At 40.0% G+C, this 502,572-nt stretch overlaps 15 protein-coding genes and 3 long non-coding RNA genes across 33 annotated transcripts; 8 read left to right on the forward strand and 10 right to left on the reverse strand.

The window, feature by feature from the left end:
• The first annotated feature begins 16,502 nt into the window (after positions 1-16,502).
• On the forward strand, positions 16,503-25,458 carry Oli (Olig family). 3 transcript variants are annotated; one of them, XM_071701484.1, is made up of 6 exons: positions 16,503-16,967; positions 17,814-18,020; positions 18,328-18,381; positions 18,447-18,682; positions 18,924-19,147; positions 19,233-25,458. In XM_071701484.1, exons 2-6 carry the CDS (start codon positions 17,883-17,885, stop codon positions 19,454-19,456), a joined length of 876 nt encoding a protein of 291 aa, XP_071557585.1. In that variant the 5' UTR covers positions 16,503-16,967; positions 17,814-17,882; the 3' UTR covers positions 19,457-25,458. The 3 variants fall into 3 exon arrangements, with proteins under 3 accessions (XP_071557585.1, XP_071557586.1, XP_071557587.1); XM_071701485.1 differs by having other exon boundaries at positions 18,328-18,354; XM_071701486.1 differs by lacking the exon at positions 18,328-18,381.
• Positions 22,295-60,546, forward strand: Axud1 (AXIN1 up-regulated 1). Of its 2 annotated transcripts, none has more exons than XM_071701478.1 (5): positions 22,295-22,436; positions 48,745-50,820; positions 52,256-52,506; positions 53,775-54,197; positions 55,390-60,546. In XM_071701478.1, exons 2-5 carry the CDS (start codon positions 48,756-48,758, stop codon positions 56,554-56,556), a joined length of 3,906 nt encoding a protein of 1,301 aa, XP_071557579.1. In that variant the 5' UTR covers positions 22,295-22,436; positions 48,745-48,755; the 3' UTR covers positions 56,557-60,546. The 2 variants fall into 2 exon arrangements, with proteins under 2 accessions (XP_071557579.1, XP_071557580.1); XM_071701479.1 differs by lacking the exon at positions 22,295-22,436 and adding an exon at positions 47,564-47,698.
• On the reverse strand, positions 36,365-227,096 carry LOC139769949 (uncharacterized). The gene is made up of 5 exons (XR_011717651.1): positions 226,892-227,096; positions 226,349-226,436; positions 225,995-226,024; positions 42,033-42,169; positions 36,365-38,088 (listed from the first exon to the last, which is right to left on the reverse strand). It is a non-coding gene; the product is annotated as an uncharacterized lncRNA (long non-coding RNA).
• On the forward strand, positions 63,115-98,044 carry Rgl (Ral guanine nucleotide dissociation stimulator-like). Of its 3 annotated transcripts, none has more exons than XM_071701482.1 (7): positions 63,115-63,990; positions 64,906-65,217; positions 89,434-89,538; positions 89,904-90,324; positions 92,295-92,920; positions 93,509-93,820; positions 94,068-98,044. In XM_071701482.1, the coding sequence occupies exons 2-7, from the start codon at positions 65,188-65,190 to the stop codon at positions 94,716-94,718; spliced, it is 2,145 nt and encodes a 714-aa protein (XP_071557583.1). In that variant the 5' UTR covers positions 63,115-63,990; positions 64,906-65,187; the 3' UTR covers positions 94,719-98,044. The 3 variants fall into 3 exon arrangements, with proteins under 3 accessions (XP_071557583.1, XP_071557581.1, XP_071557582.1); XM_071701480.1 differs by lacking the exons at positions 63,115-63,990; positions 64,906-65,217 and adding exons at positions 77,322-77,477; positions 83,353-83,921; XM_071701481.1 differs by lacking the exons at positions 63,115-63,990; positions 64,906-65,217 and adding exons at positions 77,328-77,477; positions 83,283-83,921.
• Dysc (whirlin protein dyschronic) lies at positions 101,160-184,347 on the forward strand. 3 transcript variants are annotated; one of them, XM_071701476.1, is made up of 17 exons: positions 101,160-101,443; positions 116,973-117,061; positions 119,268-119,643; positions 121,357-121,745; positions 125,430-125,441; positions 128,056-128,186; positions 137,395-137,718; positions 138,030-138,262; positions 139,126-139,429; positions 140,259-140,318; positions 144,346-144,500; positions 150,479-150,560; positions 151,640-151,747; positions 169,515-169,742; positions 176,702-177,007; positions 177,796-177,874; positions 178,218-184,347. In XM_071701476.1, the coding sequence occupies exons 3-17, from the start codon at positions 119,303-119,305 to the stop codon at positions 178,358-178,360; spliced, it is 2,895 nt and encodes a 964-aa protein (XP_071557577.1). In that variant the 5' UTR covers positions 101,160-101,443; positions 116,973-117,061; positions 119,268-119,302; the 3' UTR covers positions 178,361-184,347. The 3 variants fall into 3 exon arrangements, with proteins under 3 accessions (XP_071557577.1, XP_071557576.1, XP_071557574.1); XM_071701475.1 differs by lacking the exon at positions 116,973-117,061 and having other exon boundaries at positions 101,161-101,443; XM_071701473.1 differs by lacking the exons at positions 101,160-101,443; positions 116,973-117,061 and adding an exon at positions 110,608-110,767.
• On the forward strand, positions 191,455-231,355 carry LOC139769946 (uncharacterized). Its single transcript, XM_071701483.1, has 10 exons — positions 191,455-192,943; positions 193,864-194,392; positions 195,161-195,382; positions 197,606-197,709; positions 200,352-200,525; positions 201,068-201,250; positions 202,047-202,229; positions 222,956-223,135; positions 225,464-225,548; positions 230,541-231,355. Exons 2-10 carry the CDS (start codon positions 194,190-194,192, stop codon positions 230,608-230,610), a joined length of 1,404 nt encoding a protein of 467 aa, XP_071557584.1. The 5' UTR covers positions 191,455-192,943; positions 193,864-194,189; the 3' UTR covers positions 230,611-231,355.
• Positions 231,356-231,605: 250 nt separating this feature from the next.
• Positions 231,606-240,286, reverse strand: L(2)k09022 (HEAT repeat containing 1 homolog l(2)k09022). The gene is made up of 10 exons (XM_071701477.1): positions 240,133-240,286; positions 239,898-240,046; positions 239,373-239,667; positions 238,466-238,829; positions 234,962-238,273; positions 234,124-234,795; positions 233,555-233,872; positions 232,987-233,435; positions 232,142-232,592; positions 231,606-231,839 (listed from the first exon to the last, which is right to left on the reverse strand). The coding sequence occupies exons 2-10, from the start codon at positions 240,037-240,039 to the stop codon at positions 231,669-231,671; spliced, it is 6,174 nt and encodes a 2,057-aa protein (XP_071557578.1). The 5' UTR covers positions 240,040-240,046; positions 240,133-240,286; the 3' UTR covers positions 231,606-231,668.
• A 1,399-nt stretch (positions 240,287-241,685) lies between these two features.
• Positions 241,686-243,664, forward strand: LOC139769950 (zinc finger HIT domain-containing protein 2-like). The gene is made up of 5 exons (XM_071701488.1): positions 241,686-241,830; positions 242,002-242,284; positions 242,365-242,631; positions 242,727-242,930; positions 243,005-243,664. The coding sequence occupies exons 1-5, from the start codon at positions 241,751-241,753 to the stop codon at positions 243,314-243,316; spliced, it is 1,146 nt and encodes a 381-aa protein (XP_071557589.1). The 5' UTR covers positions 241,686-241,750; the 3' UTR covers positions 243,317-243,664.
• Positions 243,665-245,720: 2,056 nt separating this feature from the next.
• On the forward strand, positions 245,721-420,927 carry Ush (Zinc finger protein ush). Of its 2 annotated transcripts, none has more exons than XM_071701495.1 (9): positions 245,721-246,164; positions 411,654-411,907; positions 412,364-412,724; positions 413,426-413,972; positions 414,449-414,708; positions 414,793-415,189; positions 415,457-415,715; positions 416,002-416,235; positions 416,474-420,927. In XM_071701495.1, exons 1-9 carry the CDS (start codon positions 246,125-246,127, stop codon positions 416,915-416,917), a joined length of 2,796 nt encoding a protein of 931 aa, XP_071557596.1. In that variant the 5' UTR covers positions 245,721-246,124; the 3' UTR covers positions 416,918-420,927. The 2 variants fall into 2 exon arrangements, with proteins under 2 accessions (XP_071557596.1, XP_071557595.1); XM_071701494.1 differs by lacking the exon at positions 245,721-246,164 and adding an exon at positions 352,990-354,809.
• LOC139769956 (uncharacterized) lies at positions 412,145-413,518 on the reverse strand. Its single transcript, XR_011717653.1, has 2 exons — positions 413,384-413,518; positions 412,145-412,819 (listed from the first exon to the last, which is right to left on the reverse strand). It is a non-coding gene; the product is annotated as an uncharacterized lncRNA (long non-coding RNA).
• LOC139769955 (uncharacterized) lies at positions 413,910-416,571 on the reverse strand. The gene is made up of 3 exons (XR_011717652.1): positions 416,434-416,571; positions 416,031-416,299; positions 413,910-414,003 (listed from the first exon to the last, which is right to left on the reverse strand). It is a non-coding gene; the product is annotated as an uncharacterized lncRNA (long non-coding RNA).
• A 419-nt stretch (positions 420,928-421,346) lies between the features above and the next one.
• On the reverse strand, positions 421,347-423,836 carry Fs(2)ltopp43 (female sterile (2) ltoPP43). The gene is made up of 3 exons (XM_071701497.1): positions 423,340-423,836; positions 422,308-422,592; positions 421,347-421,972 (listed from the first exon to the last, which is right to left on the reverse strand). The coding sequence occupies exons 1-3, from the start codon at positions 423,490-423,492 to the stop codon at positions 421,538-421,540; spliced, it is 873 nt and encodes a 290-aa protein (XP_071557598.1). The 5' UTR covers positions 423,493-423,836; the 3' UTR covers positions 421,347-421,537.
• A 1,835-nt stretch (positions 423,837-425,671) lies between these two features.
• Positions 425,672-442,765, reverse strand: LOC139769952 (ATP-binding cassette subfamily C member 4-like). 4 transcript variants are annotated; one of them, XM_071701491.1, is made up of 17 exons: positions 441,990-442,765; positions 437,035-437,145; positions 435,502-435,667; positions 434,442-434,672; positions 433,875-434,006; positions 432,693-432,884; positions 432,221-432,529; positions 431,598-432,095; positions 430,974-431,279; positions 430,105-430,293; positions 429,237-429,729; positions 428,705-428,935; positions 428,295-428,534; positions 427,706-427,968; positions 427,199-427,638; positions 426,736-426,865; positions 425,672-426,262 (listed from the first exon to the last, which is right to left on the reverse strand). In XM_071701491.1, the coding sequence occupies exons 1-17, from the start codon at positions 442,061-442,063 to the stop codon at positions 426,050-426,052; spliced, it is 4,218 nt and encodes a 1,405-aa protein (XP_071557592.1). In that variant the 5' UTR covers positions 442,064-442,765; the 3' UTR covers positions 425,672-426,049. The 4 variants fall into 4 exon arrangements, with proteins under 4 accessions (XP_071557592.1, XP_071557591.1, XP_071557593.1 ...); XM_071701490.1 differs by having other exon boundaries at positions 441,966-442,765; XM_071701492.1 differs by lacking the exon at positions 441,990-442,765 and adding an exon at positions 438,527-441,461.
• A 112-nt stretch (positions 442,766-442,877) lies between these two features.
• LOC139769951 (ATP-binding cassette subfamily C member 4-like) lies at positions 442,878-455,290 on the reverse strand. The gene is made up of 17 exons (XM_071701489.1): positions 455,070-455,290; positions 454,037-454,147; positions 453,079-453,244; positions 452,568-452,798; positions 451,103-451,234; positions 450,593-450,784; positions 450,129-450,437; positions 449,508-450,044; positions 448,871-449,176; positions 448,273-448,464; positions 447,403-447,895; positions 446,877-447,107; positions 446,469-446,708; positions 445,980-446,242; positions 445,473-445,912; positions 444,997-445,126; positions 442,878-444,718 (listed from the first exon to the last, which is right to left on the reverse strand). Exons 1-17 carry the CDS (start codon positions 455,141-455,143, stop codon positions 444,506-444,508), a joined length of 4,260 nt encoding a protein of 1,419 aa, XP_071557590.1. The 5' UTR covers positions 455,144-455,290; the 3' UTR covers positions 442,878-444,505.
• Positions 455,291-456,960: 1,670 nt separating this feature from the next.
• Positions 456,961-476,947, reverse strand: LOC139769957 (ATP-binding cassette sub-family C member 4). The gene is made up of 17 exons (XM_071701498.1): positions 476,793-476,947; positions 468,563-468,744; positions 467,769-468,365; positions 466,885-466,995; positions 466,579-466,713; positions 465,769-465,973; positions 465,061-465,283; positions 464,218-464,880; positions 463,597-464,105; positions 463,125-463,409; positions 462,653-462,882; positions 461,873-462,396; positions 461,268-461,498; positions 460,566-460,900; positions 459,965-460,210; positions 459,401-459,700; positions 456,961-458,934 (listed from the first exon to the last, which is right to left on the reverse strand). The coding sequence occupies exons 3-17, from the start codon at positions 467,840-467,842 to the stop codon at positions 458,794-458,796; spliced, it is 4,212 nt and encodes a 1,403-aa protein (XP_071557599.1). The 5' UTR covers positions 467,843-468,365; positions 468,563-468,744; positions 476,793-476,947; the 3' UTR covers positions 456,961-458,793.
• A 764-nt stretch (positions 476,948-477,711) lies between these two features.
• Positions 477,712-481,329, reverse strand: Pnkp (Polynucleotide kinase 3'-phosphatase). 2 transcript variants are annotated; one of them, XM_071701500.1, is made up of 8 exons: positions 481,142-481,329; positions 479,924-480,411; positions 479,518-479,763; positions 479,376-479,447; positions 478,795-479,073; positions 478,371-478,652; positions 478,214-478,275; positions 477,712-477,933 (listed from the first exon to the last, which is right to left on the reverse strand). In XM_071701500.1, the coding sequence occupies exons 1-8, from the start codon at positions 481,287-481,289 to the stop codon at positions 477,810-477,812; spliced, it is 1,701 nt and encodes a 566-aa protein (XP_071557601.1). In that variant the 5' UTR covers positions 481,290-481,329; the 3' UTR covers positions 477,712-477,809. The 2 variants fall into 2 exon arrangements, with proteins under 2 accessions (XP_071557601.1, XP_071557600.1); XM_071701499.1 differs by lacking the exon at positions 481,142-481,329 and adding an exon at positions 480,955-481,135.
• A 1,677-nt stretch (positions 481,330-483,006) lies between these two features.
• On the forward strand, positions 483,007-484,877 carry LOC139769959 (uncharacterized). The gene is made up of 2 exons (XM_071701501.1): positions 483,007-483,389; positions 483,511-484,877. The coding sequence occupies exons 1-2, from the start codon at positions 483,119-483,121 to the stop codon at positions 484,683-484,685; spliced, it is 1,446 nt and encodes a 481-aa protein (XP_071557602.1). The 5' UTR covers positions 483,007-483,118; the 3' UTR covers positions 484,686-484,877.
• A 5,213-nt stretch (positions 484,878-490,090) lies between these two features.
• LOC139769960 (uncharacterized) lies at positions 490,091-501,858 on the reverse strand. Of its 4 annotated transcripts, none has more exons than XM_071701503.1 (11): positions 501,707-501,858; positions 500,534-500,637; positions 500,132-500,278; positions 499,509-499,706; positions 498,847-499,032; positions 498,597-498,762; positions 498,182-498,293; positions 497,634-497,762; positions 496,254-496,295; positions 490,606-490,733; positions 490,091-490,413 (listed from the first exon to the last, which is right to left on the reverse strand). In XM_071701503.1, the coding sequence occupies exons 2-10, from the start codon at positions 500,623-500,625 to the stop codon at positions 490,729-490,731; spliced, it is 1,077 nt and encodes a 358-aa protein (XP_071557604.1). In that variant the 5' UTR covers positions 500,626-500,637; positions 501,707-501,858; the 3' UTR covers positions 490,091-490,413; positions 490,606-490,728. The 4 variants fall into 4 exon arrangements, with proteins under 4 accessions (XP_071557604.1, XP_071557603.1, XP_071557606.1 ...); XM_071701502.1 differs by having other exon boundaries at positions 490,606-495,156; XM_071701505.1 differs by lacking the exon at positions 497,634-497,762.
• Between the last annotated feature and the right edge of the window lie 714 nt (positions 501,859-502,572).

Genomic DNA, 502,572 nt, shown 5'->3' on the forward strand with positions numbered 1-502,572 from the left:
CATTTTTTGCAATTACTACCTGCAATAAAAAAAATCGAACCCTTAAAAGGAATCAAGCTGATCATGATAAGTACAAGAGAGAGATATCTATTTTATATCTTGGCAGAGTTTCGAGATATCGATTCTGAGATATCGTTCTTAAGATATTTAGATTAAATAGCAGTTTAAAAAATATACCCTTACAGAAATTTAATACTGTAGTAAGTGATTATTTGGCTAATGATTAATTATCGAAATTAATTGGTTGTTCCGCCAATAATTATAAAACCAGAAAGTTTATTGTTCACGACTACAATTGGCAATACGTATATGAAACGTTTCATATACGTATTGCCAATTGTAGTCGTGAACAATAAACTTTCTGGTTTAATGATTAATTACTTATTTTGAGTATTAATCACTAGCCAAATAATCACTTAGTATTAAATTTCTGTAAGGGTAGTGCTACCTTAAAGCGTTTTCGAAAGATAAATCATTTTTTAGAGCGATCGCAGTGTGAAATCAGCTTTAGAGCTTCCAAGCACCGACAAGATTAGCCACGGGCTAATAAAAGTATCGTCCTGTGACGCATTTTATCCTATCGATATGAGAAGTGCCGCGATCAGCGGGATTATCTTAATCTCGTCGTGAGGAGACGTCCTGGGACGACTCGAGAAAATCGAATCCCGACCGTAGAACGACCTCAGGGATGGTAAAAGTCTTCGGACGATGAGGCCGATCTAATAGCCACCTGCTGTTAGACGACCGGAATCCCTGCGGCTCCTGCGGAGAGCCGACGGGGATTTGAGTTTTGTGGACGAGGGAGAGGAGGAAGGTAACATCGCTCGGTCAACGAAAGTGGAAACATCTGTGTGATGAGCAGTGTATCGATCAAGAAGACATATTCTATCGAGATGCTTCGTGAAAGGTAGTCAAGGAATCGCTAAATGAGAAGAAAAAATAAAAAATAAAAAAAATGTAGAAAAATTGATAATTTTTCCAAATTTTAAACATTGTAACTCGATACAAACTACTGTCAAAATACTGTAATGAAATGTTAAACTTGAATAGAAATAGACAGATTAATTATTAGATTCATAAAGAAATATAACAAATATGCGGATATTGTCTCTGTAAATAAATGTAGAGTTTTGAATATGCCCGTTTAATTTATAATACACAATAGATGTACATTTCGCGCGTTTAATTAGTAAAAATACTATAATAAGTGTACAGATAATACAGCTGAATGTAAATCCAATTTATAATTGTTAAGATACCGCGTGATAATGAGAGGAATCGCCGCGTTTCCCAATCTGCGGCTGAAAAATAGGTCTGGGGCATGCCGCGTAATGGCCAGCTCACGGATTGAATCGAAACTGTTGTCGATGGCACAAAAGCAGCGGCCGTCGCAGCGACAAAGGGAAGTTTCCGCGACGGTTGGCGAATTTCCAGCGCGGGCTCGCGCCGAGAGCGCCGACAGAATCAAAGGGATTATTTTTTATGTCTGGATTAAATTGCCCGAGGCCGTTATCGGATTCTCCCTCACTCTCTCTCGCCAGACGTGTGACGATCGTCCACGTCCCGCGGGAGGGAATTGGCCCTCAGGCTTTTCGGCCAATCCCAAACCTCCCAATTGTCCCTCTGTTCGTTTTCGCGGCGCCGACAGCCGGATTTTTATAGCCCGCGGCCTATCATGGGATTATTTATATTTCTGTTTAATCGAATCTCAGCGAAATCCCGACTGTCAGATTCTCGCATGGGAAGCATCGACTTCCTATTAAGCCCGCTATTCCGTCGGGATCCGTTTGACCCATTTTCGACGTTTAAATCGCCACGATCTCTAACATTTTTCAATTCATCATTTTGTCAGCTTCTAGGGGCTAGAAATCGCGTAGAAATACAACATTCACATAACAACGGTTTTTTTTTTAAATAAAAGCTTTTAGAATAATTTAATTCAACATGTATATGACGTTGCACAAAAATAGTTTATTTATACGTTTTTGTAATATAAATAGAAAAAAAGGATGGGAAACAGCAAACGAGTGGACGTCCATTTACGTTATTTCATTTTCATTTCCGTTTTTATTACACGCAAAAAGCAAACTGCTATTTCTGTTGTCATTACTGATATCGATTTTTCCAAATGTGTTGTGTTTACGTGTTCAAATCAAAATTTATCTTTCGCTAATAGCTCACGGACCGAAGAGATAAAAATCGAGAGAGCGACCGAGGAAAAGCGCAAATGCCCGTTAATTTTTCCGTCGTGCAACCCCCTCGCCTCGACTCGATGACGTTTCGGCCGAGTTTCGGGGCCCGCAACACGTGCGCGCGTAGCCGCAATCTTTCGAGTCTTCCAAGGGGTGGTTGAATGAAGCCGAGGACTTGCATCTTCCTCCCTGTCTCTCTCTCTCTCTCTCTTTCTCTGTTGATAGTGGCGTGTAGCGTGGCACGGCGTGGCGTGGAGTGGCGTGGCGTGGCGTGGCGTAGCGTGCCATCGGTCGATAGAATTCGGGCCACGGCCTCCGGAGCTGTAGCTACATACTCTCTCGGTGGAAGAGAGAAAGAAAGAGAGAGAAAGAGAGAGAGGGAGGGAAGAGAGAGAGGCTTCTGTAAAGCTAGGAGGTGAGGGGGGGAGGTATCAGATGCAAGCAAGGACCGAAAGGTGCAGAAAGTGAGCGACGCTCGCCAAGGAAGAGGATACACCCTCACGAGCTGCAGGTGCGCCACGGGGGCGGGGGGGCGTGGAAGCGTAGTTTCCGGGAGGGGAATAAAACCCGGAGGTTCCTTCGGAGGTACATCGCCAAGCGGAGAAGAGAGTGACGGAGAAAACGGGCGGATGAAGCGAGCGGGGTGAGAGGTGGACCAAGGATGCGGGAGCGGGGGAAATCGCGCGACGGGGAGAAAAAGAGAGCATCGGTATTCCGGCTGTACGGATACACGAATGATGGGCGGAAGGGAGGGAGGAGAGGAGAAAAAAGTGAAGTGGATACCGGAGAGTGGGACGGGGAGAGAGCGGCGCGGCGGTGGTTAGGCGGGAAGAGTTGCGAAGGGGTAAGAGCGGAAGGAGTGAGATGGAAGCGGGGGTAGAAAGGGAACGGGATGCTGGGGTCGCTAGGCAACCCCCGTGAAGCGATAGAGGTGCACCCTCCGGTACATACACCCTTATTGCCTTTCCAATTTTGGTGGTTCCCATGCATTCCCCTTCGTCCCACTCGTCCGCGCCCCCTTTCCTCCCCTTCCCCCCCTCCTCCCTCTATCGACCGATGCCGACTGTCAAGGCTGCACTCGGGGCCCCAACATTCGGTCGGAATCGATAAAAGTCCATCGGGCATCGGGCGATCTGCTGTTTTTTCTGATTAACCTTCTCGTGCGACAGGGGAATGACGCGTAGGATGGTAGCTGCGCGAGGGTGAATGGCTCGTTGCGCGTAAGTGAGCGAAGGGAGCTATTGCGTTCGGGGAAAATGATCGAGATCACGTAAATTCTCCTGTTGTCTTAGTTTTCGGATATTTCAAAAACGGCCACGCGATAATTAAAATGGATATAAAATGTTATCGAAAACCATCCTAAATAAAACCTTTATAATGAAGCACTAGAACATATGAAACCATTTTTGTGTAAAAACTAACGTAATACATTTGTAATGTAAAATATTCATATAAAATGTAAATATAAATCTCGGTAAAAATATATACAAATATGTTTCAAAAAACATATAATAAAATGTTATAATTTATACAATACACAGATATGTACAAAAAATATATATATACAGTAAATTATATAATATAAAACTCTCTTTCTTTCTTTCTTTCTCTCTGTCCTCTCTTACTTGCTCTTTTTCCCTTCACTCATACACACATTTTGAGATCGCTCGTTCGGTCTGCTCCCATCTCGTTTGCATCGCGATCGATGTTCGATCGCCGGGGTGCTCGCCCTCGGTGTAGAGCGAAGCACGCGGCGGGTCGGCGCGGCGCGGCGGTCCGGAGGGTTGACGGTAATGTGTGCAACCTCCGGGTGTGTTGTTCCGAGGGTGAAAATCCGCCCCGAGACTGTACGGCGTCACACCGTCTAGCTCCATCGGGACGGCGACCGCCCCCGAGTGGTCCAGGGGGAGATAAAATTCGGGATCAGCTGGGACTCGTCGGAGGCCGGCAACCCCGTGCGCGTCCCTAACGGACAGTCGCTCGCGCGAGGGGTCGAGCGGGAAGGGGGGGGGAGGGATGGATAAGAAAGAGGCCGGTGTCGTTGCCTCTATCGCCTCTATCTAAAGGGACGAGAAACACTTCGGGAGAGAGTGACGTTCAGTCACGCTTTCCGCTGCCGCGGTAACGTAAACCGCGCAATCCCCTCTTAAGGGGTGATTCTCTCAAAGTGATCCGTCATAATTCTCCCGTACTAATGAAGGACGCGATTACACGATTACGTGACACGCGGCGTAATTGCTCGGAATTAATTTTCTTTTACTATTAATCCGTATAGATGATTTTTACATTTATGTTTGGCTACTTATTTATTTATTGCTTTAACGAACAATTTCTTTTCTTTGTCAATTTTATCAATTAAGATTCCTCCAGGTTTGCAAGACCCGCGCGTAATCCGAACGATGCATCGGCAATCGTACTGCTACGTAAGAACTTTAATTGGCAGTCTCAAAAAACGCCCTCCCATCGCGGTTTTCACCTGCCTTTCATTATCATTCCCCAGTTTCTCTCGCCCGAGCATGGCCGCTTCGGTAGTCTGGTAAAAAGAAATGGTGGAACCACGACGGATCCTTCCGCTCCCTGGCAGTATCCTCGTCCTTTTCATCGTAAGAGGATTTAATTAAATAACGAAAACCGAGGAGCGCGGTGGAGCAGGTAACGGAAGCGCGAGAGAGGGAGAAAGCCGGGGGCTTCAACGAGGGAACGGGAGAGAGAGAGAGAGAGAGAGAGAGAGAGAGAGAGAGAGAGAGAGAGAGAGAGAGAGAGAGAGAGAGAGAGAGAGGGGTGGCGAAGGGACGCGAGGAGGGTGAAAGAGAGAGAAAGGGGACCGCGGAACGAGGGGGCGCGAACGCTGGACGAGCCCTTTTCCCCTTTCCCATTCCGACGATCGATCGATAATGCGATCCGCTACCCCGAAGGGTGCACCGGACGCGACGAGTCACAGAAATAAGGGCTGCTGCTGCCGTTTCTGGTCCGGCGTACCAACTTTGTTCTCCTTCGTCCTCTCCCCTCGCCCGGTACCCCGCCGACGATCTGGAGATGCAACCGATGCTTCGAAAATCGAATGCCGATACCACGGCATCGACGATTCTGTCGATCGATTGATAACGCGAAGGTATCGACATCCTCGCAAAGCAGCCATGTTATAAATCTTAATTGCGTTTTTTTCCTATTCATGTATATCGCATTTATAGTTATATGTAGTATTTATAGTTTTTCATGCATTGAATTTTATAATAATTATGTATTTAATTTACAAATGTCGCTCTCTCTTTTCCTGGTTCCTTTATTTCTTAATTATTCACTAGTTTACTTATGCTTTTGCGATATTAATACTTCTGAATAATGCGCATGAAATCACGCTTGCTGTTTCGCTACTTCCAGGATACCATCGACCCTCGAACATCGAGCAATATCGATACCCTCAGAAAGAGGCTACGCATACCTTTCGGTATCGATCGATCCCTCCCCGGTCCTTCCCCTCACCTGGCCGCCGCCACTCCGGAGAGAAGATAGACTTGGTGGTGTCAGCATCCAGCATCCACCGGCCGGCCGGCCGGCCGGTCGGCCATCAGCAAGGTTACTCACTTTTCCTCGTGTGCATCGTGCGTGCGTGCGTGCGTGCGTGCGTGCGTGCGTGCGTACTAGCCATTCGCGTACGTAACATGCGCGCGTAAACGCACGCATGAGTGCACGCGCGTCTCCGCGCTGGAGAGGGAAGAGTAATGGATTGCCGCGAGCAAGAGAGAGAGAGAGAGAGAGAGAGAGAGAGAGAGAGAGAGAGAGAGAGAGAGGAGAGAGAGAGAGGGAGAGAGAAGGGGGAGAGAGAAGGGGGAGAGAGGGAGAGAGAAAGATGGGAATATAGGGGTGGAGGGAGGAAATGCATTTATTTATATTTACGGGATCGTGGATGGTGCCACGAGAGCGTACATTCGCTTCGAGATGCACAAAGAGCGCGCGCGTGGCCGGGGGGGATTAATTTCCAGTGGGGGGATAAAAATGGCCGCGACGTACGCGTTCGTGTAAACACTGTAAACATACGGAGAACGGAACTGGGAATGCAAAATGTATATAAAATACCATAGCAAGGAGAGGGGGGGGAAAGAAAGCAAGGGCGAGAAAAGGGCGAGGGGGGAGGGGGTGGGCGATAAAACGTCGGTACATATTAATGATGCGGTAGGTTTGTAGATAGAATGTCTTATTAAGTAAAAACGCGTAGAAGGTAGAAACGTAATGTATAGAATATATACAGCTAAGGGAAGAATGACACGCGAGATTGAGAGCAAATGATAAGATAGAGCGTAAATGTAGCATGAAAGATAAGATATACAAGATACAAGTATAACTAATGACGTGAAGAAAAAGAATAAATCTACGTAGCCGCACCTAATGAAGGTAACATATGCATGGTCCACGAGGGGAATTAAAAATAATTAAATAATATTATCTCATAAAAAAGCAGGTACAGATATATAATATTAATTAAATAAAACATCAATTTTAAAGACAAATAACATGTGTGAATTCTGTATAAAATGAACACGTGTATAAAATAAATTGAAATCACGTCGAACTAATTGAAATTAGACGTTAGCTGCAGAGGGCTGAAACGCAACGAGAAGGGAAAAGAGAGAGACGGAGCGCTCGTCTTTTAAAGAAGAAGTCTTTTAATCCCGGCCGGGATTTCCCGGAATAAAGCGCGCGATAGAAATAAAATATGTAAGAAACCATAATTAGTTAAAAGTAACAGGTCAGAGAAAGAAAGAGAAAGGAAGCGCGTCGGGAGGAGAGAGATATCGGGCGTGCGAGAGAGAAAGCGAGAGACTGGGAACGTGGGAGAGAAAAGGGAAGCTAGACACTGGCGGCGAGAGAGAGAGAGAGAAAGAGAGAGAGGGGGGGGGGGACCGATGCCGACGATGCTGGTGGCGGCGGTGGCTGCGGGCTACGATGATGGTGGGGTGGCCAACGATAACCGGAGAGGGGTGCGTGGATCGATGGAGCGGTGACGTCACGGGGCGCGGGATGCTGCGTCGCCATGGTGACCGCCAACGGACCCGGCCGTCCTCTTCGCGGTAGTATATATCGTGACTACTATGTCCGAGTGCGAGGAACCAACGGGCTTGAAATTTTATTAAATTTCATTTGCGTCGTCCTCTCTCTCTTCCTTTTCGCTTTCTTCCTCTTCTTCCGCCGCCTTTCCCGCGCCTGGACCTCGCCTGGATGCTGCGGAAGCCCGCGGCACCTGACGAAGCGAGTGGAAAGCCGGCGAAGAAACGTACAATGAGAAAACCGGGAGGAAAATAAGGGATTTGGGGAGACACGATGAAAAAGATGAGCAATAAAAAAATTCGGGACAAAGGAAAGAGCAGACGCAAATACGTGATGAATCAATGAGAAACGCGAGAGAAAGAGAGAAAGGCCGTGAAGAAGGAGCAAGTTAGATGGATTCACGAGGAGATTAGCAACCGAAATGGTTTCGGGGAAAAGAATTTGCAACAAGGAAATAAGAGAAATTTGCGACTGGAAGATGAACGGCGAGAAAAGCCGTGATGGAGGAGCGTACGATGAAAAGAGGTGTGAAGAAGTAGGGTGAGAAAACGTGGAAAATAAACAGGCGCGTAACGAGAAAACCCGCGATAAAAAAAAAGATGCTCGGGGGAAAAATGTGTCGAGAGATAAGTAAGATGGAAAAATGCATGACGAGAGAGAGAGAGAATTCGCGACGGGAGAATGCACGGACAAAGCAAGCACTTACGGCTGAAATAGAGAAAAAGGGACGGAGAAATGCGTAACAAGAAATTCGCGACACAAGACAATTCGTGCCGGGAGGAAAAAATATGCGGCGAGGAATCTAGCGAGGAAAACTCGCGCGGGAGAGAATATACACCGTGAAAATGTGTGACTGGAAAATTCGCTGCGAGAGTTTTCTCGACAGCCGAGCGTTTTCCCAACGGAGAGGGGAACTCACGTCGCGGGGGGAGGGGGAGGATAAATGCGCGACAAAGATGGATGGCGAATTTAAAAAAATCGCATTCGCGATTTTAATTCGAGCGGCAACTCGCGCGAAGTAAACAGGGAGACGCCTCGGGGGTTGTTGGCTTCTTTGGGCCAGTCGTTGCTCCCCTCCCTCCCTCTCTCTTTCTCTCGGCGTATTTTATGGCTCCGCGCTTGCTTTCTCGCGGAAAATCGAAGACCGCCTGAACGAGCGTCGAGCGAGTTTTCGCCCACCAAAATATTTTCCTCATTTCCATATTTATTCGTGACGTCGTGGAGACGTAATAATCGATGCAAGCTGTACCTCTTTTAAATAAACCCATATATATATATAATTAAAGATATCCGGCTTCGCGATTTCAATTATCAATTTTTTGCTGATAATAATAAATATAAGGCATTAGAGAAAAAATATATTTAGAGTCTTTATGATGTCTGCGACTAAATATAAATTATATACATGTTAGCTTATTAGTGGACCTGTCAGACCTGTGAATAGATTTAATACCATATCCGTAGAAATCTAACATTCATTTATTTGCAAATGTGTGAACTTTATATCCTTCTGTCTAAAATTATGCGTCAAACTGGATCTGATAAACCTGAAATGCCACGATCAATGGCGCCTCTTCGCCGCTCCGATATACATCATCCAATAATATACCCAGGATCTATTTGCCGAAGATGTCTATACGAGCTAATATCTCGTCCGAAAGTGTCCGGGGCGCGCTCTTACACGTCCTTGAAAGAACGAAAGTAAACTTGTCCCTAAGTATTTTTATAATTTTCTTGCGTTCTCTGATTCAAAAATAACGTCTTTCCCGGAGAAATGGGAAGAGGAGAGGAAGGGAGGAGATATCGTTGCAGCGCAGTCTCTGACACAGAACGGTGAGGAACCTTATTAGCGTGCTTCAGGATTTCAATTCTGCGTTCCTACTTTCCTCTCTCGACAGCGAAACTCGACGAGATGCGAAGTAAGGACGAAGCTCATCCTTCGCTCTTCCCCCCTCGGCCCCGCTCGCCACCCACTTCGTTAATCTTCTGACAAGAAGCTTTTTTTCTCTGCTCTCCTCGCGAGCCCCCTCCTCGCGCGTTGCTAAATTTATGAGGAAAATGACGAAGCGGGTGTCCTCTTGTAATTCCTCGGCGCGAAGACTTTCAAAGGACTGTGTATGTGCATCATCTCTCTTTCTCGCGAAAATAACGTTGCAGTTTTAATATTGTTTGACAATTTTTATCTGGAAATTACAAAAGCGGTTATTTGAGTTCAACATATTAACGTACAAGAGAAAGAACGCTCCCAAAAATGTCCTCTTTCTTTCTTTCTTTCTTCGTGGAGAAAATTGAATTTTCACGATCGAAATGATTTGTTTCCTATAGAAAATAAGAGAGAGAAAAATCAAAAGAAAAAAGAAAAAGAAAAGAACAGAAAGGAAAAAGGAAGTATTATTCTATAATAATACATTTATAATTTATATTATTAAAATATTCCACACGCTAATCAATTTTATATTCCCTCTTTTCGTATTCTAAAATACTTTCTATTATTAATTAAATATACTTTTTCAACTCATAAACCCTACATAACTACGCGAAAATTATTCTACGTATTATTCCGCGTTATTATCTACGACGCTTCGCATTTATTATTTAACATTAGCTCTCTCTCTCTCTCTCTCTGGCGAGGATGCGTGCGGTATAAACCCCCAGTTTCACGGACGAGAACGCTAACGAGGAGGGAGTTTCTCACGCAGCCTGTAGATCGCGGCGCGATTGTGTAATTAACACGTACTCGCGTTTTACGCAGTCCTGGACGACTGCCCGATCCGAGCGTTCCTGTGGGAAAGTGAGCCTGCGAGAATCGATCGATCGCACGCGCGGCTCGGCTCGGCGGTGCGCGGCGACTTTCAGCGCGATTCCGGGCGTCATCAATTAAACCCGGACGTTCCGAATGATCTTCCCTCGTTCTTCACCCTCGCGTGTCGCCCGCTTCCCAGCCACTCACGGCGTACAATCCCGCCTACGGTCTACGGTGTTCTTCCTTTAATTTTTACGTTACACGACCGTTTCCCGACGAGAATGATATCGCTGACGCGGCACGACGCAGCGCGATCCTTTCATTTCTCACGCGGATCCGTCCGCGATATATCTAAAGTGGAAAAGGAAGACGAGGGGAGAGCGAGCGGACGCCCTCGTTTTTCTCGCGACGGAAAAATCATGCCGTTGAAGTATATAAGCGGCATTATTCTTTGATTTATGTTTATGACGTCGTGTGTGCCATTTTTGTGTCCGCGGCAAGAAAGAATATCGTTCTCGGGAATAATTCACTTTGGGGCCAATCACAATCAGTCTTCGCGCTCCTTTATTGTTTCCCCCGCTTTCTTCAGTTTCCCTGCACGTTTACGCTGTCACAATTTATTTATGCAGAGAGAGAGAGAGACTCCGAGACGCCAATTTAATTTAATTCAGATTATTGTAACTAGCTCGCTCTACCGCGGCTAATTTAATTCAATTTTATTTACATTCTTCAATGGATCGTAAGAAAAAAAAATATTCCCAGAACAATCTTCACTCGCCAGGATGACTGATATCCCATCGAGATATAATGATTTTTGCATCGCGCGCGGCGTTCACGCTCACGGCGACACCCAGCGTCGCCCAGCGGGCGAGGGGCGGAAAGCGTCGGCAGCGGCGAGGAGAGACGCAGAGGGGATGGGGATGGACCGGCCGGGGGAGAATATTCTCCGGAACGGATACGATTGGGAAAACTGTCGATAGCGGACGCAGGCAGCAGCCGCGCCGCGCCGCGCCGCGCCGCGCCGCTCGCTCGCGAGATGATCCGTGGACCAAATTCGCGCTGGGCCGGGGACGACGACGACGACGATGAGGATGACGAGGATGACGACGACGACGCCCCTGTGCATCAACGGCACGTAACGAGCCGCCCGTCGTTCTCCCTTTCCCCTCCTACCCTCCTCGCGACGCGCCCGCACCCCCTCGCAATAAGTGGGCTCGCGGTCGGCTTTAACATGCAAAACGGGTCGCATACTGAAATGCAATTAAAATGCAAAGCAATGGGCAGGAGGAAGAGAGCGGCCGGCACGTGAGAGAGAAGTCGAAATTTTATTTACACTCGCTCTTCCTCTCTTCTCTAAGTAAAAGTCGCGACGCGGTCTGATTAAAATTAATTGCGCCCTAGATCCTTCAGCGGGGATCACGCGAGAATATCGCGCGTGCTTACGTTAATCGAATCGATAGATTAATTATTTAACTTTCTCCCTCCTCTCTCTCTCTCTCTCTCTCTCTCTCTCTCTCTCTCTTCCTTTCTCTGTCACTCGATAAGCGATCGTTTATTGGGAGGGTTAATTTTGACGATAGGGCTGGAGCTGCGAGACGGGGGTGAAAGCACTGCGAATTCGAGTCGCGAACCGCAGATTTCTCACTGAAATTTCCAAAGCGTGATTTTGCATAGCAGCGCTGTTAACAATTTCACCAAATTCGCCATGTGTGTATGAATAAAAATTTTAATAATCAGTTATTGACAACACGAAAAATAATTCGCCATCACACGTACTTCTAGATTTTATTTCTGTACACAATAAACTGTACACAACAAAAATAAATTTTGGTTATAGCAATATAGTATTCACGATATCATTGATGTGTATCTCACGATATCGTACTTTTTATCATAATATCGAGTGGCTGAACTCCGTTAGCCATAGTTTTGTTTACAACTGGACTCTCGAACCGCTCGTCGGGAATGTTGTAGCGAAACGCCGAACGAGCGATAATTCGTAAATAAACAAAAGAAGTGTCTCAAGTACACAACGTTGCATAAAACGAGATTTTCGAGACAAATTCATCATAGAAGGTAGGGGGTAAAGATAGAGAGCAACACGGAGTAAAACACACCCGAAGATAAACGGAGAAGGGAATCACGAGATGACGGGGCGAGGCGAAGCGGGGGGACGCGAGGGGGGTTGGCTTGTGACGGTCGACGGTAATGCGCACGTGGAGAGGCACGTAAGGAGAAGGAGGCGCGCGGAGGAAGGGTACTTCGGGGGAAGCAGCGGAGGGGTGCGCGGCGGGGCGCGGCGACGGGGGGCAGCGGGGCCGGGAGGGGGGTGCGTTTGGTCCGGGAGTTCGCCGGGGGATGCTGTATTGATCGCGAGAGCGAGCGGGCTAAAGTAAGCCGAGGCTGGCTGGCACGGAGGGTTGCCTTGGCAACCCTCGTCGTCCCTCATCCCTCAGGAGTCCAGCCGCCCGTCGGTCGGCCCGAAAACCACCCCCGAACGACAACCACAATCTCTCTCTCTCTCTCTCTCTCTCTCTCTCTCTCTCTCTCTCTCTCTCTCTCTCTCTCTCTCTCTCTCTCTCTCTCTCTCTCTCTCTCTCTCTCTCTCTCTCTCTCTCTCTCTCTCTCTCTCTCTCTCTCTCTCTCTCTCTCTCTCTCTCTCTCTCTCTCTCTCTCTCTCTCTCTCTCTCTCTCTCTCTCTCTCTCTCTCTCTCTCTCTCTCTCTCTCTCTCTCTCCTCTCTCTCTCTCCCTCTCTCTCTCTCTCTCTCTCTCTCTCTCTCTCTCTCTCTCTCTCTCTCTCTCTCTCTCTCTCTCTCTCTCATTCTTTCTCTATCATCAGCCTCGCGATCTATACGTACGGTACGACCGATAGATATGCGTACATGCGATCCTTTTCCCTCTCTCCCGCGATCTGCCTTCCAGTTACTCGTCGATGCACGTCTTTCCTTTCGGAAATAATTGGGACAGGGCCTGTTTCTTGTTAACGTTATCGTAGGTGATGACGGTCGCGTTTAATCCTTTCAGAGCAGGTCTTTCTGATCCGCTTGAGATTTATGAGACGAATGCGTAAAGTACCGAGGGACAATGCAATATTAGTGAAAAAAGATAACTGGGACAGATCCTGGTTTCTGATAATGTCGTCAAGAAAGTAATAAAGGTAGTATTTCAATGTAGCAAGCTAAATGTTTGGAGTTGCTACGAATTTATAGAGGAGATATCATTAATAAATAATATTAACACGATAACGGGAGAGGTTCTTGACAATGTTACGGGAGATGATAATAGCGGCATTTAACCATTTCAAAATTATTTTTTTAAGCGATGCTTGAAAAATTTATAGAAATATATGTATATATTAATAAAGTAAAATAATCGCAATCATACTTCGTAATCATGTAGTCAAACATAATACTGTTTAATAATAGTGTTTACAATTTTTGAAACGTCCTGTAGTCGAGATAATATTTCCGAGTTGTTCGTGAGAAAAATTGTAATTGCCTTGTAACGTATTATCAAGGAAACATAATTATAGAAAGAATTTATAAAAATCTAGAATATTAGTTCACATATATTAAAACTTTAGACGATCACTAAGAGAAATTTTAAGAACAATAAATAAGAATATACTTACAATCACAGTAAATTAATATAGAGTACTTTATGCTTCTCTATTAATGGGTTTGGGTGCCGGCATAATTAATTTTGTGCAATACAGAGAAGCACAGACGCATTCGCAATCATTTTCGAAATCTCGGGCTATTTCTCGGTGCGAAGGAAACGATAAATCTTCAGGCGCTACGGTTGCTGCTCGACCCAGAAAGATTTCGCGCGTATCTCGCGCGAGTGAGGGAGCGAAGCACATCGACGCGTGCTTCAATGATTCAACTCTTTCATTCTCAGGTCGCTCACGACGGAATGGAAATTTAAATATTATAAAGCTCTTCGATTATTTTTAACTCCGCGCTTAAGATGGCCATTATGTTTCTTTGAGTATATCTGCCTTCTTCTTATTATTTATTCTTACCAAGTCTATTTCCATTTTGATTAAATGTTTATTAAACTTATTCGAGCCAATATAAGAGAAAAACTCAGTTATCCAAGTCGCTTTTAAGGGGCTTTTTCATGCTGACTCTCGACGCTTGATTTGGGCGTCAAAACTGGTCATGTGACCAACTTCAAGACCGGAATCAATATCAGCTTTCATGAACACACACGGTCAAACACGTCTAATTATTTTTTCCTAACGCGAGCGTGAAATGGGCCGCTTTTCGCACTTGTTTTGAGTGAGCAAAACGATCCATTTCGCAATCGATGACGTAAGCGTTGAGAAATGGAGCTATTTCTTAACTAGTGGAGAAATGAAATTGTAAACATTAAGAAATGGCTTCATTTGCTCACTCAAAACAAACGCGAAAAGCGGCGTATTTCACGCTCTTGTTAGGAAAAATAGTATGTACAACTCGTGGGAAGAGTGGTCGAGCCCAAATGAGTGAGTGAATGAATATAGCATAACTTCACACTCATTCGGAATCGACCACTTTTCCCACTAGTTGTACAATATACTATTTAACGATATATACACTTTATTTAAAGTCAACGATTTGCAATTGACAAGCAATTGACTGAAACGAGCGTCAAGCGTCAAAGCTGAACACAGTTGAGCTTTTGCCATTTGACGCTGTGGAATTCAAAAGACTATCATGTGATTTATCACGTGATTAATTTTGACGCCCAAATCGAGCGTCGAGCGTCAGCATGAAAAAGCACCTTTTAAAAGTGACAACTTAATTCGTTTAGATTAGAATATAAATAAATTCATAGACATATTTATTTCAAGCTACATTCAAGACAGTTACTTCAAGAAATAACATCACGAGGGAATTTACACGATTTAGTAATTTAAATATATTTCTGACATAAGATTTATTAGAGATTTATTTCACGGCTATATATTTTAATACCCGTGTAATAAAAATATAAGAATATTAATTAATTACACTAAGAATAATCCAATTGTAGTGTGCCAGGGCGAGTGAAGCCTCCGGTTTAATTCAAATGTACGCGGGGGATTTATTTCGGGCGCGCGTTTCCGGAAATTTATTATATCTCGCCCATAAAGCATCCGCTAGTCACCTCCAAATACTCGTGCGCCGGCATTAATTATCCTCCCGGCCGTGAAAATAAAGTACGCGTGCAAACAACAACCACGTTTAATCCCTTCGATTAATTCATGCGATGTCGATGCTGCGGGCGTCTCAACGCGAGTCCCGCGCCCCCGCTTCTCCGCGGCAGCGCAAAATATTATTGCATCGCGTTGTGTTTACGGTAAACGCACGCAAAACACACACGCGTACACCCGCGAGCGTTTCGCCCCACACCGCACGCACGCACACAGGCACACATCGATGCAAAAGTAAAACTAACCGGGTTCTCTCTCTCTCTCTCTCTCTCTCTCTCTCTCTCTCCTCTCTCTCTCTCTTCACCCGTTTGTTTGCGTTCGTGCGGTGTGGGGCGAAACGCTCGCGGGCGGGTGATTCACACGCAGAGGGGGTGATGGTCGTCGCCGAATTGTCTCGGCATTCCCAACGACGCTCGCGGTGTTTTTCCGCGTGCTAACGCGTGTCCGTTAATCGTAAATTCAACGACGATGTATGCCGGCAAGCTGTGAACGCGACACACAGTAGATCGGACGGAGGAGTGGAGGAGAAGAGGAAGAGAAAATGGTAAAATCGCGGGAGATTGACGAGATTAATTTCTTTGTAATAGCGAAGGGTCTATATTAAGAGGGGTCTCACGTGTTCGACATGGCAATAGATATACAGAGTTTAGTATATAATAATAAACATGTATATAGAATTTTAGAGAAAACAGATGAAACAGTTGATATATAAAATGTAATTATGATAGTAACAAATATTTCAGTATTTATAATGGAATAAATATTGCTGCGTTTATCAATTGTGTTTGCCAAATATATTTATTTAACTATAACTCATTATTTGTTTATTCGCTGCCTTGTGTGAGTAAAAGAATATAGATTATTGAGGTATAACAATTAATAACTAATTCAGGAATAATTTCCTTCCTAAGAGTATATGTGCAAGTTTGGAATACATTTTTCCTTGATAAAGATTTTTTATTTAGCAGCCCATATTCCATTTTAATCGTTAACTTTCAAACTTTCTCCGCAACTTTTTAATTTCTAGCTCCGAAATTACTTCTACTGCATAAGAGATTTTTATATGCATTTCTCATGAGTAACTGTCGTTAAAGATTAAAAAACTACACGCCTTCCCTCTTACGTAAAATTTATATCCTGCAACTAGCGACTTCTCTTGCTTCTCTTGGACACGAGTTTCCTTTCCCGATGGTAACAAGACGCTCCCGAGGGTGATCTTCGGCCCGACCCGCCAGGGTACGCCAGTCGCTGGTCCAGCGCAGCATCCCTCGGCTGTAGCGGGGCGCACCCTGGCACGCAGCGGCTGAATTAATTTAGGGGTTGCGCTCCCTCCTGCGCAGGATCCGCCAAATAACGGAGAGAGACGCGTGCGTGCCCTCGACGTCTGGGACGTGCGACGCTCGGGCGCGATAATTTCATCAGGAACGACTTTAAAAATCATTAGCGTGAAACAGGAAATTCAAGAATTTATAAAGCATCCCTTCCGCGAGACGGAAGTCCTGCAAAAGAGATCTACGAAGGAGTCACGGTATATTTTTTTCGCGTCGGTCAGCCCCAGCAAATTAAAATGGCTGTTGTGACTGGTCGAATCGGGTGATCTCGACGGCAGGACAATAGGAGGCCACGGCAGTCCGCGCAGGTTCGGGATTCTTGAGGGTTCCCGAACTGCTTGTACAGGACGGTTGTTGAGAGAAACGCGGAGGGATGACCGGGCGTTGCGCGCTGGGGCGCGAGAAACTTTGCTGATCGCCGGATTCTGCACCCCGCGGGGCACGCGCGGGGAGTGGAAAAAGAAAATTGTCGTCGGTAAGTGTTCCACTTGATATTGATTGCGTTGAGAACGACCGATGACGCCTCCTATTCCGTTTATGAATGGCGGCGATGCCTCGTTAAACAGAAAAACGCGGAGATGGAAATAAAAATCTTCCTTGAGAACGGGCGGATAAAATTTGAAGTCATCGAGAAATAAAACTGTATCGCGTTAATAAAATCAAACACGGATTATTTTTCAGATAAATTCAAAACCTTGAGGACTAAATATTTAATAATTATAATACAATTGTAATTCGCCAGTCCGAAATAATAAAGCTTAAAACGTATGAATCGGCCTAACTGGCAATAATTTATTACTATATTGGTCATTATAGTCGTCAAGACGATACGACCGTAATTTGGTTGGATTATCGTCAAGGCATACTTTTTGACCAAGGATTTAGTTATTATAATATAATGACTAAATCTATTATATTATAATGACTAAATCCTTGATCAAAAAGTATGTCTTGACGATAATCGAACCAAATTACGGTGGTATCGTCTTGACGACTATAATGACCAATATAGTAATAAATTATTGCCAGTTAGGCCGATTCATACGTCTTAAGCTTTAATAATTATAGATGTGGAAATTAAATAAACTGCATTAATAAAATGAGTTCCAGTGAGATTGAACAAATTATTTGTGCGAAAGCGCGAAAAGATTTAGGAACGAGGACTCGTATTAGACAAAAAAATAAGTTGAACCATTTCTCAAATTTATGTTTAAAAATTGCGAAAAATTTCAAAATAAATATATTTCATTGATGAAATAAATTCGAACGAGGTTTCCTTTTATGACGGGAGAAAGTGCAAAGTTGAAATTTGTGAATGTAGGGATTGAGGGCAAGGAGCGCGAGAAGGGATTTGCCGGGTACATCGGGAAAGTAAATCTCCTCACGAGAGATGAGATCCTACGACGGCGAGAGTAGCTCGACGGAGGACGACGATCGCAGAGAGGGCCTGCCGGAGTCGCATCCGCAACAAGGATCCTGGCAACGTACCGCGTCGCATCCTACCTGGGCCTGGGAGCATCGCAATGCCGTAAGTAAAGCAGAACATGAAGAACCGTTGACGATTTCGCGTGGATAATTGCAAAATTTAAAAAGTAATCCAAGAAACAGAATTACGATATTTTCTGAGCAACAATAGAACGGGTAAATTGGAGTTAGCTTATAGTATAAGTTGGCATAAAATAGAAATTTAACTCCAGAAATTTGAAGACAAGTATTTGAGTATAAATACCGAGTTATATATAAAAGAAAGTCACGGATAAATTGCTCCTTTAAATATGACAATTTTTAATATGAACTTTTTTCATTGTTTTCGTGTCTCCTATCCACTGCTGAAGTGGAACCCACATGTTAGGAAACACAGTGTATGTCCAAGAAATATAATAATGCGAGTATGATAATTCCATAAATATTACTACACTTCCCATTCAAAATTTTAACAGGATATTTCTTCCAGCATCCACTGCCTCCACAATCCGCGGCAGCCCTCGAGTCCGTGTACTCGACGCCAGGGGCCTCGCATCCAGGTGTCTCGGGCCCCCCGGCGGCATACTCGTCGGAGCACACTCAAAGCGCCCCAGGACGAAGGACTCCGCTGGGTACCGTAGGTCTCGGTGGCTTTTATTTTCAGCAACAACCGCAACCACACGCCTCGTCGAGCGCGTTGTCCGACGAAAATCGACCGGACGAGAGGTACGTTTTCGATCCAAATTAAAGTTTTAATTTAATCAAGAGTCATTTAAAAAGTCGATAGAATGGAACGAGAAGATAAGATAGAGGGAAGTTCGATGAAGAAATATCTAAATAACTGAATATATCGATTATTGTAACGCACATTTGATAAAATATGTTTCTAAAGAACACATCCGAAAAATTTCAATCAAAAATGTAATTAATAATATCTATATATATGCAATCCCATAATTCTTTTTAGACCCACAGCTTCGCGACTGAACTGTCCCCCGAAGTCGAAGACGACTCGCCAGGGGAAGAGCGTGAGGCTGAATATTAACGCGCGAGAACGCAGGAGGATGCACGATTTGAACGACGCCCTGGACGAGCTTCGATCCGTCATCCCTTACGCTCACAGTCCGTCAGTGAGGAAGCTATCCAAGATCGCTACCCTCCTGCTGGCGAAGAATTACATCCTTATGCAAGGTAACGAGCCTCGTGACGTGACCTTCGTTGAACTAAAAATTGAATTTAATTAATTTGACTAATAAGAAACGTGCCGTTCGCGCAGGAAACGCCTTGGAGGAGCTCCGAAGAGTGATCGCCGTCCTGCAATCGCCGCACGCGCACACCACCGCCTTGCCGCCCACGCCGGTCTCCTACGATCTCCTGCAGGGATTCCCCGGCAAGCTGTTCCAGGGGGTGCAGGAGATGCAGGGGCTACCCGCGAGCGAGCCTCAAATCGTGACCGGCCCTCCAACCGACGGCACGGTCGCCAGCGGTGAATCGAATTAAGGAATCGATTTTTGTCTTACTTTTTTCTCCATCTCTTCTCCCTTTTTGCACTGTGAAGGGTCGATTACAATGCGAGCCACGGAATTAAACGATGATAACGTGGAAAAGATCGACCAGCGAGAAGTACGATTCAAGTTTTATGTCCATTTTTATCAATGTAGATTAACTTTAATCGCGGTTTAACTTACTTTTCATCTTTTTCTAGTTCCTAAAATTAGAGAAAGATAAAAGGTAAGCTAAACCAAGATCAAAGTTAATCTGCATTGGTAGAAAAGATATTAGAGGTAAAAAGAACGACGACCGATGTTTAATGTAAGATATCGTGAGGTGAAGATATGGAGAAGTACTTTTAGAAATGGAAACGCCTTTGGCCACGAAAGTATTTATTATTAGAGTACTATTGAAGTGCTAATTAAACCCTTGAGGGAGAGAGAGAGAGAGAGAGAGAGAGAGAGAGAGAGAGAGAGAGAGAGAGAGAGAGAGAGAGAGAGAGAGAGAGAGAGAGAAAAAGGAAGAAAAGGAAAAAGAGGATAGATTAGCCTTTCAAATACTAAGTATCTTATTTATCCGATAACGCGGAAGAACGAACCGTACAATTTTATCTTTTCCGTGAAAACGACAAGATTGAAATAAAGAGACAAAAGAGATATCATATATAATCAAAAATTAACGAAAAGAGATGTTGAAGCAAGAACTGAAATTCATCAAGAATCTAAAAAACAGCTTTCCCACGAAAAAAAATAAAATGTACGGTGATTTCAAGCTCCAATTCCCTCCAGAGGATTAATTAAGCTCGGAATCGTCCAGATCAAGTCTGGATGGAAGTATTGCGAAAGTATTGCGAAAGTACTAGCGATTAAGTGATTAATACCACGATCACGATCTTACAGTCAATAATGCAGCAATAAGACGACGGCGCCGTTTTCGTCCATCCGACAGTCGATTTTCGAGATTTTCGCGTTTTAATCGCTCGATAATTCTTCGTGGAAAAGATTTTCTTCTAAAAAAAAAAATCCTTTCTCTTTTAGAAAAGAGAATTCTTTTTTGAATTTAATCGCGTAGCTGTTTCAAAAATATCGAGCCAGCAACGGAGATCCGTCTGATAGTCGCGAAGATAAGGTTCCAGAAGATTGAAAGGATTTGCGTCTGAGGATTCTCGATTTTCGAATCAAACGGAAGGACGAGAACGTCGCCAAGACTCGGGACGCGAAGAGCTTCCTGAGTCTCGTCCTGAAACACGATAGTCAATATTAGTATGTGATACGTGTGTTGAGGAGTTCTAGTCGTATATACAACATAAAGATATTGAATATTCATATACACATATACAGTATATATATTATACATATATATACATATATATATTTAATAATCTAAACGAGGCATCGACTTACGACTTATTTATATACTTAAGAGTCTACTATACAATGTGCCAATAAGGATTAATTAATTCGCTTCGAAGGAGCGAACGAGTGAGAGAGTGCGATGTGAGAAGCGAGAGAGAAACATATGGGATTGGGAAGAGAAAGAAATATTTATTGTGCTATTTGTAAGAGATATCGTGCGATTTTCTTTTTTCTCGCGACGCCACCCTCTTTCGCCGAGGGCAAGGACAAAGCAGCGTCTCAACGAAGGCAAGGAGGTATATACCTGTTGTAGAGATGTAGATAATAATTGTTTAGCGCCCTCGAATAAAATCTATTTAAGAAAATCGCATTTCGATGTCCGACGAGCTTGTATAATTGTGTGATTATCAGAGATATTTTACGTTTTATTTGAATTTATTTTATTTCCTTTTAATTTACCGCAATTATTATTTTATTTTATGTTGCTATTTTACGTTTCGCTCGATTTCGTCTTGGCGCTATCGTCAGACCTCTAATTTTTATCGTAACGATTTATTTCTGTTTTCGTCTCTTTTTTTCGAACATGTTATTTGAACTGTTTCAAGATTTCTTTTCAAATAAATGTTTCAAGACGCTAATCAACGCTAATAACACGAATCTGCGGAAATGAGAATAGCTCCAAGACTCTTCACAAATCATACGTTCTATTTCATCTTCGTCACCTCGATCAAAGAGTCGATCCTTCGGAGAGTCCAACCCACCAGCGACTTCAAAGTTCCCGCCTTTGAAGTAGCGTCGCTAGCCGATCGTAGGTGGAAGCTTCTCAAGGCCACTTGGCCATCCAATCCCCGTCATCATCGTTTCAAAAATATCCTTATGACTCCTCCTAAAGGGCCGTCTACAATCAGTCGTATGTCGGAGTCGGATGTCGGAACGTAGCTGATGGTCCAATGAGAGAATTTCTTTTTCAAAAATAAATTTTCCTCATTGGACCATCGGCTACGTTCCGACATCCGACTCTGACATACGACTGATTGTAGACCGGCCCTAAGCGTATTTTGTTGGCGTCGTTATCGGGGTGTTCCGGGAAGAGTCCACAAAAAGTTCACCAGACCTCGTCACACCCTTTCAACTGTTGGTAACCGTCGCGGCTGAATGTCGACGCAGCAAGCGGCGGCGGCGGCGGCGGCAGCGGCAACGACGGCGCGATGGCGGCAGCAATGGCGGTGGCGACAGCGACAGCCGTCTCGTGGCGCCATCATGAAATACTCTTCCACCGCGCCGTGTTCTCATTCAGCCGCCTCCCGTCCTGGCAAGAGGACCTGACCGTCGCGATCAGAGGCGGTCAGGCAGATTGTGCGTGCGTGCCCTCATCAAGATGGCTTTGTCCGCCGCGGCGCAGTGATATCACTCCGGCCGAGAGAGAGAGAGAGAGAGACAGAGAGAAAAGAGAGAGAGAGAGATCTCGATTCAGCTGGAGTTGGATTACAACTCGGGGAGTTGCTGGAGCGAGGTGAGGAAGAAGCCGCCAGCACGACGACGATCATCGTGATCACGACGACGGCGAGGAAGAAGGCGCGAGCCAGCAACGTCCTCCTCAGCGGTGCGGAGATGTGACGCTCGTCGGCGAACCGGTGAGTCCCTTCGCTTTTTCCCTGACCTCGCGACTCGATCGTTTTCATCCCGAGGGAGATTTAGAACCGGGAGGGCTCCATTCGGAGCCGGAACCCCGCGATATGTGGCGCAGTTGCTTGACGACGACGACGAGAGCGAGAAAGAGAGAGAGAGAGAGAGAGAGAGAGGAGCGACTTTGAAGAGGTGGGAGAAGGAGAGAGGTGAAAGAGGGAGAAAGGGAGAAAGAGAGAAAGAGAGATAGAGAGGAAGATAGAGAGAGAGAAAGAGGTATTGTTAAAGATATGATGTTAATCGTCCAGATACTGTTATTTGCAATGTAAAGCGGCCGAAGAGACGCGTCTCGCCGTGCCACTCGGCAAAAACTGCCTGGGTCCTGCAGGTGCAATGCAGGCGCGGATAGACACTCGGTTGGCAACAAGCTCCTCGATTGTTCGGTAAGATAAGTAACAGGAAAAAAAAAGAGTATGTATAAGAGAGCTTGCAATAATCGCTGAACAGTTAAACATGTCACGCGTTATCTCGCTTTCTCGTTTGCGCGCGAGTAGGAGGTTTCCTTATTAGCGATTTCGGGGCAGGAAAGGCACTCGATGATTTTGGAATAGAGAAGTATCTCGGTGCGCGAGGTATATATTCTTGCCGATAATTTTGGAGTAGAAGTCCATGCGGTGCCAGCTTGGCGCCCCGAGTTCGTCACGAGTATTATTATTTCGAGGTTCGTAATGCCTGAATTCAAGATTGATAAATAATACGGACGAGTACGCTCGCGCGAAAGTGTCTTAGATAAACGGGCGTGTAAAGCTAGTATCTATGTATAAATACCGTCAACTAACCAATAGCGCGCCGATCCACTTCTGCGCGCCCGTTTATGTACAATAATTTAAACGTCACGTAAAAAAAAAAGGCGAAATTGAATTGAATGAAGAGATTTGTGTGAACTTATCAAATTTCGAAGAAACTGATTGCAGAAATTTATGCCATTGACGCGGAAATTTCCTCTTTATTTAAATACCAAACAATGTTGGAGAATTCTCGGTCGCTCGAAAGAGTTTCTCCGGTTCGATCGCTCATTTTTCATCAAGATTTCTCCGAACAGCTGATTTATTTTTTGCCCATCTATCGTGTAGCTTTGTGAGTAAATAAATAGAAAAAGGTTGTAGATTCGTGTCCAGTCATCAATATTGGGCACAATGGGTCAAGCGCTTTGCTGGATACCTGAATGAGAGTAACGAAGTAAAACACTGCAGCACGTACTATTACCCGCAATTAGAAAGTAAACTGTAAGCAGCCCGGGGAAAACGAAAGGAAAGGGAAAAGGATAGCGACGGGCTAGATGATGATGCGATACGCCGAGCGTTTTCGTCCTTCCGCATCTTTGGGTTATTTAGTCGATTTTACTTATTCGTTAATAGGAAAAGTAAACTTAGAGGAAGCTCTCGATAAAGAAAATTGCGTTATTGTTCCTGCATTATTATTATCATTGCGGATGATTTGAGCACAAACTGGAATTGAAGAATTAATGAGAAAAATATTGCGCTTCCATACTTTATTTGATTGACTTCTCGACATTTCTCTCGTATACGTTTTCTATCGAACGGCCTTAAATTATGAAATAAGTGAATTATTTGCGTTGACGTTTACTATCGCGAGTAGAAACTTTGAAAGTGATATTTTCTGCAGCGAGTGAGAAAGCTGGCTTTGCCTCTCTCGATTCAATGAACGACCAGGTTGAGGTTGGTAGTTCCGTCTGTATACCTTGATCCCACCGAAAGGCCGGGACCCAAATAGTCCCCTCGCCTTTCAAGCCTACATCTGTTTCGCCTCTACAAAATAACTTCTCGACCATCCGAAATAGTTCTCGATCAAAATCGTGAACCTTTTTCATCACTGGATGACATTAACCGGACCACGCAATCTTTTTTTATATATCGTTTTATGAAATAGAATTTATATCTTGCGAATAAAATTAATTTATTTTATTAAAAAATATCTGATTTTGCAGACACGAAGTCATTGATGAAAATTTTTAGTTAATTTTTGAAATAATGAAACATATATATTTTTCACGTAGGCGATTCGCGATTCCATCCTACGCAACAAAAGGCAAGGTTATTAGTAAAATCCAGATTCATTAAAATAACTATCGCAGTTTTCAATGTTTTAAGCGAGTCATAGAGCGTGTACAACGTAGCAATGAATGGACAATAGAGGGAACATCCGAAAATCAATGTACACAACCTGTAAGTTCTTCAAACTGAAGGCCTTTACCGTGCCCCACATTACGCTCGACCGCCACATCCGTCACGTTGATGCACGTGTGACGGTCGCATATTTGTCGCATACGAGGTAAACACGTGCTCCGCGGAAAATGCAGGCGCATAGTAACGCGTGTGTACGCATCGCGATCGTAAATAATGAATGTAATCGCGATAGGCTTTACCCCGGACGCTTTGTTGCATAAAATTGTTGCAATCATATCGGGAAGATTGATAAACCCCGATCCCATATAGAAATCGACTTTCCTTTATTTTTTCATACCTGCACGTTTGTTTTGTTCGCGCGGTTACGTGCAATATTACAATATTTAACAAAACGAGAAGTACGTAGTAAAAGGCCCAAAAGTTTCCGGCCTAAGAATATAAAAGAGGTGATAAAGTGAAAGAAGCATTTTTATTTTTTAATATAATCATTCTTTATTTCAGTACATTTTTTAGAATGCTAAATTAATTTTATATGCGACTAAAAAAATATTCTGAATCTTTGTCCTCGAAATGATTTAACACTGTGGAGATCATTTCTTTATTAACTCGCTTTACCTCGATTTACAATTAACACTTTATTTTTTATTTTCAAACTTGAAGTCTGATTTCTGTGGAAAAAAATTTTCCAGTAATTCCGGAAACTGGACCTTATTACGTATGTATAACTAGAATGTGTTTTTCAAAGTTTAATGTTAAGGTCATTTTGTGATGTCAGTTATGTAATGTAATTTCAACTTTACCTGAATAAATCTTCCCAAATACACATTTGAAAAGAACATTTTAGTAAGTAGATGTGTATAACATAGAATAAATAAATATTGACATTTTCGGATGGGATCTTATGGCTAATAACCATATTACCATATTTTGTGAATTTTATATATTTCGTTTTACATACTTTGTGTGAAACCACGCGTCGATTATAATTCTTGAAACGCAGTTATATGTAGAAATTGGAAATTTGATATTACTGATAAAATTGGTCATTTTACAAATCTATGAGAAATTTATTGTAAAAAAAATCATCCAGCCATGATTCGAACTGGAACCTCTCAATTATTGGGACGGGCGTCTTTACCAATTCGATTGTGTTTTAAAAGAGCTTTCAATATCGTCCGATGTAATTCGCGCAGTCCAATCTCGTGTCTCGAGCGAGCATCTGGGAAAATTTTCCGGTTTGTCGCACGCCGTGTGGCCTCACGTGAGAAGTATAACGGGTTCTGACGCACTTCCGGCGTGCTTATCTCGCAGGTAGCGTCCATGACGTATGTGTGTCGCAAAATCGGCCCGCAGCCGATTGAAATGCGCCTACGCGAAGTAACAACCTATCATATCCCGCATCACGCGCGAAGCACAGCTTCCCACATTTAGAAAATTATATCTATATGCTTGTAAGTGCTATATCTATATTCATATTTTAAAATCGTGCGGAAATAAAAAATATCCTCATATCTACAACATTATTTATATGTATTATGTACCTATAAATTATTTAGTGCCATCTGTAATTTTATTATATTTAAAATCGCTATATTTAAAATATTCGAAATAAGAAATGTTCTCAATATGATAAGACTAAAATGAAATCTCTAAATACAAATTTGAATAGAATACCAGATAACGATGAAAATTATTTATATCAATTTCCTATTCTTTTCCTTGTAATATATTTTCAGAAATGGAAAAGTCTGGAAAGATCAAGAAATAGAAATGTTTAATTAGAAACGTTAATTTAGCGATGCGATGCAAAATAATTTGATAATCTCGTCGAAATGATTAATTGTGCTCAGAAATTCGATCGCGAATATTGAATGCGTTACTTCAAAAATTGTCACTGTTGAAAAGAAAACGCGAATTAAGTCGATACTTGTCGTTAAATTTTTATACAACGGAAAATTGCTTTGGCGAAATTTCGAAGTGTCTCTCTTTCTCGCTTTGTTCTAGTTTCTTAAATCAACTGATTCGATTTTCCCAATTTTTTTATTTTTCAATCTTTTACAAGCGGCGTCCAATTGTTTCTGCGTCTCGCCAATTAAGCTCGGATAAATTGAACTCAATTAACAATCGTTCGGATGTGTATTTAAGTTCTCGCGCAGCGTGGAATCTCGGCGTGTTTTTCGCGCCGAAGAATCACATCCTCCGGTTAATTTGCAATCGGAGGGTTATCCCGGCGCGCATATACGAACGAAATGACTGGCGGGACGGGTCAAGGTGCGCCGACTGATGAAGTTATCGACGACTGAAGATCGTTGGACACAATCGGAGCGCATGAATAAAGAACACGTTGTCCGTCGCAATAAAAAAAAAAGAGAACGACAGAAGTAACAGTTTAACTTCACCAAAGTTTTCGAATTCAATTATGACGTACGTTATGACGTAGAAGGAACAGAAAAAAAAACGTTGTCATCTTATCAGTGAAATTGATATCGAATAAGGACTTGTTCTCTGTTATCGATATTCTGGGGTTTCCCCATTATTGCTTAAATACGGAATACTTGAGTTTAGGGCTTTTCATGGAAAAAAAAATTAAGTCCGGATATTTTAATGAAATAAATTTTAGTAAAGTTATGTAAATTTATTGTTAATACATATTATCTTAATAACTTGGTTTGAGGAGAAACTGTTAGTTAGTAAGAGTGTAAATAGTAAAATATTAATTTAAGAGTATAGATGTCTTTATGCCCGTATCAGACTACGGATTAGGATTTAGATTGGATTGAAATTTGACCAATCAGAGCAAAGTTTACTAAACTTGAGATCAGTTTTCTCTGTTCTGATTTCTGATTGATTAAATTTCAATCCAATCTCTATCTCAATCCGTAGTCTGATACGGGCTTTAGAGCAATTGGTTAATTCAAGAGTCTAAATAAAAAAGCATCATTTTCTCGCAGGGGCAAGGTAGAATATAAATTCATAGCATAAGCATTCTATTATATTCTTCTTTAATGGCAGATTTTTCACAATTGGATTATTATTTTTTAACATTATAAACCTCGAATTAAAGCTTTATGAAACAAAATCCACCTGAAATCAATTAAAGAATACGTGACGTTGTTGTGTCACCATTTATCTTTTCTCCTGAATGAGCAATATTCTTTAAAACGAAACCGTGAATCGACCGAGAGACATTAAAAAATAACGCAGTGAAGACGGAGGGATGGGATTATGGGGGATACATCGTGTATTATGCATTTGGATATGTCACGAGGTCGGACGCTGGCTTCGTGATGTATGAATCATTTTTCGTTCACAACATCGTTCACCCGAATTGCGGTACGTGGGCATGGAAAATGAATGAAAAAAGAAAAACAAATATTGAAGTATCATCGGTCGCTAGTGTGGGAGGTGAACCTGGTTCGCTGAAAAAGCTGCTTCTGCTGTTGCTGATCGACCCGGGTTATCTCATTATTATATAGAATGTACAGATCGTTTTCCTGATCAAGAAAGAGAGAAGAGGGGGGGGGGGGTCCAGAAGAGGAAGTAGAGAGGAAAAGAGGGAACTCAAGATAATTTCTTATCCGGTCTTGAGCGTTAAAATCGACGATTTCATTACGCATAAAGTTGTAATATTCGCATATTCGAACGTTACCAATTTTGCATTTTCATGTTTTCTTCCGAGATCTGGATTTTTATGATTTCGTGGAAAACGTCTTTTATACGAATTTAAGTATATCGTTCTTTTTTTGTTGGCGATTTCTCTCTCGTTCTCCCATAGCTTTTCTTTGAAAATAGAATTTTCTCTACAAAATTCAACGGAAAGAATTCGTTGATGCACGTTTCACGAAAACCACATATTTTTCGCTTCTTCTGATTTTCGATGATTTACATCGAAATGGCAGGTCGCGAATAATTCGATTGTGGCTTCCATGAATCATACGATTCATCAATTTCGTTCCCTTCTTTTATAGAATCACGTTATATCGAAAGAAAGGTACAATTTTATTATTATAACGCATTTGTTATGTCCTATTATCTTTCTTTAAATTATCCCGGATTTAATTAATTTATCACATATGTAAATCGTTATTTTCCTCCGACTTTATCAGATTTTATCGAGACTGGAATTATCGCATGCCCTTACATTTATCGCCCTCCTTTGCCGCAAATTCTACGAGTATTTACATCGAAATGACGCGCCGCAAATATAATTCGGCAGTGGCCTCCGCGAATCATTTCGCGCGAGTGTATAACGCGCGTTCGCGTATAGGTGCGGAAATGAGTAAAACACGTTGAAACGAGCAAAACGCATAACGTAGAGAAGAGGAGGAGGAATAAAATGAACGAAAGAGAGAAAGAGAAAGAGGGTGAGAGAGAGAGAGAGAGAGAGAGAGAGAGAGAAAGGCGAAAACAAAGCGAACGCAGCCAACGAGGCAACACACAATGGTGCATCGACCCGCCAAAACTCGCGCCGTTAGCCGGCCGATGCGCAGGAACACGCGCGCGTCGTGTCTCTCCGAAACAATGAATACTTTTGCCACCCCTTCCTGCCCCCCTCGCTCGTTTTCCGCCTCCTCCCCGCGCCGCCCAGCATATTGATCGTTCCCCGTGCGAAAATCGATCGCGCCGCGCCGAATTTCCGAGGGAGAATTTTCGGCCGGCCCGGAAACGGGGGGCTCTCCTTCTCTCTCTCTCTCTCTCTTCTCTCTCTCTCTCTCTCTCTCTCTCTCTCTCTCTCTCTCTCTCTCGCCTCCCCCTCGAACATTTCCCTACCGTCTAAATTTTATTTCAGCCCGTGGCTCGCCTAATTTTGGCAATCGAGAGTTCGCCAACGTACGCACGACTTTCCGTGCACGACATTACCCCCTCTCCCCTCCCCACCGATAATTTTCATCAATCTCCCAGCAAGTTTTACCGATTTTCATAAATTCTCTACGAGAGGATCGATTCAACTTTTTTTTTATTCTCGCTGGTTCTCCACCTGGATCTTGCTTAAAACTTCACTTAACTTCTGCCGATTCTGCACCAATATCTGCCGCTGAATTCCAAAAGATTTAATTCGCCCGGAAATTCTCCCGGAATGAAAAATCTACAGACGAACGGGGAACGAAACTGAATCCGTGTCAAGTCCGACAGCATCCTACGTACGTACTGACGACTTCTCGTCGCGCTTAAGATCGACGGGGGTGGGAGGAAGGGGACCGAAATCGCGAGTCCTCTCCGTGGATCGCCCTCTTCTTGCGGGTTCCTCGCGGAACCCCCGGTTCGCTGTGGCCCCCTCTGACCCCCTCCGGCGCCGTCATGGTGCGCGGGGTCGGACTGAGCGAGAGAAGTACTCGCTTCCCCAGGATGGATGGAAGGAAGATCAGGTGCCGTGGTTGTCCTAGCAACCGGCATTGATCCTTCCCCTCTTGTTCTACTGCCGCTGCCCTCCTCTTCTCGCCCGTCCGTTATTGCTGCGCCTCCGTCTCCCCCCCCCCGCCCTCCCACCCTCGCGCGCGCACCGCCTCTCTCACCCCCGTTCGCCCTTCCGCTCATTCTCTAATGCACTCTCGGAGAGACGCGCACACAGACTCGCGCGCGCTGGCCGGTTACGCACGCACCCGGTATATACACGCGAATGCCGATCATTCCTCTCGCTCGTCCACGACTCTCCTCGGCTCTCACGTTCTCCTATCCCTTTATCCTCGTCTTCACTCGATTCCCTTCTTCTTATTCTTGATCTTCTGAACTTGAATATTCAGATTCAGCGTATACATTAGCGGTACACCGAGCATACCTTCGTTGCACTCATCCTTATTTATGCGTTTTTATATACGCTACTACCCTCCGCGTCTCCCTGTTTGTGCTTTTTTTACCCTTTCTCTTTGACAGTCTCCGGGGACGATCTCTTCACGGGCGAGTATTTTTGGTTGGAATATTTCTCGCGATTTTTCAAAAGCTTTATAAACATCTTTCTTAAACATATAATTAGATCAGCAGAGGCATCAAGAGCACACAAGGCTGGATAGAAAGAGTAAATAATTTAATTGAGAGAAGTTAATTTAAAAGAATAGCGAAATTAGGTTATAATTAACTCTTCATTTGTGACACGTGAAAGGGATCTCTTCAAAAATATGATAAAGACGCGTTGTAATCATGACACATCGCTTTTCATTATACGCTACGTATATACTTATTATTTTCGTATTAATCACCATGGAACAACGGTGCCGTAAATTAACGCTGAAACCTTAATCCCTTCTTTACAATTTTACTCTCTGCAGGCTTCTCGATCTTATCCGAACGTACCGTATATACAATAATTACTCGACTCATAATTTCGCTAAAATAAAGTCTGCTAGAGGTGCGAATACAGAATAATTAGAAGTCGTTTTTTTCTTTCACGGAATCCCCTTTCTCTACCACTCTTCATCTCATCTCGCTCTCTTTCTCTCTCTCTCTCTCTCTCCCCCTCGTTTGCATTTTCCTATTTTCTTCCTTTCTACCTTTTTTCTCACTCTTTTACACGTATAACAGTGTCAATCACTCGTCTCTGTCCCTCGGCCAATGAGACGCAAGGGTGGAAGATTGGATAAAGCGAGACGGACAGAGAGAGAGCGAGATGCGCGTAGGAGTGACGGGAAGGGGGAGAATGAGTTAGTTGCGGGAGTGAGAGAGGGAGGAGAGAGAGAGAGAGGGGGGGCAAGGGGAGGGAGGGGTTCGCCAAAGGTAGAACTGGTCGTGAACAGAGCGGTTGCCAGGCAACCGATATTGTTCCCATTGTTGCGGGCGTAGCGTAAATATTTGAGGCGTACTCGGAGGTCACAAAACTCATCCCCCTCCCCCTCCCGTATCCCCCTTGCTTTCCCCTTTATCACCCTCGTTTTTCTTTGGCGTTTTCTTCTTTCTCATTTTCCCCGAAAGTTACCAAGGTGCGCCTCGTAAGTCCTCGAAAGCACCTAATGGTGCCTGTCGCAGATTGCATATCGGGAGGGGCTACGTCATCCCCTTCGTCTAAAATCCTACCTGTCATTGTCAACGACTCTCCCGCTTTTACCGCTTGATATGTTCGCGTCAAATTAGCCGAAATTTATTCACCTTAATGAAGGAGGATGCTGAGAGAAAAACGATATTCGCCTGTGTCGCATCAGGATAGCTGTGTTACGTTTAGCAAAATTAGCAAAATAATATTTCTGTTCGAAAAAAAGTCATATGGCTCACATTATTAAGGATAAAAGTTTTTATTGTAATTAAAAAACAAATGAATTTGCGCAATTTTTATTAGGATACTTAATATCAACTGCAATGCTTTGCTGAATTCCAACATTCATTCCCTCATTTTACTAATGTCAATTTTGCACGCGATTTTTAATGCCTATTTATATATGTATATAGAACAATAGCAACTTTTGACGCGGAGAAACAAGAAAAAAGATAGATAAACGAATAAAATGACTTCTAGATGTACGTCTATCGTACGTATCGCGCGATTCGCTTTCGGAATCTGCGCGCAAACTCTTGAATGGACGTCGCGCATGTTGTTTTCGTGATCGTCACCGTGAGCGACGCCGGGAGCGAGCGTATGAGGGCGAGTGTTTGTTTACCGGCATTTATTTCGGCAGTCCTGCGGGGGCGTGTAAACGATGTAAACGTATACGTACGTCGTTGACCAACGCTGCTGACCCCGCGGCCGTGGGTCAACCCTTCCGCGGTTGTGACAGATTACGAACGGGTCGTCAGCTTTCAAAGGGAGTAACGAGAGAGGGAGAGAGGGGGAGGGGAGAGAGAGAGATAACGAGAGATATTATTGATTATTTCTCTACAATTTATCGGGATGTTGTAAAATTGATGTCTGATATTTTTATTGAGATACTCGTGTATTATTGGTGCCTGAGATTTTGGAATTAAACTTAATAATAAAAATGACACACATCTACACACACATCTACACAACGACAGATGTATTTTATTTTGTTAAATTATATAGATTTTATGAAGTATAGCTTTTGATAATAATTCACTGATTTACCTGTTAAAATTTATGGACATATTTTAACATTATCAATGTTCGCGATTTTTGAAGAATAAATTCGGTAACAAATTAAATAGTAATGAATATAAAAAGACCATTTAATAGCTTATATATAAAACAACTTCTGGTAATATATGTAAATTGAAGAGAGAACGAACTATATATAATGAAAAAAAAAGATTTAGAGGAATTAAAAATCTAGATGAATAAAAAAGATTCTCGTTAATTGAAATATATCTAATCTTGATAAAATCAAAAACTGACAGCATTTTCAACTTAATTAAACTTTCTCATAAAAGGATTTACTACTTAAATACAATTTATCTTCGATTTATTTTATATAAATGCAATAATAATATCAATAATAATTTCAATCAACATTAGTTAATATCACAAATAATAATTAAAATATCACATCATTTCTGCATTATACGTTTTCCAATATATCTTTAATAAAAGATATGTGAAAATCGCTCGTAGAAAAATTGATTCATTTAAAATTTATTTCCATATGTGTACGATTAATATATTATTACTCAAAATCCATTTTATCATAATCTCTTGACCAATATTATGATTAATACTTTACAATTACCGCGTTTCCTAAATCTCTCTTTTCCAACGCAAAAGCGGCTTTCGCTGTCTTCCTTCGCGGCGCCGCGCCACGCTTCAGCTCGGTACCTACGTCCTCGCGGAAACTTGGAATGAGGAATGGTCAGTTACACGGGAAATGGAGTCCATCCCCTTCTCGCGTTATCCCGACGGTTTCACGCGTAGTGACGTCTACCTCTGGGACACGCTATTGACGCGGGACGTCGGGACGCCCCGTGAACGCTCAGTCCAACCCGGCTCAACCCTCTATCCCACCAGGTGTCCTCCCCCCTATTCTCGTCGCTCTCAAAGCGCATCTATGTACCGTGTATTATTGATTTATTGAGGATTATCGAGAAAAATCAAGAGATTATCAGGAAAGTTCCTTTTTTCAATTTTACAATCAAATCAGAAATTTTCTCGACAGAGTTTGTTTTAAAGAATAATCTACGATTTAACAATGTTTCTGTAGCTATATTAAAAATCTTAATAAAAATTAAAATATTAATAAATGTAAAAATTCTTGGATCTAACAATAAGAGACTAATCATCAGTGTTTGTACTTTTATTCACATAATGCTCTTGTTATATTATTATCCATATTATTATCTATAATGATGATTATAACATTCAAGAATAATTTCGGAATTTTATTGACGGTTCAGTCGCAAGTATAACGCATTATTTTCGATCGTTCGTGGATGGATTTATTTTCGCAGAAAGTAGAAGATTCGCTCTCAGTGAATCTCTCAAGTCTTTCCGGGACCGCAGAATTTTTCGAGTCTGAGATCTCGGATCTTTCCGCGCGTTTTCGAAGGTCGGCATATACTACGATGCTCCTTCTGCGCTCTGGCCTCGTTTCCTCTAAAATTGATGCAGTTTCGACATCGTTCCATCTAACAATGGCCGTGTTGTGAAACTTTCGCAGTGCAACGCGGCACGGCACGGCACAGCACAGCGCAGCACGGCACGGTCGAGCCGAGCCGAGTCGAGCCGGGCCGAGTCGGCGATCTCAGGATGATTTTGCAACTACCGCACAAGCCCGTTCGTTCGTCCGTTCGTTCGTTTGTTCTACTTGTATTCTACCTTACCGGTCGTCCTGGACTGCACACTTTCACATCCGTGAAAAAGCGTCGGTTACCGTAAATGATGGACTTCGCGATCGGAAAGCCGATCAACAGCTGTTTGAAAAATCACCCCTCTGCTCATCATTAAAACAATCGCCGGCAGAAAATTTCTTTTCGCGGAAAACTGAATTAGCTCGCTCGCAGTTCTGAGTATAATAAATATAAAACAACGTATTCCATACTGCAACCTTTACTAAATCTCTCTCTTCCTGACGTTATGAAGCATATATCCGGCGGAATTCAGATAATTGACCTGTCTTATTGGATTTTTCTCGATAAAACAGACTTTACAAAATTATATTTAAAAAATCGTTTGCTTATTAATATAAAAATAAAACGCGCATTTATAAAGCTATGGTTGATGAAATTGTGGTCGATGACTTTAACACTTTGATCATTTCGGTGGTTCGACAGTAAGATCGGCATTCCTCGCGAGCTCGATATTACGCGACGTCTTTACGCGGGGAGGTATTTTTCATTCAGAATTTCAAATCCTCGCACGAGAGAGAGAGAGAGAGAGAGAGAGAGAAGGAGACGGCCGAAGGATAATGCGGCCGGCGTGTCCGTTTATACCTCCACCTACGGAGGTCGCTCGGTCGGCGGCAAATGTGGGTCAGCCCTCGTTCTCCTTGGGAGTCTCGTACGTCATGAATAAATAGACATTTCGTGCGCCGCTCTCGGCGATTCGCACTTTTGAACGTAACGCAATATGAGAAAATTCGACGGAGGCGACGACGGCGCGATGAAAAAGAGGAAGATCGTGAAAGGCGGAACTACTAAAGGCGGGTCGTCGAATCTACATATTGCTCCTCAAATCGCTCGCATTTGCATCACGCGGTGATTTATATTTCTAAAACAATCGGAAGAAGTGTCACTGACTACAGCGCTCGAGAAGGAACATTCTAAATTAAAAAGATAGACGTTAATAATAGAACAGTAGCTAAGAAATTGGTAGTTCAGAAATATGTGAAAAATTATGCATATGATTTAAGGAAAAAAAAAATTCGGGGAAATCTTTTTGATTTGGAAGTGAATACACTTTTGTTGATTATCTAGTTTTTACGACGGATGAAAGCGTTAGGAGTATTAAGTCGGTTCTACAATACGTCGCAAACGATGGCAACTGCTAGTTGAAAAGTGTTAATTCCGACTGCCGATTGCCAGTAATTGTCGCCAAAAAAGTTAAAAGTTCGTTAACTCTCTTTTGACAACCGCAATTGACAAGCGCGACGTGGAAATAACGCTTTTCAACTAGCAGATGCTATCGTTTGCAACGTATTGTAGAACCGGCTTTAGGCTCTTAAGAGTTGCCTCCACCCTTTGCCACCAATCGCGACGTCACAGCGATGCAAACGTGACGATGATTGTTTGTCCGCGTAACGGGCAACTGTGTCATACTTGCGTCATATTATTTGCATGTGCGGCAATAATGCAACGAGACAATGCGGAATTTTCAGCCTAGGATTTTTAGATTCTAAGTAATGTCACATGCGCTTACACGGCTCGAAATACCGTATTACGTCTAACAAGTGGCTTAAAGGTCTTCTTATGTTGAAGTATCAAGTCCATATCTTCTGCAAGTCTAGAATTAAAATCTAAAATATAATAAACAGAATAATAAATTTCTTTCGCCAGTATAGAATAACAATTAAAGTAATTTAAATCGACCGTGACTGGCAATATATGTATAACGTCTTTCCGATATGAACATAGAAAAACTGTGAGCCAACTTGGTTTGTCGGATTCACACAGCACTTTTTCGGATCAATCATCGAGACATTATTAATTTCGACCATGGGTTTTAGTCAGTTGATGTAATTTCTAAATTAAATAGTTTAAATTTTTATTGCGAAAAAATATACCCTGGCTGGGATAATATTTTTTCGCAATAAAAATTTAAACTATTTAATTTAGAAATTACATCAACTGACCAAAACCCATGGTCGAAATTAATAATGTCTCGATGATTGATCCGAAAAAGTGCTGTGTGAATCCGACAAACCAAGTTGGCTCACAGTTTTTCTATGTTCATATCGGAAAGACGTTATATATTGCCAGTCACGGTCGATTTAAATTACTTTAACTAAAATATAATGTTACCGAGTCGTTCGAAGTCGTGAATTTTATCGTAAAGATATCGCGACTTCTTTTGACAAAACTTACAATAATTTAATTTTTTCGGGTAAACATTAGTTGAAATGGTGAATCAGATTTTAATAATTATAATTACATTATAATTTATCAATAGATTATGTAATGATATAATATAATATAATTTAATAATAGAAATAATGAATAATTAATTAACCATTGACTTGGTTTTACGGAAATCTTTTTATATCACGATTATATCCGGCGAGGCCGTCCATTGCAACTCAAGCAACGGTTATTGTTGCGAAGACGAGGAACGGCAGTGACCGAGGAAGCGAGGAGGCTCGTCTGACCTCGCTATTACGGTCCCGTTAACCAGGAGTTCGTCTCGTGCCCTGCCTCTACCTCGCTAGGATCCCGCCGCTTTCCTTTTCTCCTTAACGTCTGACCGCGACTGCTTAAACTACTTTGGACCCGGAAACTTGAAGATCGTAGCTTTTAGAGAGTTTTTAAATCCGAAAATTGAGAGAATTCCAACTCGCTTCTTTTCCCCCTCCCCCCCGGTCTCAAATCGCTAGAGCTGTTTGGTATCCGAGAACCCATAGATACCAAAACCCAAGAACTTTAATATCTTTAATTCAGATGTTCACAGATACAAGTCACATCTTTTCTACTAGATTTCAAGGTACGAAAAAGCCTAAAATCTAAGGATTTCAGCCTTTCCGAGAAGAGCTTTCATAAATTTCAACTGCCTTTCCTTTTTTTCTTCAATGTCTGACCGCGATTTCTTGAACTACTTACACTTCAAGAAATTGAATTCTCCGAAATCCGAGTAATCCGAAATTATGAAATTCTATCTGCTACATGTTCGAAGATTTGAAAATCTGGCATCTAAAATTCTAAAATTTGACGTTGAAGAACAGATGTGAAAATCCTAGAGTCTCCGGTTCGAAAATTGAAGTATTCTGAAATATGAATCGAATATAATTTGACGATGTAAGATCCACAAGTCTCAAAATTCCGTTCTAAAATTCTAAAAGTTCCAAGGATTCGCCAATAATAAATTCGAGAGATAATAGATTCGCAAGGATCTATAAACTTAAATACACACACACATTGTTTAATGCACTAAATCAACCTCATCGTTTGTAAATAAATGAGTAATTCAATTCTTGATGTTTAGAATTCACGAATTCTCGATTTTTTCCGATAGACCGTCTAAATTGGACGATGTCCAGATCCGCGAGTTGTTTAACATTCCGAAATCCCTGGGAGAGAACGAGATCTCGAGCGGATATTTGCGGGGGTACGTTGCACTCTCGGGCGAGTGTGCGAGTCGATTGTGCATCCCGTGACACACGTTATAATACTTCCTCGCGCGTTATCTTCCCGCGCCACCTCCCTGCCAACCCCTTACTACGGCGTACCTCCGCCGGCGCCGTCCCCGCGCACGGCCGATGTCGTCGGTGCATTCCGCGCTTGCAGCCGTGGACCGCGAATTGAATGAGCGCGTGGTCCTCGTATTGGACATGCAATCAGTGGATACCGTGTCGTTCGTGCCTACAACGGCCGGCCGGCTGTTCGGAAAATCCACAGACTGCAGATTCTCGAATTTGAGAGGCGTTTGAGCGTTCTAGGACAAAAAGATTCCGAGTTTTAGAAATTCTAATATTTCTACGTTGGCAAATTTCAAATATGCCGAAGCAACTCGGAATTTTGTTTCGAGTTTTAGAATTGTAGTTTTTGAAACAATAGTCTTAATTTTTACTATCTCAAAGTATATTTATAGAATTTTGTATTAAAGAATTTAGAGATGCCAGAATCACGCATTAAAAGATTCTATGTTCTTCAATAATAAAATTCGACATTTCCAAAATTTTGATGTTCTTCAAAAACTTCGAGTTTTCCAAAAAATTCTAATTCTTTAAAAAGCTTTCAATAGGTTTTATCTAAAAATCTCAATTTTTAATTCAAAAATTGAAAAATTGTGAACAATCCAAATTAAAATTTAAGAGAAAAAATACAAGAATTTTAAAACTATCTTGTATTAAAAAATCTGAAGATACAGAACTCCAAAATATTAAAATTTTTAGTCCCGAAGCCAAGACTTTCGAGCTAAAAATTCCGTACGTTTGTAAATCTCGGGATTCTTTATTCGCGGATCGAAGGCTCCTAAAAGGTCGCTAGGAAAGTCGCCTCACGAACGGCGCGCTAAACCGGCCTCTTAAATGGCATTCAGCTAGCGCTACATCGTGGTGATTGTTACGGCACTGAAAAGCTATAGCATTATGGAAGCAGAGAGTCCATGGTATGTGTATGCACGTGGGCTGCTATAGCGCTACACTGCGGTGCGATCGATTCGACCGGAGGTGGGCGGAACCACCCCCCCCCCCCCTCGACAGCCCACCTCCATTTACAAGCCTCAATATACACCCCCTCGGCGTTTTCCATCCGTTCGTCCGTCTCCTTCGCACCCTGGCAGAATATCCGCAGTTTGTCTCGAATAGTCTCGTAATCTCATTCTCTCTCTCTTTTTCTTTCTCTCTTTTTCTCTTCTTCCTCTTCCTTTCGTTCTCTTTCTTTTTTTCCTCTCGTCATCCTTCCCCCGTGTTACCCTCCTCCAACCCGCAACACCGCCGCTCGTTGTGTTGCTTTCTTGTTAGCGGAGTGGAAAAGCAGATTCCTCGTCACCCTTATATACCTACGGAATTTCTGATTTACCTTCTACCTACCGGCAGAATATCTGACTGCTCCGAGGGTGCTTATTATGCAATCCGAATTTTTACGAAGGCTGTTCCTGGAGATTTGTTTAACGTTCGATACGTGCCCGAGTGGAGAACGTCGGTTCCGGGCTTGCAATAAACGTGCGCGATGTTCAGTATCGATGGAAACGATTCCCGAGCCGTTATATTCCGTATTATTAAATCGTTATATTCTGATATTAAGCGATATTATGCAAAAATCAGATGAGTAAGCGAGATAAAATAAAATTGATGCATTAATTAATTATTAAATAAAGTCGAAGGAAGTATAAATTGAGCGTGATGAGTTAACGAGAACACACGTGCTTTCTGACGAAGTATGCATCAAGTGTTTCGCTTTCAATTGAGCTGCGGAGGAATCCACGACTGTCCACGAGCGCTCTTAAGCTGCGAGTGAATCTACACGGTTAAGAAGGGTGAATACACTATGCCAGGGATAGAGAATCCTCCCTATGCGATTCCGCGTACGCCGCGCCGCCAATACGGAAGTGCATAGTTGCGACCGCGTAAGTTCAATAAGTCCCCCCCTTCCCAATCGATATCGCGTCAATAATTAAGATAAAGCTCCTTCTTCGGCAGCCGGGATTCATTCCTAATTGCTCCGTAATGTTATCGCGATATCTCCTTGTAACTTACCCTCAAATTAAAATTTCAGTCAAGCAAACCCCACTTGAAGTTTAACGAAGAAAAATTGCTCTCCAAGGGTAAGAACATAGAAGTATGCTCGAAATCGAATTGTAGAAAAGATTCTGAGAAATCTCTGTTTATGTAACGGTACACTTTTAGGGAAATTAGACTGTTAATCTTCGAGTTAGAATTGTTATAGAAACTTCGTTCAATTTCACAGCTTTATTCGTAAAATTTCTCAGACCTTTGAATTTATAATTTGAAATTAAGTTCGCAGTATCTCTTTTCTGTGGAAAGTTCGACTCCAAATAAACTAAGAGTGAAGAGAATATCATAGATAACATCGTATAGAAAACTGTATTCGCAGATTCACATAATTTAGCACGCGTGAATCTTTATTCCGCGGCGCCAGCGGCTCTGTTCTCGCGCTTCGTATTCATCGGCATCGGTGGCTGCTGCTTAGGAAACACCGGCCACGTGCAGCGGCGATATTAAGGGCTGCGTCGTAACGCTCGCCCTTTCGCCCGGGCTTTCACGAAGCGCGGCGGGCAGGAATACGGGGGATTGTACGAAGGCGACGCGACGGTTTGATCGGAGCTCGATACGGATTTTCGTGGGAAAGAGAAGCGGTTCGGCTTCGGGCTCCGTCTCGCCGGTTTCTGCAAAGCCGAGAAAAAAAAAAGCCGTAACGGAGGGAGGGAAAGTGGGAGGCAGGCGGAGGAGGAGGTGGCGGTGTCCTTGCTCGTACGTGGGGAAAGGAGGTAAAAAATGTTCCAAGTGGGCAAGAGAGAGAAAAGGGGAGAGAGAGCGACGAGATCAAAGCGGTTTACGACACCAGCAGACGGCGCGATATTACTCCACGGCGCTTTCTACATATCGGGAAAGCTCTTGAGCTTCATATTCCTCCCTCCTCCCTTCCCGTCCCTTCTAATTATGTTTCACTCCTCTTCGCCCTCGTCCTTAATGTTTTATCCTTTCATATGCAGCGCTTGCATGCTCGGATCCTTTTCTCGGAATCTGTGGATGTTTTATATTCGCATGTCTGAACTTTCGAGATTCTTCAAGAGGCGATTCCTCTTTCAGACACGTCTCGTTTGTCGTAAGTTGACAAGCGCGCGAACAGTAATTTATTCGAATTCGATCCTTTCTTAGAAAAAGGAAATACCGTGGATACAAGTTATGGTTGATCAAAGATCTAACATGAGAAATTTTGCATAAAAAAATTAAGCTGTATAGAAATAAGAAAAATTCCTATAGAAGAAACTCTAATTCTTTATGATTCTGATTCTCCCAAAACGCTTATGATTCTCTTTCTTTAAATCCGTTTCTCTCTGTTACGCGTTAAATAAACTTCTGAGCTTCATCTTCCTCCCTCCTCCCTTCCCGTCCCTTCTAATTATGTTTCACTTCTCTTTGCCCTCGTCCTTAATGTTTTATCCTTTCATATGCAGCGCTTGCATGCTCGGATCTTTTTCTCGGAATCTGTGGATGTTTTATATTCGCATGTCTGAACTTTCGAGATTCTTCAAGAGGCGATTCCTCTTTCAGACACGTCTCGTTTGTCGTAAGTTGACAAACGCGCGCGAACAGTAATTTATTCGAATTCGATCCTTTCTTAGAAAAAGGAAATACCGTGGATATTTCCATGTTATGGTTGATCAAAGATCTAACATGATAAATTTTGCATAAAAAAATAAAGCTGTAGAAATAAGAAAAATTCTTATAGAAGAAACTCTAATTCTTTGTGATTTTAATTCTCCCAAAACGCTTATGAGATTCTCTTTCTTTAAATCCGTTTCTCTCTGTTACGCGTTAAATAAATGGGAGCAAATTAAGAACGTTGTCTTAGCACTGGCAGTTTTTACTAACGTGCCGCGACATTTCATTTCACGGGGTTCTCAGAATTAGGCAGATTTTTACCGGGACACCCTGTAGAGTCGGATACAACGCGTCGATGGGACATGTGCGCCGCGTGCCAGCCAGTCGGTGTGCCCGACGAAGGAGAGTAGCGAACAGCCGGCGATATGTGGACCTCACCGACAAACGTACGCACGCACGCACGCACGCACACACACACACAGAGGCACACAGACACACAATACACACGCATACGACGGACAAGCGAGACGGTGTGGGTCGCTCCGGAATAATAAGAGCGAGGAGGGAATGGGACATAATACGAAGCCACCTCTACTCTCGGTGGCCTCCCTGGAAGCTGCGGAATGCACCACTCTCCCCGTCTTCAGCATCCCTTTGTCTAGTTCCTTTGCCGTCTCCTCCTCCTGCTCTTCCTCTTCCTTCTCTTGCGGACGATTTTCGGGCGATCTTGGGAAACACAAGCAACGTAAACATGTTAGTGTATCATTAGACGATGATCGAACATGGTTATTTGAACGGGTTTGGAAGAAGGTACTAGTTTCAAGTTCTTCCGAAAGTGAAGAGTTTTAAATTTCAAGCAAATACACGACGAAGAATACTTTCTCGATTAATTTTTCGCGGAATTTTAAACAATAAATATCTGTGATTTGAATTTGGAAAATTAAATTGCGATGCTTATCTCTTAACAATCTAAATTAATTATTTACTTGTTTTTCAGGAATTATATAATAATTTGTAAAACCTTACACAGTAAGTTAAATTATTACGTAATCCACCATTTTTAATAAATTGTAATGAAAATAATGCTCTTGGGAGGGTATTGTTGATATTTACGATCCACATAAATGTCTATTAGTGTTCCACTACTAATAATAGATTAATAAATATACATTAATTAATGTACATTAATCAATGTACTATTAATAATATAATGTGTTGCCGTACTGCCATCACGCTATGTAATTAACGAACATTTCCATATAATAAATTTAATAATATTGCTATTTGGCAACAGGTTAATGTAGATTAAATTATGTCACGTTATGCGAATCCTCGTTGATGTATTATCCGCGACAATATGTCGTTGCTGCAAGCGATTCAGGGCCGACTCTCGCTGTAGCGAAGACGGGCGAGAAATTGAGAGAGGAATAGAAGATTTTACGAGCGGCTCTAGCGACGAGATTGATGACTCGCGACGCGCCGAAGCGAGGAGATCGTGATCGCGCGCGATTCAATCGAGCGATTGTCTTTAAATAGAAAGCAATTAATAAAGCTCGGCCGAGAGGCGACGTTACAAGATGGAGATAGACAAACAGAGGCAGAGCTTTCCCACCGCGACTGTTCGTTCCGCCAATTCAATTAGATGGAGCATCGGGTTACCGACGACTAGTCCTCCCGTATTTAGCTCTGGATTGCTCTCGAAAACGCCAACGGGACGGCCTTTATGGTTCTTCCGCACTCCCCGTGCCGCGTGGTTCTTTCATTGTCGCGGAAATTTATATCTATTCGGGGGTTTGCTTAGCCCGCTCTCGAGAGAGTCTCTCGGGAAGGAAAAATTCAAGAAGATGAGGGTATGTTTCGGGTTCGTTTGTTCTTTTATCTCGCTGTTGTCGCGTTGCCTCGTTTCATTATTGTATATTACTAGCTTAAACTACCCGGCGTTGATGCCCGTGCTTCTTATATCAGCATTTCTGGAAATGTGAAAATTAAACATATTGAAATTAATTCATAATTTACAGATTCATATAATGTGTCACTTTGTAATAATATACTAAACTTAACTTATCAAGGGGATGAAATCAGGGAAAGGGGGTGGGATATCCAGGTAGCCTATATTTTCCGCAGGGGGATCTAGAGAGTAACTATGCAAAATTCCATCAGATCGGTTCCATCAAAGGGTTTAGGAGTTAGTAGGGAATATATACAGACCGACATTCTAGTTTATGTAGATATATACATATATAATTATATATGTAGATATATACATATGTATATATCTTATTATATATTACAATACTTGAATTATTTATGCTATGTATTACATTTCGCGTCTGATGACCAAAGTACTAGAGAATTTAGCTCCAAAATTGCCGCAAAGAGGCACCGAGGGCGGACCAATATTTACGCGAACACTACGAATCGATAATCGTACAAATTATCTGCCATTAGTTATACTAAATTTGTCGCTTTAACATCAAGGGCGGAAGTACCGGAACAAGCTGTCTTCGAGATCCCGAGGCTTAAAATGTCGCGGAGAAGGCGGAGGACTCGGCTCGCCTTTTAATTCCGCGGCCGCCCGTTCCATTCTCACTTAAATTGAATATCGCTCGCATCGGACGATTGAATCCGGACGCGGATTACATACCTAGCTCTACGTGTATCGCGAAACGACTTTCACGGCGGATCAATATAGTTGTACAAAAATTCCCCGTTACTCGTTACACCGATATCTGTTACAACCATTGTCGCTAAAAACCGCAAGATTCTCAAGATCCTATCCTCCGCTGCTGAGAGTCTAAGATATGAGTCTCCAAAACTCGCGCTTCTAGTTTCGCAGCCGCCGTCCGGTCCTCGTGGCCCCCCGTGCTCGGACCAGAAAAAAAATGCGTCCCACGCATTCGACGCTCGGGCAGATTCGAGAGTATCCCGAGTCAAATCGAGTAAATTCCAACATTAGGCGGTCACGCGCATTTAGCATCCAGAGTAACTTTGCAAACCAAACGGTAGGCGGATCAATACTCGCGCGAACGCCGATCAATAATCCTGCGAAACTGGCGCGGCTCTCTCGTTTACACCGGAAATCTCGGCGTCTCGTCGCCCGAGAAAGGGGACGAGAGACACACCGGTGCGGTGGAGCCCGGCGCGCCGTGCTCGCGCCCCCTCCGGAGGAGGAAGCTCCGGCTCTTCGGCCGCTAAAATTCCACGAGAAGGACTCCGCTCGCCTTCTAGTTTCTCGTGGAGCGTAGAGACAATTACGGGCGCCCGCCGCGCGCAAGCGCTGCGCTCTCTCGTTCGTTGAACCGTCCGTGAGAGAGAACCGTTCAAATGTGTGTACGCGCATATGCGTGTGCGCGCGCGTACGTGTATATACGCTGTGCGTCAGATAGAAAGGAAAAAATACAGATTAGAGGGAGGGAGAGAGAGAGAGAGAGAGAGAGAGAGGGAGAGGAAGAGAGGGAGGGGGCAAAGGGAGGAGAGAGAAAGGTAGAGAGAGCGAGGGAGAACCAGAGATAGGCAACAATCGCTGGACGCTACCGCGCCGATTCCGGTACCAACGCTATCCCCATCGGACCTCGTATCCAATATCCTGCATATTTTCGAAGCGACGAATAGTAAACTGGTAGTAGAATACCAGAGCGTATATACCGACTTGTATTCAAAACGAGGCGTTATTCTTCATTTAGATGCAAGTCGATCTCTGGCGAACGTCCCGGAAATGTCCTCCGGTCCTCTAAACGTCCTCCCTCTAGTACAGTCGTTATCCCGAGGAGCGCGGTAGGAATCGATCGCGATCGCGAAATTCGCGAATCCAGCTGGCCGCAAAGCCCCTCGCGATAATCCTGCGCGAAGTTCCTCGGCGAAGGGGGAGACAGGACTGCGAGAACTACGGACGGCTTTGAGGAGCTGACCTCGATGGAGAACGTTCGTCGAAGTAGCATCTTGGGATCCGGCGAGTCTCCTTCGGCGAGATCGCGCGGCGCGTATATCGGCAAGAAAACGGCGTTGTTCATCGTGCACACTTGCGTCACCGTGCTCGTCTCGCTTACGTCAGTCGATTTTGTTATTATTGTGCATCACCATCGCCGCGTACTTGGTGTGCAACTCGCTCCGTCCTTCGTTTTCCCATGTCCGCCGTTGCGACACTCGTTCCCGTTTCGCGTCCCCGAATTGGGAATTGAAAAAATGCCGCGAAATAATCACGAAAAATCATGAAAATTTGAATTAAACTCTGCCAGGCAAATATTTGCGGAGTGTACCGACTGGGATTAGGCTTTTTAATTTATCATTTATACATTATTTGTACAATAGGTCGGCTTTTTTGTTTGCCAGGTATAACCCGTACCCTACAAACGTTTAATCAGAATATTTATTTTATTTCATTTAAATTTAATCCAAAAAACCGCAAATATTTATCTTCTTTCAAAGAGATTTCATAAAAATTACAAAGCGAAAAATTTTTAGGAAACATTCTTTACACAGTATATTTATATACCGTTTATTTATTCGGAGTATTTAATTTCCGGATATAATTGCGCGATGTGTTTACATATTTTCCTTTATTTTGAGTTATTCTGCATGATGACTTCATTTAATTTAATACAGACAGATTATGCTCTCAGTAGTTCGCGAACGGGATCATTTTCTCACGCAATTAACGGATCATCATGCACGAGTAATGCTCCACGCGGCTTCTTCGCGAGTAAACTTTGCTTCTCCTCGTCGATGCGCCGCGTGCATCATTGGCATAATTAGACTACGGCGAATGAATGCATCATCGTTATAGAACAGTCTATTCGCATTGTACAGTCGAAACTGCAGCCGGGAAGAATGCAATTCGGATTTCTATTTCTACTCGACGCAACGTCGAAGACCGAAGTGCAACTGCATTATTCAATGCAATATAAGAAAAAGAAATGGTTCAAGATATCGCGCAGAACATTAAAAAAATAATAATTTGTTTGCAACAAAGCGTCAAATATCAATTTATCCCGCATTTTCTCGAGTAACCTTTGTTTGAGAGCCTCCTTCGCCAGCTGCGCCGTCTTGATTACGTCACTTCTGTTTTATCCTTTAACTCGGCGATCTTTTTCGCAACGCGGCGCGAACTTCTGAATCTCGTTAGAACGAAACCGCGCAATTTGTTTTGCTTCGCCGGAATAAAAAAAAAAGAGAAAATTTACGCGTCGCCACGCGCCATTCGGCGAAATTAAAAATACCACGAAAAGAGCGATGAGAAAGATCGGCTCGATATCGTCGATGACTAATCCGCTCTACCGGGTGTGCTCTTTGAGAACCGCTGCGCTCCTCCACGGCGCGGCCGGCGCGCGTCCCGTGTGCACCACTCTATTACGCATTCACCAACACACGTCCTCGGTGTGTCTTCCATCCGAGCCGGGTCGAGCCGAGCCGAGGGGATCCGAGAGCGCGACGTCGGCGTCGGCGTCGGCGTCGGCGTCGACGTCGACGTCGGCGTCGTCGATGACGCCGAGAGCGGCGACGCTGACGCCGCCTCCGCTCACTCTGCTCCGAGCTGTCGAACGCGCCGCACCACCTCCGTCGTTCGCCACGCTACCTCGTCGCTAACTCGGTCCCCCTTCGTCCTCCCTTTTAACACATCGTCCTTGTCGTCGTCATCGTCGCGCCTCCACGTTATCATCGATGTTCGTCATTTTCGAAAAGGACGTCAGTTACTTCTTTGATTCAAACGTTCTTCTTCCGCGTCGCAGACCGGGATTCCTCGCTAGATGAGCTAACTCCGATCGTCTCCTCTTCACGTTCACGTTGGTTCACTTCGAGTTACTCCTCCGTCAGTTTTTTCGACGATCCGTCGATTCCTCTCGAAACTCCCGGACATCTCGGGGAACCCCCGGCTGCGCGGTCGGATGAATCTCCAGGGGTGAATCTCGCGCGTTTCCCATGAGAGTGCCGGCGAGTAGCCGGTAGACCTCCTCTCATCTCCGCTCGTGTCCCCAGATTATTTCGCCAATCGCGAATGTTGTGCCCGAGCCACTCGTCGTCCCCCTCGGACGAGGACGCGTCTGGTCCTGCAATGGGACCGCACCATCAACATCTCGCGGGCCCTCGCGAACGGGACGACGGTGGTAGCCGGAGTCGCGAGACAACTTAAGACGATCTCCTCCCCCCAGAGAGAGAAAGAGAAAGGGACCGCGGGGCTGCTCAGATCGCGAACCCTCGCGCCGCAGTCGAGGGGCACAGAACTGGACCAAGCTGAAGGAAGGATTGCGCGACTTCAAGGTAAAAGAGCTTCCCCCTCTTTACGACCCGGGGGGATCCCTGCTAACGGGTTTAGGGTCCCCGAGAGTAATTCGCGCGCATAGTACTTGTCCACACGACGCGAACGGAGGTGCTCCTTGTCGCCCCCCATTCGTCCCCCCTTTCACCATCGCTTTGAATCAATAATCTCCGGCCAAGATTATATGTAGGCCCCTGATCGCGGTGTATCTTGTATTCGAGGACGATAAGGAAAATGTATCGAAAGGGTTTCGGGTAGGGATTGCGCTAGGCTCCAGGAAATTGATTTTCCTTCCCGCATCGATGTTTTCTCCCTATTTCCCTCCCTCCCTCCCGCCCTCTCTCTCGCTCATTCGCTCGCTCGCTCTTATTCTCTTCTGGGTTTAGCAACGGTGCGCGCGATATCAGTGCGCGGATTATTGATTTCCCCGTTCTCTCCCCGGTTTGCTTATGTTATTTTCGTGAAAAAGGTAGAACGCAATGATCGTTGATTATAATACCGGTAAAATCATCTACCCGCCGGAGGAGAGAGGGTGGGCCAAAAGTCGTTTTCTCGCGGTGAATGTAACGACCCAATTAATCTGTATTCTACGTTGGTCATTTCGATATCTTTCCATTTTACTCTGCGCGATCGTGTAATTCCACCCTGATCTGTAGGTATATAAATCTCTGTCTCAGTGTTTTCATTTTGTTTTCGCGGAATTCGAATATTTATATTTCGTTTAATAGTTTAATTTGAGACATATTTTCGAATAATATCTGTGTATATCTTCCCTAGCAGCACTATAAAGATATATTTATTTGTATAGAAATATGGACAAATATACAATATAACATAATATAATGTATATAATTATTTTTATACATTACACATAAAAATTAATCATTTTTTTATTTCGAGATATATATTGCGAGATATATATGGACCACTGCAACTCATCGATAATTTTACCGTCGTTCTTAATGCCACAGAAAACCCCTAATCGATTATTCCTTCGTTAAGAATGTACAACTGTCTTTTAATTTTCAATTAAACTTGGTTCTTGCAGAAAAACCCGAGATGGAATCACCTTCGGCCCGTCAGGACTGTTTCGTTGAGGCCCAAGAGGATTCCACCTCAGTGGAGGCCGTGGCGGAAGGCGCACCGTCGCTAGGCGGGATGACAACAACAACGATAACGACAGCAATAACGGACGCCGACGACGATGACGATTACGCGGCGCGTCCATCCGTCATTCAGGACTCGCGCGAGGACTTGGTGATGGTGTGCGAGACATCGGACGAGAGACCAGAGAACGAAGTATCCGAAGCGAGGCAATCCAGTGATAAGCCGGAAGAGGATCAAGCAGGAGAGGAAAAAGAAGAAAAAGAAGCGAATATGGGTCTAACGATAGGAAAGAAAGCCGACGAGGATGAGAGAAACGAAAAGGACGAGATCGACGCAAAATCGACGGAAAATACTCTTCGGGAACTTGACGGCTCGCCGAGAACGTCCGAGCCGCAAGATCGCGACGTCGGAGAGTGCTCGGAGGTGTGGGAGAATGGGATCGAGAGGTCCAAGTCACCGGATGTCTCCAGAAAGAGGCCGGCCGCGGGTGACTTCCTGCCGATCGGCGCCGAGATCAAGAGGATCGGTATTGAGATCTCGGAGGAGCAGGCGACCCAGCTTAGGAATGATGTCAGGAGGCTGTCGCCGGTGTTGGTGAGCCTGCGGGAGAGGACTCTGGGCGAGGTGTCCCTGACCTCGGAGTCCTCCTGTCTTTTCGGGGACGAGCTTGACGGTAGGGTAACACCGAGGTGTAACGACGTCCCGGCGGGATCGTTCGTGGCGAACGATTCCAAGATTCAGGACGTCGATCAGAATCACGGAAAGGAAGTGAACGAGGAGGAGGGGAGAGAAGTGGTCGGCAGGATCGGCGCAGGTCCTTCAGAGTGCACGAGCAACGTCCTCGACAGCGTCGAGGACACGTTAAACTGTGCGAGCAGAAAGATGGATTACGACAGCGAGGGGAAAATTACGACGCTCGGCATCGACGCGACTTCTTCGATATTCTCGAGAAGCGACAGCCCGGACGGGACGACGGAGTCGCGTCAAGACGACGTCAAAGACACGAATATAGCCACGAACGTAGCTGGAAGCGAGTTTTGCATTTCGACCAAAAAGTGCGAAACGACGACTGGTTTTGCGACGACACGGTCAAGTCCTATCTGTCGAAATCTATCCGTTGTCCTGAATCGCATCGAGGATTTAAAGAAGAAGAATGTTTTGATAAACATCGACACGAGCGAGAACATATGGGACTACGTCGTCGACGAGAGTTTGCCTTTCTCCGGTGAAAGAAAAGATTCCGTCGAGGAGAAGCGCGACTCGTTCGCAGAGATCACGGAGGTTCAGGAGAAGGGCTTGAAGAAGCAACGGTGGCAGAGCGGCTCGTCTCCGATGACCAGATCAAAGAAGTACGAGCTGAAGAAATGTAAGGTGGTGCTGGAGCGAATCGGCGACGGGGTCACGGGGCATGTATCGCGATCGGAGAACGCCGAGGAGAGCGGAACCTCGAGGGAGCTCGAGAAGGACGGGTCCGCGCCCGTCGCGGTGATCGGCAAGCTCGAGGAGAACGAAGAGGTGGTCTTGGCGAGCTCGGCTGAGGACAGCCGCGTGTTCAACGAGCTGGATTCGTCGGAGACAATGCCGAGCTCGCCAGAGGAGACACCGGAGGTATCCGTGGACGTTGCCGAGGGCGTCGACACCGAGACGGAAACGGAGACCGCCTCCGACAGTTCGGAGGTGTCGCCCATCGCGAGCATCCGCCACGAGTTGCGCGACGTCGACATGGCGCCCGATCAGCTACCCTGCTCCGAGAGGGTCGCTCTGTGTTGCGTGGAGACGATGGCGCCAATCATGACGAGATTGGAGGCCGGCCGGCCGGAAGCGTACACCGAGGACTCCGCCGAGAGCCTGGCCTTGGCGACCGGCGCCAGGGACGAGGTCAGATCCGATGGGAGCGACTCCGGACTGGGGAACGAGATCCCCGGTGACTCGGGACCGGCACCTGCGCCGGAAAGCGATTCGGAGACTTCCTTCCTCGATAGACTCCCGGACGACATCCTCTCTGACAAGGAGAAAGGTAAGAAGCACTTTATCTTTCAAAATACTTGTAAGAATCTGAAGTCTTCTTTCTCTATGTAGTGACTTCGATGAAAGTGTAGAATTGTCATGAAGTTCTGGTTGCGAGTCATTTTGATGCGCCTATTGAAACTTGGAGTTTATCGATCCTGCTATCAGTGTTACGAGACGTTGTACATCTATCCTACTTTATATTCAATTTCTGGACCATGTGTTATTTAACATTTTAATTATGCGATGTTAAAAATATCGAGAAAATAAAGGGAAATGAATTCGAATCGAATTAATCGTTGAACTCGAAATGTAATTTTTAACCGTTTTTAAGCAGATTTTAGTGGATTTTTATAATAATGCACGTATTGTTGTTCACGATAACGATGGTAACTCTTGACTACCTTGACTGGAAAATCATTCCATTCTATTTTTCATTTTATATCCTACTTTTCCATCAGTGTCACGAAACGCTGTACATCTATTCTACTTTATATTCAATTTCTGGACTAATGTGTTATTTAACATTTTAATTATTCGATGTTTAAATTGTTATCTGTACGAGGATTGTCTTATCACTTCATCTTGTACAAAAGCTCTTGGTAAAAGCTGCTTTAATGCGATCTTTTAATAAAGAGATTGGTATTAAGTGTAAAATTCTAAAGATAATCATCTTAAATTAGACAACCGGCTTAAAGATTTCTTTTATTCTTACAAAACGCGAAATATTTAGACTCCGCAAGGATTCCCCTTACCAATCCAGTCTCGCGTTTGCTGGTCGAAGCTGTCCAACGAGCGAGCGAGCGAGCAGAGCGCAACTCGATAAGCCTCGCATCGATTGTCAACGCGCAATACACCGGGTGTCCCAGAACAAGCGGAAAGCGTTACTTTTCCCGATAAAAATCAGAGTGAACTTTTCACGGCGAAAATGTCAACCAGTCGACTTCTATCTCAACGCCTAAGCCTCGAATAAATATCTCGTCGCGGTAAAACCTGCTTCGAAGGACGAATAAGGAATTTTGATGTTTATCGACGAAAAGAAATTTCCCCGTCGCCACGAGGGACTCTTCTCCTTTGATGAAAAAAAAAAAACAGTTAAGCCGTGATCAGACTACGGATTGGGATTGAGATTGGATTGAAATTTAATTAATCAGAATAAAGAAAACTAACTTCAAGTTTAGTGAACTTTGCTCTAATTGGTCAAATTTTAATTCAATCTCAATCCCAATCCGTAGTCTGATCACGGCTTTACTCTCCCCCGAATCTCTCGCTAACAGATATCGACTTCAATATTTCGCAAAAAGAATTTCACAAGTTGTTTTCTTTCTCGATAAGTCGTCGTAATGTGCCGGTATCTTAAGATCGTCTTCGCGGTTCCTGTGAAACTCGAGAAAAAGCGTCTCACGTGCCTTTTCGTTAGAGATTTGTTATCTCGTGTCTTTTAGGCGTAAATCAGTTGGACGGCTACGCGGCGTCCTCGGGGACGTCCGGGACGCCGGGCCAGCTGCCCCTGACGAGCTTCCGGGCGCTTCCGGCCAAGAGCAACCTGAAGCGCAGATTGACCGACTGCATGGAGAGCGACGAGTCGCGGGGCAACATGGACGAGCCCCTGAAGAAGAAGCGCAACATCCACTTCGACGCGGTGACGGTTTATTACTTCTCCAGGACGCAGGGCTTCACCTGCGTACCTTCCCAGGTAAGTCCGAAAATTAGTCCCTCCTTCCCGTCTGTCCCTTTCAGCTCGCGGACAACGTTTGTGCTGAATGCCGTATATTTAAATTTTGTATATTTTTATTCCATTTCAATTCTATTGTTCCGGAAGAGTATGAATATGGAAAATGTATTCATTTGTCTGTTTATTCGCTATCGTTCACTTTGCAATCAATACGCTTCGTACATTGCTCGTTATAAAGCTTCTAATTGTCTTCTCACATATTAATTATTTATTATTGTTTATTTACTTTTTCACCATTTTCTCTTCTCCTTTATATGGAGAGGTAAAAGTCATAGTGGCGTAAGTCAAATTTTTTTAAATTTTTTCTCGCGTGTATAGATGCAATTTATACAATATATAAATTGCATTTATGCACACAAAAAAATATTTTTAAAAATTTGACACACCACTGTGGTTTTTACCCCTCCATATATAATCGCGCATAAATCATCGAGGCAAGAGATATTTTTTTATTTCACTATGTCTGCCGATATCAATATTTTATTTATGCGGACCGGGAGAGAATGACTAACAAGCGTCCAAAGTTGTTTATGACGGAAAATCTTGCCGTCATTTGTAAAACCCACCTCGTGAGTATGTGAGCGCGATCGATTTTATATGTATATAAAGATACGATCAATCCCTCTTTCTTTCAATCGCGTTCACGCAAGACAACTCCTCTTTCAATTCCTCCCTCTCTACCTCGCGTCATTTATAATACCATTCGATAATACCACGATAATATTCGCTATCAAATTTGTATAAGACACCGTCGATTCCCTTTTCCTTTTGTGTGCCATTACTTTACAATAAAATTCTATGGCATCGTGATATAACGTTACTTATTGGTTCCACGTAAGGTTTCAGCCAGAAGAGATTCCATAATCGCCATATAGGGAAAGAAATGAATAAATTTTTTTTACCGATCTGACGATAATAGCGTAATATCATTCATATTTTATTGCTGAGCTTATTTTTATTTATTTGTATCACTATTATATTTTATTATTATCATTATGTCTATTATTATTTCGATTTGTAAATTCATACAAGTTTGAAGTAATAAAAATAGGATGACAAAGAGTCCTTTTTTTATCATCGATATACGTTATTATCAATATACGCTTGTTGTTCTCTTACTGTTTTTGTTTCGAAAGCTCAATTCCGATCATTGAATGAGTAAATACACTCATGGTGTTTGTGCGGATTTATGCAAAAGAGACGCGAGAGATCGATCCTCCCGGTTATAGGGCGGCAGCACTCTGGGCATGAATGCGACGCACACGCACGCGGAGAGGTTCTCGTTGTCGGAGCACGCAGCCGAGCAGAGGCGGATCCACCGCGCGCGACTCGCGCAGTTGCGCTCCGAGCGCAATTGCGCGACCAATTGCGTGACCGAGACGGCGTCGAGCTCGGAGGACCCGAGCGACGACACCGACGAGGAGCCGAGCGACAACGAGGAGCTCGACATCGACAGCTATTACTTCCTGCAGCCGGTGCCCACGTGGCAGCGCCGGGCACTTCTCCGGGCCGCCGGGGTGCGGAGGATAGACGCCGTCGAGAAGGACGAATGCCGCGATATCCGCGCCAGCAGGGAACACTGCGGATGCGGCTGCAAGGGATACTGCGATCCCGAGAGCTGTCCTTGTAGCAGGGCCAACGTAAAGTGTCAGGTGAGAAAGAGAAAGAGAGAGAAGAGTAGAATAGAGCAATTGAAATTTTGGAATACGCCTATCACACAGTAGATTCATACAAGTTTGAAATAATGAAAACGATAAGAGATAAAAATATATATATTTATACATATATTATAGTATAAATATATTTAAATATTTATATATATGTATATATATACATATATATATAGTAATATTATACATAAATCTATACTTGGAGAGCTTTATAAAGCGAGCATACAATTTGTGTATTTAATTTAATTTCACAATGTTATCGTAAAAAGCTCCACACGACAAATCTACATTATTCTCTTGTTCTAATTATTAATGTTATTGTACAGAGAGAAAAAGAAAGAGAGAGAGAGAGAGAGAGAGAGAGAGAGAGAGGAGAGAGAGAGAGAGAGAGAGAGAGATTCGCAGAACACAAGTAGAATTAACATTCTACTTTTATAAATTAATTGAATGATTCAACGTGATAATTTAGAAGAAAAATGACATTTACGATTCGAGCTGGATCTTGGTAGTCTAATAATATTTCTGTGTGTATTTAGTACATAGTATAACATATTTTGCAACCTAGTAAACTGCGCACCAATTAATTTGTTGGACTTAAAACACAGTTTCCATTGGAATAGTAAAATATATATAACATGTATCTCTCCTTCCTAATTATAAATGTTATTAGGCTATCAAGATCCAGCTCAGATCGTAAATAATATTTTTTTTCTAAACTGATTGTATATCAAACGGTCTTGTTTCCCTTTATATCGCGATAATTTGGCTATCTGGTTGCTAACGAAACGTTTTAGAAGGAGAGAGCACATCCTTAAAATATGTAAAATTTAAGAAACTTTGATTGAATGCGAAATGAAAAATTGAAATCTTCTGACCTCCTTTTTAAAAACTCACGAAAATTCGTGTAAATTTAATATTCTCCAGTTTGAGCTCAATGTATTAATTGGAGATTAATCTGTCAAAATTTCCTAAGAGACCGCCGTTGCATTGAATCCTTCCGACGATTAATCTTCCTGTTTGTTAACACGTTCTACTCACAATCAGTTCAGATCAGTTTAATTGGATAAGCTGAAGGATTAACGGGTAAAGCTTGGGATCGATCTTTCTTTACCTGCAAAAAAAAGACCGATTCAGAGAAGTGTTAAACGATTTTTCCATTGTATTCGGTTTCCAGGTGGATCGACCGGGTTTCCCTTGCGGCTGCACGCGGGACGGTTGCGCGAACAGCACAGGCAGGATCGAATTTAACCCTGTGCGGGTGCGAACCCATTTCATCCATACGCTGATGCGATTAGAGTTGGAGAAGAAGCAGCGCGAGGAGGACGTCGGCGGCGATCACGATCAGCTAGTGGACAATCAGGGACAAGGTAGGGGTGCTCGTTCCCTGAGAGACATCGGTTCCTTGGGAATGGACGCTACCGTGGGCGGCGACGCGTGCGCGATCCCGGGTACGGGACCCGGGGGAGGTGGCGGATTCACGACCTTGCACTACGAGACGGGTCACGAGAGTGTCGGAGCTGGCGTGGCTGGTTGCCAACCGGAAGTGCCCGGCACGCGGGAGGACAGTCTGGACTTATACGCCATTAGGGACGACTGTTACGCGAGCGAAGACGCGGATAGCAGCCAATCGGTCGTCGTGCAACGGAAGCTGCACCCGGAATTCGGCCAGGCCTTTCAAAGCTTCTCGCCCGGCGTGCAGAGCGGCGGTGCCGTTAACGGCGGCGGTGGTGGTGGCAATGGCGGTGGCGGCATGAGCTTCCAGCAATCCTCGTATCAGGACTACGGATATGCGAATCTACCATCCTCGTCGCGGTTCCAGCCGCCGCAATTCCAGTCGCCGCCCAATCCGGCCGCCTTCGCGCACTACGGGCCCTACGGCGGGCCCCAGGACACCGCGGGCACCGGTCTTCAGGGTAGCTGCGCCGGTCAGGTGCACCAAATGCAGCCGCAGCCGTCGCAGAGCCAGCGGCAGCAACAGCAGCAGCACTCGTCCTACGACGTGACGGTGTTCGCGCAGGATGACGCCACGAGTACCGCGCAGTACACGAATCTTACCAACTCGGTGCAGCCGATGAACGCGACGGTGGTGCAGCAGATGCAGAACAAGCTCGAGCCCTTCTCGGAACTCCTTAGCGGCAGGTATTCGTACTACGGCGAGATGCACGAACCGCAGCAGCACCACGGTACTTACGGTACTCACGGCACGGCCGGCAAGGTCGCGGAGATGATGGAGCCCGGTCAGGTCACCAGCGAGCAACAGCCCGATGGCGCGTCCGAGGACTGCGACGAGAACTTCGGCGAGATCATCAAGAAGTCCATGGTCGAGACCGTGTCTGCCTAGGATGAAGAAAGCCTACCTCGCGGGGAACTGTAACCAGGACAAGTACTGAGGATGCTCAGTGCGCGCCGAAAGATCGCCGCTGATCTTTTCAAAATCGGAAGGGTGAAGTCCTTTCCTGCTCGCGCGATGAGCTCAAGAACAAGGAACTCGGCCCTTAGCGCTCGATAGTTCGTTTCCCTTGAGCTCTTCGCCCAGGATCGTTTGGACAACGGACTCCGTTGAATATGGAGACACTCGACGCACTCCGTGAACGATCTTGATGGCTCGGTTTCTTCAAAGCCTGGAAGATCGAAATCCTTCGGATCTCTTCCAATTTTGCGATAATCTCGAAAACGAGGACTTCGAGGACAATCTAGACAGAGGAGGAAACTCCGAAATTGTTTACTCTCCCATGCGATACTCGAACAGGGGTGAACGTAACGCCCTCCGAGGGAGATGGAAGATCTCCCGGGGCCAGGGCATCGCGTTTTTGAGAGATCTCGCCCAGAGATCGTTAGCGAATTTTATGGCTACGACGTGTGCGTCCGCCCGGGATGGAAAGACTCGCGATGTCATCGTCGGCGCCATCCTTAATCCTGAGGATCAACGGATTGGTTAAGTCACTTCGCGATACGAAAATTTCGCTATCTTGCAAATCCCTTTTCATCGCGATCGAAAATTGATTTTCTTTTGCGATAAAAGTGGAAAAAATTTAGCAAATCGTGGAGTCGACTGATCCCGTCCGGTGCAGGTCGACGACGATGTACGTCCTACGAGACGAAGACGAGGATCTGGACCTGGAAGGTCTCGAGGTAGAACCTTCCGAGCTTTGGAATTCTCGTCGGAAATGTTCAAGAGCGATCCGTGAGCAATGGTGGGAAAAGATTTCAACGAGGTTGTGACCAAGAAATAACACATGGGATCAGCTTATAGATTGCAGTTTATAATATCTAACTTTAAGCGTAGGGACGACCGACCGGGAGCGGGTCGTATGCCCTTTTGGGCGAGCCTCGGGTCAGAGGCTGCGGATAATGTATCGACCTAGAGCGAATCTGCGCTCGCTCTAATTCGAGAGAATCGTTCTGGAATGCACATGTATACACAAATATACAAATACACACAAAAACACACACAAACAGTTGAATTTTGAAGATTTATATCATTTATATATATTTTATGCAATATCAAATATATTGCGTACACAATGTACTGTAATATCGAAATTGATATACATATATATATAAATATTAAATCTGTATTCAATATTTTTATATAAAAATTTATATAATATTTATATGATTTTCTCATATAAGTACTACATACATTTAATAAAAATATGTACAATTTGTTCAATATTTTATAACGAAATTTATTAAATAGAACTCCGATTAAATCGAAATTTACACGATTGATTATTTTCGGTTTCTCACGTCCAAGGTTTTAGTCAAGAAATTTTGCGGAAAAAAGAAAAATAAGATTCTGTAAAATGCGTTTTTCGGTGAGGACGAAATTCCAGAGTGAGGATTTTGGATCTCTCGAATCGTTAGAGCTGCCGAATCGCGCTCTAGAGCGGAACTTTGGAAGCGAGGCAAACGAAGCGAACACAACGTTTCGTTAATTGTCGTCTTTAAACGGCGAGGGTAACAAAACAAGAACACCAAAATGATAAAAAATGCGTTCGTGATGCACGCTATTAGCGCTATTCTATTGCATCACTCTATCTTTATCGCTCATTAGATGTAAAACAAGGATAGAATGGCGCAATAACGCTAATTGCGCGTTCCGCGAACGCATCCAAAAATGTAAAGCGAGAAAAGCACACGCATACACATGACACATTCGTAGACGAGCGTGAAAACGTGAGCGTTTGTGATACTTGTGCATACGAACAAAAAAAAAAAGAAAGAAAGAAAGAGAAAGAACGGTTCAGCGCCAAGTTCGTAGGTTAAGAGATAAATTATATGGGACTTTTTTTACGCCGGTCAAGTGTAGAAGCTGCGAATGTTTCCAGTGACGATCGACGACGAAGCGCGGATTTCGATTTTCTTCTCTCGTGAATTCCAAGCGTGAAGATCTCGAACGTGTCGAGCGCCAGAAGGATATTTTTTCGAAAAAGAAAAAAAAAGCACTTTTGCTCTCGCGCGGGCGATCTTTTATATTTATAATTATGCATGTATAAAAAAATGATATATATACAAAATTGCATGTAAAATGATATATTTTAAAATTATATAAGTATATACTTTATGAAAAATATAATGTATTTATAGGAATGTATACAATTGTTATTACTTTATTTTTATAAATAATACTATTATTTTATCGTCACGATCAGGAATCGCGGAATGGTCAAGCAATTTTAATTTGTTTGTTCTGAACGGGAAGTTAATTTTATATATGCGTTATCAGCATATTATATTATGTGTTTTCCCAAATTATATTTCTATAATTATAAATAAATAAACAAATATATATATATATATACATATAGCGACTATCTCTAGAGCAATCATACTTTTATAATTTGGCGCTCGATACATTTGAAGTTCTCCATTTTAAATTGTTAAACACATTTGTAACTGATATTACGGTGCCTACGTAATTATATACGACTTTAGTCGCGCGATTATCTCTCCGCCCCGAAGGAAGGGGAGGGAGACAGTCCCTCTTGGAGGTGCGGAAGTGGTGAAATTCGACGGATACGAGAGATCGATAAGGGGCGAAGAGGAAGCTCAAGAGAAAAAGGAAGAGGGAAATTCGCGCTTGAGGCGACAGGCTCGGCTCTCCGCGACGAAAAGGAACGGCCGAGAGGGAGATTCGTGAGGGGACACACCGCACCACCATCACGCCGACTAACCATTTTGCACTACCCGTCATCCTCCAAAAATAAAAAAAAATTAAAAAGATACCGAAAACCAACCAATCGTAATTCCCCGTAGAAGACATTTTCAAGAGAAAACGGACCTCTCTTTAGCGCATCCCGACACGTTGAGCGCTGTGTCCACGATTAATCGAAGCACTTATACATAAGCGAAGCGTTAACGATACGACGATAGTATTAAATTTATACACACGGATACACATGCGTAAATAAACACGCATACATACACACACTCACGCACACACACACACACACACACACACACACACACACACACCCAAAATACGTACGCGTACACGGAGAGAATTTTTTGTTATATTTTACCCTTAAATTCACTACAAACTTGGGACAACTTGGCAACCAAGGAATTTTTAAAATATACAAAAGACATTTTACAAACAACGTGATAAAAATTACCAAGCAGATTGGTAAATTTTGAAAAATTATTGAAATTTTCTAGATATATTTTAGTAAAATTAATCAAACATATTTTATATTTTAATGTAATAGATATTAATATTTTTTATTATGGTGGATATTAATCAGAATAGCTCGCATAAAATTCTTGGTGGTACATGTTGTCCCACAACTACCATGATTTCAGGGTAAATTTTAAGAGAAAATTCTCCGTGTATATACATGTATACACTCGAGGCCGGACGTGTCAGTTCCCGGAGGTTTGCCAGGCACCCTTTTTCTTCTTTTTTCCCCCTTTTTTTTTCTTTTCGCTCCTTGATCGCGCTGGCGTATCTCACTGTGTTCATCGTGATTCGGTGCCTAACAGAAACGAGCGAAAGGTAGAAATTGCTGATTGATAGAGAGAGAAGGAGGGAGAGAAAGGGGCAAAGGTGACGAAGCGTTTCGAAGAAAAGCGATGGGTGGGGGAGGGATGGGGGGAGGGATCATCAAAAAACGCGAGAGGGATATGACACGTCCGCGCGTGTGGCATTGAAGAAAAAAAAACAGAATAAACATATAAAAGATTATACACGTATGTAAGTAACTTTTAGAGTATTTGAGTAAAAAAGAGGCATACATAGTTCATAGTGTTTTATTAAATGTTGTGAAAAACGTCTCTCGTCTGTCTGTCTGTCTGTATGTCTGTTGTCTAAATGTCTAATGTCTCAGTCTTTCGTCTTCATTTTCTTGCCGCCCGTTTAACGTTAAAAGCGACTGAAGCTTAACCATCCTCGCAAGATCATTTAAGGATTTAGAAATTTAAATACCAAGAAGTTGAAACGATTGATAAATCAACTGATAAAAAAAACGGCTTCAGAACTGCAACAGGATGTCCATTCCGTACATTATAATATAATAAACGATACCCACACCCTGTTGCGGGTCTAAGCCTCCTTTTTCATCAGTGGATTTAGAAATTTAGGAAACATAAAAGAAATTGGCAATAAGAGAGTGAACGCGGTAATTAGTGCGTAATGTCAAATGACATTTGACATTATGCACTAATTACCGCGTCGACTCTCTTATTGCCTATTTCTTTTATGTTTCTTATTATTATTGAGAGTCCTTAATTATTTTATTATTAGAAATTTAGTTTAACAGAATAAGAAAATCTTTTTATCTTCATTATTCGCGATTATTCAAATCGGGAACTGAACCAGTCGCATTTAGCGCTAAGAGCGTGTGACCACCTCTCTGTGTGCTTCACCGTATTTTTTACTGATAGAAGACCTGACATTCCAAAGAAAGATAATTCTTATCCGTCCTTGTTATCTGTCTCATTCTAACACGTTCATGATTTTCTTTTCTTCTTTTCCTCAGTATATCGTATCATCAGATCACCCTGACGTTGGTGATCACATTTTAGAGAGAGCCGTTTTTTTTAAGGAGGGTGGTTAGTCAAATCAATTTGATAAGAATTAGTTCAAATTTATGGAGGATATTCGTCTATGGGGAATCTGTCTTCATGCCAAAGTTGAAGACAATTTATTATTTCCACATTTCAATGTAGATAATAACGTATTTGGGTTTCAATTGTATAAACAACTCTTTTTAAACCTTAAGAAACACCAATTGAATGCATTCCACATATTTATTTGCTAAAATTCGTTTATTTCACGCGACGAAAATCTAACCTATATGCTTTCCCCCTGCCGCGCCGCCTGTCCCGCAGCGGAAACTAAACTAACCAACCTCCTTAAGTTTCTCTCTACAGCGACACCCATGACCCAGAGAAGTAATAATTATAGTTGTTTTCTTTTGTCTTTTCTGGTAAACTTTCATTAAAATTGAAATATATGTGGGACGTGGGACTCGAACCGGGAACACGCCGACTAATAATAACAGTTGATCGTTTTCACAATGAGCCACGCACTTTTCCCGATAATTCTTTTAACGTAACTTTATTTTCTTCTACTTTAATTATTTTTTTAAGGAACTTGAATTTCGAAGAAATATTATTTCGTTGTAACAACATTGGCATCTTCTTATATTATTCATTGATTTAGATTGTTATCGTCATTTGAAAGAAGTGATTTGTATGATACTAGAAATCGTTCGTACAGAAAGAATAAAATATGGACTAAATGAAATTCGAATACATAAACGGAATAACATTTGCAGAAGAAAAATTTAGAAAACCAAATCGGAGACTACTTAAATAATTAACAATAAAGATTTTTTACTCGACCCAGCTACCTTTTATGAATTATAATCGTCGCGACGTTTCAACCATTAGTTTCGGTTTGTCTCAATCGGTTTAACTTTAATGCTAATAAGCATCCTTTTCAAATCACCGTAAAGAATTTATTGCGAAAAATATCACGTCAGTCAGGGTTTAAAAAAAAAATTGAAAAATAGTCTTGTAATATTAGAAAAGTAGCACTGTTCCTCAATTTCGCGGCGCATTTAAACCAGTATCTTTTCAACGAGCGGATCCAGAAATGGAGAAGCTGGCAGTCGCTCTGTTCTCTTCAGAAAGCAACAACAAAAATGGCAAAGTGGTATAGCGATTCTAAACATGGCGCGTGAAATGTTTCTCTCTTTACGGGCGTCGGATATGAAACACAAACGTGGAACCTTGAGGAAAGCAGGGTCTCGGACTAGACCAATAAACGGTAAGATTTCGCCTCTGTTCTGTGATGTAACAGAAAATGCAGAAATATGCGGTGTTTTTTAGAGCAAAAGTGTGTGCGAAGAATCGATTTATATCTGATTTTTATATGAAAAGTGGATTTTTGTCCATTTTGTTCTAATCATTTTATACGAATTTAGAGATTATTTCATTTATAATATTTATATATTTGAGAAAACCAAATTCCCTTCGAAGGAATAGTTATTTTGTTTATCCTTAATCCTAACACTTGGAACGAAAATTTAAATTAAATTTGGTTCTCCAAAGTCAATCTAAACTTGCTATTTTTCTCTTTAAAATTTAATTCCCCACAATTTTTTAAGTTTTTCTCTATAGATATTTGGATAGGATTTTAATTACTTTCACAGCTATAAGTATCTAATTAATTTTGCAAGTCTCGCAGGGCTCAACATTAAATATCTAACAACTTTTGGATTAAAAATTTGCCAAATTAAAGTCCTTAAAATTGTCGAAAAAATTTAGATCTCTCCTCCCCGGAAGGTGGACTCGTCTCGCCTTTGAGATATTTTCTCCAAAAATTATCGCGTCATTTTGGCTCCTCAGCGTCAAGCTTTGAGGCGCATCGACCGTCCCTGAATACCCTCTCCTCAACAAAAGCCGAGGGGAGCACAGCACCTCCGTTACAACAAATGGCGGTACCGTCGTAAGTACCTGCTCCCCCACCCCGCATCTCGTCATGGTGGGAAAAAGTCCGTCACACACCGGCACACATCTCCGGCGTGACGGTGGTTGCCAGTTGCCAACACAGTCGCACACCGAGGTCCGATCCGCGAGGGAAGCTCGGGATCCAAACTCCGAACGGCTGGCAATTTTCCCGGCGCGTTGCGGCTCACGCGCGCGTCCCCCGCGGTCCCGCCTTGGTTTTTCCTTTCGCAATCTGAAGAGCGGGGACCCCCGTGAGGCGGTCCCCCCCGATTCCCCTGTACCGTACCGTACCACCGTACCGTACCGTACCGTTCCGTTCCGTTCGCGGGGGAACGGCACTCACTCGCTCGCCTGCTCGCTCGCCCGAAAGAGCGAGAGAAGTCGCCGCCCGTTCGTCCGTCCGTTCGTTCGTTCGCGTTCGTTTGCGAGCGATCCGTCTCGAAAGTATCGGAAGTGCATTTTCGGAGGCACGAGAATCACCCAGTGAATCGTGAAGTGAGTGAGTTCCGATGGGGAGGTTCGGAGCGAACGAGAGAGAGGGAGAGAGAGAGAGGAACGACGAACGTGCTCGGAGGTGTCGTTGACGTTTCGTGTGTCAGTGTCCTCTCTCCGACTCTCTCGCGCCTGCACTTGCCACATTGTTCTCCATCTCTCTCCTCCTCTCGCTCGCTCTGGCTCTCGTGAGAGTGCGCGCGAAGGGAGCGACCTGAGGGGGGTCTGAAGTACTCCGTGAGGATACTCCGAAACGTTGTGACTATATCACAGATATAGATATATAGTTTATATAGTGCACTCCTAAAATTCGAAAGTATTCTTGGTACTGTTCTTCTCAAATTTCTAAAGTTGTCCCTCTCTTTCTTGACGTGACAGGATATCCCTATCCGGCTGTAATCCTATGTCCCTAGACATCACTATAATCTCTATCTGATCGCTCCATGTAACTATCCTTCTCTTTCCTGAGAGTTTGATGAAAAAATATGTTGACAAACATACTTCAAACATGATACTATATAAACTTAAGAGAGGCTTATCACTCAGCTATTATTATTATTATTATTATAGTGTTTCTTTTTTTTATTACGCGCGCATGTGTGGTCTGTACTATCTCTATCCGATATTATTATTGCAGTTTCTAATCAACTATTATTTTTATAATCCCTCAACTATATTATTCTCTCATAATTAAAGTTTCAAGACATAAAGTCAATTATCTTACTTAAATGGAAATTACTAATTGTACCGTTTAACATATTGTCGATTTCCTAACTTTGCTTCTAGTTGAAAATTTACATTCTAACAGTTTTTCTAAATTTCGTCATTTAAGTTTGTATTTTCATTGCAAACACGTGTGTTTGTATCATCTTCTAAATTGCATTGCTAACATTCAACGCGCATTCTGTAAACATCATTTTAAATATCCTTAGTGGATATATTCTAGAACGACAATAATAAATACATCTGTTTATTCTACCCAAATCTTATCTCCACGTTTCATCCCTCTTTCTCTCCGTTATCCTCGCGTCAAGAGAATCTGACACATACAATGTAAATACATGTGTCCCAATATAATAGCCCTTTCTTATATTTTTTCCTTCCCCTTTCTCTTCGGTCTTCTATCCGCTTTGGGACAACTCCAAATCCATCTGCAATCCTCACAAATCGTCCTTCCTCTCTTTCTTCCTTTCTTTCTCTGTCACTTCAATTTTCCCTCAAAAGTGGCGTTCTATGTTAGAAGACGCAGATAGTCATAAAAGGGGAAGAAGATACTCTTCAGCGTCGTGCGGCGCGATGCTGGATGACAGATTAGACCCGGAGCGGCTATCACAGGTAGAGTCCCTCGGGAACAGTCCCGTTTGGGGAACAGGCCTTGGCGCAGAATGACGAGCGTCGTCGGCTCGTGCTGCTGTTGCTGCTGCCGGAAGCGAAGCCGCGAAGAGGAGCAACGAACAGCCCGGCGACGACGACGACGACGACGAGCGACGAGTCCGGGTCCCTCTAGCGCCAGCGGGGGGCTATGAGCGCTGACAATGGGGACGAATCCTTGGTAATTATCCGTGCCTTTCTCTTTTTTTTATCGCCCCCCCCCTCCCCCCACGCGCGTTTTCCGCCTTTCCTCTCGCAGGTGAACGCGTCGAGCGACTTTTCCATCCGTCATACGTTTGTACAAGCTACAATATGTGTTAAATTACACTTTCGCATTCCGTCGTTTGACGATTTACGTAAGGATAATGGATGGCCAAGTCTCTTCCTCTCTTTCGATTTTCCGTTTTCCTCGCATATTATCCTCTTCTGGTGTAATTAATTTGGAAGTATTAATCTGCTTTTTTTCTTAACATTAAGATTATCATCATATATTATTTGAATTGCAGGATATAAAAATATTTTACGCAAAAAATATATACTTGGCGCAAAACCGCGTCTCTTGATATATTCGAATGTTAGTTTATTTCGCAGTCTCTACATTTATGTACCATTAATTTCTTCTTCCTGTCATTGTCAGAGTTTTTCTGTTTTGATCAATTTATAGGTATCGTTGTTTCTAGATACGCGAGACTTTGAAAAACGATAATGTATTATTCCGAGCTCGCGCCGAGCTCATTCTCTCTTTCCGTCTTTTTCCCGTCTCACTCGCCATCGCGTGAAAAGATTGTGGCTGGATTTGAAAGCTCGTTCCGTGACGTAACGCGGTCACGGATCGTACGTTTTCGTTTCCGGAGGTACGACGCTTGAAGACGCGATCGATAGTGACTATAGGCCTGACGAAATTTGTTCGCCGCTGTTTTCGGCACGTTTATGTCACTGGCAATTGACAAGCCATTTCGACAACAAACTTTTAAGAATTTTTAACTCTTAATAAGCATGTGATAATTTAATAATCATAAATTGAACAAAACATAAATATTAGAAAAGCAATAATTATTTATTTCTTCGTATCTCGGAAAATTCTGAAAAGATTGACGAAGTCTTAAATTATCACTAAAATTTTTCGTGCCTGAACAAATAATAGCTCATTTTTTCTCGGTACTCCAAAGGCATTTCAGAACTTGTGTCGCTCCAAGAAATATTTATAAAGGATTCTAGAAGGATTGGGAGTTACCTGAAATTTTTTTGGAGCACAAGAATTGCTTCCAAAGCACATCGACAATCTATAAAGCTTTTTATTGAACGAATGTCAGACAAATATAAAGATCTCCGCACTAATAATCTACATAAGACGAAATGGAAATTTTTTTCGAATTCTTTACATAACTCTTGTAAAAAGCGGAATGAAAAGAGCAGTGCAATAGAAAATCTGATCTATAGGTATTTCTTCGTTACTAATTAGGCTCTAATCAAGCCGAACCGAGAACTTGGCAGTCGTCCGGCTCCGTTGATCGATTTCTACCTTCACTTCCGCCATCGTTTTTCAGTGACATTTGCACGCGCCGAACCGCTTTGCGTCGTGTCGCGAGCCTGCCAAATTAACATCTTTATAATATACTAATGTAATATAACATAATATAACATAATTTATAATAATATTTATTATTAACGAGAAACACCCTTTAGTTTACAATAATAATACAATAATAATAAGAACAGACAGTACAAAAGAGAGATCAAAGTGGTTATAAGCCAAGAAAGAGATAGTAAAATGATATTACAAGAGTAGGCGGGTAAGCTTATTGTTTAAATGCAGACGCTGTGCCACTAAAAAAAATCAACGGAGTCAGAACAACTATTATCATTCTATTGATACAGGAATTTGTTGCAAATAAAGCGCGGTGATGTTCTTTGAAAGATAGAGTGCTGTCTCAAGTCCCTTACTGGAATATTAAAACAATTTTTTTGATAAATCCGGACAATCGTTCATATGAATAATTTTCTTAAAGACAAAAGAGAATGAGATCAGGAATTAATCTTCTATTCTCTAAAGATAGCAGATTGAGTTTAACTGATGAGGGATAGTAATTAGGGGAGGAGAATAATACATTTTTTAAGTATTTACTCCAGCGGAAAATGAACCCCAGTGTCCTACACGCTGATGAGACGATCGTTTGGATATGGCTATTAAAAGATAAATCAGCGCTAAATAGAACACCAAGATTACGAGCGTCAGTTACTGAAAGAGTTGAATCATCAAGGATGTAATTGTACACAAATGGTTGCGTCTGCGTGTAAAATGGATAATGAAACATTTGGAAACATTAAGCCAAAGACAGTTTCTGTTACATCAGATTTCAAGTTCTTGCAAGTCATGTTGTAATAAGAGTGCATCAGCAGGGATCCGTTGATCCGTCGACATACTTTGAGGTCATCCGCGTATAATAAAAAAATAACAATATCTAAAATAAGGAGCAAAGTCATTTATAAATAAAACGAACAAAAGAGGACCAAGATGAGATCCCTGATGCGGCATCCCAGACAATACATTGACGATTCTGGAAAGACCATCAATATATTTTATGACCCGAGTTCCGTTGGAGAGGGGAAACATGATATCCATTTTAAGAGAGAAGAACCCCCGTTTTTACACCTTGCTCGCGCACGATCGTGTAATGCGGCAGAGAACCGTCCTTGGTGTGCCTCGCGAACTTCTCCAATCTCGACGTTTCGCAACTCTCGCGCAATTTGAAGTCGAAATTACCGCTACTCCCCGCTAAATCGCAGTTTCGAGTCGCGTCGCGCTCGTTTCCCCCACAGCTCGACTCTCCCTTATCTTTGGCGCGCATCGTCGGGGAAATGTCAAGGATCTTGTACGTGCAATGCGAGGTGCCGTACGTCGGGGCCACCGTACACGGTGACTCCCCGTCCGCGGACGCAACAACGCTTCCGCAACAACGGCCGTTGATGGGCAGAAAATTACGGCACACCGATATATCACGCTCGCGCAATCGTCACCGGTGTCCCTCGCCGGCCTAACATTGGGCCTTGACACGCCGCGCGGCCGTCGCGCTTCCACGAACGTTATCGACGATTATCACGAGTCCTTCGGCGCGCCCGTGAAACGCCGTGTGTGTCCTTATCGCCACTCGCCGTTTGCGATGCATCTTCCTAGATCAACATTTTGTCGTTTGTGTTTGTCGTCCAATAGCGTTAGAATTATCGCCGCTGCTTCTATCGATTGAACGTTTATTTTTTTTTCTTTAAAGAGAAATATCGTTGAAGAGATTAGATATGTGTATAGGATTCCTACAGTAGGAAAATAGAGAAGCTTTGATGAAGAATCCGAGTCTTAAAACTCGAATGCGGTTTTATCCGTTTGCCGGTAAACTTTATTTTATACGAACGTTGCAATTTGCTTAGGAAAATATCTATATAATTAATATAATATTACAAGTATAATAATTATTATATTATATAATAAAATAATAACTAAATTGATACTTAAAACAATATACAAATTTTATGTAAATCGGACATTTAAAATTTAATCACGTTTAATTACTGATACGTGTCCCGAAATTCAGCGATGGTCAATTTTGTATTCTGATAGGAATCAATCTCGGGAGATAAATCTCTCTTAGACTTTCTCGAAACTCCATATTCCGCGGTGATAAAAAAAACGCGACATGTCGTTCTCGTTCCTACGGGACGGACAAGTCGCTTCCTCGCTCCAGGACAGTTCCGGCGGCGAGCTGGAAAAGCGTGGCTACTTCCAAGTTGGGAATCCGCTCCGGCGAGCCGCGAGAGGCAGGTCCGAGACGCTTATGGGGAATGCAAAGTAATACGTGTCAAGTCTAACGAGGCGCGTCGCGGAATGTAGACAGGAGGCGAAGGAAAACGCGCTGCAACGTGGGGAAAAATTAAGGCCGGATCGAAATATTATATCTCGAAGATCAAAAGCTCTAGAATAACAGCCTCTAGAATAATTGTCTTCTATATCGTGCAAAATCCGTCAAGAAGCAAGTATCTTTTATTCAACTTGTAATAAAAAAATATTTGAACAATTATAGAAAGATACAACGTCGTTATTTTTTCTAATTACTTTAATTAGCAATACTCTACTTAGTTTTAGTTACATAATGATGTAATTAGTCTTGAAATTAAGCACTAAGTGTGCCAAAATTAAACGTGATCTTATCTCTTGAACGGTTCTTTAGATTTTCTTTCATAATGTTGCAATTCGCACGAAAATTATATTATAGTATATAAAATTCTATATATTAAATATTCCTTATCTAAATATATCGCATTTAATTGATTAATTATTATTAATTTGTTAACAATAATTAAGAAATCACTAGTAATTGTATTAATTACTTTTAATTTATGTATCATGCATTTATCATAAATGTAATGTTGAGGTCTAAGTAATTTTTTTCGAAAATTACATAAAATGCAGAATTTAAAAAAATGCCAATATATACGCGCAAGTATAGCAAAAGCATTCTGGAAACGACGGGACGAAACTTGGCCGCGTGTTACAGTTGCAAGGAGAAAACGCGCGATGGTCGCGCGTGCCACGATATCGGCGCGGCGTAGGTATACTTTCGCAATTCCGACGTGCGAAAATCGCGAGCGCGAGTTGCGCGGAAAGGAAAAGAGATTCCTCTCGTTTCGTACCGTGAATTCAGAATGGACATCCGCCTTTCTCACGGCGAGACGTGAGAAGATCGGGCTCGAGCGAGTTGTAACTGGCGCGCGTACTCTTCCCGCACACCTCTGTCGTATTCTTCAATTGGAGCAATCGTCTTTATCCGTGTATGGATTTACCCACACTTCGAACTCGGCTCGATTCATCCTCTCCAAGAATTGATAACTAGAATTGTCGCAGCGAAATCAGATCGAATGGGATAAAGGAGGTTGGGCTTTATGGCCGCTCCGGTAGAAAATTTAGCCTCGATCCGGGTATTAGGTCCACTTAAAGCGATTAGAACGTTTTTCACGTCCGAAGAAGGCCATCAGGAGATGCGATGATCGTGACAATTATCCGATGACTCAAGCCTCTCGTTAGAACTCGCGCGACTGAATCGATCCGACCGATATGGAGGCTTTACTCCATTTGGAATTTAAATCGGTTATATAGTCGATGAGTAATTAATTGTGTATGTAAATGTTAGAATTTCGATATATCTACGTTTATCCCTTTCAAATTGATATATTGTATGCATAAGTGGATTTTTATTTTAGTAGCATATAATTATAAACTAATATATTTATTTAAAAAAATTTTTATATAAAATAATTAAGTATATTATACGAAACAGATGTATTTCAAGTATCATTATTTAGAATAGTAACAAAAAATTTTTTAATACTGTTTAAAATACATGTCTTATTTATGTGTACCATAAAAATTTCAGCAAATAAAATTAAATAATAATAACTAAAATTGATTCACTAAAAAACCTAGATTAAAAGGATCGATTTCTCAAAAACCAATTTTAAAAAATTATTGGCAACTTAAAAAATAAGTAGATATATATATCAACACAATACTTTTTACATATAATATACAGAATGATCCATTTTAGTCTCTTTAAAATTATTTTAAAAATATTATTAAAAAATATATTTAATATCAGAGTTATGTCGCTTCAAATAAAATGATTAACTTTATTCTAGATAATGTAATTTTCAAAATTTAAAAATTATCTTATTTTTTAAAAAAACTTAATTTTTTTAAATAAAAACATCTTGTTTTATACATAAATCAATTCTTCTTGTCATTTTGCGTATAAAAATATTAAGATAAATCGAAAGTAAAATGTAAAAATTAAACGTACATGCTATTAATTTTTATGAACAAATTAAAAATCAATTTATATTAAATAAAATAATCAATTTGTATCATAATCAAAAAGAAAATATTGATTTAAAAACCGATTTTTTGTTCAGAAAAGATTGATTTTTAAAAATATCAATTCAGAATCGAACATTCCTATTACACGGACTTCCGATTGGGTGGCAAATGAGTGCACATGTCGCTGGGTAGTTTGCGCGAATTAAGCAGAGAAAGGGTGGAGTGGGGGGGGGGGGAGATAAGAATAGAAAGGTGTGCGAAAATAGTAGTGAGGAGGAAGAGATAAGGAGAGATAATAGGCGTAGGAAGTTTGACGTGTCGCTGGATAATAGTGGAAGAAAGTGTGGAAGATAAAAGTTAGGAAACGGAACACCATTAAATACATACAAACCGATACAAATGTTCGATCGTCGATGTACAGCTCTCGCCAGCATTCCGCGGAGCCCGATCGCTTCATTTCAATGCAACACATGTGGCATACTTTTATTTTTGAGGTTGCGCCCACGAAAGAAAACGAAACACATTTCGTGCACAATATTTTCGAGGTGTAATAAAGAGAATTAATCAAATTGTCCTCCGAGAAGAAATCTTGAGATCAATTTTTGTGTCGTATCAAAGAATTAAACTAATTAAAGGATAAATTTTATTTTTGTCTTAAATAAAACTTTTTAATTTAACGAAAGAAACCTAATAAATTTACATATTATTATGGAAGAGAAGCTTAGTAAATTTCAAAATTTATTCTTTATTATTTCAAGAATAAAAATATCATAGATATTAATTTTTTTTTATGTTAATACTTGAAGAATCAGGAAAAATATATATACAGTTTAGCAACTTTAGTTCGTAAACAAACCCGCTCGTATGGTGATCAGTCGTTCGCACCATCTGCACGCAGCGTGAGTGGATCGTGAGCACACAGCGCGGTTATGAAACAGAGCTTCTCGAGCGAATTTTTCTGCCGATTAGCGGCGCGTCCGGCTTCATCCGGATTGAACTTTAGCTCCTGAGAGGCGGCATCGAGACTTGACCGACTTGTAACCACTAACTGTTTCGACGAGTTTAACCTTGACTTCAATATATCGCTTCCGTCAGCGGTTCTCGAGGAAAAACAGCCTGGTAAGCGCGCGATAGCATCATTCCGCTCGACCACGCGCCTCTTTAATCCCTCGCCGTCAATTTCGACTTCGATCTTTCACCCTCGCGTATATCATTCTCAAGTCATTCTCTTCATTTTTCTTCTCTGACAAGTCGAACACTCCGCAAAGAACACAGCTGAAACATAGCTGGTACAAATAAATTAAATAATCGATTGTAATTATATTACGACGTATGTAATTCGTGTAATTTTCGTGGAAGATGTAAGATGAATTTTTTAACGTCAGATAATAAAATTCGCGCGGTAATAAATGGATTGAATTTCGTTTAACGCAGATAAGAAGAAATATTGTGCACAAATTTTAATATAATATCTCTTAGAGTTTTTTTTTTATATTAAAAGAGGAGACAATCTCGGACCAATATGTGCACGCGTAGGACACGCGTGATCCTGAGTCACGCTCTCCCACGAAATGCTGCAACTCCTCAAGGTCTCTCATTAAAAATGATCTCGCGCGACGATGCTCTCGCGCGTTTCTAAAACGGGGCCTACGTAGGTTTCTTATATGTAAATTCGCGATCATTGTGCGTTGTCCGATTGGGCCGAGCGACTGGATTTTAATTGCGCTCGCGAGACGCAATTATCGCGGCGATCGTACGCGTTGTATAGGTATGTGTGAGCGTCTCGCATTGTGCGCGGCGCGGACGAAAGTAAAACGCTGAGAAGAATCGCGTTCTCTCGCGAGTTTCTATGCTTTCGCTAATCATGCGATTATCCCGCCGACGCGAATTGAATGGAACGAGAAATTGGACGTCCGTGACGCGAGGCTCTAATCGAGCGAGCGCGCTTAATCGCGCGACGTCCGTCGCGAGCGCAGCGGATTTATTCGCGCACGGATTTATCAACTTGCGTAAGCGTGAGGTATCGCCCGTATCGCTAACCGACGCGTAACAGCTGGTGCAGATTCCGCCGGGCGATACGGCGATACTTGCGCACGAGCGCGCCGTTTGTCGCTCATATGGTACACACATATTACATACACACGCACATATGCGGTCTCGATCTTTAATATTCATTAATGTTCGCTCCTCTATATTAGATTAAACTGACTTCGGCACTCGAGTCGAGCCCGCTTATCAATCAAAATCGCGCCATGGTAGAGTCGAGTCAGCACCGCTCGATAACGAGAGTGCGCAGGTTGATCACCGCTGGCGTAGGAGCACGTGTTCGCGGCGTTCGTTATACCGCGTGAAAGTAGAGAAAATTTACCTTTAACTGTGTGACATATACACTCATAGACACAGACACAAATATACATACTTTACATAGAAACAGAGGCAGAATTAGGAATCTAATATTAACAATCCCGAAGGAGTGATTCTTGCCTGCATTGAAATAATTCGTACGTAGTAATGCCCAGAAGTTTCCAGGGATGTAAAAAAGATGATTAAAAAAATGAAACATTTTTACTTCCAATATAATCATTTTTTATTTCAATATAGATATTTCTTAGAACAATAAATTCATTTTTCGATACATCTAAAATCTAAAAAATGTACGGGATTTTTATGATTAAAATAAAAATTAAAAATAAAATATAATTTTTAAAATTAAAATCCGATTCGCATGAACAAAAAATTTTACCAGTAATGAAGAAGTGATCACCATAATGTTAAAGGACAATTTTAAGGACAAAAATTCAAAACACTTTTTTTAGTAGTATAAAAAAATAGTTTAATGTTCTAAAAAATGTGTTGAACTAAAAAGATATATTGAGTTGATTATATTGAACGGTTATTTCATCGTATTACTTTTTTATATCCTTGGACCGGAAGCTTTTGAACTTTATTATGTATATCATACTGTTGTTTACACTCTAATTATTTCAACATATTAAACATGCATTATTATTGCTGCACATTATATTTTATTCAATCATAATGTTTACGATAATTCTAAATAATTCTAAGTAATTCTCAATACTATAGTATTATAATAATTTTTTTCTTAAATAGTTAAAGTTCTTCCAAAAATTTGGTTAACTTTAATTAGTTTTGAAAGAGAAAATTAGCATTGCAGAAATTAAAATTATGTGCTATCAAAGTAATAATCATTTAAGCAATCGCCATAGATTTTCATTTATAATTATAATATAAATAATTAATTGCTGTAAAATATTTCTCTCAGTTCTCATTAATTTTGCAAAGGTTGTCTTCTTTTACATTTTGCGAGTGTGAAACACGTCGAAGCGAATATTCTGGTCGCGCGACAAAGCGGTTCCGGCGGCTATTTATAAGTATATGTTAATTATTCAAACTATTCCTGAGTTTAGAATTTCTTCGGCTTGGTGACAGCATTCTTAACTTTAGTTACTTGAAAGACGCTTTCTAGACAGGAAGAGAAAAATAAATGCCTCGCCAATACCGGGGTTAACGAACGTCGACTCGCCGGAGGCGAAATTTTTGCTGGACTCATGGCTCCTCTCGAAGCTCGTACCTACTCGTATACGCGAGTAAACGACGACGCGAAAGTAAACGACCTGATCGACCAGCTGCTCAGATGACATCTGGCAGAAGATCAGTCCCTCCCATTGCCAATCCAGATCTGCGAGATTAAGCCCAACATTCTTTTCTCAAGCATATAGCTTTCTTAAACTCAAAAGCAAACAATTGTTGAAGCTTTAAAAGAGTTTGATTAAATTAAAATCGAAATTTGTTATTAAACAAATTATTAGAAATAATTATTAATATAATTATTAAAACTTATTTTGATTTTGTGGTAATATTAAAATTATTTTTAAATAATTAAAAAGGTAAAATTAAGAAAAATTGCATACGTACTTTTATGTTGGATATAAAATTCTAAAAAATGTCAAATTAGTGCTAAAGTATCGATTAATATTGTTATAAATATTGAGTTGACATGAGAACTAATTTTTTTCCGTTTTTTCCGCTTCAACAAATAGTGACTCATGCTCGTTTTACGATAACCGCCTCGAATCAGTAGTTCCGGCATTAATTACAAATTTAACGAAGTTTTTTGAACGCATATCGATTTACTGCTCGTCCCACGATAACGATGACGTCGCCGTGACGCAATTACAACGGTGGGCGCACCGCGCAACCCGCATGGCGTCTGTTTCGTCATGAGCGCGTCACGAAGTGCATCGTGTCAACGACGTAAGGAATTAACGGCGACCGTTATTGCCGGTTCAAGTTCAGTACCGAGAGCTTCGGTGGAAATTTACGGCCGCGCATGAGAAAACATTGATTTATACGATCAAGATATCGATGACGATCGAAGGCCGCGCGCATGTGAATTATTTCCTCAAGAGCGAGTCGACGGGAATCGCAATCGTGGCGCTTCGACAGCGCTGAATCTAGCGCACAACCTCAAAATATGCAACATGATTCAAACATTTTATACAAATTGCACTAAAGAAAAAATAACTCTATTTCTCTATAAATTAAAATTATGTTATTATGGCAGTCTAAAGTTGTAATATAAATTTAAAAAGTGTATATAAACATATAAATTCTTATAAGAGTATGACGTATGTTTTTGCTTATTACTTAACATAATTAAATAATTATTTAAAAATTTTTTAATTTGGAGAAAATTGTTTAAAGTTTAAAAAAAGTTTTTTAATTATCAAATAAAATTGTTAAGGTAGTGAAATTATTATTTCACCGCAACAGAAATTTGCGCGGCGATTTGAGGCGATAATTTTTTTATATGCCCGTAACTTCTATTGACGGATGCTGGAGAAAGCAGCTGGTAGACGCATGTGACGAACCGTCCCTATGGTTTAACTTTACATCGGCCGTTTGGGGGTTGTCCCGCCACCCTTACAATGCCGCTCTTTTCCCTCGAGAGACGGTAGTACATATGGGAAGGATTTGATGACTCAGACCGTCGTTTTATGGGGATGCAAAAGTCTGTTATTCTCGCATGGAAACGCAACGCAATATCCATTCGCTTTTTAATAATTGAGAACAGTCGCAGTAAAAAGGAACATCAAAATCCAGCGAAGATCAAACAAAGGGACATTATTCAATGACCAAATGTATAATACGAAGACAAAAGGATCCCAAACAATTAATTTTAATTCATCATTAATAATGATAGCATGCAACAATCCATTATCATTAAAGCTAAAATTTTCATTTATCAAGACAGATGACGGGAAAATAACATTTCATTTTACAGTAATATTAACACGATTTTATTATCAGCATTTTATTATCTGCATTTATTCGTTCGACACCAAGTTAATGTCGGCCGAATCGAACGAAATTTCGCGTGATTATATCCAAATGGAGCCACGATTACGCGTAACCGTAGAAGACCTCCGTGTTTCCAGGATTATCTATGTGTAGAAAGCGTTAAAGGAGCCTCGAAGGCCCGCGGATGGTCACGCATGTGGTGCGATTGTCATGTGCGGTACATCCTGCGACTATTTCGAGCAAAAAGAACCTTAGTTTCTGCATTTTAGATTAAAATCTCTTTTACAAGTATTATTAATGATAAATTCATTCATCTATAACAGAAACTTTGATTTCTCTTCGACTCTCCCGAATTTATTGTAAAGATTTATTAACGGTTGAGCAAGTTATCTTGCAAGTGAAAATCTTCATTATAACTGCTAAAAAATAAATAAATATGATCAACATAGCCCTGCTAAATAAGTTAGTCCTCTCTCTTTATATTAAACTAGTCAATTTATTATGTTTAATAAAAACAAATAAATATTGGATAAATAAATTAATCTACTAAATATAAATTTATTTCTTCTGGTGCTTACGGTCAAAACAAATCGACTTTGATTTTGGAGCAATTTACTCCAAAATCGGACTAATTTAATTCGGTTCCAAAATATAACGGAAAGTTTTGTTTTTCACTGATTCTCTAGAATTTATTGTAAAGAGATTGTTGTGCAAACTAGAATAATATAATCTGTGAAATAAATTAGATTTCTTTCTCTCGTTCTCTTTTCTATTCTTCTAACATTTTATTGTAATATTTTATATTAAACTGATTAGTTCTGTTTTTGCTTGATAAAAAAGAAACAAATAACTCTACTAAATATAAATTAATTTCTCTTGATTCTCACGGTAAATCGACTTCGATTGCCGAACAATTTACCTCTAAATCGAAGGATATACACATAGACCGGCTGCGAAATCGATTTAGACGCACCCTCGCCGTCTCCCGACCTCGGTGCCCGATAACGGCGGTACGTTCCTGACCATGTAGTCACGACCATAGCGTGGCGGCATGGTCAGTGCATCCTCGAGTAACACGCTCGGCCGTGGCGCGGCGGCTGCAACGCGGCGTCAGTCGGCGTCGGGACGGCGTGCGGTGCGGTCATTCCGTTTGCATACCTCCGAGAACCGGTCGCGCGCGTCACGTTCTCGGCATCGCGGTCGGGTGATCGCGCGCGCAGTTGACAGTGTGCACCTGGCCCGAGAGTCCGCAGGTAACGAGAAATCCGGAGCAGCTGCTCCACACCGCCGCGGCGGCGGTTCTCCTCGCGCGAGTCACTTCGTCGGTCAATAGATCGCCGATGATTAAGAGAAAACGGTGCGGTGATTAAGAGACGCTGATATCATCGGGCGTGTTTTGCAGCTTCGACTCAGGCGAAGGACACCGTTCCGGGAGGATCGGACAAAGAGAGATATCTCTCGATCACTCGCGGGAGAGATTTGAGATAATCGCTCGGTCGCGGTGCATCGCTAATTTCTCCCCTTTTCCGCCAACTTTCCGGTCAACGATTCACTTTACGCAGTTTTTTAAACTTTATTTTAGAAAAAAAAATCTAAACTCTCCGGCTCCATTCTTTGACCTTTCCGAAGATTTAATTTAATGCCTCTTAAGTGTGTCGTGCTACACGAGATGTTGTTTCCAGTTCTATCGCGATTTCGAGGAAGAATCGTTTAGAGCGTTCCAAGAGGAAGATAGCAATTATGTAAAGTTACCGCGGATACAATTAATAATTGAATAATGTATCAATGCTATAAATTCTTTGGTTTCCTTGAAAGGATCTTATTTTTCATTCGTAACTCCAATCACACGCTGATGGAGCACGCACGCTTTGTCCGTGCCTGTATAATCGATCCCAGCTGCATAATGATTCATAACACTCAGGGAAGTAAGCAAGATCCATAGCTCCGATTTTCTTTATATAGATACGCAACGTGTTTCCGTGAAATCGGAAATTACTCCATTCTCGAGCGATCGATAATTCTACTCTAATTGCCAGCGAAACGCTGTTTTCGTCGCTTCACGTCGCGCAGCGTTACCCTTTAATAATGGACTTCATATCGGTGTAAAACCTTCAATTACGATTTTAACTTAATTGCGACGCTCCGAGAGTCAAAAATCTGTCTAATTATTGACAAAGATAGTACTATTAAAACACGTAATACTGAGTGATTTTAATTTTCTGGAATTCAGCGAAATTAATAACAAAAATTAATTATTACAATTAGGTAATAGACAAATATAAAAGATGCGTCGTATTTTTAAAACGTAGAAAGAATCCTAAAATGAGAATTTCGAGCGCTGAACTAGTTTTCGAAATTGCCAAAGTAATCTTCGTTTTGCAACGTCGTGAATAATAAAATAACCTTTGGAATCTTTTACAGCGCTATTGTCCTTGAAAGGAACCACGCTTCTACAATATAAAAATAATTTAACGAGTGCAGCACACGCCCACCCCGGTCTTTCCCTGTCAAATTTTCGTGAGCTTCGCACGTACGTTCCGCCATAAATTTTGTAAACTTTTATTCGCCGGATCGTTCGATTATCCGAGCGAAATTGTTCTTACTCTTTTGCTTCTTCGCTATCTTGACATATCCGCTGTCTCACGCGGCCGACGTAATCATTCCAATATCATTTCCGCTTTCGATTTCGCAGCTATTTCGAGATCGTGCATCTCAGCGCATTTCCCCTATTCGAGGCTGCGACAAGTTTGTTTAACAATTTTAACAATCGAAGCTTTATCGTAGATATATATTTCGTATCTCTCTCTCCTTTAAAATTTCGTACAAATTTTCACGCGACTTCTTCGGCGCTGATAAAGTCGGCGTACAATACCGAGGTGGAAAATTACACGACAGAAGTATTTCTTTCCATTCGGCCTGGATGCAGAAACACCTTGAAAGACTCTAACCAGTTATTGTTGAGCCGTGCGGGCACACATACAATACGCGTAGTACATGCGTACACGTTCACGTGTACACGTTCACGTGCAAGCGTTTCGCGTATCAACGTAACGTATGACTAACCGAGTAACCCATTAGTTAGGCATTCGTTTCCCATGATCCGCTGACATTATTATTCCCCTCAGTTTTGACCGCCACTTTTTTATCCGAAGGAGTCAAAAATGTTTCAAATAATATTAAAATAATATTCAAATAAATAGATCGTAGTAATAATCATGCAGCCGTTCGATAACATTCAAAACAAAATTTATATTTGTCATATTTTACATTTATTTATAATAGCATCGAGCCGCAAATTTTATATTATTGTCACTAATTCCACCGACAAATTAATCCTCGCGATAAGAAATATTGCAGTTTACGGTAGAAAGAGCTTCAACCGTTCGCAAAATATTCCCACATTGCTTTCGCCAAAAATCGATAGCTCGTAGTGGCCGGAGGGTAATTCTGTGGTCCATGCACCATGCACGCACAAAGGGACGGGCGTAATTATTATAGATGGCGAGTTCTAGAGCGGAGAGCGCGCGGAAACCGGGGCAATTAGGATCCTCCATTGCGGATGAAGGGTTTTACATGGATGCCATTAAAGCCGCTAAATGACACGGGAGATGCGAGAGGTGCTTAAACGTGGGTTAAGCACTTCCTGCTACCTCCCGCGCCGAACGAGCCGCTGCCTCGATCCCTTCGTGGACAATACCTGTGTTGCATAATGCATTCCGATTGTACTCCTCTCGAGAGTGTGTCGCATCGAGAGACGCGAGATTTCAGATTGATCGGCTCCGCGAGCATTTCGCGGACGTACGTCATCGCGGAATCCGTCACTCTGAACGGAAAACCGTGGTAAATAACATCTCTTGCACGCGCCAGAAAAATTTCGAAAATCGATTTACAAAAACCATTTTTCAGTCTATTTTTTGTTTGCCCGTTTCTTTAGGGACTTTCGTCACGATAAAGCAAAAATTTGATTTTATTAACGTCAAATTAACGCCGCTGTGAAGAAAGAAAGACACAAGAGTTGCGAAACTTCGTCAGAATAATTTGAGACAACGCAAGAAATTATTTTAATTATTATCGTTCGAAGTGTGGCGGAACTTTTAAGCGTATCTTTTACAAACGAATTCTTGCCAAACTCGAAAAAGTTGTATACGATCGCTAATTTTATGTAGAAGTAATAAACGTGATCAAGAGACACGGTAGTGTCTCGCGCCAAGTATACGCGGAGCGAGACCGACCGTGACTCTTTTACGCGACGCGACGGGTTGCGAGTACTCGAGATGTTTAAAAAGAAACTGGAGTTAAGAGGAAGAATATTGCGCAACTGTTTTTCACTGAGAAGTAATTACGATAGAACGCGACATATATATATATATATACATATATATATATATACTTGGAAGAGTTTATTCTTAATTGAGGAATTAAATACGAGATAGATTTTTTATGTACAAGTAATCGTGATAAGAAAAGATTCGTAATCAGGGCGCAACAATTTGGAAGAGTCTACTCTTAATTGAGGCATTAAATACGAGATAAAATTAAGGAAATCGTCAGTCGCGCGCGAGTTCCGATGCGTCGCGTTTCCGAAAGGGTTAAGGTTGCGACATACGCCCGTTGGTCACTACTCCTCGTGTCATGCCGCGACATGGGGCGTTCGTTTTATCGTTCGTCGCCGAGCGAGGCGTCGACGGACATCGACACGTTTATCATTCCGCGTATTCTACTTAATCGCCGTTGCGTCGTAGGGCCCCCTTCGTACCATGACGTTCTCGTTACGTTTGTCCAGCTGGCGAAATCCAATCGCGAGGGATAATCGAATTTCGACGATCGAGCTCGTTTGCGAGGAACGATCTCGTCCCAATCAGTGCCCTGATATGTGCCTTTTCTTTGCCGGACTCTCTCTTATTCCCCGACAAATACGATCGAGAATCAGGGCCCGTCTCGTTTGCGCGACCGAGGGAACATTCCGCATCTATGAGAGTACCCCGGAAAAAAAAACCTGACTGAATTCTTCCGCGAGGTAGAGAAAGTATTCTAGAAACTTTTCTCCGGAGAGCAAAAATACGCCGGGGATATTTCGAGAGATGTCTGGACACATTATGCTCTAAAGATAGTTTAGAAGCGTATTTCTGAAATGGTCGCGCGCTCCTCAATGCATAATAACGCGCTTTCTCCTCTTCGCGCGCCCGAGCCGGACTATTCTAAACAACGCGCCCTAAGAATACTTTCTTCCCCTCGGGAATAAAAAACGAGAATAAAAATATTCCCTCCGTCGCCCCGCGTCCCATTCCGTGGTAGTCCCACGTTCGTTCACGAGGACATTAAATCGCGCCGACGAGATCGCGTCGGAGATCATTCCCGCGCGCGCGGTCGCCGCGGTCAACTCGCGGAATGATGATTATCGTCCATTAATGGAACGAAACACAACGGCGACGTAACAAATTGGCAATCGACAAGACGCGTGCGTCACACGTTTTCACATGGCGAGATACCAAATGCATTTAACCCTTTGATACCGAGGTGAGGTCTCGCGGAGTAGCCTATCGAAGTGGCTGGTACCATTCCGCGAGAGAAACAGTTCGAGCTCGAACGATCGAATTAAACGATCGTCGCAATTGAATTAATTATCTTTATCGTAACTTAGCAGAATTAACCGAACAATGTACAACTCCTGTCCCATAATTGCGCTACAACGTCTTTCATTGTTATTCATTTTGCGATCGTTTCGGATTATTAAACCGAGTAACGTAAAATTAAACGTAAAATTAAATCGGACGTGGTCGCTTCGCGTTGCAAAAAGATTTTTGCCTTCGTTTTGGTTAAAATAACATTTAAATAACACGCCCTTTAGACCTTTTGCATAAAATTACCCTTTAGCTTCGAAAGGGGAGAAAGATCGAGAGTGAGATCGGGCTACGGCAACTCCATGCATTCTGCTCGAAATACACAATTGCCCCGTACGATGGGGTTGCGCAGCGCACGTGAACGATACCGGAAGTATAAACACGCATGTGTCACCTATGACCCTTCGAAGCCAGGACAATTAATTGGCTTTCAAAGCTAATTAATTGTCCTAGCTATTGCAGCGTGGCGAGCGGGGGGGGGGGGGGCGTCTCGTTCTCGTGTTAACTTCCCGAAATAGAGCGTATCGAGTGTCGTATGTTTGTCTCCGCACGCAGTCCCGTTGTAAGGCAGGTGTAAGAACGATCGATCATCGATAAGCGTAAACGTACGATAGTGCACTTGGTTGCCAGGGCCGCGATGATGCATGCGAATCAGTTCGAAACGGATACGTTTCAATTTAGAATTCAAATTTATACTCAGAGCTAATCTTTCTAGATGTATTATATTGAAAATTAAAAATTAAACATTTAATGGAATGTAATTAAAACCTAGATTTATGTCAAAACTTTCTTAATGTTTCTTTCTCCGGACAATAACATTTAGAAACCGTCAATTTTTACGCATGGATTTAAATGTACATAAATTATGAAGGATGAGTAATCTATAAATAATAATGTAGATTTAGATTCACGTAAAGGTAACTCTTCGATAGGAATAAAATATTTTGAAACAAATCCAAATCTCCGTAAATCAAAGAGTCGGCAACGCGCGCAAAAACGCAAAAAAGACAAACAATTGATAATTGTGTTAAACTCAATTTGAAATGGATATGTTCAAAATTATAGAATTCAGATTTATATTCTGAAATTATCTTTCTGCATATATTGTCCGTAATATTAAAAAACAAAAATTAAATTTTAATGTCACTTTAATGGAAAGTAATTAAAACCTAAATTTACATCAAAATCTCATCAGTGTCTCTTTCTCCGGATGATGACGCTCAGAAATCGTCAATATTCGGGGGTGGATTTAAATTTGTATAAACTCTGAGGGATGGGTGACCTAGTTCGGATTTATTTCTGAAAATGTACCTACGGACAAATTCAGACATTTATATTCTGAATAAACATATACACAATCGATATTCGTGTAAAATCGCGATGGTCTTGAAAGATATCAGTTCTCACTATTATTATATATATGAAATGACGACGAAGTGACTCCGCGAACTACTCCGACACCCAAGCGTGTCCTTCGTCCTCAACCGATCGAACTCTCAAACTTCAGCCGCAGCTGTCAAACGTCGGAAATCCGCCTCGGCCCGATACCATGATACGCTCCTGTACCCCGAGCGGGCGATCGCGTGTGAACGTCAACGTCGTCATCGACAGCGAGGCGTGGTGACGCGACGTCGGCCGACGATCTCAGTTCGCCGGCAACGGGCGTCGCGACAGCTCACGTCGTAGAGTGAGCTTCCGGAAGCAGATCGCCTCCCCGAGAGACAGGGTGTACCACCAAGAGGGTACAAAGAAGACAAACAAGAGGACGCGAGGGGCGGAGAAGTGCAGTTCCGCAATAAAAAAAAAAGGGGTACCGGGAGCACCGAGGGGGTGACACCGACGAAAGGAGCGAGGACGGGGTAGACAGAGGGGGGCAGAGGGCAAAACACGTGGATGCTGTGGCCGGTGTTGGGGGGGGATGACGGGCTGAGTCCCACAGCGTCGCCCACGACGCCGGCGACGACCGGCCCCCCCGCCAAGGGGGTAAGCAAACTGACCCCCCTGCTGCTCTGCGCCCCTTGCAAGCCCGGTGGCCACCGGAAGAACCAGAGCTCCACCCAGTGGTACGTGCAACAGGTAAAGAGAGACACCGGATGACCGGACGGCATCCTGCTGCTTTTACGCCTTCGTTCATTCTGCTTCGTTTTTACCGACGACGACTCCCGCTCTTCTCTCTCGTCGTGCATTTGCCTGAACTGAAAGAGTGCCGTCTCTAGTGGAGAGTAGTAGACGCGAGGAGATTACGGGATAACGATAACGTATCGAGCGCGATAAGATCGGTATATGCTCGAGCTGGCGCGATTTTACTCCCATTTGATTTGTTTCTGTTGTTTGATTTGCCAGCGCTTTTGTCATTGAGCGTGCTTGTAATCATATGTTATATTTCGCACGAGAGGTGTATCGTAATGCTCCCGATAATGCGACCCGCTCTCGGCAAACACTCGAGTTAAGCAACCTTAATCGCAAAATTCTTCAATGCCGAAAGTGGAGTTATGTAATATAAATGTAATATACACGATGAGTAATTCATCAGTCGATTCTTTTCACATTAGTCTCATCTATACAGACAAAAAATATTATATTAGCAGCATTGGTATAATTAAAAATAATTAAAAATAATCTTGTTAATTAAATAACAGTATTAACGAGACAGATAAAATTTTATGAAAACAAAAGCATGACGTATTTGTTTAATTAATTAGTACTGTTATTGCACTAACAAGATTATTTTTAATTGGACTAATACAACTGTTAATGCAACATTATTTCTTTCCGTGTGTCTATATTTTTTAATAAAAATTCATTCAGTAACAAATTTTTAATTCAACGCCTGTTTTGCGAGACTTCGCTGACAATTAAGGATTCTCGATTCGATCAAATCTTTTCTTCGACCAAAAATTGGGAGTTCGATCGGAGAATGTATTTATCTTTACGATACACCCTGTACGTTTGCATGTGACCTGCCACCAGTATCGTTTTTGCGATGAGTGAAGATTTAATTTAATCTTAAAATGCACGAAAAAAAAAACGAATGTCAATTTTTTCAGGCTTTAGTGCATGTCAAACACGATTTCGCATTTATATGTGTGCGGTAGACGCATTATCGCAATTATATCCATTCTTATACCCCTTCCCCCTCCCAAACCTTGGAAGCAATAAGTGACACTGATTCCCGGATTAAGCCGCTTACGTACACCGTGCGTGTGTCGCACACACACGCCGGCTGTTTAACCGAATAATCAGGGTCAGAGTGTCATCGGAAGCGATCGCCTGACAGCTCGATCAGCGAAAATAATTTGCATTAATCAGTCATTATCCAACTTAGAAATTTTTTTCTCACAAAGGTCACTTTTTTATTTTAAAAAAAAACGGCATTTTTATCAATTTTTAGAATTGGAATAGATTTTGATGAACTCTTTGCACATTATTATTATTAATATCATTATTATCCAAATATATATGTAATTATGATTATTATACATATAATTATAATTTATGTATGTATAATTATATGCATAATATGTTATATAAAAAAATTCAGGCACTATTTATCAAAAATATTCTTTCAGTAATTAAAGAGGTGTCGATCTTGAATTTTACCGCAGGAAAATGTCGTGCGCTCCTCATTCCCTCCAATGAGATAATAATACGATAATAATCAGGATTTATTGTACAGTTTTTAGTCAGCAGTTCTAGAAAGAGAAGTGAATAAGATCGATTCAGCGATACAAAGACGGCGGGATCCGCGTTCGTTGCGCTCGAGCGTTTCAGCCGCGCCGCGCGGTTTCACGGTAGCCTCCGACGTGGATTCCGCGTTGGAGAATCCAACGGGAAATAATGGGGATGTATTTCGGGACCTCGCGGGCGGACCGTTGACCCCGGCGGGACATTTGCGGGATTCCGCGACGCTGTTCGCCGTGTTCGCCATTCGCGCACGCGGCAGACATACAACCTCCCGAACGGTAGTCTCGACGTTCCAGAAACGGCAGACGACGCGTACAATGTTTCACCCGTTTCACCGTGTACTCTACTACAGCCGTCAATTTACTTATAGTCGCGCGCGCGACGACGACGACGACGTCGACATGATGTCATGAATGTTGCATTCCATTCCCGACGATCGATCCCCGAACCTGCGCGAATCGCGTATCTACGGTACGCGCCACTCGGTATATTTAGTATTTAGTCCATTTACACGCGACTAACATTAAAATTCGGAAAGCACGAGTTACTCGGGAAGTCGTTGCACCCTGTGTCGTTCGATCGGGTGCAAAATCGCGAAAATGCTTCTCTATTTATGAGCCCGGGCATTTGTTCCAATCGAAACACACATGCGATTTGCTTTGAAAATTATTTTGCGTCAGTATACTTTTCCAAAGTCTTCGAAATAAATTAGTACTATTTAATTCAACAGCTTCCTTTGACTGTAATTACAAATAGATACGCCAGTACGAGTTTGGAGCGCGGTTGTGTAACTAATCTACAGTACAAATAATTATACTTACAATTGGTTGCGAATTCCAAGACCGGTTTCTCGATCTCTACTGACAAACAAGCTTCTTCAGTTGGTGACTTTTGACTGAGCACGCCCTTGAGTTCGTTATTTTTATCTAGTAGTCATTGTTGTTGATAATACCCTCTTTTCTGTTTTTACTGTTTTTATGTCTTCTGTGGGAGGTGTTTTCTACTTTGTTCAATGCTCCTCTTTTTGAATGTTTCTTAGTTTTCTCTGTTTCAAATTTAAATCCAATCTCTTGTTTTCAAATCCTTATCTTTTCTCTCTTTCTATTTGTCCCTTTGAGAACTTTCTTTTTTAATGGGAAAGTGCGCGTTGTCAAGTAGTTCCTTAAGTATCTTGGGTTAAGTTTAGTCCATCTTTTTGTAGTTTTATGTGAAGCCTTTCTAAGATTAGGTGTTTCCTCTAAAATTTTTGTTTTTGGCATTCGCATTGCAGTTAAATTTTTTGTTCAAACATTTGCATACATGAATATTTAATTTCTATTTGAAAAAGAATAAAAAAAAGTTACTTTTTAGATTACATAATAATAAATATAATATATACGCCGTTGTTATTTCGTAGAATTAAATAAGATAAACGGAGGGGGTGTGCGCGCATGTTTTAAGGTAAAAACGCTATCATCCTGCATGACGTGATCGACGAATAATACCGTATGATTCCACGGGTCTTATTGCCGGAAATGTCCCTAATTACGATTCAACCTCGATCGGGAGATATTCCGTGCGTAGTTTTGCGTAAGGAACGGGCAATCGAGGCCCGGCTCGTGCTGTTTACAGCCGAACAATGGTGAATCGACACTCGAGGGAAGCGGCTGCCAAGGACGAGTGCAGGTACGAGGACCTCGAGTCACGCTCGGGTTCCTCCTGCGGGCGTTTAATTGCTCGGTCGTTCCGGGGCGTGAGCGGGTGGACTTCAGGCCCTCGTTTCTTGGGTCTCGCTTACATCGAGATGGGATCGATAGAGTTCTCCGCCGTTTGAATTTTTAATGCCAAATCTGTCAGATAATCCTTAAATTGCGAGAAATTTATGCAGATTATTTAATTAAATAATTTCATGATTTTCAACTAAAAAAATATTTTTGATATTTTAGTTTCTCTATTTTAAGGATTTATTACTTCATAATTCATTTTAACTTCGTCCCACTAATTCACTTTTATAAAATCTAATCTATATAATTATATGTATCTATAATAAATACGTAATTCTCTGTGAACAATTCTGCGAACAATTTTTTAAATTAATCCTTCTCGGGAGAGACACTCTCTTGATAATAATGCATCCAACAGGATAAGCAAGCACGATGTCTCTACAGGTTCCGGCTTCAGTCGTTTTCCCGCGAGACGATTTCTTTTCTCGAGAAACGAGAAAAAGTATCGGAGAGAGACGGCAATGACACGCTTCTCCTTCCGTCGAGTCTCTATTACGATCGTCCCTCATCGGCGCGGCGCGGCGGCGTGTCCTCAGTACGGCTTCGATTGTAATCGCTCGTGCCAACGCGAATGCGTATACGTCTGTCGTGCTGAATTCTACGACATTAAGCCCCCTTTACGGCCTCTAAGACCCGCTTTGTTTACAAGATTTCAATGCCAAATAAATGGACGTGACACGACAAGCGCCCTGCCGGTGTCACGTTCCACACTCGATCGCAATTAAGTCCCGAATAAATGACAGTTATGTCAATGTGATCAATATAAAAGCGTAATTAAATTAATTTCTCAAACTTCGTTAAATTTTATCGTTCTACAAGGTTAATTAAATCAGCTTACTCATAAAGGATTAATTTGTTTAAAGCCGGATTTAAAAGGATTTTATTGGATTTTTCAATTCGATGTTAAGCCGACTAATTGTTATATTTGCGAGACGGCGAAAGGCCGTCTGTAATGAAGATCGCTAATTGCAGTTTCTTTCCGCGACGATAACGCGTCTGAAACACCTTTCCCAAAGGCTAACTACCTTTAAGACGGACGTTATCACGCGGCGTTACGTCATCGCGTGAGCGAGCCCGTCTTTATCAAGTTAGAATTAATTATATAGACTGCCTGTAGCTCGACTGTCACTGATAAGTACATAACACAGCTTGCATGTATACATATGCGTACACGCATACACGAAGTACGTGTTTATTATGCATGGACATGAGTCAGTTGATTTCATGATTTATTCATTGAATTAAAAGTCGAGGAGATCAGAAAATATAGATTTAGAGTTTCTCTTGTTCTTGACAACTATCTCGATTTATCTCGTTTCAAAACATCGATCGCTGATCAATGCTTATCTCATTCCTGCCATTTTATCCTGATTCTTGCACCAATTTTACGATGATTCTTCAGAATGCTTCGCAGCGCGTAAGTCAAGCTTCAGAAACAAAGTAACGTAATTACGCACCTGATTAAATTTTGAAAAGAATAGATTGTATCGTATCACATCTTCATAGTTTGACGCGAATATTCTGAAGCATTCTGCCAGAAATGTCTACATTAGCACGTGTGATATTTTTAGATTTAATATATAATCTTAGTTATATCTTGATAACTCCAAAGGTTTCGAGAAAAAAGTTATTAGAAGCAATGAAGCATGTAGTCTGCTAAATTTAGTATATGGAAAGGCAGCTCGGGGGATGATTTTGTAATCAGTACGAGATAAAGGATATATGTATAAAAATAATTACGTAATACGGCAATTAATTATAATAATTAATGCAGAATCGCGATTATTATTCGTGCAAAATTTTACTTCCTCCTTCTAACTTAACTTTTGCAATTAAATTCGTGTCAACTTTCTATATATATATATATATATATATATATATATATAATCATCATAAATAAATCAATTACAAACAGAAAAAGTAGATTCATTCTTTTTTTATTCCAAGTTGCCCGGTTTGTTTGTTACGGCGAGTTTATTAGCTCGCGACAGGGAGTGGGCGAGTACTCCGCCATGAAATTAGGAGCTTAAATCATCCCCTGGTGCGCGGTCCTTCGTTATCAGTTCCGTTATACCCGCCTACAGCATTTATTGGTACGGACGTTCATGACTAAGTTCGACGTTCGATTTTCTACTTTGCAGCCCACGTGGCGTTTATGGGGCGAGGAAAGGGGCGACGGCGTCATATACACGGTATACCTAAAGAAGGTCCGATACCACCGGCCTACGAGAAGTCTCTCAGCATCGGTGAGTATGATCGAAGTATTTTTAATCCAGATTTTTAACGTTCAGCAATTTTTACTCAATTTAATTTTATCTTTTTTTAAATAGATTTTTACCGTTTATTAAGTTTTACCAATTTAATTTGTTCTTTTTTATCGCGGTTGAATTGAATTTCAAGCGTTTTTTGATCTGAGAATCGTGGTTTTCTTCGTAAAAAATGTAGAATATTATTTCAAGAATAATAGTCAGTTTTCGTATTAGTGACGTCTTTATTTAAAGACTTTTATTTAAAAGCTTTATTTTTAAAGGAACCTGATGTCAAAACGTATGTTTGCTCTCACGCCAATAGCTTTAACACTCAAGTAATGCGCCTGTTGCGACTTTACCAGGATTCCGACGACGAGATCTCGCACTTGGAATGGGAGACGGTGAGGGTGCGCTTCCTGAAGGCCGGCACGGTGCAGCGGCTGGTCGAGAGCCTGGCGAACGACGACGGCGAACTGGAGTCCACCTACATAAACATCTTCCTGGCGACGTACCGGGCGTTCACCAGCCCGCGTGAGGTCCTCGAGCTGTTGCTCGCGCGATACGACGGCCTGGACGGGAGCGCCGGCTGCGAGCAGCACCGCAAGACCCTGGTCCAGGCCCTGCACGTCTGGCTGGACGCTTACCCGGGCGACTGGAAGTCACCCCCCAATCACCCCCTGCTCACCAGGCTCCTCGAGTTCACGCAGCAACGCCTCGTCGGCTCCGAGCTCGAGCTTAAGGCCAAGCACCGACTGCACCGGTTCCAGCGGGAGGATCAGATAGGTAACGTTGTTTCTCCGGTTTGGAGAGTGAGTCACGTCGTTTCACCCGCCCTGAACTCTAAATACGAAGAATTGTATAATAGATAAGGCACCGTGGGAAGTTTAAATACAAAGAACAAGAGAGAAAGAGAGAGAGATGATGATGATGCAGCACGACTTCCTGTGAATCTTATCGTTTTGGTTAAACTGAGAGAAAAGAGAGCATTATGCTGTTAATTTATTTGAAATAAAAATAATGTATTTAATGTCAAATTTATTTCTATAATATCAATGTAATATGATCAACTGAAATTAATATAATAGATTTATCTTTTTATTCTCATGTTTCTGAAAATAGTCCTGTATTTTTATATTTTGTCTGTGTTTTAACACAATATGTGACCGTCTATTTGAAGTACAATTTTAAAATAACAAATGTTTATTTAATGGAATTGAAATATATGATCCGGAATTATTTTATATTTAAATAAAGTTCGAAGAAACATCCAGTGATAACGAAGGGTTAACGGCGAGTCTGACAATAGAATTGAGTAATAATAATATATTGCTTATGTAATTCGAACGTAACAAGTAACGACCCACATGACGGTTTGTTTTATTTACTACGAATTCGCCGAATCGCGATAAGCGAGCTGGAATATTATGCTTCGAATGCAGTGTTCGCAAAGAAAAGGTCGAACATTATCGCACACAACCTCCATAGGAACCCCAAATTATGGAATTTTTCCCTCGAACTTGTGCAAAAAAGAAAAATATAACAGATGAAATATCATTGAGTGGATTCTGTATCCAGGTCTCGCAAAATCCCTTTCGACGTATCTCGCGAGTTTCCAGAGTGCGGAAAAAGTTAAACGGCGTATTTTACCGCGGCGCGAACAGCATTACGAAAGAATCACCCTGTCAGGAGTTCGGCAAACGGAAAGAGAGTCTGAATGTTAACGGCGGTGAAAGGCTCAATCAGGCTACTCGCGCTCGCACAAAGGCGTCTGCTTCCCGTGTATAAATTGAGGGTCCACAGGCTCTGTTGTACCGTCACGACCGGGGCAGGGCTCACCTTTCACTCAGGGCTCTCGCCCGATGGAGAACCCGATCCAGTTGCGATATTCCCAAAATAGAGATGGTTCTACTTTAAGCGATAGAAGGCAGAGAGAAAATATTTCGGAAAAATTTCACAAAAGGAAGCTTTTACGAGAACAGAATTGCGGTAGTAAGAACATAATTGTTCTTACTATAATAAGAGTTAATAGATGGAGAACCCGATCCAGTTGCGATATTCCCAAAATAGAGATGGTTCTACTTTAAGCGATAGGAGGGAGAGAGAAAATATTTCGGAAAAATTTCACAAAAGGAAGCTTTTACGAGAACAGAATTGCGGTAGTAAGAACATAATTGTTCTTACTATAATAAGAGTTAATTAGAATGTAATAATAATCTGGACATTCTTAAAAGAAATTTGAGAAAAATCTATTATATTAAAATTTATATTAAAATTGTTTTTAAATCTATATATATAAAGACAAATGTCCTGACTGACTGACTGACTGACTCATCAACGCCCAGCCCGAAAGCCTGAACCTAGGAACATGAAATTCGGGTAGTGTATTCCTCTCATGACATAAGCACCCACTAAGAAGGGATTTTTAGAAATTCGACCCCTAACGGGATGAAAAGGGGTAAAACGTGTTTCACGGATACCGTAGCGAAGCACGGGTGTATCAAGCTAGTTTAATATAATTGAATTCCTAATCTCACACATTAAAGTATCAAAACTGCAAAAATTGATTTAAATTATTCTTCTAGATTAATTAAATTTTGCAATAATTTGTACTTAAAAAATTATAATGTATGAAATAAAAAGTTTTATAAAAAGACTTCGATTATGAACATTAACATTTTGCCATGTATCAATTCAAATTAATTTTAGACTGAACCAGATTAACTTCAGAGCCTGCCTCTTTCTCTTTTCTCTAGACTCCTGCATGGTGTACGACAATGGTCGACTACCCATGCGCGGTTCCCCGGATCCGATGGCGGATCACTGGGGGAACTACATCTTCCCCGAGGTGCCCCACCGTCACTTCGCCGAGCAGCTGACCCGGATGGACGCCGAAGTGTTCAAGAAGCTGGTCGCCCATCAGTGCCTCGGCGCCGTATGGTCCAGGAAGGATCGTTCTAGAAGCCACGAAGCCGCTACAGTGGTTGCGACCGTGAACCAATTCAACGCCGTCTCCCTGCGAGTGATCTCGACGATCCTGACGGACACGACGCTCAAGTCGCAGGAACGCGCCAGGATCCTCGAGACGTGGATCGATGTCGCGCAGGAATTGCGAGTACTCAAGAATTTCAGCAGCCTGAAGGCGATCGTTTCCGGCCTCCAGAGCAATCCGGTGTATCGGCTGGAGAAGTGCTGGCAGTGCATGCCCCGGGAAAAGCACGAGCTCTTCCGCGAACTCGAGAGGATATTCTCGGAGGAGAACAACGCCTGGACGCAGAGAGAGTTACTCATCAAGGAGGGCACTGCCAAGTTCGCCGATACTGCCGGCAGAAGTGACAGGCATTTGCAGAAGCTCTTTCAGAAACAGAATACTCACGCGGGCGTAAGTGCGATAACATCGTTCTCTTTTGTGAGACCTTTCAACTTTTTTCTCAATTTTCTGAACTGATCGTATAGACTATGATTATAGACATTTATTTAAATCATATTACGTCCGAAGAAAAATCGTAGTAGCGATGATATAAAGAATTTAAGAAAGTTTGTTGTGTAAAATAATAATATCTTGACATTTGGTTTTAAGAATTTTTAAATTCTAAAAGTTTGCTACATCGGTGATACCTGAGTTAAATGGAAAATTGCTTTAATTTTAACGAGACTAGAATTGTAATTATAAAAATTACGATACTGAGTGCATACATAAAACTTAAATTTATTTTCGATATTTTATAATTAATTATATACAATTTATAATAATAATAATAATTAATGTATAAAAATTTATATTATAAAATTTTAAAATTAATTATTTTATAGTAAACAACGAGCTTAAGTCGTATTTAGTTTCAATATACGAATGTTACTTTTCAATATTTATACAGACGAATATATTCTCTACGCCATTCTCATTTCCTCTTAAAGTCTTTTCTCTTACTGTTCAATAATCACAAATTTTCCTAAAATTTACTTTCAGAACATTAGCTATGGCACGATACCGTACCTAGGTACCTTCCTGACTGACCTCACCATGATCGACACGGCGATACCGGACACGATAGCCGACGGTCTCATCAACTTTGACAAGAGACGAAAGGAGTTCGAGGTGCTCGCCAGGATAAGGCTCCTGCAGGGCGCGGCGAACGCGTATAACTTCAGCATGGACCCTGTGTTCGATCGCTGGTTCCACTCGGTGGTGATAGTGGACGATCGGGAAGCGTATAAACTCAGCTGCCAGATCGAGCCACCACCAGGGAACACCCTCAACAATCGCGGCAAAAAGAAACAGGTCGGCATTCTTTATAAGAAATATTCTAATCTAATTTCTCTGTAACGTATATCGTCAAATTTTTCAAAAATATATAATCTGACTGCCAAAATTTCCTCACCAAGATTGTAAAACAAGTATGTCAGGCAATAATATTTGATAATAATTATATTCCGAATATTCTTGAAATAAACACGCATTAATTTATCTTCGATTGCTAACGATTGAGGATCTAAACGAGAATTGAATCTTGGGACTTGTCTTTCAGGCTCATCAAGGTCACCGGAAGAACGATTCGATCGCCTCGACGTCCAGTTCGAGCAGTTCGCAGTTTTACTGCGACCTCGACTCCCTCCCGAGCTCGCCGCACAACTCGCTGGACCGGCGAACCTCACCGTCGCAAATGTCCAGCTCGTCCTCGAGCTCGTCTCTGCCGTCCCTGGACGTGTCCCTGAGCTCTGGCGGAGGAGGTGGCAGTCATCAGGCTCGTCTGGCACCGCCGACGGGCGCCGTGGCGGCCAACGGCAGCACTCCCAATCTCGCCGGATTGTCCAGTCCCAGTCACTCGCACAAAAGTTCGCCGGACTTCTACATCATTAAGGTCACCATGGAGACAGACAACGTGGAGACGGAGGGCGTGGTGCTGTACAAGTCTATAATGCTGTCGAACAACGAGCGAACGCCGCAGGTTATCCGAAACGCCATGCTGAAGCTCTGCCTCGAGGGTAGCCCCGATCAATACACCCTGGCCCAGGTGCTACCCGATCGGGAGATGGTGCTGCCCAACTCGGCCAACGTCTACTATGCTGTAAATACTGCGCACAATCTCAACTTCATACTGAGACAGAGGAGGGAGCCCAACGACGTGGCCTCGGACAGTCCCAGGAGCAAGGGCAACGGTCACAATCACAAAAGGTAGTCCTGAAACAGTCGCCGAGTATCCAGGATCTCCGAAGAAGAGAGGCAAAAGGATCCTCGAAGTCGCCCGATGAGTGGGACAGTTCTCGGACAGTTACATGAACTTTAAACACGCGAAATTAGAGTGACGGTTAGTGAAAGAGAGCAAAGTGGAGTCGATCGGTGTAATGCGATAGAAGACAAATGCGATGTTGGAGCGTACGTCAACAACTACCACAGCCAGATATTAAACTGTAATATTACGCAAAATTTGTTAACATTTTGATATTACAATACTGACGTCAGCAATATTTTAGTAGATACTGTCGATAACAATTGGTAATATTAATTAGTATTATTAACACAATGCTGCTGATTAGTAATATTAACAATACTAATTACACAATATCGCAATTACAATACATATCAGAGTATTGCAGCTTAATATCCGGTTCGTCATTAAGATATTCCGTTGTAATTTAAAAACGATGACTACTTATTTAATAGTTATACAATGTCATTCGTGAAGCGACGATCACAATATCAGGCATCACACGATTACCGCAATCGACCGCATCCTCACTCTCCCTCTCTCTCTCTCTCTCTCTCTCTCTCTCTCTCTGTCGCGAATCGAGAAGAGCGAAGAGGGCGAATCTCGCCGTAATCTCGCGTTAATTAATTTGTTTATTAAGATTTACCATGACAATCCGGTCGTTTCGCCTTTTCGACGCGACGAGCGACGAGCCGTGGTATGATTAAGCGCGGTCACTCGTACGACCGGAAGTGCGTAGACCCACGCACGTACCGCACACGCACGCACGAGCGCACGTATGTACGCACGCACACACGCACGTATACACACACGCGCACACACACACACACACACACACACACACACACACACACACACACGACACACGACTCGTACAGTATTCGAAGACAGAGAGCTCGGCATAGTTGCGCAACCGAGCGAGCTGTTCTAGCATTATTCTAGGCGGACGTTTAGCGTGAGTCATACACGCGAGGTTCTTATCGACGCCGCCGTGACGCAAATAAGCCCGTATTCCTGCCGCTTAGGCGTGTTACAGCGTCTACGATGTTAAACGTGTGCGATTTGCCTAATCCGTTCTATAAAAAGACATAGAGATCGTTGATATGATTAAGATAATTGGAGATTTACGAATGTGTCGCTCCCCTTTCTTGCGCATCGCGTGAAACAGGTGGCCACGTTTAGCGCTATATCTGCCTGATATAAACGCACGACGATATTGTAGGTCGTAGGAAATAATTGTGTTAATTGTATACTCAAGTGAAAATTAGATTTTTACCTTCTCTCGCTTGTCACGAGGGAGCCGTATTTTTTAAGTGTGCTCTCTCTCTCGCGAAACGTCCTCCGTTCGTCGCGAGACAGCGCTAAACGTGCGGCAGTAAAACAATTACGAGCGTCTACGACGACGGCATGGCACCTTCGCGTGTACGTTTATGTATAATACAATAAACGTTACACGTGTTCTCGCGGACGTTAACGAGATTATATAGAGAAATAGCGCGGGACAAGCGACTCGAGCCGTTGAGGGTCGTTGTGATTTTTTGTAAATAATTGTAATTGCGTAGCGCGGTAGACTCGACCAAGCGCGGGGGAAAAGCTCCCCCTCGCGCGAGGGGGGAGGGTGCCCCGCCGGAAAAACTTGTCAATTATTATCGCTACTGTTCCCTCTCGCGTACTCCAGAAAGCGGGATCCGAGATTAGAACTGCTGCCTCGTACTTGTTCTTCAAAAAGAGACCCGCGAATTCGTCCGATGAATTGTTGCGAAGGCAAGGAAAAATTCTGTGATAAAGGAATCTCTCCCAATTTTTTTTTCCTCTTATCTTGACTCACCGCGACGAAATAGAGAAGACGAAATCGGAAATTCGATCCGCAACGACCGGACAAGGCCCATTTTTTCCGATATCACTGTGTGAGAGGAAATTTTTCTATAAGAGGATTCGCGGGATATCTCTGATTTTATCGCGCTAGATAGTAATGGACGGCCCGACTGCGATAATTGGACAGGTTTATATTTTTCTATCGTCATGAAAAAGCCGGGGAAATGTACGGAAGATATGACGAAATATTTCGCTTGGACTGGGCGTTTATCGAATCGAAACGAAACTGTTAAACAAAATTAGTAGATCCGGCTGTAATAATCAGACAAGTTCGTCTTTCTCCATTGTTGTAGAGAAATCTTGGAAGAACGTAATAATATCACTTTGATATATTATTTCAGTAAGAAAATAATTAAATTATTAATTACTATTTCTTTGACTAAATTAATTTAGCGTAAGCTAGAAACGTTAAATGTTTCTTATAATTGTAACATATATCAAGATTATTTTCTCTTGGAAATATCATGTTAAGAATAATTTTTCTTAAATATTATATAAATTATTATATATGTAAATAGAAAACGAGAATTAACGTATTTAAAAAATTTGAGGTAAAGATTCTCAATCAGTGTCGGTCAAAATTAAATGTTGAGCGTACTTTTAACGAATTAACGATTGGGCGTTCGAGGGAGCGTCTAAAATTTACAAATACTTATATAAAAGTGCGACAATTATGTTAATCAAATAATTGATTTTTGATTAATTAAACCAGAAAATAATAAAATTATGTATTACCTGACTTGTTCTGAAATTGAATGGTCCCGACGATTAAACATCGGAAATCCAAAAGAAGCGGGCCAAGTTTTTCCACCCGGTCGCGCGCGCCCGGGAGCAGACACTCGTGGTGTCAATCGATATTCCATTAGTAAAACGAGCGCTAAATAATGGACGACTCATTCGTCGCGCAAAAAAAAGTGGGCTTGTCCGGTTTTTGCCGGCGAACTTCGGTCGTCAGTATCGAAACTCGCGTGCTAATCAACTAACCCCGAGAGCCATTCCAACCCCGTCACGTGTCGGTTTTTTTTCTCACGTTGATAACATTTTTTCACCGGAGCTTCGCGATACTCGGCAAACTTTTGCGAAAGCCCGAAAGGGAAGGAGATAGGAGCGAAAACAAAAACCGTGGTCGAGCACCCCGACAATTATTGTTTAGGTTTTGAATAAGGTTCCTCCCCCCCCCCCCCCCCGAGAAATGTTAGCCTTACACAATTTTTGTACTTATCTCCCATCGATTTTTTCCCTCCCCCCCCCTCTCCTTTCCCGTCTCCCGTTCGTTTATCTAACTAGCTGTGTATTCTCCTCATCACGTGTATGCGTATAGTCGGCCTCGGAAAAATAGTGAGACCGCCATGCCGACGAGAAGCGAAGCTGTATGTGTAGTACGACCTGACAAAAGTGAGAATAGATGGCCTACACTTTTACGCGTCGTGTAACGTTTTTATCTTCTTCCACCTCGACAATCGTCCTCACGGTCGTAAAGCCACCCGTTGTTTGTACAACGCCCCGTCGATTCCCCGTCCTCTCCTGTTCCCTTTTTTATGACTCGTTTACGAGTCATGCAGGTAAGAGACTCTTTCGACTGGAGTTTCTAGCTCTCTTTTTGTATTCATAAAACAGCGGATACTATCGAGATACTACTTTTAACTCTAGAACAGCATGTGTGTGTGGATCTCCCAAAGCCAGAAACTTCACTTGCTCGGAATTTTCCATTTTCGATATTTAGTTTTAACTTAATCATAACTTGATAAAATAAAACTGTTTTTGGTATTAAAATCTATTCAGGTATAAATTCTTAAATCTCAGAATTTCAAAATAAAAAAAAAACAAGTCCAGAAATATTAAATATGAATCAGAGTTACAGCCTATCAAAGTTACATGGGTCTCTCAGACCCATGGCGTGTTTTTTGGTTGCTCTAAAAGCTGTGTGTTCTAAGGGTTAAAGACTGATATATGTTCACCAGAAAAGAAGATGCGTTGCAGGAACGGTGGTAAATACAGTCACGCGTTTAAAGCTTCGAAGATCTGAAGATCGTCGACCACTCGAAAAGGGGGGGGGGTAAAGATTCGTATCGCGTGAATAGTCTGTTATCACAAATCGCGATAACGAAATCCTAAAATAAAGGGAGAAAGGGGTGAAGAATCGCCGCCGGCGCGAGTCTTATGCGGCTTTCATCGAGTGAAAGGTCGTACCGATCGGTATCACGCGGAACGATTTCACGTGGCTGATGAGTGGACTTCCGCCGTGTGCCGGCACATCCGGCACGCGAACCTGTTGATCTTCCTCGCGAGGAACTCGAACACTTGGACTTTGCAGGTAGGGTAAGACTCTATCTGGAGCTAAACAAGGCTAATGGTTTCGTCCGGCCGTTCGCGATCATTCAAACGCGTCAAAGGCGAGGAAGAAAGTTTCGTCTTGACAGGAAGGATTTGTATCAAGTCATCCCAATAGCTCCTGCGATATTTAAGGGCGTGATTGAGTGGGGAATGAAGTGGAAGGCACATAGTCAGATTGCTGTCGTTTCAGTTTGACAAAGATTTATCGAGATAGCTAGCCATTCTAGGAGCCTTGCAATATATTTTCTGAGAAAAGTAGAACGGAGAGAGATCGAAGTGGTTAATCGTGTTCTTGTTTGCTTAAAAAGTCGAGTGCTGTCCAGGAAACGCAAAATTACAAAATAAATTTTCGAAACTTATATCTGTCTCTTTTCGAGTTTAAAAGATCTCTGTCTTCACCTCCATTTTTATGTCCACATCTACATGACTTCTCGAAAATTTTCCAAATCCTTATGAAATAACTTTTTCTTTGGCATAATTTCTCGAGAATTTTTCCGATAGTAATTATAGACTACTAATTTATTAATCATAGATTACTAAAACGCAAAGCATCCCTGATGAAAAATTTTGTTTAGAATACTTTACATAATTTTTCCGAATCTATAAATTTTTATAAACCTTCTTTGAAAATTTCTTAGATTTTTTTATTCGAATTATAACATTTTTCAAAAATGCTAAGAAAGCATCTTTACACCTTTTCTAGAATTCTTTATATGTGAATTCTGAAATATTCTAAGATTTTTCATTCTATAATTTCCTTAAACTTATAAAATTTGAAGAAGTTTAAGACATTTTAAAAAACTTTTCATAAATTTAAAATACAAAAAATTCTTAAAAATATGAGATATGAGAGCTTCTTTCATCAGGAATCATGGTTGAATTAATATTTTATACGCAAAATAAAAATGACAAATACATAATCACTAAAAACATGAAAAAGATAGGGAAACGTTTATCTCTTGCTTTCCCAGAAAATATTTGTTAATATTTTTTATTAAAAATAACAAACTTTGAAACTTTGAAATATACTGGAAAAGTTTTGCCAGTAACTCTAATAGTTTTTTAGGCAACCGGCCGCTCTTAACACTGCACGTGGTACCACTCTGCACAAGCTGCTTCAAGTACTTAGGTGGTTCTGGTCGCGAAATTTAAAGCGAAACGACCTATCTTTAGCCACGGATTAATTTAAAGCCGCTTCTTTTCTGTCCTTCAGCCAAGCGTGTCTCGACATATTGCCCGTGGAAAGAGTCACCCAGATACCGAGATTGTTCAGCGCGATATCGCGTCTCGCGATTGGTTTCGCGCGAAGTGGTTCAAGGCCGCGCCGACGACGTCAGAAGTGGCAAACCGGAGGAATTCGGATATATGCATTCTAGTGGCGGGCTTAATTGATATCGAAAATGAATTCCTGCCCGCCCTACCGTTTGGCATGTGTGCCATATATTTGCTATTTTGCTGTAACGAATGCGCCATTACGATTCCAATTAAATCAGCGTCTTGCGCTGTCCTCCGTGTCGCATTGTTCTCAAAAATATCCTTAACATCATATTCGACGGATCAATTACATCGATTACTACTTACCTAACAAATTTAATTATAATATCTCCCAATTAATGAGAAATATGAATAATTAATGTTAGCATTAACAAAAAAAAACATAATAATGAAATCAAAATAGATATAAATACATTGAAATTATTTCATTGTATTATTTTAATTCTGGAATGCTATTAAAAATGAGAAATTCCTTAAATTCTTCAATATTATCTTTTTCATTGAAGAAAAGTACTGTTGAAGAGTTCAAGGTGTAACCTCATTCTAAGAGAATCCCACAATCAGAAATAATAATGCATATACTTTATAGGAAAAAGGGATATCGATAGCAAAAATTAATGCGGGATATAGAACGGGGTTTAAAAAAACAGCTTGAAAACACGTTGATTACGCGGCATCGCTGCTCCCCTCTTCAAAAAAGACCACCAGGACAAACCTCCGGAGTCACCAATGCCGCACCGGTACCGAAACAACACAACCCCCTCGGGACCCCGTCGCCGGCGAGGCTGCCACCAATCGCGCGCTGTCGCCCCGTCGCGCCTGCTCGGGGGTGACTTTCCGCGGACGCCAGCAGGCGTCGCGACGTCCGTCTCTCCCCCGATTCACCCCCGACCTCTTTGGTACCCTTCCTCTCCCCCGACGAGCCGGTGAACTCCGGAGCCAACCCCCGGCTGGCGCTCGCTCGCGAAGCAGCGAGTCAGTCGTGAGCTTCGTGCCGTGGTTGCTGGGGCGATGCACCTGGCGCATCGACCGACGTGCGCGACTGCAGCAGCAGCAGCAGCAGCAGCAACAGTAACAGCAGCAGCAACGAGTGGTGTATTGCGTGTCGCACTATCGTGCCCGTTATCCGTCATCATCGTCGTTGGTGCCAGACTCGCTGGAACGACGACGCTCGCACGTGAGCACGTCGCCGCGGCCGCGAGATGAGAGACGTGAGTCCCTTCGATCGGTCCACCTTCTCTCTCACCCTCTCTCTCTGTCTCTCTCTCTGTCTCTCTTTCTCTCTCTCTCTTTCACTCGCTCTTTCTCTCTCTTTCTTTCTGTCTTTCTGCCTTTCTCTCGCTCTCTCTTTCTCTGTCTCTCTCTGTCATTGTCTCTGCCCGCCTCGAGCTTCCGTGTGTGCCGCGGCAGAGGAATGCAACGCAAAGAACTGGCCATCTTTGAAACCACCCCTAACTGCTCGCTTGCCGCGCGAACTGCGTATACTCGCGATACACGTTCGCGGCATCATGGAGATGTCGTGCCGATCAGACGTCGAAATGGCACCCCGCGTTGTCCGTCTCGCTCGGTTCCTTTCTCTCTCCCCCCTCTCCCCTCTCTCTCTCGCTCTCTCTCGCTGTCTCTCTTTTCGTCTCGGGGATGCTCGGCAAATCGAGCGCCAGTCGCGGCGCCCGTTCCTCCGGAGAATCCGCGATTATGATATCCGCGAGAATGTACAAACGCGTCAGTCGTCACGCGAGCTGCGGCGTTTGCAATTGGCTTCGCGCTTCTTGCCCGAGGACGAGGTCGTGAGCAGCAGGTGTTGCCTTGAAATGTATTACCCCCCTAATATGAGCCACCTTTCTTCCCATCCGTCCGTTTACTAGAGTAAGATTAGTTCTGACCCTGGAAAAAAATATGAGACTCGTCTGGGGAAGTTCGCGACGTTGAAATAAAACCGTGACATCGCGATACTCGCGCGGTAATCCGGAAAAAGGCCGACGAGGGGGTTGAGGGAACAGTTTTCTTAGCGGCAAAGTTAAGAGAGACCTTTAAAGGTAAAGACTTTAAGGATAAAATTGTCGAGATTAGTTTCTTCCGATGTCGGGGGCTCTTATTGTCGAGATGTCCAACAGCGGAAATCGAGTTTACACGATAATTGGCTTGGTGTAGCATCAGGTGTTGCCTTGAAAAATATTGTCATTGGCAATAAACCGTCTCTAGAAGCTAGGATTGTGACACGTTAGAAATGTAGAGCTAATCGGAGTAAATGTGAGACGAATGTGTCTTATGTTTCGAGATTATCCTTCGACGCGGATCCGTAACTGTTAGCTGCTCTCAAAGGACACAATTGTCAAATTTCAGCTCTGTAAATGTAGACTCGAGACGGATTTATAAAGCGCTGAGATAAATTCCATCTCGACAAACACGCGACGCATGATAAAATCTTGGTTCTTGCGAATCCTTGATTTTGTGAAATAAACCTTCTCGTAGAATTAAGGAGCTGAGATTAGCTCGCTATATCACATAAAAGCATCGGGCCATTACGTAGCTTGTTGTCGCCGTAATTCCAATCATCAATCCTAAATGCCAAGATTCGAGGTTGGCGGACGGCGGTTACCTTGAAAAATATTGCGTCAGCTCTGACGCCGCTAATAACCTATTCCAGGGGGCGAGATTACCCTACTCCCTGAAGACATAATACTAGCTCTCGTATAATATCCGAGCTCAGGAACTGGTTAAAACAAACACGCACACGCACACAAACACAAACACACCCACGCAGAGAAATGTTTCAAAGATATGTGAGGACGCCTGAAGAACGGTATAAAGGAGGAGGGTCCCTAAGGCCTGTTTTCGGCACCCTTCAAAATTGGACCAAAATGACTGGAATTACTTCCTTATACCCTTGGAAGTAATATTTAGTCAATTCCAGCCTAAACGGAAGTATTTATCGTAACCAGGTACGCGCATACACGCATTTTGTGTATCTCTGACATTAAGATGTGAGATAGGGTCCGATATAAGGCCATGGACATAAGCAGAACCTGGTCTATTGAATTAAAAGCTTAAGGGATCGTAGTTGCTCAAAAAGGTGCATACAGTTCTTAAAACAGTTGTTTTCAAAACTTCGTATTTAGCCTTGCGGCAGAAAATACGTCAGTCATTTCTTTCAGAAGCATTTGTAATAAGTGTTTCTACGTGATCTACGATAGTGTTTTGGAAAGCTCTCGAGATAAGCTACAAGATATGTAAAAATAGGGGGTTCTATATAAAATATTGAAATCGACATTCACGTGACCTTCAAATGACTATCCAAGGTCAAACCAATGACACCATCTTATGTCCCCCTTGAAACCATACAACTTTTATCTGAAACATTTTTCTCAAAAACGCTTAGTTTTCCAAAGAAATGCTTGATACGGGCGCGCTGATGCACCATGTATACTTGAAGTATACACCCTAAATACTTCCGTTTAGGCTGGAATTGACTAAATATTACTTCCAAGGGTATAAGGAAGTGATTCCAGCCATTTTGGTCCAATTTTGAAGGGTGCCGAAAACAGGCCTTAGGGATCCTCCTCCTTTGATAGTTTTTCGGATTTATTTTTCTGACGTCTTTCGCTTATTTACACAGAGCATCCTATTGTTCCTCTTATCGTTCTCGTTCCTCATCGATCCCTCTGCCGTTCCAGTCGATCTTAGGGAAAACCGCTGACGCGAGTTGGCGGTCCGTTAAAAATTTGATAGGGTTGAGGGCGGTTCCTCGGCTCGGCCTCGACCAAGAAGAAAGAGGTAGAGGCTGTGCACAATCCCCTCTTCCCCTCCCTGCCTCCCACCCCTCTCTCTCTTTCTCGTAACACTTTTCAGCCCTCGACCTCGTGGCCGAAGATCGATCCCCGGTGGTGACGTGCTGCGTGAGCACACCCTCGTGGAAAAAATCGGTCGCTCGGTCGCGTTAATAACTAATAACGACGACGGCCGCGGTGTATGCGCGTATATGCAGAGGAGGCCGACACGCGACGGCACCTTCTTTCGCTTATCCGGGGCGTCACGACGCTCGCTCGCTCGCTCGCTCGCTCGTTCTCTGCGAGCGCACGAGCACGTGCCACGTGAACGTAAGCGAGAGAACGACGTAAGACAGCAGAGCAGCTTGCAGAGAGCGGAATGGAAAGAGATAGAGAGAGGAAGAGCCATCGCTGACGAATTGCGAGATGACGGAAGCGTTTGGTAACGCACGTGGAGGCGATCTTCCTCGTCGAAGACAAAAATAGCTTTCCATTAACGAAAACGTCGGCGGTGTTCGTCGAGTAGTGCTTGACCTCCGTGAGCGATTAAAGGAAAAAGAGGCTTCCGCTCGTCTAGTCGCACATTACGAGGGATCGATGAGAATCGTTTATTCCGTAGTTAATTAGCAAGTAGTATTCACTCTTGTAGAATCTTCATTCGAAGCGAATAACTTTGATTACCGAGACACCCGATTCTCAGCTTTGAAAGTGATGATCAACCTCGTGCAGTAATTTTCAACGAGGAACGTCGTTCTGCCTGTCGCCCATTTCCGATCACCCTGGAGAGAGAGAGAGCTTGAATGTGCTGCGAATAATTTAATATGCCCGTAATCCGCGTACTTACAAAACAGCTCGTTTATTTGACGTTTGATTATTAAGATATTACGCGGATGACACGCTGGAGTGCTCTCCGAGCATTCGATAAGAGATTGAATTTTAAAAGCAAGAATCAATTATTTTTTATGGTGTAAAATATAAAAACAAAAAATTTTATATTGAAAATACATCAGCTTTGTGATAAGATTCTAATAAAAACAATTTTTCTTAATTAGGCATCACATATTGAGTAACTCGCTTTTTTAATCAATTATAAATTATTCAATCAATCTCTCGAAATGCCTTTTTTGAAATAATGAAGAAAATTCTCTTTATTGTGCCACGTGTGTGATATAAAATGTTCATACAAATTTCAAATGTTCATATATAATTCTGCTAGACTGTAACTTCAGAAATCGCTCAGAAACTTTCCTAAAAGCAAGAGGTTTCAGCGCAAAACAGATAACTTGTTTGATATTTAATTATTAAGATGTTACGCGAACGACACGCTGGAGTGCTCTCCGAGCTTTCAATAAGTAAAAATCAATGATTTTTTTGTAATACATAAAATATAAACAAAACATTTTATATCCAGCTATGTCAGGAGATTCTAATGAAAACAATTTTTCTCAATTAGACGTCATCATTGGATAGCTTTCTTAGTAAATTATTCAAATCTCCCGAAATGTAATATTCATTTTCGAATTTAAAATAATGAAGAAAATCTTCTTTATCGTGCCACGTATGTGATGTAAAATGTTCAAGTTTCAAATGTTCATAAAAAATATAATTCTGTAGGTAGTATCGTGCTAGATTGTAACTTCGGAAATTGCTCAGGAACTTTCCTAAAAGCGCAAGGCATTTTCACAAAATAGATCGTTTGTTTGATATTTGATTATTAAGATATTACGTGGATGACACGTTGGAGTGCGCTCTTCGAGCATTCGATAAGAAACTGAACTTTAAGAGCAAGGATCAATGCTTTTTCATACGTTACGATATGAAAAACCGTAAACAAAAAATATCATATTGGAAACACATCAGCTACATGACGAGATTCTGACAAAGGCGAGTTTTCTTAATTATAACATTATTGGATAGCTCGCTTTCTCAATAAATTATTCAATCAAGCTGTCGGTTTTCGAGATGTAATACGAGATGTATCGTGTAATTTAAAATAATTAAAAAGATCTTCTTCATGCTGCGTATGATAAAATGTTCATACAAATTGTTCATAAAAAATGTAAAATTCTGTGAACAGTGGCGTAGTGGCATGCTAAACTGTAACTTCGAAAATCGCTCGAAAACTCTCCTAGGAACGCGAGAGACCTCGCATCAATAATTTAAGAGGCGTACGTTCCCCGCGTTATGTACACGTCTAGTATATGCGACAAGTGCAACAAACTCAACGGCGCCCTCGTTCTTTTTTTTTCCTCCACTTTGTTCGGTTTCGCTCTCTCGCACGGAATGCATTAAAGGGCGGCTTGAATACGCGGTTCGGCCGAATGTCGGGTTTATATACATGGCACACGTGGCACACGCGCGTAAACGCTATAAATGTAACTTGGACAGTTCCGACCCTGTCCCGTTCGATCGCACAGTAAATTCTGAATACACGCGTGACAGTCACGCTAACCGTCACGGGAAATTGGATTCAATCCCCGCGTTCTCTCCCCGCTCGAGGCTCGCCCCTCGCAATGAAATGCCATCGATCGTTCCGCGTATATTTCCAATAATTAAAAAAAAATGATCTTTTTCCGCTCGTAAACTGTTTTGTAAACTAGAAAAATTGGCAATAAAAGAATGGAATTTAAGAAAACGTTTACTTTCAAATTTTGAAGAAAATTATAGAAATGATCTTCGACTTAATAATCGATTTTAAACTCTTGTGGTTTCATCGTGTAAAATATAATAGATAAAAATATAATATAAAACATATTATATTTTATATTTATTTTCTATTTTTACATGCTTTATTTTATGTTTTATAAACAATAGGAATAATAAGTACTTTCAAATATTTGTTAAGCATTTATTATTATTTACATAAAACTGCAAATAAAGGAATAGGAATAAATGCACATTAATTAAGTATTCTGTAAATATAACGTGAAAGCCAGATGTGTAAAATATATACGCATAAATAAAATATGCTAATATTACATAAATATTTACTCGGATATTAAAGTTGATATAAATAACAAATGCAAAAATGTTTTTAATTGCCTGCAATTCTCAAAGAGATTCGAACATTTAGAAGAAATTTTCAAGATTATTTTTAAAATTTACACTTATTGGAAAGCAATATGAATCTATTATATTGTACATTCCATGTTATAATTTCTACAAAATGTATATTAAAAGTAAGCAGTCACAAATTAGTGTAAATAAATCTAATTTCATTTTGACGGTACTGGAAACATTGAAAAAGATCTTTAAATAATAATATTGTTTTAACATATCAAAATCGCAAAAAATTTAATCACAATAAAAGTAGTTATACATTCAAAGATAAAACTACATAAAGATTAGTCTATATAAACTTGATCTTTGAAGTTCACATAATTGCCGAAATTTTCCTTTTCTTTTTTTTTACGTCAATGCCGACGCATCATTTACCGTGTCATTTTTATCCGGGTTTCCTGAAAGAATCCCTCCGTCATCCTTCGTGAATCCGAGAGCGAAGGGTCGACGAAGCGCGTGACGCAAAAATAAGTCATTGTGGACGACGCCATCATTGATCGCGTTGCTTATAAATGTCTCTCCCTGTATTATTAATAGATGGATTCGCCGGGGCGTTTATATTCGTGATTATCGAATGTATCGGCTCGCGGACTGCGCCGGCGATTTCGGGCAGTTTTCCCTCCGAATCCGCCGCGAATGCGCGATTTCTGGTATTATACCCTCTCCGTACGTTTATCGAATATCAGTTAGTTTATTCAAAGGATTCATATGCAAGCGCACACGATTAATTGGATTGCCGGGCCACTTCACCGTTCAAAAATTTAATGATTAATACGCAACGTGCTCGACATACGGACCTTCGTATACGAGAATGCTTAAATGCGAGTTCTATGATAAATACGCGCCGACGATCGCGATCGCGATATCGTGATCGAAATAAATTACTTCAGATGCTTTCGAGCTAAGTGCAATTCAGGGGGAGGGGGGCCGGGAGGGGGCGGAGGGGGGAATTTACTTAGCGTTGCGGCCACACGTTTCGTGAATATTCAACATTGCGACGTGCACCGCCACGCAATGCGGTAGCAATTCGCGACGTTGGCGCGCTAACGCGAGAACCGGGAAGAAAAAGGGGTAATGTAAAGGGAGTGATGTAAGGGCTCGCGTGGAAAGACGCTGACTATTTTCCCTGAGTAACGTACCGTAAGCGTACCGCTTTTTACGACTGGCGTGACGCGAAATTGGAAAAGTTAACGATTGCCACGTTAATGGAGAACATTGCATTTAGTTAAAACGTTAGTGGCGTGTGTGGGAAATATTATTGCTTGTCTAACAATTGCGCAGCCTCGCGGGCTCTCAAACTTGTTTTCCACGATTCCCAATTCTAGATAACTAAAATTAATGATCGTTATACCAACAGCCGAATCAAATCTTCATTTAATTGAAATTTTTGAAGCATGTATAAAAAAATACAGTCATTTAATAACGAGATATAAGTACTTAATTTATGTCAATCCACAGCCATATATGCTCATATTTATTTCAATTCTGCAATTATTACATTATTCATCTGCCGTTATTCATTTTGCGTCACAAATTTCGTTATTAATAAATTATCTCATTATAACATCATTCTATTTATTTTTCACATTTGGTCCTTTTATCTCTCAATATAACGCGCTGTATTTAATATAATTAATAGAGCGTAAAGAAAATAACAGTTTCAGTTGAAATTTATATCGGCTTCATGAACAACCTTCCGCGCCGCTTACATTTTACGTTAATTTCCTCTCTGGTTTCCAAGATTTTGGTATATTTGTTCCCGTAGATCCGCCTGTCGAGATAGCGGCAACGAGCGAGAGAGCAAATTCGATTAAAAGAACGGCGAAAAACGGCGAGGCGTATCGAAACATATTCATAAGCTGCCACGCGACTGCAGCCATTTATTCCCGCGAAGCAGGTGTTCCTTTTGCCCGCGTCAGATACCGATCTCGGTTCGTGACCAATTCGCTTTTCACACCTCATCGAGCTCGTTACTCCGACGAGCGCCGCGCTGCCGAAATCTCGCTCGGAGAGCGAGCCAGCCGGGGCGTGGAAATTGATATTGTTTCTACTGAATATATACACACACGTTTCGCTCGTAGTTTCGTTCGAGCTGTATATACAATCTTCGAAACCTTAAAAAAAACTCTTTAAAAAATATGGAAACTCAAGTGCGGGAACGAGTATAGCAAAGTAGGTTCTCGCGAGAGACGCGCGCGGGTCGAGGGAGGGAGGGACGCCCCGAGGAATTCTGCAAATCATCCCCCTCGAGCGGTGCCCTTGGCTGGTCGGCGTTCGTGACTGTGTTATAGCACGCACGTGGCTATTGCACGAAACGCGGAAGGCTGGTCAGGTCAGGCTCGCCCGTCGCCGGCGGTTCGTGTTGCATTGCACAATCGCGCAATGCCAGGGCGACCTGGGTTCGATAGGACGACCTGTGGTGTATTTATAGACGACGTGTGTATACATACTGGCCATCGGCCGCGCATAACCCGCGCACAATTTGCACACATTAAGCCCGATCACATGTTTCGGTCGGGTGATCCGTGAATTCTGTCCCCGATTGCATCTCCGATGCGCTATTCAATTCCTCGCCTTAATCGCGAGCTTTATGATATCATGGTTACGATCGGGTTAGCGTGTCGCGACTGCTCGAAAATTTAACGTGACGAAAAATAACTTGAAGCTTCAGTTGACGAAAGAGACGAAACTCACGATGAAAATATTTATTACCTGTGGCACTATTAAGAATTTTATCTAAATTAATTTGTGTCTATAAAATACTTGTATCTCGATTTAAAAATTATATCTTTACCAGTCTTTTCGTGAGAACTTTGAAAAGAAGGGAATCTTCACCCAACGCCAAAGTATCCATGGAACATTCTTATTTGTAATAATTAATGACACAATATTTTTATTAATTACTAAGCTAATCAATTTAAATTAATAATAAACACTTTAGAAATATTTAATATCGGGAGTCTAAATTTGTAAAGAATGCAATTCCAATTTCCATCAAATGTCAGACGAAAAAATCGACAAATTCATTTATAGATTTACACACATTTAGAATTCTAAATTCAACGTCTTATCATCGCGTAAATATTTCAGGGCTCGGTTTGTAACAATTATTAAACAAACGATCGATGTCAACAAGGACAGTTGACAGGGGATATCGGTCAAAGTGTCGTCTCCTGTTGCGGCGCAGCAGCGCCTGCAGTCGCAATATTTCACGGCGGGGCGGCGAGGGGGAGCAGGAGATGGAGGCGCGAGGGCACGCCCGACCTAACATAATACTGCGCTCGCAGTATTATGCGCCGGCGGGAGTGCATACGTGCGACGAGACTCAGGTGTATGTAACAGAGTAAGCGCCGGCTCGCCCGATACGCATCACGATCGCGCCGCGCCGCGCCGCGCCGCGCCGCTTCGGTTTCCGCGGAAATTTCCGTGGAAAATTCATGTCGTTTCCACATGTCGCGACATGCGGGCCGCCCACCTTGCCGTCCCCCTCCCCACCCCTGTCGAATGCAATATCCGCCGAACGCTTGCGGGAGGAATGCGTTTTCCGCGTCGATTGCAGTTCCGGGGGCGAGTCGACAGTCGGATTAAATATATACTCGCTCTCGAATTCGCCTTTTAATTCAACTTCCGCGAAACGCCACTTTCTGCCCTCACCCCATTAAAACGTACAGATGATTTCGTTTGTAGAAAGATTGTTTGCTGCAAAGCGTAAGTTAAACTTGTTATTTATTTATTATAAATTAGTCATTAAAAGTGTAAAATTAATTACATACATTTTTTATCAAATAAATATAAAAAATATATCCAGAGATTTAGCTCTCGACTCGAATTGTGGGAAGGATGCTTCTTTCAGTTGCACTTTAACTGGAAATTTAATAAAATTTTATTGAATTCAAAGCATCATATAAAATCCATGAACACCTCGAGAAAGTGGATCAAAATTCTCCTAATTTTAATTAATTTTCTCAGTTTCAGGACTGTCTAGAGTATCTAAAAAATTTAGTTAGATTATGTTGCGCTAAGCTCTGCAATGCCTTTTATTGCCCTATATATTTTACAAAATATGTTACCTGGAACACCTCCCTCGGATTGCCTTAATCGCGCATTTTCCAGGCTCGTCCGCGTTAATTCCGTATTCCACGTGGCAATTAAGGCTGCGCGCCTTAATGCGCGCACTTAACTGTATCCGATCGGCTCCTTTATCGGAGACGGTGCCTATGAACCGGGATTATTTTTAGAACAACCGGTATATACGGTCAATAGAGCCGATGGCGGCCGTGCTCGATGTGACGTGGCAGAGTGCGGATAAAAAAATTGTTAATTAACTCAAACAAGTTACAAACTATCGACCGAATCACTGCGAAATTCAACACGCCTCGTTTCTACGAGGCTCGATAGATTTTTTCGGGAGGAAGATATTAAATCTGTGAGTGATATTCAGAATGTAATGGACTTATTCGGATTATAAAAGATGAAAAATTAGAAATGCATTCTATAAGAATACAGACTGGATAAAATATATAGACAGACAAAGTAGCAGAACTCATAAATAGAAGTCATATATTTAAGTAGTTTATAATATTTGTATTAAAAATGAGTAATATAGATTTAATGATTTTTTTTGTATTATGCTCAAGAAGTAATAAAAGTAGTGAAAAGAGTAAAAGAGGTCGCGCTGCAGGATTTTATGGTTAAATAGCTGGGACTTGAATGAAAGAATTTAATAGGTATATAGAGAACCCACCGCCGCAGTCCTTTTTCATTTGATCTTTTTTCAATAAAAGAGAAAGAGAGAGAAAGAGAGAAAATACTGTTATCGCACTCCTTCGAAATATTATCTAAGAATCAACGTCCTTATTTCGCATGCGGTCTTGAAAAGCCGAGAATAGCGCGCACTCTCTGAAAGGATTAGCTGCAATCACAACGCCGGGCAATTGTGACGTGACAGGAATGTAACGCAATTGCACAGGATCGAGAGCGCGAATTCGAGATTCCGGCGAGCCGCATGGAGCATCCGGCGGCGCAGCGCGCACGCCGCAATTCATGTCCCGTTCGCTCCCGCGCGCTGCGCGCCTTTTCGCCGTTACACAATGCGGCGCGATAAATAAATTCCTCGTGATCCGTGAACGTTTAACAAGCCACCGAAACACAACACCGCGGATATGGTGCGCGAGTCTCGGAGGATAATAGACACGTAGCGCTCTTTTATTCTTTGTGAAATTCAGTGTGTCGATTTTTGCTAACGGAAATGTCGCGACGTATTAAAAGAGTTTCTCTCTCTGTCTAAAAACCGCGACGACATTTAGAAAGTAAATTTTTCTGTCCAGATAATATTTAAAATGCTGTACAATTTATCTTATATAATATTAGGTGTTAAGGGTATTAATTTATATTCCGTGCAATTAAAAGAAAAGAGAGGAAGAGAGACAAAGGGATGAATATATGACACGTTATTCTCCCGTGTTAAATGGGAATAATTCTATTCCACCGCGTCAGATATATGTATAACTTCATTTTGATGAAATTTACATTACTTTGGGCACGCCCGACGGATACGTCCCGTTTTGCATAAAACGCGACGCGGCCGCAGTCGACTCTTTTAGCGGAACGTTATAAATGGTCCTCGTTACTCGGTCGGCTCGGCCGGACCGAAATGTAAATTTTTTCAACGATTTATCGACGTGACCGTCATTGAATGTCTTTTTCGCGTCGTGTCGCGTCCCCCGCGAAGCGTAATCGATAGATACGTATTGTATATTGGCCGCGGGAACGGGATATACACTGAAAAATCGCCCTTTTATATATCGTTCGCATTGCACGCGCGCGCATGGCCGCGCAACTTTAAAAGGAAATGGGACGACGCGACGCGACGCGCGCAAAATGTATTGCGCCACCTTTTACCTTTTGTCGGGCGACGCTTTTAGTTATCGTCCACCACCGCCCGAAATTACCCACCCCGGGGAGGAGGGAGGACAATACCTCGATAAATTCATTTCGCGTACACCGTACACGCCATCCGAATTCTAAACACGCGCGACTCGCGTAATGTTTAAGTCGTATACGAGAACCGCACGTGGTGGTGCTACGCGGTCCAATTTAATACCCGTCTTAACTCGACACGCAATTCAGTTTAGAAGGCTTGATTTGTCTCGGGAAATCAACGCGTATACGCTTTATCTTACACTTGTCTCGAAAAATTGACACGTGTACGTAACCTCGATCTCAATTCTAACATGCAATCTAAAAACTCGTATTTCAAATTTTATGCTAACTAGAGATTTATCTCCTGCTACCTTCTCTTATCTTTCCCTACTTTGTATTTCATCGTTATTTGTCGTCAGAATTTTAGTTTGTGTAAGTTCCCAGTTTTCTATTAGTTTTTTTAAGTTAAATTTCAATATAAATACGCCAGTCGACGACGCGCGTCCTTCTATTATACAGAATTTTACACGTAGGCGGAGAGTAAATCTCGGAAAGAATCTCTCTAAAAAGTAGAAAAAAAAGCGAGTCCATCTTGGCATCGGCGAGCCAACTAACATAAGCTCCGCAATCGTGTTGCTCTACCGCGGCCTCTAATCGCGACCCTGCGGGAGGCGAGGCACGTATACGTACGTATACTATAACCGTCGAGTATAAGTAGCAAAGTTACAGTGGTCGCGCGGCGCGGCGCGACGCGGCGGGGTCCGAGGGGAATGAAATAGAGAGGTGCCGACTGAATGAAGCCGGCTTCAGGTGTTCAGCCGCAGTATTGATCGGCCCACCCTCGTACATGACGGAACACACGATACAGCGGCCCTCACCGCAGCCCACCCCTCTTCGCCGTCTCCTCCTCCTCTAGCCGGTGACCCCGCAAGAGCGTCCGCTATAGGGGCGACTTTCAACTCCCTCCTTCCTCCTCCTTCTCTCTTCTAGCCGGTGGCAAACAAGCGTTTCTCAGTGTCAAGGTTGGCACGGACTGCCCCTCGCGATATACGAAATGTCTCGATTGTCAGCGCGGAGTGACGATGATATTAAGAGATACCTATACTGCGCGTTAAACCTACTCGGAAACCCCCGTGACCTTTCGCCTTTCGTAGGGGGCGACTTGAACTCCGGGACTATTAAAGTATTCCCCGGCCAGGAAGAGAAACGACCGGACTTAAATCTTGAGGCGAATGCTGAGAGCAACACGACTTTATCATTCCTACTTCGCGAAATGTGATACTTATAAAATGTGAATAACAAATTTTGGAAATAGCATGAAAATATAGTCAAAACCCTTCAGAGGGAATTACATTTAAGTACAGTTGTTTTAACTGTAATAAAATTGTATTGATTTGTACATAAACGCTGTTGTGTTTTATTGTGAAGCTGATGTAAAATACAGTACCTATAGTCGCATGTTTCGAAATACTTCGTGTTATAATTGCGTGATGAAGCAAAACGCGAGCGATTTAATTTTGCGAAATAATAATTTCATTTTTTTATGCAAATTAATAGCTTTGCACTAGAGTAAAAGTGAATTTATTTTATTTAAACTTATATTTTAACATATTTGGCAAACATAAGCTTAATTAAACTTCAATATTAATTTTTTTATTCTTAAAGAAAGTTTGTTTCACACTACCCAGAATTAATTTCCTCATCCATCAGAAATTATTTCAACGTTAATTTACCTGCTCTAAATATCGATTTCTCTAAATTGATCGAAGAACTCGTGAAAAAACCGACTCGGTTGAACACCCTATATAGAGCTATCGGTTTATCAGCGATTATCTCTAGGACCAACTTCGAACTTTCTTCCGGCGATAACGGAAGACTTCCTTAGGCTATTAAGGGAGTCACAGTTGGGTTTATCCCAGAAAATGATGTCATTACTGCGGCCGCGGCACCATACACGGCAGGCCTCACGTTAAAGATCCCATCTAGGTGATATCCTCACTCGACAATCACGACAAGGAAGTTTCCGCCCGCGACGGATTTAATTGTCCCGTTATTCCTGCCCCGCAGGAATCGATAACGTAATCGGTTCATGTCACGGCAGAGCCCGATGATAACAACGGAAAAAAATTACGATCGATCGCGGGGGTAAAAATAAATCGCGAATATATTCGTAGATGTGTTCGTGGAGGACGATTCAATAAACAACCCAAGACGCGTCCAAAAAAAAAGATCTGAATTACTTATTTAAGCGCCCCTTGGAGCGTCGTTTGGACATTAATAATCCGTAAATTCTACTAAGTACACAGGTATATTCGCACGCAACAGTAAAGTTGCCAATTCATGAGACGCTGAAAATGAGCGTCAACAAGGTGAACGTGGTGGTTTCGCTTTGACGCTAGCGTCAAAGAAATAAAGTTGAATTTGTTTAATATTCAGCGTCGTCGCTGAATCGTCGTTAATCGTCCCAGTACAATCAAACATAGACTTCGAAATACGTAAAATATTAATTATTTTCAAGTAATATCTTCAAGTAATAATATTTTATGGATATATATATATATATATATATATATATATATATATATAAATAAAAGATATTATTTCAGAAGATTTTTGCTTGCTGAAAATGAGCGTCGAGCGTCAACGTGAAAAGGCACCTTAACAGATAGGTGATCTATTGCGATCAGTGGCGACATAAATACGTTTGACGTTTGATTATCGCGATGTCGCGTATCTGTTATTATTGCATCGTCATTATTGCAATTAATTATCATAATTTCAATGAGATCGAATTAAAGCGTAAGCGATTAGATTACCATGGTTTGGTCACGTCGCAATGTCTGTAGGAAATATTTCGTCGCTTTTTTTGCACCGAAATACAGATTTAAACAAATACAGGGACATTTTTCTGTAAAGGAGAAGGGTCCCTAAGGCCTGTTTTCGGCACCCTTCAAAATTGAACCAAAATGGCTGGAATCACTTCCTTATACCCTTGGAAGTAATATTTACGGGCGCGATGATGCACCATGTATACTTGAAGTATACACCCTAAATACTTCCGTTTAGGCTGGAATTGACTAAATATTACTTCCAAGTGTATAAGGAAGTGATTCCAGCCATTTTGGTCCAATTTTGAAGGGTGCCGAAAACAGGCCTTAGGGGCCCTCCTTACCTTGGTTTCTTAGAAAAATTTCATGCTGAAAAGGCGTGAACGATTTTAGCGCATGAAAGTTTTTTTACGTGAAAGAATTTCATAGTTTTTTTTATGGAAAGGAGACGAGAATCGCATATTAATATTTTTCGCACACACATGCATTGATTGGCGCGCGAGAGAAATTCTTGCGTTTCCGTTTTTGGCGGAGAGAGCGACTTCCGAGAAAAGGCCTCCGTAATAAAACGTTCAGTTGTTAACGTGGCATTTGAATGTCGAGGCGGTTTCTTCGCCAACATGAAAATGTCTCCCGGGAACTCGCGCGGTGTCTCCTGACTTATTTACGAGAATCTCGATCGATCTGGCCGACATCCCCCTGAAATTCAGGCCGCGACTTTTACGTTTAAGCCGGCTTCGGGTGCTTGAGTCAAGGATTGCTATTGCTTAACCTTATAATGTAGGGGAGAATGGGGGAATTACAGTCATCAGGCAATGCCGGTCACCTGTATTTTACATAATCCAACAGTTATATCAAACTTTTTTTGTCTCTATCCATTTACATACATGATTATCGAGTAATTTATTATGCCGTGCCTATTAAACCAACATAAATTAATAAAAATCTGGTGATTCTTATTTTACGCCCCTTTTTCTTATAAGAATCGATGTACTTTTAATAAGGGTTTTGCGAAATTTTTAGTAGTTAAAATTACATCTAACCGTTATTTATGACTTTTTTGGTTCTTTAGCTTCCATTTCGCCCATATTAAAACGATGACATTGTATAAATATATTATTATTTAATATAATAAATTCACTCGGTTTTTGGGGTAACGGTAGTCGCTTGCACGGGGAAATTGCAGTCGTGGCGCACTTGTTAACCATCGGGCACATGCCTGCAAACGTCGAGTGACAGCGTAAACATCACGGTATGTATACCTATATTTATACCACAAATTTGGTAGAATTTATCCAAACTCAGTGAAAAATGAATAATATACATTTTGGTTCTAAAGACATTTCTTTTTCAGAAAATAAGAAATAATTCTTACTAACTGCAATTCCCCCATTCTCCCCTACTAGCTGGTTACCCGGGCTTCCCCCGGGCGTCGTTTTTCTTTGACGTCGAGATTGCTCACTCGCAATGTACACAGAACCTCGATTTTTCAATTAAAAAACGCCCTGGAAAATCAAGGGATAAAGTCAGTAATCGGAAAGTGAAATATCGAGGTTCTGTGTACATCGCGAGCGAGCAATCTCGAAATTCCCGAAAAAACGCCCGGGTAAACCAAGGGATGATGTCGCTGATCGGTAAATGAAATATCGGAAAAGCGGAAATGACTCAATAGTGTGAAACTCGAGTAGAAAAAGACCGGTTACGACATGTTCAATCCATGAAAACATTTATGCGGTCCGATTTGAAATTAGTGGCATTTAGTTATGATTCAAATTACGAATATCAATTTCATCCGAGAGTAATAATTGGGAAAATGGATGCAATATGTGATCATTGTCAAGCAAAAAAGTTTAAAACTTAAGCACCTAGAATGTGTTATTCATGCGGAAAAGTTAAACTACCGTCTTTAAATCAACCACCCGACACACTCCTTATGTTTGTCCACAATAAGGATATTGAAACACAAATGAAGTCGTTTGAAGAAAAACGACGCCCAAGCGAAACCCGGGTAACCAGCTAGTTAGATATATTATTGTTTTTATAATTGTTTCCGTTGATCGGAAAAGTTGTGATTTTTTTGCTTTGGGCATTTTCAAAAAATGTACAAAGTAATTAAATGACAACAAAATAAATACCTATAATTATTTACCGCCAAAAAAGTAGTGAAAAAAGGAAATTTCTTCTAAAATTCTTAAAGCGTCGTATTTTGGATTCAATAATCAACTCTTTACCAAACAGTATATTATAGCTAACTATCTTTGATAAAACCTGTACCAACTCATAAAATATAAAATTTCTCAAAAAGAATACACTTATCTATAACTTTTCCCGTCGGCAAACTCTTCCTCTTTGTCTTCCTCTTCCTACAACAATTTGCACATTCTCATGGTTTTTTTTTGCTATAAAAAGGATAATATATCTAAGAAATGGAAAATGCAAAATTACAATTTTCCAAAAAAAGATATTATTTATTTATTATTATTTAAATTTTATTATTTTACACACAAACATTAAAACATTCACCCCACTTCTTTACTTAAAAAGTAAAAATTTGCACATTCATAGTTTTGCTCTAAGAAGGACCATATCTAAGAAACGGAAAATGTAAAATTACAATTTTCACAAAAAAGATTTACGCCCAAAAAAATTCTTAAATTTTGACAAAATATGTATGTAAAATAATCCAAATTATCTGTGAAATAAAAAACATTAAAATATTTTAAGTTAATAACGTTCAAACACACACCACCCGTAAGAATTTTATATATTAGTATAGATTAATGTGTAAAAGCGCAAAGGTTTTTCTTCTGGAGGGACATAAAAAAATCATTAAGTATTCTTCGACAAAGCTGCCTACCCTAAAATTTTTATATCCGAAAGTTTCGGTATGACTAATTTTCCCTGGAACTTTTTTATTACCAACTGTACATGTGGTCCATTAGCAGGTCACATTAAAAACTTTTGTTATTATGAACTTCATGTTATCAATTATTAAAATATAAAATCATACAGAGGAAAAAGAAGGAAATTCTTAGATTTTAATTTTAATTTTAATTTAAAAAATTATACAAAATTGAATCCTATTGAGTTATCATTAATTATAAAAATTATCATAAATATAAAAATGTTCAAAAAAAAAAAAGACAATTCTTAGAATTTAATTTCAAATGTTACGCGAAATATTTTTATAAACAAAGTTAAATTCTATTCCAAACAAACTTATTAAATTAAAAAATGTGAATTAAATTAAGCTTTAATCAAACCAGATATAATTTGCAATCTCTCTCTCACTTTCTTTCTCAATTAAAATTTCCCAAATTAAAATTTTCCTATTACTGAAACGCAACGCGTGCGGTTCGTCTGCCACTAAAACAAATTGAGCTTTCCGGCGACTCGTCCGCGTATCTTTCGCCATGGTGATCGATTCCGCAATCGCGTGCTCGCTTGTTGTCCGGCAGGTGTGACCAAGGAGGAGCTGATTGCCAGCCGAGGCATGGCCAGCAGCACGGAGGACTACGGTTCCGAGCTGCAGGAGCTGCAGTGGGGCGGTAGCAGCCGGACGCCCTTCCTGCGCGGTGCCGACGGTTTTCACCACGTGCGTAGCGGCACCGGCGGCTACTACGAGGCCGAGGACCTCGAGCCCGTCACCACGAGTCGGCATCATGGCGGCCAGCACCGCGGCTACTACAGCCCGCCCGGCACCAGCTACACCATCGTCGAGAGGCCGCCCAGCGCGCCCCATCATCACTCCTCGCACGCGACCCCCTACAGATCGCACCGGGGTCGCGGAACCACCGGCGGCACCGGTGCCATCTCCCCGGAACAAGTGCTCAGGTACGACGCCCCCTCTCCGCGATAATGTCAATGACAAAAGGTGCCCTTCCGTGACCGTACGCGTCCGATGTGTATCAAAATCGGTTACACAAATCACTTTCGGAGATTGTACCCGGCACGACACACCTTTTCTTTGAGACGTTTTATTCGTTTTGTAGTGCTTGCGGCTTATTTTGTATACAATTCTAACTCGCAAATCTTTCGTTCTCTAGAAACATTTGGTACCATGGATTTTTGGCCCCCCATTTCTACCAATGTAGATTAACTTTGAATTAAATTTAAATCCGGTTAATTGTTAGAATTAGAGAAGGATGAATAGTGAGTTGAACCGAGATTAAGGGGTTATACTACCTTGGCGCACTGAATAATGAACCCTTCTTTGGGAATTTTTTTCTCGAAAACTACTCAATGGATTAAAATGAAATTTTGAGACTTTATTATACATGTATTAAGGTATACAAAAATAATTTTTATTTAAATTTAAGATACAAAATGGCGTCGTGGCACTAGGTAACTTGAACACATGTTTTGTCCGAGGAGGAAATCTGCGTACACTGTAGAAGTCTCTGTACACCACCTACAGCAAAAAAAAAATTTTTCCTTAATCTACATTAGTTTTTCATTCGAAGTACGTAGGATTATAATTTTATTTTAAAAATTTGCGAATTGACATCAGTTTTAATTTTGTTTTTTCATTTTTGGGTAAAGAATCGACCTTAAATTGTTTATTGCAAATGTAATTATTTATCAATCTTAAAAACCTTACGTACTTCGATGGATAATCTGTCTAAGAAGCTACAGTTAAAATTTCAAGTCAATCCAATAAAAATTGAGCGAGCTACGATGTACGCAAATTTGAAAAACGTGGTTTCGAGAAAAACGCGTTTAAAGTTTCAAAACGTATTTACTATATGAAATATTCAAAATATAGGCTTGCCAATTTTTTTACCTTTAATCTGCTATCCCAGCACCGTATAACTGCCCTTCCAAGCATGTATTTTTCTCTTCAGCCTCTTTTCTAAGCGACGTAATGTCTTTCCGAGCGCTTTTCCGATTTTTCGATGCTGAGCGGTTTGCGGCTGTAACTCGACGTTGATCAACTTCCATGGAAAAATTGTATAATTCTGAGTTAATCTTCAGTTGAAGCATGCTCATAACATCTAACAGTCCTCGAAAACCACAATTGTATGATATTACAGCGATGTTTGTAGCAATGTCAACCACTCTTTTGCCGCTGGATATCGCTTTCGGCGCTATTGACCAAACGACGGCATTTAAACTTTCGTTGGCATTTTATAACTGATTTATACCGGCAAAAACTACCAACAGAGCTGTAATACACTTAAAATGCTGCGCGCAGCAAAGCGGCTTTTTCAAACGTTTCGGAGCGCTCAAAGTCGTCTCGGAAAAAAAATATAAAAATTGTTTATCAAAGCTTTATCCCCAAAATAGTTTTTGAATATCATTCTTGAACAGTTTATGCATCATTTAAGCCAATAAAAAAAAATATGGAAAAAAAAATTTCCAAGGTAGTATAACCCCTTAAGTCAATCTGCATTGATAGAAATGGATATTATAGTCGATTAAAAATTTGTAGTGCCAATAACGATCTGACGAATACCTGCAAAATTCTTGCTACGAGGTTTTTAATTATTAATGTAACATATATATGAAACATGATTAAATGACAATTTAATTCTCGATCTTCTTCAGGCTGTTCGGCAACAGCGTCGCGGAACGACGTCAAGCCGAGCGTAGATCGCCGGCATCGAGCCCGGCGAGCGTGACGGCGGCACGCGGCACGCCGACCACGTCCGGTGGCTCGCAGCAGCAACAACAACAGCAACAGCAGCAGTCGTCGCAGCAGTCGCAGCAGCAGCAACAACAACAGCAGGCCGGGAACGCCGGGAATCCGCCCACGTCGCCGATCTCGCAGCCGCTCAGTATTCAGGAGCTCACCGTAAGGACAATCACCATGACGAGAGATCCGCCGGACTCTCACCATGGCTTTGGCATCTGCGTGAAGGGTGGCAAGGACGCAGGTGAGATCCGCAGTACCTTCAGGCTACCCCCGTCGCCGTACTTCGTGCCTCGAGAACGAGGTACTTTCTCTCCCAGGAACGGTTTTTAACTCTACTCAAAGTTTTCTTAGTTCTCCGCACTCCTCAAGTCGAATTTTTACGCCTCACCTTGGAGCGTCCGTGCGCCGCGCCGCGCGCCGTGGCGTACAGTGTCGCTGAATGCACCGCGAGTCGTCTGGCCGCCGCGAGATCCTTCGGGTCGTCTAACTGTAAAGAACTCGACCGGCTTCCGCCACTCGGGGATTTTTCTCCGGCTCGGTAGAAATTCGTTCTACCGAGAAATCGCGCGAGAACACGAGCTATGATAAACTCGAATATACAGCTCTCTCTCTGGCACCGTGCGGGATAAACCGCACGGTGCCAACTCTCATATCACATTGGTGTCTTTAACCTGCAACTCTCTTGCGACGTCATATTCGGTACTGTAAATTATCTAGAGATTTCTTTTCTCTTTAAAAAGGTAAATTATAATCTGTGATAACAAACATCTATATTTAGAGTACCTCGAATAAACTTTGACTATTACCTTGGTTTTACTATCGCAAATCATTTCCTCAGTTTTATGGCACCATTTCTGACGCTGTAAACGCGTATCTCCTCGATAAGTAGAAATTCTTAAACAAAGATTCTAGACACGTAGAAATTTTACGATTCCAATAAGCTGTACTATTAAAAAAGTGCAATACGTCGGCGTCGGCACGGTCTAAGAATAGACTTTATCAACGTTCAACAGTCTGTTGATCTATCAATAGCTTGACTAATATGTAATCTAATCTTTAGATCCTTTATTATGCGATATCGAGGTTCTACGAAGCGATCGGTTTGCCAGATGACTCGCTTGTCACTTATCGTTGCCAACTCGTTTCTTTGATTACTGTCTTTTTCTCGTGCTGCGTGCCTAAGTCACCCACGGTTGGCACCCACATCGTGTCTCGACACCTTGCGCTTGTACGTGCTTCAGCATAAATCGGCGAATCGTCCTTGCGCATCCGTCTTGTCCTCGCGATGAAATATATTGATATTAAACTTTTTCAGTACTCCAATACATATAACTCGATATGAACTAACGATATGAAAAAGAAATCTATGACATTTCGATTTGAGATTATCAAATATATTCTTACTTTTCACACAGATTATATTTTAATAATACCTATATTAATTACATATATCAAATTTATAAGAATGTGATTTTTTAGTTGATTTATCTAATTTCATATTTTCTCTCTAAAATCACAGAATGTTTGAAATTTTTATATAAACCGGTTAAATTTATATATTGATGATTAAATTCAAGGAATCAATACTTTTGATCCTAAAATAATTACTGTCCTTTTCTCTTTCTCTCTGCTCTACAATTAAATTGTGAATGTCCTGTGTATTTATAATACGTGGGGATTCTAATTGATTTTGATGACCACAGTGGAAAATGAATTTTCTCGTCGCGAGGACGATACTCGAAAGCGGGGGGGGGGGGGGAACATTTTCACGATCGTTAAGCATCGTTTTCCGCTACAGCGACGATTGTTTGCACACGGTATTTCGGTAGAGAAGGAACGTTTTGCACAGACTCTCCCCCTTTCCTCTTACTTTTTTTTCTCCTCTTTGCGAGGGTGAAACTCCGGTTGGTTTGCCGTTCGATGGTCGACGCGATAACGAGCTATCGACCCATCGAAGCGCGATTGCGCCGGGAATCCGACGACCGGGGTCCGTGTCGTTTTTTGCCTAATCTTTCTGGAGAATTCATTCATAAAAAGAAATAAAAATGAAAGCTTCGCGCGTTAAACCTTTAGTTGCGAAGGGTAAATACACATCTAAAAAAAATAGCTGCTCATTTACGAAAGGCGTAAATATATGCTTTCATGGTACAAATCGATTAAATGCATGGAAGGCGTACATATACGCTCAATGAATTTATATTATACGATCAATAATTATATTATTTTTATGGTTATACATTAAGTCTTTTTATCATAGATATCAAATTTTTATCTTCTAATATCCGGACAAGCGTCTTACATCAGACGCGTAAATTACATGCTCGGCACTGATTTTGATGACGCCTCTTAGAGACCGATACATAGCGAACGATTATTATTTGAAGCAGCTAAAAGGCTAATTAATAAATATTACTTTAGTTTGTCGATTAACTCTTCTTTGTACAGAATTTATTTTTTTTAATGTGGGATAATTTATTTTAAATTGTAATACAATTGTATTACAGTTAATTCTTTATGCTATGATAAATAATAGAATTAATTTTTACAAACAGCAAAATGTTTTTAATTTTTATGAAATTTTTACAGAAAACGAAAAGGGGTCATTTGTAGTTCAAAATCACCATTTTTATAAAAGCGGTTTACTTTTTGATTCAATATTCTTCTTCCTGACATTTTGTCTAACAATAAAATTTTACTATTTTTGAAATATGTTCAAGACATGGATCTCGGATTATGCGTTTTCCAGAAAGATTCCGCAACTGATAAATGAGAAAAATCTCATACAGAGGATCCGCGTGACGAGGCAAGAATGCGCGGGAGTGCTGCCTTAAAGTCGTTAAAGTGACAAAAGCGACAAGATCCGGTTTCACGGTCTCCAGCCTCTTAATCCTCGCAGTCTCAAAAATAGATCGGACTGTCTTGCGATGTAATATTTATAGATGCTGATTTAAAAATATTAAATTGGCTCGCATATAATAAGTTCGCTTTAATGCAAAATTAAACAGAATTTTTTTTAAGGAATAATTTATGTTTATATATATTTCGTACAATTTAATCCTTCAAAATTATTACATAAAACCGTGTATAATAAGATTACGAATATATACATATTTTTAACATTCTGAATTTGTACAGAAAAGTTTTGTAATTAGAAAATTGTTGCCTTGTAGAAAAAGGCCAAATCAAGCGCGATGAATCGGCGACTCCGTCCGTTATAATGATGTTCCCGCGGCGAGACTGCGAGCGTTAAATCTCACGCTTAATCACGCACGCTATAATGCTGCACACACAGGCGCGCTGATACCATCGCTTGACGAGCTTTATCATCGCCGAGAATTCGAGCGTGAAACCCCAAATCCGAAAAGGCGGCCCTCGAGAGACCCGTTTCGCCTCGCCGCGCGGATCGCGCCATTGATATCCGTTTCATGCGATGCTGAAACTCCCAGGGAAGTCAGAGAAAAATGCGCTCGCTCGTGTCACCAATTTCTCTTTCGCATTACACTATCAGGCTTTTATGCCTTGGGCGTAAAGGGGTTTCCATTGCCGACATTTTTAAATCCCACTTAGAGATATCTAATATTTTTCGCGCAAAACCTGTCGGAATTTTGAAAGCCACTTTACATAAAAGCTGCTAGATTTGATAATATTATCGCGTTTAAATACACATCGTGATCTTTATTTTCTAGCCATTTTATTTTGTATACATATATGATTGGAAAATTTATAGTTACTAATATGTCGACTCGTGTGACGATTAATAACGATATTATCGTTAAACGCGGCTCCATAAGATAGCACGGGTTCCATTTCGAGCCTCTAGTCAAACTTTCTCACCGTTATATTATCTCGTCTCGAAAAGGAAGCTTGTTGAATCCGACGCAGAGCTTCCTGGGGATTTCGCCATCGTATTCGCGATCGACCGGCTGAGATCGAGAATAAGCCAACTTGCGTTGTATCATTCTTATTTTCTGTTTCTCTATACCAGAAGCGCAGTCAGGTAACTCAACGAGAGAAAGGAGGGTTTATAACGCCATCGCACCACCGAGTATCTGTCAGAAAGCTTCCTCTCTCTAGACTTGGCAGCTTGTTGCATGAATGTTGTACAATTGCATATGCGTGTAGAGAGCGTATGAGTGCGTAGTAAAGGAAAGTTTACTCGTATAATACACTGCCGTCGGTCACAAAGCTTCGCGTAAAGCGGGAATGTTCAGGATGACATGGAACGCGTCGAGCATTTATAATTGATAAATTTAATTCAGTAATATATTAAATTGAATGGAGATAAATATTTCTCTGTAATTTGGATTGCCGTACAATTAAAGCTTGTATATACAAGGTGCTTTTTCGAAGCTCCATTCCGTGCGAAAAATTTTAATCGAGTTTTAATTACCGTGCTTTCTTAAATGTAAAAAAACAAGCTCCCAATTCAAAATAAAAAATGAATACGGACGGTTAATTGGATCGTGATTAATTATGATTGGAAAAACGGATATAATTCTACTTCCCCATTCTTTCACTAACTTGAGGTAAACTCCACTTCAGCTCAATCTCAATTCTGCGCGTGATTATCGAGAGAGAGAGAGAGACGTTTGCCGTCGAAAATTCGAACATTACCGTAACTTTTTATTCAATCGAATTTTTATTGAGCCAATATTATATTCCTGTCAAAATTATTAAAAATTTGATAAATGAAATATGACTGTAAGAAAAGAATATAGGAAAGGATCGCGGGAAGTTCAATTATTCGCATGAAACACCCTATATTAACAGGTAGCAAATGACATTGGAGTCCAATAGTAAATATAAATATTTGTTCAAAATTCTCGATTAATTGTCTTCGTGTCATCTCTTTGATGTTATCTCGGCGACACGGAAAGTAATTACGCGCCGACTATTTTCGTCTCGATTTGTTTTTTCGTGTCGCTTCAGAAATTATGTCAACCTCAGATCCGATAATCTGCTCCCGGCACAACACTCAATAAACGACGCCGCATGAACTGCACAAACGCAGTTTGAGCGCGCTATTCGATGTGTCATCACGTTTCCTCTTGCTTCGCCACGAATCACAAACACACACACGCTACTGGATGTTTCAGTATATCATTCAGACGCGAACATGTCTCCAAAAAGTAATTTAAACGTTCACACGGAAGATGAAAACATTACATTTTTTATTTTAATTTTAATAAAAGTTTGAATCACATACATATAAATTTTTTTACGTTTTTTTATGTTTATAATCATTATGCTTGATTTATTTCGATCACAGTTTATATCTAAATAATTTGTTTATTTATGATAATTAATTATTTAGATAAATTGCCTCTTATAAAGGAGATTATTATAAATATGTATATGTAAAGGAAGGTATACTGAAGTGTCACATTAAAACTTTTTTTCATGAAAAAAGCGCAAATCGTGCATGGAAATAAAAGTCATAAATGTACAAATATAGAACAACAACTTTAGAGGATTATGTTACAAAGAGAATTAACGTCTCCAATTCGATAAAAAATCTCGCTTTTATTTTACGTCACAAAAACATTCCTTTCTCTCCTTTTTTTTATTTAACCGTACAGATTTCATTGTCCTCGCGCGCGTTTAAAAATTCACGAATAATCTGCGGTCCGGCTTAAAAGATAGTTTCCATCGACTGCTATCGATTATCGTTTTTTTTTCCAGAGAGATGAAAAATACTTTTCAGAATACATGCACGTACACACGCACGCGCACAATATGCAATATCGATATCTCATAATTGCATAGGCGAGCACATCATGCGATGCGATCGCACTTCCTCTCGATTCTTCAAAAAATCAGTGCATGTGCCTTTCTTTTTTTGTCACAAATACACTTACACACACGTGCATCGTGTTACATGGAGACACACATACACACACAAGCACACATCTACCGATATTCATACTTTGAAATGCATCTACATTTCGTTTTTCATTTTCCTCTCTTATTTTCACGATATTTCTGCCCATGGCGTTTATTACATCCCGTTCAACAAGTATATCGGGGAAGTTTGCCAAAAGTTTCAACTTGTTTGTCATATGCCAGCCAACAGGTCCCTCTCGCGCGCGCGTCTTTACATATTAAAATATCCTCTATGTTAAACAATTTATAATATATCGATTGATTTGAGAGAAATTACGTTAAACGTGTGTAAGCCCCGCATTAATATTTTCCCATGACAATTCTGTCGCTAAAATATCACCCATACGTTCCAAGATATTTTATATCACTTTTCGTCATTTCGTAAACATTAATTTACTTATTTAATAATCAGTAAAAATATATATTTAGTATAATAAAAGATTCTATTACTGACTTTTATAGAAATAATTTCCTAATATTAAAGAATCTGCGTTGTCACAAAATATTATTTATGTGTTATGGGAATCTACTTTTTTCATTAAAGATAAAATTTCTATTAAACTGAATCATCTCGCGAGAGGAGGGGGACGGGGTGACGAGGATTGCTTCGTGAAATTCGTTCGGGCAGCTTATCGCGCCATGGGCGGAAGGTTTTAGCTGGCACCGATCGTGGTGCAGCGGTAGAAGCAGCTTACCAGGCTGATGGAAAGTCTGCGAACTGTTTTCAGGGGTGGGCGTCTACATCTCGAGGGTGGAGGAGGGTTCGGTGGCCGAACGGGCTGGACTCAGGCCAGGAGACACCATCCTGGAGGTGAACGGCACACCCTTTCGCGCGGTAACCCACGAGGAGGCCCTCAAAGTAAGTCCAACTTTTCTAACTTACTTCCTCGAACCTCCCGCCGCTCAGCTTCTCAACGTCGACCACGATATCTTCTAATTCTGGCGGTTCCATTAGCGCCTATACTCTTCTAAAGGCCCGATTCCGTTAGCCCGAAGATACGAGAAAGTAGCGCCGTTATTTCTTAAAACGTGAGAAATCACGACGTATTGGTTCGTTGCTTCTCTTTTCGACTTTTCTTCTATCAAATAAAGTAATATGAGGACCCTTGAGATTAAAATAGGAGAAGTCAAGGCTATCAGGGTCAAACGCAGATCGTCGTGCGTAATATCAGTAAACTGATTTATTAGTCGTCTTAATACATTAATCCGTACGTTTTAGCTCAGCTTTGAGCCATCTTCAGCGGTAGGATCAACCGCTGAAGATGGCTCAAAGCTGAGCTGAAACGTACGGATTAATGTATTAAGACGACTAATAAATCAGTTTACTGCATGATATTACGCACGACGATCTGCGTTTGACCCTGATAGCCTTGACTTCTCCTATTTTTCTTCTATCAATTTTAGTCCAAAATTTGCAATATGCGTTCTCGCATTTGCAGAATAAATTTTATTCCAATATATGTGTGTTACATATCTTGTTAAAATATCTCGGAAAATTAAGCCTTATAGTTAAAGATCTTTCTTTAAAATGCGTGGAATAAATCTCTATTTTCAGCTAATTTTAATCCAGTTAATATATTTATTTTATCTTGCCAGAGGAACAAGATTATAGAATTTAATTATGATGCACGAAACGTGATTACTTCGCGTTCAAGCCTAAGATTTACGACAAATGTGATAATGTTACAGAATATCTGTTAAGAAAAAATTGATTACACGTTTATCATTTATAAACTTTATGGTTCGATAAGCAACCGGCAATTTAAGTTTTTAAACATCTCAAAATTCAGGTCTATACATTCCAATCAACAATAACATTTAATAGAACCGCACACTGTTAAATTCATAGGGTTAAATTATACTCAATTTTGAGCAATTTTTAACTATTCCATAGGTCGCCACTGCTCCTACTCAATATGTAGTTAATTTAACTAAAACAATGTTAAATTGACTAAACCAATGGAGTTAAAATAATCCTATTTTGTTTCAAACTAATAAATTTTGACGCACATGGTAGTTGAAAATAACAAAATAAATCTAACTCATGGTATTGGTTTAAATTTCATCTATCAAACAAAATCCTTTACTCAATCACTGGCGAAGAAAAAGTATCTTATCTGTTCAAATTTCATCCTCTAACCTTTAACAGTGCAGATATAAGTTCGAAACGTTTTAACTTTCAAAATATATAATTCGCAGTTTGATCTCCGAATTAAAAATTCCACTTCAAACACAAGTTTAAATTAGCTCGAAAGATACAGAATAAATTAGAACTTCGTTCCTCGGTCGTCATTTAGATTCGCGAACGCTTCAACGCCTACCGTCTCGATACGTGGCAATCAGATACTCTTTGCCGGAGGTGAGAACGAGAGCAAAAACGAGCAATTAAAGAATCATCTCAATTAACAGTTTTCTCCAAATCCCCGAGTCTCCACCGAGTAATCGTGCGAATGCATTTGATATTTACGACTGACCTTAATAGGAACGGTTTCGTCAATCCTCGGCGCGCTAGCCCCGACTTTCAACGGGATTAAAGAAAGTAGGGTAAAACGTGAAACATCCCTAAATCTGCGCGCAAATAGCCGGAAGACGGACAGTGCTCGAAATCAGCTGTTATCTTGCCTATTCTCATCCCTTTCGCTATTAGCGATTTTCCATTTATCAGCGCTTCTCAACCCTTTCACCGCCCGTGCCATTTTGCCAAGGTTTATTCACTTTTGTAACTCTTATAATCCCTTATAAACTCTTATAATCACCGTTAATTAAGGAAGAAAGATGTCAAGAAATTTTAATGAGGTTTTACTAATAAACTGTCTTTAACCCTTACTTGCCACACTGGGGTGCAAATCAACCCCACGACCATTCCCTTAATTTTAAGTACCTAAACCTACGGGGAGCGGGTCTATAGCGACATCTGTCAATAGTTCGAACATGCCACTATCCCTTCAAGCCAGTAGCATTACGCCGGGACCGTTAGTCTATTTTAATTTTTTTATCATACATAATTTTAATTTTTGGCTATATAACCTACATAACTTTTAAAAGTAAGCTCTTAAGAAGTTCTAAAAAATTTGGCAAGTTAAAATATTGAATAGCTTATTTGTTATAACAATTTTTGTCGCTGGGGTAGATTTCATCCCAGTGTGGCAAGTACGTGATTCTACAGAAGTGTGGCAAGTAAGGGTTAATGTATGGCCGTTACATAAAATGCATTCCGAAAGTTTATGTTTTATGGAATGCTCTTATAAAATAAACGTTCAAATGACATGATTCTTTTATAAAGTTCAGTTTAGACAAGCTATTTCAGAATAGAATTCCATTTATAATCTTTTCCATGCCATGTATTTCAATATATTTTAACATATTTTTTATGTATATGTGTATTTTTGATTCTTTAAATGTTTTTCTACATAATTTTATCTTGATTTCTCTCTCTCTCTCTCTCTCTCTCTCTCTCTCTCTCTCTCTCTCTCTCTCTCTCTCTCTCTCTCTCTCTCTCTCTCTCTCTCTCTCTCTCTCTCTCTCTGTCTTTTGTACGAATTATAGATTATTTAAAGTGAGCTAATAAAGATACACCGTAGTTCTTGCCAAATATTTGCGATCTTTCATATTTCCACATAAATCACGTTGTACGCCATCACGCTGAAGCACCGCCGAAGGGCGCTCTTTGATCCGCAGGGTAAACGATTCAAGGGAATATCATTGCTCGGTTAATACGCTTGACGCTCGTTTGGTTTGGAGTAGCAAACACTAAGCGGATATATTCGCGCATGTAAAATTAAGCGTCTCTCTATCCCTGTCATTCTATTTCTCTCTCAAGTGCCGGCGTAAGATGACGCCAAGCAAGAGGATTAAAACAGCTCGAATATATCGAATACGTCGTCGTTTCAAGTCTGCGAATCCAAAATTGAACAATTTTAAACCGCGGGAATGAACTTTACGGTTGAACTTTAATGCGATAAAATCGCGGAAATTTTCGGCTTAAATTAGCGCCGTTAATGAAAACGTGAGAGTCAATTTTGAAATATAAATTTCTAAATCGACAGGCCGCAACGCGCGGTTTTATACTACCCATAATAGAACATCGAAGAAACGCGAGAATCAATTTAAGGCTGAAATTGAAAGTTGGTCGAAAACCTATTTCAGTTCGTAGAATAAAAATTGGCGATCTCTGAAAATTTTTAATGACACTCAATTTTCAACTCTTCAAGATCTCGTGAGATCTTCAACGAGCCTCACGTCTCTTTGCCTGACCCGACTAGTACTCATTCTCGGCAGCCTTTTGTTTTGAACCTCTCGAGAACATCGGGAATATGTAGCTATATGTATCTATAATCTATATACGGAAGACAGTCGGAACTATTTGCACCAGAGAGATTACTCGCGGCTATTCCTCGGACGACTTCACCTCGTATAACGGTTCTCTTCGATTCTTCACGCAGCCTGCCAACTTGATAGCTGCACGTTCGTACTCGCTATCGACCGTCAAAGATCCGCGTCCTCTCGATTTTTAACATCATCAACTCAAAGTTCATCAATTTCATATTTATGTATTATTTGTTTAATTTTTATTTATTAAATCAATTACGTTACGGTTGTCGAAAAATTTCAGAAATTCATTGAATATCGGAATTGTAGCAGAAAAAAATCTCTATTTCACTATTGGATAAAAAGTTCTAGAGATAAAAAATTGCATTCAAAATTTTGTATTCAAAATGTATTCAAAATTTTGAATATGGAAACAGTTTTCTAAAATTCCTACCGGTACAGAAAGAGAAAGAGAGAGAGAGAGAGAGAGAGAGAGAGAGAGAGAGAGAGAGAGAGAGAGAGAGAGAGAGAGAGAGAGAGAGAGAGAGAGAATTTCTACTCCGCTTACTTTATTTACATATTTTGTTATTCATATTTTTATTTAACCGTGAAGATTGCGCGTTTGCGCTTTCAAGTAAGTACTTTATTTACTCGCGCGGCGCTCTCACGATTTTCCATATACGCGACGGACGTGAAGAAACGCTAAGGAATCGCGCGAATCGATCGTAGAACGAAAGCAAGGATATAGGTCGAGTTCTAGAGACTTAGGCCGATGATATTCCGGAAAAATTGCTGTCACGGGAGGGTGAGCGAATGAGTTGTGGCGATCTATATATCTATCCTGATTACCCTTCCTCGCATTTTCCACGATACGTGCCTTCTTACTGAGTCCTATCGATCGACTGTACATACCCTCGGTCGTGATATAAATTTTATTTGCGATTTAAAAATATTTAATAAATATTCCGCTAATTTAAGTCTCTTAATTTTTCCCTCTTTCTCGTCTCCTTTTCTTTCTTTTTACCTCATTACGTACACGCTATTTCTCTAAATTTTCGCAGTTCTTCTTCATTGTTATAATAATGATACAATAATACTACAATATAAATAAAAAAATATAAATATAATATAATAATAATAATAACAATAAATATGTCAATTTTAATGAAACATTGACACAAATTTTATACTTTTATGGAGTATAAACTACCTCGATCTAGTAAGTTTTACGATATATATCACGAAAGATTCTCTCCGTTACTCTTCATTAATTATTATTAGAAATTTGCATATATTATTCTTAAAATAAATTTCAAGCGCCTGTCGAGCGAAGATTTCAAGATCCTTAATCGCATTTCGATGTTTCGACGATAAAATAGCGCGATTAACTGGAATAATACTCTCTAATGGAATGTTTCTTTCATTCTGTCAATGTCACATTTTCGCCAATATATCTCATTTTCGATTCAACTTTGATCATGCCAGTCTCGCGAAATTCGATGAATCTTCTAGGGGACGTCATCTTTTATTCAGCGAAATATCTCACGCTCTCGTGACTGTTAAATAAGAAAACTAATATCCGCGTGACACATGTGAAAATGATCTACATCCCTCGCGAAAGTTGACATATAAGACGGCATTTTCCCGTATTTGCGGCACGTATAATATTGGATTCAATTAGTCACACGCAATCAGTCCGGTTTTTAATTAAAAGATATAAATAAATACTAATATCAATATAATTTCAGGCAAATATTAATCTCGAAGTCGAACGTCCCGCGTAATAACGGGCTCCACGGAGTAAACGAATAGCTTTACTTAATGGAAAAATCATCATTAATCAAAAAAGACTTGTTAGATACCACCGGGACGTGATGAGATATATTGAACTCGTCGAAACGGCGATTGTTTCAAGATCCCTTCCGATATTGTATTGTGCGGAATTTTGGGCGAGATTTGGTTCTGTCTGCCATCGATCGCCGTAAACAGGACTAAATTGCTCGCCGACGTAAGGGGCCGTAGAGGATAACGGTGGCGGCGGGACTCGTTATCTCGTAACAGCTCGTCAACGAGGTGCTCGGAAGAAGCGCGCGCTACGCAAACAATACATTCGAGCGAGAGGTTCCGCCGCTTCTTTTCCACTCCCCTCGCCACTATTCTCCGAACGACGGCGGGGACGACGATGTCGATGAGGAAGAGGGCGAGAGCGACGTGGCGGCGCCAAGCGTCCCGGCGCCCTCCGGCGAACCTAACCTCCTGTCATTTATTCTCTTTACATAATACACCAGGCTTCCGCAGATGCCGCGAAAGCGAAAAGGGCGACCAATAACTGAACGCAGCCGTTCACACGCCGTAGAATGAAAAAATCTCTTTGGGGAATCCTTAATTATGCAAAAGTTCGTTATATGCTTCGTTATACACGGTCATAACTCGTGATGTATGCTCTGGCTACTGATTATTATTTCACAAAGAGAAAGTTTACGACTTCGTTATTATTAACGCGCTAGTTTCACTCGAAATGGATTAATTTTAATTAACTCATGTGTGTACGAATCTAATGTATAAGTAATTAATTACACAAATATGTCTCTATCGAATGTTATGTATATTTCACAATTTAAATGTCTTAAGTTTCATATAGGAAGAATCTTGGCAAGGAAATTCTACACATTTTTGGAAGATCTTTCTTAAAATGATTATATTGATAGTATATAACAATTTTGTAAAAAAATTTCCAAGAATTAATAGAATTTCCTTTGCAAAGATTCTTTTGATATGAAATTTAAGATATATAATATTATATCTTTTTAGTTTATTATAGAATTTAGATTTTAATTATAAATTTTTATTATTAATTATATATTTCTTATATATATACATTGTTATACATTTTTATTATAAGATTTTATTGAAAATCTTTTTATAGTCACGAGGTATTATTGTTAACCAATAAGTCATCAATCTTAACATAAAATTTTAAAATTGATACAGAATTCTAAGTCCATTTTCTTTTGAAGTTTCAAAATACGACTTCTGTTTAGCAATAATTGATTTCTCCAGTTAGATAAAAGAAAAACAAACTTTTGCGATATCTGTCTGTAAAAGTGACTCTCTAGAATGTCACAAGCTATATTGCTTACAATTTATCATCGATAGCGAGAAGACACGCGATGAGGGGGTCGATCCCGCGGCTGACCCAGAAAACGATTTCGTCGGCAAAAGCGATCAGAGCGATATCCGCCGGATGGCATCGTAACTCGCGAATCGCTCATAGATAACCACTTCCGGCCGAAAATATGACGGCACGCGAGCTTCTTGCGGATGACGCGGTGGCGCGGGAAATAGCGACGACGGATATCTCGAACGCGATAACGATAGTCTCGTGTTCGTCCCGAATACTGGCTCGCGTCGGTCGAACGGCTTCGATGTTTCATCCTATGAATTATTTATTTAATCGACCGAGTGGAAATGAACACTGATCACGGAAGCGCTGGTCCCCGAGCTATCCCGAGCTTTTCGTCTTCTCGACAGACCTAATCTGATATTAATTTCCCTCGTATGCGATGCGACACGACGCCATAAAACTGTCGTGAGTTAGACGGATATGAAGTTTCCAAGATATGTAGATAGATACATAAGATTGATCGGCAATATCGAACGCTGTTAGAGGGAAGTTTGAAGAATGATATTCCTACGTGGCGGAACGGATTGAGAAGTAATAGAGGACTTAGCGTTAACAAAGTATTGACGAAAGACAAATAAAAATAGGATGAAGAGCTTTTATAATGTGACTTTGCATTCCTGAAATTATTATATATAATTATTATTATATGATCGATGAATTCATTATTTCTTAATTATTGTTAATATAAATAGAAATTAGTGACAAACAATGAAAGAAGGGATTAAGATGTCAAAATGAATTATATATATGTATAAATACATAAATTAAAATGTTCATATGTTAGTCGAGAAAAATTAATGAAAATCTAAGAAACAATATATATTTTCATAATTCATCGATAAATCAGTGAAAAAAAGAACAAATAACCCAGCATATCTTTATACAAAAATATTCGTACTTAAACTATTAAGCGCAGAAAGCGGCGAGAAAGCAGAGTTTAGAAAAGTTAATGAAAAAAGCCTGCAGTTACTCGAGGAGTATTTCGGGAATTCTATTAGCGAATGTCTTTCGCATGTAAAACCAGTACGTCCAATTTGCGCGGTGCAATTCGAAAAGTTCGAATGGAGAAACGGAGAGAAACACACGGTTTACGATACGTCCCGAAAGGCGCATCTCCGGGATCGGGTCACGGCGAACGCATTTGCCAAATGCGATTCCGCCATCGTCTCGCAGAAATGAGACGGCATTTTTATACGTTTCCTTATTCTAACGATTTTCCGGCGTTACGAGTGCAAGGGGGAAAATCGTCATTTCCCGTATGCCGCTCGCGCTCGTTCGTCGCGTTGCGAGAGGGGTGCCGCGAGAGACCCGCGTCTTACGAGAGGAACCGCGGGTTCCTAGGGAACGTCGCGATCCGGGCTGGGTCAAGGATAGAATAGGATATGACGTCACGGGCTCTGCCAGTAGCAGGATCGATATCCTGCTGGCTACCGAGTAGCGTCACATCGCCGCGAAACACGTCTCTCTGTTGGCTTCTCTTCGTTAACTTCATCTATTTTACCTATAAACAGCTCACTTTGGACGCCGTGCTATTCTTCATTAACTACTCCCCTGCCGCGTATTTTCATAATAAATTTAATTTAAAGCATCAAACTTCCTTTTATTATTTCCTTAATTTCTTCCCGATGTTAGAAATAATTTTGTTTTTATAAAAATTAATTTGTATTTACGCACGCATGTGTTTACTTTTTATGTTTCTGTATTTCGATAGATGCATGACATATTTGAATATACTAGGACAAGTCAGTGAAAAATTGTGTACTTTTTCTGTTCCTCGCAAAATTTTTTCTAATATTTCTCTCAAATAGCCGACAAATTTTTATTACGTAATGTTTTATTAATTGCTGTATATAAAAATGTCATGTAAAAGTGAAAATTATACGGATGCATTTAAAGCTTTAAATATAAAATTATAACTGCGTGAATATTAATGTTAAACTAGAAATGAATTTTCTCGGTAAAAAAAAAAGTTAAAACAACATCCCAAATTTAATACGTGCATTTATGTAGAAAAAAGAAACTGTAACCAACATCCCAAATTTTAAGTGTCTATTTTTAAAAAAATATTATTTGAGGAATATTATTAATCTTCCAATTCTGTATGCTTTTTTGTATCTTTAGAGTGTATACATGGATCTGTCACATTTGACGCTATTTTTCCTTACTTTAAAGTTTTTGAAAACTCACAAAACATCTGTCTACGTTATAGTTGACGTATTTATAGTTATTTTGATAAACATTTGTTTATCAAAATTATTTATTTCATATTTTCTGGCAGGCTTGCAAGTTTGACAGTTACAAACAGATATTATTTTGGCTCGGACGCCGTAGACCCACGTATACAGACGGAAGGTCAATATTTCTTGTCTTTATTATCAAAGTATTCTAGAAGTTTATAAATAACGATGGTAGATATTCGATTAAATTCCCGCCGCGTAAAATCCGTGCCCCGAGATTGCTCAAAGAATTCGTACAGATTTTCCATCCCTTATAAAAAAAATCGCATCCCTTGTCCCTTTCGCATCTCTTGATGCGCGTGCCGTGATATTGTACAACGTTCTTCGCGTTCCGACAGATGCTGAAGTCCTGCAGGACCCTGAGCATGACGGTGCGAGGACCCGCCTTGGACCCCCGCTGCCGGGGCGGTCACCCCGTATGGTCGTCGTCGGGTCGTCCGCAGTCCTGCAGCTGGATGGACCGCCAAGGTCGTCCGGCGTCCCCGCCGCCCCCTCATCCGCCCCGTGATTCCCGCTACGGACCGAGGACGCGGAAGGTCGAGCTGTGCATCGAACCCGGCCAATCTCTAGGCCTGATGATCCGTGGCGGCCTCGAATACGGCCTCGGAATCTACGTAACGGGCGTCGACAAAGACAGCGTCGCCGATCGCGCCGGGCTTCTTGTAAGAATCATGCACGCTTTTCTACTAGATCTGGATCTTTCGCGACCCGCGATAGATCTCCGAGAAACGAACGCGATCAATTCAGCAAGCGCAATTTCTAGCGAAAGTGTATTTTGTTGAATGTAACTGACGAATGTCCATTAATGCTCTTACTATTTATTTTATTTATTTATGCAGCATATTCCTTTCTTAATGACTTTGTAATAAATATATTATTTTTATCGCGACATATTGTTCCGTTCTGTTTACGACCTTTGATTATCTCATTCGCGACACGAGCAGCAATATGAGACGCACCCGAATGATCACAGGTGGGCGATCAAATCATCGAAGTGAATGGGCAGAGCTTCGAAGAGGCGACGCACGATGAGGCTGTTCAGATATTGAAGACCAACAAGAGGATGAGCCTGCTGATACGCGATGTCGGCAAAGTACCCCATTCGTGTACCACTAGCCAGCCTATAGTGGTCCCGACCACCCGATATCCCGAACACGATACCCTACTTCTGGAAAGCCCCGGGAATCATCGTCCACCCAGTCCCGTGTAAGTTGCAAATGTATTTGATACATTGAATGATTGAATAATCTACTCTCTAAATCTGAATCAGTGACTATTATCTAATCTATTATCTAATCTGTTCTTCTATTATCTCCATTATGTATTAAAAAATATATTTTTTTATATGTATGTGTGTGTGTGTGTGTGTGTGTAATCTTAATATTATTTCTTATAAATTTTGTACCTAAAATTTGTATCATATTTATGTGGACAGAAAAAGCGAAGAGAAAGTGAAGAACTAATGCGGAAATAAATTTGTATTTTAAAGATATAGAATTAAAAATTTACGAAGAAATACTTGATACGAGACGCTACAGCGTTTCTTGATAATTTTCTTGATGAATTCTATTTCAAACGTTAATATATTAATTCGTTACGTAAAAATCGTTATCTGAATTAAATAATGTTAATTAAATCGATAATTAAACTTATATAACATAATATAAGAATAATATTTGCTGATAAATCTTGGTTAATTAAATCAATAATTAAACTTATATAACATAATATAAGAATATAATATTTGCTGATAAATCTTGGTTAATTAAATCGTGAATATTGATTGAAGCTAGCTTAATTAAAATCAACATATTGTCGCAGTCTGGATAAAATTCATGTAAATCGTTTTCAACTTAAATTTCAATATAATCTACATACGACGTTTAACAACTGTTAAAAAATCAATTAGTCTACCACAAATACAAGCAAGGCAAAACGCTGAATTTTCTAAGTTTAAGTTCAATGCCGCGAATCTATTTGTATATTCATCTCTCGACCTCGTGGTCGTTTAATTATTTTTACCGGACGTCGTCCGATTTATTCCCGATCGATTTTTTTCGAAAATCAAGGAGCAGCACGAACGAGTGGAGGCACCGGAGTGGCGTTCACACCGTTTCGGCAGCCACAGCCGCCATGGTGGAGGAGAAGGCGCGTGTCGTCCTCGCAAGAAGCGAACGAGCCGCGCTCTCTCAACTCCTGGCGGATTATAGAACGAGAAGGCTGACGATAGAGGACCTGATCGTCAGTCTGAGCGACCTGCTGAACACCCACGAGAAATTGACGCTGCTGACGGAGCTCAGGGAGTTGGTCGACAACAAGGACAGAGCGGCCTTCGACGATCTCGTTTACCGACCCCGAATAGCAATGACCAGGGTAAGTCCTTAAGTGAACTTTAACCGACATTATTTTAACTCCGAAATGCTGAGAGTATTCAAAATGAACTATTCAAATCATGTAGAATATTCAAATCTCGAGAGTTGTTGAGTTTTAGATCATGTACTTGGAAATTTTAATTTTCAACGAAGAGAAAATTATCAAGTATTTCTAGAGCAAAAATCTGATATACCAATAAATTTAAATTATTCTGTAGTATAATAATGGCGAGAGATATAAGAATTTGTGGGATTAGGAACATATGCGTTAAGTTTGGAACATATGTGCATTATTAATATTAACACATGCAAATTATGTAAAACGTTTGGAATAGTAATGATTACTCTGGGATTAATTAATTCAAATGGAATAACCCATTTCGATGCAGGCAGAAATGCATTCCCATTATTTTTATCATGACAATACTAGAAGAAATCATTAAATTCGAAATAAAGATCGAAATGCATTTTTAATAAATCTAAATTTAATTTGAGATCATTTTAAATATTAGAATACGAACTTTTTCTTGATGCAAGTGTATATAATTATAGAAATTGCGCAAAAAATTTAACTTTGAAACAATCTGCTAACTCGTCCTTTCGTCAATTTGAGATAGTTATTTCTTTAGAAAAGACCAACACTCGCGACTACGAACTATCAAAATTGAGATAAAGCGTCGAGGGAACTCATTTTAACCTGACGGCGATTTACGACCGTCACGCCATTTCACCGGAATGTGAATCGCGCGTTTAGGAGGCAGGAAGTCTTGAAAGAAACGAACGTCCAGCAAGACGGCTTTTAAAACGGTGCTTTATACTTCTTTTTCTAGAGAAAAGGCGACCGCGCTCACTCGGACTTGATAGTGACTCCCTCGCTGCACGATCTTCCGGTAAGTTAAACTCATCTCCCACATTCTCTATTCATATCCCTCGAGCTTACATAGAACGCAAAACTCACACATGGACTCAACATACACGCAACATGTATCACACGCATAAATCCCGGACCATATGCACGTGTCGCGCGCATTGTTACTCACGTATACAGACACACGTACACGTTTTCTATTATCTCTACAACGACGATGTATGGAACCGAGTTTTTTTTCCCTCTCTTTCTCTCTCTGTCTCTCTTTTTCTTCACTCACTGTTCTGTGGATCTCTGCTCACCCTAATTACCGAGACACTCACGGAATCGCTTTTGCGTGTACCCGCCCTTTGTTGATGGACTCCGCGGGGAAAGCAACAGGGAAATATTCCCCGAAAGTTCCTCGTCGGCGCGGCGCGTGTTTCCTAATCGACAAATTGCGGCCGTTAGGAAAATTATCGTCTACCCGAGAACGAGCGAAATTATGCGAACAAAGGCAGCCAATCCCGAGAGAAATGTCCTACAGCGATTAATAATTCGTAACAAAAGCGCCATAATTTATAATAGTCAACAGAGAACAGCCCGAAATAATTGCCGCGAGAAGAAGTAGAACTCGTATAATCACGGCATCAAAATTTCAAAAAGTAATACGTTTACTTTAATTTAAACTATTAGACTTGTATTACCATAAATAGATAAAAATTGGTGATTGTTGGAATGACTTAGATTCGTACTTTCGTAAGAGATCTTAAAGTAATTACGATGTAAAAATAAATACATTTATTTATTCATAAACTTAAGTATAACAATGATGATACTTAAACAGTATAACTATAACAATGATGAAACACTAAACTATATTTAGTATTTAAATATCATCACCGTTATACAAGGAGACCAATTATATAGAGACCACAATAAGGGAAATCGATGTAAACGACAAATATGAGAATGGACATTTGGGACTAGAATAATTATCGCTCGTTATCGGCGACGGCGACCGACGCAGATTGCGACCGGCGGTCGAAGCAGGATGGATATCCGCGATCAGGTATCGATTGGAGAGGTGCGAGGGAACGGAGAACGCCACGCACACAGGAGGACGCTTTTATAGGAAGAACGAAGGATCTCCCTCGGTGGAGGGATCCGCGATCCTCCCGGAGGCCGTTTCGCGGAAAGAATATCCTTTATATACCGCTCTCGAACGCGCGAGAGAGAAAAGAAAGGGAAGCGCGCAATATCGATCGCCATTACGATCGATCCTGTTCCGTTTGATCGTTCCGGTCTGTCGTTATCTTCTCCTCGAACAAAGCATGACTCGTCTTTTAGGAAAATGACTTGCAGCCCCTTCGTCTCTTTCTCTTTACAAACTCTCTCTCTCTCTCTCTCTCTCTCTCTCTTTCTCTATCCTTCCGCGCTGAGAACAACAGCTGCCTGATGATGAACAAAACTCGCTCCCGGTACAAGGAAATATCGAGATCCGTCGAGTAAATGACATGGCCTCGAGCGCGGCGAACAATTTTGCCATGTTTCTGCTACGCTGATAATATTTAATGGTCTCTCCTCTCTAACGTTACGCGAATACGTACGAGCCTGTACGATTTGAAACACCCACACCTTTGAATTTCTTCTACCAGATAAAAAGTGTCAGTATATATAGCGCTAAATTCATACGTAATATCATGAAAAAATACTGGGAAATAAATCATGTGACTTTTAACAGCCATCTCTTTTTTTGTCTCTTTCTTTTTTATTTAATCATTTTGTTTGATTTTTTTAGAAACGCTTTGTATCCATTTACATACTTTTAGCGCCGCAATTTCCTTCGTTCTTAGTATACGTAATAAGATTAGTCGTAGTAAATTATGTAATTAGTAATTTGTTATTATTAATTACGTAATTACGCGTTTATTTAACCGGCACAAGGTTTATTCGAACGAATTTTGTTCGTCCAAGCGCAGCTTTTCCTCGGCGTGTCTTTCTCTTTCTTTTACTTTCTCTGGAATCATGCTGTGAGCATTCTCTTCTTCTACTTTTTACACTTCTTCTTCTACTTATATTAGCTCTCTTTCACCACTACTGCTATTACTATTATTTTATAATCTTACTTACATGCCGCGCTACTTTGCTCCCTGCGATTAGTCCGTGTTTGCCGGAAATTCGAGAATCGATTCCATCGTATTGGATTTTTTCGAAACATATCTATTTTGGGTCATTATTTATTCTCTCTTTTATAATTAATTAAATATTTTCCTGTTTCCTATAATTATGATTAATATATTAATCATAATTATAGAAAAAAGGCAAATATTTAATTAATCATATTTTGCCCAAAACTCGGGGGAATCGATAGCGAGTAATTGAGGGTAAAGCATCGGATGTCACTTTACGATTACGTTGCATAATTATAATTAAACGGAAATTTATATTATAATACGCATAATTTATATTGTAACACGTAAATTATAATATAAATTATGTAAATATAGAATGCAAAATATAAATAACGCTGTACATATTATACACTTTATACATTTATGATACCTTTCTAGTCTAATTTCTAATATAATTATAATTATGCTCTAAATAATCTTTCTATGTTTATATGAACGCTCTCTTTACCGCAATTAAAAGAAAGATATATAATTAGGATTTCTCATTGTGAGAAAATGTTGCGACATTCTCTTTCTTAATTCTTATCATTAGTTGGATACGATCTGTTAGATGCCTGCTGCTAACAGACAAGTAGAAAGCTGCTGTGCTCGCCAGACACCATCTTCCTCCCACCTTCTCTCTCACTAAAAACAACATTAAGAGACCCGAGACGCTCCGTTCCGTTTCGCGATTTCTTCGCGAGCCAAGAGATCGCGAAAATCGAGAACTAAAAAGCGTTCCGTTCTCCGCGCGGCAGAATCGACAGTAAACTCAACCAAACCTCGCGCGAGTACAAAATCGAAGCGAATTTTTCGCCCGCGAGTATCCGTTTGGCTAGAAAAATCGGACCGACGAATCGACGCTTGATTTACGACGCACAGGCGAGTAGATATCGGCTGTAGATCATTCCGGCCCCTCGCTGGTGATCTTGTAGAGCCGACGCGTCCGAGTAGAGCCTCGGTAGAGCGTCGTAAATCAAGTGTCAGCTGCACGCGGAGACAAATGTTGCCGACGGAACGACGCGCGACACGTCGATCGATGATGAATTATTGTACAATTGCTAATTTCGCCGGTGCTTGAACAGCAATTGCCACTAAACCAAGTGGGTCCGAGCTGATTGATACTAACCCAGGTTAATGAGCCGCGTGAAATAAGCTTAAATGTATTAAGTACGTGATTTAATTATACCTTATCATTCCAAGGAAACGAAGGAATTAAAACAGAACGGAATATATTCCGTACTATTAATTGTCATTTTTATCATTTAATTTTTTTTATTTAATTAGAATTTGACGCAATTGTTATTTCAATAATCATAAATATATTATTTTATTTTATAATATCGGAATACTAATCATTTTATTTATAATTATACACATCTAAACTTTGAAATTATTTTATTTTTGCCTTTTTCGCTATCAACATAATGTTGTTAATTTTCATCAAGTATTTAACTAGAATTTTAATCATTATTCTAATAGCAATAAATGCTACTTATTATTTCATCAATTTAATTATATCTATCATGCCTACACTCTTATTTAATTTAATTAAGCGAGATCGAAATATCTCTCAATTTATCTCTTGAACTTGAATTAAGCTTATTCAACTCGTTATTCAATTTCGGTCTATTTTTTTATGCGCAATCACTAATTTATCATTGCGGAAATTATATGATGATATCTACCCGGGAAATGACATTTGTCAACATCGTTGCGAATAAATATTTGCGGACTCGCGCGAGATAACGGCCCGCGGGGATATTTCTTGTATCACTTCACCAGCGCGCCGATGAAATCATCGATCGGCCGATCGCCCCTCGTTCGAGGAAAGAAAATAAGCATGTCTTTTTTACGCGGTAACGCGGACATGATAGGACATCTGATTTCTCGCAGAGGGGTGCGCCCGGTGGTTGTTGCCGTCCGGGACGACTGGTGGACGTCGAGGGAGACCCTCTGGGAGTGACGGGCCCTCTTCTACCGCGGGATAGCCAGGAGTATAGATCGCCGAGCGAGGACAGCGGTCTCGGGGCCGACATGCCCAGGACCAGGTCGATCGCATGACCTCTCTAACGCTGAATGGATCGCGAGCCGCCATTTTGAACGGGCGTAATTTTTTTCACGCGTTAAAGAAAATCGTGAAGTAATCCCAAGTCGTTAAGAGTCGACGCGCGGTAAGGGGAGACCATCAAAATTACGATTACCTCGTGATTACTTCGGTCGAGACTGAAGAAGATGCGGATAAGATGGTGACACTGATGGCTGGCTCAAAATGGCGACAGTGACCCCTTCAGCGTTGACTTTTACCACTCTCCCTTCGTTACAGCTATTTTTGCGTTAAGACCACTTCCCTTTCGCCGTAGCCGCTTGAGTTTGTTGCGTAGATACACGAAGAGCTAATTAGCGAGGGACACACTTACTGGCGATCACTTTCATCTAAGCAACGAGTTTATGAAGCGCGACTTGTATATATAGGGTGTCTGCCAACCGCATTACTTTTCAAACTAGATATCTTGATATGCAAAAAGTCAAATTATCTCTTTACATAAATTAAAATTTCAGGCTTTTAAAAATATATTTGTTTCGATATTTAAAATGTCTGAGATATTTAAAAAATATAATATTATACATGGACAGAACAAATAGCGCGTTCAAGTGTTGAGAAATTGGCTCTCAAATTGTCAATTAATCCATTTATCGTTAATCAATGTAACTGCGCAATGCGTCAATTAATTTAACAGGAACTCGCAGTTACAGAACGCGCTGTACAGCGAGCGACAATTTACTTTCGAGGCACGAGAAGGTCACGCGGCATTTCTGCGTGGCGACCGAACGATTGACAAACAGTTAATTATATCCTTTCGCTTCCACGAGCGTTAACACTCACGAGGCTTCGCGCGAAGATCGCAGGTGAGCTCGAAAAAATCTCCCCGGCTCCTCCCGAGTAAGATCAACGTAAATGGCGTTTCTCTGTAGAGTACGCGCTGGTACATCGATATTTCATTTACCGCCACGTTGTCCCCGCTCTTCTCTCTCATTCCTCCTGGGTCCCCACGGTATCCAGACCCCTCTTTCTTCAGCATCCTCAAACTAGCCGAGTACCCAGGTATGTAAACAGACGGAACTAGATACGTACAGGGCGCGCTTCGGCAACAGTTCAATGCACCTACCTTCACCGCTGCAATACCTGGTCGAGATGTTAATGGCTCTTACCTTCGCCGTTCTAACGAAATCAGAAGCGACGGCACGTTGCTATTCATCGTTGCATCCATCGATTATTAATTTTTTACGTCGGAATTGAGAAACTATAGTTGTGAATTTTGCAGTAGACGCTAAAGTAGATTAGTTTCTTCACCAACCCGTGTTTAACCCAGTTCGATCTGTGCATCTTCATCATATTAATGCCGTAAAAATCATTTGAAACGTTCTTCGCTCATAACCATTAAAGATTAATCGCGTTAACGTTTCGTTGAAACTCGATTAGTTACTTTATCACGGTACATATTTTAAAACTTCAGTGAATAATATTTTTATATCGTTATTGCCTCGTTAAGCTCGAAGGGTTTAATAAGTTTGGCACGAGGCAGATTCGTGTTTTTCGTGTTCTCCGAGTTCACTCATAATTATCAAGACTAAATCTATAAAGTGCATAGTTCAGTTTTAGACCGTTAATTGCCCGCGTGACATTATCGAGGTAACAAATATTCCGAGCGCACGGGGAAACTCTGTTATAGCTAACATTTCGAAGACGCCGACCCATGCGGGCGATGGAATGCTTTGCCGAGCTTTGCCTGAAATCTGTGGGACGAGAGCGCGAAGGGCGAATCGCCGCAAAGGTGATCTTTTCCACGTGGCGGCGCGTGGGAGGGAAATCCATAATCGAGGTGGATTTAGTTGGCGGAGCGAGAGTGCACGACAGTATTCACTATTCTACATTTCCATTCGCGACACATGCCCCGACACGCCGACAATCGGCGACAAGCGCTTTCGATTTCACGGAAATGACTGTTGTGCCAACGAGGCGTGGAAATGTTTCGTTTACACGATTAATTGTTGGAAAACAATTTTATTAATTCGCCCCATTTTTAATACGGATGCAGCTCTGTGGAGTATTAATTAAGAAATTTTAGCAGATTTTTTCATATTCAACAATTATTACCAGAATATTTATTAGCACTATCGTTGTGAAAAATGCAAGCGGGATTAAAATGATTCCCGAAAATAAAAAAGATCCTAATTATACTAATAAAATAATGAAGCTTCTATAATAATAAAACTTTGGTTATTCGATTACTCTGTGTGTTATTACTTATTATAGAAGATTGAATATTTATTAGCGCAATCACGATTAATACAAATTGAATTGGAATTTAGTGGAACGCTGCTCATCTGTCCGTCCCCATCCATCCATCTGTCCATATCAAAGAGCAAATTAAACGTGAAAGCGAAATTCGTTAGAACGGTTGAAAAAATTTTAATAAAACCTTTCCCAAAACTAATTGATATTAATAACGCAAGTGCAGAATATTCATCGATATAAGAGAAAATTAACGTGAAGACAAAACTCGTTAGAACGGTTAAAAACATTTTAATAAAACCTGTTCCAAATTTAATTATTATATCAATAAGTAGTATAGAATATTCCTTAATATAATTATTATTAACACAGAAGATTTTAAAAAATTTATAATAGACATTTTGCTTGAAAATTAATACACGAAGCTATTCTAAAATGATTATTTATATATTTGACGCAAGAAAAACTATTATTACGTTTAAATAATAAAGCCAGCAAAAAGTTCGTAAAAATATCTCAGATTTTCAGGAAATGTCAAGCACTATTTACGTCTACTTGACTAAAGAAACTCTTTTCCTCTTGAAAATTAACGTGTAATTACAAACTATTATCCAATCTCAAATCACGGGTTTAGAAATACTGGCTACTACAATATGTTTCCTCGTCGACCGTTACCGAACAAATGATAAAAAAATTGCTCGAAAGAAAATAAACGCTTCTATTGTGATTTTCTGTTACATAGTTACATTGCTGAATTCACGACGACTTTCTCCACGAATGCATCACGCGCACGCAATTCACGTTGAATCGCAAATATGAAAGTAAATTTTGCGGGATCGATAGCGAGCGCGCGAATGCGGCGGTCGGCGAGATATGGAGAGGAACTCAACGCGCTTTATACTTTGATAGCTTTCACGTCTAGCGGGAACGAATGTACGGACGGATGGACGGAGCGAAAACGTTCCGCTTTTGATCCTCCCCGGAGTGCTCGTGATTTCAATATACCTCCGCGCCTTTGTCCGCCGATCTAATCTCCACCTCGAATTCTATCTTTTGTCGCGCGCGCACGGGACCAGCCGACATGGCACCGGACTTTCTTTCCGAGACAAAAACCGCCCTCTGATACCGAGAAAGGACTTTGCATTTCGCCGCGTCATGTCAAAAGAGACTTGCGCGTTCTCATTTATATATTTTACGTGAAATTTGACGTTAGTATGAAAAAGGATGTAAGAAAATTGTAATCACATTTTCTAATGGAAATTTTTCAAAGTAATACTGAAACTTTTAATTGAGTCCAAAACTTATTATTTGTATTTATCTTTATACTTGCAATTGGATATTTACATACGTCTCCAGACTCATTATATCAGATAGAATTTTCATAGATCCATGATTTATTCGTTTTTGATTTGCTATTTGTTAAAAAGTCTCATTTTTTTTTTAATTTTCCCTCGACTCTAGAATTGTTTAAAATTTTATTAATAAAAGTCTTATTCTTATATTGATACATCAAGTAATTTGAACTTTAAACACGTTAAAAATATCAACATGAATACATGTATAGTTACGCTTGCAAAATTAATTAATTAATGTGTATTCCCACCATATACCATGGTGTGTACAAATAAAGTTATTTTATATTTCTTTGTTTAATTTTTACGTTTCGTATAAAGAATGAACGTTTGTGATTTTAATAAATCAAGAAAATAAAATTAAATCACCATGAGAAATACGATAATCCACTTTTTCCCTGATTTTTTAAAATCATACGTTTTACATCTCATTCCTTTCAAACAATTTTATTCCCTATGAGAGTTTAGTACAAAAACAAAAGTAATAAATTAAATTTTCCGTTTCTAGATTACAACAAAAGCACATAAAAAAAATTATTTATTAAAGCATATTGCATATATGCGTTTATTAAGCCGTGCTATTTAATCGCGCTGATATTATTTTCAAGCTTATCGTGCGGCGCATTCTTAACGCGGACTCCCGTAGTTTCTGTAGAAACGATCTCCGCGGTGCAGTTTTAAACGGAGCCGAGGGCAACGACGAGAGAGCCCTTGAAATGTTCACACCGACGTACTTTCTTACACACTAGGTCGTATCCCGGGTAACAGAATGAAACAAATGAGCTTTGGCAGTCGCCAGTACCGTAATCGCTTCGGTAACGAAATGTTCGTCGCGAAACCGAGCTCCCGCGAGTCCCTCTCTTTCGCCAACTAACGTGCTTTCGCGCGGTCTCATCCGCAAAAATAAATAAAAACCGCGGACGTATTTCGTCGCTAATCCTAGCTCTAAAAATAAGTGACCTATTTTATGATTTTACGCTTTCCTCGTGGAAATTAGAGAATTAGATTAATCTCCCGATTAAACGTGCTCGTCTCGCGAATTTGGTTAATGCGCAATTCAACAAATCGCTTCTTGCTTTAGAACGATTGATGCAAATATTAATTAGTTTAGAAAACATTAATTAATTTGTTATATAAGAAAACACATTTTTTTTATCGAGAAAGATTACGCATTCGTAAAACAGGAAACTCAAGTGGCGTGAGAATGAAAATTGGCAGTCTGCGGAGATAATGATGGTGATTAAGGAAAAATTGATTGCGAACAAGGAGAAATTCTTCCTATCGATGCCACCTGCGATCTGAAATTACTCGTCTCGAACGTCCGCAGTGTGACGACGTATATCTATACCGACGATGACGCGATCCAGAAGCGAACTATATTAATCGCAGCTATAGAAACTTGCCTGTGTAATCGGTGCCTCGTAACCTTCATGTGCTCCATACTGCTTTCCAACTTTTCCGGGTGAGAATCCGTTTCGTGCAGTTTCTCATCTCGTGCAGCCTGAGCCACCTCGAAAGCGAATAAACGCTCGTCATCCAGCGAGTCATCGAGCGATTCCGATCACCCGATCGGAAACTCTCTCGCTTCTCGAGCCGTCCGATCACGTAGTTCTATTTCCGCGTATGTCCGCATGAACCTGGACGTCTATTTGAATACATTTAAGTATAACTGGATAAATATACAGGGTGCTTCCTAAGTACTATCCAATATTTCAGGAATTTGATTTTTTCTTGTGAACTTTCCTTCATAAAATGACTTCAAAAATCAACTTTAGTTGTGAAAAAATCAAACTCCTAAAATATCAGACAATGCTTAAGAAATATTCCGTATTTTAGTGATACATTTCATTAAGACAGATCACTCAGATCGTAATTCTGTTGCGAATAGTGAATTATATCCGATATTCCGGAAATAGAACTGCACGATCCCTGAAGCTGCGCTTATTGAATTTTGATGAATTCATTTTACCGAAGTATCGTCTGCTGTAGTATTTGCTTTCATTAGAGATTAGAATGTACTACAGGATATATATTAGAGACGAAGGGTAGGTTGGTGTGTGTGATGAAACCATTTTCGGATTATATCTTCTCGAGTCAAGGGCGTCAAATCAAAGAGAAGGCGCCTTTCGAAATTAGCTGCGTCAGCCTTCGGCGCTCGCAATTGTCAAATCGGCTCGCAAAATTCGCAAATCTCGCGAACGTCGTGTACTTCCGCTTGATCACCTCCCCTTTGTTTCCGATCGGGACGATCCTACGTCCGACGACGAATCGTCCCGATGACACCGATAGGGCTAATAAGACGAGGCGTGCGCGCGATTTGATAAGAGCGGTCGCGGTGCGGGGGTGGGTGGTTCTGAAATGGAAATTTTGCCAATTGCAGAGTGGGCTGCAGGAGGGCGCAGCAGCACCAAGTGACGACCTCCGACCTCGCCCTCTCCAATGATGACGAGTGCGACAATCAGGTACTGCGGGAGTATCCTTTTCGAACCGTCGCGCCGCGGTGATCCTTCGCGATGCAGCGAGCCTTTCGATTAGACTCGCTGAAGTCGAAATCAGATAGAGATTCCCACTCTTTAAGGGGATTCTATAGTGGCAGCAGTTACCGACATTTCTTAATTAAAAGAAATCTTTAAATTGGCTTTATAGAATTGCAAAATTCTTGTACAGAATTAAAGTACGCACAAAAATCTAGTGCAGGACACACGATTTCATATCAGAAACGAAAAAAAATTAAAAATTTGGGCACATACAGCTGTCACCTGACGACAATATTTGCTTAAACAAAAATACTGCAGTTTATATATACAAAATGATACCCAATTGCACTAGGGACAACATGTAGGAAAAATATCGTGCAAATAGAACTAAGATTCAAAGCCTAGAAAAAAAGATTTTCACTAACGCAGCTTTATTAATGCAAAGGCACATGCAGGTTGATAGGATAAGCAGTATTGGCGCAGCAATCGAACAAGGACAGATGCCTCTCGTTAGACAAGGACAGATATAGATATATAACATAGAAAACAGGATTAGAAATGTTGACATTATCGACATCGAGGAAGTTCGGCCTTCGCTATAGGATCCCCTTAAGTATCCGAAAACGGATGTTCCTATTCTTTAAACATCGGATCCGCAACCGGTTTAAAGAATAGGAATAATTAGGAGACTGTACGTCGCGTGGATTTTTTAGAAAGTAATGTAGTACTGATAGCTCAAACTCTCTTCGCAATTTGGTTCAATTTGAATTTTAATTTTCAAACATTCTAGCTTCATCTTAAAAACGTTATTTATACAAATTACTAAGCATAACAAAAAACCGCTGTTTTTTCTGAGCAAAATTACGACAGGATCACCGTATGGGTGAAAGGGTTCGAAGGGATACACCTAAGAAAGCCGCTAAAGCCGGATATCGCGATTTTTTATCCCCGCTGAAAATTTGTGTCATCGATATCGTCGTAAAAAAAAAAGAAAATAAGATATTGAAATTGAAAGCTTTCTCGCGATCAATCGGGATGAGACACGGTTATGTCCTTTTTTCCAGGATTACGATGACGAGATCGAGAACGGACGGGGTCGCAGACACAGTTCGCCAGGCGGCTCGCGAGGTAACCCCAGGGATTACGGCCATCATCTGCACCCAGACAATTTGGTGAGTCGACCAGCACAAATTTGATCATCGGACATGGCACTTTGAGACCACCCTCTATATATTCTCTTCAATGCCATTGAAAAACTCTGATCGCATTTGAAAGTGAAAGAATCCGCTGACGTGCAGCGCAATTCCTTTGATGTAGGTAGATTTAAATAAAATGATTTTTACTACAAAGTGAAACGCGATAATATACCGATACGCGAGTTCGACGAAGAAGATATTACTTCAAGATTGAGAGATTTTAGTCGAGTACGCGGATTGTAACTCTTTAATTTATATTATATATTAAAATTACATTTTTAAATTTAAAAATTTATCAAAATAATTCAGTTTTTGATAATATGTTATTGTTGTTCTCACGTAACAAAATAAAATTGTTTTACGCATTCTTCAAATGTAAACTTTTGTATGTTTGTTATTTGATATTTAGATTGAGAATTTGACAAGATATTTGAGTACTATTGTTTTACAAGGCGATCGGATTTTTAATGAAATTTTTTATTTGAAGATAGATTTACTGTAATAGCTTTATCGTAGAATAGGACAAGGAAGACGAATTAGATACCTTTTAAAGCGCATCATATCATTCTAGGATAGGCGATCCTCTTATAGAATTAGATAAGCGATCGTGTGACAGTCTCTCGGGGAAAAGTTTTAGTAATTTTTCGCCTTACGGTAATTTGCGTCCGACGTAATTAATGCACGTTGCAAGTTGATCCCGTTACAGGAATAATTACACAAACGTAGATTGGTGTTTACAGAACAGGTAGAGTCAAGTATCGCGTGTTGCAGGCAACAGGTAAATCTTAAACGCCCCTCACTTCATGCAAATCCCACTAAAATGTTACATCGTGCATTAAAAAATGTCGACTCAAAAAATCTGACTGGATTTTAAACACATAATATTCCATTTAATTATACACACATATTTTTTTACAAGAACATTCAGTTGATATGTATAAGATATTATTGTGTATAAAAGTTGATCTATTAATAATTTATATCATTCCTCATTTATTACTTATTATTTATGTTCTAATTTAGCACTAAATTAATTATTATTAAATATTATAATTTTAATCATTCTATACTGAGAAAAAAAAGCTGTTGCTTCAATTAAAATGCTATCACGGGGTGCCAAAAAAATAAGTAGTTTATTCAATTGTATTATTATTAGACCCAATATCTGGATTATTAAACCAATAATTTAATTATTGATTATTATTAGACCCAATATCTGAATTATTAAACCAATAATTTAATTACTGATTTAATAATCCAGATATTGGGTTTAATAATAATACAATTGACTAAACTATTTATGTTTTTGGCACCCCGTGATAGCACTTTAATTGAAGCAACAGCTTTCTTTTTCTCAGTGTATTGATTTATATTCATATCAGATCTATATTGTATTATATTTTCCTTACTTGATTTGTAATATCTACCGTTTTATTTCTCTAATCCTTGCAAACGAGTAGTTAAACGGAAGTACGTGCGAAATCGTATTTTTGCCAGGCGCGGCCTCATTTAAATTCGCATATAACGCGCTCGTGCCACGTCGCGTGTTAATTTCAGCGTTTAATTTGTGCATGCCGGTTACTCGCGTACAGTTATTTGCAACATATATACTGCGTCACTGCAGAGCGAATTTTTAGAATAAAAATAAAAAAAGTGCATCTAACAAAATCCTTTCTATAATGAAAAAGATTCGAAAGTCGACTTTATAAATTAAAAATTTATCGCTAAAGGATATTGCGTGATATTCTCTACACATATATCACATTCATGTTTGCACAATTGCGCCTTTCGTTATCTAGCAACGTACAATCATCGAAAATCGAAACCGCAAACATGAGCGTAATAAAGCCTATCTTCTAAATCATTTTTGCGCTCCGCGCCAACACGTTCTATGACTCGCGTAATCTCTTGTATGTAAACGTATATATAATCGCGATATTAACCGGATAATGATACGTCATTGCCGCGAGTGCGCATTTGCGGCAACGAGATCGGGTGACGCCGGATTATCGCAGTAATTCGCATCGCTCGTAAATATGCAACGCGTCTCCGAGAGGAATCTATCGATCTTTACAAATGCGTTGTTATTCGACAAGTTATAAAAATTAAATATTCATTGTAATCGCGACAGAGAAAGAGAACAATATAATAGTAATAAGTGATATCGATTGCGATAATAAATTTTCTCACGTATTAGTTTCCTCCCTGTCAATTTATTCTTATTTATAGATCGCGTTTTCAGTGTTTACACTTCTCGAGTCCTATTTTTGTTCAAACGATCTATTTAAGTGGAGATTTTATAAAGGTCAATATAATTCGTGTTTTGCGCTTGCTTTGCGTTAAGCTGATGCAGCTGCGAACTTTGCGCGATGAACCCCCCGAGAGACAGTCGCATGATCGCGCCCCGATATCGACGTAATGTTATTATAGGCGTAGGTTCAAAGTGGTAGATTTACCAATCCATTTAATCGCGTATAACTATATAATAGTCGTTATAGATAGACCATTGTAGTAATCCATACAAAAGGTGGCAACAATTTAAGCTCGTCGCGCGAAAGTTTCGCGTTTTTTTTTTCACATCTTGTCTCGGCGATTTCAATTATACTTCATTCTACGACGGCAGGAATAAATAAATAAGCGCAGTTTTTAACGCGGAATAAATGCGTCAGATGAGATATCCGATATTCGTCCACGGATATCAACGTTGTCCAGGAAATTCTACATAAAAGATAGAACCGAGAAAAGAAACGGAAATAAAACCATATTATCTTTCGGAAATTCTAATGAAATGAAAAAAGTTCCGGAAGTTTAGCTCTTAAACGTTACCCTTTAAAAGTGAACGTCAGATATTATCGCTTTGTCTTTTCTCTTAGTATTTTTGAGCAACTCTTTGAAATCTTAAGAAGGTCGTTGCTTTAAATACTCCTCGAGGAATGCAAAGAATGTCACGAAAAGCTCGGTGCGTCTTACGAAGGTCGAGATTCGTTGGATCTCAGCGCGTTGTTCTCAACGATGACATGCAACTGGGAGGGGAATGGAGAAGATCTCTACAGAATTATAGCGAATTCGCGACGGGACGGTACAATGAGATCGCTCAGGTAGAAGAACGCGATAGATGATCGGGGTATGCGAGCAGGTGCTGGTACGAAACGAACGGAAAGAGCAGCTCGGGCAGCCACAGTGTTATCGACGTTACTGACGTGAGATAGTTTCGCCTGAAAAGTGCCTACGATCGTTTCGTTCTCCCTGAGAGAGAATAACGACTTCTACCGACTATTACGCCGACGTCCGACGGTGAATAAAAAAAAACGTCCGGATTGCCTTCTCGAGGGCAGGTGCGTAGAACGGGATGATGAGGAAACCGCGATTTTATGGGAGACATCATAACTATACATTTGCTCTGCTTGAAACAGTCAGAAACACTCGAATAGAGCCGCGATAGGAAGGAAATAACAATTATCGGAATTCCCTTCTCGAGATGTTCGAAGAATTTCACGATCCAACAGCTATTGTAGATTTAACGATTCTTAATATTAACATCAATTTTAAACAATGTATCATGGTAAGTTCAATCTCGTTAACTGATTTTATTTATTAAGCTTGGATTATTTTGAGAATCGGAGAATGACTTCGTACTTCTTACCATCTTCCTCAGCACATATAAATAAAATAAGGAGAATGTTATTAATACAAATTTTATTTTATCGAGTTATTCAATATCAATAACATAAACAAGTTTTGTTCTTATTTTAGATCGGATGATAACTAAATACTTGTTTAGAAGATTGATTCGCGCAATCTACTTCCCTTTCATGTACACGAGAAAAAAAATACTCTCGGAAATTTATCTCCTCATTAGCCTCCGCGATTCTCGACTTTATACTTTATATACCGTCGTGCAGGCAGAAGGAGAATAAGTGCAAGCGCTCCACACGCGAGAGCAGAGGTGATGTGCAATTGAGATAATCGAGAGAATACGTTGCAGTATGGGATCGCGACCGCGTTCGAAAAGAATATCGGGAGCCAATGCCAAGGTCGACCCGATATAATTAAGATAATAGCGACGAGCTGTAATACCTTGTACGAGGTCGTTATCCAATTGCACGCGGAGACGTCATCCTCAGGATTCATATTTGCCGATATATGTCTATATTTATCCGAACGCGGTCCAATCATTACTGTGAGGACAATATATAATTTTAGTAAATTATATAATTGCCTTATTATAAGGCCCCAACAATTAATGGCTTGTCCGAGAATTTTTTTAATTTTGGAGTTTGCAATCAATTACGATAAATCCATTAATCGACAAATATATAAAAATCTATTCATATTTATTATACACGTGTACAATTTGTGTAAATAGCTTCAGTGTTGGACTGCGAAGTTTCATAAGAAGCCGTCATATCGAGACAGCATTCGATGAAATGCGGCTTTCGAGGAGGAACTAAAAGATCTCTCGGGATAGAACGAGCAACTGTGAGCAAAAACGGCCTCAAAGGGTTAATCAACGTGCCGGTGGGAAATTATAAATCGTTATCGGGAACTCCGTCGAAAAATCGCATCACGGAGTTAATTACGATGTAGTTTAATATACAGGGTGTTCCTGACATAGTAAACTACAATTTATCCGTGAATTATTAGATCACAAGAATATAAAATTATTAAGTAGAGTAAATCATTCCTTAGTAGAAACAATAAAAAAAAAAGAGAAATTCCTTTTGCCAACGTCAGATGCTCTTCGGTAACAAAAATCTCCAAGCTTTTCAATTTCTAATTTATCAGAGTATGACGAACGAAAACGAAATTAAACTACGAGTTAATCCTCTTATGTAATATAATTTGTTTATAATTTTTAGAATAATTCCTATAATTTATCGGAAATTCTGTTGTTCGGTGAAAAAAAAATATCAATTTTGAATTCGAGAATTTATAGAGATCGGATAGATAGGACACCCCGTATATTCCGCGGTCGATCTCGACGCAGTTTGATTGTCGCTTGCCGTCTTTCTTTTCCCTCATAATGCACCCGTGCTCGTCTTATTGCGGGAAGAACGAGTAGAACTCAATGAGGGATTCTCGATAAGCGGACGGGGGAGCAAACAGCAGTAAAAGGAACGTAGGAGCCGCGTGTTTCACGGTCTCGCCGTTCGTCTCGCTCGCTGTTCATATCCCTCGTCGCGATCGATATCGCGATAGTCGTTCTACTCGAAAATCCCTTGCAGATTGTTCTCGTAATAACGGCGCGCGGCGGATTAAAACGAGCCTATCCGCCTGCTCACGCGCGCGCGAGCGCACGAGCGCAATTTACCATTCGAGAGCAGCGGATCCAGAAGTTTTGCCAAGTACTGGCTTAAAAAAATATTATGATTTTAAGGTAGAGAAATCAAAAATTGAAAGCGACGCGACTTTCACCGTATTTTATGCCGACATGGCTACTTGATATTCTAAATTCTATGTAGTTATGCGTTATCTCAATAAGATTGTGATTTTAGAGTAGAGAAATTAAAAAAACTGAAAGTGACTTCTTGCTGCGAAAAAAACACATTTTTTCACCGTATTTTACGCCGATACGGCCAATCGATATTCTGAGTATGCAATATCTCATTTAGACTGTGATTTTAGATAGCGATATTAAAAACTGAAAGCGACATGATTTTTTACTGCGAAAAAAACACATTTTTCATCATATTTTACGCCGATATATCTATCTCGACATTCTAAATTCTAATTACGCGACATCTTAATTAGATTAGTATTTCACATGATATCCGAATGTTACATTTAACGTTAACGTTAAATGGAAATGGTCAGAATGTAAACACTGAAATTGTTCAACCATGATTAGAATACATTGCACAAAGAGGAATTCGCGAATACGTCGCTTCCACTGTATTAAATTTTACTCCGATGTAAATCCCTTCATTAATTTATTAAATTAATGTAACGTTAAATAAATTAATAATTCTGACTCCGAATCTATAATTAATCCGTAATGCAAATCTACACGATAATTCGACACGACAAATCCTTCGTATAATTTATCTGGCGTTGGGGAATTTTCGTCGTCCTGTCAAATACATATACCTCAACCGCAATTTTCATTGCCGAAACTTCGCTTGGAAGCTCTTCGGCCATCCGATGCAACTGCGCATTACGTTATTTACCTAGAAATCGCGGTCGTTCACAAAATGGAACGAGAGGAAGGGAGGAGAGCAGAAGGCGCCGTCTCATTAGAATCGACTAATTAAGGCCGCTCGTTTCCATTAATGAAGTTCTGCTATTAGTCACTCGCCTAAGGTGGCCTAAAAGCGACTTACATATCGATTACAAGAATATATTTCTTTTCGTGGCGCGGAAAGCCAGTTATTGGCACTATTAAAAGCAGGAAAGGATATTTAACCCTAATCCCTCCAACCGTGCACTTTCGTGTCCCACGTTTCTGACGACGTTTGTTCCAGTCGTTTGTTCCGGAAAACCAACGGCCATGGGATAATCCCCACCCCTAAAAAAAGTTGTTATAGTAGGGAACATCAGGTAGAAATTTCAGAGCCCTAGCTCATTTACTCTCGAAACGGCAAACAATCAAAATCTCGTTGATTAAATGGCGGAAAAAACGTTGGAGGGATTAGGGTTAATCTGACTTATCTAATTCAATTACTGTATTAATGAGGATCGTTGATTTACTAGCACTCTCGCTCTCTTTCGAGACTCGTCTTTATTTTATTCACCTGATAAAGAATTAGATGATACCTTCTTATATATGTTACATGTAACCAATGACAGATATCGAGATGATACAATACAAATTGATAATAACGTGATATAATAATAATTTATTATAAATAAGATGACGCGCTGCCCGATTAAACCATATGAAAGTATGATTAAGCAAGACTCTCGTCTTAATGATTACTTATACCTAATGACAGAATATATTTAAGATTATGCTTTCTTAATAGGAATACTTTGCATCACTGCGTACAAGATTGCTTACATTAATTACAAGCTAATTAAAAACGCACGGTCGAAATCGACCTTGCTTTTCAACGACGCATGCCGCTGCGGATTCAGCGTTTTGAGATTCGTCTGCGAGGGCAGTCGAAAGCCGCGTGATAATTACTTCGTCCTTAACGCCACGAGGCTCTTAGGGCCTCGTGAATTCCGTTCGTGAACACTCCTTCCGTAGATCCTCGTCATAAGTCACACCCGGCGGGGACGCCGCGCCGTGCCAAATCGCCTCTCGACTAATTGCACCCGACGATTGCGATCGATCGGAAGCGTAGGGAGGAACGAGGAGAACGGTTCCGCTTTTTCGAGCCGCGTTGCCGACGTTGTATCCTCGTCCCGATCTTCGCAGTCGACGACTGCCGCCCGTTCCGAACTCACTCTTCCGCATGACCGACCAACTCGCCAGAGATATGCGAAATGATAGTATCTCCGTGGCAGATCCTTTTGTAGAGCCCCGCTCGACGACGGAACAACGATCGAACTATCCAATCCGATTTCCGTTGTTTCATCGAACGTTTTCTTAAGTCTACATCGGACTTTTACTATTTTCTTTCTTTGAGAAAATCTTAATTGCATTCTATAATTATTAAATATTAAATTGAGGTATTAAATTTATTATCAAAGAATTATAGAATTTCATAAGAGGTATCTTAATCCAAATTTAAGGTATTCAAAGCAAGAATTTATCTTTAAAGTAATCTAATTTTGTAAACTATCAAAATAATTTTAAAGAGAATTAAAAAATGTTATAAAAGATAAGTAAAAATGTTTTAATCCAAATTTAGCGCAGTTTTACCTTAATTAATTTAATTCAAAGTAAGAATTTATCTTTAAAGTCATCTAATTTTGTAAACTATCAAAATAATTTTTAAGCTAATTAAAAAATGTCATGAAAGATAAGTAAAAATGTTTTAATCTAGATTTAGCGCAGTTTTATTCTAATTGGCTTAACTCTTAAATTTAACTTATTCTAATTTGCAAACCAAAATAATGTTCAATATCTAAAGATCGCTTTCACAAGCATTTCAAACAAATATTTTTAAACTGATAAATATCGTCAAAGTATACAACAGAAAACTCTTTTAAAATTCCACGGAGAAAACTTAAGAAAACGCTCATTGCAACGATAGAAAATTCAACGACGATTCGAGATCGCCCGTCGTCGGGCAGGGTCCTCTTCGTGGTGTAGGCAAGCACGAGGATGGCGAGGAAGGTACGTGAAGTAAGTTTCCGCGCCCTCGCCGGAACCCTATAACGGCCGTGGAGTCGGTCAGAGCTTGTCCTGGAGCGCCTGGCGTAGCTCCTCGGTGGCCTTGGCCACGTCCTGACCTTGCCGATGGGTGTGCATCTCCGGGCGCGCCGAATGCTGCACGGACGAGTTCGACCGCCGCACGGAATTGCCGCTGCCGAACTTGGGCCGCGGGATCCGCACGCGTTGTACGTCGCTCAGCCACGACTCCATGGCTCCCTTGTCTGGGAATTAAGAAAGCAGTGACGCGCCGTTTAGAACGGTTAGTGAGTTAGCGATTACAGCCTGAACTTTGTTTAGAACTGAAATGAAGCGTCAAAGCGTGACGTGAGAGAGAACTGAGAGTTGCGGAATTTTATGTGTAGGAATACAGTATTGTACAGCTTAATTAAAGCGAAATTCTAGAATCTCTGATGCTGCAGCTTGTAGAATTCGCGAATTCTGGATTTTGGGATTGCACGCGTTCTTTTCTCTGAAGAAAGCGGTGACGTGCACGTTTGTACTGATTAGAGTCATTAGACGAGTCGATTAAATGAGAGAGCCTGAGGAGTTTGTTGGAATTGAGCTAAAGAATTGAGAAAGAGGACACCATAATTCTTTCTAGAAAGAAAGCAGTGACAGATTTATGAAACTAGCAGCATTTAATGTTACACGTGCACGCACTTTAGCGGAGCGATTAGAAGAGAGAGCCCCCGAGTTTCTTACAGCTATATAAAAAATCAAAGTGAGAAAGAATAGGATAGTTCTTTTTTCTGAAAAGAAAGCAGTGACGTGCATTCGTAGTCGTGATCAGCATTCAGTGAGCGAAGCATTCAATGAGTGCATTCAATTTTAATAAATGTAGGTTACTAAATCAGAAGCCTACATTTATTAAAATTGAACTAAGCAAAGATAAAATAAAATGAAAGAAAAAGAGCTGAAAACTTTGAAGTCGATGGATGTAAAGCTCTGTGTGAGTCTTGAAGATTGCAGAGTGAATGAGAGTTTGCGAGTGAAATTTATAAATGTTAAGTTTTTTATGATCGCCGGATTCTAAGATTTAAAGGTATTCTACCGTTCGTGGATTTTAAAATGGAGTTCGACACGTTTGTAAATCTTTTAAAAATATCTTTTTGATCTTTACATTTTAAAATATTGTATATATAGATACTATAATTAATAAAATCTACAATCCGTATATTCTCATATTTACATAACATTTGAAGATTCCATAAAAGAAACGACAATAGAAAATAACATAATAAAATTCTACCAAGAAGAAAGAGAAAAGATACGATGGGGAGGCATATCTCCTTTGTCAACAAACTTCCCCGTAAATCTACGTCGATGTCACTGATTTCTTGAAAAACGAATAATAGTACATACAGATATCCGAAATCGAAAATTTTACGACGTCGAGTGTCTACGGGGATCAAGAAGGCGCACGCGAGCCTTAAAGTAAGGAGAATAACGCGATCTACTGGGATTTTATGATCTTGTTTACGCCCGGTCGGATCGAGAATGAACAGAGGGTGCAGAGAAAGACATCGTGATTCCGCGAAGAAATCGAGAATGGAGCGAATAAACGTGTGGCGAATATTTTTCAAATATAGGGGAGAGTGGGCTTCCTTGAGCCACGGGAGGGGGGGTCCAATGTGACAGTGCGAGTTTTCTGTATTAACGTTCTGCAAAATAGTGACGGTGGGTATGAAAACTTTCGTTTTCAAAACATATAATTTCCATCAAAAAATTATGCCGAAATAAGCATATATACTTTAGTTAAAGGCAGATATGTAATTGGAGCCTTGCAAAGTAAATTTTTACTTGTCATAACTTTTTGATATGTAATATGGATTTCTAGGGATTCTACAGTTAAAAAAAAATTCATAAGACGTTCGTCGGGATCTAGGTTCAATACCAACGTGCGCACAAAAACGTTTAATTGTTCTGTATCTGAAATATTTACGATAAATAATATCGATGTTCAGTGGGGTCCAATGTGACGCTAGGGATCCTTTAATGAGGGATAGGACACCGAGGCTGCAGGATGCGGATTGGTCGTCCGCCATTAATGGAATATTTCCGCTTTGAGTATATTTTAGTAAAGATAGTGTATAGTATATGTCAATTTATGACATATAACCACAGTATAACTGTACATAATGTGTCATAACTGATAAAGTGAGGAAGAGAAAAAATAAAAGTGTAAGCATTGTACTTAATAAATCCAATTTCATTAAAATTGAATGTGATTTTATATTATCATTTAATACTGAAATGAGAATATATATAGAGAATACATAACCTCAACTATAAATCATCAAATTAACTAATATTGATAAATATAAGCTCAGACTATCGCGTCAACACATTTTTAGTATAAAAATGATTTTCAAAATTGTTCTGTTTTTTCATTTATTGAATTTACAAATTTGCTAAATTTATATAAAAACTCTTAAATTTATCCAAAAAATTATTTATTGCATTATTTACTGCATTTATTAACTTTTTGTGATAAATTAAATTTATCAGTATTTATTGTTTGTTACTATTTACTTAATTTCTTAATTTACGGAATTTATTTCATTTAAATAAGTTTTATTTATTTACTTCAATTTAATTGAAATAATTCCTCAATTAGAATTGAATTTATGTAGACATATTTTCGATACAGTTGTTTTGTTTTATTCAAAAATGACGCGTAATGCCTGCCGTCACTTCCGCTCCCATGGCGGCTTTGTCCCATCCCTCATTAAAGGATCCCTATGTGACGCAGGTTGATGGGATCGTCCTCTGTGCCACGCTTACAGAACTAGGTCCTACCTACGTGACAGCGCGAGTTTCCGTAGTGTGTTTCGATCGCGGAATAGTAAATGTTAGTGCCCAAATTTTCTTATAAAATGAAATAATTTCCATCGATAATCATATCCACACTTTCATTTTCTCTTTTTTTTCACCCTTTAGTTACAGATCACATGTAATCGAGTCGCTGTAAGGCAATATTCGTTGATCTCTGCTAGGTTACGACAAAAAGTGAGGTTATAGGACTTTGTTTTCAGTTTTCAATTTCTTAGGTCATCTGATGAAACAAATATGACACGATTATTGATAAATTGGTTCTTTAGCACAGTCTTGGTTTTTCCTTTTTGTAGAGAGAAGAGTTAATAGACTACGTGTCACAGGGTACTCTACCTTTCACATTACGGGTGCTTTCGGGGAGACGCTATTAACGCTATAAACGCAAACGCTACGAACTTCGTTCGAGGAGCCAATAGCGCGATAGCGATAGCAAGCTCCCCGAACATTAAAAACCATTTTTAATGTGATTTGAAAAAACGGATTCCCAGCTCACGTTCCCTGTTGGCGGGTGAACAATCCGACGCTTGGCGAATTCTGCTTCGCAATGATAGGAAGAGCCGACATCGAAGGATCAAAAAGCGACGTCGCTATGAACGCTTGGCCGCCACAAGCCAGTTATCCCTGTGGTAACTTTTCTGACACCTCTTGCTGGGTGAACAATCCGTGGTTCAAGGGTGCCCACTCTTCCCTACATACATCGTACTCCGATATTTATTTCCGGTTGTTATATAATTTTTGCAAACTGACAGATAAAAAATTTACATTTTCATCTTCAGAAATGCTATTGCATCGCGTATTGAGAGACAGAGCTCGAAAATTTTAATTCTAAAGGATTCATATATCTCGACTTTTTAGAACCTATTTTTGTGTTCGGGCTTTTTTTAGAATTTCCAGGATTTCTATTCTGAGATCACGGTCAGAAATACATGAAATGTATGCATATTTCTCAGATATATGCGGAATCCAAGTTTCATGTGGTCGACTTTATTATCGACTACTAGCCACCGAATTTATGCACATGTATGTATCCGCGTTGTACATGCGGAGTTTCGCGCGGGATTATTATCAATACGCCTTCTCGCTGCTTAATGATCTCGCCACAGTTAGATTTTATCAAGCGTGACGCGGTTTCCTAATCAGGGCGGCGTAATCACGCGAAACGCGAACCATTTTCGATATTGTTCGAAATTTCTAATACTGTAATTACTGAATACAATGAGAACCAGGCAAGTTCGACAATTTTCAAATTAGTAGATATTAATAACAAGAAAAGAAAATATCGCAGAAGTTTTAGACGATACGTTCCAATACTTCCGACATAATAGTTTAAACAATTAAATATCCAACCTAATAAAACTTTTAGATATAACTGTGCGTGGAAGAAAGTCTGATAATTAACTTTCTCTTTAATTAGCTAAATACTGAAGAATTATCAAATTATTTAATTTTCTTTCTAAAAAGTAAGAGATATATTAACTTCAGAAATCGCGTGTGTTTCCAAGAAATCAGATTTCGATTCTCCTCTCTTCCAGCTTTATTTGCAAGATTAAAACCGGTGGATCCACGTCGTTCCTCTTATTTTACGGATTACCAGGATGTGCCAGTTAATCTTGTTTCACTCGACGGGACAGTGCTTCGCCAAGCACTAAGTAGTAAATCTACCAATCTACCGTCAAAAAAAAGTTGACTTGCCCGGTTCTTATAGCTTGACAATTATCACCGTATACTCGTCCCACTTCTCGAAATGTATTACTTAAACACGTCGCACTTTACCGCAAGCGAGCCACGTTTCGCCGCCGGAAAAAAATCCGCGCGGTTGACAACGGTTCGTTCGCGATTTCGAAGGCCGAGTAAAGTCAGCAAAGGCGGAACTGCGATTTACATCATCGCATATGTAACGTAAGGAATGTCAATCGTTTAGCCCACACACTTCCCTGTACGTGGAATATTTTACATGTCGTGTTTCGTAACGTGTCGCATAACGTGATCTCGTTATGAGAAAAAGATTTGCAAAATACAAAATCTCCGTAGCAAAACGTGCAACAAAATGATCGCGAAGCTATCGATAAATATAAATATTCGTTTAATAAATATTTATAGAAAGAAGGTTAGTAACTTCGAGAAAATTTGACACATCGACAGACATGTGGACATGAGAAAGAAATGTTCGATTAGGAAAGCGTGAAGTAAATATTTAGAGGGTTTAGGAATATTTAGACGTCGCTTGTTTAAATATTGAAATATTTTCGAACAAGTAAGAGCTCGCGATAAAAGATCGAACTTTCTAAAGTCTGACTCTGGTAAATACCTGCTGAGTGGCTAACAAAGTGCTCCGAATGATCAAGGTCCACGAGGATCTTCTCGTAGTTTCTGGACTACTGCAGGATCAGCGATGAGGATCGTGACTGTCGAGGAATCGATCGAGAGAGCAACGCGAGAGAAGCGTTCGACTCGCTGGTGCCTGCGCGACTGATTCAGGAATCGGACATGAAGTGGCGGCCAGCCAGCGCCAGGTTTACGTTTACCTGATCGAGAGAGTGAGTCAGCCCCCGAAGAAAGAGAAAGAAGGAGGGAGAGAGAAACGCGGAGGGAACCGATGGTGGAAGAAAGAGAGAGGGAGAATGAGAACAACAAATAAAAGTAGGGAACCAAAGAGCACAGGAGAAACTACGGCGCGAAGCGGACGAGTAACAGAGGATCACACATGGCAGGTGAGTGAGGAAGGGGAGAGGGTACGGGACAGGTAACAGGTGAGAGAAAATCAGGAACGTACGACAACGGAACACGGCGACTGAAAGCAACCACTTTCCGGAGTCCGGAGAAGGCTCCGATTCCGTTAAAGTTTCCGCGCGTCACGGTGTCTGGAGCGTTACGACATTTTTCTTCCTTACGAAGATGCGACGCGACGGTCGGAGGATAAACGATCTCGAAGAGACTGGCGAGACTCCGGAGACTTCGCTTTCGGGCCCGAAAATCGCAGCTACGCCCGTAAGACCGGCTCCTACACAACGTTGCCAGATTAGCGAGCTCTGGCATCGCGGATGCAGGTTACATGTGCAGTCCTCCCAGGTGCAGCACACTCTCTTCGGGGCTCTCCGTCGCCGCGCTATCGAGAGTCTGATAACAGGGCCGTATTGGAGCGACCCTGTGGCGGCTGCGGATCGTATCATCTCGCTCGATCGCGATTACGAGCGAGAGATTCAAAAAAGGAAAAAATCCGGGGCGGGGGGTCCATTGTGCGCGCGCGAGAAGGGAAGATGCGGCGATACGAGAGAATGTGCATCGTGATATGCATGCGCATCGCGGCTGATGATATAACGAGGTGGATCGCGTGACGCGACGTTTTTTTAATGTTTTATACCGGGTGTGCCGGGAATGTGAACAGCAGTAATTACAAATAAGCGGCAGAAATTACATGCATTCCCTGGTTCCGTATAACGATACGCTCTGATCTTTGGAATTCAGCGCGAAAGTATAATCTATCAATAGTACAAGGCTAGACACATGTAGTGTGACATGTTGATACAGGATTCTAACTGTTTACAAGGATACGACAATTTTCTGATCGCGTATCCTCTGCGTCTTGATCTTTGGAATTAATTTGAGTGCACGCGTTCGTAGCGTTCGAGAATAGAATTCAATGCAATGCATTAATACGAAAATATGTAACGCGACAATATAATACGAGCGTTAGGAGTTCGTTGAACCCCCGCACGTATTGCGCCACTCTTCAAACCAGTTCGTGAGTGACACCTACGCATGAAGATCGACGTGATCCATGAGTTCGCTCGCCAGTCGGATCTACAAACGACGGCGAGTCAGGCGCGGCCGATGCGCGATTCGAAATTTTAATACAATATTTATTTTAATGAATGATTCTCTCAATTATCTACATGTTTTATTTATATCGAAAAATCAATCCCCCAAGTCTGATCCGTCAACCTGCGATAATATTCGCTTGCAAGATAATTGCATTAAGCGCATGAAGTGTTACTTTAAAAGATTTATACGTTTTATTTTCTTATAATCCTACATTTTATTTATATCGACAAATACCAAGTCTCATCTGTCAAATCAGGGTCAGTAGACATTTAGAAAATGTAATAAAAGGACTGATTTAATTTATTTTTAATGCAATTATCTTGGAAGCACAGATTATCGCCACCCCCGCGAAAATTTTCGTTTCCAAGATAATTGCATTAAGCGCATGAAATGTTATTTTAAAAGATTCTATTCTTCGTTTTCTTGTAATTCTTTACAATGTTTATATTTATAACGGAAAATTCTAAATCTTGTCCGTTAAATCAAGGCCAGCAGAAATTAAAAACGAAAGAAATAAATTAATTTAATGACGGCTTCAATTTTACGCTGCGATCTTATTAGCGTCTTATATTACACGTTTCTTACTAGTTACCGGTGCGCTAAATTAAGACGCTATTAAACGGCGAGCGACAATGCTTCTTGCGACGTTGCGCTTCTTTGATAAATGTCACGGACTAACAGAGGAATATCGTGTTCCGCGATTCCCAGACAAGAAGAACAGGGACGACCGGTTCCTGTTCGGCTACTCCGACTTTTCCAGGAACGAAACCTCTCGGCGACTCCGATCGACCGCGGTATCATTGAACATCGCCGCGACAATTGACCTACATCGTGAAATCGTAAAACACCGGTCTTCCTTCTCGGGGGCCCCAGTTCGGGGCCCACCCGAGACACGGCGTTTGTTCTACGTGATTCTCGTTCCGCGTACATAACGGAACGTCGCGCCCGAAACTTTCTCCGGCGACGGCGGCCGGCGCGGCGGTCCCATTAATAACCGGTGATGATTATTATTTCCTGCTGCTGACTCTAAGGTTACTGGGTGACCACGAAAATACGTGATTTGAATTTAGAACGAAGTCGCCGGCTGAAGTCGGCGAAGGTTCAACGACGGTTAAGATATTAATTCTCAAAATGCTGAACTACTTTTGCACGCCACGCTGATGGTTTCGTGTCTACCGTTTTAATAGTCAAAATAAAAGGCAATAATTTAAATCTGACGTGAGATCAAGAAGCAGTTATTAATTGACTTATCTCTAGAATTGATTGTATAATCACATCTCTCTTAACTTTAAATATATATTATTAATCTTTCACTGATCAAAGATTTTCTTTTTTCATATGTTTCTTATGTATACGAAAAGATTGATATAATTCTTTTTCTCGTGAAAAAGACAATGACCTATGCGATACAAATGATATTTGTATCATAAAATTATTTATATAATACAAAAACTAAAATAATTATTAAAAATAAGATTTGTACAATACGAAATTTTTAAATTGCAATACCTGAAATTGCTGAGGTACAATCAGGTAGATTTTAGGTTCTTACTTTCTTTCCTGTCCCAATCTCTCTTCGCCAGAGAGCTGTGGTTCTTTTTGAGAAAATTACAGTCTGGGGTGTAAGGCACAGTATGAAACGATCCTCGAACAATTTATATAACTGGTTTCATGCGATCCTTCGTAGCTAGGGGGACGTGCTCCAGTTAAGACGGCAACAATCGGGCCCACCTGCGCGCCGTTACGCGTCCCCGCACAAAACGATCATAAACGCGAGCGCGTCGATCATGTAGGTCCCGCGATCGCTTTACAAAGAGACCGTCCGGTTGCTGTATCGCACTTTCTAAGTATCGTATTTCTCGCATGATCGTGATTCTATCGAGAGACCGGTGCGCCGACGTGAGTAGCTTGTTTTATTTAGTGCGGCAAAGAAAATCTCGTTAACTAGGAGCAGGTGCTTTATTGCAAATATCATCTTATATGGCATACAAATCAGAAGAATAAAATACACAAATATAATAGAGATATTAAAGAACGTTGTGGAAATTGTTGTGAGAAATTGCGAAGAATTATTACGTTTGCGAAGAATTACTGTGGCTGCCCGAGGAAGATAAGGGAAACGAGAAAACTAGCAAAGATTGGTTTTTAGACAGGAAATTAACTCAACAGTCAGGCACAACTAAAGGTAAAGTGAATAAAGCTAACTACGTATATGAGGCAAGAGTGTAGTTCCTTTGTACTTCCTTGATGAGCTTGATTGAGTTCATTACTCAACTACGTAATTTCGGCGGGCAAAGAGTATACGATGCAATTAATCTCATTAAAGAGTTACAAAGGTACCGTACGGGCGACGGGCGAAAGAGAAACAGACCAACCTTCCATCTATTTCGATCAATACATTTTTGTGCTGATAAACAAAGAAAACTCGACATAGTGACGTTAAAAGACGACGTCACTATATCTTTTAACGTCGCTCTGCTACTTGGGAAGAAAAAAAGAAATGAAAAGATAGAATGTAATTTTATTAGATTTAATTAATCATGATTACTCCTAAAAATCTATAAGTGACATTGTAGACATTAAGAGACAAAGACAACTTTTTTCTTCTATATGAGGGTAATTTCGATCTTTAAACTACACACGTACTATAAATCTTTCTCACACACACTCCCACTCACTTATCTTAATTCGACGTAATCACCGATCATATTGATTCACAACGTCCTCCGCAATATTCGCGTGCATAAATTAGCAGTATAAGGGGCGGACGGGCGCTAACATGAGGTATTTCCGGTTGTGTTATACGCGGACGTCGCGACGCAGGAGAGCGACGGGGGTTGCGAGGGTAGCGACGCCGAGATGATCGGTAACGGGAGACGGGGCGCCGGCGAGAGGAATCGCGATTTGGAGGAGGATGACGAGCTCGAGAGCAAGGAGGAGAGGGGCTCGGAGAGTGGAGGAGGTGGTGGAGGTTTCGGTGGTTGGAGGTCCCACCTGCTCGGTGGACTAACGCAACGCGTCAAATCCTGGTACTGGGGCGCCAGGCCCCTCGTAAGTTTTCCCATCCAGCGAAAAAAACGCAATCTATTTTCACTCTTTCTCTTGAATACGCACGGTTTCTTTTATCTCTTATCTTTTCTTTTCCTTTCCTCTTCTTTCATTTTTACCTCTCTCGATCTTATTCCCTCTCATCCGACACCTTGCACTGACTCGCGAAAGGGTGAGAGGTCACAAGGGCGTCCGTGGGAAGACATCTGTAAAGTCTTGATCGAAAATCGAGTTTGGAAGATACTTCTTTCTCTTTTGTATACATTCTATAATAGATGTACATTTCATATATGTACATATATATGTAATATATGTAATAAGATATTGCAATATTTATATATTTTTTATGAATATATGGTATTATTGTCTAATTGCTTAATTACCTTAATATAACACTTAAAAAGTGGTAGAAATTCGAATTAGCTTTTTTGGATATGGACTTCTATTTTCAGCACTGACAGTGAATATCGAAACGCAGCCTTAGTTATCTATAATTATTTCTTAATCTTTAAATTAAGATTTTACTCGTTTTAATGCTCTGTCTCTTTATTTTAATGTTATTATAATTTTTAATTTTTATTTCTTTTACTTTTAACTTTTGATTTAATTTCCTGGCTTCAATTTAAATTTTTAATCTCGATTTTAATGCACAGTAAAAAATTTTGTGTTAAATTTAACACATTTCACATGTCCCAATTTATCCACTCAAATTTTTGTGTTAATTTAACATAAAGCAAATATGTAAAAAAATAACAAACATAATATGTAAAAAATTAACATAAAAATTTAACATTTAGACGCTATCAGAAATCAAAGTTTATGTTAAATTGACATCTCTATAATGTTAAATGTAATTAAGATAAGATGTTATTTTAACATTTGAGAGAAGTATTTCGATCTTTCTATGATAAATAACATAAGAATTATGTCAATTTAACACATAGTAACTGTTATAAAAAGGAAGATAACACAATTTATCTGTTCACTTTAACATATAAAATATATCACCAAGAATTCATGCACTTACATATAAATTGTGTTATTTTAACTCTTAAAAATAGTTAATATTAATTTAACATAGAAAAGTTAAGTAACACAACAACGATATGTTAAATTAACATACAACTGTGTCAGAAATTTAACACAAAACTTTCTACACAGGAAAATTTTAACACAAATACAAAATGTTTTTTACTGTGTGTTCAATTTCGTGCTTAAAAAATTTTTGAGAATTAGTTTATACGATCTGTCCTTTATGGGCGCCCTTGTGGGAAGATTAGGCCGTGAATGCGCGATATTTGATAATCGACTATGTCTCCATTGAAAGGGAGTAGGTGAGCAACGATTTTCGTGTCGGAGCGAGAAAACATGGAGAACTCCATTCGGATCTCGCCGGAAATCTCGATAGCATCTCCGTAAAAAGTTACAATGCAACGCGAAATCGTAATCGAGTTCATCATCTCAGTTGCTAAACGTATTCACATCGTGTGACATCATAACGGATAAGGAAGGTGATAATTTTCATTATAAATTATTTGTAAATAATTTGTTTCTTTGTAAAAAAAAAATCATATTTTATGAAATAAAAGACAGCATCTAATAAATTAAGCATTAACCACGATATCTATTTTGCTACTTGCAAGTCTTAATCTATACTTTATTTTTATATATACAAAAATTGACATACATTTTTTTTCTCTAATATTTCTAAAAATTCACCTTTACTGTTAATTCATAAATTTAACTTTACGATAATTCATAAGTTCTGATGCTAAAAAAATAAACTCAAAAAAACTTACTTTTACTGTTAGGGGAGACCGGGGCTCGTTGGCACAAGAGGCAAGTTGGCAAAGCGTTCCGTTTATGTATTTATAACGAAAAAAACAATGGAAAAGTTATCATAAAATATCTCTTATATGACATAGGTACTTTTCCCAAAGTTTTATTTTAATCAAACAAGTATTACAACAGAAAAAGAGAAAACTCTGATTCAAGAGGTGGCAAGTAAATTTTCGAGCGTTTCAAAATATCGTATTAATGTTCTTCAGCTTGAGAAGTAAATCAAAGTGACGTATCATTATATAGTTAAAAGAAACGTTTCTGTTACTATACGACATGTTATTTTGACTAACAACAGTAATTTATTGTAATAAAATGACTAAAATAAAACGTATGTAGGGATGGGGTATGTTGGCTCATATCAAGACACGCTTAGCTTGACTTGTTGTTGCCGCGCGCGTGAGACCTGTTTGAGCATGTGATTTGCTACCTACAATGCTGATAGAAGCTAGATATATATTTATATTAATATTTTTATGTTGAAGAAAGCTACATCTATAAAATAGTTTACAATTGTTTTTCTGCAACGGCATTTTGCTATTCGATCATTACAAAATAACTTTAAAAGATACAATCTTTATCAAGAAGTACGTATCTGTTTCCCGTTTTGTGTTTCTATTACGTTTTCATTAATTTAACATGGACTTTTGCCCCTACTATCGGGGCAAGTTGGCTACAATTCAGCATGTTCGTATTACACTTATTACAAAGAAACTATACAGTATACAGGAGCGTTTCTGATATGAAAATGTAGAGAAAGGTTCTCTTTATCGTATTAGTACTGTTTAATCATGATAATTAGTTGTATAAAATCTCAAATGCCGAAATTGTGAAAAGGGTGCCAACGAGGGTGCCCCGGTCTCCCCTACTTACTGTTATATATTTAAATGGAACGAAATTTACTTCGCGTAAAATTATCAAGCTACTTACAACTCTCAGCAAAATTACGAGCTTCTCTTTCCGCACGAACAGTCGTACTACAATCAAATTGTAAGTTATAGCAAAATATAATTGGCAAGGCAAAAGAGAAAATAATTGAGAAAAGAGGACTGCACTGCGGCAATAAAGTCTCTCGTAATAAAAATCGTATTATACTGAAACAACGAGACGTCGTATACTTCCGGCGAGGTTACGTCGATGGCGTTTGAAATATCCGGGTCACGTTTACACAAAAAAATAGCATCGTAAAAAAAAATTCGTGATAAACTAGCAAGAGTTTAACGGATAAAATAACGATTAACTGGCAATTAATCGCTCCAGTTGCGCGTACGATAAACGAAAGAGGTTTTCGGAATAATTTATTTAATTTCCCTTATGAATAATTTTCATGTTGAAATGCGAAATGTTACGGCGAAAATGGTTCACGATAGGATAAAGGGCACGGTAAAAACGATAAACACAGCAAAGGTAAACGCGGCGCGGCGGAAATTACGCGACGGCCCGATTCGAGAGCCACCGGAAACGTCTGCTCCCTTCGGCATGAGTTCTCTTCCTAATTAGATTTCTCACTCTCTCTCTCTCTCTCTGTCTCACAACCATACGATCAAGTATCCTTGTGCTCCTAGAGCTAGCGAGTTTAGTCGACATAGTGTTAGGTGTTGTACATGTTTTTTATCTTAGATGTCTTGCACATGCTACTTTTTTACGATTTATCCTTACATTCTAGCACGATCACTATTTTATAATTATACGTATATACACAGAGCGTCTCATCTTTCTCATGTTGAATTGGAGGTTTAAAGGAATCTGAAGTCAGCTTTTCGCTCGTGAGAATTTCAATGAAAAATTCAAACGCAGATGATAGAATTAAATATTAGACAAGAAATAAATTGTAAAACAAGGTAAGCGCCAATTGGCATTTCAGGAAAATAAAAAAACAATATAATATTTCTTTTATAAAGTAGAGATTTACATCCTGCTTCTTTAATTCCTGTTTCTTTTTAATAAAAATTTTACGAAACAATTAATTACTGGCGAGAATGAACTGCGATGCGGAATAATCTCCCCTTATTGCGAAATCTTCGTTGAACGAACAGTTGTCTTTAACTTCGTCGCAGAGTTAATTTCTAATTGAAACTTGATTGGATGAGACATTCTATATATACACGTATATACGGGCACGGGGATGTATATGCCGCTAAATATATTCACATAGATGTCTTGGCATGCACCATTACTTTACTAACTACATAAGAACCAGAATTAATTTAGCAAAACAGAAGCCTCACGAGATACGATCTTTCAGTTTAACCGTTTTAATTACTTAAATGATTGAGCTTAATGATAAATGACGATATTAAATCCTCCAGCGGTTAATAAATGCGGTTTTTACGAAATATATTCGCGAAAAAAATCGATTAAATTCGAGAAGAAGAAAATATTGTCTCAAAATTCGGGAGAAAATTGGTTTTATCCAAATCCGTCCGGTGAGAAATCTTATCTGATTGAAGATTTATTTTTATGTGCGCAAACTTGACGTAAAATAAGAAATATAAATTTTTGCGAAAAAAAAAAGAAATGAGTCTTCTTGTATAAACTCGAAAATCGTGAGTGGATGCGCCAAGCAGAAAGAGAAACTTTCGTTCAAACGAAAAATCGAACAGGTCGTCGCGTGGGAAGAGCAAGACTCATTGTCCCGACATGCGTGCGTGCGTGCGTGCATGCGTGGTCACGTGAGTGTATCCACGTATCTCGCTACGCATCGCGAGGACACACTTTCACTATTCTCGCTTTACGTTTCTCTTCAGAAAACAAACCGCGATTTAATTAACTCGATCTTCGCGCCTTCCGGCCGTGAACTCGACAATTTAAAAGTGACCGATAAAAAGTGCCAAAAAATAATTACTTTTAGCAGATCGATTAAGCGATTAGAATAATTTTAGTTAGACTAGAATTTAGTGTATCTATTTTGATTTCCAATAAAACCGTGATAAATTAGCGTAATGCGTAATTTAGTGTAATTGATTTAATTAATTACAGTTCAATAAATAATTTTCCTATAGCACTAATCCAAGTTTAATTGAGTAGAAGATTAGTATACCTATACTAGTATACCTTCTGTATGTAATTTGAGGATCTAAACGTTACATCGAAGTTAATAAACAAATTTATATGAGCGATATAGCATAGTAATTTTCGAAACGAGTATCTCCCCAACTGCATGAATGTCAAATGTTAGTTTAAACAAGTGAATAGCTCAAAGAAGATAATCGGGGTCTTTTCCATTACTTCCTAGTATGCTCTAAATACTTTTTTATCAATCTAATAATATACCTTTAGTTTATTTTACATATTTTCTATATATCCTTTACATTTTGATGACAATATATATTTTCTATTATTACGTATATTTTTTTCGGAACAATATTTGAACCGGTGACGCGATAGGAAAGACCCGATAACTGTGTTTAGCGGCGTCGTTAGTATTGTCAGAATTAGCTGTACAAATAAATTGCACAATTTGTTAGTTGGCCAATATCGTCGTTATGACGATTGGAAACGTCTTTGCTATCGATGTGCCGCTTTCTTGCTGCGCACTCGAACGACGGCAAGCCGGTCGGCACCGAAATCGGCGCCGACGGCAACAAATATAGCGGCAATTAGTTGTGATAACGACAACACCACCGCCACCACCGCCACCACACCACAACCACTCTCTCTTTCTCTCTTTCTCTCTCCGAGCACCACCAACACTCGATTGCTACCAGCCTGCCATCAGCAAGCATGTTGACTCAATTTTTTGATATATATATTCTTGTGATCCATATACGTATATATTGTATACATATCGACATCTATAGGTGTACTTCCACGTATGTGTACATTATATGCTCGCGTCTCTCTCAGCACATATAATTCACATACATGCACACAGGTGATGTAATATTGCACGCAAGGAAAAGCGGAATGGAACAACGAAGTCGAATCGAATGCAAGGAAAACGCGAAAGCTGAAGAGTTTTGTTACTTCATTACCGAAATATCTCCCTACATTGAAATAACTTCTAAATACTTTCTTTGTCACTAAAGGTTTACTATTAAAGTTAGAATGACAAAAAACAGATACTTTTGTTATCGTAATTAAGATATTATATATTATTCCATTTCTTCGCTATTAATCCCATTTAATTTTTAGCACGCTAGATAAGGCATGCGAGATGAGAAAGCATCGAAAGGATAGATAGAATGCATTTAAAAAAAAGATATATATATATTAATATATATGCATCCATTTCAAATATACTTTTCTCTATCAGCTTCCAATCAGTACTTTCGCATTTTACGTCGGAATTAATGTCCCGCGTAGAAATGCGTCTCAATATTATGAGAGCTCGAAAATTACTGCGATTGCAGATATCTTGTGACATTTGTCGATTTCGTATCGGAAGCTGCGTGAAGATTACCAGAACGCTCTTCCACCGCAGCGTGCACGCGGATATGCTAGCACAAGCCTTTTTAGCTCTTATGTGCTGTCGTCATATGTGTGTGTGTTTGTGTGTGTGTGCATCGAGATGATATTTCGGATACGCGACAGCAACTAAATTAATTTATTAAACGGTGAAAAGACGCGCATATCATCGCGCCCTTTCCTTCACATATAGAATTAAAATTTTATTATTAAAATATTTATTATAAAAATAGTTAAATAAACTTAATATAATTCTCTAATATTATAATATATTATTATTGTAATTTGAAACAATTAAAAAATTTAGAATTTTATAATTCGGACAAAACTTGGAAATTTATTGCAACTTATTATAGTCACAGTTTACTTTTATTTGAATATTGAACTTAAAATAATTTAATAACTTCTACAATTCGGGAATCCAGATACAATAAACTTTTATAATGTTATTTATCATATTTATTTAAAATTATCGTGTAAAAGAAAGAAAATCGAGAACTTTTTTAGAGATTTTGTAATACGTACACACATGATTAAAGATTTTATATCTACTTAATATATTTATCATATAGTTTTACTTTGAAACGTGATGATGCAAATATGATAAGAGCGCAATCGAGTGATTTCTGGTTGCTGGCGCGTATCCGGCGAAATGGCCGGAGAAAGGGCCTGACGCTCAACTACCGTCGTTCGAATGCAAGTTGTGCCCATTCCAGGAGCTCGCGCACAAGCTTTCGCGGAGCTTCGACATGCAGGAAGCGCAGCTGCTGGAGGAGGGTGGTTCCAGCAGCGGATCCGCCGTGGGTGGGCCCGCGGGGGGTCCGCCGCGAAGGCATCACAGCGTGCAGCGGCTGACCCGCAGCGAGATGTCGGAGCGACGGGAGGAGGACGGCGCCTTGGTGGTGCCCGATCATCAGGGTAATCTGCGAATCACTGTGAAAAAGACCAAGTCGATTCTGGGCATCGCCATCGAGGGCGGCGCCAACACCAAGCATCCACTGCCCCGGATCATCAACATACATGTGAGTACTTCGCCGAAGAGCAAATACTACCTGGCTAACGCGGGAGGTTAAATTAGATCAAGGCTAGCAAATGTTGGATTAGAGAGGAAATTGAAGCAAATCCGAGAGATGTTGGATTAAAAGTTAAAATAGAATTAAGAAAGAAGATTGGATTAGAGGGAAAACTAGAAAAGTTGGAGAACGTTGATTTAGAGAAAGAATACAAATAGAGAGTGTGTATCAAACGGAGATTAGAGTAAAGTCACAGATTGTTGGGTAGAAGAAAATTAAAGTGAGGCTAAAGACAAGTTAGAAGAAAGTTAGACAAAAGTTATAGTTAAAAAAAATTATTGAGCAACAAATAAAGTATTGAGCTAATAATATTTCGAGCATAATTGTCTGTGCAAATTAATAATATGTTCTAATTTTTTAGTTTATTTCAAGCTCATTAATTTCAGACGTAATATTATCCAGAAATATTATATTTTATTTAAAAAATATATATTTTCTTGAAATTGAATATACAAATCTCTTTCTCTTATCTGGCAACTTATATAAATAATTATGCGCAGAATGGGGGGCACTAATGAGCGCCAAATTAATATTTTTTTAATCTTCTTAATGAAATTATGACGAAATATATGTTTTATATTACTGTGACGCCGGGGGCACTTAACTTAAATGAAGCTTGCCTTCACCGAAACGCTCGATTAATATGCGTCGGGCGAATTTATCGCCGGCACCATTTACGGTGGCATAAACAATATTACGCTATAAACGTGACTAACACATGCGGTAATTCGTTGCAGGACAACGGAGCAGCTTACGAAGCTGGCGGCCTCGAAGTCGGACAGCTCATCCTCGAGGTCGATGGTCAAAAAGTTGAAGGTAATGCCAGCAAGGTCAAATGTAATAGATCTCTCAAGATATTTTACACAATATCTTATTGCAGTGTTTTTATTATTATTCTTACCGGATTCTATGAACTGCGAAGTTAAAATTTCAAAAAATAATTTATTTTGAGCAACAGCAACAAGATATTTCAGAATTAAACAAATTCAATTTTGTAATAAAAGAAGTTAAACAATGATAAATTCGATTCTATTAAGCAATAATAAAAACTATGCAAGTTTTACAAAATTGGCTTTAAGCAATTAATAATCGTATAAGCCTAGAAATAACGCTAAATTCAATTCTCTGAGCAGTGATTATATTTCTGCGTTACTTGCAGGACTTCATCATCAAGAGGTCGCGCGACTGATCGCGGAGTCATTCGCGCGCCGCGACCGAAACGAGATCGAGTTCCTGGTGGTGGAAGCGAAGAAGAGCAACCTGGAGCCGAAGCCGACGGCGCTCATTTTCCTGGAGGCGTAGCAGGAATCTCCCACCTCCGGGCCGGAACCACCATAGCCCAACCTGACCAAAGCTCGGTCAACGGCAATCCAACTCGAACGTCCCCGCCGTTGAATCCGATCGAGACTAAACTGCAAACGGATCGTCAAATTTCCCGAAGATCCAGCTTTAGAAGTAGCCTCGAAGGGATCTAACGATCTCCTTTGAGTTCTCGATTCGGACGGCCGAGCTGTCGGTCAGCTGCTAATTGATTAACCTGGCCCTGGTGGTGGGATCTTCACTTCACCCGCTGATGAAACAACACCTCGAAGATTACACTCTTCAAATGGAGACGAAGCGAGGACGCCGAAGAGATTCCGGGCCGGCGTTGCCAGACCCAGATTTAGGCCCCTCGGAAGGCCACGTTACCATGGGACTAGGGATCCTTGAAAGTTCCTGGACTCTCGTGCTGAAGTAGCTGGGGTCGCAAATCCGCTCGAAACTTTCCTCCCCTCGCGCGCGAAATCCGCGAAATCGGCACGAGACTTGCCGCAAGGAAGTTACCTTACTGTATATATTACATACCGCTGTACATACTCTTGTAACAGATCGCAGTTCGATAGGAAGCAAATAGCCGATATTTCGAGAGCACCGGGACAGTACATTCGGATGATGGCTTCTGGCAACGCCGCGTCCAATCTCGAAACGCAGAACTGTTTACCAATTAATTGCGCGATCGTCGTAACCAAGTGGAGCTTGATAATGAGATGCGAGAGCTATCATCCCTCGGAGGACCCCGAAGATAAAGCGCAAAGAGAGAGAGAGAGAATCGTATATTTTATTTTTAACATGGGTGGTTACCTCAAGGTTGTTTGAGAGAAAACGGACGGCAGGATCGCGCAATGTGCCAAACTAACTAACGCAAGCCGTTTACGTATACTTAATAAAGCTACTAATCGATAAGGGACCGATATTCGGGACAGGGGGAGGGCATAAATTCGGCGGAATGCGCGAGGCAGTGCAACGAGGGGAGGGCGAACTTAACATGCTCACACGGTGTAGTTGCGTGAACGATTACCTCACAGACACACTCACAGACATTACACCCACGCGTTCGACACAGATATTATATTCGCGCGAAATCTGTATCTCGACGGTGTAAAGTCGCGTCGGCTCGAGTCCGAGATTAATCGCGCCGTTGATTAATTATGAGAGTTATGGTATTTGTATCCGAAAGGTAGAAGGACGCGAGTTCGAAAGCTCATTATTTTCAGGCGAAGCTTGGCGAGCTTCTGAAAATTGTAAACGCGCAACTTTTAGTGAAAAATAAATTAAATAATACGGGGAGGTATGCAGAACAAATTAAATTAAATAATGTAAATTAAATGAATATAAAATTCGCATATAAAATAAAGTAGATATGAAATTTGTGTTGTAAAATAATTTTTTTCCTAGAAAAAAAACGGGCATTCAAATATTCTAGAATTTTTTTAACGCAGTCCTGGTTTTTTCGTTATTATACTCATTTAATTTGGGAATTTTTATGAATAACTGATATTCTAGACAACTTCCTTCTACTTCTCGAGTACAGTTCTGTTGATCAAGATTCTCGTTAATTCGAGTAATTAGGTGTCGTTCGGCTGGTCCTCGAAATCGCGCCTAATACCGCTTAATAGTCTGTTAAATGTTATACTGTATAGATTAACGTTGACGTAGTTGATAGACGTTGATCAGAACGTCGCTAGGACGTTACGCGTTGTTCGTTTATTGCGTTGTCAGTTGTGTGTTAGAAGATTTTAACCCCTCGGGCGCGCGATATACTCATAAAACAAACACTCGCATGCAACTTTTCCAATTTAATCCAATTAACTTTAACGTAACTACATTTCACGCTGAAATTTAAAATCAAGTAAAAAGTAACATTTCGTTTTGTCTCTCTACAGAGATACCAATCTGCCAAAAGTGAATCGATTTTCGCACTAATATAATCTAGAAACTGTCAGTATTTTTCTTGATTTATTCTCTATAACGTCTGTGATAAAAATTAAGTTAAGACCTAGAATACATAGAAATCGAATTGATATTTAATAAATATCAAACAGAAAGAGATATAATTTTTGAGAAATCCCTCATGCGCGTAACAAAAGTATCGTGACCCGAGGTAGGATTAATGATAATATTTTTTTGACTGTCGAATATGGCCGAAGTGCGTCGATGAGATCGTCATCGAGGCAGAATTAACGACGATCTTGACTGAGATCGGGACGATGGGGACGTGTTACGTTGCGAACCGTTGTTGAGGCTTAAAGAAGTATATTACTCACGTACACACTATGGTACACATATTTATACATGTACATATAAGTATTATGGTATGAAAAATTACCGTAGTGGAATTGCAAATCGTACCTAACTAACTGGGCGTCAAGCGTCTCGCCGAAAGGGGAATAATTTAAAGATAAAAAGAAGGAAATATATAAAAAAAAAAGAATAATAAGAGGGCGGTATTTTCGAAGAGAAATTGTAAGCTTAGAGAGTGCGTACGCATAGTAAGGGCCTGAGTCGAGTTCGCGTTCGAGCAACGGAAAAAATCGCGGAGGATCCTGCGCAAACGGGAGGATCTCGGGAAGATCCTTCGACAAAATCTCTGACTCTAGGAAAAAGGCGGCCTTGTTGATTAAATAAATTTTTACATTTTCTCTTTCTTATTCGAATTGTCGTACTTTATCTCACGTACCTCCCACATTTTCACACAGATTTTTATACAAATTTAATTTAACTGTACCTGTAAAGTCGAAGAAAATTAGCTGCTACAAAGGCTGATTCTCGTTTGCAATATTGCGAACTATTTTTAATTATAATACGAAGAAAACCGTAATATGTTTTTTTTTCCTCGAGTCGGGAAAGTTTACTGGAAATTCATTCTGCGCATAATAAGACTCTAGATGAGTCGCATTCCATTCTTGCGTATATCCATGATTCCGACAAATAGATGCGAATAAATGAAGATATAGAAGTTATTAAATGTTATCTTTATATAGCAAGCGATAAATAGAGCAGGAATTGAGTAGTGCGTAATGACAAGCATACCGCGAGTATTTTAATACGCTAATCACGCATCTGCCGAGAGAGGAGAAACGACTCGATCGTCCGCGATTTTGCCGACTAAAACAAAAAAGAAAAACTGTTAAAACTATAGATAGAATATACGCGTACGAGCAATTGTTGTATGAATGCCAAATCGAGCCACAAGCGAGCGAAGAAAGACACTTAATCACATTATCCAAGCGATTAATCCCACGCCGATATGATACATGAATGTTGTTTATAAATGTATAAAATATTCTATTTTTAACTCGTCAAATGTTAACGACTGACATTTTAACATTTTTGAATTGTTGCTTCGATAGATTGGCGTAGAAACAAATCGTTTCAACTATTTAATATTCCGCATCTCATGAAATAATTCTAATAATAAAGCTTAAAATAAAATTTAAGTTTAAATTAAGTTAATCGCTTGACATTATTTTGAAAATAAAAGTTTTTTAATCTTGCTACTGAAAAGTAACAAACTTTTTCTTGTAGATATCGTTAAGGAGAAGTCTATTTAAACGACTATCGTATCGCGAGGGTTTAATTGCCTGAGATTTCAGCAAATGTGCCAAAAAGTTTGCGCTTAATCATATCCATCAACGACAACGGCGGCTTTAATCGACATCGTCATGTCGGAGAAGAAGAGGGACAAGAAGGAGGGAGACAACAACAAACTGTGAAAGATTTCCCGGAGCACATTTGAATCTTTTCTTCGCTATTCTTTTGTAGCATGCACGGGAGCATGGCAAGTCGCTTTAATCACTATGTCGCGGTGAGAGAAAGATCGGAATAGTATTAAGAAAGGAACTAAGAGCGAGATGAGCTGACGGGACAAACGAGGAAGGCGAGTTTGCGCTTCTCGTTTCCTCTCGAACGGAAGGAAACGAGAAAATTCGTCGCGTCGGATTCGACGTAGGATCGTCAGACTCGAAAGACGAGAAAGGACGAAGGGGTAGCTCGAAGGATTTCGAAAAGCGACGGGGGAAAATATTACAAGGGGACTTGAACAGATAAAAATAAGATGAGATATTTTTGTAAAGCTTTCGATGTTTACCGCAATCCCAGAAACGTTTCGAAGATCTCAGCTGACATATCCAACAATGCCTTATCGCTTTTAAAAAAAATCGAAAACTATCAGGGAAACGTTATGCGAGAGGGACGAAGAACCGGAAACGTGAGACACCTGACACACAACCCCAATCTATTTCCCGCCTTCCGAGAGAAACAAATCGCGAGACACTCGGTAGCGCTTAAAAAGAATCGTAATAGCGCAGTCTTAATAATCATAGAGATCTATTCTACTTTTCTTTTATTCGAAAACGCGAAAGAATAAAGTTAATAGAAGATTTTTTAAGATGTCGACGGATAATTAAAGCAGCGTGACGTAGAAGGAAAAGATCGAAAAGACATTAGCATCGAATTGAATATTGATTAATTAATGAGCGCCATAATTCTTTACTTCACTAGTCATTTATTTTCACACGCACGATATTTTCAACACCCGCGAAAATGTACGATTTCGATCGCGCACTGATTAAGCTGCGTTCCAAATCGTGTCCCGAGTGAGCTCTTAATCTTCCCTAACCGACAATTTTTCTTCGACGATCTCGTTTTGAGCGACAAAGTACAATTATATTTAGATTTAAAAAATCGTGAGAGCTAGTTCCAAGAGAAAAGAGAAGATCCAATTATATAACACATTTTATAATCTTATTAATTCCCGTCTCTTTTATGGAATAATCTTTTTTCGACTGGAACAAATCCTGATCCCGGTTTTAACGCGTAATCTCATATCCCTTCGTACAAAGAATATAAAAATCTCCAAGGTATCTCACGTGGCACGATGACGTTGCGTCGCTCGAATTTAGTGAAAAATCGAAATTTAATTAAGTAACAACAAAGAGCAACAACTAACGCAAAGTCTCGCGTAACTCCTATTTACTTATCAATTGGAAGAGAGTAAGAGGGAGAAAAGTAAGTGGGGAAGAAAAACTAAAAATAGGAATGCGCTATTATCACGTCACGCGAGCTTATTTCCTTTCATTGAATTTTATTATTGGACAGACGCATATCCGTTGCACCGTCTGGGTCTTTTGCAATTAATAATATACAAAAGAGAGGCAATTGATGAAATATATATCTGTAATTTTGAATTGATCGTATGATGGAAATTTAAATGGTACATTTTCTCGAAATTGTAATTAGATAAATAATTTTTACTTGGATAATAATTGACGAAAAGACAGAACAATTGAGAATTTATCGGTGAATAAAACAATGGAAATAAATCGAAAGTTTACACATCGAAAGATACACGCTGTAACTTCATAAATACTACTACCTGTACAACGCAACGTGACGTGATAATGGCGCGTCCACCGTTAAAAAACGACACTCAAAACAGTGTAATTATAATTGTAATTTACTATTTGTACATACGCAAGAGCTCGTTCATGCGCGTCTCGTAGATCATCTCTTTTGCAATCGAAACTTGTATATCTCTGACACACGTACACACACACACACACACACACACACACACACACACACACACACACACACACAGTACACCCAACACCCACATACAGGCACACGGACAATCCACAAGGCGCATGGATCAAAACAAAAAATCGAAATCAGCGCGCTAGATTACGTTAATTGAGTAAACTCAAGTCAGTTTATTACATCGCCCCGAGGAAACAACGTTATTGCGAAAAGGAGGGAATATAAGGTAAAATCGACTCACACGTACATGACCCACGTAGAGCCACGTAAGAAGGTGATTGCGGAGACGTAGCTCCACGGCACGGCATGGCACGTGCGAGCGCGCGCTACCATTATCATTATTGTTCTTATCATTATGGTGATTATTATTACTACGATGATGACGATTATTATTACTATAATTGAATAAAACGTTCACCACGGGAAACAGACTCGTCTCTCTTTCGCTCTATAACCCATTCCTCTTAAAAAAGTTTCCTTTTAATTTAGACATTATTATTTACAGCATGCAGATAGCATTACAATAATCATTGAATATTCGGTATTTAAACACAAAGGTGGTAAGACATAATAGAGTCAAGAGTGAATAAATTATACAAATTAATTTTCACTCATATTTATTAATTAAAAACATCAATAAAACTAAATAATTTCTATTAATTTTTATTAGTTATTTTAATACTATATGCTTAATTTTAAAATATTAATAATATAAATAAACTGAAAATCCTGAATTCTATCCCACGGTTGCTCGTTCGATGCCTTCTCGAAATTACTCCTCTTATCCTTTTTTCATTTACGGCACTTGCACGTAACATGCACTCGCGAAAATATAGTTATTCGCGCGTCATTTTGCACGGCAAAATCCCGATGTTAATTGAATTTAACGCGCGCTTATTGTCTTGCACCGCAAAAATCATGAAACGCGCGAAATACCTCGCATCGGATGCTATATACCTATCGTCTTCTCGTGCACTTTTTTGGAAGGGAAATAGCTACCTTGCATTTTATGACGACTATACGATCTCGCGCTATACAAGAATGAATAAATGTATGAAGCAAAATCGGGGATAAATATTCGCGAATCGAAATACCGGAAATCACGCTTGACACAGCTTCCTGACCGACTGCTCGCGCGATGTACATCCGACCGAATAAATCTCGTGTAATACGTGTCTCGATGAATAGTCAACACGTAAACATCGAGTTTACGCTACGTAATCATAAATATCAATTTGCACAGCTTTTACGACTGTATTTACCAACTATAATAAATGCGTCATGATGGCGCTCTGCTCAAGCTTCGATCCGCGTGCCGTACCAACCGACAAATTTGAAAGCAGCTTTATTTCGATGTCGCGTGATATATAACATGACTCTGAAGTCATGAAAAACGATATTAAGACCCGATTAATACCACACTCAGAGAAATAAATAATCGGACAATTCGTTTAAAAATTAACAAATGGATAATCCGATACTTTTAATCGGAATTATGAAAAGCCGATCAAGATTAGAATAATGTTCAATCAATGATAGCCGGATATCATTGATAATTGATCGGCTTTTTAATTATTCCGATTGAAAGTGTCGGATTGTCCGTTTGTTAATTTTCGAACGAATTGTCTGATCATTTAGACCTGGATTTTTCTCTCAGTGCACAAACCGATTAAAAATATGTATGGTTCGATATCGGACGTGCAAATGCATTTTGAACACGCATATCTCATAAAACGCGCCGTATTAATAAACGATGCGTACAAACACATCGGCTCAATGCATCGCGGCTGTTCGCTGCTTGATTCGCGATACTATTCCGTGCTTTTATTCCCGAGACTGGTAAACGAGCGCGTTCAAATCCGCCGAAAAATTCCAAGCGCATCGCGACGGGCGTTATTCAAAGATAGATCAAGGAAATGGTCGTCGCTCGTAGACGAATAAATCGATGGGATAATTTATCGCTTCACTGCCTACTTTGTGATGAATAAGGTGAGATAGATAGATATTTCAATAGATGGCCGTCATTTCGATTTGCGCACACTTGCGAGTCGTTGATCTGCGCAGATCGATCGCTCGCTTGGTGGTCGAAAATCGCGAAAGATAATCGTATAAGGGCCGGTTTCACCATCTCCGATTAACTGTAACCTTCGATTAAACTCACTCTTCGTCTCTTTCTAAGGGGGACAGTTAGAAAGAGATGAAGAGTGAGTTTAATCGAAGGTTACAGTTAATCGACGTTGGTGAAACTGGCCCTAAGAAATCTCAATGTTCGGCGAATTCTAATGTCTGTCACGATTCTCGCCTCGAAATGTAATGACACGATGATATATATAATTATATGCGGAGCGACTCGCGCTGTTATCTACCTGCTTGAGATTCGCCACACGAATGATAAGGTCAGAGCGCGCGCGGATGACTCACCGTATATCGTAAAATATATATAAATTCGCCACGTGCCAAACAACGTGTCGTCTGACGTAAATATTCAAGATCTATGTATGTATGTATGTCGAATATTTTGCTCCTTCCAAACAGGATTCAAAATGCAATTCTTATTATAATTATACATATACATATGTACATAGCGTGTAATGTGAAAAACATTTAAGAAATCAGAGTATAATACATATGTGAAATATGTGTATATATTAAAATATGTGCATACATACGTATATTAAAACATGAAATTGTAAATAATTCTGCGTATAAAATTATAAATAGAATTCTGCCCTAAATTTTGACACACATTATAAATCGTCTAAGTGATCTTTACATATATAATTCGAAATAATATTGCTCTTATTTTTATTATTTATAGATAATAAATTGAATAAAATATACAATGACGTGTAGGTATATCAAAATGTAAAATTATAAATAGAATTCTGTCCTAAATTCTGATCTGAATTATAAATCGTCTAAAATAATCTTTGCAAATAGAATTCGGAATAATATTACTTCCGTTTTTGTTATTTATAATAAACTGAGTAAAATATTCATCACAAAGATCAATCACTTGCTCTATTTCTATTTCTCTATTTCTCTCAAATATTTTTCTTCCTACTTTTTTTAAATTTAAATATTAATATCTATGCAAATAATATAAAAAGGTAATAATTATAACAAAAATGACAATATCTCAAATAATTTGTAAACGTTATAGAAGCCACCAACAAATTATTCTCCCGGCACTGTTTGTAAATGATATAATTTTAAGTATTACTGTATATACATATCTATTTCCTAAATTATTTTAATTTTTAAATAGCTACTTTGATCGTAATTAATTTACTTTTATAATTAAAGTTGTTTCTTTTTCGAAATATCTATCATTTTTGCGACAGATATTTTCAAACAAGTTTATTGGTTTATTAGCTATAAATCTTTGGTGCCAGTTTCTCATTTTCTAAAAAAAAAAGCAAATAAAACAGTTCTGCTTTACATTAAAATTTTTTACTTCGCTTCGTAAGTTTCGTGAATGCCAAGCGTTTGCTTTGCCACACAGACAAGAGCTATTAAGCTTGTTTTCGTTTGCGTCATTCGGCCAGCGTGGGATTTAGACGTAGGGTTTGACGTAAGAAAGAAGAAATGCACGAAAGAGCTGAAACACTCCGGCGCCGCGGCGCTCTGCTATATTTTGCACGCCATAAAACATCGACCAGCAACCACATCGATCGCACTAAAATTGTATCAAGAGTCATTCCGCCCGAATTACCCAATCGACTTCTTCAACAAGTGGTAATGTCTTGCAAAAGTAAGATAAAATAGAACATTTATTTTTGATTTGCGCTTTTATCAGATGTCATTCAAGATGATAAAAATTACAAGGAAGAAGAAAGAAATAAAGCTGAAATGTGTGGAAATGTTAACGAATAAAATGATTGCATAAAAAACTATGTCAACCATATTTTTTCATATTTTTGAGGAAAATTTGTTGCTTAACAATGGATATGTAATATTATTCAAATAAAGATATATTATAATTAATGGCTCTAAGTCTGCATGGGATAGCTATATATATGTCTTATAATTATTTCATTATTTAATAATGGATATGATATTATATAATATTCAACTAAAGATATATTCAAACCGAATAAGAGACATTTACTTCGCCAGAAAATTAATAACAATTAAGAATTCCAATCGTCTCGTCGGGCTATCATCTTCATGACAATACGACCATTGATTTTGGTCTTTCTAAATTAATATTCTAAATATTTAAAGATTTTAATATATTTAAAGATATATACAGATATATTATATAATAATTAATGGCTCTAAGTCTGCGTGTGTCTGATATATATCTTATATTAAAATAATATATTCATATTATTTATCAGCAATATACTTCTCGACTTCAAAATATATTGTTTGAAAGATAAAAATATTTATTAATAATAGAAATCGATTTCTCATTGGAAATGATAAAAACAGAATGCGCATGAGTTGGATCACGGAAGTGCCAAAAATAGAAGTTTATATATACAAATGAAGTTCTCTCTTCACAGTTTACGTAAACACGATACGTAAATTCTCAGCTGATCGATCACAAGAGGGACAGTCCCCTTATAAAACGAATATGCACGTAATGCTTAATCCTGTTAAGGATCGCGCGAGGGTCATAGATTGTCGCAAATTCACACGATTCATATGTGTAAAGATTTAAAAAAAAAGTTTGCTTAATTACAAATTGAGACTGCAAACTGCTATGTAATTTGACTAAAATTAAGATTAAATTAGAGACAAATAAAATTGTAGACTAAATTAAAATCACATAAAATTGTAAATTAAATTAAATTTATAATTTTAGCATTTCAACGTTCACACGATAGTTTTAGAATTTTGTAGATAATTTTTGAATTCTGACTCTCTCTCCTGTACTCTCTTGCAAGGATCATTATTATTAATTTGTGCAAAGAATAGAACATGATCGCGTTTGATCGATAAAATCCTTTAGGGGCGAAACGGATGGAAGTGTCAGCGCGATTCCTGAAGCGTGCAGTGAGAAATGAAACAAGGGAATTAGAAATGCAATTTGACTAAGCTTCCATTGAGTTTCTGGATTAAACGAGCCGTAACCGGTTGCACATGTCGATCTAATTTTCGACAACACGTGCAAGGGTTTCTCCGAGGGTGGATCGATTCGCACGTTATTTCGCGGTTTGGCCTCTATTTGAAATAGCTACAAAAAATATAGTCATATAATTTGCCATAAAAATTTATTATACTTTGCCGCCACCACAAAAGCCATTTCAAACGATTCATAATTCAGATTTTACAAAATAGAATTATATTTATAATTTTATAATTATATCATTCTATTTATAATTATATATATATATATATTAAAGTATTTGAAAATAAAAATAATGTAACAATGTAATTTCTTCAAATGTATTTTTCGTATTAAAAAACACACTTTTTGCTCTAAACATCGACTCATGACGTCAGCGTCGATTGGCTTTTTTGTAGAAAAATAGTACATGACTCTTCTTTTCAGTTTACGAATTTACGTGCCATAACCTTTCATCAATTGTTAAGTTACTTAAGTAAATTACTCAGAATTCCGGTTCCTATTTATAATACGTCATCATGAAAGAAGTTACCTTTTTTTTTAATTCATCGAATTTTTTTCTTCTTCAGTGGCACTACAACTCAAGATCGAGCCATGGCCTCCTGAAGTCTGGCCGGAAGTTTAACGGGGCGATCGAATAAAAACCGACGATTTTTGGTCGGATTTGAACTCGGATCTTGGGCTCATTAGAGCAGCGCACATCTTTCTGCGCCATGATCGCCACCGCTGGGATCAGGAGATAAAATTATAAATAAAATTCTATATTTAATTCTGAAACGAATTTTCCTTGAGAAATATGGTTTGAAATAAGCTTTTTTGTTCGAAAGATTTTGAAAGAAATTATTTCAAAATTAAATTTTATAACACTATATATTAATATGTATATCTGTAAATTAAGATTTAATACATAAATATATAATTACTTTGTACGCTCATATTTAGTAATACCTTATTTTATTTATTGTATTTTTGTTAAACTTAGAATAAAATTGCCTATGTAAACGAGTTTTTAATTTATTTAACATTAGACATTTTTTATATCTTTACGATCCTTACGAATTAAGTTTCGCGTATTCGATACATGGATATACATATTATTAATTTTAAATTGACGATCCATCGATTAGACTTGTAGGTTTCTTTTTCCCTCTTGAAAAGGATGACAAACGACCGTGGCACGTGTTCGCTATAGCGGCAGATGCAATATCTCGCGTCACGATTCTCGATTCTGTTCCTCGCTGAGGAAAACGATCTCAAGGTACTCCAGAGCACCTTCTCGATTCAGGGACAATGGGGATCGATGACAACCGGTGTACATCCGAAACGAGACGGAGCTCGATGGTTTCCGTCGCGCGAAGATGCAGATGCGCGTATACTAGTATGCGCGTGCCGATCACAATGGATCGATCACGACGGCCAAATCTCTGAATCGAACAATAAAGCTCGGCTTGCGGGACTGAGAGAGAGACATTAATCAATAGAAAAGAAAGAGTGACTAAGCCCCCCAACAAATGGACCATTTCTTTCGATGATTGTGGATATTTAGGAGTCTGAAAGAAATTCCCCCATGAAATTGCCGCTGACAACGTAACAGATTTATAAAAGATAACAAACGTTTCGGGGACTTTAAGTAATCAAGTTAGAAACTTCCTGAATTAAATTATAATAAATTAGATTTAACTTTCAGTGCTTTAGATCAATTTTAAATCAGTTTCAATTATTTTAATTTTAAACAAATTAACTTATTATTTAAAAATGTCTTTATATGTACTACAATTTTTCATTCTTCAAATGTAGGAACTCAAGGACGAACTTGTATCTTAATCAGGTTGTTATTAAACATTACCGACTTTCCTTCAAACTTCAAGTATATTGATACAGAACAAAGGATCTTCAAATAACAATCAACAAAGATTTACAGCAATTAAATATCACACGTTGTGCAGAGACTTATTTCTTGATTTTTCTATTTGTTACTAATCCTGCGTGACACCTTATTCCGCGCGATCCTCACGAAAACCCGAAAATCCTCAGCTGCCGGCTTCAGCTGCCGGGATCAACGTCGATGAAGAAGAAAGAGAACCGGCGCGGCGTGGCGTCGGAAGCGGAGGGAAGAGCGGATCGAACGAAGGGGGCAGAGCGCGAAAACCGGCGCCCGTGGCACGGGGGTATGAATCTACGGCACGAGGGTACGCGGGACCCCGCACGCGTGTGTAGTAGGGTAGCTTCCCCCCTCGAAACTATCACCGACCGCTTCCGGACCGCTCGCTCGCTAGCTGGCTGGCTGGCTGGTCGTCGCTAGCGCGGAATTCACGGTTGTAGACTGTCTATCAATGCCTGAGGAGTAGCAGCAGCAGCAGCAGCAGCAGGCATCATCAGGCTCGTCGGCACCACACGCCAACGAATCGTCGACGCGAGTGGGCGTTCCGCCGCGATTTACAAACTCGCGCCGGTGGATATTAAAGCGGGGACCAGCAAACGTGCCGTCTAGTGCAGCGATGAAAGGAATACTTTTCTAGTTACGAAACCTAATATGCCGAGCAGTGCCAGAATAAGCCAAACTAATCAAACAAGTGTAACGTTTGGACAGCGTTGAAGATATTTTTCGAATAACAGCTGTATTAAACAGTATTAATATATTTTTTATCTATTAAGCTAAATAATTCGAACGATGTCAATCAAGCAATATTAAAATAGTTTTATTTATAAGTGAAACAATCATCATACACTTCGAAGAGTGTTAGAACTGTGTTGCGAGGTTCTTGTGTTGGCGAGGCTAAGTGTAGTGTTGTGTTCAGTACCAATATTGTGTTCAAAAAATAATGTTATTTTTTTAACATTCAAGAATATATCGATATAGTGTTCTTGGAGAGAATCGTCTTAAAGATCTTTTAAATACTTAAAATTTAATCGAGAAATAATTTCTCGCGTCTCGAGCGGAGTAACGTAGCTTTTTGAAACTGTGTTGCCTTTTGTAGTAACAAAATTTCTGAAAATCAGAGCGAACATTTTTTGATACTATATACATTAAAAAAAAAAGAAGATTTGTTGGCATATTGAGTCGAATATATTTTTTGAAACGTGTTTCCTTGCGTTGAGTTTCAAGTGGAATGAATTGAAGAATCTCTCGAACTAATAAAAACATAATTGTTAATAAAAATATATATCAGGAGAATGAAACTTCTTGAAAGATCTTGATACTAACGGCTGATGATGTTTGATTTTAAATGCAGTACCTATCTCAGAAATATATAATCAATACCGATACATCTAACTAATTAGAATCCATGCAAATTCGAGTTAATTAACCAGCACGTAATAAATTTAACCACAGTCGATTAAATAGCAAACTGACCCGATACCTATTGACCAGAATCAATCGAACGTGGCTGTGCATATAATAAATATTAATATATATGAATTAATCGCTCGACGCACTTAATATTGAAGAAAATTAATTTATCGGCATTTAATGTTCATCAATTATACTCAACGAATGCATAAAAAATTGATTGTAAGCATCCATTAATCAGTGGATAAGTGGACAGTGGTAAAGGAGTAGATGTGCAAAGGAGTAGGAGTGCAATTAATCATCGATCATCCGGCACGTTAAGCAACTCCTTCATAGCGAATTGAGAGCGCGTTTCGTCATCCGCGCGCGAGTGCCTAAATACAAAATCGTTTATCCGTACTATTCTAATCCTCGTCCTTGAGGCGCCACGGGGAACGTGTTGCCGCCGTTGTCTTCTTAGTGGAACTTGGCCGTGGCCGATTGATCGCGACGGGGGGCCACTTACTTCTACAACAAACATGTTATTGCGGAGGAAGAGTTAAGAGATCGGCGGCCAAAAATAAGGAGGAAAACGATCGAAGAATATCGTTTACAGTGCGACTTCGAGACGCACGACGAACGACGCCGATCTCTGCAGGCAATTCTCAAGAATCGAAGGGTAAGCTTCGATTTGCGTCAGCTGTAAAAATTTTGAAACTAGTGTAAAATTATGTTAATATTATATCATTAATAAAATTCCAATATAATTAGAATAAAATTTATAACGTAATTAAAATTTTTTTATTTGAGAAAAATGTCTTTATATTTATCTTTATATTAAAGATCTGACTTAAACAGCTTATTAATATTGTCATACGTTAGTAATGTTAATTTAATTTTAATCATTAACAGTCTAAAATGTAATTCTATCTATAGAATTTTTAACACATAACCGCGATATTTATAAAAATAGTTTACATTAAGAAGCTCATTTACAGAAGTTTTCTTTTTTTTTATATTTTTTACTTGTATACTTTTATTTTTTACTTTTTACTGTCGCAATTTTGCACAATTCTTGGTTCATCTTTCCTCATTCCACCGTTCTTCCGCATCTATTCATCCAGCTCAAGTTTTTGACCTCTATCTTAAAAATTCAACGCAATCAAGGAGAGGCTTTCCCTCTTTCAGTACATATTTTATCTTTCAAACAATCAGAACCATTTTGCATTTAGACAAGTTGTCACATTCGGAGTATTTCAAGAATACAATCGCGATTAAATTATTTTCGCTCTTAATTAAACAAGTGAAGTTCAATTATCTTGATAAAGCGCAATTACAGCCTTGGCCAAAATTATTAGACATCCTCATAATCGTACTGTGTTGAATCTAATAGCAGGAAAGACCTCTATTATTTAAAATTTGTTTAATAAATTAGATTTAAAAAAGTCGTTGAAGCTAAGCGATGTTTTATTTCTTTCAAAAATAAATGTTATTTTGAAAAACTTTATTTTAATAGAATGCCTAATAATTTTGGTCAAGGCTGTACAAGAAAATTTAATTTTAGAGTAAAAGTGATATATAAAAGGTATTTGTTTCCAGGTATAATTACTCAAAAACATTAGCAGCCATATAAAAGGCATTTCCCCTTAAACCTTACTTGCGGTTATATATTTGGGACCCGTGAGAGGGTAATATCGGACCGAATTCTGGGAAGGGCAAGAGGTCGTCGACCTCCGGATGGCAGAGCTGCGATTCGAGTGGCCGTGGGAGAACTTGAAGAGGCGAAAGGAAAGTGCGCGGTCTACCTTCTGAAGAGAGAGATTTCGCTTATCAGAACGCGGTGGTACTCGAGGGCTAATTTTAGGCCCTTCCCGAAGACGAGGCTCGCGAGGATATTTTTCAGGTCACTGTGATGATCAGCCATCATGGCGTGGCCGGCAGCGACGACCCTGACGAGTCTCCTGGTGCTGCTGCTTATGACGATCGCGGCCAGTTTCTCACCCAGGTTTATCGCCACCACCCAAGCGCCTTTCGGCAGGATTCTGAAGGCTATGAAAGTGCACGGAGGATACATGGAGGTGATCCAGGAACAGAGATGCTCCCACGGCCTGCTCAGATTGACATGCAGGTTCGTCAGCATCTTTTATCGCGCAGATCGCGCTCTTCGATAAAAATTTCTAAGAAAGTACTCGGATTTCTAGATCGTTATAAAAACACCTTATCGTGAAAAGATTAAGCATAAGTCTACATCGCCTGTAGATTATCATATACCGATCACTCATGTACGAGAATATTATAAATTCTATTTTTATTTATTTCAAAAATATAGTCCCTTTGTAATTTACTTATTGCATTAATTTTTTATTATGAATCTATTATGTGTGAAATTAAAATATGTGAATTTCTTTAAAAAATTAATAAACAAAAATAATATTTTACATTTTACGTGCAAAATATATATTAAAAGATAAATAGCATTTTTAGCCTATTGTTAAAAAAAATGGCAGATTAAAAATTAATGCTTAACCAAAAAGCACCGTAAGAGAAAAAACCAAATATATTTACTTTTTACTGTAAACTTGTAATTAAATACAATTTATAATATTAATGCGCATAAAAATTCTCGAAACAAACTACTAAAAAATTAAACCTAGTTATTTAATTTCAACTTCCAATTGTTTTCTCTCCCAATTTTAGTAACATCTCATAAAATATTCGTGCACGTTGCATTATTAACCTGACACTGATGGAAAGCTTTGAGAACGATATTCATGCAAGAATATCTAAAGTTGATTACACTATTTCTCGTTAACTAACAATAAGTTTCTTTCATTAAGATTAGCTTCATATCTATAGTTATATGCGGAGTTACATTAATATAATATCGTGTCCGCAGATCGTTGAGAGCGTTTATTTTTATTCTGGAGGCGGAATACCACGCGAATCATACAGAACTCTGTCAGAAAGAGTCAAAAGGCTTGGAAGAGCTCAAAATGTGGAGGAACAAAGGTAGCACACGTCGATGGACGAACGTCAAAGAGCTCAAAGGAAACTACATTCTCGACGACGAAGACGACCAGGCAGACATCGTCGATATTAGATCATCCTTGAATAAAAGGTAGATTTATTTTGCTCATCCAAATATAACTTAAATGGTAGATTGAAATTTTCGGTGCAACAGTAATTAGCATTTTTTAATTTTAGACAATTAGTCTTAAAAAGTATGAAAAAATCTATACAATTTATCACATAAACTCATTTAATTTAATTCTATAAGAAAATCATGTTTAGATTCGTTTTCTCGAATCATTAAAAAATTATTTATGTCAGCATTAGATTCTCCAATTGCAGCTCTGATTTAAAAATAATTTTATTTACGATTCGTCGGCGAGATAGAACTTTCATGGCCCTGGCCGGCGATATCGAACTTCTGTTCCTGACACAAGTATTCGATGACACAAGATAGTGTTCGGTTACGGCCGAAGTCTGAGGTAGACCGCAGCTTCAGAGAACGATGCTTATATTCCGAGCGTTTACTACCGACTACAAACATTGTAACAGACTCTTATTAAAGCTGCAACTATGATAGGGTTCAGCAGAATAACAGAACAAGCGATTTAATTCACCTGCACTCTTTGCTGCTTTAGAATTTTTTCTTACGTAAAAACAATATTTTTTAATATAATAGAATATGACTGTAATAGCTAGAACATATAGGTATCTAACTGTAAATAATATAATTTTAATAAAATTGTAAAAGAAGTAATATAATATCTACGTGTAACATGTTATATTAAATGTTACTAAATTAAATACTTTCATAGGCAAAATTGATCGAAATCGATATAAAAGTATAATTAATAATAATGATTAAAATAATTATTTTAACATATAAACGGGAGATATAAAAGGCGGTCGAAAAAATATCGAAACTGCAATGTGTCAGAAATATGATCTCTGAAAAGTCATTATTGCGAAATGCAGTTAAGCCACTCGATCGCCACCCCCACCGCCTTCGATATATACCCGCCGTTTTTATCCGCCGCTCGTCGCGCACTCGAGAATCGCCGAGGGTCGAGAGTGAAATCTCGACGTTTGATGTGCAGGGTAAAAGCATTCCTGAAGCAATAATTGCCCACCCTCCTCTCTTTTCCCTCGGAACGTGCGTCAAATGATCACGAAAGGAGAAACGATCTCCGCTAAATGGTTCCCCTTACGTTTACACAGCATCACGCTCCAGGAATTCTGCAAATAGGGGATGGCAATGCGAGGGATGCAAATTTTGCATCTCTGAAATTGCACCGAGCTCTTCGCGGAGAAACGGAACATCTTATTTATATATTAAAAAACTCCAGAATTTTACCTCTCTCTTTTTCTTTCTCGCGCAAAAGAATAAAAATATATCAAGTTGTTTAAATTACTACTGTTTTAAAAACGAATTAAAAACGAAAAGGTATAGTAAGTAATACTGAAGAAAGTATGTAATTACGTTAATACAAACAGCGCATTTCCTTCGTAATTATAGTTATAATAATCTCATATATTTATATTTCTTTTACAATTATTTTCAGAGCATAATTAAGATCATTATTTATTTACTCGTCTGCATTTTCTTTATTAAATGTTAGAAGTTGTTATTTTCTTCGTTGCAATTTTCCAGAGACAGTTATCTAAATTTTACAATTTTATCGATTTTATCGTTAAATGGACGACTTGTCGTTACCTAAAAAATACGATCGGATACAGAACCACAAATTTCAATTTCAGAATCCGCTGGCGTGGCCGGCGGGTTTTAAAAAATTCAAAGAGATTCCTCGCAAGGGCGAACGTGGGTGAAACGTTATTTCCCTTTTATTTCCGTCCGGAGACCAATAAAATCGACGAAAAGAGGTTGACGGCAGCAGGGTGCGGCAGTGAGGCCTCTTAAAAGGGGTGAAAATCCACCCTCGTCCATTATTCACTCCTGCTTTCAAACGCGAGCAACAAAGATCGCACAGCAACAATCCCTGCCCCTTGCCTAAATTCGTCTCTCCCCCCCCCCCCCCGGAAGAAGCCCGGGGGCTGCTTTTGTCAGCGCGTTCACAACCCCTAATGACCGACGCCGCTTATTTAATTGGCGACTGTCGGACAATCGATAGTATCCAAGAGCGAGATCACGCATAAACTGCAATTTATTCGCGCGGGGATAATGGGAATTTGTATATGAGATGCATTTTAAGTAATTTAGTACAAAAGATAATAAGATTTACTGTAAAAAAAATTTAATGTCCGTCTAATCGCATTTAAAAAAAAAATCATTCGACTCTGTTATATTTATTTAATATACGACTGTATGATTCAGATGTTCCGGTCAGAAACACTGTCGCTACAATGTGACTATTGATCATCCAGGAGCACATTCTTGGATTCCAGGTGGAATTTCATTAAAATACGCTTGCATACCAGGTGAGTACATTCTCAATAATTAAAATATTACATGTCAAATATTTTATAATGTTAAAACTTGATTAATTATTTTCTCAAGTTTCGCGGAAAAATTAAAACCTGATAATTCTATATTTATCGAGAAGTCTGTTATCGAGAAAAGCTTCAATAACACATATGTATACAAACAGCCTCAGTATACAAACTCAATATATAAGCAGCCTCAATATATACTTAGTATATAAACAGCCTCAGTATATGTATAAACTGAAATATTAACGGATAGCCAGTTATTTCTACTAACGTTCTCAGGAGTATATTTCTAATTTGCTTTTAACTAGAACTACCAAAGGGGTCAAAATAAATTATTTAAAAATGTTAAACGGGTCAAAAGGACCCGTTTGACATTTTTAAATAATTTATTACTCATTTCTAAAACATCTTAATTTTTGAAAATTTCCCTGATTTTGATTGAAACTACATAAATGATTAATTTTATTAATTTGTTTTCTCTTTTTCTCTTTTCTTTTCTAAGATGTCTCCGTAAAAATAAATATAGATAAATATAATCTCCGGTAGTTCTATAGTGTTAATTGTCTTAAATTTCCTCTAAATTGTTTCACATTTTTTAAAAATCTTCAAATTATATTTCGTCTTAATTGTTGTCGATTCTGAACGACGACCCTCTCATAAAATCGAGGAACTGACAATATTTCCGGTACAAGACATTTACAGTATTACGAATCTGGCTTTATTTATCGGCGAAAAGCCCAAAGGGTTATTTCTCCGCGTGTGCAATATTCGGGCGTGTGCAATCGATGATCGACAAGCTCGATAAAGCTAGCGCCCCGGACATACAGGTCACGCGGGGACGGAGAAATGCACGGCACGTCACGTGCCGCACGTCCGATGAAATCGGCCTCAGATTTCTATCTCGACCGTCGGCCGTTGTCCGCCAGCTGTCGACGATGCAATGATCTTTATTGACCGTGGGATCGCCGGCATACGCACTGAAATTCTACCGACAGCAAGAAACAGTGTATCCGATCGCGCACAATGCACCGCGCTCGGACGCATCGGGGGATGCCACGGAAAGGGCATGTAATCCCGCCATTCTATGGAAACGCACGTACCGCGGAAGCTCCTTTGCGAGGGGAGCGTGACGTTTTCGGGTTTTCATTGTTCGATATGGTTCCATTTTTCGAAATGAAGGAAAACTTATGCGTCGTGAGAAATAAGAAATTACATTAGAATATATTACAAAATGTTACAAGTTATAGCTTATTGCGTAACGAATGTAACATTATGTTTATACGTTTAGATATTTCAATCCTTTAGATTGATAGATTTACAGTATCGCTGTATCTATCACGATTCTGTCGAGAATACTTCTAAATCTAGTCATAAAATATGGATAACTAACATTTTTTGCAGCGAGAACAGAAGGTTTCGCTACTATATATTGCTAAATTATAGCTCTCGATGCAAAAAAATGTTAGTTATTCATATTTTACGATTAAATTGAGCTACGTTTTTTCCGTGTAGAATAACATATAATAAAATTATTATTTAATAATTGTATTAAAATCATTAAACATAATTCAAATTTTGGATGTATTAATCATCAAATTAATCAGGAATTTCAAAAGATTTTTGCAAGTTTTTCTCTGATTTATACCGAGCAGTTTTCGCAAGCTAAAGTTCACCAGAGCAAATTGTACGTTAATAAAACATTGGAATAATTCGAGACACCCGATGTCCCAATTGAATGCAAAGCGTTTCATTAAACAGGCGCTCGATTGAATCGATAGATCGGATAAAAACCGTTCGCTATTCAGCAGGACAAAACATTCCTTGCGAAGGCCGTCACACTTGGCGGAATATTGGAAACGGTGCGCATAGAATGTTGCACATTGAGGGATGGCGGAGGGGAAAAGAGGGAGGACGGAGGACCAAATTTCCCCTTCGTCGCCCTTATTACCGTCACCGGCGTATCTAGCCCCCACCCCCAGAGAAATGGCACCCCTATCCACGAAACTGGGGCAAGGACACCCTCGCCTCCTGGCCCGCAATACGCGCTATAAAGGGATCCGTGCAATCGTATCGCCCGGCGACAAATAGACCACGACGGATGCAGATGTTAACAGTAGCCTCATGGCAGCAGAAACGCGCGGCCCAATCCTGCCATCCCCTCGAAAATAATTCTTTTCACAACGATAGAATTGTGCCTCCATTAGTAATGATTTGTTACTAAGTGAGAAAGATTTAATTAGACATCTGGAGGGTATAGCACGACGAATTGAAATTAAACTGTAATTTATAATATTTAAGTAGGATTTAATATTCGAAACGTTCCGTCAAATTTGTTTAGTTAATAATAAATCATATTTTACGTTATTAATATCCTGGTTTGCTTGGTCATTGTCCCTTGAATATTCCATTTTGCTTTGCAAATACCAACCTGACTTTAGTTTAATATTTAACTAGTTTTATATATACCAAATGCGTATAAAAAACTATTTTTTTTTTACGGGAGATACATAAATCCCGCATAAATCTCTATTTTCACAAAACTGCATTTCGTAAAAAAAATTGTACTATACTGTATAAGTGGACTGTTACATCGCCATACCGCATGGAGGATAATATTTTATTGATTGCAGAAGTTGCGGTTAGACGATACTGCAATCAGGAGGTGAAGGTAATCGGCGGAGAAGGCGGTTACATCAACACCCCGGGTTACCCACTGTACTACGTCGGAGAAACGTGTGGGTGGACCTTCAGGACGTTTCCGGGTCAGAGGATAGTTCTGACCTTTCACGACTTGAATATCCGCGGTGAGCTCGCGTTTTTTAACCCCTCCACCCCGAAACCCCTTCGCTAGAGTGCGACAATTTAAATTGATAAAAATTGAGTTGCTCGCAGTTGAAACCAAAAGCTGCAGATTTATCGTTTATGGCAAACGAATCTGGCGCATCAGTTCTTTCTCGCCGCGATGAAGATAACTTACTGTTTAAATAAAGAAAAGTTTTCGGGAACTTAAATAAAGTCTTAAAACAGATATATGTACGTTGCTTGGGACCATTAGATACAACACTGTATATTTTCTTTTCGAAATTTACGACCTTTATTTAAACCGCAGGTTTCAACGATCCACTTTAACTCTTACCAAGCTGCAATGAGTAACGATTCGCTAACACATAACTACAGTTTACTACACAAATAGAGCCAGCGCATATGCGCTACATATGACACCGGATCGGATTAAGGAACCGCGTCGATCGTCGAAAAAATAAACATCCCTGCGCGCCGCGGTCTCTGATTTTACACGCCTTCCGCAAACAAACTCCAGGCGGAAACCGCGAATAAATGCTTGCAGGTCCGAACGCGGATGGGAACTGCGTGGATATCGTGAGAGTGCGGGAACGCGGCAGCACTCTCTTCGAGTTCTGCGGCACCGCCGCGGGCGTACGAGTTGTCTCCAACTCGAACGTGTTGACCCTCGACTTCGTCGCTTCAAAGAGGTTTTACAACGCCCGAGGCTTTTTGCTGCAGTACCAAGGTAAAAACAGAAAAGAGAAAACATATGTGAGAAAAGTGTCGCGAACACGCGCGTTGCTGCAAACACGCGGTTAACTCAACAAAGATACATATGTACTTCGCCAACCGACAAAGGTCTACGCGAAATTAAGTCGACCGTGTTATTCGGGTGAAATTAGCATTTTGATCAATTAATGGAGCTCCAACAATTATCCGATAAATTCTGGGGTTTGAAACAAATTATATCCCCACCATCGGTGTTTTTCAATCTTTCTCTCTGAAAGTAAATTGGGTATTATTTTAAAATAATGTGTCGTAATCAATGTTTGGGAATCCTCGGCAATATTAAATTTGTGTTTCAAGAAGCTTTATTTACATGATAACGGATTGTCATAAAATATTTAGACGGCAGAATTTATAATTTTCACACTCTAACATTATTTCTGAGCATTAATAAATTTCTTTTTTCTTGTTCGAGCGCGACATTTTCGGAAATCAGAGATATTATGAAAAAAATATAAAGTTTAATTTTAAACGCAGAATTTTCACAAACGACACCACTGTTCAAGTTTTTGCCAATTTAAAAGTTCCTTGAAATGCCATTAGCTACTTCATCAACTATTTTAGTGATTAAAACTTTTAATAACTCGTTAGTGTTTGCCATTTAAATATTCAGAAATATATAATATATATTGCGTGGAGTTCCTATGGAAATAATGGAAATTTTTAAGGGCGGGAGCGATATCGCCTTGTAACTTTAAACTGGAACAAGGTGTTAATTAGGGAGGCAAGGTGGAAATGAACTATCGCGTTTGCAGTGTTGGGCTGTCCGGAGGTCTCGGCGCCGAACGGAAGTTACGTGTCGAACGGTACATTGACTTCGCGGACATTCCTATGCAAGTCGGGCAGCGTATTTCCCGACAGCAGGGAGAGAAAAAGGACACTCGAGTGTAGAAATGGTAAATGGAACGAGACCGCCGCCAAGTTACCCGATTGCGTAGGTAAGAACTTGCCTGGTAAATACATTACATTACGTTTTGTTCCACCTATTTCTCCGCGTCATATTTCATACAATTCATTTATCGTTCATTCTGTTACATCCACTTGCGCTAATCCATGTCTTATTATATTTATTTACGTTAGATTATAGAGTTACACATCCATTACGCGCGATGGATAAATTTTATTCTCTTTATCAGAGATTTAATTTAAACTCGTATGTAAAAGTAATGCTTGCAATACGGAAATAATGCATTTTATTACGTATATGTATAATAATATCTGATAATAATATGCCCGATAAGTCTGTCGTCATATATGTTCTCTATTTGTTTATTCCGCATGGAAAATTATTTATTAATACCATTAATTATTCAGGTGCTTCATATATGAATCGTTAAATTTTATCGTAAGAATTAAAAAGCGCTGTACCCAGGAAAATACGAGAAATGCCATTAATATTATCGCTATATTAATATAAATGCCATTATTACAAATGCATTACATTTATAACATGTAATAATCATAATATTTTCTATTTTCATGTGATACTCGTTATCGCGTTATTTAACAATGCTTAAATCCGCAGATAATGGATATTGTTAATTTCAATATGGTTGATAACGGAAGTCTGAACTTCAGTTCGTGCAACCTTAGCGGTGAAATTTTAAACGTAAATTTATGGTTTTTTCTCTCCTCTCTTTTTACGAACGTCATTCCCCTTCTTCCCCATGATATTATCTGCATTCTACAACCGCCAGTTAAGAGGCAAAGTGCGTCCTTTCCTGTGATTAATTCGCACGCGTGCGTTGGCCGCACGTGTAAATTCACGCAATATTCAGTGCGGGTTATATAACGAGGCGCCCGAGATAATCGATACGGCCCTTTCGTGACGGAAATCCCCCAATGGCTAGTGATGACATCGAAACCCTATAAAAATCTACATTACTCCAGTTTTTGCTGTCGCCCGATCAATTAGGGCGACAGCAATATCGCTTTAAATTTCCCGCGAAATTTATTTTTTATTTAATGAAATAATTACGAACTTAATATCTAATTTTATGTTATTACCTAATGTTGAAAATCTGAGAATACAAGGAATTAAAAGTATAAATAGATATTTCTGTTCAATTTAATTGTATTAATTATATATGTTTGGAAAAAAGGAAAATAAACGTAGGTAAGCGCGGAGAAGACGTGGAAGAATATAATCTTATCGCTAATTTTTTTGATTACTATCATTAAGTTACTTCACATACACGTTTACTTCAGTCTTAAAAAAGTGAAAAGTTAGTAATATAAATTACGAATAAAAAAAATAAGAAATAAAACGATAACGTGCAGACTAAATTACATCGGTCCAAATTAGAAGTTTGATTAAATTTTGAAAATAAAAGGCGTACTTCGACTTCGACTTGTTGTTCGCCAGAGTGTCTGAAGTGCCATCACTACATGGCTGCTCATCGAGGGGGCTTTATTCCCCTTCAGAGAAAATGGTGGGGGGACCCTTTCTCGGGGAAGGGAGGAAGCGAGATACCGCTCTCTCGGTAGGGGAACGACAGACGAGGACGTACTGAAAGAGAATCTTAGGGCAGAGGGGGTCCCCCAAAGCAACCATACATCGTCTTCGTCCCGCTTCGTCGTCGTTGTCGCGCGAAGTCAGTCGTCTCGACGTCACGTGCCTCTTTGGACGCGAGAAAAAAAGATATATACGTGTTATAAAGTCTATAAAGAAATTCGCGACAGTACATCATTCCATAGAACGTATTTCGGGAAAACGCTACTCGAATTTGAGAACTTAAAGAAATTTGCAACAACATCCAACAGGTAATTGGTTTATCATGTATAAAGTCGTTCATAACCTTATACTTTTTGCCTATTGAAATAATACTTATAATATATTTATAATAGTATAACACTATAACAACTTACAATTAATGCGATCTCCCAAAGTTATTTGATTTAATATAAGATTCATAATAATAATGTTAGTTAATAAGACAGAACATTCCGTCGAATTAAGAAGTTAAGGAATTAAAAGTTCTAGATAAATATAGATACATACATACAAATACGCGCGCGCTTGTGGGTATAGGCCTTTTCGTCAAATATAAAATTCATAAAATAATTCATTTGGAGTGTCTAAATCTCATTCAAGAGAGATGCGAACCGCTGCATCGCGATTATAAATTTTTATAAATATTCTAATTATTCAATAATTATTTCGAAAATGTGAAAAATAACTAAAGCTTGAAGATTGAATTGCCGTTTAATTAATAAATAAGTTTAAACTGAATTTTCGAGATAGATCTCATTATCTGTTAAATATTGGTGAATTGTTTCTTAAAACCGATGACTTTTAGGGACAAAAGTACGCGGCGATTCGGCATAAATTGCGATTTATATACAAAGTATTTCTTCTAACTGGATTGAAGCAGTTGATATCGAACACGAGGTCAACGTAATGATCTTCTTATTGAACCTTCGCACCCGCTCGCGATCTCTGAGCTAATTAATCTCATGTTCTGTTTCTCTCTCTCTAGCCAGTTCATACAAAATTACTCGAGATGCCCCGATGGGAATTAATTATTAACGAGTCATTAGTCATCAACGAGTGAAACGTGATTAAATTGTTAATATAGCCTGAATAACAGCAAATGCTTCGCTTAATTCTTGAATTGAACATGTTCGTTCTAAGTACTTTATGTTGCCAATATTACCAAATTAAATAAACTTTAGTATTGGTAAAAATATGGTAAAACATACATAATTAAATGATATAAGACTACTACCTGGGGAAAGTAATTGTTTCTTTCAAAATTCTTAAAAAAAATTCAGTAATTATTAAAACCGTAACTTAATTAACCTAACTGAACTACGAAGACTTTTAGTTTAATTTAATTCAATTATATACCATCTATTTACTCTAGAAAACATATTCTTTTCTCATTGATGTTCTTGATAAAAATATTATTTTCATATCTCTTATTTTTGCAAGAGATTCTCGTTGAAAACTTACTCCTATCTATACTAGAAGTTATTGTATTTTTCCATATCTGCAGGAGAATATTTGTTTACATTACTTCTTGTTTACCTTACATCTGTTTACATCACCTGTGCCCTCGCCGTATCTATTCTGTCGCCGTTTCTAAACGCGTTGCAACTACGCGCACAATTTTCGCACTGTATATTATATTTTCAAGCACACTGGAGTGCACATCGACAGTGGAAAGAGATATTGCTGGCAGCTGTGGCCCAAATTAAAGTTTGTAAAATATCATCCCGCGGCGCCTGCAGCTGGCAGCAACGAAAGAGAGCAGAAAAAACGAGAGGCCGAGAGAGAAAGAGAGTAAGAGAAAGAGAGAGAGAGAGACACAAGTTGCTTTGTACAAAGCTATCCATTCTTTTTTTCCGTTTTCCCGCCGGCGGATTGCCTCGTTTCCGAGAAACAATCATTCGGATGCGATAGCTACAGATCCTCCGTAAAAGAGATTAAAGAACGGGCGCTTCTTCTTCGTGCCCTTTAAAGTGGAGGTTAAACTTAAACTTCTCAAAGCGCCAATTAATCTTCTTGTACAGAAATAAAATATATTTCCGGTAGTTTAATAGAAAAAAGTCAAAATTGAAAATTATCTTACAAAAATGTATATCATGTCTATTGTTTAAATTTAATACAAATGAAATACTTTACATTAAAAAAGAAGAAGAGAGAGAGAGAGAGAGATAGAAACAGAGCAATACAAAGTAATTAGGTTTAGTAAAATACTTGCAACAAATTATATTGATAAGATAACATATCCACATCCGTTAAAATGACTCAAAACACATATTATTAAACTATTTCATATAGTGATAAGATGAATGCATTTCTGTTAATAGCAAATTTAAACTTCATTTTCTAATGTAAAAAATATTTGCGATTACTTATAAATGTTTCCATCAAATATTAACCATTTGACAATAATTGTAGCTAACGAAACAAGCTACAACTTCTTTCTTTCCAATACACGTATTCTTGCTCTACGCGAAAGCTATGTTATTACATTTTTTTTTTCCTTTTATAACATCAGGCTACGTGGAATAAAAAAATGTAGCTACATCCTCCCATAACGGAAAAATAAATAAAGCGGAATAATCTTCAATATAGCGCGCTTTTCCATTTCAATCGTTCTCGAAACAAAACCAATTTTGCACGCTCCCGAGAAAATCCATTTCGATGCGAAATGGCGGACGGCTCCCAATTTCCGGATAAATAAAATCGGATTTTTCATTCATCATTCCGAGAAAAGAGCATTTCGGACATTTCGGTCCCGCGCGAAATGATGCATCCGCGTGTACAGTCACGGCAGATGCATACGTAATTCGGTAGTCGCTCAGCTGCAACGTCGCGTCGTCCCTGTACCGTGCATCGTTATAAGGAGCGCGAGCGAGCAGGAAAGAGAAGGAAGAGAGACGAACGGATTTGGTCCTGAGGGGAGTAAAAGGCGACAGGAATGGTGGGGGATATTTCCGTCCCCTCCTTGAAGTTATCCTGTCTGTCTTTCTCTCTCTTTCTCACTCTCTCCCCTCCTCCCTCTTCCTTTCTCTCTCTCTCTCTTTCTCTCTAGCCTCTCTTCTCGGTGATAAATTTAGAGTTAGTAGAATAAAACAACAGAGCGCAGCTGCACCGCTCGGTGAGCTGACTCCGTGAAAGTGTAGCCTCGATCTGTTGCTGAAAACGAGAACTTTGTTTAAATGTTCTAGCGAAGTTAATCGAGCTTGGGGATTACTTGCAATTACTTGTGCGAAATATTTTAATTTCTCCCAGTAAATATCGAAGGCTATATTGGGATAATATGATACATATACTAGAAAGATGTATTGATTAAAGTTTTAGTAGAATAAAAAAAAGAGATAAAATTACAAGATACACACTCTATATTTCTGACGTATAGACATGCAATTCATAATGCTGGAAAAGGAGGGTATATCGAGATTTTATAACTAGTTCGTTATTAGCTTCCAATATATTGCAAAATTGTTATATTTATTATGTGACTTAAAATAAAAAAAATATAATAATTTTCTTTTAGAGTCTTCAAGAGTAATAAAGAGTATGGGTATTTAAAAAAAAGGAAACTCATCCTTTGTAGATTATTTATTAGTCTTATTAAATTCTCATGACTACGTGTTCTTTGTTATAAAATTTATGGCGCAAATTTATTATTAAATTTTAACAAAAAATTATATAACCCGCTGCAGCAAAATCTTGATGCAGAGTTATTAAATTTTCGCGCAGAATTACAAAATTCATTGCTCCCCTACGCTACAAGAAATTCTGATGACGTGCGGGGGTCATTATTAATTTCTGACGTTGGAAACTCGTTAAGTTTCAACATCGGAATTTTGCAGAATTCTCTGTGTTATGCAGAATTAACGAAGCCCCGTGCTCCGCACAACTGTACGCGGCTGTTCAGCTGTTTGCCCACCACCAAAATCGATTCTAGTCCCTACGTTCTCCGCGAAACCGAACGGTCCGTGTCTAGTCCGACCTTTCGCGCCAAGAGAGCGGCCAACTTGTTTTCGACGAGGCGCATCGACGTGGCAAGGAAGAGAGAGAGAGAGAGAGAGAGAGAGAGAGAGAGAGAGAGAGAGAGAGAGAGAGAGAGAGAGAGAGAGAGAGAGAGAGAGAGAGGAGAGAAAGAGAGAGAGCGGGGATGGATCACCGACGGTAGAGAGGGATACAACGCTTGGCTTGGCCCTGTTTGCTCCCTCTCCCCAGGCTGGCATACGTTTTCCCTCCCTTCTCGCTCTCGTCATTGCCCTCACCACCGCGGCACTGAGGTCTCCCTCACCCGCGGTGGAGGAACAACGTGAACTGCCGATGCCAGCGGGAACCTCCTCCAGTCGCCATCGGCGTTCCCCTGATATATACCGAGTGGCTCCATCGCGTCTTCCTCAACACCGACCGCCCTTTGTTTATCAATGGAGAGCTCGCGTTCACGTTTACGTACGCACGCTTACCCGCGATCACGCATCACCGCCACGCACGCGCGGGGGTATCGCGAGCCTGAGACGCGCGACCATCGCGGAGAGGAGCCCTGCCCGCCGCACCTCGGGTCGCCCCGTCAGCAGCGCATCGTCAAGGTCATCGCGAGATCGAGTCGAAAGATCGCCACCGAGTAGATTCGCGGGAAAAGTCGATCCACTTCGCGGTGGAAGAGAATCGTCGATCTCCGTGGAGAGACGCCGAAGGATCGACGGCGGTCTCTCGGTAAAATAGAGCTCTCTCGAGGAGAGAAACTGTTCTCAAGAGCGTGTCATGTTACTTCGAGGAGAAGGCTCTTAAGAGTTTGATCCTGCAAAAAGTTACTCCGGAGAGAATCCTTTAAAAGAGGATTTCTTGATTAAAATAAGGAGACGCTTTGAAAAGGCAGCGAATTGATACATGCCGAAGAGTCGAAGATTTTCTTCTTGAAGAGAATGTTCTCTTCTAGTAGTGTCCTTTTAAAAAAAATACTGAAAAAGTCAGCAACCATATGATAAAAGTTGAGTATTGAACAAAGAGATCTGCAAGATTTCCACTTCCATGTTCTAAAAGATTTATTCTGAGGACTGTCCTTTCCGAGAAATCAGTCTCTAAAAAAGAAACTCTTTAAAAAATGTATTAACACTAAAGAATCGACAGTTTCTCACCAAAATTCTCACAGAATTCTAAAACAGATGCAAAATTAGACGTACTTCCCAAAGAGAGATCTGAGAGTTTAATTTTGAAGCGAGAAATCTCTCTCCAGAGGAAATACTTCAAAAAGATATATTGAAAAAAGCTTTTAGAATAGAAAGTGCAATATTGGATCTCGGCAATTCCTATAAAATAAGTAATCTAGCGACGATAAAAAGGCAGTGGCAATAAAGGTGTCGAATCCGATATTAGACCTCGATTGGACAGAATCGGGAATGCGTTAAAGAGAATACATCGATTCCAGGAGGATATCTAGAAGGAACGAAACTGGACGGGCCCGGGCGGCCCAATCAAGGTCGGCGGCGAAATCGCGATTCCTGGTGAACACGCGCGCGTTGCGTGGCGGGCAAAGTTCAGCCAAACCGGAGAGCGGCAATTGAGCCGTTAATTATGCCTTAACGAGCTGTAACTACACGGTGCAAAGTCGCACGAAACTTACCGCGGAAGGGAGGGGGAAGAAACGGATAAGTACGCGGTACGGGATAAAGGGAAATGTAGCGGCGGTGTCGCAAAGGCGATTAACTCGCGAAGGAGGAATCTCTTAGGTAACCGAATTGGCGAGTCGCGAGCGGTGCGAGAAGAATAGCTCGGGGGCAGAGAGGGGCGGGGAACCGGCCGTCGACGGACTTTGTACCCAACTGTAATGACTCATCGGTGCGGTTGAGGAAGGAGAAACGTGCATCGAGAGAGAAAAGGGTACGTGTGACGAAGACGAGGCGCGAGGGAATGCGTTTCGCGAAGGATACGCAGGCGGCGACCAGGTATCTCCATCCGAGCGAATTTGCGCCGGATGGCATCTTAGACGGAGAAATGAAAAACGTGCAATTGCGCAACATGAAATGAATTTAAATTTATACCACGCGCCGTCAGCTCGAGATACGTATTGTTTTAAATATCGGAACAAACGTTTATATAAACACAATATTTTTTTAAATTTACCAAATGTGAATCAGACATCGATCCAGTTTATATTGGACATGTATGGATTTTATTAAAATTTTATTTTTTTTTCATGGTTTTTGAAATACAATGTAGCGAGTTTTAAAAATATCGTATGTACAACGTACGATGTGCAATATTCAAGTTACAAACATAATAAATCATTTTCAATTATAAATTTTATTATTTTTAAAAGTTTGCGATAACTCTAAAAGTTATATGAAATTATAAATGTTAACAGAATTATAAACATTGCACAAAATATTTTAATCGATTTTTTATTGTTTTCGACCTTGTTTTACTTATACAAAACGAGATTTTAATGGAGATATATTTATCCTCAAAAAAGTTGTCAGCACAGGATTTCTTTCTGTGATAAAGGTGCTTTGATACCTTGCTGGTAAAAGATTTAAGTATTTTTAAATATTAGTGTCTCGTCTCCAGCTTTACATCATTAATGCAGGATTGAGCTGACGGAAAAGTTTTACAAGCTCTTTTCAACCTACGCATTTTACGGGAAGCCACAATTATGCAAAAAAAAAATGGAGTTACGCTAGTTCCCGCTCTGCGTTCTTCGGTTCTGCGAAATGGAACAAACTCTCCGTTTGTGATATGTATATATATATATATATCTCTCTCTCTTTCCCCCTCTCTTTTCCTCTCTTTCTTGTTTTTTTTAGAGAGATTAATTTTTCTCTCTTTCTTCTTGTTTTTCTCTTTTTGCTGTCTTCTGGTAAAGACTATTGCTGGTAAACCCCACTCGAAGCATAATATGTTTGTCGCGCAACAAGGCCATCATGACAAATCATCATTCCGCCAAGTTTCATTGCGACAAACTTCGAATGGACTTAAGCGAGATGTTTTGGTCCAGCGGACGCAAGCTAAGGACACAAATCATTTTCAGATCGCATCGTGCTCGACAACGAAGACAAACAACATCATTGAATCTTTCGTGTTAAAAATAGTTCGGAATTGCAGACGAAAAGAGACGAAAATAACGAAAAAATATATACATATATGCAATAGAATATCGTACAATTCCTCGAAACTTACTTTTGGATTTTTTAAATGTATAGATTGATGTATTTTTCTCATGTAGATTTATCGCATTTGATTTAACAGAATTTATTATTTTAAAAATAATTAAAACCGAGCTGACGATATTTACTTATTTTGAACATCAGAATTACGTTAGCTTGTTATCTGGATATAATATTTAGGTGTGATCATATTTTATTTTACCTTATTTTAACTTTTATATTAGTGAAAATTTTTATAAGTAAAGTATTCGATTTGATTAGATTTTTTAATGTAAAGATTATCTTTCCACGGCTCGAAGAAGTTCACTGGCGAACAAAGTTGCATAATTCGATCACGTGCATTATGCCATATCAGCAGTGATTATATACACATGTATCTCAGATAAAAATCTCTTTTTCTGAAATATCAATCAATCTGATCCAGGCTACGTGCGTTCTAGAGTCAATTATCCAGCTTTCTAACCTGCGGCAAGTAGTCTCATTAACGTGTTTTAAATCCCCGTGCAAATTACAAGGAAGGAATCATTAATCGCGGGGTAGAACAGCGAAATTTCTCGCGAGGCGGCCGGAGGGGGAGAAGCGATGAGCATCCGAGAGAGCTGATAAAGATAACCGCAGCGCCTTCCGTTTCGCCCCTCCTCGCGGAGGTCAAAGAGCGACGAAGGCGTCGCCGTTTTTCGTTACGTGCTGTGCCATGCCGGCGGACAATAAAGCCGACGAAATAGCGCCGGATTCGCTCAGTCGGTGCCACAACGAAACGACGCGACGTCGCGACGTCGCTGTGTCAAAGTACAGTTCGGCCGAAGCGAGGGAGGTGGAGGAGGCGAGTGCGCGACGGCGATGACGCGACGCGAGCCACGGCAGAGCGTTCCCAGCGGTGACGGTGTGCGCGCGGTGTTTCCCTCGCGACGTGAACCAATTCCACGATCGGAAGTCGAAGGAAAGCACGCATCCCCGTGCGGTTTGCGGTCGGGATAAGCGAGAGCAGACCAATTTTCCTTTAAAGCGAGGAGCGTGGAACTTGAGACTTTTTGTTTGTCGAGGTCGAGAACGACAAGAGAGAAAAAACTTTTGGATGTTCGGTGCATCGAGGTTACGAGAAGAGATCTTGGACTTTTCTTTGAAGATAACCGAGGGCTGTTTTTCGAAGCAGAAGCTTCCCACGTTGAAGAGAACCCGAAGGAAATTATAGAATTTCTTTTAGACGAGGATAAGCGAAAAATATATTCGAGACTTTCTACGTAGGAAAGTTATTCCGAATTTTTCTTCATTTTGAAAAGGAACTTTGGAATTCAAGCTTCCTGCGATATCATTCCTTATGAGAGAGATCCTTATAAGAGACATCCTGGATTTCATTGTGTTCAGTGCGAGCAGCATTTGAAGACTGAAACATTGATGACGCGGGAGAGAGAGAGAGAGAGAAATCTTGAACTCCCCAATTTCCTCCTACATCAAGAAAATTACACATTTCAGATATTAGATTGTCCGCAACGCGCAGTGTAACTTGGAATTTCATCATCCCGCGATTGCAAGAGAGGAGGACAAAACCTTCTGGACAATCTTCGGTCAGCGAATCACGAATTGCAAATTACCAGTGGCTTCGGTTGCATTTTTCCATCTCGTTGCGATTTTTTCCGGAGACGATCTCTTTGCGAACTTTTCTCTCGCGAGAGGAATCTCGATCATTTCTCCTTTTTCTTTTGTGAATGGACCACGCGGCAGCCGCGTGCAAATAAAGAGAGACAGAAAGGGAGAGAGAAAGAGAGATAGAGGGAGGGAGGAAGGAGTAGAGAGGAGAGGGAGAAAGTGGGAGAGTTCTCAAGAGATTTAACGCGAATCCCTCGGACCTTTGGTAGGATCTAGTGGAAGCGGCACAAGTGCGGGAGAATCGTACTGTTGCAACGTGCGGCAGAGATCGTGTGATGGTGGTGGTGCGCAGCAGCAGCTGACAGACGCGGCCGGGGACACGAGATAATAGATATTTAGTCGGATCTCAAGGTAGACAGACTCTTCCACGATGATTCGAATATTCACCGATACCTTCAGGAACCTGATCAGTGAGTGTCACACGCTTTTTACGCGAATTATTTCGTATAACGACCGAGATATTATTTAGCATAATCGGGACGGGATTCCGCGGGTGCGACCGGAGACAATACAGGCGTGAAACGTGCCTCGCATCAATGTCTAAACTTAGAGATCGTTTTCTTCTACATGTAAACATTGTACCGGGGTAATTTGGGGAAATTGTACCGAGTCTCGCGAAACTTTGCTATTCTAACTCACCGAAATTAATGCCTCTTCAATCATGGAATTGTGTAACTTTCTAATTTTTAAGTGTACACCAAGCTCTGTCAAATTTCTCTGATTAATATTTGCTCGACTGTCTATCGAACTGCATATATGCTTATCAATTGCTTTCGCAAATCAATGGAAAATAATTATAATTGAATTGTTCGAGTGAGTTATAATAAGTACTCAGCAATAAATTATTTTAAAATAATAAAAATTTTTAGATAATTAATGGACATCGATTTTTAATATGAAGAGTATATTGAAATATTTTAATGGAGCTAAATGAAAATTGATATTCGTATATCATGTAAAATATTTGTTATTCGTTAATTCGCATAAAATTTCATTTAATTATCGCTGTATTTTTAACGTGACATTTTATTTTAATACTATCAAGTTTTTAATTTTGTTTATTTCGATATTTCGAACTTTTTTCTGTCACGAAGTTCATATATTGTACTTTACTCTTTTCGTCACTGTTCCCTATGTATCCAACATAAACCCTTTGCATCAAAGGATAATAATAATTGTTCTCAATATCAAATCGTTCGTCCCGATTCAAATCGAGCCCACAAACGGGATGCAAAATCTCGTTGATTGGGATGAAATCGATTAGAGCGCCGTTTCCCATTTGGAAAAAAATCTGTTTGCGCGACAGTGGCGGAATTAAATTTCACCGTCGCGAAGACGATGACGTTTATCCGTTTGTTTGTGTGGCTGACATTCAATTATATGTTGATTCAGCGAGAGAGGTATACTCTACAGTCTACTGCGAACCAGGTCCAACCGCGCACGAAGAACGGCTTTCCGTAAAAAGTCCAGAATTCAAGATTATATTTCCAAGATTAGAACTGACTTGAGTTAGTTTAGATCAACTTTAATATTAGCTAATAAATTACATTTGAGCACAGTTTCGTCTGGAAACTTTCTTCGTGTCCAAACTGGATAAGAGGGAAGACCTAATATAGTAAGTTTAACCTGTAGAGGACGGGAAGCCTATTTTTAGGCTACACGGAGGGGTCGTTTACTTTTCGTGGTATAACACTTTAAACACATATATATGGAAGTTGTAAATAAAAATCATAAAAAGTCGTGAAAAAACTTGCCCGTCCTCTAAAGGGGGGTTAACAGATTAAATTTATATGAGAATAACATAATTCTAGCTTTCTTTTCGTCAAAGAATATTAACACTGCGCGGACACCGTGGGCCTTTTAAGGCACAGTCAATTTTTCGTATTCTATAGTTTTCTCCTGACGTTTTTCAACACTTAACAAAAAAATTGCAACAGTTCCGGCCTATGTAAGTATAAAAATCACTTTTTGAAACCTTAAAGATGATACATGAATTTTTATAGATTTTTTGTAACACGAAAACGCTTTCAAAAACCCTTTGGACTTAAAAGTGGCCCAGGATGTCCGGGCGAGTGCTTCAAAAACATGGTGTCCGCGCAGTGTTAAGTTTCGCGTGGCGAAACAAGTTTTATGTCCTTAATATATTTACAATGTTGCTGCAGTTATCGAAAATGATGCGTTAAGACTGTCATAAATAATTGTTTCTTCTAACTGGACAATTTCTCGACAGCCTCGCCGTGTAGCCGACCTTGTGTTACAAATCGGTTCACTCTTTCTACACGCGGTATACGTGACTGACGTAACGTACGAAACGGCTGCATCTCGTGTACGTTCCGAATTCCTCTCCCTTCCTTTTCATTAGGCCGCCACTCTCGTGTAATCCAATAACGCAGCCCATGATGTTATGACTACGCTATTATTTCGTCACACTGTATAATTACATGAGAACTACAAATTGTCCTCTCGCATTTGATTTGCCATGTAATCCAAATTGCTACTTTTCCGTAAGGAAAGACATAATCGCCGCTTGTATGCGTCAATTATCTTATGAAATTATTTCTATTCTTTTTTGTTTCATCGACAGCAATAAGTAACTAATCATTATTTTTAACGATATCGACTTCTTGAAAGGTTTCTAACAATAAACGCATTTTACTTATAGTTTCATATCTTGTTGCATATTTACGCATAATTTACTCTTTCAAATGTGCTGTTCGAAGAAATCTATTATAATTCTATCCGTATCGGCGAAACAGACTTCCGTTTTTTTTTTCAAAAGTTTGCTGCGCCCGCTCTAAATTAATTCTTTCCGCGAAAGGCTGACGTAACTCCGAACAGCGCTCGCATTGAAATTACTCAGCTTATTATCCAACTATACCAAAGCACTTGGACTTTGGACTGCCAAGGAATTATTGCCACAAACGCGGGTACAATAACCTACGAATTTTTGCTGAAAAACGCAAATAACAGACATTCTAGTTAGTTTCAAGTTCATATTTTCGCATATTTACGGAATTCGATATTTACGACTTCAAAACTTCGTATAAATTAACCTTTTCAGTATCATGTATCATTATTTTGAAACTTCTGTTTTTGATTACGTTCTTTTAACGTGCTTTAAATAAACAAATTTGTATGTGTTAAAATACGTTTGTACGTCTTTAATAACTTTACTGACCAATGACTTTAAAATAAGTGTTTATATTCACCGATTGTGCTAACATTTAGAAACAATTTTAGAATTCCTCCTGCATTTCGTTGAATAATATTTGTAATACTTTTTCTCTAATCTTTGCAAAAGTCCAACACGTCTCTTTATCTCCAGATAATTTATATATAATTAATAACATCTGATGATGTATATTATACGCTAATAAATGTTATCTATAGGTAGACATACGTCAGATACATTTATTAAATATCTGGGTCACATCTATTAATGAACGAAATATATTCGAGAGTACCGAAGCCGCGAGACGTGTATCACGGTGGTTAAAGTTATACATGGAGTTTAAACCACGCGTAGTATAATCCGCACCGAAAGTTTCAGACGCGTAGATTCCCTCCGTAATCGTTCCACGAAACAATTCTGGATTGCATTAGAGGCAAGGCTGGCTGGTCTCTCCCTCCATTTTGTCGGCTATTCGGGGATTAACTGTATTATGGGGCAGCCGACAATTGGCGGCGATTAGGCAACAGCCAAGGATACTCTCGCGGCATAAAAATGCGTTTTAGTGCGTTTCTGTTATACGGTACGACACGCGATATTTATTCCATCCTTTACGTGTTTGAGAAGACAGTGATACTTTTGATAACGAAAAAAGGAACCATTATTTTGAAATTTATCCTTTTTAGCTGTGATTGACTTGTTGAAAAATAGATTACTAGTATCTCCATTTCTAAATTCACAAAAAATTTGGGAGGCCAAAATTTATTTTAAAAAATATATAAATCTGAAAGTATGATATATTTATACTGTCTGTATTTATAAATATGTATACGAAACAGAATTTATTTGAAAAACAGAAGTCACAGAATAATACTGTATTATATCTTTATTGAAAAGATTTATACGTCTGTCACGGTTTATTTCAGAGGAGAAAATTTTTGAACCATTATTTTGAAATTTATCCTTTTTAGCTGTGATTGACTTGTTGAAAAATAGATTACTAGTATCTCCATTTCTAAATTCACAAAAAATTTGGGAGGCCAAAATTTATTTTAAAAAATATATAAATCTGAAAGTATGATATATTTATACTGTCTGTATTTATAAATATGTATACGAAACAGAATTTATTTGAAAAACAGAAGTCACAGAATAATACTGTACATTTATATCTTTATTGAAAAGATTTATACGTCTGTCACGGTTTATTTCAGAGGAGAAAATTTTTGTACGTGGTCAATTCATTTGAAGAGTACACAGTGTCCATTTCGTCAGTAATCATCTTAATTTACCGCAGTTAGTTCTCATTCAGAATTCGCCACTGTTACTTGTCAGCCGGGCAATCTCGCGAAAGGCACGACTCCGAAACACAACAATCCGTTTTGGCCATTATCGTAACGAACTGTCTCTCTCTCTCTCTCCGTTGTATTTACTTCAGTCCATTTAATCATTCGGCAGGACAAGCTCTGTTATCTCTCACGTGCTTATCGGACGATCTGTTCTCTCAAGAAATCGTGTGTATTAGCGTCGTGACTGACGCGTGCTCCACACATGGAATGGGGGAAAAAAATATAACGAACGCATCGGAGTCACCGATACCCGATGACCTATGGGGGAATCAGCGAGTTTCATCGAAATCTTCCCACATTGAGTCGCGATAACGCATCGTACGATGACTCCCTCCCTCGAGTGAGCTTTCGCTGAGCGAGCGCCTCTCGATTATTATTGACATACATGGCCCCTTTAATTTTTCTTCTCTTCTTTTTCACCCGTGATCATACGACGGAAGTTACTCGTGGAGATCATACGACTGTCGCGTGCGCGCTTGCATGTTCGCATGCTAAGCTTGATGAATGAACAAAAAAATAAACATCCCAACCCGAGGGGCAACTACATTGATCATATTAATTACTCTCTGAAAATAATCTACTTGACCTATGTGACTTTCATTTGGAAAAGTGGAAGGAAAACATGAGATTTATCGCGATATTTCATTATATATATGTTGCAAATGGATATTTTCGTATGTAGTCTAATATATGTTAAAATATATATTTAAATATGTGCTGCATTGTAGCGATCGTGGCGCAGAGAGACGTATACGCTGTTTTGATCCGAGTTCTAAATCGAACTAATTGTAAATATTGGTTTTTATTCGATCGTCACCTATAGCAAGGTAATGGCCGAGGTAATGGCCGAGGTAATGGCGATCCCACCGAGGGTAGCGCAGTTCTTTCCCAGGAAAATCATGATAATGACTGATAGTAGTCAACATGATCATCAATGATCGTTAAACGGCACTAGAAGGTTATATATATATATATATATATATATATAGACATTTCTAATTTTATTTGAAATATTAACTTACATAATGATTAAAATAAAAGTTTAAACCAGGTACATATTTCCCAATTCATGGCACACTATATTTCGAAGACAAGTTTCAAATAATCGCGTAAATTCGATTTTAAGTATATTTGAAACGGAGGACCTAAAACAAACGTTTTAACTTTTAATGGAAAGTTTATTTATAACCTTTGTCGCAGGCTGAATCGATAAGTGTTGTTTGAATAATTTAATTTCATTGGAAGTTTAACTCTCCGATCTTTTTGTTCTGTCACATTGGACGAGTTTGGAATTGCCACAAATTAATTAAAACCACAGTTACAGGAGGCGACAAAGTATTACGTCCTTTAAATTGAAGGATGTTGATTGCGAAGGAATATAAATTTGAATAACTGAATCATTCTTAACTTGGAGCTTATGTTAAAAATTGAAACAAGATAATTTAAATATGATGATATCTATATTATGCAATTTTAAAATGCATCTCTTTTGAAATTTTAGACTTACATGCTTGTGCAACGGGTTTCGTGCCAAGCAGTTTTAATCATGTAAAGAGCAATTAATTTATTTGTTCTACGAGTAACTGAATTCATTCTAGAAAAAGTCCAGACATTAGATAATTAAATAGATAAGTAACACGAACAATTTGTATAATACACGAAAAAATTGCAGAAGGTTAATTTGTACAAATTTTACATGAGTAATTTTTTAACTTTATCGTAATTATCTTTGCGGGTAAAATAGGTCTTAAGATTTCGACATGAGTCATTATTAAATATTTCGTAATATTTATTTGTAATTCTAACTAATGAGAAATACACTGGTGAACATGGAAAAAAGAACACCATGGAGGGCTGATATATATATGTATATTCACTATACTAATGTACCTGTAAGATATCCCCATAAAGATTTCCATATGTTGTACGATCTTTCTTATCATTCTCGACCGTGCGAATGAATTAACACAACGTTATCGGGTATCGTAGGGATAAAGTGTTCTTGATGTTCTTTTTTCCACCAGTAATTATATACTAATAAAAATAAAAAAATAAGAAGTTATTCAAGATGTAGAAATTTAAAAGTAAGACACTATTTAAAGAAATATCTTAGATTTCTAGATTCGGTATTTTGCAAAAAAAAAATGTAAGAATGCTATGAAATATTTGCAACGCTAATATTAGTTTTTACGAATGTTTCGCGTTTTGTTAATTATCTTCTCTTATCGAGGTGCATCGGTCGCGCGATAATTACTTCATAATTCAACGTTCGTTTGCGCTTGGATAAACACACTACGTGTGAATACACAGGGTGTCTTCAAACGACCTGTTATTAGCCTTCTCATTTGTAGACCGGTTGAATGAATTGAAAAAAATATACCGAGGCAAACTAATTTTCGTTGCAATTAAGGTTGAAAATAGGCGACGTTATTGTTGCGCAAAGCCCGAGCTTCGTGATAGAAGATGGATGACGAAATTTTCATTTATTAATGCGAAATATGTAGATTTTATTTTAATAGAGAATCGCAGTTCGAAATTTAATTATAACATACAGTATTGGAAAGCGCGATAAATAATGGATTTATCTCTCGACGTGCTCGTTACTGAAGAATTATCTTCGAACGAATTAATCACAATGCGGTTTTATTCTATCCGGTAATTGTGGAACACTCGGTATAAATGGTGGTATTTATAGTTATCACGGAGCGTTTGCTCGCGAGTAGCGTGGCAGCATAGCCGAAGAAAACGTCGTTTCTTCGTCGAGTGAAAATTAGTTTCAAGGAAGAAGTAAGAGCAAGGTTTCCCGAGACCGCGTCTTCCAGTGAACGCAACCGTGCCTCGGCAAATATTAGCATGATTCGGTAGAATCGTCAGTTCTGCATTAGCAGCTTGGACCAACTGCGCCGGAAAAGTCGGGAGACGAGAGTTGAAGTTTGGGTGAGAGGAGAATGATACGCTTCATAAATTTTGCATCGAGAAAATAGAATAAAATGGGATAAAATTCCAAACTGTTTTTCATGCGAATTTGTGGGACACATGAAAAAAAACGAATACAGATCATAAGATCAATCTCGACAGAAAATTAAATATTCAATTCTAACAATTAAACGGAATTAGATATTCTTCTATTTTAATTCTTTCCTTCGCAAGTTATTCTCATGTCAGTTCAAAGTCATATGCTACATCCATTAATTCACAGCTGTGAATTACCAAAAATTAAGATCCGTAAAATTCGTAATTCTTAAGCTGTAAACTGTAAACAATCCTCGATAAAACAAGTTGTTATTATACCTAATGAAATTATTGCCATTGGTGTCAAAAATTGATATTTTTTGGGCATAACAAGCCATGATAAGCTGCAACAAAAGATAAACGTTCCTTTTATAGCATTTTATAGCTTCGTTGCCTTATCACCCATATGTGCGTAACGCTTTAAGATTACTCTTATCGGAACGTGCGCTTGTGCGAGCGCTTTGTTCGCGATTCCGCTACTTACTTGCCAAAAGAACGCGACGCTTTTCGTTTCTCCGCGTGACAGCGTTCAGCGAAGGCAGAGCGGTGGTGGTGAGAAGGTTGAAATTTCGCAATTTATATATACCGGGGGACGGGGAAAAGAGGATAATTCACGGGATATGTTTCGCGGTAACGGTAACGGTAACATATCGTGTTAACGTTAGGAAAAAAAGCGTTCTGCCCGAGGGTGTTTCTTGCGGCTATCCGGGATAACGACGGACGCGTGTTGTGTCGTAAACGGTGTTTTATGGGCGGTTGCTCCGGATGTGGGTCGGCTTCTCTCGCGAGAGCGCGTCTTCCTCGAGAGATCGACGGAAAAACCCGCGCTCCGGAATCGGGAGACGGTATATAACGGTATGTACGTGTACTCGCGAGTCGCGAGTACAAGTTATCGACACGCCAATCCGCTAATTCCTCCGGAATTACCTCGAATTTGCGATCCTATTTAATTCGCCGAAGAAGTCAGGAAAGCCGTTTTCCGTTTAATAATATTAGGTTTGGCAGATTGCTTTAAGCTCCGGCAAGCATGTGTCAGACGAAGTACATGTACGAGACATTGTGTGTATTCCGAGAAGAGATACAAACGATTTAGAACACGTATTGTGAGTGTGTATTTTCTTAATGGAATCTAATTTTACTTTAAAGTTGCATTTCTTGATAATTTTATTTAATATGATTTTTAAAATTAGAGTCGAATAAGTCCTTTGCATTAAATAATAATATAATTATATTAACATGCATATAAATATATGATGCTATTCGAGCGATCGAATATTAAAAATAGTAAATCAATGATTTGTTATAACATATCGTTTGCATATCTTCTAATTTGATAAGTCGAAATATATTTTCAGCTATTTGAAACGAACGAAAATATCGGACACAGCTAGGATATGTCTTTCTTATATAATTTCAGAATTAGATTATAATTTAAAATGTCATTCTTATTCAATTTTTCCGTTTTTATTATAAGAAAATAAAGATTTTAAAAAATTACTTCACGAAGAATTTATACATATATCTCGAGATATATATAATCTATATATATATATATATATATATATATATATATATACCTCATATCGATATCATTTTCTAATTAAGATAAATGTAGAATGCAAATGTGCTGAAGCACTTTTTGTTATCACGTGTCACGTGATATACGTGATGTATCAATCCATTTGTATAATAATAATTTATAATAATAACAATGCATTGTACATATAATGTGTTAAAATCGAAAAGTTTTGCGTTTACTTTAAATAAATACATTTTTTAATAATATTATATCTGTTTAAAAAATATATAATTGTGTCAGCAGATTGCATTATTAGAGATATAATTTATTTAAATAAAAAAGAAAAAATGGTTAAAAACAATTTTTAAAAAGAAATTTTCTTACGTCGGTTTTTTCTGAAATACACGATTGTTACATGAATAGACGTTTAATGAGATTAAAATAGAATAGAATTAAATGGCTATCGGATAGAGCAGCATACGCTGACACTGTAATTGTTGCTGTAAAGAGCAGAATACGGGAGATCAAGATGCTCGAATGCGATTCGAGGCACAATATGCGACTTCCCCCGCGGAAACCGCGACCCTATCGATCCGTTAATAAAGCACCCCTACGCAATCGCTTCTTATTCCTCCCCTTGACCGCATAGAGAATCGTCGAGATCGATATACGAAGTTACCGTGATGGCTTTTCGGACGACTCGTCCGATTGGTTTTTTATCGGCAACTGTTTCGAAGTATCGATATCAGACTTATCAGAGTTTGTAGTCTTGCAGCGCAAATCCGGATTACATCGCGCATGCATTACCCCCGAAGTTATCGACAACATCGATCGCGACTGTAGAATTTATGTGGCGTTGCATTAGAAGATTATTCGATAAAATGTAAAACTGTTTTACTCATTTTTGCATTCGTTATCTCTATTGCAGATATTAAAGTACAGTATTTTCGTGAAACAAGGAAAAAGCTGCACGTAAAATATGTCAGATTATGAAACTGAAAAGGATTTTTAATCTACGAAATTTTAGGAATATCGTGGAAACGACACAGATTATTATTTATGTTGCAGAATGTTCTCATTCCAACTTTGGAGTTTGCATTAATTATAAATAGGGAAATTTTTAGCTGCTAGACTTTAATTCAATCTTGATTTAAAATAGGAAATTATAACGTCTTTCTGATAAAATTCATGCTAAAAATTATAATGTAGAAAATGTATTCAACGAAACTTCAAAGTATTAAATTTTTTTAAGCGAAGCAACTTTCGGCGAGTCTTATTTTGTCGATTCTGCGACCGATTGCTATAACGCCAAAACTTTAATTTTGTTCACAGCCACGTCAGCGGTGATCGTGAAGGCAGAGAACGAGCGCCATCATCTGTCGAGTCTCTCCGGGGACAATATCCTTGGGTCGGGGGTGAGAATAGGACGCGGCGAGGACGCAGTCGCGAGCGTCAGCCCCGTTATGGATTCGGCGCAATCGTCCATGATGAAGCAAGCGGACTACGTCGTAGGTCAGTGAACTGAATTCACAATTTTTTCTCCTGCGAATACGACGACGATTTTCTTCGATTCGAAAGTAACAGTTTGATTTCAGCCGATAGTGAATAATCCGATAATTACGTCGTTATCGTGCTATCTGTATCTCGTGTTATCAAAGTGACGCGAGTGTCCCGTGTGATGTGCACGAGCTTAGGCTGTTCGCACGTGAAATGGAGGCTTCAGCAGTCTTACATCATTTTTGGTGATGCCGAGATTTGTGAAAAACTGATGCAAAAGAATATATTTTCTAAATATCGGTCACTCGTGTTTGAAGAACAAAGCCGCGATGAGATAAAATCTACGAACTTGAAAGAATTTACAACATAATAAGACATGTGATATTTACGAGAAATACTTTTTTGACTTGTTAATTTCGCGTAGTAATAATTAATTTTTATTTTCATGAAAATTATATTTTACAGGCAAAATTATAACGTTCACAAATCTTACAATAAAAGTTTTTAATTAGATGTTAATATATCATTTTATATATCACGAAAAAAGTTTTGAAGATCTTTTGGATTTTATTGAATCAATATTAAATTTTAAAAATTCTAGATTGATATTTTTATTTTATCTACAATTCCGATTTTAGCCGGTCACATTTCACGTGCAACAAGCTAATGACCCGAATTATATCGACAATGTCATCAGAAACATTATCTTGCTAGGAAGCGATTAAAATTGATACACAAGTGGTAATAAGATACAACGAAGCGAGGAGATTATATTAATCGCGAGTGATAAATGCAAAGACTTCTTTGATGCGCAAAGTGCATAAATGTAAATGTCGAAATTATAGGCTGCTAATTTAAAGCAATTAATTTTGAGAGATCCAGTAGCATATCAATGATGCGATAAAAAGAGATTTGTTTTCAAACACGGTTGCGAAATAATAGTTCGCAATAATAGTCACTCTCAGTGCTGTTTGCGCGATTATATCAATAAAAGTTCCCTAGCTATATTTGACTCGAAATTGAAATGCGATTACACTCGGTTCAATATGAAGCTGTTGCCATTGTTTACTAGAGGATGTATGTCGTGTTTTCGAGAGAAAAATTGAAGAGGAAGGTGAAAACAATTATTGCTTCGAGTTAATTTCTAAGAAAGCTAGATGACACGTAATACGTAAAGTTATAAAAAAGAAAAAGAATAATATATTTCTTTTCTCAAGATTTATTTCGGAATGTTTAATTTAAGCCAGAAATATATTTGATATTAAATATGCTAAATTATAATTTTTTGCAACAAGTATTGATTTACGAGTCGCTTGATATTAATGTTTGGCTAAAGACGTAAGCGCCGAACGGTAAACATGGTAAACACGGCGACGCGACGTGATAAAAATATCAAATTATAGACGAACAAGCAGGAAGGCTCTTGTAGGAAGAAATCTCAGTCATCACTCGCCGTAGCGTCCAAAGTTCAGTATGCCACGGTTGATGACGCTCGGCGAAAGATGATGACGCGAGGTCAGAGGCGGATGATGGACCTGCCCGCACGATCAGGATTGCTGTCATTATGAATTTTTCATGCTCTCGCGATACGTGTTTTATTATCATATTAGCATAAATGTTTTTGTATTGCCAATTAACATAAATGTTTTGTTGTGTTATCAATCAACTAGCAGAGTCATTTTTAATACGAAATACATTAGGAATATTATTACAAAATGATCAGATATTTTCATGTTAACTTCGCAACTGATACATGTGTGCGTGTGTGTGATTAACATATGTATATTAAAAACTTCATTTTACTATTAAAAATTAATTCAAATATTATTATATGAATCAATTCTTTTCTTGGATAAAGTATTTTTTTTTAGTTTCTGAAATAATATTTCTATTGACATTACAATTAAAATAATTAATCCGTTAGATATCAGATAATAAATGTACATGTTCGTTAACACTTACACGTTTCCCAATTAAAAATTTTGCAATTTATTATCAAAATGTCTTTGACCACACACACACACACACACACACACACACACACACACACACACACATTTAATTATGACATTTATAAATTATTCGTATTTACTATCAATATGATTGATTCATTTTATTGTCAGCGTCATAAATATGGATATATTATGAATATTCATTTTTATTCATTTGCTCGTACGATCGTCGGATAGTCAATAATTTTATTAGTGCGCAGAATACTGACAGCAATTCGTGATGTGAGAGGTTCTGAACGCGTGCGACCAAAGTGTATCACTAAATCGAATCAACATCGATGACACAGCACGTTAACCAATCGATATTAATCAAATCTGCATTATGTTACAGATGTTGTGCTGCCAACGGTCCTCATTGCTTTGCTGTTCGTCGGCAATGCGATCATCGTTTATATCATCTTTCAGTTTAGAAAGAGGTAAGTGAACTCATTCACTTGTATTTCATTGAAGTATTTGCTAAATATAGAAAATGGCAATTGACGGATGAATTCTTTGCGCGACTATAAATCTGACGACTTTGTAAGAAACATTTCAACGGTGTAATTAATGTGGCGAAATTTTTATCCAACTTTTACTTAATCTGAATGTTTAACATTTAAATATGATAAAAACCGTAAGATTCAATGATGAATTTAGATATTAAGTGATTTATAAGAATAAATAATAATAGAGAAAATTTTGCTGTTGCAATTGTTATCCAAATTTTTTAACTAAAGATTATTTCGATTCTTTGTTTTCAATCTTTCGTTCGGCATGTGATATTTTTTATTATATTTAATATAGCATTTATATACATTTAATATAATTTTCGTCAATTTCCATTTTTTATACTTCGGCAAGTAAAAAATAATTTCAAACTCACGGGTACGATGAGCAGCAGCGGAGTAGTAATCTGTAAAAGAGAATGCATTTAAATTATAACAGTGCATCAGAATAATTAATATTTAAAAAATAATTATCGCGCCCTCGAATTTTTTCATTTTTGATTCCCTGCGTAATAATCTATACAATCATAGATCTAAAAATGTTGAAAATACAGATATATATTCATCGAATTTTACTTATAAATCTCTTAAATAATACATTTATAATATTTGAAAATAATCTAAAATATTTTATATGCATTATATTATATGTAATAAAATATCTTTATCACTGAAATTAACAATAAGCAAGTATAAAATAATAAATTAAACGAGTCATATAAAATGCTTACTCCACGGTTGCTCCGCTGTTGCCCGATGCCTCCCCGGGCCACCTCCTCCTCTCTTTTTCGCCCGTTGCTACTGCGAACCACTGCGAACCTTTATGATACACACACACATATTAGGTACGTACACGCATACACTAGGAACTCGCAAAAATATAAGATGATTATTTTGATCGCGGGCGCACTGATCGCCACCGCATTATTTAACGATGATATTTCGTTATTTGGTTGTTTTTTTTTCGCAATATTTCAACAACGTTCCGCGACAATAATGCTACAGCCTTTACATGCACTTTCCGTATTTGGAAAGAAAATGATACCCCGGATAAGTATATACGGAGCAAGATCGAGGATACACATCCGCGGAATACTGCCAATATGGCTATATGCCGTTCTCGTAATCGACCGGCGCCGGGTGACGGACCTTGACCGAATAAATCTCGCGAAATACGCATCCTCCCGATTCCCGACTGATCACCGACGCCGCGTACGCGACACGCGAATGACGAGAGATTATCAAGTCACGCGGCTAATTACGGCTCTACTTACTAATTATGCGTGCGTGACGTCCGCTCGGCTCCGGAGCGCGATCCGCTTCTCACCCGAGGCGTCCCGTTAACGAATGAAAAATTCAAATCCGGTGCAACTTCACTCCGATCCGATGTCGCGCGACGCGACTGATTCGTGATTACCTTAAGGAGGTTAAGAATCGATCGATAATACATGAGATCGACTGAAAATATACAACCCAAATTCGATTATCGCGCGCGCAAATGCATTTTAAACGCGCGAACATGTCCCATAAAACGCGCTCTTATCATTAATAAATGATATCGACGTATATACGTATCGCGGCTGTTCGCTGCTTGATTGGCAATACTATTCCGCGCTTTTAAGCCAAAACTGGCAGACGAGCGCGTCCAAATCCGCTGAAAAATTCCAAGCGCCCTGCGACATGCGTTCAAAAATAAATTAAGGAAATAATTGTATAGAATAAATCGCGATAGGATAACGTACACCTCCCCCGTTCCCTCTCTCTCTATTATTTCGCTGCCCGCTTTGTAATGAATAGACGAAATAGATATTTCAATTACTTCGATCCGCGCACGCTTGCGAGTCGTCGGTCTGCGCGGAATAATCGCGAGAGATAATCGCTCGAGGAATCTAAGTGTTCGGCGCATCTCGATGTCTGTCGCGATCCTCGCTTTGAAATGTAATGACGCGATGATATGCGGATGCGGAGCGACTCGCGCCGCTTCCTATAATACCTGCTTGAACCTCGCGACGCGATTGATAAGGTCAGAACGTGCGCTGACAACGCCAACGGCTCGCCGTACGCTGCGAAAAGTAAACACTCGCCACGTGCCAGCCGTGCCAGGCAACGTGTGTCGCCTAACGGAAACATTCGACGCGTTTACAAAGTCTATGTCCACCGAATATTTCGCTTCTTTCAAATTGTTTTCGTTTCAGATTAATTTGGACAAATAGATAGGCTAAAGATTCCTTTATTTTAGACGATCTATAATTCGTGTCGGGATTTTAAATGCAATTCTAATTATAATTGTACGTAGCGTGTAACGTACGGAAAACATTTGAGAAATCAGAGTACAATACATATATATGTAAAATATATACATATTAAAATATACATACATAATGTGTATGTTAAAATGTAAAATTATAAATAGAATTCTGTCCCAAATTTTGACATAAATTATAAATCGTCTACAGTGATCTTTACACATATATATAATTCGAAATAATATTGCCCTCGTTTTTATTATATATAATAAATTGAATAAAATATACAGTAACGTGTATATCAAAATGTAAAATTATAAATAGATCTGTCCTGAATTTTCTGAATAAATTAGGCAACGCCTCTGCTGACTTGCTCGAGCCTCGCTATGTGAATGAGCGCTCGTTGACAACGGCACACTGTACGCTGTAAAAAATAAACACGCGCCGTACTATGTAAACACTCGGCGCGCCGCAAAATCAAAACGTACATAAACCGAACATGTCCTCTGCATCGCATTTATATAAACACGTATATTTCGAATTGATTTCAACGAGCGAGCTGATATCGCGCGTTCTCTCACGGGCATCGTATTAATTCTTGTTAATGTGACACGTTTTGGGAGTTCAAAGAACGTTGCCTGAATTCGCTAATTCGTTGCAATCCGATCGATCCGAAATTACGTGCAGATCCTCGAGTACATATTGATATATTTGCGCTTTGTCGGCAGCATGAGAAATAATGTAATGCATGCAAAATCCTTTCGGACACGTAAAATATAGAGTTTTTCATTGGCAGAACTGGTGCGTACTCAGTGCACATTAAAGCCGTTGTACATTGATTTAATCTCTAATATTTAAAGTAAAATGCAAATATTTCGACTGATAAAATATTCAGTACATATTTTACTAAATAGTCCAATAAAGAATATTGAGGATTTCATGATTTAACCCGTTTATATTAAACATACACTTTACGTTGGTTTGTGCACGACGGCTTTAATGTGCACTGAGTGCGCACCAGTTCTGCCAATGAAAAACGCTAATAGTCGGCACGAGGGAGGAGTAACGTTCGGAATGTACAATTGTAATAAAAGTACAATCGGAATGAATTATGATTTTTGCTTTCTGCCTATTAAATATAATATACGAAATCCGAGATGAAATCTTTTCAAATGCTGATATAATCGAGACAATAATGGACTTTTATCAATGTTACGCTTGTGCACTTTTACGTTTATGCGCTGTGAAAAGTGTAGCAATTAATATTCATGTATCTAATAAATAATGGACCGCGTATTCATATAATTACTTAATAGTCGCTGAATTAATTCGATGACTTACACTTAAAGTAATGGATACCGCGCAGAAGAATGTGAAAACAAGAATAGAAAAATGCGACATTAAGTTGAAATTGAGGATATTATCCAATTCTCTAAACAATAAATAAAAATAAATATCGATAATAATTCAATTTGTTAGAATAAAAATTACACAAGTTAAAATTTCTCAAAACACATGCATATACATAGATATATACATATATATGTGATAAAAATTTAGTTTTATTTTTCTTTACGTGGTTTTTTTCATTTTATTTCTTTAGAATACATAACTTATATACATGTGTATATATAAAGTAAAAAGAAATTATATAAAATAAAATAAGAGAAATAAATTCACGTAAAGAAAATATAGTATTAAATTTTTATTAAACAATTAGTTTGTCATGTTCGCATGATATAAATAATTTCATAAAGGAGCTAGCGAACAAAGCTCGTTCTTAGTGCTTATAATTATATATTACAAGCGACGAATATATATATACATATACATTCCAATTTAAAACTGCGAGCCGATAAATGTCGGACTGAAACACAGCTATCGTTGGAACATTAAAAACCCTTCCCTCCCTGGAATTAAATCGACGCGATTTAATTATCTAAAAACTGTAAAGAAATTATTGCGAAAAATATTACCTCGGCCAGGATTCGAACCTGGAACCTCCCTCATTCCGTGTAGGGCGTCGTACCAATTCGACTGGTCCACAGTTCGACATTTATCGGCTCGCAGTTTTAAATTGGAATGTATATGTATATTCGTCGCTTGTAATATATAATGATAAGCTAAGAACGAGCTTTGTTCGCTAGCCCCTTTATAAAATTAATTAAATTTTTATTATTAACTGCAAAAACTGCTTAAAGGTTTACAAGGATTTGAAGCATTCATAAAACGTAACACGTAAAATTATTACGTAACGGAAAAAATCCCAATATCTCCCTTATTATTTCCAACATTATCGCTTCAATTTCTGTCGGAATATTACGAGATACTCTGGGAAAAATATAACCCACTTTGGGGTCCACGATTTTAGATAATCAAACTATTTGGATATAGTAACTCTAATTAACATTTTGGTTAGTGCCCCTTAAGTGAAAATTATTTTTGCGTAATTGAATATCGACAGAACTAATTGAGATAATTGACTAGTATAACTTAAAAATCTTAGAAATAGATAGAATAGCTAATTACGATTTTTAGTTACGCGTAATCGTGGGCCCCAAAGTGGGTTATTTCCGTCTTTATTTTTCCCAGAGTAATTGGAAGCGGAAATTTAATCGAACGAAATACAGCGGCGAATGAAAGGCAACGCATAAACGAGTCTTTTTTTCTGTTTTAGAAAGCTCTCTGCCGAGACGCAGGGCGAAGAAATGGCCCTTCGAGGCCCACCTGACGTGCCCAACGTGTGATGTCAGAGGCCCGGACTAATCGCGCACATGGCCACCGGTGTCGACGAAAAGTCACCGATGTCCACGTGGAGTTCGGGGGTCATCGCGAAGACGCCGCAGGATCAATCTCTGAAGGACACCGAAGTTCTCGCGATAATCCCGTGCAATTAGCTGAAGGAGTCGCGCTCGAAGAAGCTAAGAGAGAGACACGTGTCTTCTCGCAATATTCGAAGTCGTGTGCGTGCATCCTGCTGTGCACATGGCGCAGAAACGTGACTGCTCGAATTCCGTGATCTTTCCCTCATTACATTCGCATTAAATCGGAGATATAAAATTTGAAGCCGGACGACGCTACGCTTGACACTGAAAACGCGCGGAGAATATACAGTCGAAGTCATGCATTTTATTTCACGCACGTTTACTGCTAAGTGCTAAGCGTATCTGATTGATTGTCATTTCACGTTGACAGAAAATGAATCCTTAAATGTACCGCATTTGCGACTTATTTCGAAAAATAATGTTCAAAAGTAGTTGCGCTTAGAGCAAAGTACGCTGCCAAAATAAGGCCCAGTGTCTCATGAAAACATTTTAAGTATAAACGGACTGTATTGGTTCGACGCCATGTAACTCGCGAGCCTATTATTATACGTCTTATTATACATATGCATAATTACGTAATTCTGTATTATAATGTAAGGAAATAATATATTCTATACTTCGTCCAAGATTGTAGATAAGTTAAAAATAAATCAACGTTTTCGTAGCAGTGTTGTCAAAGCTTTATTTTAAACCTGCTTTTTCAATACGTCAGCTCTTAAAATATTTCCTCATCAATCTTAAACCGTCATTCACGAATCTTTGAATACTAAAAAAAGAGGGAAAAATTGCTCTGTTAAATTGTCATTCAAGTTTACCTACTATAATAATTTTACATAAATAAAAATCAAAAATAAAATTAAAACAAAAAGTTTCTTTGAAGCATTTCTATCGCATTATTTGTAAGAAAAATTTCAATGTAAAAATTTAGTTATATATTTACATATTTATATATTTACAGATTAATGCATATTTGAAAAGGTTTAAAAATATTTCTGCAAAGGTTCTCCTAAAATTTCTTCTAGAGTGCGAACAGCATTCTGCGCACATTTCTCCGTAGCTTCGTCTTCATCTTCCAACATCTCCGCTAGGAATGGCACAGTTTCCGGCAATAATGGCATAAAATCTTCGCCAAGTTTCCTCGCGATTTCCACCTAAATCACGATAACAAATTGTCAGAAAATAAGCAAAAATAATTTAAATGCTCGAAATACAAAAAATAATAGTGCACCGTTTAATTCCTTCGTAAATTATGATCAAGTATAAGCTGCATAAACAGTTTTTAGTGGAACATTAATTCTTCATTATATTTACTTATGTTACACGTATATAACAATAGTTCATTATATACATATATATTTTGTCATATTAAAGCAATAAAAATAGAAGCTCCACTACACAGTAACTTTTTACATTATCTAAATTAAACTAGATTAATTATTATATTTTATCTTACCAATGCGTTCAAAGCGGTGCTCCTGACGTAAGGCTTTGCGTGTCTCGTCTTCAGCAACGTCTGGTAGACCAGTTGTTTGTGCAATGAATCATCGGAAATGGCGCTGGCGAAGGAAGCTATGCAAGGTACGATGAGCTGGTTAGCTCGACTCTCGTATTCTTCCCTCGTGCCCATTGTATTTTCCACTTGATCTACTATCGGTTGCATGAGAATCTCGAACCGGTCCTGACTGACGAAGTTATGTACATCGTAACCGAATACCCGGTGAAGCGTCAGCAGAATCGCCTCTGTCAACTCGATTCTGCTTGATTCGTCGGGTAGCGTCAATTCTTGCGGAGTGTCAGTTACGAATATATTGTTGCTGCTTAACAGCGACGCCGCATGCTTCAAAAAGAGTCCAGCGAACAAAACGAATAGGGACTTCAAGCACTCCGCTATATTCGCCGATATTCTAAAAAAAAAAAATCAATTAAAAATTGCGCCTTTGCAAGAACTGATGAACACACGATATATCATTTTTCATTAATTTGCTATCTTTTAACAGGTTAAAATAATTTTTCAGATTTATATTGTGTTAAAGAATATTTTTAAAGATTCTAAAATTATTTGTAACTGACCTACGAAATTAAAATTCAGTTGATATTCATGTCAATTAGTTAAAACCAAGAAACACTTAATCTTATTATTATTATTGTTGCTTGGATATACATGACATTGATATAATTACTGATTAATTTAAACATTTAATTATCGCACGATTGGCAGGAACCATAACTGCTTTGAAACAGACCTACAACTATAAGTTGATAGATAATATAATGGAAATTAATTGTATTTGTTCATACCTGTAGAACGTTATATTTCGCTGCTTGTACTGCGTTTCATTCGCTGCCCATCCATAAAGCTTATCATACAACGGTCTAAATGTTACTTCGCTCAATTTCAAAAGCAATGACACCAATGCCTTACTGGCGCTTTCCTCGACCGCGACGATGTCTTTTAAGGTAACTTGCGCGTCGTCATCCGTTTTCATATTATCCTCGATTCTTTCGCGGAATTGAAGGACCTCGAGGAAGAAGTTGGCGAGGTTGTCAACCTCTACTTTCAGTTCCGTTGATTGCACGCTGTCAAAAGACTCGGCCAGCACGCTCATCAATGACGGTATACATTTGTAAGATTTGTTGTTTAATAGCATGTCGTAAGTTTCGTTAACAGCTGGCAGCAACACTCGCAGAGGTATACAACTGGATAATTTCTGCGTCGTTGCCTTCAGACGTGAAAGAACTATACTGGCCTGCAAAAACATAAACGAAGAGCGATTAAGCTTCAAAAGGAACCAACGAAAATTTCTGCAATAGAATTTGAAATGAGATCCCGTATCATAATTCTTGGCTGAGGTAATATCACGAGTACCTTAGGATGCTCCGTGTTGGTATACTGCGAGCTCAGCATCGTCAATTCAGACAAGAGTTGATCCAAGTAGAGCGATAGGAAATTTCCCAGAGATTCCACTATCTTCTGCAAAGCACTTACGATGCTAATAACTATTACATCCGGCACATTCTGATGGCAATGAGTTTTTAGCAAGTTCAAAATTGCCGGCACGAATTTATTTAGCGAGTACAAAGCATGCGTTCGCATTGAACTGCATAATTCTGCTACGCACAACGCCGCACTGGCTAATACTGGACCATTTTTCGATTGCAACAATTCCGTCGTTGTATCCAAAATCTGTGAATAATCATTAATATAATATTAAATAATAGTATTTATATATTAGTGAGTATATTATAATTAACAATAATATTAAAATAAATTGATTTTTCTAAAGAAGGTTATTAAATAAGTTTGTTTGTTAGAAATATTAATATTTTGTTAGAAATATTAATATTAATGCATAGAAATATTAATATTAAATATTAATATTAATGTTAGAAATATTTATTTTGTTAGAAATTAGAAATATTAATATTAATGCATACCGGTTTAAAGACAGCAGGGCGATTAGTGGCCAGCAACTTCGCCAGCAGTTTCAAAGATATTAACACTGTCTGTTGTACGACCTCTTGTTCCTGGTTTTCAATCTTCCCTTCTAAGAAATCTGCCAAAGGTTCAATCAAACTCAAAAGATCTGCGTGAACATCCTCACCAAATTTCTTCTGAACCAGTCTTGTGTTCAACAGTTCTAGAGCTTTCTTCTTCACCGGTAGTAATTCATGTTTTAGTAGATTCTTGATGCTCTGCAGGAATAGGGTATTTGGCAACAGATTGTTCACCAGATCCAGCACGTCGTACAAATGATGTAGTAACACCTTCCAGTACTTGGCACTGGATTTATTCTGATGCTGATCGGCGGTCTTCGAGGTGGTTTGAATTAGCAGAATCAGCTCAATCGCCAGATGATCGCAATACTGATTCATATTGTTTGTCTCGTCCTGGCTCAGCACGGCCACGCGATTGATGAAATCCTCCGACAACAGAAGGTTACTGAGAAATTGCACAGCCGTTATCTTGTAGTGCCGAAAGCTTTTCGGCGTGGACTTGGTCACATTGTAAATGTACTTGTACTGGAAGTTCATCGCCTCCTTTCTGCCCTGCTCTTCTTCGATATCGATCGGCAAGATCTTGATGAACTTAATCACCTTCGTGCAAATCTAAAGCAAAAATCGGTAAAGTTTTTTCATTATATCTCTGAATAATCAAAATAATATAATTATTTTTTAGAAGAAAATTACATCATTAAAATATTCTGTTACTAAAATTTTATCGAAAATTGTCATTTTGCTAAGTCTCAGGTTGAAATGATCCTCAAGAACTGACCTCGAGCAACCGATGTGGTGGAAATTCCTGAGACACCTGTAAAGCGAAATCCAACCACTGCGTGGAATGATCGGTCTTCTGGCTCGCGATCTTCATCACGTGGCTCTCAAAAGTCAGCAGATAATACAAGTGCAGGTGATTGTCAAGAAGCTGCAGCAACTTGACGAAAAGCGGCATCCGTCTGTGCTCGGGAATATGAGGCAACGAGACAATAAAGGTCCTCAGCAATTCGCAGGCTTGTGTCGCGTCGTCGGCCGCGTTTATGATCGGTACCACCGTCTCCAGAGTCTTGGAGATAATCTGAATGGAGTAAGCGTCGTCCTGGCGTACCATCGTGCTGCCCATAAACGTGAAAATCGGCATGAGATTAAAGAGAGCGCGTTGCACGTCCAGATTCTTCAGGAATTCGACCAGCACCTGCAACGCATGGTAATGCGTCTGCGGATTGCGCGACGTCCTGATGCACTTGACGATAAGCGTAATTTGCAAACCAGCATCGCGCACTGGCAATTTCTTCTTCATCATCTGAAAGATCGTCGAGAGAAGCAACTGATTCGTGTACTCAACTGGACCCTGTTCCTCTAGACTCAGACAAACGTTCAACAAGTCAAACAGTATACTATAAAGTAGTTCCTCGCGTTTGATGGTGTCGGCGCGCTCCGCGAACTCCAACAGGACGACGCCGCGTTTCCACGCTCGGCTGTGGACCATCGCCGGATGCGCCAGTTGGATTTGACTCTGCCTCTTTTTCCGTTTTCTCGCGCTCGCTGTCATCTCCGAGTCTGCCGACTCCTCTTGAACTTGGCCGCTCAGCTTCATGGCCTCCAATTCTGAGATCAGGATTGTTGCATCCATGCACATACCACGAATTGTCTTGCCCGCGACGGAGACCACGTCGACCATCTCACAATCGATCATCACGTCCAGCACTTTAGACAGGATGCTCACCTGGAGATCGTGAGATAGCATATCGAAGATTGCACTGATCCTTTTCAGTACGATAATGCTCGGCGACGTTTGATCGCCGGAATCCAATACCGCGCAGGGTTCGTGTACCAGGATGCACGTCTTGAAGAGCAACCACACTTGTTCATCCTTCAGGGCATCAACCGTGTTTATGGTAAAACGTTCCAGTATATTTCGTAAAGCGTTACCGGCTGAACGGTTTTTTGGATCTTCCGTCAGCTTTGGTAAAAGCTGAAGACCCATTGGAGCCAGTTGCCGTAGGATTTCGGTGCTGTTGACGTTCACCAGAATATCGAGGAGCTGGGATCTTCGATCCAGAGGAATCTTTGGTGCTTCATTCTGCTGCGTCACTACGTTAAATATTAATTTCTGAGCTTGTTGCAACTTTTTGTGTTCCTTGATTTGATGAGACACATGTGGATCTGGAGAGAGCAAGAAATAGAAGCTCAATGCAAGATGATCAGGATCATTGCAGATTTCCCCATTCTCTGTCGCCAGTTTTTGTAGTAACACGAAGAACGGTTCTGCGGTGAGACTAAAGGTCTGCGTTAGTTTCTTTAGAATGTCCACCGCCACTCTTCTGCACTCGTTGTTCCGTCTCGTCAACGAAAGCAGCAAATTGGTTACGAAGTCTTGATCTTGGAATGCCCACTGAACGGATTTACACTGATTTAGCAGCAGTAAAGAAATCTGCAAACAGTGATAGGATGTTTGCATCTTGACGGGTTTTGTGTAGAACTGCGCGAGAAAGCAGACGAGATCCTTCACTGTGGCAAAATGCAGCTGGAAGAAGATTTGTAGACATCTAGAGTAGTGCTTCCGCCAGTGTCGGTTGTCCATGCCCTCAATGAACATCTCGAGGAGTCGTAAGATCAGATTGCTTCGCTCCGCGTTATTGTCGAAGTCGAGTTTTGACTCAAACTTAATGTTCAGCCGCCTATGTACCATTTCAAGGACGTAAGTACCCACTTGAAGCGGCAAGATTTCTTCAGACGTGAGCTTTAGAGCCATTTGAATATTGTGGCCGGTGATGTTGTTGCAGTCGCGCAGTAGCTTGACGCGTGGATACGTCTTGATCATCTCCGTGGCCATCTCGATGACATCCCGTGCAGTGTTCACCGGCATCGAGCCCACGGGTACCCTACAGACCGAGCCTAGTAGGATCATGTTGAAGAACAGAGACGCCGCGTCACTGTGCGAGATTTGTTGCCGCATGGAATTCAGTATACTCTCCGTGGGTGGTAGCAGCTCATAGTTTAAGATGTTGTGAAAAGCGGCAGAAGACACTGCTTCGGCATTCAATTTGGATTTGCTGATATCCTCTATCACGCGCTGCATATACATGTTATTTTTAGCGAAGTTTGAGCGAAGAACTTCCATAGCAACTTCTACATCGTCGTCCGTGGCCGGGAATAAGTATGGCAAAGCCGTGATGAAGACGCTGGTATCGTCACTTTCTTCGCAAAGCTCCAAGAGTATCTTCAGAGCTGGCTTAGCTAACACTTTCCTTGATGCCGTGTGACACATTGATAATAGGACTAATAATTCATCCACTAGAGTGTCTGTGGGTAATAAGCTAGTCAATCTCTTGATGGGGAAAGACAACAGGGTCTTCACAACGTTCACGTCGTTGTCGTAGAATCTAGCTTGAAGACTACTCGTCATTATACCGCGAAAGCTCTCAGGCACGTTCACGTCATTCTTGGCGAGAATTTCGAGAGCGACCACTCGTTGCGCGGCGCTCATGTGCATTAGTTTGTCCAGGATCTCGACGGATTCCTGCGTGCTCTTGGTACCGAAAGGCCACGAAGTAAGAAAATGTAACGCCTGTTTCGACTTTTCATCACTCTCGCCCTGCTTCATCAATTTCTTCAGATACCGATCGAAATTCTCCGGATACCCGCGCTCAAAATTCTGATAAAATCTCGCTAGAAAGTCTTTTGCGCTCTTAGAAGTTTCATCCTTGAAGAATTCACATGTTAGTATGCCAGATAAAATGGCGTCCACCACATCGTTATCTAGCTTAATGTGTCCCAACATGTTGCCAATCATGTTCTGCACACTGCTGGTGTCTTCAGGTCTCTCGACGATGAGCTGGCAAGCCGCTTGAAGAAAAGGCACAATAAATCGTGACACGTTAATATCCGATGAATTAACCTTGGCAACTGTCTCAATAAACCAAGGTAGTTCAGACAATTGGAGGACCAAATTTGGCGGTACAACGATCAATCGATTAATCGGAGATTGATAGAGATATAGCAGAAAGGTGACGGCTTCCTGCTTCAAGTGCGTCTTCTTGAACGTCATCAGCAATAACTTCTCCATAGTATCGTCGTTCAATTTCACCTATAGATTTATCGTAATATCAGAAAATGCCGAATTTATATAATTTTAATATTTTTACAAATTGATTTATAATATGGTATATAAAAAATGGTATAATAAAAAAGTTACACTTTTATAATTACTGCGAAATCGATATTCATTCAAGATAGAAATATTTGAAAAACAAGTAATGTCAAGACAGAGGAAACTTACCTTTGTTATCAGTTTCGCAATAATCATATAGCTGCTGGCAGCAAAATCGAGAATGGGACTTTTCAAGCCATGAAGAAAAGTCGGCAATAGATAGTTCACGTGAACCTCGGTGATGGATCCTAGTTCAATCACACCCAACACTGCAGTAGTATAAAAGGCATACAAGGTGGTCAGGCAAGATGCCTGATCGGAATAAGTCTTTGTGGCAAATATCACATGAGTACATAGCGTCTTCAGAAGTCCTTTATCCGAGATCAAATGTTTAATAAGAATTTCGGAAGGCAGTATCAAACCGCGTTTTTGCACAGATGTCAACCAATGCCACTTATCGCTCTCGTCTGACAAGTCTACCAGTTGCAGGGCTCTTAAAAGGCAAAATTGTAAATTTTAAATTAATTGCATTAAAGACAGATATGTGATGACAATTATATGTATAAGTATTATAAGTAAAAAAAAATTTTTTTTAAATAAGATTAAAATATTTTCAGTTTTTAATCTAATATCTAATAAAACTTCTAATATAGTTCTTCAATTTTAATGTAATTTAGCGTCTTTTTTGTCACAAGGCATTAAGAATTATGTGCGAAAGCAACTGACTAATAGGTTCCAGGTTCTATCTCAATCTTCATTCCATATATGCTTTAATTTTATAAGAGATTGGAGAGTTGAAGATTGTAAATAAAGGACTATGAGACTTGAACCTGGTAACCATCTAAAACGCATATTTCACGAGACAATTATAGCGTGTGTGCGTGTGTGTATGTGTGTGTGTGTAATAATAAAGATTTAGTCATACTTTTAAATTTATATATAACTTATCAACAATATATATTTCACCACATACATAATATTGATGATTAAATCAGCAAATTTAAATATAAAAAAACAGAGTTCTAATAATACATACCTAACAAACATGCGAGTCTCATGATATGGCAAGATCATAAGAATAAACTGCTCTCGATTGTATTGATGAATGTAATATCTAAATACAAGCCATTCTAGAGCTTTGTGGCAGGCATTCAGTAAAAAGTACGGAGTCGCTAACAACAAAAATTTCGCGATCTCCGCATCCAGTTTCTTATTAACTGTAGCATCCTGGACAGCTCTTTCAAAGTTTACGGAGCTCTGAGCGAATAACGTGATTTGAAATTCACCAAATACCGTTGAGAGCTTCTGTAATTCTTCCAGACCACTCAGACCTGAGAACAGATAAGAAAGTATGATCAGAAACAATAAAGAAACATTTCTTTACAAGTATTTCTCTCCTTGTAATCAAGAAGCATAACTTATGTTTATTAAAATAATCAAAGTCACATAGAACAGAACTGATAAAAAGGTAGATTAGTAAACAAGAAATGAATACTATTTAATTTTTACTAAAAACGTATAAAATTTAACTAGTTAATACATAAAACAGACAGAAACTAACCTATACTCAGCACGGTGTCCCTGTCCAAATTCGCAGCCTCCTTTGGGTCAAATAGCAAGCTAGGACGCTTTTTATCCTGCAGCAGTAAGTTTGTCTGCGGAGTTCTCAATTTTTTAAGTTGTGCCGCTAATGATGTCGCCATTGTTAATCTACAAACGAACCACAGAAATTGAGATAACCTCAAACATCCTCTAAAAGAAATTGTACTCAATACGAGAAGAAATTAGGAACTTACCAAATTATTTTCCTTCTGTCACAAAAAATTAATTCAAAAGAAATTAATATCGATTTAATATAATTGATAGACTTTTGTATACGCAAGATATATCATATTTTTCTAGTGGCACGTGCGAAAACATAACTCCCATTCGAAACGTTTGCCATGTGCAGTAATCTGGTATGTACATTAAAGGCTGATTTATAGAGGCCGTAACCGTTAATTTAAGCCGTAATCTTTAAGAAATTGACCAATCACAGTCGATTGTTCTTCTCACATTCGACTGTGATTGGTCAATTTCTTGAAGATTACGGCTTAAATCAACGGTTACGGCCTCTATAAATCAGCCTTAAGGATGCCGTCCCATGCAGGACGGAATTTCGGAAAACGGAATCTCGGAATCATTCTGATTGGTTAGCCCCATGGGGCACAGTACAAGCCCCATGAGGCTAACCAATCAGAATGATTCCGAGATTCCGTTTTCCGAAATTCCGTCCTGCATGGGACGGCACCCTAAAGCCTTGTGTACACGATACTAGAAATCGGTCCGAGTTTCGGTTTAAGCCAATCAACTTGCAGCTCTTACAGAAAAGCAATAGTTTCATTGGCTTAAGGGTCGACAGGAGTCACGGCCGAACTCAGGTGCACTCAGGTGCACTTTATGCACTAAGTGCATTTTAAACTGCACTTTAACTGCGTATTTTATTTATTATAAATTTTTAAGAGCCAAAATGGAAAATCCGGCTATGTACCGGGTTGCGGCTGATCTTACTGATTAAGGCCCAGTTCAACAGTGGCCAGTTAGCTTAACTAGTAGTTAACTCTCACTCTCCTTCTCTTTCTAACCTTTGAGGTTAGAAAGAGATAGAGAGTGAGAGTTAACTACTAGTTAAGCTAACTGGCCACTGTTGAACTGGGCCTAAAACGAGCAGTGAACTACAAATGGTTTTTCCCAAAGTTTAGCCAAATTAATTAACGAATCTCATTAAACTTATGCTCGTTTTAATCAGTAAGATCAGCCGCAACCCGGTACATAGCCGGATTTTCCATTTTGGCTCTTAAAAATTTATAATAAATAAAGCCTTGTGTACACGATACTAGAAATCGGTCCAAGTTTCGGTTTAAGCCAATCAACTTGCAGCTCTTACAGAAAAGCAGCAGTTTCATTGGCTTAAACCGAAACTCGGACCGATTTCTAGTATCGTGTACACAAGGCTTTACATCTTGAGGCTTACTACAGCTATTGTAGATACGGACTAATGCTGGGTCTACAATGCGAGTCGCAAAGTCGTGAGTCGCAAGAATTGACCAATCACAGTCGATTATTCTCCTCAAATTCGACTGTGATTGGTCAATTCTTGCGACTCACGACTTTGCGATTCGCATTGTAGGCCCAGCATAAAAGTTCGGTTGCCCGTTGAAATCAGGAACAGTGCACGAGGCGACATTTTTCGGAAAACCGAGAAACCGCGTTTCCCAGCCACGATCGATAAAGTAGAGCGCCGTCGGTAAAACAGGTAGCTTCTTGTCCGGGAGGGTTCGTTTTTTCTACGTTATCGCGCCGGCGCATCCCGCGCATTCATCAGGTGCAATTGATCAAAACAACAACAGCAGTGAGTCAGTGAGCAGTGTTCGTATGAATGACAGCGTTTCGTCAAAGAGATTCGAAATGACGGAGTCCCCAGGTACAAGTTCGGCCGCTAAAATCTGTGAATTGTAAGTACAACGTTTTACATTGAAGGTTTAATTGTGACGTAATATGCAAGAAGCATCTGTACAAAACTGCAAAATTACAACAAGCTGAGATCTCGTGGAGCTCGAGTGTTGCGACTGGTCGCTCTAATCCAATATTGTGTCGGCATGTAACGTTTTTTCTTCTCATAACAGGTGCAACAAGCGCGAGCGTCTGTATACCTGTCCGCGATGTGACCTAGGCTATTGCGGGGTCGAGTGTTACAAGTCGGACGCGCACATGGATTGCTCCGAGAGCTTTTACAGGCAGTGGGTCGAGGAGAAGCTCAAGTCTCAGGAGAACGATCCGGCTGCTATGATGGAGATCCTCAAGAGGGTACACGAGGCGGACCTGGGGGATGACATCTTAGAAGATAATTCGGACGAGGGGAGCACCAGCGGCGAGGATTATCCATTGGATTCAGACGACGAGCAAGAGGTAATTAAGGACAGACGTGTTAGAAATTTTCAAATTTGTGACTTGATCAATGCTCGTTCTTACGAATGTATATCTTTCAGCTTCTTGACTTGGAAACCAGATTGCAGAATGTCAATTTTGAAGATCCGAATGAGCTTTGGTCAGCCTTATCCGAAGCAGAGAGACAAGAATTTGAGGCGCTGATAAAAAATGGAGAGGCGGAAAAGTTGCTGCCCAAGTGGGTACCATGGTGGACTTGCCGTATGGAAAGAAAATTAATTCAGCCTGTTGAAGAGGACATTAAGGATGCCTATAGCGATTTAAAATATCCCGCCTTGATAGACGTACCGTTATTTAACGATGTGCAGGTTGGTAATAATAAGTTCATATACTCAAAATAATATAATTAATAAAATAGTTACTATAATTAAAACTACAATTAAACGTTATTATTTGTGTTTAGAAAGCATCCCCTTGTGTACATTTTAACGTGACAAATGTGATATACGCTTACACGTATATCGCTCTTTACTACATTGGAGATTATTTGAACTGTGCCGAGGAGGCTGCCCATGTTTTTCTGACTATCTGTGAAAATATGAGGGATAATAAGGTCTTCAAAGATGCGGACTCCGCAATTGAATCCGTTATAGAAAACATAAAAAGCGTTAGTAGCTTGTACACCTATACATTAACATAAATGTGTACATTATAAATTATTATTATTAAATATATACTTAGGTTGATTGGTTGCCACAAGATGAACAAACTTTAGCGGCGTTAAGAGAAGCTGGCGCTTCCATTTTGCAAGGACCAGGGCCCGAAATGAAAACTGTTTATACGTCCGCGGCACTCTCCGAGCTCCACCGATTGCTAGCAGCAGCAAAGAAAGAAATTTTAACCTGCAAGAGGAACAATCAAGAATTCACAAAGAGATTTTCGCAGAGACATAGCGACGACCCAAGCCTGTCGAGAAAGAGTATACTTCTGTGCTTGAAGAAGCTGGAATATTATTTATCATGGGTAAAAAGCGCCGGAACAGGAGTCTTGTAAATGCAAAGTTTTATTATTTATTAATTATACTATACATTGTGCTAAGGCGGCAGTGTGGTCTAGTGGTAGAGCGCCAGACTCGTAATCTGAAGAACCAGGTTTGAGTCCACTAGAGCCATGTAAACATAGAATGTTTTTCCGAAAGCTGCACTCTCCGTGCAAGATAGGCTCTTGTGCGGAGCAAACTGGGCTCCGTCTTTCGGAAAGAGACGTTAAGCCGTTGGTCCAAAGGGTTAAGTGAGAGGAGAAGGGTAGTATTGGATGAGAATTGAATAAAGGGTTGGGAACGTCCCTACAAAACGTTTTGCAACCCTGAGGGGAGTCAATAAACGTATTTATCTTACTGTACATTGTTCTATCATTTATTAAAATTAAAAAATAATATTCTATTAATATGTCATTTAGATCTCAACTAATTATTTACGTTTAATCTTCTTAATCGAATGTTTTATATTATCAGTGCTTTGTGACGATCCGCTCCCTTCGATGTCTCTCTTGAGTTTGCCCCATTCCGCAGCAGCCTTTAAAGCAAGGGATGCTAATTCTTTGATCTTCTTGTTTTGCATGGTGTCATTCTCGCTCAATTTTTTCAAAAGTTCCTTTATGTCTGGTTTCATGAGTTTTACAGCGACGTCTTTCGTACTTCTCGTCATATTTAACGCAATTTCGGTACCTTTATGTTGTAAGTCATCGTCTTCATTATCGAGTAAAAAAGGTAAGAATTTCTGCCAAAATTCCCAGTTGATTAATTTTTTGCAAGCCTCTTCACTGGCTGCCGTTAGCGTTACTAATGTTTCAGCTGCTGCCTTTTTTATATCTTTATCTTTGCCTTCCTGCACGGACAAAAGCATAAAATACCAAAGTTGATGAGATCTCTGCTCAACAAATTGAATAGCAACTTCACGGCATGATACTAAATTGTTTATGAGTTGTATGGACGTTTGCTGCAATATATTATCGCCATCATGCGTACAGTGCTCGATTATTTTCTCAACATCTGTCTCGAATATACATTTTCGCATGTTGTCGTTGACACTAGCTAGGTTGTACAAAACTGTTAGAGTGTCGTGTTTCTCATTATCGGAACACTTCGGTTTGTCATTCTTGTCAATGTGATATTTGCAGATTTTCAGGAAATTTAAAATTGGCCGAACAACCTTCATGATCATCTGATGACCAGGAAATGCAACCTCAAAAGGTAGCGTGAGTGCGAGATAAAACAGGGCTCGCGAAGCATAATCCTTTCCCTTGTCTGTGCCATCCAGCGCTAACGACAACAATCCCAGTCAGAAATCATCAGTTGAAAAGACGGCGAATCAACGACTTTTCAACCAAAGGACCGGTTGATATAGACGTCTAAAATTAGGTCGATTATACGTTTTTGTGTCCTTCAAATTAGACCTCTATAAAACCATAGACGACATAGCCGTCTAATAGCCGACTTTTCGACTTGTCACTTCTTCAAACAGCAAAAAAACCGCAAAAAAACTAAAATTTAACTGGACAAAGTCGTAAATTTTATTTTCATATATATAAAAGGTATAATAGAAAAAAAAACTAAAATTTAACTGGACAAAGTCGTTGTAAATTTTATTAGCTTTTTCTTTTAAAAAAGCATCGAAATTAGTTCAAATTTCGAGACTGTAGCCGTTTTTAAAACACGAAATTTTATTTGGTCCCACCTGTGCGCCGCGAAAGAACGACCCGCGCAACATCACGCGCTTATTCGCACGCCACTCTCGACCAATCAGAACGCGCTCGCGCGTATCCGGTATAGTCCGGTATCGTGGATTATACACACTGGCGTCATGGCTCTCGAGATTGCTCGAAATCGGTCGGCGATTTTGCAGTCACCGTATAAGAAAGAACAGTCAGACACAATGACAAAAATAAGGAATAAGATAAAGGAATAAGGAATAAGGGAATGTCGCATCTCACTTCAGTACACGTACATTAAAGTGAGATGCAACATGCCTTATTCCTTATTCCTTTATCTTATTCCTTATTTTTCTCATTGTGGGCCATATCGCGTATTACGCGTATACAGAATTATAAAAATATGCTAATGTACGACAGTCAAGTTTTCGTCAAGAAAGTTCCGTGCGATCGTACCGTTGCGCGCGCGTGGGTAAGTTATCGTTCGTTTTCTCACGATTGATCTTCTCTCTCCGCAACGCTCCCGGAGATGGCGGTAGCTTTCGAATTTTCATCGCCGTTGGAACTCACGCAGGCCCACGAGAGATCGACGCCGTTCATAATAGCGCAGCGCGCGCGGCATTCAAACTTTGCCGCGCCGGCCGCCCGTTGCCCCCTAGCCGCCCTAGCCTACCAGCGCGCTCACGCGGTCACGCCGCGCCGTAGCGGGGTCGCGGCGCGCGGCCAGGTAGTGGGGGGGAGTGTTTGGCGGCGCCGTTTGTTTAGTTGCGCGCTGACAGCGGCCGCGTTCGAACGTAATCGGCGTGTGCGTCCGCGTTTTCCGGAAGCGCCGCGCTGCCGGCGTCCGTCGATAGTCGTCGTCGCCGTCGTTGTCGTCGTACGTCCACGATTTCGTTAACATCGCGAAATCGTATCTGCGCTACGGGCGGAGCGGAGATACCACGCCGCCCGATATCGTCCGTCGGCTTCTCGCTGCTCTTCTTTGTCGCCATCCCCTTTACCCTTGTCCTCCTCCCCGCCTACACGCTGTCGCACGTGTGCTGTGTCCGCGATTTGTTGACCGTCCGTCTCTCACCTGTGATCATCGTCACCACGCTGCACCCACGCAACGCGACATGTCCACGCTGAGCGGGTGATGGCAGAGCGCAGAGGATGTCACGTCGCAAGCAGAGCAACCCCAAACCGCTGAAACGTGAGTCCCGATTATGTGCTTTTTATCCTGCCAGCTTCTGTTATCTCGCGTGCTTCTTTGGTTGACACGTGCCTGGGCGCAGGTGTCCGTCGCGTCCCGTCCGTGTGGCCTGCTTGCCTGCGTGCGTGCGTAATATGTGCTTTTGACAGCGCGCTTAAATTTCTTTCGCGCGAAAGATTCTGTCGCCGCCATGCTTGTCGTCGCGGATTTGAATCCGTTTATCGCGCACGATTTCGCGAGGCTCGTCTAACGGATATCTCGACCTGTTGTAGCAGTCTTCACTAAATTATATAGTCATGCATTGATTCAGATTTCGTTTGCTCGAATTTGAATTCTGGGAGAGGACGAAGGATTTGGTTAGGAGTATCGACGGTTTAAATTTAAATAATCGCGCGACCGGCGCGAGTTTTTGAAATCGCGGCGCTTCGGGATATTTGGAAGTGAGAATCGATACACGGTGCGTAAATTATTCGGGTGATTATAATAAATTGTAATTAGACCGACAGTCGCGAAGGGACAAATTATGACTGCAACCAGCACGTATAAATTATAAGGTTGAACGATCTAACAAAATTATTTTTGACGTTTTGCAAATTAGATTTCGAAAGAAAACTGTTAATATAATTGTTAACTCTCTATTATTCTTGGTTTAAAATAAACGTTAAGGATAGTTTAATTATTAAAACTTTCGATATAGAGATAGAGTGAATAAAAAACTGTTTGCAAAGTTCGTAATTTTAGCGAAAGCAGAATTAAATATTCTCAAACTTGCTGGAAGATTTGCGAAATTTGAAATACTAACTCGATATCGAGGAAACACGTTTAGAAAATTGTTGTCGATCTAAAAAACCGCTATTTTTCTTTTTCTCACTCTTTTCTCTTTTCCTCTCCCTTTCTACCGATGGAAGCAATAAATTCCTTCGAGGATAAATCAACGACCGAATAAATTAATTCACGATGCCGGCGAAGGAGAACAAGTTTCTCGCGACAAAACGGTTCATTCAACGTCTATCTTTCGGAGTCGCAGAGGCAAATGATTAGGTAAAGGATAGAATTATTTCGGGGATGGACTGAAAGTGCGGCGGGATGTTCAATAAATTTTTTTATTATGAAATGTTAGCTTATTATTATTCGTTAGTCAATTTTTTCGCAGTATCTTGCACCTGAATTGAATTTATATATCTCATAATTTTATCGCACTTGAAACAACGTTTTTCTTATTTTATTCTGGGAGAATTCAATACAATTATGTTAATATATAAAAAAAAAGAAGAAAAAATGTTATAGTAAGAAAATATAAATATAAGTTATAGTAAGAAAGTCTGTTGCAATTCTAAATTAATTGAAAATTTCTTTTATAGAGTTTTAGATTGTTTATGATGTTTTGATATTGTTTTTTAAGTACGTATTATTTTTTATGCTGATAGTAAGTAAATAGATAGCAATAAATAACAAGATATCAATAGTACGTTATTCAACTATTATATGATTTTAGTACACTAGTGAGCAATCGATAAATAAATATTGATAATAAAATATCAAAATACACAATGAATAGCATTAATACTATTAATATCATTATAATGGTCATTATACTATTAATGTCATCATCTTTGTTGCTTTCAGAGGTGATTTTTTTTGTCAAAATTTTGTAGGTTTCGGTAGAAATTTTGGCATTAAAGTTTTATAAATTAATTCTACCAGAATATCTTCGTAATATTTGCTAGTTTATGAACATGACAGAATTTATTAAATTTCCAAAAGGTCCATGTGGTTTTATATCTATCTGTTATAAGAATGTATAACAAGAATTACGAGAATGAAGTACACATAACCGAGGAATTTGGCGTATTTTAAATTCTGTTTGTATCTTTTGCCGTCAAAAGCAGTGCGAATTTTTTGCTTATCCCTGATAACGCGTCGCGTTTAGTTGCCGCAGCCTGTCAACTGACCTTTCGATTCTAACGGGCCTCACAGTATGAGCACGCACGCATTCGACGGCTGACATGACACATCTGACTATCGCGATTACGCGGATTTCGCGCGTTTATATAATTAGCCCTCCACAGTTGGCCCTCACCCTTTGACGAAGTGCCCAATCCTCGATCCCGTTAGCCATCGCAGCTTCCGCGGATCGTACGTATAATTTATCTGTCAGGAGTCTGGAATTTCTTAAAAATGTTATAACTAATTAATTTAAGCATTAATTTATTAAATTAACTAAATTTTTAAATTTATTTAATAAATAATGTATATATATAAGTTTCTTTCATTTATATAATAATTCTATCACGTAAAATTCTAATTAAAATACATTAGCGCTTTAATTTGATGATTTTGCTGCGATAATCATCGGCGATATTCAAGTCCCATTTAAATCGCCATTTGAAGAAACGACGTCGCGCGATATTACATATCGAATAAAGAAGACTCCTAAAAGCAAATTTTTTTTCTATACGTGAATATCTCCATATTTTTCGATCACTCTTCGAATCATCTCTCGCCGATGCTCGCTTCTTTTCTCGCGCCGCGAATCGCGAAACGATCGAGGCCAGACGAGATCCCGGGCTCAGATCCAGTGTGTCTGGATCCTTTTCGTCGCCCCCTTCGCCCTTGTCGCGGCCGGGCATGCGATCTTGCGATCACGTGGCTCGAAAGTTGGAACCCACTTTCACGTGGCTGCGACTCGTCGGACCGGGTACCTCTTTTTCTCCTTCTGTCCCTTCCTCTCCCCGGTACCCCCGTTTCACGATGTTCTCGCTTCGCGAACCTATTGATTTCGTTTCGAAGAAATCGCTCTCGCAATATTCTTTATTTTTTTCCTTGAGCTCACTGAAATTTTCTTCAGGAAAGATTTTACATTGAAAAATTCTGGTCGATTTTGTCTGAAAAAAAATCAATTTCGAGAAAATTTGAGAAAAATGATACTTTTACCTAGAATTCCTAATATTTAGAAAAAATTCAACATTGTAATTCTATGAAAAAGCTGCTAATCTTGTTTTGACTCGATCATGTTCTATAGTCTATAATAGAAAAACTCGTTAACAAATTTATATTATATAATATTAAATATTGCTATATTAACGTTTGACAAGAAAATTAGCGCGGATTTCTAGCATTCCTAAAATTTTTAGGAGTCTTTCCGGAGGTCCCCCATAGTGGGACACAGGAAAATCATGCGTTTGCAACGTGCATTGGGGCCCTCTCGTGGGACACCGACGTTAATGGCCGAGTAATTATTGCGAAGCCGGCTCGTGCGCGTGACTGCTAATTGGGAACGACCGTAATTGAGTTAATAACGCCGTGTTAAAATAGCGGGCCCGTCCCCTCTTCCACCCGCTAATACGTCTTCCCCCCCTTTCACTTCATCGCCGTCGCTTTACTTTTCGCGTATCTCCGTCGCCTTTATTCGCGATTAAAATAAATCCGAGATGTTATTGCGCTTCAAATAATCTCATCCTACTTAATTTTATTATAATTTACATTTTTTATTAATTTGATCTTCTTATCTCTATCCTTTTTATATACTTTCGTCTGAATATATGCGAGGAATTCATATATATTTATTATGTATTTCATATCAAACTAGCATCACTAAAATCTTTTTTCTTTTATTTTTCAATCTATTTTTTCACAAAACTGCATCTGTCTTATAATTGCACTTTCTGTACAAGTCTTAAATTTTTTAAGAGGAAATCTAAATGGAGCTAGCAATTTTTGAAACTTTCTTTTCAAAATTCGCAATTTAATCGTCAAGCTAAAATACTCCTAAGAAAAAGTTACCTCGAGACTAGTCAAAAATTAATTAATTTAAATTTTATTGTTTATATATTGAATCTTTATTTGCTTCACTGAAAATTCGTGGAGCATCCTTTTCTCTTCGTGTTATTGACCCTCCCGTTTCGTCGATCGCTTCTTTGACTAACCTCTGCCACGTAGAAACGATACCGCAGGAATCGGCGGCACTTTTATAACGCGCCGATACTTTTCGTCGTGCATTGCACATGTGACGGCGATAACGATCGCGATCCGTGACTCTCGGAGCGGCACGACCGCCGCTGCTTCCCTCCGTCTCCCTTTCTCCCGCCCTTTCCGATGTTTCTGCCTTTTACGGCGGAATTCCGATGGTGCACTCGTACGACTCGGAAGTCGAAACGGCGAAAAACGCGAGTTTCGGCCACGCGCGGGCCCCGCTAACCGATAAGGCCCTCTCTGACGTTGTCAATATTTTGTAGTCACCCGGTGCTCCCTTATCTCGTATCGCTCGACGGCCAGTTGCGACAACCGTGCCTCCTCTCGCGGCCACGTATCTCTCCGTCAAGTTTATAAATACAGTCATGCAGCGGTGGCGATTAGTCGTAAATTTGGTCATCCTCGTTCGATTAAAATTTATGCGCATTAATCGCGCGCGCGCGATTCGTCATAGAATGACAAGACTGCGATCGTTCTTTGTAACCTTTCTCAACGAGAAATTATTTCTCTTTTTATTTTGTACGTTCAATTATTTCGTATCTTTTATATCTGTATTGTAGACCGATAATAAAATAGGGAAACTGCCCGTTTCTTCGAAGATTTTACATCTGGGACAGAATTTTTCTCAAGAGTGTTTCGCGTGATATGTAAATTTATCTCTGCCGGTCTGTAAATATTAATTTAATTTAGTCTCAAGTAATCTGAATTAAATTAGCGCCTGAGAGACGAGAAGCGTGATGTCACCGCGGGGACATACCTTTTCGCGGAAATTATTAGAAGATGAATTAAATTGCGCACAGTTCACGCGACGCGATTCAATTTACAGTTTACAATGTAATTTGATCTTTCAAGTGCCCGATAAACGTACAAAAATTTCATATGCCAGGTACACGGATGATACGATAGGAATCTATTAATATCTATTCTCTGTTACGTTACAAAGGCCCCGTTCTCATTCCTCGTTATATCACGAGGATCATCGGCCTTCCCCCTCGGCGTTTCACCGCGCCCATAAATAATATGGTAAATTCCCTCGCGCTAACGTCGTCGCAATTTCGAAACGAGGCGCCCCGGGCCCATCGCGCCACCTGAGGGTGCCCAGTGTTACGTAGGGCCCGTGGGAGGGTCCCTCTCGTGTCTCTCTCTCCCTCGAGCCCGACCGAGTATCGCGCCGGCGATCGACGATGCGGAGCGGGATAAAGGTGGAGGAGGCGCCCCGCGGGGGTCTCGCCGGCGACCCCCGCCGAGCGCGAGCGTCAAATTAATAAGCGATGATTTTATAGAATGCTTTATTGAATCGTGTTCGCCGTAAAGAATATCTCCCATCGCCTCGCTCGCCATCGATCGCGCAAAACGACGGTTCTCATCTCGGCGGGCCCCTCTCCTCGCGGATCCATTTGTGAAAAGTGAAAAATTAAAACAGATCTCGAATCTTTCCACGAGATTTATTGACTTTCAGCTGTACATGATTATACATTAATTACGTCCTTTCAATTAATAACGAATGTAAGAAATTAAAAGGGGGAGAAGGGGGGTAAAATGGTACTCTAGGGGACCCAAGAAGGAACTGAGAGACACTGGTCCGAGGGAGGCGCGTCTCCCTTTTCTTCCGCGCCGTTGTTGTTGCCGGTATATCGTTGCTAATACGACGAGTCGGCCGCGCCTCCCCCGAGATGTGATGATTCCTCTAGTAAGTTCTCGCGTATCATCGCGCGGAGAGATCACTCGATAGCGACACCTCCGGAGTCTTTTCGTCCGCTTAATCGAACGCTCTCTTCGATCCAATGATCGAATAATCTCTCTGTCTCCTTCTCTCTCCTCGAGAACGAGATGTAACGCGAGCCTCGTGTCGCTGATAGACACGATGCCGAACACATTGATGCATATACCCGTCGTGTCGGATGCTGGTCTTGTATGGTTAGCTGGTTGTATTGTGACGGCATTAGGTCCGTACGAGATGTATTTCGTGTCTGTTGGGCAAAGGTGCATTGCGGCTGATTGTTTTATCTTGTAAATTTGTCGGCAAAAGCAACAACTGACCCTGATAATCGATTTTGAGGGCACGTTTTGAGTAGTGAATTTGCTTGATTTTAAAAAATTCAATGTTTTAAATTTAAATATCTAAGAAGATCCGAAGTTTTAAACTTTAGGTCTTCTTTCCAGTTTGATCTTTTGTAATTTTTTAAGTCGAGATTTCGTATTAAAAAATTCTAAATATCCAAGCAGCACAAAATCCCGAGTTTCAAACACGGATTTAAAGATTTAATTTTTCACAAAGGGATAATTTTTAGAATTTAGGGGAATCCTGAACAGTTAAACACTCGAATCCCGATAGATACTAATTGTTGAAGATTATAAAAAGTCTCGAAATACTCGATATATTAAAATTCAATTTCCGTATATTGACAATTCAACAATTTTATTTTAAAGTTTAAAAGTCTCGAAAATTTTTAGTGTCCACAATCCACTCGAATTCACCCTTTGCGTACAAGGGTGAATCGCAACGTCCCCCCTTCTCTATAATGCTCCGAAAGGCCCAAAAGAGATCCTGTCTGCATCACTTGCGGCGGAACAGGCGGGTTATCGGTGCAAAAGGTGCGTTTACACGCGTGTAGGGAGCCCCTCCCGTCTCGGCCCTTAGTCGGCCAACACCGCGAAGAGAACGCAGGGGGAGAGGAGGAGGCAAGTGGGTACGAACGGAGGGCGACACAAGGAAGGAGAGGAGAATCGCGCGCGCGGACACCATTCCGGCGAGATGCCGGGGCCGTGTCGTAACAGGCCGGAGTGACACCACAATGCGGTGTAGCAATTTGTAGGCTCGCCCTTCTCTCTCCCTCTCTTACCCCCCCTACCCCCCGTTTCCTCGTTCCTCGTCGCCCCCTTCGCTTCAGCTCCTCCGCTGTATTTATGGGGCCAGTCCCGGTATCGGTTCCGCGCTCTCTGAAGGAAGGACGAGGTGCACCAACAAGAGGTACTACAGGTGAGGGCAGTCCAAGGGCGGAGGAGGGGGGCGACGCGCGGGAGAGGACCGAAGGAAGAAAGGCTAACTAGGCGAGATCAGCGGCGCGATAGTTGTCTCCGGCGCGTTTCTTCGCGAAGACAGGAAGGGCCTTCCCGAGAGAGAGAGAGAGAGAGAGAGAGAGAGAGAGAGAGAGAGAGAGAGAGAGAGAGAGAGAGAGAGAGAGAGAGAGAGAGAGAGAGAGAGAGGGGGGGGGGCGAAAGAGGGATCGCGAGAAACATCCGTGGCAGCGGCGGCGAAATAAGGGACCCGGAGAGGAGAAGATAAGGACCGCTGATTGACCTTCCTTCGTTTCTTTTTTTTCCCCTTGACGTTACACGCTGCATGTATTCTGAATCACTTTATGTATGCTCCAAAACCGTGGATTCTGATTGACAATTAGATTGTCGCGAAAACTTATTGGAAAGATTTTGTGGACCATCGAAGTTTTTAACGATTAAAAGCGTGTTAAAGTAAATCGTGATTACGCTTTAATTACTTTGCACTAAAAACGCTTTTTTCTTACAATTAACAAAGATTTTGCGTGACAACCATTCTCTCTTACATCTCTGATAAATTTCAGTCAATTATCTGAATTTCTCGATCGATTTTTTAAATCTGTGCGAAGATTTAGTCTACTTAAATTTCCAATTATCATTTTTTACAATTGTTATAATTTTTTCTCCAATAAATATTCTTTTTAAGTTTTCCCAGATTTTTCATTCAATGATCGCAATCTTTAGGAGCCTTTTGAAAAGATAGATAAACGGATATCTTAGAATTTGATTGCTTTATAGTCCTATAAATAGCTTTTAATTCCATCGTCATCGAGCTTGAACGATGAAACGTCGATACGCTCCGATTAATACCGGCAACAGCAGAAAAATTCGCAGTCGCGAATATCGCTCGTTTCCGTTAATACGACGCGATACCGTTTACCCTAATTCCGATTAACGAATCTATCGCTCTCCGCGAGCCGAGATTATCCACGCGCCGTATAGTCGCTCGCGCGCGTCAGAGATCGTTCGATCGGCGTTCGATGTCGCGGTGTACGTGACGCTCGCGGCAGTCTAAAATCTACAGTATCGTCAGATATCAGCTCATTACGCTAATATTCGGCTCACGGCATGTCGCGGTACCGCGCGATACCGCGGTATCGCGATCGTGCCTTTTTGCGCGGCCGTCTCTGTGTGTGTCCTCGTGCGCACATGCACGTGCGCGAGGTCGCGCAACGCCGTTTTTGGTTCGTCCGCCTCTTCTCTCGTCGCTACCGCCGACGACGACGACGATCGATCGCCGATCTTCGACGATCTTCGCATGGAGAATCGCAGGAGAAATTCCCGTTTCGAGTTACGAACTCGCGGCGGGATCCAGGATTTCATTCGTGGGATTCAATTCGACGGGAAAGTTTCGGTTTCTAATTGCTTTCTTAAACTTGTTAACTTTTTTGTTGTTGTAATGAGAAAGATATGGGCCGTTTGAATTATGTGATTCATTATCTTTTTTAAAAATATAGGATGCAGACAGAAAAACGAGATTAAAATCAAGATTTATTATAAAACTTCTTGATCCATAGATAAGAAATGGTAAACTTAGAATGGGATTTAAGCAATAAATAGAGAATAGATAGAAGATCTTTTTTTAGCCACAAAATTTTTATCAACGTGAGATATACTATCATTGCACTTTAGATTTATATCTTTTTCTCTTCCTATTTAGGTGTCTTTTGCTATCTCCTTTATCCGTTACATTAATTTTTGAGAATACGTGTCTCTTGGGCCACATGCTCTTTCTCTCCTTCTTTTTTCGTTTAATAAATAGAGAACAGATAGAAGATCTTTTTTCAGTCACGAAATTTTTATCAACGTGAGATTATAATGTCATTTTAGATTTATATCTTTTTGTCATCTTATTTAGAAAGCTTTACTTTATCCACTATATAGAATTTCTGAAAATAGAATAAATGTCTCTTGCGCCACACACTCTCTTTCTCTCCCTCTTTTTCTCTCGCTCTCGGTCCTATTAACGTTGATTTTAGGGTTTCGATACCATGTAGATTACCACGAAAGCGTCTGCGTTTTCTCAAGTCTCGAGATAAGGCAACGAGGCAGGGTGGTTGCCCGATTTTCTCGCCACTCTTTCGATTTCGACCGCGCGATATGCGCGCCCACGCCCGCACGATCTTTTTCTTCGATCGATCGTAAACGATTTGAGATTAATAACGCGCTTGATAACGCGATCACAATTTAATAGAATCGATGTTCTATAGAAATGGAAACATCTCGCATCTCGTTGCGTCCTTCGAGAATTTTGCGATCGTATTTATTTATTTATATTATCTGGAGTATTTATTATTTACTTATTATCTGTATTATTGTTCGGAAAATTTTATTGTTTATATCCTGAATCGGTGCTGTAACTATTGTGAACTATCGCGAACAATCGATATCCTTCTTTTTTCCTTAAGCAACATGAATCATTTCATATATGAATCAACTAACATAAATGCATCAAACGAGTTTTTTATTTAATCTTATCTCAACTGTAATGATACATTAATTGATTCTATGCACTTGTCATTCTAGGAAAACGTATAATCTAAGATCATTTTTAAGATATCTGAAACAAATACGTAGAAAACTCTTATTCGTATATAGTATACGTTTCATAATACGTTTGCTCGTGGTATATAAATCTTGCGTAAATATAGTTTTAATCACAAAAGGCAACAAAGAAAGAAATGCGAAAGTAAAATTGCTATTTTACATATTATTAAAACTTTATTAAATAAATATAATTAAATCAAATCAATGTATTTATTAATCATTACTAGGCACTTTATATTAAACGTGTTAATTTCACATGATTTATTTTCGATTGATTGTAAATTCAGGACAGGATCAAAGTATTCTAACAGAAGATTTAAAAAATGATAAGCAAAGGCCCGATGAATAGATATTTATCACGAACGCATCAGTTTTACAAAGTGCGGGTGTTAATGCAAAAATTTAACCTCTGTTACACAGTCACAGCGAGTTATGTAAAGTTATTCACGCTAGATTGTCGCACTGATAAGTAAGTGGATTTAAGCAATTGCAAATGCTTATAGACTAAAACGGCAAAGAATGCAAGTTACCAGTTACCTATTCTACCAATATGTGGGGTGTTCTGTCATAAAAGACGACAGAATGTCCTATTTATGTCTATCATACTAATCAAATCTTAGTTATACTAAAGATATATACACGAAAAAATGATGTTATTAACAGCATTAATCTTATTGAAATTAATCTTGTTAATTTAATACTATCAATGAAACAAATAACATCTTATTAAAACAAGAGCATGACGTACCTATTTGTTTCATTAATACTGTTATTAAAATAACAAAATTATTTTCAATTAGATTAATGCTGTTAATATACCATTTTTTTCCGTGTATAAAAAATAGGTACCATTAAAAATAAAATATATAACGAAATATCCGGAGACCGTTGAATTTCGTCACTTATAAGACTGAAGTGTATCCCTTGTACATATACTTTTCGGGATTATTCCGACAATCCTCTTTTCTTGGAGCGATCCATCAAGACTGATCGTTGAAGAAGCGAAGCGGCATTTTACGGCATAATTTTACGGCAACTCGCCACGAAATTCAAGACGCTCGTAGTAACATCCTCGTCCAGGATGACGGTTTTCAGGTGCCTGCCATTTCACGATATCGGCGCGGAGATCGTCGTGCGTGTACCCCGTTCGGGATGCTGCGTCTGCCCCATCCCTCCCCCTCGTCGCCTCTTCTCTCGTCTCCTCTCCCGCGAAGCAGCACCAGTATGTATCTCGAGTGTCCCTTTTCTCCTCAATCATCGGGCTTATCCGAGCCTCTTCAGATAAGAGTGGCGCCTCGGTCATTTCGAGTCAGAGTACCCACCAACTGCCGATCGCGATAAGCGTCGAAATTAAGCACGACCTCTCGGTGGCAATTAAAGCTTCCCACGTCGAAATGCATCCCGAGAAAAGTGCATCGCTCGCTCGACCGATTTTTTTAATCGGCTGCCATAACCGCGTGACGATCGATTCGGAAATCGGTTCACGATCGTGACCAGGCAGTGGGAATGATTCTGGAGTGATCGTAACGGTAATCTCTAGACTATTTACTTCCGCGCTTATTGATAAAGTGTTCCATGTAGTTAACAACGAATATAATAATAACAGTCTCAAATATAGCAGGATTTTTGTGCAGGATTAATTGACTGCCTAATTAAATTATTGCGATATATTTTTTAATTACATTTTTATCACATTTATTACGACGAAACCTTTCATTATATTTCTTAGAAACTTAAAACAAAAATTTTTTGTTATTTTTTATTGTTTAGATTAGACATTATTTATGGAAGTAATCAATAAAACTTCCATATTTTAAATACTGTTATTAATTTGTTAACTGTTGGAATGTTTGGAATGTTTCCCGGAATGTTTCATATAATTGTACAAAATTATCAGTACCCGTTACTCTATGGGCAGCACCAATGATATCGCGAGGAATAAGAGAGGCTGCACGAGACTCAAAGACGCCTGTTTTCGTTATCGGGCCGCTGCCGAGGGAGAAAAGGGGGGGGATTTGTACACTGCAGAAGGTGTTTATCGAGCAAATACGAGCGAGCAATTAGGTGTCTTCGGCGACGCGCGCGTGCCGTTGTTTGTCCGGCTAAATAAGATATTATTGTACGAGCAAACCGTGTATTCACGAGAAAGAGGGAAAGGAGAGGAACCGGAGATTTTCGCTTATCTTTCTATAAGGTTTACCTAAATCATCTGGTACCGTTTCTAAAAGCCTCCTGAGATCCAATCGTTCGCAGACGCTCTGTATATCTCGCGTGAAGAAAAACACAATGGAAGTGAGACAAATTGTCCCAATGTCGTGCGCGAAAAGCGCGCGTAAGTCGCCGATAAGAATCATTTGCAAAGCAAATTCGAGTGACTCTGGCGAAAATTAGAAAAGTCCATGACATTTCTCTAATGCTAGCGCTAATTATATCTAACGACGAGAATCGCGGCCTTCTGCGTCCCGTAATTATCTCTAACGTTTTAGATATTGTTTTAGAGTAAAAACTATGTTTTGTTAAATTAAACAATTTGTGATCTATTGCGAAATCTTTCGATGAATTTCTGCTAAAGTCGCAATATTTTAAGCGACGATAAAAGAAAGTTTGTTCAAATATAGAAACGTACTATATGTACATATTTAATTACATTTATATAAAAATGTGAAATTTCTCTTTGAATCTAGATAGAAATGTGCGTCTTATCTCGAGAAATGTCAATTTCTACGGACCAAAAGAAAAAAACATTTTCAGGGACTCGCGTGACGTAGGCGACCGGGAATCCATTATTGCAAGTTTTGCAAAATGTGTGTCGGGCAACGCACGATCGATCGACAGTTTATCTCATTGTAATCGCCGCGGCGACATCGCGGAGCACTTTTCTGAGGACACGCTGATAAGCGTGGGAGGACCGGTTTCGCGGATAAGACCTTGAGACGATTCTCTCTTTCTCTCTCTCCCTCTCTCTACATACACAGCGCGAGGAAATACGGCGGATAAAATCGCCGGGGAGCGTGGGGAGGGGGCAGTAGGCGAGGCACAAGATTATCGCGAAAAGTCAGAAACAGTCGGGCGAGCACTCTGCAGACGTTATCATTCGTAGTTTTATCAGCCCCTGCATCGTCTGGGGTTAGTTTCTCCTTCTTCCGCCACGTCTCCCGCTGCACTCTCTCTACCCTCCCTCGGGAGAGGACCGCGCACCCCCGTTACAGACTGACTGCCGTAACCCCCCCGAGGGCAACCCGAGTTCTCTACATGGAGAGAAGCGCGCGCGCGCTGTGTAGCGTGTGTACATACGCACGTGCATTTTATCAGGGACGGACGTGATCTTTGACCCCGTCATGGCGTCGGTTTGAAAAATGTATGGCTCCTGAATTAAAAAGAATAACTATGCACAACAAGGTTTCCACCTTTATCTCTCTACAAGAGCGATCTTTATCCTGTTTGTCTCTATTCTGTTAGCATTTTATCTGTGTTTCTCTGCTTTTTATTATTCTCTGGTGATTCTTGCCAAGAAAAAGGAGAGACCTTACTCTTTTTATTGAGAGGAATAAAATTGTACCTTTTATTCTTTATTTTTGTTAAAACCTGGGTTTTTAATCAAAGCAAGCAAACAGGAACTCAATAAATAAACAAGAAATTGATTAATAAAATAAAGTTGGTTAGAATGTAACTGTTGCACTGTAAGATAAAAAATACTGCGATATTTTCGCATTCTATAGGTTTTTAACGACTATAGCACGTGCCATTATTTGAAAATTATCATTTAAAGTCGTTGAACGAAACCTCTCTTTTCATTTGTCTTCATCTTTCTCGTTTCTATACCTGCACAGGACGTTAATATTTGCATAAATAAAACAATCATTAAATTGACTTTTTTCTCTACCCCCCCCCTTCGCTACATTTAATAAATTGAAAATACGTCAGTCATGTCACCCTCCTCATCGATTGCAGATTTTTGTCAAACAAACTTATTCTATTTATCAAGGAGAGGAGATGCTCCCGGCAAAAAACTTAACGTCTTAAAGTCTAAGGTGGGTAACAGGTGACTAAGAAAAAAAGAAGAGAGCGAAAGAGAGAGAAAAAAACTCAACTTGCGCACCGAATCCGCTCCCGCTCCGCCTTCCTCTCCGCGTCCGCGGTTTTATGCGGCTCGCGAACCGCCGCGGTACATGCGTGTGCGTGTGGTTGTGGGAGTGTCTGAAGGAGCGCGTGTGGCGTGGTGTGCGGTGGAATCCTATCTGCTTAAAAATCGTCTGCCGCTCACTTGGTTCCATTCGCGAGGAGAGGACGACGACGTCCGGCTTAATGCATTCCGCGCGAGATGGAAACGACGACGACAGGCGACGACGACGACGAAGAGGACGAAGAGAGCGATCGATCGATCTGACGAATGTTACCGTCCGTCCTCGTCCTCGTCGATTCTCACACGGTTCGACCTGATCCTTATCGCCGAATGCGGGGTACAAAAGCGCGCAGGTGCGCCGCGTGATAAGCCCGCTGCTGAACGCGGCGCTCTCTCTCTCTCTCTCTCTCTCTCTCTCTCTCTCTCTCTCTCTCTCTCTCTCTCTCTCTCTCTCTCTCTCTCTCTCTCACTCTCTCTCTCTCTCTCACGCTCACAATTGAGCATATGTAATACTTGTAGTTACCTTGTTGTTTTCTTTATATGCTCATTCTTTATATATATATACACTTTCTTTTTTCTTGTGTTTCATCGTTGTATGTTTTGCGCTTCCTGAATTTTGCATATTGTGTAACAATGTCTTAACGCTTTAGGGGACCTGTCCCAGAGCGTATAATAAATGACGTATAATCAATCAATCAATCAATCCCTCTCTCTCTCTTTCGCAAGATTTTGCATCAATTTTTGTAATGTAAAATGGAGCAATTCGCGAGAATATAAAGAACTCGAGAGTCGTCGATTAAATTATTCGCCACCAAGAGAGAGTTTTAAAAACTTTATGTTGACATTATTCATTTATTTTAATAGAAAATTTTGCAAATGAACAAATGCACAGTAAAACGTTCTTCGGTCAATTCGGGATCGATTATTTCCCAGCAGAAAAGTAATTAAACGCTATCTCTTTTGATGATATTCCAATTTCTGATATTTCGGTAACTAGAAATGCTAAATAATATGGCAATTGACGTGTGTTTGTCTTTGGAATCAGAATTAAAACTTTGAAGATTAAAATAAAATTTGCGTGAGAGAGAGTGAATAAGAGTGAAGCTTTTGCCATTAATGTTCCGAAAGAAACACGATACGCGAAAACTTTGTTGTGCAATTTTTAAGTCATATCGCCATGTGTGTTCGATACGATAAGATTTACTCCAGATTGATCGAAGGTTCCATCCCTGAGGTGTCCATATTATATTCCACGTTGCGATGTATCCAGTGTACGTAGAAGTCCGTAGACAGATCCGACGGCGCGGTACGTCGTCCTTATGCCGGTACGTCGCGTCCGGTACTGGCACGATGCAATATGCACGCGATTCGAGGCTTGATAATAAAGGGAGCCTTATGCAGGCGAGTGTGTGTTTATGCGGGGCGCGCGAAAGGTTGAGCGAGAGCGAGAGCGAAAGCGAGAGAGAGAAAGATAAAGAGAAAGAGAAGAAAGGGGGGGGGGAGAACGTTATCGGTATGCGCAACGCTGAAGAAGAAGAAGAAGAAAAAGGAGAAGAAGAAGAAGAAGAAGAGTGGCCCGGCGAGAGGAATGCTCACAATGCTGTAATTTCAGTGTTTGATCTTCCTATCTCTTTATGGGGATATTATGTGGGTATACTCTCTCTTTCTCCTTCGACGTGTGCGCGCGCGCGCACATATGTGCTCGCGTGTGGGTGAGGGGAGGCCGGTTTTATTTCACCCGCATTATTATTCCGTTGGAAGATCGCGCGCCGATTCCTCCACTCGCCGAGAGTCGAGCCGAGGCGAATCTCGCGAGCCGCGCTTATTTATGGATGGATTCTCTTTTAACTTTCGGCAGGGTATCTCTCGTTCGGCTCGCCCGTCGTCCTTACCGTCCTCCCTGCTGCCGAAGTGTCCTTACGCACCGCGGCGGCGGTTTAAGCGTGTGCTTTACGGGATGTTTAACCGTTTAAAAAGTCATGAAGGAAAACAGGGGCTAGTTTATCTGCCATTTTATCTGCGTGATGCTTTTCTAACGGCTACCAGCGCGCTAGTACAGCTAATCGCGAAGCATCACCTATTTTTAGAATGCAGATAAAATATCGCACATAAAGTAAAATGCTAAATTAAGATACCTACTCCTATAGCAGAGAATTTTTTCTTCTTTTATTTTTAAGTGAAATAGCACAGCTTAGAAAACTTAAAACCATATTTTATCGATCAATCTGTATGCTTGTACACCTGTCATTTGTTTTGACATATGAGAGACTTGAAGACGCGTCAAACTTAGATTTAATTCTAAATCGTAATAAATACTTAAATATCTATATTAAATATAAATGCTTGGACATCTATATCTATAAGATAACTTTAGGAATTACTGGAACGAAAGCGAAAAATGCAATTGGGCTGGTCGAAGAGAAAGAGCTCACGAAAGAGTTCGTCTGACGTACGTACATCATGACGCGGGCATTTGGAATTTCTAGAAGTCCGCCGAGTATCAGGCGACTATCTCGGTACAAGAGAGTGTAATCAGTCCATCATCCGGTTGCTTTCTTGTTGCTCTTCTCCCTCCCCCTCTCCCTCGTTCTCTCTCCCATTTCTCCCTGGCTCGAGAAGCCCCTTTTACTGGTTATTCGCCCGATGGAAACTTTCCTCCCGTTGCACTCATTACCGCTATCTCCGTCCGGCTGACCATCATCATCAGCTGATATCCTATCGACGACGGTCCTCGGCGGCGCGCGGCCGTTCTTTCTTTTTTTTTCCTCCTTAAAAAGCAACAACGTCATTCGTCTCTCGGCTGCTTTCGCTGCGAGACTTTTAATTGTATCGACCGCGACGATGAATAATCATTGAACTCAGTTGAGACAATCGCGAGAAATAATGGAGACTTTGGGGGGGGGGGCGTGTTAACGATAAACGTTCGGTCGTGCATTCTTATCCGACGCGAGAGATTTAATTTAATATTTAATTTAATTTGATTAATTTACTTGAATTTGATTTAAAAAGTCGTGCACACATGCGGGAGAACACGTAAATGGTAGTAGATAATTTGAATCGCGCGCTTAATATTAACGCGAAATAAGACGGCCGCATTTAACGTTGGCCTTGAAAAGCGTAAGAGTGAATGACTAAACGTTTGCAATAAGAAACGTGTTGCACACCTGAGATAATACGGCTGCAACTTAAACGATGCACACATGACAAATTAATCATGTTCTACAGTTCACGATAACGATCGTGCAGTCCTTGAAGCCTCGTTCGCGACAGAGTGATTCATTTTTTTATCGTCCGCTATTTTTATCTCTAAAAACTATATTTCGGTATTTTTGCCGAGAAAAAGTCGACTTTGAGTCAAATGCAAGAAGGCGAAGTTTGTTGAGTACGCAGGACACTTTTCACAAGATTTCTAGGATTGCTAAGCGAGGAGAGATCCTTCAATCAGATGGCAGATTAGATCCTGTCGATGAATAAATAATATTAAGAATATTTTGCCGCTTCGCCATTACGTCGGTGGGTTCGAGTATTGACGGCGAATAAGTGCGAGCTGCTTGAAAAAAACATTATCATGCAGATAACGATTATGAATTATGGAAATTACCTCGAGCTCAGCGTCGCTTCACGCAAGTCTCGGACGCAATGCACCGTTAAAGATGCCTTATCGCTCTCGAATCACCATGTGATCACTTCTTATTGAGCACAAGTCGAAGAATCACCCGTACAATTTATAGTCTCGCCGTTAATTTGCATTTATTCGGAGTAGAGATTTTTCCTTGTCTGCAAGTCGCTCGAAAAGAGAGATATTTTTATATTTTAATACTTCTTTCTTTATATTTTGCATTATATTTATATCGGAATTATATCATTCATTCGCTGCATAATTGCTATAGGAAATATTCGTGGAAGCATATTAATGATAATACGCTAGTCGTGCTGCCTAAAAAAAATATATTTTTATATTTTAACACTTTTTACGATTTATATTTCTCATCATACTTTTATATCTTGTTAATTAATGAAAAGACATTGAAATTACATTGTCGTTCATGCACGAAATAATTGCTGGGAACTACCAGTGGTAATATTTACGCTAGTAACACACCGTCCAAACAGTGTAACAATAATAGTGCGCTAATTAAGTAATACGTCATCCAAGCGAAACCTATTAATTCCCATTAATGCGTCGGTCCTGTAAGCCAAAATTTCGCGGCGGTTCGCCGCCGCGCCGAGCTAAAATCGATACACACACCGTTCATATACGCGCGCCTCATTGAAATTCATAATGTTGCAAAACTGAGCTTACACCGCTCTCGGAAACGGTAAGCACAGTTCGCGTGCTGTAACAAAGGCGTATCTGTAACGTACATTGTAGATTAAATGCGCGATACGTCAACTTTATAAAAATGACGGTGCAGTAAATAAATACGAGGGATATATCTTAAAATAATTTACACCGTGCAATAAAATACTTGATGAACGTACAATACGTTCGGTGAATTAGATAAGATGTTTAGGGATAAAGAAAGAAAAATAATCTGGTGGAAAAGAGAGATTTTTAGGGCGTTCGTGAAATAAAGATAAAAAAGGGAGAAAAAGAGGGACACACTTGCAATATTACCGCGAGATTCGGAACATGTTCCTGGGCGAGGCAGCCAGTGTCAACAACGCTTATTGTTCTGCTTTGATCTCGGCCCGCTCTTTATCCCGCGGGAAAGTCATCTCTCCTCTCGCTCCGTATCGGTTCTGAGTCTGATATCGCGGGCGGGCTAAGGCCGATACCCTCGCGGTGATCTCTGGGACAAGACAACAATGCAATCTGCAAGTGCATACAGCGCGGGAGCCGCGATCGTTGGAAAACAGCGGTCGCTTATCACCGGCCCCGCCGATGTGAGAACGAACGAAAATCGGCGGCGGCGGCGCGGCGAGCAACAAGCGATCGACGAAAACGGGCGTCACGATGCACCTACGCGAGATGCATTCTGTCGTTGGCATCTCAACGACAGAATGTTTCCGACAACGTTTTGCCGAGGGCGTCGTGACGCTTGTCGTAACGTTTCGACATCCTCGGCGAAAAATCGTGCCGCGATTCAAAATGCGACGCCTTCGCGGTTCTGCAACGGGGGACGATCGGAAGAACTATAACGATTTGAGGATATCGAATTGAACGAGCGCTACGATGCACGCAAGTTATCTGCAGCGATGCAGCGAGAGGAGCCGCGTGAAAACATCCACGAGCGATGATTCCTTCTGAAAAATACGTTATCGCGGTATTCGCGATGCAACGTTTCTTTCCCTCTCCCTTCTTTCTCTTTCTCTCTCTCTTTGTCTCTCTCTCTTTTTCTCTCTCTACACAAAACTGATAAAAAATTTGCAAACAATAGTACCCAGAAAAAATGTATTTTTAATAATCATCGAAGCTTCTTATGTGACAACTTTAGAAATGGTATTATTATGATATTATTATCCAGATATATTTTTTCACTTACCTATACTAATCATCTCTAAAAATGTCCTTTTTTCTTAAAACATTCATGAAGTTTATTGTGAGAATTATCTATCGTTAAAAATAGTTATGTGTCGTCATTAAGTACTTATTTTTACAAGTATTATTGTATAAATTATTTGAAACCCAAGAAATAATAAAAATATTTTTCAAAGTTTCAACTTTTTCAAAGAATTAAAAAATTAAGTCACACAATTATTGATAGATTAAAAAAGAGATTAAGATCATCTTTTATAGCTTTTTATTTCGAATGAAATTAAAATACAGGATAGAGAAATGTTATTTTCCGAATTTTTAAAATCTCGGAAGGACTAGGCATTCGAGGTTGTTTTCTCGAAACGACGCGATATCGATTCGATAGGGTAGGCATAACGAGTAATGTCGAGGATCACGAGGATGACGAGGACGATCGACGTGTCCCAGGACGTGCCAGGTTGTGTCGGTGGCATCCGCAAGCGCCCACCTGTTGACATCGGGGGTGGGATACGGGGGGTGCCAAGCGGTCGTGGGAACGCGCGGCGCGGGCGGCACGGGGCAGGTAGGAAGTGTAACGGTGTGGTGGTGCCCGAGCGCAAGGGTGCTCGTTCATTATCTGCCGCTCTGAAAGCCAACGGCTGAAAAGCCCGAACCGCCATATTCCGTCGCGCGCGCTGCGAAAAAGCAACGTCGTTTTTGCACGCCTTCCTTTCACGGATAATTAGCACACCCCGCAGAATTATAAAAATCATCGTCATTCTCTTGTAAATTATTGACGAGAGATTATTATATTTATAAAAGTTTTCCTTTTCAGCAGTAAATTATTTTATTATCTATAATTTGTAATAATTTATATTTCGAATATTTATCAATCTATGATAATTATCCATTGCTAAATTTACCTGATTTTGTAATTAGTCTTTGTGTGTGAAAATTATAGTTATTCATATTTTGAAATCGCATTGCTCTAAAATAACTCAATCCCTTAAATTTAAAGCATTACTTTCTGTACGAATATTTTATATCTCTTTTTCTTCTTTTATTTATTTTACAATGCCAGAAATTATTTATTATATATCTCTCCATTTTATTTTTTATATATTTCGGAGCAAGGGAAAGTGAAATTGATATATCTCTGAAAATGTTTCAGCGCATTCTTCTTTTTGTTTTGCTCATTCTACGTTGTCAGAAAAAATGCCACTCTATTATATTATGATATTCATTATTCTTTGTGTCAATTTACCATTGTCCTTTTATTTAACTTGTGCATATTGTTTTTATACTATACTACTATACTACCACATTTTTATACTATTACATGTCATTATTCGCTTACTCATCGCAATCTGGTTTCCGCGTAAATCTGGTTTCTTGAATCCGAGCCGGGCTTATCGGCGTCGCGTCGCGATGCATCGCGTATCGACGGAGGTTTTGCAGCTTTCGCGCCCGTGGACGCGGCCGCATAATGGCGTCGCTCTATTGACAGCTCGCTGTAAAGATCCGAAATCGCGATAGCGGCCGCGAACGTGACCGAGGCGCGTTTTCACGACGCGAACGCTTACGTTATACCGTATCCCCGAAGAAACCCGACGGTGAGATATCGCCCGGGTCTCGCACTGGCTGTTGATAACGGCGACGTTAAAAGCTCCATCGCGAGCAAGTATATCGCGATGCCGATAAATTTCGCGCCGCCCTTCTCCGGCCTCCTCGCGCATTAACCGAGACTCGACAATAATTGTCGTTGCGAATACGCAGCTTAATAATATACGATGTGATAACAATGAAAGAATAGAAAATATAGGTAATTTTGTAATAATTGCATATGGAAACGATTATAATATACAACAAAATGTAATATATTTCTAAATAATATGATCGTACAAATCATAGCTAATTATTATTATCGCGATTAAAAATATCCTTGGGCATTACAATGTTACACTAATCCTATAGTTCGTTTTGTCAGTTTCGTCAGAAACATACATGGTGTCCAAGAGATTCGACAGACTTCATCTACGAATCCTCTTACGTAATTTTTTTCGGAACAAGCTGGATCTCTTTTAGAACTTTTTTTAGCGACTTGTATATTATTTTGCGGATTTACGGATGAGTTTAAAGATACGTGGTTTATTGAATTCTTTCTCGGCAGTGTATCAACACGGAAAAAAAAGGTTTTGCTGCAACAGCAAATCTATTTGTTAAATATGGGGCAACTAACATTTTTCGCTGCGAGAGCTAATTAATTTTGCAATAATAGCAAAACATTTTGTTGCAATAGCAAACAGTTTTGCTGAACTTTGCTATTGCAGCAAAAGGTTTTGCTATTATTGCAAAATTAATTAGCTCTTGCAGCAAAAAATGTTAGTTGTCCGTATAGTAGCAAATCCTTTTTTTCCGTGAAGTCTTATAAATAACGCGGTTTATCACCAAACGTAATTACCCCGGGGCGATACGGGCGCGTCATTTCTGCCGAACGTGCACGTCTTATCGTGACGCTACCGCCGCGGTTTAAATTATACACGCGAATTCGATCGTGGCGTAATTTTCATCATCGCCCGACGCACGGACGTGCCTAAATTGCGGAATAAAGGCGGTGAATGTCCATCGTGGAATAAATTTGTTGACGATCCGTTATCGCTTCGTCTTCGCATTCCTCGCCAGAATCCTTATCTGCTTCAACGAGAAATCAGTAGTTTCTCTTTCCTTCGTTATTCCTGCTTTTATACGAAAACCGCTTGTACATTTCGCACGTTCAACTTTATCACCAACATCTACGTATAAATCATTCTTTTCTTATTAAAGAAATTTCTTGTTATAAATTGTACATAAATTTTGCGAAATAAATAAAGTTAAGTAATTTTGAAATCCGATAATAATTTAGGCGTATTATTCGTAATTAATATTCCATCCGTGTCTAATGTATTTAATATTTTGCAGAACTTTAATTAATAGTCTGTACAATTTTAGATACAATAAAGATGCTTTTTTAATTTGCCCTTCTTTTCTGAAAATGCATCTCTTGTGAGCCTCATAAGCTCGTGCGTCCGTCGATGTCGTCTGTTGTCTCTCTCTTTCTCTCTCTCGCTATGGCACGTCAATGGCGCGCGAACGGTGAAGGAGATGAAGGAGGAGAAGGAAACAGATGATGAAACGTCGTTCGAAACCGACGATCTCCCGCGTCCGTCTCGACGGCCGTTCAAAGGATGAGCGTTATCGAACTGATAACGCGCTCGTGCGCGCGCGCGTTTGCGTCTCTTGTCGTAGCAGCTTCCGAGCAAATCTTTCTTCTCCTCTCTTGAAGAGAGAAGGAGGAGGAGGAAGTAGAGCTGTTGCCTTGTATGCACATGTTTAATACGAAATGCGTGGTCCAAAGAAATATCACGTTAAAATACATATCGAGAAATAAATTCATCAAATCGAGGTATAATTATTTAGAAAATGTTTAGTTAAATTTTAATTCAGAAACAATCTTGAAAAATTGCGAGTTATAATGATTTATTTTCATACGTTTTTATTTTACCAACTCCGAGGATTTATAATTCTAGGGTATAATTGGGTTACGACTTTTCGGGCAACCGAAATGAGGTATTTGTAAGTGATTGGCCGCGGGTTTTTGTTACTTCACCGAGCAGATGAACCAACCGGATGTAATGGACAACTAGTTGTTACACATCGCCTCGATTGAGTGCCCGATAAGACGTGCTAGTCATACATCCGCGCTTGTTGGGGTCATGTGCGTTTTGCGGTTTGCGTAAAACATACCTTAGGATATGTATTAGGACTGGTAGAAATGAGAAACGGGGAGGTAACCACCTGCCGCGTCAGTCATTTGCATTATCGAGAGATCGATTCCGCGAAAAACGCGTCGCGCTCCCCGGGGTAGAGAATCGGGGTTGCTGGAATTGGAACTGTGCTCTTACCGCGTAAACGAGGTATTTCCCTTTAATCTCAAAATACCGAGAAGTGTGTAAAAAGTGCACTGGAAAGTAATTGAGTTGTTGTGTAGTTTATTTTGATTTTCTATTATTTTAATGTTTCACAATTATAAATATTGATAAAGGATTGATAACGTTACATATATTTCCAAAGGAGGGATAGTATGAAGATCTTTTTTCTGTCATAATTTAGCAAAGTTGAGATTTTGCACAATTACGTTACATATATAATAAGATCCAAAGGTTTTCAGCTTAAAAATTAATTCAACAAATAAAAATAACTCATCGTTCTAAAAATATATTAAAATAGAAAATGATTACGTTAAAAAAATTGTTTATTTTATCATTTTTGTAATATTCTTGGGCTGGAAACTTTGGACCTTACTATATATACAAGTTATATAATTTTATATGCAATAATTCTTGTATATAATCTCTATATCCAAATATAAAACTGGGATATTTTGCATGAACACAAATAACAGCTACATTTGTATAAAACATAATAATTTATAAAAAGTCAAGAGCTAAGAACTATACATAACGGCTTCAAAAAAATCTCCTAAAATCCTCAGAATTAAATATAAAAACATATAATTAACTTTCAATAATAAAACATAATTTGTCAGTAATATATAAATAAAACACATACAACGCGCGAGATGATCCGAGAAAATTAAGACAAAAACTCGCTAGTTTGTTTTTTATGTACGTGAAGTACCTCTTCGTAACACGTTTCGGGTCCGGATAAACCGGTTAATCGCGCCCGTAACTCTTCAGTCGCATCCCGATCCGCGTGCGTGGGTCGTCGCGTCGCGTCGCGTCGCGTCGCGTTGCATCGCATTGCGTTGCGATGACTTTCTCCGACGCCGTCAAAAACGACGGAGGCGAGCGACGCGCAACGCGGCGTACGTCGCTTATCAGCGGCGCGCGCTATCGCATACGGGTCGCGCTAATGTCTCCTTATCAGAGAGGTGGTACCTACCTATTCGCCGGCGCGCTCTTTCTCTGCCCACACGAGCGGGCCGGATTTCCAGAGAGCCACCAGCACGCTCTAACTGCTTCTCTTCCTCCTGCCCACCCCCTCTCTTTCTTTGTCCTTCCCTCTCTCTTTTACCTATACTAACCCGCTTGACCTAACTCTACGTGTCACCCGGACCCTGTACTATCGCCGTCTCCGTGTCGTCGTCGTCGCCGTCGCTGCCGTCGTCGTGGGACGATGAGGACTTTCCAGTTCCTCGTTTCTGTTTCCGCGCGTCTCCTGATAGCGCGCGCGCGCGCGCGCGGCCCTCAAAGCGATAGTTAAAAGCGACGGTGCTCTCTCTCTCTACGCGCACAGCACCTGCCCTTTCTTTGCTCTATTGCTGCGTCGCGTTATCAACGCTTTAGTCGCTCGGCCAGTGATATCGCTTCCGTCGCGCGGAACGTCGCACCGCGATTAACCGCTTCCCGCATCTGGGAGCGTGTCGAATAAATGCGAATTATTTGCGTAAACGAATAATTATTAGTAATCTACCGGAGTATCTGATATGGATTTGTTTTTATCTTTAGGTAGTGTATAATTTTTGACATAAAGTGATAGTTCGAACAACAACAGATTCTTGTTTCGCATGTAATTCTGAAAATTGGATGTCAGAACTTATGGAATTTGTCAATTATCGTTTTTTTCTTAATATTTTAGACAATTAAAAAAAAATTTATAAAGACTGATCTTTTGTCTTTTCTCTTTTTATAACTGGTATTTTATTATTACAAACAACACTTTTTATTAAATATTAAATTAAAAGTGTACTTAACAGAATATAACTTTATATTAGTGTTTCGAAATAGATTTGCAATCTATATCAAGTCTTAAACTTAAATTAATTTTAATACTTACTTTAGAACTTACTTTAGCAGTAATATAACGAAGAATTACATAATAATAAGATACCACTAAAAGCAGTTTGCTTTTGATTGGAAGATGAAGCGAAGATAGCGTAAATGCAAAAACAAGTTATAGCCTTCTTTCGCAGGAGATTAATTTTGCTGATGAATTTTCGAGAAACCCGACATTTGCGATTCGCTCGCGATGGCGTAAATTTCTATCGTTACGATAGTTGATAAGCGGCCACCTTATCGTGCCATTATCAGGTCTTATCGTAGCGCAACGGCAAATCGGAGCCCGTTGGGCCGAAGTGCCCGCTGATAACACGTTTAATCAACGTAACGTACGCCTATTTCGCGCGAGCGGGCCGCGATTGGCCGCTTTGTCGTGCGATCTTCGGCGAATCGAGAGCCCGCAAGTTTCTTATCAGTGGCGCGATATCGTTGATATCACGTTCGCGCTATATTTGTGCCTCGGGAATAAATCGATGTCGGGAATGCAGCATGCGATAACTCGCCGCGATAATTGTGTCGTTATCGCGTCGCGGATCGAGTGAGTACTTGTAAATTAATGAAGTCGTGACTCGAGCACTCGAGTGACTTCAGTTAGACTCGAGTAGATTCTTTACTTTATGAATTCTTCCCCTGCCATTAGTTTGATATACATCAAAGATTAATTGTGTTAAAATTGCTTTGATTTAGCGTCAATTTGTGACACTCTGCACAATCCTTTCAAATTCAATCTTCAAATTGTTTTAATTGCTTTATAATAATCAATGCAATTAAATCACTGGTTGCATTTGAAGATGGTGTTCAAACTCTTTTCCTGATTTTCTACTTCCAATCTATGTTGAACTGGTCAATTTTTATTCAACCAAGTTTTTATAATATCCTTCGAAAATGTCGCAACTCTTACATGTCTTCCGCAAAATCTTTAAAAAATTATTACAACTATGGAGACGTTGTTGACAACTGTATCTCATTATCGATTCTTTTTTTCTGTCCTTGAGTTTAATCCTTGTCCCTTTCCGGCATTTCTGCGCGAGCGATCGGACTTGGCGGGGTGGCGGAGAAGCAACACCTTCCCGGTACCTTCTAACGGGGTTGGGGCGCTATCTGATGCCGCGGTGGAGGTGTTAATTCACGCTCTACTCCCCCACGCTCCTCTTCCGCCTTGCTTGCAGTTGCATCCCCTCCACGCGTTCTACTCCCCCTCGTTCTCTCCTACATATACCTTGCATTCTCATCTCTCCCCCTCTATGCTACATCACGTCGCCCTTCTTCCTCCCGCATGACAAGCACACGCACGTGGCACGCAATGGTAGCGACAACCACGTTCGGTGTAAATTTAAAGAATGTATTTAACATTTGTCGTCATGCATTATTTAACAAATCATTCTTTGTATTATGATAGAAAGTATACGTGATATGTTTGTATATGTATATTTTTTATAATACTATTTTTAACTTAATATGTAAACGAATAAATTGTAAAACTAATCTAATAAAAATAGTCTAAAAGAAAAAAAAATTTTTAATTATTTTATATTAAAGGGTATTATATTATTATATCAAACAATCTTGTACAAAGTGTGAAAAGTTGGCATTTATTTTTACTTTTTAAGTCATATAGAACATCTTCATCTTCCCAATATTTATTATAAATTGAACACATAATTAAGACACTCTTATATATATACACAATTATTTTTATAAATCACAATATATGTTATACTATTTTATACTTCACGCCGTAAGTATAGAGAATATTATAATATATTTTAATAACAACTCTTGACTCTAATTAAGAGCAAAACATCTATTTTTATTTAGATCTAATTCTATATTATTTTCAAATATTAGAAACATTATTATACGTGCAAATGATGAAGATTTGCCTAATATTTATTAATTAAATTTATTAGAAGTATAATTTACAAGTCATATAAAGAATTGTGCATTAATACTCATGAATCAACAAGAAGATATCTATTACTCTTGTAACACATTGTAACAAAGCGACCGTGCAGCACGCGTTTACGCCGCGTCGAACTAATTTTCCCAGCTTCAAAAAACCGCACGTCATCACAGGAAAAATCCCCGTCTCTTTACGAGGTGGTGGTATTCTTTTCTGCGAAGAGAAAACGTCGCGAGAAAGCGTGGAAGCCATTTATCCCTCTCGGTGGGCACGCGTGCGTGGACGCCGTGGACCCACACACAACACACACACAGACATGCACCCATACACACAAAGAAGATGAGGAGACGAGAGAGGCAGAAAGTGGCAGCCCTCGTTGTCATGCAGGATGCACGAAGGGGGATGAAGGCTGTGGCCCGCCCCCTTCGTCGGAGCCATCCGACCGCCACCACCCCACCCCTCCCCATCCCTTTTCCCAGCTACCCAGATGGCAAGCCGGCGGGCGCACTTCATTTCCGCGTCTTACAGCCGGCCGGCGTGGCGAAGGAAATGAAAACAATGAGATACAGCGGTCATCCGTTACCGTATGCTCGTCGCGTCTCTTAACTCGCATTTGTATTACTTAAGCGCCTCTAAAAGCGCTCGAGCGAACGCTCGCCTACTCGTGTGCGAGCAAGCTACTCTCCTTCCCCTCCTCTCCCTCCTTCATCCCTCGCGTGGTATCGCCCCGCGTCCCCGCGCGTGTATCACCGGGTGCATATAAAGAAGCGGCGTCTCTTCCGGTACAGAAGGAATGCGTAAAGAGACAATGCAGATGGCGGTTCTCTCTTAATGAGGATTTCTTGAGCGCGGAATGCTTTACCGCAAAATTTTTTACCTCCAAAAATTTAAGAAATTCTTATTATCGAAATTATTTACTCTATCCATTATTTATCATGAAAATATAATAGAATTTTAAATGTCCAGAATGAAGAAATATCAACAATTGAACATGGAAAAGAAATATTTATGTTAACAGCATTAGTCTAATTGGAAATAATCTTGGAAATAATCTTGTTAATTCAATATGTCATGCTCGTATTGTTTTAATAAAACAAGTATTTGTTTCATTAATATTGTTATTGAATTGACAAGATAATTTCTAATTATATCTAATGTTGTTAATACATCATTTTTTTCCCGTGTAGTTCCATAAGTTTATGGAACTATAATTGCTGGCATTCTTTAGTTCCGCAAATTTAAAATTTTGTAGAAAACAAGAATTTATTAATTATAAAATTGTGTGATAAAATTGAAGATCTTCTTTCAAAATAAAAGAGAGAAATTCGTCATAAGGTTAGAAAATCTTCATTAAAACAATAGTTTTCCGTAAACTTTCGAAAAAATTATTCACTGGTTTACACATTGGCGAATCAAAAACTCCATCGTGCATGACGTCCTTTAGTTAAGATCCTCACGCGACGGATATGACCCCGCTTAATTCATTAGCCTTCTCCTCAGGCCTCGAGGTGACAACTCTCAGAAGATGATTCCGCCCCCTCCCTCCCCCTCGGAGCTCTGTTTTGCATTTTATCTGCGAGAAGTATGGAATCACATAGGAAGCGAAGTCACGAAGAAGGACGATCGAGTTTCCTCTCCGTCGTGGATCCTGCAGGCACCTCCTGGCGAACTTGGTCCGTCTTCTTACGCAAGAGGATGAGGATGAGGGGAAAGGGGGATGATTCCCCGCTCTCGTTTATCCCGCGCCGGGATGCGCGGTATCCTCGTCGAATGCCGCCCTCCCTTCACCCCTCTCTCTCCCGCATTAAATCCCTCTTCTGAACGCGGGCGCGCTTTCGTCGGATGGCGCACGTTCCGCCGCACGGAAATTATGAAATCAGAGACACAGGGCACGTACTCTCGGTCTCCCTCGCCGCCCCCCGCTCCCCTCCCCCCAGTATGCAGGATCACCTTCGTCCTGCCGTCCGGCCCCGGGTGTCCTCGAGCGAGGAGATTGGCAAAAGTCCGGATGATGTATCGCGCCACGACGATAATGACATCTCTCACTGCTCTCGCCGAGACCTCCTCTCAATTGTCTTCTATCATTTTTAACGCTGATAAATACCATTCCCCGAAATATTATTCCTGGACAATGCTGAATATCCTCGCAAGACATTCCGAACGCGATCAGGAGATCGTTCTTCGAGAGAATAACTTGAAGAAATTTGCAACTTCGGAATCGGAAAGAGTAGGGTCTCCTTTGTTTTCATGATTTTTCTCGAGATCGTTTGCTATAACTCTTTAAGATTTCCTGTTGTGATATCGACATTTTGAAATTGACAAAAGTCAAATGAGAACATTTCTTCACATTTAATTATGATAGATAAAATTATGATAAGTTCATTTTACCCATCTCTCAACGAGATTATTATATATAAGTATGGGAATTTCTTAAAAATATTTATTAGATTAAAATCTCATTTATATATATATATATATATATAGATAAATAGAACAGCAGGCTATTATTTTAATTTATAAAAAATTTTTTATCAATTTTGTATTTATCACTCATCAATTTAGTTTTATTAAATATATTTAAATATGTATTTTATACATAATTATATCCATGAATATATGGTGTGATTGTAATAATTAAATATTGAATAAGAATCGGTCTTTTGAAAAGTTCAAGAAAGCTTTCTTCAAGCGAGATTTGCTTTTTTTATCGATAATGCCGAATATCAAACGAACATCATCTGTGACCGCATTTGTTCCTAAAAATTACCTAATATCTATCTGCCTATCTACCCGCCTAAATATCTACGTGTTATTTTAGGAGAAGAATTGGCGCGAGGTTTCTATCGATTGTTCCAAGTGGCGAAACGTTTCGCGCGAGCGAGCGAGGGATATCGCGCAAAATAGTTTTCCATCGCCGCTTTCGGACGTCGTAAAATCGACAGGTAAATCACGCGGCGGCACTTTTACCTCGTAATTACGGCATCTAATTGCGAGCGCTAACTGGTTCGATGCCAAGACGGGATGTCGAACGATGGGGCAAGGGGGTGAAAGGGATGCCGGGAAGGGTGCGAGTTGCGGAACGTTATCGGAGAGGGTGCTTTCCTGTTATTTGTACGATAGGGGTTGGCATGGAGGCGCGGAGAGGGAAAGAGTCGATCAGATAAAAGCCTCAAAAGCAGCGTCGTTTCACGGGGGAGAGGGGGGAAAAAAGAAGGAGACACGTGATTATATGCGCCAGCCGAGCCAGGGGCGCAGATATTACGCCATTATTTTACCACTCGCTATTGAATCTTACGTTCTGAATGCTCCTTTAGTTCTATCCGTATATTTTTCTGGCTCGTCAACGCTAGATTTTCCGCGGTGCCCTCGATTAAAATAAACAAAGAACATAGAGCAAAAGTTAAAATGGAGAGACAAAAGAAAGACTGGAGAAATTAAAAAAAAATGATCAGGTTTAATACGACTCTGGAAATACGACTCAGTTCTAATTGAATAATTAATAACGACAATTATGGTATAATTCGGAGAAGAGATTTCTAAAAAATAAAGTTTTAATTTTATGCCAGTTTGAAAGAAAATAATTTGTAAAAAAGGAATAAAGATATGATCATTTTATCTAATAAATCAGAATTTCTAAAAATAGGTAACTTTAGAGATATTTATTTAGGAATATTTAAATAGAAATGAGTATTTTCAATTTATATATTTTTTTGGATTTTTAAAACTTTTGGAACTGCATAATAACACAACGTGATAATCATGAAATTAATATATGTACAATTAAACATTGCTTTTAACATTACAATAAACATTATATTGCAATCAATACGGTTACGGGCAAGGTATTTTTTCTCCTCTAGTGAGACAATTTCACACCGTGGCAGGGTTAACAAAGTACCGCGAAAGGGAAAAAAATTCACGCGCTCGTGAGATCCGCGGTAAATATCTGCGCCGTTTCCGTCGGTTTGCTGACGGAAACCGTGCTTTTTCAATCAGCGGCTTTGTCGCTTTTATTCCGGCGCGAAGGCACAAGCTTGCGTCGCGACGCGTCGCGACGCTCCATTGTTTCTCTTCGCGCGAGAACGCCGCTACCTACTTCCAACGGGCACGCCACGTCGCGACGCCCGCCGACGTCGCGGTGCCAACGGCCCTTTATCTGTACTTTTCACCGACGTCCATCGGAATGATTCCGTTAATTCTCAGATTAACGTTGTTCGAGCAGAGAATCGCCAATTCTAGAAAATTAGCTCGAAATTTTAAATTAGACTTTTTAATATTAATTTTCTTTAATTTGTATGAATTACATATTCTTATTTTTAGTAATTAATTACATACGTTAGTTCACAGATTAATTAATCTGGGTATTTTTACATCTTATTTATGTTAATTTATTATTAAATTGATATCTGTATTAAAATGTTTATGACTAAAAATTAGAGGAGATATGAGTGAAGGGATGATTAATAACGATAAAATAAGTGAGATAAGGAGAGTGTTTTATGTAGATCGAATATCTAGAAATTACTGAAACACAGAGATATTGGTCGCGATCTCTGTTATCCTGCTTATCCCGGAATAAGGGCGGGTTATCTTGTCGCTGAGAAGGATACGCTCCTCGCGCAGAACTGTAAAACAATTGGCGCGACTACGGTCTCGCGATACTTCTGATACCGACGACGATAAAGCACCCTGTAGACGGCGGTGAGAGGGGGATGGGGCGCCCTTGCCAGTCGATATTTACGGGCTGCAGCAACCCTTATCGGGAGCTGCTGTTAGAATAGGTGCGGGCTATAGGTGCATCGCGCGCGCAACTCGCCTGCACCCCCGAATGCCACCCCTTTTCAGTCGAAAGGAGGGGACGCCCGTATTTAGGATATCGATACTTTTACCTTAGCGTCAAGATGCAAAAGAAGTGATTTTCTTGAAAATTGAGGATACATCTTGTTCTGTTTCTTATTTTTATATGTTATTAAAAATTGAGTGTCTAACCGATATTTCCACTTAATTTGATTCGGAAATTTAAATCTTTCTGGGATATCCTGCATATGTTATAATATGACATAATTACAAAATATGAATGTAAATTAAGTACTCTTATAGGCGGCAGTGTGCCCTAGTGGTAGAGCGCCAGACTCGTAATCTGAGGAACCAGGTATAGTCCACTAGAGCCATGTAACATGGAAAGTTTTTTCCGAAAAACTGCGCCCTCCGTGCAAGATAGGCTCTTGTGCGGAGCAAACTGGGCTCCGTCTTTCGGAAAGAGACGTTAAGCCGTTGGTCCAAAGGGTTAAGTGAGAGGAGAAAGGGTAGTATTGGATGAGAATGGAATAAAGGGTTGGGAACGTCCCTACAAAACGTCTTGCAACCCTGAGGGGAGTCAATAAACGTATTTAATTAAGTAATCTTATATATTATCATAATCGACATCTGATTTATACACAATTCGTATTTATACAATTATACAATTTTTCATATAATATCGTTCGTTCGTACAATTTTATCATATCATTTTATTGTTTATTCAATTATAGAGAGAGTACAGTAACAGGTAAAGCGCGCTCTTGAAGAATGAATTTCTACATCGTACAAATATGATACATTTCGGTAATTAACTGACACTAAAACTTGTTTCTCGTCGTTTGTTTCGCCGCGGTAGAAATCATCCGGCGATACGAAATCGCCCGCGATATCGAACGAGTGGAAAGAGGGGGAGGGACGTGCAGTCGGAAAAGCGCACACTTTCCCGCCGCTATCTGGAGAACTATTTCTCCGGTGCCTGGAAAAGCATTGCCGGCGGCGATAACGACCACCGTGAGGGTGGCCGGCGCGGAGAAAGGGCGAATTTATCGGATCGCCGATGCCCACATTCGCACGCTCTCTTTCTCTCTCTCTCTCTCTCTCTCCTTCTCGCTTTCGACTGCATTTTTCTCTTTTCCCTTGTTTATTTATCCGACCAATACCCTGACAGTGAGCAGAAGCGTGAGAGGAAGGAGAAAACGGCGGCGGGAATAATTAATCTTGTTCGCCAACCCTTGGTTCTATGTCATTATCGAATAACAATATTAGGAGATTTATTTATATTGGAAACAGATCTTTTTGAAGGCATAAATTGATGCGTAATTTATAACAAAAAAACATTATAAATTTATTTATTAAGTGACCTTCGCGTGAATCGAAAAAATCAAAACTCGATTCCGAAGACATTTTTGCAATTAGTATCTAATTGCACGTGACATGAATTTCCCTGCGAAAAGAGTTAAAAGAATTATTAAAGATATTTAACAGGTTGTGATTTTCAAAAATATTTTATTGCAAGTCAAAAATGTTGATTAATATAAGTTTCGATAAAATCTTTTTGACATTTGCGATATTTCCTATAGCAACTATTACTTTTCTAAAAGTTACTTCTTATCGCTGTGTTATATCGATAGTTACGCTATATCGATATCACATGCCTATTGAAGATACTCTGCTTAAGATACTCCGTATATCTCGCATTGTTCCCGTATTTCGATTTTTACTCTCCGCATGTACGACTTATGTTCGAGGCATTTGTAGCGTCATTTGTACCTGATCCCGGTTAGGCTCGACCGTGAATGACGTCATTAATCATCTCGTGCTCGTCGTCGTCTCGACGAGCGAGAGGGCGGACAGGTGTGTTGCGCGCGTCTTTTGTGCGTGCATGCGTATGCGTATGCGTGTGCGTGTGCGTGAAGAAGACGAAGAGGGAGAGAACGGACGTCGGGGGAGGCCGCGCCGCGGTCGAGATATCGATCTCGATAATTGAATCGCGGCCGATCGCGCGGACACCCCGCGGTGCGAAACACGTACCCCGATCGCGGGCACCCGGTTTTTTCCACCGCCTTTCGGGGCTTATTACCACTTGTACTCGCGGCATGGATCGAGAGAATCCGTGATCCTTCGGCGCGATACATGCGCGCGTGTTACCGGTATATTTGATCTTGGGATGCGATAATTGCGTGGCGAAGAAATCAAGGAATCGGAATAATTATGATTTTAATTGGAAGATCGTGTATTCAATACGTGATAATTCCAACTAATTATATGTATGGAATGTGCAGAATTGCACGGAACAGGATACACGATTACATAACAATGAATAATAATAATAAAATGTTAAATAATAACAAGTATCAGGTATAAAAAAATCTGGAATGGAGAGTTGATAATGATATTCAATCTCTTATTTTTTTATAAAAAAGTTTATCAAAAAATTCTCTTTTTCTGAGAAAAAAAGAAAGAGTATAATTACATAGCTTTATCTTACAATATTTACACAACATCGGTCGCTGATTCGGAAATAAAAATCTCCAAATAAAAATAATTAAATTAATAATAAGTTAATAATAAATAATTCCAAAATCGTACGTGATTGAAAACAAATTTGCGAGTGGTTTTTCCGCTCAGGAGGTAAAAGATTATTTTGTTTTTTTTTATATATTAGACAATTTAGACATCAAGCAAATAGGGCGCGAACAATTGACGCATAAGTATACGCGCTATATTTCAATTTGCAGCAACGCCGTTCGCGTCTCGTGTTGAGAATCTCGTCACGAAGACTCGTGCGTGCGTTCGTTCGTTCGTCCATCCGTCCGCGCGAGAGTGCCGTGCAAATCGTTCACGCGGCTAACAGCGACTTTCCCGACCTCGGTAATGGACGAGCCGTGTCTGCCCTTTTCCTCTGTCCTCGGCAATTGCCGTCGATCGCGGCTGTCGATACCCTCTTCGGCACGCCTTCGCGTCTTCGGCCATGGCGCGCCGGCGAATGCCGACCGCGAAATCGACGATGATCGTCTCGCCGCGCCGTAGTGATGGCGGTGTCAACGCTAACAATCGATACTCGGGAGAGGAATTCTCAAAGAGATTTTATTGAGTCATCAGACAAATAAATAAATTGGTCGGATCTCAAATATATAGAGGAAAGTCCCCTATTATGAGATAAGCTCCTAATATGCGATAGCGGGGTTTCTGCTAAACTAATAGGTTCTATTTGTTGGGTCCACCATGAACTTATTGCCCTTGGTGTAAAACCTATTTAGTAGAAAATTCATTGTTCGATCGTGCATGCACTCGTTACGAATATCGAAATTGTGAATTTGGATGTTGTCAAGTTCCATGAAGGTGAGACTTTGAACCTCGTTTATTATATAATAAATAAATATTTGACAACGAGTTCTGTATGCAGCGATAGAGTAAGGTCGTATTAGTAGGAAAATACAGGATATGTTGAGTTGCTTAATTGTAGAGGATAGATTTGGTGATCGCGAAACCGCAAGGCGTGGGGTCCGTAATATGAGATATTCAGGGTGACGCTCGTTGCTAGAGTATGAAGGTTATTGTACAGTAATAAAAAGAGGGAAAATACTGTGTTAAAGTTAAGGGAAGGTTCATACGAACTTATATAAAAGTGTGCTGATGGTGATCGCATGCTCATGCTGGGCGCACACTGGCTGCGCTGGAAATATTGAGTATAAGTGGGTTTGCGATTATTGCAAATAAGCTTCTCCATTACATTTGTATTTCAGAGACATTAAATGAAGTTTTCTAATTGCAATACCGATGTATTTTGCACTTTTTTAGCGATTTCTCGGGGTATCTCATTTTTTACATTTTTCTAATTTTCATAAAACTTAATATTTAAATTAGATTTTACATTTCAGCATCTTACAGCTTATTAAATTCCCTTCAAAATGACCTTACTACTTTTTTCAATTCTGCCCATAGACTTCCGATAATCACACAAAATAGATGTGGTATCTCATAATAGGGGACTTTCCTCTATCAACTATAAATTATTGTAAAATTAACAAATGACAGAGTAGTTTAATATTTTTGAATTATGAGTGAATTTAAATGATTTAAGGATTTATTAAAATCAAACAAATTGACGAGAATCGTAAGTAAAACCGAGATTTTTTAAATTAAAAATCCGTACGAATATATTCTTCCATTATACAGCAAGCATTGATAAGAACTTTAATGCTCTCTAATCACCTACCTTTGTTTACACGTAAGAGTTTCTCGAACATACCGCCACCCGTCCGGGTGGCAAAGGAAAAAGGTTCGCGCGTAGGAGAAAGCGACGTGCGAGGAGACCGCTGCCCCGCGAAAATGGCGGCTGTGTGTGCCCCGGGTTTCCTCCCCATGGAACGGACGGCGAGCCCGTTATTGGCAAGAAGCATGCGATAGTCGCGAAACATGCATAAATGCATAGCCGTCTCCCAGATGCAGACGGATACCGGCGCGCAGATCCCCCGGCCCGACAACACTGGCCACCCCTTTTTGCCGCCCCCGTGCAACATTTTCCCCTTGCCTACCTACCCTCTCTTCTCGCCTGCCTGCCTGCCTGCATGCCTGTGCCTGCCGTGCCCCGTATGCCTGCGTATCCCGTTTTTCGAGCACCCGGAACCGATCGGCGAAGAGGTGAAAGGTTCGAAGGGACTCTTCGAGAAATCGCGCGCGTTTACCTGATGACGCCCCGAAGTGCAGATGTCGTCATTTTCGAGGGGCGACTATCACGTATAAGAAATCTTACAGGTATACGCAAGATTCTTTTATATCTTAATCCACTACTTCTCCCCAATTTATGTTAAATGTAATGGAGTAAGCGGAATGAGTCGGAATTTTTGGAAAAAAAAAAATTGGATTCACTATTAAGCAAATTAAATAATTCTAATCTATAATTTTAATCATCGTCAATATTCGTAAATCCGTATTCCACATCCGTATTCCCGTGAACGTTATGACAAGTCGTTTGGAGTGGCTGAAAAAATTCGTAACGGTTCTCATGGGAGACATGTTCTCTCTTCCTCTTTTTTCCGTAATGTCAATTTTCATGCCTTCTATTTACGCTCGTAAATAGGTGCGAAGAGAGATGCAAATTTAATTCGATTCGCGGCTTAATCGCGAGGCTCCCGCGGCGAAACGAGCGGCAGAAGGAGAAATCTCGCACTCGGCGCGGCGGCGAGAAGTGTAATGAATAACCGCGAGGAGGGAAAAGGGGGGGGGGCGCAGCACGCAGGCAGATTAAGTCGGGAGGAAGGAGGGGTGGGGGGTTGGCAAGGCAATTAGCACACACTTGCCATGCCGACCGCGAGCCGATCGCGGCATTCCTGGCGCCTCTCTTGATTGGCAGCGTGCGCGGTTCTTACGGACGTCGGGTCTTCTCAAGGCGGCCTCCGTCAAACGACCCCCTGAACTATTCTCGCGAGGTCGTCGTCGCGAACGAGCCGTCGTCCACGTGAGGATACTCGCGATCGAGGCGGTGCGCGGCGCTCTGACGAAGAGGGCACACGAACAAAAAAAAAAGAGAATGTTTCGCTCGCGTATCTAATTATAACAAATCGTCGGCGCCAAGCGGCAATATTGCGGCAATCGCCACTTGCAGGTGTAGCGAGTTTACGATCGTACGTATAAGCAACTTAAATATTTATCTCTCCTATATCCTGGCAATTTTAACGGCGGACTTTAATGAATTCGAAGACGACTCTCGCTCGGGAAAGATTTGACGAGACGCTGCGGTTTTTCAAGGAAAATTTCTGACGTATAAATCAGAAATTACATTTAACTTTATTGTGTAAAATATCCATCTTTCACCGCTCTACATTTTAATGATAAATTTTCAATATCTTTGAAATAGAAAAGTTATGTCGGTCAATAAAAATTATGGACATTTAATTATGTAAGTAATTAGAACTGGATATTGGAGAGTTTATGTCACTTAAAAATTTATATCTCAATCAATTTTAACTGGAATTTATTTATTTATTAATCCAGTGAATTTTTGACGATATACATACAAAAATGTACAGGCAATGTAAAAGAGTCACTATAAATCTCGCCTAGAATAATTTTAAGTAAGCTAATTAAGAATGACATTTATTTCTGCTCCTCTGGATTTTTGTTCGTTCATCAAGCTTAATTGCGCGAAACAATCCTCAATGTCGAGTAGCTTCATCGCGAAAAACCTCGCTGGCTTTCCCACCGTATCTTTCGATAGAGCTCACGTCGAGACCTTCTCACAATTGGCATATTTTCCGATGGACTGAGGGACACCCGTACATATAACATTACGCATGCCGCGGCATAATACGCATACGTATATTCGCACGATGTACGCGTTACGCGTAAATACGTGGCGGAGCTGTAAGTGGGCCCCGGCACGTTAATGGGCCGCGCTACGCGAGATAAAGGATTATTGATCGTAAATAATTTCGTAATGTACACGGCGATAACGTTGCAATCGCCGCCGCGGGCCGCTTATCGCCCTCCTGGCATTCCGTCGATTGCGCCGAAACTCGACGCCGGACTACTCTCCTCGACGAGGGGAGAAGACGCTACAATTTCGCGAACGCGACTACAATACGGGGGCACCCTCGCGCAAACGCAAGCAGACCCTTTACCCCTTTTTCTCACGTTACATCCTCGGCTTCATTCGACTTTGCGTTTGTTAGAGATAGATTTTAATACGGATCCTAATTTCGTTAATTAAGTTTATTCTATTTCTATTTTTAATATTTTGTCTACTTCTATTTTTAAATATATCTGATTTAATATGCAGCTTCCGTATGATTTAATAGAGATTTTAATTTCGATTTAAAACTCAGTTTAGTAGATTTCGATCTCAATTTGATATTATTTTAATTACGATTTTTGTTGGTTGTACGTCTGCGTTTTTTTCAATACTATTTTTGAATAACGCAGCTTTCTATTTTCTACTTCAGTTAGGAGTGGCTTGATGTTTCATTTGAATGTAGAGATGGGACGGAAGCGCGTAGCGCATTGGGGCACGAGGGGGGGAGGGGGGGTACCTTTTAGTAGCTGTCAGGTTACTTTTCGTGGGTATTAACGCTTATCGGATCTATCCGGTGGCTATGCGGTGCCTGCATGTCGACACGCGAGTGCGAGTCGCTCGCTCGCTCACACTATATCGTAATTTTATGCACTTCGGGCCCAATGAATATGGATTTGTTGCCGTTTCACCTCGCCGCCGGGTCGTCGTCGATTTATGCGGGCGCTTCGTCTCGCCGATCGACCGAGCCGTTCACCCGAGAATCGCGGAAAAATGCACGCCGAGAGAACGGATAAAGGTGGGAGATCGGTATCGTCAGAAATCGGATTCGGCATCGAGGTATTCTACTGCCGACAGGTATTTCGTCGAAACGATACGATATCTCGGAGTTTGCAAGCCTTTAAATAACGTAAAAAAATATTAAGTAACTAATATCAAAAATTTTAATAAATGTTAAATAATTTAAAAATATTAAACAAAAGAGATTTGGTAAAAGTATAGAAATAAATATCTCGAGGTATCAATTCTGAGGTGCTTCAGGAGCAAAATCCTCGAAAATTTCGAGATCGCTCGACGGGGGGAGGGGAGAAGGGGGAGACAAATTCTGAATCCGCCGACGTGCTACGCACAACGCATGTATATCTATTACACACGTGTGTGTGTACGTACAAATAACGTCCTATGAGCGGCGCAGAATCGTTTGATATCCATACAATGCTAAACGCGCCGAACACTAACGCTCTCGCGAAGCAGATTCGCGACGATAAGGCCTTCGCGTGTGCGTCGTCGCACACGCGCATACGTGTACGCAGCGCACGCACGCACACATGCACACACGGGCACGACGCACGGGCTGAGCGCGGCAGCGGAGATAAGGCATGGCACACGTTGCTAGATATGTAGCAGATATCAAGCGACGGACCCGGGGCTCGCTATACCGAGTGTGCACGGGCGACGTACAAGTAAAGTCGGTTACTACCTGCCTAACCACCTACCTACCTATCTGCCTGCCTACCTACCTACCTACCGGGCGGCGGGGCTGCCGCTACACGTGTGTAGCTACAGGGAGTGCTACAAGCGATCGAGACATCGTCCACGTGAGCGGGGCGACCCGCGGAATTCCGCGTCGCTGTCCAATAGACGCGATAACAGCGCGATACTATATGTAAAGCACTTGTCTTTATGGAATATATAATTTGATCCCGCGGAGTACATTCTTCCGCGGTTGCAACTACAATTGGTCCTCGTTGTTGTGTGGATTCCGAGAGTGTGATTTTGATTAATGATCGCACGCCAAGTCCGTGACGCTATACATTTTGTTTCTATATGAATGAGATGTGAAATACTTCCTTTTTGTTGCTTAAATTAAAATTGTAAAAGGTTATAAATTTAGGATTTTATATTTGAGAGATGTCATCGCGTCCAGTATCAAGATAACGTATAATACAAATTTTGATCTTAAACAGTGACGTCTTTTACGTATAGAATTCTTGATTTATAACTTTTTTAGAATTTTAATTGAATAATTATTTATTTTGTTTATTGTTATTCAGTTTGCTGTAGCTTAATTATGTTTTGACGCAATAAATGTTCTCAGGAGTTACATTTTTCATGTATTTAATTCACATACAATCTTCAGTACGCGCAAATATTTCATTAAATTTACTAGAATTGCCACCTCGTGCTTCTCTTAAAACAGTCTTTGACAAAAAAAATAGCCGTATCTTATCTTTCAATTATCATTTTTTAAACCGCGCGGATAACGGCCAATTTTATCGTCTTCCCGGGAAAAAAAAGGAACTTTTTATTGGCTCTTTTTATTGAGGAGTGATAATTATTTCCATTGTCCTTTGCGTTCGTTTGCCGGTCATTTAATTAATAGGCGGACGGCACGTACTCTCGTTATCGGGAAACGATTATTCCGGAATATTTCGAATAGCCGCCGCCGCTGCCGCCGACACCGTTGACGTTGATATCGCACGCCAGAAAGATGTCGATGCGCCGCGCCGCGCCGGGCTCGATTAAAACAAACTGCCGGCCGATTTCCGGTCACGCCATCCGGGACTCGATCGTGACGATAGCCACGTAAGAAGATGATAATCGTGACGTCAATCAGCGCAACAGATACGATGAAGCGACGACGCAAGAAGAGCAACTTTGATGGGAAAAAGCGTTCGAGGAACCGCGTCGAGATGACATCCGTCCCGAGTTTTTAGACACTCATAAGTAAAAAAGCATTGACAAAGTAAGTCTCACGGGTGATGTCTCGGCCGATTGGAGTGCTCCGTGTAAAATGGCGTCGGCCTGAATTAAGATTTTTGCGCGGAGGGAAAACCCGGGTAATGTACCCGGCGCGGCGCGCGGTGTGTGTGTACTCGGTAGAGGGTTATCTGCCGGGAAATCAGCTTAATATCCATACAATGTCACGCACTTCTCGCACACACGACACGCCGTTAGCGTCGTTTCGCTCGACGCCGAAGTGCCATGCCGCGCCGATTCCGCTGAAACCGCCGCGATCTAAGATCCGCGCATTCCTACATACATTTACGATATTGCGCCGCTGGTAGAGGCGATTTTATAAACGCGAGCGTTTCTTCAAGTGATCCGATCGATCATACGGAATATGGCGACCGACCGTATTAAATCGACTTTAAACACGATTTTTCGCGCGAGAGCGAATGGGAGCGTATGTATTCTGACAAAAGAGCTAATCGTAAGAAGCAAGATGGTCACGATATTTACAATAATAAAACGACAGGATATTTTGGAGATGATAAATATAATAAACGACATTTGAATACTAAAAAACAAATGAGGAAATATGTTTTATAAATATATATGTTATATAAATATATTTTTTGAAGTTAACTTTAACTCTTATTTTCAAGATTGGTATTGCACGATTAATATAAGTGAATTAAAATAGCGAAGGAATTAGAATTTCAAGAAATAAGTAATAGAGAAATATATTAATATATTTTTTAAATTTAATTTCAACTCTGATTTGATTAAGATTGATACTTCGTAATCAATAACTGAATTAAAAATATTAACTTATAAGCTCTTTACTTCTTGCTGGGGAAAAGCGAGGGAAAAAGCGAATTTTTCTTTTCGTTAATACACATTCGTCTCACACACGCGGAACGGCGCGGGGTTAACGGAGTGTCAATGTGGGGAGGAGGGCGAGGCTCAGCGGGGAGGGCGACGATGTGTGTGCTAATGAACGCCATTAAAAGCAGCGTTAATTAGATTGCGCTAATCAGATCGCCCCGCGTCCCAACCGTATCTACAACCCTTTTTTTCGTACGTGGCCGCCAACATTCGTACGCGATGGGGAGGAATGCGAGTGGACTCGCACGAAACACCCTTCTTTCCCCCCTACCCTCCCACGCCGTGGCCGTGATTATTCAACTTTTTTTCACAGAGTCGCCCTTTGACACTCTCGGCGCTCTCTTTCCCCTCACCCCCCTTCGCACTTGTCCAGACCCCTTCGAGCGGAACCGCGGCGAAAGGATTTGTCGAAGCGACTCCTATTTATTAATCGTCGAAATTAGAATTAATTATATCCATATCTTAATGTACTCTCTGCATGTGATAACGGTATTAGCTTCAGTATTTCATGCGTTTTTTTTTTTAATTATTACACTCACTGCGAGAGCTCAGCTCACCTCACGCTCCAGAAATTCGAAGATACGAATCTCCCGCTCTTCGATAAGCCGCGTTTTCTTCGATCAATTATCATCGCTTCCGTTCTGATTTCGCACTCGGTGAGCGCGAGAACGAGGAAGGCACGCATCGCCGGACGGGCGGGATCGGCAAATCGGTTCGAGACGCCGCGCGCGCCGGTCCGACGTCGCCGATACATCATCGAATCGAATCGAATCGAATCTTCGTCTTCCACGATAGATTCTCGTTTCGAGCGGGCGGGCGGAATTAAACGGGCTATGATCCATAGATCACGGAAGGATAGTGGGGTTTCGGCGAACGAGCAAGGCGGCGGCGGGAGCGGGGGCGGGGGGAGGGGGGGGGACGGCGAGACGGGCTCCCGCGACCGGAACGATCCTGGCCAGATCCTGCTGCTGCTGCAGTGTCTGGGGTAATGACGTGCGAACAGATATCGGATCCCTTGCCTCTCCTCGCGCCATCGTGTCCTCGGGGAAGGGACGTCGGAGGGGGCGAAGGTGGGGGGGGGGGGAAGGGCTCACACCTATCTCTCCTGCTTAACGCGCTTCGCACGCATGGTTTCACGCACACGTGCGCGACGGTCGCGCGGTGAGAGGTTCGCGGCGGAGAGCGAGAGACAGTGAGTAAACTGGAACGTTGTCTGAGTTGTCTCGCCCTCCGACAAGATCCCTTTTCAATTTTCGTCAAGCTCGCGCTTGATCAACGACGGAGAAAGCGGCGGGGGTGCATCGAGTTTAAAGTCCGCGAAGTATCTAGCCGAGGTATCAAGCTAAAGTACATATACGAAGTATTAAGGCGTTTTAATTAGAATATACGAAGCGTTACGTTGAAGTACGTGAGTTAAGAAGTACAAGTTTTTGAATCGAATTAAGATTAGTAGGTTAAAGTTATTATGCTCGAGCATGCTAATCTCTGCAGCCAAGTTTGTTGCCCTAATCTTGCGTTTGAATTTAAACATCGGGATAATTTAAGAGTTTATTAGTTTAAAAGCTCTAAGATTCAGAAACTGCCCTGTCTTAGGTAATGTAACATGTCTCGAAAAAGAGAATCATATATTTTGGTTATTACTTTGATGTTCGCTGCATAAAATGTCCACGCTTGATCTCGCCTTTAATTAAAGAATCGATTCGATCCCTTCTGTTTATTCTCCGGCATCTCGGGAAACATCTGCTATCAAATTAAACTTCTCCCCCTCCCCCTATTAATTAAGAATTACTCTTGAGCGACCTGCGGGGGCATCTTCGGGCCCTGGAGAACTGGGCCCAGCGAAGACAAAGCCGGGCGGGAGCGATAAGAGATAGAGGTGGAGGAGAAGGTCGGCGGGCGCGGTGAGGGAGGAGGGACGGGGGGATTTAACGAGAAAAAATGGGCGAGACGGAGATAAATAGGGAGAGGTAGAGGCGGAATTTCGCGATGATCGTGCCGATGTCTGCTCGGGCAGCGAGACCTGGGCGACCATAATCGTCCCTCGTATCGGCCGTGCACAGCCGTTATCGCGCTTATCACCGCGTCCGGTCTCTATCGGCCATCTATGCAAATCGCGGCTAATTATATTTAATTAGATTCGACCGCGGCGCTGCCGAGGCGATCGGCGCGATGCGATGCGATGCCTTCTAGCTCCGGCTAGAGAGACCCGTGCTAATAATTACAGCAATAGTCTCCGCCATTACACACCGGCAGTACATGCTTTTCACGAATTGCAGCGCGTTTGAAATCCACGACAGCTCTTCTATGACGTTCATTTGCACGTGTCGACGTTTCTTTTACGTCCAAATTACGTAATTATCAGTTTTTTCGACACGTACTTGAAATATGACGTTAAAATCGTGTAACTTCACAAGAATTAATATACCCAAAAGTTATATAAAAATAAATTTTAAAACATCTATGTATTATTTTACACTTTTCGTTTCTGTTTTCTTTGTTGTCAAAAGAATTTTGAATCAATTTAAATTATCATAAACCCTTTGGTTTCTTTTTTCTATTACTTGAAAATAATCTGAATGAACCGAACATTTACAAGAGAGAAAATGTTTACGAGAAAAATTACATTAATATTTTTAATATAATTTCACCAGTTTGAATAACTTCAATGTCTCGTTATCGCTCTCTCTTCTTAATGTTGTATTTAAGAAATTATTAAAATATTGTGTTTGAAAAATCGTAAATTTAAATATTATATAAAAATAATTACGTACATGACATTTCTACCATATTTATCTGTCCCCATTTGTCTCGATTTTTCCTCTTTGTCTTTCTCTTGGTAACTTCAATTATGTGGCGAGTCAGAAACGCGAAGGTTAAAAGCTTAGAATAAATCGCGCACGGTGGTGCTCCCTCGTAAAGATAAGTACGCCTGGGCCCCCGCCGAAGGTAGTACCCCGTTTCACGATCCATGCCCCCCTTGCCCCATACTCTCGCGGGTCTCGCTATCGGAACGTTATATCGTACGCGCAACACACGCATACACACTATCATATACCTGTACGGCTCTGTTTCCAATTAAAATTAGGTCGGACACGGTTTAGAGCTCGTCGTCGCGAAACGCTCGTTGTTCGCGACTTGCGTTTTTGCCTCGCCTTGCTCGGCCTGTGAGATTTAATAATTATTGACCGTTTAATCAATTAAATGACCGGTTAAAAGGAGGAAGGTGCAGATAACACGACGACGTCTCAATTCGGAGTCGCGGCGTTCCCGGTTCTCTCTCGATCGAGGCTTGTACATAAATATTAATATATATTTGTATGAAAAGAAAAAAGGAGAATAACTTTTTCTGTACAAAAAGAGATACGAGTAAATCGCAAAAAACAAGTTTGTATAAATTAATAAGTCTTATATGAAGTAATAAATAAGCTTGCGTGAATTAAGTAACAAATTAAAGTGTAGTTTAGACTAATTGAAGGAAAAGTTCGAGAATGAAAATTTCTAGTATGAATAACACAAAGAAGAAACGTAGGAAACGACGGATCCTCTGGAAAAAATCTGGAAATTTTCGAATAAAAATTGATTTTATGTAAATTTATTTAAGGAAACGAAGAAACTGTGAAGTAGGGGAGACCGGGGCTAAAAGGTCAACGGGGTTGAAGCGTCAAATCAAATATCTCGGAACCTGTATATTGTGTGAACTCGCTATTAACATTGTAAACGCTGCTTATGGTACCCATGTGACCAACGGAGTTTCGGCAGGTTACCTGCCGTATTATGATTTTTACGAGGGCAAACGTGTTTTCGGAAGGTGAAAGTTACATTTTCTGTGCGTGGAAATTTTGTAATATCTGCAATAATATTTGCTCTCCAAATCTCGAGGTACGTGATTATAAAGAGTAATGCATGCTGAACACGAATCCAGTGTAGTTTTTTCATTATCGTTGATGTCTAATATTTCGTGGGCGATCAAACCTGAAACTTGTGTTTGGGGCTAATCGGTCAGTAAGCAGTCCAGATGCATTTCCAAGGCATTTCCGGGCATTTCCAGGCTCATTGCATATGGAATATGGATGAGACGGGAATTACAACCGTTCAGACACCGAATAGAGTCATCGGACGTCGAGGAGTGAAACAAGTCGGGCGAGTGACTTCTGCGGAAAGAGGAACCCTCGTAACTATTTTTTAATAATGTTTCGCATAAAAATTTTAAATAAATTTTTATATTTTTTTCTTAAAAACAATTATTAAAATGTATCCTATCATTTTTTAGGATTAAATGTACGTATATGTATTGAAAATGCAGTGTGACGTTTAAACCCCGGCATTTTTGAGATTTCAATTTTTCCACCGTTGTCGTTTTTGCTCTATACCGGTTAAACAAAGCGACGTAGACAAAAATTTCCTATATAAATTTTGTAGCTAAAGGTTCACTCTTTACAGTGGTATACCACATTTAACTAAAATTATTTATTTTGTTGTTAAAAATCGGCACCGAAGAAAAACTGACCTTTTAGCCCCGGTCTCCCCTAAATGTTATATTTATTAAAGAAAATGAAAAGAAAGTTTCAGAAAAAAAAAATTAAATGAAGAATGGATTTAAGAGCGGATTTAAATTCGTTAAGGATTAATTATTACGGGTCGAGGTTTTTAGAGCATCGCGTGTGTCTTTCCTCGATTATAAATAGAGATTAAAGAATTGAGGAGCAGGGGAAACGGAACATCCTGTACAATTCCTGTAACAATAACAGCTCTAATATCGTCATCGCGGCTGCTATCGTCGAGAAATAATGCTTTCGTTGTCGGGACTTTTATCTGCAGACTGTCGCCGATGCCGCGATAGGGCCCTTCTGGGTCTTAATTCACGAAAAACCTCCGCGTTGCGGACTGTTTGAAATCTCCGACGTACAGGGTGTCCCGAATAGACCCACCACAAAATTGACAGGGGTGATTATGAATGTCTTTATGATTTTATTTTAGTTTTTTCCCCATTATTTGATGTTAAATATCTGATAATCGAATCTTAAGGTTGTATTAAGGATTTAATTCAAGGAGATCTACTTCAAATTAACAGGAAGACAAGATCTCATCGTAGAATTGCAACCTCGTATAAAGCTTTTAATTTCGAGTCACTTGTAATGCAAGATCCAGGTGATATAAGCGTAACAATAGTAAGAAAAGAATGCAATGTTAAAACATCTATAAAATCTTCATAAATTATTCAGTAGTTGCTAGTATAAGGTACTGTTCTAGTAATAATAAAAATATAAATTATAAAGACAATTTACAAGCAATAAATTTAAGTGGTAAACTTTTATAGTAACAAAACTCTTGTTTTCTGAACAATAGTAATAACCATTGATGTCTCTAATCATTGAGTTGATCGCAGCGCTTCTTTGATTCCCGGTGCCTGCGGCTGAAACGGACACCCAGTGTAAGAGTTGCATTAGTTATCTTTGCGACGCGCGGAGGTGGTTGGGGGAGAGGACGATAGGGGAGGAATGCAACCGTTGCTTTATCGACGAAGCGTGGGTTTCGAAGTGCCGTCTTCTGGCCGAGAATGCAGGTGCTTTATCTGCTGCGGGCCCCGCGCGCAGAGAAAAAGGCCGAACGATACCCGGGGACCCGGGGGGGGGGGAGAGGGAGGGGGCGGATTACTCCAAATAAACTCGTGTCGAGATTCGTCTCAGTCGTATTTAACACTGATAAGGAGATCGAACGAATTTTATAACGTTCCCTGACCACTTCGGCCCAAATAATTATCGGCCCAATCGAATCTTCCTCCTTTCTGGAATGCCCTCTGCCAGGGAGGGAAGGAGGCAGAAAAGGTTCTCTAACTCACGTTTGTGCGTCGCTAAGATTGAAAGAGAAAGATGTAAACGTTTATCTTTCTTGCGAAAAGAATAAGACTATTGTAATAATACTTTTGTAATATCTTTGTAATGCATTGTAATATTATTTTATGGGAAGTTATGGAAAAATTATATTATACATACTCTAATATTATGAGTGTTATAAAAAAATTCTTTGTTTAAATATACATATAGTAGATGAATTTTTGATTATTTTGTATATTAATTAGGAGAGATTATTGTTTTTTTTGAAAACATCTTTTCTATTTGTTTTATTATTTTTATTATTTTGTCGATTTATTTATCGACGCTTTGATATTTCGGCGAAGAAAATCGCGAGGAAGGAAGGAACTTAGGTGAGAAGAAAGGAAATTTAACGAGCGGACGCTCAGCCAATGGCACTAATGACGCTATAATTAATTGCACAAAAGACTGGCCATTACGTCCGTTTCACACGCGAAACCTCGAGGAAGCTTCGCCGGCTGCATGCGCGACACGCAATTTATTAACTCGGTCAAATTACACGACGCGTAATATCGGTATAATTATGATCATAAGTTTGAAATCGAAATCGGAGGAAATATTAAAAATTGGATGATATTATTTTAGATAAATTTTAAAAAGTCCAATATACACGTACATATATTAGATTGTAATGTAACTGAAACGATTTATAACAAAATAGCAAAATGAATGTTCAAAAATATTTCTGGAGTCACACACAGAGTACAGGAAGAGATATCCTGTCAATCGTCCTTGCGGCGTTCGTGCAGAATCTACCGAAGCATCCAAGGAAGAACCCGGGTCGCCTTCGACTCGATTTTTAAGTGGCTCGCGAACGTTTCCAGGCTTACACCGAGCGGCTCGATGCACAAAGCCAATGCAGGCCGAAGTGTCGTCACGTCCGAATAATCCTTCCACGAAGAGACCTTTTCGGGAAAGTGAAATCGGCTCCCTCTCGACGACGAGGAGAAACATTTTTTACGATGGAATTTATTGCCGTACAGTGTAACCGAAAATTCGAGGTCCAGCCCTTATAGATGTTCTTGCAAAGAATTGTCAGAGTGTCTGTCGCGTTGTATTTTTGCCGGACAAGAAGCTATGCCAAGAACGATCTACCTATGCTTCTCTCTCTCTCCCCCCCTCCCCTCTCTCTTTGGCTATCTCTTTCTCGCTTGCTCGCTCGCCTGTTCTGCTTATCATCTCGTGGCTGGTATTGGCCCGATATCGAATGAATGCCTGGCTTTATGATCCGATCGCACAATCGATAACGGACCACGTATGCACACCCGTTGATTATGCACTCGCGGTGCATGCGCATCGCGGAACGGATCTAAAAGCGTTACCGGTATACGTTCCATTGTCGGATAATCGAAATCTCACTCTATTCCTTAAACGACGAAAATCTTTAAATGTACTCAAATCTGAAAATCAGGATCATCGTGTGTTAGAGAATTAAAATTAAAAATGAAATCGAGATTGACACCTTAAAACTGAAATAAAATGATAATTTAATACAAATAAAAGGGCACAGAGAGAAAGAGGTTTTCAAGAAGTTTTAAAAATGTGAGGGAATACCTTGAGAAATATTTCTTCATACGCAAGAAAAAATATTAACATTTATTATTGAAATATGTTACAACACTGTTATACTTTTAACTCTATTATTTTAGTCGTACTATTATTTTTCCCGTTTATTAATATTTCTCGCATTTCTTAGAGGATAGATTATAAAGAGGCATCTTTCATAAAGCGCACAAATGCAATTTCGCTTCAGTGACGCGCGAATCTTGTCGTTTGCGATGCAAAAAAGTGTGGAAAGGAAGGGGACCGTAGTGAAGTGGGCCTCAAGGCCCGGCCGCGGGCTGTATCGACGAATTATCGCGAAGGACGCCCGCGCCGTGCGTGACTTTGTTCCTGATAAAATTATCCTCGCGCCTGGTAACGAAGTGACTCGCGCGTTAACAACTCGCCGGCTGATTGCAAATTATGAGCCTGAGTTCCCGCCACTTTTAGCTTCTCGCATACATTGCGACGCGCTTATCGTCAGATCCACGATTTTTTTTAGATAACCCTGACGCCTTCAATAATCCTTATAATGAGTGCTTTACGCGACGCTATTTTACTATTCTAAGTATTAATTTAATTAGCATTAGATTGTTCCTTGATTCAATGAGACACTTAATGATAATAAATTTATCTTATCGTAATATAAACTAAATTAACGTAATTGATACCATTAACGATTTTTTGTAATTTATAGCTTTAGTTGAATTTTTTACCAACTTTAACTTAACTAAACCTTTTAATTTACGCAGGCAATTTTAATTCTGTTACACACATACCAAGTGAGAGTTTTGCGATTTTATGAAAAGAGATAACTCTGATTTGAGCATATATATCTTCACTCTTCAACAATTTCTTTCGTTGCTACTTCCCATTTATCGCTCTCGACTCGATTCTGCTCAGCTCGTTTCGGCTTTACTCCGCTCCGCTTTCCTTGGGAAATCATCCGTGTATCTCTTCCGCGTCAGTTAGGATAACGCGCAACGTCCTAGAAGTCGATAGATGTTAGATAAGGGGAGCTGGTCCACGTCAGCGCGCAGCACCCCGCGACGCGAAATTAATATTCCCAGTTCAACTTGAAGATCTTCACGCGAATCAAAACTAGCGCTACAAACAGACTAGCGAATATATTATTCTTCATTCAATCGAATTTCGTTAAAGTGGGTATGGTTAAACGTTTAAGAGTCAACCGGCGAGATGTTTGATTCCGAGAAAAGTGACAAAAAGTTTCAAAAATTAAAAGATTGGAAGTTAAAGGATTTTTTTTTTAAAGAAAATGTCCGAGGATTTTTATCTCGCGATCAGATCGGAGCGAGAGAGTCGTTCTTAACGTTCACTCTACACATTTATTCCATGTCGCTCGCACCAACGCTACGTCGCAGCACTCGATATCCAGCAGATAAGGGACGAGGCGGTCCAGAAAGATCGGGGCGCGCAGCATCCGCGCGCCAAACTGAATATCCCGCCGTCCATTTTTCCACGCGCGTCGCGCCGCATTCTCTCTTCCTCCTGCTCGCATGGCGGCGACGGCGAAGAAAGAGGTAAAGCAAACCCGCGAGGGCCGACGAGGAAAGAGAGGGGGCGAGGGGTGAGGGGGCACAGGCGGTGGCTATCGGAAACCCCACGGTCCCACGACCAATGCCACGGCGCCTTTATCGTTTTACAACAGAAAGGCGCACATCAGTCAACCGGTATCTCCTCACGCTTGATTTCCCGTGGCCACCCCCTCGTACTCGCCCGTTTCCCCTCCTTCTTTCCCGCCCCCCCCCCTCACAGCCGCAATCCCTACGGCAGCCCTTCTTTCCCTCCCGCCGCGTCTCTTTCTCTCGCATTTTGCTCTCGCCGTAGCTCCGCGCGTCCTCCGCTTTCCTTCTTCCGACCTTCCGCCCCTCCTCGCGGGCGGCCACCCTTCTTCGGGCGGTCGGTCGGTCGGCGAGGGGTGCGAGCGGCCGACCGGGGGTAGGCGGCAGATAGCGGGACGACGTAGCGCGCGGTAGTTATGAAAACATATGAAATATATTCAATCTGGGCCGACGCGATAACACCGCCGGCCGACTGCGGTGGCGGACAACCTCCGACCAACCCCCGCGGATACGCAAGCAGGTGCGCGCGCGCGTGTGTGTATGTGTGGGCGTGTGTGTGTGTGTGTGTGTACGAGGTGTGGCACGTCGTCGTCCTGAAGATTGCGCGCTCGCTCTTTCGACGAATGCTGCTGCTGCCGAGGGGGTTATCAAGATGGCGGAGGGATCGGGAGGGATGAATGCATCGCTCGGACCCGGCGAACAGCATCCCCTAGAATTTCACTCGTCCGCTTACTGGTGGTACCGTGAATTCTGCCGATTATTATTAGGATTATGAAATACTGCACGGTATAACTTATAACTCGAAAGAGAATTTTTTTTTTTTTAGGTTTTTAAGTGGTTGTTACTTTCTACTCGAGCGGGAAATCCCGATAGGAAATAAGAGCAACTTTCTTTCTTGTCTCACAGGGCAGTGATATCTTTCATTTTTCGAAGTTTTGCTATCAATTGATGTCTGACAATTATAATACTCGCCTGATCTATATATACTTTCGCGTTTCACTTTAAATGATTCATCAGAATGAATCATTCGCGCCGCGTGAATTACTCGTAAACACGCAATCATCATTTTTCCGCGTAACAGGGCGGTACATATAAGCTTTTAATTTCAATATTCAGCAATCTTTCTTTGAGGAGAGATTAAATAGAGATTGATGAAGTTAATAGAATTTTGCTCAATAAACCGCAAGATATCGAAAGTGGTTAGAAAGCTATGTATAGACGAATTGTCTTCTCGTTCCCTTCACTCTCCTCCTCTCTCATTTCGTTCATCTCGGTGCCAATCGTGAAAACTATCGCGAATTCGGCGACTTCGGCTTCGAATTCGCCGCCGCCGCCTTCGGAGTCGGCGAAAACGGCGATGAAGCCGGCAAACAACGAGTCACCTCTCGCCCTCGGTACGTATAACACAAACCCGTACACGCACACGCTCAAATACACACGGGGAATACGCTCCGTGGAACGGGGGGGTGAGCCGTGGCGGCGAGAGGGGGGGGGTGGGGGAGTTTGTTATCGTTATCGCGCGACGTGGCCGCGCGGCGATCGCGATAACGCCTCGCCGCCGCTCTTATCGGCGCGCCGGTTTGCTTGCTTCGACCCCGGTACCTACCTACCTACCTACCTACGTAACCCACGTTCGTATTCGCCGACACCGACACCACCGACGACGACGCCGCGCCGCCGCCGCGTCCGTTCATTCCGGCACGCTCCACTTCGCCCGACCGCGACCGGCTCGTATATTTTTGCGGGCACTTCGCGACACGCCGCCTTCGCGAAATCGAAAAACCGTACGCGGAAGGAGATAACGGTGCGTAAATGACAGATCGTCGCGATAACGGCGCAACGGGCTAATAATAACGTAACAGTGATAATGATAAATGTAAATGTACGGCAATCTATTGAGTGTGGTCGGAGTGCGGTATATTTTTCTTCGACGAAAATTTTCAAGGGAAAATAATCACTTTTTCAATGCTAAGCATTCTTCGGACGAATCTTTGAATTGAAAGTGTCGATTTCGCAGTCAATTGAGGAATGAAGCTTTAGTCTCAGTGTGTACTTATATAAGTTTAATCTTCTCTTGTTGACTCCTCTAATTAAACACAATATTTAGGAGTCAGAGTGTTGTATGATAATATAGCTATATAACATTATATAATGTTGATTGATAATGTAACAGGAATAACGTGAGTTAGAATATTAAAAACATGCGAAATAAATCACACATATTAAAAATAATTTATTCAATCGTACAGGATATAATATTAAATGTGTAACTAAAGCATTGATAAATATAACATTGTTTATGACATAATTAAATTATATAAATAAGCAATCGATCCAGTTTATATTTCGGAAGGCAGCTGATCGGTGCCGTTTATTGTAAATAGCGAAGATGCATATCGGGGGGGGGGGCAGGGAGGGGGAGAGGTTGAGGTTGATCGATGGAGGCCCACTGGCGTAATGGGGTGGCAAAATCCCATAAACCGCGTCCACTAAAGGATGCGGGGCACGCGACTGTCGCTTCATTGACCCGCGTTAGTTTTCCAACCCCTACTTCCGTCGCTCGTTTCGGCATGCCCCTCTAAACCCCCTCCCTCTTCATCCTGACGAGTCGACCCCTCAGTTGGCTGTTCGCCACCGGGTACGAGGAGCCACCGGGATCGCTTTTATATGCCACCTCCCCCCTTGTGTGTCTTGGCACGTAACACGCTATCCTTCACCTGACACCCCGCCGCAGAGGGCGGCTGGCAACTTCATTCGCCGAAATTAACCCTTCGCGCCCTCGGCAGCGTGAATATGCGACTGTATTACGAAGAGTCCGAGTTTGATGTGAATCTGCATTTTACTTTTCTTTTCTCTGAAATGAGTATTTTATCTAGGCCGCATTCCGATATTCACTGTCAGTACTGAGAATCTATATTTTTCTATATTTTACGTTACGTATACCATAGAATTTAATAATTTGACAGTTTCTTTAAAAAATAAATATTATTTATTTTATTTTATGTGAAACAGAATCCTCCCTTTTCATCAGATCTATTAGATTCGATTATATAATCCTTGATGCAAGAATAAATATTAAATACCTTCCTCGAAATGTGTCTGTAACATCCTCAGCTGCGTAATGATTTGACATGATATTAAAAATATATAAATATATAATAGTTTTTGTTTTCTCTCAACACAATTACATCTATTTTATATAAAATATAAAATCTTTTGATAAATACATCTCGTTACATAGAAGTTTAATCGCGAGTTTTAACTTTGGTATCAGGAAATTATCTGCGCAACAAAATATTTTTATGATTCGCGCAACGTATAGTATATAATACTATTGAATATAACCATGCAATGTAAATGTCGTTGTCGATTTGATTATGCAGTAGAATTTTTTAATTGAGCGCGTTCGCGTAATTTCCTTATTGAGATGTTTGCGAGGATCGATAACGAGAGAAAAAGGGAGAGAAAGAAAGAGCGAGAGAAAAAGAAGAGAGAGGGGAGAGAGAGAGAGAGAGAGAGAGAGAGACTGGGTGCAGCGTGTCACGTTGCGTTGCATGTATTTCCGTTCATCGATCGACGATAACAACGACGCGATAACCGGGCCCAGGCCGTGCGAGCGAGATACCGATCTCCGATCGATCGCGCGCGATAACGCTTCGCTCGCGGGATAATCGCGCGGAATGTCGCGATAATAAACGCGAGCATCGCGTTACCGTTACTCCTCTGTCATTTTTCTTTCTGCCTGCCCTCCCTCGCCATTCTCTTTGTTCTTTCATCCCTTTTGTATCTTTTCCTTCATTATTTTTCTCCGCACTCGTGTTTTTTTGCTTTTACTTATTTTATTTCATTTAATCATTTTTCCCATTTTACACGTGCTTGTTTGCGTTTTCTTTCTATCTCCTCATTTCCTCTTTCTCTCTTTTTTTCTTTTGCCATTATCGGCAATTTTATTATGTCATTATGTTGCTGTTTTTATTTGTTTTAATTGATTTCATTTAATGTAAATTTAATTATTTTAAATTTAATGCTATATGGTATATCACTCGGGATTTTTTAGTTTTGTACTTTATTTATCGTATTGTATTTTATATGATTGCTGTTTAATATATTACTTAAACTAGAGCTTATGGTTTATTGTTATTTGTAAATTATTATTTACAGTTCATTGCATACTTTTGTAGGGAATTTTCTTAAGAACACAATACATTTTTTTCTTTTTTTATTCTCTTTCTCTATCATTCGATCGAAGTAAGGAAGCTCTACGTGACGATACGATCTCGCAGCGCGCTTGGTCATCGAAGCAGATCGATTAATTGAGAACGATCGCGGCATGCTTCGTCGTCTAAAATGCAATCCGAGCGTGTTTACCGCAAAATAGCGGCATGAACGGAGTGCAGTCGAATTTCCGGCAATATACTATATAATCCGCGTATATGTAATGTAGTCAGAGTATCTGTTAGGAAACAATAAATATCTCTGTTTAATCACTTAGCATCTCCATTTAATCACATACGATATCGCGTTTAGCATCGATCTAGTCTTTTTTTTTTTACTGACGTTCTATGTTTTGCACGGAGGAAAGAAATATGTCTCTCTGCCGGCTGCCATCGTCCCATCGGGTGTAAATTACAAGGTATGCGGGCGTGTTCGCACTCGCGAAACCGGCGCGCGATAGCGATCGCTGCGATATCGGTCGTGCACGCGCGTCGCGATCGAGAGATCGCGTCGCGGGACGTAAAATCGTCGAGAAACCGACGATCAAGGGTGGTCGACGATGAGGAAAGCGCCTCCGCTCAACCGAGAACTTGATCCTCGTCCTTGGCGCCGGTCGCGATCGGGTTTCATCCATCGCGATCTCGCTTCAACGAAAATCCCGCCAGTGTCGATGTACTCGCCCTGACGAGATCTTGTGACCTCAATTGGATATACGATAAAAATATTTCATGTGATACACGGCGTCTTATGCAACTCGCCATTTGCGAAGAAATAATTGACCGCAAATCGGTCGTAGAAATCATGTCTATCATTAAAATTAAGATTGCGAATTGCAGGATATTTTGTATATAGGAACTGAATTTTTATGTCTAATATTATTATATTATTGTATTTATAATATAATTTATTATAACATAATTTGCTCTATTTTCAGAATGTTTAATATTCAAATGTAATATTTCCTTTTTCAATCTTAAAGAGAAAAAATAAAATATACATAACATATGTAAAGTACATTAAATAAAAGAAAGATGATGAGATCGGGAAAAGAAGATAAATCAAGTTATATTATGTTATTATATTTATAATGTAATTGCATGTGGAGTATAGGTTTTTCCATCCATAATTCTTGTGAAGGATATGTTCGATAAGACCAATTTATCAGAAATGAACGTTAGCCATTTGAGAAGCGAGTCACAGATTTTAGGAGATCTGTTAGAATTTAAATCCAATTTCTCCTCTCTCCTTCTCTCAAATCTATATCTTTTTCCTTTTTCTTTCTTTTTTTCTTCTGTTTTTTTCTCCCGTGACGCAGGAAGTTTATCGCCTCGAAAAACCGAAGTTCACGTAGAGCGCGATGCCTCGATCGATAGCGGGATATCGAATGATTTTTTTCCTCTTACTCGGTTCCTTATCTCGGTGAATGCAACTCCAGTCGGTCGGTCCAGAGTCTCGAAAACACGTCGCCGCGATTAAACGCGGAAACGAGACGATAAGCGCTGCACCGAGGTGCACTCGCGTCGACGAAGATGCAGCTAATCGGTAGAAATTATCAATTATTAATTGCAAAGTCCGCCATAATAAAACAATTAATTCAGAGGACAAATTGAAACTTTACTGTATAAAATAAAATAAAATATGTATCTTATAATTTAAGAAGATAGACAATATCAAAGAGCCCAAGACATAAACAAATTAAGAAATTCCGATTAATAAAATAAAAGATACGAGAAATGAATTTTTCAGCGATCGGAGAGTAAGATTTAAAGCTGATTAAAAGGGAAAGGCTTTTATGGATTGGAAATTTCATATTTTTTTTTACGAACGCCGCGGTGATTCGAGATCACACGATTTTCGATCGCGGTGATTTTATTTTTAAACGGGTAAGAAGAATAAATAATGAATAGCGCGGTTCTTTGGAGAATGCTGGTCGCAGAACAGATAAACACTCGAGATGTGGAAGAGGGCCCTGGGTCAGATGAGATTACTGGCGTATCACTCGGCGGCCGCGGCTTATCGCCGTTGCGATAACACTTGGACGCCCCCAGATCACTCGATAACCACGTTATCGACATCGGCCTCGTCCATCGGTCATCACAGTCGCGTAGCCTAATGGAAAAAGACCGGATCCAGGTCTTCTCCCTCGGTCGACCCGTTCCTCGTACCTCGCATTTTTCGCCAAATTCCAAATAAAGTCCGTCTCCGAGCCGAGATGATGAAAAAGATTACGGAAGATAAATTAGTTGAAACAACGAAGCCGGTAAAGTTAAACGAAATCACAAAAATTTAGACGCAAAAGTTGATTATTATAGAGATAAATAATTGAAAGTAAATGTAATTTCGAAATAAAATTTGAAATTCGTCGTTAGAACTGGATTAAAGGAGAATAGGATTACCTGTATCTCGGCGCGATCTTTTTGAATTAAAAATATATATCCAGCAATTCCTCGACTTTCGATCGAGGAACGTGCACGATTCGCTTTCTCCTGGTGACCGATCGATCGATCGACGATGCCGAGTATTTCTGCGCTCTCAAGAGCAAACAAGGAAGGAAGAAGAGGTGGACGCAGACAGAGATAGATAATTAGATAGCTATATATAATTAGGAGAAACTAATTTACTCTGTTCGCGGAATGTTCAACTTCTGTAATATTTCCTTTTTTAATCTTTGAAATAAAAAGAAAAGGATAAGGTGGACACGAGGATATATGTAAAGTATATGAAAAGAAGATGGCGAGATCGAGGAAAAAAATAAATTAAATGTACTTCAAGTTAACGTGCCAAAAGTAATACAAGACGAGGGAAGAACGAGAAGGGGGGGGGGGAAGAGGAAGGCGCACAGAGAGTTGGTTTTCTTGGCCGGATCCTCCTTGGCAGGAAGATCCGGTCCCGCGCACCGAAAACTGGTTCGTGCGGCATCAGATTGCGAAGATAGCCGTGTAGTTTTATATGCCCAGGCCCGGCGCGGATGGTATCGGATGGTCCCATCGGATACCGCCGGATGACTTTCCTGCGGATTCTTTCTTTCCCATGGGTTTCCGATACACCCCGTGGCCGCCCCGCCAGCGCGAGATTCAGGGCCGCACGGAGTCGCGCCTGCTCGTTCTCAGGAAAAAAGATTCATCGACTTTCGAGAGAATTTGAGGATAGTCGATCGGCGGTCATTTAGCCGCCGATAAAGATCAATGACGACGGTTACGAAGCGCGAGAAGCGAGATATTCTTAAGTAATTTGGAAAAAGTGAAGATGTATCAAGATTAATATGGAAAAATTGGGACAGGAAATATATTTATATGTCAAATTTACGGAAATTTTTTTTATTGTTGATATATTTCACAAAGTTGTCATTATGCAAATTGTCTTTAATTTGTAATATTAATTTAATTTATAATTTGTAATGTTTTCTTATTATTGTCCGAAATTTCCTACATTTGCAAAATTTTGTCTATTATATCTTCTTCTTTCTCTCGACACGTCGGGAAGTACAACGCCTTGCGTCTCGGCGCGCGGCGCGATGTAAAGGACGCGAGGGTGCGTGTCCCTCGCGAGGGTGGGAACGGCCGAGGGAAGGGGCACGAATTATCGCGGACGAGCGTAAACAAGCGGGCGAAATTAACCTTCCAATTTCTGCGGCTTGTTGCTAAATAATCGATCGCCGAACTCCCCGACCGCCTCGCTCTCTGCAACAGGTGCGACTCGTCCAGTCGCGGTTACACGTTGCGGAAGCCCTCGTCAAACGTGCTATTATTCAGCACGTTTTCCGTAAATTTGTAAACAGAAAATATGGGAAACTTAATTTTTTGAGCTGAAAAAAATATTCTCCTTCGATCGCAATTAACACCTACCTTTTCGTGTTTTTTTTAATTACTTTTGCTATAAATATCGTTAGATCCTTTCATCGTACTGTTTGTTTACTATATTTAAGTTACTACATATTTAAAGTTTTATTACAAAGTTTGTCACACGATCTTAGTGGCGATATTATTTAATGCACTTTATAATGTTGGTAGAATACTTTTCGAGCTTGTAAAATAAATGGAGTTTCGTTGATTTAAATTTCACGTTGCCCTTTCGTTAAAATTAATATTAATTTGCATTCAAGTGATCGCGCGATCGTTCTTAGCGTGTCGCGGCGCAACGTGTAACGACGGCCGATTGGCGTCGGATAAGCCACGCCAACTATTTCGAGTTATAGCCCGGCGAGTGAGTTACGAGTCGGTCGCTCGCGGGATTTATTAACCCTTTCTCCGCTAAAGACGCGTATCTGCGCGCCCAGTCGGGTTCGAGAACCCCGCGACACCATATATAATAAAAACTGTCACACAGAGTGGACGGAAAAAATAAGTACCACGAGAGTGGTGAAGTGGAGAGACCTTTTAGGTCTTTTTTTAAAGTCGAGTTTTCCCCCGCGGATTGATATTACCTTGTTAATAAAATAAAATCAGATTTTCCCACGTTGGAATTTTTTTAAAGGGCTGCGTTAATGCGGAAAATTTTGCGCAGATTTTGATTGAGCGACCTGCCGACTCGATTTCGAGCCGCGATCGCGCACGTCGTGCACTTACGAGCGCCAACGAGATTCCCGGGAACGGTTTCTGACTCTTCGGGAACATCGTCGTCGACCGCGGAATCGATAACGAGAGCACGGGTGCCCGCATACACGGCCGCGACTTCTGATCGGCGGAATAAACAGGCGTAACGCGGTTAAAAATACCCGCGATACGGTAAATGCGTCGCCACCGTCGATGCTTATCGATGCTCGCCGAGTGATAATTAACGATCCTCTGGGTCAGCATATATATCATCCGCGGTGGTGCTTTATCGCTTCAGACTTCGCCTCGTTCCGCGTAGCGCGTGCTGGTACACTTGATAATCGACTCCAAAATAATTATAAAAGTGTATAAAGTCATGCGTCCGAGATGATACGGATGATATTAAACTTTCGATTTCTCTCTCTTTTCTCTCGCGATTCTGCGAAGTGCTTTTAGGATTTCACGCGTTGTTTGCGAGATCAAGGAAATGTTATTCATGATACCAGATAAAAAACTTAAAATTAAACACATAAAGATGCGATTTTATTTCGATATACGACCGTTATTTCGTTCGAGAAATTTATACTCGTATCATTTAAAGCCGTATAATTACGAAGCCGTTTTGCTAACGACTGGTGCTAATTAAATTTGCATTTTTTATGTTGCAGGTAAGTCTGAAATCAAATACGACGTAGGAGTGTAGATTTTGTCGATAAGGATATGGCTCCCCGCAATTTAAACTAGTGAGTATATATATATATATATTTTTTTTCTTTAAAACGTCGTCGATTATCAATGACGCCAAACTTCATTATTTCACGGCTAGTCGACATCCGCTTTCGATGTCCGATCACCGGAAAGTAATTGCTATTCATTATGCGAGTGGCATAGATAAAAGTGCTAAACAGCCGCACGATGGTGACGATGACTCTAACGAACCATCCGTAAACGCGTCGGAAAGGATTAAAGTTATCGCTGAAAAGCGAACTTTTAAGGAGAATCGTGGTCTTATCTGAAACTTAAAAAAATCAGGGCAAATAAATTAAAGAATAGATAATCATCGAAAGATTCGATAAATTTAAATCACTCAGATGCAAGCTTCTTTAATTCTTTAAATCATCTCTGAAAAATCTGAAATTATTTTGAGTATAGCATAATTATTTCAAGTACCAGTTATCTTATACTTTAATCCAACAGATTTAAGGTTTACATAATTTGAAACACAAAGATGTTTCCTAGCTTCTCTAAACGCAGTTGTTATTCGAAGCATGACACGCTTAAATTATTTTTAAAGATAAATATATATATTACATAATCCCCTGAGAAATTTTTGGAATTCGACCATTTCAGACAAGAGGCTATTAATTACACTTAACACTTCTCCACGCTTCTTGGTGTTTTCATATCTCCCGATTTTTTTTTCTCTATTCTTTTGAACCTCCCTCGGTCATATTTGTTTATCGTGCAACGCCTTGTATATCGCCTGCATTTTGCTTTTATCTCTGTAATGTGTTCCAACGGGGCTTGCCCCAGAACAATAAACCGATCCTGCTCTCTCCCTCTCTCTTTCTTTTCTTTCCTCTTCTCTCGTCTTTCGTCTCTCTATCGGGGATACCAAGTCGGTATGCGGTGCAGATTACGATTTGTCGTTAGCCTTGCGATAAACTTTATGTCGCCGATGGTGATATCTGTCGATTTGCAACGCATTAAAACATCCGCGCGCGGGCGCGCGCCGATAGCGCGTCGCGACTTTTGCAGACTCGCTCGCCGTTGCGATTTTCATAGCGATAGCATCCGTGTCATTGATAGACACGCTAATGCTCTCGCTCTGCTCGCGGTGCTCTCGGATAACAATTCGGTCGTCTCGACCGTAAATTATTTAGAAAGATGACAAATGCAACGAGAATTGCAATATTATATAATTTACTATTATTAATTAATTAAATTTATTCTTGATAAATATATATTCTTTTATAAATGTCAAAAATATATGATAAATATTCTGAGCAAAAAAAATCGCGAATATTTAAAATGGTAAGATTTTACATGAAATTGTGAGAGCTGTGAAAGAAAATACCTTGGTCTTTTAATTTTGAGATTCTAGGGTAGCAACTAGCTATTAGTACTTTGTTCTAATCAGCGATATCGATCTACGCTTTGTTGCCTCTGATATCCAATCGTTTGTCGAGATTAAAAAGATTGTAGTCTCAATTAAACAGTGGAATCTCTCAGAAAAGCGATCCGAGCTCGTTGTCGCGCGCACTTTACGGTACGCACAATATCACAGATATACCGCGCGCGCGCGTTCTCAAGCGCGGTGTAGTTGCTCGGTTAAGTGGCGGGTCCGTTGTGGCTCTCTCCATTGTGCACACACCCGATTGTTTCTATTCAGACACCCGTTAACGGCATGCATTCTGACGCTGGCTGCTAATTGCACCCCGCGCGTGCATAATCGCACGACCCCGAGAAGTGCCCTTCGGAGAGACGTCCTCGTCTTCTCTCCCCCGTCCTCGAGATTGAAGGAGGACCCCGCGAGACCTCCGAAATTCCTTACGCGGAGTTAACGATGAGGAACGATTATAATCAGATAGTTTTACTTGCTCTCGAGAAATGAAAGTTAGAAAAGATTAATAAGTTCTCCAAGAGTGGAATTTTATATGATCAATGTTGCGTTTTATTATTTATTTGGAACAGCAAATTCACATTTTTCTATTTTACGAGATAATTATTTAGATTATATCTTTACGCGTTATTTTGTACTCAAAACTTTCTATGCCGATATGGAGATTTAGAATACTCTATTATAATAGCATATTCTAGACATTAATTCGAATAAGATGCGAAATGAGTTTTTCTAATGCAAAAACGTCGAGATTGTAATAATTTTCAATATAATTGTAAGCAATCAATGATATATAGTCACTGATATTGTGTAAAATTTGCGAAATTAATTTTGCAATTGTACCTATTTACAAGCGTCAGATCTGTTATTGATTTTTGCAACTTAAATAATGTTAATTTTTGTTTTTTGATTTCTTGAATGTATTACGTATATTATTTAATTAGTTTATTTATTATTATATGTGGATTTATTGTACATAGAAGGACGAATTTGCGCAAACACAAAATGAAACTCGCTACATGTCAATTATTCGCGCGTTTCGGTGTCTTACACGACAGAATTCTAATTGCGAGAAACGCCGTATACATTTAAATTTATAAAGGCAATCTCGCACGCGAGTATGAATAATAAAAGTGGATGGAAAATAATTCGCAGGTAGAGTAAGCTCGGTAAAAGATAATGAATAACGATAATTTTTGCCTCACAAAAGAGAGATTATCTCCAAATCTGATAAAGATATGAAATTCTCTACACTTTTTACCAAACGCTCTGCACACAGGGTTTTTAGAGAATACAACTGAGAACATCAGGAAGATACATAAGATTTATTATTATTGGTTGTTTCGACAATATTTTTTACTATGAGATATTATAATTCAAAATCTTTATATTTATCAGATAAACTAGATAGATTTTATTTTCCTTCTATCTCTTTTCCAAACATCTTTTCAATAGAATTTGAAGTCGACGTCTGACCTCCCTGTATTTTCTTCCAGAATTAAATATTATATGACTCAGACGAAGAGAGAAAGCAATATTCAGAGAGTCTTTTGTATGTATTCATATATAGGTATCACTAACATAAATGAAAGATATTTCACAGTCATATATTGACTAATTTATTTCATAAAGCATGGTTAATTAAAATAAATGGATAATAAATGATTAAAATAAATGGTTAATTAAAATAAACGGATAATTAAAAGATTTTTGTTAATAAAATGAACAAGTATAATAAAGTGGCAAATAAAGGTAGGCAAGTACTGAGAGTGGCAACGCGGTTAATAGTGCGCAAATTAACGTTTATGTATCAATCTTTAATTACTAATAAGATACATAATTATATATCGTACGATGCACTCGGAAAATCCACTTTTCGCTTGTTACATGATTAATTAGTTTATTTAACGAAAAACCACGCGAATAATATCAACTGTATTTGTTATTATAATGTGTTGATTTTATCTTAAACTTTCATAGCTTGTTCATCCATATTTATCAATAATTGATTGCTGTAGTATACAAGGTACATAAATAAATATAAACTTGCATATAAGAAATCAAAAAGACGAAATCAGCTGAGCAATAACAATCAATAACAGATCAGTGTAGGTACTATAAATCGCGAGCTCTATGATGCCGTTGACAACTTCGATCGCTCATAGCTCGGATTATTGCAACTCTAAATTTAGATTTAATAATTTTTTTTTAATACGGTTTTAATTAAGCATTCATATTTTTTGTGCTAAAAAAATCTTCAACTCTAATCAATCTCCAGAACACGCTCCTATAGAATATCACATACTTGGTTGTGTGAATTCCGCAATATATATTTTTTCCTCTGCGTTTCTCGTTTTGGATTTGAATGTCGGGATCGGTGCTGAAACTGAATAATCTCAAGATCAGAGAGGATCGCGCGCTGGCGGAACGCTGTTGTCCCCCCGTCGGGCGAATTTCACGGTTCGAACTTTCCCCGCGCTCTCTCACGATTCCCGGTGCATGATCGCGTACTCGGGGCTCTCGCTGCATCGTTGCTGCGGCCGGCCGCGGCCGGTCGACGATGCGCCTCGCTTCGGGCTGTGTGCGTTGCGATCCCGTATCTCTCGTTACACTTATGCAACCCGAGATTTATTGCCGATGATTATGCGCGGATGGAAGTACGCGCTGCAGGAGGATGAGGAGGAGGAGGAGATGGGCCCTCGCCCACGGCTATCGAACGGCCGCTATATCGATTGACGTGACCGCGACGTCGTCCTCGATGTATCCCTCCTATCGATGCCAAACACGGTGCTCTACCTGCTCGTTGAAGAGAGGATAAGCTTGCACCGGTCGCCATTTTTGCGTCCGTTGATCGATCTCTCTCCTCTTTCTTTCTCTAGTTCGAAGACCACAAACTATCGAGAAGCTGGGGAAGAGAGAAAGAAAAATATTGTATATTCGTGCTTTTTATTTTTAGTATTTTTGAAATACATACTTTGTAATGGAATTTTGTGGAATGGAGATATTCGGAATATATCTCTATTGAAATATAGTTTCTTATGTTTTTAAATGTTTTATTTCTCTCAACTTTGTAACACGATTTTCCATTATGAATACAATCAGGAATAAAATTGTACGCGTAAGGAAGTTAATTTCTTACGCGTTAATAGACATATAACGCAATATTTAATTACTGTCGAATTTGGAAAATAAAAGTTGTGACGCGCGATCGATCGATCACCGTCGCTTCCGAATCGGTCGATCGGTTATCGCCCGCGTATACGCTAATTACCAATCAGCCACTCGCGGACTGACGGATTCGAGCGGGGCCGTCCGTGTATACGACGGGGTTAATGAGGCCCCGGAGGGAGCGCGGGTCTCGCTTCGTTTCCTCCACGATCGGCCTCTCGTCGCTAATTAATATACAGGCCCGTTAAAATTCCGCCGCTTGATGAATACATTCTAATTTCTACGTCTTAGACGCGCCGGCCGCGCTGAATCTGCCGTAACGATCGGCCGATTTCTCCGCCGATAACGCGGTATCGTTAACGAGGATCTCCCCGAGCCCTGCCCCGAGTCCCCCCCGTCCCCCCATCCTACTCTATTTATCTCCCCCCTCGTTTCTTCATCCTGTTCTATCCGCCTCCTCTTCTTCTTCTTCTTCTGCTCATACCTCATTGATTGTAAAGTATCGTGTCTTTCGCTGTTATCGTTGTTATTATCATTGTCGAGGCTTATTAATTAGAGATTATTGATGATCTGTTCGAGCTGAGATCTATATCGACTGCAATCCTGTTAGCGCGTTCTCTTGCCACTTTCCTCGAGAACTCGCAAAATCTAAATAAACTCGGCGCTTTTTCTGTCATTACTATCTCTTTATTATGTTGTTATATCAGAAACTCTTCCTACCTGAACTGCAGATCTGTATCTGCTGCATTCTTAATACGATTCTGTTCAATCTTTTGTTAATGGTTTATTGCATTTTTACAATCTAAATAAACTTCTAATTATTGTTGCTGTAATGTATCGCGCGCTATAAACTTAATTAAGTTAACGGTATTAATCGGTGATTTCACTATTTTCTGTCAGAATCTTTACGAAATTATTTTTGCAGTTCAAGTATTTTGATATTCAATTCAATCAATCTTAGTATTTGAATAAATTTATCATTTTCCCCATCGACTTCTCGCTTTTAACTCTATGAAACTGTATTTAATCGTATCGAGAGAAACGAGGAACGCTTTAGCGCTGGACAACAGCGACGATTGTTAGAAGCGAGCTCTTATACGAATAGGCTTTAACGATTGCTCGGCGCTATCGCGTGCTTATTTACTCCTCGATCGCTCGCTAATAATATCGTTATGTAAATTCGTCGGGTCCTCGGGAGCGATTCGCGCCGATACGATATGCGATATGACGCCGATACCGGTGTGCAGCTCTCGCTCTCATCGTCATCGGTATCGATCGCGATTCGATGCTCCCGTATACGTTCCCGATATCACGCTCGTAAATTCGAGAAACATGAAGCATCACAACTCGATCGATTGAAGCACCGAAGATATTATACGTTCGGATTGACAGTTTCTGATCATACAGATATGTTCTACCGTTTTAATTGAAGTAAAATCGAAGCAGTAGATCGAATTAAGATTGATTTGAAGTAAGATTAGAATAAATAACAATTTAGAACAAATAACAATTAATCTAAATTTAGTTGGAACTGAAGTTGAAGCTGAAAAAGATCGTATTACAATTGAATTTCCGTCTCGATGTCGACTTTCTTTTTATAACGTGAAATAATCACCGGGGATTAAACAACGAGAGAGGCGCGTACTCAATGCTCAAAGCACGAAGAAATTTATCCTTTTTCTTTCTTCCTTCTCGCTAAATTTCGTGTCGCGCGCTCGCGCGCGTGTTGCGCATGCATACGTGTATACGTTGAATAATGTAGCCGGGGCCTCTATCAGCGTAGCCTCGTCGAGAGCAGACTGGGCCGTGTGCTCGCTCGCAGATACTTGGCTCATTCGCGATAGATCGCCGAAAGATTAGGGATATCCTCGTCCCCGTTCGAGTTTATCGGATCGCCGCTCCGCTCGCCGCAGACTCTCTCGTCCGTCTCGATTCGCCCCCTCGTCGTGTATAGGTGTGCGCTCGTCTATTTTCTGGCGATCGGGTGTAATCGCTGAACTCGATCCGAGCTGAATTATTACTCATATTTATAGTCATCGTTATGGTAATTAAAAGCTCAGATATGATTAAATTTTATAATTGTCACAGCTAGGATAATAATGCACCTTTAATTATGCAATTATATATATAATATATAATTATAATAATTATAATTATGACATTTGATGTTATTATAATGAATATTAAATGTTTTATTTCGACATTTTATTCCACATTCGCGCGCGCTTGCACGATAATGAATTCCATGTATTTTAATGTATACAATACAGGACAATTAGATTGGAGTTTTGAATTTTAGTCTTGTGCCAACGATACGCGGAGCAGAAATAATATGGATCACCGTACATGTTGCGACGTACGCCAACGATGTTTCGAATTTCCACTCTCTATCAGATATTCCTGCCGTCTCGTTCGATAATCAAATCTAGATAGAGCTGACAAAGCCGTGAGGAACGGGACCGTTGTTGTTGCTGCTCGGAAAGTCGTCCTTTCGATCGACAGGACAGCAGCAGCAACAGCAGCACCAGCACCAGCAACGGCAGCGGTTCCACGCGGCGATCTTTCCTGCTCGCTCATGTAAGTCGCCGGACGGAGACGGACGTGGCAGTCCGGCCCACTTGCCGCGACGCCATTGTAGCGAGATAAAACAGTGATAGGGAGATCAATGAAGGCGATAGGTGAAGTTATTACCGGATAGAGGGAGAGAGAAAGAAGGAGCGAGAGAGAGAGCGCGCGCGAGGGCGCGATACGAAAAGAGAACGAGCTCCCGAGAGCTCGTCGTCGCCAGGGGGAAGAGGGTGGCGGGAGGAAGCGGTGAGGAAAGCGGCGGGCGAGCGTGCTCCCCGATAAGCAGAAACAGTTATCAAGAAATGGAAATGACTGATAAAGAGCGGCGCGGCCGCCGCTCGTTTTTAATGTTACATTGAGCCCGCCCTCCGGATTGTACCGGGTGTCCCGCGAGACACGGATGTGTCGGATCTCCGGCGCTCGATCGTGCGATCGTCGAGCGAGAAATGTGCCTCTCATTTCACATGGGTCGGAATTTTTCGTGGCCACTTTTCATTCATGATTTTACTCGTCTCGACGCCTAGGTCGGATTGTACTGGGTGTCCCGCGAGTCGCGTGCGTCGACCTCCAGACACTCGGTCGTCTCATTGTTAACAAAATCATTTTATTTTTTATTGTTTCAACTTTTTTTCACTTATTATATTAATTTAAATCTTTATTGAAGAAAACCTATAATATTTCCTATAAAATTTCCATTACAAATTTCTTAAGTCTACGTTTTAATTGTTTTATTTGTATCTGTAAATTGTCAATAACAGAAATTAATATACGCAGTGGTCAAGGTTGTTACATGTATATTTATGAAAAGCTGATTATATCGAATGATATCGAAGTGATCGGCGCTTTTATATTTCAATGTATATTTCTCGCCCATCCTTTGTATTCGGCGAAGGGTTAATTCAGTGGGAGAGGCGGAATTTATATATATATATATATATATATATATATATATATATATATATATATATATGTATCAGGTCTGCGAGAAAGAAAGAGAAAGAATGGGGTACGAAAGGGTTGAAGGTTTTTAGCTTCGACGGTGTAGCGACGGCTGCGATATCAGCGGCGCGATCGAAACGTCACCGCTGTTTCTGGTTAAGCGCATTCACGCGCTTATCGCCAGCGCATCGCCAGACATTATGCTAATCGCTTATCGATCGTCAATATTTATGCCTTCTCCTCTCGCCGGTGAGAGGAGGAGGACACGAGAGGGAAAAGGGGTGGAGACGACGAGGCTCGAAATCTCTGGCAACGACTGCGAGAGGAACGGATATATATATATATCGATCCCGTCCCTCAAAAGACCCGAATTCGCAATCAGATTCTATCGGATGCCGCATCGATTGGCTCGTACAAATGAATTAATCGCCGTCCTCATTTTTATCCTTTCGGCGTAATTAATTGTTATTGTGAAAGAGTTACAAAAATTTACGTAGTCGGTTATAATCAATCAGAAAATCGAAATTATAATGTGCCGTCAGAAAATCATAAAAAGAAACATTTACAGATGATTTGATCAAATATTCCTATGACCTTTTGAAATATATTAATTCGCTATTAATCCATAAACTAATTAATAAAAAATTTATACAAGATATGGCACAGAATTGTCTGTTTTTCCCTCATCAACTTTATCGTTTTTTTTTTAAATTTTATTTGAAAAATTGATAATTGATAAATAAAAATGATGTTTTACGCAACGGTCATTACGGTCAATAATTATTCCCGTAATTGTATGTATATTTGTCCGTTTTTTATCTTTCGCGGAAGGACTCGCAAACATCTCGTTTTCTTGGACAATCGTTATTCATCATTTTTCGAACGTTATCCGCGCGTCTATAAACGATGCCGCAAAATATCGTGAAAAATTGACGCGCGCGACTGTTTACACAACAAGTGTCGACCTGTCATTTTTATACGGTCGTGCAATTCGTGCCGCTCGTGCTCTCTTGCTCAATCGCCTCTCTCGCGCAGATTACGCCGGGTGATAAAATTATTTCCAAATCGACCTTCGTACCCGCCGACATGCGTCACGCACGCAGCTCGTAATCTCGCGCGCTTTGCAACGGCGCGCCGAAATTCGCCGAAACTGGCAGTTCACTCCTCCGCTCCGTTCGTCCGCGCGCCATTGCCGTTGTCGAGATGCACCATTAATTCTTCGACGTATTCAGCCTTCGCGTTGTCGGACATGGGGAGACGAGTGTGTCAGAAGAATATGGCAGATTCGGAACATTCCTCTCGGAACATGAAACGCGAAAATCCACTTTAAGGAAAAAGAGATACGCAATCTAAGATTAAATTTGAAATTGGTGGCGTTAAAATGTTGCAGTAAGTGTGTGTCGTAGATCCCTTCATCTTGTCATTTTTACTCATCATTTTGCTATCTATAAGTTTCTCGAGAGTTTAATTTACATTTCTAATTTCTAACCCAATCACGTGACATGATTGAAGCTAAGCACTCCCGGGGAGAGTACGTCTCTCGAAATGAAATTGAGTTAAGATGTTGGCCTTAGAATGTCAAAGTTGGCCGCTCTCATAAACCTCTTCTTGTTAAGTTATGTATCGAGTTTTATTTGCATATCGTTTATAAATTATTCAAATTTAATTTGCATTTCTAATCCCATCTGACGCGAACGCGATTAAAGCCTCGATCTTCGTCCATCGTCGGAGGGAGTAGCGTCGGGGGAGCGCGTACTTAAGTTAAAGGTCTTAATGGCAGGACGCCCCCGAAGGACGTCACGTGGGTGACGACCCCCGGTAACACTGTCACGCGGTCGTGCAAGGTGCATCGCGCGCGCGCCTGCGCACGAGCGTTCTTCTAGCATCGCGACGGATGCGGAGCTGGTGCTCCGCTATCTTGTGACATTGAGGAGTCGCGGTATCTGTGCCAGCGAGTCTCCTCAGCAACCTGCTGCTGCGACCGAGATACGTCTCTGTCCGCCCCCGCCTCCCCCCGCCCGCCATCCTTTCTCTCTTTCTCTCTCTCTCTCTCTCTCTCTCTCTCTCTTCGTCTTTCTGTCGACCAGCACAACTTTGCGCCGTTTTGACGGCCGGAAGATAACTAACGTACTCGTCCTTCCCTATCTCTTACTCGCTCCTCTCCCTCCCACCTTTTCTGTAGCGTGAACCAAAATTGCCTTGCAGGGTGTAAGGCGACACTGCTATATGCGTCTTGCTCCTTAGATATCTCGAGGAGAGATTTTAATTGAGGGGGTTTTATGTTCTTCCGGGCAACGCAGGAGAGGTCAAATTAAAAAAAAAAAAAAAAAAACTTGATGCAGATTTAAAAGTAGTTTTGGTTTAATATATCCTATATGTGTGTGGTTTATTAACAGTTATACTAACTATTTTTAGTAGCATTTCCATTTATTAGCATATCGCGTTTGTTCTTTAGCAAAAAATATTTTTTTAATTCCACAAGGATATCAACTCTTCAATTCAACAAGCTCAAAATTTTTTTTAAACGTACAAGTGTATATTCCTAAAGTTACACTCTGATACCGCACTCTCTGTAATCGCGATATGAGGACGTTGCGGTACCAAACAAACCTCTGTAGCGTCTGCGAGTTTACTTTCGAAGTTTACACAGTAAAAAATTTTGTGTCAATGGAAGTCCACTCTCAATTTTGTGTTAAAATAACTCATTCATCGTGTTATTTTTTACATATAGAAATGTTATATCGACATTTTTTTTAGTAAAAAATGTAAAAAATAACACGATGAATGAGTTATTTTAACACAAAATTGAGAGTGGACTTCCATTAACACAAAATTTTTTACTGTGTACGGCTGCGAATCGAAAAAAACGCGCCGATAATCTCGCGTGTACTTGACCTCACTGCCGCGACGAACTGATACAATTGTCTGTGTCGTAATTACGTCTCCTCTGTTTTCCTCTTCCCCCCACGCGTTTTTCTTCCCTTTCTTTCCTGTTTAGAGCAGTAACTCCGTCCGGAACTTAGCGCGCCGCTGGATAGCGCAAAATGGCCGACTGCAAGACGAGACGCGGCGGCTTCGGCGAGGTTCGGCGACGGCCATGAATAATTCATGGCCGGCGTTTCCTCATACAGCTCGAACGTGGCTCTTCTCAGAACGTGGCAGGACACAGGAAAGTGTCGATAACGATCTTCTCGTCTCCTCCTCCTCCTCCTTCGCCTCCACCCCCGCGCTCTACCAACCCCTCTCTCTCTCTCTCTCTCTCTCTCGCTCTCTCTCTCTTCTCCGAGTTTGCTCTATCGTCGTTACTCGCGTACTCTCGTTCGGCGTGTGAGTCACATACTATCTCGCGCTGCCGCCGTCGCTGAACGTCATGGCTCGTCATGATGCGTCAGTGCGCCAGATAAAGTCACCTCGCTCCCTCTCCGTCTCGCTCGCTGCTCTCGTATCCTCGTCATCCTCATTGTGTCACTAGCCCGCGCCCGCCGCCGGTGACACCAGAGCGCCGCGCCGTGTCCCACTTCCGCCGCCGCCCCCTCATCCCTTCCCGCCACTTCTCTCTCTCTCTCTCTCTCTGCTCTCTGCCGCTCTCGAAAATCGAAAGCATCCACCCGCCCCCAACCGGAAATTCGCGCCGGGAACCAGGTCGGACCAATTTCAGGCCGATTAAAACTCGCGCCGGGCAAGGTTGCGCTACAGCGGGCGCAGTTTTGGGAGCGATTAGAATTTTCAAGGTGTTGATTTACGGAAAACAGGCAGAAAGAGAGGTGCAGAACCGTGTTCTTATACGGAGGAGATAAGAAATTATTGCGCATAATGTGTAATCAGTCGCATCCGACTACGGTATAATTACATCCAATTCAATATTTCGAGATGTAAATCCGTAGAACATCCTTTAACACAGATTTACTCTGTCCGGAAATTTGTATAATGTCAGTCTGACTCTGAAAATATGTATATCCATAAAGAAAATTTGCATCAAATTGATAAAGTCGATTTTAAAAGCGACGCGTATATGCGCGCTGTGATGGAAACGCGCTGTGATCATCAAGAGACACGGTAGTGTCTCGCGCCAAGTACACGCGGAACGAGACCGACCGTGACTCTTTTACGTGATGGAAATTAACCCTAATCCCTCCAACGTTTTTTCCGCCACTTAATTCCTCCAACCATGCACTTTCGAGTCCCACGCGTTTTTCAGTATGTTAATAGCTTTGAAAAATTCCCCCAAAATTATTATAATATCTTTATACCTTCGACTAAAAATCAATGTAAAGAAAATTTGGAAATCATTTATTTAAATATTTTTTTACAACGATTATATGTTGAAAAACTCACGTTACGACTTGTTTTATTTAAAAAATCATAACTCACGAACAAATTGACGAAATTTAATGTTTCGACGCGCAAAATAAAGCTAAAAGTAGTGCGAATGAGAAAAAAAATGAGATAATTGTATATTATTCATTCTTTTTATTAAAGTAATACGTATAATGTATAAAATCAAATATTCTGAATCTCATCGTCACTGTCTGAATCCTCAGAGGAGGAGTTGAAATTGGTATCTGAATAATTTAATTCTAAGTCGTCCATAGGATGACCGATTTCATCGTCATCAATTTCCTCTGATTGATCTGAAATTACATAATTCATGAATATTTGCTAAGAATTGTAGAGGAATCAATTTTAAATAACAATACAATACTTTCATTTTCTTCATTCGGATTCTCCACGACGATGTCGTCGATATTTATTGGCATTTGATCGCCTTCAAACCATTTGAAGGAGCATGTGACCCTCGTGAAATATTAAGAGTTGTTTACAACCTGTAAGAACAATTTTGTCCCGCTTGCCAGGTGTAAGAAACGTTTTTTCATAAATTATCTATTAAAAACTAACTAGCAAACAAGTTTCAAGGTGAATAAGATTTGACAAGGACACTTTCGAAAGTTACATGTTTGTTATAATTTTCTGCATCTATGTCCCGCCGAACGACCTCGGCAATACTATGTACCTTTCTTACTCGATTAAAACAACTAATTCTATTAATATGGCGGTGAATAAGATAATACAATGATTTTGTCGCGGGCTCTCGGACTATTACGCAATTGTAGAATAGCCTTTACAAACACGTGCCATGGTTGGAGGGATTAGAGTTAAGCAGCGCGGGACCAGATGGGACCAGCTGGCCCAATTCTAGGGACGACGAGAATTCGGAGATAAAGATCTGTAATGTATAACTAAACACCGAGACGCATATGCACTCTCGGTCCCCGTGAACTCATATGGTCGCAGGGATATATCTCTTGATGGAAATTAACGCAGATTAGAATTTCCACGATACGGATCTGTAATAGATAGCTCTCGGCCGCTGATTGTATGCTCGGTCTATGAATTCGTATGTCCCTCTAGGAATGAGTATCTAGTGGAAATTGTTACAAGCGAGATCGGTCGGTTTCATTTTAAGCATAATTTGAATTCAAAGATGCAGATCCACAACCGGTTACTAATTGCGCGTTTGGTTTACGATAATCATTGAGACGTTCTTTACGTCATACTTCGCGAATTATCTCTTCACAGACTTATTTCTACGCGAATAGAAGATAACAATAGCAATAACTATCGAAATATTAATGTGATAAATGAGTAACAAGGAAAATGTGGACTTCGAGAGTCAAACACGATTAGCTGTGCGTGTGTTAACGTTATGTAACATTTAATTAATAATTCAGTACAAAGTTATAAATCATGGCGCACGTTCGGCTCTACTTTGAGTCATCTTCAGCGAAGCGTTAACAAGTGAATTATAAATAATCATACGCTCTCCGAGCATTAGACGAACACTTCAAAATTGAATCTTCGTGAATAAAGACAGTGTAATTTTTACGAGGAAATACTAGTAAAATTTTGCTAATGTTCATAATTTGCAAAATGATCGGAACAGAAAGGGAGTTGGGCTTAACCGACAAAAAGAAGTGAAGTCAACTCACCAAAACTAATGAGAAATTAAAACTATAATGAAGACATCATAAGGTATGGTGAAGGTAATACTCGGGTTTTGACAGATGCAGTATATTTTTAAATGTACGCAATGCATTTAAAATAACAATTATTTAAAATAATAATTTAATAACGCAATAATTATTTTTTATTTCGAATAATAAACGTATAAGAAAATTATAATAACTATGTTAAAGACATGTCTCGGACATTTTGCGTGACGCCGACTTTTGCGACGCCGTTTTCAGACATTGATTAGGTATTTAAACGATTGTTTCTTCCGTGTATTGTAATGCGAGCCGACATACGAAGCGCAACTGTACGTAAATACCCCGGAGCCTGCAAATATCCCGCTGGGAAGCCAGGGGCGATAACCAGCTACCCCGGAAATCATCCCTCCGCATTGCCCCGAGATTAACCGGGCGTTATCGCTGCAGGATCGCCGTCTCCTAATCAGGCGATATCGATAAGAGATTTATCTCACTGCCGGGCTTATCACGCCGCGTTCTCCATTTCCGTTTCGCTTCCGTCGTCCGCGATAATTTTATCCCTTCATCTATCTCTGTGCCCTCCCTTTCCCCTCCCCCTCTTTTCGGTCTCCGACGGACAGAGAGAGAAAAAGAGGGAAAGAGAGGACAGTAACGTTCGCTCGCGAGACGTTCGGCAATTTGTTTGCGCGACGGGGAAGGAAGAGAAACGGCGAGACAGAGAGAGAGAGAGAGAGAGAGGTGAACAAAAGGGGCGCGCGGAGGGGAGGGCGGGAGCGAGGGGGGAGAAGGAAAAAGCAAACCGGATGAGTTGTACGCAGTCGAGGTAGCCTCTCTATCTTACGGCTGCGATCTAATCTTCCGCGGGAATCTAGCATCCTATCCCCTTATCGCCCAGTGAATCTCTGCCTCCCTCCTGCCTCACCCGTACCACCACCATCTTTTCCTCCTCCCGCCCCTCCTCCTCCCGTTTCTCCGCGTCGCTGTGCCGTATCAGCGAGCAGACGCGACGGTGTCCTAGTTTATACACACACTTCGATATCCTCGCGATAACACGTGAAGTAGCGGCCTTTCTCCCCCCATCCCGCCCCCTCCTTCCGCTCTTACCTTCTTTCCATCATGTCCTTCATTATTTCCATCTTTATGGTTCGCCATAGTGTTAACGTCCACGATCTCACGAGCGAGAGCGATTCGATAGCTTCTCGAAACTGGTGGACCCGCTGTGATGCGTCCACCGGAGGAGGAGATAAACACGACGCGGAGGCGTATCGATCGAAAATATCAGTCGGTCTGATAAGGAATTTATCGGGCGATCGCACCCGGTCTCGATTCGTCGGAATTCTGTCGTTCCGAAGAGTTCGACTTTTTTTGGGACAATGTTTAGGTAGATATGTTCAGATCATTTTTATATAATTTTATAAAAATTTCAGTATAACATTTATTTCGTGTTTAAATTCGTCTGTCTGACCAAAATGGGGTATCTACCACTTGACCGCGAAAATGACTGAGCCACCGAGTGAAATCTCATTTTATCTATATATATATATTGATCTAATCTCTCTCCAATGAGTATCAAAAAGATATAACTCTTAATGATTTTGACAATAAATAGATTTTATCAGGAGTAACATATTTAATAACATAATTCACAACAATAAATTTCTGATACATCTCTCATAGAATTCTTCGACAAAAGGCATCGAGCTATTTTAACGCGCGCGAGGTTTCATTAAAATCATTCTCATCTTCGATCGAAGTCGAAGATTCGTCGCGAAGAAACGCGGAGTTGCATTCAAGGCGAACGTTATAAATCCCGGACCTTGCGTGGTTCTCATATTTTTCGAATGATCTTTTTCGAGGCGGGGGGGGGGGGTACGGAGTTAAAAAGCGAAACTAGATGAAAAAGACGCAATATTAGGAGAAAAAAGACGGGACCGGGGGGGGGGGGGGAGAAGAAGATGGGAAATCGCGAGAGATCTCGAGCAGAGACGAGACCGCGGAATATGTGCGAGTCTTGCGGAGAGCCTTGGGAGTTGCGGCGCCACTGGATAGAGATAAGGGAGCGTTATCGGCCGCGCGCCGCGGCGGCTCTTATCAGCGATCGCGCTCTCGCGCGTCGCCCCTCACGTCCCGCGTCCTTCCCCCTCCCCCTCCCTCCCCCTTCTCTCTCTCTCTTTCTGGCCCCCTTCGCACCCTCCGCCCGTCGTTCGTATATCCTCGCTTCGCGGCTCGCCGATGCTATCGTCTAACTAGCTCCAGCTACTGATTCTATCTCTCGCGTACCCACCCAGCGGGGCCGCGCCAGCCAGCCAGACCCAGGGACGTCGTGCGAAATCCCCGGTGCCCCAACCGGGACAACGTCTTCATCCTTCCTCGGAGCGGAAACGCGATCGCCGAGGAGGCTCGAGGATGCCCCGAGGCGCCCCGTCGGTTTACCGCTTCATTCGGCGACTAGAGCAGATCGATGATTCACGTTGCTCTATGAAACGTGCGCTTGTTTCAGAAATTTCGTAAATAGATTGGACGTACCGCCGATATCGGAGTCGATATGCACCTCGTTTTTATCTCTCTTTTTTTTTATTTGATCTATATCACTTCTTACGAAGAGTTCCGTGCCTACTCTTGTCGTTACGAAATGATTTTTGTTTATTCCAGTATGAGGATATTAAATTATATTTAAAAGATATTTAGGAAATTATTCTTAAATTTACCGAGATGAGATATGGCGCTACATTACATTTTCATTCATAAATGGAAATATTAGGCATTTCTTAGGAATATTGAATATTTCTAACTAAAGACTTCATTAAAAGGAAGACAGTATTTTTTAAAATTCGATTTTAAATATGCCCATATAATTTGCCTAAATTTTTATTGTAAATAACTCCATACAATTTTGTGCACTTTCCTCTGATCAAAAATTTAATATCAATCAAAATTCAGAATCCCACTCTTCAATCAATATTTCAACGAAATGAAAATCCACTCGAAGGAAGAAATTTTTTTCTATCCTCACAAAATGCTCGCTAATTCAAGAAAATCTTTGCGCACTTAAGAAAAGATTTTCCCGAGTTTATCGAGGAATTTGCGGAATTCTCTATTAGAAGCACACACTCGTGCATACCTCGCAACTTGTTCCGAAGTTGGCAGAGGAGTCGCTAGATAAATCACGAACCTACCTCGCGATCAATTAAGCCGTTAACGCATCGCGATCAACGCGTTCGCTGATCAACGCACTCGCGACAGGCGCGGACGACTCGTCGACTCGTCGAAGGAGATGCGCATTCCTCATCGTCTCGTCCCTCCTGCCCGCATCCGCCCGTTTCACGCATTAGCATTTATGCGTGGACGCGTCTACCCACGCGCGACTCGCCGGACGTTCTTTCGTAATTACTACGAGAACTCGGCGTCGTTTCTTTTTTTTACATCGGTCGTCGGATTGAAAATGCCGGTCAGGTCGGTCCGCCTTAGCCCTTAAGAACGCGACATGCACGCGCGCGCGTACGATCTCGCAAATATCTAAATCGATGAATGGTAAATGTGATTACGTTCACACCTCCGCGAAGATACATCCTGATACGCGCGTAATTACATCGCGGACGTAATTATGTATTTATGTGGCGGTAATTATATTTCCGCGAATATGTGTGACTTTATTCTCGCGTAATTATGTCCATATAAGTATATTAAAATAATTGCGGGTACGTTGCATATTGTACAATTTCTCAATACATTTGTACGAGACGTGGCTCTATCTCCGTAACAGCGTAATCACATCGCGAACGTAATTACACTTCCCCAAACATCGGTTATGTGCATCGGTATAACATCTCGGGCGTGTTTACGCGGCGTCGCTCCTTGTTTATACGTACACCGTTAAGTCATCGATCGCGTCCTTATCGTGCGCACGCTGGATGCATGTCGATCTATCGATCCCTCTGGCCGATAATTCTCTTCTCGAGGGAAGGAGAGTCTGCTAAAAGCGTGTAAGCGAGAGAGGCAGAGAGAGGGAGAGAGAGAAGCGGAGATCGGTTTTCGGATCGCACACGGATGCCATCCGAAATTGGTTCGCGAGATAAGAGCGTGCATCGCGAAGGCGAGCCGGGCGAGATATCGAGATGCGGTGCGCGATAGCGGATGCTGCATCTCCCCCTCCCCCTCCCCCTCCCCGCGCCCGAGCTAGGTGCATTGTTTCTGCTATCGCAATAATAATACTCGCCGTTGCAGCTCTGGCTGCACCAATGCACACGGAGGGTCACACGTGTATGCATTCGAGAGAGAGGGAGAGGGAGAGAGAGATGGAGTGAGAGAAAGAAGGGATGAGAGGGGACGAGAGAGAGAGAAAGTGCATCGTAAATATGAGCATTCGCGAGTAATGCACACGTGGAGGAGACGCACGTGTGAGTGCGAGTTACAGCGTTCGTCCGAGTGTGCACCAGAAGAGGAGGAGGAGGAGGAGGTGGAGGAGGCGAGGATCGAGATATCTCGCGCGTATACGCGGTGGCAATCGATATCCGGACATCTACATCGTGCGAGAGAGCGTCGATCGTGGAGGCAGGTTGCCGCGCCTGCCCTCCGTTTCCTTCGTACCTGCGAATTTCTCTCCGTCCGATCGATACGTTTTGTTGGCGCGTGTAAGTTCTCCGAAAGTGCTTTCCGAGATGACTTATGACTTATGTGCCCGAATCTTTACGTAGAGCTATATTTCACATATAGTTTATATAAAATAAGCGATGGATGTTGACATTAAAATGCCATGCATCGAATATTGAAGTGAGCGATATTTTAAAATATAAATCGGCAATAAAAAATGTGAATAATAGTATTTGGAAACAAACTTGCCGCAAAAAACAATGCCAATTTAAATTACATTGATATCAGCTTTTCGTCGTGCGATTATTTAATTACCGTGACTAGCTTACTTTCCGTAATTACGGGTTCTTTAAAAATTATGCATGAATAATGCGCTTTTAAATATTTGATACACTTACTATAATATCAGTTTCAGGACATTTTACAATACAATAACTTGTAGGCTTTGCAAAATTAATTAACAAATATTCCTTTGCACGAATCAATTAATTAATACTTTTTTTTTACAAATTAGTAATGTACGATTAATTAATAATACTGTTTTTCGCAGGAACATAATAACCAAATTTAACGCAATGTAAGCTTATATAATAACCTCCAATTAATTATTTTATTCATCAATTAATTAATTAGCGCGTCCTATAAAATGAATAATGAAATGAATACAACGGGTGTTGAAATGAAGGAGCGCCACGCCATTCGTCATTTGTATCCGCGTAAATTCCTAACGCAATAGCTCACGAAGGATCGAGGCGAAATAACACTTTGCGTCAAAAGACACCCTCCTCCCCGCTCCTCTCAACTTCTTTCAGAAATACATAAAAGAATCACGTTCTGGACGAGGTCCAAAAAAGCGCTCGATCGAGAGCGAGACACTTTCTCTCCTCTTTTTCCTCTCGGCGTAGAAAAGCCACCCCCCTCCCCCTCCTCGTTGTAAGGGTGGCCCGCGAGAAAAGAGAGAATCCTCCCTCCCTTCTTCCTTCTCTCTTCCCCCTCTCTCTTTCTCCTGCTTTCTCGCCTTCGCAGCGCGCGGTTTCGCGCTATCTCCCCGCAGATAGGGGTGGGAAAAACACTCATTTTTATACCGTCAAAATGTGTTATCTCGCCCGCGCGGCTCGAGACTCCGGTCATCCCCGCCCCCGCCCCCCCTCCCGTCTCCATCCACTTTCGCCCTCATCCCTTCGCCGTCCCCGTTCCTTCGTCTCTCGCGCGCGTACGTATATTGCGCCTCCGTGTGTGCGCCCATACACGCACACGGGGACGGAATTAACTCGCTAGCACAGATATCCACCCCCGGTGCCGGCCTTCGTTTCCAAGCGTCCGCTCCAACACCCTCCCGCCCGACATTTATATTGTCTGCCGCTTGTCTAGGGGCGGAAAAAAGAGGGATGGGGACGCGTCACGCCGCGCGCGAACAATCCTCCTTCCGCGCCGACACCTTCCTTCGCGAACGACTCGCCGCCGCGCCGCCGAGATCGCGAAAGATTGACGCGTAAACGCGGAGGTCAGGATCGATACCGAGGCTGCACAAAAAAAAAAATCAGAAAAACGCGGAGGACTGGAGATAAGCGGTCGCTTTGTTCGATTGACCATATTTATCGCAGCTTCCACCAGTATACGAGACGTAATATCAAGTACAAAGCGTTACGTTTATACGAGAAAATAAAAGGAGATGCATAATCCTGCATAGCGTATTTCACGCGAAAGATAATACGCGCTACTGTTTATAATGAGGCAGCTGAAAATATCAGTAAAATATGTGAAAAAATGAGATAAGGGGAGTTGCCATATTCAATTAACTATTTTTATTGCGGTTTCTGCATTGTATAGAGAATGCGATAGAGTACAAAATGTTACAGAAAGAATATAAAAACGTTAGACAGTTTTATTACTTTAATGAATCAGCTGCAGAAGTCGGGAAAATATGAAAGAACGAGATTAAGGGTTGCTTCGTTTAATCCAGAATATTTATATCGTAGTTCTTATGTTGACAAAAAATAAATTACAAAGTATTACATTTATTTAAAAAATCTACAGATTTTATTCTTGCATTTTACACGGGAAACGATATGTTATTACATTTAAAACCGGAAAAATTTGAGAAAACCACACTGCAAATCCAAATGTGTTATTTTTACACGCGTAAACGTGTAAAAATGACACATTAGACTAAAGCTCTTTTTTGTTTCTTTATGTGTTAAATTACGTCATTTAACACGTTAAATTGTATTAAATTAAAAGTTAATACATTTAATCGTTAAATGACGTGATTAAAAGTGTAAGAAATGTGCAAGAACAGCTTCATGCTAAAATAACCCACTTGGATTTGCAGTGCAGATGAAAGTTTATTAGATTATCATGTTTTCTATATTTTTTTTCAGATCAGGTTTACCATAATTTCTGCACAAACTAATTCGTGCAAAAAGATTTCGTTCACGAAAATATGGGGATGAATTGGGAAGGGGGCGGAAATTTTCTCTCTTTCTCTGCCGCCCCGACGCGCCGCGGAAAATTCGACCGCACTCTTTTTCCCAATATCTCGCGGCGCGTTACCCACCTTGGAAATAAAGCGCGCGGGACGGCGACGTGGGTCCGCGGAATGCAAAAAAAAGAATGCAAATGATCCATCTCCATTCGGGGCGACACTCGACTCAATTTCCGCGGCCGACGCGGGCGACTTCCGGCCGCGGGACTTCCCGTCGCACCAATGGCGAAAGAAGAACGGCGGCTTTTGTGCCGCGACTTCCGGCCAGGATTCGCCTGGGATTCGCCGAAACCTTAATCGAGAGCTCGAGGCGGCGCGTCGGCGACGTTCATTTTGTTATTATCGCGCCTAATGAATCTCACTTTCCCGCTTCTCGTCGCTGGTAATGGATTTCTGTGCCAAGTTCCGAACATCCTTTCCCTCCCCCTCTCCCTCTCATCGCCCCCTCGCCGCCCCTTCTTCGCGGCCTCAGCCGCCTTCCGCGAGCGCATTGTGCCAGTTCTCGTGGAAATGGAATACCGTCCCTCCGCCGGTTACTCTTGCATCTGATATCCTACCGAGACATCTGTAGGTACTTGGGCTAGAAAGCCGAACGGCTGAACAGAAGCGAGGGGGGAAAGGAAGAGTCTCGTAGGGAGTACAGCAACGATTTGCAAGGCGGTCGGCATTATAAATAGGAAACGTAAATTTTCTAGTTGCGGCAAAATTGACTTACAATTATATTTTTATTTTCTAACATTCTTTAAAAATGCTCTGGTTTTATTTGTATTATAAAATATTGTATATAATAATTGAGAATATAATAATAAAATATTGGGCAAAAGTACAGCTAAATTTTCCAAATCTTTGGTGCATTTTCTTAAATTCTTGGATGGAAGCGTAAAATATATTTGTATGTTTGTAATGCTAAACTTGAGATTTTCTCAGTTCCTTTCAATACCCATATGATCCATCCATGATTTCTGATAGCGACGATAATTCTGGAGCGCCCTTTGGAAACCGGTTTTAATGAAATTCGAATGTTTCTCTTGCTGATCGAAGTGCAAGCGAAGACCTCGATCGAGCGTCGATCGGGCTCATTGTCGCAGATGAGATTCGCGCGGTTTTTCGTGAATTATTCCCACGACTGTCTGTGGGCCCCGATGTGGTATGAAATACCACCCCGTATGAATCACGTCGGTCGAGACATTTGTACGATGCTATCGCCGGAGCTTAATCCCTCCCAATTATAAATCGCGTTGCTCGTTCGTAGGACGGTATCTGCCTCTCACTTTCTCTCTTCTTCTTGCCGCCTCCTCTTGTCCGTCTCTCTCTCTCTCTCTCTCTCTCTCTCTCTCTGTCTCCTCCTCTCACGTTGAAGAAGACAATGTTGCTGGCGTTAAGAAGCGTTACGGTGACGAGGGAAGAAGGGACGATTAAGTGGAGAGCGTGGCCCGATGGGGACCGGCGAACTTTTTAAATACTTTCGAAGTCCCTCGGCGGGATGACAAATTGGACGGAACTTTGGTAAGGTATCTCTCCCCCTCCCACCGCGCCTCTCTTCTTTTATACCGATTAATTCGAGTCGCCCTCTTGTCCGCATTAGCTACCATGGACTCCCTATTTTTTTTGCCCCTCGATTCGCCCCCGCTGATAAGGATGAAACGAAGCGAATCGTATTCTTAGTTTCCTCGGTCGACTTTGTGTCCTCTTTTGTCGACGCTGAGAGTTGTCACGTATAGGTAATATGATAATCGATAACAGTTACGAAGTTGTAGATCTCCTTTTAAGTATATAGAAATTGAGTAATAAGTAACAGTAGAAACGGTGGTGAAATAAAATTCGATAGACCAACAACTCGTTTGAAATAAATCATCGTTAACTAAAACAAATGCACGCTTGTTTTACTTCATTTGTATTGATCAGATTAATTTATTTAAAGTAAAATAAAAATTGCTATATGATTGTACTTTATTTCTGTAAAGTTTCAGATTTTGACGATTAATCGGACCAAAACCAATGTTCGAATCGTCACGATGATTATGCCAGTTAGGCCGATTCACACACACACATACGTCTTAGTTTTATTATTTCGTACTGGCGAACTACAATTGCATTAAATTTCAGATTTTTATTAAAGAAATTAATTGAAGAAACGTGGAAAAGATAAGAAGCAAAATAAATTTTGTATAAATAAAAGAGAAAACATAAGTGCAATATAAGAAGATAATTTTTATTTCTACATTTCTTTTTCGATGTAATAGATAATTTAATATTATAATTTAATTATACAATATTATTAATTTTATTTATATTTTGATATCAAAGATCATTTACACACTTCTTTTTTGTTGACGTCGCGATTCTGAAACGTCCTGTACATCCTTCGGCTTTATCGGCGTTGATAATAAAATTAGCGGCGAGCGATGATGGAGAGAGCGCTCTCGCGCGAGTCATGCGCAAGATCTCGCGATTAGAACTCGCTTTGGTTCGCGTGGGAGGAGGAGGAGGAGGAGGAGGAGGAGGAGGAGGAGACGACGACTCGAAGGAAGAAAGGGATGCGCGATTATGATTCATCGTAGCTGTTTCGTGGTGATAACGGATGAGGAAGGTGCCGGGCCCGCGATATTGGCGAGCGGGAGAAAGCTGGCGATCGGCGAGAGCCATCGCGAGTGTTCGAGCGGTTGCACGCGGATAATCGGCGAATGCGAGTGTATCCTCGATCGACGTCGCGTCGCGAGCTGCAAAATTTTTATAATAGGCTTTATAATAGAACAATCGCGATGACTCGCCATACATTCTCGCAACCGGTGATCAACGACTTCGGGATGTCCTCCCACACTGCGAAAAAGACATGTAAATTTACGCGTCGGAGGGAAGCGGAGGGGGAGGAATTAATTTATACATCATTTCCGTTATAAATCGCGCGATCTTTACACTCGTTATTCACGTAATCTCAAGCTTCTCTTGCATCGTACAACCACAAGTTTAGATATCTGATTAAGTACATCCGCGCATTTATATACGCATCTGTCTGCATATCTAAACGTTTGATAGTGTTTTTAATGAGTCATTTACCGGTGCACCGACGTCATCGAGACTTGTAACGCATCCTCAACCGGATCGATCCGACGCGAATGTTTGCATTAAGGCTGATTCGCGGCGTAAGAAACAACACATCGCGGCACTGCACCGCCGCGCGCTCGACAGAGATCCCACCTGTCTCCATAAACGTCGCGGCCGACGCGGAAAAAAGCATTCTCGCGTGTGTACGCCGCGCGCGCTTATCCGGCGTTGCATCGCGGTCATTATTACGGCCATAACGCGGATACTTACGTGCGTGCAACGCGAGATGCGTATACGCTCGCGCGCGCCCGCACGCATGCATATACACATACGCGCGCGCGTTTCCCGTATTTCTTACGCGTGCATTGGGCGTAGCCGAGAGATTTTCACGGGGGATATGCATTCTTTTTACACGCCCGCTGCAAAGAGGTAGGGAACTGAGGAAGATCCATTTCGAGTCGTTCTTTCTTGGCATTGTGCCCTATTAGGCGCGAATATCCGCACGGCTTTCGGAATCCGCGGTTTCGTAGCGTTAATGCCGATTAACACAGTAGGGTAGAAGTACCGGTTTTGGACACTGCACCGATTATGGCCACCACGAACACTTTCGAGGATTTTTCGAAAACGAAAATATATCCCTCTAAATTGGACAATATATATGTGAAAGGCCGCTGTAGTAATAATTATTCGAATCTGAAGCGTTTCAAGATGGTAATATGCTTAAAGTGGCCAAAACCGGTACTTCTACCCTATTGTATGAATCTGTCTAACAATTTGTGTTAAAGAATAAATTAATTGAATAAGCGTAGGAAAAGATAAGAAGCATAATAAATTTTATTGTAGATGAAAAGAAAGAATGAGTGCGAAAAAGAAGAATTTAATTTACACATTTCTTTCTTCGTGATAATTTAATTTATGTAATTTAATAATATAATATTATTTATTTTATTTAATTAAATCGAAGATAATTTAATTTATAAATTTCTTTTTCCGATATCCGCATTGTTATCACTTCGAAAATAAATCTTCCATATTACATATTATACATATTACATACATACATCTTACATAAGTTGAAATTGTTGCGTGAAATTTGTGATTTTTGTCTTTAGAATTATAATATAAAGAAATAGGAAAAAGTATAGAGACTCCTTAAAACGAGATTATAAATGAATAAATTGATGATCTTGAAAAAGTTAAAATTAATAAAAAAGAAGGATATCAACTGAAAAATACGATTTGGTCCTCGACATCAGGGGCTGTTTTAAAAATGCATAGGTTTCTTCACTCGCTTTTCCATCCGCCGCGCCGTCGGCATAGGAAAGAAGACCGATGAATATGGGCAGTGCAAACCGACCGATGCGGAAAACCGCGCGCATTCGGCGGCCGTCGCATTCTCCCCCGTCATATTTGTTCGAGCGCCGCCTTCGCGCCTCGAGACAAAGCGTGAGAAATCGCATCGGGGAAAGCGGCGATCCGTTTCGGAGCGTGTGGCTCGTCTTCACACACGCCGGTTCTCCCTTGTGTATACATAACGCGATCGCACAATCGCGTAGCGCGCGCACACGAGCAAAGGCTGGCGCGGCTAATCTCGGGCGCCGTTCCTGAAGTAACGGGATGAAAAGGAGGCATGCCGAGTGGATGTATCGGTAATAATCGAGCCGCGCAACGTCGAGAGAGCGTGAGAGAGCGAGAGAGAGAGAGAGAGATCGAAAGGGGAGGAGAGGGGTGAGTGCGGCGCGCCGTATTAAGGGAGTCGTCCCTGAATAGAGGTGGTCGCGCAACGCCACCGAGGGGATGTAGATACGCCATGCTCGGCGCGATTCGACGAACGGGATGCTCCTTTGTCTTTCGCTTCGTTTTCAAGCCCACCCTCTCTCTCTACCTTCCTCGCGTCCGCGTCCGGGCGCGACGGCGAGGCGGGAGGGCGGCCTCGACAAGCGCCTGATTCAGACAATTATTGTCGATTCGCGGCTGGGAAATCCATCCAGCCGACGCCAGCAGCTTTTTCTGTTGAGCCTGTGCAGTCGAGCCGACGACTCGATTTCTCTCTTTTCACCCACCCACCCCTCCCGCTCTTAGTTCTCCACGAGAACACCCCCGGCCGGTCGTGTCTTTCTCGCGCCGCCCTATCGTCGTCGGGCCCTCCTCGTCGTCGTCCCGCCATTTTTAGAGTCGGAGAGACTCGATAGTGCCGGACTCGATCGTGCCGTCGCTGTATCCAGAGAATAAACTGAGAGGGGTGGAGGCTAAGGGGCGGCTTTTTACGTGAGGTATAATTGATCCTTGGACGCGTCGCGTCGTTTGACTCGCGGTTCATTTCAAAGTAGAAAAATTTTTTATGTTAGAGCACGCACAACGGAAGGAAAGAGAAGAGTAAAAGAGAGAGAATAAATATGAAATATAACGTAAAAATAAAAATTAAATTAAATTAAAAAAGTAAAATAAAGCTTAGTGCGATATAAATGTGATTCGCAAAATTGTTTGATTGTAAATTAATTTTTTTAATAGCCTTTTAGATGATATTAAATTATTGGTCATTAGAAACAAATTATTTGTAGCAACATTCCAAAATTTAAAGATAAATACAAAAATATTTCTTCTGTAAAGACTGTTAGATTATTTATATTCAAATATTTTCTAAAGGGTTATAATAATTATTAAATAGTAATATCTTTTTTATATATTCTCTCTTTTTCTTTTTTTTTCTCACAAATAAATTTTAAATACTTACAAAAGAACGAGAACATTCTCAAATAAAAATAGAAAGACTTGAGGCTTTCAAAATCATGCGGAGCTAAATGCACGTGGCTATTGTCGAGGTTATTGTCTTCTAGTTAAAAGAGTGCCTCTTTGAAGAACCCTATCGAATCCTCGATGTCATTCGAGTTAGACTCTACAAGGGAGGGCGGAATGAGGAGGGGAAAAGTAGAGGAAAGGCAAGACGACGTCCTTAAAGCGATGCGAATTCGAGTCACGCGCTCTATCGGAAATTAGAGCCCTACCGGCTACACCCCTTGCACGCGCGGTTCTAAAGTTACGGGGTGGCGAATGAGTGTTCCTATCCTCGTCGAGTATGGCTCCTTTCCTTCGCGCTGTTATACGATCTGTTTCGCTGTCTCCTCGATCCCTCCTCTCGAAAACGACCTATCGACTCTACAGATATTAATTCAGTAATATATCTAGTTGTAAAATATTAGATTACGAACGACGCGTTATATAAAATATATCTCATATTTAGAGCTACGTATTGGTAGGCCAATCAGCTACACATCTGAACTTAAAGTGATTAAAAGAAGAAGAGCGACGAAGTGAAGTGAAATGATATACCTACAGCTACGTTTATAGTTTTTAATTATCATGTGTTTCGTCCGTAGAGATGTGTAGAAAATGTAATATTTTTATGTAGCTGTTAATTAATTATATTATTTAATATTGGTTATTATATTTTACATTAATTATACATTAATTGAAGTATAACACAGTTTGTAAATTAAATTGTATATATAATATACACAGAGAGTTTAATTAACATTATTATAATATTTTTGTTACAAAAGAATCGTTATTTAATTTACAAATTATGAGAATCTCTCGAATGTATAATACTAGACAGTTTATTTGTACTTCAGTGAATATACATAATTGAGATTTTAATTGTTTTGTATTATACTAATGATGATAATTCTTTTTTGTTGCAGGTAAGTCGAAGACGGTCTCATTACGCAATTATGTTATTATGTTGTTCTCGTGAGTATTTTTGCGATAGTAGGAGAAGAGTTGTGTTTAGTAATTTTGTATTTAGTAATAATATCTCTTTATTAATATTATTACATTCTGCTATTTTCGTACACTGCTTAATTATATTAGTGATTATATTTTTCCAATTTTGTTATTATTTTTACTTTTTAAAGTAAAAAGTTAATTGCTGGAATTTATAATTATTCGAGAGAGAGAGAGAGAGAGAGAGAGAGAGAGAGAGAGAGAGAGAGAGAGAGAGAGAGAGAGAGAGACTATAATATTTGAAAAGTTTGTAAAATATTAAAATAAAAGTTACTTATGAATATAATATAATGCATAAACTATTATTTCATTGTATATATAACAACTTACATTACGTAATAATTAATTAATATTATTACATAAAATAGTTATATTAAATTCATCTATGTGAATATAGTAAGTACACAGAAAAAAAATATTCTTGATTTGAAAATATATTTAGTTTAAAGTTCCAACAACATGGAAATCTTGAAATGAAATTATATTGCGTTAAACGAAGAAAATTTGCTTGAATAAAGTCATTATATAGTTCAACCAAGAAAAAAAATGTTGAAATAAAAAGTTGAAATTCTAATAAGAAGATGTAGATTGTTTCGTATATACGCAAGATTACTATAAGCTTCTTATAAGAATTTCAACTTTTTATTTCAACATTTTTTTTCTTGGTTGAACTATATAATGACTTCATTCAAGCAAATTTTCTTCGTTTAACGCAATATAATTTCATTTCAAGATTTTCATGTTGTTGGAACTTTAAACTAAATATATTTTCAAATCAAGAATATTTTTTTTTCTGTGTATATAATGTATAAATTATTACTTATTAATATACGTACATAGTTACTTATATTAATGATTAATTAATAGTTATATGTAAAAGAGTTAAATTTTCCACATATAGATGAAATCTATAGCAATTGAACGCTGTTTATATTACTATATTATATAGCGATATATATATATATATATATATATAGCGATATATATATATATATATATATATATATATATATATATATATATATATATATGTATATATATCTGAGATCTCTTGTTGTTCTTTCTCGCGACGACTCATCGATGCCTCTCTCTCTCTCTCGCGCTCTCTCTCGCCCTGTTCTTTTTTTTATCAAGACGAGGCGGGGCTCGTGATAGAGACTGACGGATGAATTTATGGCGTTGGTTCGCCGCCATTCACGCGGTTTCGCGCTTCTTCCCTCGCTCTCGTAACAGATCGCCCGAGCTGTCCGCCGCCTGTTCTCACCGCCGATGATCGAACGCGTCTGCACCGCCGAGATTCCCTGTTCCACGTTGATAAGAACCGAGCGATTCTTTAAGACGGATTCTCCCGCGCCGCGAAACTACCTCCCTCCCCCTTCTCTCACCCTCTCGTCTCTATGAACGACGATATCGCAGATTCCGGCACGTGTGCTGGAGAGAGATTGAAACGCGATATCTGATTTCCCGGAAATAACGTAGCTCTTTATGAGAGATAGATAGAGATCGCTCAAGCACTTGGGATATTGTCAGTTTTAATACATTTTGATTTTTATTATACAAAGATTGCTCTTTTCATTAATTTTTAAATATTAATAATCTTAATCGCGAAAAGGCGGAATAACGTTACACGTAACAATATACAGATCTTGACACTTTTTTTACTTGAAAAATTTTTTACTCCGGTACATTGAGTTATCTTCGGTCTGATCTTTGATAGCTTTTTCCACTGCGAATCGATGACATCGCTTTTAATACGTTCCGTGCCGTTTTTGTGCGCTTGTACTTTTAAGCCGCGTGTATCGCCGATAGTACACCATGTAATAATATTAGGCCATGTATTGTAATATTAGTCTGAATGGAAAGTTCAGCGCGAGCCACCAGTGGTACACGCTGAATTTTCCATTCAGACTGTGTCTAATATTTTTAATAGAAATTAGTTATTTAGAATAATTGTATGCTATTATCGGTAATACACGTGGTTTGAATGAACAGTCGCGCAAACACGGCGTGGAATGGAAGTATTAAAAGCGATATCGACTCGCCAGTGGAAAAAGCCGTCAATGATCAGACCAAAAATAACTCGATGTATTAAACTAAAAAATTTTTCTTGATTCCGAGTGTAAAGTTTCGAGTATATCGTCATACATAACGGAGTACAGAGCGTGTTGATGTTTCTTTCGCTGCATCAATCACATGTTTTCCATAGATTAGTAATATTCGAAAAAATTAAAGCTTTAATTTATTTCAAAAATGTATGTATCTGCGGCACAAAAGGAATTTCTTTATTCAAAAAAATTGAATTATTTCGTCCTATTGTCTAAACGGCTATTCGCACCTTTTCCGCTGGCATTGTTGTCTCGTTCCACGACTATATCGATGCGATCAGACTTCGGATTCCAGGCTGATCTATTTTAATAAGTGGGTTATTCGCGCTCGCGCTCGTGCTCACGTATGTCCGTATCGCGGCTTTTCAAGCGGAAAGGCAGAACTCGCGCGCCGCGCCGCTTCGCGACTAGACGCGCGGCCGAGTTTCGATCCGGAGGATCGTTCTCTCGCGAAAGCGCATTATCTATATAAAGCGCTGGGTATATCTCGACGAATCCATCGCGTACTCGTGATGCATTTCTCATCGCTGCGATCCCGTATTCGTGCAGCTGCAACCGAAGTCGCGCGAAGATACTTAATCGCCTCTCGGATTCGCCCGAATATATTAAGACACGTTACGAACGTACAGATATCAAAGAGTAGATAAATACTTATGAAGATACATTCACGCGAAAATATATCTTATAATCAGTTATTAAACTAAATTAAAAATATTAAAAATTAAAGAGAGTTTATATGAAAAATAGGAAAAAAAATACACAGAGAGAATTGATGATTTTCGACCAAAATGCTCGACAGAGAAATAATTGGAGACATTTGAGAGAAATTACGAGAAATTCTATGTATTCGAAAGTCCTAAAAATTTCTCCGCGCAGAAATTCGAAGAGCGACGATAAGAACGAAGCGTTTGCGGCTTTTATTTCTCGACGGGCCCGCGGTGCCGCGATCGTCACCCCGCCCGTTCCACAATCGCGGCGGGGTTGGTCTCTCGCATCGCGCGACGACTTCCGGCGGACGAAAAGGCGAGCGGTGCTCGCCGATATCACACCTCGTAGACACTTTCATACAAAACGCCCTGATAACGCCAAGTTCTACGCCTCCGACGGCCCCTCGCGTGTACCCGCTCTCTCTCCCTCGCCTCTTCCCACACCTCCCCCGGGGTGCTCCGGAATCAATGAATTCGAACATGATAATGCGAACTTCTGCCGGCGAGAGCAGCCGGGGTCGTCGACGACTAATCGGCTCCTCAATGGTGGAAGGGTGGATATACGGTACGTCCCGGGCTACCCATTGATTTGTGCGATTTGGGAATGTTTAGAAATGAATTGTTTCTCGCTAATAGAGTCCGTGAGAATTTATAAATATATATTTTCACGGAATAATAACAATCATAACGATAATAATAATCTTAAATGTTACAATGAAATAAATATACAAGTAATATTGCAAGGATAATAAAAATATTATAAAGATAATAGATTTTTTATACTTTTATTTAGAACTTGTCTTTAGAGCTTTTCAACATTCCTCTAAAAATTTTTGCGGTCGATCTTCGAGGTAGAACACCAAACTAAAGTCCGCTCGGGATTGAACGCAGAGACATACAGCGAAGATCCAAGACGCGAAGACGCGTGTCTCTCTATCTGTCCAGCTCTTTTTCTATCTTTCTCTTCCTCCTCCCTCCCCTCTTCTCTCACTGCACTGCGGGTCGAGATAGCGCGTTTTGCGATGATGCATCGGTCGCATCGGGAATAGAAACGAGGAAAGACAACAATTGCGAGACTTCGTTTCTCCAGATGCACAAATACGATCATTACACGAGGTCCACGGCGACGGAACGGAGGGGCGGATAGGAGGGAGAGCGACAGGGGGGGCAGGCGGACGACGAAGGATCCGTGAGGTAGAAGGGGGTGGGAAGGGGGTCGAGGGTGAGTTTGACAGATCTTCATAAAGGCACACACAACTGTGCCGCGGCGATAAGGGAATCGGGAGCAGGCATCTCGCCATCCACCCCCTCCCCTCCCTTCCCGCCCCGCCGCCGCCCCTCCTCTCGCCCCCTGTCTCTCCAGCAGCCCGCTCGTAGTACACCCCGTCGTCCACCCTCGACCCTCCTCCCTCCCCCCGTTCTGTGGGGAGAGGGGAGGGGACCCGGGCACTCAGTCAGTGCGCTGCTATCATTTTTCCACACGAGTGGGCGGCGGTGTCGGTGGTCCCCGGCTTGGTACTACGGTGCTCCTGCTGTATTTTCTATCCCTCACCCTCCCGCACTCCTCCGTGATTCTGTTCCTCCGTCTCTCTCTCTTCTCCCGCGGCGTTTCTCGGATACGTTCGAGAGAAAAGGGCCACCACCTCTCGTAGGACGCGAGTATTTCTCTTTGATCTGAAGACGATCTTTTTCAGGGAGATTTCAAGGGGAGATACGTATCCAGCTTAATTGAGCAGCTATTTAGTATCGAAAACTCACCCTTAACTCGTGTAAAAAGGTGTTCTTTTATTTTCCCTTTCTCTTCGACCCGTAAAGAAAATGCCGTTTAGTGAGATTTTAGGAGAGAAGATATAGTTATCTAGTTTACTTATCATATCTAATTTAATCATAAAGTTTAATATCGAAGATTAATCCTTAATCAAGTTAAATTTTCTTTCTTTCTTCTTATATTATTTAATGTGATTTACAAATGTTACGAAAGAGATTCGAGTATCGTCTTTTACATTATGGAGACGATTTTTATACCACTTTCTACACGATATCTGACTTTATTGTGAAAACATCTGATATTTCGATTAACCTTCGGGGATGTCGAAATGTGTGCGAGCATCGATCAGATTTTTTCTTTCTTCTACTTTTATCGTCTTATTTCTCCTACTTGAACGTTATTTACGAGCTCTTATCGTACTTCGAGCTGATAGCATTAGCCTTCGTTCGCATACTCGTACAACGTATTAATAAACAGTTTTATAAATATCCGTACTTTTTGCGCGAAGCAGTCTCACGCGAAAATCGAGCATTTAAATATTCAGTCAAGTAAGAATATTTAACAAGTAACATTGATCGCGCGAATCCCGAGAGGTAGGGGAGACCGGGCCATACCCAGGGTTGGTTGTCACATGACTCTGGATTGATTGTCATGTATCTTTCATGTAAAGGAAACATACGACAAATAGTTCCTGTTTTAATATTTTATTAAAGTTAGTGCCAGTTTTTGGTAAATTTAACTTAATAATATATTGCAGCGTGAATTAAACGAAAAATTAATAATTTTCATAAACTTTGTAATATAATTCTCATAAACTTAGAGTAAATGAAAGAATAATAATTCTCATAAACTTCGAATCCCATCTCATTTGAGACAACTTACCCTGAACGGTCATTTTGAACAAAAAAGATTATATTTATAAACTATGTTGCAACGACGGTTAACTAAATACAGGAAAAATTATCTAAAACTATAATAATTCTTATGACCAAAAAGAAATTACGACTAGTAATTCCAAAAACCAACGGAACAATAAAAATAGAGGCAAAAAAAATTTACTCACGACCTCCAATTTTTAAAAAATGCTCGTAAATATCATATGCAATGTTTTTGAAACGAGCTATTTCGTACACCCGACTAACACGATAGGAGCAACCTACACTATATAAAGAAGAATATTCCACTCAATCTATTAAGTGAGATATAAGCTTTGTGACAACTTACCCGTGTGACTTCTAGCCCCGGTTTCCCCTACATCTTGTTACGAGTGACAAATATCCGCAGTTTCCCCGAGAAATAAAAAGTTTAGACACTTCCGGCAATTTTCCGCGCGCGGAAAAGACATCCGAGAGACGTAACCCCCCGAGCTGATCGCAGGGCAACAGGACGAGGCGGGCGGGCGGGCGGGCGACCGGGTGGACTAAAAATAACATCGACTTCTAGGTGGGAATGATTCGGTATCTCCACGACGTCACGGGGCTCTGAAATATGAGAGATACGATGAACCTCGTCTCCCTTTCCCCCTCCGCCGTTCCCCACCGTCATCTCGTTCCCCGATGGTGCATTAGCGCTAATCTCCGCTCTTTAGTCCTCCCTTTATCTTTTCTGCCCGCGTCTCCTCTCGTCTTCCCGTCTCCCTTCCCCCCCACCCATCTCTCCTCCCGCCCTGTCTTTCTCGAAGAATATCCTCTCACCCTCTCTCCCGCACTCCCCCGATCCTCGTTCCGGAGGATACTTGGAACGAGCGAAAAGGAGCTGCGGGGGCACGGAGGAGCAAAGTATACCTGGGCCTCTTGGACGACCTTATCGGCGCGATCTAATCGGGCCGATCCGTTATTCGGTGGCCACGGTGTGTATACGTGTGTGTACGCGCCCGTATGTTTTTGTGCCCTGTGTCGGAGTTTTGACACCCAGTATCTCATTAGGGATCGTGAAGCTCGCCGGTCTAAGACGGATTAACCCTTATCTGGCCGGGCGAGGGCCGGGGCCACCAGATGCTTTCGTTCCGATTAAAAAGGAAATGGAAACAAGCGGATCTCTCTGGTTTTTGTCTGTCATATCTCGCCAACGTGGCGATATAATTCGAGATTATTCCGTTACATCATACATTTGGTTGGCGGTCGTAGTAATCATAAAATATATAGATGATGAAATTCGAATCACTTTCTTTCGCAATAATATTAAAGTTAGTGAAGCAATGAGGTTAATAATGATGCAAGTAAGAGACAGAAGGTACTATTATTATCTGCAAGTATATAAGTAACTTGCGAATTGCTTTGATTGATAAGTATTTATCAAAATGAGCTCTACTTCTATTAATTTTTTTAAATAAGAGAACAATAAAACAAATAATGTCATTACGGGTTGATATCGTAAGAAAAGATCGAGAGCCCAATTCGATCCCTTATCAAAACTCGATGACGTATCCACCTGAAACGCGATGAAACAATCGCTATCAACTCCCAAACGACTGTCCCTTCCCATTTTTCACGCGGCGGAGATTAATTTGTACACAAAAACACAGATGTGTGAACGGACGGGCGGGAATATAAATGTGCAGCACGCGGTGTTCGACCGCAAACGTAGGACAGGGGTTGGGGGGGGGGGGCAGAGAGGTGTTGGTGGACCGGTTGCCCCCAGAGGGTGAAAGAGAGAGAGAGAGAGAGAGAGAGAGGGTGGGAAAGAGAGGGAAATCGGGTAACCAACGTCAGCAGCCAATTCGCGGTGCCGTGATAACATCGTCGAGCATTTTTTCCAGTGAACGTTGGTGGACAAATAAAAAAGAAAAAAATAGAAAACGACAATCGAGGGCGAGGGGCCCGGCCGCTAAAAGGTCCGCGCCCGAACTTTTCGACAATAACCGGAGGGTTATTGAATTTTTATTGGCGACCGACGAGTCAATTTGTGCGATCGCAGCCTCGCGCCCGTTCTCGCTGCTTCCCTGATCGGCAGTTCGACAGTTCATTTAAAAGCGATTCTCTCTCATTGATGCGCCGTCGTCGTCAAACTCCCGCTTTCCTGAAACGCTTCCGGTGCCGAGTCCCCCCGACAAGAGTTTTCTCGCGAGAAGACTCACGATCGCGTCACTTCCGACCGGGCTGAAGGCGGCGAATTTGCGCGATCGGTTTCGACGATTGTCTCCTTGATAAATTGTCCGAGATGACGATGAACTTCTCGAAGTGAAATCGAGCGCATCGAATGCGCATTTAGTGCGCAAATCTATTCTGTTGATCTCTAAGATAAATCTTCTATAAGCGAATTAAGTTAAATTCTATTTTATAGTATGTCATTTTATATAAACAATTAAAACTGTAAAATAAAGAACTATGATTACATTATTGCGTTTGTTGTCAAGAAATTAAAAATATAAGAACAATTATTAATTATTAACCGCTCAAAATCGTTAGTAATACCTCTGAAAAAGATATGAAATACATATTTCCTTTTATTTTGCGTTCTGTTAAATTGGACTTGAAATATACGATACAATTGAAAGCCCAAGATTTATTTTAATTAATAAGCAGTTAAACGACGAAGGAAATTCGTGACGATCTCATTTTAATCTGATTTTCTTGTCGCCGTGCAGCGCTCGGCCTGTCTCGGCCGTATTCTTTCAACCGGCTCATTCGGAATCGCCGATCGCTGACGGCGTATGAATTGGCTTTAAACGCGAAATGTCCTAACGGGAGAAATCTCGACGGCGTCTGTCGATGGCTCGGTGTCTACGTCGCGCGAGACGGTCCTTCAATAAGTTTGAAAAAAAAATTAGTCTACTGTCAGTCAGGAATGGAAATGGGATTTTATTTCCACGCACCGGCGGCTCCTTCCGCCAATTGGCCGATCGATATCTCGCGGATTGAGTCGACTCGACGAGGCGAGGCTCGCTGCGAGAGATCGAGCTTACCGGCCCCGTAATTGATCACGAATTTATCAGCGTCTAACTCGAAAGAGAGATGTCTCTGTCTTCCTCTTTCTCTCTCTCTCTCTCTCTCCGTTCGAAAGTCAATCGTTCGATTTTGACGCACAAGCGCCGCACGTGGCGCGCACTTGGGATAAAAATAAAAATCCTCGTCCCGATTTATGACGGCTGATATAATAATGAATGCAGCGCAAGGGAGTAACTTTGCACAATAGCGCCTTTTTAAATCGCGTTAGCGTCGATTAAAGACTGCAATTGAGAAGAATGAAAGTTGCACGTGTGTGAAACGCAAGCGCCACGAATTATTCATAAAGCGCAACGGTAATTACGTTAAGTGTATTTCACCGTGATAATTACGAGGGCTGAGCAATATATTCAGTGGTAGCTTGATAATAATTTATTTGGTAAACATATGGCATTATGTATGACGCATATAATAAAATGACGGAAGTTTATATTGGATTGCAATAACATAATAATAATAATAATAATTCTCTCTAATAACAACAATCTAATTATTCTGTTCTCCATTAAGGTTTAATTCTTTGACAAAGCGAGAAAAATAATTTCGAATATATATTCGCTCTTCAAATCGCTAATCATCGCAACAGCGACGCAACGTGCTAAAAGAGTCCTCGAGAATATGCTCGCGATAGCGTTCGCCAACGCGTAATCAGATCCACGTGCGTGCCCCGTGTCATCTCGAGCAGCGGTACATCGATATATCCTCGGTGTCAAGGCGGCCTGCAGCGCTCGGGGTCTTGCGGGTCTCCCTCTTTCAAGGCCCACCTCTCGTTCACGTCCTCAAGACGTCCTGCCACGTGTTCGAGGAGTCCGCCTTCGCTATATCCTTTCGGGGATGGATAAACGACCGGAACACACGCGGCGGCACACGTGTGGCCCGAAACCCGGGTAAATGGGAAACGCGTTCGCGCGTTACCTCGACAGGCAGGCTTCGCACCTGTCGTCATCACCGCCGGACACGTGTCCGCGGGAGGGTGCAGCCCGCATTTAACGCGCGGGATGCGCGATCGATCGACCGGCATCTTCCGTCGCTCGCCCTTGCACTTCCGGCTATTGTCTCGATTTCAGAACTGAGCCCTTAACTCTACAATTTTACGAAGCAATTTTGCAGCCACGGTTTCTCAAGAATTAAATTATTAAAAGCATAATTATACTTTCAGAATTATGACAGAAATAACCACAATATTATTAGAATTAGAACATACATATATATGCAGTTATTATTAATGGAACAATGAATTTATTACATAATTTGTACTATTTAAGTTTGTTTTAAGATTGATTAATTAATTTTCTTGGAAAAAGATTAGAAACCAATTCTTTTCTATTCTATTCTTTTTACAATTAATAGAACAATTACTTCATGGAATACACAAATACTTCATAGAATAATTATAACGGTTTAATAATTCATACTATTTTGATATTGTAATGATTGTTATGATGCATAATTATTTTATTATTGCAATATTATAGCAGCAATATTAATATCAAAATATAAATTATAATATCAAACATAATTACATAATATACATATATAGTATTAATCATAACATCTAATATTATATTCACATATTAATATTTATATTTAAATTGACAAGATAAACCGCGGCCATTCATCCTCCGTAGTGATGTCACTTCCTAAGTATTTCTCGGATTTTTATCTTCTGGTCCTACGCGCGACTTTTGAAGGAAGCTGTAACGAGGAAACGACCGAGCGACGCGCTTGTCCACGTTAATGGCTTAATGGCGAATCGATGTTCGGGTCAAATACCGGTCATGTCGTGCGTCGCAAATACGCCGATTACACAGTCTCTCGACTAGCCCCCAGACTAGTATCGCGAAACGGCGCCGATAAGAGAGCCTTATCTTATCACGCGGAAACGTTCCCTTCGCTCCCTTCCTCCCCTCGTCCATTGTCTTCTTCTTCTTCTTCTTCGTTTCTTTTCCTTCTTCGTCTTCGTCCACAGGATCTGTCTGCAAACGGGTGAACAGTGCGTCTGTTTACTCGCGAATGCCAAGGCCGAATTATCTATTAAACGACTGGCGGAAATCGCGTCAACTCGGCACCTCATTATTTTTTTTCGAGGCTGAAAGATTTATAAAAGATGGATATCACGTAAAGACGTGAGACAAAAGATGCCAGAATTAATGGTTATTAAAATAAATTTAAGAAAAGCGCCATTCAAGATGAAAAGTGATTTATCTGATGATACGCGTTCGATCTTCGTGCGGATTGATCGCTCGAGTCGAATTTGCAGTGCCGGTTTGACGACAACATGACGGCGAAATCGTTAGATCGGCGAAGAGCGGTGAAAAAAAAACTGCAGTTCGTGGGCGGGAGGAAGGAGGGCTGAGTTTTGTCGGAGACCATTGTCCGGCCCGTCAGGGATGAAAAGCCCCGGAGATAGGAAGCGGCAGCCCTCAAGGGGTGATCGACGATTTGTCAAAGTCCTCCTCCAAAGTGACGCTACACCGTCTTCGGGTCCAAGGATCCTCGCAGACCCGCAAAAACCGACACGTCCTCCGCCACGGGTAATAAATACTTCCGGAAATGTTCTTACGAATTATCTAGCGTGCCGCTTTTTGCCCGATTCTACAGTGAACTCGTCCGGGTCGCCTTTTAAATTCGCGTAAACCGCGCTCTCGGTTGACATAACGTGAGATAAAACGACGATTGATAACAACTATATGATTCGGATAGGGTAATAGTTTTTACCACGAAAACAGAACGTAGTATCGACGTGTTTATTTTAATCGTTGACAATTTTGCACATTCCAAATCTTGACGATTGATTATAATAATTCTATTTAAAAATGATAAATTTAATAATTATTTTACTATTTTACTAAATAATAAATTTCCACACATTTTAAGTATTAAAAATTAACGCGAGAATTTTTCGATGGGGGTACGAAATCGCATCTAAGAAATCTCCATTCATATTCTACAACAAAATTGTGAAATTTCTTTAGTGAGAATGATTAAATCCTTTAATAAAAATCTCCGACGCTCATAAATCCTCATTAATAAACGCGAGCGAGATTTGTTCCCGGGCGAACACCCCCCGAAAACAGGTCATCCTGACGTTGAAGAGCCTGAAGGTCCCGCGGCAATATCACTCCCCCTCCGCGTCCTTCCCACGGCCCACAATTACGCGACTGTTTCCGAGCGACGGGTGGCTCTCGCGCGATGCACTCGCGTTACACTTCGTCGTTGTCCTTTCGCGAGGGGGAGGGCGGGGAGGGGGGCAACTCGCCCCGTTCCCCGGGCGGTGAAAAAGCGGCGGACACTTTTTATCGTCGCTTGCAATTACGATTAGCCCGCCAGGGGTGGTAGCCGGTGATGCCGGGGGAGGGAGGAAACGACGAAGGGGGACGAGGGGGGGTTAGCGCGATTAGGGCGCCTCGTCAAAAACCGCCCCGCGGAACAAATGGTCGCTTATCCTCCCACCTCCGGCTGGTGCATATCCCCCTCAAGAGCGGCGGCTCTCGCGGACGAGAGAAGGCTCGAAAGGGGGAGGAAGGCGGGAGGCGAGAGGGGGGGAGGTTGGAGATAGAGAAAGCTCGGCTCGAGGGGTGGCGCAGATTACACAAATGAGAAATGACCATCAGGCTATCGGTGGAGGACTTCGGTGCCGTCGCTACTCCTGCTCGGGGTTTTGCGGCATCTGCGCGCGACGTGGATATATACACGTGCGCGCACACACACACGTACACACAGATACACGCAGCACCCACACCGACTCCGGACGTCGGCGTCGGAGAGCGGGACGGAAGGTTGTGGGAGAGAGCGAGAGAGAAAGAGACAGGAGGAAGAGTAGAGCTTCCGGCGGCGCGAGCTTTTTAGATACGCCGCCGATTGCGGCGGTATCTAGCTCGCGGTAGCGCCGCCACCGCCGCCACCGCCGCCACCGCCGCCGCGGTGCGTATAATTTATTTTCCCGATAACGTATACGCCGGGGTTGAGCAGCGTCTCGTCGTAAGGTCCGCGTCGAACCTCCCCGAGACGGCGCGCATCACGACTTTCCTGCGCGGCCTGGGGAGCCGAAGGTCTCCGGTCTCCGCGCGTTACGCCACTCGGTTCTCAATCCATTTGATATCTGACACGTGTAAATGTTAACAATTTTCGTATCTCGGTTAATTTAATTTTGTCGGTATCTAACCCGCGGCGACAAGAGACTCGCTGAAATCGTGTAACGTAGCTGCGATAATAGACTTTATTGAGAACGTATGAAATTCAAGGTCGGATGACTGCGTTTAGCGCTAAATATATCGAGTATAGTGGCTGTATCTGCGATCGCCTTCACGTGGGATACCGCAGCATCCGCTGTGGACCGACCAGCGCGTGCCCTCCCTCCAGTTTCTAAAAAAATCAGTGCTGGTCACTGCGTAGGGCTTCCGAGCATCAATCGGGTATCCGTCCATCTTCCCGGGCAGATGAGAGAACGAGGCCGATAAAGAACGGGGAGCGGGGTGGGGGAGGAAGGGAGGGAGAAGGGACCGAGCTATCGCTCGCGTCGTCTAGACTCGAAGAGCCGTTCCTGGATTTTCTCCCCCGGGACCTTCGCGTTCCCGAACGAGGGAGCGAGAGGGAGAGAGGCCGCCCGAGAGAGAGAAAGGGGGAGAATGGACGAGACAGTGAGACCACTGTGTGTTGAATCCGTTTCCCCTCCCCCGCTCTCTCTCCCCCGCCGTTGCCGGAGGATCTTAACGAATAAGATAACACGGCGCCAGGGAGTTCCTCTCTTCTTCTCCTCTCCGTGTCTGTCTCTCCCCTCGCCGTACCTCGTACTCGCCTCTCTTCTTCTTTCCCTCTATTAGGTACTCGAAGAGGCCAACGGTCACCGACACTACAGCGATGATCCATCCTGGCTGTCCTCTTGACGTTCTCTCCTCGCGATTACGTGGAATCTCGCCGTCGTCGTTTCCGCCCGCGCTCTTTTTCATGCCCTGTCTGTCGCCCCGTCGAGAGATCGCACGCGTCCTCTCTCCGATTGACCGACTCCGTTTTACGAGGAAATTGATCGCTGCGCGAAGTAAAGAAAAGTGGGATATTTAAATTAGTCGTCTGACGTTATTCGCGGAAAACAAGCGGAACGATCTGCAGTCGCGAAAAAGGTGCCTCGATCGAAAGAATTGAATATTACAAATGGAGGAAAAGAATTCTCTCTTCTTATTAATTTACGTAAGTGGGAAGGAGATCCCTTGATCTTTAATGTGATTAAAAAACTGAATTAAATAGAATTAAAATGGAATTTCCTGCTTGTTTCGTAATTGCGGAAGGCATCCTTAAAATAAATTGACAGAGAGTTAAGTTGCAAAGGAACAGCTTCAATTGAGATGATTTCTCGCAATGATTTCGTGGCGTGTAGCCTAATTGAAACCGTTCATACTTAGGGTTATTGATCCCCTGCGCGTATCAACGGGATCGTTCTCCTCGCCCGGCGTCTCCGGGGGATTCCGCGTAATCGGCGTCGCGCCGTCGGTCGCTCCTCGCCCGGATAAACGACTCCGATATACCCCGCGAACGAGAACAACCCGCTGACAGTCCGCGCGAGAGGGCGAAAGGGAGAGCGAGGGGGCGAAGAAATTCGGCGGAAGAATTTTCCTTGCCTTCCGAGTCCCAGTCGAATCGAGTTTTTCTCCTCGCGAGCGCCTCCGATCGAGCGAGCCTGTATCCGCTTTAATAGACTGCCATCAATGATTTAAATGGCGCAGCTACGATATTTTTTGTGTAGTCTCACAGACGACTTAATTCGAACAGCCGCTCGTTTCAGCGACACTCGACGAATTAATTACCAATAGTTATGCGACGTAATTGCACTGTTTAATTCAAATCTTTCTTTTTTTTTTTTTTAATTCGAACGCGGCTCTTCTTCGAGTCACGACATGTGTCCCGCCGTCCTTTCTTTCTCCTCGCTCCCCGTCTTCGAGGCGGAACGTCGGTGGACCGGACTTTCTGGTCGCTTTGCGACTTGTCGCGCGAAAACTCGTTTGCGCGAATCCCGATGTTAATCTGCGCGTATTAATACGCGCCCAACATCGATATCGAATAACGGATAGATGGATCTGATAGGCGACGCAGAAAATACAAGTTCGACTGGTTCTCTCTTTCTCTCTCTCGTCGAATATCGCGTAAAGCTGACGCGAATAATTTATTAGCAGGTAATTACCGATTGCAACGTCGATAACGGCGGGGCACGTTGTTTCGCAACGGTTCCTCAGAGAAGCGTGACCGCAGCCGAATAACGTTGTACGTACGTTGAAACGCGCGTGAATCGGCGGCGGTAGCCGCGGCTTGCGAAACCTCGCGAGCGAAAAATCCGCGCACCGCGGACTGATAAACGCGCGCGTGCAATAAGCCGTAACTAATATCTGCCCTGAGAGAACCATCCGTGAAAATGCAAGTAACGAAGTTCCCCGCGGAAAAATCAGAAATATATTTTTGCGGAGAGCTCTTACGTAACACAGTTTGGTGCAAGTTTATGACGACGAATTGTAGAAGAGGAAGAGTAAACGTACTTCTAGATATGTAATTATGGAATTAGGATGTGCGCGTAAAAGCGTACAGGTATATTAGTCGAAGCTTAATTAAGGCTGCCCGGGCTACTGCACACTGAACCTAGAAAAAAAAATGTATTTTCATCGCAAATTACCATCGTCGATTATCATCAAGGTCATACTTGAGATTGAATATTGAATTAATGTAGAATATACTACTGCGCGTAGATGCATAACTTCAGTTTTTACTTTAATTTATATGTTTGGGTATCAGAGCGGATCTTGAAAGGAAAGAAATATACATCAACAATTATTATTAATCAACCAGCGTCATTATCGTCATTATTACAGTTAATGTAATTTAATTTATTAATTTATACCGTTAATATCAGTTTTCATAATTATATTATAGTATTACGTTGAATATACATATTCAACGTAATATAATATAATTATAAATAAATGTGTAATATGTAGGTATAATATGTATATAAATAATATTGATAAATTTTGTTAATATAGATACGTTTATGCGATTTGACAGATTTATATTATTTTGGAAATATTAGTACAATTATTATTCATTTTCACACTTCAGTTGATGCATAAAGACACATTTTTCTTGTCGATCTCGGAAACTCGTAAACGGCTATTTCCACGCCACATTTCTTAAGACTACACAGGTGGCCTACAAGCTGTCCGCGGTTGTGCCTTTCCCTCGGAAAGAAAAGCCGCCCGCAAGAATGGATGCATTAATGTTCGAGTGGATTATATACAAATGCACGTGTTACTTTTGCATTCGTAACGCACGCAACGTCGGCGTCGCCGGAGTTCAGTAGTTAACGACGTGTGAATATTTATGGCACTGTCAGCACTCGTTTCCGTCATCGTACCTCAATTCGAGCGCGCCGCCGTCGCGCCGCGTCGCTGCTTTTATCGAACCAACTGAACTCGCTCTCTCTCGTCTCTACCCGGTGCGAATAAAGTCAAGCCGCGTTGTTGTACGTTGCGTTGTACGCTGCTGCTGCGTCCCGTTGTGTGCCGGCGCGGCGTCGGCCGTTGCACCTCGCGCATTTTCCGCCGGGAGGAACATAAACAATAATGCGTTACGAAATAATAGGCGGACTTAAAATAACGAGCGCGCGACGCGCGAGGCGGTAAACGCGATAAAATACGTGCGGTACAATTAATCAGCATCCAAAGAAACTCTCCGTTCTGTACATAGAACAATAATCTTACCGCGTAGACTATCAGGATTGAGATCGCGTTACGTGAGGTAGTTGAGAATTAGCACAGACACCAGCTGACGAAAGAAAAATCGAAATAGGACGTGCGCATGATAAATACATTATTGTTGCAGAAATCCTTATGTGCTCTATGTGTAATATACTTATTTTATATCTCTCGAACGCGTATATTGGTTCTTCCAAGTTCCGAGATCGCAGATCAAAGCCTGAGTTAAGCGCGGAAACGGTATCGTCTCGACATGAACGGAGGCAGGAAAGAGAAAGACAAGGAGAAACGAAAGAAAGAAAGGAAAAAAAAGAGCAGAAAACGTTCGCGGCGCGCGATACTGCATCGACGTGCGGAGACAAAGAGCACGCTTACTAGATATAAACGGTTCCCTACGTGTCTCACGCCTTGGCCTTATCGTTATCGCTCCATTACTCATGGAGAGCCGAGTGCGCGCGCGCGCGCGCATTGCTACGGGAGTATCGCGAGCTGCGCGGCGGTTATCGTTATCCGTTATCGTCGCGCGTTATCAGCGAAGTTCGAGCCTGGCACCGAGAGGGGAGCGCGCGGCGACAGGGGTGCCGCTTCCACCGCCGGAAAACTAACGTGATATCGCGGTCTCGCCAAGGTCCGAGGAGCAGCCGAATTCAGCCGAGTCAATCTTTCAGAATATTCATGAAGAAGATAAATATAGTAAACAGAATTGACTTATTTTACAAGAATTATTCTTAGTTTTTGCTGCGTCTAACTCGAGATGATAAAAAAGGCGAAAATTATTTTACTCGGGCAGTAACCAAAGCCTACATTCTTTAATTGTTTGTATTGCATCTAAGAGAGTATTGATATTTTGTATATTTAAAGCGTGTTATCAGGATTTTAGCTCGGCAAGAAAAAAATAACATTGCGAGGAAACAAATTGATAAAATTCTCATTATTTCATCTTTGATCTTTCGAAGAAAGCGATCGCGTGCGATTCGCGCGAGTCGTGAAATGACTTGATACTGATGTCAGCGATTATTCTCGGGAATAATTGATGAATCACCGAGTTTCTCCTCCTTCATGAGAGCGCGAGCCCCGGAATTGCTGTCTTCCGGTGTGTGTACCCGGTGGGTCAACAATGAAGAAGAAGACGAAGTGAAGCGAGGAGAAGAAAATAGGGCGAGGGCGCGAGAGAGCGAGAGAAAGAGACAAGAACGACTGTCGAATGTTTACTTGGTACTTATCGTGCGGTAACAGAATGCAAAGAACGGAAAGAAGGATCGGCAGTGACACGGAGCGAGAAAAGCGACGGCAGAAGGGAAAGATGGAGGGAAAGGTGAAGAGAGAGAAAGAGAGACAGAGACAGAGAGCGAGCGAGAGTGCGAAGAGGAGGAGGAGAATGATAACAGGTAGCCATGGGTCCCTGGGCCGCTGGGAAACCAGTGATAGTGCTTGCACCGCAAGAGCGAGCATCTCGTCGTGGTCTCTAAATGTTTCGCTAGAAAACCGGTATTAGAAAAGCCACGAAATTACGATGTGAAAAGTAAAGCAGAAAAATTAAAAAAGACGAAAGTGCGCGGTATAAAAACAAGAGTTGAACGAAGAGCGAAACGACGCGCGACGACGTGAAATCTGTGTGGATTTTTTGAGTGCTAAATATTTTGTTTCTGTATTTTATATGTGTTTGTTATTTTACATGTGATCGTTCCGATAGTGAAAACCTGTCAGTACGATAAACTCCGGAATGATGATATCCGAGAGTTAAAAGTCGTAAAATTTTGTGAAATTCCATTGTGGATGAGGAAAAATATAATTTTGTGGCGATAAAGGTGACGATTGGAGAAGAAAGTATTTTTATCGTTCTACAGCTTGAAAAATAAAATTTACACAAAACTTTCAGGTATTTTAATAAACATCTTGTTTGAGTGACGAATGCATTTTCAATTATAAAAGTAATAGATTCATAATTTTACAGAACATTTAAAATCTTTAAAGATTTTCAATACATTAAATGCGTCAAATATCACAATCTCCAATAACTTGAACTTTAATCTAAGATATTAATCTATAATCTATAAAGATATTAATCTATATCTATATCTAAGATATTAATCTTAATCTATAGGTATTTTTTTATATTAAATATATCAAATATCTTTATTTAATGAAAGACTTTTAATAAGTTGAAAATCTAACATAGATAATGTTACTTAAATGTAAATAACGTGTTGCAAGGGTCGACGCTGATATAACGTTAACAGATAACATTACATTTTATTTTATAACTTGACAATGTTTTTGTTATTATATTATTCGTGATGCCTGTAAGATAATTTTTACGAGGAGTATATACACACACATATTTGAATTGCGTCGCGGAATGAGGGACTCGTGAGATAGAGGAGGGAATTCTGAAATGAAATAAAGTATATTAACAACTCATACGCGTGTACGTAAAATCGCATAATTAAGAGCGGCGAAACCGCTTGAACCGCACGCGTCAATTAAAACTTGCGCATGTAGGAGGGTTCTCTTGCACTTGTAAGCAAGTTATAATTAATCCGTCAAAAAACGCACGGCGAAGCGGAGACAACAAAACTATTCGCCATTCCTCGTGAAAAAGAAACATACTGGATATATTAATCGGAAAGTTTCTTACACACATTCGTTACTTTCAACTTCCAGTTTCATCCTGACGCAGAGCCGGTTTTTAAAACAGTTACATTTTTACGTGTTTAGATTTATACACTTTTGTATATTACTATTATATATTTTTCTTATTTTATTTCTCTTTCTGTCTCTCTCTATTATATTTTTTATGTTTTTATACCTTTACGTGTGTTCTGTATTTTTATATTTATACTTCTGTTTGCCTCTTAAAATTCGTTATTCTTTTGGAAGAAATTCTGTTCTTTATAATTTTATATTCATACTTTTGTCCGCACTTAAAGATTTTTTTTTAACGTGTCAGATTTTTTAATCTCGAGATTATACGCGCGCGCGGGATAAATTTCTTAATTGTAGTCGCGTAGAATCGATGCAGTGTTTCACGTCTCGTAGATGCGGCGCGTAAACGTGCGTGTGTGCGATCGATAAGATGACGATCGATAAGGGTACGCCGGCGCGCCTTATCGGGCAACGTGCGCGCGATAAGATCTCTGCTCTCTCGTGTATGAAGAGCGAGGGGGAGGAGCGGATAATCCGCCTGGTATCCTCGCGCTCGAGCTCGCGCTCGAGCTCGCGCTCGTGACCCTGCGATATATGGAATATATTTTAATGGAACGTGAGGCGCGCGCGGGACTCGGAGGTTTTCTTCTTCGAGCTGATTGTTCACGAGTCGCGATACGCGTCAAACGTTTAACGATATATCGATCGGTGAGATTCGTGACGTGCGTGTCGTGTCCCAAGAGCGCGAACATTCCGTCGCTCGTTCCACGATCGATTTCCGCGACCGGCAATTTGGTTGGTCGATCTCGTCTGTGATTCGACCAGCCTGCAAAAACGTTTTTTATCCTGTTAACTAGGAAAAGTAGAGATTCGCGATCGATTTGCGAGTTTGCGACTCGCGCGAGCGATTCCCGCGTCTACGAATTAAAATGAAAGGGACCGTAGATCGAGAACTTTCGGACAGAAACAAAATTTTTAATTTATGTTTTTTTGCAGCAAGTTTATTTGAAAATCTACAGAAGTTTATTTCGATGCGGATTATTTTATGAGCTTATTTGTGAATTATGTTTTTCAAGAAAGATTGTATTTTATTATTAAAATTATGGAAAACTTTGGTAATAGAGGAACTAATAACTGTATATATATTACGTTTAAAAGAGCGAGAACTCCTCGAAACATTTGCGGTGAGAATTATGTGTGGGTGCCCGAAACTTTTGCTCGAGATACTTTGATGCGCGTACTCGTGTTTACACACATGCTGCTTTTGCACCGCGATTGAATCTCTGTGAAAGAACTCGCTTTGCTATTTGTGCCTTGATGAGGAATGATTTACGGATTATGTTGAGAAACGTGACGAGTGCGGGAACGCTAAGTGTCTTCCCAGTTTGAGAATTCGTTCCCTGCCGCGCGGATCATGAGCATTATACAGTTGTGGCGTCAACGTAGGGCGAGTCAGCTGCGGGCCGAAACTGCTCTCTCCTTGTCGAGTAAGTAGCTTTCTTGAAATATTCTTATATAATTCTTTGGCCCCTTCCGGATGAAAGTTATTGTGCCTTGAAATCATACTGACGTATGATCAAGCTCTGACGTGATTATTGTAGCGTAATTTTCTTTTGAAGGAAGGACTATTTTATTATAATATTCGTAAAATATAATGTAAATTATACATATTACATATAATTAATATTGTATGTAATTTACATATCATAAATTATGTGTGTATGTGTCGACATAATAATCTTCAATTATTAATAAGTAATAATAATTATATTACTAAATGCAATGGTATAATCAGGGATTAATTATACATTATACTTTTTCTATATCTCCGAGTAAGGATGATACTATAGAAAATCTCACTGTTAAATACCAGGCTCTGAAAATATCAGTATTAATTCTGTTAAATAGAAAGGCGTATCTCATACCACATAATAAAAAAAATTGGCTCGTCGAAATAAATTATGTGAAAGATAGGTATGTGGAATACATAATATTTTTATGATATTTTTAAAATTTTGTTGAAATTTCCTTCTGCTTTTTTCTTCCCCCCCCCTCTCTCTCTCTCTCTCTCTCTCTCACTTTGTCTCTCTCTAGGAGAGAAGTAGAAGAGAAAGAGTTTCGATGAGTGCGAGTCGCAGCCCGTCGCGGTCTCGCAGAGCGCTAATGGGAGGAGTTCATTAAGATCGCGCGATTAGAACGCCTTATCGCGGCTAACCGAGGCTCGTTACTTTCGCGTGACGTCACTTCCTCTCTCTCTCCCGTCCCTCCGGACCGCCCCTCACCACCTCTGTCGCCTCTCTTCAGCTTTTTTTTACCGCGTGCTTTGTTCTCCGAATTTCGCCCGACGATCCTTTCCCCGATGAGTCGACCGCTGACGAAGAAATTTTCGTATCGTATTAGGATATAGGGGGATAAATTCTTAGACGGGCTATCTCGTACAGGATGTCTCGTGGTCGACGCGCGAAATCTTAATGAAGGATAAATTCGATTTTATGGGCACACAATTTTTTCTTGGTGAGAATTTTATAATTAATCAATCATAGATTAAAAATTCGTAATTCTGTATTAAATATTAATGAACGTTTCGTATTATATAAATAAATTACGGACTAAAATTAAATTCTGTATGAGATAATTTAAATTAGCAATAATTTTATATTACAATTATTTTTTGATAAATTATGAGCTAAAATAATCTGCTAAAATCTCGTGTTAAAAACTTCTATATTAAATCGGCGAAGGTTGGATATTATGACAATTTTTAGAATGATCTCTTTTTGTAATTATCTCTTTTGATATGATCATTTGCTAAGCGGCGTATTTTTTTCTTGTTACATCTTCGAAGCCTGTTAATTGAGTCCTATTAACCCTGTTAATTTGTTTTAATTTCTCTCTATTAACAGGTATTACATTCCTTTCTTTAATTAAATCGCTTCTATTAAGATATCTTATTAAAGATCATCTTACTTAAACTCAGCATCCTACCTTGATATTGAAACTTCGCATGAGTCATCGCTCTTAATGCGATTAGTCGATTAAGAGGCAAAAACTCGCGTCTCTCTCGAGTTGTATTCGTTCGTGAAAAAGTGCGACGCGATCTATAACACAGATCTACAGATCGTAATCGAACGCGATGCGATTAGCGACCTTATCGAGTACAGCGATAGCATCGCCAGAACGTTTCCGTTGTCCAGATAAATTGTCCAGACGATGATTAGCGGGAAGAGTAGATACGGTCGTAGATCGCGATCGCACATCGATCGATCATCGATCGAAAGATCTCCGATCGCAATGATCGATATACCCTGTTCTTTCTCTCCCTTCTTCACCCTTCCCTTTTCTCTCTCTCTCTCTCTCTCTCTCTCTCTCTCTCTCTCTCTCTCTCTCTCTCTCTCTCTCTCTCTCTCTCTCTCTCTCTCTCTCTCTCTCTCTCTCTCTCTCTCTCTCTCTCTCTCTCTCTCTCTCTCTCTCTCTCTCTCTCTCTCTCTCTCTCTCTTTCTGGATGGACTTTGCTTTCGCTCGCGATTATCGATCGCCTGCAAGGCAAACTCGATGCAAACGGATTAATAAGGCGGAGAGAAACGTCTAGAACCTCTAACAATGAAGGCATTCTTGACAGCAATGGTTGGTCTTATTATTACGATGTCTTATTGTCGAAGATATTTCTGATTTCTCGATTTTTCGTTGACCGTTCTTTATGCATTCATGTGCAGAAAATAATGATATATTAACAGCATTAATCTGAAAATAATCTTGTTAATTCAATACGCCATGTTCTTCTTTTAATAAAATGTATTTATTTGATTAATATATTGTTATAGAATTAACAAGATTATTTCCAATTAGATCTAATGCTGTTAATACATCACTTTTTTCCGTATATCTGCTCATTAATTTTAATTATCTTTTGAAGAAACTTAGAGACAAGGTACGAACGATTAAGTTGTCTTTTTGAGTAATCTCATTTTATAAAAGTTACAACAGCAGAGACTTTCCAATTATATGCTTCACATATTAAATCTCTAAGATTATTTTTGAAAATTGCCTTTTCCGATATCTTTTTAAGTATTGAAAGATCTAATGGGAAATTTTTGGTAGCAGTTATTCGTACTAGCTGCTTATTCCCAATGTTTATCTTCTTATTGTCAGATTGCTACCAATGACCCTTCCGTTATCGCGAAGCAGGTATCGCGGGAGACTATCCTGCCTGCGAAATCGCGCGAGCGAGGAGCTCACTCTCGCATGATCCCGGACGTCTTAATTAATTCCACAGGCCCGACAGGGATCGCGGGGGCTCTCAATCTCCGTCCGTCCTGTTCTCTCCACATCGCTCCCTCCCGCGATTTCATAAATAAAGATACAAACGAGAGACTACGAGTAAACCTATCGCGATAGAAAGAAAGAGAGAGAGAGAGAGGGGAGCGAGAGCCCTCGGCGATCTCTCGGTACTCCTGTCCCCCTCCCCTGCCCCCCGTGTAATCTCGATGGCGAGGCACAGAGAACGAGGAGGAAGGGCCGTGTGCACAGCGCGGGGTGGCGCGCGAGGAGGTATGGGATACGGTGAGGTGAAGATCTCTCGTCCGATCGATCCATCGATGGATACATACGTCCATCGGTAACACGCCTCTGCCGATCTCACCTTCTCGTGAGCCTCGTAAGGGCTCGAAGGACGAAGGAAGCAGAGAGAGAGAGGGAGGGAGGGAAGGAGGAAGAGAGGAAGGAGAGCCCCCGAGGAGCCCCTCGTTGCACAATTATCTCATTTGCCGATCGGACCCTCCCACGTGTTAATTTGCTTGTTGGTTAACCCGCCCGTTTCCTCCCACCCTTTATCCCTTATCGGTTATTTCGCTCTCTCGACTTTCGTGAAACCCCCTGTGCTTCTTCCCCCTCCCTGCTCTTTTCTTTTTATTCTTTTCTCTCTCTCTCTCTCGGAAAGTTTGCTTCCTTTTCTCTTCCGCTCTCTTTCCTTCCGTTCCGCTCGGACGGAATCGCGCCGCCGATCGCTCCAAAATGAATTCGACCGTCACTGATCGACGAGCGCGAACTGTCGATCGATATAAAAACAGACCAATTATCTTTCGCACGCTGATGGGTAGAAGAAACACGCGTGCGTGCGTGCGTGCGTGCGTGCGTGCGTGTGTGCGTGCGTGTGTGCGTGCGTGCGTGCGTGCGTGTGTGTGTGTGTGTGTGTGTGTGTGTGTGTGTGTGTGTGTGTGTGTGTGTGTGTGTGTGTGTGTGTGTGTGTGTATGTTGGTGTGGGTATGGGTGTGTGTGTGTGTGTGTGTGCATGTCCGTTTTCATCAAGTCGAACACTTGCCGACCATATTTGGGTCTTTTACAATCCAATTAAATCTTTCGGACATCTTTTCGCACATGTATGAGCCAATACTCGCCAATATTGACATATGTAAATTGTATGTATGTGTGATACATTATTAATACAAAAAATATATTATTATGTTAATACAAAATAATATAAAATTTACATATTCCAAAAAAATTATTCTCATTAATATTCGCTATCAGCATGTGTAGAGCTATTTTATCTCGCACGTAATCAGTATAAAGTAATACTAAAACGAAGACGACTTATATTAAAATATTAATTAAAATGTTAATTATGATATTAAAATAAATATTAAAATCTGTAAGGAGAAAATCACGTATGAGATATAATCGTTAACTGATCAATCCGAAACATGGATTCGGGGAATCCCGTTTTTCCCTGACATCTTGGACTGCGACGAGTGTTATTGGAACTCCCGTTACAAAAATCATCGCGATGTTTCGTAAAGGCAAATCGCATTGGATATCTTGTTACGCGCGTTAATCCGGCAGGAAGAAGAAACTGCGCGCGTCTTGTTCGCTCGGCCGACTACGAGGTAAAAGAAGGACAAGAGAAAAAAAGGTCGGGTCCGGGGAAAAAACGAGAAAAAACGACGGGGAAGAGAGGGAAGGGACCGATAAGGCCAGCCGATAGAACGAATGGAGCCAAACATTCGCCGCGGCTCTGCTGTAGATAAGATCCCGTATCTGCCTGAGAAACCGTGCTTTTTATGCTCTCGACCAGCTCTCTCTCTCTCTCTCTCTCTTTTTCTCTTTCTCTTTCTCTCTCTCTCTCTCTCTCTCTCTCTCTCTTTTTCTCTTTCTCTTTCTCTCGTTCTCTTCGTCGTTGGTCGGACAAGCGAGATGGACTTATGGCCTGCACGCGCGGACCCGACGAAGACAGAATCCGGGCCCCGCGCGCTGCGCCGTTGCGAGCGCACAGGCCCCTCTCGCAGATAGAGATAGCTATTTTTAATGAGAATTCCTTCGAGAACGCTGTGCGCGCGGCTATCCGATAGCCGAGAGCGCGCGACTATCTACCGGTGGTGGATTTTTAATATCAGAAACGACCGCGCGGCAGCGGGCCCGGGGGGGCCCGGCGGGGGCCCGCCGCAGATAAGTCCCTCTTCGGTCGCGCGAGATACCCCGGCGGATCCATGGCTGCCGCCATGGCTGTCTCCTTTCCATCCATTTTTATCCGTCCGCGCGTTTCCTCCTCTCCCTCTCCGTCTCGCGCTCTCTCTCTCTCTCTCTCTCTAAGGCCCCCTTTTGCGGGTCCCCCTTGTCGGATCGCGCGATCGTGATCTACTCGCGATTCGTGGTTCGCGCCTCGATCTCGTATGTCAGTACGGAGAGTGCTTTGTTGGTAATGATATATAGATCGAGAAATCGCATGATACATAAATCGAGGGGAGGATCGAAAAGAGGGAGAAAGGGATTTCGAGAGAGGGCACAATCATCCGGTAAAATGAAATAACATTGTAATACCGTATTGTCGAGAGAAAGAGTGAAAAAGAGGTTTATTTCTGGTCATAAATTGGAATTTGTAATTTGCCAAAAATGGAATATTGATTAATTAATAGTTAAATATTTATATTTTAATGTTAAGTGATTAGACATTTACACTTTAATATGGCAAGAGAAATTATTTATGATTTTTATCAATTAATTTAATTACTTAATTATTGTGGTTAAGGACTCGAAAAATAATTTAATTTTTTGTTGAATTTTGTAATTTTTTGCAAGATAAGATGCTGCTGATTTTAATAGGCAAAATTATATCGGATTATATCTATAATTTTTACAATAAACGCAGTACACTGAATTAAGAATTATTTTTACAGATAACAATTAAAAACTTTTGATGTTAAATGTTATGCTGCCGGTATTGTGTGTGAAACAACCACTTTTTTTACCTATAAAAAGTCTCTCCGTGAGTAGTAACATCTGAAACTGAGAATATTCAATTGTCATTAAAGAGTTTCCTTTATCTAGTATTAATCAATTTAACTCAATAATTAAAGGGAATAATTATCTTCAATTAAGAATCTTATCGGGAAATTGAACTCCCTCAACTGCGGACGACAAGAGACGAAAGAAAATGGTCGATTAAATGTAGCATAAATAATCAATTAAGAGCGAGCTTAAGTGACATAAATCTGTTCGAGAAGATTCGTAATAAAAACAATTCTTGAGCAGCGCCACAATCGCAAATCGCATTTAATTAATAACTTATTTCTAGTACATAATAAATCCGCAATAATATAACGAGTCTATAATCAGACACATAAAGAGGAGGAAAGAGAATTAGAAATATAGAAATATAATCGAACTGAAGGGAACGGTCGAAGACTCGCTATGACGTAATTGATATTTCACATTAAATTCCTGCGAGGCAACGATCCTGTCCCGCCGATACCCGCGAGAGGAAGAGAGGGCGAGAGAGAGAGAGAGAGAGAGAGAGAGAGAGAGAGAGAGAGAGAGAGAGAGAGAGAGAGAGAGAGAGAGAGAGAGAGAGAGAGAGAGAGAGAGGGAGAGAGAGAGAGAGAGAGAGAGAGAGAGAGAGAGAGAGAGAGAGAGAGAGAGAGAGAGAGAGAGAGAGAGAGAGAGAGAGAGAGAGAGCTAGAGGATCTCTCGCGGGCCCGCGTATCAGCGATCTAGAGCCAACAACAATTAGCCAGGGGGTCAGGGTTCGTTGCTGACCCCGGGTACGCTGTATCGCATCGCATGGGCGGGTTCGCGCGCGCATCGCATCGAGGGCGATCCGAGTTAAACAAATCATCGCAGGCCTCCTCAGGAACGGAACGGAACGCGCGCGATCTCCTCTTCTCGCGAGGTCCCGCCGGTTACGATCCTTCCGATCGGCCGCGTCGCCCGGACAGCACCGATAAGGAGAGAGCGGGAGAGAAACCATCCGATGGATTTTTTGAGGCCGCGCTATCGAATTGGTCCCATCGTTCATTTTTGAGGCTGTAATATTAGATCGTTACATTATTTATTATATTATTGTTCGTATTATGTAAAATTATATTATCTATTCTTATTATGTAATATTATTATGCATTATTATATAAATTTTATTGTGGGGTGTATTGCACTCATATTATATATGCATAATATAACATATTACATATACCTAACATATGCATGCATATTTCATCGCTAAAGTTGGGTCTTGTGATCTTCTCCACTCAGGAATATAAATATTTTACACTTGATATGAATATACATTAAAAATTTACATACTTTTTTATAAAATTTAGGAAATAAATAAAATCTACCTAATTTATTCTCATCTTTATTGGAAAAAAGTGAGAAAGATACAAACACAATCTTTTACAATTTTACATAAACTAAATTCAAAATAACAATAATAATACAATAAGATGAAATGAAAAATATGCCAAAAATAAAACAAAAAAATAATAAAATAAAATGAAAACTGCGAGGGTCAAAACAAATTGACTTGTCGACTCGCCGAGCGATATCTCTCGCACGATCCCTTATAAAAAAAATGACGCTTGAAAAGGACGATTTGCACGAAAATGGGGCCCCATCCGGGGGTTGGCGCATTCCAATTTAGCGCTACGATCCGGAGAAAGGCTCGCGGCGAATAAACGATCGATAAATCGGGTTTCCACGGGGCGTGCGTATCGGATATCCTCTCCGCACTTGCCGCGCGGAGCTGGAGGGAGAAACGGGGGGGCCCGGCCCCCCGTACGCGGCGCACGTAGGGTGTGGGGCCCGATTAACACGTTGTTTGTATAGGGGAATGTATAATAACAGGTTACGCCGTTGGCATAGGTACCCATTTGTATCTGTAAGAGGGCATCTCGGGTTCCCATCCGCCGCGTACCGGCGATGGAGGCCCGGGAGGGGGTTAGGGCCGCGGCAGCGAGAAGGGCAGGAGGAGGTAAAATGGCCGGGGCAAGACGGAGTGAATCGTATGAGAAAGGCGAAAGGATCGAGAGGGATAAAGGAGAGAGAGAGAGAGAGAGCGATGAGGGAACGGACTGTGCTTGAAAGGGGACCAGAAGATACAGAGAGGGGATTTACTCGGGTAGATAATGTAACGTATGCCAATGCGAACGAGAAAGACGTCATTATTTAGGAAAAATGCATAAAATATAAAGTAAAATATATTTTAAGTAAGCAATAAGTGATAATATTCTGCAATGTTTCTGTTGTACCAATGAACGTACAATGCAAAATGCTGATAACAAATTTATTTAAATGATAGGAGTACAACGTGAGCACGATGCGCACCGGTCGCGCGTACCACAAACGGCGGGCACTTGTCAATTATAATAATCGTTTGTATTGTTCATGCGTTTTGGACGTCAACCTTTCTCAGAGGCACTCCACGTTTCGTTATAGTATACATGTAATAAATAAAATAAAATAGATAAGAGTTGGTGACGGGGCGAACTCAGAGCGATCGATCTACTTAATCTACTAGATTGGCGGTTGTTAGAGCGACTGACTTCGCCGCGGTCTCGGATACCGCGGATTCGGCGATCCCCTCTCGGTTCGACAATTCGTGCACGATGCCCACGCGTGATCGGGCCGTGCGACATCAACCGTTACAAGAATCCACATATAGTTTCTTTATTTCTTTTGTTCGATGTAATTGTGTAAAATTTTGAAACATATCTTTGACGAATTTGGAACTGATAGTTTATGGAATTGTAACCGTATTTTATTTATGAAAATTTATAAATAAAAATAACTATTTCTTCATAAGATTTCAAGTTTCTGAACTAAAGTTCAAGTTTTTGCTTAAGAATGACGAAAAGTGATTTTATTCTTTCATTAAATTTACAGAGATTTTCATTTTCAGTTAAATAACAGAGAATAGAAAGAAATATTATTTGTTAAAAACACAGACATCTTATTCATAATATCTTTTATAACTGTTACGTTTTTACTTGTGTTACGCTTACATTTTTGCAAACGCAAAAATCAACGATCGATTGATCAGAAAATTAGCCTCTTGCGCGCTGTGGCACTTATATTTACTAAGACAATAACTTTGAACACGACAGACGCATGTCTCATCGTATTGCGAGAGGAGAGCGAGGGTGGCACGAGGGGTGATGGGTAGAGATGGGGGGGGGGCGAACTGTGCATGCAGCCTCGTATCTGCATTGCATCGCGGCGAACCGCACCGAGCACTCTTCTTCGCGGTCCCGGCCCTCCCGATACACCTGGTGTACATCGCGTCCCGATCTCGATGCAGCCCCAGGCCGCCCTCTCCTCTTTTCCTCCCCACCGTCCCTCGACCTCTGCGTCGGGCGGGACGAGCTGAAACGCCCTGAAAATTCACTGCGAACCACCGCACGGGATCGATCCGGGACGCGCGATCACGGGACCACGTGTGTATGTGTGTGCGTACGAGATATGCCAGAATTATTGTTGGTTTCTTTGTTCGAAGATCGATTTCGATTGGTTTTTGGGGAATCATACTTCGAGCTTTTGGCGATAATATCATCAGGCGAGCAATTTAGATGATCCTAATTAAATTATTGTATAATTAGATGAAATTACATCGAATTATTTTGTTATACAGAGTATTTATACAGTCAGTACCCCTGCAAATTAAATACTCCTTTTAACATAAAAATGAAATGTCTCGATACTCGACGTTTAAATTAAGAATCGCCGAGGATTAGAATGTTTTTCGTTCAAACATGTGTCTGAAAAACAAATTTATCTTATCTATCCGAATCCCGGAAGCCTCGATTGAATGCATCTTCGATTATTTTTTATGTTTCATGGACATTCTTTATCTCTACATTTTTATCGGAACGCGAATTTCACCGCGGTCTTGGAGCGAATTCCGGGACACCCTGTGCACGAGGTCCTTGCTGGTGCATATGTCATGAGGCCTTAGTCATCGTAACTTACGCGATATATACTGATTATTATTGTCCGGCAAATGCCGGCCCATTACAGCCAACATTCCTGTGAACCGCGAAATCGGCGTTGTGTTTTTCGAAAGAATCGTCGAGTCGAGAAAATCATTCAATTACGTGTCCCGATTACAAATACACCCGTGATGATTAGCTTCTTGACATCTTTGTCTTCATCGATAACGACTTATAATCAGGCGAAGCGATGTAGATTATTTCTAGATATCGTAACATCGTACCCACAGAAAAGATTTCTGGATACAATACTATTATTCTTCAATCTATCATAAAATAGGGTCGATATAACGATAATCATATTTAGTATTGAAAAAAGAATATTTTAATTTTGAATTCTTAAATCTAGAATAAAATAATCTATGCTATCCTCCTAATTTTATCAGAAAGCTTTAGATAGCGATTTGTGACAATCTCATAACATTCTTGATTCAACAATAGACGGATCTGAAGGAAATCTCTGTCATCGCGTATGGCTGATAACAGAGAACGAGACGTCTGTTGTATAGATATTAATTAAGGCAAAGAAAAATGTAAGACGTAAAAGGTATTGTATATACAGTAGCCTTTCATGACTTATGTTTTACTCTGCTTTACTTTATGTCCACGACTACGATGTAAACACTTACGCTTTGTTCTCGTTAATAGTAGGGTAAACTCGGGTAAGATGGCTATACAGGAAAGATGGCTAACCCATGTTCATTCGATGTTTCATGGTGAGCTAGATTGAAAGAACATAAGTTGGCCATCTTTCTTCTATGGCCATCTTACCCAAGTTTACCCTATATCACGTTATTGGCGTCGACAAAAGACGGTAGCACACATCGCGCTAAATATTGTGGCGCTAACATCGCGTGAAGATTTAGTCTAAACGCAAGAATATATATATAAGCTTAAAATATATGTTACTCTTGTCTCAAGATATTTAGTGAATCTTATTTTATTCGACAGAGGGGAATAGGAATTATTGATTTAATCTTAATACCTATTGTTGTATTTTATTTTTATACTGCTTCAGGTTGTGATGAGATTAAGTATATCAAGAATTTTTTTGTCTCGTTATCAGAAATCTTTTCTGCGAGGGCAATATTAATCCAGTATGATTATTTTTAGCTCTATATTTTTCATGTTATATGTATATAGAAATATAATTTAATATATCCATATATTTTTTTAAATTTCGATAGTCACATATATAAACTTGTATATAAGGATTTCAACAAAATTTTTTGCGCGCAATTTTATTTAATTTTGCTTCAATCGTTATACAAAATTTACATATTTTTCTCCATGTTTATTTAATTAAATGCAGGAATTGGATGTTAATTAAAGCGGGAATTTAATAAGGAGGGGAAATATTGCGCGAAAATTCTATCGCAAGACCGACGTTTGCCGGAAGCTCGAATTACCCGACGCGTTGCAGCAACGAACGGGACAGTCGCGATCGTCGCGGGGTTACGTCAGGGAGAGGGGGTGGAGTAAAATTTATTTCATCCCCCCTCGGCGCTATCGAGGCCGGTGCGATGCTCGGTTCCCACCGGGAAAGAAATCCATCGCGATCAGAAAACTGGCACCACCGAACGACGATATACATCCCCCTCCCGCCGCGGCATATCCTCTTCTCTCCGTCCCTCCCCCACGGAATTCCTCGGAATTCCGCGGCTGGTGACTGGCGGTGGCGACCGCGTGCGCTTCGCGATAAGCCCTACCAACACACCGCCCCCCGTGCACCAGCCGGCAACCAGACAACCAACCCCCCCACGAATATACCTCGTCATCGTGGAGACCCAGAAACTTTCGGATACGGGCGGGAAGGAGGGAGAGAGAGAGAGAGAGAGAGAGAAGGGAAGGGTATATCAAGTGTATCAAGTACGGTGGCAACTCCCCTTCGTTCCCTTCGCGCGGTGCAGGATCGTCGAGGTTGTACTCGTCTATCTAGATGAACGAGTACAACAACGTCCGCGGATACTTGAATAATCGAGATTCCGGGGCTGTCGCTACAGGGTGTCGCGAAGTTATCCTAGCGGTGGATTGACGTGATAACTGACTCGTCGCAGCGATATGTACGTGCCGTGTGTCTAAGGATTGATGAACCAAGCGGTTCACATCCGGGGCGCTGAACGTGGAGCGCGAATAGATATCGCGGACTCGCAAGGAGAAACCTAGACTCCTGGAGGAAGAGCGGGGGGGGGGGGGGGGGGGCTCGAGGATGTGAAATATACCGGGCTATCTATTCATCTATTCGCCGGTGCTTCGGAAAAAGATACGGAAGCGGCGATGCCGACGCCGACGCGACGTGTCGAAGGTACACAACGACGCGGAGATACCGCCGTTGCCGGGCCATTACCCCTTTACTACGCGGCACGCCGCGCGACGTTAGGCAAGCGCGCCGCGCCTCCGCCTCGCATACTTTGTCAACTTTGCGTATCAATCAAGCGAGAGAGAGAGGGAGAGAGAGAAGGAGAGAGAAAGAGAAAGAGAGAAAGGAGAGTGGGAGAGGTAGGGAAGAGAGCGCTCGCGTAATGCACGATGCGGGACACGGGATGATAAGGGACATCGATGCATGAAGGCGGAGAAAGCGATGAGCCGGAGTTCGCAGATAAACGCCGCCGCGCATCGGCGCGCTCCTCTCTCACGTCGCCTCCTCATTTTTTGACACCAGGTACAGGATGCGCGGCCTTAATATCGTACGCCCGCGCCCGCCCGCGGCCCGATAAATCTCGTGTCTCGCCCGCGCCGTGGAAATTGCACGTGGAAGCGCAAATCGAGCATAGATTCGGATAAAGTTCTCCCCCGCCGCGCCGATGCATAATTTCGGCGCGGATTTGCTTTTGTCTAAGGAGAAGACGATTGTCCTTTCTACGTGGGAGATAATTTTTGATGACGTCGATAACCGTATTTTTCATCTTTGAACGTTAAAGAAAGGAAAAAAATAAGAGAAAGGAACTAAACTAGAATCAAATAGCGGTTCTTAATCAGCAATTACGATTTTTAATTAAAAAAGGATGCGTATGCTTGAGCGCAATTGTTTTATGCATTATTTAAACCTAATTTTAATAATAATTTCCGATGGTTCCTTTGCTTAAGCAATAATCGACACACTTTACTTATAATGCACGAGGTATAATTCTCGCTTTTATATTAATTACCAGATTTTTAATAGAATTAAAATCTATCGCATAATTTATTAACACGAAGAAGAGACTGAAGGAACCAAGAGATTAATTAAAGTAGGATTTATAGCGTGTGATTTGGATGTAACGTTTTTGCACGTCATTTGGACATAATTTTAAACATAATTTCCGATGGTGTCAATAACAAAGCGTTTTTCCCTTGCTATCGCTTAAACTAGACGCTCTTTATGCGCGCGAGACAGCGGCTTTTATATTAATAACCAGATTTTCGATCGAATAAAACTCCGTCGCTTAATTCATTAACACGAAGAAAAAACCGCGAATTTTTCAAGTCAGATATAAAGTGATTTCCGACGCAACACGCCAGTGTATTTCCTCCTTGAACTCCCTGTCAAAATTTGATAGAAAAAAAAGAATAGATACGTATGAAAAAAAAAAAGAATCCGGAGTAGCGCTCGCGTCTCTGTTGAGGCAGCTCTCGTTTTTATTAATAATCGCGGGACGAGATCGCTCGCGGCCGTCGATCATCCCACCAGTAATTTGACGGCTGCCGGACACTTTCGTAACGAAAATTGTTGGAAATGCATTTAGCGTCGCATCGCGTCGAGTTTCTCGCGCGGCTTGATATTTTCCAGCCCTCCAGCCGGAGGTAGGGGCTTATCAACCGGCACGGAGTGAAAATCTTCCCCCGAGTGAGGATCCCTCTTTGTGGCTGTAGATCAACCGGCAGCAGATAGACTCCGTGTTGCCAGCCTGATTGCGCTTTTCCTCAATGCTGTGTCGCCGTGTTGTCGTGTCGTCGACATTCGTCGTCGTCAACGAGGAACCCGTGCTTTCGTGAAACTGTTACCATCGATCTGTTCCCGGAACTCGTTCCAGGAACCACGAACGACAACTGATAATCAAAACACTAATAATAATAAACATAAATCGAAATAAAATGAGCAAAGAAAGAGTCTTTGATAAAATAAAACGAAAATATATGGACACACACGGAAATGAGAATAGAATAGAACCAAAAAATATATAAAGAATGAAAGTTAGACTATAATCCAATAAGTGATTGAAATCGGTATACCATCATTGGCGAAAAAACTACAATAATGAAAGAATGTTGTATTTTTTATATTTGATAAAAAATGTTTATAATTATCGATAAGATATTTTTCATGATTTTACTAGCACTATAAAGCACAGTTATATAATTTTCTTACTGAATGTCTCTTTCCGTGTGGATATTCGCGTTAACGCTTTAATAAGGAAAAACATACATTCACAATTCGAGTATCAAAGTAAAAGGGATAACATGCCGTGAACGTGGGTATACATAAAGTGTCCCGGCAAATTCTTCTCGACGATCGCCGAGAAGAGGTTTCCTTACAATCGCAATAAGAAGGAGAGACAGAGAGAAGTTCTCGACTGTAATAAGCGGCGCGGTAGCGGCGACGGCCGTTAAATACGATCTTCGCATTAGAACACGAAGTGGAGGCGATAAGTTGTCGATAACTCGGGAAAGGAATGGCCCGCACGGTTGTCTGCGCGAAAAGAGAGTCTTGCTCGTTAACTTATGACTCGATGAAAAGCTCGTTGCCGGAATGGCGAGGCGGGAGGAGAGAGAGTCTTGCCGGCACAATTTATGCCAAATTGCAGGAAAATTGTAAAACTGCGCTCGTACCTGCATTTGTAACCGTCGCAGAAAGTATATGTCATGAATGATGATTTTTTGCGGATATTAAAATTTATTTGCCACATGCAAATGATAAAGTTTGATATTAAAAATTTATCTTAAAACTGTGTGAGTTTAAATAAATATATCTATCATCGATTGTCCAAAAAGCAAAGTATTGTATATGAAATTAATTCTTATGCTTAAAAGAAAATTAAATTAAATTTAAGTAATGTTGAAATGACGTATTTATTCCAACTATCGTCGTTAAATCAAACTTGATCGCGTATTGCTAAATAGAATTTAAATATTTTTTGTCGAAGTCATACAATATAACTTTCAATTCAGTAGCCATAGATTTCCTATGATATTTTATACAATATTAATTTTCTTTTTAGTTTTATTTATCATGGACATAGAATTGTATCCAAATTCATATTTGTATTTCCATTTAGCATTGTACTTAACAACTTCACCAAATCTCTTTCTATTTATTCTGATAACAAAATACGCAGATTGATTCGTTTTTCACTTGCGTAAAACATCCGGTACCGATCGCCGGAGAAAAATGCAAAACGAATCGCGAAAATCCTAAGTCGACTTACGAGTCGCGGAATTGTCTTAAATCGATTAAAATCGTGGATGATAACGCTTAAGCACAATCGTACGTCGACGTTAGGCCGACGTTAGGAGGACAACTCGTGACGATAACTCATTGATAACTCTCTCACTCTCCTCGGAAGGGCGGCCTTTAAAAGGGAGCAGCCTCGCGCGCGGCCGTTAACTAACGACTCGATGAAAAGCTCGTCGTGCCCGAGATAGGGACAGATATTAGGGACGGGGAGAGCTCACCCCTACGTGTAGGGCCCGCCGCTAAATTCTCCGCCTGATCGCTAAGAAATTACTTGGAAATATACGAGCTGCGAGAGGAGCAAGGCGTTCTCCTCGCCATTATCATCCCCTGACTACTATATCGGGCTTGCCAACATAGATAGAATTCGGAAATATTCCGTCTTTTTCCCTCCTCCGCGATTAACGAGCTCCTCCGATCGCGATTTTCGCGAAATAGAACGTTACATAATTTATGCAGAAAAACGAGAGAAAATTAATTAAATAAAGAAAGGATAAATTGATGTATTATAAATGAATGTGATGGGGGAATATTTCTATTTTTTATTATAATATCAGTTTTTTAAATTCTCTCTTTTAGCATTTCTTTATTATTATGTTCTCTTTTCTATTTCATCTACTTAGTTCCACTTACTTTTTTTTTATAATGTTTAAAAATAAGCATGCAAGTGTGAGTTTATAAAAGTCTATAAAATTGAAAAATTTCTTTTTCTCCATTATTTCTCAAAATAGCAAATAGGAAATATGTGGCAATAATTATTTTTATTTATTTTATAATCATGTATTTTTATTATAAAAAATAGGAAATATAAAAAGACAGATAGTAAAATTGGTAATTGGTTAATTAACATAATCTATGCAATAAGAAGAATCCACTAATTTGGCGATAATTAGCATCATGTGCATATCTCGTTCCAAGTTTGTGTGTGTGTACCTCTTAATTATACTTTCTACACTTAGCGTGTCCATAAACTTGTTTCGTCCTAAATGGAGTATAAGTAAGCGTAAAAAGACGCAGCCGCGCGCGCGAAAGAAACAGACCAAATAACTACCTACCCCGCGGTGCATCCATCGACAGTAACGCCTGTTACTCGGCAGTTAGGAAGTAGAACCCCCGACCCGGCGGTGGCCCATTAGCCCGGGGGTGGGGGGAGAGGGGGGAGGGCGCGAAATAGTGCCGAAGGAGGCGAAACGACGGCGGTAACTTTGCTAGGCCGAGCCGGGCCGGAAAACGATGGACGACGACACGCCGCTCCCCCGTTAGTTAGATCGATAACGCTAACTCGTTACGTATGCACTACGGACGGTCGCGAACGGTGCAACGAGCTCATTTCATTGGGATTTTCAGCGGCCTGATTCTTGAGTCATAAACATCCGGAGATGTTTCTTATATTATAATTATGATATTTATGATATAAATCGCATTAATGCATATACAATCTTTGTAGTGTCTTTGTATACATTGAGTATTATTCATAATGTATTCAATTAATAATGTTTTTAATTATAATAATAATTAATTATGTAATTAATAATATATTTAATAGCAAAAATAATAGAACTTTTAGAGAAACATATCTCTAAAATTAAAAAAATTAGAGTATATTCCTGTAATTTTATTTGTTTTATTTGTCTATTTTTTACAGAGAGTGATGTGAGCATGAGAAGTATAACGGCGGAGCATACAATAATCTTTGTTTTTTTTTTTAGATCAAGCTTGAAAGATGGAAGGTCGACTGTAAAGTGATACAAAAATACGACTAACGCGAAAAAAACTCTGACAAGAGTAATTAATTATAATTAATATAATAATCATGTTATTTTCATCTTTTGGCATTTTGCGCTCTCTTTCGACCTTTCATTTATTTGCTATATAATTATACGAACGCGCGCCGCACCGGTTCAACGCGCCTTGCCGAAATTTCTATATGACGACAACCCCCGATAACTCTCCCGCCACCCCCCCCCCCTCCTCATGACGATATTCCCACATAAATCGCGAGGAAACGCCACCGCTGCCGTCGCGCCATTAAGCGTCCTTACATTCGCGCCCGTACACGTATACACACATTCGCGGCACCGGGTCGAGTATACCGGGTGGAAAAATTGAAGTGAGCAGCTCATTACGGGTAATCAATAACCGATACATTATCGGTGGCGGAGGCGCGTGGAAGGGGGTGGGAGGGCGGCGGCGGGATTGGAAAGGGATGCGCCCGACGGGGATGCGAGAGGGCCGCAGCTCATCTCCGTCCCGCGGAAAGAGGGTAGAGAAAGAGGCGGCGGGGACGGCGGACGCGGGGACGGTCGCCGGGAAGGGGTGGAAGGGGTTCCGATTTACACAAGTATATTGAATTTATTGAGATGAGCCTAGGGATAGCGGCCAGGAGGATATTAGCTGCCTACCAACCGCCCCGACGTTTCATACCGTCCGCTCTCTCTCTCTCTCTCTCTCTCTCGCATCCCCGTCCCACTCTCTCGCGCCCTCACCTCGAGCCCTCTCTTCTCCCCGTCGCCGTCGTCGTCGTTGTCGTCGTCGTCGTCGTCGTTTCTCTCTCGCATTTATTAAGATCGCGGGGCTGATTTATGCCGCCCGATAGAGCGACGGAAGGAGGAGAAGAGAGGCGCTGAATGCGAACCCAAGCGAGTCTAATATCGACTCGCGCGCGTTCGTAGATTATCGTAAGTTAAAGCACACCCGGTATAAATTCCATCTCAAACAGATGAATTGGCGGCCACGAAACGGTCATAATAGCGTGCGCGCATTGTTGCGAAATTTTGGATGCGAAAACGAAAGCTGCGGTTTGCGATGATTATAGAGATCAAATACAGGATCGTAGAGAGAGAGAATCTCAAGATAAGAATGAAAGTCAAACTTACACTTTAGATAGATGGTTAAATAATGTTTAACCTACTTGTGCCTATTGAATATTCAGTGAATTTTGTTATAATTAATATAATCGTTTGCAATTTTTAATTTTCTAGATTCAAATTCTGTAGTTCCAGTCTTAAAATATATATTTATTTGTATTATTAATAAAAAAAACGGTAGTGTCTCGCGCCATGTAAACTTTTTTGAGAAAGTTATATAAATTGAATATTAAAATCACGCGCGATATCCAAAAGAAAACCTCAAGTTTTATTTTAATAACAAACTCTTTGATAAGGATTGGGATTAATATTTAACATAAAAAATCTTTATGGCAATTAAAAATTTTCTGAATATTTACCAAGCTTAGTTTCCAAAAACTCTTATATTTTCATCTCTGCTAAACAAAGATCAATTTTAAGATTTCAGATTGAATTACAATTACAAAAATCGCCCTTCTACAACGCAATACGTATACTATCTTTCCTATTCGCTTCGTGCAATCGATACTCGAAAAAATGACGTTGCACAGTAGCGACGTCGCCTTCGCAGAATTAATCGTTCGAGGATCAGCCGTTCGTTCGCTCGTTCGCTTGGATCGGCCGGATCCTTCGTAATCTCTCGTCCCTGTCTCGTCGTAATTTTATCAGTCTGTCTCGCGACGGGAGAGAGAAATCGTGTCCTCGCGCGCGCGCGTGCACGCCCGCGCTTTCCGAAATCTCCTCCGCGGATCCTCCCCCGGGGGATCCTTCGCGGCTGAAGGGTCCTGCGGATTCTGCGGCTCGACGAGAGGAGAGCGGTCCTTATCTTTGGCGGCCAGCCCCGACGTTCTACAACTTAACCCTTCCAAGGTAGCACGCTCGGTACAGAGATTACCTTTGCACCACTTCTGCCCCCTTCCCCTCTCCCTCCCGCCGCTACCCTTCAGCATCTCGACGGACCCCTCCTTCCTGTGGATTTTAGCGTACGCGCGCGCCAGCCCTGCGAAACGTCGCGAAAACGTGCTCGCCCGACGCTTATCTGCGGTAAAATCATTGTCAAAAGATGAAGCTTTATATTTTGATAGACGTAATAATGTAACAGATATAATAATACTTACGCACATGCGCGTAAGATAATTATAATAATGTGATGATTTTTTTGTGCGATTGTGAATAATACACACAAGGTTTGATAATGTTGATAATAATTCTAATCATAATGAATCTTTGTGCTGATAACTTAATTATGTAGATAACTTAATTGCTAAGATAGACGATCTTGAAATCTAGAAATGCTAAAGACGATAGCGTCTCACCAAATAATGATACAATCAACAAATATTTAAATTAAAGAAAAAATATTTAAGGATCTTAACTTTTCAGATAATCTTTTATTTAATATTACACATTGTACATTTCTCTCTTATAAAATTATGTTACTGTGTATGATCACAATAGGAAAAAGTATGAAGAGCATGTTTTTTCAATCATATTGATTGCGATACATTTTTTAGAGAGCTTTGTATTTCATATCGCAGTAATAATATATATCGTTGCGATTAAAAAAAGCGCGAGCAGGATTCTATATATCAGGATGTGAGAGCATCTTTCTTTATTGTTAAGTGTATCGATCGCCGAATTGACGTTTACGCACGTATTTCCACTGCGGCGAAACCCTTCTCCACGATAACTTCGTCGTGTAAGAAGAAGAGGGCTTGTAACTCGGACGCGGGGGTGGTATTTAGATATTCTAATGGCCGCGCTGATAACGGGACGCGCGACGCGAGGCGCGCGCGCGGCGGCCGCGATAAAGACGACGATGCCTCCGACGTCGGGATAGCGACGCTGCGCGTCGCTGATAACGGAACTCGCTCTCACTCGTTGTTTACGTACACCCCTTCTCCGGAGCCGGAGTCTGCTGTAAGGTGCACCGTCTTACATGCCGTTGTGTGTGTGTGTGTGTGTGTGTGTGTGTGTGTGTGTGTGTGTGTGTGTGTGTGTGTGTGTGTGTGTGTGTGTGTGTGTGTGTGTGTGTGTGTGTGTGTGTGTGTGTGTGTGTGTGTGTGTGTGTGTGCGATTATTGGCCATCGATAGCGATACGATTCCCGGCGGCGCGATATTCCGGTATTCTCTGTCACATTGTCGCCCGCTATATTTTCGCGCATTTTCTCACTGAGCTGAAATAAAATTTCGATATACGCGCGATTTGCCCCCCACCGATAGCTTCCGCGGGAAAGTCGTTAACAAAGGGATCTAATGATCCAGCGAAATCGAAAATCTTTCGCGTTAAAAAGCTCCTTGATGATGCAATTATTTTTAAACTGCGAAGTACCTATCCTCTTCTAAAAAGGAGATGTGAAGTTTATTGTTGTCGCTTTTCCGCGATGCCGATTGGTTCTCTTGCTGCGCTTACTTCATTTGCAGCTGTCATTGTATATTTTGACAGTTGTGTGTATCAAGGAGTTAATAGTGTAATAGTAATAGCATAATGTTAAAGCTAAATAGCGCGCGCGAAGCGCGCGTCTGTAGTGTCTAGTATGTATAAATTATAAATACGTATATTATATATATTAGTTAAATATATCTTTAACTAACATTATTAGTTAATAATTTATAAACTACTTAATATAATTTTATAACATGGTCAGTTTATAATTTGTAAATTAACGATGTCAACTTACTTTCAACTAATATACCTTAATTAACATTGTTAATTTATCATTTATAAACTAACGACGTTAGTTAAAGATATATTTAATTTATTTATTTGTATGTAATATATATATAGTCATGCGAATGCTGTAATTATTTCCACAACAACATAACTTATAAAAAACAGACATTTGTAACTTTATAGTCAACTTCTAGATAGATACATTAATTTTTTTTAAATTTTTTTACAAGTCCCGGAAAGTCCGCTTGTTAGGAAGGGATTCCGCGAGGAGCGATACAGAATGACGACGAGGGATTAAGCTGAGGCGGTAACTCGACGGAATGCGGAAAGTAAGGCCGAAAGTTACACACATACCACCCGCTCGCGCGGCATTTGATGAAAAAGAGAAAATGGAGGTAGATTAGGAAGGACGAGAGAAGAAAGGCCACACCCGTGCCCGGGTAATGGCTCTCGCCCTGATAGCCATTTTAATGGTCCGTTTAGAGTTCAAACGGTTGTTAAGTGTCGCCGTATATACGGCCGTGTACTTATCTACCCTAGGCGCAAGTAAATTTTCGCTACGCCCCATTTACTTACGCGAGGATACGAGCTGGCGGCGCGGCGTGACGCACGCGAAACCCCGGAAGCGCATCCGCGATTCAAAACGGAAAGAAATCCAATCCCTCGGATTGCAAAAAAATAAGATTTTAAAAATTAATAAAAATTCCTTATATTACGCAAATAAAACAATTAGAGACATTCCTCGGGTTTCTTTTTTTTTATCCGGGGGATTAATTATATCCGTTGAACTCGTCGAAACTTTCCTGCGAATTTCAATTTTCTTCTTTTGGAGAAGATAATCCTCGCGTGACGAGATGATCGGTTCTCTCGTCGCTCTCGCGCGAATCGATAATCCCGCGTGAGGTGTTAATCTTAAAAGCGACGACGCGAGTCGGATAAGCGTGTGTACGCGGTGTGCACGCTTATTATCATATAATTCCACGGGAACTCGTCGGGGATCCGGACGGTGAGCCGATTCCTTTTTCGCCGTTCGCGTGCGCTATTAAGGGTTAATTGAGGACCGCGCTGCACGTGCCGAAGGGATCTCGAACGGTGGGCATTAGCATATTAGCCAAGGAACGCTGATTTATAATTGTGGTGGATACGCGTCGGATTCCGGACACGCAACGACCGTCCGTGTGTTGATCCGCCCGCTTTGAGAGGATCGCTCTCCTCCGCGCCGATTAACATATCTGGCGAGCGGGACCCGCGGTCTCGCTCTCCTCGTTAAACGCGTGCCCCGGTCGTGTTCGGGGCCCCGCGTGTGGGTGTGCGTCCCCCATAGGGACACTCCGTCGACTCCGCGTGTCCGGTTATCCACTCGGGACTGTCGCAAGAATGCGGCTGCGTCGCCGCGATCGCGTCATCGGTAATCGGATAAGACCTGAACCCTCCCTTCGATGTATCACCGTCCCCAGGATGCATCTGTGTGTGTGCGTACGTGTTGATTTCTGAATTACGGACCGAACGAAGAGAGACGTTTCGTAAAATCCCGGACTGTACAACGTATTGCCTAATAAAGAGGAAAACGATCATGATGAAACTTTGGTATATATTTTTTTCTTCTCAAGACTTCTTGAGGTATTTTAATGATTTGGTCTTAATCAGGATTTTAGTGGAAATAGTCGGTTGTTTGAAATTGATTGAAATACGAGACATCCCGCTTTTGAAAAATAACATTCAGATCAGGGGGCTGATTCTGTAACTTTTCACGACAGTTTCGTTATCGTTATGTTGTCGTTGCGCAGCTTTTTTGCTATATATTATATCTGCTCAACGACAATATAACGATAACGAAACTGTCGTTAAGAGTTACAGAATAGAGGGGTACAAGTATTTTTATGATCTGATCTTAAGCAGGAATAGCAGGATTTTGGCAGGATTTGAAGTTTGCTTGAAATTGATTGACGGGCAAGATTTGAGAGATAACACGTTTTACGATCTTCCGCCGAAAGCGCGAGATTAGCGAGTTTTATCTCGCTCGGCAGCCAATTTCTTTCATAAATCGAACATCCACGAGTCGAGCAGTCTTTTAAGGGCTCGCGTATCTACGAGATCGCGTCGGGAAGCGCGGAAGGGTGGTTCGGCGATAGGGGGGGAGGGGGGCAGGCGAGTGAGGTGGGCGAGAGAAAGGGGTCTCGGGAGCGCCGGGAGGACAGGAAGAGGGCGATGGTATCGGTGCCATATTAGAGGAAGTTATAAATCGCTGCGAATCTAAAATTGATCTTTTCTGCAGCGGTTCGAGGACGAGGTGTCCTCGTGTGCGCGCGCGCTCGCTCGCTCGTCTACATACGATCTCATCCCTTCCCGCTCCCCCGTTGCCGGGGGTAGATATCGCGGGGGAGTTGGGCTGGGGGCACCTATCGAGAGGAGCCTTCGCGAGATATATCGATTGCGACGCGTCTGCGAGTTCGAGATAAGCCCGATCCGCATAGCGCCGCCTGTCGCTCGCACCCCTCGCCGACCCCCGGGGCCCCTCCCGCCCCCTCGCGCGTCCCGCGGCAACCCCGCGGAGGAGAGAAGCTTCGAAACCTCTTCCGAATGAGGGGGAGGGAGCGCGCGAAGGGGGTAGAGAGTGCCGAAAGGGAACCACGGCGACGAGTCGACCGATGATTAAAACCCGCCGGATTACCGCCGCCTCACTGATATCGCCTCGCCTTCCTTCCTTCCTTCCTTCCTTCCTTCCCCCACGTCGTTGATTGTCCTGCGAGTCCTGCATCTCGCTCCCCGGCGAGTCCTTCGGGCCCACGCTGATACGAGAATTCGATGCATCCGTAAACGAACGCTTGATAAACTCGCTCGGATTTCTTCGTGGGCGTATTGAGCGATTCGAGAAGGAATAATTAAACTAATACAATTGAATTGATAAATTGTCGATGTGTTATTAAGGGATGGTATTCTTGACGGAATATTATTATATCTTTTACATTAAAAAGAATATATTTATATATGCGGCCTTTGTAAGATTGTTTCTGAAGCTTTAATATTATTTTTAAAAATTCTCTATGAAAAGTTAGGTGTTTTATATATCCTTTATTTTATTCAACTCTTTTTTAATATTATTCCATATAAAAGTTAAGATATTTTTTTTTAAGAATATTGATTGTAAAAAAGCACATTACTTATAAAATTTTGTATTGTAATATTAAATTACTACACGCCTATACGCACAATTAATATTATGTGTCTGTAACGTTACGTTCAGAGCAATACCTCAACTTTTTTTAAAGAAGCTGCTTCTCTCTAAATTATTTCTTGTCCATGTGATTTATTTACTTATTATTCGTGAAAGCGCTAAAACCGACAATTAAGACATTTATTTGAAATTCGAATGGGATCACGCGGGTTACTTCGCGAGCAGGCTACTTAATTGGACCAAACTGGTCTTTCGGGACCCTGGAGGGATATTACAAGATTACAATCGGAAGCAGGATTCTAGGATTTTGATACCCGTGCTTGCTCATCCGCCAAGGCGAGAATTTTAATTGATCCCGATTTGTCGAACGACACCGTTTAACGGCATTCGAGATCGAGTACTTGGAGTATGCGAAAGTGACCGACATTACTCGGAGACATCAATGCCACGCCGGTGTATTCGCCATTTTAACCAGTCGCCTTTAATGAAATTTGGAAGAAAAAAACCGAAAATTCAAGTATACTCCAGTATCTAATGGTAAAAATCTAGCAGAATAAATGTAACGATTGCAAAGTTAATTTTTATAGCTAACGATTTCTATCAAATACTTTCTCTGCCACCGCAAAAATTTGTATTGCAGGAATTCGATACCCTAGATCGAGCCTCAACGCCTTGCGTTTTCGAAGCTAGATTCGCTAGAATCTCCTCCGTCGTGTTCCGTGGAAAAGAGGCGGAAGAAATTCCCGTGACTCTTCGTCGATGCGTGACGATGACGCGATAGCGATCGCCGGGTCATTATATTCCACGTGATGACGTCGCGACGACTTCCACCTGCTGCGGCGGAAACTCCGAGACCTCCGTCAACAAGGCCTAGACGGTCCTACGCGTCTCCATGTCAATTTCAGTGGTCCCACAATCAACGCCCGTTCCCGGGAGACGTACGGTTGGGGGGGCACTCGGCCGTCGTAGCTGCCGGCGATATCTCGCGCCCATCTTCGCCCGGAATTCAGCGACATTGTAATTACCGCCGGAGCTGTAATAAACGCGAAATTTCTTTCTGAGAGAAAAATTCCTGGAAACACATTTGACGAACGCGAATAAGGGATATTAAGAGTTAAACGGGATGGACGCGCGAAATTTTATAGGCATGCTGCAGATTTCGAAGTAAGATGAATGAGGCATCGTGTAATTTAAAATTTTTATTTTTGCGCGCGAAGCATTATTAATATTAATATAATCTGTTAAATCTTTCCACGAAATTCTTGCTTATAAGAAAAAAACTATCACGGCCACCGCGAAAGAATTAAGCTAAAATAAAGCATAAATTAGTCATATTCAAGGAATAAATAGGCATCAAAATGTGGAATTTCTCTTGTACAACTATCAGGCTAATTGATACGTTTTAATTTCACAAACATGTTAATAAATCGATGTAACGTGCTCTCGTGGCGAATCAAACGGCGGGACGCGCGATTATCGAACGAGATCGAATTTAATTGCTATCTCCTATAATTTGCTCATGCATGCATGCATGACGTGGTTTTGCATTTACATCGTCGGCCTTCCGAAATTGATAATTAAATTGCGCTCTCCCGCCAAAGTCGTCCTCGTAAACGTCGACTCGCGCGATTAAGAACAAATTCTATACGACGATTATTAATTACGATTAATATACATGAAACGTCGATTGATCGCATTATCAATCGTGCGAAGAATAGCCGAAATAAAACCTGATGAATACTTCTACAAAATTAACTTAAACAATTCAAAAGAGCATACTCTCATAAAATTGGGCAATTAATTCTAATTATTATACATATATAAAAAATATATTTTTAATTTATAAGTATATTTTGTTGCATATTTTGCATTTTGTTCCATTTATTTAAGAAACATAATTAGCAATAGAATTTAATTTGGAATTTAATATTTATTACGTTGCTTTTTAGCTAGATAATAATTTTAATAATATTGCAGGTAAATCTACTCGCCCAATAAAGATTAACGGGTTACTTGATATTTTAAACAAATTATCATCAGATCTATCGTCGATCGCCGTCAGATCGGGTGACACTGAACTAGTTGGCGATCTCTGAATGCGACTCTCGTCTTATTGCCGGTCGCTCTGGTATTATCGCACGCGGCCGGCGCGATCGGTATTCATTACGCTAATATCACGTCATCTGTGGATCGTCATCCTGTAATCGAGCGGCGACGGCGGCGGCAGTAGCAATGGCTCCTGCCACCACCGACAACTCCCTCGGGGCGCGTAGCGCTGTGTTATTAGAAGACCATTGGGTATATAACCGCGGGACCGACACGCCGTCTGGTCGTGTAATACGGTAGTGGGCCTCATTGAGATTTATGAAAGACGAAAGGCGACGATCGATGCGCACCTGCCGCGCCGCGCCGATTCGCTCGAGGCCGCCGCCTCGAGACGGGAAACTCTTAATAGCGACGATTAGCTTGTTATCACGATCAATCACTCGAATTTATCGGTGAGAAAAGTAACGATTTAGACAGGAAAGACCACACGTAGGACAGAAATAAGAGAGACAATGATGAGGAAGACATAAAAATTATTTGATGGATCAAAAATAGAAACTACGTTACATTTTTATCACGCGATATATATCACTAAATCACTACATCGCACTTTGTGTACTTTGCCCGACACGGTCTGACCATCATCGGCTCACACTATACTAATACACCCTATCTTCGTCGATTAATAAAAGGGCGCACGAAAGAAAAAGAGCGGTGCAATAATTCTCGCGCGGTAGCTCGCGTACGGGATTACTCTGAAAAATCGCGACGGCACGACGGCCTCGCGGCGATCGTGCTATGTATCCTTGCTCTGTGCATCCTGCCGAGGAAGATATTCAATTTCCCGAGCCGCGCGCACGGTCATTTCGATCGTGTCGACAGATCCGAAGGAGTGAGGGAGGGCAGAGGGAGGGAAGGAGAGAGGTAAGGACGGTGCGCGCGTGCTGTAATAACTCGTCGATAAGTAATGGCCGGCGTGGCCGATCGAGCGGGGTGAGATCCTGCCGAGGAAGGAGAGAAATGCCGGTGGAGCATCCTTGCCTCTGCCTCGCGCGCGAGATCGAGGGAAAACGAAACGCGGACGGGGCGATCTTCCACTTCCAAACATGGCGAGAGACTCGCTCTCCTCCTTCTTCTTCTCATTCTTCTTGATAAACGCGCGCCACGTACGATGCGTGCGTGCGTGCATGCGTGCGTGGGTACGTGCGCATCGACGCGTACACATCAGGCCGCGTTACATACCAGGAGGGGGGTCGCCCCCCTCATAAATAGTCGATCGAGTCGATCGCGCGCGCCGATCGACGACGGCGGACTGATTTCTGAGAACGAGACGTTGTCCGATTCGTCGATCGAGTTGAATTGCCGATCGAATCGCTCGCCGATCGTCCACTTTATGCGCACAACGTGCGTCGAGAAGTCCCCTAAGGAGTTATTTATTTAATTCTTCCGATATCGGCGAGGTAGATTGAGGATCTTGTTGACGGTCTAGAATGAAATAGGTAGATTTAGAGATTCTCTACAGGTTGCAATTTCGATTTATAAGGACATCCGGTTGGTATTCAATGGCGATTAAATTCAGAGAGCCGTATGTCAGTTAATTTAATTTTATTCGATTTAATTAGCTGCTAACTTGTCTCCTTGTTTTCTAATCTCAAATTGCTGCAGGAGTTTGAGAATTCGCAAAAAGTGATAGAAAGTCCATATTAAAAAATCCATATAAACCATTATCTCCAGTCCTCACGCACACCTTAATTATTTTTAATAAAATAATGAAAGTACGGACTTCCTTAATAATAATAATAGCTTTATTGAAATAATGAAATTATTATTCATTATTCTCTATTATATTATCATCATTATTTTCGTCTATTGTATTTCAATATTATTTAATTCCTAATTATTTTTATTAAATGTGTGAGGGATGGAGAAAATATTTTATACATATACTTGTAAAAATCTTTTTCTATATATCCTTGCGTATTCAATTTCAATTTATTCTTATTCGTTGTATAAGAAAATCCCGATCTGATCAATTCTTCCGTCCGTCGACCATCTCCTTCCAGAAACACGGTCCCCCAGCGAGTGTTCTGCGGGACCAAAGATCTCTCTCTCTCTCTCTCTCTCTCTCTCTCTCTCTCTCTCTCTCTCTCTCTCTCTCTCTCTCTCTCTCTCTCTCTCTCTCTCTCTCTCTCTCTCTCTCTCTCTCTCTCTCTCTCTCTCTCTCTCTCTCTCTCCCTCCCCCTTCCTGCGTGAGAAAAGCGTGCTGGTTCCCGATTCCAGGTGGCGCGTGGATAATTGGCCGATCGTTGCGCGTCCGCCATGGACCGTGGACCGTTTGCATACGACGTTTCGCAAGAAGGGGGGCGGCAGGAGGGGAGAGCAGAGAAAGGGTGTATCGACAAGGATCTCCCGATCCTCTCGCGAGCGGGCCCGCGAAGGCCCGGGACCTGATCTATGAATGGGACCAGACCCCAGAGGTGGTCAACGATGCCGATTGGCCGAGCCCGGTACCACTCTGGTACCCGGTTCGACCAATCGTTGTTGGTCGGTTTCTCCTCTCTCGTCCCGTCTCGTTCTACTGTTCGCCCTTTCTTTCTCTTTCCCCTTTCTTCTCCTCGCACAGCTTCCTATCTCGTTACCGCACCACCTTCCCTCCTCTTCTTCCTCCTTCTCTTCCTCCTCCTCTTTCTTCAATTTCTTCTTTTTTTCTCGTTCACTTGTCCTTGTTGCTGAAGACGCTCTGACCCTCGTTGCTTGTGTTCTACTCGGAATCTACCTCTCGTCAATTATGCGTCGACGATTGTCTCGAGATTATTGCAGGCAAATTGGGCAGGTGTTGTCGTCGTGATTTCTTCTTCTCGATTAAGTACATTGAATTTTGAGAAAGTAATGAAAGAGATTCGCTTCTGAGATTAACGCTATCTTTATTATAAAATCTCTATAATTAATGCTTAACAAATGGATTAACCAGTACTCTCTACAAGTAAGAGAAAATTAAATTCAAATTGGCTATTCAGGTGAATAAAAAGACTATTCAAAATTTACATAAATTTAAAATTATATAAGATTTTGAAATTAGAATCGTACATAGAAATTAAAATTATATATTGGAATTAAGTAAAAATACTAGAATCGAGTTAAAATTAAATTAGTAAAAAAATTCGAAATTCCGCACTCTTAATTGTTTTATTCTTCTCTGTTTTATTCTCTCCTCGTATTTTCTCTTCTTCTTTCTCTTGCCTCGATATGTCGAGCTTCCTGGACGAGTTCTCCTCATGAAACGCGATCGCTCCGCTCGCTTGCCGTATTGTTTGGAAATCCGCGGCGGTCGCGATCGTTGCCGATATACGCTTCAACCCTCCCCGACCCCTTCTTCCTTCCCCCTCGCTCCGATCATTTTTGCTCGTTCCGCGAGCCTTTCTAGCCTCTACCGATCCTCCGCCTTTTCTTCTGCGTGCCTGCCCGCGCGTATGCACTACGCGCCTTCTCGTTCTTCCCTTGTACGCAATTTGTTCTCTTCGAGCTGGAACGCGGCGAGAGTTCCATCTCGATATCGCTCGTGCTCTCGCCGATTTTGCGCGTGTTTCTTCAGCCGTCGTCAAAGAGGATTGATTAGCAACTTCGACCTCGTGAAAAGAATTTCTGGAAATTTTGCAATTTTTTTGGAATTTAGAAGCTAAAGAATTCAGAACTTTGAAATTCTGAGCTTTCTTGTAACTTTATGCGTTTGAAAGTTTGTTGTGTTTCAAGGCATATTATTAGTCTCTTTCGAATTAAAGAACTCGGGATGATTTTGAATCCTCGAGATTTTTATTTTTGTCAATTTTCATTGTTTTAAGCTGTAAAGTTTGTGAATTTTAATCTTTAGGACTTTGCAATTTCAGAACTTTTTATTTGTAAGTTCTTCGACTTTTGTAGTATCACATTTTGAAAATGTTAAACAAGAATTAATGCGAGAAGAAGTTATAAGAGAAAGTTAATGGATTCAAATTTAACTTTCTTTAAAATGTACCGCGATTCGAATGTTTTTTTCTGCATTTTTTAAATCGGGAAGGTCTCTTCGCGAAGCTGAGACTTTCTCGCGTGCAAGGCCCGCATCATTCTCTCTCTCTCTCTCTCTCTCTCCTCTCTCTCTCTCTCTCTCTCTCTCTCTCTGTTCTTTCCGATGAAGTCATGAGTGCCTGTCGAATGGAGATTCTCCTCTATCTCTTTCCCTCGCCCGGTCGAAGAAAGCGAGAGCCAACGATAACGAGGTTGTGAGTAAATTTGCTGCCATTAGCCGCGCGAAAATAAAGGACGAGGGAGATATTAAATTAGCGGCGAATCGTCGCCGTCGGCTTCTTCCTCGTCCTGTGCTGTCAGGACCGCCTTCGGCAACGTATAGCAAAATTTTACTTCGCTCCTTCCAGCCCTTCCACCCCGCTTAATTAATATAGTCAATTTCATGTCGAGGCTGGTGATCCTGGAACGATTTTTACGTTCATCAGTTTAAAGATCTAATTAAGGTATAGGATCCTTCAAAATTTTGCAGCAGCTGTTGGCGTTATTTCGCGAAAAAATATAACTTGAAAATTTCTAAATTTTGAAGAAAAGTTCAGAATTCTGAAACATAGAAACTTAGAGTTTCCAGAATTTTTAAAATTCATTATTCGGAGTATTTTTTGCATCTACGAAAGATCACAGTTTAAAAATCTTTTGAATTTATAATAAAATACACGCTAGTTCCCTTCTTTATTTCGATTTAAAAAAAACTGGCACCGGACTGCCTAGGTAGATAGTCCGTATGGCAACACTAGCTCACCGGTGATCGGTGAGCTGACGGACGCGCGTCGCAGGACGAAGGATACGCGAGAGCGGCGGGTCCGCGCGCGGCTGGCCTCGGATCGCGCTCGCGATCGCCGAAAGATTTCTCTCTCTCCCGCGTCGGCCTCGGCGCGCTTCGGCGACTAACGAGACGTTTTCCCTCCGGTGGATTTATCGAGTCCGCACACGAGCAGCTTTCGGATCGAACGGTCGTCGATTCCGCGCCGTTTCGCGAACCCGTTTCCGCGCTAATCGTTCGCTCGTCTCGACACCGATCCCGCGATCCGCGCTCGTTCGTGGCTCGGATCCCTCCGAGTCTCTCGTTGACACGGTTCTGTCACGCGGTCCTTCGCGATCGCACGGTCCTTGACATTTCGTCCTGCCCGCCTGCCCGATCGAGCGCGATCCCTCGTCCCGCGCCGCGGAATCCGCCGCGACGAGAAATCGCTCGATCGACATTCACTCGCTCGAGTCACGAAAAGTATTAAATGAAAATTAGACATCGGAAAGAAGTGATTGCGTGTTCCTTTTTCTGGAATTTTATCAGAAGCTTATTAATTTTCAAATTAAATCTGTCGATCATATTAATCCTTTTTTTTCATATTACAACGAATTTGCAACTTTTAGGAGAAATAAGGATAAATATAGGTAAATGAAAAATAATAAGTAACTAAGTAATAATAAAAATAATGAGTTATAGTCGAGAGATTGAATAAGCCACATAAATCATACATAAACATAAAACAAATTAAAAATAACATCAATTGTATCGTTGTACGACAAAGAGAAACAAGTTGTATAATGACCGCGAATGAAAGGCACCGCGTTACAATATTGGACTCACAATCAACGCATTGAAACTAATATCTTTCGTCTAATTCATAAATATACCCATGTAAAAGAAAGTTCATAAATACTTAGACCCCATAGAAAAGCGGAGAAAGTGACGCGGCGTGGAAGGGAGGATCGAAGGGAGGAGGAAAGAGTAGGAGGGCGGAAGGAAACAATGCAGTCTTTGTATGCAATGCACATCGGGCCGCAGCGCCGAGCTCACACGGGGGTGGGGGTGGAGGGCAGTAAAGTGGCCGAGTCAAAGGGATCGTAATCGGGGCCGGCGCGAAAAAGCGGCCGCGCTCGCGCGCGCGAGCGAGCGAGTAAAAAGAATAATAATCTCCTCTTGGAAAGGCGGCTCTCGCCCGAGTAAAACGGCAGTCGGCCAGCGTGGCGTGATAACCCTTTCGTTATCGGGTCCTGTTGCGGGGGGCGGCGGGGGGTTGAATAGAGCGAACCGGCCGGGAGGAGGGGACGCGGGCGGGGCAGGGGGGCTCAGCAGCGAGCCCAGGCCGATCCCAGACCGTGATAATGGCCCGATGTCGTGATAACTCACACTCTACATTATAATACACAGCGCCTCGAACGAACGTACCCGACGTTGCTGTTGTTACTGATGGCGATGGTAGCGATGGCAGAGAAAGAAAGAGAGAGAGAGAGAGAGAGAGAGAAACGTGGACGGGGCCCTGTTTGTGTTTGCGCTGGGTACAGGGCGATTAAAAAGTATCCAGGTCGACTTATCTCGTCGATAAATATTTTCTTGGTGCTGCGCTTCCACTTTTATTAGCAGGAATCACCATGGAGTCCTTCCGAGATTTAATACTTGAGAACTTTAGAGCTTTCTTTCTATAGGGTTACTGATCGAATGCTTGACGACTTGGACACTCGCAAATTCTGTAACTTTTGTAGATCTACGAGCTTGAAAATTTGCGAATTTTGCAAAACTTGGATGAAAACTTGCAAATATTTTGGAATTTCTAGGCTTCAAAAATTTTTCCTTGAATCTTCGAAATATTAAAGCAGGATTTCGCGATGCGTCTCGGCAAGCACAACTTTGTCCAGGCTCGGTTTTCGCGTAGGATTAAGTGCATGATTTATACGGAACATCCTTCGTGGACTTTCGGCTCGCGCGAGCCCGCAATTATCCCTCGCTTTCCGGCGGTGGATGTGTCGTTGCACCCGCCTATGCGCATCGCGGGCCGAGACGAAATGGCGGCTTTCGTCCGTCGCAGATCTCGCCACGAAAACGGCGGTCGTCGACTGCGGACGGCCCCCGGGATGTCGCGGGCGTTTGAACGGGGGCGAGACGCGACGCGACGAAACGTTTAACACGGGCCGTCGCCGCAGAGAGTGGCGGTCCGGCTTTCCGGAGCGATGGTTTTGCGGCGAGGCAACCGAACGCTGCTGGACCCGCTTGATAACGGCCGGCCGGCCGCGTATCTTGGAGCCTGCAGGCTTTATTATAAACCCCCGACCCTCCGATGCCGTCCCACTCGCATCCCCTTCCGCCTTTCCGCCTTCTTCGCTCCGCGGCAGCGAGACTACTGCCGCCGCTGCGCTGCTGCTCTTTCCTACAAATCGTGCCAACACGAAATACCGGCTTAATCCCGTTGATAGAAATATACCGCGAGAGTTATGGTCGCTTCCGAAGAATATCTCGCGCGCTCGTGAATGTTAAGGACGCTGTCGCGTAGGTCAGGATTTTAACGGTGAGTAGATTCGAAGCGCCGAAGATATCGCAAATGAAAATTTAGAAGTTATATGCATTTTGAAAAAATTGGAACTTTTGGTACAGATTTATTATTTGCAAATATTTAAATTGTTGACAATCCTAAAATTCATGAGAATCGACGATTGTTCCAGAGAAGCTTGAGGGAATTTCAGAGATGCAATTTCTTTAGTTGCAAGTTCAGAATTTTGTTGAAATCGATGTTTCTATAAAATGTAACAATTTATTTGAAATATTGGAGAAACATTAATTTTCTTATTTAACAGAAAAACTAGATGCTTATGTCTATTTTTGAAAAAAAAGTAAAATAATTTAAAGAGACGCTTGAAATATTTCCAAGAATATAATTTCATTGATTATGAAATCCGAAAATTCCGAGATTTACATAATAATTTTAAAACATAAGTAAAAAAACCTACCATGATAAAATCAATGAATTCTATTATCACTCTTGTGCTTCTCGCAACGCATCATCCTCGCTGCAATTAGATCAGTCATTAAATTCAACGGATTCAATAAAAAATCATCACGTCGCGAGAAGTTCGTGAAGAGGCAGATGAGGAGGAAACCGCGGAACGGGGAAGGTGATCAGATAGAAAGAATCACTCCCGGAGAGAGTAGGAGCTCCGGGGTGGGGGATGGAACCGCGGAGAGGAGCAAGGGGAGCGAGGGAGGTGTTGGGGGGAGGAGGGAGAGGAGAGGGGTTCTGTGTGCACCTCTCGCGAGAGAGGGACTGTACGATGGTGGGACCTCTTTATCGTGATCCCCGTTCTGCAGCTCAGCTCCTCATTAGCTCGACCGCTCATCAATCACTCGTCCACGACCCACCGTCTCGCAAAGTCTCCCTTTCTCTCTCTCTCTCTCTCGCTCCCGGACCCCATATCGCAGCCGCAACCTGGCCGTACCCCCTCGAGGGCTATCTCGAGACCGCCGATGGCCCACGAAGCGAGGAGAGAAGAAGGGGGTGAGCGAACGCGTTTATTTATGCTTTAGGATTCGAGCAATCCTCCAGGAGTAAAGTTGATGAAGACAGAAGAGGCGTCGGGGAAAGGAACGGGGATTTGACGTGGCGCTAACTTCGCGCGAGCCGCGTGCCGATGAAATAAAATCGGAGGATAATCAGAAGGGCACTGTTTCGTAGATCAGAGAAAGAGAGGGAGAATTTTATGTATGTGTGTCGCGCGGCAAGCTGGAGTTCTCTCCTTTCTCCATCTTGATTCTCGCTCTTTTTTTTTCCTTCTTCTTCTTCGGAGGCATCGAAGGAGGAGTGCGGTGAAAGAGTTCCAATGTCCCAATATTTGGACCGCCGATCGCGGCGACCTGTCCCTACTCTGAGATCCGACCGACAACCGGGGCCCACTCGGGCCTCTTGGGCCCGGGTCTCTGCCCGCTCCATCGGAAGATCGATATCGAGATATCCTCTCGTGAAAGGACTCGCGCATACGAGGTGTTTCGTAAGCACCAGTAACGTACTTCGCGAATTCGAAGCTGCGACTTTATTTTCACCTAACAATAAAAACGTAAAGGTAAAAGTTGAAGAAAGGGGAACCAGCTCTCCATTGCAGAAAAATAATTACTATAAATTACTATAAATATAACAAAGTATAATAACAAGGTTAATGATGAGTGAGATACGAAAAGAAAAGAATTAATTTATACATAGATTTTTATAAATGAAGATACATGAACGAAGATGTACAAACGAAGACACGTGAGTGAAGATAATCATAAAAATACAAAATAAATATCGACGTAACGTTTTCAATAAAGAGGCTTCCTCGCCGCGATAATGCTCGTGAAATTCCAACGAGCGGTTTCGGAGGCGCAAAAAGGCGCCTCGCGCACTCTCGACGATAATGTTGCACGGAAATTATCGCGTCTGGAATTATCATCGGTTTCGCCGTCCCGGGCGAGTCGATGCTCGCGCGATAATGAAGTATCTTCTTGGCGGGAGAGACGCGGTTAATCTTCAGCGACGGCGACGGCGGCGGGCGGCGGCGGTGGTGGTGCTCATGTAGCTCGATATTGTTTAACTTGCCTCGTTATCGCGAGATGCACTCTATAGCCATCTCTCCAGGGGTGGAAGATAGCGCGCACCTTCGAACCCTGTCCTTTCCCCCGCCCGCCCACCCACCCCCTTCAACGTTCGCTCTCTCGTTCCAGCGAGTTGCCGAAGAAGGGGTTGGGGCACTGGAAGGGAGCTGCATCCAGCTGATAACACCTCCTGGACTGATAACGAGCCGGCCAGGCTCTCGTCCTACCGTACAACCCACCCCCGCCCCGTCCCGCGCGCCGCTCCCCCGCGACCTCGCCGCGCGGCGGTTACTCTACCTTGGAATCCCCTGCGAGAGTTTCCGGCGGAAATTAGCGTGACGAATTCGTGATAATAATTGCAATAGCAGTCTTGAGGAAGGTCTTACCCTGTCAGAATTTATTTTTTTCCTCTCTTATTATCTTTTCTCTCTATCTCTATCTCTTCACATTGTTACTATTTTATTTTATATTAAGTATGCGTGTGAAATTGAGTATTCTAATGTATACGATTTATTGCCCTTTATATTGCCCTTTTTTAGAGAATTTTGGAATTTTTAATCTATGAAGGCTGACGTGAAATTTGAATCTCTCAGCATGTTTCGACTCTTCACTACAAATATTGTTACGAATGATAAAATGTATCTCAGAGATTGTTTTAACTCTTCGCAGATGTTTGCAAATCCACCTAATCCTCCAAGTAGTCAAATTTAAGCGTATTTAATTATAATTGATAAATTATATTCTTGAAATTTTCACAAAACTTTCCGGATAACAAGAACTCGATATATTTCCGCATTAGATACCTAATTAATATAAAAATTTGACTATTGGATCATATCGATGGAATTGAATGAAAAATAGGAATATATATAGAAATACTTAATATTAATTTATTTGTTTAAGTTTTGAAAACTCTGGGATTGCGAAGGGTTAGAATTCATCGATTTATCGTTTCGTCGCAGATGCTTCTTTCTCGAGAACGCATTCCGCTCGATCCTCCGAAAAGCTTTTTTCCCGCGCGCCTAATCGGCCGTCAAGCTTATCGTTGCGGCAGAGATTCCATCCTCTCCCCCGGAAGGACGGGAGAGAGGGGGATCGCTCTCGAGAGTGTCTGGACGCCTGCGAGTTGCCCGTCGCCGCCGGCCGCCGCCGCCGTCGACGCCGGTCGCCGTCGTCGATAAGAGACGCGCCACGAAAGATATCTGGATCCCGGCGATGCGTTACAATGCGTCCGTTGTGCGTCCACCTCGTGAGCGAGAGAGATTTCGAATGAGCGAGTCGCGAGATGCGGCCGATACGGAAATGCTTTCCGCGAACGCGCCGGTCTGGCCGGGGAACGGAGGTTCTCCGACCGGGATTCTTCGGCGGCCCTCGCGGTTCAGCTCCGAGACTCTCGATATAATATTATAATGACACAGAGGAAGAGAAAGAGAGAGAAATGTCAAGTTCGAAAGATACAAAAGCGTTTGATATAAAAGCGTATGTCCGCACCGCACCAGAAGCACAAACGAAGTGAAAGCGAATTTCGATTATTGAAAATCGAAAAAAAGAATTAATTTATTAAAGAGAAAACTCAATTGTCGGCGTCTTAAGAGAGGATCACGTGCGTTTCTTGAAAGCGCGACGATTCGACGATTACTGTCAGCACAGATCCGTGATTAAGATAAATCTGTAATATAAAATTCAGATGTTCAATAAAAGATTGATTAAATCTACTGATAAGTGTCGCAACGATTCTGAAGTAATTTTGGCGCGCAAAACTCGCGCAAATTTAATCCAATTTTGCTGACTGTTGACTCAATGGACTATTGATTCACTAATTCGACAACTGTTTTCAGTGGACAGACGACAGTGTGATTTCATATTGTAAAGCTTTAAAATAAATAAAAATTAAATCTCAACGCGCCTCCATTAATAAAAAAAACATTGATTACTCGTCTTAGTCATTGCATGAATATTTTATTCCTTTTAAAATTATAATTTAAGCAATTCGATTGTGTTTCAACGTGTTGCAAAAATCCAAGGGTGGACAAAATTTTATTGATACTACTTATCTCTCTTCCCGAGGCAAGCAAATCTGCCAATCATCAGCTGCAATATGAACGCGGTGATTTGATAATAAACGTTTACACTTCAACGTGTCGTTGCATTTGAAGTTGAACGTTACTTCTCTCTCTCTTCTCGTAATTTGGACTTTTTCGACCCAATATATGATCCCCGGGGAAACAAGACTTTTCCTTCGCAGATGCGTTCTCGTATTATCGTTGAGAACCGATGGAGGAGCTCCGCGCGATGAATCATCGCTCGGCTATTCCTCAGCCGCTCGCGCGCTATACATTTCAGATCTCTCGCTCTCGGTCGAGACTAATTAGAATCCTTCTTTTAACCCCGGCACTTCGGCCGAGGATATCGGCCGATTTATCGATCTATTTTTGCGCGCGGCAGCCTTGGACCATCATCGCTTTTCCGCGTTGCGCTCCGCCCGTCGCGTCGCGTCGCGTCGCGTCGCGCCGATGCGTCGTAATCGAGTCGCGCGTATCTGCCTCGCAACCTCGTTTCAGCGCGAGAATAAATGTGATTGCGCGAGTGCGCGCACGTGGGGCAGAGACGGAAAAGAAAAAGAAAAGCGCCGGACAGCCTTGGTGAAGGCGCGACCGAGATGCATAAACGCCGAGATCCGACACGCCACGTCCACGTTCCGGAGATTCCGATTGCGTGTCGTTAAAACAGACGCGGGATACATTCTGAATGGACTTCGTTAAGTTACTCCCGATCCCGCGAAGCCTTCGGATGCCGGGAGTAATCGGAGCTTCGAGCGCCGACAAGTCGCGAGAGTTTTTTTTTTTTTTTATATTTAAACCCTTACACGACAGTTCGGTAATTTAAGTCTACGTATAGTTCCGAAGTATTCTTCAAATTAGTTGCTTGGTATGTCGCAGTTTCGAGAAGCTTTCTCGGATTCTACCTTCGGAAATGAACAGTCTTATAGAAACCGAAAAAATGTTAAAACTATCAATATTTTTATATAAGGCAAAGAAAAGCAACACGCCGTTATTAAGCCGAGAGATATGAAATAATAAATTTTCCAAGTACACAAATTTCCAATGTACTAAACTGCGCGCCGATTTTTTGTCGACTTATTCCTTGTCATCTTAGGTCGTGCTCACTCTTCTTCTGTTTTGGGGGTAAGTCCAAAGTCTGTCCTAAATCTACCGACGTCATTGCGCATCGTTATGCGCTACACGCATTATGATTTCTATACATGCGTCTGTAATTAATCTTTCCGTCTTTTAATCTACATTAGGTTCATTAGGTTTATCAATTTGTCGATTCGACAGTCTAGTTAATTTCCTTGATTCCTGAAACTTTGAAGTTGTTTGCTAACAATTGTAATCCTCGATTGACGTCAACAAAGAGTATTTGACGCGCGTCGCGTCGGTGCGCTTCTTACATGGACGAGGATCTTTCCTTGTGCATGAAAAGTTGAATGACACCTCCGTCCAAGGGGTCAGCCCTCAGCCCGCCGCCTTCGGTTCTCCATTAGACTGACGGATGGTCCCCGATTAGGCTTTCACGGATAACGAACGAGCACCAGCCACGAAAAGCTAAAAAAGCGCCACGGAGCTCGGGCGGAGAAAAAGGAGGGGCGATAGAGCAGCGGGTATAAAGACCCATCGAGAGGAAATGTTTATTATAGTCCAGCGAATCGTAAATCGCGCCACGTCGCATGTCCCTCTTGATACTCGTGCAATTTGAACGAAATCTTACGAAACTTCCGTGCGACTAGGAAATCGCGATATGATTTATCGCTGATTCGTCGAGAGTATTAATAATCAACGCCATTAATAGTTGAAGTATTAATAAACGAGAATATTTTGAGAAAGACTCTATTTTTGTATTCGACAACGTTTGGCTAATGTCGTGACAATTCGACCATTGGTTTTGGTCAGATTAATCGTCAAGACTTTTTCGACCACGGGTTTTGGTCGTTTCTAAATTGATTTAATCTTTGATACTTACATATAAGCATCTCATTTTTATTAAATTAAATTATTAAATTTATTGCGAAAAATATTACGAATATGTCGAATTGGTACGACGCCCTACACGGAATGAGGGAGGTTTCAGGTTCGAACTCTGGCTGAGGTAATATGTTTCGTAATAAATTTAATAATTTAATTTAATAAAAATGAGATGCTTATATGTAAGTATCAAAGATTAAATCAATTTAGAAACGACCAAAACCCATGGTCGAAAAAGTCTTGACGATTAATCTGACCAAAACCAATGGTCGAATTGTCACGACATTAGCCAAACGTTGTCGAATATAAAAATAGTCTTTCTCGTTTATTAATTATTGGCGAAACAAATACATATACTTTCCTGAGAATATTTTGATTCTTTTTACATTTCTCTTTCAACACATTTAACATTTTCTTCTTTTACATTCCCTCACGTATTCGTCCTTACAATTTGCAATCGGTAGCGGTGAGAACAAAGATTCTCTCGGAGGATGCAGGAGGACGAAGGACTGCTTCGCGATTATAACGCATAAGCAATAACGAGCGCCGGGGTATCTTTCGGGTATCGGAAATAATTACTTTCGCTGTATCGCTTCGACGGGAAGAAGACGAAAGACCGGGTGGAGGTGGGAGGGGACCGGGGGGGTATAAGTAAGTATAAGTGACTTCGCCACGCGGTCCCCTGATAATGCCCAGGGCCACCTTCCAGGGATCAGTATTTATTGTGACGCGATCGAGATAGCGGTCACGGTACGCCCCTGGGATACCTGGGGCCTGCCTCCACTCGCACACGAATTATGGTTTTCAATATGACGACAGTTCCGTATCTCCCGGCGAACTCCTCGCGCACCCCCATCCCCCCCCCCCGTTTCACCCCATCCTCTCTGTCTTTCTGCTCCTCGGCCTCTCTCCCGAGAGAGAGAGAGATACATCTCGCGCGGACACCTCGGTCCTGGAGATCGTAAAGTCTCTTAAAAGGCTCTCCGTGATTTTTCGCAGTCTGAAAGTCAACCGCGATTTAAAATAACGCCGAGTGAAAAATCGACGAGTCACTGTTTGTAGTAGAGACACTGAAAGAATACATAAAATGTACGAGTCTCTTAAGAGTTTTACTTAGAAACTACTAAAATTTTTAATTTTTTAATATTAACTATCATAAAAATCAGAATCGATTCGGTAATTTATCTGTTTTTCTTAATACTAATTGCACATTACGGAAAGTTATTTCAACAGATCCGAGAAGTAACAAGTATTTAGAAATTTAGTAGACACTGAAAGAATATATTAAAAATACGATTCCTTTAAAAGTTTTACTTAGAAACTACTGAAAATCTCAATTTTTTAATATTAATACATATCATATAAAAATAAAAATGGATTCGATAATTTATCTCTCTTTTTTTTCATAGATTTACATAAAGTCTAAATACTAATTGCACATTATGAAAGTTATTATCAACAGATCCGAGAAGTAACAAGTGTTCAGAAATTTAAATGCCAATTACATTTAATTGGAACGGAAGTTGTCCCGAGGAGGAAGAAGAAAATAAGGGATCTATAGGGTAAACGGGGGTAGATCGATCGAAAATTTGTCGAATTTCCCGACGGTAATGGCGCGGTCGGAAGAGCAACGACGTCGAACACGCAGCGGGAGGAAGTCGTAAACGTAATCGTGCTTTTTCAGGCGCCGCCACTAAACTCCACCTGGCACCTTCGAGAGCCGCTTAAAATATTTTTACAGCGCGCGCGCTCTCTCTTCCGCGTCGCGATATTTCGTGCTTACATAGCCGACGACGATCTCTCTTCCTCCTCCTGTGCTCTGCCCTTTAAATCTATCAAAACTGCACTGCTCGCTGCCGTGCTATTAAGCTGTAAACTGTAACACTTCGCTGCAATCTCTGAATTGTCTGCGGGCGAATCTGAAGACGACACGAAGCTATCTATCTTCAGTACATTATATTATTATTCTTGTTAGGCTTACATAATTTTTAAGACTGATTGAAATAGACATGGAAGAGGAAAAATATGCCTTTATGTATTTTTTTTGTTTCTTTTGTAAGAATCTAATATTTTTCGTGTGTTTACCTGTGTTTCTTCCTGTATTACTTTTTATATTTGAACTAATCGTGATACTCTGCGTGTCTCTATAATTTTTAAGACTAAGTTCCGTTGATAATTTTCTGCTCGATCGCAATGTGATATTATCTTCATCAGCTTCCTTCATCTTCGCATGCTTATTTTCTATGTTGAATTAATTTTTCATTCTCATTCTGTTCTCTATTAATTCCTGAGATTATGGGGACTGTACATATTATTCGTTATCCACAGAAAATTCAATTCCGGAACGTTGGATAAATCTCTCCTTTTTTGCTCATTCCTGTATCTTTTTTTTTTCTTTCTATTCTTGCCACATATCCTCTCGCTCCATCTCTTTGTTAAATAAACTGCATCTCCCATCCTTCCCCCTCTCTCTCACTCTCTCTTTCTGCGCACGAAGCTCTTTCTTTCGTGCGATCTTCGTTCCTCCGGGTCGGTTCAAAGTTTCGCGATAAAATCCGCGATAGCGCGTCAGGGGGGCGATAGATGAGCAAAAGGGGAGATAGCCTTTGGTGCAGCAACGAATGGAAGGAGAGAAGAAGAGAGCGCGCGAGCTTGCGAGAGGCGCAGATAAGCTCGATTATGATCCCCGGTGGTTAAAGTCGAAGTTTTTACGGTAGATAAGCCCGCACGAATGGGTTGCGCGAGATAAAGGTGAGTCGCCCACCATCTCCCTTCATCTCCGCCCGTCGCTCGCTCTTGTGTCACGAAGCGCGCCATTTTTCTTAATAAGGCCCTTCGAGCCCGACCGTCGCTGTAACCGCGATATGACTATGCGGAATCATCGACGGAATCGTTTTATTAAATTAAATAATACAAATATGCTCCTTTGCAATTGTGCTTCTTGCATTTAACAAGACGATGAGTTCGCCAAAACAATTAGGAGTGTCAAGAACATGCAATTTGAGAAATATATAATTTAATTTGTGATTTATATTAAATTAATTTTACGGAATATACACATGAGAAAAAAAATGTCATAAATATATTACAAAATGCGTGAACTTACGACAGTAAAATCTTTAATCCAAGAGCCAAAAGGGATGGAGTACAAAATTTTTCGTTTCCTCGAAGAGCATGGAATTTATTAAGAACCATGGCGAATAAAATTTTCTCTCGTATCTCTTCGGAATTGAGCGATTCTGCCTTCGTTCGCATCGAGCAACACCGAAGGGTAACTGTCGACTTACCCCCCCCCCCTCCCCCGTCCCTATTCCCTCGCAGTTACGGTCGCGGATGCAAACGAACGTACGTGCCGGTCGCCGCATCCGCATACATAATGCAAGGTGCTCCGGCGATATAATTTTTACGACACGGCGGTAGCAGTGCCACCCTTCCCTCCCTCGGCTTTTCGTATCCCCGAGACCGTGCGATGCGCCCTATAAGCGACTGTAAATTGAATAACGCCCCGACGGGATTTATGTAACGGCCGCTGGAGCCGGCGGTGGTGGCTTTCACGCGGGTAGGACGGCGACCTCGTGGATCGGAAAGGTGCGGGACCACCTTCCTGGCGAGCACCCTTGTTAACGCCCGGCCTTTCGCGTCCGCGATCTCGGTACGCTTCCTGCCCGAGGGTCTCGATCGTAAAAAAAAAGTCTTGTAATGGCGGGACGGGATGGAATCCTTCTTTGTTAACCCTTTATCAACCCCTCTTTAAACTTTGGAGTAATCTGAGAAGAAACGTTTGATGATGACGGAAGCGCGATTTCTGACTCTTAATTCTGATTTTTATCCTCGCCATCGCTTAATTTACTTTGCAATTGTATGTTAAATATAATCGATCCTAATTTTCCAATTTTTTTTATAATAGAGAATACAGCGTTCAACGCCGAGAAGAGATGAGTACCAGAAGGTTGTTTTAATTAATTTGAAAAATAAGAGTACTACGTGATGCAGATATCTTTGCTGAAATGAAATTTCAGGACATTTTGTATAATTCGGATATAAAATTAATAATGCCACGTGTGGTGAAGCCGCGCTTCATAAACAGAATGACTTATATATATATATATATATACACGCCCGCTCGCATAATCGCGGCAGGCGCGAACATAACGAAGGAATTGGCGAAATGGCGGACAGGGTCCGTGTCCACGTTCGTGGATGCGCAAGAACGAGGATCCTGCTGAGAAGCGGTTCTAACTCCGGGAAGCCCGTGTACACGCGTCCAGCCACGTCCACTCGATATAACACCCTCTTTTTCCTCGTCGCTCCCTCGATCTGTACGTAAAGTGTCATTTTTACCGCGGAAATTTATCAACGAGACAAATGCTTGATCACGAAACTGATCCATGATAACAATCAACATTATTCCCATTTTTTCTATAAATACTTTTCTAATTTTGTTATCTACAAATCTCTTACATTGTTCGAGCCCTGAGTTTCCTATTCATTTACTCATTGCGCTACTTTGCTGTGAAACTTTATAATTTTCTAACAATATAATATTAATATATATTTATATTATATTTATATCCAACAAATAATTGTTAATCAAAGTTTTCTTCCTCCTTTACCAACAGGAGGTTTCCCTCTGTGTCTTTATCTATTATTCCTGAAGAATTCTATAATCCTTTTAACAATAGATCTATACTACGCATCGTACGTATTATATCTTTAAGTCTCCATGACAATAAATTGATATTTTTTTTATATCCTCTTTTGTACTCCGTCGAGAGGAACCTCATCCCATCTTTCTCCCCGCTCCGAATCCCTCCAACCCGTTCGTTCCACGTGTCCGGCTGGTTTATGTCCCGGCCGGGTCCGTGCTTCATGTACTTACGACATTGTGATCTCTCCGCGAGGGACAAGGGGACGGAAGGGTCACGCGCGTAAATGCGCTCTCGCGGGGCGCCTGGTTACACTGAGATATAACAGCGGCGCTTAACCGCGATCCTAACGTCGGGCCAACAACGGCGACGACGTGCATCGTTGCGACGCGCGCAAGATTACCGCGCTGGACACGCTCGTAAATAACCGCCCTCCGGCACCCCGCCGGCCCTCTATGGGCCTTTAACACCCCATTACGCCATTTGTGCCATGGCTGAGAGACGACACTCCGAAGAGGGTAACCGGTGTTCTCCCGAAGCATCGATAGGTCTTGAGCCACGGAGGGATGGAAGGGTAAAACATGCCGACGTATTGTTTTAGAAGGATGAACAGGTGCTAAAAGTTTGTCCTTTAAATATACTAAAAATACCTTTTCTTTTTTATATCAAAAATTTACTTTTAAGATATTCTTCAATTAACTTTACCTGTTATTTCGTAATATTATTCTTTAATTATTTTTAAATAATTTTTATTGAAACTTTACTACTAAAAATTTAATTGGAGTACTTATAATTGTTTAAAATAACATAATAATGCATATAATTGTTATACAATTTTTTTAAAAGTATTATTATTATTATTATTCTTTTAATCTTTCACAATATGTCAGTCCTATTAATGCTACATTGAGATTCCATGATGTTTACTGCTCGAGTAAATTTCCCCGATCATAAATCGTTTCTTCGATTCATTTTAACCGTCAGCTTTTCAGTTCAGTTTTAATCATTAGTTTGTTCAATTCGACTTTGACACATCATAATTTCCCTTTTTTCTTCAATTTGACTTTAATTAACGACACCAAGGGATCTTGATCAGGACTGGAAAAGTCTTTCTTTTCCTCTTTTACCTAAAACACCCCGTACACCGGCGGATAATCCTACAATTCGCTGAAACGCGAATGCGAGATACAAGGAGCAGCCATCGCGAAGATCGACAAGCGTTTCCGTTCGGCGTTTCGCGTTCTGTGAACGTGGTTTAAAAACATTGAGACGTGACCAGTGCTCGTTGCCACGAGGAGGAGGCAATGCCACATCGGGCAATTATCGCTCGGCGGGAGCTCCCGACGCGCATACATTAAGGCCTCTGCTCTGCCCCCCCCCCCCTACCGCCCTCCGCCCTTCCTGAGCGCGCCGACGGACGGAGTGCGGCCGAGGGACGACAACGAACGGCGAAACGACACCCGAGATTTCGTATCTCTTCGGGACGGGACACTTCTCGCCTGGCCTCCTCTCTCTGGCCCGACGTTTTAAGATCGGTATCTGACCGCGCCGCGCGACTCGCCTGAATGAATAATTATCAATGGACGGCGGGGCCGCGGTGCCTCGTCCTTCCCCCCGACCACCCTCCCTCGCTCCCGCTGGACACACCGTTCGCCATCGGCTTTTTCTCCGTCCTATCGGTCCTCGCGAGGTTGTTCGCCGTTCGACTGTTATCGTGTCAATAATCCGCTCTCGTCGATGCCGTTTCAATTTCAATCGAATTCTTATTATTTTATCCGCGAAAGATGCTTATCGGATGGCTTGTACGAAAATAATTGGACGCACTATACTTAAATTGTAATGGCTCAATCTATTTAAGAATAATTCGAGGATAATTAAATGATAATGTAATTAATCATATAACGTGATTTTTTGAAGTAGTACGCGACAAAGTTTGCAGAAACGAAAAATGTGGCGGCTTATCGACAGACGTGCCTGCCTCGCGATGTCGATGTGCCGCTTACCTCTTAATGAAGGTCCGAATGTCTTCGGGCTTAATCGTCGACACGTATAAACCATATCCCGCGTCTGCATATTCAACGTGCGTGGAGCGTGAACACGCGCTCGTGCTGCGAGCATCGAAATTCAGATCCGGTCGACTCGCTCCTTTTTGCGCGACCTCACGATTTCTGCCACGACGATGTACAAGTATCGGGAATCAAGTCGTTTCGATAATACGGGGAGTCTCGAGGTAAAAGTAACAACGAAGTCAAGAGCGATCCAAGTAAGCAATCTTAAAAAAAAAAGAAAATACAAATTATTCTTGGAGATTGTCCTCTTATTCTATACCACATTAAAAGTCCCGCTTTAATATTAATTACTTAATATTAATTTAAGACAACGTTTTTGTATCGAAAGACTTTTCTAGTTTTATTTGTACGAGAATATATAATTTTTGCCGTGGAAATTTATCAAAAGCGATCTCTGATAACGTTTTAATGGAAGCGATAACATTCTAATTTTTTCTAGAAATTATTTTCAATTCTTTTAAATTTCTTTATTTTCTACATCTTACACTGTTTGATCGCTGTGGTTCAATTTATTTCCGTTTCTGGTTTACGCTCAACATGGCGCCGTCTGAGGGGAGCGTCGTTTTAAACTACGATAAATCGCGCTCGTTTTTAACAGTAGTCTTTGTTTCCTTTTAAATGTATTCCGCTTTATTTCTGTGTAATAATGAAAATTACAATACTCGTCCTCGCGAGCGATATCGCTTCGTCATCTCCGAGCTCGCCAGATCGCAGCGATCTTCGTGCAACCTCGAGACCCCCTCCTCTCGCTCTAGACCTCGACGCCAATCTCGATCCCCCGGATAGACACGTTCCGACGAGACAATTCTATCAGCCACCCACGCGAACCATTAAAATGTAGGTAATATCTGCGCAGAGATCAGCATCCTTCAAAATTTCAATTAGTCTTACGGAATATTCGTGCGAGGTAACCTCCGTCTCTTTCTCTTCCTCCCCCCTTCCCAGCGGTCCCCCGATAGCATCGTGTGTCCCTTTATTCTTTCGTGGGCAATTTGAATGGCGACCGAGAGAGCGGATCTGGATCAGGCCGCTCGATCCGCCGCCAAATCCACGGACGGGCCGAGGGGAAGGATGAGAGGAAGTGGGCGAGGGGGAGGGAGAGAGGGAGATGACCAGAACTCGCTTCTCGTCTAGCTTAGATCTAATCTCGCGTTCCCGCGCGCTGCGTGCCTAATTAAAGATCGATATCTCCCCGATATTATTGCCACCCCCCTTCCCACACGTTCCCCCCTCCCGCTTCGCCTCCTCCTCCGCCATTCCCCCCGCGCGCACCGCGTAGCAGGTTATTAAATTCTCCTATCTCGTGAGATCTGGACCGGCCGGTCCTGCCCGGCCTTATCTGATCCGGTCGATCTACCCGGTCTCGTTACCTTTCGGCTCTACGCTCCTCGTTCCACCTCGTTCCCGCGCGACCGGCCGATGGTCACCGGATCGACACTTTCGACATTTCGAGGGATGACGAACGGACACGGGGATGCGCCGTACGGGGGAACCGTCGTATCTGGCACGCGGAAGCGACGAGCCCCGATCGATTTTCCGGAAAACCGGAAGGAGAAAGATCGTTGGGCGGTTCTCGCGCTCCGCGAGTCTGACCAGCGACGTACTATTTACATCCTGAAAGTGACATGTCTAATTAATTCAATTTTTTCCCCTTTTTTTGCACAACGTTTTTTTCTGACTAATAACGTTTATCGCTACTTCACTTATTTACTCATTTAAGTATGTATTATACTGATCCGATCGTTTTCGACATAGTTGGATTATTTTCATAGTTACCCTAAATTTTACTCTGTCAAATGTGCTAATTATTTACATATTCGCGAATTAGTTAGTTTTCTAAATAATTTTATTATTTTAGGTGACATAGAGAAATGAAATTCTCTTAATTCTTCGAGAAATTGCTTCTTTAATTCACCGTGACTATTTATCAATTAGGCTGCTAAGATACGCCTCTTCCAGACGTATCCCTTGAAGAAGAATCTTTTTATTCGTCCAAGATTATACGAGCGAAATAAAAGCGGCGGCTTGTAAATCGCCGAAGCTTTCTCCGCTACCAATTTGCGAGGTGGCGCGGCGACGTTACTCTTCGCCACCCCTATCGACAATCGGCCGTTCCCCCGTGCTTTCTCTCTTCTCCCTCTCTTTCCCATCTTCTCCTCCTCCTCCTTCGTTACCGGGTTTTAACGTGGAACGGAAAAAAATCGCCGGCCCGGCAGCGCGGCGGAGGAAACCGAGACGGTGACAGATGGAGCGCGACGATAACGTCTCTCGAAGGTCCTGTTCGCGGGCGAAACGACCTGCGCGGATCCTGTTCCTGTCGCGAGATAAACGAAACAGCTGCGTCTCGGCGCCGATCAAAGATCTCTCCTCCTCCTCCTCCTCCTCCTCCTCCTCCTCCTCTTTCTCACCGGGCTCTGCCCTCAGGGCGCTTTCGACGTCCGGGCGCGCGATCGCGCGCGCGGAAATAAATGAGGGGAAATGCACAACGTGCGTGATAACGACACGTGAACGCGAACACGGCCTTCTGCGCTCCGACTCCCAATGATCTCATTCGGATAGCGAGAGTCACGAGGGGATAACTCTATTCATTTTAAATCGTTCAATTAAAATCCGAGATTCGTTCGAATCTGAATACAATTTCAAGAAGAGTTTCTGGGTATTTGAACATCGAGGAACATCAGCACGGAATATCAATTCGGAATTATAACACGTGCAGGGGTGTTCAGAAAGCGCGGCTTCGTTCATCCAGCAACCGTCGGTCTTTCGGATCAAACTGATAGTTTCTGAATGTATTCGTGGACATTCTCGGATTTTTTCACTTTTTGTGAAGCTTCGAATCTCAACATAAATCCTCTAAACTTTAGATTCAATATTTGAATTCGAGAAACTGAGGAATACGACACAGTTCGGTATTCAGAAATCAAGAACTCAAGAAAGTCTGCGAATTCAAACGTTCGAGGATTCACGGACGTGGATGAAACGATCACGTGGTGAGTAGACAACGGAAGGGAATTTTATATCGAGAGTATCGACAAACGACTCGGTTCTGAGTGAAATCGCATTCTTGGCCGCGGTCTGAGTGATGGAAGGCACCTTGGAATCGATGGAGGGAGATATCTCCACAGGCTCTAATCCTAATATACAGAGTCTAATCACCGCTCTGCGATCGGGTGCTAGGAGATTAGCCCGACCAATCCCGATATTATAAGACCGGTCGTATATAGGGGAAGAGAAAATAACAAAAAAAATCTGATGAGAGAGAGAAAGAGGAGCGCAGGAGGAGAAAGGGAGATCGTCCGATGGATGATGTTCATGATGGGCAAACAAATTAGAGAGATAGAGAGGGTGGCGGGGAAGAAGAGGGGGAGGAGTGTTCGATCAACGGACTGGAGATATTGTAGTGCCGGTAATTTCGGATAAAGACAATGTCCGCGTTGTCTCGATGTAGTCGTATGATTAGCATATCGACGATGCTTCAAAGTTGTCTTCGTCAAACGGAAGTCTTCGGAATTGATGACTAGGAGATAATTGTTTGTCTTAAAGTAGAACTTTATCGAGGAAGACAAAGAAGATCTAAATATACATTGTGATTATATATAAATCAAATCATGGGAACTGTTATCTTTAACGGGAAACTAAATTGGATAAGATAGAGAGAATTTCAAATTGATAATGATGTATTAATGTTTATATTAATATTCTTCTAATGTTAAAAAAAAAAATATATATATATATATACTTAAAAAAGAACATTTCGTTCTTTCTATGAAATTTAAAATATCGGCGTTTGAATAAATTTTGGATTCAACAGTCGAATTTTAGTTTAATTATTCAAACTCTTTTAGAAACTACTAATGTTTGTTTTAAGATAAAACTAGTCGAAGAAGATAAAGAGGATATAAATATATATGTACATTATGATCAACAGGGTCAATCCATTATCATGAAATCTGTTATCTTAAAACTGGATAGGAAATAAGACAGAAAATGGATACTCTGGGTATTAGAAAATTCCGAATTAATATTGATATATTAATGTTTATATTGATATTCTTTACATTAAAATATACTCTTATTAAAATATATTCTCCGCTTCTTGAAATTAAAAATATTGGGATTTAAATGAACTTTGGCTTTTATAGGTGAACAATTTTAATTTATGTATACATAATTGCGGTTTAATTATTCAAGCTCTCTTAGAAGCAATTATCTCGATATTTCTAATCGCGTACCTGACATCAGGAGAAAAGTCGTCGCTCTCCCAAATACCTTTATTTATTAAAGGTTAATAACAAATACCAATACGCGACGTACCTCGTGTATCGCAACAGGCTGATCGTGATTAAGTGATAAATGTGGAAAGTCGAAACGGCGACGTTATCAGCGCGGGATATCGGACTTATCGTCGTCCTTTAGGATAATTACTATGATCGTTGTCCCTACGGCCGAGTAGACGTGGGGGAGGGGGAGGAAGAGGAGGAGGCGTAAACGCCAAGCATACGAAGGCGGAGGTGGCGACGAAGCAGGCTCGTCCCGCATGAATAATGCGCTCCACGACGTGATCCGAGCTTCCCAGAAGAGACGGCTGGCGATACACCTCGGGTACCTCGAGTACCGATCCGAAGTATCGATCGACACAATAAAGCTGTTACGTATCTGACTCGCGGGAGACTGCGACTCGGCGACCGTTGGTTGTGCTTGAGAGTTTACAGCGTCCGCCTTCACAAACTATTTATAGACACATTCCGGCAGAGAACTGCGAAATATTAGAATTTTAATTCGTATCTGACGAGATTTCTGACATTGCGCAATATTTCTATACGAAAAGAACAAAATAAGACAGTTCTAAACTATCAGGATTCTGAAGTGATATAATCCTTGAATTCGCGTGGAATTATTAGAATTCTAGTTTATCAGAGTTTTGTACTAGAATTTTCAAAGTATACGATAGAGCTGTGAAATATCATCCAAAAATTATTCCGATTTTGTAAGTATTGAATTATGCAAATCTTACGGAATATCCGTACTGTATGATAAAATTCAGAGTGGAGTAAATCCTGAAATACTGAGTAGAAAAATGTTTGTCCAGTTTTGATATCGTGAATTATCGTAATTTTTTTATTGCTCGAGTCGATCCTTTACGCGTGTACTTGAAGCCGCGGAAAGGAATAGTACGACTCCGAGATAATCAAACTCTGTTCTGTTTCTCAAGTCCTCGCCGTTTCTCATTTACGCCGTTCCATTAAAAATACCTCGCACAACGATACACGATCGATTGCCATTCCATTCGTAATTAAAGTCCGCGACTGCACCGCGCGTTCGATCCGATATTCCACGAAGGACGGACACGTCGATCGCTCGATCGGCCGAGGAGCGGAGGCCTCCCTCCTCGGTGCCCCTCGTCCGGAAGTCCGACACGGGGAGCACCCCTCTCTCCCCTCTGTTCGCCGTCTTTCCGAAGGCTCGCGAGTTGAGCTCTCACTTAGCGGCCGCGGTGTCACGATCGGGACCGGCCGCATTAGCATATCTCCACGATGCAACGTGTAAGGGGTGCGAATGGCGGGGGGTGCGGGAGGACGGCGGGCGGAGGAGGAAGAGAGACAAAGCGAATGGTCGCGGAACGGCGTTATACGAGTGGCGAGAGCGATCGACCTCGTGGGTCGTGAAAAGGCGCACGATCCGCAATGCGAATCGGTGGGGAGAGGGGGTTCCTGGGGGCAGAAGGTAGAGAAGGAGGAGGAGACGAGGAAAGGGCGGAGGGGACAGAAGACTCACTCAGGCCGAGGCCCCGTCCCGCTGCCTGTAATGCCTGTTACCTGTACGTCGCGTGTTTGCCTACCCGCGTCACGATCAGGATCCTATTTGCATAGCGCCGATGAAGCTGCTACCGTTCTGCGCCGTCTGCGAGTCCTCTCGGAGGACGCGCGTCGGCGGTGTACGTGGGTGTGCACAGGGTGTCGTGCAAGTCGTGGGCTCTCTCTTCCATGACCAAATGTACTGGCGAATTTTTAGGAGCCACGATGATTACAATAAGAATGTGCGTCTCCGAATATATCCTTACGTGGGACGAAGGGAGCGATTGCGAATGGAATCTTTCTGCGAATTGTTAACTTGACCGAGAGATCTTATTAACCCTTGAAGGCTATACACTTCGAGTCTCAACCACTTGAGACTCTTCAAAAATTGATATTTTTGGATAATTTAATATTAATTATTGACAATTTTTCTAATTTTATTATATTCTTCAGTCTTTTCTACCCCTATTTCATATATAATTCTCTAAGGTTTGATTGATTAGACCCAGCTTTATACACGATCAAAGGTCCATAAGCGAGGTCCATATATGGACCATGTAGCCTTTAAGGGTTAAGGGATGAAATTCGTCATCCGGATGCATTTGACGATCGATCGGAAGAGCGGCGCGTGGCGTATCTCGAAATTTCCGTTTATTAACGTTTGAACCGAGCAACGTCGACCGTGACTGAAGCGGCGAGGAAGGAAGGAAGGGTTTGGAGCTCGGGATAATAAATGCCCCGCATACCTACTTATTACTTTAACGAGCGGACGCTTTTGCATCGCGCGGCTCTCGCGGCACGCGTGTGCCCTCGGTCACGGAACGCGCGATGATTTACCGGCACATCACGTGCGCTCGCGCGACTCCTCAAGGAGTACGTCTGGTCTACGCGTCTCTGATTGTTTTATCGATCTTCGCTTCGTTAAATCAACGGGAATGCCCCGGTCCGTAGATGCAATTTAATCTCGCCGTCTCTTCGCGACTGGACGTGAGCGCGTCTCGAAGATGTACGCGGCGTCGCGAGGGTCCTATCCTTAAGGCTCCTGGATGGTCAGCCGAGAACTCTGCGTTGACGGTGGCGACGTACCGTCGCGGCAGAAATCAGAACCCTCTCCAATGGAGAATTTTGTCCTTTGTGACATGTTGACAACCTATTTTGTTGTGCATGCTATTTCTTTATTATTCGCTCTGTGCTTGTGCTCTAACGTTTAACGTATTCGTGAAAGTCGTAAAATTGACCGAAAAGTAAGATTTTCATGCGGAAGGAACGTTTTCACCTCCTTTCGATAGTCGTTAAACGGCTGTTTTTCCCGTATGTTTAGGCTTCGTTTTATGGCTGTTTGTTTATTGTCGAGGGAAAAGGGTAGTTTTCGGCCAATTTCGGAAGTGTTCTGAAACGATCTATAGTGATGTTTTATTGAAATGTCTTTTTATTTGAAAATGGCATGCACAACAAAATTGGGTGTTTTCCTCGCCTCGATAGTAAGAATCCAATATGGCCGCGGTGACCATCCAGGAGCCTTAATCGCACTCGTTCTTTGGCGAATTAATAAATCAAATATAATTCTATTATATGTTGAATTCTATTATTTGCTTGCCAGAGAACAATAGGTGCAATTTTTCCTGCGAGTAAAAAGGTGAAAATTTCTGAGCCAAATTTACCCAAAGTCTAATTAATTCTCTGTTTTTTTTCTAACAAGAGGCGCAAAGCTTCCTCAAAACGTCCTTCAAAGATTCATAACTTGAAAAATTCAGAGCTCCCGAGATTCCAAAGATCCGAGAATTCCTCCGATTCAGAACTGCAAGATTTCAAGTAACTTCCACAGTTCGAAACTACAAAACTACAAACTAAGGGTCTGAGGTAATAAGATATCGAACGAACTTATCGTTGCGTGACGCATCAATCGCGCCGGGGGCACCGGTAAATCGGCCGGAATTTGAGGCTCATTAGCGGGGACGGAGTATATCGGAAGGACGTGGTGGAGTGGCGGGATCGAAAGTACGAGCTTCCGGCTCCGTTCTTCAGCGCGACGCCCAGAGTCGCCGCGATTGCTCGCTTCTTGCATAAAGCGGGGGCCGAAGGTGTACACGGGCGCGGCGGTATCGGTTCCGAGAAAGGCTTATCAGGCCGCGGATATGTTAATGGCGGCCGTGTTGCCTCCCCGCGGCCCCCCCTACCCCGCCGCCTCTTCGAGATATATTGCACCCCAACCGTCGTTGCACGACGGAGGTGGTTGGACGCTCGTAAAAGTGGTGGTCGTAGGTGCACAGCCCCCTTTCACGATCGGCGATGTATGCAATGTGCATGCACGCGCAATTCAGACTGTTCCGAGTTTCAAGGGAGTCCTGAAGTTTAAGTTTTCAATTGATCGTCAAAATATTAGAACAGGACTGTTGGTATTACAGATTATTTCGTATTTTCTTAGGATTCACCTCGTATTCTTTGAAGACGTTTTCTTCCATCCCTTCGTCAGAACCTTCAGAAGCTCAGAAATTTCATTTCTAAACTTGAGAATACCCGAGTTGCGGGATAGATCTTAATAATTTTTTTTTAACAGAAAATTTTATGTATTTGTTTCGCCAATAATTAATAAACGAGAAAGAAAAATTTTTTTTTATTTTTTCACATTTAAATTTTATTTTAAGATATTCAAAATGTTGCGTTTCTAGTTTGTAATTTTATGACTAAGAATTTTTTTTCGGAACTCGAAGCTTAAGTCTCAAAACTTTTGTCAGGCTCTTTGAAATTTAGCATATTTGGAGCCGTGAATATTCGTGCCTTCGGAAGGTTGGAGGAGATTCTTCGGATCCTGAAATTCGGGCTGTTTCAAAGCCTTTTAAATCCATGGTACAACCATTGTATTATTGATGAATTTTCGAACGTGGTAGGATTATTCGAATGCCCGGATCCTCAGATCTCCGAGCCGATCGCGAGTCCAATCCACGCTCGGAGAGATTATCTTGAAATCTCCCGGCTCGATAATAGAACCTCGGAGGGAGGGGGGAAAGGAAACCAACCGTGCGAGATAAGAGAGCTTATCTGCAACTTCTATCATCCACACCTCTCGCTTCAATCATACGATAGAGAGATCTATCCGCGGCCTTCTCTCCACCGTACACCTCTCCTCTCTCCAATCGTACATCTCAGATCACGAGATGGAGCAGCAGGAGGAAGAAGAGGAATAAGAAGAAGAAGCGGACAAGGGTCGCGTATGAACTCGCAGAGACGTCATCGCTGGCGAACGTATGCATGGCTGTGCAATTAAGGCCCGCGATCGCGCTCGTTCCCGAGAGGGACTGAAATAGACCCGTAGGAGAGAAAAAGGGAGGCTCTGCCGCGCCGTGCCCTGCCACGCCACGCCACGCCACGCAACGGCCGATCCATCGATGACCGCTTATTTACAGAGAAGCAGAGAGGAAGGAACACGACCCGAGTGTAGATGCGAGCGCGGGATAGCCCACGAGGCGCGCTCCGCAACCCTTTGCCCAATCTCCTCAAGCATCTCTCTCGCTCTCTCTCTCTCTCTCTCTCCGAGTACTCCCTCGCGTCGCGGCTCCCTCTGTCACTCTCCCCGTGTCCGCTCCTTCTTCTCCTCGCCTGAGGAGGCAATTAAAGCATCCGGGTAATTCTCGAGTCTCGATCTCTCGCGACGACGAACCACCTGGTGGATCGTTCGAGCTCTCCTCGAAGTTCTTGATGATCGATGGAAAAAATGTCTTGAGAATCGTATGTATTTAAATGTATATTTAAATATGATTTCTTATATTAAAACCTTGATCGAAAAATATCTTATCGTTATAATCAGCAGTGTCGAATGATCAATTTTCTGGTCGTAATTATTTAATAATTAAAATATTTACATTAAAGGAACGCAATCTTTAAAGTTTTTCAGCATTGATATCAATTTTCTTTTGAATATTTCTTCCTAACAGTTAACTATTCAAATACTATTTTGAAAGCGTAATTTCTAATTAATTCCCAAATTCCGCGACGAGAATTAATTTTCTCAGAGATTCCTTCGATCGTCAGTGATACCCCTAGCTTCCTGGCGCAATCCTCAGAGTTAAATCTCCTATCAATGCATCCATCACACACGCTCGCCGGGACCAGCCCTTAGACACTAAACTATTCGACAGGCTGCGCCTGTCGAGCAAGTCGAGCGCGCGACCCCGAGGTGGGGGATGAGAGGTGGCGTGCGAAGGGTGCAATTGGTGGTTGTGCCGGACGGGGGTAGACCGAGCCGGCGAGAGAGTAGGGAACGTGGGGTACGCGAAGGGCCGCTGTACCGAGAGCCCATTAGGCACCCGGACAGATCCGGAGAACGGTTTCTCTCATCGTGACACCTCGCCCAGCTTCCCTCCGGTCCAGCGACGTTGTTATGGTCGTCTCACGGGCTACCTCTGACCGGCACTGGCGATTTCTGAAGAAATGTACGCTCGTCTGTGTTGTATCTCTTAATCCTGTAGAGCCGAATTTGCGGAAGTCGAATGAAAGACTTGGGATGACAGTGAGATAAATTCATAATTTGTATTTCGCTTTTTGAACGACCAGGCAATCTTGCAAGATGGACTTTATAAATTATGGACGTAGTTTGCTCTGTCTTCGACTTGTCTTCAGGTCTTGAATTTCCAACGTTGTAACTCCTCAAGAAATCTCTCAAATCTTCGAACGATTAAAGTTCGATTCAAAACAATTCTAAATTGTTATTTTATCACAATCTTTCAGATTTTTCTTTAATATTTTTTTTTAACGTTCTCCGTGTTTGTATATATTCTCACAAAAGAATATAGAAAAACATCTTTATATTCTCAGAATTATAATAATTTGTTGTTATCACTTTAAAGCGTGCATGTTAAAATAAAATTAGCGAGGTAATTTAACTGATAAGGGTGAACATTTTTATAGCGTCTATTATTTCTCTATTATTTCACTGCGGATTGAGAATACCGATTGGTGAGTGCTTCTGTTTCGGTTCCAGGGGAGGATGAGGAGTGGAGCGACTCGGAGAAGACCCCGTCGGTGAGCAGCGGTGTGGACGGTGGCGGATCGGCGGTATCGAGTCCGGTCGCACCTCCGGTGGTCGAGGAGGACTCGAGTTTACCACCCCCTCCGAGACTCAATCCCGCGTCGTCTTCGACCAGCTCCTCCGCCAGCGAGGACATCAAGCTGCGCCTCAGCGTGCTCTCAGAGGACGCGAGGAAGCGCCTGGCCAGCTTCGCCGATGACATCGAGGTGCGTTGACTTCGTATTTGAGAATTAATTAGAAATTACACTTTTAAAATAGTATTTAAACAGTTAACGTCAACATTGAGGAAAATTGTATTAAATTAATTATACAACACCGTTAGGAAGAAGTATTCGAAAGAAAATTGATATCAATGCTAAGAAAAACTAAAGTCATTTGATTAATTGAAGATTTCTTTAATGTAACCAGTTATATTTTAATAATAAGTGAAACAAGACACGCTGCAATGTACAATTAATTATAATTAGAGAAATTGCCATTTAAGGCCCGGGCTGGTAGCATTAATAATAATTTCAAATACTTAATTCTCCGATTAACCCGTCGATTTTCCAACTACCAATCTTTTTAAACTCATTCTGGAATTTTTCCAATAAGATTTTTTTAAACGCAACTTTGAGATTTTACATTTAGAATTCAATTTTTTATTTAAAAAATACACGCAGGCTAGAGGCATAAGAGACCGCCATGCGCCGTCCAGGAGCGTGCGGACGCGGGAGTCGAGTCCCAAGGATATCGATGAAGAGCAGCAGGCCAAGGAGGACGATTGCCACCCGAGGCCGTCGTCCTCGTTGTCGTCCACCGTCGTCAAGAGGCGGGACGCCGTCTGCCGCAGGGACTCGGAGGACTCGGGGGAGACCAAGAGGATACGACTCGACGACGAGGTAGCACCAAGACTGAGACTCAATACTAGTCTGGCGACGGATCCCGCTCTGCGACCCGCCGCCGTCGCCGCCCTTACCGTGAAGCCGGAGAATACGTCGCCGCCGAATCCAACGCCGCCGCTTCCGGCTGGACTGCAGAACGGTAAGTAGGACCTAGTACGACGACGCTTTCATTCAGAAACGCGTGAAACAGTTAGAAAGCTGTAGACGAACGGAATTTTCAGCCCGAGTCCCACACTGAAAGAAAAGTGTTTGGTATTTGCGACTATAATTGCATAGTAAAATAATTATGCTTGGGTTCTTCTTTTTATAATTATTACTGCTATAACATTAGTAAAAATAACTTTATACCAAGATCTTTCAATTATAGTCATTTTCATCATATTTATAGTACGATATCTTACTATATTTTTTACTATATGTACACAAATCACAGATTATAGTGATAAAACATGTATGTGGTTTATGAATGCATGTTAGAGCTATAATAATAGTGTAACATTGAGAGCTACTATAATTCACACCGAAAATAACGAAAAATAATAGTGAACTTGTGGTAACGGCAACGATGATGTGATTTACGGGATAATTACAGATTACTAAATATAAATATTGACAAATGTATTTTAAAAATTTTCTTGAAAGGGAATCTTTTGGGGAATTTGAATTAGAACTTTTGAAACTGATGTAATAGTAGATGGATAGACTCCTCCATCGGGATCTGGAGGAACCGGTACCTTTAAAGATTTACGAGAGAATTAATTATATAGAATAAGAAATAATAAATAAGTACAAGCTCACATGAACTTATCGCCAGGGTCCTGATTGAATTGATTTCTTCAGCGATTGCATCAGGTCGCCTGTTCGTCCTGCCGACCGACGGCAAGGAGACAATCACGGTGGAGCCGGCCAGGCCGCCGCCGACCGCCCTGATCTGCCCGCCGTGCGGCATCCGGTTCAGCTCGGCGAGCACCCTCGAGGCCCATCGCACCTTCTACTGCGCCCATCGGCCCCGCGCGGACGAGGACGCGGCGAACGACGAGGACGACGACGGCGGCGGCAGCAAGCCCGGCGGCAAGTTCGAAGTGCGGAAGGCATACGCGTGCCCGCACTGCTCCTACAGCGCCGACAAGAAGGTGTCCCTGAATCGTCACATGCGGATGCACGCGGCCTCGCCGGCGCCGCCGACGATACCGTCGTCGTCGTCGGTGGCGGCGGCGGCGGCAGCGGCGGCGGTGGCGATGGTGGCGAACGTGGCGAACCCGAACTCCTCGACGAGCAACTCGGCCGCGGCCGGTCAGACCACCGCGTCCAACGGTTCCTTGAACGAGGAGGCCGAGAGATACTGCAGGAACTGCGACATTCGATTCAGCTCCTTGAAGACGTATCGGTGGGTGGACGGAAGAATAGAATGAAGAAAACTATAATGAGAAGAATTCTATTTGAAATCATAGACGCAAAAATGAAATAATGTATAAATTTAAAAGAATAGTCTGCCATTATTTAAAAAATTTACCACAACTATAGATTAAATTGCGAGAATAATTTCTAAAATAAAGTGGAGACTCTTTCTGATCTTTGAAATTTTAGGAATTTATGAATTCTTGAGATTCTCGAATTATCGAAACTTAGATTCGCGTAATAAATCAGAATTTTTGGATCCTAAAAATCTTCGAAGCTGTAGATTCTCTTAAAAATAAATATCAATCTAAAAGTCAATCTAATTTAATTCAAAATAAGTTGTGTAAACTTTTTTAACTGTTGTAAAAACTATAGCAATTTATAATATTATTAGTTATTAATAATTTACGTTCGTATGTATAAAGATTACAGATGTTTCCTCAATTGCAATTTAATCTATTTCAGGGCACACAAAACGCATTATTGCAGCACAAGGCACGTGGTGAAGGATACGTTGCCGACGCCGACGGCGACGTCGGCATCCTCGGTGAAGGCGTCACCGCCGACCAGCTCGAGTCCTGGTGACTCGCCACCGCCGCAGCCGTGCCTGGCGCTACCCACTAACCCCATTCTCATCGTGCCCTACTCGTTGTTCCGCGGCGCGAGCGTCCTCGCCGCGCCGGCACTTCCGGCCCCTGACACAGCATGCTTCCTTTTGCCAAACGGTATCAGTATTTTTCAACCCTTTCTTCTAGATGTTAGATGTTAATAAATGACAATCTCTCTGGAACACGATGTTGCGTTTTCAGGTTCCCTTCAGCCAATGACGAGGGGCCTCGCCTCCACGGCCCAGAACGCCGTGGTGGAGCCGCCGGCCGTCCTGAGGGCGGCGAACAAGCCCTCGACGCCGGTGGTCGCGGCGGCGTCCACGTCGCCGTCCGCCTCGGCGCCCCTCGATCTCAGCGTACGCAGGTCGCCGGTGCACCAGGACGAAAAGGAGAACCGAATGTCGCCGGCACCGTCGTCCCTGCCGCCGCCTCCGGGCAGTCCCAGGTCCAGAGGCAGCGGTAGCCCCAGAACGAGGTCCATCGGTCCGGCCCAGACCGCCGCCGTCGCGCCACCCCCGCCCACGGAACTCGCCCTGAGACTCGCTGAACTGCCGCCGCCCCCCGTTCCCGGGGTGCTCGTCAAGCAGGGTGTCTCCAGGTAAGCAACCGGTTTTCTTCTGAAGATTCAGATTGAGTCTCCGGAAGTCTGAATCCGGAAGCTTTTAAATCTCTATATATGCTTTCTACATGTATAAATTTTTGATCCTTGAAACTTGTGAGTCTTTAAACTCTTCACTTTGGATCTTCAGAACCCTTTTTGTTTGTTCTTCAATCACGAACTTTAAAGAATTTTCCTTGATTTTTGAGATCTTATGAGATTAGCTTTTCTTGGAATTATGGAATATATATCGTTTGGCCTTTCAAGGTGCAAGGAATGCAACATCGTATTCTGCCGACACGAGAACTTCGTCGCTCATAAGAAGCACTACTGCCAGGCGAGGGAGACAACGGTGAGCAACAGTCCGCCGCCTCCCGGCACGCCCTCGCCGCCCCTGGTCCAGCTCATCTGCGCCGCGTGCGGCATCAAGTTCGCTTCCATAGACAATCTGGTCGCCCATCAGGCGTTCTACTGTCCCAAGAGGCCCGAACCCCAGGAGCATCATACGCGGTGTTCTAAGTGCAAGGTAAAATCTAATAAAGTAAACAGTGAGAAGAAAGAAACTAAATATTACAAGTTGCTTGAAGAATATCTGAAATTTTTTTAGGATGTTTAAAAGGCGCTATGAAAGAAGAATGTCGAAATTTAGAAATATCATTAGACACAATCGCAACGTTGAAGCCTAAGATATCTCTTTAGAGGTCTCGACTTTTTTTAAACAGACCCCGTTTCATCTTTGTTAAGATCGATGATCCCGATTGCCCGAAGGCAATGACGAGAAGGATTTAATGAGATATAATGGCTTGTCGCAGGCGATGATAGAACCTGGCAGCAGTCATACCTGCACCAGCGGTACGACTGGTGGCTGGCGATGCCCGGTCTGCGGTGCCGTCAGTCCCACGGCCGGCGCCGCTCAGCGTCACATGGACTCCCATCAGGGCGTCAAGGCCTTCCGTTGCACGATCTGTCGTTACAAGGGCAACACTCTGCGCGGCATGAGGACCCACATTAGGATGCACTTCGACAAGCGCGGCACTGATCTACAGGTTGGTCTCTCTCTTCCTGTTTTTCAGCCTTATGTCGCATTCTTTGTTAACTGCTTAACTCTTTCTAAGTGTAAATACAAACTAAATTTTAATATTGCCTTTTTGTAAAATATTGAATAAATATACTAAATATATGTCTTCGAAAGAAGTAAATCAGAATTAAGTCTTTCTTTCTTTTAGGAAATATTTAGGACGCACCTTTAACTGAGAGAATCTTATGAAACGTTCTTTGTCACAGGAGGAGAATTATATAACGTGCGTGCTGGACGACGAGGCGACGCTGTCGACGCCAGAACCCGTGGCTACCACGACACCGGAAGAGATCCCTGTTGAGATCCAGGTGAACGGCAAGACGGAGATAAGGAAGAGCCCGCAGCCGCCACCGCCGCCGCCGCCGCCGTTGACGCCGGTGGTCGCTGGCAAGGTAAAGCAAGAACGCGAGGACACGCCGCCGCCGGACGAGAGCCTGGACCCCAGCAAGAGCGGGCCGCGCTACTGCCGCTCCTGTGACATCAGCTTCAATTACCTAAGCACCTTCATCGCCCACAAGAAGTTCTATTGCTCGAGTCACGCCGGCGAGGCGAGCAATAACAATAACAATAATAACAACAATAACAACAACAACGCCAGCGGCCATCCGACGACGCCGCCGACCGGCAGGACCGAGGCGTCGGTGCTTTAAATCTCCGAAGTTCTGCGGACAATGACTTCTCCGCCGTTCGTCCCCCTTCTCGGAGGACCTCCTCATGTTTCTTTTTTAGGATTTACTTCGAAATAAGCGGAAGTGATAATTCGGCAATAATTTCTGAGATTTTTCTATATATTCGTGCTTCGAGAATTAATTTGACCAAATAAAGAAGGAGAGACCCTGTATTTTGAATAATTATCGCAAAATTTTTTCAAAAAATACGAATAATATTTTTGCGAAAGAAGCAGTTTTGCTAGTGATGTAGAATACATTACATTCTTATTATTTGATCAAATTAATTTAATATCCTGGAAATATTTATAGTCCTTTTTTTTAATTAGACCTGAGGTCCGTTGCTGCGTAAAGTTCCAACAAATTTGTTGAGAACAAAACAGTAACTTCCGTCGCCAGTAAATAATTCAAAACAAAAATCGTTTTAGTTCGACCCAACTGGCCAAATTAATATATTATTCATATATTGCACCGTGAGTCCTAACTGTGTAAAAAGTATCGATAGTAGTTTTCGATCGTCAGCTCCCGTACGAACGAGCCGACGATTCAAAGTCTTCAGAAGTTCTACAGAAGACTTTGAATCGTCGGCTCGTTCGTACGGGAGCTGACGATCTTTGATAAAATCTCGTGTCAAGCGTTCTAAGATTGAAAATTGTTTGCGTACGGTAAAGGAGTTTAAATTCAAAGTGGCTGGATAAAACTAGTATCGATGGCTTCGATAAAACTAGTATCGTTCGAGGAGGAACTGAAGAAGAATCCTGAATTGAAAGGCAGTTATTCAAATGTTGAGAGAATGGTGCGAAAAACAGCCTTACTTGCCCAAGATATCAGACAGCGAATTAGCATTGTTCTTGCATAGCAATTATTATCGACTCGAACCGACGAAAACTACTATCGATACTTTTTACACAGTTAGGACTCACGGTGCAACATATGAATAATATATTAATTTGGCCAGTTGGGTCGAACTAAAACGACTTAAATTTGTTGAGTTTGACGAGAGAAAATATACAAATGTACAACATTACAGACCGATCGAAGGAAGGCATAGATAGAGGGTTGTATTCTATTTTAAATTTTATAAGTTATATCGAGTTATATCCAATATTTTAAAATGTTTCGTCAGTAAATTTTTTAATTTGCGTTAAATCAGCTGACTAAGTGAAATTGAGAACAAACTACAATCTTTGCTCATTTCCGAGAAATAATTTATCATATTAGAATTTTGTGATCGATGATTTATCTTACAATACAATACTCGCTAATTTTATTACGGGATAATTAGCAATTAAGCGAATTACAAAATCGATCCGTATGCGAGCTGCGATGTTCGTAAAGCTAGCGCCAGATTATGTACGCAATTCCGAAAAGAATTCCTCACATGAATTACATATTTGCTAAATGGTCGAGCACCATTAACAAATATAGATGAAAATAGTCGAAATATCACTGCACCGAATAGTTGTGAAATATTTTCCTGCCCAAATCTTTAGTATCGTATAATATAAGATTGTAAGCAGGAATCGAACCTGGATCTTTTGCTCGACAAGTGCTCTAACATTGACTAACTATTTAGCACCCCACTTCCGTGAACGTCACATTTTGTTAGGGAGGTTCCTTTGGAAGAGAAAGAAAAGGACGAGACGTGTTGGAGACGCGATGACCGACTCTAAAAGCGGGGACTGTTTATTGTTGCCAGTTTATACATAATATAATAAGCGATTATCGGACTTCTTAGTTGAATATTTTAATTACGTTGTGTGATTTTTGTTGACCCAGGGAATCGTTTGTACTTATAAGCCGAAGGTATCTATGTGTAAATATATGATACACTCATATATACATACATATATATTTATTATAATTGTATTATATCATTTCGAATTGCACTATAAAATATTTTCAAATATTTCCAAGTGTTTTCCGAAATATAATATATAATTGTAATATATATATATGTATATATAAAACATTGTATAATTAGGAATTATTTTACGCGTGCGTGAATGGACGAGCTTGCAGGAAAGGGTTGCAAACAGAGTCATGACACACAGTTAGACATATTATTAAATCTACATATAACATGATAACAAAATAAAATCTAAATTAATTTAAGAAAGAAGCTTAATTCTTTCGCGATAAGTTAGTATTGTATATTTCTAATTATCTAAATTAATTTGTAATATAATATATTTACATATCTATTTTCTATTACGTTCTACTTCTTTTTTCTTTATCGTTTATTCTTTATTTTGTCTCTTAATTGAAAATTCGAGAATCAGTTCGAGAATGTTTCACAAATAAAAAGGCCTTTCGACATAAATTAAGTTATATCTAAAAAGTGAAAAATATATACCCAGCATTTTATACATACGTGGCTCTGATTGCAAGCGATCTTTTTTGGCGATCGTCGCGTCGCGTCGTTTCGACGTTCTTGAGGGACAATTTTTGAGAGTGCCGGAAGGAATCGGCGAGACGCCGCCGTCGTCCTGTACATATAAAAATCGGCGAAGAATAAAGTGGAGAAAGAAAAAAAAACGACTGGGCTCGACGCCAACACGATCGATCGATTCGGGCGTTGCTGTGCAATCTCATGACTCTCCAATAATCTCGTAGCGTTAATAATCGACATTACCTTAACGAACGAATACGATGAGTGTAAAATGTTGTACAGTAGGCGAGTAGAGTATTACGGAGCGGTAGTAAACGATCCTGATGAATGATACCAATCTCAGCTTGTGAATCTGCTAAGTTACGTTGCGCAATGTATGACATTTAATATATATATTATATATATAAATAAAAAATGGTTACGCATGTCCGCGAAAATTGCGCCCGCGTTTGCGAATAATAACGTGAATGCGTCGATAAATATCCATTGAGAGAATTTAAAGTGCATTTATCAGAGTATATCATAAAAACGAAAGAATTCATGGCAAAAAAAATTTCCTTGCTAGCTATTGTATTTATTTATCACGGCGTTTAAAAAGAAGAAAAGAGCTAAGAGAAAAAGACGGAAAAATTTAATATATTAAATTTAATATTCTTTATACTTTTAATATTAAATACTTCGATAACACAAATTAAACTTTATAGATCGAATCAGGAATCGTGCAAGATTTTGTTAATTTTTTAAGCTGCTGAAGCTCAATCGGAAAAAATCTATTTTTAATGACAAAGATAATTTAATATTCATAAATGTAATGTTTCTATTTAAATAAATGATTAAGGAAAGCTCGACTCCTTAAATTCATCGAAGACTTAAAATTTCGTAGAGATATTTAGGAAACTTCTATTGGGATGTCTCGTATATATGTTGCAACAAATGCAATTTTGCGACAGAAAGGACGACGATCTCCAAACGTCTTCGCTTATCGGCGTTAATATTTGGATTTTTATCGGCGCACTCGGCACCCCGTGCACCCTAAATCAAAATCATCGTACGTGCTCGCGAAGCGGAGCGAGCATCCCCCCCTCGTCGCAGGGCGCGTGTGCATGTAATATAAATTAGAATTAAGGCCAGTGTTACGTGTATACGCAATGTACTACTCATATCATACGACGAGCTCGTTAATTAATTAAAAAGAATAAAAAACATAAGAAACATGCCGACCGTTGTCCGCGCGGCGAATTCCACGGCGTGAGAGAGACTTCGAGGCGTGAAATCGCGAGAAGAATCTCCTGCAAGAGACAAGTAATCTCGTCACATCGACCGGATTTATTCCCTCCTCCCTCTCCTCCCCCCTCCTCGTTCCCGATAATTATAGACGATTTCGAGGTAATTTTCTTCGATCCGCGAAGACACCTTTTGTTAAACGTTACGTTGTTAATCGCGGACCGAAATTGTGTGTGTGTGTGTGTGTGTGTGTATGTGCGCGTGTGCGTGCTTGTATGTACGACGAAGAAAATTTATAAATCCACGCAACTGGTACTTCCAACTTGTTATAATACGCTATAAATCTGGTGTATATCATTACATGCCATATCCACGACGACAAGTAAATTCTTTCTTCAACAACACAGGCACATCCCGCAACATCCTTCCGGGGGATCGATCGCTTAATCTTCTCCTGGAAGCAAACGCACGCGGATCTTTTCGTGAAACTAGTCGAAATCGCCCTCGTAGTCTTTTTTTAACTTTTATAGTTGCATTCACAATCATTTCTTTACTCAACTTTTTGGTCCGTAAAACCATTGGAGATTGGATTTTTTTCATTTGATTTTACGTGATCGATCCTCTCGTCTCTAGGCTTACTTCTTTTGCCATTTTTATTTTGATAGACGGATTTTACATGCGAGAAGTCTGTAATAAATAATATATATAGACAAATATATACAAATAAAACTTTATGCCATTTATAACTCACTTTTTTTTACAAAGAGAAACTCGAAGATTAAAGAAACTAAAATATATGCTAAAGGAATGTTTATTACATTATTATATATTCAACAAAGTGTTTTATATATACAAATTATCCGAAAATATGCGAAGATACATCTTAGCGATGTTAAATATTAAGTTTCTCTTCCATTCTGATTGTCAAGAATTGGTATGTACATCATACTATAATCACGCGTTTTTATAATTTATTGACAATGTATTTATATATCTTTCACCCCTTCATTATCTGATATTTCTTCGATATCTGATATTTTTTCATTCGACAATCTTTCTTCATTATCTGAGGAGTTGCTTTCAGTATTTGACAAATCACTGTCGGAGTGACTCTCCAATTCCTGTCTTCTTCCATAGCTGAATCCATGCTGTGTAGAATAGTATAACTTGTGATCGTCGTTATATATGTCGAAATTATCGTCAGAATCATCATCGCGAGATGAACGATCTGGATCCGTATCAGGATAATCATTTTTCCAATGTGATTCTGCATTGGAATCTGAGGAATTATCTTCGTCTTCAACACCCACGTCTGAGTCGTATTCTGGCCGCTTCACAAGTATATTATTGCTGTCAAACATGTCAAATACGTCGTCAGAGGTTTGCGCATAATATATATCATACACATAATCTGCAATATCCTGAAACATACCGTTTAGATTTGTTTATATGTTTTATATACCTACATACACACATTTCACTTCAAATATTTTAAATATTTCACATTTTACTTCAAGTATTCCTACTTTTAAATTTATTTCGCACATGCGCATACATTGTAAAAAATTGTCTATTTTTATTTTCTAACTCTCTGTTTGAAAGGCTACTTCATTTTTCCATAATTCCTTATTTATCTCTGCCATACTCGATACATTTTTAATATATGAAGCTAATTCTTTACTACAGCATATATATTGTACACGTCAGAGAGCGAGTTTCTTTTATGCAAAAAAAAATTGATTGTTACATAACTTACTGCTTCAGTGTGACTTGTTAGACGGGAAATACTCCAGCAATCCTCCACTTCTACGAGCGTCACCCACTTATCCTTAAGCTCTTCCTCGTTTGACGTATCCAGAGAATGCTGGCAATCGATAACTTTGTATCTTTCTGTCGTTGAGTCCTCGTCTGTCCATTTGGGTATCTTTCCAGAAACATTTGCAGGATAATCATAGTCGAATGGCCTTTTGACACCGGCTTGGTAATTTTCTGCTTTTATTTTAGGTAGAATTTTGGCCACATGCTTCGTGACGTCCTCAGTCTGAAAAATATATTCAACATTCAATTTTTATTAGTTTCTTATTCATACGGTTTATAATAATATTATAACATATATAACATATTAAAATAATATGATTAAGAATTTATCCTTATTTTACTAATTCTTTACTTCACAATTTAACTATATTATAACAATAAGTTGTTAGAATTATAAAGTATGAACACAAGTTGGAACTTGCTGCAATGGTTAAGTACACAAACTGCTGTACTATTTCAATAATTTGTAACTTGGAATTTTTAAGCGTTGCAACAAATTCCAACTTGCGCTCATACTTTATGATTCTAACGACTTATTGTTATGATTACTATTGTTCTTGATTGTCGAATCACTGAAGATAACCTAGGGTCTGTTTTCTGTTGCTGAATTCCTTCCAATGTGGAGTAAAAGAGATAAACTCTGAACTAGTGCAGCCAGTTTAGCAATAGAAAACAGACCCTTCGTTCATTGTTATTTAAATTATAATACATAACTGACACCAATAACTAGCTCAGTTCATTAGTCCATTTTATTTCCTTCGATTTTTAATTTATTAAACCTATTAAACCTTGAATAGACCTCATTCTATTTTTTTTACCTGCTCACAATTAACTTACAACTATCCTAACCTAAAAGATAACCTATTCTTTCCCAGTGGAGTACATACGTCTACGGGAGAAAATTTGCGATCGTTGGGTCTTGGGTCGCAGTTAATTGTGTTAATGAGGATAAAAATCATTAGATTCTCACCGGATCTGTGAGTGTGCCGGCAAACTGAGCGACAGTCTCCAAAGTTAGGGTATCCGAACGCGAGACCTCAGTTTTCGGACGTTTGCACGCGATCACCAGCGTGTCCAGTGGAACGTCGGTATTTTTACGTTTTACACGTAAAATTGTGGCCATTTTCAACGCGAAATATAATATCAAGCCACAGTAATCCAAATACGTTAATCAAGGTGCGACGCAGTTTAAATCCTTATGTATCGATGCTAAGCGACACTAATAGCGTTTTTCACTGGCAGAGCTGGTGCGCATTCAGTGCACATTAAAGCCGTCGTACACAAACCAACGTAAAGTGTATGTTTAATATAAACGGGTTAAATCATGAAATCGTCAATATTCTTTATTGCACTATTTGGCAAAATATGTACTGGGTATTTTATCAGTCGAAATATTTGCATTTTACTTTAAATATTAGAGATTAAATCAGTGTACAACGGCTTTAATGTGCACTGAGTGCGCACCAGTTCTGCCAGTGAAAAACGCTATAACTTTCCACGTGAGGCGAGGTGCTCACAGTGCAAAAAAAGGTAAAAAAATAAGCTTCTTTAATTTTTTGGTTCTTTTATTTTATTTTATAAACACATACAGTTTTCTAATACACTAATAAAATGAATATTTCAGCAAAAATTGTTTTGAATTATAATTATTTTTTTATATTAAAACATTGAAAGACGTTAATTAAGCCGAATTAAAATTTGAATTTTAATTATTCGACTGTTCTCACGTGCGATGCAATTACAAAACCGCATGTTAGGAACACTACGAGGCTGGTGACTATAACATTTATAGTATAGTATTCTCTAAGTGACGTCAAGCCTACTTAATATTATACGATAATTAAGCTAAATAATTAAAATTGCAATTTTTCAAAAAATAAGCATTTCCACAACTCCGCACTAGTGGTTCTAAACTACATTTAATAAATATTACTACCTGTAACATTAAAATCGGAGGGTGATGGCCTTCTAAAGTCTTTTACCCAATTTCGCTTTCAAGAAGAACATTCTTCTTCTTTAAAAAAGTTTTTCTTTCTAAAAAAAAGGAATATTTCCGCCTTTTTAAAATCTTTCCTGTTTTGCGAAAATTAAAATTTTTATAAGAAGCCAAGACGTTTCGGTCTTTTTTCAACGCCTATTCTTTTACGAATACGAATCTTAGCTCTCCGTGTACATATCCTTCCGTAGGTCTATGGCCAAAATGATATCTGCTCGTAACTGTAAAACTTGCAAGCCTGCCAGAAAATACTAAATAAACTATGTTTATCAAAATAACTATAAAATCGTCAACTACAATGTAGACAAATGTTTTGTGAATTTTTTCAGATTTTTAAAAATACTTTAAGATAGAAAAGAATAGCGTCAAACATGAACGTATGCGCACATTGCACACGGAGAGATAACAAACCAGAAGAATAGAATACTGAAGATATTCGCGGTCTCCTTGGGGTTTGGCTTCATGTCAGTCGTGTCCTTATCCATGTTTTCGCACTATCTATAAATTTGACGACTTCAAACTAATATAGAAAAAGAATGAAAACAATCAAACAATGAATGAAGAATTTTTCCTTTTTCTTTGCCGTCTCGAGGCACGCTTTTTAACAGTCAATTCTTTACTGAAACCATCAGGAAACTATGTCATTGGCTTTAAGCATTACCAATAGGTAGTGCCACAATTAAGAAACGTTAATGATAATATAATCGGCCTACATACGTTGTATAATTGCAGTTACGTAATGCATTTCTTCTTTTTCTTTCTACATGCTGTATTTTACTTGATTCTTTCCATGTATCGCATTCCTTCCCTTTCGTTTAATTCCATTCTTGTAGTAAAATTTAATTTTACAAGTAATAGAAATATTCTTTATTGGTCGAGCTGGATCTCTGTGCCAAATGATATATTTTTGCAATATACAATCTTTTGCAGCTCAGTAAACTGCACGTGAGTACTGTCGGTCTTGAACCGGAAACACAGTCTCAAGTTAAAGACGAAGTGTACACGTAATTAAATTGATAATTAATTTAATAATCATAAAGCTAAATAAACATCTCTTGGAAACAAACTATAACAAATTTATTGTGAAAAATATGACCTCAGCCAGAATTCAAATCTGGACATCCCTGTAACCTGGGGCGGGCAGACGTCTTTATCAATTCGAAATCACAGAGGCGTGTGTGGTAATAATTATTGCAATAAATAGTGAATAATGATAAGGAAAACCGTCATTACAGTCTCTCCTTATCATTTACTGATTATTTAATTGTAAGATTTAAAAATTCTTATTATTGACAACACAAAGAAATAAACTTATATCTTTTATTAGCAACTTATCTTCTAGTCAAAGTTCAGCTGGAAAAATTTATTTAAGGAGACAAACGAACATTTTATTAATTATTTAGTTTAAATTAAAACTAAAAAGAGAATAAAGAAATTGACATGTAATACACTAAACATACAACCACAGCTTATCGTCGATTTATGTAATCTTCTTACAACATTCCTTTTTCTTTTTATTCTTTTCTTTCTTGACAAATAGGTTCCTAGTCAAAAGTTACCCTATTCCGACATTTCTATACGATTCTTAAGTTTGTCAACAACATTTTGAATTACCCTGTATACAATAAAATATATGTATATGATTAAATATATGTAGATATATTTTTTTGGCATGATACAAAATCTACAAAGTGGATTGTTCTATGATTGTGACATCGCTCTCGCTTTCGGTATTTTGCGCCGATATGTTCAATTCACAATGATCGTTGTTCTTCTCGCAAGCCTTCTTCGCCTGTTCCAGAAGACTTCGTGCCATCTGATTGTCCGTTTTCTCCACCATTTGCGAGAAGTAGCCTTTTGGTTTGTCGTGCAACAGCTCGTACGGGCAACCGAATTCCTGTTGGTGTGACACAATTATTCTTTCAGCAACGAATCAAGTATTGTCCAATGAGTTATCAACCGCGAAAAAACCACGTTTAATTATAGAAAAGAATTTTTCGGAAATCTTAACGTTTTTATAGATATACTTTACATTAGAACTTCATTTATTTAATTTTATTTCTTTTTTAAACAATTCTAAATGTAATGACTCCGACATTAAATTTTTACGATAGTTTATTGTACGATAGTTATCCTTCTATATTTTTATTTATGTGTGTGTAAACGTTCTCTTTCTTCAAGCAATTTATACTATTGTAATATTAACTATTGTATTGTGCTATTAACTTTGTGATACGAATAATTAGAAACAAATTTTGTTTGTAGGCAATTACAAAGAAAACAACGCTTTTTAGTTGAGTTTACTAAAATCAATATTTTCACTAACATATATTTTCTAACATACGTTTTATTAATTGAAGAGAAACCTACCACAATAGAACCGTTCTCCATTACGATGATACGATCGCTGTCTATAATGGTATTCAAACGATGTGCTATCGTAATGACGGTGCATTCTTTAAAAGTACTCCTTATTGTATCTTGAATTAAAGCATCGGTGCTAGAAAAAGACATTTGGAGAAAATTCGCAAATAGATTAAAAAATCAGTTATGATAGCATTTTACAGCTATACAGAACTCTTACTGGAAATTTGATGCAATTCAGACAGTCTGTTATTTTTCTAAAATCTTAATTTATTACTAAATAAATCATCATTCCACCATACCGAGAGATACTGAATTATTTGGAAAATTAATATTTTGTTAAAAAAAATTTTGAAGTATCTATATGATAATTTATTCTTTCGTTAACGATCAACCAAACAAAACCATCTGATTTTTACCAAATAATATTATAACATATTTTTATTGCTAAAAATCGTCAACGACTCACTGCGAATCAATATTAGCCGTGGCCTCATCGAGAACGAGCAAGCGATTATTCCTTAGAATAGCCCTGGCCAAACATATGAGCTGCCTCTGGCCGACGCTGAAGTTGTGACCGCCATAAAAGATTTCCTGATCCAATGCGGTATCGTTCAACTCGACCTGCCGCAGCACCTCCCACAGCTTTACGTCATCGTACTGACTGAACGGGTCCAGATTGTAACGCAGACTTTCGCAGAAAAGCACTGGTTCCTGCGGTATGATGGAAATCTTGCAGCGCAGCTCGCTCAGGCCTACCGTGCTCGTATCCCGACCGTCAATTTCAATCTCACCCTCCAGACCTTCGTTGAATAGGCGGAAAAGCGCTGAGATCAAGGAGGACTTGCCGGCGCCAGTTCGTCCCACCACCCCAACTTTCCAGCCAGGCTCGATGGATACGTTCAGATTCTGCGAAGCGCGACGGCGTGATAAAACACATAAAGTATCTGCAAAAACGAACGATCGGTTTACTTACTTTCAAGACCGGTGGATCGTCACTGTGATACTTCATGCTGACGTTTTTTAAGATCAATTGTCCTTGGGACGGCCATGTAGACGGCGGCGGATTGTCCGAGGTAATGGGACCCTCCTGGGGAAGATTCGTGTATTGGAGTAGCCTTTCTACGGAGGTCATCAGCGACATCGTCTCGGAGGACTGCTTCATGCCATGTTGCCAGTAACCGATTAAGATAATCGATTGCGATATTGCCAGACCTACTTTACTGTCTTCTACACTGTCTGTATCATGAAAATAAACGAAAGGATTAGTAATAGCTCGATGATTCCTCACGATTGTCGAAATGTATTTTCCAACATCGCAGAAATAAAGAATCTTCATACTGAAGCCTAAATCCCGAAAGATTCTATTAATTTGTTGTAGCTTTTTGTATCTTCTCCAAATATTTCGAAGTTGTGAAGGATATTTAGGGCCACTTCAACCAAACTCCGATTAACGTCATCGTTGATTAGTCCATTGGAAATGACCAATGATGAAGTTAACCGGAGTTTAGTCGAAGTGGCCCTTAATCTTCAAAAGAAAAATGTTTTAAATAATTATAATTTACCATTCTCATTCATCAATACTAGGGAGAAGCAAATCAAGGCGAGGAACAGGCACAAAATTAGATCCGTATAGACACTCAAGGCTGCCGAGCTTGTTAAGAAGAGGTACCACGTGCCGCTGTGACGGTCTTGCAACATGTCGAACTGTTTTCGCATCATCTTCTCGATTTCGACGCCGCCGCTTCTGATCGTTGGCAGGCCGTTCAGCGTAGCATTCACATGCGAGAATAACGGGCTCTTGGCTGAAAATGCAAACGCAAATTTAAACTGGAACTTACAAATTCTGCGTGAGAACATACAGATCCAAGTTTGATGGCAAAAGTCAAACGGAATCTAGGAGTTAGGGAATAAATGAGTCGCGCGTATTCCGTCTCGTTCCTTCTAATAAATAGTATCTCGTTCCAATACTTACTTACGCCTTCGAGACGTTTGACGTTTTGAGCGGTTTTCAGGTAGAATATCGTCGCGAAGTAAAACAAGATGACCAGTACTGCTATCGGTATCAGCATCCATTGATTAATTATAGCCTCCATGGTCAATACACCGCATACTATGCAAACCACTTGGAACGTCTCTAACATGATTTTGGGCAGGTATTCGTCTACGGTGCCCAAGTCTTTCGAAAATCTGTTTAAAATTCTCCCTAGAACAAAAAACCAATAAATTTAAACAAGACTTAAACAGAAATCTGGGAATTAAAACCGTTGTTTGAATGATTTACATTTCTGACACTATAAATATTCGAAGAAGGATCTATGCCAAACGTCCCGCATCATAGCCCTTTTATGAATAAGGATAAAAATAAAAACCACCCGACAAATTCGAACTCGACTAAAATTTGTCAGTCTTGTTTCTTCCGGATTTAAAAATTCGTAAACTCTTCAAAATTTCTCTTCGGGGCGACAATTTCCTTTGCCTATTGTGATCTCGCGATTATTGCTCACCAGAAGGATTAGTGTGGAAGAAGGACATGCGCGCCTGCAACAGATTGGAGAACATGGAATTGTGGAGGTTGCAGCTCGATTTCATGCAGATTTTCATGAAGAGGAAGCTGCGGAGCAGTATGGTAACAATACAGGCGATGATGCAGAATGTGTATACGTATATAGCATCCACAGTACTGAGCAGGCCGTCTGGGTTCAGCGTGAAGATCGACCCAAGGAAACTATCGTTGTACATGTTTGCAAACTGTTTGGTCTGACTAGAGTTTCCAATGCGCCTAACATCCTCCAAGTGGGTCCAATATGCGAGCCAGTAATCATTCCCTGTTGTTGCAACCTGACTGATGACGAAGAGCAGCAGCAATATGAACAGGGTAAAGTAGTTGCCGCCGTGATGGAAATATTCCTTGTACACTTTGCCAGACATTCGGCCGCGTGCCATTATTTCGGCTTCCGGGCTGTTCCCCGCATAATCCGAATCGCCAATGTCCGAATGCTGCGCGAAAACAAAATAACAATCTAATTACTTGACTTTTGCAACGGACGCAGCTCGATAGAGATAGTCGCGCTATGATCATAAAACAATTAAGAAAACAATATGTTAAGAAAATTAATGAATATTTAGGAACCACTTAACTTCTCTGGTTATAACATACTTCGGAAATTTTTTTAAATTTACTTTGTTAGTTGCTAATCAGTAACTAAATCTGTTTTAATTATCTTTAACGCGAACATATGTCATATAAATAGACTTTTTTCAATTATCTTGTCTCGTTACAAATGTATTTGTGTTAAACAAATTTGATATATAAAAAATTTCGACGGTTCCCGTTTTTTAACTAAAAAGGGCGAGAGATAAGGTTTATCTTACAATGGAACTCGCGGTCGATAATTCCGAATCACGTCGCGTTATCGACATTTGTCTCGTAGACATTTCCAAGGTTCTTCTCATGTTCTGTTCATTCTTCTGTACTTCGTGACTCAAATTGTCCAACATCCTAATGAAATCTTCATTTGATTGTACTAATTCGTTATAGATTCCTTGCATCTTCACAAAACCCTTTGGAAATAAAATCAAGATGTTTAAGTATTTCTTGTAATTATTTATGATTTAGATATAAATTTATAAATATTTGAATTTTAAAACGGTAAAACTGCATAAAAGGTCACATCTCACCGATTTCAACGTTACTTAAATATGTTGTATGGAAGGTTTTTCTGAGTAATTCTTCGCCAGAAAATAAAGGGAACGCCATTTACTTTTTTTTTCTTGCGAAGAATTACTCAGAGGAACCTCCACTACAACATATTTAAGTGGCGTTAAAATCGGTGAGACGTGACCTTTCATGCAGTTTTACCTTTAAAACTTTTAATATGAATTCAAAAACTTCTTATTATATTTATCTATTAAAGAATTTTGCACGTTCTTTTTTGTTAACGTGGACTTTGATAAACATCTCTATTTACGATCATTATACTATAATGATAGTCCAATATGATTATACTATATTGATCTTTATACTATATTACGTTATTATATTATATTGACTGTATTGATAATACAGTATGTCTTTTCATATGTCTCTTCACTCGGCAAATTTCACGCTAAATTTTTAAAGTTTGTTATATGATTTGATAGAATCAAGTCTGGATGGAAATGGATTTAAAGTTGAAATTTGGAATGTAACAATAAAACAAAAATCGAAATACCGATTGAAGAATATTCTCTGCGACACTCACTCGATCCAACACGACGATGTGATCCGCGCGTTTGAGAAATTGCAACTGATGGGTGACGAGTATTCTCGTCTTGCTGTGGAGATACTCGGTAATGCACTTCCTGTAGAGGTGCCTGGCGACACGAGAGTCCACCGCGCTCAAGGGATCGTCGAGCAGATAGAGATCCGCCTGCCTGTAAACCGCTCTCGCGAGATTGACTCGTGCTCTTTGGCCTCCCGACAGGGTTATACCTCTTTCGCCGACCATTGTCATGTCTCCTTGTGGAAACTGCCGGAAATCCTTCGTCAAGGCGCACACATTTGTCACCTAAAACGTTTGCCAGTCGATCGTGAAGAGTGTGAAACATTTATAAAATGCTAGAAAGTTCGAAATTAAGAAATATTAGACATTATTCCTTCTTTTATATAGATGGAATCATACAGATTAAAGATTTGAAAAAAAATTTATAGTAGTCGCTGAGACATATCTTTTTTCATTGATAAATCAATGACGATTCACGTTTAATGGTTGAAGCAAAAGACTGAAGGATATGAAAATTGTGTAAAGATGCAAAAAAAAGTTATCAATATATACGTACAATAGCAGGGATACATGAATATTATACAATAACTGTCTGAAAATTACCTGATTATATCTGGCCTTGTCGTAGGGCTGACCAAAGAGTATGTTGTCTCTCACAGTACCGCTGAAGAGCCAAGGGTCCTGGCTGGCGTAGGAGATACGCAGAAAACTATTCTTCGAGGAGCTCTGAGTGAGAGCCACTGAACCCGCGTCGGGATCCAACTCCTTCAGCAGTAGATGTAACAGAGACGATTTGCCGGAGCCCACGGCGCCGACCACAGCGCATAACTGGCCCGGGTTGATGGTCAAGTTGATATTGCACAAAGTCGGCGGCAATTGGCCGTTGATCCAATTGGCGGAAACTTGCTGAAGCTTCACGCAGACCGGAAGGTCAGAAGTTCCCTGAAGCTCCGAAAGAACGTTACTCCTATTTTCCAAAATGTATCTGATGTCTGTTTGATTCTCCACATTAGTCGGTTCGTTTGGTTTCTGAAATTTATCCTGTAACTGCGGCGTCTTCTCTAAACGTTCCATGTTCACTTCGTCCATCAGCAGAAAGTCCTGTACCAATTAAGCGCATTTTAATAATTACGTAAGTATGTGCCAGTCAAACTATGGGATATATTGTAAAACAATTGATTTAATAGTTTATCGCGAATTTGGAAATATAATGTGACAATATGCACCTCCAATCGGTTCGTAGACACTATTGATTCGCCCAGCTTTACCAGCGCCAGTGGAAAGCTCACCGCGACGGTCACTTTAAAAATAATGAAGTACGTCGATGTTACGAAGGTAACGTCGGCAGTCAAGTCATTTCCACTTAGGACGAACATTATCAAAGTGAAATAGAGGGCCAGTCGATCGGTGAAGGCTGTTATGGCCAAACATGCGGCGAACACGTATGACGAGAATTTGTTCCCTTTGATTTCCAGCTCTCTGGTCACCGACACGATCTTGCTGAACGGTTTCTCCCAAACGTACATCTTTACCACCTGAAACAAAAATTATGATCTTGCAAGTTTGTTTCACAAAATTGTTTTCTTAGCATTGGCAATCTCATTTGGCAGTCGAATTTGACACTTGAACGTTAGCATCTTCACTCGTTTTTGGTTGTTTAACAACAAAGTAACTTAATTATCAAATATTCGAGGATACCTGTATCCCGGCTACGAGTTCGCTCATCAGCTGCACTCTTCGGTCGGTCAGTGGCGCGATCATAGCTCTAATTTTGCGGCTCAACAAGCTGATGATCCCTTGTATCACTAAGGCGATGATCATCAGCGTTCCGATGCCGAGAAGACTGGAAATGCCAATATTTTGCCACATAATAGTTCCTATGATCATGATCTACAAGAGAAACGGTCAATCTTAACAGATGTTTTTGAAAAGCAATGTGAACATAAAAGAAAGTAGATATTCTATATCTTCACAGTTAATTAGTGGAACTATAAATTGCATATAAATAGATATGGATATGTATAACATGCTATGAATTAGATTATAACTATTAGACATACCTATTAATAATTTAAAAGAATTAAGAATTTGGACATTGCTTTCTCACCATTTTTTAGTGTGCAAATTAGAAATTTAAACATTGCTTTATCAACATTTTATTGCGCTCACAAAGCTTTTCTTAGAAAGCTTGTATTTTATTTGATGTATAATTATTAGTATCTATTTATTAGTTCGGCTTCTTTATATAGGAAGCTTCATGTACGCGGCAGTAAAATGTTGATGAAGCAATGTGCAAATTCCTAATTTACACACTTTTGTCATTTATATATAATTTTCACAGAAATTTTACTCCGTCCTCTTCTAGGTACCATTGGACTTTAGAACCCGAGGCAGGTCCTTAATTAGCTTTTCTTTATTCAAAATTTTATAAAAAAAAGAATCTTTTCATCGATTATCACCAAATTCAATACTAACCTTCCTTTAATGATACTTTATCGATTAAAAAAAAAATCAGCCCAATATCTCAAAATTTGCGGAAGTTAAAGCAAACACGGACATCAAATCCGTACATGCACACACACACACACACACACACACACACACACACACACACACACACACACACACACACAAACACGCGCGCGCGCGACATTTTGTAAAGATGATTTTTCGACGTTTTAAAACATTCTGAACACGTTGACATAGAAAACTGAAAAAAAGTGTTTTTCACGAAAACAAAGCTTTCTTTATGAGGAAACAAAAGAGATTAAATATATTAATCTATTTATATAAAGAAAGGGATAAGCGTTTTTGATATTAATTATATTGGAATATTCTCGGAATGCACACGCGAATATTTTTCACGAGATGAAGAATTACCTGAATAGGCACGATCCATATGAAATTCAGGAACATCGATAAATCATCATAGCGACTGACGTCATTGCTGAGAATATTCGTGATCTGTCCAGTACTGATTTGGTTTATGGATGCTCTGTTCAATCGTAATAACTGCAACAGTTTTGGAAAAAATTATAGGGTCCACTACTACATAATATACAATATATTTAGTGAACAACATTCTTTCTGATATCGAATTCTATCCTACTTTCTTTAAATGAACGTCACATGTAAATCACCAAATAAATATAACCCGCGCACTTTTTTTAAGCATTAAAAATAATTGGTTTAAATTAATTTTTTTCGGCATCGAAATTGATCTTCTACTCACAATCAGACGAAGACTAACTTATATATACGACAATATTTTCCAACATTGATCAATTTTTTACGTTGATCTAACGATTCATTAAATGTCATATAATTATTACTTTACAATTAATTATGGCAAAAACAACTTTTCCAGCTAGAAAAGAGTGCTCTTTCTCCCTAGAATAAACTTGGATCAGGACATGGACTCGCAAATTAATCTACAACATTATATACCTTTCGGTAGAGGAGGGAACTGCAGGAGACGCGTACTCTCATGCCGATCTGCTGCGACAGCAGCCTCATCTGGTGTATCATTAGAACAGAGATAATATTGCAAATGATTATGGAAACGATGTAGATTAGCACTTCGTGCATCTCTGTCTTGTACTTTCCGATCGAGTTTCTGGCGAAGTAGTTGATGATCCAACCCTGAAAGATCGGTATCGCGACGCGTACCACGCTGCACTGAAAGCAAGAACGTTGAAATTTAACGATTCACAGGCTTATAAATTTAACTCTATCTAAGAAGAAGAAGAAAAAGAAGAAAGAGAGAGAGAGAGAGAGAGAGAGAGAGAGAGAGAGATATCTTAAATTAACAATTACACAAGTTTACGTGATTTTGCATTCTGGAAAAGAAAAGTAGTTTTCTATAGTATTTGTGCGCTAAAATCGAATATGAAGACAAAAACGTCCGGTTATCACGTCAGGTTCACGAGAAAAATAGAGTTAAATCTCCTCAAAAACGCGTTTTTGACCATTTTTGATAATTTGGAGCTGATAAATCCGATGTACGAAAGACTTAACGATTCAAATTTAAGCTTGAACATTATATTTCAATATGAGATTATAAAATTTTTTACTACAGGCACTATCGAACCTCAGGCGCGCTTTGTTGTTAAAAGTTGGTGTACGATCGCACATAAAGTACGACGATTGTTATTCCATTCTGGACCTCCGCAAAATTATTACGAATAGTAAGAATTTTAATAGTGGATTTAATACATAGGATTAAAGGTGTTTTTTAATAAAATTTTTTTTTATTTAAATAATTATCGTTTAAACAATTTTTGAAAATAACAATTTTTTAACAAACTAACTTTGTAATTCAATTATACAAAAAAATTATGTAAGATACATGTATTGTAAAATTTTTATTTGCAATAGTTTTGCAGAGTTCTAAATTGGGGCAATTATCATATTTTCAATATATTTCGACATCGATTTATCTAATAAAGTAAATAAAGTATTGCAGTTATTAAGATCATATTTTTTTTTTTCAAAAATAGCGATATACTTGGATAAGTATGCCGATTCCGATTATAAAATATGGCAACCAAAAAGCGTTGAAGATCGCCTTGTATAATCTCGGACGAGCGTTTTTTTTTAGTGGCACTTTCTGCCCGTCTTTATCCACAGTGTATTCCAGGTTCTTCAATTTGTCCAGCTCGCGATTCCAGTACCTGGACGAAAAAAAAAGCGTTACACGCTCGAGCTCTCGGATAACAATCCCTTCAGAAATACGAAATGGGAATTGACAAATTTGTCAATTGAAAGACGTTTTTGAAATTATAATGCGCTTTAAGATTAATGTTACTTAAAAAAAATACTATAAATTTTAATCTCGTGATGTTTCTAACATGGGATTTCGTAATTCATCGTGCGTGAGAAAAGGATCGCCTAAACGTCTGCATCCGACGCAGACCCGATTTTGATAAATTTTACAAGCATGTAAGACTTACTAAATGTATTCGAATGCCACAAGTGCGAATACACGGATACATTTAGTTTCCGAGATATTCAAATTTTTATTATTCGATATGAAAAAATAATTAGAAATAAAAAGTATTGTGCCGAAATGGTTCATTTTATTAGTGTATTAGGAAATTGTACATACACGGAGAGAATTTTCTCTTAAAATTTACCCTGAAATCACGATAGTTGTGGGACAACATGTACCACCAAGAATTTTATGCGAGCTATTCTGATTAATATCTACCATAATAAAAAATATTAATATTTATTACATTATAAAATATAAAATATGTTTGATTAATTTTACTAAAATATATCTAGGTAATTTCAATAATTTTTCAAAATTTACCAATCAGCTTGGTAATTTTTATCACGTTGTTTGTAAAATGTCTTTTGTATATTTTAAAAATTCCTTGGTGTGTGTGTGTGTGTTGCCAAGTTGTCCCAAGTTTGTAGTGAATTTTAGGGTATATAACAAAATATAACAAAAAAATCTCTCCGTGTACTAAGGCTGCGTTCGGGGAGCGCGCTATTAGCGCTATTTGCTTATTCTATCCTTGTTCTACACTTGATGAGCGATAAAGATAGAATAATGCAATAGCGCTAATAGCGCGCTCCCCGAACGCAGCCTAAGTTATTAAAATATTATTATAAAAAAAAAAAAACAAATCAAAGAAGTTTACATTTTTAATATCGTCACTCGTTGTTTAAAACAAGAAGTTATTAACAAAAGGAGTTTCATAAATAAAACGTAACCACATAGGTTTTCAACTTTCCACGCGAAGCAAGGTCCATCGCACAGCACCCCCAGCTAAGTTACAAATCACATAATGTTTTATGACTTTACTTTCTTCGTATTTCGATACATTCTTTTAAGGAGTAATGAAAAATAATGTTGCCACAAAATACAATAAATGTCCAAAATATATTGTATATATTGAATATAACATAAATTGCGCTTGTATTTCTAAAATAATTAAGCTTTATTTATTATATTCTATACAGATATAGAACGGCAGTAAGCGTTACAAGCGTTAACGTATGTTCGATTGTCTCCAGTGTAGGCGATACTCACTTCTCGAGATGATCGGTCAGTTTTTCAGACTCGTCCGCTTTTATTGGTCGATAAATATCAGATTCCTCTAAATCACGCTTAGCGCCTTTCATAAATAATTCTCGCATCCACCTGTCCACAATCGGTATACTTGATTATACTACAGCTTAAAGACTGTTCTAAAAAGCAATGGTTTCTTTCTTTTTCTTCTTCTATTTCAATAAATATATGACAACAGCTATAGACAAAATTATTAGGCACCCTTGTTTCTTCTGAATATCTTGGGATGAATGAGTTTTCTATTTTCATCCTTATTGATCCTGTGATTGTTTCGAACAGTTGAGGTACAAAGTCCATTATCTTTCTTAGGGAAACATTACTCAGAATATTACTCAATATTACTCAGAAAACTGTTAACTTCGGATGGACTTTGTTCCTCAATTGTTTGAACTATTCACAAGGGCAATATATGAAAACAACAAAAAGCAGTTCGCTCATTCAGCAAAAACGCTCATTCAGTTCCAAGATATTCAGAAGAAAAAGGGTGCCTATATATCCCAGGTAGCACATACACGTTTCAAAAATGTTTTATAAGCGTTTTTCCGAAACGTTTTATGACCGATTTCTAGAAACGTTTCTCATGAGTAAAACTGTCCATTCGAAAAACGTTCAATGGAACGTTTCTTTTTCGATAAAATAACGTTTAAAAAACTATTATAGAAACGTTTTGTTTTAATGATAAAGACATTTTAGATAAAGACATTTAAAATTCCTACTTTTCACGTCTTTTGAACGTGTTTATGACGTCTTTGAGACATGCGTGAGAATGTTCAGGAAGCTTATGCATATACCATCTATGACGTCTATTCTTTTTCGAAGAAATTCCTGAACTGGTGCACATTCATGCAATAAGTTAAAGTGAAACAAAATATACTTGTCTCACTCTAACTTAACTACATTACTGATGTGTACCAGTTCAGGAAGTTCTTCAAAACGGAACACACGTATAAATGTTCTTTCAATGGTTCAGCAGAACGCCGCTTATTTTGCAACTGTTGGAAGTTTTCTAAGCTCAGATTTGTCCGATGACAAATAGATTAAGACCGGTAGGACAAAATTAATTTAAGTAAATAAGTGGATATATGTGCATGGATAAAATAATTTATTTTGTGTAATAATAAATTAGTGCAATATAAATTTAAATGTTTCAAAAAAGGCTCTTAAAGCTATTATACATAATAGATAAAGCAAATTATATTTTTGAAAGGAAAAATTTAACAAATAGGCAAATAAGTAACATTTACTTCGCCAGTCAATAATTAATTAACACAATTGAGAATTTAATTGACTATACTGACAATGATTATAATCGTGGTAACGATTATAATCGTCGTGACAAATCGTCACCGAGTTTCGACCAAGGATTTTGGTCATTCTAAAGTTGATGTAATTTTAGATGCTTATAATATAAGCATCTTAATTAAATAATTAAATTTATTGCGAAAAATATTACCTCAGCCAGGGTTCGAACCTGGAACCTCCCTCATTCCGTGACGGGTGTCATGTCGTACCAATTCAACCACTGAGGCATGTAGTAATATTTAGCGCAATAACATGTATTAAGATGACAAACAATAATAAGGTGGAAACATTGATTTTCAGTCAATTAAAGGTGTATGTTCAAACCAAATAACTAACATTTACTTCGCCTGGCTGAGGTAATATTTTTCGCAATAAATTTAATTATTTATTTGATGAATAATTCTCGCATCCACCTGTTCACACAATCGGTATACTTTATTATACTACAGCTTAAAGACTGTTCTAAAAGCAATGGTTTTTTTATTTTTCTTCTTCTATCAATAAATATATGACAAATATACAGTCGTAGACAAAATTATTTTGTATTAATACCCCTGTTTCTTCTGAATATCTTGGCATGAATACTTGAGATGAATTATCGAGTCTGTCTTCATCATCCTTATTGATCTTGTGAATGGTTCGAACAGTTGAGATACAAAGTCCATTATCTTTCTTAGAGAAACAGCAATATTACTCAGAAAACTGTTCACTTCGGATGGACTTTGTACCTCATTGTTTGAACTATTCACAAGGCCAATATAGGATGAAAACAACAAAAAGCTTACACTCATTCAATTTCAAGATATTCAGAAGAAAAGGGGTGTATTATAATAAATTTGTTTGTTTATGGCTGTATATGTATGACAGGAAGTGTTATACTTTGAACACTTATTATATACGTTATTAGATATACATGTATCTTCCATTGTAAATTTACTTTGTAGGTGTGATTGGTTTATAAAGTCGAAATTGTCTGAGAGATATAGGAAAAGAAATAAATCCCTTTATGTGCGATAATGGCGATACAACATAGTACAATATAATACATACAATATGAACTGTGGGTGTGTGTGTTAATAATAATATATAAAATTTAATATAAAATGCCGTAGACATGAAAGGATATAAGTAATTATGCCTAGTGATAGCTGATACGTAAAAATAGATACGAGGGTATGACTCGACGTAAATTGCACACCAATTTTCTAAATAGCGAGATAAAATTTTACGCAATTTTCCATTCTCTTTAGATAAACAGTATAACGTAAAATATGTTGTTAGAAAAATAGCTAACGTAATGCAAGCGAAAATATTCTTTATTTTGAAGAGGAAAAATTCTGTCTTCAAAATATGAAGATTTTTTATTTTTCGGAACAATACAATTTCGAGCTTAACTTTAGAAGGCTATAAATCTTTAATTTTTATAAAATTTTACAGGTACGTAGTATTTACTAAAAGTAATCGGAGCTACTAGTTTTCGAGAAATTCTAATTTTAATTATTCGGCCGGCTTAATTAATATTTTTCAAAATTCTAATATAAAAAAAATTATAATATAAAAATATTTTGCTGAAATATTTTATTTTGTTAGTGCATTAAGAAACTGTACATACAGTGCAGTTGTCAAAATATCATTGTTATAAAAATAAACAAGAAATGATATTTATTATACAAGCCAATTATATGGTTCAATTCTTTCTCCTTGCAAGTACAGCGATTATTCTTAACATAAAATGGTTCCACATGAGTTTCCAACTTTTTACGTGAGGCGAGGTGCTCACAGTGCAAAAAAGGTAAAAAAACAAGCTTCTTTAATTTTTTGGTTTTTTTATTCTTATAAACACTGTAGGGGAGACCGGGACGAAGTCGGCCCTTTTTTTTCGGTGCCGATCTTTAACAACAAAATAAATAATTTGAGTGAAATATAGCATACCATTGCATTGTAAAGAGTGAATCCTTGGCTACAAAATTTATATAGGCATTTTTGGTCTACGTCGGCGTCGCTTTGTTCAACCGGTATAGAGTAAAAACGACAAAGGTGCAAAAATCGAAAAGTCAAAATTCCCGGGGCAAAGTCGTGTCTTCATTCTCGGACTGGATTTTCAATAAAGATACATAATTTTGATCATAAAAAATAATAGAATACACTTTATTCATTGTTTTTTAGTAGAAAAATGGAAAACGGAAAATAATTTCAAGAAAATCAATTTTCTTTTTTGCTAACAGTTAAAGCATGTAAAAACAGAGTCTGACGAGCGCACGCACTCGTTGTGTGCCTTAAGGCCTGCAAGAAATGCACTGTTTTTCATCGGCTCTGTTTTCTATTATCTCCGAGCATACGCAGCACATATTATTTAGCTTTCTTGACTTCGTTTTGGCTTGGAAACGACTTCGCCGAACACAAGTTTTAAGTTTTGTTTGCTTATAAAATAATAGAAATCAATGAAAATAAAAAAACTGCACTGGATTCGTGTTCAGCATGCATTACTCTTTAGAATCGCTTACTTTGAGATTCGGAGAGACAATAATACTTAAGATATTACAAACTTTCGACGCGGAAGAAATTTTACTTTCGACCTGCGAAAACACGTTTGCTTCGATAAAAATCACAACATGGCACGTAATCTCACTAAACTCCGTTGGTCACGTGGGCACCATAAGCCGCGCTTACAGTATTAATGGCGAGTTCACACAACATACAGATTTCGAGATAATTGCCAAAACGATTCCGCCCCGGGGCCGACTTCGCCCCGGTCTCCCCTACATTCAGTTTTCTAATACACTAATAAAATGAATATTTCAGCAAAAATTGTTTTAAATTATAATTATTTTTTTATATTAAAACCTTGAAAGACGTTAATTAAGCCGAATTAAAATTTTAATTTTAATTATTCGATTCTTCTCATGTGCGATGCAATTACAAAACCGCATCTTAGGAACACTACGAAGCTGGTGGCTATAAAATTTATAGTATAGTATTCTCTAAGTGATCAAGCCTACTTAATATTATACGACAATTAAGCTAAATAATTAGAATTGCAATTTTTCAAAAAATAAGCATTTCCACAATTCCGCACTAGTGGTTCTATATATATATATAGATCTATATATATATATATATATATATATATAAACTACATTTAACAAATATTACTACCTGTAACATTAAAATCGGAGGGTGATGGCCTTCTAAAGTCTTTTACCCAATTTCGCTTTCAAGAAGAACATTCTTCTTCTTTAAAAAAGTTTTTCTTTCTAAAAAAAAAAGGAATATTTCCGCCTTTTTTAAATCTTTCCTGTTTTGCGAAAATTAAAATTTTTATAAGAAGCCAAGACGTTTCGGTCTTTTTTCAACGCCTATTCTTTTAGCTCTCCGTGTGCATATCCTTCCGTGGGTCTATGGCCAAAATGATATCTGCTCGTAACTGTAAAACTTGCAAGCCTGCCAGAAAATACTAAATAAACGATGTTTATCAAAATAACTATAAAATCGTCAACTACAATGTAGACAAATGTTTTGTGAATTTTTTCAGATTTTTAAAAATACTTTAAGGTAGAAAAGAATAGCGTCAAACATGAACGTATGCGCACATTGCACACGGAGAGATAACAAACCAGAAGAATAGAATACTGAAGATATTCGCGGTCTCCTTGGGGTTTGGCTTCATGTCAGTCGTGTCCTTATCCATGTTTTCGCACTATCTATAAATTTGTCGACTTCAAACTAATGTAGGAAAAGAATGAAAACAATCAAACAATGAATGAAGAATTTTTCCTTTTTTTTTGCCGTCTCGAAGCACGCTTTTTAACAGTCAATTCTTTACTGAAACCATCAGGAAACTATGTCATTGGCTTTAAGCATTACCAATAGGTAAGTGCCACAATTAAGAAACGTTAATGATAATATAATCGGCCTACATACGTTGTATAATTGCAGTTACGTAATGCATTTCTTCTTTTTCTTTCTACATGCTGTATTTTACTTGATTCTTTCCATGTATCGCATTCCTTCCCTTTCGTTTAATTCCATTCTTGTAGTAAAATTTAATTTTACAAGTAATAGAAATATTCTTTATTGGTCGAGCTGGATCTCTGTGCCAAATGATATTTTTGCAATATACAATCTTTTGCAGCTCAGCAAACTGCACGTGAGTACTGTCGGTCTTGAAACACACAGTCTCAAGTTAAATACAAAATGTACACGTAATTAAATTGATAATTAATTTAATAATCATAAAGCTAAATAAACATCTCTTGGAAACAAACTATAACAAATTTATTGTGAAAAATATGACCTCAGCCAGAATTCAAATCTGGACATCTCTGTAATCTGAGACGGGCTGACGTCTTTATCAGTTCGAAATCACAGGCATGTGTGGTAATAATTATTGCAATAAATAGTGAATAGTGATAAGGAAAACCGTCATTATAGGCTCTCCTTATCATTTACTGATTATTTAATTGTAAGATTTAAAAATTCTTATTATTGACAACACAAAGAAATAAACTTATATCTTTTATTAGCAACTTATCTTCTAGTCAAAGTTCAGCTGAAAAAATTTATTTAAGGAGACAAGCGAACACTTTGTTAATTATTTAGTTTAAACTAAAACTAAAAAAAAATAGAGAAATTTGCATATAATACACTAAACATACAGCCGCAGCTTATCCTCGATTTATATAATCTTCTTACAACATCGTTCCTTTCTTTTCATTCTTTTTTCCTTTCTTGACAAATTTGATCGTGTACTTACTTACTGGCGTAAAAGAACATGTGTTTATATACATACATACATGTACATATACATATACAGGTAAGATCCGTTTTACGACAGGATTAGATTTCATGGAAAATAAGTCGTAAAATAAATTTTCGCAAGTATGTACTAATACTGTTGTGCTTTTTAAAAATAATAAATTATTTTAAACATTTAACACATATTTTATTTATACATTTTCCCCCATTTTTTCCATTTTCATGTAATTTTGAAAAGATCGTTAATGTAAGAAATAGTAAAATAGACTATCGTAAAACGGGATCTGCCTGTATACATATGTATATATATATATATAGGGTAATTAAGAAAATTATTGACAAACTTAAAGATGGTATTAGAGAACTCGGAACAACTTTCGATTAAAAATTCATGTTCTCCGAAATAATCTTGAGTCAATATAAGCCTGTGAATGTATGGGCGCGGACAAATGAGACACTTTGTAACATCACAGAGACTACGTTTACACGGCGACTTATAATCCGGTTTAATAACTACCGTATACTATCCGATTCAAAATTTTTCTTTTTTGATTATAATGATTATTTACATATGAGCCTTTTTTAATACTTAAACTACAACTTTTTTAGTATATAAAAATCAAAAATTGATTCAAATGTTTAGAATATCAAAATAGGTTCATATTTAAATGATTGTTATAATCAAAAGAAGAAAATTTTTGGAGCAGATAGTGTACAGTTATTAAACCAGATTATAAGCAGTCATGTAAACGTAGTCAGAAAAGCCAGTATATACAGTACCTATGCGGGTCTGTAGCGCTTCTGCGTAGTATTATAAAGTGACCCGTCTGTACGGGTCTCCAGCGCTTCTCTGTTGCACTACAAAGTGTCTCACCCATTGGGCCCTAAGAAACCACATTGCGGACAATATACCGACGAAATAATCTTACATAAGATTTATTTAAGCAAACAAAGATTACATGAACTAACTAAATGCATTACAAAAGATATTTGAATGCAACTAATACATTCAATATAGGCATTGCATCGTCGAACGAAACTTTAGCACACTACATACTTCAAGCATCTCACGGATCACTTCAGATGCTGCTAGTATTCTGCCCAAAAGTGTTCTTAGGTCATTTACCGGTTTCTTGTAAATGAGGCATTTGATATGCACATTTCACAATGAACCCATACTGTAACCAACGCTTCTTCTCTCGAACTGACTCAGGATTACTTCGGAAAACATAGGTTCCTAGTCAAACATTGCTCTATTCCTACACATCTACACGATTCTTAAGTTTGTCAACAATATTTTAAATTATCCTGTATACAATAAAATATATATGTATATAATTAAATATAGATATATTTTTTTGGGATGATACAAAATTTACAAAGCGGATTGTTCCGTGATCGTGACGTCGCTCTCGCTTTCGGTATTTTGCTCCGATAAGTTCAATTCACGGTGATCGTTGTTCTTCTCGCAAGCCTTCTTCGCCTGTTCCAGAAGACTCTGTGCCATCTGATTGCCCGTTTTCTCCACCATTTGCGAGAAGTAGCCTTTTGGTTTGTCGTGCAACAGCTCGTACGGGCAACCGAATTCCTGTTGGCGTGACAATTTCATTTATAAAAAATACCTAATAAGAAACTCTCCCTGAGAAGGTTATAAGATTTTCTACAAAACTTGACTATTCTATGTATATATTACACTGATATTTTTCAGAAAAGAATACATATTGTCCAATGAGATATCAACCGCGAAAAAACCACGTTTAATTATAAAAAAGAATTTTTCGGAAATCTAGTTGCGTTTACTAAAATCAATATTCTCCCTAACATATATTTTCTAACATACGTTTTATTAATTGAAGAGAAACCTACCACAATAGAACCGTTCTCCATTACGATGATACGATCGCTGTCTATAATGGTATTCAAACGATGTGCTATCGTAATAACGGTGCATTCTTTAAAAGTACTCCTTATTGTGTCTTGAATTAAAGCATCGGTGCTAGAAAAAGAAGTACAAATTTAGGGAAAATTCACAAATAGATTCAAAAATCAATAACGACAGCATTTTACAGTTACAGAACTGAAAACTCTTACTGAAAATCTGATTTAATTAAAAACTTTTGTTATTTTTCTAAACTCTTAATTTATTACAAAATAAATCATCATTCCACCATACCGAGAGATACTGAATTATTTGGAAAATAAATATTTCGTTAAAAGAAATTTTGAAGTATCTATATGATAATTTATTCTTTCGTTAACTATCAAACAAACAATAAACCATCTTATTTTTACCAAACAATATCATAACACATTTTTATTGCTAAAAATCGTCAACGACTTACTGCGAATCAATATTAGCGGTGGCCTCATCGAGAACGAGCAGATGATTATTCCTTAGAATTGCCCTGGCCAAACATATGAGCTGCCTCTGGCCGACGCTGAAGTTGTGACCGCCATAAAAGATTTCCTGATCCAATACGGTATCGTTCAACTCGACCTGCCGCAGCACCTCCCACAGCTTCAGGTCATCGTACTGACTGAACGGGTCTAGATTGTAGCGCAGACTCTCCGAGAAGAGCACCGGTTCCTGCGGTATGATGGAGATCTTACAGCGCAGCTCGCTCAGACCTACCGTTCTCGTGTCTCGACCGTCAATTTTAATCTCGCCCTCCAGACCTTCGTTGAATAGGCGGAAGAGCGCTGAGATCAAGGAGGACTTGCCGGCGCCAGTGCGTCCCACCACCCCAACTTTCCAGCCAGGCTCGATGGATACGTTCAGATTCTGCGAAGCGCGACGGCGTGATAAAACACATAAAGTGTCTGCAAAATTAAACGTTCGGTTTACTTACTTTCAAGACCGGTGGATCGTCACTGTGATACTTCATGCTGACGTCCTTCAAGATCAATTGTCCTTGGGACGGCCATGTAGACGGCGGCGGATTGTCCGAGGTAATGGGTCCCTCCTGGGGAAGATTTGTGTACTGCAGAACTCTTTCTACGGAGGTCATCAGCGACATTGTCTCGGTGAACTGCTTTATGCCGTATTGCAAGCAACCGATCAAGATCAACGATTGCGATATTGCCAGACCTACCTGACTGTCTTTTACACTGTCTGTATTATGAAGATAAACGAAAGGATTAGTAAAAGCTCGAAGATTCCTCACGATTGTCGAAATGTATTTTCCCACTTATATACTAATCACTCGCGGAAATAAAGAAGCTTAGATATCGAAAGATTCTATTAATTTGTTGTAACTTTTTGTATGTCCTCGAAATATTTCGAAGTTGTGAAGGATATTTAATCTTCAATAAGAATGTTTTACATAATTATAATTTACCATTTTTGCTCATCAATACTAAAGAGAAGCAAAGCACGGCAAGGAACAGGCACATGACTAGATCGGAAAAGACACCGAAAGTTGTCGAGCTTGTTAAGAAGAGGTACCACGTGCCGCTGTGACGGTCTTGTAACACGTCGAACTGTTTTCGCATTATCTTCTCGATTTGGACGCCGCTGCTTCTGATCGTCGCCAGGCCGTTCAGCGTAGCGTTCACATGCGAGAATAACGGGCTCTTGGCTGAAAATGCAAACGCAAATTTAAACTGGAACTTACAAATTCTGCGTGGGAACATACAGATCCAAGTTTGATGGCAAAAGTCAAACGGAATCTAGGAGTTAAGGAGATGAGTCGCGCGTATCCCCTCTCGTTCTTTTCTAATAAAGAGTTTCTCGTTCCAATACTTACTTACGCCTTCGAGACGTTTGACGTTTTGAGCGGTTTTCAGGTAGAATATCGTCACGAAGTGAAACAAGATGACCAGTACTATTATCGATATGAGCATCCATGGATTAATTATCGCTTCCATGGTGAATATACCGCATACTACGCAAAACACTTGGAGCGCCTCTAACATGATTTTGGGCAGGTACTCGTCCATGGTGCCCATATCCTTCGAAAATCTATTTAAAATTCTCCCTGGAACAAAAAACCGATAAATTTAAACAAAGGTTTAACAGAAATCTGGAAATTAAAACCGTTGTTTCGATGATTTAGATTTTTTACTATAAATAAGTATTTGTAGAAGGATCTATGCCAATCGTCCCGCATATCTTTATAAATAAGTATAAAATAAGAACCACCGATAAATTAAAACTCGACTAAAATTTGTTAGTCTTGTTTCTTCCGGATTTAAAAATTCGTAAACTCTTCAAAATTTCTCTTCGGCGCCACAATTTCCTTTGCCTATTGTGATCTCACGATTACTGCTCACCAGAAGGATTAGTGTGGAAGAAGGACATGCGCGCCTGTACCAGATTGGAGAACATGGAGTTGTGCAGGTTGCAGCTCGAGTTCATGCAGATTTTCATGAAGATGAAGCTGCGGAGCAGCGTGGTAACAGTACAGGCGGTAATGCAGAATGTGTATACGTATATAGCGTCCACGGTACTGAGCAGGCCGTCTGAGTTCAGCGTGAAGATCGACCCAAGGAAACTGTTGTTGTACATGTTTGCGAACTCTTTGGCCTCACTAGTGTTGTTAATGAGCCTGACATTCTCCAAGTTGGTCCAGTACGAGAGCCAGTAATCATTCCCTGTGGTGGCAACCTGACTGATGACGAAAAGCAGCAGCAACGAGAACAGGGTAAAGTAGTTGCCGCCGTGGTGGAAATATTCCTTGTACACTCTGCCAGGTAGTCGGCCGCGTGCTATTATCTCGGCTTCCGGGCTGTTCTCCGCATAATCCGAATCGTCAATATCCGACTGCTACACGGCAACAAAATAACAATATAATTACTTGATTGACTTTTGCAACAGACGCAGCTCGATAGAGGTAGTCGCGCTATGATCATAAAAAATGTTAATAAAGCAGTGTTAAGAAAATTAATGAATGTTTAAAAACGACTTGATTTATGTGGTTATAGCACACTTTGGAAACTGTTTTTAATTTACTTTAGTTACTAATCAGCAACTAAAACTGTTTTAATTATCTTAACGCGAACATGTTGCATAAATATATATTTTTTCAATTATCTTGTCTTGTTACGAGTGTATTTGTGTTAAACAAATCTGATATATGAAAAATATCAACAGTTTCTGTTTTTTAATTTAAAAAAACTGTTGAGAGATAAGGATTTTCTTACAATGATGGAACTTGCGGTCGATAATTTAGAGGTACGTCTCATTATCGAGGTTTTTCTCATAGACATTTCCGAAGCTCTCCTTATATCCTCTTCCTTCTTCTGCGCTTCGTGACTCAAATTGTCCATCATTCGAATGAAATCTTTATTTGATTTTACTAATTCGTTATAGCTTCCTTGCATCTTCATGAAACCCTTAGGAAACAATTCTTTAATTATTTACAATTTATAAATAAACTGTTAAAAGTTCGAATTTTACAAGTTTATATACAAATTTAAAAATTTTTTACTATTTTTTGTTAAAAGAATTCTCACAGTTCTTTTTAATGTTAACTTTGATAAAAATTTCTATTTTTATTGTTATATATTAATAATAATATAATATGTCTCTTTATAAAGTAACAATAATTAGTAAGAAATTTAAAGATTGTTTATATATTTACTATTATTATTACGAGCCAACGCTGCATTCTTCATTGGAATGATATAAAAGAATCGGATCCGGATTGAAACGGATTTGTAGTTGAAATTTTAAATGTAACAATGCAAACACCGATTATAAATGTAAAATACCGATTGGAGAATATTCTATGCGACTCACTCGATCCAACACGACAATGTGGTCCGCGCGTTTGAGAAATTGCAACTGATGGGTGACGAGTATTCTCGTCTTGTCGTGGAGATACTCGGTGATGCACTTCCCGTATAGATGCCTGGCGACACGAGAGTCCACCGCGCTCAAGGGATCGTCGAGCAGATAGAGATCCGCCTGCCTGTAAACCGCCCTCGCGAGATTGATACGCGCTCTTTGGCCTCCGGACAAGGATACACCTCTATCGCCGACCATCGTCATGTCTCCCTGTGGAAACTGTCGGAAATCCTTCGTCAAGGCGCACGCATTTGCCACCTAAAACGTTTGCCAATCGATCAGAAAGAATGAGAAACATTAGGAAATGCTAGAAGGTTTAAAATTAAGACATTCATATATTAGAACATTCTTCTTTTATCTAGATGGAATCATAGAGATTAAAGTTTCGGCAAAATTTATACTACTCGCTGAAACATGTCTTCTTTAATTAATAATGAATCAATGACAATTCACGTTTAATGGTTGAAGTAAAGAAGAATTTGAGAATTGTGTGAAGTTACGTAAAAGTTATCAATATTAACGTGCAATAGCAGGGATACATAAATACTGTACATTATCTGCAGTAACTGTATTGAATTATGACAATTACTTGAGTATATCTGGTCTTGTCGTAGGGCTGGCCAAAGAGTATGTTGTCTTTCACAGTACCACAAAAGAGCCAGGGCTCCTGGCTGGCGTAAGAGATGCGCAGATTCGGGTTGCTTGTGAAGTAACCATTGGAAAGATTACCCTGAAAATTATCCTTCGAGGAGTCCTGAGTGAGGATCACTGAACCCGCGCCGGGATCCAACTCCTTCAGCAGCATATGTAATATAGATGATTTGCCGGAACCCACGGCACCGACCACAGCGCATAACTGTCCCGGCTTGATGGTCAAGTCGATATTGCACAAAGTCGGCGGCAATTGGCCGCTGATCCAATTGGCGGAAACGCGCTGAAGCTTCACGCAGACCGGAAGATCAGAAAATCCCTGAAGCTCCGAAAGCGCGATACTCCCATTTTTTGAGATGTACCTGTCTGTGTGATTCTCTACATTAGTCGCTTTGTTTGATTTCCGAGATTTATCCTGTAACTGCGGCGTCTTCTCTGAGCGTTTCATGTTTACTTCGTCCATGAACAGAAAGTCCTGTATAAATTAACGGAAAGATTGTGGAACAATAAATTTAAGGGTTTTTCCGCGAATTCGAAATTAATATGAGAGAACATGCACCTCCAATCGGTTTATAGACACCATCGATTCACCGATCAGTATCAACGCTTGCGGAAAGGACAACGCTGCAGTGAGTTGAAGCATATTGAAGTACGTCGACATTTCGAAGGTTACGTCGGCAGTCAGATCATGCCCCAGTAGGACGTACGTTATCAAGGTAAAATAGAGGGTCAGTCGCTCGGTGAAAACTATGATAGCCAAATATGTGGCGCGCACGTACGACGAGAATTTGATCTCCTTGATTTCCAGTTTTCTGATTACCGACACGATCTTGCTGAACGGTTTCTCCCAGGCGTACATCTTCACCACCTGAAACGGGAGTCATTATCTTGCAAGTTTTTTTACAAAATTATTGTCTTGGCATTTAGCACTCGAATTTAGTACTTGAATTTGATATGAGCGTTAAGGTCTTCACTCATTTTCGGTTTAGGAATAGAGAAACTGATTAAATGTTCTGGAGATACCTGTATCCCGGTTACGAGTTCGCTCATCAACTGCACTCTTCGGTCGGTCAGTGGCGCGATCATGGCTCTGATTCTGCGGCCCAACACGCTAAAAGTTCCTTGCACCACTAGGGCAATGATCAACAGCGATCCAATGCCGACAAGAACCGAAATACCAACCTTTTGCCACATTATAATTGCTATGACGGTGACCTACAAAAGAGAACACCCGGCCAATCTCAACAGATGGTTCTTGAAAAGCAATACGATGATAAAAAAATCCTATATCTTTACAGCTAATTAGTGGAACTATAATATGCGTAGATGCATACAAACAGATATGAATAATACTTCCTATGAATTAGACTATAATTATTAGTTATATTTATCAATAACCTAAGGAAGAAATTAATTAATTTGAGATTTTAATTTAGCGATTTTGAAGGAAAGAGAAAACGCTGTTGATGTATAATTATCTAGGAACAGTTTCGAAATGCACACAAATATTTTTTACTAGATGAAAATTTGAACCTGAATAGGCATAATCCATATGTAATTCAGGAACATCATTAACTGATCGAAGCGAGTGACATCATTGCTGAGAAGATTCATGATCTGTCCAGTACCGGTTTGGTTCATGGATGCTCTGTTCAATCGCAATAACTGCAACAGTTTCGAAAAAAATTATAGAATTTATTGCTACGTAATATATATAATACATTTGATAAACAACATTTTTTCTGTTATCAATTTCTATTCTCTTTTCCTTAAATAAACGTTATGTGTAAATTATTAAATAAATCGATTATGAGATCACCATTTGTACTACATACATTAAGTGAATTTAAAAGCCCTTAATACATTTTACTTTTGTAAAATAAAACATAATTCAAAAAGTTGTTTTAATATAAAATTTAATTAATATATAAATTTTAAAAAGAATTTAAATTTAAGACAAAATATAGTAAAATATTTTTCTCCTTGTTATTACAACGAGTGAAAACTGCTATTTTTCATTTCGTTGGATTTTTCTCCGTTCACGTAGTTCGTCGTATTTCGAAAGAGATAAGTGCACATGTGTCATTCCGCGATGCATATTCACAGGGTACCAGCAAGCGGTGCTATCAGTTGAAGTCGAAGGATGTGCTAATGAAGAAGATATCGGGCATGTGCGACAAATCGCTATGTATTAATTTATTATTTCTTGGAATTGTAATGAATATAATATTCGCGCATATTATAAGAAAATTGTTTCAAATATGTTACAAGAAACGAAATTTCTCTTTCGAAATACAACAAATTACGTAAACGCAGAAAAAAATCTTAGATCGACATAAGCCTCCAAAGATCGTTGCCGAAGACAGGAAATAAATAATTGACGAATATTTTAATTTGCATTATGTATTAATTACATAATTATAAGAAATAATGTTATTGCGCGTTGTAAAAAGTATAATTGTATCAATTTGTAGGTCGATAATAATAATAAAGAGTAAAAGTTATATAAATATCTATATATGTAAAATACAAACAAATTTTGCTCTGCATGCTTCAAGCATTATAGAAATAAAATACAGTCATTGTAGTAATCTGTCATTTATTAATACGTCTATTTTTTATATTTTGAACGCGTTAATCCACATTTTTCCGCAAAGAGCTCGAGAATGGTCGATAACGAGTGTATGCTAATGAAGACAATGAATGTGCAAGATAACGAACTCAGTATAACCACTTCTTTAAGCACTAAAGAAAATTGATTTAAATCAATTTTTTCGGCATCAAAATTGATCTCCTACCCAGATAATATACCTAAAGATTGAATTATATTCGTCAATAATTTCCAACATTGATAAATCTTTTACGTTGATCCAACGTTAAGCGTTATATAATTATTACTAAATCAGTTAAAGCAAACATAATGTACTTTTCCAGCTAGAAAAAAGTGCTTTTTCTTCCTGGGAGAAACTTGGCCCAGCAAATTAATCTACAACATTACCTTTCGGTAGAGGAGGGAGCTGCAGGAGACGCGTATTCTCATGCCGATCTGCATCGACAGCAGCATCGTGTGGTGCATTATTAAAACGGAGACAATATTACAAATAATCATGGCACTGATGGAGATTAGCACATCGTTCGTCTGTTGCTCGGTCTTCGCGGTCGAATCTTTGGCAAAGTAGTTGATAATCCAACTCTGAAAGATCGGTATCGCGACGCGTACTACGCTGACCTGAAAACAGGAATGTTGATATTTAACGATTCCTACGGACATGTAAATTTAACGGATCTAACAATAAGAAGAAGAAAAAGAAGAGAAAAAGATATCAAATTAAAAATTATTTTTTTTTTATTGTTAGCTGGATCCATCGAGAGATAGACATCTAACGCAACAAATTTTTCTATTGTTTCTCTTAGTGGCCAATATCTTTCTAAAACTTCCTTTTATCACGCATATATTTGGTGATACCAATTATATAATATTTATATTTTTCTAAAAAATAACGATATACTTGGATAAGTGTGCCGATTCCGATTATAAAATATGGCAACCAAAAAGCGTTGAAGATCGCCTTGTATAATCTCGGACGGGCGTTTTCTTTCAGTGGCACCTTCTGCCCGTCTTTACCCACGGTGTATTCCAGGTTCTTTAGTTTGTCCAGCTCGCGATTCCAGTACCTGGACGAAAAAGATGCGTTACACGCCCGCGCTCTCAGATAACAACCCCTCCAGAAAACGAAATGGGAATTGACAACTGGAAGACGTTTTTGAAATCACAATTCGCTTTAAGCTTGATGTCACTTCCATAAAACCATAAATTTTCCCGAGTATTCTAAAATACTATAAATTTTACCGAGCTTTTAATCCCGTGTGGTTTCATAATGGGTTTCATAATGGGTTTCATAATTTCACACGTCGCGCGTGAAGAAAGGATTAATTAATTTATTGTCTTATAATCTTCCCAAGTTTGTGATGTTAAATTTGTAATACAAATCTAACGTATTGTATAATGCAATGAGATTATGATAGTGAGAAATTAATTGTTTAACACGCAGATCGATTTGTTATCGAACGATGCGTCAACGCGTATAGTCTAATCATAATATTGTTGTAACAGGTGTTAAGATAGTATATCTTGCTAATAAAGCAAAATAGCTTATTGCTAAGTCACAAATCATAAATCATACGTCGACTGTGCGTTAGTTGATTTATTATTAAGTTTTGTTTTCACTCTCTTCGTATTTGATTACATTCTTTAAAGAGTATTATAATGAAAAATGAGGTTGCCACAAAATACAATAGATATTGAAAATATATTGTATATAACATAAATTGCACTTGTATTTCTAAAAGAATTATTAAGATTCGTTACTATTCGGTACAGCGATAAAGTGAATGCTATAACTGTTACAAGTGATATATCCATATATTGACGCGTGTCCGTTTGTCTCCAACGTATACGATACTCACTTCTCGAGGTGATCGGTCAATTTTTCGGACCCGTCCGCTTTTATTGGTCGATATATATCAGATTCTTCCAAATCACTCCTAGCGCCTTTCATAAATAATTCTCGCATCCACCTGTTCACACAATACTTCATTATACTACAGCCGAAGGCTGTTCTAAAACAACTTTTTTTCCTTCTATAAATAAGTATATAACAAATATATATGTATATGACATAAAATATCAGAAACTTTAGATACATGTATTTTTAACCAAAAGTTGTAAGCATACATGTTAATGTACGCAAAATGTTTTAAAATAGTTATTTCTTCCATCGGCATCAGTACGATTATATAATCTGAAAACTCTAAATAGATATTTTGCGAACGCGTTATACATATATTTTTTTATTATAAAGTTACTTTGACGGTGTTTGATTAGAAAAATCAAGGTTGCCTGAGTAATATAGAAAAAAAAATACATAAATTCTATCATGCGATAACGACGATACAACGTAATACAATATGCATGTGTATGTGAATATGTTGATAATACTTAGATATTAATTTAATACAAAAAATGACTTGTTAGTTATATTAATACATAGTCAATTGTGTTAATTATGGCTAACGGTAGCTGATATGTAAAATAGGAAACATGGGCATGACTAGACGTAAATTGCACGTTAATTTTTTAAATAGCGACATAAAATTTGCGAAATTTTTCATTTCTTTAATATGTGAAACATAAAATGTATTATAAGATAAAAATAGCTAACATAATGCAAGCGAATATTGTTTATTTTGAAGAGAAGAAATTTCTAGCTTCAAAATATGAAGATAGCATTTCTTTCTGGAAGCAATACATTTCGCTTCCAAGAAGAAAATTCTGCTTTAAAAAAGCTCTTTTTGTAAAAAAAAAAAAAAAAAGAAGAAAAAAGGAAAATTTCCGCCTTTTTGAATTTTTTGCGGGTCAACATTTTTACTGTAAGAAGCAAAGACATTTCGTTCTTTCTTCTCCTTTTTTTTTTCGAACAGACAAAGAATCTTAACAAACCAGAAGAATAAAACACTGAAAATATTCGCGGTCTCCCTTGGGTTTGGCTTCATATCGGTCGTGTCCTTATCCATGTTATCGCACTATTTCACAAAGTTTGATGACACTTCAAGGTAGTAGAAGACAAACGAAAACAATCAGCATTCTAATTTTCTCCGTTCTTGCTTTTCCTCTCTCTTCTTCGTTCTTTTCCCTGCCGTCTCGAGGCACGCTTTCCAATAGTCAATCCTTTACTGGAACGAGCAGTAACTGTGTCGTTGCTTTTCATATCGGCTTTCGGCATTACTAATGATGTACGAGAAACATTAACGATAACTGTCTTGTACGTTATTGTATAATTGTAGCTGTGTTCTTGTTTTTCTTTTCACGTGCTGTATTTGACGTGTGTTTTTTCCGTGTAAGGTATTTCTTCCTTTTCTTTTAATTTGATTCCTTATAGTAAAATTTTTTTTTACTAAACTTAATTATTTCAACAACTATTTAAACATCGGCATTATCGTAAACGGAAAACTATTAGAGTAGCGCTGTGTCGAACAGTATCATATTTTAAGGTAAAAAATGAATTATAATAAATCTTATTAAAAAGAAAAAGCTATGGGATTTTAAAAATAGATTCCCCTGTCCTCTGAAGACGAAATAGTAACTAGATAGATAACTATATATTTTAACAATAACTTATAACTTATCGCTTTAAACGATATTTAAAAATTCTAACTTGACAACATGCAAGGAGAGATAATCTTTTATTAGCAACTTATCTTCTAGTCAAAGTTCAGTTTAAGTAATTTTTTAAAAAGACACAAGCGCCCGCGCGCGAATTCTCTGCCAATATATAATTTAGTTTAAAATGGAAATTTTGTTACATTTAATATTGTAAAGTTTATGTTTTCATTTATTATACATATTATAGTTAATACTGTTGGAGAGAGTCACGTTTAATTCAAAATGTATTTGTGCACTGGTGAGACTGAACACAGTCGACGGAGGATCTCTTTATTTCGTATACGCATATGAGAGATTTTCGGTGGGCGCTCACTGTCGTCTTACAGTGATATATTACATCCGACCCGTGATATATTACATGTGATGTATGATAGGATAACTCCGGTATTTAGGCCGCGCGGAAATTTACGTCGCAGAAGTTAAAAAACAGAGAAGGAATAAAGATAATTTGCTCGCAATTACTCTGTTATGCGCCTTTATGCCATATTATATTGCGTATTGCGTTGTAATTTCGGTTCTTTACTGTTAATACTAACACCGTCGTGAGTTGAATCGATTTCTCAATGTAGTAATAAGTATTAGCGCGATCATATATTACGACCTACGTAAAATGATTACTGTAGGAAATGTAAAAGGTTTAATGGTTATTTCATGATACATTAAATGTAGAGGGATAGTAAAGGACGGGATAGAGAAGTACTATTACGTACTTATCAAGTACGTATAAGTTTTCTTTAGGTGCGGCATATATACTTTATATTACATGACCTTACATACATTTGTCACGGACTCATGTGTTTGAACCAATTAGCACGCTAATGCTCATATAAGGCGAAAAGAGTTGAAATATATGCCCAAATAAGACTTAACTTGTTGATCTACTAACAATGAGATAGGTGAATGTTGTGTATGTATGTGAGGTACCGAGCGTATATGTCGCGTGGGGGGAAGTACGTGTTACAGAAGCTTCCTAAACAGCCTCAAACTTTGACAGAATTTTTTATGATAAAATCTACAGAATCTATTTGGATTCAAGGAATTTTCATCATTTTAGTCGCAACGCTTCAACATCTTTAATAGAATTAGTACATAAGGAAAAGACAAAACGCAGTCGATTTTGTGCAGTAACATTATTCAGGGGTGGAGGGTGTTACTAATAAGATCATGATTACAATTTATTCCTTCTTGTATATTTCGTTTTACTTTGGTTAATCATTTACATACAATCATTTCGTACGGCGCGATCGAGCGCGTGTGCGCACACTTTTATCTTAGAGTTACTGTACATTACGTAATATTTAACAGTTCACTGTACAACAGCGTCGTAAATATTTTATAATACAGCGCAACAATGCGTAATTGACCGTGAAAAAATGGCATTATTCCAAACATGAAGGTTTAACAATGAAGTAGCTGTAAAGATGATTCCAAAACTAATTCCTATCAAATACCTAAAAGTGATCATTTACAAAAAATGTATATGTTCGTAAATTTACACGTAAAGCTTACTTCAAACATAATTCTACAATTCCATATGATATATCAACGAGGTATATATGTATACTACAATAACTACTCTATTATGTCATTAATACCTATATAATATATTTTTAATAGTTTATTATGTATTAATGACATACTAGTAGAATTATTATTAGCAAAAATATGCTATATTCCTTACATAATATATTATTAAAATTAACAAGATACGTAATGATACTCTATTATATAATGACAATATATATTATAATATAGTACATATGTGTACTATATTACGTACATTATATCACGTACTATACTTTCTTCATAATGCTTGTTATAATATATATTTTATATACTTTTATCCTAATAGATAATGTACATCGTTGCATTAATAAATGCAGTATACAAAAATATCGAGTTCTCTTCAACATTTGCATACATGTATTATAACTAGAATCAAGTATAATAAGTATAAAATTTAAGTAACCGTTTCGTTAAGTATTTCAGTTAAATGGGAGTATTCATTCATATGTTAATTAATACATTCGGATCGATATATTTATATTGAGTAAACTATACTAATCCATCATTATACGAATCTTGGAACAGTCAACAGATCTGCACTGGAAAACAAATTACTCAGGTAATCGGAAACGATATACTTCCGAACAGTCATCAAATTAGTATCATCGCATATTATTTATAAATATATAATTATATATAAATTGAAAAATTATATATATAATATTACGTGTATATATATAATATTACGTAATATACATAAATAAAAATAAATTGAAAATTTATATATAAAATATAAATATGCTTTTTTAGATTCATATATAATTTCAATTTAGTTTTTATATTTAATGAAGGTTATATTTTGCGATGTCAATATCCAAGATTCCCTGCGATTCTTATAAGATCTTTTACGGCTTAAAGCATGTATGACGGATATTGGTAAAGATTACAGTAAGTTTACTGTACGTAAATATCATCTTAGATATAACTTCGATTTATGATAAACCACGATCTGATCTCAGTGACTCGATTCATCATCGATCGACGTATGTGCTCGCTTTATCACAAGAATTATGTATTCGTAATTTCTGTAGTGCGCAAAAATGTAGAGTAGAAAAATATGACAATATTGCGGGGCTTAACTCGTGGCAGAAACTAGTACTAGATATTACGACGAGACGGCCACAGAGAATTATCTCGCAGAGACGATCTCATTAAAAAAACGATACAAAAATATGATTCATTAGACGCGTGTTACGCTCAACACATCACAACGTTATGATACTTAACGAAAGTATCGTGTCTATGACGTCTCGAAGAAAGACAACAATATGGTGTTGGTCTTATAGAGATGTAACATTCGTCTTCATATGCCATGCTGCACGTTTCATACATGTTTTTCTATATCATAATTAAGTATACTGGATCACATTAAGCGACCCGCTTTGAGAGATCTAGCTAACGAGACTCTGGTATATCAAAATTCATCAACGCTTCATCACGTTTCTCCATACTTGTTTACGTAGGCCTGCTTCGCCACCTTGGCCAGTTGATCGTGCATGCCCGGACCGGTCTCCTTTACTAACGAAGTAAATTGACTGTAGCTGTTTTTCAGTAATATGTGAGGGTGGTCGTATTCCTGTAAAAAAAATTGACATTAGAATTATGATTCAGTATAATTGCGCCCGTTCTTCGTTGATATTATCAAAATGTGAATCTCTATTCTTACGTTAAAAGTAATGATATACGCTCTGATAAAAAAAAATTTTATACTATTTTATAATATTTTAAAGAATTTTTTATATTTTTTAAATCTATAAAGCAATTTCTAAAAAAATATCTTAAAGATACTTTCTTCAAATTTTATAAGTTTTTTCGGAAATTATAGAATTAATCTGAGAAATTTTCTAAAACGTTATAAAATTTATATAGAAATTCTGAAAAATTACTAAAAACAAAGGTTTCTTCAAAGCTAAAAAATCTTGTGTTCTCAAACACCCAAATCTTAAAAATCTTCGAAAATTCTGATACTCTAAGAACCTAAGAGTTGCAATTGTTTTCAAATTGTCATAAAAATAACATCTTTTAAGAGGAGTTGTACTTACAGCCATACGACCCTTATCCATCACCAGAACCTTGTCACTGTCCATTATTGTGTTTAATCGATGCGCCACTGTGAGCATTGTGCACGTTAAGAATTTCTTCCTGATAGTCCGTTGAATCAACGCGTCAGTTTGCGGGTCTACATTCGCGGTTGCCTCGTCCAGCATCAATATACGATTGTTTCTCAGGATGGCTCTCGCTAAGCACACCAACTGTCTCTGTCCGACGCTGTAATTGCTGCCTCTGTCAAATACGCGGCTTTCCAAACCGTTTCCGATAATAACCGCCTCCTTCAGTTCAACCTGGAATTTCATTGCAAAAGGAATTATCGAATAGTGCAAAATGCTCGTAATTATTACGATGTACAATCTTAGGACCATGCTTGAAGTTTGATATTCCGGGATTTTAAGAATCCCGAAACTCTCGGATTTCTGGGACTTGGGATTTTAAGATGTGATGGTCTTCGGAGCGAGAATGTCGAAACCGCAGGATTTTTGAACGTCATAGCATTATATTACGTTTTCGATTAAGCACGAGTTTATTTTTAAATTATAAATCGTTCGAACCTCTTCGAGCGCCTCCCACAAATCCTTGTCGGGAAATTCGTCGAAAGGATCTAGATTACGTCTCAGAGTACCTGAGAACAAAACGGGATCCTGGGGAATGATGGATATGTTGCGTCGCAAATCCTCCAAAGCCATCAAACCCGTGTCCGCGCCGTCAATCTCGATGATTCCGTCCACTTTTGCCAATCGGAACAACGCTGATATCAGCGACGATTTCCCGGCGCCTGTTCTTCCCACGATACCAATCTGTGTAACGGTCAAATTACTTAAAGCATCTTAATAACACATCACGCATCCTTGCACTTATACCTTTGTATGATTTTTTTCTTTTTATATCATTTCTCAAAATAAAATAAAACAAAAAATGTTCTTACTTTCTATCAATCCTTCTTTACACAATTTCCTAATAATCAAAAACTATAAAAACTTATCGTAGAAAAAAATCACAGAAAGAATTTTCGAATATCTCGCGATCAAAAAGAAATAAAGGTTTTTTAATTTTTTGAGATTTAATAAATTTAATATTAAATTTCTTAAAGTCTCTTCCATTCTCTTTCTGTTCATCTATCCCTACAACATTTTTTTCACAAAATTACTGTACCTTCTCGCCGGGATAGATCACTATATTCAAGCCCTTGAGAACGGGCAGGTCATCGTCCGCGTAGCGCATATAAACGTTCCTGAATGTAATACAACCCTTGTCAGGCCAAGTTTTGGGAGCGTTGGATGGCAGCGCTAAATTCTTGTCCTTTTTCTTCACGTACGCCCCTCGGTCTCTCAGATTCGGTTCTGCCGGAAGCTGAATGTATTCGAGTACACGTTCCACCGCCATCATTTGGTTCGCCACCTCCGCGCTTTGTCGCATTCCCCACTGGATTAACCCGGTCATTGCCATTACCTGAGTGATGGCCAAACCGACCTCGCCGCCAGAAAATGCTGAAAGATACGCATAACATTTAATTCTATCGATTTTAGATTTCGTAACATACATTTCTAAACACTTTAATCGTCAATGTTTTATTTTATAGGCTAAGTATTTTTTATACATAATTTTAGTAATAAATAAACTTCCCTCAGACCTTCTAAACGCATTAAATTATTTAATATTTCTGATGTTAACTAGGAAGAAAAATTTTCAGAAAATAATGGTTTCAGAAAGTTATATGTTTTATCAAGTAAAATTCTTTATAGTCTCTTTAATAAATTAACATATTTTTTAAAAAAATATACTAATATTTTGCTTTTTTAGATTTATATATTTAAAAATAAAGAGAGAGATTAAGAGAGAGAGAACGATGTTTACATTGATTGAGCACCAAAAAGCTGAAGGTGACGAGTGAGGTGAAGACGAAACAAAACACATCCAAAAAGAATCCAAATGCCGTACTGATCACGATATACATGTAAGTAGTAGACGTGTGTGCATCTTGAAGTTTGTCGAATTCATGTTTGAGTATGTCCTGTGCGCAGTACGCTCTGATGGTCGTCAAACCGTTCAACGTGGCGTTTAAGTGAGTGAATACCGGCGAACGTACTGGAACACGAAAGAATATCGCCGTAAAGAAATCATATCTCCAAAAAATAAATTTTTGATGTGAACTAAAGTACTGTAAATTTCTTACAATTAAGAAAAAAGTAAAAATATAAACCGAGAAAATGAAATTTAAAAATAAATAAGCAAAAAAAGATGTCGAAAATAAAGAAAGTATATGAAAAATAAAGCAAATTTTTAATTTTATATTATTTGGAGAGTATTGCTAAACAAATATATATAATTAAATAGTAAGTAATAAATATACATGAAAAAATATATATATAATATTATATATATATATATAATAAAATAATATATATAAACAAAATTTTTTCATAAATTTTAAGAACTAAATAAAAAAAAAGCAAACATACACATTCCCTCCAGTCGTTTGATGTTCTTGCTAGTTTTGAGGTAGACCTTACGGATCCAGTAGAATATTACGCTAATAATCACAATAGGCACCAGGAAGATGGGATTAACCACGCAGGTCACTATAAGTGCTCCGAACATCATCATGTTCATCTGACCGGCGTCCAAGATCGCTTTGGGCAATAATTCGTCGATCGCGCCCATGTCTTTGGAAAATCGATTGAGAATCCTACCGCTTGGATTAGTGTCGAAAAATCGCATTCCTGTACGAATTAACGCACTGAACATCATGTCATGCAAGCGCTGGCTACACGTCATGCACGTCTTGTAGAAGACCAGAGATCTGGTGATCCCGACGAAGAAGATAGCTAGGATGATGCCAGTGTAGATATAGACGTAATTAATCACCGATGCATCTTCGATATCAATGTGTTCATATGTATTAGTCGTGTTCGTGTAAACGTCATCTGTTTGATTCAAGTTGAATTGCTTGGCATCGTAGTTTTGCTCTTCCATAAAATTGATTCTGGAAAAATTTAATCGAGAAGAAAAATTATCGAACGATGAATGAAGCAACTAAAAATGGCAAAGGATGATTTAAACGTCGCTCAATATTAATTGTAATCAATGCGCGAGTGTGCAAAGTTAATATACAAAAATTTGCAGATTTTGGAAAATTGAGTAATATTACAAAAAGCGTGAAGAAATATATGTAATAAATAATTATTTATACAAAGAAATGTTTCTTTAACCGATTTCATTGATATAGCATAAGTACTTACAAGAAAGGCACAAAGTAGTCGTTAAGACTGACGATGAATTGTGTGATGATGAACAGAAGCAGAACGGTAAAAGCCATGTATAAGTTGGCACCGGTTTGGAAGAACTTGATAAATATAGGACCCTTAACCATACCGCGCGATGTCCCTTCGAGACCATCGTTCAACTTCTCAGGATCTTCGTCTTCGTCCTCGTCGTCCGTGCCGCCGCTACTGGCTTCCGGAGTTCGACTCTGTTGAAGAAATTTTATCTGTAGTAATGTCAACCATTTTCCTTCGTCATTTAAATATTATTCGTTGTTAATATTAAATACGAGAACTGTAAAAGATCAGTTTATCTTTTCCAAATTGCCTTGAAAACAATATAAAAAGAAATAAAAATTATACTTCGCTAAGTTCTAGTTCTCGTTATCTTCTCTATTTCTCTCTTTTCTCTTCGACATTTTGTATATACATAGTTTATATCTTCACTTACTCTGTTACTCGAGGAGGAAAACTGTCGTCGTATGTTTATACTTTTTTCTAAGGACGAGTCGTCGATCGCTTCATTCTCCGCTGCCAGAAGTACTCCGTACTCGGGTCGATATTCCAATAAATCCTGATAATGCGAGAAGTACTTCATTCTTCCCTGCTCGAGCAGTATAATGGCGTCCACTCCCTTTATATACTGCAGCTGATGCGTCGCTAAAATTCTCGTTTTACCAGCTAGATATCTCTGAATGCACTCATGAAACAGGTGCTTGCTAACGTGTGCGTCGACCTGGAATTTCAAACGAAAGGTCCTTCATCAGGATTCATATTCAATGGCACGATCCCGCATCATTATTGTTCATCAAATTTGTTAAATCAAGTTGAATCACTTGCGTAAATTCTACATCATATATGGTACACGACGCCTGAAAGGATGAAATCAGAATGAATTACTGACTCGTTCGATGATCACCCACCGCGCTCAAAGGATCATCCAGCAAGTAGATGTCCGACTGCCTGTACAGAGCCCTGGCCAAGTTGATCCTGGCCTTCTGACCGCCGGACAACGAGCTGCCCCGTTCACCCACGACGGTCTGGTCGCCCTGCGGAAACTGCTTGAAGTCGCGCGCCAGGGCACAAGCCTTGACCACCTTCTGATACCGTTGGCGTTCGTAAGCTTGCCCGAAGAGTATATTCTGTCGGACGGTGGCACCGAAGACCCAGGCTTCTTGGCTGGCGTAGCTGACTCCGCCGTTGACCTTTACCTGACCTTCCGTCAGGCTGATCTCGCCCAGAATCGCGGACAGGAAGGAACTCTTGCCGTTGCCCACCATGCCGATCACCGCGTACAACTTGCCCTTTTCTATCTCCAGATTCAGATTCTCCAGGGTGTTCTCCGATTGCTTTTCCTCCCACTTGGCGGTAACGTTAATCATGTTGATGGCCCAGTTGTTCGTATCGTATATGATGGATGATTGTTTCTTTTCTGTGAATAAAAAAAAATTTTATTGCGAGTTAAGTTTTTCGAGAATAAATGTTAATAGAGTTAAATAAAGATTGCATGTTCTTCTTAAGTTCCTTGAATTCTGAATCTCTACCTCCAACAAAATTAGCGGTGTTTTTCAGCAAATCGCTGGCAACGATCATCAGACCGTTTTGTTTTCTACGGTCGCTGTTCTCATCCAGTTCCTCTCCGCGTGGCTCCAGCTGATTCTCCACGACGTCATCGTCGATGTATGGCAGATCCGGTTTGGAGAAATTTCGCTTGAAATCGGAATTCATATTGACGTAGCCGGAGGACGCCTTGGAGATAACAACGTTGCTGCCCCGGAACTCCTCGAACATGAGGAAGCCCTGGAGCCTCCGTATGGCCACCATACACTCGGCCAGCTCGGCGAAGCCGCGCACGAACATGCCGGCCATGGTGTGCGCGAGGATGTTGAAGTAGGACGAGACAACGAAGACCTTGTCGGCGGTCAGATCGTTGCCGAACATCAGCATGGAGACGAGGGTGCAATAGAGCGCCATTCGCGTTGTGAACAGATTGAAGGTCATGTAAATACCGCGGATGTACGAGCTCTTGGTAACCACTCGTAGCTCGAGCTTACGCGCCAGCTCGACCATGGCGCAGAACGGCTTTTCCCACGCGTACATCTTGATCACCTGCACTCCGGAAATGATCTCATCCATCAGCCGGACCCGCTCGTCCGTCTTGATAGCTGTCTGGAGACGGAACTTCGACGATAGCTTGCCGGTATAAGCTAAAATCACGAGAGTAGGAATAGAACGTCTGCGGCAAAATAACTTATTTCATAAAAGGTCTCTCCGGATCAGAGGAGTAGTATTTTTAATTTATTTCTCCGTGTGCGCAAAGGATAGTAGTTTCAAATTTTCGTGGATTTTGGAAGAGAAGAGAACGCGACTCGACGCAAGAGACTCACATTGGATTGGCACGACCACGAAGACCGCGGCGATGCCGATGAGACCGGCATAGCTGACCTCCTGATAAAGAATATAAGCCACGATCAGGGCGGAGAGAGGTGCCGTCCACATGTAATGAATAAAGATAGAGACGAGATCGAACCTATTGACATCGTTGGCCACTAAATTAACCACTTTTCCGGGTGCTGTCTCGCCCAACGCGGATTTGCTCAGACGCAGCGCCTGCGAGACAAATACAAAACATCCGTTATATAATCTGAGAACGTTAGAGAATCATATAATAGAGAAAATATTCAAGTCTATTAAAGTCGGCCACAATATTGTCCTGATCTTTTATAAGCTTCAAAGGAAATTTTTTATTAAATTTTTATTAAATTTTTTAATTTAAAAGATTAAAAAAACTGGTTTTTTTTACTTTTTGTTAGGTTTTCCATTTCTTCCCTCTTTTGTTATAATTTTTTTACTTTTCTTGCAAAGAAATATTTCCTTCGAAGAGCAAAAGAGTGTGGGACCAGAGTCGCTTGCTTCCTAGACATAACTTCCCATACAGCACACTTGTCCAAAAGCAGGACATAAGACGTCTAAAAGATGTCTTATGTCCCAATTTCGGACATGGTGCTGTCTGGGTTGGCATTCACTCTTTATTTCCTCCCACGTTATATGTTAGTCTAAATTTTTTTCGATATTTTATTTCTAATATGACCAACCTTTCTGTATACTACGGAGCAGACGGCCACGCGAACTTTGGCGCCCACGTGGAAAGCGCCGAAGATCGCTTGATTACCGCTTATCACGTTCATGCCAGTAGCTATGCAGATACCAGCAGCATACCACAAGGCACTCTCGTACAATTCCACTGAATCTTTCCGGAAGTAGCGCAGGAGACCACCCAACAGTAACGGCGTGCCTAATCTGCAAAGTTTCGCGCGTTAAGTCTTTACATGTTACTATTGAACGTTATTATCCTAAATTCTACGCCCTGAATACTATTATTATAATAATAGTAATTATATTATTATACTATTATGATACTATTTATTAGTACATCAACTTTATTACTGCAACAACGCGTTTAAAAATATCTTCTGTTTAAATTCTTTCAGATACCTGCTTCTTCTTTTAAACATGTTTCCCCTTTATTTGAAGTTTTATCGCTCCACATAACACATTTGCGAGTATAATAACGCGTCGCAAATAATGTGCCACTTTTTTGTTTAAACGCAAACGTAAAAAATACTTAAAAGAATTCTATATAATTCAGATTATTTTCTGTTTTTCTATATATATATACAAGAAATTGAACTTCAAAGCATTATGCTATCTTTACTTAATTTATCTTAAAAAATAATTTTAATTACAAGTTAATAATCAATGGTAAGTCCGTATCCGTATTTCGTTATACAAGATCAACATTGTTGAACGAGTAAAAAAAACTAACGTCTTGCTACATAAAATAAAAGTGCGCTAAATAAAGTATGAGAGATTTAATGTATGAGGTTGAACGAGATGGTGAGTACCTTATTACGAATTCGTTGAGAATCTGTATTATTCCCAGCATGGAGTACTCCCATAGGAATGTGCGGAAAATAGTCCTCAACAAACTCGGACTGCGTTTCCATTTCTTCGAGTTTTCCAACTCGATATTCCATCGTCTGCAAATACATCGATGTATCACGTATATTTATAATTATGTATAATTATAATTTTTACGCTTGTATAAAAGGGCGGTGCAAAAGAGGAAGAGAATCGCTGAACGTTTTTTCTCTTCTTTCTTCTTCTTCTTCTCTTTTCTTGTATATAAACTTCTCATACTTTATACTCACTTTTCTAATCGATCTCCGAGCAACTTCGATCGGTCGACTTTCAAGGGATCAAATAAGTCGTCTGGGTCTAAAGCTTTTTTGTATCCTGTCTTGAATAAACTAATAGTCCACCTGATTCAAAGTAATTTATGTAAATTAGACATTAGATATATCTCTCTCTTTCTCTTATCAAGTAGCGTTAGATTACAAATGATAAGAACGATAGGAATATGACAGTGTTAAAACTTGGAACTGAGAGATTCAAAATAACTCCGTACGAAATTATATTCAGTAACATGACAAAGCGCTTTTATTATTTAGCTTCGCAATATGAAGAGTCACGTTTGAAGACAAGGCGACATTGCGTGAAGATAAGAACTAATTTGAGGTACAAGTCATGCCAAGCAGTGCATACATTTGCAGTATACATACTTTAACATGAAATGTTATTCCGAATCGGCCGTAGCTGAATACTTACTAACGCAACAAATTATTACGATTCAAAAGTTAAATTACGCAAATTAAGAATTTGAACGTGCAAATATTACAGAAAACTACTTACAGAGATATCTAAATATTTTTATAAATAACCGAACTTTTAGATAAATACCCAAAATAATATAATATAATATATGATAACTTTATCGAGTGCAAATAGCAAAAGACAGTGGCGAGATAGTGCAAAAACAATCGCAGTTAAAAAGCAAGGCTACAGTTTTAGCCAGCTGATTTGATTGCCTAATTAATTCAGCTATTGGTAAATATAAACATCCAAAGCAAATCCTTAGATATTTAAATATTCTACATTTAAGTATCCAAGCTTAGACACCTCCAGATTTTACGGAGGACCGGGAGAGTCTCGTCGGAAGAAGATCTGACGATCCGTGAAAAATGGTGCGACTCACCACCAAAGCAACATCGACACGATGTTCGCCTTCTCCCGCGGATTCGGCTTCGATCTGACTTTCGTTGAATCCATTGGTCCTTACGCGCGGCATTAACTCACCGCGAACTGCCACTTCCACGGTTAAAAGCAATCGATTAATTTTAACGGGTTTTACCGCAGCGATTATCAACACTTAGGCACTTTCGCTCGGCGTTGAATAATCGCCCCCTTTTTCGCGAACGGGAAAAATAATGTCTTCACTATTTCAGCAGTCTATGGTGTTAGTGTCCTTTCTTCGATTGTCACAAATTATCGACAATGCGAAGATTCTTCTCTTAACGCGCATAGATTGTCAGCCACCCGGTATAATTGGCGATCTCTTCACGCGATCGTAATTAGATTGAAATTAACACTTCACATATCTCGTTGTATCAGCTGCTTGCAAATATCGCCACTTCCCACACGGATCGATCGGGGCAAATCTTATCGCGAATTCTCAATGAAGTCTTCTTGAAAGTGGAGTGAGGTATCAGTCATCGATACTCGTGTTAACATCTGTCGCTTCTTGTGATTTATCTTCGAGTGTCTGCTTCCAGTTTTCAGGATGTCCGTGAATCTAACAATTTTTATAAGTGACAACTATTATATCTGTCAAAGACATAATTACATAACTGTAGTTACATAATTGTAATTTAATCATCATTGCAATTATTATTTAATAATTATTATTTCTGTGATAATACAAATAGCAACGCTTAGGTAATAACTCATTTGCCTTAATGATTTTCAACTTGAGAGACAATTACAACTTACTGATTGTAAGTCTTTCCTTTTCCACCGCTAGTAAAAATGGTGTTTTTGCAGTTCTGTCTGTTATTGCCACGGTGAGAATAAACGTGTGAGCATTAGTGATGATTGACGAGGTCCGCTCTAATGAAACGAGGACGATCAACTTGTCGATTCAGGATCCAAATGATTTGTCGGGTTTCGTCAATCTGCGTTTCAAGAAAAAGCCTGTATCACGTGTCAGCTCCCGTTCCCACCTTATCTGGCTACACGCAATTTGTTTGTCCGCTGTGTCACTTTTCAAATAACACGGAAGGTCGTACAATCTCGCGACATTATACTGTAATTATCTCTTGATGAATAACGAAGTTGATTAGCACGATTGCCGTTAATTCGCCGTCATTTAACTAGCTTCTTGTTTCTATGGCGCAAATTAAAGACGAAACTGAGAAAACTGAAATCAAGTTTAAAGAATTGTGAAGAACAAAATAAAAATTGGAATCAAAAATAAAAAGAACTTGGAAAATTAGAGAATATTAAAGTTAAAAATTATACGAGAAAGAAATTAGATTAAAAAATGATTAGATTAGAAAGTTAAATTTGAAAAGTAACACAGCAGGCAAATGACCTTTTATGCGGTATCAAAATTGAAAGCTGATAATTACTTAATTATTTCAATATCAAATTTATTTAGCAACATGTACAAAAGCGCCGTTATCCAAGTTGTTCCAGATTTATGCAATTAGTCTCCTCATGCGGGAATAAAATCGATATTTTGCTAAACAGTATCGCTCTATGGGGAAAAACCATTTATTACTTCGACGCGCGAGGAAAATACAGAGTTTATCGGTCGCTGACCGAAAATGATCTACGATCGTGCTTCACGCGTGAGAAATAATAGCGTCAATAAAATATGTATAATATAGATAAAGACTCTAGCGTTTCTGATGGCCATTACCTTCATTATGTTTAATTGGATTAATTATATTGTACTCGTTTAATTGTCACAATTAAAATAATCGTCAGAAATAACATCTTTATTACCCCGGAACTCTTGAAAATACATTTAAAGTTCTTATCTCCTACGTGAAACCGTTTCAGAGTACATTTCTTTCACGTGCAATTGAATTTTTTAAATTTACACTTATACATATATGCAATACAATTTAATACTTCTGGACGCAGTGCGAAAAAGATTAGAAAGGCAACCCAGAAATTTTACTTCCTCTAGGACTAAGCTGTTCATTAAAGAACACCTTAGATTCTTACGCCTCTGAATTTATGGATCTCATATTACGAGACTATGTTTCCTGTCGTACGTATAAGGGCGGAACGCCCTAGGTCTGAAGGAAACCAGCTCAAACTCTTGACTGTTATTTCAGATTATCCTGAGCCTAGAATTAGGCCTAGCATTTTTACAATATACCATAAGTGTGTGTGTGTGTGTGTGTGTGTGTGTGTGTGTGTGTGTGTGTGTGTGTGTGTGTGTGTGTGTGTGTGTGTGTGATATAAATCGTGATACTTTTTTGGGGAATCTAGACTAGCGTCTACAGCTGAATCCGGTCCTGTTCGAACTCGCTGTGTAAATTCGTAGGTCAAACTGAATTGAAAGGAAAGGCGAAGTAACGGTTGTCTCACCGAGGCATCGGTAACCGTGAAGATATTTAAAAATTAAAAACAAAATGTATATAAAACAAAAATACTCAAGATGTCAGAATATGTGTAAAATAAGTATATGAAATATACATGTGGCACCAATTGAGCGAATGTTGTAATTATGTAATTGACGTGTAATTAACACGAGGATCTTGATGATTCAATTTACGAAGTAATTTATAGGAATATTTCTAATATTTCTGCGATCTGAATTGATTCTACGAATTCAAAAGAGATGGCTGGCGAAACATTTCTCGTTCACTACCAGGAGTATCGCGAACCACGTGAGTTGCACGTTATTTTGAGGTGTTTTCCAAGAAAGTGATATACCACAGAGTGATAGCGGAGCTAGTGATAAGGCTTTCTATGTGACTTAAACATCAGCAGAGTAATTAGATTCAGACAATTAAAGTTGCAATACAGAAAAGTGCAAACATCTCGCAACGCCTGTTTGCCGTTAAATTTACATCATCAGACTTTAGAATAAATCTGACGCGAATTTAATTTCTGTTTGAAACTTTACACCATGCGTGCATTTTAATATGTATTTTATACATATAATATAAAAATACACTTATATATACTTACTTTTATTTACCTTACTTGTATATAAATTATATAAAATATAAAATTAATATATATTTTATATATGTTTATATTTTAATTATTCAAATATTTTTATGTTATATATAAAATTGCAAAATTATAAATAGAACTTTAGTTTGATTTCTGACGTTGATTACAGACGGCTTAAAAAGTGGGCCTTCGAGTCTCGCTATATTGTAATTATTTTTATTTATATCAAGGCTCGGTTCAACGTAGTTTGTAATTACTGCGATAAACTTTTTCTTTAATATAATGCAACTGACAATCGAGAATTTGTTCGTCGTATTGAAACGTTCCGCATTAAAAATACGTCGCCAAGGACAATAAATTCGAAACAAGTGTTGCACCGGGGGCTTTGTACGTGCTTTACACTGAGATTACTTTGGATGATTTATGTTTTATGTCACAGCATTTTTTACGCGCTATTACGAAACCGAGGTGATAACATAACGAGTAAACGTTCTGTCGATAAGAACTTACATCCACATACAAGGATCGTTTTGCAACGAGTCACATTAAGCGAAGTATTGAAGAAGTATCGAAGAGGTAAAGTGAGAGAAAGGCATGATCCTAAACATTTTAATCGACATGTATCTTACGGCAATACATATTGACAAACAAATGCGATTACAAAGAGCCGTTGTCGTTAAACGCGCGAAATGTTGCAACTTGGCGTACAGTCACAATACCCGTTATGCAAATCCGATTAACGCGTATGTCAAGGCAAAACAGCAAAACGTTTCCTCGACACTTTTAATGGTGTCCCGCTGCCTGATAAGTCTCTATCGATTATAAATGACGCGGAGCACTTCCAGCTGATTTTTATGCGCGAGATTTAGACAGCAGGAATCATGCTGATCATCACACGCAGGTCGCGTCATCAGTGCGAGCGAGAATATGTCTTCGGATGTCATATTATACATACTTTACTTTGTTATAATAATTACATAACAATGCATATTTATTAAAAAAATAAAAAATAAAATGCGCAGTTAAGTTGTAACTTAATAGTCCAAGTTCAAGCTACAGTGACAATCCAGTGAAGATAGAGACGAAAGTGTAGTGTAATTTCTATATCTCTTCATTTCTTCACCGAAAATTACTGAAGGATATACCGGCTTCGGCTGAGAATTAATATCAGTGTTATCTCAAGCATTTTATCTGTTTTATATGGAACGTAGCTTGCAGAGATTAATCCAGAAGCAAGAGCATTAACGCATTAGCCTGACGCCGAACTCGAGCGGAGTTCGCGGAAGAACAACAGCGTGACAACGACATATATATAGCTCGGCTGTGTGTTAGATCAATGGTTAAAGAAAGAGTAATTGGCGGTCGCGGGCCGCCGGAGTAGTAACGGAGTTATATAATACGTTTCCTGAAAAAAAATAGAACCGCGGATCGCGGAATCGTTCACCAGACAGAGCCGTAACCAGACGGACCCCGTCGCGCCCCGGAAATCCCCGTAGATTATTTAATCGTAATTAAAAAATTACAACAATTACTATGGATACGAAACAAATTTATGGATACTTAGGTTGTTCTTAAAATAGGCGATTAAAATTTATGATCTTCTCAGATCCAAAAAAATCAATGAGGTTCGCCAGTTAAACGGCATTGACGTAAGAAGACTGTCATATAAACACGTCCGTGAATGCATTTCTTTGGGCATTAAAGAAACATCAAAAACTGTGTGTACAGAACGGCGTCGAAGATTGTTGACGAAATTGTTTCAACGTCCGAATAAACTGTTCGATCCGAATAAACCGTTTAAACTTTTAAATCGTGTAAATGTTACTTGATACTCGAATGTTAAAGCGAGATGTAAATAAACATAGTGAGTAGCAAACAAGACAAGAAGTGTCAATGGACACATATCGAAAACATGCAACAGTATTTATCTGCAAAACAGTTTCTTTCAGGTGCAAAATACATATTGCTAATTTAATATATTTAATTTATTTGGATACATCCTTCAATAAGATAGAGATTATTGCAAACTTAATTTCTGTTCCTTAAGAAATTCGTTTCTTAAGAATTCCGTTTCTCTAAGAAATACGCTTTATATTTGTAACACAAATATAAATAAACAAAACTTGATTATTTCAAAAGTAATCAAGTTACTTTTGTCCTATTTTATATTTATGTTTATATATTTTATTAATTTCGTCGTTGTCGACCATTTCATTAATTTCTATAAATTACAAAAGTTTCTCAAAATCTTAAATATACTCCGGTGTTAGAGCAAAGATATGAGTTTCCGATTAACATATCACTATTAGAATCGAATGCGCTGCGTATCGCGACGTCGCTGAAAAGCCAATTAAGAGATAATTGAATGCATCGAGACAAAGACGCGTTGTGTGTTAATAACTCTTCACTGAGGCCTAACTCGTGAGACGTCGGGTCAATTGTTCAGCGACGCGTGATACGTAATCTTTACTGAAACGTACACAGTCTGATCGTGACTCATTGCGTTTCGCGCAGCTAAACGAGTGAGTCTCTGGAGCGGCAAAAATGCATTCGCGATTTTCCTCGCTGTTTTTGAAAAACAGTCTCCTAACTTGGGACTCATTTTCCAGGAAATCATCTCTCTCTCGCTTGTATATTTGAACATCCAGCCAGTGAAACGAAATGCCGTTCAAATGGCGGATATGTTGGAAAGACGGAAACAGATTATTATTTGCTCTTCATTGCAGAATGAATAAAAATCTGGAGCAATCGTATTCATAGGAAGAAGCAGCGAAACATAACGAGATAAGAAACAAGGAGAAGAATCGGGAAATACGAATGTGAGAATACGGAGTTTTTAGCGGGATCAAGGATTTCTCGGAAATTTTGGCAATTTTCCTCGCAATCGAAACAATTTTAATTCTTATGAGTGACTTTCCGCATCTAAGAATCGCGAGAGAATCGAGGAAAGAATTCCAATAATTTAAATTATAAAAGCGTGAAGAGAAATTAAATAATAGACGGAGAGGCAGCTGGAGTGGGCACAGCGATATGCGCTACGCATAGCAAACAACACTGTGTATCAGCTTATCGACATTTAGTAGTGATCACATGCGAATCCAACGTATGAAGGCCAACGCGTTTTAGTGGGCTTATGGAATTGTTTCGAATACAACGAATATAACAAAAATCTCGAATCATTACGAATCCAAACAAATTTCTGAGAGTTTTGAGTCTTGATATATAAGAAAACCTTGAATATTTTCGAAAATGCATTTCTTATCTTCCACGTAGCACTTTACGTTATTATTTCAATTCGCAGACGACAATTATATATATTTTCAAGAATTTTAAACATTCTCTCTTCTTATTCAAGCACTTCTGAGGAAAAGTTTTCTAGACGTTTAAGATTTTCAAGAGTTTCAATAAGACACGCAAAACTTACAAAATTGAAGAAAACCTCCTTTTTCAAATAATATTCGAACAAGTCCAAATCTTTATATAATTGAATTGTTTTAAAACCTTCAGAAGAAAACGATTCGAATCACTTCTATCACTTGTTCCCTAAGTCTGACAAGTAAAGTATGTTTTGTTGTGTAAAAGATAAAGTAATAGATGTTTCATCACATCAGATATATGTATATCACAAATGTTTCATCAGATATATAGATACAATTATTTGGGATGACAAACGCTATCATCAGATTAAATACAAAATAAGGAAAAAAGATGAAACTTTAAATTTGTTTCCAAATAAAAAAGATTATTATGTGTTATAAAACCGAAAAGATTTAAATACAGTAAAAGGAGAGATTAAAAAACATGTTCACATAAATTTATTCATAAATAAAAAAAATTATATATAAAATATGTAATACATATGTATATTCTACATGTATATATATTATATTGTGGATATTTTAAGACGAAAATTGCACATCAAGGTATTCTTGACACCAAATGTATAAACAGTATATCTTCTTTTATTTACACTGATTAAGACTTTCTTTTTTCTTCTGATCTTTTTCTCAATCGACGGTTTTTGTAGTCGCCGAATGGAAAATTGTGAAAAAAAGTTCAGGACGTCGCGATCGATTCTCCGTAAAGTGTATTGATCGAAACTTACATGCATTAAATATTAATTATGAACACGTATATACGGTAATCCGCAAATTATAGTTTTGCTGAACGTTACTTTTCTCTGGTACTTTATAATTTTTTAAATAATTTCTCCAGTGACGGAATCACAACATCGAACCTTAAAGATATCAACAATTGTTATTTGAGTATTATGAGACAAAAATAATTTTTTTTTTCGTAAAATTTATTAATATAATTATATACGTTTTCAAAACACAAATGTATTTTTCTTGACTTAACTTCTTCATTTTCTCGATTCACATTTGTATCTTCAAACACACATACAAATGTGTATTTCTTCAATTTAATTTCTTCATTTCTACAATTTATATAATTCTTTATTTTAATTTCTTCATTTTTAAACGTTTTGTCAATTGACGAGTCATTACAATTAAAAAACCTTCATGTTTAGAAATCGCGGGAACAAGTATCAATTTTAAATTCAAACATCTAAATTGAATCTAAATTTCTAAGTATCTTCTACAAAATGCTAAAAATGCTAAAAAAGCTCGACACAATACGAGCATGCCTCGTTCCGATGATGTTGGCGTACACCGCGCGGGGTATTTTGAGACACACTCGGTGAACGATGACGCGCTCAAGACACATCATGACGAGGGCGAATATCATTTGCAAAGTGACTTGACTTTGTGACGTAATTCTGCCGTGACGTGAGATACACGAGGAACGGAAGATATCCAGCAGAGACGAGTTACGCTCGAATAACGATTGTGAGTGCGAACGTAATTGATATACCGGCTGTTTCAAGCATAGCACATCTACTATAGATATAGTAACAATAGTAATAATAATATATATAATAATATGTATGTAATATATAATAATAATAGATAATGATAATATTAAATAATAATAGTAGTAGATAATTGTAATAACAGTATTATAGTAATAGTAATAGTAATAGTAATAACAGTAATATTAATCATCGATAATAATAGAATTGTTGTCTCTTCGTTTTGTTAAAAGAAAAAAATTATTTTAAATTACACATATTATTTTTATATATTAATAGATATTAATTTACATAAATATTATTTATCATATAAGGAATAACAAATATAGATATACAGGATTGTAACGTTTTCTTTCTCAGGGATATTATTTCTTGAAAAAAATTAGAGCCAATTTCTCCGTAACTATTGGAATAGCAAATAGAAAAAAAATCAAGATACTTAGTTAGAAAATTACCGGTTCTACAATATCCTCCATCTCTTATTTATTTTCACATCATAATTAAAATCGCATCAAGATTCAAGAGCACTGAAGATGCGATCAAAATGACTTATTTTGAATATAAGAGAAACGGGCTAATTAAGAATCAGACGCGGTAAATGATGCGCGAAAGTTATTTGTATTTTAAATATTTACATATTTTCCAATCTTAGTATGTATTTTGACTTATTTTGAGAATAAAGCCGTATAATCTAACGTGCTTCGAGGAACATTAACAAATTACAAACTCGCGCCTTTTTACAAATAAATATGTTATTAAAACTCACCATTGAAATGAGATAATCTCATCTCTATGGAGATAAATTAATGAATTGCAGATACCATAAAAAACAACATAATTAAATTTATACAAAGTATATACAACATCAGCGATGTATGGAGCAACAGTTAGAACGGTTTATATACGCTGTTTTAAATTTATATTACAACTGGACGTAACGTGTATTATTAGACCACAATATAAACCATTACTCCACGATTCATAGAAGAGAAATGTGCCGCGGTACGGCAAGAAATGACAGAACTATTTTTGGCAGACTCCGCGGAGATCGAGGCTTAATCAGAACCGATCCGCTATGTCATCCTCAAGCACCTCAAAACAGATGTTGCTCGACCGGTCGAACCCCGCCGTTTAAGCTTGTGTTGTACTCACATGTGTATCGTTCCTACGTAACCGGATTTTTCACCTTGCTCCCTCACAAATTCATCATGCACAAGGTCGCACGCATACACACATACGCAGGCAACGGGGATAGCGGGGAAGACGACTGGCCGCGACGACGTCTGCGCGGACACTGAGCTCGCATTGAGCGTCGCGCCGTCCTCGCCAGTTCTCGCTACATCACGTGGCATGCAATCGTCGTCAACCGCTCGACCAAAGAGCTAAGGGATGCCTAACAATCGCGATTGAAAACTCTGGGAGGGGAAGAACCCTCTATTAGAATCCCGCGGGTCTAGCCACGGTTCGCGAGAAGTCCCGCTGTTCTCGGATAAAAGAAATCACGACCTTCACGAAGTATAAAATTAAAGACCGCTCCTCTCTCGTAATGTTCCAGTAATATTCTTATCGGCAGCTTGTATAATATGTAACAGCTTCTGGCTTCTATGCCGGCTGGGATTTTAATAGTTTAGGAAGGTCATGGCCAGCAGACGCGTCAAGATAATTAAGCTTCTCTTATATCTGAATCTATGTCAAACGCAGTAGTATCGAATAAAAACACAAAATTCTGTAATTATTAATGAATTAATAACAATGTATTCACAGAGATGTAAGATTAAACAAAATGTCCCAAATCTGGGGGAAAGACATGGACATAAAGTTACTTCTTAAAATTTCAAAGTGTTATGATTTTCAAGCCGTTAAAAATAAAAGATTTTTAACTAAATAATTGCTTGTCTTTAAAGAGATTTTTTAAATTTTATGCTAATTACTAAAATCTTCGAATATTTGAAATTTGAGGAGTCATGTAAAATAAAAACTCATTTTTTGGGAATTCTGCGACTCTGTAGATCAAATAATATTAGATAGATAATAAGTAATAGATTAAATAGCTGATGGATTGTGCAATAGATAATGTAATAAATATTTTTATTGCTAGCATTATTATATTAAAAATAGTCCGATTCAATTTACATCATGTAGAATTTATTTGTTTAAATAATCTAGGATTTAACTCTCAAGTAAATACATCTCGTAGAGTCTTCGATCTTGCTCGTTACGGAAATTCGGAACAAAATTGATTTCCACTATTTCCTTAAAGCCTTCCTCCAAAGTTGGCGGCACGTAATTTTTCCTGTACACAAAACATAAAAAATTTTGATATTAAATATTGACCGATAACATAATAATCAACTGACACATGAAATGAATCTTTTTCTTATCAAGACCGAGCTAGCTTATCTATTCTTAACTTTCCACAAATCTCTATTTAAGATCTAATAGTTTAGTAATAAATAGACAGATAACATTGTGTCTTGATAAAAGAAAGCCTAAAAGTTAAACCTATATGGTTAAAATAATACGGAATTTTAAGTAAAAATGCATTCAAGTTTATATATCTAAAATCTACTTACACATAGGAGTTGATAATAATCTCGTTAATTGGAATGTGGCTTGGATCAGTCAACTCGCGAAACTGTAATATAATAATAAAGTTCAATTAGAATTTTCCGAAACATCACTTCATACGATTCCTTCACACGATGACGGTTAATGTTAATTTCCGATTACCTTATTATTATGTTTCGCGTGTTCTATACTTGTCGTCATGACGAAACATCTGACCGAGACATTACGCTTCTTGGCTACCTCAATGTATCTCTTTCTCGAAGCTAGATCGGGATTGGTATTGTCTATAACTATACTTTTTCCTTGATTCAAGTATTGTTGGACTGCGGCAATGCACTTCTGCCAGCTGCCTAAAGTGTCTCTGTTGACGTATCCGTATTCCTTCAGATAATTCTTTGCAAAATGCGATTTTCCAGAGCCTGGGCTGCCGACCATAAGTACCACCTGTTAATGGATATGAAAAGAATTTTATTAGGAATCAAATAATTTTAATGTAAATAATCTTCTTTCAAACTTTTCAATGTCTAATCTCCAAAAAAATAATTTTATATGCAAAAGTTAATGTTAAAAGTTTGTTATTGTCTACCTCTTGTTGTTTCAGCGTTAATTCTGCGTCTACAGGTTTACATATGTCGTCGGTCTGCGACAGACTCTTCGGATTGAACTTGGGTAACTCGTAAGGCGGCGTTTTGTGTTTCAAAAAGTGTTCTTCAGGCGTCTCAAATTTAATGCCCAAGTTCAACGCCATTAATCGATCCGCACTTGAGTGATCTTTCTTTTTTCCTGGAGCCCAATTCTTTGGCCGACCAGCGGCGTCACCAATGTAGAACGAACTAGCCTTGTCAATTACGACGCCTCCATTCTTCTGTAGTCACACAAATATCATGGAATTATTGCAAACAGAAATTAGACAAATAAAATATTTATATTTAATTAACTAAAGAAATTATAGAATTCGAATTAGTTATATCTTAATAAAGTGAAGAATTAGAGGTGGAAAATATATTTTTTGTGAGAAATTCCAAAAAATATAAAATTTTTTACATAGATATTTAAAAAAAAAAGCTTTTTTGATTTGTATATATACTTTTAATTCTATAAAAGCTCTGAGATATGCTATACATTTAGTATTGTTTTATACTATCTATATAAAGTTATTTTATGTACCTCTTTTTCCAGTAATTCCCACATACCAATTGTTGGCTTTCTATAAATGCTCTTTCCAACAGCGATAAAAACCTAAGAAGTATAATACATAAGTAAAAACATTATAATTTACAGTGAAATTATAATTATGATTATATTATACTTGAATGGGGACGCCGATTTTCTGCACAACTTTCTCGATCTTGCGCTTGAAATCGTTGATCTTGACTTTGCCGGTGCTAAGGCCTGCCTGATTTGTGAAGATCACTATTTTATATCCATTCGTATGAAGCTGCTTCAATTTACCAGGTACATCTGGATATAGCAACTGCCAATCATTACAGTCCTTTGGAAATACCAAACCGGATTTAGGTTTTATTAAAGTACCATCCATATCATATGCAGCCACCTAAAAGCAAAATTCATTTTTAACATTAATGTTCGTAAAAATCTTGTTTAAAAAAATATATATATTGCTTATAAAAAAATTTACTGTTATATTTCTTTCATTTATTATAATACTATTTAACATGTATTAAATAAAACTTATAATTGATAATTAAAATTACTTTTATTTGGTTTGGAACGGACAACGCCGTATAAATTAACAATTTTCCATTATCAATACTGTCCCACTTTGCAGATGTACTTGAGGTTTCATTGCTCTGTTCAGAGGATGTGCTAGAAGTAGTGCTGAATCCTTTCTGATTGGAATGTACGCCATTCGAAGCTAATTTCTCTTCCTTTTCTCTGTCATTCTCAGATTCTTCAGAGCGACTAGCAGAGCAATTATCCAGCTTCAACATTTTCGCCTTGTTCTCAGTTTCCTCTGTTTCTGACTCATACGACCTCTTTCTCAATGCAAAATTTTCCACACTTGGCGGTGGGATAAACTCGATTTCGTAGGCATGCTTGCCGTAAAGCAGCTCTAATCGGTCATCGTGTCTGGCCACAAATCTCATACCCTTCTGAGTTTTAAAGCCATTAAAACCACAAGGGTGTGGGCCAATTTGTTGAACTGTGACGATAGCCTCCACATAGTTTGCACATAGACGAACTGTTGAAGATAGATTAAAGTATTTATTTGTATCAATAACTTGCAAATAACCCTCAAATATAAGAATATCTTGTTGTAAATTAAATAATTAAAGTAAATTGTATAAATAATTTTCAAATTTCTTTAAATCTTTTACTCCGACATCTTTCCACCATTTAGATCTTAATGCTTTCTCTTTAGGACCCTATAATTTAAAAGTACTTATTTAAATCCTTTATAAGACTAATTAAGACAAGGGCTGCGTTCCTTTTGGACACTTTCGTGCTGAAAGCGTATTCTATCTTTCTTTAACATATAAATGTGCAATAAAGATAGAATACGCTTTCAGTACGAAAGCGTCCAAAGGGAATGCAGCCAAGGTTTCAAGCAAAACTATTCGCCATACTGTCTATTTTGATTATTATATTCTAGCTAGGACTCCGTTTCTAATTTTTCTTCAATTTCTAATGTTCATTCTTGATCATATTCTAAACAATTATTTAGAATTATTATGTACGTCGAATACATTGAATACATTGAATACATCAAAAAGTAGAACTTAACCTCAACATATTGGATTTATCAGAATCCTTTAAAAGATCACATTATTCAATATTCTTATTCACATTTTGTCATTGTAATTGTCTTTTGCATAAACGAAGATGAAAGTTCAAGCGTTATGTGCAGCGAACTCTTATCTTCGGTTTGTAAATAACGACGCGGGGGAAAAATCTTGCGAGGAATACGCGACCTTGTTGCCGCGAACATTTCACATCTGTGATGCCAGTTTCCGGCGAGCGTCCTACGTAAATCGGAGTATTGTCCGGTAGATAAACATTCGGAGTCTCCTCCAGGTGCTCCAGGCTACGTAAGTAACAACTCTTGACAGGCGCGCTCATTGTGAGAGCAATGCAGAGCAATGCAGAAGAGTCAATTGTCGATTTTATTCTTCTCGCGCTTGAAGAATAATCGAGTGTGATTGGTCTATTTTCTTACGGCCTTATGCTAGGTCTACAATGCGAGTCGCAAAGTCGTGAGTCACAAGAATTGACCAATCACAATCGAATTTGAGGAGAATAATCGACTGTGATTGGTCAATTCTTGCGACTCACGACTTTGCGACTCCCATTGTAGAACCAGCATTAAGGCCCAGTTTCACAGTGGCCAGTTAGCTTAACTAGTAGTTAATTCTCACTCTCCGTCTCTTTCTAACCTTTGAGGTTAGAAAGAGACAGAGAGTGAGAGTTAACTACTAGTTAAGCTAACTGGCCACTGTGAAACTGGGCCTAAGGTGCGATTTCACGATGACGCTCGACGCTGGATTCGAGCGTCAAATCTGGTCACGTGATAGATTCAGAGGGACGCGAAATATAACCTAACCACTGGATTGGCTGAATTCGAGCATCGAGTGTCAAAGCTAAACACAGTTTAGCTTTTTGGCGCTGTTTGACGCTCGAATCCAGCGTCGAGTGTCATCGTGAAATCGCACCTTTATGATTAAAACTAAATTTTTGTTACGTGCAATGGCCCGAATCGTTTTCATGAAACTCGCATGCGAAATTCAATGCTTTTCAAATAGAAAGTCGCTTAGTGCCCATCTACAATAGGTGTTTTAAGCCCTAAGGGCCGATATCACAGTCTCCGATTAACGTGATCCTCCGATTAAACTCACTCTGCATCTCTTTCTAACTGTCCCCCTAGAAAGAGACGAAAAGACAGTTAGAAAGAGATGCAGAGTGAGTTTAATCGGAGAATCACGTTAATCGGAGACTGTGATATCGGCCCTAAGCCTTAAGAAATTGTTCAATCACAGTTGAATTTGAGGAGAATAATTGACTGTGATTGGTCAATTTCTTAGGGCTTAGGGCTTAAAACACCTATTGTAGATGGGGACTCAATCACAATTGAATTTGAGGAGAATAATTGTGATTGGTCAATTTCTTAGGGCTAGGGCTTAAAACACCTATTGTAGATGGGCACTTATGGCTTCTGCACACAGGACGCGGAAACGCTTGCCGCGCGGCAAGAAGCGACGCGGTAGCCAATAAACTTTTGGTTCTTACGGAAAAGCAACACGTTGATTGGCTACCGCGTCGCTTCTTGCCGCGCGGCAAGCGTTTCCGCGTCCTGTGTGCAGAAGCCATTACGAAAATCATTAGGGCAGGCTCGAGAATACGGTGGGGCTCGATTCTTGAATTCATTTGCAAGAGAAACGTATGCGAAAATTCTGCTCTTACAGGAACATTGCAAGTTGATTGGTTAAAAGCTATGCAATAGCCAATCGACTTGCAACTTTTCTGTAAGAACAACATTTGCGCATACGTTTCTCTTGCGAATGAACTCAAGAATAAGGTCCCAGATCTCGTAGCATGGGTCTGTTTTTTTAGCTGCACTGACTGAACTGGGCTGAACTGGTGCAATAAGTTAGAGTGAAACATAATATAGGGAGCTTTCCAGCAAGCGACACAAATCGACACAAGTATCGTTTTGTCTTTGTTACTCATTGCCAAAAAAGAAAGATAGAATGACGTTTGTGTCGACTTGTGTCGCTTGCTGGAAAGCTCCCTACTTGTCTCACTCTAACTTATTGCACCAGTTCAGCCCAGTGCAGCCCAGTGCAGCTAAAAGAAACAGACCCATTGTTTACACTTTACAGGCTTGGCGTGCGGTCACTGCAGTCGTACCGACTTGTGCGTTGTATTTTTATATTAATTTTATATTAAATAATATGGATATTGAACATTTTCCCCCGCGTGGTAGTTATAACAACAAAGTTAATTGTTCAGTTCGCGGTTGTGAAAGTAAGGCTCGGAAAAATTTAAATGTTCGATTTCATATTTTTCCCAAGCCTAATAAACACTTCAAACATTTATTTGGCAATTCAGAAAAAATTGATCGTTTTAAAGCCTGGAAAAGGGCATTGAAAATCGAGGAAGTAAACCCTCATATGAGAGTGTGTTCGCTGCATTTCAAGAAAGAAGATTATATACGACCATCAGGTAAGTTAATTTTTAACAGAGAAAATTATAGTTTCAGATTTTGTTTAACTTATGTATCGTTGAATGTGTAAATGATACATTTTTTCAATAATAATTATAACGGTGAATAATTTGGTGATAGATGCTGTTTTAAAAAAGAGACACTTGAAGAAAACTGCTGTTCCATCGCGCAATTTGCCAAGCAGTACTAGAGGAAAAACTTCAAGTGTAGCGGAAGCTGATGAAGCACGACGAATCCAGAAACGAATAAGAAGGAATTGTCAAAGGGAAGAATTAATAGAGCAAAGAATTCAAATAGAAAGGCCTGTAATGCAAGAAGAAACGAACAATGAAGAAGAAAGTCCTGCAGTTGTGTCTGCACATGAAATTCCTGTTGAGGAGGCCGAGGAGGCCCCAAGTTTTAGTGCTCCATTATTTCAAAATGCTGAGGTGCAAGTCAACAAATTCGTTAATTTTATCAAAAATAAAAACGAATTAAGTACTTTAACAGGAATTGAATCTTTTGAAATTTTAAATAATATTACTGAAATCGTAGAACTTGCAGTACATAAAGATAAATTTGAAAACAGTAACGTCAGGATGAATATGATAGATAGAATTATTATGACATACATAAAGTTAAAACAAAATGCTTCATATAGCTTCTTAGCTATTATGTATGGTTGCACAGCAAAGCATTGTCAGCGAGTATTCTATGAAATGATAAAGATATTAAGCAAGTGCTTGAAAGTAGAAATTTCTTGGCCATCAAAAGAGGAAATTGCAAAAAAATTGCCACCGTGTTTTGAAGATTTTAAAGACGTTAGAGTAGTAGTTGATTGCACTGAAGTTTTTATCCAACAACCGGCAAAGCTTTGCTGTCAATTGCCGACATATAAAACGTGTAAAATAATGACCGGTGTTACACCAGCAGGAAATATTTCATATGTTAGTAGGCCTTATAGTGGAAGAGTAAGTGACACAGTTATATTTGAACAAAGTAATTTAGTAAAATTATTGCAACCTGATGACGCAGTAATGGTTGATGAAGGGATTTTAATTGATAAAGTATGTGAATTAAATCGTTTTAAATGCATAAGACCATCATTTTTGAAAGACAAAAAGCAATTTACTAAAGCGGAATTAATTTTGACATGTAAAATAGCTGCAGCTAGAGTTCACGTAGAACGATCTTATCAGAGAATAAAAGCTTTTAAAATTGTAAGTTCAAAAATGCCCACTGTACCGATTTTAGGAGACATTTTTGTAGTTATTTGTGCAACAATTAATATGAGTTTGTCCATTCTTCAACGATAATAAATTTATGGAAATATAATCCTTTTATAATTATATCCTTTTATAATAAATTTATGGAAATATAAACCTTTTATAATACATACATTATCTGTCAAATAATGAGAAATTGTAAAAAAAACAAATGTATAATTTGTAATTTGCTGGTACTTAATTCGATTGTGTGTTTATTAAATAAAGAAAGTTAAAATTTAATTCTGCAGTTGGATTTTTGATATTTTTTATTTCATTTTACATAATGAGTAATATCAAGTAGTTTATTAAAATGTTCAACACATATATCTTATCAACTTTTAAAATAGTGCAACTTTTGCCTTTAATAAATTTTCTCTGCGTAGGATTTGCATCAGCCCAATCACAAATATTTTCCATGGATAACATTATTATAACAGAGTTGGTATAACATAGTATTTGAAGTCCATCAAAAATGTTACCTATTCTACGCCATATACATATTGGTTAAGCCCCATTTCCATGTCAGATCCCAATAGTTTTTACCTAGTTTTTTTTATTTTACTTTTTTTATTTTAGATAATTTTAATACTTTCACTTTTACCACACGGTCTTCATTAGCGAAGATGATCATTAATAATTGTCAATTGTCTTGAACTTTGAAACCTACAATTTTTACTTGGATTTTTAATGTTTAAGAAATTATCGTACTTATTCGTTCGTAATTGAAAATATTAATACATCATTAAAAAAAGAAATATTTAAAGTTAATATAAAAATCTTTATTCCTTCCGTAACAGAATCTAAATTTTTCTTATGTCAAAATGTGTGTATTTTAGAGATAGCTGTCCTTTTCTCTAAAAAATAAAATAAAACTGAATTAAACTTACCTTATAAATAAAATAACTGAATAGGTACATTACCAAACTTAATATATGTATTGTTGAAATAGATTGCAAACTTACCACTCGTCTATCTCAATAGTATATTTTTAGAAAACTTTAAGAAGCAAATAATGACCGATATATGTATGAGAATAAATTAATGTAATGTTTTCAGTTATCATATAATTTATTCTAATTAATTACACTTTTCCAAAACTCACAAATTATTATTATTATTATAGATCGACGATCTGTCCGAAAGCCGAAAGAAATTCCTTATCGTGGAATATCTTATCATGATACCACTTTATCGTGGAACGATACTAATTTAGAACTGGATTTCAATAATACTTTTTGCAAATAAGAAACGACTTTCTCTTAGAATGCATACAGAACTTCTTTCACAGCTAACGGAGCCTCCGAACAAATTCCTATTAATTTAATCGACAGAATTGCTTAAAATAGAATTTCTAACTATATAATTTGTAGTTCTAATTATACAATCGTTGTCTTTCATCTTTGTGTCCATACGTTAAACAATAAAACAATAATAATTCTATCCATTTTGGATACCTAACAAAATATAGATAAGCAGAGTATATAGATGTAGAGCTATATTTGAACGGCCTGTTTCGCGAAGGGGGGGGGGGGGGAAGGCAGAGGGAGACCTCGAATTGATTTCCCGGAGGTAGGACGCGTATCGTCCTCTCGAATATCTAGGATATCCTGAGAGAGGCCGAGAGCTTCTCGCAAAGCAACCTCGCGGCTGCCACAAATCAAATCGTTTATTGGACTTAGATAAGAGAGAAAAATTTTCAGCCGCAGGAATATAGTAAATTTAATTGAAATTCCTGTTCCAATTCCTAAGGAAATTAGTTAATTAAATTCTCCGTTCCAATTTCGAGAAATTTCAGAGACTTTTATAAAACTTTTTCTCTGACTTTTTTTTATGTTAAACGCTGCCTACTGAATCTAATAACCGCAGGTATATGCAAATATATATTTTAGGAAAAAAAGTAAGAAAAGGTAAAAGTGAGAATTAAAATGTTTTATCATATATACCTATATATATATATATATATATATATATATATATATATATGATAAAACATTTTAATATATAATAAAATATATATTTCCATAAACATCTGCTGTACGATTTGGATGACGTATTTTTGGAACATTCTATAAACATTATTCAGATAGTTTTAAAAAACTTTTTTTCATATTCCTTGAATATAATACAGAATATTCTTTCAATCTATTTTTCAATATTAAAAATTAAAACTGGTTCTATTTTGACATTCTATAAAGCTTCTTTTCATATTCCTTGAATGTAATACAGAATATTCTTTCAATCTATTTTTTAATATTAAAACTAGTCCCATTTTGACATTCTATACATATTCATAAAACATTATTTCCATCTTATTAGCATATTGTGGAAATATTCTAATATTCTCGAAAAATATTTATAGAATATTCGTAGAAAATGCTTGTGTTATCTGGGTTATCTTTATACGAGGTTTACGCGAATATTTTTTAAATAGCGAGTATTTGTAAAATCAGATTTTTATTGTGATATTTTAATATGTTATTTTATTCGTACATCAGATTTTAAATACATTTTATCTTAAAAAAAAATGAAAGGTAACTATTGCAATGAATTTTCAATGCCAAATCTAACATTCGTGATTTTATGTAAAAAATGTAGAAACGTGGGCGACTCTTATCGCGGAAACAGAGATGTAAAGTATTTTCTGCCTGAAAGTAATATTCAAAGATTTTACGAAATAATTCAGGTAGGATACTCGCCACAATAATTAGATAAATTAATGAATAACTATATATTATTAAATACTTTTGTCTTTTTCTAATCCCTGATATTTTTTTAAAGGACGCGTAATAATTGATATGGATATTGATTTGCCACGCAAATCATTAGGTTGATCACAATGGAGGACCGCCACGCAACGCACCGACACCATCCCGATCTACAACTGTTGCACCGGCAAGCAAAATCCTACAACTTGGAAGCAGTTCGTCGATCTGTCGTTTAAATATTGCCGGCTACACCCGATGGACAATGTGCTCTGGTATCCGGACGGTCGTTGCCATAGCTCCGCCATGATAAACAAATTGTGTGTGACATTTCAGCACACACTACCTGTAAGATATACGGAGGTAGATTGTGCTGAAATGTCACGCACAATTTGTTTCGCCAAGTGTTTCGAGTACTTTAGTACGAAACAGTGGAATTTTGACGACAGAGAGAGAGAGACGACAACGTGCGACGACTGGGTGAGCAACTCAGTCCGGAGGATCGAGAAACATTCATGTTCGACGTTAGGCAAATCGACTAGCCATCGTACTTGGAGCATTACATTCTGGGAATACGACAGTTTATCCGTTAGTTAAAGGATATACTGTCGTATTCCCAGAATGTAATGCTCCAAGTAGCAAAGATAAATAGAGTTTTGAAGGTTTGGTGTATCCAGTAAAGTAACTCAATACCTTCCTTAAATAATATTTTATCCATCAAATAACTTGCACATTTTTTAAGCAAAAATTGTTACACATTTTTTAAGCAAAAATCGGTAACCCTCTCACCGATCCTCGCAAAATTCAAAACAACCTTCCTTTAATAATACTCTATATAAAATTACATGTACATCTTATACACTTTTTAAGCAGAAATCGATAATCCCTTCACTGATCCTCGCCAAACTCAGAACAACCTTCCTTTAATGATACCTACTCTATATATAGAGATTACATGTATAACTTGTCCACTTTTTAGGCAAAAATCGGTAACTCCTTCACCGATCCTCAAAAAATTCAAAATTTTATAAAGAAAGAATCCTTTTACCGATTATCGCCAAATTCAAAATACGAACCTTTTTTTAATGATACTCTATATAAAATTACATATACAACTTATACATGTAACTTTTTGAGCAGAAATCGATAACTTCTTCATCAATCTTCGCCAAATCTTAAAAAATTATATATGAAATAGGGGTAGAAAAGACTGAAGAATATAATAAAATTAGAAATAGCCCAATATTTCAAAATTTACAAAAGTTAGAGCAACCACGGGCATTTCTAAAAAAATTCAAAAATTTAAAAAAAAAGAACCCCTTTACCGATCATCGCCAAATTCAATACCAACCTTCCTTAAATAATACCCTATCGATTAAAAAAAAATTAAGCCCGATATCTCAATATTTGCGGAAACACACACATACGGACATTTTTTTTAAGGTGGTTCTTACAGTACTTTGAAGTCACAAAAACAACTATTGTTACTATATTGACAAATATGAATGATTTAGTATGTAAAAATCAGCATACATTAAAATTAATTATTCCTTAAGGTTTTTTCTCATTTAACCGTTGCTATAAACTGAAAATATCAGAGTAAAGTCACAAATTTGACTAGAGTTGGTGATATAACTATAAATGTGATCACGCCGGTAAAGAGAAAAATATACTAAAATAGAAAAAATATACGTCACAATTTCTACAATTTCGCGATAGTGAATATATTCATACAACTGCCGAAAAAGATATGTTATCCTTATAACCTCCATTCAACGGTGGGAGAATGGTAGGACACGCGTCTTGTGCGTCAGCTGACGCGTGCGACGTTGCTAAGCAGCCACTCAAGACGGCCGCCATGACTCTCGTGTCGTGTCGAAACGTCGAAAGTTGCCGAAAGTTTGTCGAAAGTTCCGCTTTATTTATATATGGTACGGTCAATCAGTTTGGTGTCGCGTCAGTATCTTTAGAAATGTTTATTGCATCGATTAAACAGTTTTTTATTCGTTCATCTACTGGAGAAGTATGAACGTATTCCATAAATGTGCGATCTGACCCTCTTTTCCCTATTATCACCATGTAAAATTGGCAAAGTTTCCGGACATATATCTCCGGAACCAAGCGGTAAAAAAATTCGAAATTTTTCAGACACTCTAGGAACGTTAACCTTTCATTTAATATCATATTTTCTGGGCTATCTACATTTGACCTAAATGCAAGAACCACCTTAATGCAATATTTCGACGTTTTAGAACACTCTGAACATATTAGCATCAAAAACTCAAAAAACAATCTTTTCTTTGGTTTCTTCTACCCCTATTTCATATATAATTCATTTAAATTTGGTTGACTAGACCCAACTTTATACGCAATCAAAGGTTCATATACGAAATTTACGAAAACAAAGCTTCCTCTATGAGGAAGCAATAATACTCGATAAGTAATTAATGTAATCGATTAAATTAATCGGAGTTTGATCAAAGACACCCTAAATCATTAATAATGAAACGATCTTGACGACATCAATAAAATATCTAATATTAATATTATTGGATTTTTATCGGAATATATATTGAATATTTTATCGATATACGTTTTTGTTACTTAAATCTTCTCATATATGTATAACAATCTTTATAACATTGGAGCAAATTAGTTCATGTCTGTCGAATTCGCTGTAAAATGGACCTGAAAAAGACTCGTAACTCGTTTTCGTTATTAGAATCATCATATATAGCACATGGTAGTATGTAACAGAATAAACAGCCTTTATTTTTGCAAATAAATGTTCACTACATTTCATACAAAAATTCAATATTAAAAACACCTAATTTTTTTCAAAATTAACAGATAAGATCTAGGTATGTAGAAAAGACAGAGATCGAATTCGTGTTTCTTTTTTGTAGGAAAAGAAACGGAGGCGATGAACCCGCTCCAAATTCAAGTCCCGCGACAAGCAATCTCCAAGAATAATGAACTGGGATCAACAAGGAGGCGAACATCCAGGAAAAAAGGGCGATGCCAATTGTAACTCGGATACCATTCTAAAATGCGGCTTGCTATTCACGTTTCACCTGTAGAAAGCATATAGCGTGTGTGGCATACATTTATATCTGCGACATGCGCAACGCCGGAAACGAAGAGGAACAGCAATAAGTATATACTATTATATAAGTATATGGTAATACTTATATAATATTAACTATTAGATACTTATTATAATAGATAGTATACTATTAGTATATGCAACGTTAGTTCTAGCTCACCAGGTGCGTGATTTCTCAGCCCTCATGATTGCGACACCGATTATGCCCGGCTATCGATGATTCCATGTTGATGGTGATCTCTTGGGCGTCACAGTTCGGCGACTATACTTGCTGCCGTTGTGATCAACCTAGAGAAAGCAACATCAGTAAATCAGACGGGAGCCGAGTGATCAAACTATGAAATCAATTTCGCACTCGTCTTAGAGATTTAAGCTAAACTTGTCTATATGTTTTTACGAAGTGTCGTTTGCAATATTTTGCTCGTTTACTCAAAAATCGTGCCTACTTGATTATCGAGTGAATCAGTTTATTACACTTTTATTATTCGTTCAGCGCCTTCCTAACGATTTTAGCGCTTTTAGTTATTTCTCTCGATCTGACGCCCGCCGTGCGTGTAAAAACGGCAAGATAATTCATCTATGGGAACTTATTGTAACAATAACGGTTGTGTTACTACGAATACTCGTGAAAAGTATGAATCTACGAATCTTTTCCATTCGTTTTTCTATATACGCACTTTTTATTTCGGTCGTCGTGATTTGATCTCACTTCTTGTATGTTTCTACGAGAGACATAAAGATAAAGAAACGCAATTATGTTTGTTACAATTGAACGGAGACTATTTTGCAAGCAATTCGATCGCCTATGATGACATTAGAATATCTTTCAACGATCCATTATTATAATTAATTGTCACTACGTTTGTTATTCCGCTGAATTCACTTTTACACTCGATAAATGCAGTAGTTCGAAGTTCTGTTAACTAATTAATCGATTGTTCTCTTAATGAACTCGGATATAGATATGTATATATACATAACTATATATGTCCTCTCTCCGGAAATAGATAGCTGTTCACAAAGAATGGATAGATATTTATTTGTATTTACTCACCTGAGTTTTTGGGTTGAGGTATACTCGAGCATTTGACTTTCATTTTTAATATTTAGTGTTTCGCATTGCGCGCGTTAGTTATTACTTTTCTTGCTCGTTCTCTTTCCCATTTTCTCATGTTTTCAAATAGCATACTTGTCGTTAATATTTATCATTGATTGACAATCGTCTTCGATTTACCATTAACTCGGTTCCAGGAGATACGCAATTAAAAAAAATAATCGTGTGCACAAAAGAAGCTGTATTTTTTTTATGGCAAACTACTTTTCTTTTCTTTATTTACTTCCCGAATGTGAAAGATTGTCACTTTACATCATGTAACAAGCTGAACCTCAAGCAATTATATTTATTTAAATTCAAGGACTCTAGCTAATTTCTATTGCTCTCAAACTTGTATATTTATTGCTGGATTACATGTGCAATTAACGAAAATAACTTTACTCACTTTAGGTGCCGGTCCAGTCAGCGCCGCAACTGCTTTGAGTAGCGCTAAACTGGACTGCACCCACTATTTATCGATTTGTCTTTTCTCTTTTAAACGGGGAAGGGTAATCTTTAGCGAATTTGGCATTGGTTCTCGGCTGGAGGAACGATATTTTCTGTCTCTCGCCCTCTGACTTTCATTCATTGTTTCCTAAGTATCTCAGCTTGTTGCTACGCCTGTGAAATAAACTCAATTTTCGTCAAGTTTGGTCATTATTACCTTTAAGTACCTTTTGCTCAAACTCTACATCCACATGCTCTACAATTGTACTTATTACTGTATAATTGTATTCATATGGTATTGCTCTTTATAATTGTACTCATAGCATATAGCTCTACAATTGTACTCGTATCATATTATTCTGTAATTGTACTCATATCATATTGCTCTATAATCGTACTTATATCATATTTTTTAAGTTATAATACTCGAAATTGTACTAAATAATATTGTGTTTGAACTTTTAGAAACTACAAGAAGATGTCGGGCTACTTATTAAATATCTGGGCTTGTCAATTATTTCCAACGCTATGTTAGGTATGACTCAGGGGTGAAATATTTCTGAAATAGTAACGTTATTGTGAAATTAATATGTAAAACTCTTTATGCTTTAGAATAAAATCTTTAAACTTATATATGATCTTATATACTTTCACTGGAATCGTATATATTTTTCTTCATAATATTATCTATATACTTTTTACTTTTACCTTTCTCTAACTAAACCCTGGATATTATGATTTCTTAGATCCGGCTCTTCACCTTTCGTCTATGTATTTTTTGACCAGTTCGGAGCCGATTTTTCCTTACTGAAAACGTCGAAGGAGGTCATTATCCGTTATCACAATTTTCCACATTAACTAATACCTCGAATTGATCTTCGACTTTTACAAAACCGTTAAAATTTCTCTACCTATTCGTGTGCTTATAATCTAACAACGCCTTTGGAATCTTCGTCAAAGAAAAGATCGACTCCAAACGATCCGAAGAATTCGTAGATCAAAGAAATGGCTCGGTATCTCGGATCCGAAATGGCATCTAATCTACTATGTTTCCCAAAAGTGTTCGCATATATACCTACTTCTTATCGCTATATATATTACCAAGATAATCTTTCGTCTCAATTATCACACTTATTCGCCCATATTCGTTCTTTTTCGATTAGCCTGTCTTCCTAGGGCAGTTGCTGGTTTTTTCCGTTTTTCTCTGTTTCTCCTGCCGCAAGGTAAGGTGACAACAAGGATAAGGGTATAAGTTCTTCGATGTATTGATTGTTCTCGAGTTTCTTTTTTTTTCCAATGTTTCTTTCATTTTTATCGAGCGATCGTTTACAATAGATCGGGACATAACAACATGATGTGCTATATAGAGTTATTCGTAAAAGACGTATCGTATACAATAAACACAGTTACAAATTATTGAAGCGTGTTTCGTTAACCAATATAAAATAATGCACAACAGAGAATTAGACATTATATAACTGAATTGTTAAATTCATACTTGGTTTCTCTCTTTCAGCTGGCCGAACAATTCTCTGTCGAGGAAAGGAATCTTATATCGAGACTCTTTTCTGCAATCATAGCTAATTGTGAAGAAAAGGGCAACAAAGTTTCTGCCTTCGTTTAACTTGGTGAAAAATTGTTTAATTAATTTGTTAATTGACGATTGTCTCCAGTATACGAGGTTGATAATGATTGATTATTGACGGCGGTTTTGAATTATCGGTGCTTTCCATTTAGTGACACAAGACGATATAAGTGTCGTTCTGTCTTTATTTATTTCTGTCTTTTGAATTTGCCATTAAAGATAGAACAACGTGTGTGAACTTGTGTCACTAAATGGAAAGCATCATATCTATCTATACCAAGGTAGATTGCAGAATTATTTAAATAATTATAAATTATAAAACTGCTGAACCTAATATTAACAAAAATTACAATAAATGATAAAATAAGTAATTTTGACAAATAAAAATTACAATAAGTTATAAAATGATCTTTCCAATAAGTCCGAATGACTTCGGTATTTTCGATTAATTCTAGTGAGATATAAACTTTGGATATCAATTAATCAAATGAACGACTGTCGAGACATATTAAGAAGTATTTATGTCAAATGTTTAACGTTATCCACCTTCAAAGTCCTCAAGGGATGAAGTACACAGTTCTACATCGCGCGTTTGCCATGACTTTTTCCTCTCCACCAAAAAAAAGGATTTATTTACGGTTTCTATTTACAAAACAGGACGACGACCTTACAGTGTCGTCATTATCGCTTTTGTGTCATTGCTGGTTTCTCTTTAGTTTATTACTGTTATGTTAAATTACGCTACGCAAATCGTGAAGAGAAAAATGGTCGAGGAAGTTACCGCTCGACCGGGGACTTAATCGTAGATTGTCGTACAAGCGACGTAATAATGTAGTGAAATAATGTAGTGTGTATATGCTAATTGTCAAGTATAAAATATGTATTCCCTACATCGTGTCAAGCGGCATATCGATCAGAAGTTCGTTCAACGCGCACGAGACGAAGACAGAGCAAGCGGAAGTGAAAGATCTTGGAAGCAAAGTGACGCGGAGGAAAGTGTCCTAGAAAAGCTGGGAATCAACTGAGAAAATCAAGGGCCTTCAAGGATCGTTGAGAGCAACACGATTCTTTAAACACATGCGACAATCCAGTCTGAATGCGACTGAAATTTTTGAACATGCAAAATGTGAAAATTTTTGAAGGCAAAAAAGTACATTCACGTATAAAATAATTTTGATTATTAATTTCCAACTTTTTCGACATTATATATATGTACGTCAGATCAACCTTCGCGAAAACCGAGGTAAATCATTCGATATTGTCATATACAACTGTCACTTGTCCAGGGAAGCACATCCCGGGTTTTAAAACGTCGTCATTTTGCTTCAAGATTCCTCGATTGTCACCGTTTCTCCCATCAACAATCGTATCTCGCATATTTCACCAGGAGAGAACATTATTCTCTTTCTCGTGCGACGGATTCGATCCGTTCTGTGTTTTATTTTTCGCCTGGGAGAATTGTTTCTCTACTTAGATATACAAAATTAATGAGCGGATATTGATTAATTAAGTGATTGATTAATTAAGTGACGGATATCTTTAATAACGTCGCTGAGACTGGGCGTTTTGGTAACCAGCACTGCCACCTGCAAACAACCATAGCTCCTCCGTTCCATTACTCGAGAAATAGAATTAGTGATCTTGCTTCTCTACATATACACAAAAAACTGAACGACCTACTTTATGTAGATTCTTCTATATCGCTACCTATCCACTTTTACTTGCCTACTACTTTTCGACGTTTTTCGTATACGTGTGTGTATGTGTGTGTACAATATACGCCAAAATTTAATTTGCCTTCGTTTGATTCTTAAACACTAGAAAAATGGATTTCTTGTAGATTAGCTCTGTAATGCAAACATCTTATCTTCGTGGACAGTCTTTTAAATCTTGCTAACGCTCAAACATTGCAAAAATCTTGTGAATATTTTCTAAATATTGTGCGGACAGACTTGTAGGAATCTTTCTCTAGCGATTACGTTCTCATGATATTGCAAATGCTCTTGTAATAATGTAAACGCTTTTGTAGAACTGCAAATACTTCTTTTAGTACTGCGAGTGTTCTCGTGACATATTGCAAACGTTTCGGTATACTGCGGAATAGTGGTTGGTTAAATGTCGTTAAATATCTCTTGTAATGCATTCGTGCCTAACGCAGCGTAAGATAGTTAAATTGTAATGCTACGTCCGGCCCTACAGAACATTTCTTTTTTTCTTTTGCGTTACAAACCGTTACACTATGTGCAGTATTAACTGTGATTTTCGCTCGGTTTTTCAATATGATTTCGATATGATTTAACTAAATTTCTCTGATCTTAGTGGGAATTGTAATTCTCAAATTCATAAATCTCTCGGAATCGTCTTAATAATGTCCCCGATTATTACGTTTTATATATAACGAAATTTCGTTAATCCCTAATTATCCAAAAGTCTCTCGAATTTTATAGAATGTTCTATACTTTTCTTGTGAAAATGTGTGTATAAATCTTGTATATAAATTAACGTTGACGTACGTCGTTAATATATTTCTTTGTACTTTTTAGATATTTCTCTTGTATGTTGTATGTTATTATTGCTTATTTAATTGATTTTACATCTACAACCAAATTTCCTTCTCCAATCGACTTAGCTAAATCTTTTTCCTCTGGTCAATGAATTTTTCTATACTGCGAGTTGTACTTACCATAGTCCTGTTTCCCATAAACACCGTCCTGACTCGGATAATCTGCAATCATAAGAAAAACACGATTTATCGAAGAATGCTTCACGAAGAGTGCTGAAAATAGACAGAGGCGAACGACTCAGACGAGAAATATCTGAAACGAGTCGAACGAAATAAAAAAAAGAGCTTCGTCCTGGGACAACAGTCGAATGGATGAAGCAGCTATGATAAAGTACAGAATTTCCACGAGAAAATGAGTTTGTTAATAATTTAAAATTAATTAATATTGCCTAATTGCTTAAGACAATTTTTAAGAAAATTTTTTAAAATTTGCAAATTAAATAAATCTATATATCACAATATTGAATTATAAATTATATAAGAAAGAAAAACGCAAAATATATATAAAATAAAATTAGATAGTAGAAAATACACTGAAAGAAAATAGCAAAGGACATAACGTGATAATGTGATATCTATACATATATAGGTACGTATATTTTTGTCATTTAGGTGAGAAAGAAATTGCACATTTCACGAACACCTTGTAGTCCTTCTGGAATAAAAGATGGCAGGAGGCAGTGCTGCAGTGCTGGTGTCTTGATGAAAGGATCTTTATCCAACATGTGATTTCTTGTCCGGAATGGGATTTGTGTGACTCTGCGCAACTCTTTCGCATCGATCGCGAGCAGAATACAGTTCGAAAGGGGGAAAAAAACATTTGAAGCTCCACGCAGATCTAACGATATAAAAATCCAAACATCCGAGAAGGAATGAGAACATAAGAAAATTCTAAAGCAAAAGAAAACTCCGATTCTAGCAACGTTGAGATTTCAAGAAATACAAAGTATCCAAATTTCTAGAACGCAGATCTATGCGATTGAAAAAAATTGACCGCGTGTCTGCTCCCTTCTCTGTCGTCTGAATCAGATCGTTTCTCGTCTGAATCGGAATCATGCTTAACGCCTTTATTATGGGAACACGGATGTCACCCGGAGAGCAAGAAGATAAAAGCGATCTTCAAGAACTCATTTACTATCGGGAAACGAGACGTTAAATTATTTGTCAGAAAGGAGCATTGTGTGTGTGTATCATAATACACTGTTCTGAATTCAACGTTCAATTTGCCGGAAAAATTTTGCATAGAAAGCATAATAAACTAATACTTTACTAAAATTAGTTAACGTTTTATCGATTAATAGTCATTTGAATGCCCTACCATGACTTTGTGATGCATCAATTTACGACACCGTGACGCTTCTTTATGGGAAACCTTTCCGAGCAGATAATTCAATGTTCCATCTCGACGATAAACGCGTCCTTAAGAATCGCTCCAACGGTCATAGTTAATGAACTGTATATAATGTGAGCGGTATGGTGACAGCGGACGAAACAACTAACCGTAAGGTTGCGTCGAGTAACCACCCCGGTTGATTATGTTGGCATTAGATCGGTCGTCATATGGGTCGACAGGGGCATAACCGCCCCCGCCCCCCGGCCCCGCAGCTGACACTGCCTCCTGGTAATTGGCTGGACATGCATTATGTAATATTAATTAAACTAGCTGTACATGTGTTCCGCCGACCTTCAATTCGACATTCGAGTACTCGATCAGTCGGTTGTGGCATGTGTACTCAACCTTGAGTGCCTTGAATACTCAGTACTTGAGACTATGTGGTAAATACTGTCAACGTTACTATAAATGCGTCAATTTTACTCTTCACGACCTGAATTTTTATTTCAAGTTATTATTGCAGGGATGCCTATATCAATTTTAGAATTAAAAATTTAAAAATTTGGAGGCTGCAGAAGAAAAAAATTATTTAAAGCCACAAAGGATTGATCGAAATTGATTAGCGAAAGACGAAGATGTCCAAGTCGTAATAGAAAAGCAACGATGCAACGTCGCACACAACACGAGACCTCTTATTTTGGTATCTACAACTCACCTGATGGCGGAGCTTTGCCGTAACTGTAGGGATCGTTAGCGCCGAATCCTCCTGCAGCCGGAACCGATGACGCTCCGCCGTATCTGTTATCTGGTGCGGACGGTGGATAACCCTGGAATCAAAAGAGACGAAATAATCGTGGATTCTTTTAATTAAAAATAATTATTTTAAATTAACATCAATAGGAGATCCTATCGATTTCGACTGTAATTAAAAACATTTGTAATTACTTAAATTCACTTGACTTGTTTAATTAAATTTAATTAAATTTAAAAATCTAGAATGTATTTTAATTACTGAGAAAAAACAGAAGGACTCAAATAATTGGAAAAAATTAATGGCGGATCCGTATTTGTAAATTGCCAAAGAGCTTTCAGAATTGTTTCGGGCATATTGTCGTATCAAGTTCATTTACCGTTTGCCCATAATCCTGGGGCTGCTGATAGCTCTCATAACCCTGATAAGACTGTGTGTAGCCTTGCTGCGAGCCATAGCCACCGCCACCATATCCTACCGACTGTTGTTGCTGCGGTTGTTGTTGGCCGCCGTAAGCGTTATTTGAACCTCCGTAACCGCCTTGGCTACATTAAATTAATTTTCAGTCTTTGATTTTCAAGAAAAAAATGCTCTCAAACGTTACAAATAAAAACTCCTAGGATACTTACTTAGGTGGTTGAGTGGCATAGCCGTTGGATGACTGGGAAGACGGCTGATCAAAGCGCGGCCTCTTGGAGGGTCCACTGGAGCTAGGTGGACCTCCTCCTCGTTTCGTCGGGCCACCACGTCCACCAGCCCCCCGGCCACCACGATCGCCAAAGCCACGGCTTGGTCCACCTCTACTCGATCCTCCTCTGAAAGAATGAATTGTATTTGAATTAAAAAATAATAAATATAATCTGATATATCAGTAGATTTCTTTACCTGCCATATTAATAATTTTTTCTTTAATAATTTTTATATTTTTAATTAAACTGATCACATAGTGGGTATTATATATATTATATTAAATAAGAATACTACTGTTGTGTTCTCCACTTTCTAAGATTATTAATCTCTTCCATAAAATTAACATATGTAATTTTACTGCATCATGTAAGAACAAAACGTTTATTAAATTATCGCCTATCATGTCAACAAACTAAACTTTATTGATTTAAAAATAAATCTACAATATATTCATATGTATAATAAAATCTTTCAAGAAATTTTCAAGACTATTTATGATAAAAAAAACTGACTGCAAAAGATATATATAGTAATAAATAATTTTGTTCAGATTTCAATAAATTAATTATTTTGGTGCTTATTAGAGAATTAGTTCTCTCACCTAGATCCTCCTCTACCCCTATCCATGCCGCGACCTCGGAAATTGTTGCTACCTCCGCGGTTATCTCCCCTGCTGAAGTCGCCTCTGCCTCTGCTGCGGAAGCTATTACTTCCGCCACCCCTTCCGCCGCCTCGCGGACCACCCATTCCTAGGGGTGGCGGACCACCTCCAGGTCCGCTAGACATTCCATCTGGTGGACTATGTAAATGACAAAAAAACTATTTTATAAACTTTATTAACAAAAACAAAAGAATTATAAGATTTTGCAATTGATTCTTGAAGTCACATTTCGCGATTGCGTGTAAATTCATCAAAATATATTAGTAAAAAGTACAAAGTAATGATATACTGATTGCGTATAAAATGTATTAATCATATTAATACAGTTCATATTAGAGACGAAGATTAATGTACAGTTTATAAATTAATGATAAAATTGAATATCTCATAAAATATGATAATGGGGCTGCGTTCGCTTTGGATGCTTTCGTGCTGAAACCCTCACGCCATCTTTTTTCAACATGTAATGAGTAATAAAAATAGACTGATGCTTTCAGCACGAAAGCGCCCAAAGCAAACATAGCCTAGGTATAATATAAAGCATATATTAGAGAAATGCTTACCCTGGAGGAAAATGTCCACCGTGTCCACCACGTCCACCCCTGGGGGGACCACCCCTGCCTCTCATAGGCGGGCCTCCTCTCATGCCACCGCCAGGCCCATTGCCTCGTCCACCTCGCATCATGTTACCGCCTCGCATAGGGCCACCTCTATTACGCAACAATACAAATAAATCCCATTATTTCTTTCATAATAATTTATTACATACACAAGCATCTCTATATGTGCATAACTTCATTAAATGTTTGGTTTTTTTTATTGCGCCATGTTTCTTTTTACAAGTTATTAGAGTTTATAAAGAAACAAACATAGTTTTAAAGAAAGTGTTCTCCGGAGCAAATGTTCCTAAGGATTTTAATGCAGGTTTCTTTTCTCCTGTGTATTTATTCTAACAAGTCCTTTACCTTCCTCTCTCAAAACCGCCACGTCCCCTCATTAATCCACCAGGACCGCCACGGCCTCGGAATCCACCTCTACCTCCTGGTGCTCCGTCCATTGTTCAAGCTTCCTGTAATGTATTTCGATCCATATATAAACCCAAAATATATAAGTATAAATGTAAGATACAATCAAACCTCTTTAACTCAAACCTTCCTAACTTGAAAACCTCTGCAATTCAGATTTTTAATTTATTTCTTACAGAAAATCTCTACAAGTCGAAGGAAAATAGATTAAGTCAAAGTATTTATGGGCACACTAGTTACTTAGTTGTATCTCTCTACAACTCAAGTTATTTCAAAATTGACCTCAGTGTCTTAAAAAGAGTTTCTATAACTCAGAGTTTAATAGAACTTGTGTCTTTTTAATAAGTTGACACAACAAAAATATAATTATATATAAATATATATAAATATAATATATTCTTTAAGTTACTATATAAAATTGTTTGTCTCCGTATCTCTAAAGCTTGAAACATTTGATGAATCAAAACTTCTATAACTTGAATTATTTCCCTTGGCATTTGAGTTAGAGAAGTTCAACTGTGCACATGTATAAATCCAAAAATTTCAGAGTCTAATAAAGCAAGAATATATATCTATAAAATTTAGGCTTGAGAAAAGAAAAATTTCAGATATCACAAATCCGAGAATTAAAAGGTCAAAGATTCTCCAAGACATTAAATCCATCAATCCACAAATTCGCAGAACACGTTCAATTCGTAGTCACATGGATTATAACACTCATCCAACCGGCAAAGCAACTCTCAGTATAACACTTACTCCAAATTCTTTTAACAAAAAATGCCTTGTGCGACGTTAGTTCTCGATGCCTTTAAGTACTTATTATAACAATTAAAACTCTTTCTCTCTACGCGGCTGTGCAATGCCGAATTACGGTGCACGTGGGTGCATGTGAATCCATTTATTTGCCCTTTCTCTTTTACTTCAGGTCTCGGCGAGATATCCGAGGAAAAAACGGCGGACCACGGCGTATCACCGTACCCGACGCTACCCCAAGGAGTTCTGTGCAAAAACTTGTGCGAGGACCCGTCTCGGAAGGCGTCTAATTTAATTGAGCGCAAAGCCGCGCGAGATCGAGGGAACGACGCGATTTATCAGATACAGGCATTTACTCACGATGAGCAGGCGGGTGCAGAAACGGCTCATAAATCAGAGACGCTCGCACGGCAAGCGAGCAAAATGGACGTCCACTACCGTGGCGGAAATAGTATTCAGTACTGTGAATTGGAGGGATAGGACAGATACCGCGCGTGCGCAGCGGCGTGACGCTAGCAGACGCTGACTCGTCGCAGTCGCGTATCCATTTCTCTGGAATAGTGGGTGCCGTTAGGTTTCTATTATTACTACGTTTACGCGAGCGTTTCTTCTGTAGTAACTTACGATAATTCCTTCGCGTAAACGGGATTTTCCTTCGCGTAAACAGGATTTTGTAGTAACTTACGATAATTTACTCCGCGTAAACGAGTAAATTATCGTAAGTTACTACAGAAGTAACGCTCGCGTAAACGTAGTTATGTTGACTAAAGTAGGAGGTCTCCAATCTACGCGGGCCAGATGCGGCCCCCAGACTTTTATAATATAAAACAGATAATATATATATTATCCGTTATATATATTATTTAAAAATAAAGATATTTTTATGCTGCTATGATATTAATTAATATGTTGCACATTATTGACGTAAATTATAACAAAGAATTTCGATAATTTATATGAGTCTCGAAAAAAAGAGTTTGACATCTTAGCACGCATCGACATGCGACACTACATGTCGATGTTAGCACGAGTGACGAGCCTGAAGCTGATCACGTGCCCAATGATGTAACTCACGCATGCGCACGAGAGTCCGTCTGGAGCAATTTGCAGCATTGGGCGGAAAAAGATGCATCGATTTGCAAGGACTGCGTGAGTCAAATTCGCATCGTAATTATTCGTTCCCATTTTCAACCGCGGGGTCATCCAACTGATGTTGCAATAACTTT

This window comes from Temnothorax nylanderi, unplaced genomic scaffold (genome assembly GCF_030848795.1).
Source record: "Temnothorax nylanderi isolate EJ_2023f unplaced genomic scaffold, tnyl_v1.0 TNYL_tig0026_pilon, whole genome shotgun sequence".
Classification (NCBI taxonomy): domain Eukaryota; kingdom Metazoa; phylum Arthropoda; class Insecta; order Hymenoptera; family Formicidae; genus Temnothorax; species Temnothorax nylanderi.

What these genes read in the sequence shown, in the direction of transcription:
- Oli (XM_071701484.1), top strand. Translation starts at nt 17,883, where the DNA reads ATGAGATCCTACGACGGCGAGAGTAGCTCGACGGAGGACGACGATCGC. An exon ending in CCTGGGAGCATCGCAATGCC is followed by an intron (nt 18,021 to 18,327) that starts GTAAGTAAAGCA and finishes CCACTGCTGAAG; the next exon opens with TGGAACCCACATGTTAGGAA. An exon ending in GAATTACATCCTTATGCAAG is followed by an intron (nt 19,148 to 19,232) that starts GTAACGAGCCTC and finishes CCGTTCGCGCAG; the next exon opens with GAAACGCCTTGGAGGAGCTC.
- Axud1 (XM_071701478.1), top strand. Translation starts at nt 48,756, where the DNA reads ATGGAATCACCTTCGGCCCGTCAGGACTGTTTCGTTGAGGCCCAAGAG. An exon ending in TCACCTGCGTACCTTCCCAG is followed by an intron (nt 52,507 to 53,774) that starts GTAAGTCCGAAA and finishes TCCCGGTTATAG; the next exon opens with GGCGGCAGCACTCTGGGCAT. An exon ending in GGGCCAACGTAAAGTGTCAG is followed by an intron (nt 54,198 to 55,389) that starts GTGAGAAAGAGA and finishes TTCGGTTTCCAG; the next exon opens with GTGGATCGACCGGGTTTCCC.
- Rgl (XM_071701480.1), top strand. Translation starts at nt 83,739, where the DNA reads ATGCTGTGGCCGGTGTTGGGGGGGGATGACGGGCTGAGTCCCACAGCG. An exon ending in CGAGAAGTCTCTCAGCATCG is followed by an intron (nt 89,539 to 89,903) that starts GTGAGTATGATC and finishes CGACTTTACCAG; the next exon opens with GATTCCGACGACGAGATCTC. An exon ending in CCAGCGGGAGGATCAGATAG is followed by an intron (nt 90,325 to 92,294) that starts GTAACGTTGTTT and finishes TCTTTTCTCTAG; the next exon opens with ACTCCTGCATGGTGTACGAC.
- Dysc (XM_071701473.1), top strand. Translation starts at nt 110,731, where the DNA reads ATGATTTCGTTTGTAGAAAGATTGTTTGCTGCAAAGC. An exon ending in CATCGTCCACCCAGTCCCGT is followed by an intron (nt 138,263 to 139,125) that starts GTAAGTTGCAAA and finishes TCGAAAATCAAG; the next exon opens with GAGCAGCACGAACGAGTGGA. An exon ending in ATCTGCACCCAGACAATTTG is followed by an intron (nt 151,748 to 169,514) that starts GTGAGTCGACCA and finishes GTCGCGACGCAG; the next exon opens with GAGAGCGACGGGGGTTGCGA.
- LOC139769946 (XM_071701483.1), top strand. Translation starts at nt 194,190, where the DNA reads ATGGCGTGGCCGGCAGCGACGACCCTGACGAGTCTCCTGGTGCTGCTG. An exon ending in CTGCTCAGATTGACATGCAG is followed by an intron (nt 194,393 to 195,160) that starts GTTCGTCAGCAT and finishes TCGTGTCCGCAG; the next exon opens with ATCGTTGAGAGCGTTTATTT. An exon ending in TCACGACTTGAATATCCGCG is followed by an intron (nt 200,526 to 201,067) that starts GTGAGCTCGCGT and finishes AAATGCTTGCAG; the next exon opens with GTCCGAACGCGGATGGGAAC.
- LOC139769950 (XM_071701488.1), top strand. Translation starts at nt 241,751, where the DNA reads ATGAATGACAGCGTTTCGTCAAAGAGATTCGAAATGACGGAGTCCCCA. An exon ending in GCCGCTAAAATCTGTGAATT is followed by an intron (nt 241,831 to 242,001) that starts GTAAGTACAACG and finishes TTCTCATAACAG; the next exon opens with GTGCAACAAGCGCGAGCGTC. An exon ending in TTATAGAAAACATAAAAAGC is followed by an intron (nt 242,931 to 243,004) that starts GTTAGTAGCTTG and finishes ATATATACTTAG; the next exon opens with GTTGATTGGTTGCCACAAGA.
- Ush (XM_071701494.1), top strand. Translation starts at nt 354,737, where the DNA reads ATGAGCATTATACAGTTGTGGCGTCAACGTAGGGCGAGTCAGCTGCGG. An exon ending in GCTTCGCCGATGACATCGAG is followed by an intron (nt 411,908 to 412,363) that starts GTGCGTTGACTT and finishes AAATACACGCAG; the next exon opens with GCTAGAGGCATAAGAGACCG. An exon ending in AGCGCGGCACTGATCTACAG is followed by an intron (nt 416,236 to 416,473) that starts GTTGGTCTCTCT and finishes TCTTTGTCACAG; the next exon opens with GAGGAGAATTATATAACGTG.
- LOC139769952 (XM_071701490.1), bottom strand. Translation starts at nt 442,063, where the DNA reads ATGGATAAGGACACGACTGACATGAAGCCAAACCCCAAGGAGACCGCG. An exon ending in TATCGACCGCGAGTTCCATT is followed by an intron (nt 429,730 to 430,104) that starts GTAAGATAAACC and finishes GTTTTCGCGCAG; the next exon opens with CATTCGGACATTGGCGATTC. An exon ending in AGTATTGATGAATGAGAATG is followed by an intron (nt 427,969 to 428,294) that starts GTAAATTATAAT and finishes TTCATGATACAG; the next exon opens with ACAGTGTAGAAGACAGTAAA.
- LOC139769951 (XM_071701489.1), bottom strand. Translation starts at nt 455,143, where the DNA reads ATGGATAAGGACACGACCGATATGAAGCCAAACCCAAGGGAGACCGCG. An exon ending in TTGACCGATCACCTCGAGAA is followed by an intron (nt 453,245 to 454,036) that starts GTGAGTATCGTA and finishes TTTTTCGTCCAG; the next exon opens with GTACTGGAATCGCGAGCTGG. An exon ending in TGTCTATAAACCGATTGGAG is followed by an intron (nt 450,045 to 450,128) that starts GTGCATGTTCTC and finishes TAATTTATACAG; the next exon opens with GACTTTCTGTTCATGGACGA.
- LOC139769957 (XM_071701498.1), bottom strand. Translation starts at nt 467,842, where the DNA reads ATGGATTCAACGAAAGTCAGATCGAAGCCGAATCCGCGGGAGAAGGCG. An exon ending in CTCGGAGATCGATTAGAAAA is followed by an intron (nt 466,714 to 466,884) that starts GTGAGTATAAAG and finishes ATGTATTTGCAG; the next exon opens with ACGATGGAATATCGAGTTGG. An exon ending in TGATCTATCCCGGCGAGAAG is followed by an intron (nt 460,211 to 460,565) that starts GTACAGTAATTT and finishes ACCGTTACACAG; the next exon opens with ATTGGTATCGTGGGAAGAAC.
- Pnkp (XM_071701500.1), bottom strand. Translation starts at nt 481,289, where the DNA reads ATGAGCGCGCCTGTCAAGAGTTGTTACTTACGTAGCCTGGAGCACCTG. An exon ending in GAAATGTTCGCGGCAACAAG is followed by an intron (nt 480,412 to 481,141) that starts GTCGCGTATTCC and finishes TATCTTCAACAG; the next exon opens with TTCGTCTATGTGCAAACTAT. An exon ending in ATTATTATCAACTCCTATGT is followed by an intron (nt 477,934 to 478,213) that starts GTAAGTAGATTT and finishes TTTTGTGTACAG; the next exon opens with GAAAAATTACGTGCCGCCAA.
- LOC139769959 (XM_071701501.1), top strand. Translation starts at nt 483,119, where the DNA reads ATGGATATTGAACATTTTCCCCCGCGTGGTAGTTATAACAACAAAGTT. An exon ending in AGATTATATACGACCATCAG is followed by an intron (nt 483,390 to 483,510) that starts GTAAGTTAATTT and finishes ATTTGGTGATAG; the next exon opens with ATGCTGTTTTAAAAAAGAGA.
- LOC139769960 (XM_071701502.1), bottom strand. Translation starts at nt 500,625, where the DNA reads ATGGACGGAGCACCAGGAGGTAGAGGTGGATTCCGAGGCCGTGGCGGT. An exon ending in CCCAGGATTATGGGCAAACG is followed by an intron (nt 498,294 to 498,596) that starts GTAAATGAACTT and finishes TTTTGATTCCAG; the next exon opens with GGTTATCCACCGTCCGCACC. An exon ending in CGGCAAAGCTCCGCCATCAG is followed by an intron (nt 497,763 to 498,181) that starts GTGAGTTGTAGA and finishes ATGCATGTCCAG; the next exon opens with CCAATTACCAGGAGGCAGTG.